General features: G+C 50.9%; 10 protein-coding genes and 2 long non-coding RNA genes across 34 annotated transcripts; 7 read left to right on the forward strand and 5 right to left on the reverse strand.

Annotated features, from left to right (window-relative positions):
• Positions 1-82,949: 82,949 nt before the first annotated feature.
• On the reverse strand, positions 82,950-108,019 carry LOC142818556 (uncharacterized). Its single transcript, XR_012896067.2, has 4 exons — positions 107,674-108,019; positions 101,100-101,211; positions 86,418-86,489; positions 82,950-85,378 (listed from the first exon to the last, which is right to left on the reverse strand). It is a non-coding gene; the product is annotated as an uncharacterized LOC142818556 (long non-coding RNA).
• A 6,827-nt stretch (positions 108,020-114,846) lies between these two features.
• Positions 114,847-393,169, reverse strand: FBXL16 (F-box and leucine rich repeat protein 16). 9 transcript variants are annotated; one of them, XR_016350696.1, is made up of 10 exons: positions 339,813-339,950; positions 322,894-322,984; positions 319,520-319,622; positions 146,676-146,770; positions 144,346-145,064; positions 138,007-138,515; positions 134,468-134,552; positions 133,221-133,284; positions 127,957-128,963; positions 114,847-117,245 (listed from the first exon to the last, which is right to left on the reverse strand). XR_016350696.1 is itself a non-coding variant. In XM_089782154.1 (10 exons), the coding sequence occupies exons 6-10, from the start codon at positions 145,048-145,050 to the stop codon at positions 128,815-128,817; spliced, it is 1,512 nt and encodes a 503-aa protein (XP_089638280.1). In that variant the 5' UTR covers positions 145,051-145,064; positions 146,676-146,770; positions 319,520-319,622; positions 322,894-322,984; positions 384,751-384,790; positions 392,963-393,169; the 3' UTR covers positions 119,589-128,814. The 9 variants fall into 9 exon arrangements, 8 of the variants coding, with proteins under 8 accessions (XP_089638280.1, XP_089638278.1, XP_089638277.1 ...); XM_089782154.1 differs by lacking the exons at positions 114,847-117,245; positions 339,813-339,950 and adding exons at positions 384,751-384,790; positions 392,963-393,169 and having other exon boundaries at positions 119,589-128,963; XM_089782152.1 differs by lacking the exons at positions 114,847-117,245; positions 339,813-339,950 and adding exons at positions 384,751-384,793; positions 392,963-393,169 and having other exon boundaries at positions 119,589-128,963.
• On the forward strand, positions 138,429-213,154 carry LOC142818557 (uncharacterized). Of its 2 annotated transcripts, none has more exons than XR_012896070.1 (3): positions 138,429-138,538; positions 139,704-139,782; positions 213,018-213,154. It is a non-coding gene; the product is annotated as an uncharacterized LOC142818557 (long non-coding RNA). The 2 variants fall into 2 exon arrangements; XR_012896068.1 differs by lacking the exon at positions 213,018-213,154 and adding an exon at positions 211,296-211,432.
• On the forward strand, positions 332,401-351,537 carry METRN (meteorin, glial cell differentiation regulator). The gene is made up of 4 exons (XM_006130052.5): positions 332,401-332,906; positions 339,630-340,057; positions 342,746-342,805; positions 346,967-351,537. Exons 1-4 carry the CDS (start codon positions 332,818-332,820, stop codon positions 347,281-347,283), a joined length of 894 nt encoding a protein of 297 aa, XP_006130114.2. The 5' UTR covers positions 332,401-332,817; the 3' UTR covers positions 347,284-351,537.
• ANTKMT (adenine nucleotide translocase lysine methyltransferase) lies at positions 393,146-399,681 on the forward strand. Its single transcript, XM_089782157.1, has 5 exons — positions 393,146-393,388; positions 394,471-394,575; positions 395,464-395,604; positions 397,850-397,900; positions 399,138-399,681. Exons 1-5 carry the CDS (start codon positions 393,224-393,226, stop codon positions 399,324-399,326), a joined length of 651 nt encoding a protein of 216 aa, XP_089638283.1. The 5' UTR covers positions 393,146-393,223; the 3' UTR covers positions 399,327-399,681.
• CCDC78 (coiled-coil domain containing 78) lies at positions 399,596-427,540 on the reverse strand. 7 transcript variants are annotated; one of them, XM_089782144.1, is made up of 18 exons: positions 427,227-427,538; positions 421,968-422,174; positions 421,549-421,671; positions 421,330-421,443; positions 420,791-420,922; positions 419,664-419,750; positions 419,211-419,390; positions 417,157-417,324; positions 417,008-417,058; positions 414,029-414,117; positions 413,152-413,230; positions 411,854-411,979; positions 410,433-410,644; positions 409,499-409,673; positions 408,368-408,429; positions 403,315-403,381; positions 401,281-401,381; positions 399,596-400,576 (listed from the first exon to the last, which is right to left on the reverse strand). In XM_089782144.1, the coding sequence occupies exons 2-18, from the start codon at positions 421,989-421,991 to the stop codon at positions 400,450-400,452; spliced, it is 1,917 nt and encodes a 638-aa protein (XP_089638270.1). In that variant the 5' UTR covers positions 421,992-422,174; positions 427,227-427,538; the 3' UTR covers positions 399,596-400,449. The 7 variants fall into 7 exon arrangements, with proteins under 7 accessions (XP_089638270.1, XP_075755050.2, XP_075755052.2 ...); XM_075898935.2 differs by having other exon boundaries at positions 399,596-401,083; positions 421,968-427,540; XM_075898937.2 differs by having other exon boundaries at positions 399,596-401,153; positions 421,968-427,540.
• A 2,692-nt stretch (positions 427,541-430,232) lies between these two features.
• LOC102444399 (WW domain-binding protein 2) lies at positions 430,233-450,317 on the forward strand. Of its 2 annotated transcripts, none has more exons than XM_089782159.1 (8): positions 430,233-430,359; positions 432,722-432,830; positions 434,691-434,811; positions 435,861-435,950; positions 437,707-437,793; positions 440,016-440,111; positions 447,438-447,522; positions 450,004-450,317. In XM_089782159.1, exons 1-7 carry the CDS (start codon positions 430,307-430,309, stop codon positions 447,503-447,505), a joined length of 624 nt encoding a protein of 207 aa, XP_089638285.1. In that variant the 5' UTR covers positions 430,233-430,306; the 3' UTR covers positions 447,506-447,522; positions 450,004-450,317. The 2 variants fall into 2 exon arrangements, with proteins under 2 accessions (XP_089638285.1, XP_089638284.1); XM_089782158.1 differs by lacking the exon at positions 430,233-430,359 and adding an exon at positions 432,047-432,185.
• A 14,239-nt stretch (positions 450,318-464,556) lies between these two features.
• IGFALS (insulin like growth factor binding protein acid labile subunit) lies at positions 464,557-473,071 on the forward strand. 2 transcript variants are annotated; one of them, XM_075898940.2, is made up of 2 exons: positions 464,557-465,260; positions 470,718-473,071. In XM_075898940.2, the coding sequence occupies exons 1-2, from the start codon at positions 465,218-465,220 to the stop codon at positions 472,523-472,525; spliced, it is 1,851 nt and encodes a 616-aa protein (XP_075755055.1). In that variant the 5' UTR covers positions 464,557-465,217; the 3' UTR covers positions 472,526-473,071. The 2 variants fall into 2 exon arrangements, with proteins under 2 accessions (XP_075755055.1, XP_075755054.1); XM_075898939.2 differs by having other exon boundaries at positions 464,558-465,260; positions 470,715-473,071.
• A 3,682-nt stretch (positions 473,072-476,753) lies between these two features.
• Positions 476,754-490,001, reverse strand: NUBP2 (NUBP iron-sulfur cluster assembly factor 2, cytosolic). Its single transcript, XM_006130044.5, has 7 exons — positions 489,887-490,001; positions 483,513-483,631; positions 482,082-482,280; positions 479,660-479,814; positions 479,243-479,353; positions 478,748-478,817; positions 476,754-478,025 (listed from the first exon to the last, which is right to left on the reverse strand). Exons 1-7 carry the CDS (start codon positions 489,906-489,908, stop codon positions 477,880-477,882), a joined length of 822 nt encoding a protein of 273 aa, XP_006130106.1. The 5' UTR covers positions 489,909-490,001; the 3' UTR covers positions 476,754-477,879.
• On the forward strand, positions 486,154-507,534 carry SPSB3 (splA/ryanodine receptor domain and SOCS box containing 3). 4 transcript variants are annotated; one of them, XM_075898950.2, is made up of 8 exons: positions 490,306-490,388; positions 495,873-495,927; positions 497,141-497,289; positions 500,010-500,187; positions 501,483-501,670; positions 503,482-503,584; positions 504,750-504,875; positions 506,507-507,534. In XM_075898950.2, exons 3-8 carry the CDS (start codon positions 497,161-497,163, stop codon positions 506,857-506,859), a joined length of 1,077 nt encoding a protein of 358 aa, XP_075755065.2. In that variant the 5' UTR covers positions 490,306-490,388; positions 495,873-495,927; positions 497,141-497,160; the 3' UTR covers positions 506,860-507,534. The 4 variants fall into 4 exon arrangements, with proteins under 4 accessions (XP_006130112.3, XP_006130108.3, XP_075755064.2 ...); XM_006130046.5 differs by lacking the exons at positions 490,306-490,388; positions 495,873-495,927 and adding an exon at positions 486,158-486,367; XM_075898949.2 differs by lacking the exon at positions 495,873-495,927 and having other exon boundaries at positions 490,230-490,388.
• Positions 507,535-511,908: 4,374 nt separating this feature from the next.
• Positions 511,909-523,935, reverse strand: EME2 (essential meiotic structure-specific endonuclease subunit 2). 3 transcript variants are annotated; one of them, XM_006130043.5, is made up of 9 exons: positions 523,797-523,909; positions 522,996-523,517; positions 520,548-520,684; positions 518,825-518,917; positions 517,028-517,152; positions 515,681-515,798; positions 513,896-514,011; positions 513,111-513,300; positions 511,909-512,221 (listed from the first exon to the last, which is right to left on the reverse strand). In XM_006130043.5, the coding sequence occupies exons 2-9, from the start codon at positions 523,501-523,503 to the stop codon at positions 512,054-512,056; spliced, it is 1,455 nt and encodes a 484-aa protein (XP_006130105.2). In that variant the 5' UTR covers positions 523,504-523,517; positions 523,797-523,909; the 3' UTR covers positions 511,909-512,053. The 3 variants fall into 3 exon arrangements, with proteins under 3 accessions (XP_006130105.2, XP_006130104.2, XP_075755087.1); XM_006130042.5 differs by having other exon boundaries at positions 522,996-523,935; XM_075898972.2 differs by lacking the exons at positions 515,681-515,798; positions 517,028-517,152 and having other exon boundaries at positions 522,996-523,935.
• A 159-nt stretch (positions 523,936-524,094) lies between these two features.
• MRPS34 (mitochondrial ribosomal protein S34) lies at positions 524,095-530,639 on the forward strand. Its single transcript, XM_006130057.4, has 3 exons — positions 524,095-524,568; positions 525,171-525,213; positions 528,973-530,639. The coding sequence occupies exons 1-3, from the start codon at positions 524,251-524,253 to the stop codon at positions 529,254-529,256; spliced, it is 645 nt and encodes a 214-aa protein (XP_006130119.4). The 5' UTR covers positions 524,095-524,250; the 3' UTR covers positions 529,257-530,639.
• Positions 530,640-531,871: the final 1,232 nt, after the last annotated feature.

Here is a 531,871-nt window from a genome sequence, read left to right on the forward strand (position 1 = left end):
CGGGCGGGGCCAAGCTGGGAGGGGAAGCGGGGCGGGCGGGGCCAAGCTGGGAGGAGAAGCTGGGCGGGCGGGGCCGGGTTCGGGAGGGGAAGCTGGGCGGGCGGGGCCTCGCTCGGGAGGAGAAACTGGGCGGGCGGGGCCAAGCTGGGAGGGGAAGCGGGGCGGGCGGGGCCGGGCTCGGGAGGAGAAACTGGGCGGGCGGGGCCGGACTCGGGAGGAGAAACTGGGCGGGCGGGGCCTGGCTGGGAGGGGAAGCGGGGCGGGCGGGGCCGGAATCGGGAGGGGAAGCGGGGCGGGCGGGGCCAAGCTGGGAAGGGAAGCGGGGCGGGCGGGGCCGGGCTCGGGAGGAGAAACTGGGCGGGTGGGGCCTGGCTGGGAGGGGAAGCGGGGCGGGCGGGGCCAGAATCGGGAGGGGAAGCGGGGCGGGCGGGGCCAAGCTGGGAAGGGAAGCGGGGCGGGAGGGGCCGGGCTCGGGAGGAGAAACTGGGCGGGCGGGGCCTGGCTGGGAGGGGAACATGGGCGGGCGGGGCCGGGATCGGGAGGGGAAGCTGGGCGGGCGGGGCCGTGCTGGGAGGAGAAACTGGGCGGGCGGGGCCAGGCTGGGAGGGGAACATGGGCGGGCGGGGCCGGGATCGGGAGGGGAAGCAGGGCGGGCGGGGCCAAGCTGGGAGGAGAAACTGGGCGGGCGGGGCCAAGCTGGGAGGGGAAGCTGGGCGGGCGGGGCCGAGCTCGCTAGCAGAAGCTGGGCGGGCGGGGCCGGGTTCGGGAGGGGAAGCTGGGCGGGCGGGGCCAAGCTGGGAGGAGAAACTGGGCGGGCGGGGCCAAGCTGGGAGGGGAAGCTGGGCGGGCGGGGCCTCGCTCGGGAGGAGAAACTGGGCGGGCGGGGCCGGACTCGGGAGGGAACCTGGGCGGGCGGGGCAAAGCTGGGAGGAGAAACTGGGCGGGCGGGGCCAAGCTCGGGATGGGAAGCTGGGCGGGCGGGGCCAAGCTCGGGAGGAGAAACTGGGCGGGCGGGGCCGGACTCGGGAGGGGAAGCGGGGCGGGCGGGGCCTGGCTTGGAGGGGAAGCTGGGCGGGCGGGGCCGGGCTCGCTAGGAGAAGCTTGGCGGGCGGGGCCGGGTTCGGGAGGAGAAACTGGGCGGGCGGGGCCAAGCTGGGAGGGGAACATGGGCGGGCGGGGCCGGGATCGGGAGGGGAAGCTGGGCGGGCGGGGCCAAGCTGGGAGGAGAAACTGGGCGGGCGGGGCCTGGCTGGGAGGGAAACATGGGCGGGCGGGGCCGGGATCGGGAGGGGAAGCTGGGCGGGCGGGGCCGTGCTGGGAGGAGAAACTGGGCGGGCGGGGCCAGGCTGGGAGGGGAACATGGGCGGGCGGGGCCGGATTCGGGAGGGGAAGCTGGGCGGGCGGGGCCTCGCTCGGGAGGAGAAACTGGGCGGGCGGGGCCTCGCTCGGGAGGAGAAACTGGGCGGGCGGGGCTAAGCTGGGAGGAGAAGCTGGGCGGGCGGGGCCGGGTTCGGGAGGGGAAGCTGGGCGGGCGGGGCCTGGCTGGGAGGGGAAGCGGGGCGGGCGGGGCCGGACTCGGGAGGAGAAACTGGGGGGGCGGGGCCTGGCTGGGAGGAGAAACTGGGCGGGCGGGGCCTCGCTCGGGATGGGAAGCTGGGCGGGCGGGGCCAAGCTCGGGAGGAGAAACTGGGCGGGCGGGGCCGGACTCGGGAGGGGAAGCGGGGCGGGCGGGGCCTGGCTTGGAGGGGAAGCTGGGCGGGCGGGGCCGAGCTCGCTAGCAGAAGCTGGGCGGGCGGGGCCGGGTTCGGGAGGGGAAGCTGGGCGGGCGGGGCCAAGCTGGGAGGAGAAACTGGGCGGGCGGGGCCTCGCTCGGGAGGGGAAGCTGGGCGGGCGGGGCCAAGCTGGGATGAGAAACTGGGCGGCCGGGGCCGGACTCGGGAGGAGAAACTGGGCGGGCGGGGCCGGACTCGGGAGGAGAAACTGGGCGGGCGGGGCCAGGCTGGGAGGGGAAGCTGGGTGGGCGGGGCCGTGCTGGGAGGAGAAACTGGGCGGGCGGGGCCAAGCTGGGAGGGGAAGCTGGGCGGGCGGGGCCGAGCTCGCTAGCAGAAGCTGGGCGGGCGGGGCCGGGTTCGGGAGGGGAAGCTGGGCGGGCGGGGCCTGGCTGGGAGGAGAAACTGGGCGGGCGGGGCCGTGCTGGGAGGAGAAACTGGGCGGGCGGGGCTAAGCTGGGAGGAGAAGCTGGGCGGGCGGGGCCGGGTTCGGGAGGGGAAGCTGGGCGGGCGGGGCCTGGCTGGGAGGGGAAGCGGGGCGGGCTGGGCCGGACTCGGGAGGAGAAACTGGGCGGGCGGGGCCTGGCTGGGAGGAGAAACTGGGCGGGCGGGGCCAAGCTGGGAGGGGAAGCTGGGCGGGCGGGGCCAAGCTGGGAGGAGAAACTGGGCGGGCGGGGCCTCGCTCGGGATGGGAAGCTGGGCGGGCGGGGCCAAGCTCGGGAGGAGAAACTGGGCGGGCGGGGCCGGACTCGGGAGGGGAAGCGGGGCGGGCGGGGCCTGGCTTGGAGGGGAAGCTGGGCGGGCGGGGCCGGGCTCGCTAGGAGAAGCTTGGCGGGCGGGGCCGGGTTCGGGAGGGGAAGCGGGGCGGGCGGGGCCAAGCTGGGAGGGGAACATGGGCGGGCGGGGCCGGGATCGGGAGGGGAAGCTGGGCGGGCGGGGCCAAGCTGGGAGGAGAAACTGGGCGGGCGGGGCCTGGCTGGGAGGGGAACATGGGCGGCCGGGGCCGGGATCCGGAGGGGAAGCTGGGCGGGCGGGGCCAAGCTGGGAGGAGAAACTGGGCGGGCGGGGCCTGGCTGGGAGGGGAACATGGGCGGGCGGGGCCGGGATCGGGAGGGGAAGCTGGGCGGGCGGGGCCGTGCTGGGAGGAGAAACTGGGCGGGCGGGGCCAGGCTGGGAGGGGAACATGGGCGGGCGGGGCCGGGATCGGGAGGGGAAGCAGGGCGGGCGGGGCCAAGCTGGGAGGAGAAACTGGGCGGGCGGGGCCAAGCTGGGAGGGGAAGCTGGGCGGGCGGGGCCGAGCTCGCTAGCAGAAGCTGGGCGGGCGGGGCCGGGTTCGGGAGGGGAAGCTGGGCGGGCGGGGCCAAGCTGGGAGGAGAAACTGGGCGGGCGGGGCCTCGCTCGGGATGGGAAGCTGGGCGGGCGGGGCCAAGCTCGGGAGGAGAAACTGGGCGGGCGGGGCCGGACTCGGGAGGGGAAGCTGGGCGGGCGGGGCCAAGCTGGGAGGAGAAACTGGGTGGCGGGGCCGGGGTCGGGAGGGGAAGCTTGGCGGGCGGGGCCTCGCTCGGGAGGAGAAACTCGGCGGGCGGGGCCAAGCTGGGAGGGGAAGCTGGGCGGGCGGGGCCTCGCTCGGGAGGAGAAACTGGGCGGGCGGGGCCGGACTCGGGAGGGGACCTGGGCGGGCGGGGCAAAGCTGGGAGGAGAAACTGGGCGGGCGGGGCCTCGCTCGCGATGGGAAGCTGGGCGGGCGGGGCCAAGCTGGGAGGGGAAGCGGGGCGGGCGGGGCCAAGCTGGGAGGAGAAGCTGGGCGGGCGGGGCCGGGTTCGGGAGGGGAAGCTGGGCGGGCGGGGCCTCGCTCGGGAGGAGAAACTGGGCGGGCGGGGCCAAGCTGGGAGGGGAAGCGGGGCGGGCGGGGCCGGGCTCGGGAGGAGAAATTGGGCGGGCGGGGCCGGACTCGGGAGGAGAAACTGGGCGGGCGGGGCCTGGCTGGGAGGGGAAGCGGGGCGGGCGGGGCCGGAATCGGGAGGGGAAGCGGGGCGGGCGGGGCCAAGCTGGGAAGGGAAGCGGGGCGGGCGGGGCCGGGCTCGGGAGGAGAAACTGGGCGGGCGGGGCCTGGCTGGGAGGGGAAGCGGGGCGGGCGGGGCCAGAATCGGGAGGGGAAGCGGGGCGGGAGGGGCCAAGCTGGGAAGGGAAGCGGGGCGGGAGGGGCCGGGCTCGGGAGGAGAAACTGGGCGGGCGGGGCCTGGCTGGGAGGGGAACATGGGCGGGCGGGGCCGGGATCGGGAGGGGAAGCTGGGCGGGCGGGGCCGTGCTGGGAGGAGAAACTGGGCGGGCGGGGCCAGGCTGGGAGGGGAACATGGGCGGGCGGGGCCGGGATCGGGAGGGGAAGCAGGGCGGGCGGGGCCAAGCTGGGAGGAGAAACTGGGCGGGCGGGGCCAAGCTGGGAGGGGAAGCTGGGCGGGCGGGGCCGAGCTCGCTAGCAGAAGCTGGGCGGGCGGGGCCGGGTTCGGGAGGGGAAGCTGGGCGGGCGGGGCCAAGCTGGGAGGAGAAACTGGGCGGGCGGGGCCAAGCTGGGAGGGGAAGCTGGGCGGGCGGGGCCTCGCTCGGGAGGAGAAACTGGGCGGGCGGGGCCGGACTCGGGAGGGAACCTGGGCGGGCGGGGCAAAGCTGGGAGGAGAAACTGGGCGGGCGGGGCCTCCTCGGGATGGGAAGCTGGGCGGGCGGGGCCTCGCTCGGGATGGGAAGCTGGGCGGGCGGGGCCAAGCTCGGGAGGAGAAACTGGGCGGGCGGGGCCGGACTCGGGAGGGGAAGCGGGGCGGGCGGGGCCGGGCTCGCTAGGAGAAGCTTGGCGGGCGGGGCCGGGTTCGGGAGGAGAAACTGGGCGGGCGGGGCCAAGCTGGGAGGGGAACATGGGCGGGCGGGGCCGGGATCGGGAGGGGAAGCTGGGCGGGCGGGGCCAAGCTGGGAGGAGAAACTGGGCGGGCGGGGCCTGGCTGGGAGGGGAACATGGGCGGGCGGGGCCGGGATCGGGAGGGGAAGCTGGGCGGGCGGGGCCAAGCTGGGAGGAGAAACTGGGCGGGCGGGCGGGGCCTGGCTGGGAGGGGAACATGGGCGGGCGGGGCCGGGATCGGGAGGGGAAGCTGGGCGGGCGGGGCCGTGCTGGGAGGGGAACATGGGCGGGCGGGGCCGGATTCGGGAGGGGAAGCTGGGCGGGCGGGGCCTCGCTCGGGAGGAGAAACTGGGCGGGCGGGGCCTCGCTCGGGAGGAGAAACTGGGCGGGCGGGGCTAAGCTGGGAGGAGAAGCTGGGCGGGCGGGGCCGGGTTCGGGAGGGGAAGCTGGGCGGGCGGGGCCTGGCTGGGAAGGGAAGCGGGGCGGGCGGGGCCGGACTCGGGAGGAGAAACTGGGCGGGCGGGGCCTGGCTGGGAGGAGAAACTGGGCGGGCGGGGCCAAGCTGGCTAGCAGAAGCTGGGCGGGCGGGGCCGGGTTCGGGAGGGGAAGCTGGGCGGGCGGGGCCAAGCTGGGAGGAGAAACTGGGCGGGCGGGGCCTCGCTCGGGATGGGAAGCTGGGCGGGCGGGGCCAAGCTCGGGAGGAGAAACTGGGCGGGCGGGGCCGGACTCGGGAGGGGAAGCGGGGCGGGCGGGGCCTGGCTTGGAGGGGAAGCTGGGCGGGCGGGGCCGGGCTCGCTAGGAGAAGCTTGGCGGGCGGGGCCGGGTTCGGGAGGAGAAACTGGGCGGGCGGGGCCAAGCTGGGAGGGGAACATGGGCGGGCGGGGCCGGGATCGGGAGGGGAAACTGGGCGGGCGGGGCCAAGCTGGGAGGAGAAACTGGGCGGGCGGGGCCTGGCTGGGAGGGGAACATGGGCGGGCGGGGCCGGGATCGGGAGGGGAAGCTGGGCGGTCGGGGCCAAGCTGGGAGGAGAAACTGGGCGGGCGGGGCCTGGCTGGGAGGGGAACATGGGCGGGCGGGGCCGGGATCGGGAGGGGAAGCTGGGCGGGCGGGGCCGTGCTGGGAGGAGAAACTGGGCGGGCGGGGCCAGGCTGGGAGGGGAACATGGGCGGGCGGGGCCGGGATCGGGAGGGGAAGCAGGGCGGGCGGGGCCAAGCTGGGAGGAGAAACTGGGCGGGCGGGGCCAAGCTGGGAGGGGAAGCTGGGCGGGCGGGGCCGAGCTCGCTAGCAGAAGCTGGGCGGGCGGGGCCGGGTTCGGGAGGGGAAGCTGGGCGGGCGGGGCCAAGCTGGGAGGAGAAACTGGGCGGGCGGGGCCTCGCTCGGGATGGGAAGCTGGGCGGGCGGGGCCAAGCTCGGGAGGAGAAACTGGGCGGGCGGGGCCGGACTCGGGAGGGGAAGCTGGGCGGGCGGGGCCAAGCTGGGAGGAGAAACTGGGTGGCGGGGCCGGGGTCGGGAGGGGAAGCTTGGCGGGCGGGGCCTCGCTCGGGAGGAGAAACTGGGCGGGCGGGGCCAAGCTGGGAGGGGAAGCTGGGCGGGCGGGGCCTCGCTCGGGAGGAGAAACTGGGCGGGCGGGGCCGGACTCGGGAGGGGACCTGGGCGGGCGGGGCAAAGCTGGGAGGAGAAACTGGGCGGGCGGGGCCTCGCTCGCGATGGGAAGCTGGGCGGGCGGGGCCAAGCTGGGAGGGGAAGCGGGGCGGGCGGGGCCAAGCTGGGAGGAGAAGCTGGGCGGGCGGGGCCGGGTTCGGGAGGGGAAGCTGGGCGGGCGGGGCCTCGCTCGGGAGGAGAAACTGGGCGGGCGGGGCCAAGCTGGGAGGGGAAGCGGGGCGGGCGGGGCCGGGCTCGGGAGGATAAACTGGGCGGGCGGGGCCGGACTCGGGAGGAGAAACTGGGCGGGCGGGGCCTGGCTGGGAGGGGAAGCGGGGCGGGCGGGGCCGGAATCGGGAGGGGAAGCGGGGCGGGCGGGGCCAAGCTGGGAAGGGAAGCGGGGCGGGCGGGGCCGGGCTCGGGAGGAGAAACTGGGCGGGTGGGGCCTGGCTGGGAGGGGAAGCGGGGCGGGCGGGGCCAGAATCGGGAGGGGAAGCGGGGCGGGCGGGGCCAAGCTGGGAAGGGAAGCGGGGCGGGAGGGGCCGGGCTCGGGAGGAGAAACTGGGCGGGCGGGGCCTGGCTGGGAGGGGAACATGGGCGGGCGGGGCCGGGATCGGGAGGGGAAGCTGGGCGGGCGGGGCCGTGCTGGGAGGAGAAACTGGGCGGGCGGGGCCAGGCTGGGAGGGGAACATGGGCGGGCGGGGCCGGGATCGGGAGGGGAAGCAGGGCGGGCGGGGCCAAGCTGGGAGGAGAAACTGGGCGGGCGGGGCCAAGCTGGGAGGGGAAGCTGGGCGGGCGGGGCCGAGCTCGCTAGCAGAAGCTGGGCGGGCGGGGCCGGGTTCGGGAGGGGAAGCTGGGCGGGCGGGGCCAAGCTGGGAGGAGAAACTGGGCGGGCGGGGCCAAGCTGGGAGGGGAAGCTGGGCGGGCGGGGCCTCGCTCGGGAGGAGAAACTGGGCGGGCGGGGCCGGACTCGGGAGGGAACCTGGGCGGGCGGGGCAAAGCTGGGAGGAGAAACTGGGCGGGCGGGGCCTCCTCGGGATGGGAAGCTGGGCGGGCGGGGCCAAGCTCGGGAGGAGAAACTGGGCGGGCGGGGCCGGACTCGGGAGGGGAAGCGGGGCGGGCGGGGCCTGGCTTGGAGGGGAAGCTGGGCGGGCGGGGCCGGGCTCGCTAGGAGAAGCTTGGCGGGCGGGGCCGGGTTCGGGAGGAGAAACTGGGAGGGCGGGGCCAAGCTGGGAGGGGAACATGGGCGGGCGGGGCCGGGATCGGGAGGGGAAGCTGGGCGGGCGGGGCCAAGCTGGGAGGAGAAACTGGGCGGGCGGGGCCTGGCTGGGAGGGGAACATGGGCGGGCGGGGCCGGGATCGGGAGGGGAAGCTGGGCGGGCGGGGCCGTGCTGGGAGGAGAAACTGGGCGGGCGGGGCCAGGCTGGGAGGGGAACATGGGCGGGCGGGGCCGGATTCGGGAGGGGAAGCTGGGCGGGCGGGGCCTCGCTCGGGAGGAGAAACTGGGGGGGCGGGGCCTCGCTCGGGAGGAGAAACTGGGCGGGCGGGGCTAAGCTGGGAGGAGAAGCTGGGCGGGCGGGGCCGGGTTCGGGAGGGGAAGCTGGGCGGGCGGGGCCTGGCTGGGAGGGGAAGCGGGGCGGGCGGGGCCGGACTCGGGAGGAGAAACTGGGGGGGCGGGGCCTGGCTGGGAGGAGAAACTGGGCGGGCGGGGCCTCGCTCGGGATGGGAAGCTGGGCGGGCGGGGCCAAGCTCGGGAGGAGAAACTGGGCGGGCGGGGCCGGACTCGGGAGGGGAAGCGGGGCGGGCGGGGCCTGGCTTGGAGGGGAAGCTGGGCGGGCGGGGCCGAGCTCGCTAGCAGAAGCTGGGCGGGCGGGGCCGGGTTCGGGAGGGGAAGCTGGGCGGGCGGGGCCAAGCTGGGAGGAGAAACTGGGCGGGCGGGGCCTCGCTCGGGAGGGGAAGCTGGGCGGGCGGGGCCAAGCTGGGATGAGAAACTGGGCGGCCGGGGCCGGACTCGGGAGGAGAAACTGGGCGGGCGGGGCCGGACTCGGGAGGAGAAACTGGGCGGGCGGGGCCAGGCTGGGAGGGGAAGCTGGGTGGGCGGGGCCGTGCTGGGAGGAGAAACTGGGCGGGCGGGGCCAAGCTGGGAGGGGAAGCTGGGCGGGCGGGGCCGAGCTCGCTAGCAGAAGCTGGGCGGGCGGGGCCGGGTTCGGGAGGGGAAGCTGGGCGGGCGGGGCCTGGCTGGGAGGAGAAACTGGGCGGGCGGGGCCGTGCTGGGAGGAGAAACTGGGCGGGCGGGGCTAAGCTGGGAGGAGAAGCTGGGCGGGCGGGGCCGGGTTCGGGAGGGGAAGCTGGGCGGGCGGGGCCTGGCTGGGAGGGGAAGCGGGGCGGGCGGGGCCGGACTCGGGAGGAGAAACTGGGCGGGCGGGGCCTGGCTGGGAGGAGAAACTGGGCGGGCGGGGCCAAGCTGGGAGGGGAAGCTGGGCGGGCGGGGCCAAGCTGGGAGGAGAAACTGGGCGGGCGGGGCCTCGCTCGGGATGGGAAGCTGGGCGGGCGGGGCCAAGCTCGGGAGGAGAAACTGGGCGGGCGGGGCCGGACTCGGGAGGGGAAGCGGGGCGGGCGGGGCCTGGCTTGGAGGGGAAGCTGGGCGGGCGGGGCCGGGCTCGCTAGGAGAAGCTTGGCGGGCGGGGCCGGGTTCGGGAGGGGAAGCGGGGCGGGCGGGGCCAAGCTGGGAGGGGAACATGGGCGGGCGGGGCCGGGATCGGGAGGGGAAGCTGGGCGGGCGGGGCCAAGCTGGGAGGAGAAACTGGGCGGGCGGGGCCTGGCTGGGAGGGGAACATGGGCGGCCGGGGCCGGGATCCGGAGGGGAAGCTGGGCGGGCGGGGCCAAGCTGGGAGGAGAAACTGGGCGGGCGGGGCCTGGCTGGGAGGGGAACATGGGCGGGCGGGGCCGGGATCGGGAGGGGAAGCTGGGCGGGCGGGGCCGTGCTGGGAGGAGAAACTGGGCGGGCGGGGCCAGGCTGGGAGGGGAACATGGGCGGGCGGGGCCGGGATCGGGAGGGGAAGCAGGGCTGGCGGGGCCAAGCTGGGAGGAGAAACTGGGCGGGCGGGGTCAAGCTGGGAGGGGAAGCTGGGCGGGCGGGGCCGAGCTCGCTAGCAGAAGCTGGGCGGGCGGGGCCGGGTTCGGGAGGGGAAGCTGGGCGGGCGGGGCCAAGCTGGGAGGAGAAACTGGGCGGGCGGGGCCTCGCTCGGGATGGGAAGCTGGGCGGGCGGGGCCAAGCTCGGGAGGAGAAACTGGGCGGGCGGGGCCGGACTCGGGAGGGGAAGCTGGGCGGGCGGGGCCAAGCTGGGAGGAGAAACTGGGTGGCGGGGCCGGGGTCGGGAGGGGAAGCTTGGCGGGCGGGGCCTCGCTCGGGAGGAGAAACTGGGCGGGCGGGGCCAAGCTGGGAGGGGAAGCTGGGCGGGCGGGGCCTCGCTCGGGAGGAGAAACTGGGCGGGCGGGGCCGGACTCGGGAGGGGACCTGGGCGGGCGGGGCAAAGCTGGGAGGAGAAACTGGGCGGGCGGGGCCTCGCTCGCGATGGGAAGCTGGGCGGGCGGGGCCAAGCTGGGAGGAGAAGCTGGGCGGGCGGGGCCGGGTTCGGGAGGGGAAGCTGGGCGGGCGGGGCCTCGCTCGGGAGGAGAAACTGGGCGGGCGGGGCCAAGCTGGGAGGGGAAGCGGGGCGGGCGGGGCCGGGCTCGGGAGGAGAAACTGGGCGGGCGGGGCCGGACTCGGGAGGAGAAACTGGACGGGCGGGGCCTGGCTGGGAGGGGAAGCGGAGCGGGCGGGTGTGACGGCGCGTTGGGGGTTCCCCGTCTCCTGCACCCCGAAATGGCACAAACAGACTGCACCAGCCAGTGGAATTGAGGGTGGTTTATTGCTCCTCCAGCACAGCGCAGCACAGATGTAATCTGGTTACAGGAACTGGGCTAGGATGCCTCAGGCCCCCTTGAGATGGGGGAGACTGGGCCCCTAAACTCCAGCCCCTTCTCCTAGGCTCTCCTCCATGCCCTCCGACAGCCAGCAACCAACTCACTCACTTCCAGCCCTGCCCCCCAGCCACGGCAGCATTCCACCTTCCTTTGTTCCTCTCCATGGGGGGTGTCTGGCCACTGGTTTGCATAGTGACTCATCCTGTTTTGCTGGGTCGTGGTACCCACGGCAGCCAGTGGGGGTTCCCCCAGAGCCAGCAGCATAGAAACCAGCCAGGTACCCCCACTACGTCACAAGCTCCTCTGCAGTCTGGGCTCCGACTCCAGACACCCACTTGCGGCAGTATTGCGCCAGGCGGGAGACCAGATCCACATAGGTCTCCCGTGGCCCTTTCTGTACCCCCCGGAACTTCTTCCTGTACATCTCGGGGGTCAGCCCGAACTTGTGCAGCAGGGCCTCCTTGACTCGGTTGTAATCCCCGGGCTGTAGGTCCTCCAGCTGACTGAGCACTCCGGCCGCCTCCTGGCTCAGTGCGGGGATGAGCTCCTGCAGCCAGTCAGCTGGGGGAACCCGTTGCAGTCCACAGGCCCTCTCAAAGGTACTGAGGAACCCGTCTATGTCACCCATGTCCTTCAATTGGGCCACCACGGGCCTCTCCAAGCGTCTGGCAGTCCTGGGACCCTGGGGCCCATCCGCACTTGGCGCAGCCGGTGCCCCGCCGGTTCTCCGCTCTGCCATGGCCAGCTCATGCTGCCGCTGCCTCTCTCGATCTTGGCGCTCCCTCTCTCGATCTTGGCGCTCCTTCTCTCGGTCCTCTACTTCCAATTCCCTGATCCGCAGCTGGATCTCCAGGCGCCGCAGCTCCGCTGGGCTGTCCCCTGCCCTAGATGGGCTACGGCTTGCAGGCCTCCCAGGAGACGCTGTCTCATCTCTCCGTTGGGTTCCAGCGCTCCTCCCCCTCTCTGAGCCTGACACACTCTCAGGGGGGGTCTGGCTGCTTCCCCTGGGGACAAGATCCTGGCCCCGTGGCTGGTCATTATCTTCCAGCTGGGCAATCAGCTGGGCCTTGGTTGCTTTCTGCACAGGCAAGCCCCTCTCTCTGCACAGCCCCACCAGCTCTGCCTTCAAGAGTCGGGCGTAGGCCATCTGCCCGCTGGGCCCCTCGGTGCAGACTCACCAGTCTAGTGCTGCAGCGCCCCACGATTCCCAGGAACCGCTTCGCTCTGTCTCCAGCACGCCTGGCTCCAGGGCTCTTGCTTCTACTGCGCCTTGTCGCTTGCCGCTGGAAGCTCCATCCACGGGGTGCAGTGCATCCCACTCCTGACACCAGTGTGACGGCGCGTTGGGGGTTCCCCGTCTCCTGCACCCCGAAATGGCACAAACAGACTGCACCAGCCAGTGGAATTGAGGGTGGTTTATTGCTCCTCCAGCACAGCGCAGCACAGATGTAATCTGGTTACAGGAACTGGGCTAGGATGCCTCAGGCCCCCTTGAGATGGGGGAGACTGGGCCCCTAAACTCCAGCCCCTTCCCCTAGGCTCTCCTCCATGCCCTCCGACAGCCAGCAACCAACTCCCTCACTTCCAGCCCTGCCCCCCAGCCAAGGCAGCATTCCATCTTCCTTTGTTCCTCTCCATGGGGGGTGTCTGGCCACTGGTTTGCATAGTGACTCATCCTGTTTTGCTGGGTCGTGGTACCCACGGCAGCCAGTGGGGGTTCCCCCAGAGCCAGCAGCATAGAAACCAGCCAGGTACCCCCACTACGTCACAGCGGGGCCGGGCTCGGGAGGAGAAACTGGGCGGGCGGGGCCTGGCTGGGAGGGGAAGCGGGGCGGGCGGGGCCGGAATCGGGAGGGGAAGCGGGGCGGGCGGGGCCAAGCTGGGAAGGGAAGCGGGGCGGGCGGGGCCGGGCTCGGGAGGAGAAACTGGGCGGGCGGGGCCTGGCTGGGAGGGGAAGCGGGGCGAGCGGGGCCGGAATCGGGAGGGGAAGCGGGGCGGGCGGGGCCAAGCTGGGAAGGGAAGTGGGGCGGGCGGGGCCGGGCTCGGGAGGAGAAACTGGGCGGGCGGGGCCTGGCTGGGAGGGGAACATGGGCGGGCGGGGCCGGGATCGGGAGGGGAAGCTGGGCGGGCGGGGCCGTGCTGGGAGGAGAAACTGGGCGGGCGGGGCCAGGCTGGGAGGGGAACATGGGCGGGCGGGGCCGGGATCGGGAGGGGAAGCAGGGCGGGCGGGGCCAAGCTGGGAGGAGAAACTGGGCGGGCGGGGCCAAGCTGGGAGGGGAAGCGGGGCGGGCGGGGCCGGGCTCGGGAGGAGAAACTGGGCGGGCGGGGCTTGGCTGGGAGGGGAAGCGGGGCGGGCGGGGCCGGAATCGGGAGGGGAAGCGGGGCGGGCGGGGCCAAGCTGGGAAGGGAAGCGGGGCGGGCGGGGCCGGGCTCGGGAGGAGAAACTGGGCGGGCGGGGCCAGGCTGGGAGGGGAACATGGGCGGGCGGGGCCGGGATCGGGAGGGGAAGCAGGGCGGGCGGGGCCAAGCTGGGAGGAGAAACTGGGCGGGCGGGGCCAAGCTGGGAGGGGAAGCTGGGCGGGCGGGGCCGAGCTCGCTAGCAGTAGCTGGGCGGGCGGGGCCGGGTTCGGGAGGGGAAGCTGGGCGGGCGGGGCCAAGCTGGGAGGAGAAACTGGGCGGGCGGGGCCTCGCTCGGGATGGGAAGCTGGGCGGGCGGGGCCAAGCTCGGGAGGAGAAACTGGGCGGGCGGGGCCTCGCTCGGGATGGGAAGCTGGGCGGGCGGGGCCACGCTGGGAGGAGAAGCTGGGCGGGCGGGGCCGGATTCGGGAGGGGAAGCTGGGCGGGCGGGGCCTCGCTCGGGGGGAGAAACTGGACGGGCGGGGCCGGACTCGGGAGGGGAAGCTGGGCGGGCGGGGCCAAGCTGGGAGGAGAAACTGGGTGGCGGGGCCGGGGTCGGGAGGGGAAGCTTGGCGGGCGGGGCCTCGCTCGGGAGGAGAAACTGGGCGGGCGGGGCCAAGCTGGGAGGTGAAGCTGGGCGGGCGGGGCCTCGCTCGGGAGGAGAAACTGGGCGGGCGGGGCCGGACTCGGGAGGGGACCTGGGCGGGCGGGGCAAAGCTGGGAGGAGAAACTGGGCGGGCGGGGCCTCGCTCGCGATGGGAAGCTGGGCGGGCGGGGCCAAGCTGGGAGGGGAAGCGGGGCGGGCGGGGCCAAGCTGGGAGGAGAAGCTGGGCGGGCGGGGCCGGGTTCGGGAGGGGAAGCTGGGCGGGCGGGGCCTCGCTCGGGAGGAGAAACTGGGCGGGCGGGGCCAAGCTGGGAGGGGAAGCGGGGCGGGCGGGGCCAAGCTGGGAAGGGAAGCGGGGCGGGCGGGGCCGGGCTCGGGAGGAGAAACTGGGCGGGCGGGGCCAGGCTGGGAGGGGAACATGGGCGGGCGGGGCCGGGATCGGGAGGGGAAGCAGGGCTGGCGGGGCCAAGCTGGGAGGAGAAACTGGGCGGGCGGGGCCAAGCTGGGAGGGGAAGCTGGGCGGGCGGGGCCGAGCTCGCTAGCAGAAGCTGGGCGGGCGGGGCCGGGTTCGGGAGGGGAAGCTGGGCGGGCGGGGCCAAGCTGGGAGGAGAAACTGGGCGGGCGGGGCCTCGCTCGGGATGGGAAGCTGGGCGGGCGGGGCCAAGCTCGGGAGGAGAAACTGGGCGGGCGGGGCCTCGCTCGGGATGGGAAGCTGGGCGGGCGGGGCCAAGCTGGGAGGAGAAGCTGGGCGGGCGGGGCCGGATTCGGGAGGGGAAGCTGGGCGGGCGGGGCCTCGCTCGGGGGGAGAAACTGGGCGGGCGGGGCCTCGCTCGGGAGGAGAAACTTGGCGGGCGGGGCCAAGCTGGGAGGGGAAGCGGGGCGGGCGGGGCCGGGCTCGGGAGGAGAAACTGGGCGGGCGGGGCCTGGCTGGGAGGGGAAGCGGAGCGGGCGGGGCCGGGCTCGGGAGGAGAAACTGGGCGGGCGGGGCCTCGCTCGGGATGGGAAGGTGGGCGGGCGGGGCCAATCTGGGAGGGGAAGCTGGGCGGGCGGGGCCGGGATCGGGAGGGGAAGCTGGGCGGGCGGGGCCAAGCTGGGAGGAGAAACTGGGCGGGCGGGGCCTGGCTGGGAGGGGAACATGGGCGGGCGGGGCCGGGATCGGGAGGGGAAGCTGGGCGGGCGGGGCCGTGCTGGGAGGGGAACATGGGCGGGCGGGGCCGGGATCGGGAGGGGAAGCGGGGCGGGCGGGGCCAAGCTGGGAAGGGAAGCGGGGCGGGCGGGGCCGGGCTCGGGAGGAGAAACTGGGCGGGCGGGGCCTGGCTGGGAGGGGAAGCGGGGCGGGCGGGGCCGGAATCGGGTGGGGAAGCGGGGCGGGCGGGGCCAAGCTGGGAAGGGAAGCGGGGCGGGCGGGGCCGGGCTCGGGAGGAGAAACTGGGCGGGCGGGGCCTGGCTGGGAGGGGAACATGGGCGGGCGGGGCCGGGATCGGGAGGGGAAGCTGGGCGGGCGGGGCCGTGCTGGGAGGAGAAACTGGGCGGGCGGGGCCGTGCTGGGAGGAGAAACTGGGCGGGCGGGGCCAGGCTGGGAGGGGAACATGGGCGGGCGGGGCCGGGATCGGGAGGGGAAGCAGGGCGGGCGGGGCCAAGCTGGGAGGAGAAACTGGGCGGGCGGGGCCAAGCTGGGAGGGGAAGCTGGGCGGGCGGGGCCGAGCTCGCTAGCAGAAGCTGGGCGGGCGGGGCCGGGTTCGGGAGGGGAAGCTGGGCGGGCGGGGCCAAGCTGGGAGGAGAAACTGGGCGGGCGGGGCCAAGCTGGGAGGGGAAGCTGGGCGGGCGGGGCCTCGCTCGGGAGGAGAAACTGGGCGGGCGGGGCCGGACTCGGGAGGGGACCTGGGCGGGCGGGGCAAAGCTGGGAGGAGAATCTGGGCGGGCGGGGCCTCGCTCGCGATGGGAAGCTGGGCGGGCGGGGCCAAGCTGGGAGGGGAAGCGGGGCGGGCGGGGCCAAGCTGGGAGGAGAAGCTGGGCGGGCGGGGCCGGGTTCGGGAGGGGAAGCTGGGCGGGCGGGGCCTCGCTCGGGAGGAGAAACTGGGCGGGCGGGGCCAAGCTGGGAGGGGAAGCGGGGCGGGCGGGGCCGGGCTCGGGAGGAGAAACTGGGCGGGCGGGGCCGGACTCGGGAGGAGAAACTGGGCGGGCGGGGCCTGGCTGGCAGGGGAAGCGGAGCGGGCGGGGCCGGGCTCGGGAGAAGAAACTGGGCGGGCGGGGCCTGGCTGGGAGGGGAAGCGGGGCGGGCGGGGCCGGAATCGGGAGGGGAAGCGGGGCGGGCGGGGCCAAGCTGGGAAGGGAAGCGGGGCGGGCGGGGCCGGGCTCGGGAGGAGAAACTGGGCGGGCGGGGCCTGGCTGGGAGGGGAAGCGGGGCGGGCGGGGCCGGAATCGGGAGGGGAAGCGGGGCGGGCGGGGCCAAGCTGGGAAGGGAAGCGGGGCGGGCGGGGCCGGGCTCGGGAGGAGAAACTGGGCGGGCGGGGCCTGGATGGGAGGGGAACATGGGCGGGCGGGGCCGGGATCGGGAGGGGAAGCTGGGCGGGCGGGGCCGTGCTGGGAGGAGAAACTGGGCGGGCGGGGCCAGGCTGGGAGGGGAACATGGGCGGGCGGGGCCGGGATCGGGAGGGGAAGCAGGGCGGGCGGGGCCAAGCTGGGAGGAGAAACTGGGCGGGCGGGGCCAAGCTGGGAGGGGAATCTGGGCGGGCGGGGCCGAGCTCGCTAGCAGAAGCTGGTCGGGCGGGGCCGGGTTCGGGAGGGGAAGCTGGGCGGGCGGGGCCAAGCTGGGAGGAGAAACTGGGCGGGCGGGGCCTCGCTCCGGATGGGAAGCTGGGCGGGCGGGGCCAAGCTCGGGAGGAGAAACTGGGCGGGCGGGGCCGGACTCGGGATGGGAAGCTGGGCGGGCGGGGCCAAGCTGGGAGGAGAAGCTGGGCGGGCGGGGCCGGATTCGGGAGGGGAAGCTGGGCGGGCGGGGCCTCGCTCGGGGGGAGAAACTGGGCGGGCGGGGCCTCGCTCGGGAGGAGAAACTTGGCGGGCGGGGCCAAGCTGGGAGGGGAAGCGGGGCGGGCGGGGCCGGGCTCGGGAGGAGAAACTGGGCGGGCGGGGCCTGGCTGGCAGGGGAAGCGGAGCGGGCGGGGCCGGGCTCGGGAGGAGAAACTGGGCGGGCGGGGCCTCGCTCGGGATGGGAAGCTGGGCGGGCGGGGCCAAGCTGGGAGGGGAAGCTGGGCGGGCGGGGCCGGGATCGGGAGGGGAAGCTGGGCGGGCGGGGCCAAGCTGGGAGGAGAAACTGGGCGGGCGGGGCCTGGCTGGGAGGGGAACATGGGCGGGCGGGGCCGGGATCGGGAGGGGAAGCTGGGCGGGCGGGGCCGTGCTGGGAGGAGAAACTGGGCGGGCGGGGCCAGGCTGGGAGGGGAACATGGGCGGGCGGGGCCGGGATCGGGAGGGGAAGCAGGGCGGGCGGGGCCTCGCTCGGGAGGAGAAACTGGGCGGGCGGGGCCAAGCTGGGAGGGGAAGCGGGGCGGGCGGGGCCGGGCTCGGGAGGAGAAACTGGGCGGGCGGGGCCGGACTCGGGAGGAGAAACTGGGCGGGCGGGGCCTGGCTGGGAGGGGAAGCGGAGCGGGCGGGGCCGGGCTCGGGAGGAGAAACTGGGCGGGCGGGGCCTGGCTGGGAGGGGAAGCGGGGTGGGCGGGGCCGGAATCGGGAGGGGAAGCGGGGCGGGCGGGGCCAAGCTGGGAAGGGAAGCGGGGCGGGCGGGGCCGGGCTCGGGAGGAGAAACTGGGCGGGCGGGGCCTGGCTGGGAGGGGAAGCGGGGCGGGCGGGGCCGGAATCGGGAGGGGAAGCGGGGCGGGCGGGGCCAAGCTGGGAAGGGAAGCGGGGCGGGCGGGGCCGGGCTCGGGAGGAGAAACTGGGCGGGCGGGGCCTGGCTGGGAGGGGAACATGGGCGGGCGGAGCCGGGATCGGGAGGGGAAGCTGGGCGGGCGGGGCCGTGCTGGGAGGAGAAACTGGGCGGGCGGGGCCGGACTCGGGAGGGGACCTGGGCGGGCGGGGCAAAGCTGGGAGGAGAAACTGGGCGGGCGGGGCCTCGCTCGCGATGGGAAGCTGGGCGGGCGGGGCCAAGCTGGGAGGGGAAGCGGGGCGGGCGGGGCCAAGCTGGGAGGAGAAGCTGGGCGGGCGGGGCCGGGTTCGGGAGGGGAAGCTGGGCGGGCGGGGCCTCGCTCGGGAGGAGAAACTGGGCGGGCGGGACCAAGCTGGGAGGGGAAGCGGGGCGGGCGGGGCCGGACTCGGGAGGGGACCTGGGCGGGCGGGGCAAAGCTGGGAGGAGAAACTGGGCGGGCGGGGCCTCGCTCGCGATGGGAAGCTGGGCGGGCGGGGCCAAGCTGGGAGGGGAAGCGGGGCGGGCGGGGCCAAGCTGGGAGGAGAAGCTGGGCGGGCGGGGCCGGGTTCGGGAGGGGAAGCTGGGCGGGCGGGGCCTCGCTCGGGAGGAGAAACTGGGCGGGCGGGGCCAAGCTGGGAGGGGAAGCGGGGCGGGCGGGGCCGGGCTCGGGAGGAGAAACTGGGCGGGCGGGGCCGGACTCGGGAGGAGAAACTGGGCGGGCGGGGCCTGGCTGGGAGGGGAAGCGGGGCGGGCGGGGCCGGAATCGGGAGGGGAAGCGGGGCGGGCGGGGCCAAGCTGGGAAGGGAAGCGGGGCGGGCGGGGCCGGGCTCGGGAGGAGAAACTGGGCGGGCGGGGCCTGGCTGGGAGGGGAAGCGGGGCGGGCGGGGCCGGAATCGGGAGGGGAAGCGGGGCGGGCGGGGCCAAGCTGGGAAGGGAAGCGGGGCGGGAGGGGCCGGGCTCGGGAGGAGAAACTGGGCGGGCGGGGCCTGGCTGGGAGGGGAACATGGGCGGGCGGGGCCGGGATCGGGAGGGGAAGCTGGGCGGGCGGGGCCGTGCTGGGAGGAGAAACTGGGCGGGCGGGGCCAGGCTGGGAGGGGAACATGGGCGGGCGGGGCCGGGATCGGGAGGGGAAGCAGGGCGGGCGGGGCCAAGCTGGGAGGAGAAACTGGGCGGGCGGGGCCAAGCTGGGAGGGGAAGCTGGGCGGGCGGGGCCGAGCTCGCTAGCAGAAGCTGGGCGGGCGGGGCCGGGTTCGGGAGGGGAAGCGGGGCGGGCGGGGCCGGACTCGGGAGGAGAAACTGGGCGGGCGGGCCCTGGCTGGGAGGAGAAACTGGGCGGGCGGGGCCTAGCTGGGAGGGGAAGCTGGGCGGGCGGGGCCAAGCTGGGAGGAGAAACTGGGCGGGCGGGGCCTCGCTCGGGATGGGAAGCTGGGCGGGCGGGGCCAAGCTCGGGAGGAGAAACTGGGCGGGCGGGGCCTGGCTTGGAGGGGAAGCTGGGCGGGCGGGGCCGGGTTCGGGAGGGGAAGCGGGGCGGGCGGGGCCAAGCTGGGAGGGGAACATGGGCGGGCGGGGCCGGGATCGGGAGGGGAAGCTGGGCGGGCGGGGCCAAGCTGGGAGGAGAAACTGGGCGGGCGGGGCCTGGCTGGGAGGGGAACATGGGCGGGCGGGGCCGGGATCGGGAGGGGAAGCTGGGCGGGCGGGGCCAAGCTGGGTGGAGAAACTGGGCGGGCGGGGCCTGGCTGGGAGGGGAACATGGGCGGGCGGGGCCGGATTCGGGAGGGGAAGCTGGGCGGGCGGGGCCTCGCTCGGGAGGAGAAACTGGGCGGGCGGGGCCTCGCTCGGGAGGAGAAACTGGGCGGGCGGGGCTAAGCTGGGAGGAGAAGCTGGGCGGGCGGGGCCGGGTTCGGGAGGGGAAGCTGGGCGGGCGGGGCGGGGCCTGGCTGGGAGGGGAAGCGGGGCGGGCGGGGCCGGACTCGGGAGGAGAAACTGGGCAGGCGGGGCCTGGCTGGGAGGAGAAACTGGGCGGGCGGGGCCAAGCTGGGAGGGGAAGCTGGGCGGGCGGGGCCGAGCTCGCTAGCAGAAGCTGGGCGGGCGGGGCCGGGTTCGGGAGGGGAAGCTGGGCGGGCGGGGCCAAGCTGGGAGGAGAAACTGGGCGGGCGGGGCCTCGCTCGGGATGGGAAGCTGGGCGGGCGGGGCCAAGCTCGGGAGGAGAAACTGGGCGGGCGGGGCCGGACTCGGGAGGGGAAGCGGGGCGGGCGGGGCCTGGCTTGGAGGGGAAGCTGGGCGGGCGGGGACGGGCTCGCTAGGAGAAGCTTGGCGGGCGGGGCCGGGTTCGGGAGGAGAAACTGGGCGGGCGGGGCCAAGCTGGGAGGGGAACATGGGCGGGCGGGGCCGGGATCGGGAGGGGAAGCTGGGCGGGCGGGGCCAAGCTGGGAGGAGAAACTGGGCGGGCGGGGCCTGGCTGGGAGGGGAACATGGGCGGGCGGGGCCGGGATCGGGAGGGGAAGCTGGGCGGGCGGGGCCGTGCTGGGAGGAGAAACTGGGCGGGCGGGGCCAGGCTGGGAGGGGAACATGGGCGGGCGGGGCCGGATTCGGGAGGGGAAGCTGGGCGGGCGGGGCCTCGCTCGGGAGGAGAAACTGGGCGGGCGGGGCCTCGCTCGGGAGGAGAAACTGGGCGGGCGGGGCTAAGCTGGGAGGAGAAGCTGGGCGGGCGGGGCCGGGTTCGGGAGGGGAAGCTGGGCGGGCGGGGCCAAGCTGGGAGGGGAAGCTGGGCGGGCGGGGCCTGGCTGGGAGGGGAAGCGGGGCGGGCGGGGCCGGACTCGGGAGGAGAAACTGGGCGGGCGGGGCCTGGCTGGGAGGAGAAACTGGGCGGGCGGGGCCAAGCTGGCTAGCAGAAGCTGGGCGGGCGGGGCCGGGTTCGGGAGGGGAAGCTGGGCGGGCGGGGCCAAGCTGGGAGGAGAAACTGGGCGGGCGGGGCCTCGCTCGGGATGGGAAGCTGGGCGGGCGGGGCCAAGCTCGGGAGGAGAAACTGGGCGGGCGGGGCCGGACTCGGGAGGGGAAGCGGGGCGGGCGGGGCCTGGCTTGGAGGGGAAGCTGGGCGGGCGGGGCCGGGCTCGCTAGGAGAAGCTTGGCGGGCGGGGCCGGGTTCGGGAGGAGAAACTGGGCGGGCGGGGCCAAGCTGGGAGGGGAACATGGGCGGGCGGGGCCGGGATCGGGAGGGGAAACTGGGCGGGCGGGGCCAAGCTGGGAGGAGAAACTGGGCGGGCGGGGCCTGGCTGGGAGGGGAACATGGGCGGGCGGGGCCGGGATCGGGAGGGGAAGCTGGGCGGGCGGGGCCAAGCTGGGAGGAGAAACTGGGCGGGCGGGGCCTGGCTGGGAGGGGAACATGGGCGGGCGGGGCCGGGATCGGGAGGGGAAGCTGGGCGGGCGGGGCCGTGCTGGGAGGAGAAACTGGGCGGGCGGGGCCAAGCTGGGAGGGGAAGCTGGGCGGGCGGGGCCGAGCTCGCTAGCAGAAGCTGGGCGGGCGGGGCCGGGTTCGGGAGGGGAAGCTGGGCGGGCGGGGCCAAGCTGGGAGGAGAAACTGGGCGGGCGGGGCCAAGCTGGGAGGGGAAGCTGGGCGGGCGGGGCCTCGCTCGGGAGGAGAAACTGGGCGGGCGGGGCCGGACTCGGGAGGGGACCTGGGCGGGCGGGGCAAAGCTGGGAGGAGAAACTGGGCGGGCGGGGCCTCGCTCGCGATGGGAAGCTGGGCGGGCGGGGCCAAGCTGGGAGGGGAAGCGGGGCGGGCGGGGCCAAGCTGGGAGGAGAAGCTGGGCGGGCGGGGCCGGGTTCGGGAGGGGAAGCTGGGCGGGCGGGGCCTCGCTCGGGAGGAGAAACTGGGCGGGCGGGGCCAAGCTGGGAGGGGAAGCGGGGCGGGCGGGGCCGGGCTCGGGAGGAGAAACTGGGCGGGCGGGGCCGGACTCGGGAGGAGAAACTGGGCGGGCGGGGCCTGGCTGGGAGGGGAAGCGGAGCGGGCGGGGCCGGGCTCGGGAGGAGAAACTGGGCGGGCGGGCCTGGCTGGGAGGGGAAGCGGGGCGGGCGGGGCCGGAATCGGGAGGGGAAGCGGGGCGGGCGGGGCCAAGCTGGGAAGGGAAGCGGGGCAGGCGGGGCCGGGCTCGGGAGGAGAAACTGGGCGGGCGGGGCCAGGCTGGGAGGGGAACATTGGCGGGCGGGGCCGGGATCGGGAGGGGAAGCAGGGCGGGCGGGGCCAAGCTGGGAGGAGAAACTGGGCGGGCGGGGCCAAGCTGGGAGGGGAAGCTGGGCGGGCGGGGCCGAGCTCGCTAGCAGAAGCTGGGCGGGCGGGGCCGGGTTCGGGAGGGGAAGCTGGGCGGGCGGGGCCAAGCTGGGAGGAGAAACTGGGCGGGCGGGGCCTCGCTCGGGATGGGAAGCTGGGCGGGCGGGGCCAAGCTCGGGAGGAGAAGCTGGGCGGGCGGGGCCGGATTCGGGAGGGGAAGCTGGGCGGGCGGGGCCTCGCTCGGGGGGAGAAACTGGGCGGGCGGGGCCTCGCTCGGGAGGAGAAACTGGGCGGGCGGGGCTAAGCTGGGAGGAGAAGCTGGGCGGGCGGGGCCGGGTTCGGGAGGGGAAGCTGGGCGGGCGGGGCCTGGCTGGGAGGGGAAGCGGGGCGGGCGGGGCCGGACTCGGGAGGAGAAACTGGGCGGGCGGGGCCTGGCTGGGAGGAGAAACTGGGCGGGCGGGGCCTAGCTGGGAGGGGAAGCTGGGCGGGCGGGGCCAAGCTGGGAGGAGAAACTGGGCGGGCGGGGCCTCGCTCGGGATGGGAAGCTGGGCGGGCGGGGCCAAGCTCGGGAGGAGAAACTGGGCGGGCGGGGCCGGACTCGGGAGGGGAAGCGGGGCGGGCGGGGCCTGGCTTGGAGGGGAAGCTGGGCGGGCGGGGCCGGGCTCGCTAGGAGAAGCTTGGCGGGCGGGGCCGGGTTCGGGAGGGGAAGCGGGGCGGGCGGGGCCAAGCTGGGAGGGGAACATGGGCGGGCGGGGCCGGGATCGGGAGGGGAAGCTGGGCGGGCGGGGCCAAGCTGGGAGGAGAAACTGGGCGGGCGGGGCCTGGCTGGGAGGGGAACATGGGCGGGCGGGGCCGGGATCGGGAGGGGAAGCTGGGCGGGCGGGGCCAAGCTGGGTGGAGAAACTGGGCGGGCGGGGCCTGGCTGGGAGGGGAACATGGGCGGGCGGGGCCGGATTCGGGAGGGGAAGCTGGGCGGGCGGGGCCTCGCTCGGGAGGAGAAACTGGGCGGGCGGGGCCTCGCTCGGGAGGAGAAACTGGACGGGCGGGGCTAAGCTGGGAGGAGAAGCTGGGCGGGCGGGGCCGGGTTCGGGAGGGGAAGCTGGGCGGGCGGGGCCTGGCTGGGAGGGGAAGCGGGGCGGGCGGGGCCGGACTCGGGAGGAGAAACTGGGCAGGCGGGGCCTGGCTGGGAGGAGAAACTGGGCGGGCGGGGCCAAGCTGGGAGGGGAAGCTGGGCGGGCGGGGCCGAGCTCGCTAGCAGAAGCTGGGCGGGCGGGGCCGGGTTCGGGAGGGGAAGCTGGGCGGGCGGGGCCAAGCTGGGAGGAGAAACTGGGCGGGCGGGGCCTCGCTCGGGATGGGAAGCTGGGCGGGCGGGGCCAAGCTCGGGAGGAGAAACTGGGCGGGCGGGGCCGGACTCGGGAGGGGAAGCGGGGCGGGCGGGGCCTGGCTTGGAGGGGAAGCTGGGCGGGCGGGGACGGGCTCGCTAGGAGAAGCTTGGCGGGCGGGGCCGGGTTCGGGAGGAGAAACTGGGCGGGCGGGGCCAAGCTGGGAGGGGAACATGGGCGGGCGTGGCCGGGATCGGGAGGGGAAGCTGGGCGGGCGGGGCCAAGCTGGGAGGAGAAACTGGGCGGGCGGGGCCTGGCTGGGAGGGGAACATGGGCGGGCGGGGCCGGGATCGGGAGGGGAAGCTGGGCGGGCGGGGCCAAGCTGGGAGGAGAAACTGGGCGGGCGGGGCCTGGCTGGGAGGGGAACATGGGCGGGCGGGGCCGGGATCGGGAGGGGAAGCTGGGCGGGCGGGGCCGTGCTGGGAGGAGAAACTGGGCGGGCGGGGCCAGGCTGGGAGGGGAACATGGGCGGGCGGGGCCGGATTCGGGAGGGGAAGCTGGGCGGGCGGGGCCTCGCTCGGGAGGAGAAACTGGGCGGGCGGGGCCTCGCTCGGGAGGAGAAACTGGGCGGGCGGGGCTAAGCTGGGAGGAGAAGCTGGGCGGGCGGGGCCGGGTTCGGGAGGGGAAGCTGGGCGGGCGGGGCCAAGCTGGGAGGGGAAGCTGGGCGGGCGGGGCCTGGCTGGGAGGGGAAGCGGGGCGGGCGGGGCCGGACTCGGGAGGAGAAACTGGGCGGGCGGGGCCTGGCTGGGAGGAGAAACTGGGCGGGCGGGGCCAAGCTGGCTAGCAGAAGCTGGGCGGGCGGGGCCGGGTTCGGGAGGGGAAGCTGGGCGGGCGGGGCCAAGCTGGGAGGAGAAACTGGGCGGGCGGGGCCTCGCTCGGGATGGGAAGCTGGGCGGGCGGGGCCAAGCTCGGGAGGAGAAACTGGGCGGGCGGGGCCGGACTCGGGAGGGGAAGCGGGGCGGGCGGGGCCTGGCTTGGAGGGGAAGCTGGGCGGGCGGGGCCGGGCTCGCTAGGAGAAGCTTGGCGGGCGGGGCCGGGTTCGGGAGGAGAAACTGGGCGGGCGGGGCCAAGCTGGGAGGGGAACATGGGCGGGCGGGGCCGGGATCGGGAGGGGAAACTGGGCGGGCGGGGCCAAGCTGGGAGGAGAAACTGGGCGGGCGGGGCCGGGATCGGGAGGGGAAGCTGGGCAGGCGGGGCCAAGCTGGGAGGAGAAACTGGGCGGGCGGGGCCTGGCTGGGAGGGGAACATGGGCGGGCGGGGCCGGGATCGGGAGGGGAAGCTGGGCGGGCGGGGCCGTGCTGGGAGGAGAAACTGGGCGGGCGGGGCCAAGCTGGGAGGGGAAGCTGGGCGGGCGGGGCCGAGCTCGCTAGCAGAAGCTGGGCGGGCGGGGCCGGGTTCGGGAGGGGAAGCTGGGCGGGCGGGGCCAAGCTGGGAGGAGAAACTGGGCGGGCGGGGCCAAGCTGGGAGGGGAAGCTGGGCGGGCGGGGCCTCGCTCGGGAGGAGAAACTGGGCGGGCGGGGCCGGACTCGGGAGGGGACCTGGGCGGGCGGGGCAAAGCTGGGAGGAGAAACTGGGCGGGCGGGGCCTCGCTCGCGATGGGAAGCTGGGCGGGCGGGGCCAAGCTGGGAGGAGAAGCTGGGCGGGCGGGGCCGGGTTCGGGAGGGGAAGCTGGGCGGGCGGGGCCTCGCTCGGGAGGAGAAACTGGGCGGGCGGGGCCAAGCTGGGAGGGGAAGCGGGGCGGGCGGGGCCGGGCTCGGGAGGAGAAACTGGGCGGGCGGGGCCGGACTCGGGAGGAGAAACTGGGCGGGCGGGGCCTGGCTGGGAGGGGAAGCGGAGCGGGCGGGGCCGGGCTCGGGAGGAGAAACTGGGCGGGCGGGGCCTGGCTGGGAGGGGAAGCGGGGCGGGCGGGGCCGGAATCGGGAGGGGAAGCGGGGCGGGCGGGGCCAAGCTGGGAAGGGAAGCGGGGCGGGCGGGGCCGGGCTCGGGAGGAGAAACTGGGCGGGCGGGGCCAGGCTGGGAGGGGAACATGGGCGGGCGGGGCCGGGATCGGGAGGGGAAGCAGGGCGGGCGGGGCCAAGCTGGGAGGAGAAACTGGGCGGGCGGGGCCAAGCTGGGAGGGGAAGCTGGGCGGGCGGGGCCGAGCTCGCTAGCAGAAGCTGGGCGGGCGGGGCCGGGTTCGGGAGGAGAAACTGGGCGGGCGGGGCCTCGCTCGGGATGGGAAGCTGGGCGGGCGGGGCCAAGCTCGGGAGGAGAAACTGGGCGGGCGGGGCCTCGCTCGGGATGGGAAGCTGGGCGGGCGGGGCCAAGCTGGGAGGAGAAGCTGGGCGGGCGGGGCCGGATTCGGGAGGGGAAGCTGGGCGGGCGGGGCCTCGCTCGGGGGGAGAAACTGGGCGGGCGGGGCCTCGCTCGGGAGGAGAAACTGGGCGGGCGGGGCTAAGCTGGGAGGAGAAGCTGGGCGGGCGGGGCCGGGTTCGGGAGGGGAAGCTGGGCGGGCGGGGCCTGGCTGGGAGGGGAAGCGGGGCGGGCGGGGCCGGACTCGGGAGGAGAAACTGGGCGGGCGGGGCCTGGCTGGGAGGAGAAACTGGGCGGGCGGGGCCAAGCTGGGAGGGGAAGCTGGGCGGGCGGGGCCGAGCTCGCTAGCAGAAGCTGGGCGGGCGGGGCCGGGTTCGGGAGGGGAAGCTGGGCGGGCGGGGCCAAGCTGGGAGGAGAAACTGGGCGGGCGGGGCCTCGATCGGGATGGGAAGCTGGGCGGGCGGGGCCAAGCTCGGGAGGAGAAACTGGGCGGGCGGGGCCGGACTCGGGAGGGGAAGCGGGGCGGGCGGGGCCTGGCTTGGAGGGGAAGCTGGGCGGGCGGGTCCGGGCTCGCTAGGAGAAGCTTGGCGGGCGGGGCCGGGTTCGGGAGGAGAAACTGGGCGGGCGGGGCCAAGCTGGGAGGGGAACATGGGCGGGCGGGGCCGGGATCGGGAGGGGAAGCTGGGCGGGCGGGGCCAAGCTGGGAGGAGAAACTGGGCGGGCGGGGCCTGGCTGGGAGGGGAACATGGGCGGGCGGGGCCGGGATCGGGAGGGGAAGCTGGGCGGGCGGGGCCAAGCTGGGAGGAGAAACTGGGCGGGAGGGGCCTGGCTGGGAGGGGAACATGGGCGGGCGGGGCCGGGATCGGGAGGGGAAGCTGGGCGGGCGGGGCCGTGCTGGGAGGAGAAACTGGGCGGGCGGGGCCAGGCTGGGAGGGGAACATGGGCGGGCGGGGCCGGGATCGGGAGGGGAAGCAGGGCTGGCGGGGCCAAGCTGGGAGGAGAAACTGGGCGGGCGGGGCCAAGCTGGGAGGGGAAGCTGGGCGGGCGGGGCCGAGCTCGCTAGCAGAAGCTGGGCGGGCGGGGCCGGGTTCGGGAGGGGAAGCTGGGCGGGCGGGGCCAAGCTGGGAGGAGAAACTGGGCGGGCGGGGCCTCGCTCGGGATGGGAAGCTGGGCGGGCGGGGCTAAGCTCGGGAGGAGAAATTGGGCGGGCGGGGCCGGACTCGGGAGGGGAAGCTGGGCGGGCGGGGCCAAGCTGGGAGGAGAAACTGGGTGGCGGGGCCGGGGTCGGGAGGGGAAGCTTGGCGGGCGGGGCCTCGCTCGGGAGGAGAAACTGGGCGGGCGGGGCCAAGCTGGGAGGGGAAGCTGGGCGGGCGGGGCCTCGCTCGGGAGGAGAAACTGGGCGGGCGGGGCCGGACTCGGGAGGGGACCTGGGCGGGCGGGGCAAAGCTGGGAGGAGAAACTGGGCGGGCGGGGCCTCGCTCGCGATGGGAAGCTGGGCGGGCGGGGCCAAGCTGGGAGGGGAAGCGGGGCGGGCGGGGCCAAGCTGGGAGGAGAAGCTGGGCGGGCGGGGCCGGGTTCGGGAGGGGAAGCTGGGCGGGCGGGGCCTCGCTCGGGAGGAGAAACTGGGCGGGCGGGGCCAAGCTGGGAGGGGAAGCGGGGCGGGCGGGGCCGGGCTCGGGAGGAGAAACTGGGCGGGCGGGGCCGGACTCGGGAGGAGAAACTGGGCGGGCGGGGCCTGGCTGGGAGGGGAAGCGGAGCGGGCGGGGCCGGGCTCGGGAGGAGAAACTGGGCGGGCGGGGCCTGGCTGGGAGGGGAAGCGGGGCGGGCGGGGCCGGAATCGGGAGGGGAAGCGGGGCGGGCGGGGCCAAGCTGGGAAGGGAAGCGGGGCGGGCGGGGCCGGGCTCGGGAGGAGAAACTGGGCGGGCGGGGCCTGGCTGGGAGGGGAAGCGGGGCGGGCGGGGCCGGAATCGGGTGGGGAAGCGGGGCGGGCGGGGCCAAGCTGGGAAGGGAAGCGGGGCGGGCGGGGCCGGGCTCGGGAGGAGAAACTGGGCGGGCGGGGCCTGGCTGGGAGGGGAACATGGGCGGGCGGGGCCGGGATCGGGAGGGGAAGCTGGGCGGGCGGGGCCGTGCTGGGAGGAGAAACTGGGCGGGCGGGGCCAGGCTGGGAGGGGAACATGGGCGGGCGGGGCCGGGATCGGGAGGGGAAGCAGGGCGGGCGGGGCCAAGCTGGGAGGAGAAACTGGGCGGGCGGGGCCAAGCTGGGAGGGGAAGCTGGGCGGGCGGGGCCGAGCTCGCTAGCAGAAGCTGGGCGGGCGGGGCCGGGTTCGGGAGGGGAAGCTGGGCGGGCGGGGCCAAGCTGGGAGGAGAAACTGGGCGGGCGGGGCCAAGCTGGGAGGGGAAGCTGGGCGGGCGGGGCCTCGCTCGGGAGGAGAAACTGGGCGGGCGGGGCCGGACTCGGGAGGGGACCTGGGCGGGCGGGGCAAAGCTGGGAGGAGAAACTGGGCGGGCGGGGCCTCGCTGGCGAGGGGAAGCTGGGCGGGCGGGGCCAAGCTGGGAGGGGAAGCGGGGCGGGCGGGGCCAAGCTGGGAGGAGAAGCTGGGCGGGCGGGGCCGGGTTCGGGAGGGGAAGCTGGGCGGGCGGGGCCTCGCTCGGGAGGAGAAACTGGGCGGGCGGGGCCAAGCTGGGAGGGGAAGCGGGGCGGGCGGGGCCGGGCTCGGGAGGGGAAGCTGGGCGGGCGGGGCCAAGCTGGGAGGAGAAACTGGGCGGGCGGGGCCTCGCTCGGGATGGGAAGCTGGGCGGGCGGGGCCAAGCTCGGGAGGAGAAACTGGGCGGGCGGGGCCGGACTCGGGAGGGGAAGCTGGGCGGGCGGGGCCAAGCTGGGAGGAGAAACTGGGTGGCGGGGCCGGGGTCGGGAGGGGAAGCTTGGCGGGCGGGGCCTCGCTCGGGAGGAGAAACTGGGCGGGCGGGGCCAAGCTGGGAGGGGAAGCTGGGCGGGCGGGGCCTCGCTCGGGAGGAGAAACTGGGCGGGCGGGGCCGGACTCGGGAGGGGACCTGGGCGGGCGGGGCAAAGCTGGGAGGAGAAACTGGGCGGGCGGGGCCTCGCTCGCGATGGGAAGCTGGGCGGGCGGGGCCAAGCTGGGAGGGGAAGCGGGGCGGGCGGGGCCAAGCTGGGAGGAGAAGCTGGGCGGGCGGGGCCGGGTTCGGGAGGGGAAGCTGGGCGGGCGGGGCCTCGCTCGGGAGGAGAAACTGGGCGGGCGGGGCCAAGCTGGGAGGGGAAGCGGGGCGGGCGGGGCCGGGCTCGGGAGGAGAAACTGGGCGGGCGGGGCCGGACTCGGGAGGAGAAACTGGGCGGGCGGGGCCTGGCTGGGAGGAGAAACTGGGCGGGCGGGGCCAGGCTGGGAGGGGAACATGGGCGGGCGGGGCCGGGATCGGGAGGGGAAGCAGGGCGGGCGGGGCCAAGCTGGGAGGAGAAACTGGGCGGGCGGGGCCAAGCTGGGAGGGGAAGCTGGGTGGGCGGGGCCGAGCTCGCTAGCAGAAGCTGGGCGGGCGGGGCCGGGTTCGGGAGGGGAAGCTGGGCGGGCGGGGCCAAGCTGGGAGGAGAAACTGGGCGGGCGGGGCCTCGCTCGGGATGGGAAGCTGGGAGGGCGGGGCCAAGCTCGGGAGGAGAAACTGGGCGGGCGGGGCCGGACTCGGGAGGGGAAGCTGGGCGGGGGGGGCCTGGCTTGGAGGGGAAGCTGGGCGGGCGGGGCCGGGCTCGCTAGGAGAAGCTTGGCGGGCGGGGCCGGGTTCGGGAGGAGAAACTGGGAGGGCGGGGCCTCGCTCGGGATGGGAAGCTGGGCGGGCGGGGCCAAGCTCGGGAGGAGAAACTGGGCGGGCGGGGCCGGACTCGGGAGGGGAAGCGGGGCGGGCGGGGCCTGGCTTGGAGGGGAAGCTGGGCGGGCGGGGCCGGGCTCGCTAGGAGAAGCTTGGCGGGCGGGGCCGGGTTCGGGAGGGGAAGCGGGGCGGGCGGGGCCAAGCTGGGAGGGGAACATGGGCGGGCGGGGCCGGGATCGGGAGGGGAAGCTGGGCGGGCGGGGCCAAGCTGGGAGGAGAAACTGGGCGGGCGGGGCCTGGCTGGGAGGGGAACATGGGCGGGCGGGGCCGGGATCGGGAGGGGAAGCTGGGCGGGCGGGGCCAAGCTGGGTGGAGAAACTGGGCGGGCGGGGCCTGGCTGGGAGGGGAACATGGGCGGGCGGGGCCGGATTCGGGAGGGGAAGCTGGGCGGGCGGGGCCTCGCTCGGGAGGAGAAACTGGGCGGGCGGGGCCTCGCTCGGGAGGAGAAACTGGGCGGGCGGGGCTAAGCTGGGAGGAGAAACTGGGCGGGCGGGGCCAAGCTGGGAGGGGAAGCTGGGCGGGCGGGGCCGAGCTCGCTAGCAGAAGCTGGGCGGGCGGGGCCGGGTTCGGGAGGGGAAGCTGGGCGGGCGGGGCCAAGCTGGGAGGAGAAACTGGGCGGGCGGGGCCTCGCTCGGGATGGGAAGCTGGGCGGGCGGGGCCAAGCTCGGGAGGAGAAACTGGGCGGGCGGGGCCTGGCTGGGAGGGGAACATGGGCGGGCGGGGCCGGGATCGGGAGGGGAAGCGGGGCGGGCGGGGCCTGGCTTGGAGGGGAAGCTGGGCGGGCGGGGCCGGGCTCGCTAGGAGAAGCTTGGCGGGCGGGGCCGGGTTCGGGAGGAGAAACTGGGCGGGCGGGGCCAAGCTGGGAGGGGAACATGGGCGGGCGGGGCCGGGATCGGGAGGGGAAGCTGGGCGGGCGGGGCCAAGCTGGGAGGAGAAACTGGGCTGGCGGGGCCTGGCTGGGAGGGGAACATGGGCGGGCGGGGCCGGGATCGGGAGGGGAAGCTGGGCGGGCGGGGCCAAGCTGGGAGGAGAAACTGGGCGGGCGGGGCCTGGCTGGGAGGGGAAGCTGGGCGGGCGGGGCCGAGCTCGCTAGCAGAAGCTGGGCGGGCGGGGCCGGGTTCGGGAGGGGAAGCTGGGCGGGCGGGGCCAAGCTGGGAGGTGAAACTGGGCGGGCGGGGCCAAGCTGGGAGGGGAAGCTGGGCGGGCGGGGCCTCGCTCGGGAGGAGAAACTGGGCGGGCGGGGCCGGACTCGGGAGGGGACCTGGGCGGGCGGGGCAAAGCTGGGAGGAGAAACTGGGCGGGCGGGGCCTCGCTCGCGATGGGAAGCTGGGCGGGCGGGGCCAAGCTGGGAGGGGAAGCGGGGCGGGCGGGGCCAAGCTGGGAGGAGAAGCTGGGCGGGCGGGGCCGGGTTCGGGAGGGGAAGCTGGGCGGGCGGGGCCTCGCTCGGGAGGAGAAACTGGGCGGGCGGGGCCAAGCTGGGAGGGGAAGCGGGGCGGGCGGGGCCGGGCTCGGGAGGAGAAACTGGGCGGGCGGGGCCGGACTCGGGAGGAGAAACTGGGCGGGCGGGGCCTGGCTGGGAGGGGAAGCGGAGCGGCCGGGGCCGGGCTCGGGAGGAGAAACTGGGCGGGCGGGGCCTGGCTGGGAGGGGAAGCGGGCGGGCGGGGCCGGAATCGGGAGGGGAAGCGGGGCGGGCGGGGCCAAGCTGGGAAGGGAAGCGGGGCGGGCGGGGCCGGGCTCGGGAGGAGAAACTGGGCGGGCGGGGCCTGGCTGGGAGGGGAAGCGGGGCGGGCGGGGCCGGAATCGGGTGGGGAAGCGGGGCGGGCGGGGCCAAGCTGGGAAGGGAAGCGGGGCGGGCGGGGCCGGGCTCGGGAGGAGAAACTGGGCGGGCGGGGCCTGGCTGGGAGGGGAACATGGGCGGGCGGGGCCGGGATCGGGAGGGGAAGCTGGGCGGGCGGGGCCGTGCTGGGAGGAGAAACTGGGCGGGCGGGGCCAGGCTGGGAGGGGAACATGGGCGGGCGGGGCCGGGATCGGGAGGGGAAGCAGGGCGGGCGGGGCCAAGCTGGGAGGAGAAACTGGGCGGGCGGGGCCAAGCTGGGAGGGGAAGCTGGGCGGGCGGGGCCGAGCTCGCTAGCAGAAGCTGGGCGGGCGGGGCCGGGTTCGGGAGGGGAAGCTGGGCGGGCGGGGCCAAGCTGGGAGGAGAAACTGGGCGGGCGGGGCCAAGCTGGGAGGGGAAGCTGGGCGGGCGGGGCCTCGCTCGGGAGGAGAAACTGGGCGGGCGGGGCCGGACTCGGGAGGGGACCTGGGCGGGCGGGGCAAAGCTGGGAGGAGAAACTGGGCGCGCGGGGCCTCGCTCGCGATGGGAAGCGGGGTGGGCGGGGCCAAGCTGGGAGGAGAAGCTGGGCGGGCGGGGCCGGGTTCGGGAGGGGAAGCTGGGCGGGCGGGGCCTCGCTCGGGAGGAGAAACTGGGCGGGCGGGGCCAAGCTGGGAGGGGAAGCGGGGCGGGCGGGGCCGGGCTCGGGAGGAGAAACTGGGCGGGCGGGGCCGGACTCGGGAGGAGAAACTGGGCGGGCGGGGCCAAGCTGGGAGGGGAAGCGGGGCGGGCGGGGCCGTGCTGGGAGGAGAAACTGGGCGGGCGGGGCCAGGCTGGGAGGGGAACATGGGCGGGCGGGGCCGGGATCGGGATGGGAAGCAGGGCGGGCGGGGCCAAGCTGGGAGGAGAAACTGGGCGGGCGGGGCCAAGCTGGGAGGGGAAGCTGGGCGGGCGGGGCCGAGCTCGCTAGCAGAAGCTGGGCGGGCGGGGCCGGGTTCGGGAGGGGAAGCTGGGCGGGCGGGGCCAAGCTGGGAGGAGAAACTGGGCGGGCGGGGCCTCGCTCGGGATGGGAAGCTGGGCGGGCGGGGCCAAGCTCGGGAGGAGAAACTGGGCGGGCGGGGCCTCGCTCGGGATGGGAAGCTGGGCGGGCGGGGCCAAGCTGGGAGGAGAAGCTGGGCGGGCGGGGCCGGATTCGGGAGGGGAAGCTGGGCGGGCGGGGCCTCGCTCGGGGGGGAGAAACTGGGCGGGCGGGGCCTCGCTCGGGAGGAGAAACTTGGCGGGCGGGGCCAAGCTGGGAGGGGAAGCGGGGCGGGCGGGGCCGGGCTCGGGAGGAGAAACTGGGCGGGCGGGGCCTGGCTGGGAGGGGAAGCGGAGCGGGCGGGGCCGGGCTCGGGAGGAGAAACTGGGCGGGCGGGGCCTCGCTCGGGATGGGAAGCTGGGCGGGCGGGGCCAAGCTGGGAGGGGAAGCTGGGCGGGCGGGGCCGGGATCGGGAGGGGAAGCTGGGCGGGCGGGGCCAAGCTGGGAGGAGAAACTGGGCGGGCGGGGCCTGGCTGGGAGGGGAACATGGGCGGGCGGGGCCGGGATCGGGAGGGGAAGCTGGGCGGGCGGGGCCGTGCTGGGAGGAGAAACTGGGCGGGCGGGGCCAGGCTGGGAGGGGAACATGGGCGGGCGGGGCCGGGATCGGGAGGGGAAGCAGGGCGGGCGGGGCCAAGCTGGGAGGAGAAACTGGGCGGGCGGGGCCAAGCTGGGAGGGGAAGCTGGGTGGGCGGGGCCGAGCTCGCTAGCAGAAGCTGGGCGGGCGGGGCCGGGTTCGGGAGGGGAAGCTGGGCGGGCGGGGCCAAGCTGGGAGGAGAAACTGGGCGGGCGGGGCCTCGCTCGGGATGGGAAGCTGGGCGGGCGGGGCCAAGCTCGGGAGGAGAAACTGGGCGGGCGGGGCCGGACTCGGGAGGGGAAGCGGGGCGGGCGGGGCCTGGCTTGGAGGGGAAGCTGGGCGGGCGGGGCCGGGCTCGCTAGGAGAAGCTTAGCGGGCGGGGCCGGGTTCGGGAGGAGAAACTGGGAGGGCGGGGCCTCGCTCGGGAGGGGAAGCTGGTCGGGCGGGGCCAAGCTGGGATGAGAAACTGGGCGGCCGGGGCCGGACTCGGGAGGAGAAACTGGGCGGGCGGGGCCAGGCTGGGAGGGGAAGCTGGGTGGGCGGGGCCGTGCTGGGAGGAGAAACTGGGCGGGCGGGGCCAAGCTGGGAGGGGAAGCTGGGCGGGCGGGGCCGAGCTCGCTAGCAGAAGCTGGGCGGGCGGGGCCGGGTTCGGGAGGGGAAGCTGGGCAGGCGGGGCCTGGCTGGGAGGAGAAACTGGGCGGGCGGGGCCGTGCTGGGAGGAGAAACTGGGCGGGCGGGGCTAAGCTGGGAGGAGAAGCTGGGCGGGCGGGGCCGGGTTCGGGAGGGGAAGCTGGGCGGGCGGGGCCTGGCTGGGAGGGGAAGCGGGGCGGGCGGGGCCGGACTCGGGAGGAGAAACTGGGCGGGCGGGGCCTGGCTGGGAGGGGAAGCTGGGCGGGCGGGGCCAAGCTGGGAGGAGAAACTGGGCGGGCGGGGCCTCGCTCGGGATGGGAAGCTGGGCGGGCGGGCCAAGCTCGGGAGGAGAAACTGGGCGGGCGGGGCCGGACTCGGGAGGGGAAGCGGGGCGGGCGGGGCCTGGCTTGGAGGGGAAGCTGGGCGGGCGGGGCCGGGCTCGCTAGGAGAAGCTTGGCGGGCGGGGCCGGGTTCGGGAGGGGAAGCGGGGCGGGCGGGGCCAAGCTGGGAGGGGAACATGGGCGGGCGGGGCCGGGATCGGGAGGGGAAGCTGGGCGGGCGGGGCCAAGCTGGGAGGAGAAACTGGGCGGGCGGGGCCTGGCTGGGAGGGGAACATGGGCGGCGGGGCCGGGATCGGGAGGAGAAACTGGGCGGGCGGGGCCTGGCTGGGAGGGGAACATGGGCGGGCGGGGCCGGATTCTGGAGGGGAAGCTGGGCGGGCGGGGCCTCGCTCGGGATGGGAAGCTGGGCGGGCGGGGCCAAGCTCGGGAGGAGAAACTGGGCGGGCGGGGCCGGACTCGGGAGGGGAAGCGGGGCGGGCGGGGCCTGGCTTGGATGGGAAGCTGGGCGGGCGGGGCCGGGCTCGCTAGGAGAAGCTTGGCGGGCGGGGCCGGGTTCGGGAGGAGAAACTGGGCGGGCGGGGCCAAGCTGGGAGGGGAACATGGGCGGGCGGGGCCGGGATCGGGAGGGGAAGCTGGGCGGGCGGGGCCAAGCTGGGAGGAGAAACTGGCCGGGCGGGTGTGACGTAGTGGGGGTACTTGCTGGGCTGTGGTGACCCCTGCTGTCTGGAGCAAGACCCAGCAGGGAAAATCTCGCTAGGCAGAGATAAGGCCAAACTTGTCGAACCAGTGGCCAGACACCCCCCATGGAGAGGAACAAAGGAAGGTGAATGCTGCCCTGGACTGGGGGGCAGGGCTGCAAGGGAATTTAGTTGTTACTGTGGGAGAGCATGGAGGAGACAGCCTAGGGAGAGGAGCTGGAGTTTAGGGGCCCAGTCTCCCCCCAACTCAAGGGGGCCTGAGGCATCCTAGCCCAGTTCTGTGACCAGACTACATCTGTGCTGTGCTGTATCCTGGAGAGGCAATAAACTTCCTCTATTCCACTGGCTGGTGCAGTCTGTTTGTGACATCTCGGGGTGCAGGAGACGGGGAACCCCCAACACGCCGTCACACTGGTGTCAGGAGTGGGATGCACTGCGCCCCGTGGATGGAGCTCCCAGCGGTGAGCGACAAGGCGCTGTAGAAGCAAGAGCCCTGGAGCCAGGCGTGCTGGAGACAGAGCGAAGCGGTTCCTGGGAATCGTGGGGCGCTGCAGCACTAGACTGGTGAGTCTGCACCGAGGGGCCCAGCGGGCAGATGGCCTACGCCCGACTCTTGAAGGCAGAGCTGGTGGGGCTGTGCAGAGAGAGGGGCTTGCCGGTGCGGAAAGCAACCAAGGCCCAGCTGATTACCCAGCTGGAAGAGAATGACCAGCCACGGGGCCAGGATCTTGTCCCCAGGGGAAGCAGCCAGACCCCCCCCTGAGAGTGTGTCAGGCTCAGAGAGGGGGAGGAGCGCTGGGACCCACCGGAGAGATGAGACAGCGTCTCCCGGGAGGCCTGCAAGCCGTAGCCCATCTAGGGCAGGGGCCAGCCCAGCGGAGCTGCGGCGGCTGGAGATCCAGCTGCGGATGAAGGAATTGGAAGTAGAGGACCGAGAGAGGGAGCGCCAGGACCGAGAGAGGCAGCGACAGCATGAGCTGGCCATGGCAGAGCGGAGAACCTGCGGGGCCCCGGCTGCGCCAAGAGTGGATGGGCCCCAGAGTCCCGGGGATGCCAGGCGCTTGGAGAGGCTCATGGTGGCCCAATTGAAGGACGTGGGCGACATAGACGGGTTCCTCAGCTCCTTTGAGAGGGCCTGTGGGCTGCAACAGGTCCCCCCAGCTGACTGGCTGCAGGAGCTCGTCCCCGCACTGAACCAGGAGGCGGCCGGAGTGCTCAGTCAGCTGGAGGACCTACAGCCAGGGGATTACAACCGAGTCAAGGAGGCCCTGCTGCACAAGTTCGGGCTGACCCCCGAGATGTACAGGAAGAAGTTCCGGGGGGTACAGAAAGGGCCACGGGAGACCTATGTGGACCTGGCCTCCCGCCTGGCGCAATACTGCCGCAAGTGGGTCTCGGGAGTCGGAGCCCAGACCGCAGAGAAGCTGCTCAAGCTGGTCATGATGGAGCAGTTCTATGAAGCGTGCCCACCCAAACTGAGGCTGTGGCTCAAGGACCGGAGACCAGAGAACCCCCAGGAGGCCGGGAGACTGGCGGATGAGTTCACGGAGAGCCGGTCCGGGGGTGAACGGGAGTCCCGGAGAGAAAGAGAATCGCGCAGAGACCGGTTCTCGGCGGAGCAACGGAGAGAGACACCTCCGAGGCGAGCCCCAGGGACCAGGACCAGTCGTCGATACCCCAGAAAACCAGCCAGGGCCCGGGCAGAGCCGACCCGAATGGGCCCACAGAACCTAACTTGCCATCGCTGTGGGCAACGAGGCCACAAGAGGGCTCAATGCACCAGGCGCAAGAACAGGTCCCATGACCTGGGACGTTCCAGGGTTAACTGGCTGGGGCGGGAGGAAGGGCAGGCTGCCCCAGTGGCAGGGGCTGGCCGGCAAACCTCAGCTCAGAGAGAGGGGAAGGATGCTCAGTGCACCTCCCCTGGGAGGTCTGACCCTCGGGAGACAGATTTATCCATGCACTGGGTGGGGGCGGGGCGGCCCCTACGGAGGGACTGCCTCGTACCCCTGGAGGTGGACGGCAGGAAGGTGACGGGTTTCTGGGACACGGGGGCGGAGGTGACGCTGGCCCGGCCCGACATAGTGGCCCCAGACCGTATGCTACCCGACACTCAGCTGACACTGAGGGGCATAGGCGGCACCCCCTTTGAGGTACCTGTAGCCAGGGTGCATCTGAAATGGGAGGCCAAGGAGGGCCCCAAGGAAGTGGGGGTGCACCCACACTTGCCCACCGACGTGCTAATGGGGAGTGACCTAGAGGAGTGGCCAGACGGACCCCACAGGACGCTGGTCACCACCCGTAGCCAGAGCAAGCGAGGGGCTTGCGGCCCGGAACTCGAGGAGGTTCCCCAACAGGGGGCCCAGGGCCCCGTCCCAGCAGACCTAGAGTTGGACCTAGGCAGTGGGGGGAACCACGGCCCTGTCCCAGCCCCAGCCGCTGAATTCCAGGCGGAGGTGCGAGCGGATCCCTCCTTGCAGGCCCTGAGGGACCGGGCTGACCTGGGTGCCGCTCAACCCCTAGGAGGAGATTGCCAGGAGAAGTTCCGGTGGGAGAGGGGATTTCTGTACCGGGAATGGCTTTCCCCCGGGACGGTAGGCAAGTGGGGGCTCCAGCGGCAGCTGGTGGTTCCCCAAAGGTATCGCCGCAAGCTGCTACACCTGGCCCATGACATCCCGTTCTCGGGACACCAGGGGATCCGGCGCACGCGGCTGAGGCTGCTCCAAAACTTCTACTGGCCGGGGATGTTTGCAGCTGTCCAGCGGTACTGCCGGTCCTGCGACTCCTGCCAACGAGTGGGGAAGGCCCAAGACAGGAGGAAAGCTGCATTGAGACCCCTGCCCATCATAGAGGAGCCTTTCCAGAAGGTGGCGATGGATATTGTGGGGCCCTTCAGCAGAGCGACCCGGACAGGGAAGAAATACATCCTGGTGGTGGTGGACTTTGCCACCCGCTACCCCGAGGCCGTGGCCCTGCCCTCCATCGAGGCAGACACGGTGGCAGACGCACTGCTGACCATTTTCAGCAGGGTGGGGTTTCCCCAGGAGGTTCTCACGGACCAGGGATCCAACTTCATGTCGGCCCTGCTCCGGTGCTTGTGGGAGAAGAGTGGGGTGCAACACACCTGGGCCTCGGCGTATCACCCCCAGACCAACGGGTTGGTGGAGAGGTTCAATGGGACTCTGAAGCAGATGCTACGGACCTTTATGCACAAACACCCGCAGGACTGGGACAAGTACCTACCCCACCTGCTGTTTGCGTACAGGGAAGTGCCCCAGGAGTCCACGGGGTTCTCGCCGTTCGAGCTGTTATATGGGAGGCGAGTGAGGGGCCCCCTGGACTTATTGAAAGACGAGTGGGAGGGGAAGGTCTCCCCGGAGGGTGAGCCGGTCGTGGAATACGTCCTGACATTCCGGGAAAGACTTGCCGAGCTCATGGGCCTGGCCAGAGAGAACCTGAGCAGGGCCCAGAGGAAGCAGAAGGTCTGGTACGACCGCAATGCACGGGCCCGCGCCTACGCTACCGGGGACCAGGTGATGGTCCTGATCCCCGTGCGGAAGAACAAGCTGCAAGCCGCCTGGGACGGCCCCTTCAAGGTGGTTAAGCAGCTGAACGAGGTGAACTACGTGGTGGAGCTGACGGGCCGGACGCGCGGCCAGCGGGTATATCATGTTAACATGATGAAGCCGTACTGGGACAGGGAGAACTTGGTGCTGGCCGTGTGTAAGCCCTGGGAGGAGCAGGGGGAGGACCCCCTGGTGGGCCTGTTCCCTGGGACCGGAGAGGACTCTTCGCTGGAGTCAATTTCCCTCTCGGACCAGCTCACCCCGGCCCAGCAGGCCGAGATCCGGGAGGTGCTGCGCTCCCACCAGCAGCTGTTCTCCAACAAGCCGGGTCTTACCAACCTGGCTGTCCACCGGGTGCAGACGGGCACTCACCCCCCGGTGCGCTGCTCCCCATTCAGAGTCACAGGGAAAACAGCCCAGGACCTGGAGAGAGAGGTCCAGGACATGTTGGCCCTGGGGGTGATCCAGCCGTCCTCCAGCCCCTGGGCCTCTCCCGTGGTGCTGGTTCCCAAGAAGGACGGGTCGATCCGGTTCTGCGTGGACTACCGGAAGCTCAACGCCATCACGGTGTCCGACGCCTACCCGATGCCAAGGCCCGACGAGCTCCTGGACAAGCTGGGGGGAGCTTGCTATCTCACCACCCTGGACCTCACCAAGGGCTACTGGCAGGTGCCGCTAGACCAGGAGGCCAGACTGAAATCGGCTTTCATCACGCCGCTGGGGCTCTATGAGTTCCTGGTCCTACCCTTTGGCCTCAAAGGGGCGCCGGCCACCTTCCAGCGCCTGGTGGACCAGCTGCTGAGGGGAATGGAGAACTGTGCCCTAGCGTACATCGATGACATCTGCGTCTTCAGCCAGTCCTGGGAGGACCACGTGGCCCAGGTCAGCCAGGTACTGGATCGGCTGAGGGAGGCTGGGCTGACCGTAAAGGCTGGGAAGTGCAAGGTTGGAATGGCCGAAGTGTCCTACCTGGGCCATAAGGTGGGGAGCGGCTGCTTGAAGCCAGAGCCGGCCAAAGTGGAGGCCATCCGGGACTGGCCTGTGCCCCAGACCAAGAAGCAGGTCCAGGCTTTCATTGGGATGGCGGGGTACTACCGGAGGTTTGTGCCCAACTTCAGCTCCATCGCTGCCCCGATCACAGAGCTGTGCAGGAAGGGGAGGCCCGACAGGGTGGTCTGGACGGAGCAGTGCCAGAGGGCTCTCTGTGCACTGAAGGGAGCCCTGGCCAAGGCCCCAGTGCTGGTAAACCCAGACTTCGACAAGCCCTTTATCGTGTTTACTGACGCCTCGGACACCGGGCTGGGGGCGGTGCTGATGCAGGCGGACGAGAAAGGGGAACGTCACCCCATCGTGTACCTGAGCAGGAAGCTGCTGCCCCGGGAGCGGAGCTACGCGACCGTAGAGAGGGAATGCCTGGCCATGGTGTGGGCCCTGCAAAAGCTGCAGCCGTACCTGTTTGGCCGGCGTTTCACGGTGTTCACCGACCACTGCCCCCTGACCTGGCTACACCAGATGAAAGGGACGAACGCCAAGCTGCTGCGGTGGAGCCTGCTCCTGCAGGACTACGACATGGAAGTGACCCACGTCAAGGGGAGCGCCAACATCATCGCCAACGCGCTGTCCCGTAGCGAGGGGCCCGAACTTCCCCAGGTCACGAGCAGAGTGACCCTGCTCAGCTTGCTCTCGGAGGGGGGAGAACTGTGACGTAGTGGGGGTACTTGCTGGGCTGTGGTGACCCCTGCTGTCTGGAGCAAGACCCAGCAGGGAAAATCTCGCTAGGCAGAGATAAGGCCAAACTTGTCGAACCAGTGGCCAGACACCCCCCATGGAGAGGAACAAAGGAAGGTGAATGCTGCCCTGGACTGGGGGGCAGGGCTGCAAGGGAATTTAGTTGTTACTGTGGGAGAGCATGGAGGAGACAGCCTAGGGAGAGGAGCTGGAGTTTAGGGGCCCAGTCTCCCCCCCAACTCAAGGGGGCCTGAGGCATCCTAGCCCAGTTCTGTGACCAGACTACATCTGTGCTGTGCTGTATCCTGGAGAGGCAATAAACTTCCTCTATTCCACTGGCTGGTGCAGTCTGTTTGTGACATCTCGGGGTGCAGGAGACGGGGAACCCCCAACACGCCGTCACAGCGGGGCCTGGCTGGGAGGGGAACATGGGCGGGCAGGGCCGGGATCGGGAGGGGAAGCTGGGCGGGCGGGGCCGTGCTGGGAGGAGAAACTGGGCGGGCGGGGCCAGGCTGGGAGGGGAACATGGGCGGGCGGGGCCGGGATCGGGAGGGGAAGCAGGGCGGGCGGGGCCAAGCTGGGAGGGGAAGCTGGGCGGGCGGGGCCGAGCTCGCTAGCAGAAGCTGGGCGGGCGGGGCCGGGTTCGGGAGGGGAAGCTGGGCGGGCGGGGCCAAGCTGGGAAGGGAAGCGGGGCGGGCGGGGCCGGGCTCGGGAGGAGAAACTGGGCGGGCGGGGCCTGGCTGGGAGGGGAAGCTGGGCGGGCGGGGTCTCGCTCGGGAGGAGAAACTGGGCGGGCGGGGCCGGGCTCGGGAGGAGAAACTGGGCGGGCGGGGCCTGGCTGGGAGGGGAAGCGGGCGGGCGGGGCCGGAATCGGGAGGGGAAGCGGGGCGGGCGGGGCCGGAATCGGGAGGGGAAGCGGGCGGGCGGGGCCAAGCTGGGAAGGGAAGCGGGGTGGGCGGGGCCGGGCTCGGGAGGAGAAACTGGGCGGGCGGGGCCGGGTTCGGGAGGAGAAACTGGGCGGGCGGGGCCAAGCTGGGAGGGGAACATGGCCGGGCGGGGCCGGGATCGGGAGGGGAAGCTGGGCGGGCGGGGCCAAGCTGGGAGGAGAAACTGGGCGGGCGGAGCCTGGCTGGGAGGGGAACATGGGCGGGCGGGGCCGGGATCGGGAGGGGAAGCTGGGCGGGCGGGGCCAAGCTGGGAGGAGAAACTGGGCGGGCGGGGGCCTGGCTGGGAGGGGAACATGGGCGGGCGGGGCCGGGATCGGGAGGGGAAGCTGGGCGGGCGGGGCCGTGCTGGGAGGAGAAACTGGGCGGGCGGGGCCAGGCTGGGAGGGGAACATGGGCGGGCGGGGCCGGGATCGGGAGGGGAAGCAGGGCGGGCGGGGCCAAGCTGGGAGGGGAAGCTGGGCGGGCGGGGCCGAGCTCGCTAGCAGAAGCTGGGCGGGCGGGGCCGGGTTCAGGAGGGGAAGCTGGGCGGGCGGGGCCAAGCTGGGAGGAGAAACTGGGCGGGCGGGGCCTCGCTCGGGATGGGAAGCTGGGCGGGCGGGGCCAAGCTCGGGAGGAGAAACTGGGCGGGCGGGGCCTCGCTCGGGATGGGAAGCTGGGCGGGCGGGGCCAAGCTCGGGAGGAGAAACTGGGCGGGCGGGGCCGGACTCGGGAGGGGAAGCTGGGCGGGCGGGGCCAAGCTGGGAGGAGAAACTGGGTGGCGGGGCCGGGGTCGGGAGGGGAAGCTGGGCGGGCGGGGCCTCGCTCGGGAGGAGAACTGGGCGGGCGGGGCCAAGCTGGGAGGGAAGCTGGGCGGGCGGGGCCTCGCTCGGGAGGAGAAACTGGGCGGGCGGGGCCTCGCTCGGGAGGGGAAGCTGGGCGGGCGGGGCCAAGCTGGGATGAGAAGCTGGGCGGGCGGGGTCGGACTCGGGAGGAGAAACTGGGCGGGCGGGGCCAAGCTGGGAGGAGAAGCTGGGCGGCGGGGCCGGGTTCGGGAGGGGAAGCTGGGCGGGCGGGGCCTGGCTGGGAGGGGAAGCGGGGCGGGCGGGGCCTCGCTCGGGAGGAGAAACTGGGCGGGCGGGGCCGGGCTCGGGAGGAGAAACTGGCCGGGCGGGGCCTGGCTGGGAGGGGAAGCGGGGCGGGCGGGGCCGGAATCGGGAGGGGAAGCGGGGCGGGCGGGGCCGGAATCGGGAGGGGAAGCGGGGCGGGCGGGGCCAAGCTGGGAAGGGAAGCGGGGCGGGCGGGGCCGGGCTCGGGAGGAGAAACTGGGCGGGCGGGCCTGGCTGGGAGGGGAAATGGGCGGGCGGGGCCGGGATCGGGAGGGGAAGCTGGGCGGGCGGGCCGTGCTGGGAGGAGAAACTGGGCGGGCGGGGCCAGGCTGGGAGGGGAACATGGGCGGGCGGGGCCGGGATCGGGAGGGGAAGCAGGGCGGGCGGGGCCAAGCTGGGAGGAGAAACTGGGCGGGCGGGGCCAAGCTGGGAGGAGAAACTGGGTGGTGGGGCCGGGGTCGGGAGGGGAAGCTGGGCGGGCGGGGCCTCGCTCGGGAGGAGAAACTGGGCGGGCGGGGCCAAGCTGGGAGGGGAAGCTGGGCGGGCGGGCCTCGCTCGGGAGGAGAAACTGGGCGGGCGGGGCCGGACTCGGGAGGGGAAGCTGGGCGGGCGGGGCAAAGCTGGGAGGAGAAACTGGGCGGGCGGGGCCTCGCTCGCGATGGGAAGCTGGGCGGGCGGGGCCAAGCTGGGAGGGGAAGCTGGGCGGGCGGGGCCTCGCTCGGAGGAGAAACTGGGCGGGCTGGGCCTCGCTCGGGAGGAGAAACTGGGCGGGCGGGGCCTCGCTCGGGAGGGGAAGCTGGGCGGGCGGGGCCAAGCTGGGATGAGAAACTGGGCGGCCGGGGCCGGACTCGGGAGGAGAAACTGGGCGGGCGGGGCCAAGCTGGGAGGAGAAGCTGGGCGGGCGGGGCCGGGTTCGGGAGGGGAAGCTGGGCGGGCGGGGCCTGGCTGGGAGGGGAAGCGGGGGCGGGGCGGGGCCTCGCTCGGGAGGAGAAACTGGGCGGGCGGGGCCGGGCTCGGGAGGAGAAACTGGGCGGGCGGGGCCTGGCTGGGAGGGGAAGCGGGGCGGGCGGGGCCGGAATCGGGAGGGGAAGCGGGGCGGGCGGGGGCGGAATCGGGAGGGGAAGCGGGGCGGGCGGGGCCAAGCTGGAAGGGGAAGCGGGGCGGGCGGGGCCGGGCTCGGGAGGAGAAACTGGGCGGGCGGGGCCTGGCTGGGAGGGGAACATGGGCGGGCGGGGCCGGGATCGGGAGGGGAAGCTGGGCGGGCGGGGCCGTGCTGGGAGGAGAAACTGGGCGGGCGGGGCCAGGCTGGGAGGGGAACATGGGCGGGCGGGGCCGGGATCGGGAGGGGAAGCAGGGCGGGCGGGGCCAAGCTGGGAGGAGAAACTGGGCGGGCGGGGCCAAGCTGGGAGGAGAAACTGGGTGGGGGGGGCCGGGGTCGGGAGGGGAAGCTTGGGGGGCGGGGCCTCGCTCGGGAGGAGAAACTGGGCGGGCGGGGCCAAGCTGGGAGGGGAAGCTGGGCGGGCGGGGCCTCGCTCGGGAGGAGAAACTGGGCGGGCGGGGCGGACTCGGGAGGGGAAGCTGGGCGGGCGGGGCAAAGCTGGGAGGAGAAACTGGGCGGGCGGGGCCTCGCTCGCGATGGGAAGCTGGGCGGGCGGGGCCAAGCTGGGAGGGGAAGCGGGCGGGTGGGGCCAAGCTGGGAGGAGAAGCTGGGCGGGCGGGGCCGGGTTCGGGAGGGGAAGCTGGGCGGGTGGGGCCTCGCTCGGGAGGAGAAACTGGGCGGGCGGGGCCGGACTCGGGAGGAGAAACTGGGCGGGCGGGGCCTGGCTGGGAGGGGAAGCGGAGCGGGCAGGGCCGGGCTCGGGAGGAGAACTGGGCGGGCGGGGCCTGGCTGGGAGGGGAAGCGGGGCGGGCGGGGCCGGAATCGGGAGGGGAAGCGGGGCGGGCGGGGCCAAGCTGGGAAGGGAAGCGGGGCGGGCGGGGCCGGGCTCGGGAGGAGAAACTGGGCGGGCGGGGGCTGGCTGGGAGGGGAAGCTGGGCGGGCGGGGTCTCGCTCGGGAGGAGAAACTGGGCGGGCGGGGCCGGCCTCGGGAGGGGAAGCTGGGCGGGCGGGGCCAAGCTCGGGAGGAGAAACTGGGCGGGCGGGGCCTCGCTCGGGATGGGAAGCTGGGCGGGCGGGCCAAGCTCGGGAGGAGAAACTGGGCGGGCGGGGCCGGACTCGGGAGGGGAAGCTGGGCGGTCGGGGCCAAGCTGGGAGGAGAAACTGGGTGGCGGGGCCGGGGTCGGGAGGGGAAGCTGGGCGGGCGGGCCTCGCTCGGGAGGAGAAACTGGGCGGGCGGGGCCAAGCTGGGGAGGGAAGCTGGGCGGGCGGGCCTCGCTCGGGAGGAGAACTGGGCGGGCGGGGCCTCGCTCGGGAGGAGAAACTGGGCGGGCGGGGCCTCGCTCGGGAGGGGAAGCTGGGCGGGCGGGGCCAAGCTGGGATGAGAAACTGGGCGGCCGGGGCCGGACTCGGGAGGAGAAACTGGGCGGGCGGGGCCAAGCTGGGAGGAGAAGCTGGGCGGGCGGGGCCGGGTTTGGGAGGGGAAGCTGGGCGGGCGGGGCCTGGCTGGGAGGGGAAGCGGGGCGGGCGGGGCCTCGCTCGGGAGGAGAAACTGGGAGGGCGGGCCTCGCTCGGGAGGGGAAGCTGGGCGGGCGGGGCCAAGCTGGGATGAGAAACTGGGCGGCCGGGGCCGGACTCGGGAGGAGAACCAGGGCGGGCGGGGCCGGGCTCGGGAGGAGAACTGGGCGGGCGGGGCCGGGCTCGCTAGGAGAAGCTTGGCGGGCGGGGCCGGAGTCGGGAGGGGAAGCTGGGCGGGCGGGGCCGAGTTCGGGAGGAGAAACTGGGCGGGCGGGGCCGGACTCGGGAGGGGAAGCTGGGCGGGCGGGGCCAAGCTGGGAGGAGAAACTGGGTGGCGGGGCCGGGCTGGGGAGGGGAAGCTTGGCGGGCGGGGCCTCGCTCGGGAGGAGAAACTGGCCGGGCGGGGCCGGACTCGGGAGGGAAGCTGGGCGGGCGGGGCAAAGCTGGGAGGAGAAACTGGGCGGGCGGGCCTCGCTCGCGATGGGAAGCTGGGCGGGCGGGGCCAAGCTGGGAGGGGAAGCGGGGCGGGCGGGGCCAAGCTGGGAGGAGAAGCTGGGCGGGCGGGGCCGGGTTCGGGAGGGGAAGCTGGGCGGGCGGGGCCTCGCTCGGGAGGAGAAACTGGGCGGGCGGGGCCGGACTCGGGAGGGGAAGCTGGGCGGGCGGGGCCAAGCTGGAGGGAGAAGCTGGGCGGGCGGGGCTGGATTCGGGAGGGGAAGCTGGGCGGGCGGGGCCTCGCTCGGGGGGAGAAACTGGGCGGGCGGGCCTCGCTCGGGAGGAGAAACTGGGCGGGCGGGGCCAAGCTGGGAGGGGAAGCGGGGCGGGCGGGGCCGGGCTCGGGAGGAGAAACTGGGCGGGCGGGGCCGGACTCGGGAGATGAAACTGGGCGGGCGGGGCCTGGCTGGGAGGGGAAGCGGAGCGGGCGGGGCCGGGCTCGGGAGGAGAAACTGGGCGGGCGGGGCCTGGCTGGGAGGGGAAGCGGGGCGGGCGGGGCCGGAATCGGGAGGGGAAGCGGGGCGGGCGGGGCCAAGCTGGGAAGGGAAGCGGGGCGGGCGGGGCCGGGCTCGGGAGGAGAAACTGGGCGGGCAGGGCCTGGCTGGGAGGGGAAGCTGGGCGGGCGGGGCCTCGCTCGGGAGGAGAAACTGGGCGGGCGGGGCCTGGCTGGGAGAGGAAGCGGGGCGGGCGGGGCCGGAATCGGGAGGGGAAGCGGGGCGGGCGGGGCCAAGCTGGGAAGGGAAGCTGGGCGGGCGGGGCCGGGCTCGGGAGGAGAAACTGGGCGGGCGGGGCCTGGCTGGGAGGGGAACATGGGCGGGCGGGGCCGGGATCGGGAGGGGAAGCTGGGCGGGCGGGGCCGTGCTGGGAGGAGAAACTGGGCGGGCGGGGCCAGGCTGGGAGGGGAACATGGGCGGGCGGGGCCGGGATCGGGAGGGGAAGCAGGGCGGGCGGGGCTGTGACGGCGCGTTGGGGGTTCCCCGTCTCCTGCACCCCGAAATGGCACAAACAGACTGCACCAGCCAGTGGAATTGAGGGTGGTTTATTGCTCCTCCAGCACAGCGCAGCACAGATGTAGTCTGGTCACAGGAACTGGGCTAGGATGCCTCAGGCCCCCTTGAGATGGGGGAGACTGGGCCCCTAAACTCCAGCCCCTTCCCCTAGGCTCTCCTCCATGCCCTCCGACAGCCAGCAACCAACTCACTGACTTCCAGCCCTGCCCCCCAGCCAAGGCAGCATTCCACCTTCCTTTGTTCCTCTCCATGGGGGGTGTCTGGCCACTGGTTTGCATAGTGACTCATCCTGTTTTGCTGGGTCGTGGTACCCACGACAGCCAGTGGGGGTTCCCCCAGAGCCAGCAGCATAGAAACCAGCCAGGTACCCCCACTACGTCACAGTTCTCCCCCCTCCGAGAGCGAACTGAGCAGGGTCACTCTGCTCGTGACCTAGGGAAGTTCGGGTCCTCTGCGTGGGAACCCGCCCTGGGGACATGGGTGCTCCCCTTGACTCGGGCCGGCCGTGGCGAGGCCCCACATGAATTGGCTTCCCTCTGTCCACTCGCCGCCCCGCTCCAGGGCGACTGGCACAGGCCTGTCCTCGGGGGTCACACCCACCCTTCCACTGGCCTTGATCTCTGGCCAGGGTCTCTCGGGCCGGGGCCATGAGCCCAGCGAGCCTTCTCTGGACAGCCAGGGCGGCTTCCACCCCCGATGCTCCATCCAGGGAGGACTTCCCCTCCCATAACTCTCTCAGCAAGCCCAGAGGGTCTATCTGGGGTAGAGACCCCCAAGCCGCTTTCCTCCTGTCTTGGGCCTTCCCGCCCCTCTGGCAGGAGTCACAGGACCGGCAGTACCGCTGCACGGCTGTAAAGATTCCCGGCCAATAGAAGTGCTGGAGCAGCCTCAGCCGGGTGCTCCGGATCCCCCGGTGGCCCCCAACGGGGGAATCGTGGGCCAAATACAGCAGCTTGAGGCGATACTTTCGGGGGACGACCAGCTGCCGCTCTACCCTCCATGCCCTCGCCTTCCTGGGGGGGAGCCACTCACGGAACAGGAGCCCACGCTCCCGCAGGAATCTCTCCTGGCCACCTCTCCCCCGGGGCTGAGCTGCATGGAGGCCAGCCTGGTCCCTCAGCCTCTGCAAGGAGGGGTCTGCCTGCACCTCAGCCTGGAATTCAGCTGCTGAGGCAGGGATCGGGGCCTGTCCCCCACCTCTGCCTAGGTCCGGAGTCCCAGCCTGGCTGGACCCCGTGTCCACTGGGATGGGACCCTGAGGATGCTGCCAGGAGTCCTTCCCTGGACCCACGTTGTCAGCCCCCCGCTGGCTCTGGCTCCAGGTAGTGACTAGAGCCCGCTGGGATTCATGGGGCCACTCCTCTAGGTCATTCCCCATCAGCACCTCGGTGGGCAAGTGCGGGTGCACCCCCACTTCCTTGAGGCCTTCCTTCGCCCCCCATTTCAGATGCACCCGGGCTACAGGCACCTTAAACGGGGACCCGTCTATGCCCTTCAGGGTCAGCTGCGCGTGGGGTAGTATCCGCTCCGGGGCCACTATGTCGGATCGGGCCAGAGTCACCTCCGCCCCCGTGTCCCAGAAGCCCGTCACCTTCCTACCATCCACCTCCAGGGGTATGAGGCACTCGCTCCGCAGGGGCCGTCCTGCCCCCACCCGGTACACGGAGAAATCCGCCTCCTGAGAATCAGACCTCCCAGGGGAGGTGCACTGAGCATCCTTCCCCTCTCTCTGAGCTGAGGTTTGCCTGCCAGCCCCTGCCTCTGGGGCAGCCTGCCCTTCCTCCCGCCCCAGCCAGTTAACCCTGGAAAGTCCCCGGTCCTGGGACCTGGTGCACTGAGCCCTCTTGTGGCCTTTTTGCCCACAGCGATGGCAAGTTAGGCTTTGGGCTGTCTCTGTCCCGGCCCTGGCTGGTTCTCTGGGGCACAGATGACCTGTTCCTTGGTCTCGCCCCGTAGTTGACTCCCTCCGTTGCTCAGCCGAGATCCGGTCTCTGCGCGGTTCCCTCTCTCTCCGGGACTCCCGTTCACACCCGGACCGGCTCTCCGTGAACTCATCCGCCAGTCTCCCGGCCTCCTGGGGGTTCTCTGGTCTCCGGTCCTTGAGCCACAGCCTCAGTTTGGGTGGGCACGCTTCATAGAACTGCTCCATCATGACCAGCTTGAGCAGCTCCTCTGCGGTCTGGGCTCCGACTCCAGACACCCACTTGCGGCAGTATTGCGCCAGGCGGGAGGCCAGGTCCACATAGGTCTCCCGTGGCCCTTTCTGTACCCCCCGGAACTTCTTCCTGTACATCTCGGGGGTCAGCCCGAACTTGTGCAGCAGGGCCTCCTTGACTCGGTTGTAATCCCCTGGCTGTAGGTCCTCCAGCTGACTGAGCACTCCGGCCGCCTCCTGGCTCAGTGCGGGGATGAGCTCCTGCAGCCAGTCAGCTGGGGGAACCCGTTGCAGTCCACAGGCCCTCTCAAAGGTACTGAGGAACCCGTCTATGTCACCCATGTCCTTCAATTGGGCCACCACGGGCCTCTCCAAGCGTCTGGCAGTCCTGGGACCCTGGGGCCCATCCGCACTTGGCGCAGCCGGTGCCCCGCCGGTTCTCCGCTCTGCCATGGCCAGCTCATGCTGCCGCTGCCTCTCTCGATCTTGGCGCTCCCTCTCTCGATCTTGGCGCTCCCTCTCTCGGTCCTGGCGGTCCTTCTCTCGGTCCTCTACTTCCAATTCCCTGATCCGCAGCTGGATCTCCAGGCGCCGCAGCTCCGCTGGGCTGTCCCCTGCCCTAGATGGGCTACGGCTTGCAGGCCTCCCGGGAGACGCTGTCTCATCTCTCCGTTGGGTTCCAGCGCTCCTCCCCCTCTCTGAGCCTGACACACTCTCAGGGGGGGTCTGGCTGCTTCCCCTGGGGACAAGATCCTGGCCCTGTGGCTGGTCATTATCTTCCAGCTGGGCAATCAGCTGGGCCTTGGTTGCTTTCTGCACAGGCAAGCCCCTCTCTCTGCACAGCCCCACCAGCTCTGCCTTCAAGAGTCGGGCGTAGGCCATCTGCCCGCTGGGCCCCTCGGTGCAGACTCACCAGTCTAGTGCTGCAGCGCCCCACGATTCCCAGGAACCGCTTCGCTCTGTCTCCAGCACGCCTGGCTCCAGGGCTCTTGCTTCTACTGCGCCTTGTCGCTTGCCGCTGGAAGCTCCATCCACGGGGTGCAGTGCATCCCACTTCTGACACCAGTGTGACGGCGCGTTGGGGGTTCCCCGTCTCCTGCACCCCGAAATGGCACAAACAGACTGCACCAGCCAGTGGAATTGAGGGTGGTTTATTGCTCCTCCAGCACAGCGCAGCACAGATGTAGTCTGGTCACAGGAACTGGGCTAGGATGCCTCAGGCCCCCTTGAGATGGGGGAGACTGGGCCCCTAAACTCCAGCCCCTTCCCCTAGGCTCTCCTCCATGCCCTCCGACAGCCAGCAACCAACTCACTAACTTCCAGCCCTGCCCCCCAGCCAAGGCAGCATTCCACCTTCCTTTGTTCCTCTCCATGGGGGGTGTCTGGCCACTGGTTTGCATAGTGACTCATCCTGTTTTGCTGGGTCGTGGTCCCCACGACAGCCAGTGGGGGTTCCCCCAGAGCCAGCAGCATAGAAACCAGCCAGGTACCCCCACTACGTCACAGGGGCCAAGCTGGGAGGAGAAACTGGGCGGGCGGGGCCAAGCTGGGAGGGGAAGCTGGGCGGGCGGGGCCGAGCTCGCTAGCAGAAGCTGGGCGGGCGGGGCCGGGTTCGGGAGGGGAAGCTGGGCGGGCGGGGCCAAGCTGGGAGGAGAAACTGGGCGGGTGGGGCCTCGCTCGGGATGGGAAGCTGGGCGGGCGGGGCCAAGCTCGGGAGGAGAAACTGGGCGGGCGGGGCCTCGCTCGGGATGGGAAGCTGGGCGGGCGGGGCCAAGCTCGGAGGAGAAACTGGGCGGGCGGGGCCGGACTCGGGAGGGGAAGCTGGGCGGTCGGGGCCAAGCTGGGAGGAGAAACTGGGTGGCGGGGCCGGGGTCGGGAGGGGAAGCTGGGCGGGCGGGGCCTCGCTCGGGAGGAGAAACTGGCGGGCGGGGCCGGACTCGGGAGGGGAAGCGGGGTGGGCGGGGCCAAGCTGGGAGGGGAAGCTGGGCGGGCGGGGCCGGGCTCGGGAGGAGGAACCGGGCGGGCGGGGCCTGGCTTGGAGGGGAAGCTGGGCGGGCGGGGCCGGGCTCGCTAGGAGAAGCTTGGCGGGCGGGGCCGGGTTCGGGAGGAGAAACTGGGCGGGCGGGGCCAAGCTGAGAGGGGAACATGGGCGGGCGGGGCCGGGATCGGGAGGGGAAGCTGGGCGGGCGGGGCCAAGCTGGGAGGAGAAACTGGGCGGGCGGGGCCTGGCTGGGAGGGGAACATGGGCGGGCGGGGCCGGGATCGGGAGGGGAAGCTGGGCGGGCGGGGCCGTGCTGGGAGGAGAAACTGGGCGGGCGGGGCCGGGATCGGGAGGGGAAGCAGGGCGGGCGGGGCCAAGCTGGGAGGAGAAACTGGGCGGGCGGGGCCAAGCTGGGAGGGGAAGCTGGGCGGGCGGGGCCGAGCTGGGAGGAGAAACTGGGCGGGCGGGCCTCGCTCGGGATGGGAAGCTGGGCGGGCGGGGCCAAGCTCGGGAGGAGAAACTGGGCGGCGGGGCCTCGCTCGGGATGGGAAGCGTGGCGGGCGGGGCCAAGCTCGGGAGGAGAAACTGGGCGGGCGGGGCCGGACTCGGGAGGGGAAGCTGGGCGGGCGGGCCAAGCTGGGAGGAGAAACTGGGTGGCGGGGCCGGGATCGGGAGGGGAAGCTTGGCGGGCGGGGCCTCGCTCGGGAGGAGAAACTGGGCGGGCGGGGCCGGACTCGGGAGGGGAAGCTGGGCGGGCGGGGCCTGGCTTGGAGGGGAAGCTGGGCGGGCGGGGCCGGGCTCGCTAGGAGAAGCTTGGCGGGCGGGGCCGGGTTCGGGAGGAGAAACTGGGAGGGCGGGGCCTCGCTCGGGAGGGGAAGCTGGGCGGGCGGGCCAAGCTGGGATGAGAAACTGGGCGGCCGGGGCCGGACTCGGGAGGAGAAACTGGGCGGGCGGGGCCGGACTCGGGAAGAGAAGCGGGGCGGGCGGGGCCGGACTCGGGAGGAGAAACTGGGCGGGCGGGGCCAGGCTGGGAGGGGTTGCTGGGTGGGCGGGGCCGTGCTGGGAGGAGAAACTGGGCGGGCGGGGCCAAGCGGGGAGGGGAAGCTGGGCGGGCAGGGCCGAGCTCGCTAGCAGAAGCTGGGCGGGCGGGGCCGGGTTCGGGAGGGGAAGCTGGGCGGGCGGGGCCTGGCTGGGAGGAGAAACTGGGCGGGCGGGGCCATGCTGGGAGGAGAAACTGGGCGGGCGGGGCTAAGCTGGGAGGAGAAGCTGGGCGGGCGGGGCCGGGCCCGGGAGGGGAAGCTGGGCGGGCGGTGCCTGGCTGGGAGGGGAAGCGGGGCGGGCGGGGCCGGACCCGGGAGGAGAAACGGGGCGGGCGGGGCCTGGCTGGGAGGAGAAACTGGGCGGGCGGGGCCTCGCTCGGGATGGGAAGCTGGGCGGGCGGGGCCAATCTGGGAGGGGAAGCTGGGCGGGCGGGGCCAAGCTGGGAGGAGAAACTGGGCGGGCGGGGCCTCGCTCGGGATGGGAAGCTGGGCGGGCGGGGCCAAGCTCGGGAGGAGAAACTGGGCGGGCGGGGCCGGACTCGGGAGGGGAAGCGGGGCGGGCGGGGCCTGGCTTGGAGGGGAAGCTGGGCGGGCGGGGCCGGGCTCGCTAGGAGAAGCTTGGCGGGCGGGGCAGGGTTCGGGAGGGGAAGCGGGGCGGGCGGGGCCAAGCTGGGAGGGGAACATGGGCGGGCGGGGCCGGGATCGGGAGGGGAAGCTGGGCGGGCGGGGCCAAGCTGGGAGGGGAAGCGGGGCGGGCGGGGCAGGGCTCGGGAGGAGAAACTCCGCGGGCGGGGCCTGGCGGGGAGGGGAAGCTGGGCGGCGGGGCCTCGCTCGGGAGGAGAAACTGGGCGGGCGGGGCCGGGCTCGGGAGGAGAAACTGGGCGGGCGGGGCCTGGCTGGGAGGGGAAGCGGGGCGGGCGGGGCCGGAATCGGGAGGGGAAGCGGGGCGGGCGGGGCCAAGCTGGGAAGGGAAGCGGGGCGGGCGGGGCCGGGCTCGGGAGGAGAAACTGGGCGGGCGGGGCCTGGCTGGGAGGGGAACATGGGCGGGCGGGGCCGGGATCGGGAGGGGAAGCTGGGCGGGCGGGGCCGTGCTGGGAGGAGAAACTGGGCGGGCGGGGCCAGGCTGGGAGGGGAACATGGGCGGGCGGGGCCGGGATCGGGAGGGGAAGCAGGGCGGGCGGGGCCAAGCTGGGAGGAGAAACTGGGCGGGCGGGGCCAAGCTGGGAGGGGAAGCTGGGCGGGCGGGGCCGAGCTCGCTAGCAGAAGCTGGGCGGGCGGGGCCGGGTTCGGGAGGGGAAGCTGGGCGGGCGGGGCCAAGCTGGGAGGAGAAACTGGGCGGGCGGGGCCTCGCTCGGGATGGGAAGCTGGGCGGGCGGGGCCAAGCTCGGGAGGAGAAACTGGGCGGGCGGGGCCTCGCTCGGGATGGGAAGCTGGGCGGGCGGGGCCAAGCTCGGGAGGAGAAACTGGGCGGGCGGGGCCGGACTCGGGAGGGGAAGCTGGGCGGGCGGGGCCAAGCTGGGAGGAGAAACTGGGTGGCGGGGCCGGGGTCGGGAGGGGAAGCTGGGCGGGCGGGGCCTCGCTCGGGAGGAGAAACTGGGCGGGCGGGGCCAAGCTGGGAGGGGAAGCTGGGCGGGCGGGGCCAAGCTGGGAGGGGAACATGGGCGGGCGGGGCCTCGCTCGGGAGGAGAAACTGGGCGGGCGGGGCCCATACGCACAATTTCTCCCGCTCCCCTCCTGCTGTTAGATTTTAATAAAACAAATGTAGTTTGTGTAATTTCTAACTTTTACAGTTGAGAGATTGCTGTCGTTTATCAAAACAAAATAAAGCACGCATACCGTGTATGGGTGTAGGCATGGATGGAGGAAGGGCAGCATTAGGAATGCAGGTTGACATGGGATGTGGGTGTAGGAAGGAAGAGAAGGGGGCTGGGACCCAATTGATGGGAGGATGGACTGGAAGGGTCTGGAGTGTGGCATGGCTTGGGATGGGGGGTTGTTGAGAAGGAAGAGGAGAGTGGTTGAGGAAGTCCTTACATGCTAAAGGAGGGCTGGGGGGAAGGTAGTGATGGCAGGCGCGATGGGAGTGGGGAAGGAGGAACTGTGCGTTAGGAAGGGCAGAAATGGGGGTTAAGGGTCCTATAAATGGGGAAAATATAGGAATAGGGATAGAGTGTGGGATGGGGAGTGTCCTAAGCAGGAAAAACAGGGGCTCCTGGAAACATGAATGGAGGTATGCTCTGGGGGTGCAGGTTCCTCTGAGTCTCTGAAGAGAAGAAGGGAAACTGAAGGACACCAGGAATAGGGGGTATGGGCTAGCAAAGAGCACTGGTAGGCATGCAGGTTGTGTGAGGGGGAAGTTGAAATGTCCTGCGGGAGTGGAACTTCCGCTCGGACTCACTGTCTAAGCAAACGTGACTTCCCTTCCTAGACCCGAGTGGGCCGTAAGCCGAGAGATTTCCAGACCAGACACTTATCTCCCAGTCAGCGATGGCTGCTCCGCTCCCAGCAGGACGGTTCTCGCCTCGCTTCGACCAAGCTCCCGAGCTCGCCGTTCTCTTTTCCGTTCCATCCCCAGACGGGAGGACACCGGGAGAGTTGACTTCTTATCGCTCGCTACCGAACACAGCAGAGGGGAAAAAACAAACAAACAACTTAGCTTTTCAGTCCGCAAGGACGCGGCATCACTTCTCCTCCCACCATCGGCCACCCCCTCCCGCTGCCACTCCAGGAACGCGGAGACCTTGAATATCTATCCACACTCTGTTGAACCGCCTACTGCCCCTTCACCAGTCCCCAAGCCACCAGGCTCCGTGCCCCAGCAGGAAGCTCTCTGCCTCAGAAGAAACGTACTGCCAGGACGCTTGAAGATTTCAAAGCACGCACCTCTTACTCACACAGAGCCATGGGAAGGCCGAACGCTGAGGACCCTTCACGTGTTCCGAGAATCACGTCCAGGCAGCTCAAGTCCATCTCGGACAATTTATTGTCCGCCCACGGCCCCTCACTGATTCCTCTGCAAGGGTGGCCAAAAAAGCCCAGCGTTAGCTCTCACTCACTAAAATCTGTGGCTGTGGGAATTCTATCCTTTAGCCCTTTCCCCCCCTCTCGCCTATGTATCGGTTCATCTACAAGAACACTGAGTCAGTCAGCCATGACGCACCACCGCTCTCCCTTGCGCGACATGCGAACCTGCAGAATTCCCGTTGGCTCCTGAGCCCTTAACCCGTGGAGATGCTCACCTGGAATGCCTGCAAGTGTGCTATACAAGGACACGGCAGAAGCAGAGCAAGGACAAAGACACAGACAGAAACAGACAGACAGAACGTATTGGCCAATACTAGAGAGCAACAAGAGAGAAACACATAAGAGGCAGTCAGAAACCTTACCACCTTGCGTCTTCCTCCTCCAGCCAAGCGTCTGCTGAGAAGGACACCGTGTTCCAGAGAAACCAGCACCACTGACAAACGGGAGCTCTGTTTCTCCCACTACCAAGTAAGCACCTCGGGAACCTCCGCTCGGACTCGCTGTCTAAGCAAACGTGACTTCCCTTCCTAGACCCGAGTGGGCCGTAAGCCGAGAGATTTCCAGACCTGACACTTATCTCCCGGTCAGCGATGGCTGCTCCCCTCCCCCAGCCAGACGGTTCTCGCCTCCCTTCGACCAAGCTCCCGAGCTCGCTGTTCTCTTTTCCGTTCCATCCTCAGACGGGAGGACACCGGGAGGGTTGACTTCTTATCGCTCGCTACCGAACACAGCAGAGGGGAAAAAACAAACAAACAAACTTAGCGTTTCAGTCCACAAAGACGCGGCATCGCTTCTCCTCCCACCATCGGCCACCCCCTCCCGCTGCCACTCCAGGAACGCGGAGAGAACGGAGGCCTTGAATATCTATCCACGCACTGTTGAACCGCCTACTGCCCCTTCACCAGTCCCCAAGCCACCAGGCTCCGTGCCCCAGCAGGAAGCTCTCTGCCTCAGAAGAAACATACTGCCAGGTTTGCAAGATTTCAAAGCACGCACCTCTTACTCAGACAGAGCCGTGGGAAGGCCGAACGCTGAGGACCCTTCACATGTTCCGAGAATCACGTCCAGGCAGCTCAAGTCCATCTCGGACGATATCTTCTCAGCCCACGGCCCCTCACTGATTCCTCTGCAAGGGTGGCCGAAAAAGCCCAGCGTTAGCTCTCACTCACTAAGGTCTGTGGCTGTGGGAATGCTATCCTTTAGCCCTTTCCCCCCCTCTCGCCTATGTATCGGGTCCTCTACAAGAACACTGAGTCAGTCAGCCATGACGCACCACCGCTCTCCCTTGCGCGACTGGCGTTCCTGCAGCATTCCCATTGGCTCCTGAGCCCTTAACCCTTGGAGATGCTCACCTGGAATGCCTGCAAGTGTGCTGTACAAGGACACGGCAGAAGCAGAGCAAGGACAAAGACACAGACAGAAACAGACAGACAGAACGTATTGGCCAATACTAGAGAGCAACAAGAGAGAAACACATAAGAGGCAGTCAGAAACCTTACCACCTTGCGTCTTCCTCCTCGAGCCAAGCGTCTGCTGAGAAGGACACCGTGTTCCAGAGAAACCAGCACCCCTGACAAACGGGAGCCCTGTTTCTCCCACTACCAAGGAAGCACCTCGGGAACCTCCGCTCGGACTCGCTGTCTAAGCAAACGTGACTTCCCTTCCTAGATCCGAGTGGGCCGTAAGCCGAGAGATTTCCAGACCCGACACTTATCTCCCGGTCAGCGATGGCTGCTCCGCTCCCAGCCGGACGGTTCTCGCCTCGCTTCGACCAAGCTCCCGAGCTCGCTGTTCTCGTTTCCGTTCCATCCCCAGACGGGAGGACACCGGGAGGGTTGACTTCTTATCGCTCGCTACCGAACACAGCAGAGGGGAAAAAACAACCAAACAATTTAGCTTTTCAGTCCGCAAGGACGCGGCATTGCTTCTCCTACCACCATCGGCCACCCCCTCCCGCTGCCACTCCAGGAACGCGGAGAGAACGGAGGACTTGAATATCTATCCACGCACTGTTGAACCGCCTACTGCCCCTTCACCAGTCCCCAAGCCACCAGGCTCCGTGCCCCAGCAGGAAGCTCTCGGCCTCAGAAGAAACCTACTGCCAGGACGCTTGAAGATTTCAAAGCACGCACCTCTTACTCACACAGAGCCATGGGAAGGCCGAACGCTGAGGACCCTTCACGTGTTCCGAGAATCACGTCCAGGCAGCTCAAGTCCATCTCGGAAGATTTATTCTCCGCCCACGGCCACGCACTGATTCCTCTGCAAGGGTGGCCAAAAAAGCCCAGCGTTAGCTCTCACTCACTAAAGTCTGTGGCTGTGGGAATGCTATCCTTTAGCCCTTTCCCCCCCTCTCGCCTATGTATCGGGTCCTCTACAAGAACACTGAGTCAGTCAGCCATGACGCACCACCGCTCTCCCTTGCGCGACTGGCGAACCTCCAGAATTCCCGTTGGCTCCTGAGCCTTTAACCCTTGGAGATGCTCACCTGGAATGCCTGCAAGTGTGCTGTACAAGGACACGGCAGAAGCAGAGCAAGGACAAAGACACAGACAGAAACAGACAGACAGAACGTATTGGCCAATACGAGAGAGCAACAAGAGAGAAGCACATGAGAGGCAGCCAGAAACCTTACCACCTTGCGTCTTCCTCCTCGAGCCAAGCGTCTGCTGAAAAGGACACCGTGTTCCAGAGAAACCAGCACCCCTGACAAACGGGAGCCCTGTTTCTCCCACTACCAAGGAAGCACCTCGGGAACCTCCGCTCGGACTCGCTGTCTAAGCAAACGTGACTTCCCTTCCTAGACCCGAGTGGGCCGTAAGCCGAGAGATTTCCAGACCTGACACTTATCTCCGTGACAGTGACGGCTGCTCCGCTCCCAGCCGCACGGTTCTCTCCTCGCTTCGACCAAGCTCCAGAGCTCGCTGTTCTCGTTTCTGTTCCGTCCCCAGACGGGAGGACACCGGGAGGGTTGACTTCCTATCGCTCGCTACCCAACCCAGCAAAGGGGGAAATCAAACCAAGCAACTTACTTTTCAGTCTCTCTGTACCAGGGAAACCAGTACACCTGACAACGTAAAAGGGAATACGTTGGCATCTCAGTCCGTAATGTCGCGTAACCTCTTCTCACATCTAAATTATGCTGCTGTCTTCCACCCTCCCACTCCGCCTCTCCCTGGCACTGCAGAAATACCAGTGGAGAAGAGCGCTTTGAGCCCACATCCAAATAGTCTCCTTACAGAGCAGACCCAGCAGAATTCTTCGTACCCAAAAGGAAGCTCATGGCCTGTGATGAAACCGACTGCTAGTTGTCCCCTACTTTTTTGAAGGCTCCCAAGACCACATCTGTGGAGATGTTCACCCAGCAGACCTGCCCATGTCCTGTGGATGGAGACAGCAGCACTGCGAAGAATAGAGTCTCAAAGGGGCTGATCAGTGGAGAAGTTCATTTCCTATTTTGGTCTCTACGTGGGCGCATCTAGACTAGCAAGATTTTGCGCAAAAGCGGCCGCTTGTGCAAAAACTTCCCAGCTGTCTACACTGGCCACTTGAATTTGCGCAAGAGCACTGACATTCTAATGGAAGAATTCAGTCCTTCTTGCGCAAACACTTTGACGCTCCCGCTCAGGGATAAGCCCTCTTGCGCAGGAATACTCGCACAACAAGGCCAGTGTAGACAGGCACCGTCATTTTTTCTGCAAGAAAGCCCCGATGGCTAAAATGGCTATCGGAGCTTTCTTGCGCAAAAGCGCGTCTATGCTGCGCACGGGTGCTCTTGCGTAAAAGCACTTTTTGTGCAAAAGCATCCCTGCCAATCTAGACGCTCTTTTGCGGAAATACTTTTAACAGAAGAACTTTTCCGTTAAAAGTATTTCACAAAATCATGCCAGTCTAGACGCAGCCCCTAAGTGTGACTGTCTTGAATACATGGTATTGGGGGCTGCACTGTGGAGGGGAGAGGTCTGAGGATCCCAGGGACACTGACAGTTTGGGGGATTTAGAGGCCCCAGAGTTGAAGAATAGCATGGAGGAGTGTTTGAGGGCCCTTGGTTGGCGGGCAAAGTCAACTCAGCAAGTTCATGGGGAACAATAATTGGAACTGGGGAGAGCTGGGGCTTAAGGGATCCCATGAATGGAGGGAGAACCGGTGCGGGGAGCAGATTAGGGAAGGATATGGCAGGCTGCCAGTGTTGGGAAGAAGGAGGACTGAGGGGGTAGGAGTGCAACTTGAGGGCGCGGACGAAGGAATAACAGAGGCTGACAGGTTCCAGGCCTGGCGAGACAGGGGTGTGTGGGTTGGGAAGGAAGGAAGAAGGGAGGCTGGAAGGTCGCAGACCTGGCGAGACAGGGGTGTGCGAGGAGGGTGTGTGGGTTGGGAAGGAAGCCAACAGGGAGGTGAGAGGTCCCACGTACGGGGGATGGGCAGGAATAGGGCGCAGGTCGGGGTGAGCTTGGGGGTGTTGCAGGGAGCAAAATGGGGGACCGATAGACCCCATGAATGGAGAAAGGGGCTAGAGGGGACATGTTGGTTTGGGCGTTGTGGAGAGGAAGGAAAGCGAGGGACCCGAAGGATAAAAATATGGTTGAAGCGAGCGAGGGCACTCATGGGGGATAAGATTGGCTTGGGGGTGTTGTAATGCACTGGGGAAGTGAGGGAAGGGAGGTGCCGGTTCGGCTGCAGCACAGATAATGGGGGGGCAGGTTAGGCTGCGGTAGGAGGAGTGGGGGTGCTGTTGGACTGGGGGTGGAGTGAAAGGGGGTGTGGGAAGCACTGGGGGCAGAGGAAGAGGGGCAGGTCGGGCTAGGGATGCAGGTTGGACTGGGAAGCGGGGGAATGGGGGTGTACGTTGGACTAGGGGTGCTGAATGGAGTGAAGAGTGAGAAGAATGGGGGTGCAGGTTGGGTTGAGGTGTAGAGTGCACAGGGAGTGTGAGGAGGGTGCAGGTTGAGCTAAGGATATTGAATAAACTGGGGGTAGGGTAACGGGGGTGCAGGCTGGGCAGGGGGGTATTGAATGGACTGGGGAAGAGGGGTGCAGGTTGCGCTGGGAGTGTTGAAAGGACTGGGGGAGGGGGTGCAGATTGGGTGGCGGGTGTAGAATGGACTGGAGGGCAGGGGAGGGGGGGTTCAGCATGCACTGGGGTGGGGGGTGTAGAATGGCCTGGGGGCCGGGGGAGGGGCTTGCAGGTTGAGAGGATGGTGTTGAAAGGACTGGGGGGGGGGGTAACAGGGGCAGGTTGGGTGGGGGGTGTAGAATGGCCTGGGGCAGTAACAGGTGCAGGTTGGGTGGGGGGTGTAGAATGGCCTGGGGGGGGTAACAGGTGCAGGTTGGGTGGGGGGGTAACAGGTGCAGGTTGGGTGGGGGGGTGTAGAATGGCCTGGGGGGGGTAACAGGTGCAGGTTGGGTGGGGGGTGTAGAATGGCCTGGGGGGGGTTACCAGGTGCAGGTTGGGTGGGGGTTGTAGAATGGCCTGGGGGGGGTAACAGGTGCAGGTTGGGTGGGGGGTGTAGAATGGCCTGGGGGGGTAACAGGTGCAGGTTGGGTGGGGGTGTAGAATGGCCTGGGGGGGGTAACAGGTGCAGGTTGGGTGGGGGGTGTAGAATGGCCTGGGGGGGGTAACAGGTGCAGGTTGGGTGGGGGGGTGTAGAATGGCCTGGGGGGGGTAACAGGTGCAGGTTGGGTGGGGGGTGTAGAATGGCCTGGGGGGGTTACCAGGTGCAGGTTGGGTGGGGGGTGTAGAATGGCCTGGGGGGGTAACAGGTGCAGGTTGGGGGGGTGTAGAATGGCCTGGGGGGGTAACAGGTGCAGGTTGGGTGGGGGGTGTAGAATGGCCTGGGGGGGGTAACAGGTGCAGGTTGGGTGGGGGGTGTAGAATGGCCTGGGGGGGTAACAGGTGCAGGTTGGGTGGGGGGTGTAGAATGGCCTGGGGGGGTAACAGGTGCAGGTTGGGTGGGGGGTGTAGAATGGCCTGGGGGGGGGTAACAGGTGCAGGTTGGGTGGGGGGTGTAGAATGGCCTGGGGGGGTAACAGGTGCAGGTTGGGTGGGGGGTGTAGAATGGCCTGGGGGGGGTAACAGGTGCAGGTTGGGTGGGGGGTGTAGAATGGCCTGGGGGGGGGTAACAGGTGCAGGTTGGGTGGGGGGTGTAGAATGGCCTGGGGGGGTAACAGGTGCAGGTTGGGTGGGGGGTGTAGAATGGCCTGGGGGGGGTAACAGGTGCAGGTTGGGGGGGGGGTGTAGAATGGCCTGGGGGGGGTAACAGGTGCAGGTTGGGTGGGGGGTGTAGAATGGCCTGGGGGGGTAACAGGTGCAGGTTGGGGGGGGGGGTGTAGAATGGCCTGGGGGGGTAACAGGTGCAGGTTGGGTGGGGGGTGTAGAATGGCGTGGGGGGGTAACAGGTGCAGGTTGGGTGGGGGGTGTAGAATGGCCTGGGGGGGTAACAGGTGCAGGTTGGGTGGGGGGTGTAGAATGGCCTGGGGGGGTAACAGGTGCAGGTTGGGTGGGGGGTGTAGAATGGCCTGGGGGGGTAACAGGTGCAGGTTGGGTGGGGGGTGTAGAATGGCCTGGGGGGGTAACAGGTGCAGGTTGGGTGGGGGGTGTAGAATGGCCTGGGGGGGTAACAGGGGCAGGTTGGGTGGGGGGTGTAGAATGGCCTGGGGGGGTAACAGGTGCAGGTTGGGTGGGGGGTGTAGAATGGCCTGGGGGGGTAACAGGTGCAGGTTGGGTGGGGGGTGTAGAATGGCCTGGGGGGGGTAACAGGTGCAGGTTGGGTGGGGGGTGTAGAATGGCCTGGGGGGGGTAACAGGTGCAGGTTGGGTGGGGGGTGTAGAATGGCCTGGGGGGGGGTAACAGGGGCAGGTTGGGTGGGGGGTGTAGAATGGCCTGGGGGGGTAACAGGTGCAGGTTGGGTGGGGGGTGTAGAATGGCCTGGGGGGGGTAACAGGTGCAGGTTGGGTGGGGGGTGTAGAATGGCCTGGGGGGGGTAACAGGTGCAGGTTGGGTGGGGGGTGTAGAATGGCCTGGGGGGGGTAACAGGTGCAGGTTGGGTGGGGGGTGTAGAATGGCCTGGGGGGGTAACAGTTGCAGGTTGGGTGGGGGGTGTAGAATGGCCTGGGGGGCTGGTTGCAGGTTGGGTGGGGGGTGTAGAATGGCCTGGGGGGGGGTAACAGGTGCAGGTTGGGGGGGTGTAGAATGGCCTGGGGGGGGTAACAGGTGCAGGTTGGGTGGGGGGTGTAGAATGGCCTGGGGGGGTAACAGGTGCAGGTTGGGTGGGGGGTGTAGAATGGCCTGGGGGGGGGTAACAGGTGCAGGTTGGGTGGGGGGTGTAGAATGGAGCAGTTGATGCAGGTCGGGTGGAAGGTGGGGGAGGGGGATGCAGCTCGGGGGGGGGGGCTGTGCAGAGCGGGGGGGGGGCTGGGACCGGGGCGGGGCAGACAGGGGCGGGGCCTGAGTAGCGCTGCGGGGGCGCCCTACGATACAGTTGGGGGCGGGGAGTGGCTGGAACACGCTGGGCGTGGCTATGACGGCCTGGGCGGGAGGGGCGTGGCTATGATTGGGGCGGGGCGGACTTAGACACGCCCCGGGAGGCCGCACTGTGGGAACTACAACTCCCAGGATGCATCGCTCACGCTGGGCGTGACACCGCGCGAGACCAACGCCTGGATCAGCGGCTGGATTGTGATGTCACTTCCGCTGCTCCCGCCCAATCGAACAGCCCGTGGGAGCTGCGGATTGGGGCACGGAACGTTTCCCACAAGCCACCGCGGCTACTTTCCCTGCTCCCCTCGGCCCCCCCCGCCTCAGAGACCCCCCCCCCCCAACTGCCCAGCCGGCTTGTCCTGTGGCGTCAGGACCCCCCAACCCCCCACTCTGCCCCCCAGCCCCCCCACTCTGCCCCCCACCCCCCCCTCTACCCCCCCACCAATCCCCCTGTAGTCTGCCCCCCAACCCCCACTCTGACCCCCAGCCCCCCACTCTGCCCCCCCACCAATCCCCCTGTAGTCTGCCCCCCAAACCCCCCACTCTGCCCCCCCCACCAATCCCCCCTGTAGTCTGCCCCCCAAACCCCCCACTCTGCCCCCCCACCAATCCCCTCTGTAGTCTGCCCCCCCAACCCCCCACCCCCCGCACTCTACTCCACCCCAACCCCCCGCAGTCTACTCCAGCACCACTAAACCCCCCCACTCTGCCCCCCACCAAACCCCCCTGTAGTCTGCCCCCCAACTCCCCACTCTGCCCCCCCACCAAACCCCCCTGTAGTCTGCCTCCCCCCTCCCTCTGCCCCCCACTTCCCACTCTGCCCCCCCTGCACTCTACTCCACCCCAACCCCCCCTGCTGTCTACTCCAGCACCACCAAACCCCCCCACTCTGCTCCCCCACCAAACTCTTCATTCAGTCTGCTCCTCCCCAACCCCCCCACTCTGCTCCCCCCACCAAACTCTTCATTCAGTCTGCTCCTCCCCAACCCCCCACTCTTCTCCTCCCTACCCCCAGCAGTCAGCTCCCCCCACCAAATACCCCCCCACACACACACCCAACTGCCCAGCGGGCTTGTGTGGGACAGGCAGATGCTGCTGCTGCCTTACAAAGTGCAGCGGGGCAGCGTGAGGCGGGTTGGGGGGGGGCTGCCTCGGCTGCGTCCGGTTTGAAAACACTGAGGCTGTGTCTGCACTGGCGCCATCTCGCGCCAAAGCGGCTGCTCTTGCGCGGAAATTTGCTGCCTGTCTACACTGGCCGTGTGTGCTTGCGCAAGGAAACTGACCTTCTCCTGTGTACAACCAGGGCTCCTGGCGCAAGAACTAGGATGCTCCTGCTCAGGAAGAAGCCTCTTGCGCAAGAGCCCTTCCGGCACAGGCCAGTGCGGACAGGTAACAGGAATTTCTTGCGCAAGAAAGGCCGATGGTTAAAACGGCCATCGGAGTTTATTGCGCAAGAGAGCGTCCACACTGGCACGGATGCTCTTGCGTAAAAGCACATGCCAGTGCAGACGCTCTCTCGGAATCCTAGAACCACAGAGCTGGAAGAGACCTCAGAAGGTCAAGTCCAGCCCCCTGCGCTAGGCAGGACCAATCCCAACTAAATCAACCCGGCCAGGGCTGTGTCAAGCCGACACTTAAACACCTCTAGGGATGGAGACTCCACTACTTCCCTAGGGAACCCATTCCAGTGTTTCCCCACCCGCCTAGGGAAATAGTTTTTCCTAATATCCAACCTGGACCTCTCCCACCGCAACTTGAGACCTTTGCTCCTTGTTCTGCCATCTGTCACCACTGAGAACAGCCTTTCTGCAGCCTCTTTGGAACCTCCCTTCAGGAGGTTGAAGGCTGCTCTCAAATCCCCCCCAATCGACTCCGAGCCCTGTTCCCGGGGGGCGCGATTGGAGCACGTACCTGGACACCTTCCGGTCACGGTTCCCAGTCGGTTGCTGTCAGGCCGTGGACCGAGCAAACGTCACTTCCGGTCCGTGGGACGGGGCGCGGGCGTCCACCGCGCCACACGTGCCGGCACGACGCTACATTGTGAGAGCTCACAGCGCCCACGTGACTGCTGTTTGTTGCCCCGCGAGGGATGTGAGACGCACAGCTCCTGCCTCGTGCCAGAACGCGCCAAGGAGTTACAATCCCCCCGCCCACATCAGTGCATCATGGGAGACCGAGTGGGGTTGCCAGGTGTGAACTGTCAAAACAAGAGACCCCCTGAGAGGGCGCGTGTCCATCTCAGTGTCTGCCAGCTCCCGCTGCAGTCACGGGTGGGGCCCTGAGCCCGAGTCCCTGTCCCGCCTGCCTCTTCCCTCTGGCCCTCTCAGACTGTCTGGGCCATTGCAGGCTCCGGCTGGGGAGGGGAGGGGTGTTGCTCTCCAGGAGTGGGACCCTAGGATCCGCCTGGCACTGCAGCCAGGACACCATCTGACTGGAATACGTCACGAACACGTGCCCCTGCAAAAGCCACACGCCGCGCCAAATGCTTCCATGCAGGAACGCGCTGCCATGGCCCCGTCTGACTGTCACGCCCCCTCTCTGCACACTCCTCAGGCACAGGCAGCAGCGTGGGCAGGCAGGCAGGCAGGCAGCTCTGCGAAGCCAGCACCAGCTCCTGTCTCCCCCTCTTGCCTCTAGAAGAGGCAGCAAGGGGTTTGACAGGTGGGTCCATGAAGCCACCACACACAGTGCTCATGCATATCAGCTCCCGCCTGCCTCCTTCCACCATACTGCTTCCTCTGTATCAGAGGCAGCAGCACAGAGGTGGGGGAACAGGCCGATCCAACGCTTGTGGGGAGCTGATCAACTGTACAACCGCGCCCTCTTGCGACAAGCTGACTTAAAAGCTGGCTTCCCACAGGTATCAGCTCACACCTCCTCCCTCCTTGCTGCCTCTGACAGACAGCGGGTAAGAGGGGAGAATGCGTGTAATCGACAGGATTGACCAATAACTTGAGGCTTATTGGTTAATCGTGTAGTCGTCTGTACGTTGACATTCCAAGAGAAAACCACTAAATCTGGTGTGGAGAGTTTAGCCCCTAACCAGCCAGCAGCGAGCAATACCTCTGAGCTGATAAGTGCGGGGAACAGAACAGCTAAAAAGTCAGTGATAACATCTAACTCTAAAATGGTGAGCAATACATTAAAACAGAAGCTCTTAAATATGAATAAACTGCAACACCCGTGCAAAAGAATATGAACAGAACACCAGGCATTTAGATTTATTTCCAAAGTAAAAGGCTTGTGTATTTCTAGGGTAAAACATACATAAAAACGTGATGTTCAACTCATTACGTTATTGCTGGAACATGGATTACAGCAGGGGTTCTCAACATTCGTGATACCACCACCCCCTAAAATGCTAAATGAATTTGTGTGGCCACCCACCCTCACTGCCCTGGGTCGCTTCCTCCCTCCCTTCTTACCAGACTCCTTGCCCTCCTGGGGTTCCTTCATGGCACGTGCAGTCCTTAACGCCCTCCCCCCTGCAGGCTCCTTTCCCCCATCTCTTTCTCCTCTGTGCCTCTTTTCTGCTCCGCATCCCACTCTCCAGCTGCCTTGCCTCCTCCTGTAGCTGAGCCACGCTCCTGGAGCCCCATGGCCCCGGCCACGCTGTGCGGCTTTCTGGCAGCTGCCTTCCGCCTCCCTGCCGCTCTTCACAGCCGGGGGGAGAGGGGTCGCAAGTGAAATACCTGGTGCCTGCAGGACTAAGTATTTGCTAGGTGATGCTTATAAATTAAGGCAATAATGCAATGAGCCTGTATCGAAGACTGTACTCGAGCCAAATAAAGACACAAGGCGTAAAAAGCCTTAAGCATATGTAACTAAAAATAACCCTAGATAATACCGTCTTAAACACTAAAATGCTGAAATGACTGAAGAGGTGGCAGGTAGCCACGGGTTGCTAGGTCATAGCATCTGGAAATAAAACAAAACAACAACAACAACTGGTCTGGTAGGACTTTATAGACTAACAAACAATGTAGCTAGGATCATGAGCTTTCGTGGACTCAGGATACCATCTACGTAAGAACGGCCGTACTGGATCAGACCAAAGGTCCATCTAGCCCAATAGCCTGTCTGCCGACAGTGGCCAGCACCAGGTGCCCCGGAGAGGGTGGACCAAAGACAATGATCAAGCCATTTGTCTCCTGCCATCCTTCTCCAGCCTCTGACAGACAGAGGCCAAGGACACCATTGTATCCCCTGGCTAATAGCCATTTATGGACCTAACCTCCATGAAATTATCTAGCTTCTCTTTAAACTCTGTTATAGTGCTAGCCTTCACAGCCTCCTCTGGCAAGGAGTTCCACAGGTTGACTACATGCTGCGTGAAGAAGAACTTTCATTTATTAGTTTTAAACCTGTTACCCGTTAATTTCATTTGGTGTCCTCTAGTTCTTCTATTATGGGAACTAATAAATAACTTTTCTTTATCTGCCCTCTCCACACCACTCATGACTTTATAGACCTCTATCATATCCCCCCTCGGTCTCCTCTTTTCTAAACTGAAAAGTCCCAATCGCTTTAACCTCTCTTCATATGGGACCCGTTCCAAACCCCTAATCATTTTAGTTGCCCTTTTCTGGACCCTTTCCAAGGCCAAAATATCTTTTTTGAGGTGAGGAGACCACATCTGTACACAGTATTCAAGATGTGGGCGTACCATAGTTTTATACAGGGGCAGTAAGAGATTCTGGGTCTTATTTTCTATCCCTTTCCTAATAATTCCTAGCATCCTATTTGCCTTTTTGGCCGCCGTTGCACACCGTGTGGAAGTTTTCAAAGAACTGTCCACGATAACTCCAAGATCTCTTTCCTGATTTGTCATAGCCAAAGTAGCCCCCGTCATTCTGTACGTATAGTTGGGGTTATTTTTCCCGATGTGCATTACTTTACACTTATCCACATTAAATTTCATTTGCCATTTTGTTGCCCAATCACTCCGTTTGGTGAGATCTTTTTGGAGTCTCTCACAGTCTGCTTCTGTCTTGACTATCCTGAACAGTTTGGTATCATCTGCAAACTTTACCACCTCACTCCTTACCCCTTTCTCCAGATCATTTACGAATAAGTTGAAAAGGATTGGTCCCAGGACTGACCCTTGGGGGACACCACTAGTTACCCCTCTCCATTCTGAAAATTTACCATTTCTTCCTACCCTTTGTTTCCTGCCTTTTAACCAGTTCTCAATCCAAGAAAGGACCTTCCCTCTTCTCCCATGGCCATGGAATTGACACAAGAGCCTTTGGTGAGGAACCTTGTGAGGAACCTCAGGAGGCGGGAAGGGCTCGAGACGCCTCCTGGGCATGCGTGGCTCAACAGGGGAAACTGCTATACAAAGCTCCGATCTGAGGCTCAGGGCGACCCTTCACCTACAGTGGAGCACCCACTGGGACACTACGCGAAGAACTACTACTGGATCCCCCTTGTCTGCATGTTTGTTAACCCCTTCAGAGAACACTAATAGATTAATAAGACATGATTTCCCTTTACAGAAACCATGTTGACTTTTGTCCAACAAACTAGGTTCGTCTACATGCCTCACAATTTTATTCTTTACTATTGTTTCAACTAACTTGCCTGCTACCGAAGTCAGACCCGATGGTCTAGCCAGCCTCAGAACCATACTTCCCTTGGGATCTGGCTGTGACGTTACCTTGATAAGGCATATTTACTCTGCTATTTCCAACCCAATAGCAACAGAAATGAAATCCAGGACCCCTACCAGCATATCCCCTTCAAACCCTCCCATCCAAATCCCCAGCCCGCGCTGACCGCAAGGCAAGCAGGGACGTTAGGCAGCCATGAAGTGAATAGTCCTGGAAGCGCACAAAATACTGTCGGTTCCACGACTATTCGATAGTCTCCTGAGGTGGGGCCGGCAGCCAGTGCGCTCCCAGCCCCACTCCCAGGAAGCCCCCCCCCCCCCCCCAGCAGGGACTGCTTCCTTTGACGCTGCCCCGGCATCTCACGCAGCTGCCTCCGTCCGCAGTGAGCCCTGGCGACCCCCAGCCCGCCTGCCACTGCTGCCTGCGATAGCTGGCACATGCGGGGAGCTGGCTGGAAAGCTTCGTGCAGGTACCGGCTCCGTCTGCCCCCCACACCCTCCGCGCCGCGCCTCTCTATCAGCAGTAAAGTGGGGGGAATGGGAGCCAGTGCCATGGAGAGCCACCTGTGCCCCCGCCCCTCCCTCCTGTGCTCACGCCCCTGCCCCTTCCTGAGGCTGGGCAGGAACTGGGGGTATGTCTACACTACCCCGCTAGTTCGAACTAGGAGGGTAATGTATGCATACCGCACTTGCTAATGAAGCCTGGGATTTGAATTTCCCGGGCTTCATTAGCATAAGCGGGGAGCCGCCATTTTTAAAACCCCGCTGGTTCGAACCCCGTGCAGCGCGGCTACACGGGGCTCGAACTAGGTAGGGTGCTCCTCGTGAAACATCCCTCCCCCAGCCCGCTCCCCCACCTTCCCTCGCGCCCCCTCCCCCCCCGGGCCAGACACCCCACCCCCAGCCCGCTCCCCCACCTTCCCTCGCGCCCCCTCCCCCCCCGGGCCAGACACCCCACCCCCAGCCCGCTCCCCCACCTTCCCTCGCGCCCCCTCCTCCCCCGGGCCAGACACCGGCTGGGGGCGGGGCAGCTTCGCACTCGGACCCAGGATTCGCTCGCGCCCCCGCGCGCTCCTCGGACCTTCCTGTCATGGCGGCGCCGGCCGCCCAGTCAGACCACGCCCCCCTGCGACAGCCCATTGGCCGAACCAGAGGCAGGATCCCCTTTGCTGACAGCCCATTGGGCGACACTATCCTCCGCCAAGGCTGTCTTCCGAAAGCCCATTGGCTGGCACACAGCCAGGAACCACCCCTAAGTCACAGACAATTCGAGGACAGAGCAGCCCATTAAGATCCACCCCGGACAGCCTATTGGTCGAGAGCAGTGGCAGGTCATTCCCCCTAGTCACACCGCATTCGCAGACAGAGCTGTCCGTTAAGATGCAGCCGGGTCAGCCTATTGGGTGCCTCTGATTCAGAACACGCCCCTTAGCCACAGCCCATTCGCGTACAGAACAGTCTGTTATAATCCACCCCGGACAACCTATTGGTCGCCAGCAGCCCCAGAACACGCCTTTAGTCACCGCCCATTGGCGCACGGAGCAGTCCGTTAAGAGTCACCTCGGACAGCCTCAGATTGGCCGCCACAGATTCCGAACACGCCCTTTACTCTCAGCCCATTCGCGGACAGAACAGTCTGTTACGATCAGTCCGGGACAGTCTCTCGGCCAGCCTTAGTGTAGGGATAACATAGTCAAGTATGAAACATGATTCCCCAAGTGGAAGTGACTCCCCAGAATTTGTTCCCCACAACTACAAGTCTAAGGAGGAGAAGTTTGTTAAGTAGAAGAAGCATAGAAGTGTTTAGATTTATTCTTGTGAAAGTGTTTAGATTTAGTGTTATCAAGCTTGAGAAGTGTTTAGATTTATAATAATAATTATTATTATTATTATTATGATTATTATTATTTGTTAGGATTGTTTAATTATAAATCTAAACATTTTTGCCCCTCTAGAATATAATTGGTTAGGAATGTAATATTAGGTCATGTAACTTCAAACTGTTAAAAATATACTACTATGTAGCCAGAAACAGCTCCCCTCGCTGTGTGCCAGGGCACGCTCAAACTTACTGTTACACAATTGACAACCGTTCTCTTCAAAGCATTGTGAAGCACTTAACCCTAATCGCAAAGTGAAGCATTGTAACTATAACAGTAACTAACTCAGCGCTCAGAGAGAGAATGTTTTAAGAAATGCCACCCAGAAACTTTTGTAACTTTTTGTAACTACAACTCTTGTATTATTATGCAAAATACTGTATGGGAAACATTACTTCGGGAATGTACGTAAGAGAGAGAGTGCTTGGACGATGAATTAACGGTTCTGAGAGGTGCCAGCCTGAGAATGCAGCAACAAAGGGCTGAAGAAGGCGTCAGGTGCCAGTGCAACCAAAAGGTGTCCTTTAAGATCATTCCCGGGTCAGCTTATTGGTCGCCTCAGATAAAGGACGTGCCCTTTAATCACAGCCCATTTGCTGACAGAGCAGTCCGTTAAGATTGACTGGTTGGAGCTGGGCAGGACCACCGGCCACGGCGCAGTTTAGGGGGCGGGGCCGCGGCTGGTCCTGCGGGTGACGGGCGGCAGTGGCCGGCCGGGCTGAAGCGCAGCCTGGGCCCCACTGGGGAGCGAGAGGCAGGTGCCAGGTCCAGGGGAGGGGATGAGGTGATTGCAGAGGAGGAAACTGAGGCACGGGGGGACAGCCAGGGAAAGCAGAGCTGGTGGGGCTGAGGCCGGTCCATGTCGGTTCGCAGAGCAGCCGATGGACTCCTGAATTCTCAGCGGCTACTCGATGACGCCGCAGTCCCGGGGCCGGTGTGACATCACAAACAGCTGCCGTCGCAATTGGCTCCCCGTAGCCGTTTCTGACACACACACGAGCCGCTCTGATTTGGCTTCTAACACTTTTAGCTGCTCGGTTCTGCAAGCGCGGAGAGGAAGCCGCGTCCGATAGATGGAGGTTCTCCGCGACACATTTGGCAGCCTGGACCCCCTGCCTCTGGTCCAAAGGGTCTCAACCAACCCCCAACCCCATGACCCTTGTTCTCAGTGATTCCGCCAGCTGCTTGGTGCCTTTAGTACCCGGCCCCGCTTGCAAAGTCCCCCCCCAGCAGCGCGACCGGAGAGCAAAGCGAAAGAACCCCCCCAGCATTGCAACCTGAGGGCGGCGCCAGAGACCCCCGAGCAGCAAGTCCCGAGGGCGGCACCAGAGACCCCCCCCAGCAGAGTGACCCGAAAACGGTGCCAGAGACCCCGCCCAGCAGCATCACCCGAAAGCGGCACCAGAGGCCCCCCCCCAGCAGCATGAGCTGAAAGTGGCGACAGAGACCCCACCTCCAAGGAGCGCGACCCGAGAGCGGCGCCAGAGACCCCCCCAGAAGCATTACCTGAGAGTGGAGACAGAAACCCCACCCCCAGCACCGCTACCGGAGAGCGGCGCCAGAGACCTTTAATCATTCTTGTCGCTCTTCTCTGGACCCTTTCCAATTTCTCCACATCTTTCTTGAAATGTGGCGCCCAGAACTGGACACAGTACTCCAGCTGAGGCCTAACTAGTGCAGAGTATAGCGGCAGAATGACTTCACGAGTTTTGCTTACAACACACCTGTTGATACAACCTAGAATCATATTTGCTTTTTTTGCAACAGCATCACACTGTTGACTCATATTCAACTTGTGGTCCACTATGACCCCTAGATCCCTTTCCACCATGCTCCTTCCTAGACAGTCGCTTCCCATCTTGTATGTATGGAACTGATTGTTCCTTCCTAAGTGGAGCACTTTGCATTTCTCTTTATTAAACCTCATCCTGTTTACCTCTGACCATTTCTCTAACTTGCTAAGGTCATTTTGAATTATGTCCCTATCCTCCAAAGAAGTCGCAACCCCACCCAGTTTGGTATCATCTGCAAGCACGACCTGAGAGTGGCCCCAAAGACCCCTCCCCCCCAGCAGCGAGACCCGAGAGCGGCGCTAGAGACACCCCCAAGCTGCACGACCCGAGAGCGGCGCCAGAATCCCTCCCTGCAGCGAGACCCGAGAGCGGCGTGACTGAAGAGACCTCTCACTCACTAAGGTCTGTGGCTGTGGGAATTCTAACCTTTAGCCCTCCCCCCCCCCCCGCCTATGTATAGGGCCCTCTACAAGAACACTGAGTCAGTCAGCCATGACGCACCACCGCTCTCCCTTGCGCGACTGGCGTACCTGCAGAATTCCCGTTGGCTCCTGAGCCCTTAACCCGTGGAGATGCTCACCTGGAATGCCTGCAAGTGTGCCGTACAAGGACACGGCAGAAGCAGGGCAAGGACAAAGACACAGACAGAGACAGACAGACAGAACTTGCTGGCCAACACAACAGAACGAGGAGAGAGAAACACGTGGGAGGAAGGCAAACAACTCACCACTGAGCATCATCATCCTCAATCCAAGTCTCTGCTAAGGTGGACACACTGTTCCCCAAAGAAATGAGCAGCACCTACAAATGGAAACCCCGTTTCTCTCATAACCAAAGTTGCTAGTCGGGAACCACAGCTAGGGCTGGCTTCCTAAGCAAACAGCACGTCACTACCTGCATCCAGGTGGGCCATAAGCTCAGATTTCTCTAAATTAAACACTTATCTCAGTGACAGCGGTGGTAGCTCTGCTCTCAACTGGACAGTTCTTGCCTCCCATTCATCATTCTCCCAACCTTACTGCTCTCATTCATGCTGTCTTTCCTTCGCGTGATGGGAAGAGACTCGAATGGCTGACTTCTTATGCCTTGATATTGAAGTCAGCACAAGGGGGAAAGAACAAACAAGTTAGCAGCTCAGTCAGCAATGGTGCATAACCTCTTCTTCTCGCATATAAGATATCACAGACTCCTACCACCAGCCATGCCCTTTCATGGCCACTGCAGGAATACAGCTAGAGTAGAAAGGTATCCAAATTAGTAACGCTAGAGTAGACTACATTGAGCCGGTATCCAAAACAGTGACTCTACAGAGTAGACTACTGTCCCTTTCCCAGCTTCATATGCCACAGGGCCCCATGCCATAAAAGAAGCTCATGGCCTGTGAAGAAATCTACTGCCAGGTGTGCCCTACTTTTTTGTGGTTCCTGAGACCACCTCTGTGGGGAATGCATGCCAAGCAAACTCCCCCCTGTTCTGTGGAGGGAGACAGCAGGACAGGAAAGGGGAGAGTCTTAGCTGGGCTGAACAATGGAGACATTCAATAAGCAATTTAGGTTCCCCACATCAATATGTCTATCTTGAATTTATGATACAGGCAGTCCCCGAGTTACGCGGATCCGACTTATGTCGAACGGGGATTTTCTCACGGGGAGCAAAGCGGCGGAGGACCCGGGGCCGGACCCGCGGCGCTCCCAGCTGATCTGGAAGCGCCGCGGTCCGGCCCGGGTCCTCCGCCGCTTTGCTCCGCGTCTCCCTGGCCTGCTGGGGGGGAGACGCAGCTAGTGCCCCCCCCCCCAGCAGACCAGGGAGATGTGGAGCAAAGCCCGGGGCCTGTGGTAGAGCAGGTGGGACGCTGCCGGTTGGTCCCGCAGCACCGCTCCTTGGCGCTACTGGACCAACCCGGCAGCACCCCAGCTGCTCAGCCCCAGGAGTCCTGATTCAGCCGCTGCTGATCAGTTTCAGCAGCGGCTGAATCAGGACGCCTGGGGCAGAGCAGCTGGGGTGCTGCTGGGTTGGTCCAGTAGCGCCGAGGTGCGGCCACGCTACTGGACCAACCCAGCAGCACCCCAGCTGCTCTGCCCCAGGCGTCCCCAAGTCAGCCGCTGCTGAAACTGACCAGCGCTGACTACAGGAAGCCCGAGGCAGAGTTGCTCTGCCCTGGGCTTCCTGGAATCAGCTGCTGATCAGTTTCAGCAGCAGCTGACTTGGGGACGCCTGGGGCTCTTAAGTTGAATCTGTATGTAAGTCAGAACTGGTGTCCAGATTCAGCGGCTGAATCTGGATGCCAGTTCCGACTTAAGTTGAATCTGTATGTAAGAACAAACCTACAGTCCTTATCTTGTACGTAGCCCGGGGACTGCCTGTATTGGCGGCTATACTGTTGCGTGGAAGGATCTAAGTACACAAGGGCACTGAGGGATTGGGGTGATTTAGAGGCCCCATGATGAAGGGCAGGGTGGAGGAGTGTTTGAGGACCCCACATTGGCAGGGAAGGTGAACTTGGCAAGGGGGAACAAGAATTGGGGAGTGTTGGGGGTTAAGGGATCCCATGAATGGAGGGATCCACTAGAGGCAGATTAGGGAAGGATATGGCAGGCTGGAGGATGTCCGGGAGGAAGAGGAGGACTGAGGGGGGAAGTTCAGGGTGCTAGGAACAGAATGAATAAGGGAGGCTGACAGGTCCCATGGCTGGTAGGATAGGAGCGTGGGAGGAGGGACTGTGGGTTGGGAAAGAAGCAAATTAGACCAAGGGGGTCCTACGAACAGGGGAAACGTAGGGACAGAGCTAGGGTGCAGGTTAAGGTGAGCTGGGGGATGTCGTAGGGAGGAAAAGGGCTGATGGACCCCACAAATGGGGGCATGGACTGGGGGTGCATGTGGGGCTGGGTGTTGTGGAGAGGAAGGGAAACTGAGGGGCCCCTGGGATAAGAGTATGGACTGGAGGGAAGGACACTGATGTGGGTGCAGGCGGGACTGGGGGTTATTAGAAATGGACTGGAGAAGAGGGGGGGATTGGGATGCAGGCTGGGCTGGGGTTGGCTAAGGAAGGGAGGGGTCGGATGGAGCCAGCCTGTGATGCAGTTTGTGGGCAGGGCTGGGCTGTCATGCTGGGTGGGGTGGGGGCTGCAACACACTAGTGACGTCGGACCCGAGGAACCAGCATTGTCAAAACTACAACTCCCGGCATGCACCGCTCATGCAGGGAGTGACTCACGCACAATGAGACCAAGCCCCTAGCGACCCAGGCTTGGCATCCAGACTGCTGATGTCACGTCCTCTTCTGCCACCCCCTTGTCATAGCCTGGAATGGCAAAAACCTCCCCCCGCAGACTGTTACTGGAGAAGCAAAATGCAGGACAATGTAGCACTTTAAAGACTAACAAGATGGTTTATTAGATGATGAGCTTTCGTGGGCCAGACCCACTTCCTCAGATCAAAAAATCAGAAAATACCAGACATTTTAGGTGTCCGGTATTTTCTGAATTCTTTTACCAGACAGGCGGCAAAAATACTGGATTGTCCGAACCTTAGCTGTACTTTGCCCAGACCTGGTCTATACATTTCTGCAGTTGGGTGTGGCCATGCCAGGGTGCTTGGCTGCTCCTTGAGAGTTTCTGTCCAGAGGCTCTTGGAGATAGTTTATTGCTCATCCGCCCTGGCAGTCACTTCTCCCCAGTTGGTCCCAATAGGCTTTCTCCACTGCATTTTCTATCAGGTTCTTACTGGTCATTATCTCCACCGTACCTCGGTGCAGCCATCTGTTCAAACAGCTTTTCAGTCCTAAAACAGTCTTGGCACCATCCCTCAGTTGTGCAATCCTTTTAAAAATGTATCCCCCTAACACACTGGTGTCTGAAACCAGACCACTTCACGGGAGGGTGTGGAAGTGACAGCCAATTCAGCTCCAGCCATGGCATCCAGGTGGGCTAGAGGGGATACAGCCATATTGTTCCCATCCTGCCTATCAGCTGCTTCTAGGGAGAGAGTTCCCTTTAAGCCTCTTAGTCAATGCAGATTTTGGCCTTCACCAGCCAGATGAAGGGCTATATGGGGGAGGGGATGTCATACAGAGTATCACCAACATCAAGAGGAGCCGACACACAAAAAAGCCCAGGCATGGGTAGAAGTGTGCAGGGATAGATTGGCATTGGGGCAGCTTTAAGACATATGGTACTTAGAACGGCTCTACTGGATCAGACTAATGATTGCTCCAGTCTTGTATCCTGTCTTGCAGCAGTGACTAGTGCTCGATACTTCAGAGGGAATTAACAATCCAGGCAGTCAATGATGCATCCCACAATCAAATCCCAGATTCTGGCAATCAAAGGGTTAGGGCCGTGGTCACCAACAGGTCAATCACGAGGCCTCGACCAGTCGATCATGAAGCACGCAGACCGCCCCCCCATTTTCCTCCCACCCCCGAGGAGCCCCACTACCTACCGCCAGCGAAAATGGAGGTAGTGCCAGCTCCCCGCAGGTGGACGGAAGTCCCGCAGCTTAGCGCCACTTCCGGGGGTTCCGGAAGTTCACTGGCTGCTCTGCCGGGCACACTGTGGGAGGGGGCGTCGGCCCCGGAGGAGGAGCACAGCCACTTCCCTGCACCAGCGCAGGAGGGGTGAGTTGGCCCCGGGGCAGGCACGCGCAGGGTTTCCCTGTGCTGGGAGGGTGTGTGTTTCGGCCCTGGGGCAGGTGGGTGCGGCGGTTTCCCTGCGCCGCAGGGGGGGCGGGAGTCAGGCCCGGAGGAGGCACGTGCCGTCTTCCCTCTGCGGGAGGGGGGGGGAAGCAGATGCAGGGGACTCTCTGCCTCCGCTGGCATTCTGCCCCGTCTCCACTGGCATCCTGCCCGTCCTCACTCCCCAGTTCCCTCTCCCTAGCAACAGAACTCTGTCCCCACTCCCCTGTCCCGAGCCACAGAACTCTGTCCCCACTCCCCTGTCCCGAGCCACAGAACTCTGTCCCCGCTCCCCTGTCCCCAGCTACAGAACTCTGTCCTCACTCCCCTGTCCCCAGCCACAGAACTCTGTCCTCACTCCCCTGTCCCCAGCTACAGAACTCTGTCCTCACTCCCATCCCCAGCTACAGAACTCTGTCCTCACTCCCATCCCCAGCTACAGAACTCTGTCCCCACTCCCCTGTCCCCAGCTACAGAACTCTGTCCCCACTCCCATCCCCAGCTACAGAACTCTGTCCTCACTCCCCTGTCCCCAGCCACAGAACTCTGTCCTCACTCCCCTGTCCCCAGCCACAGAACTCTGTCCTCACTCCCCTGTCCCCAGCCACAGAACTCTGTCCTCACTCCCCTGTCCCCAGCCACAGAACTCTGTCCCCACTCCCGTCCCCAGCTACAGAACTCTGTCCCCACTCCCCTGTCCCCAGCCACAGAACTCTGTCCCCACTCCCCTGTCCCGAGCCACAGAACTCTGTCCCCACTCCCCTGTCCCCAGCCACAGAACTCTGTCCCCACTCCCCTGTCCCCAGCTACAGAACTCTGTCCCCGCTCCCCTGTCCCCAGCCACAGAACTCTGTCCCCGCTCCCCTGTCCCCAGCCACAGAACTCTGTCCTCACTCCCCTGTCCCCAGCCACAGAACTCTGTCCTCACTCCCCTGTCCCCAGCTACAGAACTCTGTCCCCACTCCCCTGTCCCCAGCCACAGAACTCTGTCCTCACTCCCCTGTCCCCAGCTACAGAACTCTGTCCCCGCTCCCCTGTCCCCAGCCACAGAACTCTGTCCCCACTCCCGTCCCCAGCTACAGAACTCTGTCCCCACTCCCGTCCCCAGCTACAGAACTCTGTCCCCACTCCCCTGTCCCCAGCTACAGAACTCTGTCCCCACTCCCGTCCCCAGCTACAGAACTCTGTCCCCACTCCCCTGTCCCCAGCCACAGAACTCTGTCCCCACTCCCCTGTCCCCAGCCACAGAACTCTGTCCCCACTCCCCTGTCCCGAGCCACAGAACTCTGTCCCCACTCCCCTGTCCCCAGCCACAGAACTCTGTCCCCACTCCCCTGTCCCCAGCCACAGAACTCTGTCCCCACTCCCCTGTCCCGAGCCACAGAACTCTGTCCCCACTCCCGTCCCCAGCTACAGAACTCTGTCCCCGCTCCCCTGTCCCCAGCCACAGAACTCTGTCCCCACTCCCCTGTCCCCAGCCACAGAACTCTGTCCCCACTCCCCTGTCCCCAGCTACAGAACTCTGTCCTCACTCCCCTGTCCCCAGCCACAGAACTCTGTCCTCACTCCCCTGTCCCCAGCCACAGAACTCTGTCCCCACTCCCCTGTCCCCAGCCACAGAACTCTGTCCCCACTCCCGTCCCCAGCTACAGAACTCTGTCCCCGCTCCCCTGTCCCCAGCCACAGAACTCTGTCCCCACTCCCCTGTCCCCAGCCACAGAACTCTGTCCCCACTCCCCTGTCCCCAGCCACAGAACTCTGTCCCCACTCCCCTGTCCCCAGCCACAGAACTCTGTCCTCACTCCCCTGTCCCCAGCCACAGAACTCTGTCCTCACTCCCCTGTCCCGAGCCACAGAACTCTGTCCCCGCTCCCCTGTCCCCAGCTACAGAACTCTGTCCTCACTCCCCTGTCCCCAGCCACAGAACTCTGTCCCCGCTCCCCTGTCCCCAGCTACAGAACTCTGTCCCCACTCCCGTCCCCAGCTACAGAACTCTGTCCCCACTCCCCTGTCCCCAGCCACAGAACTCTGTCCCCACTCCCCTGTCCCCAGCCACAGAACTCTGTCCTCACTCCCCTGTCCCCAGCTACAGAACTCTGTCCCCGCTCCCCTGTCCCCAGCCACAGAACTCTGTCCCCACTCCCCTGTCCCGAGCCACAGAACTCTGTCCCCACTCCCCTGTCCCGAGCCACAGAACTCTGTCCCCGCTCCCCTGTCCCCAGCCACAGAACTCTGTCCCCGCTCCCCTGTCCCGAGCCACAGAACTCTGTCCCCGCTCCCCTGTCCCCAGCTACAGAACTCTGTCCCCGCTCCCCTGTCCCGAGCCACAGAACTCTGTCCCCGCTCCCCTGTCCCCAGCCACAGAACTCTGTCCCCGCTCCCCTGTCCCGAGCCACAGAACTCTGTCCCCGCTCCCCTGTCCCGAGCCACAGAACTCTGTCCCCGCTCCCCTGTCCCCAGCCACAGAACTCTGTCCCCACTCCCCTGTCCCCAGCCACAGAACTCTGTCCTCACTCCCCTGTCCCGAGCCACAGAACTCTGTCCCCACTCCCCTGTCCCGAGCCACAGAACTCTGTCCCCGCTCCCCTGTCCCCAGCCACAGAACTCTGTCCCCGCTCCCCTGTCCCGAGCCACAGAACTCTGTCCCCACTCCCCTGTCCCGAGCCACAGAACTCTGTCCTCACTCCCCTGTCCCGAGCCACAGAACTCTGTCCCCACTCCCCTGTCCCCAGCTACAGAACTCTGTCCCCACTCCCCTGTCCCCAGCTACAGAACTCTGTCCCCACTCCCCTGTCCCCAGCTACAGAACTCTGTCCCCACTCCCCTGTCCCCAGCCACAGAACTCTGTCCCCGCTCCCCTGTCCCCAGCTACAGAACTCTGTCCCCACTCCCCTGTCCCCAGCTACAGAACTCTGTCCCCACTCCCCTGTCCCCAGCTACAGAACTCTGTCCCCACTCCCCTGTCCCCAGCTACAGAACTCTGTCCCCACTCCCCTGTCCCCAGCTACAGAACTCTGTCCCCACTCCCCTGTCCCCAGCCACAGAACTCTGTCCCCACTCCCCTGTCCCCAGCTACAGAACTCTGTCCCCACTCCCCTGTCCCCAGCCACAGAACTCTGTCCCCACTCCCCTGTCCCCAGCTACAGAACTCTGTCCCCACTCCCCTGTCCCCAGCCACAGAACTCTGTCCCCACTCCCCTGTCCCCAGCTACAGAACTCTGTCCCCACTCCCCTGTCCCCAGCCACAGAACTCTGTCCTCACTCCCCTGTCCCCAGCTACAGAACTCTGTCCTCACTCCCCTGTCCCCAGCTACAGAACTCTGTCCCCACTCCCCTGTCCCCAGCTACAGAACTCTGTCCCCACTCCCCTGTCCCCAGCCACAGAACTCTGTCCCCGCTCCCCTGTCCCCAGCTACAGAACTCTGTCCCCGCTCCCCTGTCCCCAGCCACAGAACTCTGTCCCCGCTCCCCTGTCCCCAGCTACAGAACTCTGTCCCCGCTCCCCTGTCCCCAGCCACAGAACTCTGTCCCCGCTCCCCTGTCCCCAGCCACAGAACTCTGTCCCCACTCCCCTGTCCCCAGCTACAGAACTCTGTCCCCACTCCCCTGTCCCCAGCCACAGAACTCTGTCCCCGCTCCCCTGTCCCCAGCTACAGAACTCTGTCCCCGCTCCCCTGTCCCCAGCCACAGAACTCTGTCCCCGCTCCCCTGTCCCCAGCCACAGAACTCTGTCCCCGCTCCCCTGTCCCCAGCCACAGAACTCTGTCCCCGCTCCCCTGTCCCCAGCCACAGAACTCTGTCCCCGCTCCCCTGTCCCCAGCTACAGAACTCTGTCCCCGCTCCCCTGTCCCCAGCTACAGAACTCTGTCCCCGCTCCCCTGTCCCCAGCTACAGAACTCTGTCCCCACTCCCCTGTCCCCAGCTACAGAACTCTGTCCCCACTCCCATCCCCAGCCACAGAACTCTGTCCCCACTCCCCTGTCCCCAGCTACAGAACTCTGTCCCCACTCCCCTGTCCCCAGCCACAGAACTCTGTCCCCACTCCCCTGTCCCCAGCTACAGAACTCTGTCCTCACTCCCCTGTCCCCAGCCACAGAACTCTGTCCCCACTCCCCTGTCCCCAGCCACAGAACTCTGTCCCCACTCCCCTGTCCCCAGCTACAGAACTCTGTCCCCCCTCCCCTGTCCCCAGCCACAGAACTCTGTCCCCACTCCCCTGTCCCCAGCTACAGAACTCTGTCCCCGCTCCCCTGTCCCCAGCTACAGAACTCTGTCCCCACTCCCCTGTCCCCAGCTACAGAACTCTGTCCCCACTCCCATCCCCAGCCACAGAACTCTGTCCCCACTCCCCTGTCCCCAGCCACAGAACTCTGTCCTCACTCCCCTGTCCCCAGCCACAGAACTCTGTCCCCGCTCCCCTGTCCCCAACCACAGAACTCTGTCCCCGCTCCCCTGTCCCCAGCCACAGAACTCTGTCCCCACTCCCCTGTCCCCAGCCACAGAACTCTGTCCCCACTCCCCTGTCCCCAGCCACAGAACTCTGTCCCCACTCCCCTGTCCCCAGCCACAGAACTCTGTCCCCACTCCCCTGTCCCCAGCCACAGAACTCTGTCCTCACTCCCCTGTCCCCAGCCACAGAACTCTGTCCCCGCTCCCCTGTCCCCAGCCACAGAACTCTGTCCCCACTCCCCTGTCCCCAGCTACAGAACTCTGTCCCCACTCCCCTGTCCCCAGCCACAGAACTCTGTCCCCACTCCCCTGTCCCCAGCCACAGAACTCTGTCCCCGCTCCCCTGTCCCCAGCTACAGAACTCTGTCCCCACTCCCCTGTCCCCAGCTACAGAACTCTGTCCTCACTCCCCTGTCCCCAGCTACAGAACTCTGTCCCCGCTCCCCTGTCCCCAGCCACAGAACTCTGTCCCCACTCCCCTGTCCCCAGCCACAGAACTCTGTCCTCACTCCCCTGTCCCCAGCCACAGAACTCTGTCCCCACTCCCCTGTCCCCAGCCACAGAACTCTGTCCCCGCTCCCCTGTCCCCAGCTACAGAACTCTGTCCTCACTCCCCTGTCCCCAGCCACAGAACTCTGTCCCCACTCCCCTGTCCCCAGCTACAGAACTCTGTCCCCACTCCCCTGTCCCCAGCCACAGAACTCTGTCCCCACTCCCCTGTCCCCAGCTACAGAACTCTGTCCCCGCTCCCCTGTCCCCAGCTACAGAACTCTGTCCCCACTCCCCTGTCCCCAGCTACAGAACTCTGTCCCCGCTCCCCTGTCCCCAGCTACAGAACTCTGTCCTCGCTCCCCTGTCCCCAGCCACAGAACTCTGTCCCCACTCCCCTGTCCCCAGCCACAGAACTCTGTCCTCACTCCCCTGTCCCCAGCTACAGAACTCTGTCCCCACTCCCCTGTCCCCAGCTACAGAACTCTGTCCCCACTCCCCTGTCCCCAGCTACAGAACTCTGTCCTCGCTCCCCTGTCCCCAGCCACAGAACTCTGTCCCCACTCCCCTGTCCCCAGCCACAGAACTCTGTCCTCACTCCCCTGTCCCCAGCTACAGAACTCTGTCCCCACTCCCCTGTCCCCAGCCACAGAACTCTGTCCCCACTCCCCTGTCCCCAGCTACAGAACTCTGTCCTCACTCCCCTGTCCCCAGCTACAGAACTCTGTCCCCACTCCCCTGTCCCCAGCTACAGAACTCTGTCCCCGCTCCCCTGTCCCCAGCCACAGAACTCTGTCCCCACTCCCCTGTCCCCAGCCACAGAACTCTGTCCCCGCTCCCCTGTCCCCAGCTACAGAACTCTGTCCTCACTCCCCTGTCCCCAGCCACAGAACTCTGTCCCCACTCCCATCCCCAGCTACAGAACTCTGTCCTCACTCCCCTGTCCCCAGCTACAGAACTCTGTCCCCACTCCCCTGTCCCCAGCTACAGAACTCTGTCCCCCCTCCCCTGTCCCCAGCCACAGAACTCTGTCCCCACTCCCATCCCCAGCTACAGAACTCTGTCCCCATTCCCGTCCCCACTCCCTGAACTCTGCCCCCCCACTCCCCTACCCCCAGCTGCAGAACTCTGTCCCCACTGGCACCCTGTCCCCTGCCAAAGCACCCACTAGCACCCTTCCCAGTACTATGTCCCCTGTTTCCACCAACACAGTTGGGGCCACATTAGTGAATCTTGGAGGTGGGGTTGGAGGAGGTTTTCTTTGCATCTCACTTGTATGGCCCCAACTGATTTTTCTTGGGTCAGTGACTCCTGACTCAGAACAGGTTCCCGGCGCAGGGAAACCCTGCGCGTGCCTGCCCTGGGGCCAGCTCACCCCTCCTGCGCTGGTGCAGGGAAGTTGCTGTGCTCCTCCTCCAGGGCCGACACCCCCTCCCACAGCGCATATCCCAAACCAAATTCCTGAACCCTCACATCCACAAGCCTGTAGCCTGCTTGGTACCCCAACCCTCCATCTGACCCCAACACTGCCAGGCCTGGAGCCCCCTCCCCAAGCCAGCATCCCCTTCTCCACTGGCACCCTGCCCGTTCTTCTGTAGGAAGAGGTTTTTCCAACATTTGGCCTGTCTAGACTGGACCAAATGTCAGAAAAAACCCTTCTTTTGGAAGCTCCCTTATTCCTCATGGAAAGAGGAATATAGGGGTGACCAAAAGAGCATGTTTGCTCTTCCACTAAAAAAAGTGGAAGAACAAATGCATCCCTGGATGCAGAAGAGTTTTTCTGGGATATTTCCGGAATCCTGAAAAACTCCGGCTGTCTAGCCTACCAGCGTTGTAAGGGGGGTAGTGACATCACAAAGGCCTGTTGCAGGATCTCAGCCTACTGGGAGATAGTGATAGGTCGGTGGCGACCTCACAGAGAGACCCTAACCTGACATCAGCCAATCAGAAGAGAGGCGCAAGGCAGGGACAAGCTCAGAGATTCTAATGGCTTTGCAGCAGCAAGGCTGCGTCTCAAGGTCTCTTGTTGAGAGCGGAGAAAGAATTAGGATTAATTATGGAAGCATGAGGAGGAACCTCGTTGGACTTTTCTCCTTCCCTACCCATGGATTTGATGTTACCTGTTCAGAAGGTAAGAGCCGCAGAGAGGTTTGGAGCCTGTTCTGTCTGATCCACCAGGTACCAGCTGAGCTCTAGGCATAGAAATCAGTAAGTTAAGGTTGAGTGGGATCCCGTGGGTGAAATTGCTCTAGCGCTCATTAACCAGTTACCCCTTTACATGTCTATCTGGGTATGTCTACACTACCACCCTAGTTCGAACTAGGGTGGTAATGTAGTCAACCGGAGTTGCAAATGAAGCCCAGGATTTGAATTTCCCGGGCTTCATTTGCATCTTGCCAGGCGCCGCCATTTTTAAATGTCCACTAGTTCGGACTCCGTGCCGCGCGGCTACACGCAGCACGGACTAGGTAGTTCAGACTAGGCTTCCTATTCCGAACTACCGTTACTCCTCGTGAAACGGAAGCCTAGTCCAAACTACCTACTCCGTGCCGCACGTTGCCGCGTGGCATGGAGTCCGAACTAGCGGACATTTAAAAATGGCGGCACCCAACAAGATGCAAATGAAGCCCGGGAAATTCAAATCCCGGGCTTCATTTGCAACTCCGGTTGACTACATTACCCCCGCTAGTTCGAACTAGGGTGGTAGTGTAGACAGACCCTCTGAGAGTACTGTATTCTTATCAGTCAGTGTGTCCCGAGGGGCAGGGGCAGCCTAGAGGCAGAACACCATTCTTGCAGGAGATGGGTGGGGGGTTGATGACATCTCAAAGGCCTGTTGTAGAATCTCAGCCTATTGGGGAAAGGCGATGGGGAGGCGGTGACCTCGTAGAGAGATCCTGACATCAGAGAGACAGGACAGTGGTGCAAGTGGGGGCAACCTTACAGACCCCGCCTGTGGGAGGCTCTCCCAAAGAGGCAGGGCTGGAATTGCTCTGAGACTGATCTCCTCTGATGGTGATTTGGCCCTTCCTTTAGGACATCTGCTGAGACCTCTCAGCCTCCCATCAAGTCTCAATGCTGATTGGGAAAACTTCTCCTCCTTTTCATTAGCCCCCAGCTCGGCCAGTTTCCCAGCTGTTACCCAGTTTGGGGCCAACAAAGCCCTCGGGCAGGAGTGACGGCAAAGGTCTAGGACCCAGAAGCCGTGCCCGGGGTCATAGAATCATAGAATCATAGAATAATAGGACTGAAAGGGACCTCGAGAGGTCATCGAGTCCAGCCCCCCGCCCTCAAGGCAGGATCAAGCTCCCAGTCTGGAGTGCTGTACAAAGCCCAGGACCATCCACATATCCTGTGTGGTGCAACCTGCTGAGTGGAGACAAAGGCTCAGGGCTGCTCTCATACCCTGATCAGACACTTTACTGAATGTGGCCTGCTTTAGAGAGGAGGGCTAGAGTGGCCTGACCAGGGAAGCTCACTCAGTGATGTAAAAGGAAAACACTTCAGGATTGAGCATCTCTTCTTACAGCCAAGTTGCTCTCCACAAAATTACTGAGGTTCAGGAGGACGCCATAGCACCTGACTGTCAGCCGACGGTCAGGGCAGTGTGTATGTGCTATACACCCGAGACTTCAACTGCTGGGACTGGAGTCCCTTGCAGCAGGCATCCTGGAGGAGGTTGACGGGCGCCCAATAAGTTTACAGGGAGAGCTTATAACACCTTAGATTTCAGCTGCTAGAATTTGTGATTCCTTTGCAGCGGGCAGCCTTAGGGAAAGACTGAAAGGTGCCCCAGTGGATCTGTCACCTGGGAGTGACACAAATCCAAACGCCGAAGCTCTTCCTATATTGTGTGCCTTATGACCGGCTGAAGTTCTTTTAAATTGTGCCTGGTCCTGTTACAGCAACTGAAGGAGTCAGGTTAAAGCTTAAACAGTTACAGGTTTATTGAGGAAGCTTATAAATCATATGGTTACAATGGCTGTTGTTCTATTTCTTAACTGCTGGCAAATATATATATATGTATATATAGATAGATAGACAGATCTTAAAAAAAATGGTTCCAAAGAAAATAAAGATAGAAAATAGAAAATAATGGTACCAAATGACAGCTTAATCTTTAAAGAGCTCTATTCTATGCATGCACTAAAACAAAAGGACACATACGGGTACAGTTTTTACCCCCTTCTGCGTCGCTCGGTCCCAGCGTGTCAGGCCAGGATCGGTCCCTCAATTCCTCAGAAAGACGAAAATACGAGGTGGGTGTCCCCGTGGAACCTCGGGAGGTCAAAACACCTAACCTGACCAGCAGGTAGAGGGTAGATTGACACTCAAAAATGATCAGCTGTTTGTCGGCTCACCGCGGCAGCCATGTAAATTTAAATGAAGCCGCGATCATTTAAATCGTGGCTTCATTTGACTTTGCCAAAACAACAAATCTACATGGCTCCGTTGACGGAGCCATGTAGTTTAGACGTACCCACTGGTAAGGTTTATCTAGGAAATTGCTCATTACTCAAATGCAGTTCCCCTCTGGAAAGTACACCCAAAATAATATTGTCTGACGCTGTCGAGAAACCATTACGCAACTCATACATTTGCCCACTCTCTCGATGAGGAGGAACATATATACAACTTTTTCCTCCCTCTTCCCCCATTAGAAATTACACAAACTGGGTTTAATAATTAAAAAAAAGAAAGTTTATTAAAATCTACCTTTTACAGTTAAGTGATTATAAACAACAGCAAAAAACCGAAAGCATGCATGCTATATTTATGTGCTTATTAAACTGCCTTGTTCTATTTGCTTAGTATTCAGGTTTTCAGATCTTACAGAGACTGGATTCAAGAAGTAATTTCTCACCCTAAATGTTGTTAGTCAAATTACAGATTCTCTGTATCGCAGAGTTCCAGCTATTTCTCTTTCTAGAGGAGATTCCTCTTCTGGACACAACCAAAGGTGAAAGTCTGCAGCAGTAGATCCATGCGGGGCTGATCTAGTGAAGACCTGCTAAATCAACCACAGAACATAAACCCAGAAACTCCAGCACTCCCCTAGAACAAAGAGCTTGAGGTGGGTTGATGGGAGAATCTTTAAGTGAAGTACTGAGGGAGGATTGCAAATTTCCATTTGCTCTTATTTTGCATATCTCTATCTGGCTTCCAACCCTAGTGATGGACTCAGGGAGGCAGGTCATTCTTTGGTCTCTGCCACAGATCGGCCATTCATTCATCCACCCAATCCCATTGGGAACTGAAAAGGGAATGAGAGAACATTTGTAAGCGAGGCCACCACTGGTGGTTGAAACACAGACACAGATGCATCACCTGGCTGCTGCTCACTGGAGCTCCCTTCTTTATTCCTCTCCAGCTTATCCAGGGTCTAAATTGCTCATCATTGGTAAGAAACTACAGCCCTCCCTATCTCACCACATCCTCAGCCCACAACACCCATGCCCTCCCCAGAATGCTCTCATCCTCTGATGCAAGTGATGATTGTTCTCCAGATCCAAGCTCAATGTGATGGCCAGTGATTCAAAAACAGTGATGTGGAGGAAGGGACTACCAACTATGGAGCATCTTGAAGTAGTGGGTTGTGCCTACGAAAGCTCATCATGCCATCTACATCAGCTGTGGCCAACCCACAGCTTGTGAGCTGCATGCAGCTCTTCACCACGCCCCCCGTAGGGTTGCCAGATGGTTTAACCAAAAATACCGAACCCCCCCCCCCCAAAAAAAAAACACAACACACCAGGGAAAAAATGTTGTTGAGGAAAAAAAAAGGGGCAGACCAAAGTTGTTGATCCAAAAAAAAAAAAAAAACCAAACAAAACCAGCATGGCCCCTTTAAAAGGCTTTTTGGACCTAAGAGGCTGCCAGCGGCCATCTTGTCTCCTTGCTCAGAACAAGACAGCTCTCCTGGCAGAACCAGGGAAGCAGGGGGGCTGGGCCCGGTTGCTGAGTGTATGTAGGGTTGCCAGGCAATGAAAAAAAATAATCAGAAAATAACGGACATTTTAGGTGTCTGGTATTTTCTGATTTTTTTTTTTTTAAACCAGACAGGAGGTGAAAATACCAGATTATCTGGGTCAATACCGGACACCTGGCAAGCCTACCCACCAGGGTGCGGCTCTCGAAGCCATGCACAAGCTACCACTACAATGCGTTTTATTGCTGTCTGAAAACTTGCCTTAATCCCTGCCTCATAGCCCCATATAGAGGGCCCTTCTCAATTAAAAAAGTCAACCACAGTCACAGCTTCAGTCTCACACCCACTACCCTTCAGGACTTACCTCCCTTTGCACCTCCCCTGTCTCCCGAGACCGACCAGGTGGGTATACACATATAGAATGCCTGCAAGTGTCCTGGAGAAGGAGACAACAAAAGCAGAGACAAAGACAAAGATGCAGAGAGACAAGCAGTTGGAATGTCACTTATCTCAGTGACAGTGGTGACTGCTCTGCTCTCAGCTAGATGGCTCTTGCCTCCCATCCATCATTCTCCCGAGCTCGCTGCTCTCCCTCCCTTTCCATCACATGACGGGAGGAGACGAGGCCAGTTGACTTCTTATCCCTTGCTACTAAGCAAAGCACGTGGTGGGGAGGCGGGAAGTTAGCATCTCAGTCAGAAATGTCGTGCAACCTCCCTTTCTCACATGTAGCATGCCGCATCATCCCACCATCGGCCACTCCCTCTTGCTGCCACTGCATGAATAGAACTACAAAGGAGCTCCTTGAACCGACATCCAAACCAGTCACGCCGCAGAGCCGACTACTGCCCCATCTCCAGCCTGAATACAACAAAACTCCACGTTCAAGCAGCAAGCTCAAGACCTGTTAAGAACCTACTGCCACTGCAGAGGAGGACATCTAAGTGCTCCTTGCTTACACACAGCCATGCACAGGCTTAAAGCTGGGGATCCTTCATGTCTCCCGAGAACCACATTCAGCCTGCTCAAGTCCATCTCTGCCAGTTTCCTCACCGGCCGTGGCTGCTGAATGGATTCCTCTACAAGCGCAGCAGAAAAAGACCAGCATGAGCTGTAGCTACACTAAGCTCTAATGCTGGGGAAAGTCTTCCCTTTTATCCCTGCCCGTCTCTCCCGTCATTATGGGGCCCACTTAACGAACACTCCCGAATCCTCTACTTTGCGTCATTGCCGTACCATTTGGCTCCCGAGGCCTAACACCTGGGGATGCACACCTGAAATACCTGCAAGTGTCCTGGAGAAGAAGACGACAGAAACAGAGACAAAGACAAAGACAAAGACGCAGACAGAGAGAGACAGTTGGACGTGCTGGCCAACACGACACAATGAGGAGAGAGAAACACGTGGGAGGAAGGCAAACTCCTCCCCACCGGCGACATACCCCAGATCCAAGTCTCTACTGAGGAGCACGCTCTGTTCTAGAGCAACGAGCAGCACCTATAAGTGGGAACCCTGCTTCTCTGAGAAGCAAAGCCGCTAGTCGGGAACCTCAGTTAGGGCTGGCTTCTAGGCAAACTGGGCATCCCAACCTGCGCCTAGCTGGGCCATAAGCACAGAGCTCTCCAAACCAGACACGTGTCTCAGTGACAGGGGTGACTACTCTGTTCTCAGCTAGACGGCTCTCATCTCCCATCCATCATTCTCCCAAGCTCACTGCTCTCCCTCCCTTTCCATCATGTGACAGAAGGAGACAAGGATGGTTGACTTCTTATCCCTTGCTACTAAACAAAGCACACAAGGAAAAAAGAAATAAGGGAGCATCTCAGTCGGCAATCGTGCATAACCTTTTTTTTCTGCATAAGATACCACAGACTTCTGCCATTGGTTACACCCTTTCCCTGACACTGCAGGAATACAAGAAAGGAGGGTTTTAAGCTGGTATCCAAAATAGTCACTCTACAGAGCAAACTACTATCCCTTCCCCAGCCTCAATGCCACAGGGCCCCATGCTAAAAAAGGAAGGATATGGTCTGTGAGGAAATATACTGTCTGCTGTCCCCTACTTTTTTGTGGCTCCTGAGATCACACCTGTGGGGATGTATGCCATGCAGACTTCCCCTTGTCCTGTAAAGGGAGATAACAGGACAGAAAAGGGGAGAGTCTCAGCTGGGCTGATCAATGGAGAAGTTCAATAAGTGATTTAGGTTCCCCACATAAATGTCTACCTTGAATTTTTGGTATTTGGGGCTGCACTGTTGAGTGGAGGGATCTACGTTCCCAGGTGCACTGAGGGGTTGAGGCCCATAATGAAGGGGAGGGTGGAGGAGTGTGTGAGGGCCCAAGTTTGCAAGATTTCACCTTAGCTGCCAATTGAAAGGGGAACAAGGGGGATTAAGGGATCTCATAAATGGAAGGATCCACTGGGGGTAGTTTAGGGAAGGATATGGCAGGCTGGGGGATGTGAGGGAGGAGGAAGACTGAGGGGGGAAGGGGTGCAAGTTCAGGGTGCTAGGGAAAGAAAGAATAAGGGAGGCTGACAGGTTCCATGGCTGGTGGGATAGCAGCGTGGGAGTAGGGAAAGAAGCAAATGAGGCCAAGGGGTCCTATGGCCAAGGGAAGGGTAGGGATAGGGTGCAGGCTGAAGTGAACTGGTGGGTGATGCAGGGAGGAGAAGGTGGACTGATGGATCTCATGAATTTGGATATGGACTGGGGGTGCAGGTTGGGGGGAATGTTGTGGAAAGGAAGGGAAACTGAAGGGCCCTGGGATAAGAGCATGGACAGGGGGAATGGCACTGGCAGGCTGGGCTGGGCGGTATTGATAGGGCTGCCAGATGGACTCCCAAAAAATATCGGACACCCAGAGAAAAAAAAAAAAAGGGATGCGAGATAAGCGGCGATCACAACCTCACCCGTCAGGCTTCCGTCCTATGCCCAGCTGGAAAGATCGGAGAGGGTATTATATGATTTTTTTTTACCGGGCAGAGGGCTCAAATACTGGACTGTCCCGTAGGATACCGGACACCTGGCAACCCTAGGTATTGGAATAGAGTGAGGAAGTGGGGGGGATAGGGATGAACGCTGGGCTGGGAGTGGCTCAGGAGGAGAGGAAAGAACGATCTGCGGAGTCTCATGGTGCAGTTCGCGGGCAGGGTGGGGCGGGAGATGGCCTTTAATGTGCGGGTGGGGCGGGGGGCACTGGCTGTGACGTGCTAGTGATTCTCAGACTCAAGGAGGCAGCATTGTGAAAACTACAATTCCCAGGATGCATCGCTCATGCTGAGAGTGACTCAAGCACAACAAGACCCAGTTCCTAGCGTACGGTGGGGGGGGAGGCGAGCAGGAGGTTGGCATCCAGGTTGTGATGTCACTTCCTCTTCCGCCAACTTCCCCCTCCTCCCGTCACCCTGCAAACGAAACCTGCAAAAGCCTCTCCCCGCCCAACTTAAAATACTGGGTCCCGCGCTGACCACTGGGAGATGTCGCTGGCCCTCCAATGGCTGCTGGGCGATGGAGGCCGTAGCGCACTACATCTCCCATAAGCCACTGCAGCTCCATCCGCCCTCCCACCCCAAACTCCGCTCAGCCTGTAGCTGGGCAGCGGGCACCTGGCCAGGGTGGGGGTTGGGGGCAGGGCCAGGCCTGAGGGTTATGGGGCCGGCGGAGGGGACAGGGGGCGATGCGGGGAGCTGGGGTATCAGGAGGGTTATACCTTGGGAGGTTGTGGCTGGGCCCATGGGGGTTGAAGTGCGAGTGGCCTGGGACCCACTGGGGCCATGGGCAGGAGGGGGAGAGGGATGTCACAGAGCCTGGTGTGCGGTGAGGGGGATATGGGACTGATCTAGGTGACAGAGGGAGAGTGTGAGGGGCAGGGCTGGAGATGCAATGATTTCCAAGGAGGAAACAGACACATGTGTGAGCAAGGGAAAAGAACATTGATGGTGGGGGCTAAGGTGCCCCACAGCAACCTACTGCCCCCAATCGTGGCATGGGTCACCCACAGTGTTCCCTCTAACACCTACCACGGTGGGTGGGTTGAAATTTATGTGCACCACCAATACTGAGGTTCCACATGGATGTGCAGTGTGTCCCAATACACACTGGCTAGGTCTAGACTGGCAGGATTTTCCGCAAATGCTTTTAACAGAAGAGTTTTTCCGTTAAAAGCATTTGTGGAAAAGAGCGTCTAGATTGGCAGGACGCTTTTGCGGAAAAGCACTTTTTGTGGAAAAGCGTCTGTGCCAATCTAGACGTGGTTTTGCGCAAGAAAGCCCCGATCGCCATTTTCGCCATCGGGACTTTTTTGCACAAAATGGTTCTCAGCTGTCTACACTGGCCCTCTTGCGCAAAAGCATTTGCACAAGAGGGCTTTTTCCTGAATGGAAGAGTTATTATATTTGCGGAAGAACACTGACAATCTTACATTAGATCGTCAGTGTTCTTGCGCAAATTCAAAGCGGCCAGTCTAAACGCAGCCACTAGGTATAAATATATATTTTAAACAGTTTGTAGGTATGGAAGGCAATTTATTAAAACAAGGCATAATTAACAAGGAGCAATACTTAAGGTATTTATTTAATATGAAATTAAAAAAAAAGAAAATTAACACTACTCTTGGAGTAAATACATCATTATCCTTTCCAACAACTCAAGGTAGTAAGTATACCAAAATGGGTCATACTGAAAATAACTATATAAATAAACCAAAGACATGGCCATCAAGTAAAAGCATAAAAATATGCACAGCTTTAAGATGCTCAACAAATCTGAGTCAACTAGAAATAGTCATGCTCTCCTTGAAAAGATGTAATACAATATTTACTAAAGGCATTCACTCAGGGTTGTACACTTTCTGTGGGGAAGGCTTAGGATCCATGCTATACAAGTAAAACAGAAACCTATAAAAGCTGATAGGTTCAAACGAGAACTTGTCTCACCTTGTGTGTCACTAATTTAAGAGTAGAAACCCCAGAATACTTTTCTGGAATCCCAACTCCAATAGAAAGACCAAATAAATTAAACAGGATACATGGCAAACAATTTATCATGTATTAACTAAACAGGATTTAAAAAAAATAATTAAGATCAGAGTTTGCAGATATCTACAACACTCGAAAGAAAAGCATTCTCTTAGAATTTTTTATTCTCTTAACCCAGTAACAGCTATGTAAACTTTGTTTGAGATATGATCATGCAAATGTCATGAGGTAGGCCTTTTGCTCCAGTATTCAAAAGCAGCTGAAAAGCTTTTAACCGACCTGAAACTGTGGTACCATCCCACGCAGCCTGCTTCAGCTCAGGAGAGAGTCCTTTGCAGCTCAGCTAGAGTTGTGCTGAGATGCGATGCAGCCCAGATGGTAGCAAGTTAGGCACCCTAAACAAACTCCCCTCTGTCCCTACTTCACTGTACAGGTGCCAGAACCCCCCCTCCCCATCTAATCTTTTCCCCCCACCCAGCCCAGCTGGATGCTAGGGTAGAATCGAGCCTCTCAGTAGGGTTGCCAGATGTCTGGTTTTTGCCTGGATAGTTCGGTATTTTGGCCTTCTGTCTGGTAAATAAAAACCCAGAGAATACTGGACATGTAAAATGTCTAATATTTTCTGTTTTCCTCGGACGGATGGCCGGTGGCGTCTGTGAGCGCAGGGGGAGCAAGGAGCGCGGTAATTTAAAGGAGCAGCAACCTCTTTTTTTTGCTCAGCCAATTTTTCCCTGCCTGTTCGGGATTTTTTGTGAAGGTATCTGACAGCCCTGCCCCTCAGAGTTGCAGGCTTTCACAGCTACAGCCCAGCTGGGAGTCAGGACAGGAGAACACACCACAAAAACTCCCCACCCCCACCTCACCAACAACAGCACCCATACACACCCTCCTTCCTCAGCTACCTATGCCAACCATGTGTCCTGAATTTTCTGGGACAGTCTCAAATGTAAATACTCTGTCCCAGTGTCCCCATCAAGTAGCAAAATGTCCCAGAAAGCCCTGTCGGACATATAACTACTTGAAGGGGACACCAGCTCGCAGGGGAGAAGTGACCAACAAATGGCTCCATGCCATTGCTCCTCGCACAGCACAGCAGCCTCCTCCCCCCACAACTCACCCAGCAGAGCATGTAGGCAGCTCCATTGGAACTTTGACAGTGGCATGCGATTTCTGGCCACCACTCCATCCCTTCGCCCCCCCCCCCCCCCCCCCCCCCCCCCCCCCCCCACACACACTGCCTCCATGGTACTGCCACTGCCTCACACAGCCCCCAGCCTGGCTGCGTCACCTCCTCCTCCAGGCTGCTCATCCTTTGTTACAGCATCCTCCACTGCCAGGGGCAGGGGGAGAACGGGATGGGCGGGTCCAAGGCAAAACCTGGTGGAACTGCTCCCCGACCTCTGTGTTTTAGAGCTGTTGCCTCAGCCCTGGCAGGTGCCGTGCAGAGCTCCATGCAATGCCACTCTCTCCCCCTGCCATACCACTAGCAACAAGCCTGGTCTGGTAGGGAAGGTCAAGGTTTCTTCACCCCACCCCATGCCCTCCAAATGGGGAGCTGGTACTCCAGGCTTGTGCCTCCCACCAGGATCTCCGCTGCATGGTGGGGACTGAGATCCCTCCCCTTTCCCACCCCATTGGGGGAGCAGCAGTGCGTTGTCTGGAGGCTTTCCCTGCTGCAAGGGGGCATGAAACCACGTAAGCATCCCCCCCATGTCCAGACCCATACACTCCAATCCCACTCACTCCCCTCCCCCCGCCAAGACCCTGCACCCCTACTTGATCCAACATCCTTCCTTGCACCTGCACGCTCCCTCCTGGCCAGACATCTTGCCCCCAGCCTGCTTTTGCACCCTACCTCCCACCCAGACTCCACAACTTCTTCTCCTTGTGCACCCCATCTCCCACCCAGATCCTAAGAACATAAGAATGGCCATACTGGGTCAGACCAAAGGTCCATCTAGTCCAGTATCCTGTCTGCCAACAGTGGCCAATACCAAAAGCCACAGTGGGAGGGAGCACAACAGGTAATCCTTACGTGATCCCTCCCCCGTCACTCACCTCTAGAGAAACAGAGGCTAGGGATACCATTCTCACCCATCCTGGCTAATAGCCATTGATGGACCTAACCTCCATGAATCTAGCTCTTTTTTGAACCCTGTTGAAGTTCTAACCTTCACTGCATCCTCTGGCAGGGAGTTCCACAGGTTGACTGTGCGCTGAGTGAAGAAAAACTTCCTTTTGTTTGTTTTAAACCTACTGCCTATTAATTTCAACAATTTATTTATAAATGATCTAGACAAAGGGATAAACAGTGAGGTGGCAACATTTGCAGATGATACCAAACTGCTCAAGATAGTTAAGACCAAAGCAGACTGTGAAAAGCTTCATAAAAATCTAATCAAACCAAGTGATCAGGCAACAAAACGGCAAATGAAATTTAACGTTGATAAATGTAAAGTAATGCACATTGGAAAAAAAATAATCCCAACTATACATACCATATGATGTGGACTAATTTAGCTACAACTACTCAAGAGAGATCTTGGAGTTATTGTGGATAGTTCTCTGAAAACATCCACTCAGTGTACAGCGGCGGTCAAAAAAAGCAAATAGAATGTTAGGAATCATTAAAAAAGAGATAGAGAATGAGACAGAGAATGAGACACAGAATATCTTATTGCCTCTATATAAAACCATGGTATGCCCACATCTTGAATACTGCATATAAAACCATGGTATGCCCACATCTTGAATACTGCATAGTCGTGCCTCATCTCAAAAAAGATATATTGGCATTGGAAAAGATTCAGAAAAGGGCAACAAAAACCATTAGGGGTTTGTAATAGGTCTCATATGAAGAGAGATTAAAAGAGACTTGGACTTTTCAGCTTAGAAAAGAGGAGACTAAGGAGGGATATGATAGAGATCTATAAAGTCATGACTGGTGTGGAAAAAGTGAATAAGGAAAAGTTATTTACTTAGTCCCACAATATCAGAACTAGGAGTCACCAAATGAAATTAATAGGCAGCAGGTTTAAAACAAACAAAATAAAGTTTTTCTTCACACAGCTCAGTCAGCCCGTGGAACTCCTTGCCAGAGGATGCTGTGAAGACTAGGACTTTAGCAGGGTTCAAAAAAGAGCTAGATAGATTCATGGAGGTTAAGTCTATCAATGGCTATTAGCCAGGATGAGTAGGAACAGCTTCTGTTTGTCTGGAAATGGATGACAGGAGAGGGATCATGTGATGATTACCTTTTAGTTCCCTCCATCTGGGGCATCTGTTATTGGCCACTGTTGGAAGACAGGATATTGGGCTAGATGGTCCTTTGGTCTGACCCAGTATGACCATTCTTATGTAACACTGAGCAGGACCTAGGAACTCAGGTCAGAGCACATCATGCTGTGCTGAGCTCCGGACCCTCCATCTGTTCTTGGTGGTGCACCCTAGTAGAACTCCAAGGGCTATTCTCGGGCCCACAATCGTGTCGTCTGAAGGATACCAGAGTTGGTAGAAATGAAGACTAAAGTGGCATGGTCAGGGAAGCTCACCCAGTGATGTAGCATGAAGAGAGCTGAGAATGGAGCATGTTTGGTTTAGGGATGTAATATCACATTTAACTGGTTAACTGTTTAAACGTGATGTTTAACTGGTCAGGGCTGGCCTTACCATGAAGCGAACTGAGGTGGCCACCTCAGGTGCTAGACTGTGGGGGGGGGGATGGGGCAGGGGTGCCACTAGGACCCAGTGTAGAAAATTGTGTCTGCTGCTGGTGCATGTGTATTCTCTCTGCTCTAGATGCACAGAGATGGTGGAGTGCTGGAGGAAGGAGGGCACAAAAGACATAACAGGCAGGCAGAAGAAAAGGTGGCATGGGGGCATCATTTGAGCTCCCCGCCTAGGGGGCCAAAATGTTGTGGGTCAGCCCTGTAAGTGGTTAACCAATTAAAGGGTGAGCAGGCAGGGAGGGAGAAGGGATTGTTCCAGCCCAATCCAACTGGAGCAGCCCCTTGCCCACAGTGGGTTGGGAGCTGCTCCAGCCCCCACCAGTTAACCAGAACCAGTAAGCATCACCCATTAAGAGCGATACTTACCAGTAAATCTTTTACAACCCTACTCTGGTTACAGGGAAGATGCTCTCCAGATAGTTACCGTACTTCGGGAGGACACTGAAGAACCAGACAATTCCTTGAGGGGGCCCAAAAGACTCCGTCAAGTCTATCGTGCCTCCAATAGAGGCAAAGGCCTTTTCTCAGAGACCCATCCCATGCTGACAAGAGTCTTTGCAGCCCTCCCTCAAAACTTACTTTGAGCCAATTGCTATTTGCTCTTATTTCACAGATTGCTGTATGGTTTTCATCTCCCTGGATGGCCTCAGGGTGGCTGCTCCAGCCTGGGGTCTCTGCCACAGGTCACCTATTCTCTCATGTACCCAAAGTTTATAGGAACTGGAAAGAGAACACATAAAGATAGGTCACCACAGGTGCATGGCGCAGACAAACACATGTCACCTGGCTGCTGCTTTTGGAGCCCTCTTCTCCAGTCTATCCAGGGCCTAACATGCTCGTTACTTATAAGGAACTACAGCCCTTCAGATCTCCCCACACCCATGCTCACCCAGGATGCTCTCTGGTCCTCTGAAGGAAAGCATAGCTGAGAATTGGAGAACACCATGAACAGACTAGAAACTACAGAGTATCTCTATTTGTATACAGGTCACCCTCCTTCATATTCACAGGGCTGCCAAACCATATCACCTTCAGCTAACGGAGCAAAAAGCCTTTCTGAGCCCAAACACACGAGACAGGAAGAGAGATAAGTAACCACTTTCAAGCTCTCTCCACAGGCACTGTGGTGGAGAATGCTTTAGCAGAGACCTCTCAGGGAAGTAATCTCTGGCTCTGTGGACATGGGGAAGTCAGTGGATGAAATACACCTTGACTTTAACCAAGCTTTTGATACGGTTTCCCACAATATTCTTGCCAGCAAGTTAAGGGAGTATGGATTGGATAAATGGACTGTAAGATGGATAGAAAGCTGGCTAGATTGTTGGGCCCAATGGGTAGTGATCAACAGCTCAATGTCAGGATGGCGGTCGGTTTCTAGCGGAGTGCCCCAAGGATCGGTTCTAGGACTGGTTTTGTTCAATATCTTTATTAATGACCTGGACGAGGGGATAGATTGCACCCTCAGCAAGTTTGCGGATGACACTAAGCTAGGGGGGAGGTAGATATGCTGGAGGGCAGGGATAGGGTCCACAGTGACCTAGACAGATTAGAGGATTGGGCCAAAAGAAATCTGATGAGGTTTAACAAGGACAAGTGTAGAGTCCTGCCCGTGGGAGGGAAGAATCCCAAGCATTGTTACAGGCTGGGGACTGACTGGCTAAGTAGCAGTTCTGCAGAAAAGGACGTGGGGGTTACAGCAGATGAGAAGATGGATTTGAGTCAGTGTGCCCTTGTAGCCAAGAAGGCTAATGGCATATTAGGTCGCATTAGGAGGAGCATTGCCAGCAGATCTAGAGAAGTGATTATTCCCCTTTATTCGGCTCTGGTGAGGCCACATCTGGAGTATTGTGTCCAGTTCTGGGCCCCCCACTATAGAAAGGATGTGGACGCATTGGAGAGGGTCCAGCGGAGGGCAACAAAAATGATTAGAGGGCTGGAGCATATGACTTATGAGGAGAGGCTGAGGGATTTGGGTTTGTTTAGTCTGCAGAAGAGAAGAGTGAGGGGGGATTTGATAGCAGCCTTCAACTTCCTGAAAGGAGGTTCCAGAGAGGATGGAGAGAGGCTGTTCTCAGTAGTGACAGGTGGCAGAACAAGGAGCAATGGTCTCAAGTTACAGTGGGGGAGGTCTAGGGTGGATATTAGGAAAAACTATTTCACTAGGAGGGTGGTGAAGTACTGGAATGGGTTCCCTAGGGAGGTGGTGGAATCTCCATCCCTAGAAGTTGACAAAACCCTGGCTGGGTTGATTTAGTTGGGGTTGGTCCTGCCTTGGGCAGGGGGCTGGACTTGATGACCTTTTGAGGCCTCTTCCAGCTCTATGATTCTAGATTTACCTATGCACACACCAAGCCCAGCCAAACTGGGAACATGCCCCCCACTTCCCAGCCACGGGATTCAGTGATGTAGAAACCGGCTCAGGCATGTTTTCCAACTCACAATGTGGCTGGACTCTGACCCTAACCTTTTTCCTTGGTTGCAATGTTCCCTCTAATCTTTTCCATCCATGTGTGGAATACATAAATGCAGAATAGGGATGTAAAAGTGTCACCGTTTCAACATCAGCTTTTTGGTTTCCATTACAATTATATGTCATTTCCTGGCTGCCAACCCTGCTGTAGACAGAGTTTTATAATGTGTTATGTAATGCTCTTAATGGGTAGTATGAGAATAAATGTTAAACGTCTGTAATTCTGTTGGCCACCCTTCTCTGGTTAGCAGGGAAGAACAGTCTTTTAGGCCCTTAATAAAGATCCATCAGAGGGTACGTCTACACTACAGCGCTAGTTCGAACTAACTTAGTTCGAATTAGTTAATTCGAACTAAGGTAGTTCGAACTAATGCATCTAGAACTAAAAACTAGTTCAAACTAGCGTTTTGCTAGTTCGAACTAGCAAGTCCACATTGAGTGGACTCTGAACAGGGCTTAAGGATGGCTGGAAGCAGTGCCGGCAGGGCATAAAAGGAGGACTTAGAGCATGGAGATGCTGTCTCAGGCTAGCCGAGGGCTGCGCTTAAAGGGTCCCGACCCCCACCCCGGACACACAGTTCTAAGGGGTGCCCCGCTTGCAAAGAAGTTCTGGCTTGGAGTGCCCTGAGTGCCCACACTGGGCACATCACACCACTCGGCCATCAGCCCGGCTGCACTTGCCGCAGGCTGCCATCTGGGGAGAGGGAGTAATTGGGGGGCTGCAGGAGAGCTTCCACCCCCAGAAGCCTGCAGAGCCAGCCCAGTCCTCCCCATCGGGAGCTCGTACCCCATTCCTCCCTCACCTCCTTCCACTTACCCTTCCCTAGCCCCCCTTCTTATTGATGTACAAAATAAAGATAACGTTTCTTCCAACATTGACTCTGTCTTTATTGAACAAAACTGGGGGAGACTGGGAAAAGGAGGTGGGAGAGGGGAAGAGAAAGGCTGGAAGAGGGGAGGGCAACTAACATGATCAGGGGTTGGGAACAGGTCCCAGATGAAGAAAGGCTACAGAGACTGGGACTGTTCAGCTTAGAAAAGAGGAGACGGAGGGGGGACAGGATAGAGGTCTCTAAAAGCAGGGGTTGGGTGGAGAGGGTGCATTCAGAAAAGTTCTTCATGAGTTCCCATAAAGAAGGACTAGAGGACACCGAAGGAAAGGAATGGGTAGCAGGCTTCAAACTAGTAAGAGAAAGTTGTTCTTGACAAAGCAAATAGTTAACCTGTGGAACTCCTTGCTGCAGGAGGCCGTGAAGGCTACAACTAGAACAGAGTTGAAAGGGAAGTGAGATAAAGTGATGGAGGTTGGTTCCATGGAGTCCTATTAGCCAGAGGGTAGGAGTGGTGTCCCTGCCCAAAGTTTGTGGAAGGCTGGAGAGGGATGGCACGAGACAAATGGCTTGGTCATTGTCTTCGGTCCATCCCCTCCAGGGTCCCTAGGGTTGGCCGCTGTTGGCAGACAGGCTACTGGGCTAGATGGACCTTTGGTCTGACCCAGGACGGCCATTGTAAGCTCAGGGCTCAGGGTCGGGGGTCTCAGTGGACCCCCTTGATTTTCATGCACACCTGCTCCTGGGTGGCCAGGCTGGCAGCTCTCCTGCCCTAGACGGCCACTTTCCTGTGCCTAGTGCGGAGATCGTGGACGAGGTCCACGATGTCCGCACTAGCCCAGGAAGGTGCCCGCCTCTTGCGGTCCAGGGCAAGCTCCCGGGAGCCGCCAGCCTGGTCCCGGCAAGAGGGAGTGGGCTGGGGGGCATCGGGTGGGTGGCTCTGTGCCGTGCCAGGTGCAGGGTCTGCTAGCTGGGTGCTGGCAGGCTTGCACCTGGCACGGGCACCGTAGCCAGCCCGTGCCCCTTTAAGGGTCCGGGGCCGGGAGGGGGGCATAGAGTTTCCCTGGTGTTGGCCAGAGTGGCCACCAGGGAAACCTGGGGAGGGCTAGCCTCCCACTAGTTCGAACTAAAGGGCTACACAGCCCTTAGTTAGAACTAGCTAGTTCGAACTAGGCGTTAGTCCTCGTAAAATGAGGTTTACCTAGTTCGAACTAAGCGCTCCGCTAGTTCGATTCAAATTCGAACTAGCGGAGCGCTAGTGTAGCACCTATTAAAGTTAGTTCGAACTAACGTCCGTTAGTTCGAACTAACTTTGTAGTGTAGACATACCCAGACAGATTGCTTGTGTCTGTATCTGATGTCAAGACAGAAAGAGATCAGCAGGATCCTTGTGATTTCAGCATGAGCACACCTTTAGAATATAGGTTGTGTTGCAAAGAAAATATGATGAATGATTATAAATATATACTAATAGATCCCTTTTCCCATGTGTGAAATAACTGTAGTTTCTGGGGGAAGGGGAGTGAATGGGTTTGGAATGGCACTGTCTGAAGAGAACATGGCTCAGTAATTGAGACACCGCAGGTGGGACTGCGCTACGCTGGGTAACAATGTCTGATCACAGCAGCACCACACACATATATGCAAAAGCCACACACCACACCAAATGCTCACACACAGGAATGCACAAATACTCCCGTGCACACAATCTTGCAGACATGCACAAACACAAATTAACAGATGTGTGTGCACACTTGCACACAGAGACACAAGTAGACACATTTACAAATGTGTATATGTATGCATGTGCACACCCACATGTGCATGCACATGTCTGCACGAGCATGTATGTGAACACACACAGATTCACATGCACTCAGACACACACACACAGGCATGCACAAATGCACACATACAGGTATGCACATGTGTGAATGGGCACTTGCACACATGTGCACCCACATACATGCACACACAGTGACATGCACTCATACATATGAACTCACACGAAGTAACAGTAGCATAGAAGGACACAGAAACAATAGCAAACTCAAAAGCCAAATATTAGATCCATTAGAAGAGAACTATTACAATGAGGTACTAGTCCACTATTGGGGCTCCCATGTGCTGCTGCAAGACAGTATTTATTTCAATCCCAGGTTTGCAAACTCTCAGCATGCGTAACTTTATATATAGGGTTGCCAGATGGTTTAACAAAAAATACCAACCCCCTCCCTTTAAAAAAAAAAAAAGGAAAAGGAAAAAAGTTGTCCAGTATTTTCTGAATTTTTTTTTTTTTAACTGGACGGAAGGCACAAATACCAGGCTGTCCGGTTCAATACCGGACACATGGCAACCCTATTTATATACGTTAGCAGCCTACTAACCTTGTGGGTCTATGCACATATGGACAATTAAGTACAGTAGACTTCCAATAATCTGGCACATTTTGGACCTAGGTGGTGCCAGATTATCAGATTTGCCGGAGAATCAGGAGGGCCGGTACAGCTGCACGGCTTAACAGCTGGCCTGGACACAATCTCCCTCCCTCTCCCCTCCCCTCCCCTTTCCTCTTTGGGTCTCTTCCCTGCTGTAACCTGATCCTCCTCCCCCTTCCCTCCCCTTAGCTGAAGCAAAACTCTTCTCCATACTGTAACACGATCCCACTCCCTCTCCCCCAACCTTATGCTCCCTCTGGTTACAGCCAGCACATGTGCTGAGTGGCAGGCTTTTTAATCAGCTGGTCAGGAGCGCTTGGCATTTTGATGCCGCAGTATCGGGAGTGCCACACAGTTGGATGCTGGACTATCGGAATTGTACTGTATTGCCAACTAGAAGATTAACCAAAAAAAAACCAACAAAAAACGGGGGGGGGGGGGGAGGGGGGGGAGATGACCTTTTTAAAAATACAAACTAAGTCTTCAGTTTAAGGAACTTTTGTAGTTCATATTTTCAAGTTTCTCACTAACGCCGGAGGGTCTTTTCTCAGGAACCCATCCCATGCTCACAAGAGTCTTTGCAACCCTCCCTCAATACTTACCTTGAGCCAAATGCTATTTGTTCTTATTCCATAGATCTCAGTCTCGTGTCTCAGTGTGGCTGCTCCTTTTGGTTTCTGCCACAGGCTGGCCATCCTCTCCTCTACCTCAAGTCTATAGGAACCAAAAAGAGAAAGCGAACACTTATAAGATAGGCCATCACAGGTGTGCAGAATGGACAGACACACACATCACCTGGATGCTGCTCCCCGGAGTCCAGTGTTCCCTCTAAAATGTCCGATCAAGGAGTGGAGTGAGTTTTGCCTCGTGTGCAAAGATTGAGATCACGTGTGCTTGTTTGGATGCGTGCCACCATGGCACCCAAGTGAACAAATATCTTGCATATATTTTGAAAACATTCTGAAAGAAAGAATACTAAAACAAGCCATAATTAACAAGGGCCATGGCTTTGACTTCATATAAAAACATTTAAATAGAAAGATAATTAATACTGCAATATTTTCAGTAGCCAACTTCCTCTGTTTATAGCCCTCTCTCAGACCCTCCCACTGCTGGATCAGATGATCTCTCAGGATCCCTTATGGTAAAACTTGCCTCAAACCCTGTGCTGAGTTATTTATGAGAGACAAAAACAAAAGGAAAAACTATGTAGCACTTTAAAGACTAACAAGGTGGTTTAATAGGTGATGAGCTTTCATGGGCCAGACCCACTTCCCCAGATCATATTCTGGAAGAGAATTGGCATGGCCATATATACCACAGGAATACAATGAAAAAAGTGAACACATTATTAAACTGATAAATCAGATTTAGTACAGAAGGTGGGGTGAGGGAGAGGGAGGGAATAGCTATTGATGAGTCAATGAATCAGGGGTGATAAGTGGGGAAGCTATCTTTGTAATGGTTAAGGTAATTAGCATCTTTGTTAAGGCTCATTCATAAAGTGTCAAATTTAAGCATGAAAGAAAGTTCTGAAGTTTCCCTCTGTAATCTGGTGTTAAAGTCTCTTTGAAGTAAGATGCATGAAGTAAGGTCGTTAAGATTATGTCTAGGTTGATTGAAATGCAAAGCAGCTCGTTTTTCCTTGTGAAGATGTCTGATGTGTGGGCATTAATTCTTTGGCGAAGTGTCTGAGAAGTCTGTCCAATATACATAGACGGACACTGTTGCCACATGATGGCATAAATTATATTTCTGGATGAACAGGAATGTGTGTTCTTGATCATATAACTGATATGATTAGGTCCACTGATGGTATCACCAGAGTAAACATGTGGACAAAGTTGGCAATAGGTTTTGTTGCAAGGGAAAGTTCCAGGGTTGGTATTTGTGTGGTATGTCCTGTGGTTGTTGATAAGAATCCTCCTGAGGTTAGGTGGTTGTCTATAGGAGACTAAACAAAGATGCTCATTACCTTAACCATTACAAAGATAGCTTCCCCAATTATCACTGCCAATTCTCTTCCAGGATATGATCTGAGGAAGTGGGTCTAGCCCATGAAAGGTCATCACCTATTAAACCATCTTGTTAGTGTTTAAAGTGCTACATAGTTTTTTCCTTTTGTTTTTGCAAGATCAGACTAACATGGCTACCTCTCTATTATAAGAGACAAGTTATTTATGAGAGACAAGGTATTTAAACTTTCCTCCAGTAACATACACATCAAAATTTTGTCTCTTCAGGATTGTCTTGTTAACTATATGCTTGCAGACACCATTCACATAAGCTAATTTGAGCTTCCATGAACATCAGGAATCTTAGTTCATAAGAATTACCAAAACATTATATCTAATTTCCTTTTTACAGCTATTCCAGAGTGTTAGACTTTGCTTTATACGTATCTTGATATAGGATAGGAGGAACAAGATTAGCATACTTTCCTAGTTGAAAATCCAAGGGAAAGAAAGGGGAGAATTACCTTAATATAGTCTTTATTTGTATCTGAAAGCTACTTTAGTCTAGGCAGGTACTCAGTGATACCGAGGCTGACTTTTCTGTTGGGCTGACTTTTCTGTTGGTCGTATTATGGCATACTAAAACAAGTCTACCACATCAAACAAAAGAGCGGGCAATCACATTAAATGCAAAAAAATAAAAAAATAAAAAAAATAAAAATGGTCTCTGCAGAAAATTTGTTTGCAGACAAAAAAGAAAATGGGGTGGTTAAGGAAGAACAGAAAGCATCTGTGTAGGAATCAATTTACTAGAAACCTTTTGAACACAGAACAAAGGAACAAAAATCAGTAACACGTTATTACAGGGACAAGTACCTTAATTATTGTTGCCCTGGCATTTTATTTTGCAGAAGATTCTACCTATGGAACAGTTGCTGGAGTGAAACTACAGGGCCAAGAAGGAGGAAAGCTTGATTTTCTTTTAAAAAATAGAAATAAGAATATAACATAAGGCTAAAAGACACCCAATTTTTTTTTAAAAAGAGTCTGAACTAAAGGCTTTGTGTTTGAAGTTTTAATTTTCAGAAGCTTCAGGGGGTAGCCAAGTTAGTCTGTACAGGATTTTTAGTCATTCCTCAAACTGCAGTTGCTGTTTTTTTCAAAACAAACCCTAAAAAAACTCTACATTATAAAGACTCAGAAACCCAAAGTAACATGTTCTCCCGAGCCATGCTTAAAAATAGGGACGGGGAACCTTTTTTGGGTCGGTGGCCCCTTATCCACGGAAAAAAATCAGTCAGAGGCCACACACAAGCGAGAAGTGAAGCAAAACAAAAACAAAAAAATAACCACCAAAAACCCCCAAAGAATCCCACCACCCTCGCTGGCATGGTTCCCACATGAGAAGGAGACAGACACTCCCCATGTTGCCCTCACACACCAGAGCTTAAGTGGGGGGGGGGGGGGGGGCGCCCAGGCTGGTAGATTGTGTGCTCCAGTCTTGTGGGGAGCTGGAGCACTAGGATGGCCTCCCCAATGCCAGGGGGTGCGGGAGAGGGATCTTGGGTTGATCGGGCAGAAGCGGGACGAGCAGCCGTTGCTGTTGCTAGGTCCCTTGGTAAAGACAGCATGTGTGGGGGGGGCGGGGGGAGTACTGTCAGTGAGTGGAGCACCGGAACTCCTACTCACTGTGAGGATCGGAACAAATCCCCATACACACTGTGAGGACACGTGGCTCCTGTGTGTGACTTTAAGCTTAAGAATTCAATCTAATATCAAAATTCCCCATGGATCGTTGGTTAAAATAAGGAACTTTACAGAGAAAAGTGAGAACTTCAAACTCCAATATTTTTACTGAAACCAGCAAGGAAAATACTGAGGCAGCTCAAGTTAATTATGAAAAATTTCAGCTAACTAATAAGAAACACAGGTATTGTGAGGACCATTTGGCATTTGGATTCACAAGCAATGGAAATGAAGATGCTCCAGGTGCCCAGTGTGTAGTGTGCAACAAAATATTATCAAATAGTTGTTTAGTACCTGCTAAATTGCGAAGACATTTTGAAACAAATCATCCAGAATACAAAGATAAAGACATTAGTTTTTTTAAGCAAAAGCTTGAATCGCTTGAAAAAAGTAAACTCTTCATGTCAAAAACTGCCAAATCTGATAATGAAAATGCAACAGAGGCATCTTACAAAGTAAGCTATCGTATATCGCTCGCCGAAGAAGCACACACTATTGGGGAATCACTCATAAAACCATGTGCAAAAGATATTGTGATGTGTATGTTGGATCAGGAGTCTAGTAAAAAAAGTTGAGGCTGTGCCACTATTAAACAATACTGTCACACGTCGTATTCATGATCTTGCTGCTGACATCAAGAAGGAGCTTATTTTTCGGCTGCATTTATGTGATGCATATGCATTACAATTAGACGAGTCCACTGACGTTGCAGGTCTTGCAGTTCTGCTTGTATTTGTCTGTTATGATTTTAATAGTTCTATTGAAGAAGACTTACTTTTATGTGAATTTTTGCAAACCAGTACAACTGGTGAGAATATATTAAATTGTATCAATAACTTTATGAAAACACATCAAATAAGCTAGGAAAATTGTGTTGATGTGTGCAGTGATGGTGCCAAAGCAATGGTAGGAACAGTGGCTGGCGCTGCAACACGAATAAAAAATGTAGCACCAAACTGCACCAGCAGTCACTGCATTCTCCACAGACACGCTCTGGTAGTTAAGAATATTTCTCCCTCTCTTAAAAATGTGTTGGACGAAGCAGTACAGATTATTAATTATATAAAAACTCGACCATTACAATCAAGACTGTTCAAAATTATGTGTGAAGATATGGGTAGTCAGCACACAGCCCTGCTTCTACATACACAAGTCAGGTGGCTATCACGAGGAAAAGTGCTGGTTGGATTATTTGAATTGCGTCATGAGCTCTCCGTATATCTGATGGATCACAAATTCCAACTGTCTGATCGTTTAACAGACTTTTTGTGGTTTTCTAGAGTTGCGTATCTTGCAGACATCTTTACAAAACTAAATGAAGTAAATCTGTCGCTGCAAGGAAAGAATGTAAATATTTTTAATGCGAAAGACAAAATTTTGTCATTGTCACGGAAGCTACAGTTTTGGATCTCATCTGTAGGACGAAATGATTTGGATTGTTTACCAACTCTGAATGATTTCCTTGAAGAAAATGGATACAAACTTGATGAAGATATTCGCAGCGACATTGCAGATCATCTCCGCGATTTATACACGAACATCATTAAGTATTTTCCAAACATCAATGACAACAATAACTGGATTTGAAATTCATTAAGTTTAACAGAAAAGCCAGTCAGTTTTTCTACACAAGATTATGAAAACGTAATTGAAATCGCTTCAGATGGCCAATTAATACAAAAATTTAAAGAAGTTTCTCTGATTACATTTTGGAGTGACTTATGTCAAAGTCAAGAATATTCATCTTTATCAAGACGCACAATTCGTCAGCTGTTACCCTTTGCCAGTACATACTTGTGCGAAACTGGGTTCTCGAACTATGCAGCAATGAAAACGAAATACAGAAATCGACTGAATGCTGCGCCAGATATGCGAATCCAACTTTCTAGTATTAAACCAAATATAAAACGAATTTGCCAAGAAAAGAAGAAAAACCACTCTTCGCATTGAAAACTATGAATATAATTAATATTATTTGATAGTTTTATTTTTTGTACATATTTAATATGATTTTTGTTGAATATAAATGAAAGGTGTTATATTCAATATGTTGAATTTAAATGAATGGTGATCTCATGACCGTATTTAGCATCTTATTACTACCAATTGTGGTGGACTGGCAGTCTGTGTGTGTTTGGGTTTTTTTTGCTTGACAAACTTAATCCCTGGCTAGGGGGTTCCTTGAATTTTTTCTGAGTTTGAAAGGGTTCCGTGGTCAAAAAAAATTGGGAAACACTGGACTAGACCAAAGGTCCATCTAGCCCAGTATCCTGTCTGCTGACAGATGCCCCAAAGGGAAGGAACACAACAGGTAATCCTCACATGATCCCTCTCCTATCACCCATTTCCCAACAAAAACTACTAGCTTGAGCCCTCCAAAACTACTAGCTTGAGCCCTCCAAGGCTCTGGTGTGCAAGGAGAATGTCTTTATCCCCTCCCTCTCAGTTGGGGGGGATGTCAGTATGGGCTTTTTTTGTTTGTTTCTGTTTCACTTGTTTGCAGCCCCTCTGACTGATTTTTCTGTGGGTCAGTGGCTACAGCCCCACAAATCTCTTCACATTCATGCCCAACCAGAATGCTCTCTGGTCCTCTGAAGAAAGGCATAGCTGAACATTGGAGAACACTCTGGACAGATCAGAAACTACGGAATATTGCTAGTTGTACGCAGGTCATCATCCTTCATATTCACAGGGCTACCAAGCCTTATGTTTGCACACACCAAGCCCTGCCAAACTGGGAGTGTGCCCCCTTTTCAGCCACAGCATTCATCCATGGAGAAGTTGAATAGGCAGTGAGGAGTCCAAAAAGCACTGGCTCGGGGATGCGTTCCTTCTCACAATGGGGCTGGATTCTGACCCACACCTTTCTCCTTGGTCACAACATTCCTTCTAATCTTATTATCCATGTGCAGAATAAATTTTGTATGTGCATCAAGGCCTATGTGAATGCGTATCATTAGTAGAAACAATCTACTAAGGATATTAAAGACTAGTCAACTATCCGATAAGCATTTACTTATTAATGGTCGACTAGTCAATCCCTCGCCTTGCTGCTTCTAGGAGACATCCCAAGGTCCTGGGATCAGCTCTGCAGTGGGATGCCCCTTTAAAATGTGCCTCTGTGAGGATTCAAAGGGGCAGCCTTGGAGCCCGGGTCAGCTGGGGATTCCGAGTCCTGGGGAATTGCCTCGGGAGTCCAGGGCCAGCTTTGAAACTGCCGCCTCCATGCACTTCGGAGGGGCAGAGCCCACAGCCCTGAGCCTGGGTCGGGGGGGCTCGCAGGTCCGTGGCTTCGAAATGCACAAGAGCCCGCGTGCGGCCCGAGTCAGCGGGACCTTGGCTGCCCCCTGGCGGTCCCTGGAGCTCTGCATCCCCCTTCGAAAAGCGAGCGAGCCGGGGAACACTACATCTCCCGGCATGCATCACTGCGGGCGGGGCTGGCCAATGAGCCGCGTTCTAACACCTCACAGCCTACCTGCGGGCGCGACTCCCGCCCAGGGAGACCGAGCGGCGCCGCCCGCCCCCAGCGGCTCCGGCTCCTCAGCTCTTCGCGTCCCGGCCCTGGCGCCGGGCCCAGAGAGAAGCGGAAGGCTCAGCCTGCCAGGGAGCGGGGCTACCCCCGCCGCCGCGCTCCTCCGACCTTCCTGCCATGGCGGCACCGCCCGCCTGCTACGCACGGCACGTAGGCGGGAATAGGGCAACGCCCATGGGGCCGCAGTGGCCGCTGGGTAACGCCGTCCCGAAGACGCCGCCGCGCCTGTTGCCCTGGAGACCTTAGTGGCGGGTGGACGCAATCAGCCAGAGAAACACTACATCTCCCGGCATGCATTGCCTCGCGCATGCCCATCCGTGTGACGTTGTGGCCGGCGACCAGGAGCGAGCGGCGCTCCCATGAGCCGGGGGGGGGGGGGGGGGGGGGCAGGTGCCTCTGCCTGGGCCGGTCCCTGTTACGTGTCCGCGCCCTGGCCCTGCCCCTGCCCGTTTGTTCTGTTTTCCCAGCCCCGCCCCCGCCCCGCGGCACCAGACTAACGACGTGTCGGGCAGATGCTCTCGGGGGCAAAGACCCGCGTGGTCAGATGCAGCTTTGACCACAAAGGCCAATGCCCCATAAACCAGGCGGCCCCCTGACACTCGGTGCACTTCGCAGCGCGCGCAGCTGACCCCCCCCCCCCACTGCCACTGCCACTGCTTGGCCTTTATACCTTGTTGGGAAGTGAGGGTGCACAGCTGACTCCCCCTCCCCCCCCCCGCCACTGCCACTGCTTGGCCTTTATACCTTGTTGGGAAGTGAGGGTGCACAGCTGACTCCCCCTCCCCCCCCCCCTGCCACTGCTTGGCCTTTATACCTTGTTGGGAAGTGAGGGTGCACAGCTGACCCCCCCCCCCCCCCCACTGCCACTGCTTGGCCTTTATACCTTGTTGGGAAGTGAGGGTGCACAGCTGACTCCCCCCCCCCCCCCCCCCCTGCCACTGCTTGGCCTTTATACCTTGTTGGGAAGTGAGGGTGCACAGCTGACTCCCCCCCCCCCCCCCCCCTGCCACTGCTTGGCCTTTATACCTTGTTGGGAAGTGAGGGTGCACAGCTGACTCCCCCCCCCCCCCCTGCCACTGCTTGGCCTTTATACCTTGTTGGGAAGTGAGGGTGCACAGCTGACCCCCCCCCCCCCCCCCCACTGCCACTGCTTGGCCTTTATACCTTGTTGGGAAGTGAGGGCGCACAGCTGACCCCCCCCCCCCCCACTGCCACTGCTTGGCCTTTATACCTTGTTGGGAAGTGAGGGTGCACAGCTGACTCCCCCCCCCCCCCCTGCCACTGCTTGGCCTTTATACCTTGTTGGGAAGTGAGGGTGCACAGCTGACCCCCCCCCCCCCCCCCACTGCCACTGCTTGGCCTTTATACCTTGTTGGGAAGTGAGGGCGCACAGCTGACCCCCCTCCCCCCCCCACTGCCACTGCTTGGCCTTTATACCTTGTTGGGAAGTGAGGGCGCACAGCTGACCCCCCTCCCCCCCCCCCACTGCTTGGCCTTTATACCTTGTTGGGAAGTGAGGGCGCACAGCTGACCCCCCCTCCCCCCCCCACTGCCACTGCTTGGCCTTTATACCTTGTTGGGAAGTGAGGGTGCACAGCTGACTCCCCTCCCCCCCCCCTGCCACTGCTTGGCCTTTATACCTTGTTGGGAAGTGAGGGTGCACAGCTGACCCCCCCCCCCCCCCCCCCGCCACTGCTTGGCCTTTATACCTTGTTGGGAAGTGAGGGTGCACAGCTGACCCCCCCCCCCCCCCACTGCTTGGCCTTTATACCTTGTTGGGAAGTGAGGGTGCACAGCTGACCCCCCTCCCCCCCCACTGCCACTGCTTGGCCTTTATACCTTGTTGGGAAGTGAGGGTGCACAGCTGACCCCCCCCCCCCCCCCCCGCCACTGCTTGGCCTTTATACCTTGTTGGGAAGTGAGGGTGCACAGCTGACCCCCCCCCCCCCCGCCACTGCTTGGCCTTTATACCTTGTTGGGAAGTGAGGGTGCACAGCTGACCCCCCCTCCCCCCCCCACTGCCACTGCTTGGCCTTTATACCTTGTTGGGAAGTGAGGGCGCACAGCTGACCCCCCCCCCCCCCACTGCCACTGCTTGGCCTTTATACCTTGTTGGGAAGTGAGGGTGCACAGCTGACCCCCCCCCCCCCACTGCCACTGCTTGGCCTTTATACCTTGTTGGGAAGTGAGGGCGCACAGCTGACCCCCCCCCCCCCCCCCCCACTGCCACTGCTTGGCCTTTATACCTTGTTGGGAAGTGAGGGTGCACAGCTGACTCCCCCTCCCCCCCCACTGCCACTGCTTGGCCTTTATACCTTGTTGGGAAGTGAGGGTGCACAGCTGACTCCCCCTCCCCCTGCCACTGCTTGGCCTTTATACCTTGTTGGGAAGTGAGGGTGCACAGCTGACCCCCCCCCCCCCCACTGCCACTGCTTGGCCTTTATACCTTGTTGGGAAGTGAGGGTGCACAGCTGACCCCCCCACTGCCACTGCTTGGCCTTTATACCTTGTTGGGAAGTGAGGGTGCACAGCTGACTCCCCCCCCCCGCCACTGCTTGGCCTTTATACCTTGTTGGGAAGTGAGGGTGCACAGCTGACTCCCCCCCCCCCCCTGCCACTGCTTGGCCTTTATACCTTGTTGGGAAGTGAGGGTGCACAGCTGACTCCCCCCCCCCCCTGCCACTGCTTGGCCTTTATACCTTGTTGGGAAGTGAGGGTGCACAGCTGACCCCCCCCCCCCCCCCGCCGCCACTGCTTGGCCTTTATACCTTGTTGGGAAGTGAGGGTGCACAGCTGACTCCCCCCCCCCTGCCACTGCTTGGCCTTTATACCTTGTTGGGAAGTGAGGGTGCACAGCTGACTCCCCCCCCCCCTGCCACTGCTTGGCCTTTATACCTTGTTGGGAAGTGAGGGTGCACAGCTGACCCCCCCCCCCCCGCCACTGCCACTGCCACTGCTTGGCCTTTATACCTTGTTGGGAAGTGAGGGTGCACAGCTGACTCCCCCCCCCCTGCCACTGCTTGGCCTTTATACCTTGTTGGGAAGTGAGGGTGCACAGCTGACTCCCCCCCCCCTGCCACTGCTTGGCCTTTATACCTTGTTGGGAAGTGAGGGTGCACAGCTGACTCCCCCCCCCCCCTGCCACTGCTTGGCCTTTATACCTTGTTGGGAAGTGAGGGTGCACAGCTGACTCCCCCCCCCCCTGCCACTGCTTGGCCTTTATACCTTGTTGGGAAGTGAGGGTGCACAGCTGACCCCCCCCCCCCCCCCCGCCGCCACTGCTTGGCCTTTATACCTTGTTGGGAAGTGAGGGTGCACAGCTGACTCCCCCCCCCCCCCCCCACTGCCACTGCTTGGCCTTTATACCTTGTTGGGAAGTGAGGGTGCACAGCTGACTCCCCCCCCCCTGCCACTGCTTGGCCTTTATACCTTGTTGGGAAGTGAGGGTGCACAGCTGACCCCCCCCCCCCCCACTGCCACTGCTTGGCCTTTATACCTTGTTGGGAAGTGAGGGTGCACAGCTGACTCCCCCCCCCCCTGCCACTGCTTGGCCTTTATACCTTGTTGGGAAGTGAGGGTGCACAGCTGACTCCCCCCCCCCCCTGCCACTGCTTGGCCTTTATACCTTGTTGGGAAGTGAGGGTGCACAGCTGACTCCCCCCCCCCCCTGCCACTGCTTGGCCTTTATACCTTGTTGGGAAGTGAGGGTGCACAGCTGACTCCCCCCCCCCCTGCCACTGCTTGGCCTTTATACCTTGTTGGGAAGTGAGGGTGCACAGCTGACTCCCCCCCCCCCCCCTGCCACTGCTTGGCCTTTATACCTTGTTGGGAAGTGAGGGTGCACAGCTGACTCCCCCCCCCCCCTGCCACTGCTTGGCCTTTATACCTTGTTGGGAAGTGAGGGTGCACAGCTGACCCCCCCCCCCCCCCCGCCGCCACTGCTTGGCCTTTATACCTTGTTGGGAAGTGAGGGTGCACAGCTGACTCCCCCCCCCCCCCCCGCTTGGCCTTTATACCTTGTTGGGAAGTGAGGGTGCACAGCTGACTCCCCCCCCCCCCCCCCCCGCTTGGCCTTTATACCTTGTTGGGAAGTGAGGGTGCACAGCTGACTCCCCCCCCCCTGCCACTGCTTGGCCTTTATACCTTGTTGGGAAGTGAGGGTGCACAGCTGACCCCCCCCCCCCCCGCTTGGCCTTTATACCTTGTTGGGAAGTGAGGGTGCACAGCTGACTCCCCCCCCCCTGCCACTGCTTGGCCTTTATACCTTGTTGGGAAGTGAGGGTGCACAGCTGACTCCCCCCCCCCCCCCCCCGCTTGGCCTTTATACCTTGTTGGGAAGTGAGGGCGCACAGCTGACTCCCCCCCCCCCTGCCACTGCTTGGCCTTTATACCTTGTTGGGAAGTGAGGGTGCACAGCTGACCCCCCCCCCCCCCGCCGCCACTGCTTGGCCTTTATACCTTGTTGGGAAGTGAGGGTGCACAGCTGACTCCCCCCCCCCCCCCCCCACTGCCACTGCTTGGCCTTTATACCTTGTTGGGAAGTGAGGGTGCACAGCTGACTCCCCCCCCCCGCCACTGCTTGGCCTTTATACCTTGTTGGGAAGTGAGGGCGCACAGCTGACTCCCCCTCCCCCCCCACTGCCACTGCTTGGCCTTTATACCTTGTTGGGAAGTGAGGGTGCACAGCTGACTCCCCCCCCCCCCTGCCACTGCTTGGCCTTTATACCTTGTTGGGAAGTGAGGGTGCACAGCTGACTCCCCCCCCCCCCTGCCACTGCTTGGCCTTTATACCTTGTTGGGAAGTGAGGGTGCACAGCTGACTCCCCCCCCCCCCGCCACTGCTTGGCCTTTATACCTTGTTGGGAAGTGAGGGTGCACAGCTGACCCCCCCCCCCCCCCCCCCCCGCCACTGCTTGGCCTTTATACCTTGTTGGGAAGTGAGGGTGCACAGCTGACTCCCCCCCCCCCCCCGCTTGGCCTTTATACCTTGTTGGGAAGTGAGGGTGCACAGCTGACTCCCCCCCCCCCCCCCGCTTGGCCTTTATACCTTGTTGGGAAGTGAGGGTGCACAGCTGACTCCCCCCCCCCCCGCCACTGCTTGGCCTTTATACCTTGTTGGGAAGTGAGGGTGCACAGCTGACCCCCCCCCCCCCCACTGCCACTGCTTGGCCTTTATACCTTGTTGGGAAGTGAGGGTGCACAGCTGACCCCCCCCCCCCCCACTGCCACTGCTTGGCCTTTATACCTTGTTGGGAAGTGAGGGTGCACAGCTGACTCCCCCCCCCCCCCCCGCTTGGCCTTTATACCTTGTTGGGAAGTGAGGGTGCACAGCTGACTCCCCCCCCCCTGCCACTGCTTGGCCTTTATACCTTGTTGGGAAGTGAGGGTGCACAGCTGACCCCCCCCTCCCCCCTCACTGCCACTGCTTGGCCTTTATACCTTGTTGGGAAGTGAGGGTGCACAGCTGACTCCCCCCCCCCCCCGTTGCTCCTAGGGCCCCCCTGCCACTGCTTGGCCTTTATACCTTGTTGGGAAGTGAGGGTGCACAGCTGACCCCCCCCCCCACTGCCACTGCTTGGCCTTTATACCTTGTTGGGAAGTGAGGGTGCACAGCTGACTCCCCCCCCCCCGCCACTGCTTGGCCTTTATACCTTGTTGGGAAGTGAGGGTGCACAGCTGACCCCCCCCCCCCCCACTGCCACTGCTTGGCCTTTATACCTTGTTGGGAAGTGAGGGTGCACAGCTGACCCCCCCCCCCCCCACTGCCACTGCTTGGCCTTTATACCTTGTTGGGAAGTGAGGGTGCACAGCTGACTCCCCCCCCCCCCCCCGCTTGGCCTTTATACCTTGTTGGGAAGTGAGGGTGCACAGCTGACTCCCCCCCCCCTGCCACTGCTTGGCCTTTATACCTTGTTGGGAAGTGAGGGTGCACAGCTGACCCCCCCTCCCCCCCTCACTGCCACTGCTTGGCCTTTATACCTTGTTGGGAAGTGAGGGTGCACAGCTGACTCCCCCCCCCCCCGTTGCTCCTAGGGCCCCCCTGCCACTGCTTGGCCTTTATACCTTGTTGGGAAGTGAGGGTGCACAGCTGACCCCCCCCCCCACTGCCACTGCTTGGCCTTTATACCTTGTTGGGAAGTGAGGGTGCACAGCTGACTCCCCCTCCCCCCCCTGCCACTGCTTGGCCTTTATACCTTGTTGGGAAGTGAGGGTGCACAGCTCAATGTCTCCAGTCCGCCAGCACCTTTTCCTTCTCCAGGAGCTTGCTCTTTCCAGCCCCCAGAAACAAAGAAGGTAGTGGGGCTTCAGCCCCACTGGGCATGCCTGCAGGGGTTCAGTGTTTCAGCCCCAGCAGGTGGCAGCCTCCCATGGGGCTGAAGCTCCAGGCCTGAGCAGGTGCCCCTGATTCTCAAACTTCTAGGGCTACGTCTAGACTGGCAGGATTTTCCACAAATGCTTTTAACGGAAAAATTTTTCTGTTAAAAGCATTTGCGGAAAAGAGCATCTAGATTGGCAGGGATGCTTTTCCACAAAAGCACTTTTTGCGGAAAAGCGTCCATGCCAGTCTAGACATAGCTTTGCGCAAGAAAGCCCCGATCGCCATTTTCACGATCGGGGCTTTTTTGCGCAAAACAATAACGCATTGTCTACACTGGCCCTCTTGCGCAAAAGCATTTGCGCAAGAGGGCTTTTGCCCGAACGGGAGCGGCATAGCATTTTCGCAAGACCACTGACAATCTTACATGAGATCGTCAGTGTTCTTGCGGAAATTCAAGCGGCCAGTGTAGACAGCTGGCAAGTTTTTCTGCAAAAGCAGCTGCTTTTATGGAAAAACTTGCCAGTCTAGACGCAGCGTAGGAGTATCATATGTGGCTTGGAGGTGTTAGCCTGAGACTGCCAAACTTACTATTTCTTACTATGATAGTACAGCAACTAGCAGAATGGGGCCTGAATCACAACTGGGACACCCTCCTCCCCCAATATAAATAATATCTTGGTTTAATGCAGTAGATATTGCTGGATAATATCTTCTTGTGTTGCACATTTGACTATGAAAGAGAATGGAAAAAAAGTCTATTAAATAATTATGCCTGAGACAGGAACATTAACTAAGCCTTGTATTTTTTAAAATTTTTAATATATATTTTTATAAACAAGTCACGTGATAAAATAGCACAAGAAACACTTACCAAATATAAGATTATATCTTCAGAATATACAGGAGAATGAGGTCTTATGTACAGTAAGAAAATGGTTTTCAGATTTTTTTTTTCCTCTCCCCTTCTATTTTCATTCTATGGCGATTTGAAATATCATAACCCCTGTGATTCTTTAGCCCAACAGACACATAATTAGGGCACTAATGAAATTGAATCAACTATACCAGCGACAAAACCCTGAAAGGATTGGGATCAACTGGGTCAGCCAGTTTAGGAACACTGGGACAGTTCCTCAGCTGGTGTAAATCTGTATAGCGCCATGGCCAATTTACACCATCAGAAATCTTGGCCCATCAATTTTTCTTCACCTGAGTCTTTTAAATATAATGTCCCCCATCCCCCTTTTTCAGTCTTATTGTTCCAACCCTTGGTTCTTTCATGATGGGCTTCACACAGTCTCTGATATGACAGGTATTTTTCAAGGTTACCCAATTAAAACAACACAGATGCTTTGCCAGGGTATACCATATCTCTTAAGAAAGTGCAGGATTAAAAATAAAAAAAAAAACAACAGTAAAGGGTCAGACTGTTGGGAATAATCTTGGGATATAATTCCAGTTCCTCACTTGATATAAATCAGGAATCTAATGATGCTATGCCAGTTTACACCAGTTAGGGATCTGGCTCCATAACATGTGTATTATATAATACATATACGGTATATTTCTTTACATTATTTAAAAATTAAAGATACTTTCCATTGCCGAATGCTTCCTGGTTTTTGTTTCTCACACTGCTTGGACAATTCAATTGAACTGGTTTTCCTTTCTGTTTAAGGTCAGTTTTACTTCTTAGTTCTCCTGCCTTAGCATACTGCTCTTGTGCTGAATCTTTCAACACTACAGGAGATAATTTAAATCCCAAGCTGGCCTTCCAACCGCAATTGGTTTTTTGTGCTCCTATGAGTGCCTGGGCTCTGTTTGATGATAGCACTGATTCTAGTAACTCCAAAGAAAGCAAAGGGCAGTAAAGGGTGTATGTGATTACGCTGCCTCCCACTGCACTGAACACATTGTGCCACAGCAGCTGTACTTCCTAGAACTCTATGGCTACGTCTATACTGCAGGCTTCTTGCGCAAGAACTGTTTTGCACAAGAGTTCTTGCGCAAAAAGTCTTCCACAAGAGCATGTCCACACTGCTATGTGCTGCACAAGAGCGTCCATGGCAGTGCGGATGCTCTCTTGCGCAAGAAAGCTCTGACGATCATTTTAGCCATAGGGGTTTCTTGCACAAGAAATTCATGTTGCCTGTCTACACTGCCTTCTTGTGGAAGAGCTTTTGCGCAAGAGGGCTTATTCCTTGTGGGGAGAGGAATAACTCTTCCGGAAGAAGCCCTGTTTTCCGATGCTGTACTGTAAATTTACTTGTGCAAGAACATGCATGCAGTGTAGACACCCGGCAAGTTTTTGCGCAAGAATGGCTGTTCTTGCACAAAAAGCCTGCAGTGTAGGCGTAGCCTATCAGGCATGGTGTCTCATTAAGACCCAATGCTTCTGGCAGCTCCTGCAGGACAGGTACATCACCATATAGTTCCTAGCCAGAAGCTGACTTAAAGGCACAGCGGAGCCCACAGAGATTTATAGTTATCCTCTCCCCTCTTCAAAATAAAATGTAGCTTCTCAGTTGTGTCCTTTTAGGAGCAAGTCATTCTCATTGTGCTCAGTGCCTCATGTAACAGAACTCCTTCTGCATCAGCTACACTCTGACTACAAAGAAAGGCTTCTCACTCGAGGAATGTGCATCTCTGTGCCCTTCCAAGGTCTCCCTCCCTGCAGAATACTAACTTCTTTTGTGAAACTCACAGTTTGGGAGGCCCAGCCATTCGTAAAGTTCTCCTGATTGTAAAACCACTGTGGAAGCAGGACCCATACTGTTTGCTTACCTTCCATGCTGGACCACCACACAAGATCTTAGCCACCAGCAGGAGAATTAAGAAGTGCCACATTTTATCTCTGACACTTTATTTCCCAGATCAGCTGAAGGTCCCCAGGTTAAGTTTAAAGGGCAGTAAAATGGATCACTTTCTGGGAGGCAATGTGAAATCAGTTTGGAAAGTTGAAAAGCCTAGAATGAGGTAAATGGGTATAGTTGTTAAACATAATTATTATATTATGGGTTAGAGTTAGAAAAGACCTAGTAGGTGATCAAGCCCATACCCTACACAATAGCAGCTGGAGACTGGCTGACATTTGTATTGTAGACGATCCAAGATCTTATCCTGATTCTGTTCCACAACGTAAGAAAGATTCGGCCATATGCAGGTCCAAGAGCCAACCTCAAAAGCTCCCATTTCCCTTAGAAGAAAAAATACACCATTTATTTCTGAAGGCACTTGCTGCTCGCTGGCTTCTCCTGGACCCTCAAGCCTTCCTCACAATTCTCTCCCACTGTTTAGGGTTCAGTGAGCAGATGGAAAACTCTGGACAAGTTGATGCCTCAGATTTATGGGCAAAACTAGCCTTTGGGTGGGAAAGCCCCATTTTCCTAGTTTCATTTGAGACCTCTACGGATGAGAGTGTCTGCTACCTGGTCCTCATAGCAGAATCACTGCTGAAATGATACATAAAAGCCATAAAATGATACAATGTCAGATTGGCACCATGGAATCTATTCACAAACCTCTTGACCATGTTAGAACATGGTTTGGTCTTGCCTGCACAGACAGGACCTTAAGCACAGTCTCACTAGGTTACAAATCTGTGTAGACCAGGGGCCAAATTCAGATACTCAAATAAATCTTGAGAAATTAGCATGAAATTGCCCCACTGATCAATTTCTAAATCACTTTGCCAGATAGACAATCCCTTCATTTGGCTTTTCTTAGCCCTCAATATGGCTTCATGCTCAGCCATCCACAGTAAAACGCTGTGCTCCAGAGAATGGCATTAAAGCAGAGAGGAAGCATACAGGGTCCTGCAGAAAGCTGAGGGTTAATCATCCCAATACAGAGAAGCAATTGCTGGCCCCGTCTCCAAGAGGAACCAGGTCAAGCCACCAAAGTGCCAAATGCCCTCAATTGCAAATGCTCTGCTCAAACAGCTATAGGATTTTGAGGATCAGGGCCCAAGCTCTCACCAAAATATATTTCAGTAAGACCACATCACCAAATTGAGCACAGAGAGAGACCAGGGTAGAAAGATAATTAACGATCTTATCTGGAAAAAAAGCTGGAACAAATTATGCCAATACATTATAACAATTTACAAACCCAGAAAAGGACAGCCAACTCACAAACTGATGGCCTTCTGAGCCATGAAGTGGTTTACCTTCCACCACCTTCACAGACCTCATTGTGAAGTTAGCCAGGCATATTATGGAGTCCCCTTTTTTGAAGCACCAGCTTTTAATTGCTGTCAGATGCAAAATATTGGATGTGATGGTGCAATGAGCTGGGTTCCAATATATGGTTAACTGCAACTTCCTTAAAGAGGAAATGTCATCCAGAGGGTACCATATTGGACATACATTTAAGAGACCCAGGTTCTATTCTCTGCCACTGACCTGCTTTGTGTCCTAGAAAAAGTCACTTCACCATTCTGCACCTTAATTTCTCCTTTATCCATCCTTTCCATTTAGATGATACAGGGTGTCCCTGCTATAAGTTGCCCTGGTATACATCCGTTCCACACTAAAGTCATTGACGCTGGCAGTAATTGATGCATTATAATAAGTCCTCCCATTTCCCACTCTTAAATCATGCAAAAAACCCAATAACCCAATTTGTGCAAACAGAAGTCAGCCATGGGAAACAAATTCCCCACTTTAAGTTGTTTCGTTATTAGTCCAATTTTTTTGGAACGTGTCCGTGATGGATAGGAGGAGCACTGGCCAGCACCCGATGACTAAGGGGTTAAACTCAGGTAGCTAGCAAGGGTGTTGGCGGGGGGGGGGGGGGGGGGGGGAAGGCAGAAGAACCAATGAGAATACAGTGCTGAAACTTGAATTGTATAAGATCCCCTCTCTGCTTTCTTTGCATGGGAAAGTTAAGTCAGGAGTTGAGAGACACAGAATGATTTAAACCCTCCACTTCAGCATGCTTCGCCTGTGCTTCCTCTTCCACTTGCCTCACCTCTGCTTCCTTTTCTAACTATTTTCACTTCCGTTTCCACTTGCTTCATCTGTGGGCAGAACTCTTTTCCTTAGTTAGAGATCTGCCTGCCTTAAGGGTACTCTCCCACCCTTACAATTCCACTGCTCCTGCCCCCTCCTCAGTGTACAAATCTTCTCGGGTGGATGGATGTCTTGCCCTGATCTGAGGCTGTTTTCATTTCAGGGTGTCACTTAGGGAGAGTTGGTTGCTCTAGGGCTATTCTGCCCGACCACAAAAGCATGCACCGGGCTACTTCCCTGCCCTATTCTAGCCTAGCTATCCAGTTGCCCCGAAAGCTAGAAAAAAAACAACAACAACAACACTGTTCGGTTTGGACTTTCTGGCTATGCAGATTTAATCTGTGCTTTTCCACCCTCAGGCAGCAAAAGAGAAAAATCAGTAGGGGGCTGTGCACAAGTGAGAAACAAAAAAGAAAATCAACCCTCACTGATGTGGACCCCCAACTAAGAAGGAAAAAGACACTCCTCACATTCCCCTCACACACCAGAGCCTTGGGGGGCCCAGGCTAGTAAATATTTTGTGTGTTCCAGCCCTGTGAGGGGCTGGAGCACCATCGTGGGCTCCCCAATACTGGGGGGAGCTCCAAGCCTCAGGGGCTGGATCCAGGAAAACGGGGGGGCACATCCGGCCCCTGGACCTGAGGTTCCCCACCCGCTCTACAGGCTCTGCTTACAAAAAGTCCCCAAAGTCACAGATTTACCGCCAGTGAACGGGGCGACCAACTGAAATCTACTCGCCACGGGCAAGTAGATTCAGTGATCTGTCGAGTCCTGCTCATGCTCCTTCCTGGTTCAGTCCACTTCCATGCCCTGAATTCTTAGGAGACATGGTAGTCCTGTTTGGATTTAAATCATTCTGATCTCTTAACTTCCCCACACAAAGAAAGCAGACAAGGTATCTTATGCAATTCATATTTCAGCACAGTATTCCAATTGGTTTTTTTGGCCCCTGCAAACACCCTTGCTAGCTTCCTGAGCTTAACCCCTTAGTCACTCAGTACTAGCCAACACTCCTCCTATCTATCACAGTATCTTGGACTTATAGTGAGGATGGCCTGTAAACTCTTTGGGGCGGGACTGTCTGTTACAGTATATCTAGCATCTTGCATGTTGGGGCAATACAGGCAGTCCCTGACTTACGCGGATCCGACTTATGTCGGGTCTGCACTTACGAACGGGGCTTTTCTCGCCCCGGAGCTCGCGGGCGGCAGGACCGCCCAGAGCGCAGCGGTCCCGCCACGGCGTCCTCCGGGGCGAGAAAAGCTGCTCCGGGTCTCCCTGGTGTGCTGGGGGGGACTCCCCAGCACAGCAGGGAAACCCGAGCAAAGCCGCACAGGTGGCGGACCCCGCTGCCCATGCAGCTTTGCTCCTTTGCCCCGGAGCAAAGCCACACAGGCGGCGGGGTCCCCCGCCTCTGCGGCTTTGCTCCTGTCTCCCTGTGCAAAGGGAGCAAAGCCGCACGGGCAGCGGGGTCCCCCGCCTCTGCGGCTTTGCTCCTGTCTCCCTGTGCAAAGGGAGCAAAGCCGCACGGGCAGCGGGGTCCCCCCGCCTCTGCGGCTTTGCTCCTGTCTCCCTGTGCAAAGGGAGCAAAGCCGCACGGGCAGCGGGGTCCCCCGCCTCTGCGGCTTTGCTCGGGTTTCCCTGCTGTGCTGGGGGGAACTCAGGGAGACAGGAGCAAAGCCGCAGAGGCGGGGGTACCTCTGTGCCTCCGCGGATTTGCTCGGGTCTCCCTGGTCTGCTGGGGGGGAGGGGGCGCAGCTAGTGCGCCCCCCCCCCCCCAGCAGACCAGGCTTTTGTTGCGGGACGCCTGGGGTAGAGCAGCTGGGGTGCTGCTGGGTTGGTCCTGCAGGGACCTACCTGGCAGCCCAGCTGTTCTGTCCCAGGAGTCCAGATTCAGCCGCTGTTGAAACTGATCAGCGCTGATTCCAGGAGGCAGGGGGCAGAGCAACTCTGCCTGGGCTTCCTGTAGTCAGCGCTGGTCAGTTTCAGCAGCAGCTGAATCTGGAGCCAGTTCCGACTTACATACAGATTCAACTTAAGAACAAACCTACAGTCCCTATCTTGTACGTAACCCAGGGACTGCCTGTACCAGCAATAATCCCTGTGGCTGGGATTGGGTTGTCACCTTTGTTGTGTGCTTGCTCACTTTTGGTGAATAAGGCAGCTCATACAATTCTCTTCCAATGGGTGTTACAAGGGCTCAACATCTGACAGGATCAGCTCCGTAATAATACTTAATCTATCCCCCTCTTGCCTCTCCTTAGGTCAACAGATCTCAATTTACATATGCAAAATTCACTAACTGAGGCTGGGACAGTTTGAGCAAGAAGGGGGAAAAAACAATGGAATGGAAAGCGGGGGACTCTGGGCTGCTTCAATTTACCAACCAGTATCTGAACTCAGAAGGGAAGAGAATTAAATATATAAGATGGAGGAGCACACACACACGTCCCAGGACAAGCACGTCCATCTGAAGAAACCTGCACCTACACTGCAGTGACTCGAGTGGTGGGAAATAGCTCAAAGGGCAGGGGACCCCTTTAGACATCTCCATAGGTAAGTGCACTCTGAGAATGATCTCTGGATTCCTGCTTGATCAAATACATAGAAGCAATAACAGTTCAGTGTGGGAGCCTGTATACATCAACTTGTGTGAGCTGGTGGCTTGTTAATCGAGCAGCCATGAGATGCCAGGCTCGTTGACTAGCAGAAGCAGCTTAATAGGGAAAACATATGGGGGGGGGGGGGGAGGTGGAACAAGGAATCGTCCCAGTGACTGCAGGAGCAGCTCTAGAAATATTGGCACCTAAGCAAAAGAAGGCTTTAATTTCCTGTCCCTTCCTGCCAATCCAGCTCTACAGATCACCTTCTCCAGTGCAGTCTCTTTTTTTTAGATTTCTCCTCTGGACTAGGCCCCCTTTGTTTCCAAACATGCCTCATGACTCTGCACTTAGCAGCAGTGTTATTTCCAACGAGGCTCTGGGGCTCCAGGCCTCAGGAAAGGAGAGGGTACCCATCACTATACAACTGCGCAGCAGTTCTAGGAATTCATCAGCTAAAGAAGAGCATTTTGAGAGACCAACATCTTGGGGGTGATCCCTGAGGTTCCAGGCCTAGCCCAGCAGTACCTTAGAGCTACCGAGTGTATGCCCATAGACGCCTTCTGAGTGAGTATCCCAGAATGGGGACTAGCATAACTGTTAGTCCCTGCAGATTTCCTGGTAATGATCAGAGTTTTCCAATGTCCCCACTGGAAAGACTGAACTTGTCAAAAGGAACTCTGGCTGCCCACCCAGTGGTTTTGGCAAGTTGAGGGACCTGCCAATAGTGCAATTAGCAACCAAAGCTACTGCTTAAGCAAGGTAGCAGCTCCCCAATCATGCCCTCCCCCGTAACTGAGAAGGAGAAACCAATGGAGCAGGAAGTTGCAAAATGTCACCCTAAGGGAGATCATTGAAAGCTTACAAATCTTTATAGCAACAAAAGTTTATAATAAAGAAGTGGCTATTAAATCAGTTAATTCATGTCCACTACAAATGAAGAAAGCTGTGACAATCCATAGTCATTAGAAATTATTAAACCATTGAATTACTGAGCTGCAGTTTGAGCTGTTGTGGGTCATCTCCACTCCTTGGTAGAAAGACTGTGTGGAGAAGCTGGCCTCTTTCTCAGGACCAGACTTGAGTGACTCGTGTGTAACAGAGAATGTATTCAATAAGCTTAATGCTAATTTGTTTGAATGCATTTCCCCCAGGTTTATTCATCATGCCACAAACAACCCATTTTGACAAATGTGTTACATAGAAGCCCGGTGCTTGGTCAAGTAAACCACATGGTATTGTTTCTATTCCCTGACTGAGTATAATCTTATCAGGTTTCTAGTGCAAATGCTTGCAGAAAGTGACTTGAAGGTGCATTTTTGTAAATGTTAGAACGTGGGAGTTTAAGGAACAATTTCCACAAGCAACCTTGTTTCCAAAACATGATTCTGCATGTACATGGGGAGCGATCATGAGAAAGAGGCTTATACAACCAAAGCCAATTGGAATGGAAAAGTTTTGCAACATTTGCTAAGATCTATTCAGGACCTTGTTCAGCTTTGTGGTCAGCTCTTTGCCTCACATCCACACCAGGCAGATATTTTAGTTTTCTTACATTTTTAGGGCCACCTGCAGAACAGTGGAGGAATTACAATAGTGCATGTGGTGCAGTTGTGCCCCAAAAGGTTATGGGACTGCATCTAAAGAAGATGCTGGGGGAGAGTGTGGGAGACATGTGAGAGATGGAAGGGGAGTACACTGCCCCACTCCACATGCTCAACAGGGTAAAAGCATCAGCTGCTTTGCATAGGGCTGGGAAGGTGGGGAAACTAGAGGGGCTAGGTAGGAACTGGGTGGAGGTGTGGGCTGGATTGGAATTGTTGAAGGGGGAATGAGTCAGAATGGAGCCTGGGATGTATGGCTCAGAGATGGGAGGATGGAAGGGGTTTGGAACAGAGCTGGAGGGAACCAAGAGGGAAACTGGGTGGGGGCAGGGGCTTGAAACAAAGTGGAGTGGCGGGGAAACTAAAAGGGCCTGGAGAAGTCATTGGATCAGCACTGGGGGAACTGAGGGCTGGAATGAAGCAGTCTGGAAGAAGGTTGGGAAAAGCTATGGGAACTGCATCAGCCTGGAGAGTAATGAGGGGTACTATGGAGGGAGCTGGGAGTCTCTAGGGGGACATGAGGGACCTGGGGCTGGATTGGGGTTAAGGGAGAGCTAGTGCACAAGGGGGTGTACTGGGCCTGTGGAGGAGCTGGAGAAGGCAGATTTCAGACTTGGGAAGGGGGGCCCTTACCTTTTCTGACACCATGGACTTCTGGAACTTACTTATGCCATTAGCCAGGAGGTCCCTGCTGTATCTCATGCAGCACAGTCTGTGTTCAGCACATGAGAAAGCCAAGAGGTTTAGGATCCTGGATGCCCTGCCTGCTGCAGTGCATGTTGGGAGTGGCACTGGATGTCACAGAGTCCAAGGGCACCAATCCCAGCTGGTAAAAAAGATCCCATGACAAGCCCTGCCAACACTGGTTTCAGCTAATCAGCAGCTGTTATCTACTGCCCCATTCTAAAACCAGGGTGTCTATTAACTCCTAGCCTAAAAGGGCCTTGGGAGGAACAAGGTCTGATTTGCAAAGTGCCATGTCCACGTAATACAACAGGAAATGGGCAGATTGCTGCTGAGCAATGCAAGTCACTCCTTCCTTGCTTAGGCTGTGCATTGCCTCCTACAGTGAGCCTGGTCCTGACAGCCCTGTATCACAAAAATGAGCCACAGATGAGGATACCTGGGGATATGAAGCAGATATCTGTGGATCTGCAGGGCTATAGAGATTAGGATTGATGGCATTTCACTATAGGAACCTTCTAATTGCTATGCTCAGCACCCAGAGCTGTCCCATCCATGAGTTGGTTCAGGGCAAATGCCCCAGGCCTTGTGCTTTTGGGCCCCCACAGCAGCTGCCTCAACTGTCCTATGGACAGGACCCACGGGATGACCCGGGGGCCTGGCACGGGGCGGCAGCAGGGGTCACCTTCCCCTGCCTCACACTCACTGTGGAGGTAGAAGCTGGCCCCAGCAGCCCTGGTGCACTCCACTTTGCCACCCTCTCCTGACCTGCTGTACTTTGCTTCTCTGCAGCAGCAAGGCACAGTGCCTGGGCCCCAGGGCACTCCACTTCCTGCTGGCATAGAGAAGCCGAGCACAGCAACTCAGGAGAAGGTGGTGGGGCAGAGCAGAGCAGACTGCTGGGCCTCTCGGGCTCCTGCTGCTGTGGTGAGTGTAAGAGGTGGGACAACCCCTCTCCACCCGATGCTCCAGTAATCCCAAAGCTTGTGTTGCACATGGGAAGGAGTGAGACACAAGTGGAGCAGGAATGGGGATGGGGAAGGACAGGAGTGGGGCAAGGTGGGGGTGGAACCTGTGGCAGGGGTGTTGTCCCAGGCCCCCCTAAGGATAGCCCTGTCAGCAACTTTCCCTTAGGACCAGTCCCTGGCTGAGGTCAGGGATAAAGCAGGCAGTGTAGAAAGTACTGATGCTTCTGGGAGGACTTGTGAGATGAGACACAGAGTCTGGGAGATGGTTTTTGATGCCGGATGAGCTATAGTGATGTTAGGTCCTGGGCCTCTTCTCCTGCATTGCAGACTCCCTTTCCCACACCACAGGAGCTGGATGCACTCTGGCTGATCGCAATGGGACAGGAGACTGTCAAGGTACCCACAGACTGCAATCCAGCCTCAAGATATGAAGGAGTGACCCTCCTGATGCCTTCCCTACAGAATCCCAATCTCTTCATCCCAGGCTTCCTCTCCCAATCCTAGGAAGCAACCTGCTCCTCTCTCTAGCCCTGAAGCTCCACCCAGCTTGGTTCCTGGAGGAGAAGGGAGGGTAGGCAAACAGTGACTGAGCAGGGAGGGATGACATTTCCTCAAAGCAGTAAGCTCAGGGTCTAGACTGCGGGGTTTTCGGTATCCTGGAAAAATTCCGCCGCGTCCAGGGAACGTGTTTACTCTTCTGCTTTTTTTGCTGAAGAGCAAACGTGCTCTTTCAGGGAGCCCTGTATACCTTGTTCTATGTATACCTGGCCCGTTGGGGCCAAATGGCAGAAGAGCCTATTCCGGAAAGCAATCGGAAAAAGCTATGCAAATTGCGGAGCGCTATTTACACAGCTTTTTCAAAAAAAAAAGACTATAGTGTAGAGTAGACCTAGCCTCAGTCTCTTGGCAGTGCTTATGGGATGGGATGAGTGCGCGTATATGGAGTCGGGCATGGGCTTCCTTCAGCCTCCCTGAAAACAGAACATGGAGCAGAAATGCACTGGCATGGGAAGGAGCAGTGATGGGCTCTCTCCTCACTGCCCAAACAAGCCAAACATACAGAGATTACCCAGAAGTCTAAAGAGCCCAGCTGCTGAGAACTGGTTTGGGCTGTGGACAGTACAGCTCATGTCTCAGGCCCGCTGCCCCCACTAACTGCAGCACAAGGGATGCTTTCTAAGTAACCAGGGGCTGCTTAGATGCTAGGGCCATGGCCACCTCCTGATGGAGAAGGAAATAAGCAGACTCTGCTGCTATTGTCTGCCATAGTGAGATGTAAAGGGTTCCTTGGAGTCAAGGCCCAGCAGCAGGTCAAAGTAGGAGCTGCCTGGGAAAGCCTGCCTCTTAGAGTCGGTCTGGAGGAAAAAGTAGCAAGAAGGGAACAGTCAGGATCTAGGGTGACCCACTGCCCAGAATTGAACAAGACAGCCCTGAAATGCAGAGTTCAAGCCCTAGTACTGGGCTGAATGGCTCTGGGACATCATCTGTCCTGGATTCCCAGTAGTGCTGCTCCATCCTTGCCTGAAGCTGAGGCAGCACTAGCCAGGGGCTGGAAGAGCTGCTGAGACAGGCCTTAGGTTCACCCCATCAGAAGGCCCTGCTCCTGCTCCTCCTCCCCACTCTGCAGTGTCCAGGATGGTCAGTGGTAATAGCCACTGAGGGAGTCCAGGATGCTGTGAAGAGACCTAAACCCTTTAACTGCCCTGTTGCATGCCCCAGAGGGGTGGAGACCCAGCCCAGGGGCTGTTCTTGGGCACCCTGGTCCCTGACCCAGGGCAGTTGGAGGGTCCTGGGCTCCCCACAGCAGCCTCAGTTCTGCCCGGCTCTGGCTTCTGGCCTGCCTAGGAGGAAGAGGAGCGTGGGGACTCATGCATGGATTCCATTTTTACATTTTGAAAAGGTGGTCACCCTAATACAGTGGTCCCCACATTTTTTTGGTCACATCCTCCCCTTACCCAGTCCAAGCTCCCCATTGGGTGGGTGAGTGAGTGGGGCGGGATGGCAGAGGGAGAGCCATTTCACAGGGGCAGAGGGCAAAGTAGGGGAACCATGCTCCAGGGATAGGGGGTGAGTGGGGAGGGCTGGGAGTGGGGGAGCTGTGCCCAGGGAACAGGTGGTGAGTGGGGCAGGATGGGGGATGGGGAGCCAGGACTTTGGGTTGGACTGGGAGGGGGAGGGGGAGTTGTGTTCCACGGGGTGGCGGCTTAAGTGGGATAGGATGGGAAAGCTGCTTGTCCCTCTTGGCTGGAGCAGTTTCTGAGTGCTCCTCCTGACTCCAGCAGCACCTGCTTCTCTTCCTTTCCACAACCTTCCCATAACCTGGCAAATCTAAGCTGGGGCCAGAGGCTGCAGCTGGGGCTGGATGCTGAGCAGGGCGAGAGCTGAGCTTGGGACAAGAGTTAGGCTGAATGGCTATGTACCCCCCTGTGGGCATGCAACACAGTTTGGGGCCCACTACCCTAGTAGGATCGCAGGCCAGTCTGACTGATGTGCTGCAAGCCTGCCCTTGCCTCTATCCTAGAACTGAGCTGGCCTCAAGCTGGTCCTGGGGAAAGATGCTGCTACACATCAAGCACAGCAGGACACCACAGCTTTCTTTCCACTCTTCCAGGCTGCAGCTTGAGAAGGGAGATAGCTGAAGGAAGAGGGAGCTGCTCTAGTTTCCCAGCTCTCACATTAAACCTATACTCCAATAACCATATGTGGATTGGATACAAAGCCACACCAGCTTCACACTGGAAGAGAAATGGAGCTCGGCAGAGGGCTGCCCCATAGGCCCTCCCAGCCCTGCGCATTCCAGAACCTACCTTACCACAAGACTGAAGCAAGCTAGCATGCGAAGGCTGCAGGCTGTTCTGAGAAGAACATCTTATTAACAAAATGAAAATGGCAGAAGGTGACCGTCCGTCTCAGATCACTGGACCATGGGGAGATTGAGTTTTCAGAGGACTGGGTGGGGAGCTGGGTTTTGTTAGTATCAAGAAATTTGCTCACAGATCCATGCTTTCAATGAAGACAAGACAATCACGGTCAACATACCAGAAGGCACCTGGCCTGCCAAAAGCCTCGGAATGGGCCCCGTGCTTCTCTTTCACAGCATTGGTCGATTTATGTTTTTAAACGTCTCCAATATGGCAGACCCTGCAGTGTCCTGCTGAAGGAATTAAGAGACAGCAAACACATGGCATCAGGTATTCCATTCTTTCTTCTTCAAGTCTCTCTGTCCGTCAGGATTCTTTTAGCTTTCTGGTTCAGATGCTATGGAAACACTGGGTTTGATCATCCAGAACCCAGAATGGAGAGGGTCTCCAATTGGGTTTCTCCCCCAGACACAACACCAATCCCACCCAGAAGGCAGTCAGAAGGAACTTCTAACTGCTGTGACACAAGACCTTGGGCAAAAGCCACATCTGGGGGTCCAGCACAAAAAGGAACACCTTTTGGGCCATGAAACAGTGTCATTCTGTCTCAGCTCTCCATTCATGATCATTCATTTACTTTGTTTCATTTGCTCTGATTTTGTTGAGTTTTGTTTGGCCGTATCTTTTAAATTAATTGTTTTTTCAGGACAGACCATTACAAAAAAGCCGAGAGGTGATGAAGGCGTGGAAAATTTACAAATTTTGCAGAGATATTCTTGAATGAAGGTCACATCTTAAGGAACAGACAGATGCCCATTGTTATGGAGATAGCAAATATCTCTCTCTCTAGGTGTCTTCATCCAATGCATTGATGTGATTAATTAATTCTTGATTGCTGTATACACGGTGAGTGGTTTAAATCAACAGCATGGTAAGCATCTCTCCCCAAACATAACAAAAGAAACACAAAATGATAACTCCGGTTAGTTGATCAGTGCTGGATTGGGAGCGAAGGTTGGCCAATCCTTGAGACTGCTTATTCGATCACCATGCAGCCTGGCAGGTGCTGGGAGAAATACTTGAACAACTCCGGAGTGGCACCAGGACAATTGGTCAGCTCCAGCTCCTCTAGGTCTTGAAGTTGGACAAGACCTGAGAGCCCAGTGGTTGTCAGCAAAGGGCAGCCTGAAACCAGAAGGTGAAAATACCCAGTGAGCAAGGTACTATGGTGTACTACCATCTGAGGTAGACATGGAAGAACTTAGCCATCCCTCTATGTGGGGAAGGGGGTTGGCTAGCTATCAGTCTAACATATCTCTAAATACCGGCTGCAAAATAGAGAACAATGCCACCAGGCTCCATCACTTGTCCCTTACATGTTGGCCCTGTCACTTGCTACAGTCATCTCGGAGTATCTCTCTAAATAAATTTCCTGCTATCACAGGGACTTCAGGCACTGGTGAACCTCAGTCTCTCCTATTCTCTGACTTGGCACACTATAGTTTGGTCTCCTGAGGGCTCCAATGATTTGATATAATGCTGATTGCTGTAATTGGTGTGAGGATACTAGAGGGCATTGGTGGCCTATGAATGACTGGAGGGTGGGACAAGATGATCTGTTGGTTCTTTCTGGTCTTTAACTTAACTGCAAAAAAACCTCACAGCAGTGAGTCCCAGAGTTCGGGTCATTAGATTTGGGCTTGCAGGGCTTGTACTACACAGCTAAAAATAGCAGTGTGGATATTTGGACTAGGGATAGTGTCTGGACTTCAAGATCCTCCACCCCTGTCGGGTTTCAGACCCTCCAGACTGAGCTTGAACATATATTTAACTATTTTTAGCCCCACAGCGTTAAGCCCTGTGAGCCCAAGTTATCTGACCCAGATGTTGAGAAATGATATTGCAGGTCTTTTTTTTTAGTGTAGAAATACCCTAACACAGCAGAAATATCTGTGGGGGGAGACCACCTGGATCTCTGGAGATGGGGAGAGCTGCTGTAGCATACTCTTCTATCTACAGGGAGCAGGACCAATCCACAGCAGCACTGCATCCGTCCACTACAGGACACAAGGCCTGGATCTGATCTCCATTGTTCTAGCATCATTTTGAGAACATTAAAGGAATCATTCCTGATTTACTTCACTGTAAATAGCACAAATACCATTTGTCCTCAAGCCTCATTTAGAAAGCCAGTAAACATAAAGTGACTAACAGAAAACTATTGGTGCTATTTTTTGATCCAGTCATCAGGTTTGAGTGATGCTCAGAAGTGCTGCTGCTACCTTGCTTCGGTGGGAAACACGTTTTTCTTACAGAAACGAGCAGAGGAAATAGTAAGAACCATGGGCTATGTCTACACTGCGCATTGTTGCAAATGAGGTGTGGCGATGAAAATCGCTATGCCTCATTTGCATACCTAATGAGCCACCATTTTTACAGAAGGGGCTTTTGCACAAGAAGGAGCTGTCTACATTGCTCTTTCTTGCACAGAAACTCTTGTGCAGGAGCCGTTCTGCCGCTTATCTTCAGGAAGAACGGTGCCTGCGCAAGAGGGAGTTTTTGCACAAGAAGGAGCAGTGGAGACAGTGGAGACAGCTCCTTCTTGCGCAAAAGCCCCTTCCGCAAAAATGGCTCCTCATTAGGTATGCAAATGAGGTACAGCGATATTCATTGCTGCACCTCATTTGCATATCTTCTTGTGCAACAATGTGCAGTGTAGACATAGCCCATGGAATATGACTAGCTCTGCTACGAGCATAACAATAGTTCCATGATCATAACTTGCAAGTGCCCTCTTGATGGCAGCCAGTCCTCCTTTTAGACCCAAATCTACCATCATCTCACCCTAAACAGGTGAGCTGACCTCACACAATGGTTACAATGTAACTGATTTAGAAAAGCTGACTCATGAATGTGAGATGTAAACACATATTGTTGTGCCGAAGAAACTGACCTGAGGTCTTCCCTAGATTCTGAACACCATTATATCAATGTGAGTCTTTAACTTATGCTGTCCTCCATATCTGGGTCCTGGGCAGGTTTGAGTGGTATCTCTGGTAGCACAGCAGAGCAAATGAGGATAGAAATCCATTAAAAGGGCTCAAATGACATAACCCTTAAATAGATGGGAGGGCAGGTCACTGCATCGTGGTGTTGACTCCAAAAATGTCACGTTCACATGACACTCACTATGGGGGGAACAAGCTTACACAAGGCTGTACCAGTGGGTTACTGGGTGGGTGGACTAAGTGACTTCTTGGGGGCCTTTCCAATCCTATTGATTTATGGCCAATGAGAATCTTTAGAATCTATGGGATGGGTCTGCTCAGGCATGTGCATGTGCTCAACACTTCTGACATCCATCAGTGTAACATGTCAGTGAAGGAAAAGGCCAGTGATGGAGCATGGCAAACACTGTTAATTCACATTGGTGCCTCCATTCTAGTCAAACACTTCCAGGCAACTCAGAATTCTTTTGAAGAAACAGGACTCTGATTCAAGCTGCCTAGAAAGCTGGTGGCTCAGCCCTGTGTGACGCTGTCATGAACTGTAGCAAAGGGCAGTTGTGCAGATCATAGCATGGAATTTGTCCCCGAGAGTCTGATTTTCAGAAGTGTTGAGCACTTTTTCACCTATCATCAGAAGTGCATCAGTCTGCACTTCTGACAGCCAGGGTCCATGAGTTCAGAGAAAAGTTGGGAGTGCTGCTGTCCAGAATGGGAGATGGGGCTTACTTAGTCTGCAGAAGAGAAGAGTCAGAGGGATTTGATGACAGCCTTCAACTTCCTGAAGGGAGGTTCCAAAGAAAAAGAGGCTGTTCTCAGTAGAGACGGATGGCAGAAAAAGGAGTAATGGTCTCAAGTTACAGTGCGGGAGGCCTAGGAAAAACTATTTCACTAGGAGGGTGGTGAAGCACTGGAATGGGTTCCCTAGGGAGGTGGTGGAATCTCCATCCCTAGGGGTTTTTAAGTCCCGGCTTGACAAAGCCCTGGCTGGGATGATTTAGTTAGGGTTGGTCCTGCTTTGCGTAGGGGACTGGACTCAATGACATCCTGAGGTCTCTTCCAGCTCTAGGATTTTATGATTCTATGGGCTCTAGCTTGAGGCCTCCAGGGGACATTGGAGAAAGCAAGAGGGATGATGGTAATTGACACAGCCAGTAAGGTGACAGCATGGAATATCTGGGTGAAGGAAATCCTCTAGCTGTCTGGATTGGCTTCTTCCACTGCTTCCTTTTGTGAAAGTAGAAAGAATTATACTGTAAGAGAAAGATGAATTGTGCTGTAATAATTGAATAAGTTGAAGGAATACTGTTTGTCTTTTAAGAGGAAGAAGAAAAGTATGTTAATGTTGTTTGTAGGTATGCAGATCAGAGTGCTAGCCAGGTGGACCTGAGTTAACAGGAAAAGGAACATTAAGTGTTAAGCAGAAAGCAATTGAAATAACCAGGGAAATATGGACAGGAGATTGCTGTGTGCTTGATGTTGAAATGAAGATACTTGACTAAGTCTCACACTAATCATGTGAAGTTTTGCCCCTCCTTTTAACTTGGCTTTCTTTTGACTGTATTAATCAAGGGGTTTGAACTTTGTATGGGGCTCACATTTTCTGGGTTAATTTAGCAGAGCTTTGCTAATAAAACAGAGCGGTCTGACAAATCTGTGAGTCCTGTCTGACTTTGACACTTTCCTCAACAGAGAAAGCAGATGGTTGGGCCTTCTCCTAATCTGTCTCCTGCAATTACTTTTCACTGGCCAATTTTACCTTCCACTAAGGCTATGTCTACACTACAAGGTAACCGGCAGAGCATCCACACCTCAAGTCCTTTTTCTGCCATCCATCACTAGAAAACCAGTGGAGCGTCCATACCTCAAGTGCGTTTTTGCACAATAAAAAAATACAATAAATCGACAGGACAGAGGGCTTTCACCAGTAGAGTTATTCCTTTTCCCATGAGGAATAACTCATTTTTGCGCTACAGCTCTTGCGCAAAAGGCATGTGTGGACGCTCCGCAGAGGTTTCTTGAGGAAAACGAGCCTATCAGAAAAAGCACAGGTGCTCTGATGGCCATTCTGAGTGGCCATGCAGTGTGGACACCCTCTTGCGCAAAAGCACATTGCTTTTGTGATGTGCTTTCAAGGTATGGACATGCTTTTGCGCAAGAAGTTTTTGTGGAGGAACTCTTTTGCAAAAAGCTTCTTGTGCAAAAATCCTGCAGTGTAGACAAAGCCTAAGCATAATTCCAGGCTGGAATAGCATCCTGCCAGTCCACCATTGGGTCATCACTCAGCAACATTCTCCCATGACACTCTAGTGGTGATTCATGAAACTGAAATGGCCAGGACTATCTCTTGTGCCGTGGCCCTGTCCCCAGGCTGATACTTCTCCCTCTTCAGAAACCATTCTATCATCTCCAGAATAAACCAGTGTTTGGATCTCACCAGCAAGAGACAACAGGCGCAAGCTTCTCATGCCCAGGAGATGCTTCAGGCCAAAGTCTTGCACCTAAAATAACAGAAGAGTGAGGAAATTATCCTGGACTGTCAATACAGCACTAAAATGAACGAACTCTACTTTGCTTTTTACTAGCAGCTTTCATTGGAAGATCTCTAAACACTTTGCACAAACGAAATAATTCTGCCTCCTCTTTCCATTGGGTGAAGGGGAAAATGAGGCATACAGAGATTTTATGTCTTGACCAAAGTCAGAGCTGAGATACACCCCAGACCATGGTTCCCACTAATGTGCACGCCTGCATGGCTGTGCACAAGAAATTCTTCCCCCACCCACCTCATCTGGAGAGCAGGTGGCTGCTCCTGCAGGTGGGGCCAGCGGAGATGGCATGGTGAGGGAGCCACTGGAATGGGGAGCTGGAACCTACCACAGCCATTGGCAGGGGGGGCGAAGCCTGCTCCCATGGTTGATGCTACCATGTGACAATGGTGGGGGAGGCTGGGGCCTGTTCTGGCACCTGGGGCTGGGAATGGAATCTTCTGTATGGCAGGGAGGGGGAGGTCTGCTCCAGTGGCAGGGAATGGGACCTGACAAATGGTGGGGGGAGGGGGATCCCGCTCCAGCAGCTGGGAACAGGATATGCTTCATGGGGGGGGGGGGGGCGCGGTTCTGCTCCAGTGGCAAGGACCATCTGTGTGTTAATAAATTGGGTGCTGCAGTGGCACACATCCAAACCAGCGCACATGGCCGCAATATTGGTACACAAGCCAAAACTCACTCTGCTCATGGTTGGAAAATCTTAGCAGGAACACTGCCCCTGACACACAGATCCCCTGACACACAGTTCACTGCTCTAACCAATAGTCACCAGTACTTGCTAACATAGCAAGCATATAATTGCAATGAGCCATTTTGCTTTGGATCAAATGCTATGTATTCTACAAGTGTCACATGCATCCCCTGGAGAGGTTTTTTGGAAAGCTTTATCTACACTTGATGATGATAGTGCTCCTGGGCAAAATCATGTTACTTATCATTGACACAGCATGTTTCATCCATTGATCTCAAAGCACAGTAACTGAGGCAGCCATTGCAGAGAGAAAGCTGAGGAAGGGAAGATTTAATATAGGAACTTGTTCCAGTGGGCTAGTTGGTCCCTTCTGAGGAAATGCCTCAATGGAGATCTAGCCCTAGAAAGGAGCATGGCTTGCATTATCCTTCTCTGTTCACCAACCTGACAGCACCAGCGGAGATACAGGCTCCTAATAGATGACATGGTGGATAAGTAACTGAGTCCAGTGTCTGTAATCCGCACACACCTGTAGACAGAAGCACAGTGTCACATGAAAGATGCCAAAAGGGAAGGAAAGTGGAATCCTAACAACTCCGCCAAACAATTCATATGCCTTGAATTGGCTCTTCTCTGTTGCTAAGCAAGAGGGGAGGCGGCAGACAAATGGAATAGACACTCCCCAGTGGCTTTCAGATATGCAGGCATATGGTGGGGAACAGACGTCCTTATGTGTTCTAATGCCTAGCTCACAGCAAGGCCTTCAGCCTCAGACACCTTCAGTGTCTTGTACTTCTTCCTCTTCCTTCACCTCCCACACCCCTATCCTCTGCTTTAAAGCAGTGGAAGGCTTAATGAGTCTTTTGCCTCTCACTCACACCATCCACAACACAGGTCAGATTACTGAGAGTCACTATCATCTGAAGACTGTTTGGTGGCCTTAGGTAAAGTCAGAAAAGCTCACTATTGTTACTGGTACATGCCAGGTTACACCAGCTGAGGATCAGACCTGAAGAAACTCTGTGCCCCAATTCAGTTCAGAGCAGGCAACCAAGGCAGGTGCTTTTTGTTGCAGGATGACTGGTGCCTTTAAAGAAAGATGACGCCACGCATGTCTGTGTCACAATTAGCTGCTTCTCAGCCTGATTTGGCAGGAACTATGAACAATCAGGTGATAGCTTCAGGGACAGCTTGGCCTTATGAAAGGACTAAGAGACCTGAGTCTGGTAGCTGAAGCCCTAGGGAGCGCACTGGGGTCGCTTGAGCCAGGGACCAAGAATGATACTCCAAGGGAGCTGGCCTGGATTCCCAGTGCTCTCTCCCATAGCCAGAAAAACTCTCAAAAGTCACTCAGAGGGTAGGCTGAAGAGAGAACTTTTTGTCTGTTGGGATTTTTTTTTGGATGTCTGCTCTCTTGGGAGGGGTTAAGTTTGTCTGGGTCTTGACCAGAGAGTTAAGGTACATCCCCAGCATAGACCATTATGTGGAGAGATGAGGAGACTCCTGTTGAAGCAAGAAATGAAGGCACAAGTGCCAGTAGTGCCACACCCAGTAGCAGGGGGCATTTTGCAGTACCCATGGCCTGACAGAACACAGAGCAATAGTCTCAAGTTGCAGTAGGGGAGGCCTAGGTTGGATATTAGGAAAATCTATTTCACTAGAAGAGTGGAGAAGCGCTGCAATGGGTTACTTATGTAAGTGGTGAAATTTCCACCCCTAGAGATTTTTACAGCCAGGCATGATAAAGCACTGACTGGAATAATTTAATTGGCTTTGAGCAGGAGGTTGGACTATGTGATCTTCTCAGGTCTCTTCCAAGCCTAAGCTTCTATGATACTCCAGCATTCTTTACTTGAGCTTCCTTCCACTATATTTACTGGCCAACACACTCTTCTGAGCCCACTGTCACCTTCACCTCCCTTTGGAGATGAGCTTCTAGAAGCCTTCCATTCAATAGGAAATTCTTTGAGACTGACACGAGGTATTTTCTGTCTTCAGGACTGGCCCATTTCTTCACTTAAGGAAGAAGTTTCCAGGGAACGTCACCATGCAGCTCTATGCAAGAGGGTCCCCTGGCTAGTGGGAGGAGGAAATCACATCAGGTCAGGCCTTCAGCACAGGGCCATTCTTAAACCATCCTCTTTCACTCCCCAGCAGGGACCTCCTTCCTGCCTAGGAGACCTGCCACCTTTTCCCCTTTGTCACACAAGAAAGTAACAGAGGACGAGTGGCTCAGAACAGCAGAGATAGTGAGGGGTAGGAATGGTGAAGATGGTGCCTGCAGAAGATGCTGGCAGGATAGGTGGGATGGAAAAGGAGCATGCAGCAAGGTGCCTGCTGGAGACTTCTGACATGCCATAAGAGGGAGGTTGGAAGAGCAGGGAGGAAGGAGCTTGGTAGCCACGTTTAGCTGTGCTGGCATCCAGCACTGTAGCAATTTCAAAGCCAGGTTTTCAGCTGCTGTAAATTAACATGATTCCACTGAACAGTGCTCTAATAACTTACAGCAGCTGTGGATCTGGCCTGTGGGCTTCAAGGATCAATGGGGCTGACAATATTATTCAAGACACCGCTCTCAGCATGTTGCACAATCTGTTTAGCAGAAACAGATCAGTGGAGGCAGAGCAGATGCAAACCCTGCAAACAAATAACTCCAGCTAAATTTTTCCTAGGAAGTTCAGCAAATTTAGTTCATTTTCCCCCTCCACATCCCATTGCTTTTTCATCATGCTTTTTGCATTGGCATGAACTGATGCACAGGAACACTAGCAGGAAGGCCTGTGGAATATCTGTGGTCTGGTCTGAGAGCTAGGGAAAAAGTCTGTGCTCTTTTTGAGCTTCCTAATCCAGGTCTGCTGGCTCCAGAAGAGGGTCAGAGAAGTTAGGATTGCGCCTTTATGTTTGTGTGGGGCACAGTTCTGGTCCAAATTTCCCAAAAATTGTGGGAGGAAAGCAAGAGCTTGGATCTGGGAATTTGCTTCAGGTCCATCTCCAATCATGTATAAAGGCCTTAGGGCAAAAAGCAGGATGTATGTCCCTGAAATGATGGCAACAATATCACCCTGTCCTTTCCTTCTCTCTCTGTTCCCCCTCTCACCAACTTCTATTTACCCTTTCTTTCCATTTCATATATTGACTAGGAGGAAGGCTGTTCCATTTTGAGAAAAAAACATGTTTGGAACCTTAATGCCAGTTTCGGTTCCTAATTTTCCAAATGCTTTTAATATGCCACCTTTACCCTCAGGTGGGGACTGAGGGATATCATGACCCAAACGCAGCAGTGACATGGTGCACAATGTGACAAGGGAGCACACAAGCATTTTTGATCCACAGCTGTTGATTGGTAATTTCTCCCAACAATTTTTGCTGCTAAACAGTGTGGCTGCGTCTAGACTGGCATGATTTTGCCACCTGTCTACACTGGCCGCGAGTATTTGCGCAAGAACACTGACTTTGTAATGTACAAAATCAGTGGTTCTTGCGCACGAGGGCCAGTGTAGACAGCAACGTTAATTTCTTGCACAAGAGAGCATCTACACTGGCACGGATGCTTTTGCTCAAAAGCAAATCTTTTGCGCAAAGGCACATGCCAGTATAGACGCTCTTTTGCGCAAATACTTTTAATGGAAAACTTTTCCGTTAAAAGTATTTGTGCAAAATCATGCCAGTCTAGACGCAGCCTGTGTGTGGAGTAGCTTGCTGCTACTCCACTGCCAGTCTCTCCCAGCACCAAGTGCTCTAAAGAATGGAGCTGGAGCTGGAGCTGTCCTGTCCTCACTTCTCCCATCAGGGAGTACTATTGGTGAGATGACACAGCTATTATAATCCCAGCCCCTCCCAGCAGCAAGCCCTATAGGGAATGGACAGCAATGCTAGTTGTGCTCCCAGCTGCTCCTGTCTCAGCTCACCAGGCAGGGGTTATTTAAGCTTCTAGATGTCCCCTCTCTGGAGGGATCCCGCAAAGGATTCAGTTGCCCACCTACCTGTCAAGTACGAGCTCCTCCAGTTTATGCAGATCACAGGCAATATACTCCAGAGCCATGTCCGTGATCCGAGGGCACCATGACAAATCTAAGCTCCTCAACTTCCGCAGGTTCTCAGCCACCAGCTCCACCCCATCATCAGTTACCTTGGAACAGCCAGAGAGGCTCAACACGCTCAGGTTGGGCAAGCTGTGCACCATATTGACTACCCCATGGTTGGTGATCTCCCAGCAGGAGCTGAGGCGCAGAGTGTGGGTGGTGTAGCCCTGCTTGGCAGTGAAGTAGGCCAAGGCCGTGTCCGTCACATGGTAGGCCTGCAGGTTGAGCTCCGTCAGGTTGGGCAGCAGCTGGGAGATGGCAGCGATGGCATCATCAGCCACATTGATGCAGTCGCTGATGCTCAAGGAGGTGATACGAGCATTCAGGCTTGACCACAGGCCCGCTTCTGTGAAGTCATTGCAGCCGGAGAGCTCCAGGCGCACCACACCCTGCATCTGCTCCAGCATCACCTGCCAACAGAGCATGGCACCAGGTAATCTCTGCATCACACTTCACAGATTCATGGTGCTTAGGGCCAGAAAGACCACTGCATCATATGGAAAGCAACAGGCCCCTGAGCACACTCAGGAAGGGCAGGGGTGCATGTAACATCTCACTTCAGGAAGATCTGTTGGTGGCGGCTTATGGTACATATGAGCCCTGGCAACTGTGCCCGTGAAACTTATAACCACTTGAAGTACTCTAACCCAGTGGTGTGCAACCCGTAGGTCACGACCTCCAAGGGGGTCACAGTTGTCTTCCCAGGGGGTCACGGCACTTAGATCCGGCCAACCGGGGGCTGGGCGCGATACTTAGATCTGGCCGGCTGGTTGGCAGCTCCTGCGGCGCAGAGGTCGCAGATCAAAAAAGGTTGCACACCACTGCTCTAACCCATGTTGCCTTACACCAGACACACACTTGTGTCCTGTGTGAACTACAAATGAGGCACAACCACCCTCTCGTCTCCACTTAAACTGTAGGCCAATATAGCTATGGCACTCAAGGGTATGAAAAACTGACATCTCAGTGCGATAGCTATGCTGACATAAACCCTGGTGGAATGGAGGAATGTTTCTGTCAACCTAACTAGTATTGCTTAGGGAAATAGGGTTTCTACAGCAAAGAATCCCTTCCATTCCAACAACGTCCCCCTCCCGCCCCCTTGCCTCTCCACCCCTTCCACCTGAGGGTAGTGCCAAACACCCCCTTCCTCTAGAAACATCTTGTCCAGGTGTACAGCAAGGCTGTCAGCTCCCTTTATCTCATTGTAATTGAAGCTTGTTACAATGAGAGAGTATGTTGGTAAATGCACCATGCTCACAAATGTTGCTCAGTTACAGTGAGCTCTGTAGCCCTGTATCCCTGTCTACCTCACAGAGTTATGCTGGCATAACTATGCCACTCTTGTTCCCATAGTGACGACATGGTCACAAAGCTCACTCCGTCTGAGAAGTAGCTGTGAGCATATGAGCATTCCCAGCATTCTCTGCTGCTGTAACAAAAGCTAAGACAATCCCCAGATGAAAACTCTCTGTTATGGCAGAGAACACTGAGAGCCAGGACTGGTGGCTGAAAACAAACTTTATGGGGCCACAGAAAACTTGGCCACACCCATGAAAAGTGGGCATCTGATTAACTAAACTCATGCCGGACCACAGATGTTGCTGGACCAGAGAATGCTGGACTAGAGAGGTTCAACCTGCATTAGAAAGGCAGAGAGAATGGAGGAGATTTGGGGTAAGCCAGCTAACCAAGAGTAAGGCCTTTTATCTTTTTAGTTCTCTTGACTGAAGCAGGAGACAAGCTGGATAAGCTAAGAAGTAGCAAGCCTAGACCTGGCTGTACAGCATGGGGATGGAGGTGTATGCTGTCAGGTGTATGTTGCCTTCAAAACAACGCATAAAAGCTAAATGTTTGATGTACACAACTGAGCCTCCAACATAACATTTCTTCAGCTCCTAGGTCCCTGCCCACACTTCATCTAGATGCCACAATCCTCCTTATTCACACTTCCCATGTAGGCTCTAGCTCACCCCCATCCCTATCCACACTCTACATTCTGACCCACAAACTACCCATCCACCACATAGGCCAGAGCATCATCTCTCTCCAGCCTGCCTACAGACCTGACATGAGGCCTTGTCACACTTTGACCTTCCCATCTAGCCCAATGGCTACACTCTGCTTCATGTGGCCCACCATCTCTGCTCTGCAATCAGTCCCATGTGACTGATAGAGGAGCCTTTTTTGGCACCTCCAGGAAGTTGTCATATTAATGTCCAACTTCCACCTGTATCTTCCCCTTTAGGTTAGTCAATAAGTTACATGACATAGCCTGAAGGAGCCAGGATGCAGCCAAAGAATCTCCTCCTTCCTCTTCTTGTGTCCTACACATTGCTCTGACAGCCTCTACCCATCAGTAGTGGGTACCGGCTTATAAATCTGGGGAACTCTTTCAAGCATGGCACTCACATCCCAAGGTCTACCCAGTTATAATCCACCCTGACACCCTTCTGATGGGTGGTGGTGATTCCCTGCCCTGTAGCTGATAAAGGTTGGAAGAATGGGAATGGGCTTTACCAGCACATAGCTAGGATAGGCTCTGCTAGTATGGATACACACAAGAGGGTGGACTTTCTGCTCATGAAGCATTGATGAGGGCTGACTGGAAAGATAAGGGAAAAATGGGGCCAGGCTATACCTCTCGGCTGTGTCTACACTGGCCACATAACCCGTAATAGCTATGGAAATGAGAGAAGTCAGAATAGGGAAATGCGCAGGGGATTTAAATATCCCCCGCGGGATTTAAATAAACATGGCCGCCGCTTTTTTCCGGCTTGGGGAAAAGCCGGAAAAGAGCGTCCAGACTTGAAAGTAGGAATAAGAGATCCTCCGGAATAGGGCTTTATTCCGGAGGATCGCGCTAGTCTGGATGCTCTTTTCCGGCTTTTCCCCAAGCCGGAAAAAAGCGGCGGCCATGTTTATTTAAATCTCGCGGGGGATATTTAAATCCCCCGCGCATTTCCCTATTCCAAAGTTCTAAATTAGCATGGCTATTCCGAAGAAGGGGCCAGTGTAGACGTAGCCCTCGTGTGTGTAATAGCAGTATATAGGAAGAGGATAGTATCCCTTTAAATAGTTGTAAGCCTTCTTGTGGTGCTCACTGTGCTCTGTTTTAGAAACCAGCCAGAGCAGCAGGATGGACATAGCTAGGCTTGGTGTGCTTGTATATGGTTATTTGGAATCCAAGTGTAGCCCTGTGATTTTGTTATATTATCATTGTTCTGTAAAAAGCAAAAGACAAAACAGTGGCAGGCTAGGCACATCGAAAAACTGCTCCATTGGTGCAAGAATTGGGCTAAAACTCTGGGTTCTATTCCAAGTTCATACCCTGGCCTTTTTGATGATTCCTGGGCAAGTCACTTAATCTTTCTAGGTCTCAGTTCATAGAAGGTAATACTTGCCTTCTTTGCACAATGTTTCGGAATCTGTGGCTGAAAAGTCCTGCAGTTAAGTAGCAATATTATTATGGCCAAAGTATTTTAAAGGGCAATGGAATAAAGAGCCTTTACTCTGCCTATCAAAGGGTTGTGCCTGGGGATAAATTTGGCTTGGAATGCATCAAGGAAGTGGAGGAAAAGATGGGGAATCATAGGCTATGTCTACACTACAAGATTTTTTTGTGCGAAAACGGCCGGTTTTGCACAAAAAACGGCAGAGCGTCCACATCTCAAGTGTGTTTTTGCACACACACACACACACACACACACAAATACAGTAAATCGACAAGACAGAGGGCTTTTGTGGGTAGAGTTATTCCTCTCTCCATTCCTCTCTATAGCTCTTGCGTAAAAAGACAAGTGTGGATGCTCCGCAGGGGTTTCTTGTGCAAAAAGAGGCTATCCGAAAAAGCATAGTTGCTCTGATAGCCATTCTGTTAATGGCAATCAGAACTTTCTTGCGCAAGAGCGTCCATGCAGTGTGGATATTCTCTTGTGCAAAAGTACATCACTTTTGTGATGCACTTTTGAGGTGTGGACACGCTTTTGTGCAAGAAATTTTTGTGGAAGATCTCTTCCACAAAAAGCTTCTTGCACAAAAACCCTGCAGTGTAGACAAAGTCTAAGGCTACGTCTACATTGGCAAGATTTTGCGCAAATATTTTTAACGCAAGAGTTTTTGCATTAAAGTATTTGTGCAAGAGAGCGTCTACACTGGCATGTGCTTTTGCGCAAAAGCATCCGTGCCACTATAGACGCTCTCTTGCGCAAGAAAGCTCAGATGGTCATTTTAGCCATCTTTCTTGAGCAAGAAATTCATGTTGCCTGTCTACACTGGCCTCTTGCGCGCAAAAGGGCTTATTCCTGAGTGGGAGCATAGTTCTTGTGCAAGAAGCACTGATTTCACACATTACAACGTCAGTGTTCTTGCGCAAGAACTCCCCGCCAGTGTAGACAGGCAGCATGTTTTTGCGCAAAATCAGGTGCTTTTGCGCAAAATCATGCCAATGTAGCCACAGCCTAAGGGTATGTTTACACTTGCCCCCTACTTCGAAGTAGGGAGGCAAATGAAGTTTGCAAATACCGAAGTTGCAAATCAAACCCGGGATTTAAATATCCCGCGCTTGATTTGCATGTTCCCGGCCAGTCGCCATTTTAGAAATTCACTAGCCCGGAGTAACTGCCCGCGTCTACATGCTGCAGTGAAATGGGAGTCCTATTTAAAGCCCTAACTCGAATTAGCTGGTATTCCTCCTGCAATGAGGTTTACCAGCTAATTCGAATTAGGACATACCCACAGTGTTTAAGGCCAGAAGGGACCAGGGATCAGAGCTGTCATGACTGCGACTGTGTTCATTAGGTAACCGACATCACCCAGCACCTGCACACTAAATCCAACTGAACTGAGCCCAAAGGATTACAGCTCACAGGAGCCTTAAGTGAGCTGTGTCACAGGCACAGAAAAGGAGGGACTGACATGTACCAGTGCTCCAGGAAACTGGAATAACAGAAATGATTAAGGGAAATGCACCAGATAATCCTGGCAAGCGACTCTCCCATAGGTACTGCCAGAAATTCCCTGCTAACCACACACAGAGTAATCAGCTAAACCCTGAGCACATGCATAAGAACTAGCCAGCCAGAGCCCCACCACCCCGCCCAGTGTGGCCAGTCTTGATGCTGGAGGAAGATCAACTTTCTACTTCAGCATACACTGGAAGGAAAACAATTCCTTTCTTACTCCTGCAATTGCTTGCCTAAGACCCTGATGAACGAGCTTGTAGGAAGATAAGCAAAATGTTGGAAGTGAGCCCCAGGGCTGCTGAGTCCTGCCCCCAGGGAAGAAAGAAGGGAATCATCATGGGGACCTCGCTTGCCTCCCTAATGCAGAAATACATGAGACTATGCCCTGTCCTCAGTGAGCCACTCAGGCTGACTCAGTTGCTTGGGGGCCAGTGCTAATGTCACACCATGCAGGCTCTCTCAGCTTGATCCCAGCCCTCAGGTGCTCACTTTTTCTGCTACCAGCAGGCAGGCAAGTGAGGCTAGCATTCCAACTCCCAAAAGGAAGCAATCTGTTTAACTAGCTGATACAGATCTACTTAACTAGCTCCCAGCCTTCTGAAGAAAGAAGGAAAGAATCATGGTAATTTGTAGCCAATATATTTGGATACAAAGCATTCTCTCTGGACTGTGGCTACAGAATTAAATGAGTATATTTTCTCTTGCATTGCATTGCATTATGGCAAGTGAGAGACTGGGCAGCTTAGGCAGAGTCTCACACCAGCAAACAGAGAGGTGCTAAGTCAATTCACTTAAAATCTCTGCCCGTATGTACAATGGATATAACAATCCTTCTTTTTCTGTCTTTTGCCTGAGAGTCTGAGGTCTTTGGGACAGTGACATTATGTCTGTACAGCACCTACCAAAATGGGGTCCTGTTACTTCTATAATAACAACAGTCCAGCTGTAGCATGTCTGACCCAGAATAACCAGGCACAGCTTACTAGAGAGCAACTGGAATATTGGATGGAATGCAGAGCACAGAGGCAGGATTATGAACGGAATTCAGCAACGGCAAATGAAGTGAGTTTGATGGGGTTGTGCAAAAGTCTGTTCAGGAAGTGCTGGGAGCACTGTTCTTTGAGACATTTCAAATCAGACTGGAGAGCACTAGAAAACCGTCTATGAGGAAGAACTCTGACTTGCCCCAGGTAGCTAGACTGCAGTGGACAGGAGCCTTTCATCATTCAGCTGCACCTCTGATTCCCGGTAGCCAGACCAGGGACAGGAAACCTACCTCAAGCCCTGCATCCGTGATGGTCGATCTCTTAAGGCTCATAGACTTCACCCCTTTCTTGGACAGGGGGTAATTGTCAATGAACTCACAAATGTCCAGGTCTGAGACCCCCACCAGGCAGAAGCTGTCAAAGCCACGGATGGCAAAGCCTTGTAGGTTAACAAACTCCTTCTCACCACTAGCCAGAGTGTTGTAGAGCTCTTTGGTGTGCAGCACTGGTGTCAAGCCTACCCAGAACTTGGACTGATACAGGACCCGTCGCCACACCTTACATACTTGGGCCAGGACACATTTCTCACAGGCTGAAAAGTACCAGAACAAGCGATTGAGGATCTTCTCATCCACAGCCAGTTGCCTTTCCGTAAGGGATCCAGGGAGCGTCTCTGGGGAGGGGTGCTCATTTGTCGGGGAGGCCTCACTCAAGGTCAGTCCCACCATGGAGGTGCCAGAAGGGGATGGCACCCCAGCCAGAGTTGCCAAGGACAGTGGTGATGCCAGACTGGTTATGGGCAGGTCACTGTGATTGGATAAGGCTGGGCTGATGATGGCAGGCACAGAAGAAGGCTGGCAGAGCCGGTTTTTCACTGCTGGTGTCCCTTTGGTGATGCTGGCAGAGCCAAGTCCATTGGGCTGGGTAGGGATCTTCACCAGTCCATTCCGGGGTAAACATGGGGGCTTGATGTCACCGGTACTGTGGTTCGACATCTTCTACAGTCTCTCTGGAACACAATGCAGAGAGGTTAGGGGGCAATTCTCTCTCCTGGTGCCTGCCTGGAGACCTGCTAGAACAGGGAGATACCTGCAACGTACATGGAGACCCAGGCAAAGCTGAGATGCCAGGCCAACTGTCTAGAAGAGCTTTAAGAATCTCACTTTGTCCTGCCCCCTGCCTATGTGTGTTACATCACCAGATTCCCACTGACCATGGCCTTAACTGATCCATCTGGTCTGACATAACCAGGGGGCAGAGTCAGTCAGTGGACTGGCCCCTCAAGGACAGCTGGGCTATTAATGCTCCAGGACTGCAGCTACCTTGCTGAAGCTCTTAGTTTAAAACAAGGGCTGAATATGCAACTGATGCTCCAGGGAGGAGGATCTTGTAGGTAAAAGCTATAGCTGAGAGCCTAGAATATGGGGGGACAGTCCTGCCCTGATTCACACATTGCGCGACTTATCTTAGCTATCCTATGGCTCCCATCTCAGTGGGCTCGAAGCACTGATTTGAATTTCATTCACATTGCAGAGGGTGCAGATCAGGGCAGCACATGAGTCCATGTACCTGAGAGTGATCTAGATCAACAGCTTGCCTTCCACAGCTGAGAGAGAAATGTGATCTAGAGGTCTGAGCACATTCCTAGAACCACTGAGGCCCAATCCCAACACTTCACTGTGGTCTTGAGCAAGTCTGTTCTCTGCCTCAGTTTCCCCCTGTAAAACTGAAATAACTAGAACGTCCCACTTCACTGATGGAAATATACAACAGATAACTTATCCGACTGTTCCTCTTTCATAGTAATAACATGTATGTTTCATTTTCACAGCACTTATAAGACCCATGACCCACCCAGAGAGCAGTGTTCCCTCAAAGCTGGGTGGCAGCACAGCTTCACAAGTGATTAATCAGTCTCACCCAGTCAGTCAACTCCTTGCACAGAGCCCTGAACCTTTGACTGGGCAAAGCTGATTAATCACCTGTGAAGTTGTGCTGCCATGCAGCTTAGAGGGAACACTACCAGAGGGGTACAGGTGTGTTGTTATCTCCATTTCTCAGAAGGGGGAAACTAAGGCAGAAAGCTGAATGTCAGGTTTAGAACGCTGATTTTTTAGGACCTATGCACATCTGGGACTGATAAGTGGACAATTTACAGTCAATTGAATTCAAAGGTGCTCTGACAATTCACACCATTCCCTGATTTGCCTCCACAGTGCTAGAGTGCTAACGTTCCAGCTGCACTACATCAAATAACACTGAGTTTCTGTAGGTGGTCATTTGCCCACCACCTTCCACAAAGCTAAGTAGTTCCTAGACTGCTGAAAAGGAAATTCTGCAAATGAGCTAAGATCTGTATCTTTAGAGGGTAAAGGGGACGCTGACCTTACATAAACTTATGTAGCCAAGTTAGTCTGTACAGGATAAACTTAAAAAACAACAAATGGACTGGTAGCACTTTACAGACTAACAAAACATGTAGATGGTGTCATGAGCTTTCATGGGCACAGCCCACTTCTTCAGATGACTAGTGCCCACGAAAGCTCATGATACCGTCTAAATGTTTTGTTAGTCTATAAAGTGCTACCAGACCATATGTTGTTGTTAAAGTTTAACTTACATAAACTATCATTCATTGCAGGAGGCCCATCCATCAAGAAGGAATCTTTTCCTGCTGTCCCTTTCCAGCCACATCCGTCACTTGACCCATCAGCCCTGAAAAGCAAGCCATTACATTGTCACCAACAAAAGGAAATGGGCTTCCACCATGACTTGTATGGTGCAAGATCTCCTGGGAGGATACCTGATTCCTTGTTCTGTTTCCACAGATGGTGCGGGAATGTAGAACCATCCCACCCATAGGAAGGTTCAGGAAAGCTTCCCCAGGCCTCATGCTTTGGGGGGGGACCTGCAGTGGCTGCCTCAACTGTCCTATGGATGGGACCTGTGGGGTCACAACAGCCTGGAGGATTATGTGAGGGGCCTGGCATGGTGTAGCAACAGGGGTTGGGGTCCCTGCACTCATTAAAGTAACAGGAGCTGGTTGACACAGCAGCTTGCTCTGTCCCGCCCTTCCCCTCTCCCATCTCACTGTGCTCTGCTTCATGGCAGTGTGAGGAAGTGAAGAGCCCCTGCCCTGACACGCTCTGATCCCCCGAACAATGCAGGACTCAGGGGAGCAGGCTGGGCTGGGGCTGAGGCTCTCTGCTTCTTGCCTCTAAGGTGAAGTGGAGCATAGTGAGCTGGGAAATGGGTGGGAGAGTGGAGCAGGCTGGTATGTCATTCTGGTTTCCACTGCCATGCTAAGTGTGTGTGTGGGGGGGGTCCAACCCCTTCAGCCACCCCGCACCAGGTCCCCCCAGTAATTCCCCAGGTCACATAGCTTATGAATAGGTCAATGGAGGGATGATAGGAGTTACTATAGAGAGCTTTCTGGGTGTCTGGCTGGTGAGTCTTGCCCACATACTCAGGGTTTAGCTGATCGCCATATTTGGGGTCGGGAAGGAATTTTCGTCCAGGGTAGATTGGCAGAGGCCCTGGAGGTTTTTCCCTTCCTCTGTAGCATGGGGTACAGATCACAGCTGGAGGATTCTCTGCATCTTGGGGCCTTCAAAGTATTTGAAGGCTTCAATATCTGAGACATAGGTGAGAGGATTATTCTAGGAGGGGGTGGGTGAGATTCTGTGGCCTGCACTGTGTAGGGGTCAGACTAGATGATCAGAATGGTCCCTTCTGACCTTAAAGTCTATGAGCTTGGGGGAAGGGACTTCTGGGAAGGGGCACAATGGAGACACGAGAGGGCAGAGCAAGCTGGGGCGTGGGAGAGGGTGGCATGGGGGTGGGGTAGGGGCGGGAAAAGATGTGGTGGGGGCAGGGTCTGGAGAGAGCTGCCCAGACTCTGTGCCTGAGGCAGGGGAGTTGACCTGGTCTCATGCCCCTTTCGGGACAACCCAGGGAAAAAGGGACAATCTGTTTAGCAGACAAGCAATGTTTATCCCAGCATGTGCCACTAGAGGCTGCCATTCTATTTTGTTTATAAATAGACCAGTGCATTTCAAAAGGCAAGGATGAGACAATAACATCTACATCTCTGTGTGCGCGCATGCGTGTAGTAGAAGGGAAGAGAGCAAGAGGGTGTGGATGACAATGGAGCTCCGAAAGGCCTTTCTCTTTCACTGGCTCTCTGACTCAGTACTCATATGGTCCTCCTCACTGTGTTATCTGCAACTGGTGCACTGAAAATGCACCATTTCTTTTACTGGCAAAAGCAATGATAATTAAATGACTGCTTGCCATACTATCGTCAACTTACTTAGGTGAGTCCACAGGGCTCTGTGGCCAGGCACCACCACCATCACCAAGACACAACAAGGTGTAAGGCTGGGGACAGAGCGAGTACTCCCTTATCCACTTTCATGCAACCTCACTGATGAGCACCTCATACTGAATGAGGCTGTTGATATAATAGGAATCACAGAACCTTGGTGAACTGAGTTATACCAAGGTACAAAATATATCAGAAGGACAGAACAGGTTGTGCTGTGGGTGAGTGGCACGCTATGTGAAAGAAAGCATAGAATCAAATGAAGTAAAAACTCTTAAATGAACCAAACTGTACCATAGAATATCTATGAATAGTAATTCCATGCTCTAATAATAAGAATATAGATGTAGAGATATATTACTGACCTCCTGACAAGGATTGTGATAGTAACTGTGAAATGCCCCAGTGAGATTAGAGAGGCTATGAAAATAACAAACTCAGTAATAATGGGGGATTTCAACAACACCCATATTGACAGGGTACATGTCATCTCAGGGTGAGATGAAGAGATAAAGTTTCTTAACACTTAAATGACTGCTTCTTGGAGCAGCAAGTCTTAGAACCCACAAGAGGAGAGGCAATTCTTGATTTAGTCCTAAGTGGAGGCAGGATCTGGTCTAAGAGGTGAATATAGCTGGACCATTTAGTAATAATTACCATAATATAATTAGAATCATAGAATCCTAGGACTGGAAGGGACCTCGAGAGGTCATTGAGTCCAGTCCCCTGCCCCCATGGCAGGAACAAATACTGTCTAGACCATCCCTGACAGACATTTATCTAACCTACTCTTAAATATCTCCAGAGATGGGGATTCCACAACCTCCCTGGGCAATTTATTCCAGTGTTTGACTACCCTGACAGTTAGGAACTTTTTCCTAATGTCCAACCTAAACCTCCCTTGCTGCAGTTTAAGCCCATTGCTTCTTGTTCTATCCTCAGAGCCCAAGATGAACACGTTTTCTCCCTCCTCTTTATGACACCCTTTTAGATACCTGAAAACGGCTATCATGTCCCCCCTCAATCTTCTCTTTTCTAAACTAAACAAACCCAATTATTTTAGCCTTCCTTCATAGGTCATGTTCTCTAGACCTTTAATCATTCTTGTTGCTCTTCTCTGGACTCTCTCCAACTTCTCCACATCTTTCTTGAAATGCGGTGCCCAGAACTGGACACAGTACTCCAACTGAGGCCTAACCAGCGCAGAGTAGAATGGAAAAATGACTTCTCTGTCTTGCTCACTACACACCTGTTAATGTTAATTAGATTCAACATCCTTGTGGTGGGGAAAACACCAAAGCAGCCTAACACTGTAGCATTTAATTTCAGAAACGGGAACTACACAAAAAAGAAAAAGTTAGTAAAACAGAAATTAAAAGGCACAGTGCCAAAAGTGAAACCCCCGAAAGCTGCACGGAAACTTTTCAAAAACACTATAATAGAGGCTCAACTTAAATATATGCTCCAAATTAAAAAACAGTAAGAGAACCAAAAAAGTACCACTATGACTAAACAACAAAGTAAAGTAAATAGACAGAGGCATTGTTTACAAAGTGGAAGTTAAATCCTAGTGTGGAAAGTAGGAAGAATATAAATTCTGGCAAATAAAGTGCACAAATATAATTAGGAAGGCCAAAAAGAATGTGAAGAACAGCTAGCCAAAAAGTAATAGCAAATGTTTAAGTACATTAGAAGCAGAAAGCCTGCTAAACAGTCAGTGGGGCCACTGGACAATCGAGATGCTAAAGGAGCACTCAAGGATTATAAGGCCATTGCAGAAAAACTAAATGAATTCTTTGCATTGATCATTGTAGCTGAGCATGTGACAGAGATTCCCAAACCTGAACCATTCTTTTTAGGTGACAAATTTGAGGAACTGTATTAGGGTTGTTAAATAGCAGTTAATAGGCTAATTGAATAGTTGATGGAATTTCCATCAACTATTTGATTAATTTATAAGGGGGTTAGCTCCTGGGGGCCACACATACTGGGATTACTACATTTAAAAAGCAGATTAAATGTAGTAAGAGCCACTGTGCCTCTGCCTCCCCTGCCCCCCACCACGGAGATGGTGCTGAGGGGAGCCAGCTCCCCCCCACTACCGGTTCCTGCTCTCTCCCCCCACTGCCTCTGATACAGAGGCAGTAAGGGGTGGGGATAGCAAGTTGTCGAGTAGTGACTCAACTACCCAATAAACCTAGGTTATCAGGTAGGCGACTACTCTCAATTAATCATTTACATCCCTAAACTTCTTTGTTTCGGTCTTCACCGAGAAGTCTGGAGGTGTGCCTAACGTAGTGAATACAAGCAGAGAGAGGGTAAGTTTAGAAGATAGGATACACAAAGAACAAGTTAAAAATCACTTAGGAAAGTTAGATGTCAGCAAGTCACCAGGTCCTGATGAGATGCATCCCAGGATACCTCCTCTATCAGCTCCTTGAGTATCTGAGCCTTTAGCTATGATCTTTGAAAAATCATGGCAGACAGGGGAGATTCCAGAAGACTGGAAAAGGGCAAATATTGTGCCCATCTATAAAAAGGGGAATAAGAACAACCCAGGAAACTACAGACCGGTCAGTTTAACGTCTGTCCCAGGGAAGATAATGGAGCAGGTAATTAAGGAAATCATATGCAAACACTTGGAAGGTAATAAAGTGATAGGGAATAGCCAGCATGGGGTTGTGAAGAACAAGTCATGCCAAACTAATCTGATAGCTTTCTTTGATAGGATAACGAGCCTTGTAGATAAGGGAGAAGCGGTGGATGTCATATACCTAGACTTTAGTAAGGCATTTGATACGGTCTCGCATGATATTCTTATTGATAAACTAGGCAAATATAACTTAGATAGGGCCACGATAAGGTGGGTGCATAATTGGCTGGATAACCGTAGTCAGAGAGTTGTTGTTAACGGTTCTAAATCCTGCTGGAAAGGGATAACAAGTGGAGTTCCGCAAGGGTCTGTTTTGGGACCCGTACTGTTCAATATCTTCATCAATGATGTAGATATTGGGATAGAGAGTACGCTTATTAAGTTTGCAGATGATACCAAACTGGGTGGGGTTGCGACTTCTTTGGAGGATAGGGACATAATTCAAAATGACCTTAGCAAGTTAGAGAAATGGTCAGAGGTAAACAGGATGAGGTTTAATAAAGAGAAATGCAAAGTGCTCCACTTAGGAAGGAACAATCAGTTCCATACATACAAGATGGGAAGCGACTGTCTAGGAAGGAGCATGGCGGAAAGGGATCTAGGGGTCATAGTGGACCACAAGTTGAATATGAGTCAACAGTGTGATGCTGTTGCAAAAAAAGCAAATATGATTCTAGGTTGTATCAACAGGTGTGTTGTAAGCAAAACTCGTGAAGTCATTCTGCCGCTCTACTCTGCACTAGTTAGGCCTCAGCTGGAGTACTGTGTCCAGTTCTGGGCACCACATTTCAAGAAAGATGTGGAGAAATTGGAAAGGGTACAGAGAAGAGCGACAAGAATGATTAAAGGTTTAGAGAACATGACCTATGAAGCCAGGCTTCATGAACTGGGCTTGTTTAGTTTGGAAAAAAGAAGATTAAGGGGGGACATGATAGCGGTTTTCAAATATCTAAAAGGGTGTCACAAGGAGGAAGGAGAAAATTTGTTCCTCTTGGTTTCTGAGGACAGGACAAGGAGTAATGGGCTTAAAGTGCAGCAGGGGAGGTTTAGATTGGACATTAGGAAAAAATTCCTAACTGTCAGGGTGGTCAAATATTGGAATAAATTGCCAAGGGAGGTGGTGGAATCTCCCTCTCTGGAGATATTTAAGAACAGGTTAGATAGACATCTGTCAGGGATGGTGTAGACGGAGCTTGATCCTGCCTTGAAGGCGGGGGGCTGGACTCAATGACCTCTCGAGGTCCCTTCCAGTCCTATTATTCTATGATTCTATGATTCTACACTGTATTGCCCTGCCCACAGCACTGCCTGGCACCTTAGCCACACAATCCCCATTACAGTAATTTTTAAACAAAATGACTATTTATTCATTTGTAAAGCATATAGGATGATTGATATGCAGAATAACACTTTGCAAATCTTACAAGCAGCCAACTCTGGGCTTCACTGCCATTTTTAGCCACCCCCAACAAGCAGGCATGAGTCTCCAGGGTGCTAGGAGCCAATCCCCGGAATGGATTTCTTAAAATGTGTAAGTAGGGAAAAGTTTAGATAGTCCATCAAGTTTTATTGTTTACCTTGTTTGGGGGTTCGGAAATCATGTCTGAGCTGGTTAATTGTTTTTCTCTTTGTAACTAAGGATTACAACCCAGGGATTTCCCCTGAGTCTATTTCACGCCATGGCTTTTTAACACCCAGTCATTTACTATGCTTGCAATAGTAGTTTTGTTTTGTTTAACCAGTATTGGTTGATTGCAGTTTCTTTAAGCCTATGTGCCTAAATCGTCCAGGAGGAACAGAGACCATTGTTCTCTGCGGATTCCCTCTGTTCTCCTGTCAGGGGGTACACCCCTGACGGGAGCTGCTGACCCCCTTATACTGACCCTCGTCTCAGTCCGGGCCGATACCGCACCCCAAAGTCCCCCAAAGTCCAGGCCCCTCTATCAGGGGACATACGGTATCAATGTCTCAACACAAAGTCCAGGCCCCTCTATCAGGGGATATACGGTATCAATGTCTCAACACAAAGTCCAGGCCCCTCTATCAGGGGATATACGGTATCAAAGGCATAGTCCCTCTGAGGAGCCTCTCCTGGCCCCAGGCCTGGTTATCCAGGGGGGGGCCTGCGTAGTAGGGGGACCCGGGCCCTCCCTCTCCACCGGGTCCCAGCCCAGGGCCCTTTAGGCAGGGTCTGTGGCTCCTGCTGGCTCAGCGGGGAATCCGGCCGATACACGCCGAGCCAAACTTTGTATCCCCTGCCCTGGGCTGCTTCCTACCACGCCCCGGTTCCCCTGGGGCCCATTGGCCTCTGAGGCAGTACCTGCCGGGGTTGTGGGTACGCTCCGGTCTCCTGAGGTCGGGGTCCGCTTCCTTGGTGTCGGGGTCCAGCACTGGCAGCGGCTCTGGTCCCAGCGGCTGCAAAAACACTGGCCTGGCCTGGTCTCCTCCCTCACCCAGCTGTTTGTTTGCCTGCTGGGCTCCCTCTGCCTTTATACCTGGCCTCTGCTGGGAGCATGCCCAGCAGGGCCGGAAGGGCGGGGCCCTCTCCGCCAGCTGGGCCTGGGCTACTCCCGGCCCTGCAGTGCGGGGCCTGTTCGCCCCGTCACACGCCTTCCCCCTTAAGGGGTTGATTATGGTCTGATTTGATTTGGTTTCCTCTTCCCCTACCCGGGAAAAAAAATCTGCATTCAGGGGTGTCCTACCTGGATGGTGAGCCACTTCGAAGTCGTATGGCTGCAGCGATAAGTACCACCGCATTATCCGGGGGTTGCTGTCTTTCATGCTGTGCAGCCATCGTAACGGGGCGTAGTCCGTTATCAGTTGGAAGTGGCCACCCAATAGGTAGTACCGGAGGGCATCTACGGCCCATTTCACGGCCAGCGCTTCCTTTTCGATCGTGGAGTACTTCTGCTCCCTTGGGAAAAGTTTCCGGCTCATATATAGTACCGGGTGTTCTTCCCCCTCTATTTCTTGGGCTAGTACGGCCCCTAGTCCTCTCTCGGAGGCGTCTGTTTGAAGGATAAAGCTTTTCGAAAAGTCCGGGGGAAACAGCACGGGTGCTTCTGTCAACCTCCCTTTCAGTGTTCGGAAAGCTTGCTCGCACTCCTGTGACCACTGTACCTTTGTTGGCATGGAATTCCTTGTTAGATCTGATAGTGGCACCGCCAGAGCTGAAAAGTCTGGCACGAATCGGCGATAATAGCCCGCTAGTCCCAGGAATTGACGAATCTGTCGCTTTGTCGTTGGTCTTTTCCACTCCTGGAGGGCTTGTACCTTGTCAATCAAGGGTCTCAACGTCCCTCTTCCCATGGTGTACCCCAGGTAGGTCACCTCTCTCCGCCCCAAGTGGCACTTTCCTGGGTTTGCTGTGAGGTTTGCCTCCGCCAGGGTCTTTAGTACCGCTTCCAGGTGTTGTAGGTGCTCCTGCCACGTGTGGCTGTAGACCACTATATCGTCTATGTAGGCTGTGGCGGATAGCTGGTGGGGGTGCAACAGGTGGTCCACTAGGCGTTGGAAGGTGGCGGCTGCTCCGTGCAGGCCGAAGGGCATAGTAACTAATTGGTATAGCCCAAAGAGGGTTGGAAACGCTGTCTTCTCTTTGGAAGCCGGGGTCAACGGGATCTGCCAGTACCCCTTAGTTAAGTCCAGCGTGGAGAGGTACCGAGCTTTCCCCAGCCTCTCCAGTAACTCGTCCACGCGTGGCATGGGGTAAGCGTCAAACCGTGACACAGCATTGACCTTCCTAAAGTCAATACAAAAACGCAGGGATCCGTCTGGTTTCGGGACCAGCACTATGGGGCTGCGCCACTCGTTACGTGACTCCTCGATGACCCCCATCTCCAGCATCCCCTGGAGTTCCTTCTGCACAGGATCCCACATTTTCCTGGGTAGTGGTCATAACGGGTTCCGAACTTTATGGCCGGATATAGTGCTTATGTGATGACTCATCATGTTCGTGCGACCTGGCTGGCTGGATAGGACATGGGTGTACTTCTGGACTAACCCGAACAGTTCCTCTTTTTGGGCTGGGGTCAGTTCCTCTCCCATGGTTACTGGCTGGTCCGTGCCTAGCTCCGCAGCCACCGGTCCCAGGTCATCCTTCGGTGGGCAGGGATCAATCAAGAGTCCTTCCTGTGGTCTCCATTTTTTTAGCAGATTCACGTGATAAACCTGCAGGCCTTTCTTCCTCCCCGACAGTCTCACCTCATAATATACGGGCTCCACTTTGCGCACCACTTCGAAGGGGCCTTGCCATTTGGCGAGTAACTTCGACTCGTGGGATGGTAACAGCAGGAGCACCCTCTCCCCGGGCTCAAACGTCCGCAGTCTTGTCCCTCGGTTGTAGTACCGAGCTTGGGTCTCCTGCGCCTGCAAAAGATTGGTTTGTGCAAACTCTCCTAATCTCTGGAGTCGTTCCCTGAGCTGTAACACGTAGGGGACGGTGCCCAACACTCGGGATTCTTGCGCCTCCCAATCTTCCCTCAGGAGGTCGAGTATTCCCCGGGGTTGCCGCCCGTAAAGGAGCTCAAAGGGAGAGAAGCCCGTTGAGGCTTGCGGCACTTCTCGCACGGCGAAGAGTAAGGCCGGGAGAACTTTGTCCCAGCCCCGGGGGTCTTCCTCCACAAACTTACGAAGCATTGATTTCAATGTCTGATTAAATCGCTCCACCAAGCCATCAGTTTGTGGGTGATACACAGTTGTTCACAGGGCTTGGATATTTAACAGGCGGCATAGCTCTGCCATTAATTTCGATGTTACATTTGTGCCCTGGTCCGTCAATATCTCTTTTGGTATCCCTACTCTGGAAAACACCTTAAGAAGTTCTGCCGCTATAGTAGCGGCCGTCGTATTTCTCAGTGGCATGGCCTCGGGGTACCGGGTCGTATAATCCACTATTACCAAGATGTACTGGCACCCCGAGCTAGCTTTCTCGAGGGGCCCCACCAGGTCCAACCCAATGCGTTCAAAGGGGGTGCCTACTACCGGCAGGGACACCAGGGGGGCTTTAGGGACCCCCTTCAGGTTGGTGTGCTGACATTCGGGGCAGGATTCGCAGAACTCGCGCACCTCCCGATGGATCCCCGGCCAGAAAAACCTCTCCTCCCTCACCCAGCTGTTTGTTTGCCTGCTGGGCTCCCTCTGCCTTTATACCTGGCCTCTGCTGGGAGCATGCCCGGCAGGGCCCTCTCCGCCAGCTGGGCCTGGGCTACTCCCGGCCCTGCAGTGCGGGGCCTGTTCGCCCCATCACATCTCCCAACTCCAAGCAAAATGGAGGTGGGGGCAAGGGAGAGAGTTTTGCCTTAGGGAGGGTATTCCCAAGTTCTCTCCTTCCTGGAAAAGGGTTTATTTTATATCTTTTACTCACTTGGATGGCAGCGAGCAAATCAGTCGGTCTTTTTGGATCTCAGGGAGACCAGACAAGTTTGTCTCTGTTTTACAAAGTTTGTTTTACTAGCCGGCTCCTCATCTCTGCACTCAGAGTGTCAGGTTGGGGAACTGAACCGTGACATCCCCTAACAAGGTGCAGGTTGCAGTCCTGCCTCCCCAGCTGGTACCCACCAGCTAGTGCAGACAAGTCATCTGCCCTTCACCTTATTGTGCTGCCCCACTTGGGAATCCAGCTTTGAGAGCAGCCTCAATTCTGCCCTGGATCCCTGCTTTTGTTCTCCTGCAACACAGACATTCCTACAACGAAGGAGGAAGGGATCAGCATCCAGCCCCCATCCTGCTCTCATTGAACATAGGACTTGTCAGAACAGACTGAATCAACCATCTACTGTCTCTGATAGTGGCCAACACCAGCTGACCCAGAAAGATGTGAGAATGCCCTGGATGGACAGCTATGTATTAACATGGCCAGAGGGGAATTTCCTTCCTGACACCAGGCTGCTGGCATTCTGCTTGTGCCCTGAAACACATTGATGGTTCATAGCTCATATATACTTTCATTGTGGCTAATACAACTATGAACATTTTTATGTCAATGGTTCCAGTTCTCCATCGCCCCACATCTGGGGCAGGCATTTCTATTACTGTAAGACAGGTGTAAAATGCTACCAAATTAGAAGGATAGGGCCAGCTTCTCATCTACACTAAAGTCTTGTCTACACTGCAGTCTACTAAACTGCCAGTTGCTTTTCAACTAAAGAGTAAAGGGGGGAGAGGCAGAGATAGAAATAGTGTGTGCATTGGGGACAGTGTGTGACGACATGCTGACTTTTTATGTTCAGAAAGCAGTCTAAGCAACTAATCTTGGGAAAAAGGGACTCTCCCCTCATTACCCAAGTCTACACAGCACAGCAGTTTTACATGCCCCGCCCCGCCCCACCCCAACCCCAACCCCACAGCAGTAACCAACTCTGCCTGCCTATGGCTCTGTGATTCCCTCCACATTCTCCTGCAGCCTCCTCAGCAATTCTGTAAGCTCCTCAGGCTGAGGAATGTCAGCGGTTCCCAGAGCTTTAAAAGGGGAGAGGCCTGTAGCAGATTCCCTTCCTGATATCAGCCTGGGACTGGGGATTCCTCTGACCTACTATTCCGGACTCCCTTTCACACTGTGTTGCTGTAACAAACTGCAAATACACTCCTGGTCTGCACTTCCACCAGTATTCACACAGGCAGGGACACACCCAGCTGCAGTTACATGCAGGCTCTGATCATCCACTGCATGTGACCCAACCATGGAGATGCTACAGCCAAAATAACCTGGAGAGGAATATGCACCAACCACCTGAGCTAAGATTCCCACACACTTCACTCCAAACTCACTGGTTCAGATAAAGCAAAAGCAAGTTTATTAACTACATGTAACCTGCATCCAGGTGGATTAAGACTCTGGTTGCTGTGTAAGGGGGGCACAGAATCTGTTGAGTGCACCACCCAGTCTTTTTTCTCTGGATCAGTTTCAGTTATTGCAGACTGAGGATGTGGACAAGGTGCTTGGAGGAGTGCGACCAACCACGTGCTCACTTAACCCCTGCCCTTCATGGCTTATTAAATCTAGCTGGGAAGGGATAACTGGCTGGGTCCAGGGGATTATTAATGCGTCTTTTAGATCTGGTATGGTTCCTGCTGCCTTGAAAGAGGCAGTGATAAAACCATTACTCAAGAAGATCTCCCTGGATCCACATGACTTAAATAACTATCGCCCAATTGCTAATATTCCCTTCTTGGGCAAGGTACTCCATGAGCGGTGGTGCTGCAACTCCAAGCTTTCTTGGAAGAAACAGACTACTTAGATCCATTTCAGTCTGGCTTTAGGCCTGGTTTTGGAACTGAAACAGCCTTGGTCGCCCTGGTAGACGATTTACGCCGGGAGATACAGGGGAGTGCATCCCTGTTGATTCTCTTAGACCTCTCAGCGGCTTTTGATACCATTGACCATGATATCCTTCTGGGATGCCTGGTGGAGTTGGGTATTGGAGGCACTGTTTTGCAATGGTTCCGGTCTTACCTGTCAGGACACTTTCAGAAGGTGGAGCTAGGGGGCTGCTATTCGACCCCATAGCGATTGTGCTGTGGGGTCCCGCAAGGTTCCATCTTGTCCCTTATGCTGTTTAATATCTACATGAAGCCGCTGGGAGAGGTCATAAGGAGTTTTGGAGGACAGTGCCATCAATATGCAGATGACACCCAACTCTATTTCCCTGTGACATTAGAACCAGGTGGCAGTGACTGATCTAAATCGGTGTCTGGAGGCAGTGATGGTTTGGATGAAGTCAAATAAGCTGAAGCTGAACCCAGCTAAGACTGAGGTCCTGTGGATCAGGAGGCCACCTGTTCGTGAATGTGGCATGGCACCTGTTCTAGATGGGGTTACTCTCCCCCCTGAAAGAACAGGTACACAGCTTGGGAGTCCTCCTGGACCCTTTTTTAACATTTGAAAATCAGATTTCTTCGGTGGCCAGGAGTGCCTTTGGGCAACTTCGTTTGATCCGCCAGCTGCGACCCTTCCTGAACAAGCATGACTTGGTCACAGTGATCCATGCTCTTGTTACATCGTGACTGGATTACTGTAATGCACTTTGTGGGGCTGCCTCTAAAGAGCCTTTGGAAACTTCAACTGGTCCAGAATATGGCTGCTCGAGTTTTAACTAACACTAGCTTTACGGAGCACATTATGCCAGTGCTTCGGCAGCAGCATTAGCTTCCGGTATGTTTCCGGGCACAATTTAAGGTTTTAGTTATGACCTATAAAGCCTTAAATGAGTTGAGTCCAGGGTATCTGAAGGACCATATTCTCCCATATGAACCTGCCCATGGATTGAGGTCAGCTGGGGAGGCTTTGCTTCATGTTCCCCAACTTGTGGACATAAGATTAACATCTATGCGGAACAGGGCATTCTCAGATTTGCTCCCAGGCTGTGGAATTCTCTTTCTTGGGATATTCGCATGGCGCCAGCGCTAGCGTTGTTTTGGTGTCAGGCTAAAGCCACCCTTTTTACTCGTGCTTTCATTAATGTTTGAGTCTGTATGTGTGTTCCTCCTCTCTATATGTTTTTAGCTGGTTATGTCCCTCTGAGGTCTCATATTTTAAATTCTCATATTTTAAATTTTTTATATATATTTGTATTTTTGTTTGTTCTTGTAAGCCGCCTTGAATATTTTAAATAGAAAGGCAGGGTAAAAATATTTAAATACATAAATAATAAAATAAAGGTCCGCCCGCTTGTGAGCGCCCCTCTGTGGCCATGGGGTGCTGTGTAAGCTCTTTGCCTTGCTCTCCGGATCACTTCCCCTGGACACTGCCCTGTCTGGTCATCTTCAAGGTTCTGAGGCTAGTATCTGACTAGTCCTGTCCATGGTGTTATTGGTTCTTGTATTAAACTTGTGTCCAGTATTTGGTCACTGGACCTGGGCCTTACCCAGGTCTAAGTTCAGCTCGCACTCGGTGCTGTCTGTAGTGCTGCTGGTCTCCCAGTCAGTATATAAACCTGTCTGTGCTGAGCTCCTAGCCCAGCAGCTTCTTTTATATGGGTCTGCTGGGCCCGGATTGGCTGCTGCAGAGACAGCCACTTTATCCTGCCTGGAGAGCCTCTTTTCTGTGCCTCTTGCTGGGATGGGGTGTGGCATGGCCTCTGGCCTACTGTAGGGGGCATCAGGGCTTAGTCCACCCCCATCACACTACAAAAGATAGATTTTAAGTGATTATAAATGATAGCAAACAGATCAAAGCAGATTACCAAGTAAATAAATAAAAACACAATTTAAGATTAATATACTAGATGGTTGATTCAAATCCAATCTATTGCTCATCGTAAGGCTTTGTCTACACTGGCAATTGGCATTTTTTTTAAAAAAGGTCCTGAATGACACAAGCTTTGTGGCAGCAAGGGCTAGTGTAAACAGTGCTTTGTTGGCAGGTGTGCTCTCCTTCTGACAAAGCAAACTCAGCTCATGGAAGCTTTGTCGTGCTGACAAAACAAAAAGTGCCAACAAACATTTATATAGCCTGACTTTTAGAGACATGGCCATATTGCTAAAAGCTGTATAGCATAGACTAAACCAAACTGATAATACTAAAGTTTAAGACACATGCTACAGCTGCTTTGCAGCTTGGATTCCCCAGGCCTTTCATACACACAAGAGAAATACCTTTAGAGTCATAGGACTGGAAGAGACCTCAGGAGGTCATCCCGTCAAATACCCTGCTAAAAGCAGGACCTACCCCAACTAAATCATCCCAGCCAGGAATTTGTCAAGCTGGGACTTAAAAACCCCTAGGGATGGAGATTCCACCACCTCCCTAGATAACCTATTCCAGTGCTTCACTACCCTCCTAGCGAAATAGTTTTTCCTAATATCCTATCTAGAGCTCCTCCACTGCAACATGAGACCATTGCTCCTTGTTCTGTCATCTGTCACCACTGAGAACAGCCTCTTTCCAGCCATCTGTCACCACTGAGAACACCCCCTTCAGGTAGTTGAAGGCTGCTATCAAATCCCCCTTCACTCTTCTCTTCTGTAGACTAAATTTATCCAAGTCCCTCAGCCTCTGCTCAGAAGTCATGTGCTCCAGCCCCCTAATCATTTTGGTTGCCCTCCACTGGACTTTCTCCAATGTGTCCACATCCTTTCTGTAATGGAAGGCCCAAAATTGGACTCAGTACTCCAGATGTAGCCTTCCCAGTGCCACTTCCCCTGAGCTGCTGGCAACGCTCCCACTAATGAACCCCAGTATGCCATTAGCCTTCTTAGCTACAAGGGCGCTCTGCTGACTCATAGCCAGCTTAGGGATGTTAAATATCATTTAATTGAATAGTCAATTAATGTCATGAATTCTTATTGGTTACTCAACTATTCTATAGTTCCCAAGAGTAGGGCCAGCAACCAGTGTGCTCCAGTCCCACTCCTAAGGAGCCCTCTGCCACTCTGCACTGCTGCCTCAGTGTTAGAGGCAGCAGCATGGGCTGCCAGTCAGGAGCTGGTCCACAAAAAGCCAGCTCCCTGCATAGACCGGCTACCTATTGTCCCACGCTGTTGCTTCTGATACAGAGGAGCAGAGCAGGGTGGTAGCAGCCCGTCTGTGGGGGGTCTGAGCTCCTGGACCCAGCCCAAGCCAGAAACTGAGTTGGGCTGCCTGCCTACCTGGCTCCTAATACACTTAAATGCAGAGTCACAGTGGGGATAGGTCCCGAACCCAGCGCAAGCCAGGGCTGAGCCAAGCTGTCTGCCCACCTGGCTCCTAATACATTTTAAATGCAGAGTCACAGCAGGGATAGGTCCCAGACCCAGCACAAGCTGGGACTCAGCCAGCCTGCTGGCCAGCCTGCTAAAAAATTTACTGGTTTGGGGGGAGGGGAAGAAGATATGCATGTAGACTATAGCATTAACCGATAAGCTTCTGCTTATTGGTTAATCAAATATACTATTACATCCCTACAGCTTCTCATCCACTGTAATCTCCAGGTCCTTTTCTGCAGAACTGCTGCTTAGCCAGTCAGTCCCTGGCCTGTAGCAGTGCGTCGGATTCTTCTGTCCCAAGTGCAGGACTCTACACTTGTGCTTGTTGAACCTCATCAGATTTCTTTTGGTCCAATCCTCCAATTTGTCTTCATCACTGTGGACCCTATCCCTGCCCTCCAGCATATCTACCTGTCCCCCTAGATTACTGTCATCTGTGAACTTGCTGAGGGTGCAATCCATAAAGATGTTGAATAAAACCTATCCCATAACCGATGCTTGGGGCACTCTTCTTGATACCGAACACCAGCCAGAAATTGAGCTGTTGATCACTACCCTTTGAGTCCAATGATCTAGCAAGTTTTCTATCCATCTTACAGTCCATTTATCCAATCTATACTTCTTTAACTTGCTGGTAAGAATACTGTTGGAAACTGTATCAAAAGCTTTGCTAAAGTCAAGGTCTATCATGTCCACTGCCTTCCCCGTATCCACATAGCCAGTTTCCTCATCACAGAAGGCAATCAAGTTGCTCAGGCATGACTTGCCCTTAGTAAATCCATATTGACTATTCCTGATCACTTCCCCCTCTTCCAAGTGCTTCAAAATGGATTCCTTGAGGACCCTTCATGACTCTTCCAGCAACTGAGGTGAGGCTGACCAGACTGTAGTTCCCCAGCACCTCCTTCTTCCCTTTTTAAAAAACAGACTCTACATTTGCCTTTTTCCAATCTAGGACCTTCCCTCATTTCCAAAGATAATGGCCAATGGCTCTGCAATCACATCAACTAGCTCCCTTAGAACCCTCGAATGCACTAGATCCAGCTCCATGGATTTGTGTATGTTCAGCTTTTCTAAATGGTTCTTAACTTGTTCTTTTTCCACTGTGGGCTGCCCACCTCCTTCCCATATGTGCTGCCCAGTGCCTTTTCCCAATTCAGTCCCCAACTCACCTCGGGACTGGATAGCCTAATGGCCCAAATCAATGTGGAGTCATTTAAAGCAGGATTGGTAGGCCAATTAAGCCCAAATCAGTACATTAAAGCTAAATGGTTGGCCCTATAAGGCAGGGCTGGATGGTCCAATGGCCAGAGTCGGTAAATTGAAGTTAAGGCTGGCCTTTTACTGTAGTACTGGAAAGCCAACTGAGCAAAGTCACAGGGGGTGGAGGGGGTGCTGTGCCCCGGTAGAGGGGACCTGGGCCCACCCTACTCCACCAGGTCCCAGTCCAGGGCTGTGTGAGTGGCAAAACGGTCTACCACTCTCTCGGTGGGGAATCCAACCAAAACATGCTGAGTATTTCTAGGTGGAAGAGGCTGCTCCTTCACCCTTCCTGGGCCACTTCCTAGCAGATCCAACGGGTTGGTGTACCACATGGCAGCTGGGTCCTCTGGCTCCTCATGGTCCACATAACCTTGGGAATCTGCGAGGGTTGCATCCTAGCTGTTGTTGGAGCCTCCGCTGTCCTTGGCTCAGGCAGCTGGCTGCTGCTGCTCAGGAGCTACAAACAGAGGTCCTTCTCCTCCACCAGCCAGTCCAGACTGAGCCTCTCCCCAGGCTTTTATACCTGGGTTACAGCAGAGCATGCCTGGCAGGGCTGTGGGGGCAGGGGTCCTTCATCCAGGATAGCCTAGCTAAACCCTGCTTGTTCAGTGCAGGGCTGCTACACCCAGTCACACACACTCCCCCTTAAGAGGGATTCCAGGGGTGGTGTCATTGTACCGTCCTCCCTGGCCCTTGAAAAAAAAGTCTGTGTTGGCATGGGCCTTCCCTGAGCAGTGCGCCACCTGGAAAACATAAGGTTGGAGAGAGATGTACCATCGCATTACTTGGGCACTGGAGTCTTTCATGGAGTGGAGCCACTTCAGCAATGCATGGCTAGTAACCAATGTGAATTGGCTCTTTGGCTGGTAGTATCTGAGGATCTCCACAGCCCATTTCACCGCAAGAGCCTCCTTTTCTATCGTGGAGTATCGTGTCTCTCGTGGGAGCAGCTTTCGGGTGAGGTATAAAATGGAGTGCTCCTCCCCGTCCACCTCCTGGGATAAAATGGCTCCTAACCCCACCTCCAAAGCATCGGTCTGTAAAATAAACAGGCTGTTGAAATCTGGCTGGATAAGCACCGGTTCCCAGGTCAGCCGTTCCCGCAAGTTCTGGAAGGCGATTTCACAGTCCTTGGACCATTCAATGTGGTGAGACCGGGGGTCCTTTGTGAGGTCCATAAGCGGGGCAGATATAGTAGCAAAAATTGGTATAAAATGCTGGTAGTATCCCGCTAGCCCTAAGAATTGCTGCATTTGCTTCATTGTGGTGGGAGTGGGTTGTCTCACAGTGCTTGCACCTTGTCCACCAGAGGCTGGAGCTGTCCTCTCCTGATGGTGTAGCCCAGGTAGCTCACCTCTTGCTGGTCCCAGTGGCATTTGGACAGATTTGCCATAAGGCTCCCCCTCTGCCAAGGCTTGCAAAACTTGGGTCAAGTGCTGGAGGTGCTCAGCCCAACTATTGCTGTAAACCACAATGTAAACCATTGATGTAGGCAGCTGCACAGGCATTGTGTGGGCCTAGTACTTTATTCATAAGCCACTGGAATGTGGCTGCTGCCCCATTCAGGCCGAAAGGCATTGTGGTGAACTGGAATATCCCAAAGGATGCCGGAAACACCATCTTCTCCTTTGACACTGGCATCAAGGGGATCTGCCAGTAGCCTTTGGTTAGGTCCAGTGTGGCTATGAACCTGGCATGGCCTAATTGCTCCAGGAGTTCGTCTACCAGAGGCATCAGGTAGGCATCGAACCCGGAGATGGCATTTACCTTCCTAAAGTCCACGCAGAACCTGACCATCCCATCTGGTTTGGGCACCAGTACTACTGGGCTTCTCCATTTGCTCCAGGATTCCTCCACTATACCCAGGGCAAGCATCTGGTTTAGCTCCTCCTGGATGGTGTCCCACATCTTCCTGGGGAGAGACAATGGTTATCCCTCACCTGTCCTGGGGGAGTGGCAATGTAGTGGCTCATCAGGCTTGTCTTCCCCGGCTTGAGCAACAGGACATGAGCGAAGTCACTTACTAGCTTTGGAGTTGCTTAACCTCATGAATTCTTATTGGTTAGTTGACTATTCTACTAACCCAGGCAGCCAGTGTCTGGAAGAGAAGGGTCTGAGCTCCCGGACCTGGCACGAGCCGGAACTGAACCGGGATGCCTGCTCACCTGGCTCCTAATACACTTTAAATGCAGAGTCACAGTAGGGGTAGGTCCTGGACCCTGTGCAAGCCAGGACTGAGCCAAGCTGTTGGCCAGGCTGCTAAAAAATGTACTGGCAAGGGGTGGGGGAAAATGCGTGTAGTCTATAGCATTAACCTGTAAGGTTTTGCTTATCGGTTAATTCGTTAAACAACTATACTATTACATCCCTATTCAGGGTCAAGATCTTGGCTGAAGTTGGTACGTGGGGGTGTGGAGTTTCCTTCCACTGACAACCTCAAATCTGTCTCCGTGGGATACAGCATGACCATCAGGGCCTCTTGTTCTTTCTAGGCCTTGAGGAGATTCACATAGTAAACCTGCATCTCCCTCCTCCTGCTTGGCAGCCGCACTTCATAGTCAACGGGGTCTATCTATCTCATCACCTCCAACGGCCCTTGCCACTTTGCCACTAGCTTAGACTCAGAGGAAGGGATTAGTGGCAACACCTGGTCTCCCGGTTGGAAGGCCCGGGTTCTTGTACCATGGTTAAAAATGCATAGCTTGGACTTCCTGGGCCTTTAGTAAATTCTCCTGGGCTAGGCGGCTCAACTCCTGTAGTTGGTCTCTCAGCTGTAAAATGTATTGCACGGACCCTCGAGCGTAGGTCTCTTGCTCTCAGACAAGGTCTAAAATCTCTTGGGGCTGCCTCCCGTAAAGAAATTCAAAGGGCAAGAATTCTGTGGAAGCTTGGGAAACTTCCCTCACTGCAAACATCAGGGCCAGCAGCATATTATCCCAATGCCTGGCATCCTCCTTTATGAACTTTCGCAACATCGCTTTTAAAGTATGGCTGAAATGCTCCATCAGCCCATCTGTCGGCGGATGGTAAACCAAGGTCCTGAGGGTGCAAATGTTCAATAGATGGCATAGCTCAGCCATGAGTCTTGAAGTCACATTTGTCCCTTGGTCAGTGAGAATTTCCCAGGACAGCCTGACCCAGGAAAATATTTCTAACAGCTCCTCGGCAATGGTGTGGGCAGTGGCCATTCGCAAGGGCACCGCCTCAGGATACCATGTGGCATAGTCCACTACTACTAAAATATACTTGTGCATGGTCCTACTTCTCTCTAGTGAGCCCACCAGGTCCAGGCTGATCCACTTAAATGGGGTTCCTACTATCGGCAAGGGCACCAACGGGGCCCGAGGAATGCCTGAGGTGCTGGTCTTCTGGCACTCTGGGCATGATGCACAGTACTCCTGTACCTCATGGTGAATTCTGGGTCAGAAGAATCGTTGTGCCACTCTGAAGCATTTTCTCATGGCCCAGATGTTCTACCCAGGATACCATGTGGGCTAGATGTAATAATCCCCGGTGGAATCAGTGCGGGACTAGTAACTGGCACACATCTGCATGGTTCTGGGGATCTGGGGCCAGGCGGTAAAGAATATCTTGATGCACCTCAAAGAGTCCTTGAGGCAGATGTCAGGGCCAACCCCCTTCGGCAGGAAGTTTGGCTGCTTGCTCCCAGGCTCGACTGAGGGTCGGGTTGTTCTGCTGCTCTTCCAGAAAACTCCCATCTAGCTTCAACACGAGAGGCGGGGTTCCGCAGGGGTCCTGATAGGTGCCGGTCTAGGGGGCGTTGGGACCCACGAGGATCCTTCATCCAGCGGTTTGCCTAGCAAAGCTCTTCGGGTGAGCCTGGCCATTATTGCACCCGCCACTCAGGCACTTTCTTCCCATAGTAGGTCAACAAAGCTCAGCCAGTCTTGACCAAGGACCACTGGGTAGGGTAACTTTGTGGCCACCATGACTTGGCATCGTTCCTCCCATTGCCCGTCTTCCATCTTCATCCAGGTCATTGGGTAGAACCTCACATCACCATAGATGAACAGCAGCTGTACAGGGGTCCCCTGCTGGTTGGTCTCTGGCACCACCCCTGCTTGGATGAAGGTTTGACTGCAGCCGGAATCCACTAAGGCGGTGGTATGCATCCCATTCACTATCATGGGTACCATTATCTGGGCTGCATCACGCCATCGGGCTCTCTGCCTAGCTACCAGCACATGGCCATAGCTACAGTCCATGAATGGGCAGTCCCTCTGAAAATGTCTCTCCTGGCCGCAATCATAGCCTTGCCCATGCCCAGACTGAACCTCTCCCCAGGCTTTTATGCCTGGGCTACAGTCAGAGCATGCCTGGCAGGGCTACAGGGGCAGGGCTCTTTCAGCAGGATAGACTGGCTAAACCCTGCTTGTTCAGTGCAGGGCTAGTACACCCCGTCACAGTGCCTCAGATGTTTCCAGGAGTCCTCTTGTGTGTGGAGTGAAGAACCACAGATGATGTCACTCTCTGCCTTATATAGCTTTAGCATATGGCAGGAACCCTTAGTTCCAAAGTGTGGTTCCCAGATGAGTTTGGGAAAATACTGACACCCCAAAATGGTGTCCATTTTGACACCATTTTGCCTCTAATAGAGGCAGCGAGAGGGGGAGGAGAGCAACTAGTCAAGTGACTACTTGACTATCCAATTAGCTTATGCTTATCGGGTATTTGACTAGTCAACTAGTCGCTTACATCCCTAATTAGCATCATCTTGCTTCTTCATTGTTGTACCTGAAAGGCTGGTTATGGATGTTTTCTGGAGTAAGCCCATTTGGAATACAGATCCTTACTCAATATCAATAGCTTCAGATACATGCACACCAAGAGGATAATTAAATTCTGCAAATCATAACTTTTCCAATGACATCTCATGTGACTAATCTTGTACAAAGTATATGACCATATTATACTACTATTACTATGATGAATATGAGGTGCATTGTCACAGGCAGCAAACCTGCAGGACAAATGAGTTCAAAACTGTGAGCTAAACAGGCAGAATGGGCATCATGAGATACTAGGGAAGGTCAGTGATTTTGACATAATGAATGTCACTATCTACATTGGCTTTTTGTTGACAAAACTTTTGCACAAAAATCTCTATGCCGCTCATCAAGGTGGTTTTATTTTGTCACCAAAAGTAGTATTGTTGTGTTTTACTGACTTTTTCCAACAAAACAGTGCAGTGTAGACAAGGCCTTAGGCCCCTCAACACTGTTTTGGAGGGGCTGTTGAAGCAAAAACACGCTTCTTTCTGTTTAGGCGGCTAACAACTGATTGCTTTATTGATTAGTAAAGCAAAGTGAGCCAAACGTGGTCCCAGCAAAGTCGGGCCCAGTAAAGCTGCTTAATACAATTAATCCTAGTATTTTTATACCCTTAACCAAACAGTTTGACGTTAGGGCATTCAATTACAGAAATAATTAATTAAACTAGGAAAAACAAAGCCTTATCAACAAGATGGTGGACAGGTACGAGGGAGTACCTCTTCTCTTTGAACCAGCCCAATTAACACATTCCAATAGCACATCTGTCTTGGCCTGGCGCATGGGGGGATAGAAAATTTACTTTGGCCTACGTGCAAAGACAAAAAGCTGAAATGGTTTCTGTTATACAAGATGGCTTTTAGCTAAACATAAAATAACTTCTACAGCTTCTACAGGGCAAAGTGAGGCCAATTGCATTCATGCCCACATTAAGGTCACTGTCCTGAGTGGGGCAAAGGCCCTTGATTCATATGATTAAGACAATGGCAAAGCTCCTATTGTGTTCAATACAACCAGGATTTTGCCCCTAATGTTTTACACCTCCTTGTACAGGTTTAGATGGAACAGACCAACAGGAATTTTGCCACTGACTTCAGTGAGAGTAGGATCTGGCCCTACATGGATAAACAAGCTCAGAAATTCACCCCACCAGCTGCATTCCTGCCCTTTTAGTTCATTTAGCTATGGATGGATTTTGTAGCAAGCAAGGTTACTCGTATGGGTGAACCAAGAATCAGAGCAGATGGTAACACTACAGGACAAACATGCCTAGAATTTATGATCACAAACTTACTTATTTTAGACTCATCCATTCAATGAGCAGGACCATTCAGTGAGAGGTTCTCAACCTTTTTTTCTGTGTGACATCCCACCTCTCGTTATAATAATGAGCTTGGCCAGTGCAACCTGCTCCCCTTGTTGGGCATAGCCTCTTCCCACTCACAGGCACAGAACCTGCCTCCAACTCTTCATCCCCTGGGCTCAACACCTATTCCCTTCTGATTAGTGTGGCTGTATGTGTTAGGCAGCACGATTCAGGTGATGGAAGAGGTGTCTGTAATGAGGTGATGGAAGAGGTGGCCTGTGATGTTCAGTCATCATCAGTTTAGGGTTAGAGCCTCTTAAAGGTACAGTACTTCACATGGTTCTCCATGCAGTATTGATCAAGTTCAGCCCTCCCTGTGGCTCAGTCTGCCTGTGTGTTAAAGCAGCACAGCACTACACATAGACTATGTCTACACTGCCCCCTCTTGTGCAAAAACATATGCAAATGAGGCAAAGTGTGGAATATCGCCGTGCCTCATTTGCATAATAATGAGGCTCCATTTTTGTGCAAGAGGCTTTTGCGCAAAAAGGAGCCGTCTACACAGCTCCTTTTTGAGCAAAAAACCCCCTCTTGCGCAAGAGCTGTTCTTCTTGCTGTTCTTGTTTAGTTTGGAAAAAAGAAGATTAAGGGGGGACATGATAGCGGTTTTCAAATATCTAAAAGGGTGTCACAAGGAGGAAGGAGAAAATTTGTTCCTCTTGGTTTCTGAGGACAGGACAAGGAGTAATGGGCTTAAAGTGCAGCAGGGGAGGTTTAGATTGGACATTAGGAAAAAATTCCTAACTGTCAGGGTGGTCAAATATTGGAATAAATTGCCAAGGGAGGTGGTGGAATCTCCCTCTCTGGAGATATTTAAGAACAGGTTGGATAGACATCTGTCAGGGATGGTGTAGACGGAGCTTGGTCCTGCCTTGAGGGCAGAGGGCTGACTCAATGACCTCTTGAGGTCCCTTCCAGTCCTATTATTCTATGATTCTATGATTCTGCATTTTTTCCCGGAAGAACGGCTCTTGGCACAAGAGGGGGGGTTTTGCTCAAAAAGGAGCTACATGGACGGCTCCTTTTTGCGCAAAAGCCTTTTGCACAAAAACAGAGCCTCGTTAATTATGCAAATGAGTCACGGCGATATTCCACGCTTCGCTTCATTTGTATATGTTTTTGCAGAAAAGGCTATAGTGTAGACATAGCCATAGTATCATTCACTGTCATGTGCTAGAAAAGCAGGAAATGAGACATGCTAGAATGTGTCAGGCACTAGAGTTGTCTCCATTGACAGGAAGGCATGGCCCTTTCTCCATATCATGCTTGGGGATGCAAACAACAGAGACATGAACCTGCAGGGTCAAGTGCGCCAAGCAAATAGGCCGGAAGGTTCCCAGAAGATGGGATGAGCGTCTCACAGGGATTAAACCCTCCTCCCATTCTGATCTTGGCACCTCCTACACTGCTGATGGCCCCTCCAAACCCAAGCTCAGCCCTCACGGCTGATGTCACTCCAGTCCTGTGGGAAAAACGCTGAGCAGAAATTGTAGAGTAGGACTTGTCCCAGACTATGGCGCTCAGGAGTCAGCCCCAGCTGTCCCAATTTTGTGTTTGGTGCTGTCTCCTGCTGCAGAAACCACCTTTCATCAGGCACTGTTATATGGGCTCAGCTTGGCTCAAGATGGAGCCTGGGAAAATGCAACTGAGGACAACTCTTATCTGCTTCATTCTACACACATTAACTCTGGCCCTCAGGCTCCTGGCAAGATGCTGACATGGCCTACATTGAGCTAAGTCTGGTTGCCCTGGGTGTAGGGGATACACTGACAGAGGACACTGCCCATCACAAAAAGGGCATGTCCTGGGTCACACAGAAGTCATCTGCCTTTGTGAATAGAACAATAGTCCCTGATTGTTCAAAGCCTGCTGTTTTCCCCACCACCCCTGACAGAGGGCATGAACTTGATGGAAAAGACTCCATCTGATTCAGCACTCGTATTCTGCACAATTGCCCAGGGGACTGGCTCACTGGTCCAAGACCAGAAGGGCTGCTTGCCAAATGTCTGAGCAACATCCTAATGGCTCCTGTCATCCTTAGGGTTTTATTGCCTGGTACACAGGGCCTGAGTCTGATCTTACCTACGCTGGGGCAAATCAGGAGCCACTCCACTTATGGATCTTATCCATATAAATCTAGTGCAGGTGAGATTCCACTCAATCCCAATGTCTCTGTGAAACTTTAAAAAGGGCTCCAAAGGCGATCCTCTCAATTACAGAGCGGTATGTCTAACTTCAGTACCGGGCAAATTAGCCGAAACAATAGTAAAGAATAAAATTATCAGGCATGTTGGACAAAAGTTAAAATCTATTAGAGTTCTTTGAAGGGGTTAACAAACGTGGACAAGGGGGATCCAGTAGATATAGTGTACTTAGATTAAGAAAGCCTTTGACAAGGTCAGTCACCAAAGACTCTTGTGTAAATTACATGGCCATGGGATAAGAGGGAAGATCCTTTCATGGATTGAGAACTGGTTAAAAGACAGGAAACAAAGGGTAGGAATAAATGGTAAATTTTCAGAATAGAGAGGGGTAAGTAGTGGTGTCCCCCAAGGGTCAGTCCTGGGACCAATCCTGTTCAATTTATTCATAAATGATCTGGAGAAAGGGGTAAGCAGTGAGGTGGTAAAGTTTGCGGATGATACTAAACTGTTTAAGACAGAAGCAGACTGTGAAGAACTTCAAAAAGATCTCACCAAACTGAGTGACTGGGCAACAAATGGCAAATGAAATTTAATGTGGATAAGTGTAAAGTAATGCACGTTGGAAAAAATAATCCCAACTATACGTACAGCATGATGGGGGCTAATTTGGCTACGACAAATCAGGAAAGAGATCTTGGAGTTATTGTGGATAGTTCTCTGAAAACTTCCACACAGTGTGCAGCAGTGGTCAAAAAGGCAAATAGGATGTTAGGAATTATTAAGAAAGGGATAGAAAATAAGACCCAGAATATCTTACTGCCCCTGTATAAAACTATGGTACGCCCACATCTTGAATACTGTGTACAGATGTGGTCTCCTCACCTCAAAAAAGATATTTTGGCCTTAGAAAGGGTTCAGAAAAGGGCAACTAAAATGATTAGGGGTTTGGAACGGGTCCCATATGAAGAGAGGCTAAATCAACCGGGACTTTTCAGTTTAGAAAAGAGGAGACTAAGGGGGGATATGATAGAGGTCTATAAAATCATGAGTGGTGTGGAGAGGGCAGATAAAGAAAAGTGATTTATTAGTTCCCATAATAGAAGAACTAGAGGACACCAAATGAAGTTAATGGGTAGCAAGTTTAAAATGAATAAAAGAAAGTTCTTCTTCACACAGCGCATAGTCAACCTGTGGAACTGCTTGCCAGAGGAGGCTGTGAAGGCTAGGACTATAACAGAGTTTAAAGAGAAGCTAGATAATGTCATGGAGGTTAGGTCAATAAAAGGCTATTAGCCAGGGGATAAAATGGTGACCCTGGCCTGTTTGTCAGAGGCTAGACAAGGATGGCAGGAGACAAATCGTTTGATCATTGTCTTCGGTCCACCCACTCTGGGGCACCTGGTGCTGGCCACTGTTGGCAGACAGGATACTGGGCTAGATGGACCTTTGGTCTGACCCAGTACGGCCGTTCTTACATTCTTAACTATTATCCACAGGTTGTCAAAACAAAGGACAGTTTAAGGTTTCTTCTCTCCTCAGAGTCATGCGGCTCAGGCAGGATCTGCTACTTTTAGGCACTCCCTATCACTGTGTCTTACAGCCAGATCAAAGTCAGCAGGGAAGGAAAGGGATCATCTCCGTAGTACAGCCCTTTGCTCCAACAGCAAGACCAAAAAGGGACACAACTCAGGACTGAACCCACACCCAAAAGCCCACTCCAGTAACTTGGGAGCTTGCTCTCATGTAAGGCTTTGCCAGCTATACAGCTGATCCCAGATGATTTCCTTTTGGAGACCTCAGCTGATGGTCTTACGTCACTCTAATAGTCAACAGTATTCCCCTTCCCCTGTTCAGCATCTTTCAGGGTCATTTCAGGAGAGATGGTAGACAGGAGGATAGAAGACTATTAAGGCCAGGTAGTACCATGCTGATAATCTAGTCGGACCTCTTGCAAAGCACAGATCACAGTTTCTCTCTCAGTCATTTTTCCATCAAGCCTATAATGTTTGATTAATAGCAGAGATTTTAGAAAGATATCCAGTCTTGCGTTAAAGTCTTCAAGTGATAGAAAACTCATCACATCCCTAGGTGAGATGTTTCATTGGTTAATTCCCTTTATGACTAAAAACATTCACCTATCTCTAGTCTATCATCTAGCTCCATGGTCCCCAACACGGTGCCTGCAGGTACCATGGCGCCCGCGGGGGCATTTGTGTGCGCCCGCCAAGTGCTCGGGGCTGGCCTGGCCCCGGGCACGTGGCGCATGCGCGGTGCTGGAGCCGGCCCCGGGCACATGGCGCACGGTGAACGCCGGCCCCGGGAGCGCCGCGGATTGACCGCCAGCGCTCTGGGCGCGCAGCGCTTGCAGGGGGCACCGGTCCCAGGCACGCGACGCTTGGCGGGGGGAGCGCGGCGCTTGCGAGGGGGAGCGCCGGCCCCGGGCGCGCAAGTACCCGCCCCCTGGCGCCCAGCGGGCGAACGGCCACGCCCCCTGGCGCCCGGCTACCTCAAATGGTTGGGGACCACTGATCTAGCTTCAATATCTAACCACTGAATCTCATTATGCCTTTTTCTGATTGATGGAAGAACCAAGTTCTTCAAAAACTTCTCCCCTAAATAGTTATTTATATATGTGATGATAGAGAGATGAAAGATAGAGATTGGCTGTGCATGGAAGATAGATATAGAGCTAGATAAAGAATGGAGATAAAGAGATAGATGATAGAAAGATGAAATACATAGACCTATATATATGGGAATATACATATGTAACCCCCTTTTTCCTCCCTGGGTTACTCGGGAGCAGGTCACACTCATAGGTGTGCCAGGGCGCCTGATGGTCTTGACATAAAAGGAGATCCTGAGTCCCCAGTGGTGATGTTGTTTGGTTGGGGGAAACCTATCCACCCCCTGCTGCAGGCCTTTGCTCATAAAGAATGTTCAGTGGTGGTGCCTCCAACTGGCTGGCCTTGTACACACTTCCTGGAGCGCCTTGAGAGCCTCCAGGAATAAACTCATTCCAGCAATAATCTGGATCTAATTCCAGAACAACTACAAATCATATACATCTGATAGATTACATTAAAATAAACAATCTTTACTTAACTTAAATAAATAGGGTTTAACAGATTAACAAAGTGCACAACAATAATTGGAACTTATATATCTAGCATTTGCACTGCCAATATTGATCCCACCCCAGTGTGTGCACACCCCTGGACTCAGAGTCCCAGACTCTTGCTTGCATGGGTGTGCTTGAAGAACTACAACTGTAATGGAAATTCTCTGTAGGCAGGGGCTGTGTCTACACTGGGCCACTTATTCCGGAAAATCAGCCGCTTTTCCGGAATAAGCTGCGAGCTGTCTACACTGGCTCTTGAATTTCCGGAAAAGCAACGACGCTCTACTGTACAAAATCAGCCGCTATTCCGGAAAAACTATTCTGCTCCCGCTCGGGGATAAGTCCTTATTCCGGAACACTGTTCCGGAAAAGGGCCAGTGTAGACAGCCCAGTAGTCTTTTCCGGAAAAGCGCGTCTACATTGGCCACAGACGCTTTTACGGAAAAAGGGCTTTTCCGGAAAAGCAGCCTGCCAATGTAGACTCGCCTTTTCCGGAAAAACTGAAAACAGAATAGTATTCCGTTTTAAGCAGTTCCGGAAATTCATGCATGCCAGTGTAGACACAGCCCCTGTGTATGAGGGTCCAAGCTAGGCAGCAGCTCTGTCCCAGGCAGCACTTTCCCAAAAATGCCCAATTACTTACAGCCTCAGGCTGTGCCTATCAGAAGCAGCCTGCTAGATCCCAGTTCCAAAGGCATCTAGTCCCAGTCTGTAGCTGCACCCCAACAGCCCCTGGACTGGATCGAACTCCTCCACAGCAGCCTGGCTCCCCTTGGGTTCCAAAATCCAAGGGCAGAGTCCCAAACTGCTAGGCCTCTCTTCTCATGCACATGGAGAGAGTCAGATCTCACACAAGAGTTACTTCCTTCCTGTTTTTCCCAAGGGCTCATGGGAATTGTACTCTGTGAGGCTGGATTGCAGTACACAGGGCCTTTCCAGAAAATAAGCAGAGGGGACTTCACACACACACACACACACACACACACACACACACACACACACACACACACACACACACACACACACACACACACACACACACACACACACACACACACACACACACACACACACACACACACACACACACACACACACACACACACACAAATAAAAAGCAATAGAAAGCAGAACCTCATGCCAGGCATGAGGTCTGGGCCTGCCTTAGAATTGCCCAGAAGGCTAGAGCAGCCGTACATGAAGTGACAGCATGCACTGAAAACAAAACAGGCCAATAAATATTCCATGTTTAAGAGAATCATGCTCTCATCCCCCCTCTCCTCTGAAGTATATTATTTAAGTGAATTTCCTTCTATAAATAAGGCCATGAAAAATTGATAGTTTGTCTAGAGCCCTAAACTGCCTTAGGTTCCTCCCTTCTGCAGTGCAGCCAGCAGGCTCCATCTCACCTCTGCCATCTCCCAAGTGGCGGACAGCCTCCTGAGTACCCAGAGAGCTGTATCCCAGGAGACCCGCACAATCAGACATATTGAAATGAGTTGGGAGAATAGTGAGCTTCTGTTTGGTTTCTGGGCTGCTGCTGAGGGTCATGTGACAGCCCAGATGACTGGCTCCACAGAGCCAGCTGGCTGGGTGAAACACCACGCACCCAGCAGTGGCTTCTCCTTTCTGTCAGCAAACGCAACACTCATCTAAAGAGCCTTCGTTACCCAGCCACAAGTGGACCTCAGTGCACATGTCGAAAGGGCTGTTTAGAGTGGCATGGGGGGAGCTTTACAAGAGAAGAGGAGAGTGACAGCAGCCCACCTGTCTAAGCCCAGAGAGCAGCAGCAGAACAGGCCCTGTTTTCACAGCAACAGGAGCCAAGTCTAGGAGTAAACCTGCCCGTTTGCTGCCACACAGCTCTGCCAATGCCTGTCAGTTCTGACCTGATCCCCACAGATCCCTGTACTGTCCTTTCTTTTGAAGCCAATATGGAATAGCTAGTATTGAAGGAAGCAATCAGGATCCCTGGATTCCACAGTCACATGTGACAGCCCTAGCTAGCTCCCTTTTCACCTTCTAGGCACTCCTTCCTCCCAAACAACTATCCCACATGTCACTGACCTCCTTCTGCCTAAGCCACTCCCTCTCCCTCAGCTGCTCAGGGGCCTATGGGGACCATATTTATGCTGGGGGAAGCCAGGAAAGGAAAGCAACAGGGGGACATTTAGTTGACCTCCGCTAGTGCTGGTGTGCTAGCTGGCACGGTGGAGGAAAAGGCAAGATCGTGGGATAGCTGTATAGGCCTCAGACCGCTCACTGACATCAGAACCTCCTGGCTTGGTGACTGCAGCCTTCTGACCAGCTTTGATGGGAGCCCGCATGTGAGGAATGAGGTGAGCCCTGCCTCCTCCCCTGACTGAAAATCTGCAAAGGATCCAAGTAGCCGGAAGGCCCAGTGCACGGTTCTATCTGAAGCGGGACTTCAATAGCACAGGGAGTGCTGGAGCAGGAAGAAGGGGAGTGTGGGGATCAGCGGTACACAAGCCTCAGCTGGCCATTTGGACAGTTCAATTTCCATGAGGGGCACAACAAGGAGCTTCCCAAGATTAATGGAGTGCTCAGAAGGAGGCCAGCTGGATTTGGAGCAGAAGGGGTCATGGAGACATCATCTCCCCTTGTGGTTCACGACTACTGTAGATACTCAATAAATAAGGCTGGCCTGTTAATTTGTGATGTGCTAATGGCCCCTGAGCATACTTTCAGCAGCCTAATTCCTCTAGACCAGAGAATGAACTGAATCAAATATTTTACCTACTTGATTTGTGGTGATGTCCCAGTTCCTAATGGAGGGAGGAATCCAATGTAAATAGCTGCGTCCTATGGGGCTTACTCTGTTGTATCCTGGAGTGAGGCCAGCCCATGAAGCCTCTGCACCTCATTCACATGGAGATCAGCTGATTGGAGATAAAACTAACAAGGCCCAGCGTCCCTCTTCGAAAGGTCAGTGGGATGGGGGTATACCAGAGCCTCTGGGACTCTCTTGGCCCTGCCACACCCCACCCCAGAAAAGAGCAGTAGAGGAGTCTTCCAAGCTCCCTGAAGTAGCTGTGTGAGAAGCAGCCAAACAGGGACCAGCAAGCTAATGTAAGGAGAGCTGCTGGGCTAGAGCTGGAGGTAAGCAGATAGTGCTCTGGGCTGGCTACTGGGACAAGGCCCTGAGGTAAGTGTGAAGAATGTGCTAGATCTATGAGGAAGTGTCCCAGGGAATTATAGCAGCAATGAAGGTATTTAAAGAGACGTTGCAAATAGCTGCTATCTATAGAGTGCCCCTCTCCCCTGCATTAGCCACTGGGAGGGAGAGGCCTGGACTTACTATAGGGACCCAGCTGGAGAGTTGTGGCCAAAAAGACTCTAAAAGAGGGCAAAGACATTGCCTCCAGAAAAGGAGCTCTGGGGCCCTGCTCTATTCCAGAGGGGGGACAGGGAAAGACATTATAGAGGGGACTAAGAGAGGCCCCATTTGGATTTGTACCCTAGAACGTGTTGTTTTGTTTCATATACAGACTGTGTGTATCTTGACCAGAAGGCTGAATCACCAACGAGCTATCACAAACAGAAAGAGAGTGTGCAGGCACATGCATTTGGCCAGGGTGCTCGCAAGAGAGGAGTGCAACCCCAGTACAGTCAGACTAGCTCATTGCTATACGGGGCTTAGCACTCTAATGGGAGGGGGGCGCTGATCTGGGAATCAGGAGACCTAGGCTACGTCTAAACTACACCCCTCTGTCAGCAGAGGGATGTAAATGAAGCACTTTGAAAGGGCAAATGAAGCACAGATTTAACTATCCTGCACTTCATTTGCATAATCACCTCATGGCGCTGTTTCGAACAAGCTCCACTTCGAAACTGAAGCCATGGTTTAGATGTGTTTTTTTCAACAACGGGGCGCTTTTTCGAAAGATCATCAGGAGTACAGGGTCTTTCAAAAAAGCGCCCCGTTGTAAAAAAAAACAACGCTTCAAAATGGTGAAAGATCTAGAGAAAGTGGAGAAGGTCCAGAGAAGAGCAACAAGAATGATTAAAGGTCTAGAGAACATGAGCTATGAAGGAAGACTGAAAGAACTGGGCTTGTTTAGTTTGCAAAAGAAAAGATTGAGGGGGAACATGATGGTTTTCAGGTATCTAAAAGGGTGTCATAAGGACGAGGGAGAAAAATTCTTCTTCCTGGCCTCTGAGGATAGAACAAGAAGCAAGGGGCTTAAACTGCAGCAAGGGAGGTTTAGGTTGGACATTAGGAAAAAGTTCCTAACTGTCCAGGTGGTTAAACACTGGAATAAATTGCCCAGGGAGGTTGTGGAATCCCCATCTCTGGAGATAGTTAAGAGCAGGTTAGATAAATGTCTATCAGGGATGGTCTAGACAGTACTTGGTCCTGCCATGAGGGCAGGGGACTGGACTCGATGACTCTCAAGGTTCCTTCCAGTCCTACTATTCTATGATTCTATGCAGCCCACTCACCAGCCTTGGTTGCCCATTGCTGCCATAGATCTTACAGGGCTTCATGCATCATCTTGCTCCTGCCCAACAATACGGATTCAATCCATAGAAAAGCGGGTTCCAAGCAAACATCCCTTCCTCATCTAGAGCCCAGGATCTGCTCCTGGCCAGAACCTTGCCCAGGATCCTGAATGCCCAAGATACTTCCAATCTCTCATCAGGGTCAGAAGCAGTGCAAGGGCATAAGGGACCTCGCCCTCGCCTCCAGTCACTCACAGGAACCCTTTTTCCCAGCTGAGCCAGGTGCTCTTTTCTTCTGCTGCTTTCGTGAGAGGCATGGGCAGGTGACAGCCTTCTACCCATTTCCCCTTTCATGCTGCCTGGGAAAGGGCAGAGGGGCTAACTCCTCCTACATCCCAAGTTAAGCCTCTCCATGGGGAACAGGAGGCTGACCCATCCCCTCACTTGCCTGTGTTCTATAGTAGGAACTGGCAACAATCCTCTAGTGCCCTTGCCTTGCACATTGGCCTTTAGCACTCTGTGTGAGATGCCCCCGGGAGCTAATAAATAACTCCTCTGCTTCAGACAGTCATCTGTGCTTCAGGTTCCCTCATTCCTAGATGATCAACAGAAACCAGCTGCCTATGTATTTATGCCCCATCAAGTTGTTGCAGAATGTGTCCGTGTGCTGACTCTGCCCCTCACCACTCACGCAGGATACCCAGTGATGGTTTGGTAGCTCCTAGGTACAGCAACACCAGAAGCATAGATGAGCTCAAGCCATGTGCTGTGGAGATGGATCTGCTCACAACTTTCCTGAGTCTTGTTTGAAAGAAGAGCAACCATCAGTCCTGCGCTGACAATGTGCCCAATGGAGGGCCATATTGGCATCATGCAGAAGCCCTTAGGAGAGCATCTAAAGTGCAATTGATTGTAGCTGCCCTCATCTTCATTACAGCTATACGGGCTGAAGCACCTACAGGTCATAGCAAGTGTGATGGCTCCCACCTTGGCCAACACAAAGGCACTGAAGCAGGGCCAACCAGGAGCTAAAGGCATAAGTTGCTTTGGCTACAGCTGAAGAACCAGGCTCAGGGAGCTTACCAGACTGCCATTCTCTAGTAGGGGTATAAGATTTCAATTATTTGGCTAATCAAATAGTTAATGACATATGCATCAACGATTTGATTAGTTGATAAGGGCACTTCCACCTTTGAAGTGTACTGCTACACTTTAAAGGCAAAAGCGCTGCAGGGAACACAGGGCCAGCAGGGGAGTCCCCAGTTGTCCCAGGCTGCATGTGGCATTTCAAAGCAGCAACGCTGCTGCCCCCGACTCCACGCAGTGCTGCCGCTTTGAAGCGCCCTGTCCTCTTCCCCCTCCCCCTTTCTGCCTCTTTCTGATCGAGGCAGCAAGGGGGAGGAGCAACTAGTTGACTAGCCTGTTGACTATTTGATAAGCATTTGCTTATCGGATAGTTGACTAGTTGTTCACATCCCTATTCTCTATGGCAGGACTCAGAAAACACACTAACCAATGACTGCACATGCAAGCTTCCATCTTGATCCAAGTTGTCCAGATCACAATTAATTTCCACCAGGGGCCAGCCTTCAGTTTTCTGGTGCCCCAAAATAACAAGTCCTTGTGCATCCTCTGGGGACAAATAATGAAAATCCTGATGATAAATTCTTTGCCTTATCTGGGTGAAAGCTTTAGGTTGCCACTTCAAAATGAAGTTGCTAATTAAGCCCTACCTGTGTTGGTAGCAGATATTGCAAACACCAGCATAGAACTGGAGCTCCAGGGACCCATGTGCCCATGAAGCCTGAGCCACATCCCATTGAAGTATATGGACAGAGAACCAGTAATTCTGATGGACATTGCACAAAGCTCATAGTGATGAGTGGGGTAGAAATCATGCAGCGCTTAGATGCCATGGATCTACAGCTTACTCAAAAATAAAAGATCAAACCAGCCAACATCATCCTGGTACTCCTGAGTGCCCTCTGCCCTAGAGGCTGGCCCTTTAATCAGCCACACATCTCTCAACTGCTACGCTAAGCTTGACTTACTTTCTCCTCCCTGGGTGTGCTTGCTGTACGCACTCCCTGATTCTTCCCCAGAGAAACCATTCCTGCTCTGTCAGCCATTTAGCAGCTTGTCCTGGCCCCAGGCTGCCTGAGATTTTGTGTCAGGAGAAATCTTTGTGACTCCTGATTACTCAGCAGCAGTCATCAGATCCAGGGGCTGGAATGGCTCTTCTCACTCTGTGCAGCCTCCCTAAAGCCCTCACTGGAGAAAGGAGCTTCCCGTGCCATGAGGATTCATGTTTCATGCTTTTACAATGGCTACCATGCCTTCCCCTCTGTTAGCTGCTCTGTTCAAGTTTTTAAAGAACTGGTTCAGCATGGTCTCTGGCAGGATGGCAGGACCGATACACATCTGCTTAGGGTGTATGAGCCACACAGTGCATCTGAAATGCAAATGTTAATTAAAACCAGCAGCTCTGAGCTATGCAGCTGTAGGCTCCCAGCATTGTATTTATAATCCAGTATGCCTGAAGACCAAGGGCCAAAATCCTCAGGTGGTGTATACTGGCACAGCTCCACTAAAGTCACTGGTATCACTGACATTCACATCAGCGGAGTTTCTGTCACTGTGTTTATAGTATACTTCATTACCTTTGCTTTTGCATGGATCCTGTGCTCTGACATACAAGTACCAGCAAATAGAAGGTATGCTGGTTCCTTCTAATGATCTGAGAGGCTGACACCCAGAGATGGGACATGCTGGGAAATCCTCTGGTATTTCTTTCAAGCCCTATCCTGCATCAGTCACAGTTACAGGAACATTTTAATTGCATACTCACAGTAGGCACACATTTTGCATCTGCATCGTACACATGTATCTCCTAAAACCCGGGTCTTATGTCTTCCCAGACTAGTGAGACAATGTTGACTAACGTTAGATTAAGGGATTGGGGTTTTGTTCTACTAGTTAGTTCTATTTCTACTTCTGCTACTGATCTGACATTGGGCAACTTTTTAGAACTCTGTGCCTCAGTTGTCCCTCTCTGTAGACTGGGAAGAACACCTACCTCCAATGAGAGTTAATAAAAACAATGTATTTCCCCTGAAGATCTGAGCTAAGTGACAACTATGCAGGTTGAGATGGCAATAGGTTAGTAACTATAAGTACAGTCATTGTCACGAATCGGCCCGCCGCCTCCCCTTCACCCCTGGCTCCTAAAGGTGGGAGCCGGGCAGGCCCAGGTTTACAGCCCTTTGCGGGCGGAGTGGGGGGTCCGGGCCCACCCTCTCTCCGGACCCCGGCCCAGGGCCCTAACGCCAAGAGCTTGACTTGGCGGTAGCAGGGGGGTGTGTACCCCAAACACACCTGCTCTCGGGGTCCACGGCCCGCCCTGGGCCGCTTCCACTCCACCGGCGTTACAACCCGGCACCTCTCTGCTCCTCCCCGCCTATTGTCCCGTGCTCCGTACTCCCTCTCCTCCCGGGGTCTTCGTTCGTGTCCTTCCCCCCCTTGGTGTCCGGTCCCCCCCCTTTATACCGTCCTCCCTCTCTCCCTCGTTCCCAGGCTCTCCCCACTTCCGGATTTTCCTCCCGGCCCTGTCCGCGCGCGCCCGTGACGTCAGCGTCACTCTCGGGCGTACACTGATGACGCGCCTCTCCCTCGGCGCCTGGCATTTCTGGCGCCGCTCAAGCCGTGGCCGCGGACCCTTCTCCCTGGCCCGTGCCTTGCGCAGCTGGTGAGTGGCGGGGTTGCTTCACCCCGTCACAGTCATATATGGCTATGTTGCAGATGTTACTGTTCTGAGAAACCATGGCACTGGACACAGCACATATATCTCTTTGTAGTATTTGTTAATGAAGGTTTGTGGCTCAAGCCTGCAGGCCATACTCCCGACTGGCTTAAGTGGGCGTTTGGCCTTTGAAGGGAGTGCCTCAAGCACATCTCTACTGCCTGCTCCACAGGGCTAAACTCTGTTTTAATTCCTAATAGACATGCAGCTCACAAGGGAGTGCAACAACTTAGCTGACCTACAATAGCGCAGCACATGTTGAGAACATGAGCTCAGCCACCCAGAGCAAGTGCGGCTAGCTGCAGCAAGTTTCTGTTTGTCTCACACTGCTGATGCCTTAAATTGTCTTGCTGTTTCACAGACTCTTCACCTCCTGCTCTTATTAGAGCTGTCAGTGGGGCTTCATAGTAGGGATGTAATATCCCATTTAAGTAGTTAACCAGTTAAACATTAAATTTAACTCATTAACTGATTTAACAGGAGGTGGGCAAAGGCTGCTTTGGCCAGGCTGGAGCACCTCCCACCCAGGGTGGGCTCTGTAGAGCTGAAGCAACCCCCACCAGTTAACCATACCAGGTAAACCTAACCCATTAAGGGTAAGGCTTACAAGTTAACTATGAACATTCCTACTTCTTAGTGACAGGTTCTGAACCCCCAGGCTACATCTAGACTGGCATGATTTTCCGGAAATGCTTTTAACGGAAAAGTTTTCCGTTAAAAGCATTTGTGGAAAAGAGCGTCTAGATTGGCATGGACGCTTTTCTGCAAAAGCACTTTTTGCAGAAAAGTGTCCGTGCCAATCTAGACGCGCTTTTCCGCAAAAAAGTCCCGATCGCCATTTTCGCGATTGGGGCTTTTTTGTGGAAAACAAATCTGAGCTGTCTACACTGGCCCTTTTGCGCAAAAGCTTTGTGCAAAAGGACTTTTGCCTGAACGGGAGCAGCATAGTATTTCTGCAAGAAGCACTGATTTCAGACAGTAGGAAGTCAGTGCTTTTGCGGGAATTCAAGCGGCCAGTGTAGACAGCTGGCAAATTTTTCCGCAAAAGCGGCTGATTTTCTGGAAAAACTGGCCAGTCTAGACACAGTCCCACTGTCTATGCTGCTTTCCCTGAATTTAGGACATGGGATCAAGACCCAATTGCTATGATGGCAAAATCATAATTGGCTCCTAACTAAGGTAGGCTTGGCACAAGTGAAGAGGAGATGGGAACATCTACACTTGGATCTGTAGATTGCTAGCTGCCTTGAGTATGAACAAGCCTGGGACTCAAGGTTTTTACCCAGCTAGCATATTGGGCTGCATTAGTAGGGCATTGCTAGCAGATCGAGAGAAGTAATTATTCCCCTCTATTCAGCACTAGTGAGGCCACATCTGGAGTATTGTGTCCAGTTTTGGGCCCTCACTACAGAAAGGATGTGGACCAACTGGAGGGAGTCCAGTGGAGGGAAACAAATATTATTAGGAGGGAATGGGGGGAACTTGACTTATGTAGTCGGCAGAAGAGAAGAATGAGAGGGGATTTGATAGCAGCCTTGAATGAGGGTCCAAAGAGGAAGGAGCCAGGCTCAGTGATAGCTAGGGTTGCCAAGTGTCTGGTTTTCTAACGGACAGTCCAGTATTTGTGCCCTCTGTCCGGTAGAAAAATTCAGGCAATACTGGACATGTGCAATGTCTGCTATTTTCTGAATTTCCGGCTGGGCGCCGGACGGAAGCCTGGCGGGGGTGCGGGAGCGACTGGGAGGTGGGCCACGATTGGCGCTGGGAGCCCTGTGGTCGTGTGCAAAAGCCGGGCGGGGCGAGGTGGGGCAGGGGCAGTGGCTGAGACTCCCAGCCATTTCCCAGCTGGGAGCCTCTGGTTGTGTGCAGAAGCCGGGCAGGGGGAGCAGCTCCCAGACACTTCCCGTGCCCCCGCCCAGCTTCTACTAGCAACTAGAGGGAGTGCCTGCTGGGGGCATGGCCTGTTGGACTCCGGCCGCGGCCAGTGGCTGCACCTCCCCTGCACCTCCCCTGCCCCCCACCAGCTCTGCTTCCCGCCCCCCTTCCTCCGGCCCCCCTCCTCCCGTCCAGCCCCCCCCCGGTCCCCAATCCCCCCCCCCCCAGCTCTGCTTCCCGCCCCCCCCTCCTCCCAGCCAGCCCTGCGGCCCCGACCCCCACTGCCTATGATTCTCTGCACAGAGCGGTAGCCATTTTTATTTTAATGAAGCAGGGATTATTTAAATCCCCACTTCATTGACTATGTCAGGTAAACTAGTTTGCATGGCTCCGTTGACAGAGTCATGTAGTCTAGACAACACCCAGTGTGTCCCTGTGGGCCTGGTCACACATTACCCAAGCCCAGCACCATGAGCCTACATACCATGGCTAATGGAGCTGCAACCAAACAATAGTGCTGCATTTTGATGGTTTTTGCTAGGATTTTGGAATGCATACCCTTGGGTCTTCAGCACCTAGCCACTTGTGGGCACTCAAGTAATTGCACTTTTCAGTCCTTCCTAGGCCCCTCTGCGGATGTTTGAGCCATTTCCAGCACTGCACTGAGGAGATGAGCCTGCGTCTGTTGGACAAGCTACTTCTGCTTGCGGCTGAAAGGCTTATGAAGCACAGCAGACACTGGCTGGCATTCCGGGCAGCACTTTGACATACAGAAAACACTGAAACTCAGAGGGGAATATATTCATTCCTACCCATATAGACAGATACAAATGGCCACAATTGCTGCTTTTTATCCAGTTCAGGTGGAAGCAGCCCAGGAGAGTGCGTGAAATAGCTCACTCTGGTCTGAGTTAAACTTAAAAAACAACAAATGGTCTGGTAGCACTTTACAGACTAACAAAACATGTGGATGGTACCATGGGCTTTGGTGGGCACAGCCCACTTCTTCAGATGACCACAGTGCTGGATGTCCTTCACTCAAACATATGCATGCTCAATTCAGAACAGATATAGTTCTTAATCCTAGCCAAGATGCCCACGCCACACAATGTTTAAACAGTAGTTCCTTTTTCTGGGCTCCATAGTGCTTTAGACTAATAGTCCCTCTGAGCTGAGAATGATACAGCAATATGAAAGTGTGCTGAGCAAGGTGCCAGAAAATAAGGGCTCAGATAAATAGGTAAGCACTGTGAACTCACACTTAATAGTAACTACTTAGCCTGCATCTAGGAATTCAAAACAGCCCTACACAAACCAGTGCTGTTAGGTGCATTAATGAGGGAACATTCACAGCTTTTGGAAAGTCATTAAACACAGGTCAACTGGCAATCAAAATGGGGAGTCCAGAATATACACTCGTGATTCATGGTTCTGTCAGCTCTGGAACATGCCTGCAAAGCTGCCATTCCAAAACCCATGGAAAAAGCCAATGAAAAGGATTTAGTGACCCATGCATTAAGTTACAAAGAGCCCATGTTTGAAGCTCAGTCATCCAGCCCTTCATTTTACTAAGGCAGACCAAGTGTGATTCAACCAACTGCAGCTTAGGGGACAGGATTGGGATCCCTCACCTGCTGGGTGAGCTTCCCAGATCCTCAAAGCTCTTTAGATGCCACAATTTCCTGTGCATAGCAATACTTGCCCTGCTTTACAAAGTGCTGTGGCATCTCCCATGAACTCAGATCACACGCAGGTCAGAATCTAGGGCCACAATGGTCCCTTTTGGCTTTGGCATCTATGAACTGTATGTCTGCTAAATATAAGCTAAAGTACACTGGGTACAGCCCTGCATGCACGAGCCCTGCAGTCCAAGACACAGCCTCCTGGATTCTAAGTCATGCATACAGGGAATCTGGAATCACTACTGAAAGCTTCAAAGCGAGGCTGCTGAGTTTAGAAGCTTCTCCATGTTCACTTCTTACGAAGAATTCAGGGCCATTCCATATAAACCAACAAAGGATTAATGGAGCCAAAGTAGAAACAGCAACTTACATCAGCTAAGAATCAGGACCCTGATGTTTAGCGAACAGCTGCTCCAGAAATGGACTGGATTGAAGGTGGAGAGTTCTGATCTGGGTGGCGTATCTGCCTTACCCACAGAGAATAGAACTCTTAGTCACATTCAAAATGGCATATGCGTTGGGAAAGGACAAACGAAATCTGTTTAAACAGGGCCGGCCTTAGGCCGATTCGCCTGATTCCCTTGAATCGGACCCCGCGCCCTGAACCTGGAAGTGTGCCGGGAACGCTGCGGGAGGGGGTGTCAGCCCTCTAGGAAGAGTGCGGCGGCTGCCTGTGCCACAGGAGGTGTGAGTTTAGCACAGGGCTTCCCTGCGCCGCGGGAGGGTGTGTGTGTGTGTGTTGGCAGGGGAGGTAGCTGGGAATTTTGTGTGTGACAATACTTCCCTTCTACAAAATGGTGTTTACCTTTCCACTGACCGAGGCTCAACAGGTAGAAATCAAAGGTTTGATGTCTAGCTGGCAGCCAATATCAAGTGGAGTGTCCAGAGGTAAGTCCTGGGGCTGATTTTGTTCTGCATCTTCATTAATAATCTGGATGATGGGGTGGCTTTCATGGATGACTCTAAGCTGAGGGGAGAAATAGATATGTTGGACAGCAGAGATAGGGTCCAGAGTGACCTAGACAAATTGGGGGGTTGGGCCAAAAGAAATCTGATGAGGTTCAACAAAGACAAGTGCAGAGTCCTGCATTTAGGATGGAATAATCCCATGTACAGGCTGGCGACCAACTGGCTAAGCAGCAGTTCTACAGAAAAGGACCTGGAGGTTACAGTAGATGAGGAGCTGGATATGAGTCAACAGTGTGCCCTTGTAGCCAAGAAGGCTAATGGCATATTAGGTTACATTAGCAGGATCATTGCCAGCAGATAAGGGAAGTGATTATTCCCCTTTATTTTTTGGCATTAGTGAGGCCAGAGCTGGACTACTGCCTCCAGTTTTGGGGCTCCCACTACAGAAAGGATGTGGATGCATTGGAGAAAGTCCAATGGAGGGCAACAAAAATGATTAGGGGTCTGAAGCACATGATTTATAAGAACATAAGAATGGCCATACTGAGTCAGACCAAAGGTCCATCCAGCCCAGTACCCTGTCTACCAACAGTAGCCAATGCCAGGTGTCCCAGAGGGAGTTAATTGAACAGGTAATGATCAAGTGATCTCTCTCCTGCCATCAGTCTCCACCCTCTGACAAACAGAGGCTAGGGACACCATTCCTTACCCATCCTGGACTTAACCTCCATGAATTTATCTAGTTCTCTTTTAAACCCTGTTATAGTCCTAGCCTTCACAACCTCCTCAGGCAAGGAGTTCCACAGATAGACTATGCGCTGTGTGAAGAAGAACTTCCTTTTATTTGTTTTAAACCTGCTGCCCACTAGTTTCATTTGGTGGCCCCTAGTTCTTATATTATGGGAACAAGTAAATAACTTTTCCTTATTCACTTTCTCCACACCACTCATGCTTTTATATACCTCTATCATATCCCCCCTTAGTCTCCTCTTTTCCAAGCTGAAAAGTCCCAGTCTCTTTAATCTCTCCTCATATGGGACCCGTTCCAAACCCCTAATCATTTCAGTTGCCCTTCTCAGAACCTTTTCTAATGCCAGTATATCTTTTTTGAGATGAGGAGACCACATCTGTACACAGTATTCAAGATGTGGGCGTCCCATGGATTTATATAAGGGCAATAAGATATTCTCCGTCTTATTCTCTATCTCTTTTTTAATGATTCCTAACATCCTATTTTCTTTTTTGACTGCCGCTGCGTGGACATCTTCAGAGAACTATCCACAGTAACTCCAAGATCTCTTTCCTGATTAGGTGTAGCTAAATTAGCCCCCATCATTTTATAGGTATAGTTGGGTTTATTTTTTCCAATGTGCATTACTTTACATTTATCCACATTACATTTCATTTGCCATTTTGTTGCCCAGTCACTTAATTTGCTGAGATCTTTTTGAAGTTCTTCACAGTCTGCTTTGGTCTTAACTACCTTGAGCAGTTTAGTATCGTCTGCAGACTTTGCCACCTCACTATTTACCCCTTTTTCTCCAGATCATTTATGAATAAGTTGAATAGGATTGGTCCCAGGACTGACCCTTGGGGGACACCACTAGTTCCCCCTCTCCATTCTGAAAATTTACCATTTCTTCCTACCCTTTGCTTCCTGTCTTTTAGCCAGTTCTCAGTCCATGAAAGGATCTTCCCTCTTATCCCATGACAACTTAGTTTATGTAAGAGCCTTTGGTGAGGGACCTTGTCAAAGGCTTTCTGGAAATCTAAGTATACTATATCTACTGGATCCCTCTTGTCCACATGTTTGTTGACCCCTTCAAAGAACGCTAATAGATTAGTAAGACATGATTTCCCTTTACAGAAACCATGTTGACTTTTGCCCAACAAATTATGTTCTTCTGTGTGTCTGACAATTTTATTCTTTACTATTGTTTCAACTAATTTGCCTGGTACTGATGTTAGACTTACCAGTCTGTAAATTACCGGGATCGCCTCTAGAGCCCTTTTTAAATATTGGCATTACATTAGCTATCTTCCAGTCATTGGGTACAGAAGCTGATTTAAAGGCTAGGTTACAAACCATAGTTAATAGTTCCGCAATTTCACATTTGAGTTCTTTCAGAACTCTTGGGTGAATGTCATCTGGTCCCGGTGACTTGTTACTGTTAAGTTTATCAATTAATTGCAAAACCTCCTCTAATGACACTTCAATCCGGGACAGTTCCTCAGATTCTTCACCCACAAAGGATGGTGCAGATTTGGGAATCTCCCTAACATCCTCAGTCATTAAAACTGAAGCAAATAATTCATTTAGTTTCTCCGCAATGACTTTATTGTCTTTAAGTGCTCCTTTGGTATCTCGATCATCCAGGGGCCCCACTGGTTGTTTAGCAGGCTTCCTGCTTCTGATGTATGTAAAAAAACATTTTGTTATTACCTTTTGAGTTTTGGCTAGCTGTTCTTCAAACTCCTTTTTGGCTTTTCTTACTACATTTTTACACTTAATTTGGCAGTGTTTATGATCCTTTCTATTCACCTCACTAGGATTTGACTTCTACTTCTTAAAAGATGTCTTTATCTCTCACTGCTTCTTTTACATGGTTGTTAAGCCACGGTGGCTCTTCTTTAGTTCTTCTACTATGTTTTTTTAATTTGGGGTATACATTTAAGTTGATAGACACCTCTATTATAGTGTCTTTGAAAAGTGTTCATGCAGCTTGCAGGGATTTTACTTTAAAAGGTACAGTGACTAATTTCTGTTTAACTAACCTCCTCATTTTTGCATAGCTCCCCTTTTTGAAATTAAATGCCACAGTGTTGTGCTGCTGAGGTGTTCTTCTCAGCACAGGAATGTTAAATGTTGTTATATTATGGTCACTATTTCCAAGCGGTCCTGTTATAGTTACCTCTTGGACCAGATCCTGCGCACCACTCAGGACTAAATCGAGAATTGCCTATCCCCTTGTGGGTTCCTGTACCAGCTGCTCCAAGATGAAGTCATTTAAGGTATCAAGAAATTTTGTCTCTGCATCTTGTCCTGAGGTGACACGTACCCAGTCAATATGGGGATATTGATAGCCTCTCTAATCGCCCTTTGCATTTCTTAGTCACTAATACTGTCCTGGTCAGGTGGTCGATAGATCCCTACTGTTTTATTCTTATTAGAGCAGGGAATTACTATCCATAGCAATTCTATGCAACATGTTGATTCATTTAAGATTTTTACTTCATTGGATTCTAAATTCTCTTTCACATATAGTGCCACTCCCCAACCCGCATGACCTGTTCTGTCCTTCTGATATATTTTGTACCTGGAATGATTGTGTCCCATTGATTGTCCTCACTCCACCAGGTTTCTGTGATGCCTATTATATCAGTATCCTCCCTTAACACGAGGCACTCATGTTCACCCATCTTACTTTTTAGACTTCTAGCATTTGTGTACTTTAAAAACTTGTCACTGTTTCTTTGTCTGCCCTTTTCTGATGTGTCAGATGCTTTTTTATGTGAATGTTTTTGTCTGATCTGGCCCATACTTTATCCTCTTCCATCCTCTCCTCCTGACTAAAACCTAGAGAATCTCTATCAATAGACTCACCTCTAAGAGATGTCTCTGTCCGATCCACATGCTCCTCTGCACCAATTGGCTTTCCCCCATCTCTTAGTTTACAAACTGCTCCTAACCCTTCCTGCTGGCCCATTCCCCATGTACTTCAGCTCTGCCTGCTGCCCCTGGGTGATTAAAAACCTGCCAGGGGTCCCTGCCACCACCACCAGCAGTGCAACGGGGCTAGAGTGGCTTCCTGCCGCTAGCTAAATGCCTCTGCTGGCATGTCACACTCACCGGAGGGAAGAGTGTGCAGAGCTGTTCCGTCCATAGGTATAAACTGTGACACTGTTGACTCATTTTGTGAAACTGCCTATATGCCAACTCTCCTGATTTGATCACAGACCTCCTGATTATTGGGGCTTTTTTTTCTGGAAAGGCCCAGCCACATTATTGGAACGTCACTACCCGATGCCCCATGCAACACCATCAACTGTGATCATTATGACAGTATATTATGCTTGTTTGTTGGTGCATGTGGTGGGCCCCTCCCGCCTCCCCTCTTGAGTCCAAGGCCCCCTGACCTGAGTCCACAAGGCAGTTTATAGCTGGCCCTTTGAGCAAGGCCAAGGCCCTCCGGCCCGAGTCCACAAGGCAGTTTATAGCTGGCCCTTTGAGCAAGGCCAAGGCCCTCCGGCCCGAGTCCACAAGGCAGTTTATAGCTGGCCCTTTGAGCAAGGCCAAGGCCCCCCGGCCCGAGTCCACAAGGCAGTTTATAGCTGGCCCTTTGAGCAAGGCCAAGGCCCCCCGGCCCGAGTCCACAAGGCAGTTTATAGCTGGCCCTTTGAGCAAGGCCAAGGCCCTCCGGCCCGAGTCCACAAGGCAGTTTATAGCTGGCCCTTTGAGCAAGGCCAAGGCCCCCCGGCCCGAGTCCACAAGGCAGTTTATAGCTGGCCCTTTGAGCAAGGCCAAGGCCCCCCGGCCCGAGTCCACAAGGCAGTTTATAGCTGGCCCTTTGAGCAAGGCCAAGGCCCCCCGGCCCGAGTCCACAAGGCAGTTTATAGCTGGCCCTTTGAGCAAGGCCAAGGCCCCCCGGCCCGAGTCCACAAGGCAGTTTATAGCTGGCCCTTTGAGCAAGGCCAAGGCCCCCCGGCCCGAGTCCACAAGGCAGTTTATAGCTGGCCCTTTGAGCAAGGCCAAGGCCCCCCGACCCGAGTCCACAAGGCAGTTTATAGCTGGCCCTTTGAGCAAGGCCAAGGCCCCCCGACCCGAGTCCACAAGGCAGTTTATAGCTGGCCCTTTGAGCAAGGCCAAGGCCCCCCGGTCCGAGTCCACAAGGCAGTTTATAGCTGGCCCTTTGAGCAAGGCCAAGGCCCCCCGACCCGAGTCCACAAGGCAGTTTATAGCTGGCCCTTTGAGCAAGGCCAAGGCCCCCTGACCCGAGTCCACAAGGCAGTTTATAGCTGGCCCTTTGAGCAAGGCCAAGGCCCCCTGACCCGAGTCCACAAGGCAGTTTATAGCTGGCCCTTTGAGCAAGGCCAAGGCCCCCCAGCCCGAGTCCACAAGGCAGTTTATAGCTGGCCCTTTGAGCAAGGCCAAGGCCCCCTGACCCGAGTCCACAAGGCAGTTTATAGCTGGCCCTTTGAGCAAGGCCAAGGCCCCCCAGCCCGAGTCCACAAGGCAGTTTATAGCTGGCCCTTTGAGCAAGGCCAAGGCCCCCTGACCCGAGTCCACAAGGCAGTTTATAGCTGGCCCTTTGAGCAAGGCCAAGGCCCCCCGGCCCGAGTCCACAAGGCAGTTTATAGCTGGCCCTTTGAGCAAGGCCAAGGCCCTCCGGCCTGAGTCCACAAGGCAGTTTATAGCTGGCCCTTTGAGCAAGGCCAAGGCCCCCCGGCCCGAGTCCACAAGGCAGTTTATAGCTGGCCCTTTGAGCAAGGCCAAGGCCCTCCGGCCCGAGTCCACAAGGCAGTTTATAGCTGGCCCTTTGAGCAAGGCCAGGGCCCCACGGCCCGAGTCCACAAGGCAGTTTATAGCTGGCCCTTTGAGCAAGGCCAAGGCCCCCTGACCCGAGTCCACAAGGCAGTTTATAGCTGGCCCTTTGAGCAAGGCCAAGGCCCCCTGACCCGAGTCCACAAGGCAGTTTATAGCTGGCCCTTTGAGCAAGGCCAAGGCCCCCCGGCCCGAGTCCACAAGGCAGTTTATAGCTGGCCCTTTGAGCAAGGCCAAGGCCCTCCGGCCTGAGTCCACAAGGCAGTTTATAGCTGGCCCTTTGAGCAAGGCCAAGGCCCCCTGACCCGAGTCCACAAGGCAGTTTATAGCTGGCCCTTTGAGCAAGGCCAAGGCCCCCTGACCCGAGTCCACAAGGCAGTTTATAGCTGGCCCTTTGAGCAAGGCCAAGGCCCCCCGGCCCGAGTCCACAAGGCAGTTCAGGATTGTAGCGGGGACGCACCCCAGGTAGGGGGACCCGGGCCCACCCTACTCCACCGGGTCCCAGCCCAGGGCCCTGTGAGCGACCGGGTAGCGGGTTACTCCCTCGGCGGGGCAATCCGGCCAAAACGCGCCGAGGTTCTCGGGGCAGCTCCCGCTCCTGCCCTGGGCCACTTCCTACCTGGATCCCCAGGCTTCCTTCCCCTGTACTTGCCCAGCTTGCTGCGAGCTCCAGGCCGGCGTTCCCTCGGCAGGCAGTCCCTGGATTGCACCAACTCGCCTCAGCGTCCCTTCTGGCCTCTCCTGGAGACCCCGGCAACAGCTGAGTGGGAGCTCCCTTCACCGGTCCTTCTCCTCCGGCTGTCTCTCCAGACTGAGTCCTTCCCCAGGCTTTTATAGCACAGCTACAGCCTGGGCATGCTCGGTAGGGCTGTGGGGGAGGGAGCTCTGCAGCCAGGTAACCCTGGCTGGGCCCTGCAAGTTCAATGCGGGGCTGCCTCGCCCCGTCACAGTGCATGGTATTAAAAGAGAATCCCAGACTTTTTTCTTTTTTTTTTAAAAAGGAAGATTTTAGGTCTCGTAGTTTTTGGAGAAAAGCTAATCTTTTAGTATTATATATTTATTACTAGAAGACTTACATGACATTGCTCAGATCCTTTAGGAAGGGGCTGGAGGCGTGGGGGCGCAAGAGTAAGGGCTGGGGGGTGACGAGGAGTTCAGGGCAGGGGGTGAGGGCTGCAGGAGTTAGCGCTGAGGCTGGGGGCTCAGAGTAGGGGGTTGAAATGTGGGGGGGGGAGATCAAGGAAAGTGTGTGGGGGGGGGGCTCAGCGCAGGGGTGGCCAGCAGCTTCTCCCCAGGGATGGCCCACCCACTGGCTTTTCCCTACGAGTGGTGGGGGCCATGCTGCCAGCCAGCAGCTGCTCCCTGGAGCTGGGTGCTTGCTGCCCCCTGTGGTCATTCTGGGGTATAAATGTCCCCCATGCTTGCTGCCTCCTGTGGTCATTCCTAAGTATAACTGTCCCTGCTATCACACCCTTCCCTTTCCATTAGAGGAGAAACAAATCACATTCCACACACATCCCATTGTCTTGGCACAATCAAGCCATGGTCCCCTGGGCACCTCAGGGCCCCTGTGAGGCAGGGCCCACTGTGCAGGCTACACATGGCCTTGCTCACGGGGCCTCCCGTCCTCTGGCCCGAGGACTGTTATTCGCAGCTCACAGAGGAGGGCATGGCCTCAGGGACAGTGTCTGCATGTATGACTGACCACCTCTCCGTCTTTGTTCTGCACATCGGACCAGCCGGCACCGAGGGGCACTCTACACCATCAGAGGCAGCCGCCTGACCCTGGGGAAGCCGTAAGCACAGGAAGGTCCATCAGGACCTCAGGAGGGAGCACATGGCCATCAAACCTTGCCCCAGAAGGCTCAGGATGACGCCCAATGGCGGACTCGCATGTGGGACCAGCTTGTGCGGCAGTGACAACATTTGCATCACCATCCACGAAATGATAGCACACCCAGTTCCTGTCCTTGCTCCTGTCTCCCAGTCCCCTCTGCTATGACTTTGCCCCCTCCCACTGCCCCTTCGTCATGCCTGACACTGCTCCAGGCCCCCCTCTCCCAAGGTTGTCGAGGTCCCTGGACCCGAGGCAGCACTTCCAGTTGCACCATGTGCCACTCCCAGCCCTGAGCCCCCCTCCTCCCTCCAGGTACTCAGCCCCTCTCCTCCCTCCAGGTTCTTGGCCACCTCCACCCTCCCCAGTTACTTTTCTGGAAAAAAAATACAAAGGTTTTGTTTTTCAACCCAAAACTGGTGTGTTTATTGAGAGTACAGGGAAGAGGGAAGGCAGGGGTTCTGCTGGGAAACGCTTGTGTTTGTCTGGAGGTTAGAGTGCTGAGCTGTGTGTTCGTTTGTTTTGTTTGAAAGGCCATGTGCTCAGGTTGCCAGTTGGAAGATGTGAGCAGGGCAGGCCTTAGGCTGATTCGCCGATTCCCTCGAATCGGGCCCTGTGCCTAAAGGGATCCCGCGCACTGAACCCGGAAGTGTGGCAGGTGCTATGAGCAGCGAATTAATATTCAGAGCCAGGAGCCCTGCTCCAGCAATATCTGGAGCTGGGTCTCTCCCCCGGCACTGCCTGGAGCAGTCCCCAGACTCCACCTTCCAGCCCCCCCAAGTGTCCTCCCACCCCGGCCCCAGAGCGTCCCCCTCGGCCCCGTCCCGTCCCTGCTGTGCGCAGCTCTCAGTGCGGCTCCTTGTCGCCGGCTGCTGCTGCTGCGCGGCATTCCCAGGTGAGCGGGGAGACACCCGGCCGTGACATGATGTCACGGCCCAGGACTTTAAAACTGCTCGGTGCTGCATGGTGCCGCTCGGCCTAGCAGTCGGTTCGGAGTCCGGGGCCCAAGCACAGACTCTGGCCCCGCAAAGTGGAAGGCAAAAGGTAGGGGACGAGGAAAACTAGGGGGAAGGAGTGCGGAGAGGAAGGGGCTTGTGCGGAGGGGCTGGGAGAGGAAGGGTCTTCTGCAGGGGGAGGGGGGAAGAGAGGAAGGGGTTTGTGCGGGGGGAGGGGAGAAAGGGGAAGGCACCAAGGGACAGTGTGGAAGAGAGACAAATGCCAGGGGGCCAAGTGCAGACAATGAGGGAAAGGGCAGGAGGGGAGGTGTCAGTGAGAGGGGGGACAGGGTGATGCTGGGAGAGGAGAGGAGAGGAGAGGAGAGGAGAGGAGAGGAGAGGAGAGAGGAAGGGCATTGGGGGCTAGACGGGGAAGGGGGAGGTGCTGGGCATACAGTAACAAGACATCCTGCAATAAATAATGAAGTATATCTTTTGCAGACAGCACTTAGTATTCTGAAAACTGGGCCCACATCTTGATTTCATCAGGCCAACCTCGCCTTTTGTGTCTGTTTACTTAAAGCAATATATTATTGTCCATTTAAATAGCAAAGCCCTCATCAGATATTATGATATAAAATATCTGGATACACAGGGGATCTTCCGGAAAAGGGCTTATTTTCCGCAAGATCCCGTCTAGACTGGTGCTTTTCTCCGGCAAAACCCCGAGCTGGAAAAAAGCGGCAGCCATGTTCATGCAAATGCCGCGGGGGATATTTAAATCCCCCGCGGCATTTGCAATTCCGAAGTGTCTCATTAGCATCCCTTTTACGGAAAAGGGTGCCAGTGTAGACACAGCCAGGCAGATCAATTTGTGTATGTTTATTGATAGTAATTAGATTAGACAAGACAAATGTTTTGAACACACACTACATACATATGTAGACGCAGGTGGTTATACACGTGTGTGTGTGTTCATATCTAATCACATGTACATAAAACTCAAATAATGATGAATAAGCTAAAAGTTCAGCTATTAAGATACTCGGCTGCGTATTTCCCCAGCGCACACTAACCCATTAAACCAAAATGGAAATGATAGCATCTGAAGAAGTGGGCTGTGCCCATGAAAGCTCATGATACCATCCACATGTTGTTTTAGTCTGTAAAGTGCTACCAGACCATTTGTTGTTTTTTAAGTTTATCCTCTACAGACTAACTCAGCTACCCCCTGAAGCACCAGCTGTGGTTTGCCCACTGTTTGGATGATGGGATCATTTCAGAAACCCGCAAGCTAAGTGGCAAAGAAACGCATTTCCATCTCCACCATTCATTGAGTTGCCCCGGAGTACAGGGATGAGAAGCATTAGTGGCACCTGTTCTTTATTTCCCCACTTGGTATCAACTCCAAAGAACTCATCTTGATTTGCAGTCAATAGACAGAACCAACCACTATTCGAGGCAAGGAGAGACAATTGATTTCAACACAATTTCTTAGAGCTGTATAGGCCTGCTCTAAGAGTCAGAGAATGGATTTCAGCTGGGGTCCCCCATCTAGAGTTTTAGGGCAGAGTACATAAGAGATGGAACAGAATATTACCTGGCGGGTGGCGCTAGGACAGAAATGTTAGCTATGATTTTAGGTCTAAAATACTTGGTGATTTATTTGTACTATAGGAGCATTTGGGAGCCCCACCTGACATCAGGGCTTTCCAGTATTAAGCCTTGCACAGACACGTACTGAGAGGCAAATCCCCACTCCAAAAGGATTCCAGAAAAAGGGAAGCAAAAGGGAAAGCGAGTTGTCCAAGGTCACAAAGCAAAAGTCAGGAGCAGAAGTCAGGTTGCTGGACTCCCAGGCTGGTGCTCTAGCTACTAGACCAGCAGTTCTCAAACTGTTGGTTGGGACTCCTTAGACATGCTAGGACCCAGGACTGAGGCCACTGCCCAGGGTCAAAGTCAGAGGCCTTCAAACTGGGTGGCAGGGCTCAGCTTTGGCCCCCATGCCCAGAGCAGTGCGGCTCAAGCTTTGTCTCCCTGTTACTCCTCCCGGGGCACCAGATCTTGGGCAGGCTCAAGCTTCAGTCCCCAGTCCTACGATCATGAAGTAATTTTTGTTCTCAAAAGGGGATTGTGGGACAGTGAAGTTTAAGAATGCCTGAACTGGACCACACTGCTTCTCTAAAAGGTCATACACAAGGGCTACGTCTACACTGGCCCCAAATTCCGGAAAAGGGATGCAAAGCAGGTAAGTCAGAATAGGGAAATCCGCGGTGGATTTAAATATCCCCCGCGGATTTAAATAAACATGTCCGCCGCTTTTTTCCCGGCTTTGGGAAAAGCCGGAAAAAAGCATCTAGACTGGCGCGATCCTCCAGAATAAAGCCCTTTTCCGGAGGATCTCTTATTCCTACTTTCAGAGATCCTCCGGAAAAGGGCTTTATTCCGGAGGATCGTGCCAGTCTAGACGCTTTTTTCCGGCTTTTCCCCAAGCCGGGAAAAAAGCGGCGGACATGTTTATTTAAATCCGCGGGGGATATTTAAATCCCCCACGGATTTCCCTATTCTGACTTACCTGCTTTGCATCCCTTTTCCGGAATTTGGGGCCAGTGTAGACGTAGCCAAGGAGAACTGCATTCCAATGTCCCACCATCAACCTGCAACATGTTGGAAACACCCACCTGATCCAAGTTCAGTGCCCCCAGGAGGAACAATAGGATTTCACAATAATTTGATTTTTTTCAAGTATTGCAGGATTCTCAGCTGAGCCTAATGGAAGGCTGATACTTAGGGAAGAGAATAGTAATGGACTAGAACTTAGTCATAGAATAATTGTCTTCTGCTGTTACATAACTGCCAGAGCATTGGCATAAAAAAAGCCAGGCAAAGCTAAGAAGCCAGAACTTAGCTGCAGCTGATGAGCAATTGATTCAGGTGAAGAAAAAGAGTGCCCATAGCGGAACCTTTGCCCTCCCTCGATCCTAAGCAACTCTACACCAATCTAGTTCCCCTGGTAAACATTACACCTACATCGGCTATCAGAAGCAGCTAGGGATCTCTGGATGCAGTGGAACCCCAGCCCCCATGCCTCCTATTTCCCTTGGAAAATACATCCCTTTTTGACCAGCTGCCTTGCAAAGGGCATAGATGGTGCAAATTTCCAAAGAAAGGGAGCAGACTTCAGGGGCAGGAAGATCAGCAGCTCAGTGTGGTGCGACAGGGATGGGTAGGCAGGGGCTTCTCTGGTCACCGAGGATGGGGAATCACAGAAATCAAAGGGAGCAAATGATGACTGAGTGTGCCCAGAAAAGCGGATCTTATGCTGCAATGCTTTGTGCAGAAATTACACCAGATTACTTACTGCTAACTTGAAGTGGAAAAAAGTGTCCTCTTATGGAAGGTGGAATAAGGCAGGCCTTTCCAGGAATCTTCTGCGAAGGATGAAAGAGTTCCTCTATGAAGCAAAATGCAGGACAATGTAGCACTTTAAAGACTAACAAGATGGTTTATTAGATGATGAGCTTTCGTGGGCCAGACCCAGTCTGGCCCACGAAAGCTCATCATCTAATAAACCATCTTGTTAGTCTTTAAAGTGCTACATTGTCCTGCATTTTGCTTCAACTACCCCAGACTAACACGGCTACATTTCTATCACTATTCCTCTATGAAAGCTTTGTAGAGATGTGCAGGGAGGATTCCTGCTATTTCCAGACACGATTAACAAACTGTTCCAGGGAGCCCTCACTGTGTAGGCAGAGTGGCCACCACAGATAAAACCCAATTACCATAACCCACTTGTAACACAGATTACAAAATGTGAACTCATTAGAAGTGCCCTCCCTGACATCCGGGTCTTGCAGCAATATGTCCAGGGAGCAGGGGATTGGCTCCAAACTTAAAAACGGTCCTGGCTGTTGGTTAGAGTGTGTTTAGACTACACCTTTCTGCCGACACAGAGATGTAGATTAGGCACATCGAAATTGCTAATGAAGCGAGGATTGAAATCTCACGCTTCATTAGCATAAAAATGGCTGCTGCTTTTTTTGGCACGGAGCTTTGTTGGAAAGAAGCAGCAGCCTAGAAGCTGATCTTTCGAAAAATAAAGCCTTTTTCGAAAGATCAGACTCTAGACTGTCACTTTTCTCCAACAAAGCTCTGTGCCGAAAAAAAGAGGTGGCCATTTTTATGCTAATGAAGCACGGGATGTTTAAATGCCCGCTTCATTAGCAAATTCAATGTGCCTAATCTACATCTCTCTGTCAGCAGAGAGGTGTAGTCTAGACACACCCTTATATTGGATGCTCCACTTGCCTGCTGAGCATTCTCCTTCTCATCTACAGTGTCCTTCTCCCTGTTACCTGAGACTTCCCGAAGAGTCTCTTGGGAGGTATCCACTGACGGCCTTGGGACACTGGTTGGGGCCCTCCCTAGAATCCCATGCAGCTGCTCATAGAAGCAGCATGTTTATGACCAAGGTTCCCTCTAAGCTGCGTGGCAGCATGGCCCCTCCCTACACAAGGAGCTGCTGCTTTCTTTGAGGGAGAAGTGCCCCTCCCCCAGTTAGGCAGCTCTTGAGTCCTTTGCTGGGCAGGGCTGCTTAAGCAGCTGTGGAGCCTTGCTACTGCACAGCTTAGAGGGAACCTTATTTGTGACTCTGACCCAGACCAACCGTTTGCCTCCTTTGTCTTCTGGTTCACTTGCCTGAGTGTCTTTGTTTTCATGGGGCACTATTGGGTACCCCTGCTGTATCCTTTTTCCACAGACCCTGTGTAATTTTGGCATAGATATCAGCATTTCCTCTACTGCTTCAGAGATCTGCCTGCATCCAGAGTCCTCTTCCCACACAGCAATCAGATCCAGGATATCCTGCATTGCTGGAGCTTGTTTGAGACCCTGGAAATTCACGATCAGTTGTGCTGTTGAGGTGTGTTGTCTGCTCTGCTCACTATGCTGGCGAAACAAGAAAGAAAATTCAAATTTTCCCAGGGCTTTTCCTGTGTGTCTGGAAGAGCAGCAGAGTTGAAAGTGCTGGCCAGAGTGGTCACTTTGCAGCACTGTGGGACACCTCCTAGAGTTCAAGAATGTCAGCTTCATGAGCACTGCATCTGTACTATTCCAAAGTTGACCATGCAGACTTAGCATTACTCCTCTCATCAAGGAGGAGTACAGAAATTTACTTCAGCCGCCTTTAAACTTGGTGTATCAGGTATGGTGGTGTAGACTCATTGTTTGTAAAATTGACCTAACAAGCCTAATTTCAACCTAGCCTACTAGTGCAGACCAGGCATAAGTCTTTAAACCAGTTAGTTTTTGTGCCCTCACTACTTCCCTTGGAAGGCTGTTACAGAATTTCACTCCTTTGAGGCTTCAATACATTCACCTAACTACAAGCTTAAACTTGTTTTTGATGGCCTGTTTATAGCCATTTGCTCTTATCTCCACTAGGAATGTAAAAGTTTAACCAAGAACAGCCATACTGGGTAAGACTAAAGGTCCAGCTACCCCAGTATCTTGTCTTTTGACAGTGGCCAATGTCAGATACTCCAGGGCTGTGTCTAGACTGGCAAGTTTTTCCGGAAAATCATTGCTTTTCCGGAAAAACTTGCCAGCTGTCTACACTGGCCGCTTGAATTTCCGCAAAAGCACTGACGATCTACTGTAAAATCAGTGCTTTTCTGGAAAAACTATGCTGCTACCGTTCGGGCAAAAGTCTTTTTCCGAAAGACTTTTGCGCAAAAGGGCCAGTATAGACAGCATAGTAATGTTTTCCCCAAAAAAGCCCCATCGCGAAAATGGCGATTGGGACTTTTTTGCAGAAAAGCACGTCTAGATTGGCCACGAACGCTTTTCCACAAAAAGTGCTTTTCCGGAAAAGCATCCTGCCAACCTAGACGCACTTTTCCGAAAATGCTTTTAACGGAAAACTTTTCCGTTAAAAGCATTTCCGGAAAATCATGCCAGTGTAGACGTAGCCCAGGAGTGAACAGAACAGATGATCATCCAATGACCCCTCTACTATTATCCATTTCTAGCCCCTGAAAGAGACTACGGTCACCATTCCTACCCATCCTGGCTAATAAGTATTGATGGACTTAACCTCCAAGAATGTATATAGTTCTTTTCTGAAACCTATTAAAGTCCTAGCCTTCACAACATCCGCTGGCAAGGAGTTCCTCAGGCTGACTGTGTGCTGAATGAAGAAAAACTTCCTTTTGTTTGTTTTAAACCTGCTACCTATTCATTTCATTTGGTGACTCCTAGTTCTTATTTTATGGGAGCAAATAAATAACTTTTCCCCATTCACTTTTTCCGTATCTGTCATGATTTTATAGATTTCTATCATATCCCCCCCTTAGTCTCCTCTTTTCTAAGCTGAAAAGTCCCATTCTTTTTAATCTCTTTTCATGTTGCACCTGTTCCAAACACCTGAAAATTTTGTTGCTCTTTTCTGAAACTTTCCCAATGCCAAGATATCTTTTTTTTTTTTTTTGTGATAAGGCAACCACATCTGTACACAGTATTCAAGATGTGGGTATACCATGGATTTATATAGCAGCAATAAGATATTCCCTGTCTTATTCTCTGTCTGTTTTTTAATTATTCCTAACATTATGTTTGCTTTCTTGACTGCTGCTGTACATTGAGTAGGTGTTTTCAGAGAACTGCCCCATGACTCCAAGATCTCTCTTGGTGGGATGTCCCTCGAGTGGTTATAGCTAAATTAGCCCCATAATTTTGTATGTATAGCTGGAATTATTTTTTCCAGTATGCATTACTTTGCATTTGTCAACATTAAAATCTGTCTGCCATTTTGTTGTGCAATCACTTTGTTTTCCGTGATCCCTTTGAACTCTTCGGTCTGCTTTGGTCTTAACTACCTTGAGCAGTTTAGTACTATCTGCAAATTTTGCCACCTCACTGCTTACTCCTTTCTCCAGACCATTTATGAATATGTTGAATAGGACTGGTCCCAGTACAGGCACCACTAGTTATCTCTCTCCATTCTGGAAACTGACCATTTATTCCTACCCTTCGTTTCCTGTCTCTGAACCAGTTATCAATACATGAGACCTTCCCTCTTATCCCATGACAACGTACTTTACAGAAGAGTCTTTGGTGACCTTGTCAGAAGCTTTCTGGAAATCTAAGTACAATGTCCACATGCTAGTTGATTCCCCCCCTGCCCCAGGATTCTAGTAGATTAACTTAAAAAACAATGAATAGTCTAGCAGCACTTTAGAGACTAACACCTATTAACTATAACGCTAGTGCTGCTAGACCAGGGGCTCCCAAACTTTTTGACATGGGGACCAGTAAATCCATGCACGAGCTTTTGGAGGACTGGTAACATTCATTTGCATATTTGCATATTCATTAAGCAAGTGATAAATATTCAAATAAGTTGTTTCTGGTCCTCCTAAAGCACCCACTGTTAGCATTAGCAAAGCTTTTGATATAGTCACCCACAATATATTTGTCAGCAAGTTAAGGGAATATAGATTGGATAAATGGACTGTAAGATGGATAGAAAGCTGGCTAGACCAGGGTTTCCCAAACTTTTCACTTTAGTTGGAACCCATTTTTTTTTCAGTACTGTTTTTTGCAGCCCAAAAATATAAACGCATATCAAAAAAGAATGAAAAATAAATAAATTTTCAGTGTTTCATCCAGCTGCAGCCTCTGCCCAGCCTGGGCCATGGCTTGGGGGACCAGGCACCGCATGGGCACTCCAGCAGGCGGGAGAAGGAGCAGATTGGGGGTAGGGTATCTGGTTAGGAGGGAGGGTGCAAGGAAGGACAGGGTTGCCAGGTGTCCGGTTTTGTACTGGACAGTCTGGTATTTGAGGGTTTTGTCCGGGAAACAAACAGAGAAATTACCAGACATATAAAACATCTGGTATTTTCTAATCAGGTAAGTTTTATTATAATTAGGTGTATCAGTCCTTAGCTACGAACTGCCTGGCTGGTAGATGTGCTCATGCTCTGTGAGTGTGTCTACCAGCCAGGCAGTTTGCAACTCCTCGAAGGAGGGGATATGGGGGGGGGGGGGAAGGAATGGAATCCGTGGGGCCAGACTCACTCGTGTGCCTGGGTCAGTCCCGCTCTCCCCCCCCCCTTCTCCTCCCAATCTCCCCAGTCCAGCCCTGCTTCCGCCACCCACCCGCCTGCCCCGAAATCCACAGGACAGCTCCGCTGCCCCCAACCCTGCTTCCCGATGGCTGGTCCCCCCCCCCCCCACAAAACTCCTCCCAGCCCGCCCCACTCTGCTCCCTTCCCGGCAGCCACGCTGAGGCACGGTATTTTTTCCCCTGTGTCCTGGTACCAGGCCACGGCCCATAGTTTGGGAATTGCTCTGCTAGACTATTCGTTGGGTTTTTTCCAGTTTTTCTGGTTACACACTAACACAGCTACCCCTCTGAAGCTTCTAGTAGATTAGTAAGGCATGATTTCCTTAGCCGGTTAACTGGTAAAAATTAGACTTATTGAAATGCTTACAGGCTAACCATATCTTTCCCAAACCTCAGTGGATGACCAATGGACTGCACTGAGCTGGACAATGGGACCCTGACAGTGTCGAAGCAGCAGGCAGAGCCATGTGGTGGGCAGGTCCTGACTGAGCTTGATCAGTGGAGGCAGGACTTAGCCATGCCACACCAGAGCAGCCCCGGTGGGCAGGTGGGACTCCAGCCATGGCCATGCCAGAGCAGCCCTGGCCACAATCCATAGTGGGTAGGATGGCCTGGAGCAGCCTCCAACACACCTGCCCTACAGACTCAGAGGGACCACATCCCCACTGAGACCCCAGGCCTAGCTGCCATGCATCGGCCCCCACCAACAGTTAACCAGTTAAATAGTTTAACCAGAGAACCGTTTTGACTGATATTTACATCCCTAATGTTCACATTGGTACTTAACTTAAATAATTCCTCTTTTCTCCCTATACATACATCAGAGGGATAAATATCAGAGAGAGAATCTCCCTTCAACCTGCATTTGGTCAGGCTATTTTCCTCCACATCAGATTGGCTGAAATCCTGGGAGTTTTCCACCTTTCTCTGCAGTATGAGGCATGAGTCACTTGTAGGTTTTGTAGAATCATAGAACACTAGAACTGGAAGGGACCTCAAAAGGTCATCAAGTCCAGTCCCTTGCCCTCATGGCAGGACCAAGCACCATCTAGACCATCCCTAGAATCATAGAATCATAGGACTGGAAGGGACCTCGAGAGGTCATCGAGTCCAGCCCCCCGCCCTCAAGGCAGGACCAAGCTCCGTCTACACTATCCCTGATAGCTGTTTATCTAACCTGCTCTTAAATATCTCCAGAGATGGAATTCTATAACCTCCCTAGGCAATTTATTCCAGTGTTTAACCACCCGGATAGTAGGAAGTTTTTCCTAATGTCCAATCTAAACCTCCCTTGCTGCGGGGGATTACTTTAAATGGGGATTCTCCGTAGCTTGAAGTCTTTTTAACTCATGATTTGAAGACATCAGTAGATCAGCTGGCGCTTAAGAGGCTGTTATAGGAGCGAGTGAATGAGTGAAGGCCTCTGGCCTGAGCTGTGCAGGAAGCTAGAATAGAGGATCATAGTGGTCCCTTCTGGCCTTAAAGTCCATGATGAATCATCAGGGGATATTGGCTCAAATGCTATTCTGGTTTCTTTGATACAGTACTGTGACTGCATCAGGCCTTTCCTTGATGTTCGATAAGCAGATGTATTTTCTCAGGGCTATATTATTGCTGCTATTGTTTGTGTTACAATTAGAAGCTCTAGGTGCTGTACAAACACAGAACAAAAACACAATCCCTGACATTTTGCATCATTAACCCCCTGTGGATAACTAACTTAGGGTATGTCTACACTACCCTCCTAGTTCGAACTAGGAGGGTAATGTAGGCATACCGCACTTGCAAATGAAGCCCGGGATTTGAATTTCCCGGGCTTCATTTGCATAAGCGGGGAGCCGCCATTTTTAAATTCCCGCTGGTTCGAACCCCGTGCAGCGCGGCTACATGGGGCTCGAACTAGGTAGTTCGGACTAAGTTCCTATTCCGAACTACCGTTACTCCTCGTGAAATGAGGTGTACCGGTAGTTCGGAATAGGCACCCTAGTCCGAACTCCCTAGTTCGAGCCCCGTGTAGCCGCGCTGCACGGGGTTCGAACCAGCGGGGATTTAAAAATGGCGGCTCCCCGCTTATGCAAATGAAGCCCAGGAAATTCAAATCCCGGGCTTCATTTGCAAGTGCGGTATGCCTATATTACCCCGCTAGTTCGAACTAGCGGGGTAGTGTAGACATACCCTTAGTTATCTGAAAAGAGATAGAATCATAGAATCACAGGACTGGAAGGGTGATAGAAATGTAGCCGTGTTAGTCTGGGGTAGTTGAAGCAAAATGCAGGACAATGTAGCACTTTAAAGACTAACAAGATGGTTTATTAGATGATGAGCTTTCGTGGGCCAGACCCACTTCCTCAGATCAAATAGTGGAAGAAAGTAGTCACAACCATATATACCAAAGGATACAATTTAAAAAAATGAACAAATATGAAAAGGACAAATCACATTGCAGAACAGAAGGGGGATGCGGGGGGGTGGGAAGGGGGAGGAAGGAAGGTAAGTGTCTGTGAATTGCTGATATTAAAGGTAGGGAGAGTGGGATGTTTGTGAGTTAATGGTATTACAGGTGATAATGGGGGAAACTGTCTTGGTAATGGGTGAGAAAGTTCAAAGACTTGTTAAGTCCTTGTTGGTAAGTGTCGAATTTTAACATGAATGACAGTTCAGAGGATTCCCTTTCAAGTGCAGATGTAAAAGGTCTTTGTAGCAGAATGCAGGTGGCTAAGTCATTTAGAGAAAACAGTTTCTTGCCACTTTAACCAGATAGGACTGGAAGGGACCTCGAGAGGTCATCGAGTCCAGCCCCCCGCCCTCAAGGCAGGACCAAGCTCCATCTACACCATCCCTGACAGATGTCTATCTAACCTGTTCTTAAATATCTCCAGAGAGGGAGATTCCACCACCTCCCTTGGCAATTTATTCCAATATTTGACCACCCTGACAGTTAGGAATTTTTTCCTAATGTCCAATCTAAACCTCCCTTGCTGCACTTTAAGCCCATTACTCCTTGTTCTGTCCTCAGAAACCAAGAGGAACAAATTTTCGCCTTCCTCCTTGTGACACCCTTTTAGATATTTGAAAACCACTATCATGTCCCCCCTTAATTTTCTATTTTCCAAACTAAACAAGCCCAGTTCATGAAGCCTGGCTTCATAGGTCATGCTCTCTAGACCTTTAATCATTCTTGTCGCTCTTCTCTGTACCCTTTCCAATTTCTCCACATCTTTCTTGAAATGTGGCGCCCAGAACTGGACACAGTACTCCAGCTGAGGCCTAACTAGTGCAGAGTATAGCGGCAGAATGACTTCACGCGTTTTGCTTACAACACACCTGTTGATACAACCTAGAATCATATTTGCTTTTTTTGCAACAGCATCACACTGTTGACTCATATTCAACTTGTGGTCCACTATGACCCCTAGATCTCTTTCCGCCATGCTCCTTCCTAGGGAATCGCTTCCCATATTTTATGTATGGAACTGATTGTTCCTTCCTAAGTGGAGCACTTTGCATTTCTCTTTATTAAACTTCATCCTGTTTACCTCTGACCATTTCTCTAACTTGCTAAGGTCATTTTGAATTATGTCCCTATCCTCCAAAGAAGTTGCAACCCCACCCAGTTTGGTATCATCTGCAAACTTAATAAGCGTACTCTCTATCTCAATATCTACATCATTGATGAAGATATTGAACAGTACGGGTCCCAAAACAGACCCTTGCGGAACTCCACTTGTTATCCCTTTCCAGCAGGATTTAGCACCATTAACAACAACTCTCTGACTACGGTTATCCAGCCAATTATGCACCCACCTTATCGTGGCCCTATCTAAGTTATATTTGCCTAATTTATCAATAAGAATATCATGCGAGACCGTATCAAATGCCTTACTAAAGTCTAGGTATATGACATCCACCGCTTCTCCCTTATCCACAAGGCTCGTTATCCTATCAAAGAAAGCTATCAGATTAGTTTGGCATGACTTGTTCTTCACAAACCCATGCTGGCTATTCCCTATCACTTTATTACCTTCCAAGTGTTTTCATATGATTTCCTTAATTACCTGCTCCATTATCTTCCCTGGGACAGACATTAAACTGACCGGTCTGTAGTTTCCTGGGTTGTTCTTATTCCCCTTTTTATAGATGGGCACAATATTTGCCCTTTTCCAGTCTTCTGGAATCTCCCCTGTCTGCCATGATTTTTCAAAGATCATAGCTAAAGGCTCAGATACCTCCTCTATCAGCTCCTTGAGTATCCTGGGATGCATCTCATCAGGACCTGGTGACTTGCTGACATCTAACTTTCCTAAGTGATTTTTAACTTGTTCTTTGTGTATCCTATCTTCTAAACTTACCCTCTCTCTGCTTGTATTCACTACGTTAGGCACACCTCCAGACTTCTCGGTGAAGACCGAAACAAAGAAGTCATTGAGCATCTCCACCATTTCCAAGTTTCCTGTTACTGCTTCTCCCTCCTCACTGAGCATTGGGCCTACCCTGTCCTTGGCAGGAAAGGCACACGCTGGGTGACTGCAGCCCACACAGCAGCACTCTCCAGCTGCGCTTCTGGGAATATGTGAGGAGAGGTGAAGCAAGGGTAGGGCAGGGGCGGAGCAAGGGGGTGGGGAAGGAGAGAGAGCACCGACCCTGCCTCTTCCCCTGTCTAGGGTTGCCAGATATCTTCACAAAAAATCCTGAACAGTCAGGGGAAAATTGATTAAGGGGAAAAAAAAAAAAAAAAAGAGAGAGGCTGCTGGGCCTTTAAATTACCATGCTCCTTACTCCTCCCATCCTCACAGCCGCCGCCAGCCATCCGTCCAAAGAAAACACCGGACATTTTACATTTCTAGTATTCTCTGTTTGTTTGTTTTTTTACCAGACAGAAGGCCAAAATACCAAACTGTCCAGGCAAAAACCAGACACCTTACAACCCTACCCCTGTCACCAGTCACCACTGAGAAATGGCAATCATTCCTCTCCTTAAATACGAATGAAGACATCATTTAACAGGTCATGCTTTTTAGATATTTTATTAGCATTCCCACAATTCCCTACCTATAACAGCCTAATTAGTGGGAATATGTTTGTATGGGTTGTACTGGGCCTGCCTGAACTAATCTCGTCTTTCTGATATGTGGGCAACATGGATGTAAATCCAGTGTACAGGAGAGAAAGATCATTGAAATGTAGGGTTGGGAGATCATCTAGTTTAGCCCCTGTTCTGAGACAGTACCAGCTAAACTTGAGTATTTTTCCAGCCTGTTCTTAAACATCACTAATGACTGGGATTCCACAGCCTCACTCAGAAACGTAGACCAGAATTTAATTACCCTTAGAGTTTGAAAGATTTTCCTAATATCTAACCTAACTCTGTCTTGCCATGGATTAAGCTGATAACTTCTAGTCCTACCTCCAGTGGCCATAGAGAACACTTGATCACAAAGACCTCTTTATAACAGCCCTGAACATATTTGAAAATTGTTCTCCTGTCCCACCTCAGTCTCCTTTTCTTCTACACTAAACATGCCCATTTTTATTAATTTTTCCTCAGATTAGATTTTCTAAACTTTTGTGGCTCCCCACTGGACTTTCTCCAATTTGTTCACATCTTTCCTAAAGTATAATACCAAAAACTGGACACATTATTCCAACTAAAGCCTCACTAGAACTGAATAGAGCATAACAATTAAATTACCTTCTGTGAATTGCATAAGACACTCTTATTAATAGGCTGATATTCTGGGTTTTTTTCCACAACTGCATCATACTATTGACTCCTATTTGTGTTGATTTGTGATCCACTGTAGCTCTCAGATCCTTTTCGACAGTATGGCCACCTAGCCAGTTATTCCCCATTTTTGTATTTGTGCATTTGGTTTTTCTATCTTAAGTGTAGTCCGTGGTGTGATGGGTTGAATCCCCAGGATGGCATCTGAGGAGCTGAAATATCACTGAACCTGCCTTTTTGTGCCATCATGGGCACCTTTTAACCCTGTCTTATTGAGCCAGTCTCTTAAGCTTCCTACTACAACACACACATCCAGGGCCACATCCAACTGCAGAACCAAATGGACACTAAGATCAGCTCTGGGAAGACTCAGCTTAAGGGCCTTGCCTAAGCCCCAAGCATTCATCCCTTGGGGTGTGTCTAGACTACAAGGTTTTGTCAACAAAAGTGGACTTTTGTCGACAAAACTATACCTGCGTTTACAATGCCGCTGAGTTCTGTCGACAGAATGTCGACGGCTGTAAACCTCATTCTACATGGAATAACCCCTTTTGTCGACAGAGTTCTGTTGACAGAAGGCGTTATTGCATCTACACTGTCCTTTGCGTCTACACTCTCATGTCGATAAAGCGGCTTGCTTAGTCTACAGAACTGGATGTAGTCTAGACACTCTTTGTCGACAGAAGCTTTGTCGACAGTATCTGTCGACAAAACTTCTGTCAACAAAAGCCTGTATTCTAGGCGTACCCTTGGAGTATAAACCCAAAGTTATATGAAATTAGCCTCTCCTCCCTTAATGTGGAGGAAGGTATGCACAGCTTCTCTTCCTACGTTAGAAACTGCATAAACTTGGTTATATTATAAACAAGGAATAAGTTTAACTACCAAAAGGTGTATTTAAGTGGTCAAAGGTGTAGCAAACAGAACAAAGAATATTACTAGAAAATAATACAAAACATGCAAACTAAGCTAGATTCACTAAAGAAATTGTTTACACATAATTATTCCTCACCCTAGATCAGGAGTCTCAAACTCCTAGCCATGGGCCACTCCTGGCTGAAGCAGTTGTGCAATCTTGCTCGAGAGTCTCGGAAGGCCTGAGGTGCAGGGGCCTGTCCATTCCCGTCCCTCAAACTCCACCCCTTCCTATAATCATCCCGCCTTCTCCCACCTTCCTCCCCCCCCCCCATGGCACCCCATCCCATGAGAGACATGGCCTCAGAGATTGCCAGGAGGGTCTGGCAGGGGGCAGCAGCAGTGGTTCTCCTGTCTCCAAACTCTCCACAGTGGTGGAAGCCATGGGGAAGCAAAGCATACTCAGCAAGCATACTAGCTCTACTGCACTCTGCTCCCCAGTGGGGCAGGGGCTATGAGGGAAGCAGAGTATGGGGAAGTTGGACAGCTGTTGCCGCCCTATGCCAAACTTCCTCCCCCAGTAATTTCTGAGGCTGCAAACTTCAAGGGACAGGGTTCCATACAGGGGAGGGTAGGATGAAAGTGGAAAGGGATGAAGCTTGAGGGGCAGGAATAGACAGGCCCTATCATGGTCTGCTGAGACTCCAAGGCCTGACAGTACAACTGCTTCATGGGCTGGAAGTTTGAGACTCCCGCCCTAAATATTGTTTTAGGTAGAGTTCTTTACAGGCCAGAGGTGTCCTTCTAGCCTGTGTCCAGCAGTTCCTCTCCTCTCCCTCCCCCATTCAGTTATATTCCTTTTGTTTCCAGGTGTTTTCAAGGTATCTTTTTGGGATGGGTACGGTTGCCAGGTGTTCGGTTTTGAACTGAATAGTCCAGTATTTGAGCTTTCTGTTCGGGAAACAAATTGAGAAATATAAATGAGAAAATATAAATGTCCGGTATTTTCTAAATAAGATGTAATATAGATCGTGATGTATGTCAAGTGTGTCTGGTATTTTTGTTGAAACCATCTGGCAACTGTAGGGATGGGGAGGCTGAGATGAAGCAAGCTGAAGACCCACATTGTTTTCTTTCCCTGCTTTCTACAGAATTTCCATAAGGCAGGAACTCTTTGTTTGATTCGCCCATCCCTCAGTGAAAAAGTACAGCAGATCAAGAGTCACCTGACTATAGCATCTCAGCCTCTATAAGTCATTAGCACTATAAAACATCACCAGGAAGGCCAAGGCTCTTAATAGTCCACTGTCTTTGCTGATGGGCCAACAGCCCAGTCTGGTTTGTCCATTGTAGTACCTGAAGTGTCAGCAATGGAAGTCACCCAAAGGATCATATACGAAATAAAGCTCCACAGGTCAATATCTCTAACTTTAAACACAAACATGACTTAGGCATACAAATGGTATCATCATATTCAGTATATCATAATCTCTCCAATGGTGCCTTACATGAGTTATCTTGCATAAATCATCTCAGTAATGGAATATTCATATCATAAGCACATTTTCATAAATATGGAACATAATGTCACACTTGGCACTTGTCTGTGCTGAATTTCATCTTGTTGATATCAAGCCAATTCTCAAGGTCATTTTGAATTCTAATCCTATTTTCCTAAATGGAGCTATACCTATCTCATAGAACTAGAAGGGACCTTGAGAGGTCATGGAGTCCAGTCCCCTGCCCTCATGACAGGACCAAGTATCATCCCTGACAGATTTGCCCCAGATCCCTAAATGGCCACCTTGAGGATTGAACTCACAATGCTGGGTTCAGCAGGTCAATGCTCAAACCACTGAGCTATCCCTCCCCCCAACTGCTCCCAGCCTGAAAATTTTATAAGCATCCTCTCTACTCCATTATTTAAGTTATTTAAGAAAATACTGACTAGTAATACCAGGCACCTGACTGAGGTGTGTGGGGACTCCAGTAGATATATCCCTCCAGTTTGTGAGCAATCCATTGATCATTACACTTCAAATATGGTCTTTCAACTAGTTGTGCACTCACCTTATAGTAAGACTTGTTTTTAAAGTTACAGATCAACACAGCTACCTCTCTGAGACTTCTTTGGAAACGACAAGCAAATTACTTGTTAGTCTATCTGAGGTTTTTAAAGGGATACTGACAAGGTTGACTGGATCAAAGTATAACCTACTTCTCTGTGTCTTTGTGGATTCCATGCAATGATTTATAATTAATAGTTAGCACATATCCTCTATAGGCAGATGCTGTGTTTGTTTGCTCCCCAGGCACTAATGAACAAAGATGTGCAACACTCCTGTGAAGTGGGGGGGAGTGGGGATGTAGGATTATTCCCATACTACAGATGGGAAAACCAAGGCACAAATCAATTAAGTGACTGTGTCAAAACCAGGAATAGAATTAATGTCTCCTGTGACTTAACCACAAAATCATCCTTCTTCCTTGGCCTTTTTCAGTCAAAAATCAAATGCTTTTTTCCTACTATGCATATGCATGCACACACACAGAGAAAGAGCAGTTCCATGAGAAACTCAAGAGAAAACCTGCAATAAATCAATGTGTTTGTATTTGACAGAAGAAACAACATTCTAGGCCAGATCCTGAGCTGACCTAAAAAAGTGAAGCGCCACCGAAGTCCATGTGTGTGTGTGAAGTCAATGGAGCTATGCTGATTTACACCAGCTGAGATTCTGCCCCCGCATTTGGAAATTGATTCCAATTTCAAACTACCAGACTGGTTCCCCTCTGCCCAAGTGAAGGTAGAAAGGACAGAATGATACAAATATGTCTGAACTGTGTCCATCTTACAACTCCATTTCATATTTCAGAGCAAGCAGTTCCAATCTCTTGAGGATCTCCTGAAAAAAGTTACTGTTTTACATCTCTTCACTGGAACCATTCAGAAGTCCAGCAGTGCTACAGATGAAGTCAGATGAAGTCAGCAGACTGGGTCCCACTCTGGTACTCTAACAAGAGAGCAATGTTCACAAAATATATGGCAAAACACAGCTGCCATATTCCTGATGTTTCTAGATAGTCTGCAGTGAGTGGTTTTAGACAGGGAAGAGCATGACAGATTAACTGGATTGTGCCGAGAGTTGGATTGGTAATAAGCCCATGGGAGGAGACATGTGGGCTAGAGGCTAAGCCCTGGACTGGAATCCCAGAGATGTGGGTTCTAATCCTAGCTCAACTGGACACATTTCTCCTCTCTACTGTGTGTCTCTATTGCAGATATATCACTGGTGGATGGGATCCGAGTGCTATGGCAGTACAGAGAATGGTAACTGACAAGGTTCATTTGCTAATCCTTCCAGAATCCCTGTGGAGCTAAATACTATTGTCCCAGTTCTGCTGATAGGTGAATTGAGTCACTGAGGGCTCAGTTAAAGAATGGACAATGAAGATACACTAGCATCAACCAGCTCTCTGCTTCACAGGACTGGCCCATTTAGCCCTAACTTTACTATTACCATGCTGAATCAGCTTGACTACCCTGACCTACAGAGAGGGTCCCTCTCCTTCTCTGGCACAAAAGCTTACACAGATACATTGCTTCCCACCCTCAGTCAGAGGGCAGGGATTATAGTCAGAGGAGAGATGACCAAAGCGCTGAAAGAAAGCATAATCAATCTTGAGGTAGGAGGCCAAATTAATCCCTGACGTAACTCCTCCAATTTCAGTTAGTTGTCACAGTAAATTTCAGACCCATCAAATTACCAAGGGACCAGCTATCAGAGGAAAGCTGTGAGGGAAAATAATGAAAAATGAATGCTGATGAGATGCCCACCCACTCTAAAGCAACATCCCTCACCCTCCTTGACAAGAAGCAAAGATTTACACCAACAGTCCAAGAATGGGCACTTGGCTAGTCCTTCTTATGCCCCACAGCAGAGCTTGTGTGCTCAGCTGGGAAGTCAGCAGCAGGAGCTTCCCCACAGCAGCACCAAGGCCTCGTAATGGCTATTAGAATGCCAGCAGCATGAGCTATGACAAAGCAGCCTGCAATCAGTGTCTGCTACCTCTCACCAGCAGAGAATACCCAGCAGCAGCTCCTGAGATTCCTCATGACCCAGCAGTACACTGGCGGAGCCTGCATTGGTTCCAAAAGGCATACTGCCTCATCCTCTCCAATGCACGCCCTGGGCATCTTGATTGCCAAAACTCAACTGCATAGCCTTAGAACACCAGCAGTCCTACACAGACGGGAAAAACATCCCTGGGACTCAGATTCCAGTATCAGAATCCAGCAGATGCTACCCTCTCAGGGTGCAGCAGGACCCAAACCCCCCTGGATTTCCATTGGCAAAGCATACAGGAGAATGCCTCTGGAATGGCATGGAAAGATCAAGATGCCTCTGCTGGAATTGCCTGTTGATTTGAGAGGCCCTCTAACTCACTCCACTCCTCGCTGGTAGACACACTGTGCCTCTGAAGGTTGGAGATGTGTGGATTGGAAGGTGAGGGTCTAGTGACACTAACTTACCTGCACACACATTACACCACAGGGTATGGGGAGGGGATCATCCAGGATATTGCTGATAATGATTAGATTAATTAATTAAGTACTCAGGTTATTCAAAGCCTTTACAAGAATAATCTGATTGATCCTCATCCATGGCAGAAAGAAGCTAGCAACATGCTGGTTCCATGGGGGGGGAAAGATGCTAAAGCACAGAAGAAATGATCTAGGGATCTGAGTTCCTGACTCTCTCCAGGGTGGCCTGAGCCAAGTCACCTCCCTTCTCAGTGCCCCAGTGACATTCGCCACTATCATGGGAGCATGGGTTTGCTGCTGCTTGCTAAGCACTCTGAGAGCCTCTGAGGGCAGACACTAGACATAGGCAAGCAATTATTATGAAGTGACTTGCCTGATGCCCCACATCAAATCAGTGGCTGACCTGGAACTCACACTCAGGAATTCCTGGCACCTAGCACTATTTCCAGACCCCGGCTCTTTCCCCTGCTCCAAGCCTAGCCAGCTTGGGAAGAGAAGAGAAGAGATGCTCCAAGCTCATGGCAGTGAGGGGCTGGTATGACTTGAAACCAAACAGAAGTGGCTAGTCCCTTGCATGACTGGCGTGAGATAAAATACTAAAACTCCCTAGGCCCAATCCTCAACTACTATAAAGTGGTGTCACTCTCAAGAAATCAGTGGTCTGATTTATGCCCATGTAAGGTTGCCAGATGGTTTCACAAAAAATACCGACCCTCCCCCCAAAACAAAAGAAAACAAAATGCTGGGAAAAAATTCTGTTGATGTCTGGTATTTTCTGAATTTTTTTTTACTGGACGGAAGGCGTAAATACCAGGCTATCCGGTTCAATACCAGACACATGGCAATGATAGAGCTCGACTGGTTTAGGTGGATGTGAAAGCAAGGAAGGAGCAGGGCACTGTACTAGATCGGGTCAGAGCCTGGACTCTGTCCAGGGTCAGAGTGAGGCCAAGCTGCCTCAGTACCAACAGGCAGAACAGGTTAGTAGCCTGGCCTAGGCTCTGCTTCACAGCAGGGCAACCACCAGTCTCTGTACTTGGGCCTATGCTCAGGCCAAGCACGCACTCAATACACCCTGGCCCTAACTCAGGGCGGGGCAACAAATGCAAGCACTCAGGCCTCAGTTCAGACTAAGCAAGCAGTTAGTACACCCTGACCCTACATTGGGATGGGGGAAGCACTTCAAGTGCTCAGGTTGCTGGCTCAGGCTGAGCAAGAAGTCCATATGCCCAAGCCTGTTCAGTGTGGGGCAGCAAACAGTTCAGGCGCCACCCTTTTGACTCCACCCTTTCTAATCCCTGGGGATGGGGATGGATTGGCCTTGGCCCTGGCCACCAGGGTGTCTTGGGGAACTTTTCCCCTTCCGGGTCAGAGAGAGGCCAAGCTACCGCACTACAAGCACTCACATCCATCGTACAGAGGGCTAGGAGTGTGTGAGCTTAGTAAAGTGGATGCAAATCATGTGGGCAAAGCACTGTATGGAGTCCAACAACTTTCCTAGGAGAGACTTTTCCAAAGGGCATGTCACACTGCCGAGCTCATGGGAATTATCCTGTCCAGTTACCCTAGTCTGAGTGAAAACTAACACTCCATCCTGGCACTGCACTCACATGACTGTGTCACTTCGGGGAGGTGCTTGGCAGTTCTTCACGCTGGGAAGTCATGTCCATTCTGGGGGTCATAGAGGGGAATTGTGGGAAGGCACTGGAGGACTTGCGCTGCTTGAGTGGCACTGACCTGCAGCCATACTGCAAAGCAATTGTGTTAGCTGCTGATGAGCTTTAGTGATAGTTCCTGATGACAGACGGCCATCACCACACCTGACTGAAGGGTTTTAGCATATGGACAGGACTGGAGGTAGGGGCAACGCTTGATTTAGAACTCAAGTTGCAGTGAAAACAAGCCCAACAAATGTTCCTGCCTCTAGCCTCTGAGTCAAGCAGAGCAGCCTGCAGTTATATTGGGAGTACGAACACAGGGAAGAGGGGAGCAGAGGCACCAACCGAAGAGTAAGTATGTTGGTGTTCATGCTTGAGACAGACTCATCCAAACCCAGAAGCCAGATGTGGACCTGCTCTCCCAGCATACCCTTTTGGATTTTCCTTAGGGACTGTCCCGTGCTTTCGGAATGGAGCTGCTGGCACTGCCCACCACCCTACTGACAATGCTTTCCTGCCTCCTTCTCCAGTCCTGACTATTTCAATGGGCTTGCGTCTTTGCTGTCCAAGGCTGCGCTCCAATGGGGACAGCAGAGCTGGACATGACAGACCTGAAAACACCAGGATCCAAGGGCAGCTGGGGACAATGTAAGCATCATGCTAGAGATATAATAGTAGAATGGATTAACTGATAAGCAAAAGCTCATAGGTTACTGCTATCGACTACATGCATTTCCCTCCTCCTACCCTTGCCAGTACATTTTTAGCAGTTCTGGCCAGCAGCCCAGGTCAGTTCTCTCACTGGGTCCAGAACCCACTCCTGCTGTGGCTCTGTATTTAAAGTGTATTAGGAGCCAGGCAGCCCAGCTCAGTTCCAAGCTCATGCTGGGCCCAGGAGATCAGACCCACCTTGGTCAGGGGCTGCTGCTACCCCACACTGCTGCCTCTTTATCAGAGGCAGCAGCACTGGACAACAGGCAGGCAGTCCATAAGGGGGGCTGGTTTTTAAACTGGCTCCCCTCATGGACACCCTGCACTGCTGCCTCTGATACACTGGCTGCCAGCCCTGCCCCCCAGCGACTATAGAACAGTCGACTAACTGATAAGAATTCATGAGGTTACTTGAATAGACTATTCAATTAACCCATATTTAACATCCCTACTAAAGACCAGAATTCTCTCCTCCTGTCATTTTCCCTTTCATCTTCTTCCTGCCTTCCCATCCACACCTCAACTATACCTGCTCTAAATTAGCATCTGCCCGAAGCTCCCAAAAGGTGTGTTTCCCTTTACATCAGGAGCAGAAGAAAGGGTCCCTGATGTCACACTCCTGGATAAGGACCTTAAGCTAACAGATACAGCAGACATGGAGAATGAATGCAGGCAGCCCTGGATTTATGGAAGTAAGATAGTTACAGAAAAGGCTGCTGCTTTACCAGTAACCTCTGTTGTCTCCACTATACTTCTCCACACACAGTGGCCTCCTCTTCCTTATCCCCATTGCAGCCCCTGCCAAGGTGTTACTGAGAGTGGCGTTATCCTACATTTAACCTGCAGTTGTGCATCTAAGGCAATGTACTCCCCCTAAAGGGAGAGAATGGGGAGTAGGAAAAAGGCCAAGCCACTGGGACCTCAAATGGGTGGTAAATCCAACACCTTGAATGGGATGAATTTGTAGTAACCAGCTGTAGTCACATAAAGGGTCCAGAGATGAATTAGCAAGAAAGGTTGGCTCATGCTTTGAGCCACGGGAATGAAGGTCCACCTGGGGAACTCTTTGCCAGAGGATGTTGTGAAGGCCATAAGAACAGGGTTAAAACAGAATTCAATAAATTAATGGAGGATAGGTCCATCAATGATATTAGCTGGAATGGTATTCCCTGTCCAAAAGCTGGGAATGGGTGACGGGATGATACTTGATGGTTACATGGTCTCTTCAGTCCCTCTGGGGCACCTGGTACTGACCCCTGTCAGAAGGCAGGACACTGGGTAAGATGGACCTTTGATCTGACCTAGTGTGGCTTTTCCTCACTTTCCCTGTCAGTGTGAAAAGTTATGCCTTCTGCTACAGCTGCTGGCAGAGGAGGGAAAGAGTCCATCTTCCCATGCTGCCAATTTGAAAGCCTCTGACATGTTCCCCAGCCAGCCAGGAGACTGAACTCCTGAGGAATCTCTCTGTTCCCCTTCACAAAGTTTGTTCCAGTGCCCCTTCCCCATGATCAAAGCTTTCTGGTGCTCCAATGTGCCAGCTGCACAGCCACAGACTTTCCAAGATTTATATGGCCTGACATCCCTTTCCACCTCCAGGTATCACACAAACCAGCCAGCCTCCAGCCTGAAGCCAGCAGCAATGCCCCAGCTATCCTTCTGGAGCTAGGTTTCTGTTTGGCCATGGCACCACCTGCTTCTCCTCCCTAAGACCAGTGGGCCAAGTGAGTGGTGAGGTCGAGAACATCCAGCCAGGAGGTTGATTTGCTGCCACTCTGTCTGGTTCACTGGCAAGAGTGATTGCCACAACTCAGAGCCAGAGCATGGCTGAAGTGAACAGCACAGTGGACAGTGATCCTGAACAGAACTGGGCAGCAAGAGAGACCTCTCAGGTGGGAACACCTGCTCTGCCACTAGCATGCTCTGAGCCACTGGCCCAGCCAACTACTCCACCTCAAGGGTGTTAGCCCAAGTCCTCTTTGGAGGCTGAGAAAGCAGGGTATTGAGTACATTGCCAGCCACAAGAATTACAGCATCCATCTCCAGTCTATGGAGCAAATAAATAAATAAATAACCCAACCCAACCCACTGGCACTGGGAATTCATCTTCCACCATTTCTCTTCAATGCAGAGAAAAAGGAGGCCAACACCGAAGCATTTCTTCCAGCCAGCCACAGAAGCTGAACAGGGCAGAGCAAAGAGCATTGTATTGGATGGAAATGAATGGAGCCTAGTCTTTCTAGAAAGGTGATGCATGCCTGCCATTATATAACCCAAGCTCTACAATGCAATGCTTTTAATCAAAAAGGGCTATAATTATCTTCCCTGGTTCTCATTGTAACACGGAGCCACATCCCTCGGGGGGAGGAGCGGGGGGGGACAGGACTGTGTCCTAGAGACATCAATACAAGCTGACATAGGGGGCTTTGTGTGCCAAAGGATCTGCAGCAAGATACAGCCCTTACCTCCAGCGGCTGCTTCCAGCTCATGCCATGCCTCCCCGGGAGCTGCTCCTTTCATGTGCAGAGCAGAATCAGGAGACGAAACAGAACAAATCACCCACTCTGATGTACACCAGCCCCCAGCTGGGGACAGACACAGAATCAGGGAGCTAGATTCCCCCACACACGCACAGTGTCCTTAAATAAAGCCTTCCACCAATGATTCCATTAGTCTGATGTTTTGCAAAATAAGGGTGGGAGAGAATTTGTCCCACTTAAAAAAAAAAAAAAAAAAAAAAAAGAAAAAGCAAGCAAGACAGCAATCTCAGGAGACTGAAATATGCTTCCCTCCCCTCCTCCCCAGCAAACCCGGAGCTGGTATCCAGAGAGCACTGTCTGAAAGATGCAAGCTGTCTCACACGCACACGCTGGCATGCGTGCACGCACACACACACACACACACACAGTGTCGTAGACCAAACCCAGTTAAAGAGACACAGCCATTATCATCATTAATGCATGGCTGCAGGCGGGCTAGTCTCCCCACCTCCTGGCTAGGATCCTCAGAGATTACAACCATTCACTATGGGAAACAGCCAGAACTAGAATTTTTATTGGCTTTCCACCCCTTCCCTTATTACCCTCTTGAGGTCAATCAAATGGACTGGCATTTGCAAAAAGACAAAGACAGCTACACAGGCAAATACTAAGATGATGATTAGATAAAATATCTATCTAACTGAATATTTGCTCCCTAGTGCTCCTCTCCCCCATTTTGGGGCACTGGCATTCATGGGCTCTGTGGTTTCAACGTATGCCTTCTTTGGCTAATGAAACAGACAAGCTACAGTGCATAGAAAGGTTACGGCATGGGGCTGAGGTGCTCTGATTCACACCAAATGTACAAAACATCACCACTACCAATGAATCCTTCTGGGTAATCATAGGTATGTTGTACCCAGTTGAGCCTTTTGCCCTCAACAACCAACAGGCTGAGTAGCTTTCTAGGCTATCAGAATTTGGGTCTAACTACAGATAAGCTTTGAAGGCAGGTAGCTGGAGAAACCAGCTGAATTCCTACCTTGGGAGCTAGGAAGGGAAGGAAACACCTTCACTCCCACATGCTCCAGTGGTCATCTGTGCTCATAGATTAGGGCCCTGCATGGACCACTTTCCTGCTCTGTTCCCAAGACACAGCAAACTTCCCCAGACTCAGAGTGTTTGAAAGGCCAGACCTGGAGCTCTGACCCCACTGGCTGTCCCCTAACACACTGAACATGCCCACTCCCTCACCCCACCAACTTCTTTGGCCATGGGTGCCCCTCATCCAGTGTCCCTACTAAACTGGGGGGAAAAACAGTCAGCTAGCATGCGGGCAATCCCCCTCGTATACAACCCAGGAACCCCTGGTTAAAAGTTCCCCACCCCAGCAGCTGCTGACACCTGCCTCCCCTAGCTCTGGAGAGGCTGATGTAACAGGGGATGATCTGGCTGCCTTACTCCCTTCTTGATTATTTAAAAGGCAGGTCAGGTTTCTCAATCTGGCAAGCTGTAATGTGTTGTGTGGGGGAGGGGTGGAGAACAGACTGCAGCTCTTAAAATAGAAATGTCCCTTTCTGTCTGTTTCTCTCACACACATACACCCCAATTCTTACATACCCCTTGCCCTCACTGTCTATAGGGTCCCTCTGCCTCTCCATTCTCCCATCCATCCCCCTTTCTCCCTATTATCCTTTGTTGTCAGATGACCTGCTTTCCCTGTTACCATACTTTCCAGTACAAGGGCTCTGGGAGGCTCCCTGGAGACAGGCACAGCAAACTCCCAGGGCTCCACAGCTTCTGGTCCATCAGGAAGAGCTGCAGACAAAGCTCAACCCAGATGCAGCTGGAGTTATACCAGGGTCAGGATGCAGCGGGGCCCCTTGTGTTGATTGTTCATGCTCCATCCCTGCCTCAGGAATGAGTTGCACAAACACTACTACCTGGGCCAGATCCTCAGCTGATATCAATCAGCACAGCTCCTTTGAAGACAAAAGGGCCAGATCCTCAGCTAGTGTAAACTGATATTTCTCCATTGAGGCCAATGAGATTATATCAATGTTCACTAACTGGGACACTGGCCCAGACACTACGGCTATGTATACACTGCAGACTTTTTGCGCAAGAACACCTGTTCCTGCGCAGAAACTTGCGGAGCGTCTACAATGCACATGTGTTCTTGCGCAAATAAATTTACAGTAAGGCATCAGAAGAGAGGGCTTCTTGTGCAAAAGTTATTCCTCTCCCCATGAGGAATAAGCCTTTTTGCACAAGAGCTCTTGCGCAAGAAGGCAATGTGGATGGGCAACAGGGGTTTCTTGAGCAAGAAACCCCTATGGCTAAAATGGCCATCAGAGCTTTCTTGTGCAAGAGTGTCCACATTGCCATGGACACTCTTGCGCAAAAGCACATGGCAGTATGGAGGCACTCTTGAACAAGACCTTTTGTGCAAGAACTCTTGCGCAAAACAGTTCTTGCACAAAAAGCCTGCAGTGTAACCATAGCCTACAACTATACAGAGAAGAATATACAACACCACAACTGAAGCAAGCAGACAAATGCCCCTTAAGAGGAGATTTGGAGCTGCTGTTCAAATCAGGATCAAGCTAGCTGGGGTTCAAGTTTCAGGATAGCTGGGGTTGAGGTTGAAGCAAGGTACAGGATGAACTGCCACAAGCTGCAGATTTTAGCTATGGCAGAAATTATCTCTCGAGAGCAACCCACATCTTCTGCTAACTTGCTAAGTGACTTTGGCCAAGTCATTTCACATGCCCATGCCTCAATTTCACCTCCCAAACTCTGTCTTTTCTATTTAGGCTGCCAGTTGTTTGGGGGCAGGAACTCTCTTACTAGGTGTCTGTACTGTGCCTTGCACAATGGGGTCCTGATTTTGGTTGTGGCCTATGGGTGCTATGCTAATAATAATAAAAGCAACTGGGGGTCACCTGCAGAGATTTCTATGTTCTTGGCTGCAGTCTCATGGGAACAGTTGCTCCTGACAGACTTCTGCAATAGTGTGCACCCCTTAAACACAGAGGGTATGTCTACACTACCCCGCTAGTTCGAACTAGCGGGGGTAATGTAGTCATCCGCAATTGCAAATGAAGCCCGGGATTTGAATTTCCCGGGCTTCATTTGCATGAAGCTGGCCGGCGCCATTTTTAAATGCCGGCTAGTTCGAACCCCGTGCCGCGCGGCTACACGCGGCACGGAGTAGCTAGTTCGGATTAGGCTTCTAATCCAAACTAGCTGTACTCCTCGTGGAATGAGGGCAGTTCTGGTGGCCCAAAGACAGCATATCTTGCCAAAGAGTATAACTGATGTGAAGTCCTTCCTGAACTCTGCTCTTTGCCACCTATGCATCTACACCAACATTGATCTGGCTGCACGCGTGGCTCAGCTTAAGAGGTGCTATGCACCACAATCTGTCACTGCAGACCATAGCATCTTACAGAGGCAGGCCAAGAAGGAAAACAAAAACCTCTGCCTTTTGTAAGCTGACTGAACTGGCAAGAAGAATTGTTGAAATTTATTGAAGGATCAGCTTAGTGTTCCACCACAGTGACCCCAATGGCTAATTGACCTTAAGCAGTCTCAAAAGGCAGCTTGAGTCTATGCTCAGCAAGAGAAGTGGGTTTGCTTTTGTGATCAGATGACAAGATCTGGGTTGTAGTTTCCACTCAGGCACAAGATACAAGCTTGGATATGTTAACTGCTTAGTGCCTTAGGTTCCCTTGCTGTAAGAGCAAGGAAAGGATTATAATACTGCCCTACAAGGCAGGGGTGATGTTGATATTCAATCACTCATGCCTATGAGATGCATAGACACTGCAGTGAGGACTGCCAGGCTGTGTCTAGACTGCTTTCTCTTCCGAAAGAAGAAATGCAAATGAGGGACTGGAAATGCAAATGAAGCACTGATTATCATGTTTACACACTTCATTTGCATATTCTCTTCCTAGCCTTTTTCGGAAGAGGTTCCCTCCCCTCCTCCTCCCTCCCCCCAAAAAAAGCAGTCTAGATGCAGTTTAAAAAAAAAAAAAAAAAAAAAAACACACACCACCCTCCTTTTTTGAAAGAACGCTGTAAACCTCATTTTTTGAGGAAGAAGGGTTCTTTTGAAAAAGGATTTTTTCGAAAAAACATCTTCCAAAAAAAGGACTGGAAGAGGATATGCAAATGAAGTGCGCAAACATGCTAATCAGTGCTTCATTTGCATTTCTGTTTTCCTCATTTGCATTTCCTCTTTCGGAAGAGGAAAGCAATCTAGACGCAGCCCCACAGAAATGCCTGTAAATCAGTAATGACTGGTCACTGTGATGCAGAGATGTGTTTGTTATCTGGAGAACATATGTGCAGCACAGATCCCTTAGTACCTAAGGCCTTAAAGGTTTTCCCTTAAACAACTTGCTCTACCTGAAAAGGTTCCAGCCTGTCAGGACAGAGCCAGATGAAACAGACATGTGGCAGCTGGTCAGCTTTGCAAGCTGGGTCCTGATAGCCTATTCAATTGCCTATCTGAAATGCAAGCAATTCCACTGTAGCCGTATTTAGCATATGTGATGCAACCCCATTAAAAGGAAGAGTTATGAAATATTAATGAGCCACACGAGAGGGTCTAATGGAAATCCAGCATGATTGTAAAAAGATTAACTGTCGAGAACTGGAGTCGGGCTAAAAGGCCCCATAATATTGTAAGATGGCATGCTGCTCTGAGTGACCACGCAATTTACAGAAAATTAGCTCCCGCGTAAGCAAGAAAGCTGAGGACTATGAATGGAGCCCTGTGTGGATGCAAAATTTTGTATCTGCTTGTGTAAAAATGAGCTGCAGATATCTGTATCCACATTTGAAAATACAGATACTCGCAGATATAAAGCAGATATCTGTATCCACATTTGAAAATACAGATACTCACAGATATAAAGCAGATATCTGTATCCACATTTGAAAATACAGATACTCGCAGATATAAAGCAGATATCTGTATCCACATTTGAAAATACAGATACTCGCAGATATAAAGCAGATATCTGCGTATTTGGAGGACTCTTGCTATGAAACCACTTTTTTCTGTTTTATCAATACACATGATTAAGGAGAAGGGGAAATACCTGCTAGGGCTATGTCTGAACCTTGAGTCCCAAGGATTTCCAAATGCTTGCATCAATCTCAGTGATGCAGGTGTAAATCCAGAAGAGCCACTGATGTCAGGTACAAGCATGATACAAAACAAAGACACTGAGAACAGGAGCTGGCTCAGCAGAGTTGCATAAGTGAGCACTGAATTTGATTCTTACTCTCTAATTTTCTGGTGTGAGCAGTGTGTAAGCATGATGCTCAAGAGCATTGGTAAAATCAGATCTTTTTCACAGCATTTATAGCCGTGATCCCACAAATGGATCCATGAAGACAGAGTCCCAATAAAGTGAACAGGGCCCCACAGAACTGTAAATGTCCATGCATGTGGATCCAAGAACATTATAAAGGTCCCATAGCATCTGCAGGCAGAATTTGCCAAGCATTCCAACCTGTATCACCATTCTTATTCTTCAGTGCTTCACCAGATAGGTGACTGTAGTGATCATTCACCTTGGACCATTCCTGAACAACCACAAAGGCCTGATGGCCTGAGACACCAACATCAGAAAAGATGCAATGAATCCATGTAATAGAAGTCTGCCTCTGGACTGCCTCCACCCCTCACTTGATGAAATTTTATCCCAGATGTTACAAGTCACCTGGAGAATGGCATTCATCGTAAAGACTTGTGGCATCCTTGCGACATGTCCAAAAACCCTTAAGGCATTGCTTGCAGCCAATGACCCCAGTAGTCTGTAGACCCGAACAACCATACTACCTGCATTACAGATGAAGTTATTCCACTTCATGCCCAATAAACAACACTGACATTTTGTATGAAAAACCTCCAGCTTTGTCCAGACTGTGTGAGGTATTATTCGTGTTTCACAGCCATTCAAGGGGGATCCAATGGATACAGTGTTCTTAGATTTCCAGAAAGCCTTTGACAAGGTCCCTCACCAAAGACTAAGTAAAATAAACTGCCATGGGATAAGAAGAAACATCCTCTCATGGATTGGTAACTAGTTAAAAGACAGGAAACAAAAAATAGGAATAAATGGTCAGTTTTCAGAATTGAAAGTTGTAACTAATGGTGGTCCCAAAGGGTCTGCACTGGGACCACTCCTATTCAACATATTCATAAATAATCTGGAGAAAGGGTTAACAGTGAGGTGACAAAATTTGAAGATGATATAAAATTGCTCAAGATAGTTAAGCTCTGACTGCAAACAGCTTCACAAAGATGTCACAAAACTGAATTGGTAGGCAACAAAATGGCAGATGAAATTCAGTGGTGATACATGCAAAGTAATGCACATTGGAAAAAATAATCCCAAATATACATACAAAATGATGGGGATTAATTTAGTTATAACCACTCTCGAGAGAGAAATCTTGTCATATTTCTCTGAAAACATATACTCAATGTGCAGTGGCAGTTAAGCAAATAAAATATTGGGAATCAGTAAGAAAGGGATACATAATAAGATAAAAAATATACTTCTTCTATATAAATCCATGGTACGCCTGCATCTTGATATTGTGTGCAGATATGGTTGCCTCATCTCAAAAAAGATATATTAGAACTGGAAAAGATTCAGAAAAGGGCAGCAAAAATGATTAGGGATATGGAATGGCTGCGATATAAGGAGATATTAATAAGACTGGGACTTTTCAGGTTGGAAAAAGAGACCAACAAAGGAGGATATAATAGAAGTCTATAAAATCATGACTGGTGTGAAGACAGTAAATAAGGAAAAATATTTATTCTTTCCCTTAACACAAAACCCCCAAATGAAATTAATAGGCAGCAAGATTAATACAACAAAAGGAAGTATTTCTTCACACAATGCAAAGTCAACCTGTGGAACTCCCTGACAGAGGATGTTGTAAAGGCTAGGACTTTAAATTCTCAGAGGATAGATCCATCAATGGTTATTAGCCAGGGTGGGTAAGGATGGTGTCCCTAGCCTTTGTTTGTCAGGGCTGAGAATGGGTGACAGGGGAGGGATCACTTGATGATTACCTGTTCTTTTCATTCCCTCTGGGGCACCTGGCATTGGTCACTGTCAGAAAACAGAATACTAGGCTAGATGGAACTCTGATCTGACCCAGTATCACCATGTTCTTACACGGGAAGAATACAGTTTGAGTAAATCCTCAAGTGGTTATCATACTAAGATGATGTTGATTCTCTGTCTGCTGTAAACCACTCCTGGCAGATCTTGTGATGCCACTCCAATGGAGAACCAACATGTGAGAGATGGAGGAGCTGGTAAGTATAGAACCAGATAGCAAAAGCTGGAAACTCATTCACTGGTTTCATTGTTCAAAGAAATTTTAATTGCAGGTGGTCCTAGTTATAGATTTTGCAATTTTGTTTGACCACAAAACAGAGACCAGTCTTTGCTGACTCCTCTTCCATCTGATACTGGAATGCTTCACAAAAGATGTTGGGACTCTGTACTAAAAGAACAACTTCATCGGCATAGTTAAGGTCTTTGAGCATGAAATCACCAATGTTAACGCCCATGGACCTGACCAAATGCTGCATTATGAAATCCACTGCCTGAGCAGAAAAAAAAAAAAAAAAAAAAAAAAAAAAAGAGTACAGAGACTAGAACAGCAGATACTGCCTAACAGGCACTGACATCTAGTTCCCCAAATGAACATGGGCAGCAGTACCATTATACAGCTGTCTAATCAAGTCCGACCAAGTGGTAGGGACACCTATGCCCTTTAAGGTCTTCCATAATCTTAACATGATCTACTGAATCAAACACAGACTTAAGATCAATATGTACTATGTGCTTCCTGAACTCGCAACGTGTTTCTGACAACAAAGGGTCAAAACGGCATCTAATGTGAACCCGTTCCTTGTAAGTGCTGACTGTAGGAGATGATGCTTCCAATTTAGCAAAGGCTCCAAGTATGCCAACAAAACACCTTCCCTTCACATTCCATGTTCTGGAATAGAAAGGAGAGTGATCAGCCTGTAGCACTACACAGTTCCTTGCCTTTATAGAGTGATACCTTCCTCAGTTCTTCACATCAGACGAAAGATGGCCAGAAGTGAGTCTGCTACAGGATCAATAGCACATTTTAGTAGCTCTGAGAAGATGCCATCAGCACCGGTTGCATGTCCGTTTTTCAATTTCGAGATGGCACACTTCACTTCTTCCAGTGTTGGTGCATCATTACAAATGTCTGGATCTGGAACCACAGTGGCTGCCAAATCATCCTGCTCTGAACAAACATGAGCCAAGGATGGTTCAGGGCACTAGGATAATGTTCCACCCAGCATGAGAGAATGTCATCACCTTATTTACAAGAATGGCCTTCGCTATGTTCAGGATGCCATTTGTAATAGACTACCTCTTGACCATGAATGGCACACAATGCTGGCTTCTTGTTGTCCCTGGCTAAGCCAAATCTGACATCATTCAGCACTTGGTTATAATATGCCTTGAAAATAAATTGCGAGGAGCTAACGTGTTAGATTTTCACTTTACCTGATTATGAGTATACTCATCAACGCACTGGTGGTTGGTCCTATGTGGCTTCCAAGTGAATTATCTCTTCCAACAGCCATGGTCAGCATGTTAATTGTCTGTTCAGCAGACTGGTTGAGGGTAATAGTGAACAAGGACCTAGCAACCTCCACATCATCTAGCAGATTAGCTAGAACCGAGAATCTATTGCACACATCAATAAAAAAATCCTGGCAAATGGAATTCATCAACGTTAAACTTCTTTATCATTGCAGAGGGCTTCCCTGCTCATTGGAGCATCAGTGCCATACAGGTCTCTGTGTTCGCTGTGCATTCTGCACCATGATATACTCCACAGGAAACAAAGAAACACTTTGAGTGATACCATCATGAGAGATCTATGACATCTGGTGTATATGTCATAACCTGGACCATCACCCAAGAATGGAAATATTCTGGGAGGTACAGAATGTAAGTGAGTGGCAAGAATTATCATTGGGTGTGCCTGAACCATAATAACCAATGACCTGTTCAAATCCATTTGTAGGCATCAGCATTTAAGTATTATATTTAAGTCACCCAGCATCATGAGGTTATTATATGGAGAGACTATGCACACTAGATGTTCCAAATGATCATAGAAATGATCTTTAAGTCAACACTTTCCTCATAAACTACTATGATACAGGGGCAACTGTGCCAATTTTTAAAACGTGCAGAAAATAAATGAGGAGACATAGGTGTCCATGTTGTCAGGGAGAAGTTGGCTTTGCCTCACAGTAGTAGTGCTACCCTAAATAAATAGCTGAGGTTGCCAAAATACAAAAGTAAAGATTCTTCCACCTTCCATCTACCAGCCTTGCTTCTTTTAGTCCTGAGACTGATATAATAAGGCAGTCTGTTTTGCATGAGACAGAAACCTGATGGCCATGCCTGTGAAGAGTTGCAACATTCCAAGCTGTAATTTTGGTGGACCAGCAGAGAGCCCACAAACTACTGAATGCATTGTCACAATGTACTGCAGACTTTCCTGCTGACTTCAGAAGATGTGCATCCCCAAGGGGCTTTGGCACAAACCCATCATGTCTGCACATAGGAGAGACAGCACTTACAAGGCTTCTACAGCTGAAAGTAAAGCGGGGGCTTTAAACCAGGTACTGAGTGCTAGATTATTCATGGTCCAAAAACAAGAATGAATGATTATCCTGCAAAATACCTCGTCCCATTGGGATGAGACACAGGAGCAGTAACACGACTCTTTTTCTAGTCTGCCAGTGATGGCTTCACACTGTGAGTCCTTCTCAGCAACTTACTTCCCCTTGGATAGCTAGATGCAGCTGCTGCTCTGCATCTTTTCTGCCTGCATTAGCCATCATTTTCAGCGTTCACAATGGATCTGTCCACCTTGCAAAATGCCCAAGCTGGTATTTCAGTCAAACCTTTATTGCTAACAAGCAATTCCCTACTTCAGATGTCCACCATGAAGACATACCTCATCATTTGTCACCATTATCCAGTGATAAATAATGCACTTACAAAGTAAATGACAGCCCAAATACCTGAGGAGGTAGAGACAAGAGATCATAGTAAAGCCCCCTTTCAAGAAATAACCATTTTTGTCACTGTGTGCAGAAAGCCCAGTATAAATTATGCCAGCTGCAAAACTCCCACTGGCTTCCAAAGGACAAGACTGGCCCTTTAACTCTAAACAACATCATTGGTCTTTGAAAAAATTCTGTCAATAGTGCTGGAATCAACTCACACCAGTCTTTAAAAGGTGAAGATGTAGGAGGCACAAACTGAAATGAACACAAAGACCAGCAGACCTTAAGGAAGCCACTTGCTATACAGGCATGGCATTAGGTGGCTCTGAATTAGAGGTGCCATCTCTTATGAGTGCCTCATTCCCTTGTGACTAACCTTAGTTTAAATGCTATCCAGTTTCCTGGCCAATTTGCAATCAGAGTAATTTATATTCTGCTCCCTAAATTCTACCCAGAATTCTACTCCTTGCCTTCAACTGAGTACCGAGCTGCTGCTGTGCACTGCTGAACAGCTGCTGTGCTCCACAGTAGAAGGGGTGAGCAAAGTGATTCCTGGGGATAGGCCCCAGTCATGAGGAGTTCTCTGTGGATGGACCCAGGAGCCCATGCAGAATGCCCTGAAGTGTTGGAAGTCACAAATTAAAATGTTTCCAAGCTGCATGGTGCTTTTGTTCCTGTCTTTCTTAATCCTTCTGGATGTCTTCCATTCGCATGTATCAATGCTGTTGTTTACTTTTCAGAATAGAAGTCAGTCACGCCTGGAAACTTGCCTGAATTCCCCATTAGCCCAGAAAGCGCCCACTTCTGGGCAACAATGGAGGATGTATGACATTCCAACCACCACCACCACCAATTTGCAGGAGGAAAGAGAAAGAGAAATCATTCCCTGGGGACAGATTCTGTTCCTACACCCTCTAGTGCCGTGGTCACCAACAGATCGATGGCGATCGACTGGTTGATCGCCAAGCCTCGACCAGTCGATCGCGAGGCGTCCTGTCCGCCCTGCCCCCATTTCCCTCCCGCCCCCGAGAAGCCCCACTACCTACCTCAAGTGAAAATGGAGATAGTGTCAGCTTCCCGGGGATGGACAGAAGTCCCGCAGCTTAGCGCCACTTCCGGAAGTAGTGCTAGCTGCTCTGCCGGGTGTAGTGCGGGATTGGCTCCCTGCACCGCACAGGAGGGGCTGAGTCAGCCCCGGGGGAGGTACGTGCGCAGGGCTGTCAGCCCTGGGGCAGCTGTGCGCGCGGGGTTTCCCTGCGCTGGGGGGGTGGGGAGGTCGGCCCCCAGGGGAGGCATGCACATGTGCACATGGGGTTTTCCTGCACTGGTGGGGTCGGCCCCAGGGCAGGCGTGCGCGTGCGGGGCTTCCCTGCACCATGGGGGGGGGGTCAGCCCCAGGGCAGGCACGCGCTGGTTTCCCTCGGGGGGGGGGAGGGGGGAAATCCTGGAAGGAGGAAGATACAGGGGACTCTCTGCCTCAACTGGCACCCCACTCCCCTCCCCACTCCCCGAACGCTGTCCCCACTCCCCAAACTCTGTCCCCACTCCCCTATCCCCAGCTACAGAACTCTGTCCCCACTCCCTGAACTCTGTCCCCACTCCCCTATCCCCAGCTACAGAACTCTGTCCCCACTCCCCGAACTCTGTCCCCACTCCCCACTCCCCTATCCCCAGCTACAGAACTCTGTCCCCACTCCCCGAACTCTGTCCCCACTCCCCTATCCCCAGCTACAGAACTCTGTCCCCACTCCCCGAACTCTGTCCCCAATCCCGTATCCCCAGCTACAGAACTCTGTCCCCACTCCCCGAACTCTGTCCCCACTCCTCTATCCCCAGCTACAGAACTCTGTCCCCACTCCCTGAACTCTGTCCCCACTCCCCTATCCCCAGCTACAGAACTCTGTCCCCACTCCCCGAACTCTGTCCCCACTCTCCTATCCCCAGCTACAGAACTCTGTCCCCACTCCCCGAACTCTGTCCCCACTCCCCTATCCCCAGCTACAGAACTCTGTCCCCACTCCCCGAACTCTGTCCCCACTCTCCTATCCCCAGCTACAGAACTCTGTCCCCACTCCCCGAACTCTGTCCCCACTCTCCTATCCCCAGCTACAGAACTCTGTCCCCACTCCCCGAACTCTGTCCCCACTCTCCTGTCCCCATTCCCCGAATTCTGTTCCCACTCTCCTGTTCCCAGCTACAGAACTTTGTCCCTATTCCTGTCCCCACTGGCACTCTGTCCCCTGCTGCAGAGCCCTGTCGTCTGCCCTCCCAGCACCCTGTTCCCTCTTCCCTGCCCCCCGCCGCAGAACTCTGTCCCCACAAAATGTATAATTATAAATGCTTCATTTTAGATGTAAATAGCATGAATAAAAAACAGACCATTTATTTCATAACTATAAACATGTGATTTTAATTTTATATATCACATAATTTAAAAATAAACTGTTTATCAGAGTGTGTAAGTAAGGGCTGGGGATAGCAAGTGATGGACAGGAGGAGAATAGAGAGGGCGGGGCTTCAAGGAAGGGGCGAGGCAGTAGATCTTCGCCCGTTTGGAGATTTAAAAAGTGATCTTAGGTGTAAAAAGGTTGGAGACCACTGCTCTAGTGTAAATCGGGAGTAACTGCAACAAAGTGAATGGGCCAGATTCAGTACTGCCCTACATAAGAACGGTCATACTAGGTCAGACCCAAGATCCATCTAGCCCAGTGTCCTGTCATCTGACAGTGGCCAATGCCAGGTGCCCCAAAATAAATGAATAGAACACGTAGCCATCAAGTGATCCATCCCCTGTTGCCTATTCCCAGCTTCTGGCAAATTGAAGCTGAGGACACTATCCCTGTCTAGCTCTTTAGCCCTAGCTGCACTGGCACAGCAGACAATCCCACGGCAGGTGTAGGAGGCTGGTTAGGCACTAAGCCAACTTTAGACTAACCCTTGAGAGTTCCTGGTGCAGGGGCTCTGCTGGATGGAAGAGCATTAGGGATGGACTGGAAAAGGGGAGAGGCATAGATGGGGCAGTCCTGTGTCCTGGTGATTCTCTGCTCTTGCAAGCCTTCTCAGTTCTATGGGAGCAAGGAGTGCAAGTCAGTGCAGCCCTCCCTAAGCTCGAACGGTTCCCATATAAGGGAAGCAAAACTACTTCCTGTAAGTCTCTGGCCTGTGTTGAGATGTACTGTATCTACCCCTTCACAACTAGAACCAAGCCCATATTCCTGATGAGAGAAGGGAAGGAAGGGGCTGAAGGATGTTGAGATTCTTCCACAACATAAAGATCTTCATAACTTCTATTTCATTCTATTATGCTCCATTATCTCTTCCAACCTGGGCTGCCCAGGATTTAGCATCATCCCCATTTATTCTCCCCTCAGCTTCTGCTGTGGGGACAGATAATACACAACATTTATGATGCATCTGACTGATTCATGTCACTTGTTATCCCAAGGTATTAGCCTTTCTTCCTTTACTTTAGCTACTTAGCACCAGAAAATGACACTGCCGGTTTTATGCTCTGGTGTTAGGGGCCCTGTAATGCACTGAGCACTTCCAAGCTGCACCACTTTGCATGAAGTCAGTATGATGTAATGTCTGCTATGGACAAGGGGTTTCATCATCATCAGATGAGGATGATAGAAGAGTTTGCAAATTCACTAGTCTTTAAAAGGGAACCATATACTTGAATGAACTTCCAAATCCATCAGAGTTAAGGAGAACACCATCACACACATTCCAAAATCCTGCATTAAAATAACATTACAAGATTGCAAAGTCAAGCCATCCAAAGTCGAGAAATGCCAGAACTAAGGTGGCTTGTACTTATGCAATTTTAATTCATCCCACCTTGCTCATAGGGATGATGGTAGTCTTTAATTAAATGCTCACAAGCTCCTTTTTCCACAACAGCCTCCTATCAGATTTCAAGTCTACACAGCACAGAGGGATTAATACTTCTTTTAAAAAATTCTTGCAATGTTAACTTAGGTAAGTCAATCAATTTTTCTCTTATCTTGTTCTTGGAATCAACAATTTTTGCTGAAACTTTCCAAATAAATTCAACCTGAGGCCAACATCTGACATGGAAAATTTCAGCCTAAACAGTTAGTTTGGCAATGTGATAAGCAAATGAAAACAGGGTCTTACAACAGAACGTATCAGGCAACCTCATCTATAGCCATAGCTACCTTAACTGCCCATGTGTTTGCTAATCAGCAATGGCCTAGCTAGCCCCCCACTGATGACAATGGAAAGGGAGTTGGAACGGGTTCCAAGAGTGTTTTGAGATTTTGCTCTTCTGCAGCCCCCTTTTCCATTCAGACCACTAAGCAGTGCCCTACCACCCACAGGTCTGCAACACAAAACAAACAGGCTCCAAATAATGCCTTCACTGGTCACTTGAGAGAACTTAGAGGAGCAAGAGTAGTGACAAAGAACCAGCTGTTAGTGCTCCTTCCAGGATAGTGCACCAAGGCAATGCTGGGATTTCTGTACTCTGAAGCATCCCGACTCCACAGATCAGCAGCAGTACAGCAAAGGCCAGCCTTGCTCCCAAAGCCCTGATGGGCAGAAAAAAGGAGATGGCCTCCATGCCCCTCCAGAGTCTAGGTTGGTTCGTGCTCTGGTGAGAAATTACACCCCTGATTTCCTGCACCCAATTTCCTCATCTTGGTAGATGGAATCACATGACAAGGATTGCAGGACAATTTATGTCCCACTGCTGCAAGGACACAGTAAGCCCAGAGTCTGAGGTCACGGTGGAGATGCGCATGGTGTAAGTAAAAGCAGAATAAAGCCCTTTAAAGAAGCAAACAGATCATTGTACTTTGCTGTGCTTCTGAACTCACCATTACAAACCCCTCTGTGATAATGCTATTGCACTATTACCACTTTGCAGATGGGGAAACTGAGGCACAGCAAAGAAGTGATTTACCTGTCTCTCAGTCAGAATTAGAACCCTGATCTCCCAGCTCCTGCCAGTACTTTATTTTACTTTAACCATGAAGCCCCCTTTCCTCCCATAACCCAGCAACATTGTCTGTGAGTTGGGGACACAGCATGTAGAGTCCTGAAAATGTGTTAAGTGAAGCCAGCAAACTTGAGTCAGACTGGATTGATCACTTCAAGAAGGAACCCTGCTAAGTTCTGAGTGAGCATGGGTAACTGTTTATTGCTAAATGAAGTCTGTGCAGGACCAATGCATCTTTTCAATCTCCCTGCACAGCTGCAAATGAAACACAGCACTTCATTCAGGGCTTCAAGACAGTGGTGATATTGCATTAGCCTATGTAGAACTGAGTCTTTCACCAAACTCTAACTGGATCTTGTATTACTGATACTAGTGCTAGCTGTTTATCTAGGCACTACATCTGCTACAGCTGTAATCCAAGCCTGGGAGAGGGGAAAAAAAGGATCCAGCATGCCAGTGAACTGGTGGGACCCTTTATCTCAACAACCATGCTTGGATCTGGGAAGACACACAAATCTCCTTTATTGATTCATCTTTATAATTACTGGCATTCAGTTGGCTGTGATGCTCTCATCCTAACAGTCACAAGCATCCTTGGACATGTGAAAGTAAAAGCAGCTTCATTTCTCTTAGTGACTGCTTCATTTGGTCCATTTCTTTATACTTATTCAAAAGCAAAATGCCACTCTCCATGAAGCTCCCTCCCCCACACCCTTCTCAACCAAAAATGAATATCAACAGAATATGGAGCTGAGCTGTCAGCTGGAGCCCCATCACTATTTGACCAGCCCTTGCCAAAGATAGACTGCCCTGAAGATGACTCAGGCGCTCAGCTGTCACCAAGGCAACCAGTGTAGCCTAGCAATGTCTGTCTCCCAGTAACCATGGTCTCCTAGCAATAGAATATTTTTCACAGCTCGAGATGAAGAATTTAAAGTTATTTTTAGTCCTGCTGCAAATCAATAGGCAGCTCCATTCACCACTGGAGAAGATACTTGTTTGGGGGCTGTTTGTTTTGGTTTGTGTTTCGTAGGTTTTTTGTCCTTTTTTTTTTTTTTAAAAATCAGACCAGGCAAAAATAAATGTTTAGATGACAAGCTCTGCTGCTACCTCTCAGTCTGACTATGTGAATCTGCAGAGCTCAGCTGTCCCTCTCTAGGCTGATGCTTAGAATTCACATTAAGAAAGGAAAAGAAAAGAAAATTAATCAGGGTTAGTAGAAAAAGAGAATAACAAATTGGGGGGCAGTGTTGCTGCCCTGGAACCAGTGGCTGCATTGAGGCAGCCAAGTAAACAGAACCCAAACCCTCATGTTCCAAAAGCCCTTGAAGGAGGGATTGCCTTTAACTGTTGGCAATAAAGGGCTCATTACACACAGTTGAGCTGTTCTGACTGCATCCAGTAGAAAGCAGTAGTACATGACTAAGTCAATTCCCTATCATTCACTAAGGGTATGTCTAGACTACATGCCTCTGCCAACAGAGCCATGTAAATTAGACATACCGACTTAATCAATGAAGCGGGGATTTAGATATCCCCCGCTTCGTTAAAATAAAAATGGCCGTCGCGTTGTGCCGGCTCAGCTGATCGTCCGCACAGCGCGGCAGTCAAGACGCGGATCGGTCGACAGGGAACACCTTTGTCGACCGCTTGTCACGTTATGGGATCTTGAGGGGAGCAGCCAGATCACTGATGCACCCATAGGTTGGGGTGTTGGCCCCAAGAATGGTATAGAAGGGGGCCATGTGAGGTGCTGAATAGAAGCTTATTATCTGATAATCCTATGTAAGCTATTTATGTGGTTGTATAATGTCTGTGTGTGTAGTTAGGAATCTGTAGTCTGTGTGGATACTGAATATTTCTCTGCATGTGGTTGAGTAGTGGACATGCTAATTAGCAAGGCCCTGTGGGACACCGGCTCTCAATGGGCCAAGGACACACCTAAAGAAGGGGGCTGTTACCTGAGAGCAGCCAGCAGGGAACACAGAGATTGGCCGCTGACCAGGTGACCTGCTACATACTAGAAGAGGCCAGGAAGGGGGTATAAAGAGGCCATGTGGTCGATGCCATTTTGTTCTCAGCTCAGCACTTCATCCCAGAGGCAGCACTGCAAGTATCGAAGAGCCCGGAAGACCTGTGAACCCATCCTGATGCTAGGATGTGCAACAAGAACTTTTAAACCAGCAGCTGTAACATCTCTGCTAGAGCCTGCATCGAAGACTGGGAGATTCAGTGCATGTAACGTACTATTCTTTAACAACCTCACTCTCATGCTTTTCTTTCTTGTGATAATAAACCTTTAGATATAGATTCTAAAGGATTGGCCCAGTGTGATTTGTGGGTAAGGTCCAGAGGGTAAATTGACCACGGATCTGTGGCTGGTTTCTTGGAACTGGACAGAGCTTGTTTGGGGTAGGTGGGATTGGGTGCTAGGACACCCCCACCTGTGTATAGGCCCGGGGCCATCTGGGGCACGGATATTGCTGGGGTGTCGGAGGGGTTTTGCTCGTGAGGCTTCAGGCAGGCAGCTGAAGCGCTCTGTGTGACTGGTTTGTGGCCTGTTTGGAGAGGTCACCAGTCTGGGGGTCGTAAGGAGCCCCGGATTTGAGCAATTCGCCCTGAGCAAACGCCTTCAGCTGTGCCCAGTCCGTTACACTGCTCCTGTAAACCTTGTTACAGGAGCGGTCGACAAAGGCGTTCCCTGTTGACCGATCCGAGTCTTGACTGCCGCACTGTGCCGACGATCAGCTGAGCCGGCACAACGTGGCGGCCATTTTTATTTTAATGACGCGGAGGATATCTAAATCTCCGCTTCATTGATTAAGTCGGTATGTCTAATTTACATGGCTCTGTCGGCAGAGGCATGTAGTCTAGACATACCCTAAGTTCCATGAATGTGGTAATGTAACTGGTAAGAGAAGAGGGTACAGGGCAAGTGGCCTGGATTGTATGAACTTTGGGCTAGAAGAGAGCAGAGTTCATACACCAGCGGATGCCTGTCCTTCCAGGTGAAGGGGTCTGAGGATAGAGCACACATGACCTGGGTGGGGCCTCTGTCATAGCTGCCTTCCATAGGAGTATTGCAATGGAGGAAAGCCAGCTTTGAACACTCTCAGGTGGGAGCGGGAAGGCCGTGAGCTATGGAATTCACTCTAGTCCATTGTTGGGTAGGCTGGAGCAAAGTAAGACTCATCTCACTTTGCAAGCCTGCTCCACAAATGGTGGACAGAAGCCAGGCAATTTAGGTAGCTCATCCAAAGAACAGCATGAGTAACTAAGCGTCCTGCTGTGAATTCCCACTTTGACAGCATCAGCTCCTTGTTCCTAGGTCAAGGAGAGGAAGTAAAATCACTAACAAGCTGAAGTGCTGCTCTCCCATTCTAAGTAACCCTTTTCTGATAACAGGAGCTGCAGGTCAGCACTGAGATGACCAGCAGAGCTAAGATGGGGCTAGAGGCAGGACTAGACTAGCAGTGGGATGGAGAAGCAGGAGTGAAGTCCACTGACAGAGCTATGTGATGAAAGGAGAGTTCACCCAGGTCAGCAGAGCTAGCTCTTGACCTGCTAACGGGGCAACCACCTAGCAAGCTCAGCTGGACCCAATGAGCCGTCTCCAAATCACCGTTCTTCCTGCATGGATAGGAGAGTCTGTGGTCTGATACTTGAGCCTTGCAGTGGCCCAGCAGCCGCTTCACACATACCATGCTCACAGCAGTGCTTGCTTTGCTCCATCCTCCAAGCCCTTGTTCCAGCCCCATTACATCCTGGACTCTTTTCCACTCCAGTCTAGTCTTGCTATCCTGGCCTGCTCTGGTTCCAACCTTTGGCTTGACTCTTCACCGGATTCTGGTTTCACCCTCAACCTGGTGAGGATTTCTGGATCTATGCTCTCCTGTAACTAGAACAGCCATGAGAACCACTAGACAAGGCTCCTGCTCCACCTACTAGGCAGGCTGCCCACACCCTGACAGCCTATGACCCAGACCCAAGGATCTGGCCTCCTGTGCTATTCCCTATTGAAGGCAAAATCCCCCAATATCTATGATTCTGCACCCAGGGCCGGGGGGAGGATGGGGCCAAAGCAGGAAATTTAAGCAAAAATGCCAGAATGAACAAGGCCTTCAGGAGGAGATTCAACAAGGTATTTGACACAAACTTGCTGTGTGATATAGCCAACAAAAAAGAATAAAGTCCCTGAAGTCAGTGATATTATGCTGGATTTATACCATGGTAACAGAGCAGAATTTAATGCAATGGGGAGTGTGCTGCACAAGAGAGGATTTAACAATGTGCAGTATGATGGGAGATGAGACCTAAACAAGTTAGATAGAAGCTCAGATAGCTGGGCCATGCCTGAAGCACTGGTTAGTTAAGACAAGGGTGAAGAGGGTGCTGACAACACTGAGCACAAGCAAGAGAGAGGAGTCAAATTTTTAGACAGGATTCAAACAGATAGTGAATGATCCTAGCAAATGAGATCTGGACTCAGGGCAAAATATAAAGGTTTTGCCCCCATCCCTGAAAAGATACACGGAGGGAGATGTCCAGAGCCAGCTGACTGAAGGGATTGAATGTAGGGAGTGATAAAGGCAGACAGCCTGATTTCAATTTTTATCCGATAATACATTGCTATAAAATCTCGTGCAACACCACTGTTTTACACCAGTGTAAATCTGAAGTAAGAGCAGAATCAGGACTAGTGGCAGTTGCAAGGCTGTAGTTGTACATACAATGTGGAAATCATGGGCCCAACTTTCCTCTCACTGACACCAATGTAAGTTAGGAATCACTATAGGAACCATTGGAATACTCATGGGAGATCTGAACTGAGCCCTTGTCTCTCAATAAAGTTCATATGGGAAAGCTCTGCTGCTGTCTGAGCTAGGATTTTGGTGGGCACTGCAGTCAGAATGGGCTCATCTCTGCATCCCCATACACAGAGGGGTTGGCAGGACTTCTCAGTGTGAAAGATGCTCTGGGCTAGCACTTCAAAGAGAATGTATGTGCTTATAGATAGTACCAGCATCTGCATTCTGCAGAGGTCTTTTGCCTCTGTGCAACAACAGCAATTTGTTGTAAAGCCCATTAATATTAAAAGGAGATCTCAACAACCAAAAAATGGCCAGAAAGTGTAGATATAGTTAAAACATCAATAAGTATTTACAACACCTAAAACCAATGGAAATGTTTTCCTTTGATTTTTAATTCATGTTATTGTAATACAATACAATTTGTATTGCCGTAGGCCTGCCAAGAAGGAGCACTGCAGGGTGCTGTACTAACAGGTGATTATTAATGATAATAATTTCAATTAAGTAGTATTTACAGTCCAATCAGTGCAACACTAAGAACTAGAAATGAAATTGACTAGAAGTGAAAGTGAAACTGACAATTGATTAAGACTTAATCCTACACATACTGGAGTCAATGACAATGATCCCATAAGCTTCCGTGGCTCAAGAAAGGTAAATCAAGAAATTAATTCACAGCATGAAACGCCTGGTCCTCATCTGGTATAAACTGGTGCCACCCCACTGACTTCTATTATGACAATCTGGTCTAAACAGTGTAAAATATGTTTCCCTAAACATGAAGAGCAAAATGTACATTTCTCTCTGGCTGGCTGATTTATTACAGATTATGGAAATCATTCAACAAATCAGGAAAGAACAAATATACAGGGCCTAACTGTCCATCACAACAAGTGGTGTACTAGTTTACAGATGAATAAAATGCTATTATTCTGATTTGGTTTAAGTCTCTGCTAATCCTCCAAATGACATCCTGACAACATCCTTGTTGTTCCCTACACACAACTCTGAATCCTGACCTGCAGCATCCCATGTTATTCTAGTTTTGGGTTCCCCACACGCAGCTCTGACAACACCTCTCAAGGCTGACTTGCATCAACTCTTATTATTCCAGTGTTGGGCTTTTCCTTAAACAAATAGGCTGTCTCTAGACTGGCAAGTTTTTCCGCAAAATCATCTGCTTTTGCAGAAAAACTTGCCAGCTGTCTACACTGGCCGCTTGAATTTCCGCAAGAACACTGACGATCTCATGTCAGATCATCAGTGTTCTTGAGGAAATACTGTGCTGCTCCCGTTCGGGCAAAAGCCCTCTTGCACAAATCATTTGTGCAAGAGGGCCAGTGTAAACAGCACAGTACTGTTTTGCGCAAAAAAGCCCCGATCGCGAAAATAGCGATCGGGGCTTTTTTGCAGAAAAGCGCGTCTAGTTTGGCCACGGACGCTTTTCTGCAAAAAGTGCTTTTGCAGAAAAGCATCCTGCCAATCTAGACATGCTTTTCCGAAAATGCTTTTAACGGAAAACTTTTCCGTTAAAAGCATTTCTGGAAAATCATGCCAGTGTAGACGTAGCCATAGTGCACTCCCTTGCAACAAAAGCTGGGAATTAGTCACAAGCTAGTTAGGCTCATGTTTTTCCATGGAATTCCAGATTATTAGCTCAGGATATGTCTACACTCCCACCCTAGTTCGAACTAGGGTGGTAATGTAGTCAACCGGAGTTGCAAATGAAGCCCGGGATTTGAATTTCTCGGGCTTCATTTGCATGTTGCCGGGCGCCGCCATTTTTAAATGTCCGCTAGTTCGGACTCCATGCCCCGCGGCTACACGCGGCACGAACTAGGTAGTTCATGAACGAGGAGTAATGGTAGTTCGGAATAGGAAGCCCAGTCCGAACTACCTAGTCCATGCCGCGTGTAGCCGCGGGGCACGGAGTCCGAACTAGCGGACATTTAAAAATGGCGGCGCCCGGCAACATGCAAATGAAGCCCGGGAAATTCAAATCCCGGGCTTCATTTGCAACTCCGGTTGACTACATTACCACCCTAGTTTGAACTAGGGTGGTAGTGTAGACATACCCTCATACAGTAAATCAAATCATTTGGGCTTTTTTTTTTTTTTTTTTTGGAATGGTTGGGTTGTTAATCTTTAAATCCCTTGTCCTGCAGTTGTCACAGCTTTTTAAATCTACACAGACTGAAATACGTTATCATAATGTTCTGGTCAATGGCCTGGCATGAGTTGAAATATGGGTTCCCACTAAAGGGAAACAATTATGGGCCATTTGCTGAACAATGGACATTTTTAAGAATCACACAATATCTAGTTATGGAATAGGGTTGTTCACTGGAATGCCAGGACCTAGTTAAGAGTCTTCTAATGTGTACATGGGAGAATTCTTCTGATTTTTGAGAGACACAAATTTAAACAAATTAAAAGAAATGCAAGGGGAAAAAAATCTACAACCCTGTAATCAGAAGATAGAGTTGAAATTTGACCATCTGACCAGAGCCAGAAAATTCAATATTACGGATGCCGTTCTTTAAAATATAGACCCCTAGGTAGTTATAAATATGGTTAACTCTTGGGACATGCTCATACTATAGTGACATTAATAAGATGAACAGCATGCTGAGTTTGACTCTCCTCCCTTGTCCATTTCATATGGGTGTGTAACTCACTTGGGGTACTGCTACACTGGGTTTTAGATTTCGGAAGAGGTATGCAAATAGTGCTCATATTTGCATACCTTCTTCCGTTTTTTTCCCCCTGGAAGAGGCTTTTCTGCCATTTGGCCCTGTTTACATGGGGCCAAATGACAGAAAACCTTTACAAGGCTTTTGAAAAAGGTTTTTTTTTCTGACATTTGGCCCAGTGTAGATGGGGCCAAATGGTGGAAAAGCCTCTTCCAGGAAAAAAAACGGAAGAAGGTATGCAAATGCGAGTGCTATTGCATACCTCTTCTGAAAAATAAAACACAGTGTAGCAGTACCCTTGGTGTCAGAAAAGTTCCACCTAGTTCCTGCCTGGTTGAGTGTAGAGTCCTCTCTGAATTGTACTTGTCCTATTAGTGTCTTAGTTTCAATAGATCAGCATAACTCCACTGAAGAACAGTGGCTATGATGCAGGACTCCAGAAGTATGTCTACATTGTACCTGGGGTATATTTCCCAATGCAGAGAGACAAACTCATGCTAGCTCTGCTTAAGCTAGCACATCGAAAACAGCAGTGTGGATGTTGCAGTATGGGCAGTGGCTTTGGCTAGCCATCAAGAGAATCAGAAGGGTTGAAGTCTGTGGTAGCTGACCCCTCACTCAGAGGCATGCAGATGTACACAGACAGACCTTCCAGGACACAAAAAAAATCAACCAATAATGGTTAATTAGGAAAAAGAAAACAAACTTTTATAAAGTGGCTAGATGGAAAGAGCCACCAATTGATCTAGGTATTCAAGGGGACCCCGTGGGCTAACAGTTTTAGTTACAAAAGAGAAAAAAAACCACAACAACAGCTCAGACAGTTTCAAATTCCCAAATCAGGAAAACAACAAAATCCTGATGGACTATCTAAACTTTGCCCTACTTATACATTGTAGGAAGTCCATTCTTGGAGAGAGACGTGCCTCCCATGTCCCACAGTCTTAGAAGAAACCTCTGCTTTTTTGACAAAAGAGGGAAAAATAAGAACTCCTTTCCCAGTTTGAAATTCCTACCTGCATTGTTATTGGCTGACCACCTGATACCTGGCTAGGTACAGGAGGCATTAGTTAACCCCTTAGTCACCAAGTGCTGGTCAACTCTCCTGGTTATGACCGTGTGTCTACTCTACACCACCCCTTCTGGCCAGGTGCAGTTCTGCTGAGGCCCATGTCAGCTGCCCTTTAACTTACAAGCCAGATATTCAGAACATTCCCCCTTTTGGAGCCCAACTGACTACATCCCTCACAAAGTCTGATTTACAGAGTGCTCATTCTAGTTAACAGAGCCCAACCCCTCCTCCCTGAGATTCTCTCTTCCTGTTCTCTAGGCACTTATTGCCAAGAGTTAGGCCTTTTCCACAGGCCTCCTCTGCTGAGGTCTTCCCCCAGCTGAGCTGGGCCCTGCAGGAACTTTGCTGCTTTCTGCAGTGGCTGTAGCCATCTCCCTCTTTCTGAGGGCCGGGGGGTGGGGGGGAGGAAGGGATCCCCGATACAGCCAGATGAGCAGCAGGTAATCGGTCCAGATGCACCAGACCCTCCCACTTTCTCTAAATGGGGCCAGTCACCCTGTGACAGCCTAAGGGAATCTGAGCATAATGAAATCCAAGCTAGCTGGAGAGAATCTACCCCAGACCACCTTATATATAGCGAGATATACACACGCATACACGTCACGTCTGAGGGGCTGGTGTCCACTACTGCATAAGTTGATTAACTTACGTCGCTCTGGGGTGTGAAAAAGAAGCCCCCGACAGACATAAGTTGCATAGACTTAACAGCGCTGATGTGGACAGCGCTTAGCAGGAGACGCTCGCCCTCCGACTCCACCTCTGGGGGGGGATGTCTAAACTGCAGAGTTTTTAAAAACTCTGCCGCGTCCAGGGAATGCTTCCACTTCCATTGAAAGCGGGCACGTTCTCTCAGAAGCCCTGCTTTCTTCATTTTATGAGGAATACAGGATCTTCCAAAAGAGGAGATTTTTCCTACATTTGGCCCCAGGTAGACAGGCCAAATGCTGGAAAAGCCTCTCCCCCTCCCGCCCCCCAAAAAACGAAAAAAGAACACAGTGTAGACTGTGAGAGGCAGAGGCTAAGTAATTATGCTGATGAGAAAGTGCTCTCTCATTGACATAGCACATCTTAACCAGACACACTACAGAGGCTGATGTAGTTCTAGTGTCAACTTGCCCTGAGTGTGTTTCAGAGTCTCCTCCACAGAAACTAACAGTCCCCTGGATTCCATATCATCCAAACCACTCTGTTACTCTGGGCTCAGAAAAGACAGGCACTTGTTTTCAGGTATTTATTGTGACAGCAGGCCTGGGAGTTAGAGGAGTCAGAGGAGGGGGTTGTAAAGCAGAAGAAAATAGAAATGTCTCCATTCTCCAGGTATGATCCTTCACAGCAATCCTCCATCCACCTCTTGTCTCCAGCTTGCATTTCCTTCCGCATGCAGGATTTGCTCTAACTCTAATATATTCAGGGCACTGCGTGAGGTACGTGAAAGAGAAAGAAGATGGAAATGTCACATTTTCATGTGAAAGGCAGCATGTTACTGAGACCGTGTGTCCCTGCTGAAGCAAGTCACAATGACAGGAATAACAGCATTAAGCTGATGGGTTCGGAGAAGTGGAGCTTGGGGCCATGGATTGCTTTCAAAGGGGAAACAGTTACATCCCAATGCAGGTAACGCACAATGGCCCACTGCCGGTGTTCTGCCCAGCTCTGATTTCCTTGCAATCCAAGCCATGGTTTTCAGAAAGGGGCAAACTATTCTCAGCTCAGAGAAAATACCAACCTCAGGTGAAATTGGCAGTCTGGCTCAGAAATGCTAATGGAGAACACCAACGGAGCTTTCATCTCCAACAAGGAACTTACAGCAGAGATGAGACAGACCCCAGGGGCTGGGAATGGGAACCACTAGACCTAATGGGGGAGATGGAGGGATAGTGTGCTCAGAGGACAATGCCTAGAGCACAGCAGGCTCTAGGGACATGCTGCTGCAGAGGATGGATTCAAAATAGCACTTAGATCTGAAAATCTGGGGGAAACTAATTGAGACAGGAAATTGGTTCCTTGCATAGGACTAGCACTTGTCAAGCAGCATAGCTGCATTGCAGTCAGTGGAATGATTTAGACCAGCTAAGGATCTGTATATGCTTTCTGTCTCCAGGGCTTGTGCCTCACGGGTTATTCAGCTGTATTCAGTGTTCTGCTGCCAAACAGAATCAGAATGGGGACAGCAGGAACTGTGCACCTTGGGGTTGGTTGGGGTCAAGAGCTGGAACCAAGCTTTCATTCCCACAGGGCAAGGACTCTCTCTCTGATCATCTGTACTGTGCCACGTGCACCAATGCAGCAATGGAGAGACAGGACAGAGATCCTGATTTCAAATACCAACATATTGGACTGGACCTTGATTTGGGCCCCTGTATAAACAGACCATGTCCAGAAATCAATATGAGTTTGCCAGCATGAAACCTGAGGGCTAGATCACCGCAAGGCCCCTGAAAGGGTTTGTTACTGTGACCCTTCTTCCAGGCACAACTACAGTCCTTGCTAGTGTCCTCCACGGGTACAACCACCTTAGACTGGGGAGATCACACTGAAGCTTCCCATCGGATGGTGCTTCAATGAGACATCCTGCCTTCCTGGAGCCTAGGCAATACTGTGTAGCTCTACACTAAGCTCAAGATTTGGCCCTGAGTACAGCGCAATCCTACCCTCACGTTGTAAACACTTGTTAGTTCAGAGTGTTCACTGCAGTTGTACAGAACATGCAGCTGGTGCCTTGTACCCAGGATGGGCAACATGCACACTGTTCACTCCAGGAAGGAAGAATGAGAGTCCCATCCAAAGACTAAAGCCAATCAATTCTTGCAGCTGGCATTTTTGTAATAAAGGAAATGCATTTACTGGAACAATCAGACTGTGCGCCAGCCACATGATTAGCTAGGTGCTGGAGCTACCTGCCAACAATCCATGCACTCTCAGCACAGGGCTCTAGCACGGTCCAAGCCAAGGCTCTCATCTTCCATAACTGAGCAAAAGACTAGAACATGCTTCCTTCCTATGTGATGTGCTCAGTTTACTTTCCCATCACACCACAAGCACCCAGGACTTGCAGGAACCAGACTTGAAGTCCACGTAGTTCACAATCTTGATTTGGACATTGGCCAGCACTAGCTGATTCATAGGAGGCCACAAGAAACCCTCAGAGTGAGCAGGTGTGGTCTGATTTGTCCCTAAAGGAAGTTTCTTCCTGATCCCTAGATTGACTCATGCCCTGAGGCAGGCTGATTTACATTCCTTCCAACATACTGTTAATTTTAATGGAAATACTTTTGGGGGGAAATGGATGTATGCAGTGGTGATCATTGCCTTAGAATCACAGAAGATTAGGGTTGGAAGAGAGCTCAGGAGATCATGTAGTCCAGCACCCTGCTCAAAGCAGGACCAACCCCAACGAAATCATTCCAGCCAGGGCTTTGCCAAGACTGGCCTTAAAAACCTCTGAGAATGGAGATTTCACCACCTCCATGCTTAACCATTCCAATGCTTCACTATCCTCCCACTGAAATAGTTTTTTCCAGCCCTGTATTTGTGGACCCAATCCTGAGGTTCCTGTGCAGGCAAAACTTCATTGACATCTACTCAGGATTGTGCCTGAGTAGAAAAGATCTGTGAATGTGGATTGCTGGTAGTAATATGCAAGCAAATTCTGATCTCACTCCATTGACTTCCAGGACAGCTGTCAAGATTGATACTGGTGCCACTTACAGCATCTTTCATGGCTTCTGTTCCATGCCTAGCAGCAGGAGGTCTAGGCACTCTGAAGAACAGAGCATGGCCTTTTTGTTTCATCAAAAGGTCCCCTTTTAATTCATAATATACGTATTAATGCCTTCTTCCCTTCCTTCTCCAGGAAGCTTTTCATGTTGCCTGTGCCACTTTCTGTCAAATACAGGGGGAGACAGAGGGAATTGCAGATCAACTTCCATACTTCTCTGGGGGATCCTTTGCTAACAGAAAAGGGACCCCAAATCTCTTGGAATCTCCCAACAATCCCTTTTTTCCTCCCTGTAACAGGGTGCATACTTATCACCACAGCACCGCCTGCTGGTTGTCCAGGAAATTAGCTCAATCCAGCTCCCATTTGCCCTCTTCAGGTGGTGTCTCACCCATTTCCTGTTCTGCTGTCTGTGCCTTCTTCAGGATTTTGGACCCATGTCTCTCCTGGGTCATGGCATCCTCTTCAAGGCCTTCCAACTGTACCTCAGCTCCATTCGTCCTCCTTCTCAGAGAACTGGAAGTCTTCAGTCCTGCTTCACTGGCCAACTTCAGCCCAGTCTAGTCCCTCGCCTCGGAGGCAAACTGCAGTCTGAATTGGCCATGCTCCTTAGTGGCAAGTGAAGTGCAAGTAGTAGAGAGAGACCTGGCCTGCCCACTATTCCAGGTCCTGACCCAAGGACCTTCTAGATGGCAGCCAAATGCTGCCTCTCTGGCAACCTTCTCTATCAATTTCCCTGGACCACTTCCCCATAGCTCCAGCACCTCCCCGGCCCTTGGTATCAGTGATCCCAATCAGGTAGCAAGTCAGGCCTGAGCTCCTGCTTTCTCCCCGGCCCTGCTCATCATTGAACTATGCAGCCAGTCCTTCTCCCTTGCCCTCCTGACAGATGCTGAGCTCCTCTCTGCCATGCAGCCCTGACTGGCTGCTTCTAAGCCCTCACCTGATTGAATAGGAGAACCTTGATCATCACTGTGCCAACTGCTCCATCATACTCCAACTTGGCTCCAAATAGCATGCTCCTGGTATACCAATATAAGCATGTCCAACTGCCTTATTCATCACATTTGACTTCCTCTGATCCTGGCCCCATCTACACCTTTCTGCCTTTTTCCCATATCCTTTTCACTGTCATGTTGTCATTTATTCAAGCAGCAGAGCCCTCCCTTTGTAGTTGTGTCATCTCACAAGGCCTTTTAGGCCATCACAATCTGAGCACTCATGCAGCTTCTAACATTATAGGCATTTGATACCTTGCAGTGAAATGTCACTATGCTGCATCAATCACTATAAGAAAAAGGAACTACACCTGCTAGGGAGCTGTATTTATGCTAGACAAATACTGCCCAAAGGTACAACCCAACCTGAGCCAACTCTCAGGATCTGAAAATCCCCCAATGCCGGGCTACTCTGAGACATTGCATGGCACTCAGATTTTTGCACATGTTCACCATCCCTTTTGCAATGCTGGGGCTAGAGCTGGTTGAAATGCTTTGAATGGAAACTCACCTTCTCTCCAAATCAGAAACTTCCCTTACAAAATCTGTCCTTTCTAAGTTCACTGGTCTTGCACCAAAACTGAAAAATGGATTAATTTAATCTTGTTTTCTTTTCCATCTTGGATTTTCGTGTTCCCTTCCTCCTCCTCTCTTTTCAGTGGAAAAATAGAAAAAGTCGGAGAAAGGAGCTGAGGGAGAAAAATGATAATAAGCTTACTCTTGAGTTACACTGTGGGTAGAGAGGAGACTCAGGCCTTAAGAATCAGTACTTTGAGATGTTTTATGTAACAGCGCAGGCTGCTGAAGAGTGAAGTATGTAGGGATGTGTCAAATCCAAGGAGGAGCTCCTAAGGTTTGCTTGATACAGAAGGAAGACAATCAGAAGAGACTGTGGCATCATAAATCAATAACATTTTGTAGTGCTTGTTGAAATTTTGCTCATAAACTGATTTCATGATTAAAATAAAAATGCATGGGGCACGGCAGCTATTATATGACACATCTCTCTGAAGGAGATGATTATTACAAGTAATACTAACTTGAGAATACATTCTCTCCAATTTTAAAGGGTATAATTTCATTCAGAATGCTTTCTGACTAAAATACTTACTGGTGTGTGCTATGAATATGCATGTGTTAGTCCTGAGATGGAGTGAAACAATAACAGGGATTGATCTTCTCCATTCTTTGACTCAGGGCCCATGGAAGTGGTGGAAAACCTTTCTGCAGCCCATGTTTTGTCCAAGGGAAGAGAGCCTGAGGGAGCAAAACATCGTTCATCTCAAGCTGGAATTAAGACTATAAGACCCTAAGGATGGTAACTGATCATTGTGCCAGATTCACAAGGGTTGTGGTAAATTTGCTGTCATCCATCTCTCTAGAATGTATCTGTTCAAGGTCTACCACTGGGCATTGGGTTATAAGTAAAAACAAACTCTGTATCCAGAAGATGAAGCTAGATCAGGGCTACTCAACAAGTGGCCTGTGGGCCGCATGCAGACCATTTGTTTGTGGCCCGCTTGGGTTTACGCGGGACTCAGCACGTGGCCTGCAGGTGGGATCCTTTGAACATGGCCTCCACTGGGAACACACTCCACAATGGCAAGGAGTCTCTCAGGAGAAGTGAGCATTGAAAGACGCAAGCGGACAAGCTGGCTGGAACAGACGAGTACAGGGTGTCGGCGTTTCTAGCCCCCAGGGAGGAGGTGCTGGGAGCAACGTAGCATTTGGGAAGTGCTGTCTGCATAGCCGTGTGGGTAGAGCTTAAGAGGTGCTGACTGGCTCACACTGGCCACGTTTGGGTCCGACACTGCGGCTTAAGGCTTAATCTTTGTATTCATGCCCGTTAATGTTAAAGAAGCTATTTGCATATATATTTGCATGTATTTGCAACCACACTTAAGTTGCATGTGCTGTGAGTATCATTGTGGCCCTTGGTGCTTCCAAAGTTGAGTAGCCCTGAGCTAGATGATCACAATGGTCCCTTCTAGCTTAAGACTTTATGAATCCACCCACCCATTCTTAGATCTTGGCCCATTCTTTCCGCATCATCTCCTTGAGTTTGGTGCTTTAAACCAGGGTGAGGATCCTGATCAAAGGATCATAGAAGATGAGGGCTGGAACAGACCACAGAAGGTCATCTAGTCCAACCCCCTTCTCAAAGCAGAACCAACCAGAAGTAAGTCATTCCAGCCAGGGCTGTGCCAAGCCAGGCGTTCAAAACCTCTACAGATAGAGATTCCACCACCTTCCTAGGTAACCCATTCAAGAGTTTCACCACCCTCCTAGGGAAACAGTTTTTCTTATCATACAACCAAGATTTCTCCCATGCAGCTTCAGACCACTACTCCTTGTTCTGTCATCTGCCACCACTGAGAACTGCCTAGCTCCATCCTCTTTGGAATCCCTCTTGGGTAGTTGAAGACTTATCAAATCCCACCCACCTGCCCCCAATTCTTCTCTTCTGCCAACCAGTTCCCTCAGCCTTTCCTCATAAGGTATACATTCCACCCCCCTAATAATTTTTGTTGCCCTCCACTTGACTCTCACCAATTTGTCCACATCTTTTGTGTAGTGGGGAGGTCCAGAACTGTGCACAATACTCCAGACGTGGCTCTATAGCAGGGGGTCTTAACCTTTTTACCTTCACACCTCCCCTGAAAGTAAACTTCATGTTCACACACCCCTTTTGTGCACAGCCTAGCCCCACCCCCTCACCTGACAGGAAGCTAAAGGACGTGGCTAGGACTATAAAAACCCTCTGCCAGGGAGCTCAGTCAGGGCCCAGCCTCTGAGGGAGACAGAGGTCTGCCCAGAGCTCCTGGCTGATGAGGCTGAGACCTGGCCCGGGCCTCCCACAGCCACCTTCCCTCAGGCCAGCGAAAGCTTCCCTACCTGGGCCACCAAGGCCTGGCCAAGCCGGCCAGCAGGGCTACCCTCTGACCTAGAGGAACCTAAGGCTCTACTGGTGCCTGGTGATTCAGCGATCCGGCCTGAGCTGAAGGCCCAGCTTGAACCCCAAGGCCTGCCTGAACCCTGGGACCTGGCGAACCCGCTGGACGCAGCCATCTGAGCTAATTCCCAAGTCTGACAGCTGGTGGTGCTGTGGGGTGACTGAACCCCATTACAATGCCTAAATGAATAATATGAGCTTTTTACTTTGAACCTTTTCCTAACAAATTTACGTAATATTTGAAGATGAAAGTCGGCAATGCTCGCGTACTGTTATTGTAGTGTGTCGTCACATGGGCCTGATTGATTCACACTTGTATTGTAGTGTGCCGATCTCTAGAAGTTAATAAGAAATTAATGTTTATAATTTTAATTCATAATATTAATTATGAAGAAATCTAAACTTTAGAATTTTATCCAGTGAGAAGGCAACTGCGATAAATTTTCTGGGAGGCACCTGACACCTCCCCTGTATCCCCTTCATACCTCCCCTGGGGAGGCATACCTCTCTGGTTAAGAACCCCTGCTCTATAGTGTTGAACAGAGGAGAATAATTACTTCGCTCAATCTGCTGACAATGCTGCTACTAATGCAGCCCAATATGCCATTAGCCTTCTTGGCAACAAGGGCATATTGTTGACTCAAATCCAGCTTCTCATCTTCTGTAATCCCTAGGTCCTCTTCTGTAGAACTGCTGCTTAGCCAGTCAGTCCCCAATTTATAGCAGTGTGTGGGATTCTTCCATCCTAAGTGCAGGACTCTGCACTTGTCTTTGTTGAACCTCATCAGATTTCTTTTGGCCCAATTATCTGATTTGTTTAGGACACTCTGCACTCTATTCCTACCTTACAGTGTATTTACGTCTCCTCCCTTCCTCCAACCCCAGTTTAGTGTCATCCACACACTTGTTAAGGATGCAATATATCCCATTATCCAGATCATTAATGAAGATGCTGAACCAAAGTGGCCCCAGGCACAACCCCTCAGACACTCTGCTTGATATTGGCTGCAAACTAGACATACAGCCATTGATCACTATCTGTTGAGCAAATGATCTAGCCAACTTTCTTTTTACCTTATAGACCATTGATATAAGACATACTGCTTTAATTTACTTACTTGAATACTGAGGGAGACCATATCAAAAGCTTTGCTAAAGTCAGTGTATCACATCCATTGGTTTCCCTATACTCACAGAACCAGTTCTCATTTTAGAAGGCAATTAAGGTTGGTGAGGAATGACTTGCCCTTGGTTAATCCATGTTGGACACTGTTATAGGCAAATCTCACTGAAGAAAGAAAAGCTTCCCTGATTTTATTGGCAGAAATATGCAGCATGCTCATGTAGAGGTCTTCATGAACCTAAACGGCCTCTCTGCTGGATCATGGAGCCCACAGTGCAATGTTGATAGGTTCCCTACGTCCGTTCTCCAGCCATTCCACATGGCTGGTGGGCCTGGCACAGTGCAGGGCATTGTCTAGAGCGTGGAAAACCTATGGCTTGCAGCTTGCCTTGATCCAGCCCACAAGTCTCAGGGCTCCCCATATGGGCCAGATCAAGACAAGCTGCTGACCTGATTCGTTCTGTGGGCTCTGTCTGATAGTGGAGCACTGCAAGGAGCACTTCCCTACAATGTGCAGAGCCACCTCTGGCACCCTGGGAACTGTGCCCCAATCTCCTATCCCATCCTTCCCATTCCCTGAATACCCCTCCTTTCTAGACCCTACCACCCACCCCCACAGACCCCACCCCCTCAGCCCACTCCTGCACCTTACCTTCTACCCAGACCCCACCTTCACCACAGCTCATTCCTGCACACTACCACCTACACAGACTCCACACCCCCAGCCTGATCCTGCACCTACCTACCCCCAGATCCTACTCTCATTCCCACCCCTAGCCTGATCCTGCATCCTACTTCCCACCCAGATCTGCACTCACTCCTCAGCCTGCTCCCTGGCAGCCTCCTGCCACACACTGAACCTCTCGTTTTTGGCCCCACCCCAGAACCTAAAGAGCCCCCACAAAATATACTAGCCCCAGGACCCCAGAAGATAATCTGGCCTTGGGTATAAGCCCTGAGTTTTGTCACATCCTTCCCCCACCCCACACATACCATGGGACTGGAGCTTGAGGACAGTCAGGTGAATGTCTTTCTTCTTCTCACTTGGGAGCCAGGTCAGTGACGGGTTGTTATTTTTCCATTGCTTCTCACTTGTGGCCCTTGACTTTTTTTTTGTGGGTTAGTGCTATCACCTCATTATAATTCCTCAATAGCCCCAACTGAGATCAGGACCCTGATGTGCTAGGTGCTGTACAAACATATAGAACCCCGCACAGATACAAAAATTGTATTCCTGTGCAAATCAGTATCCACAAATATGAGCCACAGATGCAAGCACTCAGACATAAAGCAAATATCCATGAATTTGCAGGGTTCTAAATACAAAATATGCATATGCATCTTTATCCACAAAAATGAGCTGATGGTTTCTGCATCCACATCTGTGGATGTGGATACTTGCAGATATAAAGAGGTTATCATCAGATCTGCAGGGCTCTACAATCTAAACAAAGGGCAGGAGGGGAAACGGACACAGAGATGAAGTGACTTGCTCAGCATCACTAAACAGGTCAGTGGCTGTCATGATCATGAGGGTTAGCCAGCAGCCTGGGGACTAAAGGGTTAACTATGTCCTTTACTTAAACCAGGTAACTGTCAGCCAATAGAAATGTAGGTAGGAATTTCAAACTGGGACAAAGGAATTTTTGGGGCCTTTGTCCCTGGGCAGTTTCTCTCCAGCTACTGAGGGGGACAGACACTATATCTTCCTCCAAGAAAAGACTCTACGCTATCTATAAATAGGGTAAAGTTTAGATAAATCCATTAGGTTTTATTGATTTGTGGTTTGGGATTGGGAATCTGATGTCTGTGCATTTAAAAATGGGGTTTCCTCTACTTTGTAACTAAGTTTTGGCCCATGGTGGAATCCCCTCATGAGTATATTAATTGGTGTCTTTTCCAACTAGTCATTATCCTTGCAACAGGAATATTGTGGTGATAAAAGTTCTCTTTTTTTCTTTTTATTAACCTGTTATTGGTTAATTGGTTAATTTTTGTGTCTTGGTTTTACTTTTGGGGCTGAGATTTCCCAAGTGGTCGCTCCCTGGTTTCTTTATTACTACCTGGGTTGTGGCAGTGGATTTTTTATCCCCAAAAATCTAGGTTTAAGATTTGGGGGGGAAGCATTATACCAAACCTGGAAAGATAAGGTTTTGGGGTACTTTGTGAGCCCCCGCTTCTGCATTTATCATGCCAGAGTGGGGAAGAAGCCTTGACAGTGGCACAGTCAGGAACTGAACCCAGTATAGTGCCCTACACACAGGATCATGGCCAGTCAAAATCCATACTTGCTCTAGCATTAGAGTCTAAGGAACTGCAAAGTCTTTAAGAAGGCTGGATTCTTCCTTAATGTGAATATGATTCAAAGAGTCATGATGTTAATGTTTTTTAAAAGAAATATTGTCTTGTTCCAGATTATGAACAGCACTCAGCAGGACCCCATTTTACCACAGCTGGGGCTAGCAGAGTTCACACTGCAGTATCCCAGAGATAATTCCAATCTCTCTTGTGCTGGCTTGCAGGTTGGAGTGGAGGGCATTGGGTAAAAATCCTGCTGTATACAGATGGTTTGGGTGCAACTAGCATTGCTCATGTAGTTACTGAGTGCACACACATGGTCACACACAAAAAAGACAGAGACTGAAAAATAAAATGATTGCAATATGCCAAGATAAAAATAGAACAGGTTTCTCCAGAACCAACTCAGACCTTCAGCTATCAAAATCAGAACTATGTTCTGGGGCCTGAACTCCACCTTTAGTTAGGATAACCCCGCCTGAGAGTGGTGTTTACAGATACTCTGTAAATTATATAATGCATTACAGTGTGGATGGGTTCTTAATTCGTTACTAAATGTCACGAGATGTGTAGGCCCTGAAAAATCATCAAAACATGTTTCAAGTAGTTTATGGAGAGCCCCTATGCTTTCTTCCACTGTGAAAATATTTTGCCCAATTTACAGAACTCTATCAAGTTAGTCTCTTTTGCCTCCACTGCCTTCTGTCCTATCTTTACTCCTTACCGGCACTCTAGGATGGATCTTTACTACTGTGAGCACACCAATCCCCTTCTGTCTGCACTGGCTTACCATTAAACACAAAATCAGGTCTAAGGTCTTGGTCCTTAACCTCAAGATGCTCCATGGCCTGGCTATCTAAAAGATCACCAAAAGCTCCAGGGAGGAAGACCATGGCTAACAGCTCTGTTTTGCTGGCACAATGGATCAGGGTGAAACTCATGATGGAGAGAGCTGTTTCGGAGGCTAGTTGGGGAGAGCCAGGGGCTGCCCTTCTTTAGGACAGTAAGGAAGACGCCAGACTGACACTAGTCTCTGGAACAGAGATCCCCAGGAAGTTAAGACCGTCCCAAACTTCACCCCCTTCTGCTCCTAAGGCAAGACCTATCTCTTCGGCCTGCCTTCTCATCCCTAAATACAGGGCAGCATCTACACTGTCCATGCTTCTTCCCCTGAGGAGAGAATGAGCAGTGATACAATTTCAGATTTTGGTGGGGGGGGGGCATCCTGTGCATGCCATGTTGGGGGGGGGGGGAAGAGTGAGAGCATCAGCAGTGTTACTGAGCATGTTTAGTACAAGCCAAGGACCAAATGGGACGTGTGAAACCAACCCTATCCGCCCTCTACCCCATATACTTCATCTCTATCCAAGGGCTACTACAGCACTGGAAAACTCTACACTGTTTGCACACAGCTTAGCAGTAAGCTTGCAGGAGCACTGTATCTAATTCCTATATAAAAGAAAGAAAATTAAATACATTTTAGACCCACACAGCTCTAACACTAGCATATGCTGACATCTTGTGGTAAGTCACTTAAGAGCTACTGGTTAGCCTTAATTTTAATATATTATTTAGGGCTGTCAAGCGATTAAAAAAATTAATCGCACAATTAATATTTACTCGCAATTAATCTTGTGCGCTGCCCCTTTGAAACACTGCAGTGGCATTTTAAACTGGCAGAGCTGCGGAATCCCGGGATCAGCTAGAGTCCTCAGCTGACCCCAGGCTCAATGCAGCTGCCCATTTGAAACGCAGTAGTGACGTTTCAAAGGGGCAGCACCGTGGAATCCCGGGATCAGCTGGAGTCCCCAGCTGACCCTGGCTGCATGCCTCACTGCCCTTTGGAAACACCGCCCTGGCGTTTCCAAGTGACACCACCGTGGAAGCCTGGGGTCAGCTGAGAACTCCAGCTGATCCCTGGCTCCTAATGCACTGCCCCTTTGAGGTGCTGGGGAGGTGCTTCAAAGGGGAAGCGCTGCATGGAATGCAGGGGACTCCAGCTGATCCCCGATTCCTAATGTGCTGCCCCTCTGAAGTGCCGGAGCGGTGCTTCAAAGCGGCAGCACAGCATTAATGCCTGCAATTAACGTGTTAAAAATAACACATTAATCCAGCCCTGCGTTAATCGTAGGCATTAACGCACATCAATTGACAGCCCTAATATTCTTTCTTTGTCACTAACTCTGTGGGGGGGGGGGGGGGAAGAGAGACACACACACACACAGACACACACACACCCCGGTCAGGACTCCTGTGCTCTATCTTAACTCTGGAAGAGGAGTGGGGTCTAATGGGTTATAGCAGAAGGCAGATACATTTCAGCTCTATATAAGAATATCAGAATAGCCATACTGGGTAAGACCAATGGTCCTTCTAGCCCTGCATCCTGTTTTCTAACAATGGCAGGTGCTTCAGAAGGAATAAACAGAAGAGGCAATCATCATGATCCATCCCGTCGCCTCTTGTTTGTTTAATCTGCTGCCTATACATTTAAATTGGGTCAGCTTCTTGTGTTATGTTATTATTTATTCCTTTACTATTTCCTTATTCTATTTTTCCACACCATTCATGATTTTCTACACCTCTAACATATTCCCTCACACTTTAGTCATTTCTTTTCCAAGCTCAAGAGTCCCAGTCTTGTTAATTTCTCCTCATATGGAATCTGTTCCTTAACCCCCTAATCATTTCTGTTGCCCTTTCTGTACCTTTTCCAAATCCAATACATCTTTTTTCAGATAGGGTGACTAGATCAGCATACAATATTCAAGATGTGGTCATACAATGACTTTATATAGAGGCAATGGTGGTAGGTCTTATTTATTCCTTTCCTAATTATTCCCAATATTCTGTTAGCTTTTTAGTTTTTAGATTGTCACTGCACATTGAAGAGATGTTTTCAGGGAACTATCTACAAGAATTCTGAAAGCTCTTTCTTGAAAGGCAACAGCTATTTTAGACCCCAGCAGTTTTGTATGTATTGCTAGGATTATATTTTCCCCAAGTGCATTATTTTGCACTCACACTGAATTCCATCTGCCCTTGTGCTCCCCAATCACCCAGTTTTATGAGATCCCTTTGCAGTCAGCTTTGTATTAGTCTTTTAGTCACTTTTTACACCTTTCAAGAATATTTACAAAAAGTTTAACAGAAGTGGTTCAAATGCAGATCCCTGCAGCACAACGCTCATTCCTACTCTTTTCCCCCTGTAATAGTTCATGTCAGTAGGAGGCCACACTGACACACTATAAGCCGCCAGAGTTTGAGGCCTGACTGCACGCCGAACTGCAGTTCTAGAGGCCTCACCCTTGTTCAGGGCTGAGCAGTAAATAACGGTTAAACAGCTCCTGGTAAGCCGATTGGCAGTTTTCTGAACCCAGCCCTGGGTCAGGACGAGGCAACTAAGGGTATGTCTACACTACCCTCCTAGTTCGAACTAGTGGGGTAATGTAGGCATACCACACTTGCAAATGAAGCCCGGGATTTGAATTTCCCGGGCTTCATTTGCATAAGCGGGGAGCCGCCATTTTTAAATCCCGGCTAGTTCGAACCCTGTGCCGCGCGGCTACACGCAGCACGGAGTAGCTAGTTCGGATTAGGCTTCCTAATCCGAACTAGCTGTACTCCTCATTCCGAACTAGCTACTCCGTGCCGCGTGTAGCCGCACGGCACGGGGTTCGAACTAGCTGGGATTTAAAAATGGCGGCGCCCGGCTTATGCAAATGAAGCCTGGGAAATTCAAATCCCGGGCTTCATTTGCAAGTGCGGTATGCCTACATTACCCCACTAGTTCGAACTAGCGGGGTAGTGTAGACATACCCAAACATACTGGTAAACAGTAGTCTGACACGCTGCACAGCAGTTTGAGCCCAGGCCTTGTTCAGGGTGGAGCAATAAACAATTAAACAAGTAAGTCCAAAAGGTTCAAAGACACAGGCCTACCTGCAGGCTGAGGGGTTGGGTCTCCTTGCTGGCAGAGAGCTGACAAGCACAGGGGTTTTTCTCCCTATAGGGGGAACCTGCCACCCAAGGGAAGGGGTCCCAGGGGGGATGCAGGCCCACCTGCTCCACTGCGTCGGCAGTGATCCAAGCCGCAACACATTGCCCTGCTGATCTCCATTTCCTCAGCTGCCCCGGGGCTACTTCCCTATTCCCCTTGGGGGGCCTACCTGGCTTGGACACAGCTCCTTGGAGTCATCTGGGGACGGAGGTGCCAGCAGCATGTCCATTGGCTCAGGGCCCCGCTGAGGTAAGGGTCCAGTTAGTCCAGCCCACTCATCTGGTCCTGGCAAGAGTCCTGGGGGTCCAGAGAAATTTGTGGGCCCAGGCAGCGGCCAAGGTGGCCTGGGCCAGTTCTCAGGGCCCAGCAGCGGTCCGGGCAGCGCAACCTAGTCCTCCCTCTGAGGACAGCATGGCAAAGCCTTTCTCCTCTGAGGCTGGGGTAGAACCTCTGGCCTGCTCGACGGCCAAGCTCTGAGCTTGGCGCGCCTCTTTTTATACCTCCAGCCCTGCCTTCCTGTTTCTGGTAGGCGGGGCTGAGTCGTTCTGGCACTGCCTACCAAGGAGTCCTTGGGGGAATTTCCTCACCTGGGTCAGTGGGAGGCCATGTTGACTCACTGCACCCCCCCTATTTTTTAAGTGAAGTACCAGGCAATGTTATCATGATGATCCAACAATCCTTCAACTGCTTGAATGCCCAGCCTTTTGTTATTCTTCACCATCCTGTCTCCCTCTTTTTATAACAAACTCCCTGCCCCAAATGCAAATCTGCAAGTAGCTCAAACTCTGTTGCATTTAAGAACTGCCTCTGGAGTCAGAACATGGGCTTTAAGCAGACCTTATAATTGGCACCCTTGAGAATGAGAACTTGTCTACAATAGTAGTAAGGCATTGTAACTTCCCTCACTCAGGGGTGTGAAAAAACTACAGGATCTCCAGATCAGAAGAGCTTAGAATTGTGTGGACTCAGGGCTGGACATACCAAGGAACTTCAGTCCACATCCCTGCCAAACAGTACAAATAGTATCAGCAGGGTTCAAAACTCAGACCAACCCATTGAGAGCACAACACAAGCAAATCAAGATCAGGTTTAATGCTCAGATCCTTGCTCCTGGTCAGGGACAGCCTTAGGCCGATTCCCCCGATTCCCCCAAATGGGGCCACGTGCCTAAAGGGGCCCTGCGCCCTGAACCCGGAAGTGTGTCAGGCGCCATGGGCGGCAAGTTAATATTAAGAGCCGGGGGCCCTGCTCCAGCAATATTTGAAGCTGGGTCTCTCCCCCGGCTCTGCCTGGAGCAGTCCCCAGCCCCCACCTGCCAGCCCCCCTGCGCGTTCTCCCACCCCGGTCCCAGAGCATCCCCCTCGGACCCGGCCTGACCCTGCTGTGCACGGCTTTCAGTGCGGCTCCCTCTCGCCAGCTGCTGCTGCCGCCATGCGCGGTGTTTGCAGGTGAGTGGGGAAGGACGCCCGGGCATGACGTGACATCACAGCCCGGGACTTTAAAACTCCTCAGTGCCACATGGTGCCGCACGGCCTAGCTCCGGGTTCGGAGTTCGGGGCCAGAGCACAGACTCCGGCCCTGCAAAGTGGAAGGCAGAAGGTAGGGGAGGGGGGAAAACTAGTGGGAGTGAGTGAGAGGGGGAGGGGCTTGTGCAGGGGGGGACGGGGAAGAAAGAGGAAGGCACCAAGAGACAGGGTGGAGGAGAGACAAATGGCAGGGGGCCAAGTGCAGACAATGAGGGAAAGGGCAGGAGGGGAGGTGTCAGTGGGAGGGGGGACAGGGTGATGCTGGGATAGGAGAGGGGAAGGGCATTGGGGACTAGAGGGGGGAGGTGGAGATGTTGGGAGAAGGCTTGAAAGAAGGGGTGGGCATGAGAAAGGTGGGGCTGGAGCAAGTCATGTGTGAGGGCACAGAGGGGCAGGAGGGGAACAGAGGCAGAGAGTGGTGAGGGGGTGGGCATCAGGGAAAGAGGGCAAAGGGGCAGGGTCAATAAGGGAAGGGGGAGGCACCAGGAGGGTGCAAGGGTAAGGGAAGGTGCAGGTGCCAGGGGATTCTGGGGGTGAAGCAGAAGGGCAGACACCTGCAGAGGAGGGACCAGCACCAGAGGAGAGAGAGGCAGGGCAGATGTGTAGAGGGAGGTGTTAGGAGAGGGGATAAGGAGGGGTAGCTCACATGATCAGAGTGGGGCTACTGGAGGAGTGGGCACAGGGGGGAGAGAAGGGCTGGTGGAGGGGGGGTAGGTCACAGGAGGGCTGAGGGCAGTGAGAAGGGCAGGAGTCAGGACAGCAGAGGAGGGTGAGGAGTTGGGGGGCAGCAGGCACCAGGGGAGCTGATGGAGCAAGGGAAGGAGACATGGAAGCAGAGAGAAAAGGTAAAGGTTTATAAAATATTTATTAACTTGGGTGCCACATCCAAACAAGCCACATGAACTCAGTACAAGTGCACAACACAAAATCCATTTTGCTCATGGGAGGAAACTCTTAGGCTATGTCTACACTGGCAGCTTCTTGCACAAGAACATCTTGCGCAAGGGTGCTTGTGCAAGAAGACTTGTGCAAGAACACGTCCACACTGCCATGCGTGAGCTGTGCTTTGCGCAAGAGCATCCGTGGCAGTGTGGATGCTCTCTTGCGCAAGAAAGCTCCAATGCCCATTTTAGCCATAGGGGTTTCTTGTGCAAGAAATCCCTGCTGAACATCCACACTGCCCTCTTGCTCAAGAGAGTGTACACCTGGTAGAAAAGAGCGTAGCTCCTGTGCAAGACACCCTCTCGTACCATGCCGTACCGTAAATGTCCTTGCGAAAGAGCAGGCGGGCAGTGTGGCTGCTCTGTGGGTTCTTGTGCAAGAATGGCTGTATTTGCGCAAGAAGCCATGAGTGTAGATAGACATAGCCTGAGAGGGAACACTTCCCCCAGCCTCTCTGCCCCCAAGTTAATGTCACACACGTTGGGTTAATGCAATTGCAGGACAGTTGTATGAGGGGGGTTTGGTGGGGGCCAAACTAATCCTTGTTGGTAGGAGGATGGTGGGAAAAGTCCTTCGAGGAGTGACATGACACCTTTTACTTCTGGTCACGTGTCCATCTTGCCCTGAGCATGTTACCTCCAGAGGCCTGGTTAACGGGGGTCAGCGGGTGTGGCTAATGGGGCACCACCAAAAATTATACAAACCTGCCGCCCCCAGAGGAGTGCGCTGGCTGTTTAGCGCAGGGTTCTCCTGCGCCCCGTGTGTGTGTGTTCGCAGGGGATTTGTTTGTGCTTTTTTTTTTTTTGCTCAATCAAAACAATTCCTAGGGCCCTTTGTTGAAACTTGTGTGTGCTTTTTTTGGTGGTTGAGCCCCTCCCCAAATTGCTGCAGGGCCCCGTCAAAATTGTTTGAATTGGGCCCCACAATTCCTAAATCTGGCCCTGCTCCTGGCTGGCAAGTGTTCAGTGTCCTTTTACCAGCAGAGTCTGCAGCACCCCATGCTTCTCTGGAACAACCTCTCAGCAATGTCCACGCTATGCTGACTAGGTATATCCCCATACTGCAGAGCTTTGACGGAGGAGCCACTCCAGGAGGATTGGAATCTGTATTTCAGCTAGTAGGCAGAATTGTGGTTATTGTGATATCACCTAAATGCTCCAATGATAAGGCTCCCATTGTCCTAATGTATACACATATAGTAAGAAACAGTTCCTATCCTGAAAGTTTCCAATTTAAATCAACGAAGGAAGGATTACGTACCCCATTTTATAGATAGGAAACTGAAGCACATCCATGGACACACAGCAAGTATGTGGCAGAGATAGGACTATAACCCAGAACCCTAGACCCAGTGCCTTAGCTGCAAGACCATGCTTGTTTAATTTAAGCAACCGCTTTCTCTGGTGGAAGTCCATGGCATATACAAACGTAAGGCTAGTAAGTTGCCTTGCTCATAAATGCACTGTGAACACTTGTAGGAGTTGTTTTTAGCTCTCAGTTGTCAAAACAATAGGCCCGACAAGTTAATCTATGCTATACCTGGGGGCTGTTGAGATGTCAGGCAGGCAATCTGCTTATATTTAGCCCTGGTATCCTAGAGATCCACTCACCTTGCATTTAAAAATCCCTCTTTGTGCAGATGACAAAAGCTTCTCTTGTACAAAGGTGGCTCTAATAATACTAATGAAAATAATCACTATTTCAATAAGCTTTAAAATTAGGGTTGCCAGATGGTTTCAACAAAAATACTGGACATTACATCACAATCTACATTACATCTTATTTAGAAAATACCAGACATTTATATTTTCGCATTTGTATTTTCTCAATTTGTTTCCCGAACAGAAAGCTCAAATATTGGTCTGTCAAAACCAGACAACCCTATTTAAAACGCAGAGACCAGATCTAGGCCCAAATCAAAACCTCTAATCCCAGATCCCCCAACTGTGGAGGGAGGGTCAAGATCCTCAGGCAACTGCTATCCCTCAACCCAGTCCATGAAAGAACAGAATTCAGTTTGCAAAGCACTCCAAAGAGTTCTCAACTAGATCCAGAAATCCACAATGCCAAATCTACCCAGTCACGGCTCTACTGCTTTCAATGGGAAGACAGCAGAGTGAATATTGGAACAAATCTTTTCTTTTTAGAGACCAAGGGGAGACAATGGATCTGTAAAGCAGCCAAGCACTTTGAAACTCCCACTAGAAACTCACCTGCACTTTTAGGTCCCTAAATATTTTTGTAAATCTAAGCCAGGACCCTGCATGCACTTTTGAGAAATCACTACCCATGGTGCTAGAGTCACTGCTATTGGTACATGAGCTAGAGCAGTGGTTCCCAAACTTTTCAGCATCACGCCCCCCTTTCTGATTTTTGACAAACCCTCATGCCCCCTCCACCCCACCCCTGGAGAAAAACTTGAAGGGAAAAAGGGGGGGAGAGAACTGAGCAGAGCAGCAAAACTTGATGGGGGGGGGGGAGGGCTGCGTCACCTTGCACCCCCCCTGGAATTTCTTCACACACCCCCAGGAGGCCCCAGTTTGGGAACCCATGAGCTAGAGGAAAGCTAGCTAAGCATATCTACACTGCAATCACACCTCCCAATGGCAGGTATGAATCGTGTGGTCACCACAGGGCATAGGCTTGGAACAGTCAACACAGGGCTTATCCTCACAGGGCTTAATGCCATGAGGCCCTGGCATGTCCCATGGGCTGGGAGGGAAGGAGATGCAATAGGCGAGCTCCAACCCAAACAAGCTTATCTAACTATCTAAACCGGTACTTAACAGGTGAAGCAACTTGGAAAGGACAAAGGGATTCAACTAGGGGCTAACTACTCTAAAAGCTTGTAGATATTGCGAAGGTCACGTTTGCAAGCAAGCGAGAAACGGCGGTAAGAAGGAACTGAGGGGGCGGAGGGCCAGCAGGGGTATATATGCACCAATAGAGCGGCGCCACTCCAGGGTGTTCCCCTGCTGTCCCGACAGGTTCTGCTAAGGGAAAACTCTCCAACAATCCATGCACAGGGGGCACGCACACCTAAGTGGAATGGATTGAGCAAGCACACGAAGGACTACTGTGGTGCACAGACATACTGAGCTAGGCATACTGTAAATGTAGTTTTGATGGCTACATTAGCTAGGCAGACTGACAGAATAAAGTGATGGATTAAAGAAACTGACGTACAGAATGAGTGAAAAGATTAATATTACGGAATAACAGAGGGCAGCTTTTCCAGGGTGGTAATGGAGTTTTGCTAAAGCAGGAGATGGGGAGCCTCAAGCCCAAGAGCCAGATGCGGCCTCCAGCTTGCCTGGATCTGGCCCCTGAGGCTCAGGGTCCACCCCCCCCCCTGCACTGAAGAGCTGGTGCTGGCACTCCAGCTCCCTCCTGCCCCATGATGGAACTGGAGCACACAAAATATAGTAGGTAGCCCCCTCCCAGGCTGCGGTGTGCAAGGGGAAGTCTTTCTCCTTCTCAGTCAGGGCATCACATCAGTGAGGGGTATTTTTGTTTGTTTTTTGCTTCTCATCTGTATGTAGCCCCCCAACTGATTTTTCTGAGGGTGAACAGTTTGACCCCAAAAAAGTTTCCCCATCCCTGTGTTAATGAGTCCCAGGTCCCTTGGCACCATGCCCTAGTGAGGCGAGTGGATAAGAAACAAAGGTCAAGATCACACACATTAGATGATTAAAAGGCTCCCCCACCAGGGCTGCCCGGGGCGGGAGATGGGGGAGACAAGTGGGGCAATTTGCCCCAGAGGGGCCCCCACGAGAATGTCTGAAGTCTGATGTCTGAGACAGGGAGTGCCAGGAAGGGGCCCCTAAAATTGCTTTGCCCCAGACCCCCTGAATCCTCTGGGCAGCCCTGTCCCCCACAACCCTTATTACCCCATAATGTCTGTAGGTCCCTGCTGAGATGTGGGCTCCTTTGTGCTATGTCACATACTCATCCCTGCCCCAAACAGTTCACAGACAAAGGAGAGAGGCCTGTCCCTTTTCCAGATGAGAAACACATACAAGTTCAAACTGGAAAACTTGGTAGAGCAGGGGATTGAACTCAGCCTTGGGCCTTTCTGGTCACCAGCCCTGCCTCCTCACTGGTAAGCTGTGGGCAGGGTTCAGCAGAGAAGCGATGATGTACCTAAACCAGTGTTTCTTAAACTGTGTTCCATGGCAAACCGGTGTGCCGCAGAGAACAACAGAGTTCAAAATGACCACCCTTAAAGGGGCAGGTGACTCCCCCGCCCAATAACTTCCCCCCACCCTTTTTTTGAGGGGGTCCATAACTTTTCCCTGGCCTGTTCCCCCCCCCCTTTTTTCCCCTTTTCCTCAACAAAAAAATCCTTGGTGTTCCTCAAAAAAAATTGTTTGGTGTTCCTCGGTCTTAAAAAGTTTAAGAAACACTGGCTTAAACTGCAGATCTATGCTTGAGTGTGCCTTGTATTCCAATGCCAGGCCAGAGACAGAGGGAGAACATTCTTGAATGAATCCTTCTGTTCTTGCAACTCATCTTCCTCTACATCAGGCAGATACTAGTCACCATTTGTCAGCACAGGGCCAAATACAGCTCTGGCCTAAGAATGCTATTGAAATCAATGAGGTTACTCCTGCGGATACTGGCTCTGGATTTGATTTGCACAATAAAAAAAATAGACTCCTGGAAGCTCTTTAGGACAGGGCCTATCGCTTTACTCTGTGTTTGTATAGCACCTAGCTCAGTGGGGTCTTGATCCAGGATTCAACTTACTAACACAAGCCTGCATTCACAGCTTTTAGGCCTGTATTTGATGTCACAGTGAAGGCAATGTTGATCCAGCTCTTACTGCAATGCACCCAGGAGTAGGCACAACATTATTTACTCAATTGCAGCTGCATCAGAACACATTCAGTTGGTGAGATATAGGGGTCCAAAGAAATTCATTCTATTTGCTTAAAGCTCTGCTCGCCCACTCTACTGCCTGGAATAAAAGGCATGAGAACAGGCATGTGGGAGAGCTGGAGGAAAGAGCCTGCGGAAGGAATACTAAATTCCTGGGAAAGAAGAAGAAAGATGGCAACTCTTCTGGAGCCAATAAGTCACAGCTAATATTGCAATGACAGCCCTAGTTTCAAACTACTGAGCCACCCAAACACCCCCAAAGTTAGGGTTTTGTTTCAGTACATCAGAAAGACAGGACTAAGTTTGTCAGAAGAACACAGCTTGGCTGGTTGCTGGGCCCTTTGGAAAATGCAGACCCACTTCTGGTGCTGTGCACTCCAGTGCCCTTGCAGGAGCTTAGTGAAATGGGTGGACAACGGAGTGGAGGGGCTGGCTACTGAGTTTGACAATCTGGTTCCTAAAGGCAGCTGTAAACTTCCAGTGTGAAATTGCTCACAGTTCGGGGGCGTCTTGCTCCCTGCTTCTCACCACCCTGATCATCCTCACCCCATCCCACCAGAAGCCACTGACCAGTGCTATGTTCTGGGGGAGACTTTTGAGGCTGGGCTATGAACATAAGCTCCTACTGACACCAAGCTTCACATCACTGCCCTAGTTCTCTCTGTACTCAGACAGTGTCGTTTTTAGTCTGACAAAGGCCTCCTGAAAACACGCACTCCTGACAAGCCTTATGGAAATTACTTTAGCAAGATTCTCATACCCTCCTCCAATACAGCCAGCAGCCCACATGCCATGCATGCGTGTGTGTGTGTCCGACCTTGACTGTCAGATAGGCCAACAGTGTCCTAATTGACCTATAAAATGCCAATCACCTCATAAGTTACAAAGAGTCAAATTTTGTCAGGCTGATCAGTCTCCTACCCCTGAGCATTCCCTCTGAAATCAACAGGACTATTCAAGGTACAAGGTATCACTTGGTATGATCAGAGATGGCAGAATTGGGTCCCTCAGGTATAGAAAAACAGCTGCTGTTGCATTATTCTAACAGACTACACACAGAAGCTCAGTGGCAAAGTCTTGCACTGATTCCCTGGGACCTGCCAGCTGGCACCCCATGCCAGAGATGGATTAACCAGTGATGGGCCCCACACAAGTCCCCAGCCCCCTGGCCCGGAACATTCTGGGGATATTCAGCTCTAGGTCTGATCCCAGCTCTGAGCAGCAAGACTCTGCAATCTCTCCCATCTGGGAGTGGGCTTTGCTGTAAGGCAGGGGTGTCCAAACTTTTTTCAAAGAGGGCCAGATTTGATGAAGTGAACATGCATGAGGGCCGACCATTTTGCCTGACATTCTTTGAACCATTAAAATTAAATGCAAATTAACTATTTTATGCAAAGTTTATTGCAAACGGCATACTTTTCATTTCATCACATGGATGACAAATCTAAACAGGTGTTAAATCACTCTGCCTTTCATATCTGAAGGCCAGATGAAAAAAAAATCCAGGAAGCTGAAATATGTGTCAGGAACATTGTAAAGTACATTACATATTATTGGTAATAAAGGTTGTCTGTCAACTTTTAAGTTAAAAAAATATGAACAGGAACATAACACCAAGTATACATGTTGTGTCCAAATATATTTATAACTGATTTAGACCAACTGACATTAACTGAGATTTTACAATGTATTCATCTCAATACATATGGATTCGTTGGGGGCCATAAAAGATAGATATTGCCAAATTACCTGGGGGGCCGTATTAAACCGGAACACGGGCCGCAATTGGCCCGCGGACGGACTTTGGACATGCCTGCTGTAAGGACACTTCAAATGCTCCTTGGCTGATTCGCAAAACAAAACAGCATCTTCCAAAAATAGGTAAACCCCCCACCTTGCCTAGCCAGAATGCCTTCCTGGGTTGGAGATCAACTCCTGTCTCTGGTCACTAGAGGGCGAGCTGAGCCTACATCTCCCATAGATTGCTTGTGGCAATTTCCTGGGTGTCCCAAAGGCTAGAAACACGTGATTGGTCAAAAACGTTTGTGTATCATCTCTCCTTTGAAACAAAAAACAGGACTGTGTAGCACTTTAAAGACTAACAAGATGGTTTATTAGATGATGAGCTTTCGTGGGCCAGACCCACTTCCTCAGATCAAATAGTGGAAGAAAATTGTCACAACCATATATACCAAAGGATACAATTAAAAAAAATGAACACATATGAAAGGACATGTGTCCTTTTTTTAATTGGGGACAGGGTAGGGATGGTCCTGCCTGAGCCATAGGGTCATTTACCCACAACAGCTCCTGTTAGCTAGGACTGCCTCCTACCTGCCTCTCATGCTACTTCACATAATTATAGAATACTAGAACTGGAAGGGGCTTTGAGAGGTCATCACTCTAGTCACCTTCCCTCACAGCAGGACCAAGCACCATCTAGATCATCCCTGATAGGTATCTATCCAACCTGCTCAAATATCTCCAGAGATGGAGATTCCACAACCCCCCAGGCAACTTATTCCAGTGTTTAACCACCCTGACAGTTAGGAAGCTTTTCCTAATGTCCAACCTAAACCTAACTTGCTGCAATTTAAGCCCATTGCTTCTTGTTCTATCAGAGGCCAAGAAGAACAATTTTTCTTCCTGCTCCTTGTGACACCCTTTTAGAAACTTGAAAACTACAATCATGTCTCCTTCCCGGTCATTCCTTTTCTAAAGGAAACAAGCCCAATTCTTTCAGTCTTCCCTCATAGCTGATGTTTTCTAGACCTTTAATCATTCTTGTTGCTCTTCTCTGGACCCTCTCCATTTTCATCAAATCTTTCTTGAAATGTGGTGCCCAGAACTGGACACTATACTCCAACTGGGGCTTAAACAGTGTAGCGTAGAGCATAAGAATTACTTTTTATGTCTTGCTCACAACACTTCTGTTAATGCATCCTAGAATCATGTTTGCTTTTTTACAACAGTATCATGATATTGACTCATTTAGCTTCTGGTCCATTATAACCCCAAGGCTACATCTACGCTACAACTCCATTTCAGGGTACCAGAGTATCCCAAAATAGATATCCCACATCTTAACAGCACACCTATTATTTTGAAATACAATGGGCTCACTAGAGTGACATCCCTGTAACCCTCATTCCATGTTTTGGAATAGTGGGTTGTAACAGTTCCTGTCAGCAAGAGGCCATGCTGACTCACTATAAGCCGCCGGAGTTTGGGATCTCAGGTAGGGTTGCCAGGTGTCCAGTATTCACCCAGACAGTCCAGTATTTTGCCTCCTGTCAGGTAAAAAAAATTCAGAGAATACCAGACACCTAAAATGTATTTTCTGAATTTTTCCCTGGCCATGAGGCAAAAATGCCAGGCACTTGGCAACCCTACAAACACTTAGCACCCCTCCTCCCTCTGGCTCCCAACACCCCCAGCCCTCTGCTTACCTGGTTCCCCAAGGCTGCCGGCACAAAATGGCTGCCAGCCAAAAGAACTAGGGGAAGCAATGCTTCCCTGGGTCTTAGCGCTCAGCCTCCCCTGTTCCTATCCCTGTACTCACTCTTAAAGGGGACATGTTTTATTTTAATTTTTTTTTGGGGGGGGCCTAATAAGTCCTTGGAGTCCTTTTTTATTTTGCTCAACCACTTTGGTCTCCCCCCCCCTTTTTTCCCCCCTTCAACAGAATTTTTTCCCTTTTTTTGAGGGGGGAGGTGTCGGTATTTTTGTTTCGACCATCTGGCAACCTTAGCCTCAGGCCTGACTACCGACCGAATAGCAGTTAGAGAGGCCATGCCCTTGTTCAGAGCGGAGCAGCAAATAAGCAGGTAAGCAGTTTTTGGTAAGCCAAGCAGCAGTTTATGAGCCCAGGCCCTGGGTCAGGGTCAGGGTGGGGTAACAAACAAACAGTTATTTACAGGTTTTAAGGCTCAGGCCGGACTTTAGGCCGAGTTACAATTTGGGAGGCCAGGCCCAGCGGGAGGGTGGGTCAGCAATCTATAAACAAATGGTCCATACACTGTTAAACAGGGGGAACCTGCCACCCAAGGGAAAGGGTGGCAGGGGCATGCAGGCCCACCCGCTCCCCCATGTCCCAGCCCAGGGCGCTATTAGCAGCAGCGCAGCACTCACTGGGTCGGTGGGGATCTAAGCTGCAACATGCTGCCCAGCTGACCTCCATCTCCTCAGCCGCCCCGGGGTTGGCTGTCCCTGGGCCACTTTCCTGTTCCTCCTGGGGGGCCTACCTGGCTCAGGTGCTGCTCCTCAGGGTCAGGTGGGAAAGGAGGTGCTGGCAGTGTGTCCATAGGCTCTGGGTCCTGGTTTGGGAAGGGTTCAAACAGTCCAGCCCACTCGTCTGGGCCTGGCAAGGATCCTGAGGGTCCAGATAAATCCCCGGGCCCGGGCAGCAGCCTCTGAGGCCTCGTCCAGTTATCAAGGCCTGGCAGTGGCTGTGGCTGTGGAGACCTGGGCCAGCTCTCAGGACCTGGCAGTGGCCCGGGCAGCCCAACCCAGTCCTCCCTCTGCGGGCAGCATGGTAGGGCCTTTCTCTGCTGGGGCTGGAATAGTCTCTGGCCTGCTCAGCAGCCAAGCTCCAACAGAGCTTGGAGAGCCTCTTTTTATACCTCTGGCCCACCCTTCTGTTTCCTGTGGGCAGGGCTGGGTTGTCCTGGCACTGCTCACTAAGGGGCCTTTGGGAGAGTTTACTCATCCAAGTCAGCGGGAGGCCACACTGACTCACTACACAAGTTATTTCAAAATGTGGTACTGTGTATACAACACCAAATTACTAAATAAGCTATTTCAAAATAAGATCAAAATAAGATACGCAATTTGTGTAGCTCAAATTGAGTACCTTATTTTGACCTATGGTGCAGTATAGATGCACCCTTAGATATTTTCCTGCAGTACTCCTTCCTAGACAGTCACTTCCCATTCTGTGGCTGTGTCTAGACTGGCCAGTTTTTTCCGGAAAATCAGCCGCTTTTCCAGAAAAACTTGCCAGCTGCCTACACTGGCTGCTTGAATTTCCGCAAAAGCCCGGACGATCTCATGTAAGATTGTCAGTGTTCTTGCAGAAATACTATGCTGCTCCCATTCGGGCAAAAGTCCTTTTGCACAAAACTTTTGCGCAAAAGGGCCAGTGTAGACAGCTCAGATTTGTTTTCCGCAAAAAAGCCCCGATCGCCATTTTCGCGATCAGGGCTTTTTTGCGGAAAAGCGCGTCTAGATTGGCACGGACGCTTTTCCGCAAAAAGTGCTTTTGCAGAAAAGCATCCGTGCCAATCTAGACGCTCTGTTCCAAAAATGCTTTTAACGGAAAACTTTTCCGTTAAAAGCATTTCCGGAAAATCATGCCAGTCTAGACGTAGCCAGAATGTGTGAAACTGATTGTTCCTTTCTTAGTGGATTACTTTGGATTTGTCCCTATTAAACTTCATCCTATTTACCTCAGACCATTTCTCCAGTTTGTCTAGATCATTTTAAATTATGACCCTACTCTCCAAAACATTTGCAATCCCTCCCAACTTAATATCATCTGCAACCTTAATAAGCATACTCTCTATGCCAATATCTAAATCGTTGATGAAGATATTGAACAGAACCGGTCCCAAAACAGACCCCCGAGGAACCTCACTTGTAATAGCCTCCGGTAACTATTCTCTGAGAACAATTATCCAGCCAGTTATGCATCTGCCTTATAGTAGCCCCATCTAGGTTGTATTTCCCTAGTTTATTGTTAAGAAGGTCATGCAAAACTGTATCAAATGCTTTACTAAAGTCTAGGTATACCACGTCCACCGCCTCTCCTTTATCTACAAGACTCATTATCCTATCAAAGAAAGCTATCAGAATGGTTTCACGTGATTTGCTGGCATGTTACCTATCACCCTATTATCTTCCAGAAGTTTGCAGATTAATTCCTTAATTATTTGTTCAATTATCCTCCTTGGCACAGAAGTTATACTGACTGGTCTGTAGTTTCCTGGGTTGTTCTTATTCCTCTTTTTATAGATGGGCACTATATTTGCCCTTTTCCAATCTTCTGGAATCTCTCCCAACCCCAGTGCAGAGGAAGTTCAGCTGGAGGAAGTTAGGGAGGTAGACAGGAGCCAGTGAGGAGGACGGGGAAGATTAGTGAGGGAGGGAGGTGGGGGCTTGGGAGAAGAGGTGAGGAGTGGGGTGATTCCGACTGTCCTGCTATAGTGTCCAGTTTTCAGAAATAGTGACAATCCACTCTATGATGCTCCCTAATCCCAATATCCTTGAATCCCTTTCAGTAGATAATCTGATTCTCCTTGATATTACACTTGGATAACTCCACAGACCATGATCAAGGAGAGCCAGGTTCCATGGCTAATGATCAGTGGCCATTTCTTGGGTTGATGCTGGGACAGTAAATAGGCAGAGTACATCCCTGAAGGAATTGCTTACTATTTTAATGAATCTGTGCCTCTACTGAGCATAATCAGTATTGTTCAGCTGTGTCTCCTAGGCCTCAGGCTGCTAACATCTTATAGTGATTGTCCAGGAGGAGGATCTGAGTTCTGTCCCCATGGCTGCCTGGAAGCTGAATGGCCATGGGGTGCAGCTTAATGAGAAACATGAGGGCTATGTCTAGACTGCCCCCTCTTGTGCAAAAAAAATGCAAATGAGGCAAAGCGTGAAATACTGCCATGCCTCATTTGCATAATTAATGAGGCTCTATTTTTGCACAAGAGGCTTTTGCGCAAAAAGGAGCCATCTACACTGCAAACTTTGTAAATAGAAGGTGGTGGAAACTGACAGTAAAAGCACAGGTGACTGTACCAGAAGCATCTCTGGCTGATTTGTGGACTGGAAGGTATCCCAGACCAAGGGGCCTGAGTGGGGACTCTGCCACACATGGTACCAGGAGTGTGGTGCAGTGCCAGCAAACCTGGTTGGTGGTCCAGAAAGGAGAAGACCCTGCAGTGGCTGGTCAAACTGCAAGATCAACCGTGGTTGGGGAGATGAGGGAAAGTGAGGCACAGATGGAGCCACACAAAGGGGGGCCAGACCCTGATTCCCTGGTACTGGTCAGAGTAGTACCGGAGGAAGGGCCCCAACAAGGGTGCAGGTGGTGTGAGCACCTGTGGGCAATGCCTGAAGTATATGGGCCAGGCCCTTCCCCCTGTGACTTTTGTGGGGAGGGAACAAAAAAGCCTCCTGGAAAAGCCCCGAGGGAGGGTTTGGACACAAGTGGGGATTTTCCCCGAGGGGACCCCCTTGATAAGGACCTGACTGTCCCAGGGAGGGTGGATCCCAATGGCAAAGGACAACTCCCCAAGGAGGACTCCAAGAAAAAAGGGGAAAGCCACCCCCAGGGGCAGAGAGTGCTAAGAAGTGGCAGGCCCAAACCAGACACTTCGTAAGGGGGAGGAGTGTGACAGAACTCTGCCACTGTAGTCTGGCTGAAGAGGCTGATGGCTACAGCTGAGCAAGCCCAGGCCTGAAGGGCTATTAGAAACAGCTGTGGGCTTCACTGGGCGAGGGCTAGATAAGGCAGATGGAGGAAGCCAGAACTGGGCAAGGAAGAGTCAGAGTGTACTCCTAGGCAGATGGGGGAGCTGGCTGAGTGCACAGTAAACTTTGCCTCATTTGCATTTTTTTGTGCAAGAGGGGGCAGTCTAGACATAGCTGAAGTGGCCAGTGCCTCCTGGAGCTAGCTGCATTTTTTCCTACTTGAGGATGGCAGCATCGAGCTACCTGTGCAGTGTATAATTCCACACCCCCAACACACTCACATGCCTGCTACTCCACTGTGCTTGGGGGCTTATTCTGGCCATTATCACTGAAATATTAATTTGAGAGTTTGCCAATGCACCAAGTCAAAAGTTCAGCTGCAGTGTCCCCCAATTAATTTAACAAGAGGAAAAATGAGTGAAAGCTCTGAAGCTCAGCTCATTAGCTGCCAGAGCTTTGCCAAATTCCATTAATTCCACCCAATTGATAGTCATTTCCCTAACTGCAACCTCAGGCTCAGAGCAGATGGGTCCCTTCCCTCCTAACCACTCTTAGAGAAATGGTTATTAAAAACCCAACACACAACTCCAGTGTGAGGAGGTGGAAGTAGCAGGTGGAAAATAGACCCTCAATAGCTGCTGAGATCGCATTTCATTGATAGAGAGGGTGAAGAATATAACAGTAAGGCTGTGTCTACACTGGCACCCCTTTCCGGAAAAGGGATGCTAATGAGACACTTCGGAATTGCAAATTCCGTAGGGGATTTAAATATCCCCCACGGCATTTGCATGAACATGGCTGCTGCTTTTTTCCGGCTTGGGGTTTTGCCGGAGAAAAGCGCCAGTCTAGATGGGATCTTGCGGAAAATAAGCCCTTTTCTGGAAGATCGCTTATTCCTACTTTCAAGAGCTTATTTTCTGCAAGATCCCGTCTAGACTGGTGCTTTTCTCCGGCAAAACCCTGAGCTGGAAAAAAGCGGCAGCCATGTTCATGCAAATGCCGCGGGGGATATTTAAATCCCCTGTGGAATTTGCAATTCCGACTGGTCTCATTAGCATCCCTTTTCCGGAAAGGGGTGCCAATGTAGACACAGCCAAAGGCTATGTCTATTTCTTGCACAAAGAGAGCGGCCACGCTGCAAAAATGCATCAAAAAAGCAATACGCTCTTGCGTAAGAGAGCATCCAGACTGCATGGACACTCTCTTGAAAAGAAATTCTGATTGTGATTTACAGAATGACCACCAGAGTACCTGGGCTTTTTTCGATTGCCTCTTTTTATGCAAAAAACCCCGGTTCCCCATCAACACGCACCATTTTGCACAAGAGCTCTTGCACAAAAAGGAGTTATTCCTCATAGAAAGAGGAAAACCTACACTGGAAAAAACCCTCTGTTCTTTCATTTTACTTGCGCAAAAACTCTGTAGTGTAGACCTAGCCCCAGTCTGCCTTTGAAAGCAAGCTGATTTCTTTCTGCTATCAGATGGGAATAGGAACAAAATAATCGAAATGTCAGGCTGGAAGAGAACTTAAGAGGGCATCAAGTCCAGCCTCCTACACTTGGAGACACCAAGTAACCTGGACCATCCCTGAACAGGGTTCATCCAACTTGTTCTTTAGAATCTTCAGTGATGGAGATTCCACAATCTCACTTGGACCTGTAGGAAAGCCTGATGAAGGTGTGGGAAGGTTTATGTGGTAAGCCCCATCTAGGCAGGAGTTCGCACCTTCCCTATGTCTGACTGTGTACAAACTGGAACTCTCAGGACTGTACACCCACCATGCAAAACTGTTACAGGGTCATGCAATTTTCACCCAAGGTGATCCAGAAGATGATGCTGAGCAACTGCTTCTTGCCCTGAGAGTTCTCTCATGTGGGGTAAAACAGGATCTATTCTGAGACCACAAAGACATTTGAACAGGGTGCAAATGCCAAATAACTCTCTTTCCTCTGTCTGACTGAACAAAAGTCTGAACAAGATTGGAGTTTGCCTGAGAGCTTATCATAGAACCATAGAGCTGGAAAAGACCTCAGAAGGTCATCAAGTCCAGCCCCCCGCTCAAGGCAGGACCTATCCCAACTAAATCAACCCAGCCAGGGCTTTGTCAAGCCAAGACTTAAATACTGCTAGAGATGGAGACTCCACTACTTCCCTAGGTAACCCATTCCAGTGCTTCACCACTCTCCTAGACTTCGTCTACACTGGCATGATTTTCCGGAAATGCTTTTAACGGAAAAGTTTTCTGTTAAAAGCATTTTCGGAAAAGCGTGTCTAGATTGGCAGGACGCTTTTCCGGAAAAGCACTTTTTCCGGAAAAGCGTCCGTGGCCAATCTAGACGCGCTTTTCCGCAAAAAAGCCCCGATCATCATTTTCGCGATCAGGGCTTTTTTGCGGAAAACACTACTGTGCTGTCTACACTGGCCCTTTTCCGGAACAGTTTTCCGGAAAAAGACTTTTGCCCGAACGGGAGCAGCATAGTTTTTCTGGAAAAGCACTGATGATTTTCAGTAAATTTTCAGATTGGAGAGGGGTAACTAGTGGTGTCCCCCAATGGTCAGTCCTGGGACCAATCCTTTTCAACTTATTCATAAATGATCTGGAGAAAGGGGTAAGCAGTGAGGTAGTAAAGTTTGCAGATGATACAAAACTGTTTAGGATAGTCAAGACAGAAGCAGACTGTGAGGGACTCCAAAAAGATCTCATCAAACTGAGTGATTGGGCAACAAAATGGCAAATGAAATTTAATGTGGATAAGTGTAAAGTAATGCACATCGGGAGAAATAACCCCAACTATACGTACAGTATGATGGGGGCTAATTTGGCTACGACAAATTAGGAAAGAGATCTTGGAGTTATCGTGGACAGTTCTGTGCAGCGGCGGTCAAAAAGGCAAATAGGATGCTAGGAATTATTAGGAAAGGGATAGAAAATAGGACCCAGAATATCTTACTGCCCCTGTATAAAACTATGGTACGCCCACATCTTGAATACTGTGTACAGATGTGATCTCCTCACCTCAAAAAAGATATTTTGGCCTTGGAAAGGGTTCAGAAAAGGGCAACTAAAATGATTAGGGGTTTGGAACGGGTCCCATATGAGGAGAGGTTAAAGAGACTGGGACTTTTCAGTTTAGAAAAGAGGAGACTGAGGGGGGATATGATGGAGGTCTATAAAATCATGAGTGGTGTGGAGAGGGCCGATAAAGAAAAGTTATTTATTAGTTCCCTAAATAGAAGAACTAGACGACACCAAATGAAATTAATGGGGAGCAGGTTTAAAACTAATAAAAGAAATTTCTTCATCACACAGCATGTAGTCAACCTGTGGAACTCCTTGCCAGAGGAGGCTGTGAAGGCTAGGACTATAATAGAGTTTAAAGAGAAGCTAGATAATTTCATGGAGGTTAGGTCCATAAAAGGCTATTAGCCAGGGGATAAAATGGTGTCCTTGGCCTCTGTCTGTCAGAGGCTGGAGAGGGATGGCAGGAGACAAATCACTTGACCATTGTCTTTGGTCCACCCTCTCTGGGGCACCTGGTGCTGGCCACTGTCGGCAGACCGGATACTGGGCTAGATGGACCTTTGGTCTGACCCAGTACGGCCATTCTTATGTTAGAATCATAGAATCATTGAATAATAGGACTGGAAGGGACCTCGAGAGGTCATCGAGTCCAGCCCCCCGCCCTCAAGGCAGGACCAAGCTCCGTCTACACCATCCCTGACAGATGTTTATCTAACCTGTTCTTAAATATCTCCAGAGAGGGAGATTCCACCACCTCCCTTGGCAATTTATTCCAATATTTGACCACCCTGACAGTTAGGAATTTTTTCCTAATGTCCAATCTAAACCTCCCCTGCTGCACTTTAAGCCCATTACTCCTTGTCCTGTCCTCAGAAACCAAGAGCAACAAATTTTCTCCTTCCTCCTTGTGACACCCTTTTAGATATTTGAAAACCGCTATCATGTCCCCCCTTAATCTTCTTTTTTCCAAACTAAACAAGCCCAGTTCATGAAGCCTGGCTTCATAGGTCATGTTCTCTAGACCTTTAATCATTCTTGTCGCTCTTCTCTGTACCCTTTCCAATTTCTCCACGTCTTTCTTGAAATGTGGTGCCCAGAACTGGACACAGTACTCCAGCTGAGGCCTAACTAGTGCAGAGTAGAGCGGCAGAATGACTTCACGAGTTTTGCTTACAAAACACCCGTTGATACAACCTAGAATCATATTTGCTTTTTTTGCAACAGCATCACACTGTTGACTCATATTCAACTAGTGGTCCACTATGACCCCTAGATCCCTTTCCACCATGCTCCTTCCTAGACAGTCGCTTCCCATCTTGTATGTATGGAACTGATTGTTCCTTCCAAGTGGAGCACTTTGCATTTCTCTTTATTAAACCTCATCCTGTTTACCTCTGACCATTTCTCTAACTTGCTAAGGTCATTTTGAATTATGTTCCTATCCTCCAAAGAAGTTGCAACCCCACCCAGTTTGGTATCACCTGCAAACTTAATAAGCGTACTCTCTATCCCAATATCTACATCATTGATGAAGATATTGAACAGTACGGGTCGCAAAACAGACCCTTGCGGAACTCCACTTGTTATCCCTTTCCAGCAGGATTTAGAACCGTTAACAACAACTCTCTGACTACGGTTATCCAGCCAATTATGCACCCACCTTATCGTGGCCCTATTTAAGTTATATTTGCCTAGTTTAGTAATAAGAATATCATGCGAGACCGTATCAAATGCCTTACTAAAGTCTAGGTATATGACATCCACCGCTTCTCCCTTATCCACAAGGCTCGTTATCCTATCAAAGAAAGCTATCAGATTAGTTTGGCATGACTTGTTCTTCACAAACCCACGCTGGCTATTCCCTATCACTTTATTACCTTCCAAGTGTTTGCATATGATTTCCTTAATTACCTGCTCCATTATCTTCCCTGGGACAGACATTAAACTGACCGGTCTGTAGTTTCCTGGGTTGTTCTTATTCCCCTTTTTATAGATGGGCACAATATTTGCCCTTTTCCAGTCTTCTGGAATCTCCCCTGTCTGCCATGATTTTTCAAAGATCATAGCTAAAGGCTCAGATACCTCCTCTATCAGCTCCTTGGGCTCGTCTACACTGGCCCCTTTTCCGGAAGGGGCATGTTAATTTCACCTATCGTAGTAGGGAAATCCGCGGGGGATTTAAATATCCCCCGCGGCATTTAAATAAAAATGTCCGCCGCTTTTTTCCGGCTTTTAAAAAAGCCGGAAAAGAGCGTCTACACTGGCCCCGATCCTCCGGAAAAAGCACCCTTTTCCGGAGGCTCTTCTTCCTTATTCCTTTGAAGTAGGAATAAGAGCCTCCGGAAAAGGGTGCTTTTTCCGGAGGATCGGGCCAGTGTAGGCGCTCTTTTCCGGTTTTTTTAAAAGCCGGAAAAAAGCGGCGGACATTTTTATTTAAATGCCGCGGGGGATATTTAAATCCCCCGCGGATTTCCCTACTACGATAGGTGAAATTAACATGGCCCTTCCGGAAAAGGGGCCAGTGTAGACGTAGCCCTTGAGTATCCTGGGATGCATCTCATCAGGACCTGGTGACTTGCTGACATCTAACTTTCCTAAGTGATTTTTAACTTGTTCTTTGTGTATCCTATCTTCTAAACTTACCCTCTCTCTGCTTGTATTCACTACGTTAGGCACACCTCCAGACTTCTCGGTGAAGACCGAAACAAAGAAGTCATTGAGCATCTCCGCCATTTCCAAGTTTCCTATTACTGCTTCTCCCTCCTCACTAAGCAGTGGGCCTACCCTGTCCTTGGTCTTCCTCTTGCTTTTAATGTATTTATAAAAGGTCTTCTTGTTTCTCTTTATGCCTGTAGCTAGTTTGATCTCATTTTGTGCCTTTGCCTTTCTAATCTTGCCCCTGCATTCCCGTGTTGCTTGCCTATATTCATCCTTTGTTATTTGTCCTAGTTTCCATTTTTTATATGACTCCTTTTTTATTTTGAGATCATGCAAGATCTCCTTGTTAAGCCAAGCTGGTCTTTTGCCATATTTTCTATCTTTCCTACACAGCGGAATTGTTTGATTTTGGGCCCTTAACAACGTCCCTTTGAAATACTTCCAACTCTCCTCAGTTGTTTTTCCCTTCAGTCTTGCTTCCCATGGGACCTTACCTACAAGTTCTCTGAGCTTATCAAAATCTGCCTTCCTGAAATCCATTACCTCAATTGTGCTGGTCTCCCTTCTACCTTTCCTTAAGATCATGAACTCTATTATTTCCTGATCACTGTCCCCTATACTGTCTTCCACTTTCAAGTTCTCAACTAGTTCCTCCCTATTTGTTAAAACCAAATCCAGAACAGCTTCTCCTCTGGTAGCTTTTTCAACCTTCTGAAACAGAAAGTTGTCTCCAATGCAGTCCAGAAACTTATTGGATAGCCTGTGCCCCGCTGTGTTAGTTTCCCAACATATGTCTGGATAGTTGAAGTCCCCCATCACCACCAAATCTTGGGCTTTGGATAGTTTTGTTAATTGTTTAAAAAAGGCCTCATCTACCTCTTCCACCTGGCTAGGTGGCCTGTAGTAGACTCCTAGCATGATATCACCCTCATTTTTTACCCCTTTTAGCTTAACCCAGAGACTCTCTACACAGCTATCTCCTACGTTCATCTCCACTTCAGTCCAGTGTACATTTTTAATATACAAGGCAACCCCTCCTCCCTTTTTTCCCTGTCTGTCCTTCCTGAGCAAGCCGTACCCTTCCATACCAACATGTTCTTATGTTCTTATGATTTTATATTATTTCGTCAGTGCTTTTCCGGAAATTCAAGCAGCCAGTGTAGACAGCTGGCAAGTTTTTCCGGAAAAGCGGCTGATTTTCCGGAATAACTTGCCAGTGTAGACACAGCCCTAGTGAAATAGTTTTTCCTAATATCCAACCTGGACTTCTCCCACCCCAACTTGAAACCATTGCTCCTTGTGCTGCCATCTGTCACTACTGAGAACAGCCTCTCTCCATCCTCATTAGAACCTCCCTTCAGGAAGTTGAAGGCTGCTATCAAATCCCCTCATATGCTCCAGGCCCCTAATCATTTTGGTTGCCCTTTGCTGGACCCTCTCCAATGTGTCCACATCCTTTTTGTAGTGAGGGGTCCAGAACTGGACACAATACTCCAGATGTGGCCTCACCAGAGCCGAATAAAGGGAAATAATGACATCTCTGGATCTGCTGGCAATGCTCCTCTTAATGCAACCTAATATGCCATTTACCGTCTTGGCTACAAGGGCACACTGTCGACTCATATCCAGCTTCTCACCCCCTGTAACCCCCAGGTCCTTTTCTGCAGAACTGCTACTTAGCTGGTTGGTCCCCAGCCTGTAACAATGCTTGGGATTCTCCCGTCCCAAGTGCAGGACTCTGCACTTGTCCTAGTTGAACTTCACCAGATTTCTTTTGGCCCAATCCTCCAATTTGTCTGTCACTCTGGACCCTATCTCTGCCCTCAAGTGTATCTACCTCTCCCCCTAGCTTAGTGTCATCTGCAAACTTGCTGAGGGTGCAATCTATCCCCTCGTCCAGGTCATTAATAAAGATATTGAACAAAATTGGTCCTAGAACCAAACCTTGAGGCACTCCGCTAGAAACCGACCGCCATCCTGACATCGAGCCATTGATCACTACCCGCTGGGCCCGGCCTTCTAGCCATCTTTCTATCCATCTTACTGTCCATTAATCCAATCCACATTCCCTTAACTCGCTGGCAAGAATATTGTGGGAGACTGTATCAAAAGCCTTGCTAAAGTCAAGGTATATCACATCCACTGACTTACCCACGTCCACAGAGCCAGTTACCTTGTTGGATTAAGCTCCAGCCCAGCTGAGGCTGTGTTGGTGGATGAAGGAAGCAACAGGAAAAATGCACAAAGGCATATGGCCTACTTCTGGGAAAGGGTTTTCCCTGTTTTTGTTCTTACCCATAAGACTCGTTATCCTATCAAAGAAAGCTATCAGAATGGTTTGACGTGATTCGCTGGCATGTTACCTGTCATCCATCCGGAGGGCCTTGTTAGCTCTCTGCCTGCTGCTGGACACCAGGGAGCACCAGAGGCTGGCTGCTTCTCTTCCTGCTTTTCCAGGAATCCAGGCCAGATGCCTCCTCCTGCCACTTGCCCACCTGGGTTAGGATTGTCCAGGAAGCGTGTGTGTGTGTGGAGGGGGGAAGGGTAGAGAGTCATACAAAATGCTCACCACCACCCACCCCTGGTGCTGAACATACTGACTTGCCAAATTGGATCAAACCAGGGAGCCACATAGGCCAATATCCTGTTTTTCCATGCACTTGCTGCTTCAAAAACAGGTTCAAGAAACCCTGCAGTGGGCAGTGATGGAATAACCAGTCCATGGGAGCAGTTTTTTCCTATCTTCTGTCATGCAAGAGGGTTGGTTTCCCTTCTAAAAATGTGCATTTTACCTGGCATAGCTGTTTGTGCTCTTGTTATCAGTACAAGTGTCTCATCCTTTTTCATCACCCAATGAGCCTTTATATTATCATGTAGCAAGGAGTTCCACAGGTTTATAGGAATAGTACTTTGAGACTGGATCAAAATGTCTATATATACATCTCAAAACTCTTAAAACCAGTCTCCCAGCACTCTCCCTGGCATGGGGAAGTACCACCATTCTCATTTTATAGATGCGGAACTTGCTGTTATACGTGCTTGGGCTGTCCAAATGCCCTGCTGTCCAGAAATAAAGTCCCAGCCTCAGGAATGCCTAAAACAGGTCTGAGCAAGGTGGTTTCCTCACAGAAGAATGAGCTGGCCAGTGGGTGATGTCTTCATTCTGCTGCCCCGACCACCAGCTCACTATTCATCCCTTGTGGGAGATGTTGAGCAACACAGGGCAGAAGGTGACCATGGAGATGGGGACCAGCACGGCAAGCCTGTGAATGTCTTATGAGGATAAACCAAACATAGTGGCCCATGCTCTCAGCAGCTGAGATGCATAAAGGTGCTGCTTCCACCTCCCAAAAATGCCCTCAGTGCCCAATGAATGCATATCATTTCATTAAGCTTCCAGCAGAACCGGAAGCCAGCCAGGGGCCCCAACATTCCCTTTTATACCCCGTTCCTAATGACTCCTCTTCATCTCTGGTCTAACATAGAACTGTCATCCCATCAGTTCATGGCCACAATGGACTGGGCTCTGGGCCAGATGGACAGAGCATGTTTCCCAGACTTTCACTAACATAGAAACTTGGCTGGGTAGGGATGCGAAGGAGGGAGCAAGTGAGAGGAGGAGTCACCAGCTTGTTGTAACAGATGACCTCCTAGCAGCTGCAAGCAGGTTACTCTAGACCCATCCATAGCTCCAGCAGTCCATGGAGAAACCTTTCTAATGTGGGAGCTGCTGGCTGGGACCCAGACTTGTTATCCAGACTTAGGATTCACAAATGCATCTTCAAAAGCAGTTCAACGCAAAGCCTGGGTGAATGCAGCTGCCTCAGTCTAGAGCTCTAGGAGGCCAAGCAGCTTAACACAGGCACGCTGGGAACCTGTTGTATGAACCCTCCCACTCCCAATTAGGAAGCAAAAGTGCAAGCAACCTTGATGGCTGCTTCCTCAGCTAATACAGGAGGGATGACCCAGAGAACTCCAGACAAATACACTGCTGCAGCTTAAGGGAAAGCTCTGTAGTTGAGGCTGTAACAACTCCTATCCTCTGTGAAGGGGGACTTGTAATGTACACTTCCCAAAGGGTTACACAACTACAGCCAGAAAGCCCAAATAAAGGCTAAGGAGAAGCAGGGCTGAGACTTCTTCAAGTATGATGTGAAGGAAACCCCTTCCTAGGCAGGAGTGGCAGAGCCAGAGTGACTCATGTCCCAGTTTTCTGGTTAGGACTCAGAACAGACACCCAAGCAATGACACTGAAAGCTCAGTCATCTGTCTGTTTAGGTTTTAATAAACTTTCCCCATCAATGAGCAAATATCTGACCTGACACCTTTCAGCAGCCCCTGCTGCCCTCCCAGGCAGCTGAACAGAACACTTGGCCTCCTTGAAAGAGATAGAATCATAGAATCACAGAATACTAGGACTGGAAGGGACCTCGAGAGTCATCAAGTCCAGTCCCCTGCCCTCATGGCAGGACGCAGTACTGTCTAGACCATCCCTGATAGACAGTTATCTAACCTACTCTTAAATATCTCCACAGATGGAGATTCCACAACCTCCCTGGGCAATTTATTCCAGTGTTTGACTACCCTGACAGTTAGGAACTTTTTCCTAATGTCCAACCTAAACCTCCCTTGCTGCAGTTTAAGCCCATTGCTTCTTGTTCTATCCTCAGAGGCCAAGATGAACATGTTTTCTCCCTCCTCCTTATGACACCCTTTTAGATACCTGAAAATGGCTATCATGTCCTCCCTCAGTCTTCTCTTTTCTAAACTAAACAAACCCAATTCCTTCAGCCTTCCCTCATAGGTCATGTTCTCTAGACCTTTAATCATTGTCTGGACCCTCTCCAATTTCTTCACATCCTTCTTGTAATGTGGTGCCCAGAACTGAACACAGTACTCCAACTGAGGCCTAACCAATGCAGAGTAGAGCAGAAGAATGACTTCTCGTGTCTTGCTCAGAACACACCTGTTAATGCATCCCAGAATCATGTTTGCTTTCCTTGCAACACCATCATACTGCTGACTCTCATTCAACTTGTGGTCCACTATAATCCCTAGATCCCTTTCTGCCGTACTCCTTCCCAGACAGTCGCTTCCCATTGGCTGTGTCTAGACTGGCAAGTTTTTCCGCAAAATCATCTGCTTTTGCGGGAAAACTTGCCAGCTGTCTACACTGGTCGCTTGAATTTCCGCAAAAGCACTGACGATCTCATGTAAGATTGTCAGTGCTTTTGCGGAAATACTATGCTGCTCCCGTTCGGGCAAAAGTCTTTTTCTGAAAAACTTTTGTGCAAAAGGGCCAGTGTAGACAGCAGAGATTTGTTTTCCATAAAAAAGCCCCGATCGCGAAAATGGCGATCGGGGCTTTTTTGCGGAAAAGCGTGTCTAGATGGCCACAGACGCATTTCTGCAAGAAGTGCTTTTGCGGAAAAGCGTTCTGCCAATCTAGACGTGCTTTTCCGAAAATGCTTTTAACGGAAAACTTTTCCGTTAAAAGCATTTCCGGAAAATCATGCCAGTGTAGACGTAGCCAACCTGTATGTATGAAACTGATTATTCCTTCCTAAGTGGAGCACTTTGCATTTGTCTTTATTAAACTTCATCCTATTTACTTCAGACTATTTCTCCAATTTATCCAGGTCATTTTGAATTATGACCCTATCCTCCAGATTAGTCGCAACCCCTCCCAGCTTGGTATCATCTGCAAACTTAATAAGCGTACTTTCTATACCAATATCTAAATCGTTGATAAAGATATTGAACAGAGCCACTTCCAAAACAGACCCCTGCGGAACCCCACTTGTTATGCCTTTCCAGCAGGATTGTAAACCATTAATCACTACTCTCTGAGTACGGTTATCCAGCCAGTTATACACCCACCTTATAGTAGCCCCATCTAAGTTGTATTTACCTAGTTTATTTATAAGAATATCATGCGAGACCGTATCAAACGCCTTATTAAAGTCTAGGTATACCACATCCACCGCTTCTCCCTTATCCACAAGACTCGTTATCCTATTAAAGTATCAGAGGGGGAGCCGTGTTAGTCTGAATTTGCAAAAGCGGCGAGGAGTCCTGTGGCACCTTAGAGACTAACTGAAGTGTTGGAGCATAAGCTTTCGTGGGCAAAGACCCACTTCGTCAGATGCATGCCAGAGAGCAACTGGGATGGGAACCACTCTTCATCCTGCAGGTCCCTGGCATGTAGACTCCCACAGGGCACAGTACTCTCCCCTCCTCTCTACCAGCTATGAGGCAGCCTGGAAGAGCTGTGAGATGTCACAGACTCATAAGCACTAGAAAGTGGACTCTCCAGTGTCTCCAACATCTGATTCTCAGCACCTCTTTCTCCAGTCCATGCAGCTTCACATCACCATGCTGTACTTAGCAGATGGGTGGAGAGCAAGCTAATCCCAGGCGAGAGAGATGTTAAGGATGGGGGAAACTGCCAGTACTCTGATATCACTTTTGGCTGAGGTCATCAGACCACAGGTGAGCGAGTGGTGTGGAGTGTCAGGGTCACGCTGTACTTCTCACTGCCCCTGAGCACATGGAAAGCCTCAATAGTGAGGCATGGCTGCATTGGTCTTCAAATGGGTAGTCATACTATGGTTAACGACTGCAGCTCACAGCCCCTGGAGTTGGTCACCCCTGCCACAAGCAGGCAGCAGCCAGTGCGGCATGCATCCTCTTTCTCATACAGCAGACTGAGGAGAACATCATACTTGCCCTGGCTCCCTCTGCACACAAGAGTCCTGGCTGTACTCAACAGTGCCTGGAGTCTGGCTCCCTCAGAGCACATGCCTGTTCCTCAGTGACCCTCCATAATGACTGCACAGCCTTAGCAGCCAGGGGCAATGGAGTAATGCCCAAGCCTAATTGTGAAGCATTAAAACCAAAATCCTTCTAGTGAAAGACTTTCCTCAAAACAACCACTCGGACACTGTGGCTCAGTAGGTTTGTCTGCTCTCCTCACAGGTCAGTTACTGCTGCACTGTGCTTCACTAAAAAGATGAGAGACGCACAAGAAACACTGAGCAGGACTAGGACTCTGTGTGCACTAGCCCTGCTGTTCGTATAGCTTATGTTACTCCAGGGGGTAAATAAGCCACTCCCAAGAGCGGTGCTGGTGTGGACAGTGCTATGTCGGTGGGAGAGCATCTCTCTGTCGGCACAGAGTGGTTACAACAGGAGAGACCTTACAGCAGCACAGCTGTATCAGCATAGTTGTACTTCTATCAGCTTGCTAGTGTGGACACAGATAATCACATTAATAGTTTGATCAGCTTTATCTCCCTTGATGGATCACTTCTCCAGGACCCCTTCTACCTACCCCTTGAGCTCAGCCTCATGTTAGTGCCTTTGCACCTCTGCCCCCACAAATTCATGGGCATTAGACAAAGTATAACCCTGCCTGGGGGGGCGGGGTGTGTCAAATAACCCCATATCTCTGGATCTGTTATAGGAGCAGGGGAGAAGCTTGTCTACTAGGAGCATGTTTGAACCTCTATAGTAATGAAGCATATGCCTTTGTCTTTACCTAAATCCCAGGATTCCTCCTTTTATAGAGGGCCCAAGGCCTCTGAAAGGCACCCCTTATCCTTTTCTGTAACAGCCTTGATGCACATATCTTGTAAATCCCTGGTCAGGATGGCATCTTGCTCTATAATCCCATTTCCTTCATCTCCTATCTTGCCCCTGATCTTACCCAGACAGTTTGTTTCTCTTTCTTTGAGAGAGAGGAAGTAGGCTTTGATTTACAGTGCTAAGACAAGGCATGGGTTAATGCAGTCATGTCAGAGGGGAAGGTGATGACAGCTGTGATGGATGAGACATGAACCCACCTTTCAGCTGGAGCTGAAGGCAGGAAAGGGGAGGGAGAGAAAATTGCCATAGCAATCCTGCTCTCCCTTTTTCGTCTCAGACTGGTGCGGTGGTTCTCAGGTTATCTTGGGAAGGAGAGGTGGACATGCTTATGACAACATGGAAGGAGAGCATGTTGTTGGGATATGTAAAAATTAATAGGCCTGAAATGGCTCTACGTTAGTCCTTCGGGGGTCAGCCACAGCATTACCCTTCGAACATGCTTTTTCCTTTTGTTTTGTAGTTTGAGAAGATAGATTAAGGGTCCAGTCGAGACCAGTATTACCCTTAATATTACCCATAAACATGCTCTCTGTGGGTACGTCTAGACTACAGGCTTTTGTCGACCGAGGTTTTGTCAACCGATACTGTCGACAAAGCTTCGGTCAAAAAAGAGCGTCTAGACTACATCCAGTTCTGTTGACAAAGCAAGTCGCTTTGTCGACATGAGAGTGTAGACGCAAAGGACAGTGTAGTGCAATAATGCCTTCTGTCAACAGAACTCTGCCAACAAAAGGCGTTAGTCCTTGTACAATGAGGTTTACCGCCGTTGACAAAACTACCGAGTTCTGTCAACATTATGTCGACAGAAATCGGCGGTAGTGTAGACACAGGTATAATTTTGTCGACAAAAGTCAACTTTTGTCAACAAAATCGTGAAGTCTGGACATACCCTGTCTCTCTGTTCGGTAGCCTAGGAAACCAGATAAGTATGGAGTTGCTCTATTTTGTTATGTCTCTTGCTTATCCTCATTGGCTCTGCATAACATATCTTCAGGGTCAAATTCCTTGTACTCTCTGTAACCAGTTAGTTTGTAGCATACGAATGTGCTGATTTAATTAGAAATTCTGTAAACAGTAATTTGGGGCGGGCATAATTGTATTATTTTCTTATTAATATTCATTTTATGGGAGTTAACATTACTAACTAAGGCTTTAGGAAAAGTAGTGATAGACATGTGAATTAACATACTAAAATAGATGAAAGGGTGTAATCATCACCATGTTATGGCCACTCGGACATTGTGTTGAATGGCCGAGGTAAACGCGTGTAGGCAATAAAGCAGTTCCGTTTACCCCCATCCGCTCCTGGGTCACCTGTTTCTTTTCAAACACATGTGTCTTGGTGCATAAATACATACAAATGCCTGATGGTTGCATTTGCTGTAGTGCGTTTCTTTGTGTGTGCCCAAGCCACTATAAGGGTTCATGCATGTACAGAATGAAAGCTTGTTTTGGTGTGTGCACAGAACTCAGTGCATAGCATGGGAGTCTTTGTGTAACTCCACTGGTGTGTGTGCGTGCACATGTGTGTCAAATATGGTGTGTGCCTTTTTGTGCCAAAAGTCTGACCATTCCTGCCTCAGATAGGTCCCTCTGGAGTGTGGGGAAGAAACAGCACCTTAAAGGCCAGAGATGAGCTGTGATTTGTCTGTGAAATGTCTGATGGGGTGAGGAGGGGAGCCACAAACAGCTCTGGAAGCTGCAATCAAAAATAAATGGAGTATTGGTATCATGACAGAATTAGCCACAGGGGTATGCACTTGCCTTGCCTGGGGAATTAGTGAATGTTCTGAGGAACCAATGGTGTAAAGGGCCTGCAGAAGAACCCCTGGATATAAACATGTAGGAAGAAAGTGAAATAGGGATGTGGGCTGAACCAGCAGGATCATCTCATGCCTGGGCCCGTTTCCTCTATGATAAACACTTGAAGGGTAGCTTCAGGGGGTAGCCGAGTTAGTCTGTACAGGATAAACTTAAAAAACAACAAATGGTCTTGTAGCACAGCACTTTACCAAGCAAGGTGCCATTAGTCCTGTTTTACATGCAAGGAAACTGAGGCACAGAGAGAGGGGACTCAGAAAACAAGTGGCAGAGCTAGAACTAGAACAGTGTATCCAGGCACTCAGCTCATACCCTTAGCCACAAGACTATGCTACCTTACAGCTCACTGTACTCAGCAGTTAACATTTAGTCTTAATGCTGAGTCACTCAGGATCTCTTGTATGGAAGCACAATTTCACCAGCAGTGCGTTTGCCAGTGAGAGATTCAGTATTGCAGTCTAAGAGGCCTTGGGGGTTGGGGTGATCAAGGGAGGAGCATGCTAGGAGAAACTCTCTACCTACCAAATGGCTCGGCTCCAACAAAAAAGCGGCATCACCGTTGTTCTGATACCTTTGGAGTGAGAATGGAGCTGGTGTGTGAGCTGGAAGCTGACCAAGTGCAATTTCCATAAAGCAGGGAAGACAGATTCAGAGGCTGGGGAGAGAATGGAGAAAGGGGATGCGGACGATTGTTTTGCTCCCATCAGTCACAGCTCCCGCCAGAATTCTGATGAAGCACTGTGTTTGCAAAAGGGATCTAGGGCTCAGGGGGACTGGATTTAAAGGACCAGCCAGCCATAGCTTCTTATTGTCACTGGAATGAATGCACATGAGCCTCTGTATGCAAGGGAAGCAGGGGAATGCCACAAAAGGACGTGGTCTGCTTCATTGCGGAACATGCTAACCCCATCTGAATGGCCCAAACCCAGCTCCAGCCCAGCCCTGGTCTGGCTGGACATAGTCTTGGCCTTTGGGTGGGCTGATCCCAGTGATGAGGACACACCCATGCTGTATGTGCAAGGCACATGCTCACTTCACAAATTCTGACCTGGCTGAGACTACTCTCCTGAGTGCAGCTCTTCTGCACAGCTGGTAACAGAACGAACCATTGAGACAGCTACACTGGAGAAAGCCCCGACTTGTACAAATCTGGGCTCTGCGGGACACTCCTTGCCCTGACAGAGCAGACTGGAACCATGGTCTCCTGCCAGAGATGCTCCCCAGAGGCCCCCGCATGACCCACTGTGTAATAAATGGCAGTTCTTTGCCCCAAACTAGGGATGTAAAATCCCATTTAATCAGTGAACTGGTTAAACATTCCATTTAACTGATTAACCACTGAAACAGGGGTGGGCAGACGGGCCTGCACCAGGTCCCACGCTACTCTAATCCCTGCCGGCTAACCATAATCAGAAAGCATCACTGTAAGGGTGATGCTTATCAGTTAACCATTCACAGCCCTACCCTGAACAGCAGCTTGCAATGTTTTTGGGGTGCTTGGCATGCAAGAATTCATTTTCTGAGTCTCAGAGTTCACTGAACAATAAATCAGGTGCACAGTCCCCACCTGACAGAGAAGGAAACTGAGGCAAAGGAAATGATTGCGCAAAGACCAAACAGTAATACAGTGGCAGAGTCCAGAACTGAACCTAGGTGTTCTGCCACCATCCCTTCCAATAGCTTAGCTGCCCATATGGTGCTTTCAAGGAGGCCTCCAGCACTTGCATGTTACTCTATCATATATATATATATGGAGCTATACCTATCTCATAGAGCTGGAAGGGACCTTGAGAGGTCATGGAGTCCAGTCCCCTGCCTTCATGGCAGGACCAACTATCATCCCTGACAGATTTGCCCCAGATCCCTAAATGGCCCCCTCAGGGATTAAACTCACAATGCTGGGTTTAGTAGGCCAACGCTCAAACCACTGAGCTATCCCTCATGATCCTGAAAGTGTCATTATCCCAGCTTACGGTGCTCCATATCGTGGAATGGTAAGGTGGGATCCTGTATTCCCCACCCAGGCATGTGAAGATCCCACTGGCACAAGTTACTAAATAGGGGCCCAATCCACAGTCCACTGAAGTCAATGGGAAGACCCCCCCCCCCACTGCTTTGGATCAGGCTCCAATTGCTTGGCACAAACTTATTTCTCTGTGCTTTAAGACATTGCTTCCCAAGCATACCCAGGTCCTCTGCCCATGCACCAGCACTGCAGTATCCTTGCATCAACAGCACTTCACAGGCCTGACCAAGGCATCTGTCACTTGACAGGGAAGGACTAAACACTGCCATGTGGGCTGGCTCAAGGGACACCACCCCAGAAGAGAGTGAATCATGTCCCACTTCATCATTTCTTAATCCCCTGGGATGCTAACATGAAGGGGAAAGGAGTCCAGGAGAGCTGGCAGTATTTTAAAGTAGCCTTATTGAAGGCAGAGGAAGAAACCATCCTGATGCACAGTAAGAAAAGCAAACATGGTAGGTTGGGTTGCCAGATGGTTGAAACAAAAATACCAAACCCCCACCCCCCCAAAAAAAATCCACCAGGAAAAAAGGACTCCAAGACTTATTAAGCAAAAAAAAAAAAAAAAAAAAAAAATTAAAATAAAACACCATTAAAACAGCATGTCTCCTTTAAGAGTGAGTGCAGGGATAGGAACAGGAGAGCGGTTAAGCACTAAGACCCAGGAGAAGCATTGCTTACGGCGCTCCATATTACATTGCTTCCCCTAGTTCTTTTGGCTGGCAGCCATTTTGTGCCGGCAGCCTTGGGGAACCAGGTAAGCATGGGGGCTGGAGTCAGGGGGATGGGAATGCTGGGGGCTAAGGAGGGGCTCGGGAGGCCAGGCGCTGAGTGTTTGTAGGGTTGCCAGGTGCCCAGCATTTTCGCCTCCTGTCCAGGGAAAAATTCTGAAAATACCGGACATCTCAGGTGTGCAGGATTCTCTGAATTTTTTTACCAGACAGGAGGCAAAAATACCGGACTGTCCAGGTGAATACCGGACACCTGGCAACCCTAATGGTAGGTGACCAGATTGGCTTACTGGGGAAATTCTTGGTGAGCTTAAACACAAAAAGGAAGTTTACAAGAAGTGGAAACTTGGACAGATGACTAGGGAGGAGTATAAATATATTGCTCAAGAATGCAGGGGAGTAATCAGGAAGGTGAAAATGCAGTTGGAATTGCAGCTAGCAAGAGATGTGAAGGGTAACATAAAAGGTTTCTATAGGCATGTGTGACAGGGCAGCACCCGCACCCCGCACTAACCGGGCACCATCCCCGGCATGCTGGGGCGAAGCGGCGGCTCCGCGCCAGCTCCAGCCCTGCGCAGCTTGTTCTGCCGTGGGCGGGGCCGAGCGGAGGACCCGACCAGCTGTGCCTGGACGCGCCACCGCGGCCCCGACCGGGCAGGAACGCCGGGGAGCTGACACTGCCCCGTGGCACCGACTGGCGCAGGCGCCCGGACGGGGCAACTCCCCCTGGTGGAGGAGGCATCCCCGCCCTGCTGTGGAGGACGTCATTGCGGCGGGACATCCAAAAGGAGCGCCGCCGCCAGAACAGAGGGGGGGAAGACGCGCAGCCAGATGGAGGGCGAACGGACAGCGGCACCTCGGACCCCGTCTGCGCAGACCCTCTGGACCAAGCCGTCACGGTGACGTGGCGAGGGAGGTAGGAAGCGACCCAGGGCAGGGTGTTGGAACCCGGGGGGTTGGTGTGTTTAGGGGACTCCCTCCCTCACCAACCAGGACTGAGGGGGTCGGCGTATCCCCCCAGACCTTAGGACCCTGGGTCGGGGCTCAGAGTGAGGGTGGGCCCGAGCCCCCCTACCTTCCCGTACCGACGCGGATGCCACTAATACTTGACTGAGCATGGACCGACCCTGCCAGACTCGGGGCAGGTCCACTGCGTGGTCGGGGAGCACAAGGAGGAAGAGACCTCGGGTGAGGGAAACTGGACGGGACGGGTGGAGGACCCTGCGTGGCCCTGAGGGAGGGTCGCGTTGACCCCACGCCCCTCCACAGCATGTTAGCAATAAGAGGGTGATCAGAGAAGGTATGGGGCCCTTATTGAATGAGGGAGATAGCCTTGTGACAGACAAGGTCAGCTCCCAGACTACTGCACTAGGCAACGCTGTATGGGAAGGAGGTGGGTAGCCCACAGTGGAGAAAGAACAGGTTAGGAACTATTACAAAAGCTAGACATACACAAATCCATTGGTCCGGATTTAATGCATCCAAGGGGGTTGGCAAATGTCACTGCAGAGCCTTTGGTCATTATCTCTGAAAACTCGTGGAGATCGGGAGAGATCCCGGATGATTGGAAAAAGGCAGATGTAGTGCCCATCTCAAAATAAGGGAAGAAGGACAATCCAGGGAACTATAGATCAGTCAGCCTTATCTCAGACCCCAGAAAAATCATGTAGGGGATCCTCAAGGAATCCGTTTTGAAGCACTTGGAAGAGGGGAAAGTGATCAGGAATAGTCAACATGCATTCACCAAGGGCAAGTGATGCCTGAACAATCTGATTAGCTTCTATGATGAGATAACTGGCTCTGTGGATATGGGATAGTCAGTGGATGTGATAAACCTTGACTTTAGCAAAGCTTTTGACACGGTCTCCCACAATATTCTTGCCACCAAGTTAAGGAAGTATGGATTGGATAAATGGACAATAAGATGGATAGAAAAAAAGAAGTTACTCACCCTGTGAAGTAACGATTGTTCTTCGAGATGTGCCCCGTGGGTGCTCCACTCTAGGTGTCGGGTCCCGTCCCAGCGCCGCGGCTCGGAGACTTTTCATAGCCGTGTCCCGCCGGCTCGCGCATGCGTGGTTCAGCAGGGTAGCGTTCGCGCCTTTGATCAGCCGCGCGCGAGCCGGCAACCGTCAGTTCCTCTCACCCGCTCATCTGAAAGACAAATTAAGAGAGAAAAAACTCCGGAGCGGGGAGGACGGGCGGGTCGTGGAGCACCCACGGGGCACATCTCGAAGAACAATCGTTACTTCACAGGGTGAGTAACTTCTTTTTCTTCTTCGAGTGGCCCCGTGGGTGCTCCACTCTAGGTGACTCCGGAGCAGTATACGGAACAGAATCAGGGCGCTCCGGAATCAAGACTACCAGCACGGTGTAGAACTGCCGTAGCCACAGAAACATCTGAAGCAAACTGATCGACTATAGCGTAGTGCTTCATAAAAGTCACATTAGACGACCATGTTGCCGCTCTGCAAATGTCACGGAAGGACACTCCACTGAGGAAGGCTGTAGTAGTAGCAACTGCCCTAGTTGAATGAGCTTTTGGAAGAGAAGGGAGAGGCTTCCCCCGTAATGAATGGCACATGGATATACATGAAACTATTAGTTTCGAGATACGCTGAGAAGTTAGTGGTTGCCCTTTTGACTGACGTGCTAATGATAGTAGTAAACGGTCTGTTTTCCTAAAATCCCGTGTTCTGTCAATGTAAAACGCTAAGGATCTCCTCACATCCAGCGTATGCAGCTGTGCCGCTTGTGACGAGGAGTGGGGTTTCGGGAAGAAACATGGTAAAACCACCGGCTCGTTTATGTGGAAGTCAGAGGAAACCTTTGGAATAAACGCCGGATGGGCTCTCAGTGTCACCGATTCCTTCGAAAAAACTGTATAGGGCGGTGAGGCCATAAAAGCTGCTATCTCACTCACCCTGCGAGCCGACGTAATGGCTAGGAGGAATACTAGTTTGATAGTAAGTAGGTGCAATGACACTGTAGCTAGGGGCTCGAAAGGGGGACGAGTCAGAGTTTGAAGGACTAAATCCAAATTCCATAAGGGAGGAGGAGGCCTTCGCGGGGGGTGAAGGTTCGAGAGCCCCTTCAGAAATCTTTTTGTAGTAGGGTGCGCGAACAAGGAAAAATCGCCATCCCTGTGGTGGAAGGCATTAATTGCTGCCAAGTGCACTCGGAGAGATGCAAGAGCCAGGCCCTTGTCATGTAACTGCAGGAGGTATTCTAATATACAGGGTAGGGTTGCAAAACGAGAGTCCACACTGTTGTCTGTACACCATGCTTGGAACTTCGACCACTTAGCTGCGTAAGCGGTTCGTGTGGACTCCTTTCGACTGTGCATCAACACCTCCTTGACTCGCCGAGAACATGATTGTTCGAAGTCGGTGAACCAGCAAGCATCCATGCGGTGAGGTGTAGAACTTCGGGTCTCGGGTGCCTGAGGGCTCCGTTGTCCTGGGTCAACAGATTCGGAAGAGGAGGCAGAGCATATGGCGCTCTCACTGACATCTGGTGGAGCATTGAGAACCAGGGCTGACGAGCCCATGACGGTGCTAGGAGGATCACCCGGGCTTCGTCCATGTTGATCTTTTCCAGAACCCTGGGAATTAACACTACCGGGGGAAAGGCGTATAGTAGCGATGTGCCCCAGTGGAGGAGAAAGGCATCTCCCAGAGAGTGGCGTCCTATTCCGGCTCTCGAGCAATAAGCGGGACATTTCGAATTGAGTTCTGTCGCGAACAAATCTATTGTTGGGAATCCCCATCGATCGAAGATACGAGTCAGTATGTCCGTACGTACCTCCCATTCGTGGTCGTGAGGAAAACGTCTGCTGAGAGAGTCTGCTATTAAATTGTCGATGCCTGGAAGGTAGGATGCTGTGAGAACGGTGTTGTTGGCGATACACCAATTCCATAGACGAGTGCTCTCTGCGCAAAGAGAACGGGATCGGGCACCCCCTTGTTTGTTGATATAAAACATAGTCGCCATATTGTCCGTTAAAATCCTGGTCGTTGTATTCTGAATGTGGGCTTGGAAATATTTGCAAGCATGCCGTACCGCTCTTAATTCGAGCACATTGATATGCAGTAGCATCTCTTGTGTCGACCAACGTCCCTGAACCGTAAGGTTGCCCATGTGAGCTCCCCAACCTGTAAGGGAGGCATCTGTAGTAATTTGTGTTGAGGGTTGTGGTCGATGAAATGGCACGCCCGTGAGAAGATTGGTCGGGTTGATCCACCACTGGAGGGAATCCCGGACATACCGTGGCACCACTCCTGGCCTGTGGACAGAGTGCTTTGACGGAATGTAAACCGTGGCTAACCAATGCTGGAGGCAACGAAAACGTAACCTTGCGTTGCGCACTACAATGGTTGCGGCGGCCATGTGTCCCAACAGCTGCAGACAAACACGTGTGGGAATTGTTGGAGCATGCACCACGGTGTGTACCAGCTCTTTGATTGCCGTAAAACGTTCTAGTGGTAAGTATGCTCGCGCTACAGTTGAATCGAGTCGCACACCTATGAACATCAGGCTCTGGGAGGGAACTAACGATGACTTCTTTGAGTTTATGAGGAGGCCCAGAGCTGCAAATTCGTTGGATACTGTCCGGACCATGTGACATGTTTCCATATACGTTGCACCCCTGAGGAGACAATCGTCTAAGTAAGGAAATATTGTCACCCCCAGCCTGCGTAAATGGGCCGCGACCACCGCTAATGTCTTGGTGAAAACTCTCGGAGCACATGCTAGACCAAATGGCAGGACCCTGTACTGATAATGCTCGCTCCCCAACTGGAAACGAAGAAAACGTCTGTGCGCCACGTGAATCTCTACGTGGAAGTAGGCGTCCTGCAAATCGAGGACTGCAAACCAATCCTTTTTGTTCAACGACGGAATGATGGTTGATAAGGTTACCATCTTGAAACGGAGCCTTCGAAGGTACCGGTTCAGCTTTCGAAGGTCTAGAATGGGTCTCCAACCTCCCGACTTCTTTGGGATGAGAAAATATCGGGAGTAAAACCCCCTTCCCCAGAACTGTTTGGGGACGCCCTCTATTGCTCCGATGGCGAGCAAGCATTGAACTTCCTGCTTCAACAGTTTCTCGTGAGAGGGGTCCCTGAAAAGGGACGGGGGAGGGGGAGTGGTAGGGGGAATAGAGAGAAAAGGGATGGAGAGGCCGGACTGAACTACTTCTAGTACCCATCTGTCCGTGGTGATTGCGGACCACCGGTGATAGAAAGAACGTAGGCAATGGTGAAAAAGATGATGATTTTCCGTGTTGATTAAAGGTAGTTGGCTTGCGTCCTCGACAATGAAGTCAAATTTGCTGCTTAGTCGATGACTGATTAGCTGGACGATTCTGCTGTGGCCGCTTGCGTTGAGGGCGCTGTTTAGGGCGCTGATTATCGAAGGGGCGTGTCTGCTGTCTAGCAAAATTGAAATCATATCTCCGTTGATAAGGGAAATAACGTCTGCGTTTGAAGGAGGGAGTGTACATCCCAAGCATACGTAGAGTTGTACGGGAATCTTTCCCCGAATGGAGAACCTCATCAGTATTTGCCGCAAAGAGTTTTAGTTTGTCAAACGGCAGATCCTCGACCTTATTTTGCAACTCCTTTGGAGCCCCTGCCGATGAAAGCCAAGATGATCGCCTCATGGCTATACCTGTAGCAGCGGCCCGAGCTGCTGTATCAGCCACATCCATGGCAATCTGTAGTGCAGTACTACAAGATGCGTATCCTTCTTGAACTATTGCTTTCAGGAGTGGCTTTTTGCTGTCTGGCAGATGGTGTAACAGCTCTGTTAACTTCGAGTAATTATCGAAATTATGATTCGATAGATGGGCTGAGTAGTTTGCAATTCGTAACAACAGCGTGGCTGAGGAGTAGACTTTCCTGCCAAAAATATCTAATTTTTTATTCTCCCTGTCTGGAAGGGTATTTCTGTATTGTGGCGCCTTATTCCGACGTTGAGCCGCGTCTACTACCAACGAATTAGGTTGGGGATGATTGAATAAAAAGTCCAAGCCTTTCGCTGGAACAAAATACTTCTTGTCAGCCTTCTTACACGTAGGGGTAACCGATGTTGGAGTTTGCCATATCTCATCCGCCACTTCCATTATTGCATCATCGATTGGTAATGCGATCTTTGCACGTTGTTGTGGGCGAAGGTTTTTCAAGAGGCGGTGTTTCTTAACTGGAACATCCTCCAGCTGTATTTCCTGCGTGCCCGCCACCCGTTTGAAGAGATCCTGAAAGTGTTTCAGATCATCCAGCGGCGAGATGTCAATCGGGCATATCGCTTCATCCGGGGAAGACGAGGAACAGTGTGCTGGAGGAGTCCCCGGCTTAGGGTCCTCTGTTTCAGACAACTGTCCCTCTTCGGGTTCAGACTGGTCCAGCTGGATCGTTGGACTTTTAGCTGGAGAAGGCGAATGTAATGACTGTGACTGGTGAGGTAAGTATTTCGCTGTTGGTGATTGGCGGACGCAGGAAGATCCTCTGCGTGATGATGGAGTATAGTCACGTTGGGGACGATCATAATATGATCTATGATAGCGGTCATAATAGTGCTCGGAGCGCGACGGGGAGGAGTGCCGAGAGGAGCGTGCACTATCATGATGTATATAGTAGACGCGGTATGGAGAACGTCTAACAGACCCGTACCTCGAAAAATGGGAGGGTGAACGGGATCGTGAACGGGACCGATGTGTGTCTAAATACACTGCATCCCTGTAGTCATGGCGGCTGCGCCCAATTCGTGAAGGAGATACGTAAATACGATAGCGATCATGAATTCCTGATGAAACCGCTGGAGAAAGGGATCTGTCCCTATAATGAGTCTTGGATAGTGACTTTCTAGGTGTAGAAGCCCCATCCATCCCCAGATGCATGGGGGAGCCAGGCACCGAATGAAAGTGAAGCGGTGCTGGAGAAGTCAGCTGTTGTGGTACGTCCGGTGCCGTGGTTAACAACGGTGCCGGCCCTGAAGCATCAACCGGTTCTGGCTCAGGCGGTGCTGGAGGGGGCGGTGCCGACGCTGGGGCAGGCAGGATAGGCACCGATGGATCAGGTGCCGCTGAAGCCGGTGCGGAGAGGCTGGTCAGTTGCGGTCCCGGCGTGTTTGTCAGTTTCAGGGAGCGCGCTGCTGAAGCCGGTGCAGACCTGTCGGCCAGCTGCGCTGCCGCTCCCGATGTCGGCGCTGAAGCCGATCCCCCTCTGGGCAGCGGGGGTTCTCCCCTATCAGCCCCAGCAGGGTTACCAGCTCTCCGGGGGGTCTCCTTGGAAGCTCCTGCCGACGCTGTGGCTGCCGCAGGGAGAGAACGCGTCGGGGATAGCTTTGTTGACTTGGAGAGAGCCGACCCCGGAGAAGCCGCTCTCCTCTTATGCCCCGAGGCTTTTGTGGCTGCAGGAGGGATCGGATCAGGCTGCAGAGCCTTGTCAAACATTAACATCCTGACTTTCATCTCCCGCTCCCTCCGGGCTCTTGAAGTTAATTTTCTACAATGAGTGCACTTGTCAGGGACATGAGTTTCCCCCAGGCACCTGATACAAGTGTCATGGCCGTCAGCCGTTGGCATGGCTTCACGGCACTTTAAACATTTTTTGAACCCAGTTGAGCCAGGCATTGCCACCAAAAGTAAGGGATGCCTGTGTAATCCCCCGGTTAGTCAATTTCACCAGCACTGAGGCGGCTTTCCCCGAAGTCTTGAGAGAGAAGTTTCTTCTTCTTTTCCTTTTTTTTTTTTTTTTTTTTTTACAGAGAGAACAAGAAAAGGAACACGACTAACACTAACTTTAACTGACTCTAACTATTTACAGTGGATAACTATCTAAAGAAACCATCAGTGAAGAGAAATCAGGGAGCTCCGACCGCGACCTGAGGCGGTTGAGAGGAACTGACGGTTGCCGGCTCGCGCGCGGCTGATCAAAGGCGCGAACGCTACCCTGCTGAACCACGCATGCGCGAGCCGGCGGGACACGGCTACGAAAAGTCTCCGAGCCGCGGCGCCGGGACGGGACCCGACACCTAGAGTGGAGCACCCACGGGGCCACTCGAAGAAGAACTGGCTTGACTGTCGGGCCCAATGGGTAGTGATTAATGGCTCGACGTCAGGTTGGCAGTCGGTTTCTAGCAGAGTGCACCAAAGACAGGTTCCAGGGCTGGTTTTGTTCAACATCTTTATTAATGACCTGAATGAGGGGATGGATTGCACCCTCAGCAAGTTTGCAGATGACACTAAACTAGGGGGAAAGGTAGATACAATGGAGGGTAGGGTTAAGGTCCAGAGTGACATAAACAGATTAGAGGATTGGGCCAAAAGAAATCTGACGAGGTTCAACAAGGACAAGTGTGGAGTCCTGCACTAGGGATGGAAAAATCCCAAGCATTGTTACAGGCTGGGGACCGACTGGCTAAGCAGCAGTAATGCAGAAAAGGACCTGGGGATTACAGCGGATGAGAAGCTGAATATGAGTCAACAGTGTGCCCTTGTAACCAAGACGGTGAATGGCATATTAGGTTGCATTAGGAGGAGCACTGCCAGCAGATCTAGAGAATTGATTATTCCCCTTTATTCGGATCTGGTGAAGCCACATCTGGAGTAATGTGTCCAGTTCTGGGCCCCCCTCTATAGAAAGGATGTGGACCCATTGGAGAGGGTCCAGCGAAGGACAACCAAAATGATTTGAGGGCTGGAGCACATGACCTATGATGAGAGGCTGAGGGATTTGGGTTTGTTTAGTCTGCAGAAGAGAAAAGTGAGGGGGGATTTGATAGCAGCCTTCAACTTCCTGAAGGGAGGTTCCACAGAGGATGGAGAAAGGCTGTTCTCAGTAGTGTTCTCAGTGTTCTCATGTTACAGTGGGGGAGGTCTAAGTTGGATATTAGGAAAACTATTTCACTGGGAGGGTGGTGAAGCACTGGGATGGGTTACCTAGGGAGGTGGTGGAATCTCCATCCCTAGAGGTGTTTAAGTCTCGGCTTGACAAAGCCCTGGCTGGGTTGATTTAGTTGGGACTGGTCCTGCTTTGGGTAAGGGGGCTGGACTTGATGACCTCCTGAGGTCACTTCCAGAGCTATGATTCTATTATTCCAATACCCATTCAAAACACATCTGACTCCTTGCTCCCCTAGGGAAGCAGCTTGGCCTCATCCACTCAGTCCAAATATGGAGGTGGGGAGTTCCTAAGGCTAATCACAGTGTTGACTTGTGCTCTTGTAGTGTATTCTTGGGCAACTGACCCTCCCTACCTCAGGTCCCACTCTGTAAAATGGTGATTGCAATGGTTATTTTTCAGTCTCAAGGGGATGTTGTGAAGGTAACACAGGGCATGGACCATCCTCCTGTTCTGTGTGTGTACAGTGCCTGGCACAACATGGGCCAGAACTAGAGCTCACAGACGCTACTGCAAAACAACCCCAAACAGAAACAAAAACCCTCATTACTGAATTAAAGCACTGACTATTATTATATTACCAGCTAAACTCACATCCCTGCATGTGAAAGACCGAATATAAAATATAATCATAGGGTATGTAGTAGAGATGGGATAGTATAGTCCAGTGGTCACCAACCAGAAGATTGGGATCTACTGATAGATCTTGGAGCCTTTGACAGGTGACTCTGAGAGGTTTGGCTAGGAGGTTATCAAGGGCTGACACTTCATCTGCCTTCTCAGCACTACCGTGCTGCTCCTGTCCTCTGCCTAGGAGGTGTCCCTCATCCCTGGGAGCCTCTTGCTTGCTGTGCAGGGCATGGGAAGAAGAGGTAGGGGGGTGCTGATGTCAGGGTGCCCCTTCCTCCACCCTGTACCTCATCTCCACAGAGCGGGGGGGGGTGGGGGGCAGGGATAGAGAGAGTTAGCTGGCTGCTTTTGAGAGTAGTGCAGAGCCAGGTTAGGGGTGAGCCTGCCTTAGCCCCCTGTACCACCACTCAGAAGCCACCTGTGGTAAGTGGTGCCCAGTTGGAGTCTGCATTCCAAACCCCGGCCTCAGACATGAACCTCCTCTAGCACCCCAAACCCCTGCCCCCAGGCTGATAAAAGTGAGTGAGGATGGGGAAGGAAGGATGGAGTGAGCAGGGATGGGGTATTGGGGAAGGGGTGGGAAGGAAGCGGGGCAAGGATGTTTAGGTTTGAGGTAGATCCTGGATGGCACTTACATTCAAAAAGTGATCTCATGCTTAAAAAGGTTGGAGATAATGGTATAGTCAATTAACGAAAGAACCAATAAGCAAAAGCTTATCAGTAAATGCTATAGACTACCCACATTTCCCTTCCCCCACACACCCACAGTAAATTTTTTAGCAGGCTGGCCAGCAGCCCGGCTCAGTCCCAACTTGTGCCGCATCTGGGACCTACACCTGCTGTCGCTCTACATTTAAAGTGTATTAAGAGCCGGGTGAGTAGGCAGCCCAGCTCAGTCCTGGCTCACGCCCAGTCTGGAACCTACCTCCACTGTGGCTCTATATTTAAAGTGTATTAGAAGCCAGGCAAGCAGGCAGCCCAGCTCAGTTCCAGGAGCTCAGATCTCCCCGTCCCGGAGAGGGTCTGCTGCCACCCCACATTGCAGCCTCTGTATCCGAGGCAGCAGCACAGGATGACAGCCCACCGGTCTGCAAGGGGATCTCATTTTTAAACTGGTTCTCCTCGCAGACCAGTTCCTGCCTGGCACCCCACACTGCTGCCTCTGATATATAGGCAGCAGTGCAGACTGGCAGGAAGCTCCTCAGGAGTGGGGCTGAGGCTTGCCAGATGGTTTAACCAAAAATACCGAACACGCTCCCTCCACCCCCCCCAAAAAAAACACCGGGTAAAAAATTCTGTTGAGAAAAAAAAGGGGGGAGACCAAAGTTGTTGAGAAAAAAGAAAAGGACCCCGAGAGTTAAGCTAAAAAATAATAATAATAAAAACAGCATGGCCTCTTTAAGAAATCCTTTTGAGGCTTTTTGGCCCTAACAGGCTGCCAGCAGCCGTCCGCCATCTTGTCTTCCTGCTCTGGGCCAGACAGCTCCCCTGTAGAACCAGGTAAGAATCCGGGATTTTCACCTCCTGGCCAGGAAAACATCAGAAAACACTGGACATTTTAGGTGTCTGGTATTGTCTGAATTTTTTTTTACCAGACAGGAGGCAGAAATACTGGTGGGATGACTGGAGCGGCCATGGAAGGTACAGACTGGTCAGGGAGAACAGGCAGGGGAGAAGAGGAGGAGCAGTTGCACTGCGATTGCTCTGAACTCCAGCATAGAGAGGGAGAAAAGCCTGTTGAGAGTCTATGGGTCAGGGTTAAAGGAGCAAACAGCAGTGATGTTGTGGTTGGTGTTTGCTACAGGCACCGGATCAGGTGGATGAGGTAGATGAGGCTTTCTTCGGACAACTGAGCGAAGCTTCCAGATCGCAGGCCCTGGTTCTCATGGGGGACTTTAATCACCCTGACATCTGCTGGGAAACCAATACGGCAGTACACAGGCAATCCAGGACGTTTTTGGAGAATGTCGGGGATCACTTCTTGACACAGGTGCTCAAGGATCTGACCAAGGGCCGTGCGCAGCTTGACCTTCTGCTCACAAACAGGGAGGAACTAGTAGGGGAAGTGGAGGTGGGTGACAACCTGGGAAGCAGTGATCATGAGATGGTAGATTTCAGGATCCTGACCAAAGGAAGGAAAGAGAGTAGTAAAATACACACCTTGGACTTCAAAAGCAGATTTTGACTCCCTCAGAGACCCGAAGGGCAGAATCCCCTGGGATGCTAACATGAAGGGGAAAGGAGTCCAGGACAGCTGGCAGTATTTTAAAGAAGCCTTATTGAAGGCATAGAAAGAAACCATCCCGACGCGTAGCAAGAGAGGCAAACATGGTAGGAGACCGGATTGGCTTACAGGGGAAATCCTTGGTGAACTTAAGCACAAAAAGGAAGCTTACAGAAAGTGGAAACTTGGACAAATGACTAGGGAGGAGTTTAAATGTATAGCTTGAGAATGCCTGGGGGTTATCAGGAAGGCGAAAGCGCAAATGGAATTGCGACTGGCTAAGGATGTGAAGGATACAAGAAAGGTTTCTACAGGCATGTTAACAAGAAGAAGGTGATCAGAGAGGGTGTGCGGCCCCTAATGGATGAAGGAGGTAACCTGGTGACAGATGATGTGAGGAAAGCTGAACTACTCAATGCTTTCTTTGCCTCTGTATTCACAGACAAGGTGAACTCCCGAACTAATGCGCTAAGTGACGCAAGATGGGATGAAGATGGACAACCCTTGGTGGGTAAAGAACAGGTTAGGAACTATTTAGAAAAACTAAACATACACAAATCCATGGGTCCGGACTTAATGCATCCAAGGATAATGAGGGAGTTGGAAAATGTCATTGAGGAGTCTTTGGCCATTATCTTTGAAAAGCCATGGAGGTCGGGAGAAATCCTGGATAATTGGAAAAAGGCAAATGTAGTGCCCATCTTCAAAAAAGGGCAGAAGAACGATCCAGCAAACTATAGGCCGGTCAATCTTACCTCGGTTCCTGGAAAAATAATGGAAGGAATCCTTAAGGAATCCATTTTGAGGCACTTGGAAGAGAGGAAAGTGATTAGGAATAGTCAGCATGGATTCAAAAAGGGAAAGTCGTGCCTGACCAATCTGATTAGCTTCTATGATGAGGTAACTGGTTCGGTGGACGGGAAAGTCAGTGGATGTGATATACCTTGACTTTAGCAAGGCCTTTGATACGGTCTCCCACAATATTCTTGCCAGCAAGTTAAGGGAATGTGGATTGGATAAATGGACAGTAAGATGGATAGAAAGATGGCTAGAAGGCCGGGCCCAGCGGGTAGTGATCAACGGCTCGATGTCAGGATGGTGGTCGGTTTCTAGTGGAGTGCCCCAAGGTTCGGTTCTAGGACCAATTTTGTTCAATATCTTTATTAATGACCTGGACGAGGGGATAGATTGCACCCTCAGCAAGTTTGCAGATGACACTAAGCTAGGAGGAGAGGTAGATACGCTAGAGGGCAGAGACAGTGTCCAGAGTGACTTAGACAAATTGGAGGATTGGGCCACAAGAAATCTGATGAGGTTCAACAAGGACAAGTGTAGAGTCCTGCACTTGGGATGGAAGAATCCCAAGAATTGTTACAGGCTGGGGACCAACCAGCTAAGTAGTAGTTCTGCAGAAAAGGACGTGGGGGTTACAGTGGATGAGAAGCTGGATATGAGTCAACAGTGTGCCCTTGTAGCCAAGAAGGCTAATGGCATATTAGGTTGTAGTAAGAGGAGCATTGCCAGCAGATCCAGAGATGTGATTATTCCCCTTTATTCAGCTCTGGTGAGGCCACATCTGGAGTATTGTGTCCAGTTCTGCCCCCTCCCTCTCCCCACTACAAAAAGGATGTGGACCCATTGGACAGGGTTCAGCGGAGGGCAACCAAAATGATTAGAGGGCTGGAGCATTTGACTTAGGAGGAGAGGCTGAGGGACTTGGATCTGTTTAGTCTGCAGAAGCGAAGAGTGAGGGGGGATTTGATAGCAGCCTTCATCTTCCTGAAGGGTGGTTCCAAAGAGGATGGAGAGAGGCTGTTCTCAGTAGTGACAGAGGGGAGAACAAGGAGCAATGGTCTCAAGTTGTGGTGGGAGAGGTCCAGGTTGTATATTAGGAAAAACTATTTCTCTAGAAGGGTGGTGAAGCACTGGAATGGGTTACCTAGGGAGGTAGTGGAGTCTCCATCCCTAGAGGTGTTTAAGTCTCGGCTTGACAAAGCCCTGGCCGGGTTGATTTATTTGGAATTGGTCCTGCCTAGAGCGGTGGGGCTGGACTTGACCTTCTGAGGTCTCTTCCAGCTCTATGGTTCTATGATTCTATAATTCTAAAGTTTAGTCCAAAGTTACAAACATTTCACAGTTACAAGTAATTTCTATTCCCAAAGTGTTCATAATGCTGAGGACCTAATGCAGAGATGGGGAACTTCCAACCCCCAGCTTCCCTTGGTGCTTCCCCTCCCCTCCTCAGGAGGGAGCCAGTACTAAATGGCTGGATGACCAGCTTTGCCTGGCAAGGAAAGGAAGCAGCTCCCCGCCAGCTGGGGGAATGGCAGCACAGGGCACTGCAGACTTTTCCCCTGCTGCTCCCATTGGCCAGGAATCATGGCCAATGGGAGCAGCAGGGCAGTGCCTGCAAGCACAGAGCAGTAGGGAGCCACCTGTACCCTCCCCCTGAAGCTGTGCCAGGTAAGCACCCCAATCCCTTGCCTCCTTGTACACCCACTTCTATCCCCAGCCCTGCAACCCCACCCTCAACCCTGTCCCTAACACTGAACCCCTTATTTTGGGCCAACCCCAGAGCAATGAGGGCCCCCAAAATCTACTAGCCCTGGGCCCCCAGAAGAGTTAATCCAGCTCTGTGGGAGCCTTTAGTCTTACCCCCTCCCACCATGAAGCTGGAGTGCAAGGGAAACACTGGTCCTCCCTGTTCAAGGTTCCAGAGACACTGAACTACTGCTAAGCTTTGCAGCTCCTTTTGTAGGTCTCCCTGGCCTCTGATTGGCCTGTTTCTTCTGTCACCACTCTAGCCCCCTGGAGGACATCTCTATGGCCTTTTCTGGGCTCAGAGCTTGGTCCATCCCATTGTAGGCACCCCTAACTGATTTCTGTAGGTCAGTGGCCCCATCCACCCCTGCTCTATTGTGTAGTACTTATGTCCAGGGCTCAACAAACTATGTAATCTACGCGCCCATGGCGAGTAGATTACAACCGGAAGAGCTGGGTTCAGGAGATCTGCGCATGTGTGGATCGCTGGACAGTGCGGCTGGCGAGCAGAGCTCACCATGGCTCAGCGAGCCCTGCTTATGTCCATCACTGCCCTCCCGCAGATAAAAAAAGAACTGCTTAGCTGCATGTCACACATCTAGGAGCTGCACCAAGAAAGACATTTGCACTAGTACAGTATGTTATATTTGGGCTCACCAAACCCAGGAACAATTGTGCATATTCTTCAGTGCCATCTACCAGCACGTATCTACTAACCATCTGCAGACAAGTCTCTCTCTTTACCACAGTCTTAGTGAAATAGTTTTTCCTAATATCAAACCAAGAGCTCACCAACTGCAACTTAAGACCACTGCTCCTTGTTCTATCATCTGCCACCCCTGAGAATAGTCTTTCTCCATCTTCATTGGAACCCCTTCCCAGGTAGTTGAAGACAGCTATCAAATCCACCTTAACTCTTCTGCAGGCTAAATAAGCTCAGTTCCCTCAGCCTCTTCTGATAATCACGTACCCCAGGCTCCCTAATTATTTTTGTTGCTTTCCGCAGGCCCTTTAAAATCACTTCCAAGCAATGTGCTCCAGGCAGCACTGAAGGGCCAGCTGGATGAGGTTAGCCGCACCCCACCCCTTCTGCATGAGGCTCCACCCCCTTCCAGAGGCACAGAGACAGCCCCACACCCATCTTGCCTAGGGGCCTGGCAGGTCTGTCAGTGCCCTGGACCAGTGTTTTTCAGCCTTTTTTTTTATAAAGTACCCCTTTAAAAAAATTATAAGTACTCCCCACTACCTACAGTTTTCAGACACAACATTTTTTTCTACCAGTGCAACACATTTGTTTAAACAACTTAATTGTAGCCGGGTGGGCGATGAAATTTGTGGGTGTAAAAAGTACAAAAATAATAAAGCGCTGTAAAACTTAAAACAAAAATTCAGTTTTCTCCAAATTTCAGTTGTCTTGACATACCCCACAGACTTCTCTCGAGTACCCCTAAGAGTACGCGTACCACTGGTTGAGAAACACTGCCCTGGACAGTACTGACTAGCATGACAAGCTGTGGTCTAAGAGCACCAGCAGCTTAAGCAATAGCAGGGATTTTTAGGCATAAAGACTCTGGGGCTACATCTACACTGCGGGTGTTTTGTGGAAGAGAAAATGCAAATGGAGCGCTCATTTGCATATCTTGTGCTCTCATTTGCATATCTTCTTCCGATCCTTTTTGTGGAAGAGGTTTTTGCGATAAAAAGCCCTGTGTAGATGGGGCCATTTGTCGGAAAAAAACCCTTCTGTGCAAGAGCCCTTATTCCTCAAAAAATGAGGTTTATAGGCACTTACGCAAAAGGGTTTTTTTTCTGACAAATGGCCCCGTAGACGTACCCTGGGTGGCTACAGAGCACTCCTTCCAGTTTCGCACAGGGTCACTGCTGGCTGGCCCGGCAGGCTGGCCCACTCACTAGCACCCACACCCCAGAGGCTTTGCTGTATACTGCCTTCTCTAATGCTCCTGATTAACAGTCTTTGGGTATGTCATTCTCTCAAGAGTGCTGCTACCTTGCAGCCAAGCATGCTGTAAAGGCCTCAAGCCTGATGATGATGGAAGCAGGAGCTACACCTTCCTGGGATTTTAACTAATGAAGTCCTCCCCTCTGAAGTGGCTTGTCCACTGCAGGTGGCCCCAGATAAGCAGTGCCAGAAGGCTGTGATGGACACAAGACATTACGTGGGGAAGCAGCTTCCATGTACAGAATAGGGATGTAAAATTTTGATTTGGCTAATTTGCAACAACTATTTAATTAGTCGATAAGGGAGCTTCTTCTTTTGAAGTGTAACAACAGCCCCAGGGCTGTTGCTACACTTCAAAGGCGAAAGCGCTGCGGGGAGCACGGGGCCAGCAGGGGACTTTGCAGTCCCGTTGGCCCCGTGCTCACTGCTCTGTTTCAAAGCGGCAGCGCCATGTGGAACCCGGGGTCAGCAGGGGAGTCCCCAGCTGACCCCAGGCTTCATGCGGCCCTGCTGCTTTGAAGCACTCCCAACTTCCTCCACTCTCCCCCCCCCCCCGCTTGCAGCCTCTTTCTGATAGAGGCAGCAGGGCGGGGGGGCGGGGGGAAGCGACTAGTCAACTAGCCTGTCGACTATCTGATAATAATTTGCTTATCAGATAGTCAACTAGTCGTTCACATCCCTAGCACAGAATGTTTTCCAGACAAACATAGGCTGCTGTTTGACATTCCTCTGCACATTCCTTAATGAAACACCGCTACATATTGTATAAACTGCACATACACCCTTATACACACTGAAATGCAGCCATCTTTGAGGGAGAGGGTATCAATCCAGTGGTATCTAAAGACCATATAACCAGGGACACTGTAGCAAACCTCTGCTCTTCCAGAATGTCCAGAGATCTTTAATAACTACATTCAAATAGGGGCCTCAGTGCTCAATAGCCACACACAATAACTGTGTGCGAGTCCGTTTAGCTACCCTGAAAGGGCAGAGTGGGTCCTGTCAGGGGTTGAACTTGGAGATCCAAACTGGTCACACCTGATATGTAGCCTAACCAGCTATCCAAGCAGACCATAGCCTCATTCTGTGTCAGTGTCACATACAAGTTAGACCTATCAGAGGGGTAGTTATGTTACTCTGGATCTGCAAAAACAACGAGGAGTCCTGTGGCACCTTAGGGTGTGTCTAGACTACATGGCTCCGTCAACAGAGCCATGTAGATGAGGCAGGACAACAAAGGGAAATGAAGCGGCGATTTAAATAATCACCGCTTCATTTAAATCAAAATGGCCGCCGCACTGTGCCGATCAGCTGTTTGTCGGCACAGCGCAGCAGTCTAGACGGGGATCTGCTGACCCCAGAACCTTTTTTCAGCAGATCCTTTATGCCTTGTGAAACGAGGCTTGCAGGATCTGCCGACAAAGGGTTATGAAGTCGGCAGATCCCCATCTGGACTGCCACGCTGTGCTGACAAACAGGTGATTGGCATAGCGCGGCGGCAATTTTTATTTAAATGAAGCGGCGATTATTTAAATCGCCACTTCATTTCCCTTTGTCATCCTGCCTCATCTACATGGCTCCATCAATGGAGCCATGTAGTCCAGACACACCCACAGAGACTAGTGGATTTTTTGGGGGGCATAAGCTTTTGTAGGTAAAAACAACAAAGTAGGGTTTAGCCATGCAAGCTTATGCCCAAACAAATTGGTTAGTCTCAAAGGTGTCAGAGGATTCCTCATAGTTTGTACAAGTGAGATATGTCATAGTAGCCTCAATGACAGCTCTCTCTAGTGCCTCTCCAAGTCAGTGGCCAGTCACACTCAACAGTCTTACTCTGTTAATAAAGGCCCTGCTACGTGGTTACATTTTCCACATGTACTCCCTGTGCCAGCAGAGATGAAAATGAAGAGCCTTGTAATCCAAAGACAGCAATAGGTCCATCAAGAGACCAGAAAACAAGCAGCACCAGTCTCTCCTGGAGTGTGCACTGAAGGAAGCACACTGAAAGATAGGTTAGAAACAAGACAATTCCAATAGTCAGAGTCTAATTACTGCTAAAAATTTCTGGATAATGAACCACTAAAGGAGGTCCAGTTCTCATACATATAGGACACAATCCCTGCCAAGGGGGCGGGAGCTTAGCCAAAGAATTCCAGAAAGCCTAATGATCAAGGAATGCAGGCAGTAATCCCCCATATCCACTATGTGTTAATGATATTGTAACATTGTATAAACCGTCTGGCAAAAGCAATGTTTTCTTTGTTTTGCAGGTGGTAAACTAAGGCACAGAGAAACCTGCTAAGAAGTCTACAACATGGAGTCTATGGCAGAGCAGGGAATTTAAACTTCCAAGTCTCAAGTTAATTCCTAATCACTGGAACATCCTTGAAGTGGGTCTGGCCCACAAAAGCTCATCACCTAATAAACCGTCTTGTTAGTCTTTAAAGTGCTACATAGTCCTGTTTTTTGTTTCCTCTTCTAGAGCATCCCCGTTGGCAATGAAGTCATAAAGAAGGAATTTGGGAAAAACAAACGTTCTTAGTCTTGGGTACCTCATGTTATCTTCCTAAATCTCTAGTGAGGAGTTTAACTGTAGGCACCTAGGTTTGACCTTTTATTTCAAATATGATATATTAAGCCAAACTGCAACCTATTCCTCCAGGGGCTGGTTGAATCAAGTTATTTGTATGCTAGAGTCTCTGCAGGTGCCAGCCAAGCTCATACACGTTTCACTGTATGAAAATTATGTTGACTGCAGTCTGCAGGTCATTTCCAGTAACCACTCAGAACTCTGGAAGGGAGATCAAACCCACAACAAATCTCAGCCTTCACTGCAGCAGAGACTGGTTTGGTAGAGCACAAGAGAAAGTTGTGGAATACTTCCCCGATGTTCTGTGTATCCATTACTCTGCTCCTAGCATGTGAGTTATTGGTTAGGTCTAGAAAGGCAGGGCAGGGTTTCCTCTCATTTTCAGGAGGAAAGAGACTATAGAAAGAGTTTCTTCAAAGAAATCAATCAGCTGGAAAGCAAAGGAAGAAAAGCACTTAGCACTGTGTGTTGCTGATCTCAGATACATGTCACAACCGCACCCATGCCCAAAAGCAGAACAGCAGATGACTGGCTTGTATTGCTTGTATTTACTAAGTGGGGCTGTGATCCCAGCTGGGGCCTTAAGGTGCTATTCTCATGCAAAGAGCAATGACCTGTCCCACCAAGACCCCAAACCCCCCATTTACTGACCATAAGGCCAACAGCCAAAGCTTTGTAAATGAGCAGAAGAGGATTCAGTAGGACACAACTATGACATTGTTGGCATCACAGAGACTTGGTGGGATAATAATACACATGACTGGAATATTGGTATAGAAGAGTACAGCTTACTCAGGAAGGATAGGCAGGGATTAAAGGGAGGAGATGTTGCCTTATATATTAAAAATGTATACACTTGGACTGAGGAGACAGAGGTGTTGAGAGTCTCTGGGTTAGGTTAAAAGAGGTAAAAAAACAAGGGTGATGTAATGCTAGGGGTCTACTTCAGACCACCTACCCAGGTAAAAGAGGTGGATGAGGCTTTTTTTAAACAACTAACAAAATCATTAAAAACACAGGATTTGGGATGATGGGGCACTTCAACTATCCAGACATATGTTGGGAAACTAACACAGCGGGGCACAGACTATCCAACAAGTTCTTGGACTGCATTGAATACAACTTTTTCTTTCAGAAGGTTGAAAAAGCTACTGGGGGGAAGCTGTTCTACATTTGATTTTAACAAATAGGGAGGAAATGGCTGAGAATCTGAAAGTGAAAGGCAGCTTGGGTGAAAGTGATCATGAATTCATAGAGTTCATGATTCTAAGAAATAGTAGAAGGGAGAACAGCAAAATAGAGACAATGGATTTCAGGAAGGCAGATTTTAGTAAGCTCAGAGAGCTGGTAGGTAAGGTCCCATGAGAAGCAAGACTAAGGGGAAAAACAGAATTGGCAGTTTTTCAAAGGGACAGTATTAAGGGCCCCAAAACAAGCCATTCTGCTGCATAGGAAAGATAGAAGGTTTGGGTATGTCTACATTGCATTCCTCTTCAGAGAGAGGAATGAAAATACAGACAAGCAAAATTGCAAAAGAAGCGTGGATTTGAATTTCCCGTGCTTCATTTGCATAATTGCGGACCGCCGCTTTTCTGAAATAGCATCTTTGTAAGGGTTATTTCGAGAAAAAACCCTTCCTTCGAAATAACCCTTACTCCTCGCCCTTATCACGTTTGTTTTCTCAAAAGATGCTATTTTGGAAAAGTGGCAGTCCATGATTATGCAAATGAAGCGCGGGAAATTCAAATCCACGCTCCATTTGCAATTTTGCTTGTCTGTATTTGCATTCCTCTCTCTGAAGAGGAATACAATGTAGACATACCCTATGGCAAAAGTCCACTTTGGCTTAACCTGGACATCTTGCACGATCTAAAAATAAAAAAGGAGTCATAAATAGCGGAAACTAGGACAAATTACAAAGGATGAATATAGGCAAACAACACAGGAATGCAGGGGCAAGATTAGAAAGGAAAAGGCACAAAACGAGCTCAAACTAGCTATAGAGACACAGGGAAACAAGATGACTTTCTATAAATAAATTAGAAACAAGAGGAAGACCAAGGACAGGGTAGACACATTTCTCAGTGAGGAGGGAGAAATAATAATAGGAAACTTGGAAATGGTAGAGGTGCTTAAAGACTTCTTTGTTTCGGTCTTCACCAAGAAGTCTGATGAAGGAATGCCTAACATAGTGAATATTAGTGGGAATGGGATAGGTTTAGAACATAAATTTTAAAAAGAAGTTAAAAATCATTTAGAAAAGTTAGATGTCTGCAAGTCACCAGTACCTGATGAAATGCGTCCTAGAATACTCAAGGAACTGATAGAGGAGGTATCTGAACCTTTAACTATCATCTCTGAAGAAAGGAGAAATTCCAGAAGACTAGAAAAGGGCAAATATAGTGCCCATCTATAAAATGGGAAATAAGAACAACCCAGGAAACTACAGACCAGTCAATTTAACTTCTGTGCCAGGAAAGATAATGACACAGGTAATTAAGGAATTCATCTGCAAACACCTGGGAGATAATAAGGCGATAGGTAACAGCCAGCATGGACCTGTAAAGAACAAATAATGTCAAACCAATCCGATAGCTTTCTTTGATAGGATAACGAGTCATGAGAATAATGGAGAAGTGGTGGACGTGCTATACCTAGACTTTAGTAAGGCATTTGATATGTTCTCGCATGATCAATAAACTAGACAAATACAACTTAGATGGGGCTACTATAAGGTGAGTGCATAACTGGCTGCAGAAATGGTCTGAGGTAAATAGGATGAAGTTTAATAAGGACAAATGCAAAGTACTCCACTTAGGAAGGAACAATCAATTTCACACACAGAGAACGGGAAGCGACTATCTAGGAAGGAGTACTGCAGAAAGGGATCTAGGAGTCATAGAGGACCACAAGCTAAATATGAGTCAACAATGTGATGCTGTCGCAAAAAAAAGCAAACATGATTCTGGGATGCATTAACAGGAGTGTTATGAGCAAGGCACAAGAAGTCATTCTTCCACTCTACTCTGTGCTGATTAGGCCTCAGTTGGAGTATTGTGTCCAGTTCAGGTCACCACATTTCAAGAAAGAAGTGGAGAAATTGGAGAAGGTCCAGAGAAGAGCAAGATGGATTAAAGGTCTAGACAACATGACCTATGAAGGAAGACTGAAAGAGCTGGGCTTGCTTAGTTTGGAAAGGAGAAGACTGAGAGGGGACATGATAGTGGTTTTCAAGCATCTAAAAGGGTGTCACGAGGAGGAGGGAGAAAAATTGTTCTCCTTGGCCTCTGAGGATAGGACAAGAAGCAATGGGCTTAAACTGCAGGAAGGGAGGTTTAGGTTGGACATTAAGTTTGAAACTGGACACCTCATTAAGATGAACCGCAGAATTTCACACCTGTAGCTCCTGTTTGTGGCTGACAACAAACTTAGAAATTCCTCCATTCACATACAGGCTTTGCAGCAGGAGTAGAGCTAGGAAGTTGAAGGCTAGTGGGAATGTCTTAGAGGGCATGATGGCTAGATCCACTCACTGGCAGTGCCAAGATGATGTTAACATGATGGCAGCATGGTGGGTGGCCAGGGTTATGTGAGTTGGTGAGTCTACATCCAGGTCCCAACAGGCAGACAGCCATCACAATAGCTGGTAGGCTCCATAGAGGAGCAAAAGAATGAATGAAGAAGTTGCAAGGACTGAACTTCCCACCTTCTTTGTGAACAGGGTCAGCAAACAGGGAATTTTGAGAGGGAGTTCTCCAGGTGAAGGAGGAGCAAATACAGGACCCTTGAGGTAAGCGGCTGTCTGTAGTGTGTGTTTGGGGGTTACTTGCTGTGTGCTGAGCTTGTGTTTGTCTCTTTATTTGTCTGAAGGAGCATATGCTGTGGCCGGCAGTTGGAAGCTGTGAGCTTGTAAAGGTTTGAAATCTAGAAGCCTCTGTTAATTGGCTGAGCCTTAGTCAGGGGGCGGGGCTATCAGACAGGCCAGGGCTTTATAAAGCAGTGAGTCAGCGACCAAGAGCAGAAAACAGGGAGTTTTGAGAGGAAGTTTGGAAGGGGAGTGGGAAGGGATCATTCTTTATACACTTGCCATTCTTTATAGTTCAGTTTAAAGGTTTTAAATCAGGAAGTTTTGATATCCTATTAATAACCTAGGTAGCTACAGGAGAGAATGCAGGCAGAAGCCCAAAAGCAGAGTGGGGACTATTCTGTTTATTGCACTCAGTGTAGCATGTATGATTACCTGCCCCATGGACCGGTGGCATATGTGTGCATTCGGTGCAAGGAGCTCCTGGCCCTCAGAGACCACGTACGGGCTTTGGAGACCAGGGTGGCTGAACAGAAGGAGCTGAGGGAGGCAGAGAGATACATAGATGAGGCTTTCCAGGACACTGTAGAATTTCCCACCTCTGGTCAGACAGCCCCTGCGCCGTTAAGGAGGATGAAAGGCTCAGGAAAGGAGCAGAGGGAAACCTTCCCATAGTCGAGAGTCTCCTTCCAGATGTTGGGGTATCCTCTCGCATTGAGGTTACCTCTCCAGGTGAGGGAACTCCAGTCAGTAGGAAAAAGCAGGTGTTATTAATGGGAGATTTGATCATTAGAAATGTAGATAGCTGGGTTTGCGATGACTGGGAGAACTGTACGGTGCGAAGATTGCGGTTCTCAAGGCATTTAGATAGACTTATGTGTAGTGTGGGTAGGAGCCGGTGGTCGTGGTACACGTAGGTACCAATGACATAGGGAAGGGCAGAAGAGATGTCCTGGAGGCCAAATTTAGGCTACTAGGAAAGAGCAGCCTAAATCCAGGACCTCTATGGTGGCATTCTCAGAAATGCTTCCAGTTCCACACGCAGGGCCAGGTAGGCAGGCAGAGCTTCAGATGCTCAATGCGTGGATGAGACAATGGTGTAGGGAGGAGGGGTTTAGCTTTATAAGGAACTAGGGAAACTTTTGGGATGGGGGAGCCTATACAGGAAGGATGGGCTCCACCTAAACCAAAGTGGATCCAGACTGCTGGCACTTAACATTAAAAAGGTTGCAGAGCAGATTTTAAACTAAGAGATGGGGGAAAGCCAATTGGTGTGGAGAAGCATGTGGATCGGACAGAGACATCTCTTAGAGGTGAGTCTATTGATAGAGATTCTCTAGGTTTTAGTCAGGAGGAGAGGATGGAAGAGGATAAAGTATGGGCCAGATCAGACAAAAAGCATTCACATAAAAAAGCATCTGACACATCAGAAAAGGGCAGACAAAGAAACAGTGACAAGTTTTTAAAGTACACAAATGCTAGAAGTCTAAAAAGTAAGATGGGTGAACATGAGTGCCTCGTGTTAAAGGAGGATACTGATATAATAGGCATCACAGAAACCTGGTGGAGTGAGGACAATCAATGGGGGACAATCATTCCAGGTACAAAATATATCGGAAGGACAGAAGAGATCGAGCGGGTTGAGGAGTGGCACTATATGTGAAAGAGAATTTAGAATCCAATGAAGTAAAAATCTTAAATGAATCAACATGTTCCATAGAATCGCTATGGATAGCAATTCCCTGCTCTAAATAGAATATAACAACAGACAGGGCTCAACAAAGTATTGAATTTACTTGCCCGTGGCGAGTAGATTTCAGCTGGGCGCCCCGTTCATTTGTGGCGCGCGCATGCGCAATGCAGGTCTTACGCATGCGCAGTGCGGGGCTGGCGAGCGGCTTTTGCTGCCATTTGTCAAGTCCTGACAATAGGGATCTATTATCGATCACCTGACCAGGACAGTAATAGTGACTGTGAAATGCTAAGGGAGATTAGAGAGGCTATCAAAATAAAGAACTCAATAGTAGTGGGGGATTTCAACTATCCTCATATTGACTGGGTACATGTTACCTTGGGACAAGATGCAGACACAAAATTTCTTGATACCTTAAATGACTTCATCTTGGAGCAGCTGGTACAGGAACCCACAAGGGGATAGGCAATTCTCGATTTAGTCCTGAGTGGTGCGCAGGATCTGGTCCAAGAGGTAACTATAACAGGACCGCTTGGGAATAGTGACCATAATATAATAACATTTAACATTCCTGTTCTGGGAAGAACACCTCAGCAGACCAATACTGTGGCATTTAATTTAAAAAAGGGGAACTATGCAAAAATGAGGTTAGTTAAACAGAAATTAAAAGGTACAGTGACTAGAGTAAAATCCCTGCAAGCTGCATGGACAGTTTTCAAAGACACCACAATAGAGGCCCCAACTTAAATGTATACCCCAAATTAAAAAAACGTAATAGAAGAACTAAAAAAGAGCCACTGTGGCTTAACAACCATGTAAAAGAAGCAGTGAGAGATAAAAAGACATCTTGTAAAAAGTGGAAGTCAAATCCTAGCGAGGTAAATAGAAAGAAGCATAAACACTGCCAAATTAAGTGTAAAATGTAATAAGAAAAGCCAAAAAGGAGTTTGAAGAACAGCTAGCCAAAAACTCAAAAGGTAATAACAAAATATTTTTAAGTACATCAGAAGCAGGAATCCCTGGATGATCGAGATACCAAAGGAGCACTTGAAGACAATAAAGTAATTGCGGAGAAACTAAATGAATTCTTTGCTTCAGTCTTCACTGCTGAGGACATTAGGGAGATTCCCAAACCTGACCCATCCTTTGTAGGTGACAAATCTGAGGACTTGTCACAGATTGAAGTGTCATTAGAGGAGGTTTTGGAATTAATTGATAAACTTAACAGTAACAAGTCACCGGGACCAGATGACATTCACCCAAGAGTTCTGAAAGAACTCAAATGTGAAAGTGCGGAACTATTAACTGTGGTTTGTAATCTATCCTTTAAATCTGCTTCTGTACCCAATGACTGCAAGATAGCTAATGGAACGCCAATATTTAAAAGGGGTTCTAGAGGCGCTCCCGGCAAATACAGAACAGTAAGTCTAACGTCAGTACCGGGCAAATTAGTTGAAACAATAGTAAAGTATAAAATTGTCAGACATATATAAGAACATAATTTGTTGGGCAAAAGTCAACATGGTTTCTGTAAAGGGAAATCATGTCTTACTAATCTATTAAAGTTCTTTGAAGGGGTTAACAAACGTGGACAAGGGGGAATCCAGTAGATATAGTGTACTTAGATTTCCAGAAAGCCTTTGATAAGGTCCCTCACCAAAGGCTCTTACGTAAATTAAGTTGTCATGGATAAGAGGGAAGATCCTTTCATGGACTGAGAACTGGTTAAAAGACAGGAAACAAAGGGTAGGAATAAATGGTAAATTTTCAGAATGGAGAGGGGTAAGTAGTGGTGTTCCTCAAGGGTCAGTCCTAGGACCAATCCTATTCAACTTATTCATAAATGATCTGGAGAAAGGGGTAAATAGTGAGGTGGCAAAGTTTACAGATGATACTAAACTGCTCAAGGTAGTTAACACCAAAGCACACTGTGAAGAACTTCAAAAAGATCTCAGCAAACTAAGTGACTTGGCAACAAAATGGCAAATGAAATTTAATGTGGATAAATGTAAAGTAATGCACATTGGAAAAAATAACCCCGACTAGACATATAATATGATGGGGGCTAATTTAGTTACAACTAATCAGGAAAGAGATCTTGGAGTCATCATGGATAGTTCTCTAAAGACGTCACGCAGTGTGCAGCGGCAGTCAAAAAAGCAAACAGGATGTTAGTAATAATTAAAAAAGGGATAGAGAATAAGATGGAGAATATCTTATTGCCCTTATATAAATCCATGGGACGCCCACATCTTGAATACTGTGTACAGATGTGGTCTCCTCATCTCAAAAAAGATATACTGGCACTGGAAAATGTTTAGAGAAGGGCAACTAAAATGATTAGGGGTTTGGAATGGGTCCCATGTGAGGAGAGATTAAAGGGACTGGGATTTTTCATCTTGGAAAAGAGGAGATTAAGGGAGGATATGATAGAGGTCTATAAAATCATGAATGGTGTGGAAAAAGTGAATAAGGAAAAGTTATTTACTTGTTCCCGTAATATAAGAACTAGGGGCCACCAAATGAAACTAATGGGCAGCAGGTTTAAAACAAATAAAAGGAAGTTCTTCTTCACACTGCGCACAGTCAACCTGTGGAACTCCTTGCCTGAGGAGGTTGTGAAGGCTAGGACTATAACAGGGTTTAAAAGAGAACTAGATAAATTCATGGAGGTTAAGTCCATAAATGGCTATTAGCCAGTACGGGAAAGGAACGGTGTCCCCAGCCTCTGTCTGTCAGAGGGTGGAGATGGATGGCAGGAGAGAGATTGCTTGATCATTACCTGTTCGATTCACACCCTCAGGGACACCTGGCATTGGTCATGGTCGGCAGACAGGGTACTGGGCTCGATGGACCTTTGGTCTGACCCAGTACGGCCATTCTTATGTTCTCTCCCTCGGGCTCTCTCTGGCAGTGCAGCAGAGAGTTATTGCTGGTGTCACTCCTGTTCAGAGAGCAAATAGGGGTCTATAGTCACGAGGGCCTCTCTCATACACAGGACTAAATTCACCTTTTAGATCTGTCAAAAAGATGAATCAGGACAAACCCTGAGGCTGCTTCAGCTCTGAATTATTTCATGCTGCCAGCCTGTGAATACTCCTTACATTGGGAAGGGCCTGGTGGGTAACTGTCACCGCCATAGAGTGCATTTTGAGAGTTCCCTGGGGAACTCAGTCCCTACATTCCAGGGCAGGCTGCGAGCCGAGACTGTGTGGCTGCCAACTTGGAATTTCCCTGCTATGCAGTGTAACCAAACCTATTTACAAGGATCTAGTGCTGAAAACAACCTCACTATATATTTCCAGAGAGAAGCAGCCAGGCCTTCCATAATCAGAGCCTGTCTAGCTCACGCAGAACTGGAGCTAGGCCTGATGCAAACTCCACAGGACCCTAGGAAAATCTGTAATCAAGATCTGGGCTTCACAGCTCAGACCCCCCTAAACAAAGAAATGATCAGCTCAGCCGATACACTTACAACAACAATTCTCTTCTGATCCTGACTGCCAGAGCAGCCCAGCAAGGTTGCAATCCCTTAGGCTATGTTTACACTACAAGGTTTTTGGAAGTGAAGCTGACACAGACTTTGCACAGAATTCTAAACAACAGTGCTCTGCTTAAGTAACATAAGCAATACACAGATCTACACAAAATAATAAACACACCTGTACACCTGTCCCAGCACTCTGGAGAGTGCTCTGGGCTTTGGCAGAGCCTTCTGAGCAGGCCATGACCCGCCTGCAGCAAATGGCTTCTTTCAGAATCATTCTATTTCTCTTACTCCAACTTCTATTATCAGTATCCTTCCACTCTCCCATCCAGGCTTCCTCTATGTCTGCTTGTGGTCACTTGTGCTCTTTCAAATGGCTGCTGAGAGACCCTCTATTCTATAACCATCCACTCACTTTGTCAAGCATTGTTTTAGTTTCAAATCCCTCACCAGGTGACCTGTTGCTTTGTTACCACTACCTGGCCAACCATACTTCTGTTTGAATAGATCATCAAGAATTAACGACCCTCAAGTTTTAGGCCCAGGCCCTCATGCCTTGAAATTTCTGTTCAACATGGAGACACAAAGACAGCAAGTCATTCAAAATGGAGTTTGCAGCTTGACACAAAGCCATACAGATGGTTCATAATCACACTCATAATTCATACCTGGTATGTGGACAGATCCCCACATCATCACACAGGAATATGCTGCTTTACATCACTGCAGAGCCTCTCTTGATCCACTTGCACTGGAAATAATCAGTCTAACCTATATATAAAGGAGAAAGGGTATTTTAGCTAGATATATACATCACTGTTCTCTAAAAAGCTCTACCAGTTAAAATTTCAATGTATTTCATTTGTCCCTGTTTTTTTCTCCCCAGATGTTCCTATTTGTAGCTCTGTGATATTGGCAGGTGTATCTGTAGTCCAATTAGTCTAGTATCATGCCTCTGGCAGTGGCCAATACTGGGTCTTTTTGAAAAGACTAGAGAAAAAAAAACAGTGACCAAGTAACCAGATTAATCCCCGTCCTAACTCTATAGACTTCTACAGATTACACCAGTGGTGCATTTACCTGAATGCACCTATGCATGTGGACAACCATGCCTTTCATGATATCCTTTATTTATGCACTGAAATATGAGATTTCATTGCCCTGAACTTAGACTCAGATCCTCTTAGGCTCCTAACTTTAATTGAAATCAGTGGAAGTTAGGAGACTAAATAAGGGTATGTCTACACTACCCCCCTAGTTCGAACTAGGGGGGTAATGTATGCATACCGAACTTGCTAATGAAGCCCGGGATTTGAATTTCCCGGGCTTCATTAGCATAAAGCCGGCGTCGCCATTTTTAAAAGCCGGCTAGTGCGAACCCCGTGCCGCGCGGCTACACGCGGCATGGACTAGATAGTTCGGATTAGGCTTCCTAATCCGAACTATCTGTACACCTCGTTCAGACAGGCTACTGGGCTAGATGGACCTTTGGTCTGACCCCCTTGATTTTCATGCACACCTGCTCCTGGGTGGCCATGCTGCCAGCTCTCCTGCCCTAGCCGGCCACTTTCCTGTGCCTAGTGCGGAGATTGTGGACAAGGTCCACGATGTCCGCACTAGCCCAGGCGGGTGCCCGCCTCTTGCAGTCCCGGGCAAGCTCCCGGGAGCCGCCAGCCTGGTCCCGGGAAGAGGGGGAGGGCTGGGGGGCATCGGGTGGGTGGCTCAATCCGTGCCAGGTGCAGGGTCTGCTGGCTGGGTGCTGGCAGGCTTGCACCTGGCACGGGCACCGTAGCCAGCCCGTGCCCCTTTAAGGGGTCCGGGGCCGGGAGGGGGGCAGACGAGTTTCCCCAGAGTGGCCACCAGGGAAACCTGGGGAGGGCTAGCCTCCCACTAGTTCGAATTAAGGGTCTACACAGCCCTTAATTCGAACTAGTAAATTCGAACTAGGCTTAATCCTCGTGGAATGAGGATTACCTAGTTCGAACTAAGCGCTCCGTTAGTTCGAATTAAATTCGAACTAACGGAGCGCTAGTGTGGCGGCTATGAATGTTAGTTCGAACTAACATCCGTTAGTTCGAACTAACTTTGTAGTGTAGACATACCCTGAGTTAGTCTGTACAGGATAAACTTAAAAAACAACATGTAGTATGGTAGCACTTTAAAGACTAACAAAACATATAGATGGTATCATGAGCTTTCATGGGCACAGCCCACTTCCTCAGGTGACTAGAGTGTTGTACGTACAGAACACCAAAATAAATAGGGGAGAAGATTTGGGGGGGGGAACAAAAGGAGGCACTGGGTATATAAATATCAAAGGGAAAAGCAAGCTGGTAAAACCGGCAATCTATAAGCACCTAAAAACTGGATAATTAAAAGAAGCAGATAAGGACCATTAGTTAGCAATTAGAGAGGAAGAGTACTAACACCAGAATCTACACAGACAAAGAACCATTGGCACCTTCATTGCTTGGTTGGTTGATAATGTCCCAGTCATCTGGTATCTCGATTCAAACCATTGGCATGAGTATTAAACTTGTGAATGAATTGTAGTTCCAACCCTTCCCTGTGTATTTGGCTTGTGGAATTGGTCTGTAACAAAACCGCAACTTGAAGATCTCTTAATGAATGACGAGGCAAATTAAAGTGTTCACCAACAGGTTTCTGTATGTTCCCTTTACTGATATCTGATTTCTGTCCATTGATTCTTTCCCATAGGGACTGTCCAGTTTGTCCAATATTTATTACAGTGGAGCACTGCTGGCATTTGATAGCATAGATCACATTACTGGATGTGCAGTTAAATGAGCTTCTGATTTGGTGGCTATGTGGTTGGCTCCAGTGATGAATGAGCTTATATAGATATGTGGGCAGAGTTGGCAATGGGGCTGATTGCAGGGGTGGGTTCCTGGATACTTATGATGTAACTGTGTGGCATTGTTTCCAGAGGTTTTTTTTTCATGTTGGGGGGTTTTCTGTAAGCAAGAATAGGCCTTTCCCCCAAGGCCTCTGAGAGTGAGGGGTCATTGTCCAAGATAGGTTGTAGATTGTGGATAATGTGTGGGAGGGGTTTAAGTTGTAGACTGTAGGTAATTAGAAGTGGAATTCTGTTGTTTTCTTTTTGGGGTTTGTCTTGAAGTAATTTGTGTCTGGGTTCTTTTTTGGCTCTGTCAATCTGTTTTTGCACTTTGCCAGGTGGGTATTTCGGTTTTAGGAATGCTGTATATAGATCCTGAAGGTATTTATCTCTGTCCGTGGGATTGAAGCAAATCCAGGGCTCAGCTGGATACAATAGATTGAGAAATATGTCTGGGATGGAATTCTCCTGTGTGCCCACATTCACTTCCAGGTCTCTCTTGCCCAAAGGTAGGAGAGTGCTAGGTTAGAGCCAGGTAGTACTACAGCTGTTAGTTACTGGGCAGGTGAGTGTAAAACAGTGTAGAAATGTACCTTCTTTCGCAAAGGCTATAACCTGAGTTGTTAAGATGGGACACCTACATCCTGATTAGCTCCTACATCCTCTGGCTCTCACTCAGGAAAATTTCTACTGAAAAATCAATGAGAAATGTGGACTGGGTAAAATTGATGTAAAAATGCATGCTATGATTCATTTGGACAGTTCTAGATCAACAGACCTCTTAAAGAGCACTCAGCATGCCGAGAGAGGAATTATGCAGCGCTCTGTGTTCTATGCACCGAGTGTGAAAGTGCTCAGCCACAGAGCAAATCTAACATAATAGACAAAAGTAAACAGTCATAGATAGAAGGCTTTCCCACGCCATTAGTTGTCATATAACAGCACAGGATACAAATGGAAGAACTGCTTAACTTTCCTTAGTCCCTTCATAATTTGCATTAACTCACTCAAGTCCCCTCTAGCTGCAATGTGATCAAACAGGGTTTAAGTTAAATAAAAGCTTTTCTTGGGACTCAGTTTACCTATCATTATCAATACCCATGACTCTTCAAGCTTGAAGAGATTGCTCTGTGCATCTAGTTGGACATCCTGCATAACCCAGAACATAAAATAATGTAAACTCACCACTGTCTAGGAAGTAAGCAAGCAGCTGCTGAAGGTGCTTGCTACATGGCCGCATGGTGATACTTGCAGTGGCTCCTAAAGCAAGAGGATCCTAGAGAAGGAAAAGATGGAGGCAAAGACATCAAGCTCAAAAGCAGCAACAACCATATTGACAGCCAGACTAGAAAAGGTTTTTGGCACCCAAACACCCCCCTCACAAGCACCCAATTGGAGCAGGTCTGTGCCCCCAGGACAAACGCTCTGTTCACCTGCCCTTAGCATTTGCCATAGTCATGGTGATAATAGCCATTCCTGGTTTTGTGGTACCTCCCCATGGTCTAATGGCTTAGCCACACATACAGCACTGAAATGCTGCAGCTAAGCCACTATAACACTTTGATAAAGAAGCTCCTACACCGAAGGGAGAGCTTCTCCCATCAGTGTAGTTTAGCCACAGTCCCTCAAACAGGTGGATATGTCGATGGGAGATGCTCTCCTATCATCAGAGTGCTGTCTATACCAGAGGTTAAGGCAGTATAACTATGTGAGGACAGTATATCTATGTTAGGACAAGAAGCAATGGGCCAAAATTGTAACAAGGGAGATTTGGAATGGACATTAGGAAAAACTTCCTAACTGTCAGGGTGGTTAAACACTGGAATAAATTGCCTAGGGAGGTTGTGGAATCTCCACCTCTGGAGATATTTAAGAGCAGGCTGGATAGACATCTATCAGGGATGATCTAGAAGGTGCTCGGTCCTGCTGTGGGGGCAGGGGACTGGACTTGATGACCTCTCAAGGTCCCTTCCAGTCCTAGTATTGTAAGATATATGTAAGTTTGTAGTACAGATCTGACCACAGCGTTCTGAGCACTAGAGAACAGAGCCGAAGCCTTGCAAAATGCAACATTTCTAAAGCTGGTGGGCATGTGTCCCATCTGGCCAGAAGCTCTGCAGATTCTCCTCACAGCTTCCGCCTCCCTACTATGCCAAACACATATAACAATGCAGTCTGAGGCCTGTGCCTCGTCCACACCCCGTCTGTCTAAAATCCACCACATTTGGGGACTCTTGGAGAAGAATGCTGGAACAATGCACACATACTTCTTCCCCTGAATCTGAGGCATGGACACTGTCACCTATGGAAACACACCTGCTCTCTGCCAGGTGAATAACACGTTATATAGCTGTGTTACCCACACAACATTCTCTAGGGCAGTGGTCCCCAACCTTTCAAGGTTGTCGGGCGCCAGGGGGCGGGGCCATTCGCCCGCCAGGCGCCGGGGGCGGCCCCCCCCATAGCCACATGCCCGGGGGCGGCCCCCCCATAGCTGCATGCCCGGGGGCCGGCGCTCCCCCCGCCCAGCGCCGCGCACCCGGGGCCGGCGCTCCCCCCGCCCAGCGCCGCGCACCCGGGGCCGGCGCTCCCCCCGCCCAGCGCCGCGCACCCGGGGCCGGCGCTCCCCCCGCCCAGCGCCGCGCACCCGGGGCCGGCGCTCCCAGCGCCGCGCGCCCGGTGCCAGGCCAGCCCCGAGCTCCTGGCAGGCGCATGGAAATGCCCCTGCGGGCGCCATGGTGCCCGCGGGCACCGTGTTGGGGACCACGGCTCTAGGGACACACCCCTTTACCCAGTTCCTAGGGCTCAAGGTGGAACCCTCTTAATTTAAATACCCGTCCTTACCCAGTTCCTAAGACTCGGGGAGTAATTCCTGCAGGTTTGCAGGCTCTTTTGCCAGTGAAAGAGCCTTATGCAGTAATATCCTTTTTTGCTATTTATTAGCAGTTACCAAGCAAGCAGAATACACATGCTAAACACACAGTGCCATGCTCACCAATCCTGATTAAGGCAGGCAAACTTCTCCTGATGGCCAAGCATGGTCAGTCTCGTCTCAATTCTGGGTTGCTGCATGTCCTGGTCATACAGGAGATTCTTGGCAGCTCTGAGCTTAGGCTGTATTTTCTTCCATGTCTTTCCTATCTTCTGGAGGGCAGTTCTTCTTCCAGGTCTTTTCTTCTTCTTTCTGTTCCTTCTTTTCCTTTCCTACTGATCTCCTTCTTATGCCCCAGTTTATATAGTGAAACTTGCGTCCTGCTTAGCTATACCATAACCAATTATTTTATTAAAATTTTACTAACCAATCGTAACATACTGTAACAGAATTACCTAACCAATCATACCCACCAGCTTAATTGCTTTACACCTAGCAAAATTAATTATACAGCAGACAGAAACAATTAAAAGACAGAGATCCTACAAACAAACAATAGGAAAGTGAGGGCCAGAATCACAGAATGAGGATTCCACAACCACAACTAAGATAAGTAACTTTTGCCAGACAAAATGCTGGCAAACTAAGTTTTCTTTAACCATCTTGAGACCAGTTTCTTCATCTGGTGATTGTGGGTGCCATTAGGATAGGGTCTCCTGAACAGGGATAACACTATTTTAGTGTAATTTAGAGGGAATGTGGTGTGTGACTCCTTGCTTTACAGCTAATGGCTACTGCTATCTCAATCTGGCTGCAGATAAAAGCTTTAAGCTTTAGAACTTTATGGCTGAAGGAGGAGCCAAGTCCACATGCCCAGGCCCAGAACTAGGGTTGCATGAGATCAGAGGAAAACCAGAGAGCTTTTTGTGCAGGCTTTTGTGGGTGTGATGCTGTGACAAGCACTTGTGGTGGCTGCAGCTCCTGTGCATGTCTCCTTTCAAATAAATGTAGCTGACTGCTTGTGACAAAAGAAATGCCAGTAGGCAGTAAAGCTGCCTACTCCCTGAGAGCACAGCTGTGTCAGCTGCAGGCCAGAGGTTAAATAGCTAATGAAAGAGCCCTGGTTACAGGCTGCCGTCTGGGAATACTGGACACAATAGGAGCCTCAGCAACTAACAAAGAGGGTGGGGGAGGGGGATTACACTCTGACAATTGAGGCTTACAGGCCCCAGTGGACGTTTCTACCTAGCAGTACAGCTAGTGTTTACTTGCAGAGTCTGGGCAAAGGTCCTCACAGGGTGACATAGTATAGTCCAAAATAAAACATCTGTAGGAGAAACATCTAACCAGAGCAACAGCCAACTTGTCCATTCCCTCCTCACCCATGGAGTTCCTCTTCCTCCTGACTAAAGGAAGCAAACCTAGGGGAGAGTGGAGACGGGAGTGGCAAATTAGCCACTGGACCAATGAGGCCTGTGCCAGAGGCCCCATCCAACTGGGGGGCCCTAAATAATGAGAACCACTCTGTCCATCCAGTGCTCTTGCCAGGCAGTGGTCCCTGTACTCCGACCTCACTCCCTAAGGGTCTGTCTACACTAGCCCCCTAGTTCGAACTAGGGAGGCTAATGAGGGCAACCGAAATTGCAAATGAAGCGCGGGATTTAAATATCCCGTGCTTCATTAGCATGTTCCTGGGCGGTCGCCATTTTGGAAATTGACTAGCCCGGAATAACTGCCCACGTCTACACGCGGCAGAGAAGGGCGATTCTGAAAAAAAAAACCTTACTTCGAATTACCAGTTAAACCTCATGGAACCTCCTCCCTCCTGTAACCCTCCTTGTACGAGGAGTAGGGAAGTCACAGGAAAAGTGCTCTATTTCAAAGTAAGTGCTGTGTAGACATTCCCAAATTCAAAATTAGCTATTTTGAAACACGCTACACAATTGATGTCGCTCACTTTGCATAGCTTATTTTAAGTTAAGCCCTGCTGTGTAGACGCACCCTCATTCATAAGCTTCTGGCACTTAACCCCACTCTTCCACTGCCTTTGTACTGTGACCTTCAGCAAGATAGACTGGGTATGGCTGCACTGCAATGAGATATCCACAGCTGGCCCGTGCCAGCTGATTTGGCTGGAGCTCAGGCTGCTGGGCTGTTTAATTGCAATGCAAATGATAAAGCTTAGGCTGCAGACTGAGCTCTGGGATCCTCTCACCTCAGAATGTCCTAGAACTCAGGCTTCAAAGCAATTAAAAGCACCTTAACCCAGCTGCAGGTGTCAAACTGCAGTTTAGACATGCCCGATTCAGCTCTCTTGGTTAAGCTTCCCCATCAGTTAAATGAGGCTAATGCACACCTCTGTTATATGAGGTCTCATGTAAAAAGTAAAGTTTGAAGATGTAAGTATGTGCATGTTAAGTGTGATCTTTTCGTAGTTTTTAAAGTATTTAGTATTTGACATTGACTGTAGTATGCCATTGTGAAATGAAAACACTGTGATGAACTAGCTATTAGGTATGTGTACTGCTGCCATCTAGTGAATGGAATTAGAATTGACCAATGATATATCATAGGCCCTATACTGTCAAGAGCACAAGTGGTAGCAAGCACACCACAAACACCACGCTATAGACAACAACTTACCCTTTGACACAGTAGCACAGAGGAGCCATTCAAAAAAAATCATTTTGATATAGAAACTCTTCTCTGGTTTAGCTCATGCTATGGCCCAAGAGGGCTTGCAGGTTTGGGGCAGGAAGGCTGAGATCTATCCTTGTCATCACAGTGAAGGAAGGAGCAGTTGCTGCACTGACTATGAAAGGATAAGTTGTCTCAGTCTATTGCAAAATACACCTGCTTGAAGACAAACAACAGTGTTGAAAAAGACAATGCTTTCACCAGGCGCATGAACTAAACTTGTAGTACTCACTACGCATTGGCCAACATGCCCATTATCCCAAGGGGCACTGCCCCCATCAGTGGCATCCCTGTCTGAGGCTGCTAAATAACTCCTCTCTTAAACTCATAACCTTTCCCTTCAAACTTGGGAAAATTTGAATGGGCTCTGGCTGTTCTTAGCTGAGTGCCAGCCACCTAAGCTGTCAAGCCCTATTAATGGAAGGAGAGGAAGGGTGATCTAGTATAGTAGATAGGAGATTGGGAGGACTCAAGAGATTGAGGTTCAGCTTCTGGCTCAGGTGGGCTCTTCCATGTAAACTATAGCAAATCATAATTGGCTGGATAACCGTAGTCAGAGAGTGGTTATTAACGGTTCTAAATCCTGCTGGAAAGGGATAACAAGTGGAGTTCCTCAAGGGTCTGTTTTGGGACCCATACTGTTCAATATCTTCATCAATGATGTAGATATTGGGATAGAGAGTACGCTTATTAAGTTTGCAGATGATACCAAACTGGGTGGGGTTGCGACTTCTTTGGAGGATAGGGACATAATTCAGAATGACCTTAGCAAGTTAGAGAAATGGTTGGAGGTAAACAGGATGAGGTTTAATAGAGAGAAATGCAAAGTGCTCCACTTAGGAAGGAACAATCAGTTCCATACATACAAGATGGGAAGCGACTGTCTAGGAAGGAGCATGGCAGAAAGGGATCTAGGGGTCATAGTGGACCACAAGTTGAATATGAGTCAACAGTGTGATGCTGTTGCAAAAAAAGCAAATATGATTCTAGGTTGTATTAACAGGTGTGTTGTAAGCAAAACTCGTGAAGTCATTCTGCCGCTCTACTCTGCACTAGTTAGGCCTCAGCTGGAGTACTGTGTCCAGTTCTGGGCGCCACATTTCAAGAAAGATGTGGAGAAATTGGAAAGGGTACAGAGAAGAGCGACAAGAATGATTAAAGGTTTAGAGAACATGACCTATGAAGCCAGGCTTCATGAACTGGGCTTGTTTAGTTTGGAAAAAAGAAGATTAAGGGGGGACATGATAGCGGCTTTCAAATATCTAAAAGGGTGTCACAAGGAGGAAGGAGAAAATTTGTTCCTCTTGGTTTCTGAGGACAGGACAAGGAGTAATGGGCTTAAAGTGCAGCAGGGGAGGTTTAGATTGGACATTAGGAAAAAATTCCTAACTGTCAGGGTGGTCAAATATTGGAATAAATTGCCAAGGGAGGTGGTGGAATCTCCCTCTCTGGAGATATTTAAGAACAGGTTAGATAGACATCTGTCAGGGATGGTGTAGACGGAGCTTGATCCTGCCTTGAGGGCAGGGGGCTGGACTCGATGACCTCTCGAGGTCCCTTCCAGTCCTATGATTCTATGATTCTATGATTTAATGCACCCTATGCCTATTCTCAATGTTGTTGTGAGGATAAAACTCTTTAATGAATCTGAGATGCTCAGATTCTATAGGGATGTGGGCTGCAGGTATAGGATGTGGGCTGCTATAGGTATGTCTACACTGCAGTGTTTTTCTGAAAAAACAGCCATTTTTCCAGAAAAACTATACTTACATCCATACTGCTATTGTGTTCTTTCGACAGAAAGTCAAAAGAACTGAGGGTTTTTTCCGACAGCGGTAAACCTCTTTCTACAAGGAAGAAGCCTTTTTCCGAAAAAGCTTTTTCAGAAAAAGATGTGTGTGGATGCAGAAGAAGGAGTTCTTTTGAAAGAAGAGGCTTCCAGGAAACAACACAGGTGCTCTGGTGGACACTCCGTCCATACTAATCACAACTTAAATGTGAGATAGCGTCCAATCAATGTGGATGCTATCTTTCGAAAAAGCACATCACTTTTTCCTTTAGCTTTTGCTGTGTGGATGCTCTCTTTCAAAATAAGATTTTCCGTAAGATCTCTTCCAGAAAAGCTTCTTCCGAAATAAGCTTGCAATCTAGACATAGTCCTAATAAACATGCAGGCTTCTGGGCTGACCGTCACTGTGTCTGGGATGGTGACTCTGGCAGACAGAGCACACTCGGACACTAATTTAATAACAAGAGTATCCTTCTGTGTGCATCTCTCCTCTGGCTTCTTTCTACTTAGAAGCTTTCTCCCAGGACTTGTTCTACCTTAAACTTCTTCTGCTGCTGGTTTAGTATCTAACAAGAGCACAATACTGGACCATGTCACCACACACAGACTGGACTCATTTTCTATGGATTCCAACAGATTGACTTATTTCAGTATCACTTCATGGCCCGAGGACTCTGAAGCCAGATTGCAGCCTCCTGTTCACTACTCCCCCCTTCCCTCTCCCCTCCCCGCTTTCTTTCTCTCTTTTTTTCTTCTATCCACATTTATAATCCCTCATTTCCATTCTGCTCCACCCTCTCCCTAGAGACTTTGTTCTCTTGCCTGTATCTTTGCATTGCAATTGTGCCATGTTTATTTCAAACATTTTGGCGGGCTGTCACTCCAATGGAAACTCAATTAATTGCAGGGCTTGTAGACCTGGGACAATAGCATCTGAAAAAAATCATTATGAACAGATTTGAGGGAAAAGTTTTATGCTGTGCTGCTGAACAAGCTAATAACAGTAATAACTGTGGAATGAGGAACACATTCTCTGTATGTTTTCAAAGCTCTGAACAAATAATCTGTAATGTAATTCTATTGCATTGCTACAGACAAAAAGAAGGCTTGACTTAGAACTTCAGAACCTGGCCCACCTAGTATCCAAGTCAGACAAAATTCCTCTTACAAAGTCAGACGATCAGATTATACAAACCTTTCCTAAGATTGTACACAGCTTCATTGGCTTCAGGATATGAATAAGGATGAAGTAAAAACAGAGCAGGGACATCAAATTTGTCCCTTTATGCATAATTTTATATTACAGTACTTAACTTATATTGCAAATACCATCTACAATTCAAACAAACTGCATCCTGATTAGGTCTACCCAAGCTGGCATTTTCCATTTAGCTTACCTCAAAACCACAGATTTGACATTCACATTTTCGAAGATAAATAATAGTCCCAGGGCAGTCAGATTCTATGTGCAAAAGTCTCATTGTTCATGTTGTGTGTATGTATGAGAGAAAGGGGTTTGTTTACAAGTTGTGGTTAGCACTTAACATTTTCTCTGAGTTCACCAGTAAAAAATAAAATCTTTGCATGGATTGGAATAAATACTACTGTGTGTGTCCATTTTTAATGTTCCCTCTCTGAAATGTCCAGTGCACCTGTGTCTGTCTTACTTCCCTGTATAATGAAAATGCAAAAAGTCACATTTCAAATGAAGAGCTTAAAAAAAATTCACCAATTTTTAATTTGCTGAATTACATATATGTATGCATGAACACACATATATAGTATATCTTTGTGTATACAGGCAGTCCCCGACTTACGCGGATCTGACTTATGTCGGATCCGCACTTACGAACGGGGCTTTTCTCACCCCAGAGCTCACGGGCGGCAGGTCGCCACCCGTGTCCTCCGGGGCGAGAAAAGCTTCTCCCGGTCTCCCTGGTCTGCTGGGGGGGTCCAGCAAAGCCGCTGGACACCCCCCCCCCCAGCAGATCAGGGACACCCGAGCAAAGCCGCCGCCTGGGCAGGTTTGCTCCCGGGCAAACGAGCAAAGCCGCCCAGGCGGCGGCTTTGCTCTGGTGTCCCTGGTCTGCTGGGGGGGTCCAGCGGCTTTGCTGGACCCCCCCAGCAGACCAGGGGGACAGGAGCAAAGCCACGGGGCACGCCCACAGCGGGACAGCCCGGGCGCGCTTGGGCTGTCCCGCTGCGGGCGTGCTCCGTGGCTTTGCTCTCCGTCTCCCTGGTCTGCAGGGAGATGGGGAGCAAAGCCTTGGAGCACGCCCACAGCGGGACAGCCCAGGCGCACTTGGGCTGTCCCACTGCGGGCGTGCTCCAAGGCTTTGCTCCTGTCCCCCAGGTCTGCTAGTGCCCCCCCCAGCAGACCAGGCTTTTCTTGCCTACCCCTGGAGTAGAGCAGCTGGGGGCTGCCGGGTTGGTCCTGCAGCGCCGCTCCGGACCAACCCGGCAGCACCCCAGCTGCTCTGCCCCAGGTGTCCTGATTCAGCCGCTGCTGGTCAGTTTCAGCAGCGGCTGAATCAGGACGCCTGGGGCAGAGCAGCTGGGGTGCTGCTGGGTTGCTCCAGTAGAGGCGAGGAGCCGCGCTACTGGAGCAACCCAGCAGCACCCCAGCTGCTCTGCCCCAGGTGTCCCCAAGTCAGCCGCTGCTGAAACTGACCAGCGGCTAACTACAGGAAGCCCGAGGCAGAGTTGCTCTGCCCCAGGCTTCCTGGAATCAGCCGCTGATCAGTTTCAGCAGCAGCTGACTTGGGGACGCCTGGGTTTCTTAAGTTGAATCTGTATGTAAATCAGAACTGGCATCCAGATTCAGCCACGGTTTAAACTGATCAGTTTCAGCAGCGGCTGACGCCAGTTCCGACTTACATACAGATTCAACTTAAGAACAAACCTACAGTCCCTATCTTGTAGTAACCTGGGGATTGCCTGTATATGTGTATAAACAAGTTTACATGTGTGTGTACACGGCCAGACAGGAGACATACTTGAGAAATGTGTGAGAGAGAAAGAGACAGGAAAGATACAACTGATGAAACTCATGAAATGGATATACTGAATAACTGGACGATTAAAAGTGACACTATAGTTTGACTCCGTTCAAACGGGAGAATTCAAATAGGAAGCTAAGGTAAAAGCTACACAGGCATGTGCATGTAAACTAAGCATCCACCTTCCCTCAAATCACTGTGCACAACAGCGGCTGTCTGTGCGCTGAACCCTCCATCTGGACAACAATCACTTCAGATCATTTTAACTCTTTTTTCCTATTTCATTATGTTGTTCTCAAATTCCTCCTCTTAATGGGGGAAAAGGGAGCCCACGCCTCATCCTTCTCTCGGCTCCGATTGGCTGAAAGTTTCCGATCCCTGTTCCAATTGGAGAATCACAAATCATCTCCCTCCTGTTCCTCCCTCCGGCCCGCGCGCATTCACCCTTACTCCACCCTCCTTGAATCTGACCAGCAACCTGCGGACACCGTAGTTCGCTTCACTATGAGCCCTCTGGCTACTTTCATCCTCGCTGCGTTTTCCCTGGCTCTGAATCGCAGCATCCCTGCGGACTAGTAGGAAGCGGGAGGAAAACCCTGAGAACTTTTGCGGAGGCGGCCTGGGGAGATGGATGGCGGGGACGTAAAGGCATTAGCTCTCCAAGAACATTCCCGCACGGTGGTGGGGAAAGATTTTCTCTCTGGCATGTGATTCCTCCTTCTGCTTTCTTGGGAGAAGAGAGCTCGGGGAAGATGCCTCGGGTGCTGTGGGCTCTCTGCTTTGGAGTCCTGGAGACGGTCCTTTGCAGTTTCTCAGAAGATCACTGCAGCTGGAGGGGGAGGTACGGATGAGTAACCATTCGTACTGTGCTAAATGTGCTCTACGGTGGGAAACCGTCTGCTTTGTCCAGAAACTCCGATACTTTCTCTTAATAATGCAGCCTCCGACTCGCCAGTCCCATTGTCTTCAGTGGGTGTTTGGATGGCCGGGTGGTTATTAATGCCTGAAAGGCTCGTGCAGCAGAGTTTAAGTCTAAGAAAGGAGCTGATGGATGGGGTAACGTGTGTTCCGGATGAGCTGCTATGCTCTAACTATCAAGACAGGGGATCTGATTCTGTTCTCGCCTATCCTGGTTGCAGTCAGGTGTAAACTCACGTTAACGGTGAAAAGCAAGGAGAGGAGCTTTAACCCAGAAGCTGGCATTCTTCTTACTAACCTGTGCCCAAGGAAATATTGAATTTCTGTTTTATGTTTGAGAAAAGGAAAATTCCAGTCCTTGTGGCAGCCATCTTCAGTTGATTGAGTTTAACTTCCACATAGCCTCTGAGAAAAAGATATTGCTTTCCCCTAAAAAGAGGGTGGGTTGGTTCTCTCTCCCTCCCCCCACCCCTCCATTGCTATCAGAGAGGGAAAGTATCTCTCTCAAAGCTAGCTGAAAGTTCACAAGATTTTAAGTTAATCCATCCTGAGAGAACAATATCCAACCTCCTAAACCAAGGGTGGACAGTAATTTTTGATGGGGGGGGCACTTAATGAGCCACACTCTTCCATTATATTAATGGAGGTAGTGCTGGGTCTGGGATGCAGGTTGGTGCAGAAGGGAGCTTGGGGTAAGGGATTGGGGTTCAGGAGGGAGTTGGGTGAAGGACGCGGTTGTGATCTGGGGCAGGAGAGTGGGGTGCAGGAGGAGTGCAGGGTTGTTATCTTGGGCAGGGAATTGGGATGCAGTGTCTGGGAGGGGGTATGGGTTCAGGAGGGGACAGAGGGTTTGGCTTATGTGGGGTAGGGGGACAGAGGTTTGGGGGGAGGGAGGGGCTGGGGTTCCAGAAGCAGGCTCTAGCTGGGAGACTTACTTGGGTGACTTCTGGCCAGCAGCCCAGCAGGTTTCTCAGGCAGCCAGCCTGCCTGCCTGCCCCTGCACAGGCTGCAGGGTCCAAGTGTGTTGGTGAATGAGAGCCTGAGGGGAAGGGGCATTGGTGCTTTGTGAGCTGCCTGTTTTTCAAACAGGCGGCTCCTAGTGGCCAGAAATTGGCCAATGGGATTGTGCTGGAAGCAGAGCAGTGCATGAAGGACCACTCCTCCCTCCTCTGGGCTCACAGCTGAGAAATAGAAATGGCTGCGGCAGCTTTTTCTGAGCAGTATAGGGGGGAAAGGGGGGGCACAGTGTGGGGCAAGCAAGGCATTTACCTGAGGCTCCCTGCTGCATTTGCGGGCTGGATCCAGTGGCTTGGCAGGCCAGAACTGGCCCCCAGGCCATATTTTGCCCAGGCTTGTCCTAAACCATCTCTCTTTGAGGGGCAGCATCTTGTGTCCTCTAGCAGAGTTATGGGCTCTGCACCCACATAAACCCTCCCTCTGGTTAGTCCAGCTTCTCTGTGCTTTGAGATGATGCATTTTACTCAGTGTGTTGATTGTTTTATTGAATCCTAGGGCTGTAGGCCTATTATTTTTTTCTTTACAAGGTGGAGGGAAAGGAAAAAGGAATAAAGAAGTGAAAGTGCTGGAGTTGGTTAGTTTTTCTCATGTTTATGGAATGCCCCCTAGAACTAAACATTGATCTTCCTGCCTGCAGAGGACAGGGACAAGTGAGAGTTACAGACCTCTGCCACTTGAAGTTTCTTGATTCTCTGTCCTCTCCAACTTACCTAATTGTTTTGCACTTCATAATAATGGCAATAGTGACTAATGAAATTGGGTGCAGCAGCAACTGATTCTTTCCAAATACTCCATGCTTCCTACTTTCATGAGAAAATAAGTGAAAATTGGAAAATGAAAATGAAAGTCCCCAAATAAAAGCCTCCAAGCAGGCTGCTTTAATACATGAGGGGTGCGTCTAGACTGGCAAGATTTTGCGCAAAAACTTGCCAGCTGCTACACTGGCCGCTTGAATTTGCACAAGAACACTGACGATCTAATGTAAGAATTCAGTGCTTCTTGAACAAATACTTTGACGTTCCCGCTCAGGGATAAGCTCTCTTGCGCAAGAGGGCCAGTGTAGACAGGCACCTTAATTTTTTGCGCAAGAAAGCCCAATGGCTAAAATGGCCATCAGAGCTTTCTTGCGCAAAAGCGCGTCTAGATTGGGCACGGATGCTTTTGCGCAAAAGCATCCATGCCAATCTAGACGCTCTTTTGTGGAAATACTTTAACCGGAAAAACTTTTCCGTTAAAAGTATTTCCACAAAATCATGCCAGTCTAGATGCAGCCAAGCTGAATTGTTCTTTGACATGATTTTACTGAGAGGTTGCAGAATTCCTAGGCCAAACTGCTATTTAAAACCACATTGTTCAGAACTGAAAGCAAGACAAGATTTGTCAAGCAGAGTTACTGTAAGAGCTCTGGGCTTGGAGCCGCTTTTCATTATGTCTGTATAGGGCCTAGCAGAGTGGGGCCAGTATGAGACCTCTAAGCCATGCTGAAGTACCAATATGAAAGGAAAAACTTAAAAAACAACAAACAGTCTTGCAGCACCTTAAAGACTAACAAAACATGTAGATGGCATCATGAGCTATTGTGGGAACAACCCACTTCTTCAGATGAAGTGTGTTGTGCCCACAAAAGCTCATGATACCATCTACACGTTTTGTTAGTCTTTAAGGTACTGCATGACTTTTTATTGTTTTTTAAGTTTTTCCAGTTACAGACTAACTTGGCTATCCCTCTGAAGCAATATGAGAGGAGTCTGGTTTGCCATCAGTCTTGGATGGTTTAGACACAAATCTTAGTTGACCCTTGTGGTCCCTTCGAACTCTATGGTTCTATAATATGATGGGAGACAGCATAACAGCTATGAAAATGCCTTTATAGATAGGAGAGCCAAGCCTACAGATGGCAGCACCATGGGCATGTTAAAACACATTTCCCAGATAGTTCAGTGGCAGCTTCTGTTTCTCAAGGTTTTCTCCTACAGATGAGTTAACTACAAAGGAGTAAAAACAGGTCAAGTGACAGTCACTGGGTGAATCTGGATGAAAGACCCATACCCTTCCACCTCCTGCTGAGAATTTTGCTTGCTTACAAGTGGATAGTTCAAAGAATGGAGAAGTGCTCACATTGTCACACTCTTTCTGCTCTAAAAGTTTTGAAGCTACTTAGGAAGCTCGTAGGGTCCGAGCTTGGGCCCACTATGGACAGAGGCTGGTCCCCGGCAAAAGCTCCAGTCCACATTTGGCCCAGGCTTGCCACTGACTGAGGCTGTTCCAGGGGAGGCGAGACAGTCTCTGTCTGTGGGGAGCTTGAACCCTTATGGACAAGGACTGCTGCCACCCCACGCTGCTGTCTCCGTATCACAGGCAGCAGCATGGGGCAGAAGGCAGCCGATCTGCTCAGGGAGCTGGGTTTTTAAATTTACTCCCTTCGTGGACCGGCTCCCACCTGGGAGTGGGGTTGGAACACACTGGCTACTGGCCCCATCCCTTGGATCTATAGAATAATTGAGTAACCAATAAAAATTCATGCAGTTACTTGACTATTCTATTACCTGCTATCTAAGGGTATGTCTACACTACCACCCTAGTTCGAACTAGGGTGGTTAATGTAGTCAATCGAAGTTGCAAATGAAGCCCGGGATTTAAATATCCCGGGCTTCATTTGAATCTTGCCGGGCGCCGCCATTTTTAAATCCCCGGTAGTTCGGACTCCGTGCCCGCAGCTACACGCGGCACAGAGTAGGTAGTCGAATTAGGCTTTCTAATTCGAACTACCGTTACACCTCGTTCCATGAGGAGTAACAGTAGTTCGAATTAGCCTAATTCGAACTACCTACTCCGTGCCGCGTGTAGCCGCGGGCACGGAGTCCGAACTACCGGGGATTTAAAAATGGCGGCACCCGGCAAGATTCAAATGAAGCCCGGGATATTTAAATCCCGGGCTTCATTTGCAACTTCGATTGACTACATTAACCACCCGAGTTTGAACTAGGGTGGTAGTGTAGACATACCCTAACATCCCTACAGGTATGTCTACACTGCAATGTTAATTCGAAATAACAGCCATTATTTCGAATTAACTTTAATAGCGTCTATACATGTAAACTGCTATTTTAAAATTAATTTGAAATAGTGGAGCACTTAATTCGAATTTGGTAAACCTCATTCTACGAGTAACGCCAAATTCGAAATAGCTATTTCGAATTAAGTGCTGTGTAGACACTTAATTCGAAATAGGGGACCTCCAGCCCTTCCCAGGGAGCCCTGGTGGCCACTCTGAGCACAACCAGGAAAACTTACTCTCCTCTCCCCCAGCCCTGGAGCCATTAAAGGGATAGACTCTGGCCACAGTGCCTGTGCCAGTTCCAAGCCTGGCAGTACAGAGCCAGCATTGGCCACCGGAGCCCCTGACCCAGTGGCCCCAAAACTTGAGCCAGCAAGCCACGGGCAGCCAGCCCTCCACTGCTCCCCAGGAGCAGTCTGCCAGCTCCCAGGAGCCTAACAGGGCCTAGAGAAGGCAGGCACCTTCATGGTCCAGGGTGGATTCAGGTTTGGGGGGGATGCCCCCAACGTCCATGATATCCGCACTAGATGGAGGAATGCGGCTGTCTGTGGCAGGATAGCTGCCAGCCTGGCCACCAAAGGCCACAAGCAAACCAAGGAGAAGGTTTGCATGAAAATCCAGTTGGTCCAGCGAGACCCCCAACACTGGGCCCTGAGCTTCCACTCCTCCTTCTTCCCCCTTCCAGCTTCCTCCTTCCAGGTTTCCCCCTCCCCTCTCCCACCTCCTTTTCCTAGTCTCCGCAGAGGTTCATCTCCCTCCCCAGTTTTGTTCAATAAACCCAGTTTCTATTTTTGAACATAAGTGTCTTTTGTTTGACATCAGGAAGGGGGGCTAGGGCGGGGTAAGTGGAAGGACGTGAGGGAGGAATGGGGCACGAACCCCTGGTGGGGATGACCGGGGTGGCTCTGAGGGCTTCTCAGGGTGGACGCTCTCCTGCAGGGTCTCCTGGATCCTGAAAGCCCCCCGATGGACCCCCCCAGATGGCAGCCTGCAGCAAATACAGCTGGGCTGATGGCAACGACCCCACGAGATGCATCGGCATGGCTAGGGGCAGCTCTGGTTCCATGTGGCCGAGTGCTGTGGTGTCCCAAGTGCAGGTACTCAGGGCACTCCAAGACAGGACTGCTTTGCTGTCCCTCACCCAGGTAGACAAGCAAGCGGGGATCCCTGAGAACTGTCTGTCTGGGGTGGGGGTAGGGTCCCTTTAAGCACGGAGCTTAGTTAGCCTCAGGCAGCAGCCCCACACGCTAAGTCCTAACCTGATGCCCTGCCGGCACTGGTTCTGGCCAGCCTTAACTTTGGTTCAGGGTCCACTCAGAGTGGACACGCTATTTCGAAATAGCAAAAAGCTATTTCTAAATAGGTTTTGTGTGTAGATGTGTTAATTCGAATTAGCTTAATTTGAAATAGTTAACTTGAATTAACGCTATAGTGTAGACGTACCCTACTAGAGACAAGTAGAGAAGGCGCCCCCCAGTACTGAGTTTGCATCTCAACTTTATCAAAGTATCAGGGTGTTCAGAGACAATCTGGATTCAACACCCAAAGTAAAATGGGGGACAGCTCAGAAGTTTGAAGAAGGGGGCAGATTTGGGAATCCAGGGTCTGACTCAGGCCCATCTCCACCTGGAATAGCTGGGTGGCCAGTAATTGAGGCTGCTCCACAAGAAAGGAGCAAGCAGGCATGAAACCAGCCCAGAACTAGAGCAGGAAAACAAGAGGAGCAGTCAGGAGAGTGGTCAGCCTGACTCATTGTTACAAACTGTGCTTCCACATTCTAACCTTGGCATGGAGTGTCTCAGTCACTAAGACCCAGACTCTGCAAGGGAGTTAAGCACTTATCTCCCCGTCTAATCAATGGGATGTAGGCACCTAAATTAAACACCTTGGAGTATCAGGGTCTCGGTCCTTCTCACAGGAGGTATGTCTACACTACCACCCTAGTTCGAACTAGGGTGGTAATGTAGGCAACCGGAGTTGCAAATGAAGCCCGGGATTTGAATTTCCTGGGCTTCATTTGCATCTTGCCGGGCACCGCCATTTTTAAATGTCCGCTAGTGCCGACTCCGTACCCCGCGGCTACACGTGGCACGGACTAGGTAGTTCGGATTAGGCTTCCTATTCCGAACTACCGTTACTCCTCGTTCCACATGGAGTAATGGTAGTTCCACGAGGAGTAATGGTAGTTCGGAATAGGAAGCCTAGTCCGAACTACCTAGTCCGTGCCACGTGTAGCCGCGGGGCACGGAGTCCGCACTAGCGGACATTTAAAAATGGCGGCGCCCAGCAGTATGCAAATGAAGCCCGGGAAATTCAAATCCCGGGCTTCATTTGCAACTCCGGTTGCCTACATTACCACCCTAGTTTGAACTAGGGTGGGAGTGTAGACATATCCTGGGCTATTGGGCAAGTGGGCTCTGTGCTGGGTAGCTATGGCCACTGGAAGCTGGTTTAATCCTGCTGCCTGGTGGGGCCACTGGAAGCTGAAAGGGTCCTGGCGCATGCTGGGATGGAGATCCTTTTGACAAAGGGCTAGTATGATAGTAACATGTGTTCGTTCTCCTCCTGCAGTGGCTTGTCCCAGGAATCAGAAAGCGTGGAGCAGATCTCTCTACACTGTGCTGAAGGCTTACTTGAGTGGCTGTACCCAGCTGGAGCCTTACGCCTCAGCCTCTCCCCCCGCCTCCCCATGAGCACCGCAGCCAAAGGGAAGAGCCCCAGGCAGATCACCACTTGTATCAAGCCCTCCAGCACCTTCCAAGGAGCTCAGATCTATCTGGAGAGGGATGGGATCCTGGAACTTCTGCTGTCTGAGACAGATGCCTCCCTCCGTCCTAGGGTGCGCTGCTTCAGTTGGCTGCCCCAGGAAAAAGTGGCACTCTTTCTTCAGTCTACCTTGCACCAGGACATCAGCCGTCGGATTGCTGCCTTCCGCTATGAGCTGCGGGGAGACTGGAACTCACGCCTCTCACTGCCCTCCAGCAGCCTCAGCCTGGAAGGTAAATAGCCAGCGTGTCAGGGATCCACTCAATGCCAGGCGTGTTAACCAACTCCACTGCTTGCCTCCTGTCTTGTCACTTTGCCAGTCTCCTCCCTCATTGGGCAAGGAGGGTGAGATCCACCACAGCAGTGCCCTGGCATGAGCTGCTCCAGCAGGCTGAGTCCTTACTGCATTGTTCTAACAGAGCCAGTTAAAAATCTAGGCTTGTGTGCATTCTTGTAGAGAGAGGCTGGCTAGAGGACCTAGGAGCCTTAGGTTCTATTTCTGATTCTGCACTGACTGACCTTGGGCAAACTGTTTCACTTCTTTGTATTTTAGATTCCCACTGCTGACATACCTCACAGGATAATTAGTTAACAAGGGGCCAGTCCTCAAGCTCTTGCTCAGTTCGCACTCAGGCAGAATTCCTCTTGATTAATGAAGATGACAGGAGGTTTTGCTTGAGTCATAGCACTGAGACTGGGTCAATTATTGACAGTGTTAGCAGGGCTCTGAGCCATGTAACTGTTACACAGTAGGAGCTCTTTGGTCAGTAGGAGTCTTCTTGGGTTTCTTGTCTCTCCAGGCTACAAACAGGTATATTCTACAGGAGGTTCCAGCCCCTGACTGCTGAAGACCTTGCCCAGTGTGGACCTCCTGTCAGGGACAGGGATGGGACAGTAACCCAATCTGGCCTCTCTGCCTGAGCGTGTTTAAAGAGCAGAGCCAGGATCCAGAGGAGGGTCTCAAAGCAATTCCTATCAGCATGTTTAATCCATTCAGCTGCCTCACAGCTGAGCTAATGAAAGTCCCGAGGGATATCCCTGCCATCCAACCATCTCAGACATAAGGGGTTCTCCTGGTCACTGTGGTGACACGGGCTTTCCCCCCCCCCCCACCTCCACCCCCAGGAATGGCAAGGGCTGCTCTCAGCAGGGCCCTGGGAACCCTAAACACAGGATCAGCATGACTGGGTTTTCAGGCAAGGAGATTTGAAAGGAAGTATCCTAGCTCTGCAGCAATGGTTCCTCTCTCCCCCTCCTCCTTCCCAGCCATAGGATGAGTCTCCAAGGGCAGCAGAGCTGGCCCTGGGTCAAGGAAAGAGTACAAAGATCTGGAAGCTGTGGCCTGGGTGAATTAGCAGTATGTTTCCACAGAGCTAACAACAGGCTGAGCATACCCCACCCTGCCTGGGGAGCCAGTCTTTTCTAGTCAGGTTCATCACCCCATGTAAAGGTACCCTAACAGCAACACCAGCCACAAAGGCTGGGCTGGGAACCTCAAGCCTAGAGACAACCAGAGTCTGTCTGTAAGAGGACAGAAACCAACTGTTGAATCCTAAGCACCGTGAACACCTGAAAAGTTCTGTTTCAACTCTGGGTTCTCAGCCTGTATGAACCAGGGAGGAATATGCATAGAATAGGAGTCACAGCCCAGGGAAATTTGGGCCCAAACCAAATCCCTGACTCCATCTCTAGCCTAGATCACAGAAGAGGAACATGCCATTGCCTTCCGCTGCTGCCAGCGTAAGTCACTGCAATTATTAAAGAATACTGGGGGTGGGGGAGAGGAAACATTTCCCCTTGTTGAGAAATAATATTCATGGCCCTGCTCAGAATGCCTCATCAATGGAAGGGGCTGCCCCTCCCCACTCATGGCTTTCACCAGTTCAGTTTCAAAGTGACTGTTTGCTTTTTTGCCTGCTGCTGTACATTGAGTGGGTGTTTTCAGAGAACTATCCACAATGACTCCAAGATCTCTCTTGAGTAGTAACAACTAATTTAGCCCCCATCATTTTATATGTATAGTTGGGATTATGTGTTACAATGTGTATTTCTTGACTTTTATCAACACTGAATTTCATCTGCCATTTTATTGCCCAGTTATCCAGATTTGTGAGATCCTCTCAAAGCTCTTCACAGCTTGCTTGGGACTCAACTATCTTGAGTTGACTGGGACTGGAAGAGCTGTCACTTCTTGCTGCAACCCCAGGGTCACAGCAGTGTAGACAGAGCATCTCTAGGCTTGGAGCCACAGTGGGGCAGAAAGCAGTGAATAAGAGTCAGAGCTGCAGTGGGGAGCGGACAGAATTGGGTGGGACTGTGGGCAAAATGGGAGTAGAGCCCTTACATGCTGCCTCTGTATCATAGGCAGCAGTGCAGGGCAACAGGCAGCCAGTCCATGAAGGGAGCTGATTTTTAAACTTGCTCCCCTCACAGACCAGCTCCTGCCTGGCACCCCGTGATGCTGCCTCTGATACAGAAGCAGCAGTGCTGAGTTGCTGGGGACTCCTTGGGAGTAGGGTCAGACTGTGCTGGCTGCTGGCTCTGCCCCCGGGGACTATAGAATAGTTGACTGATAAGAATTCATGAGGTTAATCGACTATTCAGTTAACCAATAATTAACAACCCTAATGCACAATCCCACCTCCCTTGGCCAGGTGCTATTGCAGGGGGAAGGGACGCTGCATTCCACCAGGCCAACTACCAGGGGAAGGGAGCCTCTAGAAGGCACAGGGCAGCAGAGCAACTCTTGCAGGAATAAAGATAGAGCCTGAGGCACCCGGTGGTCTGAGGAGGCCAGATGGCCATGCTGTGTGGCACCAACAAACAAACAGGACTTAGCAAGCATCCCTGCTTAGAGCATATGTGAGCAGAAAGCCTGGCCCTCATTTCCAATGTAACTCTTCTCTGTTTTGATGCTGCAGGGGCATGCCGGCCATGTAATGACACCGAGATCTTGATGGCCATTTGCACTAGTGACTTTGGTGAGTACAGCTTCTGCCACTTCTGCAATCACATTCTCTTCCCCTAAGGGGTTTCTTCCAGGAATCTGGGGTGTTTGTCATCAGTGGATATCAAGAATTAAACACAGAACAAAGAAAAATCCAGTCTCTGATGTCCCCATGATAGGACACATGCTAGCCTGCACATGACATACACAATGCTATTTACCATGGGCCTCTATAGAAAGAATGAGAAGAGCTCTGTTATGTGTCATGGGCCCTATGGATATGTCTACACAGCAAAGTTATTTTGAAATAACAGCCCTTATTTCAAAATAACTTTCCTAGCGTCTACACAACCAAACCGCTACTTTGAAATAAATTCTAAATAGTGGAGCGCTCATTTAGAATTTGGTAAACCTCATCCTATGAGGAATAACACCAAATTCAAAATAGCTATTTCGAAATAAGTGTTGTGTAGACTCTTATTTCAAAATAGGGGGCCTCCAGCCTTCCCAGGGTGACCCTAGCCTCAACCAAGAACACTGCTCTCCCGCCGCCCGCCCTTCCCGGATCCCTTAAAGGGATAGACTCTGGCCACAGTGCCTGTGCCAGCTCCAAGCCTGCCAGTCCAGAGCCAGCAGTCATTGCCCCTGACCCAGTGGCCCCAAAACATAAGCCAGCAAGCTATTGGCAGCCAGCCCTCCACCGCTCCCCAGGAGCAGTCTGTCAGCTCCCAGGAGCCTGCCAGGGCCCAGAGAAGGTGGGCGTCTTCCTGGTCCAGAGTGGAGATCATGAACCATATTCAGGTTGGGGGGGGGGGGATTGCTCCCAACATCCATGATCTCTGCACCAGACGGAGGAATGCAGCTGTCTATGGCAGGATAGCTGCCAGCCTGGCCACCAAAGGCCACAAGCGAACCCAGAAGCAGGTTTGCATGAAAATCAAGTTGGTCCTGCGAGACCCCCAACCCTGAGCCCTGAGTTTCCCCTCCCCCTTCTTCCCCTTGCTTCCCCCTTCCAGGTTTCTCCCTCCCCTCTCTTCTCCCATCTCCCACCTCCTTTCCCCAGTCTCACCAGAGTTTAATTCCCTCCCCCCAAGTTTTGTTAAATAGAGTTTGTGTTCATGAAAATATGTGTATTTTATCTGACATCAGGAAGGGGGGTTAGGGAGGGGTAAGTGGAAGGACGTGAGGAAGGAATGAAGCACAAGCCCCCAGTGGGGCAGACTAGGGAGGCACTTAGTGCTCCTCAGGGTAGAAGTTCTCCCACAGGGCCTCCTGGATACTGACAGCCCCCCGATGGACCTCCCAGATGGCAGCCTGCAGAAAGTGCAGCCCGGGTCACAGCAATGTGTCCACAAGAAGCACCAGAGTGCCCATTGGCAGCTCTGGCTTCATGTTGCAGAGTGCTGCGGTATCCCGAGTGAGGGCAATCAGAGCATGCAGAGACAAAATGCTTTGCTGTCCCTCATCGAGGTAGACAAGCAAACAAGGAAACCTGAGAACTGGCTGTCCAGGGGGAGAGGTGTCCCTTTAAGCACAGACCTCAGATAGCCTCAGACAGCAGCCCTACACAGTAAGTCCTGACCTGGAGCCCTGCTGGAACTGGTTCTTGCCAGCCTTAAATGCGATTCAGAGTCCACTCAGTGTGGACGTGCTATTTTGAAATAGCAAAATGCTATTTCAAAATGCATTTTGTGTGCGGATGCTTTATTTCATTTCAAAATAACAGTGTAGTCTGGACATACCCAAAGAATCTCCTTAGCTGTCATAGGGTATGTCTAGACTACATGGCTCTGCCCATGTAAATTAGTTTACTAGACATACCCAAATGAAGCGACGATTTAAATAATTGCTGCTTCCTTTAAATTAAAATGGCTGCCGCGCTGTGCTGATCAGCTGTTTGGCGGCACAGTGCAGTAGTCTGGATGCTCCGCGGTCAACATCAAAGGCATTTGTCGACCTCTCCGGTATGCTTCGTGGGATGAAGTTTACCGGGGAGGTTGAGAAATGCCTTTGATGTCGACCGCGGAGCGTCCAGACTACAGTGCTGTGCCACCAAACAGCTGATCGGCACAGCGCGGCAGCCATTTTAATTTAAATTAAGCGGCAATTATTTAAATCGCCGCTCCATTTGGGTATGTCTAGTAAACTAATCTACATGGCTCTGTCGCCAGAGCCGTGTAGTCTAGACTTACCCTTTCTTACCTCAAGTGGTAAGGAACTATGCTAGTGGATTAAAAAGCCTTGAAATCTATTCCCAGTGTTGCCAAAGAGTTCTGAGAGATCTTTGGTAAGCACTAGTGCTGTCTAGATGGCAATAATTTCATTCCAGGGCAGCTCTCAAGGTTCTGAACTTTATTTTTCTTCCACATTAGAACAACATTACACATATTTTAGAGAAGCTGAATCATGCTGAAACATATGGATTTGGATGGAAAACATGAGCTTTCTGACCTGGGTCCTCTTCCCTCCTCAGCTGTGACCAGAGAGCCTTAGGCTAAAAAAAGCCTTACCTGTGAAACTAGGCTAAACTGATACATTTCTGCAAAACATTTCCTCTTCAATAAATCTGCATATTTCAGTACAAGTCATTTGCTTAAAAATGTTCCCACCTGCTCTGATAAGGAGTGGAATGAAAGCTGAAGTATTGTGTGGCCACAGATTTGTTATTTAATATACTCTGTGTTGAATCTTTCATAAAAACCTGTATTCCACATGGCTTCTCAGTGACATAATAGGCGCAGAAATAAAAACAGATGAAAAGGGAAAAATTCAATGGCATAGGCAAAGCAGAAAAGCCCCTTCACCCACAGCACAGGGGTCAGGAACTTGAAATGAGAAGAAGCGGCCATCTTTTCATCCTTCCCAGCCTTATAGAAGCACACACAGAGTTGGGCATAGTCCAGATACGACAGAGCATGTGCATGGGAGCTACTCACAGTACAAGCTTTCCAAATGCTGTGCAAAACAAGGGGCAGTTCATGTTGAATGACAGAGAGCCCACTGTGGCAGCTTTACAACCATAAACAAAACCAATCACTGGCGTATGTTCCTGCCTCTTCATTAGCCTACTTGGAGCTAGCAGAGCAGGCAAATGCAGGATAGCAGCAGGTGCAGGTAGCCTGTGTTAAGTGCTGCCGACAGAACTAAGCCAAGGAACTCTGTCCCAGGCTGTGATCGCAAAGCGGAGAACGGCTTCCTCCCTCACTGGACATTGGCACAGTGGACAGTTGCTAATTATTCCTGCATGCGCCGTTAGCTCCATTAGCTTCTTGATTTGCATCTGTAAACTGCAGAAGGTGGGCCAGGGGTCACTGGCTGCCCAGGCCAGAGTTGCCATGGCAATGAAGAAGTCAAATATAAGAGCAAGGGATTTGTCATGCTAGATCAGACCATAAATCCATCAAGTGGTCTGGCAGAGGCCAATACCCGCTGATTCAGGGAAGGCCAACCCCACTAGAATGTATCTAGCTAATTGTGCAGTATTATACATAATATGTGCAGAGAGAGGGAAATCCCTTCCTTATCCTCACAGGTGATCAGTTCATGTCCTGAAGCATGAGGCTTCATGACCTTTATCTCAATACATAACTGTGAATACTAGGAAATTCCTATGAATATCCAGATTGGGGAATGTGTGAAGAGGAATTTTCTCTTATGTTCTCACTAAACATACCAGCCATCCTTTCATGGAGTGATATCCTGACTGGAGCAGAGGGGGTGAGGGAGTTGATGATCCCCTTGGAACACAGCACTTGACCTCCATCTGCTGCATTATAGGGGCATAAGCACAGAAAAACCCACAAAGCCCTGGTCTATATTAAGACTTTTAGGGGGATTCATGGAAGAGGTTCTCTAGCTTGTGTTATGCAGGAGATCAGACTTGATGCTCACAGTGGTCCCTCCTTACCTTACAAATCTATAATGCAACTCCAGTGTAATCTGCAGTCCCTTAAGCTGTTTCAGCACTAAATCCCCATGCAGACCTACCTGTGGACTGAATAAATAAATCAGGCTTTGGGCCTGGGTCTCCAGTGACAAGAGGCTGGTCCACTGACTGGGTTACTTGTGCTACCTTGTCCATTTTTCCCAGATAGCCAAATATTCCCAGTTAACGGTGCAGAAGCCACAGCAGTGCAACAGTTCCCAGTTCTGAATTAGTGAGTAATTGTGCCTCTTCTACCATCTTTTCCCTCAGTCATTCGTGGCAACATCCGGACTGTCTCCAATGATGTCGAGAGGCAAGAATCCGTCATCAGCGTGAGTGCCACCCGGGTTCACCGGCAGAAATTCACTCTGTTCCAGCCTGTCAGTAAATCCAGCAAATCAATGGGCAGCATCCACACCCTGCTGCGGTGTGGTGTGAAACCAGGACCCGGCAGCTTCCTTTTCATGGGGTGGCTGCACTTTGGGGAGGCCTGGCTCAGCTGTGCTCCCCGTTACAAAGACTTTCAGCGCATCTACGAGATTGCACACCAGGCTCATGAGAACCCCTGTGAAGTCTTGCTGGACTGAGTGATGATAGCAGGGGCATTCAGCCTGACCCTTAGGCATGGAGATCACCAGCTAAACAATGGTGCCATCAAGAGCTCACATTCACCAGCCTGGGGATAGCAAGAATTCTCCCCATCCCATACCCACCTGCAGTGGTTCCCATTCCTACTTCACATGCTCTGTGCTGAAGCGAGTTGTAGGGTACCTTCTGTGCTACCAGGAACCTGGATCCTGGCAGGAGATCCCCAGATTGCTGATTAGGATCAGGCACATGTTGAGTAACATAAAGGAAATTAAACCCTTCCCATGTGGGGAACAGTAACACAAACAGCTGACTAATGGAGAGCAGGACTTGTAGTCAACCATCCCTTTAAGCAGCTTGAATAGACAAAAATGCCAGTGAAATGGCAGCTAAGTCATCCTTACTATCCCAAGATTCATTGCCAGGTAAGTCCCAGCACTGAGGGACTCTCTTGCAATGTTGTGACTGTTCAGACCAAGTATCGAAGTGGACTGAGTGTGGGGAGATGATGGATCAGTGGACCTGGAAATCAATGCATGACCATCTCTGCACCTCATTTTGCACTGAAACATACCAACACAATATGGAAAAGGCATTGGCAAAACTAGCCAAAGGCAGGGGAAAATCCTGCCCAAATAAAGAGGCATGCTAACTCCACCAGGTTTGACCCACCATAGGATCTGATTCAGCAAAGCTCTTGAGCTGTCAGTCCCGTTGACTTCAAAAAGACTAATGCCCAGAGCCTCAAAGGTATTTAGGAACCTATGTGCTTCACAGAAGTGGGGCCTTGTTGCCATGACATCTGTTCTGAAGTGGTCCTGCTCCCTCTCCTTCCCCTAGAGAAGCTTCACCCCTCCAGTGAGGGGAGGAAGACCCAGGAAGTGACAGCTATCATGTTTACATTCCATTTAGTATTTGTTTGGGTAGAAATGTGAAGATACTGCTTTGTACACAGTGTGGTGAGACAGTGGTGGACAACAGAGCTATGGGAGGAGAGTCAGAGTAGGGCTGGGAATATCTGCTTGGTGGGCTTCTGAACAGACATAAATTCATGGTTCACAACCCGGTTGCCAAAAAGATGCCCCATGGAGTCTTCACAGGTGTCTTGTGTCCTTGACATTTAGGGAGCGTTCACTGGAGGGGTCCAGCTTTACCCTGTGGTAGCAGAGCAGAACATGGGTGTCATACTGTACCTGCCTGGGGAGAAGGAAATTTACCAGCTACAGGTTTTGGATGTTGGGGAAGCAGTTTCTATTTGCCAGCAGGGAAAGACATTAGCAGCTCTTAGGTTTTGGTTAAATCATTATGTACATTTATACACAAGCTCCGTGCTACTCTTCAAGCTCCTGCCAGCAGAACCCTCACTCAAAGTCCCATGCATAGACTTTGGTGCCACCTCTCTTCACATTTACCTCTATCCCGCTAACCTAGCATGGTTCCTGCCTTCAGAAACACTCAAAATGCAGAACCACCAAACAGCTTCTCAGGAACTTTAAAGCAGAGGTGGGCCCATGTTAAGATTGGGGGATTTTAGAGACAGAGCTCTGCTACAGATCCAGATTTCTGGTTTGAATCAGTTTAATGGAAGTGGGCCTAAACTACGATATTTGGATCTGAATCCAGATTCCAAACTCTTCCCACCGTTGGGTGACTTTCAGTTTGGTGTTCCTATCTGGTTTCATCTCCGCACTAAAGAAGCTGACCTCATTTTAGCATCACTTTTGTGCTGTCTCTGATCTACAAACATCATATGTGGACCTTGACAGGGGAAGAACCTCTGTGAATGTCAGTGTGAAGTGATCCAGCAGGCAGTACAGTATGACTCCAGTATGTACAGCAGTGAAATCTTTGCAAAGGTATTTAGCCCACTTTTTTTTAAAATGACAGTTTGGGTCACTTGTAGTTTGAAGACAAGACTTGTCTATAACAGACACCATAAATTAATGGCAGCTTTGGGAGCCAGATGTGACTGAGGACCACAGGTTTGTCTTTCTACAGCTTATGTTAAATATACAGAATTGCCAACCAGAATTGTGTGTATTGTAGAAAATGGACTTGCAACATTGTGAGGAGTCCCTTTGGGGAATCTGTATAAGTATGGGCATTGGTCCCAATATGCACATGCATAACCTACCACTGGTGATGGAAATTGGGGAAGTAGCAGCTGCTAATGGAAGCATTCTGGCAGAAACAAAGGTCTTGGATAGAGATAGCAAGAAAGCAGAAGCCTGTCATCATAGAACAGGAAATAGGAGTAAGAATCGAGAGAAGACGGTCTTTTTTTCTAGGTGGTCATTGTGTCACAGACAATTGGAACTTGGACAACTGCAGAGACAAGCAAACTCTTTGTTTGATTATTGGGGAGTGTGGGAAGGAGATCCAAACTGTCAATTTTAAACTGAGACATCCACTTTGTTGGAGAACAGAAATTTTGAGTTAAAGGTGCAGGTTTGAGGGGAGTTTGGGACAAAAATCAGTCATACCAGGTAACTATCAGCAAACTCCTAATTCTGTGTGGAAATTGCTGGAAAAGCCCAGATGTTTTAGGCCTTGTCTACATCCAACCAAGTTTAAGAATGGCCATACTGGGTCAGACCAAAGGTCCATATAGCCCAGTATCCTGTCTGCCGACAGTGGCCAATAACAGATGCCCCAAAGGGAAGGAACACAACAGGTAAACCTCACGTGATCCCTCTTCTGTCACCCATTTACAGACAACAGAGTCTAGGGATACCATTCCTACCCATCCTGGCTAATAGTCATTGATGGATCTAACCTCCATGAATCTATCTAGCTCTTTTTTGAACCCTAGTCTTCATCATATCCTCTGGCAAGGAGTTCCACAGGTTGACTGTGTGCTGAGTGAAAAAATACTTTCTTTTGTTTATTTTAAACCTGCTGCCTATTAATTTCATTTGGTGACCCCCTAGTTCTTATATTGTGGGAATAAGTAAATAGCTTTTCCTAATTCACTTTTTCCAGACCAGTCATGATTTTATAGACCTCTATCATATCCCCCCTTAGCCTCCTCTCTTCTAAGCTGAAAAGTCCAAGTCTTTTTAATCTCTCTTCACATGGGACCTGTTCCAAATCCCTAATCATTTTTGTTGCCCTTTTTGGAACCTTTTCCAATGCCAAAATATCTTTTTTGAGATGAGACGACCACATCTGTACATAACTCACTAGTGATATAGCTGAGTAACTGTGGTTTGGATCTACACACACAACACTATTAACATTCAGCTACTAATCAAGGCAGCTAAGTCTACAGCTATACTACCGTGAGGATCAAGGCTTTGAGACTGACCCACCAGCAGCTGATTTAGCGGGTCTAGTGAAGATCCTCCAAATCAATCCAGATCACTCTCCAGTCAACCCTGCTCCTCTACCTCTGTCGAGAAGAGTAATGTAAGTAGATAGAGGAGTTTCTCCTGTTGACCCCCCTGCAGTGTAGACCCCACTGTAATTTGACCTAAGGTACATTGACTCAGTTGCGTACTTTAGGTTGATTTTCTGTGGTACTGCAGACATAGGCTCAGTTAGGATCTAGCCTTGAACATGGTTGGCTTCTTATAACCAGTTCATAAAATGTTTTAGCTGTACAGATGAATAGCCCACCATGCTTTGGTCTCCCTGCTGCAGCATGTTCTCTACTTTAGATCCTCTTGAGGTATCATGAGAGATGCCCAGATTTTCCCACAATGCACTGTTACAAACCTCAGGTAGATGTGAATGCATATACATCTGTCACATGGTTGCACTGTGAAAAAATCTGCAGCACAGAGAAATGTCTGTTGTAAAGGGTTACAGGAGGTAGGTTACACCACCATTGTTTCTTATGTAGCATGGATGGGACCTCAGGCTAATGAGTTCAAATGATTCTGGCTCACTTCTTATCCAAAAATGCCTATTTGGGGAAGAAGGAGAAATATTTTATAAGTGGGGACATCATATATGAACTAAAGTTATAACAATACCAAATTTGTTATTTTTTTAAACTAAACTTTGTGTAAAGTGTGGGGTTTTTAAAATGTGAAATCTTAATATAAAATGCATCTCCACAGCTGTAAAACACTGTTAGGCACATTTGATGTTGTCATTCTGTAGAGTGTAGTCAATAGCTGTGAGAATGTAATTGAGTTTATACATATCATCTCTATTTACAAGGTGAGAAAGGAAGCTCTAATTCTGCATAACTTGTAACAAAGAGATTTCTCATTGTTGTGTTTTGAAATAAACAACTGTATTTGTCATTTGTGGTTCTGAAGTGCCATATTTAGAAAAAATCAGTATTTCTAGCAATCCTTGTGTCCATGATTTTTTCTGGGGACACTGGGTGAGGGTCAAACTGTGTTCTTGTCTCAGTAGTTCTGAAACAAAACTCACTGGCTGCGTCTAGACTGGCATGATTTTGCGGAAATACTTTTAACGGACAAGTTTTTCTGTTAAAAGTATTTCCGCAAAAGAGTGTCTAGATTGGCACGGATGCTTTTGCACAAAAAGTGCTTTTGTGCAAAAGCATCCGTGCCCAATCTAGATGCGCTTTTGCGCAAGAAAGCTCCCATGGCCATTTTAGCCATTGGACTTTCTTGCGCAAAAAATTAAGGTGCCTGTCTACACTGGCCCTCTTGCGCAAGTATTCTTGCACAAGAGGCCTTATCCCTGAGCGGGAGCGTCAAAGTATTTGCGCAAGAAGCACTGATTTTGTACATTACAAAGTCAGTGCTCTTGCGCAAATTCAAGCGGCCAGCATAGACAGCTGGCAAGTTTTTGTGCAAAAGTGGCCGCTTTTGCACAAAATCTTGCCAGTCTAGACGCACCCACTGAGTTTGGGGACAGTTAACGAAAACTAACAACAGTAAGAGTTTAACAATTTGGAAAGAGGCTTCTACGGCACTCTCCAGATAGCCTTAGTCCATGGGTTTAACCTACCCTGATGTCAATGAACCTGTCTGCTCTGAACTAGAAAAGTAGTCAGGGGGTAGCTATAGTGCAGCATTCAGACTTCAAGTGATGGCTGCGTTGGTTTCAATGTATAGTGCAGGACCTTCACCTTGTTCTGAAATATGCTACACCCCTTGGGTCTTAGCATGCTCTTCGGACATTGCTATGGTCGATCTTCATTACAAACTAGAAGTCATACTTTATATTAAGGTTCTTTTAATAAAAGGATAGTAGTTGATTGTGTTAATAAACAGTTGATTGTTACAGAGTGCAACAGGTTGCTTATAACCTCTGGAACACCTTCTGCTGATGTATTTATAACCATCAATAGTACAATACTCTTCATGTCAGTAACATGATTATACTTCCTACTAATAATTTATTAAACCTATCTGCACAGAAGGTTATTGTGAGAGGCAACATTGTGGGAGCTGTGTTATAACGCAGGAATACCATAATCACCTGTGTAATAACATGGATTGCTTTGACCCTTGTAGATGGAACAAACCCATAGAGAGTTTGGTCACAGGACTGGAAATGGCAGTGAGGAATACTCATAAGGAGTAGTTACACTTGCAGAGAGCCAGAGCCCTAGAGTGGCAGCTAAGTAGCTACCCCTTATATCTGCTGTTTGTTGGAAGGAAAAGTTATATTATGGAAGGCTAGTGAAGTACATGGTCAGAGACTTCATCCCATGGCATAGGGCTTCCATTATTTTAATCAGCAGGCCCCTTTATTCCTGCTGCGAGAACATCTGCATTGAAATTTCTGCTTTTCTAACAGTTAGAGGCCTGGACCACGAACCCAACAAAAGTAAAATAAGGAAGCAGGACACAGGACCTTGGCTTCCTACATTTTTGATTCCACCCCGTCTCCTCCACACATGCACTTTTAATGGGTCCAGCTGCAGCCAGGCTGCAGAAAACATTCTATGGGTGCGTGCCTCCTGTGGAGATACAGTTTGTAATACAGACACTCCGGGTCAGCTGCTCCGCTCCGCTGCACAGCTCAGCAGAGCAATAGGAGAGTAGGGACTTCAAGCTATTATCTGCAAGGGTCTACCTGCTTCCTGATGTAAGTTGCTACAGGGCTGCTTTAGCTTAAGCTCCAGCTACAGAGAACATAAGAATGGCCATACTGGGTCAGACTAAAGGTCCATCTAGCCCAGTATTCTGCCGACAGTGGTCATTAACCAGATGCCCTAGAGGGGGTGGACCGAAGACAATGATCAAGCAATTTGTCTCCTGCCATCCTTCTCCAGTCATTGACAAACAGAGGCCAAGGCACCATTATTTACTCCCTGGCTAATAGCCTTTTATGGACCTAACCTTCATGTATTTATCTAGCTCTTTTTTAAACTCTTTTATAGTCCTAGCCTTCACAGCCTCCTCTGACAAGGAGTTCCACAGGTTGACTGTGCGCTGTGTGAAGAAGAATTTCCTTTTATTTGTTTTAAGCCTGCTACCCAGCAATTTTATTTGGTGTCCTCTAGTTCTTGTATTATGGGAACAAGTAAATAACTTTTCTTTATTCACCCTCTCCATACCACTCATGATTTTATAGACCTCTATCATATCCCCCCTCAGTCTCCTCTTTTCTAAACTGAAAAGTCCCAGTCGCTTTAGCCTCTCCTCATATGGGACCCATTCCAAACCCCTAATCATTTTAGTTGCTCTTTTCTGAACCATTTCTAATGACAAAATATCTTTTTTTCAGGTGAGAAGACCACATCTGTATGCACTATTCAAGATGTGGGCATACTATAGTTTTATATAGGGGCAATAAGATATTCTTTGTCTTATTTTCTATCCCTTTTAAAATAATTCCTAGCATCCTATTTGCTTTTTTGACTGCTGCCGCACACTGCATGGACATTTTCAGAGAACTACCCACGATGACTCCAAGATCTCTTTCCTGATTAGTTGTAGCTAAATTAGCCCCCATCATATTGTATGTCTAGTTGGGGTTATTTTTTCCAATGTGCATTACTTTACACTTATCCACATTAAATTTCATTTGCCATTTTGTTGCCCAATCACTCGGTTTGGTGAGATCTTTTTGAAATTCTTCATAGTCTGCTTTGGTCTTGACTATCTTGAACAGTTTAGTATCGTCCACAAACTTTGCCACCTCACTACTCACCCCTTTCTCAAGATCGTTTATGAATAAGTTGAATATAATTGGTCATAGGACTGACCCTTGGGGGACACCACTAGTTACCCCTCTCCATTCTGAAAATTTACCATTTATTCCTACCCTTTGTTTCCTGTCTTTTAACCAGTTCTCAATCCATGAAAGGATCTTCCCTCTTATCCCATGACAACTTAATTTACATAAGAGCCTTTGGTGAGGGACCTTGTCAAAGGCTTTCTGGAAATATAAGTACACTATATCTACTGGATCCCCCTTGTCCACATTTGTTAACCCCTTCAAAGAACTCTAATAGATTAGTAAGACAGGATTTCTCTTTACAGAAACCATGTTGACTTTTGCCCAACAAATTATGTTCTTCTAGATGTTTGACAATTTTATTCTTTACTATTGTTTCAACTAATTTGCCCGGTACTGACATTAGACTTATCGGACTGTAATTGCCAGGGTCACCTCTAGAGCCCTTTTTAAATATTGGCGTTATGTAATCTGTCTTCCAATCGTTGGGTACAGAAGCTGATTTAAAGGATAGGTTACAAACCACAGTTAATAGTTCTGCAATTTCACATTTGAGTTCTTTCAGAACCTTTGGGTGAATGCCATCCGGTCCCGGTGATTTGTTACTGTTAAGTTTTTCTATTTGTTCCAAAACCTCCCCTAATGACACTTCAATCCGGGTCAGTTCCTCAGATTCATCACCCACAAAGGACGGTGCAGGTTTGGGAATCTCCCTAACAGCGTCAGCCATGAAGACTGAAGCAAAGAAATCATTTAGGCTCTCTGCAAAGCTTTATCATCCTTGATTGGTCCCTTCATGTCTCGATCATCCAGGGGCCCCACTGGTTTTTTAGCAAGCTTACTGCTTCTAATGTACTTAAAAAACATTTTGCTATTACTTTTTAAGTGTTTGGCTAGCTGTTCCTCAAAATCTTTTTTGGCTTTTCTTATTACATTTTTAGAGTTAATTTGGCAATGTCTAAGTTCCTTTGTATATACCTCACTAGCATTGGACTTCCACTTTTTAAAAGATGCCTTTTTATCTCTCACTGCTTCTTTTACATGGTTGTTAATGGGAACCAGAAATATGAGCAGCCTAAAGCCACTATGACAACTCTACATTGTTCATGGAGTAGAGGTGAAAGAGAGCAGTTCCAGCAAGAGCTGGCTGAGGTGCGGCAACAGCCAGCAGAGAGCTATTTAAAGAGCTGGCAGGGACCCAGTTTACAATAGGACAGTACTTATAAATTACTTTTACTGCTGCCATGGAGCCCCCTTAAGCAGAGGTGATATTTCTCTGAGGAGGCGGCTTTGTCCCCTTTACACTAATAGAGGATTGAAGCAGGACTTCTGTGCACTGGTAAGTGAACAGAAAGCACCAAAATCATTTTGCACAAGGCCAAAACTACAATCCAAAGGGTGGCTTTGAATTGAGATGCAGGAGGTGAAAACGCCTATCTTTAAAAATTTGTGGCAATCAGGGGAAGTCCCAGATAATTGGAAAAAGGCAAATGTAGTCCTCATCTTTTAAAAAGAAAAGAAGGAGAATCTGCGGAGCTACAAACCAGCCAGCCTCACCTCAGTCCCTGGAAACAAATCATGGAGCAGATCCTCAAGGAATCTAGTTTGAAACATTTGGAGGAGAGGAAGGTCAGCAGGAAGAGTCAACATGGATTCACCAAGGGCAAGTCAGGCCTCACCAAACTAATTGCCTTCTCTGATAACTACCTCTGTGGATGGGGGAAGGAGTGGACATGATATACCTTGACTTTAGTAAAGTTTTTGATATGATCTCCCACAGTATTCTTATCAGCAAGTTTAAGTAGTATGGTTTGGATGAATAGACAATAAAGTGGCTAGAAAGCTGGCTAGATTTTCAGGCTCAACAGGTAGAGTGATCAATGGCTCGATGTCTACTTGGCAGCTGGTATTAAATGGAGTGCCCCAGAAGACGATTCTTGGGCTGGTTTTGTTCAATATTTTCATTAATTACCAGGATGAAGGGATGGATTGCATCCTCAGCAAGTTTGTGGACAACACTAAGCTCGGGAGAGGTAGATATGCTGGAAGGTAGAGAGAGAGTCCAGAGTAACCTAGAGAAGCTGGATGATTGATCCAAAAGAAATCTGATGTGGATCAACAAGGAAAAGCATAGACTTCTGCAATTCAGATACAGGCTAAGGACTGACTGATTAAGTGGCATTTCTGCAGAAAAGTACCTAGGGATTACAGCGAATGAGAAACTAGATATGAGTAAAGAGTGTGCTCTTGTTGCCAAGAAGGCTAATGGCATATTGTGCCGCATTTCTAAGAGCATTGCCAGCAGATCAAGTTAAGTGATTATTTCCCTCTATTTAGCACTGGAGAGGGCACATCTTGAATATCGTGTACTGGGCTGGCTCGAGCCCTTTTGGCACCCTGGACCCAGGCGCACAGCACATGTGTGGGCCTGCCCATGGGGCGTGGGCCCGCCCCCCCAGAGTACGCAGACCCGCCCCAGGGTGCACAGCGTATGCGCAGGCCGGTCACAGCCGCTGGCGCACAGCCTGGTGCCCACCCCCAGGGAGCACGGCACATGCACAGGCCAGCCACAGCTGCTGGCGTGCATCCCAGGGCCCACCCCCAGGGTGCATGCGCTGGCCGGCCACGGCTGCTGGCGCACAGTCCAGGGCCCGCCCCCAGGCGCACGGCACATGTGCTGCCCAGCCCGTCCCGGCCAGCGCTGCTGGCACACACGCACTGAGCCGTGCAGGGCCCCGTGGCCGTGGGAGGAAGGGTGCCGGAGCCACGCGTGCGGCACCTGTTGGCAGCTGTAAGGGACGCCGTGCGCCCCTGACAACTGCCATTAGGCGCCCCCCATCAGTTGGCGCCCCGGACAGCTGCCCAGCTTGCCCATGTCTCAGTCCGGCCCTGATCGTGTACAGTATTGGTTCCCCTCATTGCAGAAGTGATGTGGACAAATTGGAGAATGGAGGGCAACAAAAATTATTAGGAGTGTAGGTCACATGACTTATTCAGAGCGACTGAGGGAAGTGGACTCATTGGTCCGCAGAAGAGTCAAGGGGGATTTGACAGCATCATTCAGGTACATTGACTCAGAGAGAACTGATGGGCAGGATCCCCTGGGATGCTAACATGAAGGGAAAGGATGGATGGGATATAACTTGACTTTAGCAAAGCTTTTGATACAGTCTCCTACAATATTTTTCCAGCAAGCTAAGGAAATATGGATTGGATAAATGGACTATAAGGTGGACAGAAAGCTGGCTAGATTGTCGGGCCCAACAGGTAGTGATCAACGATTTCATGTTGGCGGTTGGTTTCAAGTGGAGTGCCCCAAAGATTGGTTCTAGGGCCAGTTTTGTTCGACATCTTTATTAATGACCTGGATGAGGGGATGGGTTGCACCCACAGCAAATTTGTGGCTGACACTAAGCCAAGGGGAGAGTTAATACGCTAGAGGGCAGGGATAGGGTCCAGTGTGACCTAGACATATAAGAGGATTGGGCCAAAAGAAATCTGCTGAGGTTCAACAAGAACAAGTGCAGAGTCTTGCACTTGAGAGGGAAGAATCCCAAGCATTGTTACAGGCTGGGGACCGACTGGCTAAGTAGAAGTAATGCAGAAAAGGACCTGAGGATTACAGAGGATGAGAAGCTGGATATGAGTCGACAGTGTGCCCTTGTAGCCAAGAAGGCTAATGGCATATTAGGGTGCATTAGAGAGAGCATTGCCAGCAGATCTAGAGAAGTGATTATTCCCCTTTATTCTGCACGGGTGAGGCCACATCTGGAGTACTGGATCCAGTTCTGGGTCTCCACTGCAGAAAGGATGTGGACGCACTGGAGAGGGTCCAATGCAGGGCAACCAAAATGATTAGGGGGATAGAGCACATGATCTACAAGGAGAGTGTGAGGGATTTGGGCTTTAGTCAACAGAGGAGAAGAGTGAGGGGGGATTTGATAGCAGCCTTCAACTTCCTGAAGGGAGGTTCCAAAGAGGATGGAGAAAAGCTGTTCTCAGTAGTGACGGATAGCAGAACAAGAAGCAATGATTTCAAATTTTGGTGGGGCAGGTCTAGTTTGAATATCAGGAAAGCCTATTTCACCAGGAGGGTGGTGAAGTACTAGAATGGGTTACGTATGGAGGTGGTGGAATCTCCATCCCTAGAGGTTTTTAAGTTTCGCCTTGACAAAGCCCTGGCTGGGATGATTTACTTGGGATTAGTCCTGCTTTGGGCAGGGGGCTAGACTCGATGACCTCCTAAGGTCTCTTCCAGACCTATGATTTTACATGAAGGGGGGTTCCAAAGAAGATCAAGCTAGGCTGTTCTCTGTGGCAGCAGATGACAGAACAAGGATCGATGGTCTCAAATTGCAATGGGGGAAGCCTAGGTTGGATACTTAGAAAAACTATTTCACTAGGAGGCTGGTGAAACATTGGAAAGGGTTACCTACGGTAGGGATGTTAAATTGCGAGTAACTGACTAATCAGATAGACTAATCAAAATGCATCGACTATTTGAGTATTTGATTAGTCGATAGGGCGCCTCTACCTCTGCCTCTGCCTCTGAAGTGTAGCAACAGTCATAGGGCTGTTGCTATACTTTGAAGGCGAAAGTGCCGTGTGGAGCCCAGGGTCACCTTGGGGCCCTGGGCTCCGTGTGGCACTGCTGCTGTGAAATGCCGCGGGGAGCCCAGCATCAAGCTCCATGTGGCATTTCAAAGCAGCAGCACTGCACGGAGCCCGGGGTCAGTGCATGCAGCCTGGGTACACCCGAGCTGGTCCCAGGCTCCATGCTGTGCTACCACTTTGAAGTACCTCTTTTCCTCCACTTGCCCCCCATTTGCTGCCTCATTCTGATAGAGGCAGCAAGGGGGGGGGAAGCGAACGGTAGACTAGCTTGTCGACTATCTGAAAAGCAGTTGCGTATTGGATAGTCGACTGGTTCTTCACATCCCTAACCTAGAGAGATGGTAGAAGTTTCATCCTTAAAGGTTTTTAAGACCCAGCTTGACAAAGTCCTGGCTGGAATGATTTAGTTGGGGTTGGTCCTCCTTTGAGCAGGGGGTTGAACTAGATGACCTTGTGAGCTCTTTTCCAACCCTAATCTTCTATGATTCTGTTACAGAAGAAGGAGGGAAAATTATTTTGGTTCAAAATTAAGGCTGTTGTATTATGGTAAAATATGTCTTGCTTTATGCATAAAAAGAATGTGTTTTTATGATGAAGGCTGGATCCTTCAAATCTTTATTTATTCAAGCCCTTCTCACTCCCTCTAGGCTTCAGTAGGACTCCTCACATGATTTAAAAAAATGTACAGGTAGGCCCTAAAACTGATATCATGATACTAGATTCAAACTGGAAAACAACAGACACATGAGGACAGAGGACTCTATTCCATAAACACATAAATATACTTAATTCTACCACCTGATCAATTGGGCTACTCACAGTAGTGACTTTAATCACATGTGAGTGTTTGCAGGATCAGGCTTAGAAAGAGGAAGCAAGGTTAAAAATAATTTAAAAAAACTGGAAAGAGTAGGAAAGAAAGGGAGGAGGCTAAAGTGTAAATGGAAAACCGGTAAACGAGAGGCACAAATAAAGGGAAATGAATTGTTCACATTGCCTTTTATTTAAACCTTATATAAATAATAGTTTATTTGAACCTTTACCTCTATCTAATGCATTTCTCTTCTTTAAATGATTGTACTTAGTGCTCGGAACATTCTGTGGGGTTTCTGCCCAGGAGAAGAATATAATGTTTGCCTTTAAATACGTTTATTCAGCCAAATCAGATCATTTTTCTTTGGAGGAAAAGAATGTTATTCTGCTTTTTTGCCAATGCAGATTTTTCGTTTTGTTTTTGGTGCCCTTTGCTCTTTCTCAGAGTCAGTCTCCCACCGCCACTTCCCCCAATCTCTCTCATTCCAAAAGTGTTTGGGATTAGGCCAAATCTGCAGTGTTACAGAAACAATTCCTTACAAATACTCCAGAGAAAAGGAGAGAAAACAGAGTGAGCCCCAGGAAGGCAGCAAACTTGGAACCAAATAAAAAATAATTAGATCAGCAGCAGAGAAATATAGTCTCCAAACAAATATAATCCTACATGAACTGAGAGACATTAGGGAGGTTCCTATAGCGAGTCTTACTGGCACTGGTGTAGCCATCAGCTACCCTGTAGTCAGAATTCCTACATCATTCTCTCTGTAAGATGGAGAGGAAGGTCTAGTGGTTAGAGTACTAGCTTCAGATTTGGGAGATCTTAGGTCAATTCCTGCCTCTACCACAGACTTCCCTTCATGATCTTGGGCAAATAAATTAGGTCTAGGGCATCAGAGATATTTAGAGGCCTAACTGTATTTCTCTGTGCCTCAATTTCCCCATCTGCAAAATGGAGACAATAGCGTTGCCCTGCCTCATGGGGGTGCTGTGAGGAGAAACAAAATAAAAATGGAGAGTTGCTCATATAATACAATATCTAGCCATACAAGTATATGAAATCTAAATAAATAGATGCAAGGCCTGAAATGGAAGAGCAGTGAGAGCCCTCATTCCCTACAGTCCCCATCCCCATCCTCCTGGCACAGTTAGATTTCCTGTACTATTTCTATTACTGGAACTGGAATTAGTATTACTCTCATGCTGCCAGAATGTATATAGCATTCTCTACAGCACCTCCTGCTGGCAGTGGGTATAGCTGAGAGATCAGAGCTGTTACATCATTCCCTAGTGACACCCAATAAAGCAGAATAGCAGTGAGCTACCCTGGGTTCAGCTTAGACTGAACAAGCTGGATTCATTATTATGCTTTGAGAACCTCCTGAACTGTGTCGCCTTGACACAGAATGTCCACACCTCTATTTAAAGGGAGGAAAAAAGCACATTGAAAAAATACAGCCCAGTTAATATTTCCTCCGCAGGATGAAAAACAATGCATCAGCCACTACCACAGCAATCTGTTAGAAAAACAAACAAACAAGAGAAAGAAAAACAAAGTGGAAAAGGGGCTACTTTTGTATAAACAAGATAAGGAAAAGGGGGGCTTTCTGAACAGGATGACTAGTCCCGTTCAGTTCAATCCACACGGTCTGGCTAACAGTCTTCTAGTTTGGTCTTGGAGAAAGGAGCAGTGTTTGAAAACCATTTTCCAATAGAGCTTTGTTATCTAGAACAGCCTCTAGCTGTGGCACAGTTCTCAAAGTCATACTTGATCAAAGTTTGTGGTTTTCTGGTGGTTCTGGCCCATCTGCACTCAAGATACACAGACCTGGCAGACTCTACTATTTAAACTAAAATATCTTTAAAAAAAATAAAGGAAGAAGAATCCAAGGAACTACAAACCAGTCATTTCAAACCCTGGAAAATCATGAAGCAGGTCCTCAAAGAATTAATTTTGAAACACTTGGGTTATGTCTACACTGCCCCCGTTTTGTGCAAAAAATATGCAAATGAGGCAGTGTGGAATATTGCCGTGTCTCATTTGCATAATTAATTAGGCTCCCTTTTTTGCGCAAAACCCTCCTCTTGCGCAAGAACCATTCTTCTGCATTTTTTTCCAGGAAGAACGGCTCTTGTGCGACAGGTTTTTTGCGCAAAAACGGAGCCTCATTAATTATGCAAATGAGACATGGCAATATTCCACATTTTGCCTCATTTGCATATGGTGTAAACATAGCCTTGGAGGAGAAGAACGTGATCAGGAATAGTTAACATATAGTCACCCAGGGCAAGTCTTGTGTGAGGAATCTGATTGCCCTCTATGATGGAGATAAATGGCTCAGTGGATATGGGGAAAGTGGTGGACATGATATATCTTGATTTTAGCAAAGTTTTTTTTATATATCTCACCCAATATTCATGTAAGCAAGTTAAAGAAGTATGGCTTAGATGAATGGACTATAAGGTGGATAGAAAGCTGTCTGGGTCATCAGGTTCAGTGGGTAGTGATCACTGGCTCGATATCTAGTTGGTAGCTTCTAAGGTCAGTCCTGGGGCAGGTTTTGTTCAACATCTTCATTAAAGATGTGGATGAGGGGATGGATTGCACCCTCAGCAAGTTCATGGGTGACACTAAACTTTCGGAGAGGAAGACACACTGGAGAATTAGACCCAAGAAATCTGATGTGGTTCACCAAAGACAAGTGCAGACTACTGCACTTTGGATAGAAGAATCCCATGCACTGCTACAGGCAGAGAACCGACTGGCTAAGCAGCAGTTCTGAAGAAAAGGACCTTGAGATTACAGTGGACAAGAAACAAGGTATGAATCAACAGTGTACTCTTGTTGCCATGAAGGCTAACAACGGAGGGTATGTCTACACTACCCCGCTAGTTCGAACTAGCAGGGTAATGTAGGCATACCGCAATTGCAAATGAAGCCCGGGATTTGAATTTCCCGGGCTTCATTTGCATAAGCGGGGCGCCGCCATTTTTAAATCCCCGCTCGTTCGAACCCCGTGCCGCGCGGCTACACGCGGCACGAACCAGGTAGTTCGAACTAGGCTTCCTAGTTCGAACTACCGTTACTCCTCATGAGTAACGGTAGTTCGAACTAGGAAGCCTAGTTCGAACTACCTGGTTCGTGCCGCGTGTAGCCGCGAGGCACGGGGTTCGAACGAGCGGGGATTTAAAAATGGCGGCGCCCCGCTTATGCAAATGAAGCCCGGGAAATTCAAATCCCGGGCTTCATTTGCAATTGCGGTATGCCTACATTACCCTCCTATTTTGAAATAGGAGGGTAGTGTAGACATACCCATATTGACTGCATTAGTAGGAACATTGCCAGCAGATCAAAGGAAGTAATCATTTCCCTCTACCTGGCATTGGTGAGGGCACATAGAATCATAGAGCTGGAAGAAACCTCACGAGGTCATCAAGTCCAGCCCAAGGCAGGACCAATCCCAACTAAATCAATCCAGCCAGGGCTTTGTCAAACCGAGATTTAAAAACCTCTAGGGATGGAGATTCCACTACCTCCGTAGGTAACCCATTCCAGTACTTCACCACCCTCCTAGTGAAATAGTTTTTCCTAATATCCAACCTAGACCTCCACCACTGTAACTTGAGACCATTATTCCTTGTTCTGCTATCTGTCACTACTGAGAACAGCCTCTCTCCATCCTCTTTAGAACCTCCCTTCAGGAAACTGAAGGCTGCTATCAAATCCCTCCTCACTCTTCTCTTCTGCAGACTAAACAAACCCCAAATCCTCAGCCTCTCCTCATAGATCATATACTTCAGTCCCCTAATTATTTTGGTTGCCCTCTGCTGGACCCTCTCCAATGCGTCCACATTCTTTCTATAGTGGGGGGCCCAGAACGGGACACAATACTCCAGACGTGACCTCACCAGAGATGAATAAAGGGGAATAATCACTTCTCTACATCTGCTGGCAATGCTCCTCCTAATGCACCCCAAAATGCCATTAGCCTTCTTGGCTACAAGGGCACACTGTTGACTCATATCCAGCTTCTCATCCGCTGTCCTTTTCTGCAGAACTGCTACTTAGCCATTCGGTCCCTAGCCTGTAACAATGCTTGGGATTCTTCCGTCCCAAGTGCAGGACTCTACACTTGTCCTTGTTGAACCTCGTCAGATTTCTTTTGGCCCAATCCTCTAATCTGTCTAGGTCACTCTGGACCCTATCCCTGCCCTCCAGCATATCTACCTCTCCCCCTAGCTTAGTGTCACCCGCAATCTTGCTGAGGGTGCAATCCATCCCCTCATCCAGGTCATGAATAAAGATTTGCCTTTTTCCAATCATCCGTGATCTCTCTTGATCTCCATGAGTTTTCAAAGATAATAGCCAAAGGCTCTGCAATGACATTTGCCAACTCCCTCAGAATCATTGGATGCATTAAATCTGGACCCATGAATTTGTGTATGTTTAGCTTTTCTAAATAGTTCCCTAACCTGTTCTTTCCCCACCAAGGGCTGTCCACCTCCTTCCCATACTGCATTGCCTAATGCATTAGTCTAGGAGCTGACCTTGTCTCTGAAGACAGAGAAAAGAAAGCATTGGATACTTCAGCTTTTCCCACATCATCTGTCACAAGATTACCTTCCTCATCCAATAAGGGCCCCACACCCTCTCTGATCACCCTCTTATTGCTAACATGCCTGTAGAAACCTTTCTTGTTACCCTTCACATCACTTGCTAGCTGCAATTCCAACTGGGCTTTCACCTTCCTGATAACCCCCTGCATTCCAGAGGAATATACTTATACTCCTCCCTAGTCATCTGTCCAAGTTTACACTTTTTGTAAGCTTCCCTTTTGTGTTTGGCTCACCGGAGAAATCCTTAATGAGCTTAATCTGGTCGCCTACCATATTTGCTTTTCTTACTCCGCATCGGGATGGTTTCTTCCTGTGCCTTCAATAAGGCTTCTTTAAAATACTGCCAGCTCTCCTAGACTCCTTTTCCCTTCATGTAAGCATCCCAGGGAATCCTGCCCATCAGTTCTCTGAAGGAGTCACAGTCTGCTTTTCCAAAGTCCAGAGTGTGTACTTTGCTACTCTCCTTACTTCCTTTTATCAGGACCCTGAAATCTACCATCTCATGATCACTGCTTCCCAGGTTGTTACCCACCTCTACTTCCCCTACTAGTTCCTCCCTGTTTGTGAGCAGCATGTCAAGCATGGCCCCATGTCAGTTCCTTCAGCACTTGTACCAAGAAGTTATCCCCAACATTCTCCAAAAACTTCCTGGATTGTCTGTGTACTGCTATATTGGTCTTCCAACAGATGTCAAGGTGAATAAAATCCCCCATGAGAACCAGGGCCTGTGATCTGGAAGCTTCTCTCAGTTGTCTGAAGAAAGCCTCATCTACCGCATCCACCTGATCTAGTGGTCTATAGCAGACACCAACCATAACATCACCCCTGTTGCTTCCACCTCTAAACTTAACCCATAGACTCTCAACAGGCTTTTCTCTCTATATATACGGGAGCTCTGAGCAATCATACTGCTCTCTTATGTACCTTGCAACTCCTCTTCCTTTTCTCCTCTGCCTGTTCTTCCTGAACAGTTTATATCCTTCCACGACAGTGCTCCAGTCATGCAAGTCATCCCACCAAGTCTCCATTATTCTAATAAAATCATAGTTCTTTGACTGGGCCAGGACTTCTAATTCTTCCTGTTTGTTTCCCAGACTCCTTGCATTTGTTTACAAACACCTTAGTTAACCAGTTGATTGCCCTACCTTCTTCATTTGAATCAGGGGTCCCCCTATGTTGCTCGTTCCTCCCTGTGTTTCTTCCCAGTATCCGACTTCCCCCACTTATCTCAGGGCTTTGGTCACCGTTCCCCAACTAACCTAGTTTAAAGCCCTCCTCACTAGGTTTGCAAGCCTGCCCGTGAAGATGCTTTTTTCTCTCTTGGTTAGGTGGATCCTATCTCTTCCTAACAATCCTTTGCCTGGAACAAAGTCCCATGGTCGAAGAAACCAAAGCCCTCTCTCCAACACCACCTGCGCAATCACGCATTTACTTCCTCAATTCGATGATCCCTACCTGGACCTTTTCCCTCAACAGGGAGGATGGACGAGAACACCACTTGCGCTTCAAATTTCTTGATCCCTCTTCCCAGCGCTACATAATCTGCAGTGACCCGCCCAAGGTCATTCTTGGCCGTATCATTAGTTCCCACATGGAGAAGCAGGAAGCAATCTGAAGGTTTGATCAGTTTTGGAAGAGTCTCGGTCACTTCCTGAATTTGAGTACCGAGTCCAATTTTGGGGCCCCCACTACAGAAATGACGTGGACAAACTGGAGATTGCCCAGTAGAGGGCAACAAAAATGATAAGGGGGCACATGACTTACAAGAAAAGTCTGAGGGAACTGGTCTTAGTAGTCCGCAGAAAAGAAGAAAGAGGGGGTGATTTGATAGTAGCCTTCACCTACCAGAAAGGGGGTTTCAAAGAGGATGGAATTAGGCTATTCTCAACAGTGGCAGATGATAGAACAATGAGCAATAGTCTCATGTTGCAGTGGGGGAGATCTAGTTTGGATATTAGGAAAAACTATTTCACTAGGAGAGTGGTGAATCACTGCAATTGGTTACCTAGAGAGGTGGTGGAATCTCCATCCTTATAGGTTTTTAAGGCCCAGATTGACAAGGCCCTAAGTGATTTGATTTAGTTGGAGTTGATCCTGCTTTGAGGAGGAAGTTGGACAAGATGACCTCCTGAAGTCCTTTCCAACTCTAATCTTCTGTGATCTTCCAGTAATGACTTGTCTAGTCAGCAGGATTCTGTGCCCAAAAGCTGAATATCCTCTATAACTTCTGGGTATGCTGGTCATACTCATTCAGCCCTGGACTCTTCCACCTTGCCTCTGGCCCAGAGTAACCAATCTCTCCTGGGTGGAGAGTATTCTTTCACCTCCAAACTCATTCAGTTGCATCAAACAACATAAAATAAAGGCAGCCTTCTGTGCAGCCAATGGAAACAACTTTCTCTTTGCATCCACATTCTGCCTAGGCAGCCAGGATTCCAGGAAGACAAGCAGAGAGGAGGGCAAAAAAAAAGCACACAAAATCAAATCTCACAACATACATGCCCATGAGGAGTCCAGGAACTAGAAGGTCACCTCTGACCTTCCCTGTTTAAATACCTTTAAAACAACTGAGTCATGGTCCAGGGGAAGCCAGAAAGGATCCAAGAGAAACCAGACAAAATATTATGCTGAAAGGCCTCCACTTATCACATTCTCTATGGACAGCCGGAGAATGTGTTCAAATGTCTAGCACTTTACGTTCCTGATTAACTTTTCTTTCTTTTTTTTTAAAGCACATTGGTAACTATAGCAACAATTGCTGACAAGACTGAAAACCCATTTCTGTCCTTTATTAGGAGTCATTCCTGTCAATTACCTCACTCTTCTCACCCATCCCTTCAGCCCAAGAAACAAACAGCTTGATGTTTGTCTTTTCCAATAGACCCAGCTTTGTGTCAGGGATCTTCATCTACTAAAACTTGGGAGGCTTTGTATGCTCTCACACACATGGCCTCTCCACCCATCTGGAATTAAGCCACAGCCTACTGACTCTAAGGAGAGAATGTTCTCTAGCAGTTAGAGACTGACCAGAAGTCAGAATGCAGAGTGTCATTTTCCAGCTAAGCCACAGGCGACCTGCATGACTTTGGGCAAATCGTAATCATGCCTCAGATTCCCTTCTTGTGAAATGGGATGATATCTCCCTACCACATGGGTGGAGGGGGTCATGGTGAGATTTAGCTAATAATTATAAAATACATTCAGGAACACTAGGTGAATGGTACAGTAACATGTATTATTGTATTTTTAAGGTGATGTGCTAAGTTGCTGGGTATTCATTTAGGCCAGTGGTCTCCAACCTTTTGGGGCTGCCGAGCATCTGGGGGCGGGGCTGTGCATGTGCTGCGTGCCCGGGGGTGGCATCGCGCATGCACTGTGCGCCTGAGGCAGGGGCCGTGCATGCACCAGGGGTGCAAGAATGTCTTGGGCCGGCCTTGGTCACTAGGCGGGTGCACATAAATGCCCCAGCAGGCGCCATGGTGCCCGCGGGCACCGCGTTGGGGACCACTGCTTTAGGCTCTTGAGCATAGTGAAGTCTATAATCCATCCCTTGCGAGGGGGAAAGCAATCAAACTACAGTGACTTGAGCACAGTACAAGTGACATGACATTATTAAGAGCCAGTCTGGTCTGAGAGCCAAGGCACCAGGCTAGAATTCAGAAACCTTCCTTCTATTCCCATCTCTGCAACTGGCAAGTCACTTCACCCACCCTTGTTCCTGTCCCATCTTGTCTACTGAAGTTCCCTCTATGTACAGCCCTTCGCACCAGGCAGGCCTGGGCTTAGTTTGAGCCTCCAGGTGCTAATATAAGTAACATCACTCCTGCTACTATTAGCATGTCTTAGCAGCAGAACAGCTTGACTGTATGTCCCACAGAGCAGCTATGTATGTCTACGCTGGCTGGTTCTTGCGCAAGAACATCTTGCACAAGGGTTCCTGTGCAAGAACTCTTGCGCAAGAACACAGGCACATGGCCATATGCTTTTGTGCAAGAGCATCCATGGCAGTATGGACGCTCTCTTGCGCAAGAAACCCCTGCTGCGCTTCCACACTGCCCTCTTGCACAACAGTTCTTGCACAGGAGAGCTTACACTTGTTAGAAAAGAGCGTAGCTCTTGCACAAGAAGCCCTCTCTTATCATGCTTTACTGTAAATCTTCTTGCGCAACAGCGGGTGGGCAGTGTGGACATTCTGCGGAAGAACGGCTTTTCTTACGCAAGAACCCGCCAGTGTAGACATAGCCACCTGTGCTTGTGGAGCAGGAGGGAGTAGGGGAGTTCTCAACTGCTGCTGTCCTGCTGCTTTGAGGAGCTATGACAGTCCTAACAGGCCACTGAATGTAATCACAGCTCTAAAATGGCTGAAGGGCCTCAGTGCAATGAGGCAGAGTGCTGACCCCACATCCCTTTCTATCCCAAGCACTGATGATTGTGGCACTGGACCCCACACCATGATGTGCCAAAGCTCTGTTCTGCTAACCATCCCAACATCCCATAATGCCACATGCGCTGAGGGACTTCCATATGCTAGATGACTATGAGCCGAGCGAGCTCAGTAGCCAGCACCCTAAAAAGCTCTTGGTGGATCAGTGAAACCCTCTTGCAGTGATTTTCCCAAAGCTGGGCCAAAAAAACAACAACCCTGCAGTGAAGAATGTGCCGCTTGTTGGCGAATTTTCTGCCGAAGCCTCAGGGGCTGCTTCTCACATATGATTAGTGTGTTTACCCTGAACATGGGCAAAGCCACACAATAGGGTCTCTGAGGAGACATTTCCCACCATTTCCTTCCACTGTAGCCCTCCCTACTGCCTTTTTCCTTCCTTCTTCCCCTTGTCAAGGAGATAAAAGGCTGAATTTGTGTATCACTTGGCTCCAAAGAAGAGATTCACAAAGATTAGGAGGGTTGAGCCCTTCCATTCTGCCTCCCTTCCCCGGCTATGAAAGAGCCAGGCCTAGCTGCTGAAGAAAAGCCTTTGGCAGAGCAGATGATTTCCTCTTGCTCCCTATTATGGAGGTACAGGGGCTGGGGGTGAGGGGAGGTGTACTGTGACACCGCTGCTGGTGTTGAGGCCCCTCCAGGGGCTGATCAGAAATAAAACAACAGCTGGGGGATTTCCTGAGGGCTGCCTCACACAGCCAGAGCCCAGGCAGCTCTGAGCAATGCAGGCAGCCCCATGGGCCCCTGCCTTTGAACTCATGCTCTGGCTGTGCAGAGTGTCTGGCCTGTGCAATCATAGACAGCGTGGAAGTGGCAAAAGCAAATAAGTGACTGCCAACAGGGGCAGGAGTCTGTAATGGCAGTGAGAGGGGCACAGAACAGCAGGGATTAAGATCTGTAAGGAGAATGGGAGCAGGATAGCAAGAGGGATGGGCAGAGGAGTGAAATTAGGACGTGCCTGGGGCAAGGAATACAACAGCGAGTGGGAGCTCAAAGCAGGACCAACCCCAATTAAATTATCCCAGCCCAGGCTCTCCTACTCAGTTCTTTTACTTGAGACTAAGATGGTGCTGGTGTCTGGTCTTTAACGTCAATCACGTAGATCCAAATGCTAGTGGCAGTGAAGTAAATGGCAAAAGTTCCATTGACTTCAGTAGAAACCAGAACAGATCTTGGGGCCCATGCAGCTACTGTCCAGCCTTGCTTGCTGTTTTTCTAAGTTTCTCACTCATTGCATCTGTTTGGGCCCAGCTTTCTTAGTGGCAGGGTAGCTGACAGCTGGTGAAGGCACAGCTTTCCCAGTGCATAGCAACAAATTCCTTAAATTCACTTCTACTTTACAGCCTCTGAGAAAGGTGGGCTGGGGAGGATGAAAGCAGCCATTATTCAATGAATGCAAATTAAAAAAAGCTTTTTTTAGCACAGAGCTTCCTCCAGGGTTCTCACTGGCCATCTTATACTTCCAAAAACTCACCTGCCTTCTTAAAGATCCCTCAGCCTATTACAGAAAAACCACTTCTCTCTCTGAATCCACTGAAATGGGTGAGCTTATTCAGCGGACTCCCAAGGTAGATTGGGCTGTCTATTTTCATCCTCATCTTCTGTCCACTCCTTTTCCAGTATTTTAGAGGTGAAAATATGTTAATGGGTCATTTCTCTCTCTGGCAAGCTATTGTATAAGCCTAAGGTAGCCTGGACCTGAATCAGATCCTGGTGGATTGTTTAACTAAATAACTAGGTAACAGGGGTGTCAGGCAATGGTAGGGGAGAGACCCTGCTCCAAACTTTGCTGAAGCTGGGTGTTGGGCCAGGAATATTCCTGCACCATGGGGCCATAACTCACTACCCTAGAGCTCCTAGGCACGCTCTTGCTGCCCATCCCCAAAGCTGCTGCTGGAGGAGGCAATGAGGGAGATTCTGGCATGGGCTTGTGCAGTGGGAGGGGAGAGCGGGTGCACACTGGAAGGCACAAAAGGGAGAAGCATGCCCTGAAAACAGGCTTGGACTCTGTGCCACCATCCCCATGCAGTACCTCCTTGCCTGCTTGGCCCCAACTGTTCCTGAGCCCCTGAAGATATTAACCAGACTTTGGGAGATTCTGACTGGATATTGTCAAGTGTCTTCCTCGACTGGACTTTCCAGTCAAAAACTGGACAACTGGCAGCTCTACCCCACTCCAGCCATTGATAGTTCTCTTGCTGTAACAGTCCTTAAATTATAAATCACTTAGTGCTGGGCAGTCAACAAGAACAAAGCCCTGACAATTTCTTTCCTAAGTCTCAGGCAGAACTCACACAGAACACATCTGTCTGCAGCACCTATCTGTTCTCTTTACGCAGCTAGTTACTAACTATTGTCCTTCCTGCAGAGCAACATTTATAAATTGACAAATGACCCAGCTATGTACAGAGAGCCAGGGTTATGTATATTTATTTACTTTGTTAAAAAGTTACTTTTCTTCTGTCTTTGAATTAAGGTTTCGATGATTGGGACCTTGAAACCCAGTTGTGAAATTGTCCAGAGTTAGGTAACCAATTGTTTGGGATCTCACTGGGTATGTCTGGACGGCACCCCTTTGCCAGCAGAGGGATGCAGATTAGGCAGGTCGAAATTGCTAATGAAGCGGGGATTTAAATATCCCATGCTTCATTAGCATAAAATGGCTGCCACTTTTTTCAGCACGGAGCTTTGTCGGAGAAAAGCGGCAGTCTAGAGGCTGATCTTTCACTGAAGAAAGCCTTTTCCGATAGATCCTGTACACACTGGAGAAATACAGTGGAGAAAGGAGCACAATAGCAGGCCACTGAGTGGCCCCATGTTGGCACCTCCTCCAACGCAGATGTACCACCCCCCAGCTCTTTCATGCAAAGTCTCCTCCATGTGTATAGCAGCCTGGCTGGAGGATGGGGCTGGAGGCAGTACAGGTATGCCAGAGGAGCTGCCAGCATGAGGCCACCCAGGAACCACAGCAGGGAAAGGAGTACAATACCAGTAGCTCATCTCGCATGGCTGTAGCACCCCCGTCCTGTCCTCCAGTGGGACTGCTTGTACAGACCTCAGAGAGATGTAGCTGCATAGTCAGGCTAGGGCTGTAGACCCATGCCAGAGGAGCCAGCATTCTATTCCTTTCTCCACTGCCACTGTGGTTCCCAGGTAAGTCCTGCCATTCAGGGCTCTCCCGGGAACCACAGTGCAGGGCCACCGGATGGCGGCTCCTCATGGCGGCTCCTCGGGTGTGGCGGTGCCACCCCCAGCCAGGTCCTACAGAAGGGCTGCTGTACAGACTGAAGAGACCACATGTGGAAAGTCTGGGAGCAGTACTGCTGTGCCCAAGGAACTGCCAACATTCTGCTCCTCCCGTGTCTTTCCGATACACTTTACCAACTATAAATGTCTTGCTGATAGGAGGTACTGAACCATAGGGCTACATCTAGACTGGCATGATTTTCTGCAAATGCTTTTAACTGAAAAGTTTTCCGTTAAAAGCATTGCGGAAAAGAGCGTCTAGATTGGCATGGACGCTTTTCCGCAAAAAGCACTTTTTGCGGAAAAGCGTCCATGCCAATCTAGACGTGCTTTTGCGCAAAAAAGCCCTGATTGCCATTTTCGCAATCGAGGCTTTTTTGCGCAAAACAAATCTGAGCTGTCTACACTGGCCCTTTGGCGCAAAAGGACTTTTGCCCGAATGGGAGCAGCATAGTATTTCCGCAAGAAGCCCTGATTTCTTACATGAGATCGTCAGTGTTCTTGCGGAAATTCAAGCAGCCAGTGTAGACAGCTGGCAAGTTTTTCCGCAAAAGCAAAGATGCTTTTGCGGAAAAACTTGCCAGTCTAGACACAGCCGAGCAGTCTTCGTGCACAGCTGCTTATCCCTGCAGCTAGTGTGTGCTGGCTTGGGAAGAGGTTTCACAGATTCTTGAAACCTCCACCTCTAGGAACTGCTGCAGCAGAGCCATAGAGAAGCTCACTAAGTATTAGTTCTAAGAAGTGAGGGAAGCTGATAGCAATTAAATAGAGAGATGATGTGTCAGCAACTGTCAGCTTGTGCTTTGTGCTCCTGCTCCCTAATTGGCTCACTGTTGTTCCATTTTTTTTAAATTGTGGGTGGGCAATTTGCCTCCTGAATGAAAAGAACAGCAGCTGCTAAACTGGATTCCACCCCCTGGCTTTCCTCCCCCACCACACACACAAACCGCCTCCCCTCTTCAACTCCCCACTGTCTTCCCAATATTGGAACTTTCCCACAGTCTTAGCTTCATTCTCAAGCCTGTTTTCATTAAGAGGGAATTCTAAGCTCTGTCCTGAGTGTGAAACTGCATGAACAACTGCAACAGGTGGTACGATTTTCAAATCCAGTGGGGACAGGGAGGAAGACACACATAATTCAAACTATCACAATCTTTCACACATTTAAGAATTAAAACAAGAACATCATCAAATCCAAGCCTTGGGGGAAAACACTGAGTCCAACTTGTACCCAATGGCCCTCAGCAGACATGGATCCCTGGTGTGGAAATGGGCTTGTCAAAAACCTGGATTTACAGTGCTCTGGCCTGTACAGACGCTGTTGTGCTTAGAGAAAAATCTTTTAAAATGCAGGAGGGGAGAACCCCTATGAGGAAGTACAGTAGACTTCCAATAATCTGGCACCTTTGGGACCTAGGTGGTACCAGATGATCAGATATGCCAGAGTATAGGGAGGTACTCTGGCGGGGGGCTGTGACGGGTCTGCCGGGACCCGCACTGTGTCCAGGGGGTGGGCGGGGAACAGCGCGGCGAGGGGCAAACCCTCCGCCGTTTTGCAGGAAGGCAGGGGAAGCCCCATGCCACCGCCAAGAGTTTCCAGGAGGGGAGCGGGTTCCCCATCTCCCAGACTGCAGTAGTTATTGCCAAGCAGGGGGGTGAGGCACAGCGCTGCGGGACCAATCCAGCAGCATCCCAGCTGCTCTGCTCTGCAGATTCCCCAAGTCCGCCACTCATCAGTTTCAGCAGCGGCAGCCATGAGGAAGTGGCACAGAGCAGAGCAGCTTGGGTGCTGCCAGGTTGGTCCCGCAGCACTGCCCCTCACCACCCTGCTCGGCGCCTGGCAGCACCCCAGCTGCTCTGCTCCGCGCCGCTTCCCCAAGTCCACCGCTGCTGCTGCTGAAACTGACGAATGGCGGACCTGGGGAAGCTGCAGAGTAGAGCAGCTGGGGTGCTGCCGGGTGCCGAGCAGGGGGCTGAGAGGCGGCACTGCGGGACCAACCCAGCAGCACCCCATCTGCTCTGCTCCACTGCTTCCCCAAGTCTGCCTCATCAGTTTCAGCAGCGGCGGACTTGGGGAAGTGGCATGGAACAGAGCAGCTGGGGTGCTGCCGGGTTGGTCCCACAGTGCCGCCTCTCACCCCCTTACTTGGCAATAACTAGTGCAGTCTGGGGGATGGGGAGCCCACTCCCCTCCCAGAAACTCTCGGCAGGGTATAATCCCCTTCCCCTTTTCTCCCCTTCCCTTTCCCAGCCACGAGTGCCCATGGGGCTCACAGCAGCTCCAATTGTCCGGCTGGCCAGAGTACTCCTGGGTTCCAGTCAGTGCTGGACTATCGGGAGTGCTGGACCACTGGATGCTGGACAACTGGAGTTTTACTGTAACATAGGGGTTAGTGTAATATGGCAAATCAACTGATGCCAGGAAATTCAAAACAGAGACTTTCATTCCCCCACCCCAAGCTGGTCTCTCCCTACTGTAGCAATGGCCAGAGAGCAGACACGGTTGGCTAACACTTTTTGGTTTCATGCCCTTTCCTTGGACTGGGTGACAACACAGGTTTCAAAAAACTGCAGAAGACTTTATGGTGAGTGGGATTAGCAGAGAATCTAGTAGTTGTACAGTATCAGAGGGGTAGCTGTGTTAGTCTGAATCTGCAAAAGCAGCAAGGATTCCACAGGACTACCGCAGGACTCCTCGCCGCTTTAGTAGTTGTACAATTATTCTGGCTCTCTTACAAATTCACGGCATGGCCTTGAGTGAATCAGTTTCCCTAACAATAATATTTGTCTGTCTCCTACAGGAATTGTGAAGTGCTTTGAGATACTTGGACAGAAGTAACAATAATCACCAGGACCCTTTAATGGGGTCTGAAATGAATCCAAGACACAAAACACAGGCCTGAAATAGAGCAGCAGTACTACCACCACGTAATGCTAATCTAGCATTTTAGCTTTCTAAGCACTTTACAAATGCAGTATCATTGTCCCCATTTTATAGCCGAGGCAACTAAAGGCCAGGGAAGTGAAAAGACTTGCTACAGATCACACAGCAACAGAGCCAGGAATGGAAGCCAGGTCTTCTGAGTCCCAAACAACTACACACTGCCCTGGGCCATGCTGTCTCACTGAAGGAAACACTCTGCCACTATGGATGAGCACCAGTTGGGGACCTAACAGATTTTGTGCATGTTATGCTATAGATGCACAATGTTGTCATTAGAGAAATAATAGAGATTTGGGTGGTTTTAATTTGTCAGGTCCTTGAAATAAGTGAATATCCCCAGGACAGCACTGTTTGTTAGAATTATACACTCTTAGAACTGGAAGGGATCATGAGAGGTCATTGAGTGCAGTTCCCTGCCCTCATGGTAGGACCAAGCACCATCTAAATCATCCCTGATAGATGTCTATCCAATCTGCTCTTAAATATCTCCAGAGATGAAGATTCCGTAAGCTCCCTGGGCAATTTATTCCAGGGTTTAACCACCCTGACAGGCAGGAAGTTTTTCCTAATGTCCAACCTAAACCTCCCTCATTGCAATTTAAACCCATTGCTTCTTGTCCTATCAGCAGAGGCCAAGGAGAACAATTTTTCTCCCTCCTCCTTATGACACTCTTTTACATGCTTAAACAGTTATCATGTCCCCTCTTGGTCTTCTCTTTTCTGGATCCCTTAATTACTTGATCCATTATCTTCACTGACACAGAAGTTAAACTGACTGGGTTGTCGTTTCCTGGGTTGTCCTTTCTTATAGATGGGCACTACATTTGCCCTTTTCCAGTCTCCTGGAATTTCTCCTGACTTCCATGAAGTGGAACAAGGAGTAACGGTAGTTCGGAATAGGAAGCCTAGTCTGAACTACCTGGTCCGTGCCGCGTGTAGCCGCGCGGCACGGAGTCCGCACTAGCGGACATTTAAAAATGGCAGCGCCCAGCGAGATGCAAATGAAGCCTGGGAAATTCAAATTGCAACTCTGGTTGCCTACATTACCACCCTAGTTCGAACTAGGGTGGTAGTGTAGACATACCCTTATGTATTAAGACTTTGACTTTGCCACAGACGGATGGGCTAATGGAGCGCTTTAATCAGACTCTTAAGAATATGCTCTGATGGTTTACCTAGGATGACCCTTGAGAGGAATAAGCTATTACCAGCCTTGTTGTTCGCAGCAAGGGAGGTACCGCAGTCATCCACAGGGTTCTCCCCTTTTGAACTCTTATATGGCCGACAGCCTAGGGGAATTTTAGACTTGGTCCAGGAGGCCTGGGAAGAACAAGAGGCCCGAGTACAGGGGTCGGTGTCTTATGTCCTGCAGCTAAGGGAAAAATTACAGTGCTTAGGAGACTTTGCTAAATCTAATTTACTGCAAGCCCAAGATAGGCAAGGGTATTATTATAACCGAGAGGCGAAGCTGAGGGAATTGAAACCCGGTGACTGGGTGCTCCTCCTGTTACCTACAAAAGAGGCCAAATTATTAACGAAGTGGAAGGGATCCTTTGAAATTATTAAAAGGGTCAGATCTGTAGATTACAAGTTATGGTTAGTAGGAAAAAAGCGGGGGACACAGATTTATCACGTCAATTTATTAAAGAAATGGAACCCCCAAGAAGCCTTGCTAATAACTTCCTGTCCACCTTCAACGGAATTGGGGCCTTGGGCAGGAGATATCCACAGACCGACAGAGGTGGTGATGGGTGAGGACCTAACCCCATCCCGACGAGAGGAAGTTCGAGCAATTCTCAAGATGTATGCCCCAGTGTTGTCAGCAACTCCATGGCGCACATTGCTGGGGAGTCATCACATTGCCATAACACCAGAGCATAAGGTACGTGAGCCAGTGCACCCGCTACTGCAGAAGATGTGGGATACCATTAAAGAGGAGGTACAGAACATGCTGCAATTGGGAGTGATTGAGGAGTCCCGTAGCGATTGGAGAAGCTCGATAGTTCTGGTTCCGAAGCCAAATGGAACTATCCAGTTTTGTATAGATTTTAAGAAAGTTAATGCAATCTCTTGCTTTGACGCTTATCCCATGTCACGGGTAGATGAGCTGTTAGAAAGATTGGGCTAGGCTAAATATATCTTGACCTTTGATTTGACAAGGGGGTACTGGCAGATCCCGTTCGGTCTGCATGGGGCGGCGGCGACGTTTCAGAGGCTGATGGACCAGGTACTTAGGGAGCACCACCAATATGCAGCAGCATATATCGATGATATTATTGTGCATGGTCAAACCTGGGCAGAACACCTGCAACATCTGCGAGCAGTGCTCCAAGCTTTAAAAAATGCTGGGTTGATGGCCAATTCTGAAAAATGACACATAGGTCAGTGAAAGGTCACATATTTGGATTATACAGTGGGAGGCAGGAAGTTAAGACCCCTAGTGAGCAAGGTGTAAGCCCTAATGGAGTACCGCCCCCACTACCAAAAAAAAAAAGGACACCAATTTTTAAGGTGAGTAGGCTATTACTGTAGGTTTATACCTGATTTTGCAACTGTAGCAGCACCTCTAACCGATCTGAAAAAGGGGTCGCAGGCCAAGAGGGTGGACTGGTCAGAACAATGTGAGTGAGCCTTTCAGAGGTTGAAGTTTTACCTGACGCGTGCTCCGGTGTTGGTACACCCCAACTTTTCTAGGAAATTCATTTTATAGACTGATGCATCAGCAGTTGGACTCGGGGCCATTTTGGGACAAGAGATTGAGGGGGAAGAACATCCAATAATATATCTGAGCCGTAAACTATTTCTTAGGGAACAAGGCGTACTTGACTGTGGAAAAGGAAGCACTGGCGGTGAAGTGGGCTGTCGAGTCCCTCAAGTACTACCTCTTGGAGAATTCCTTTAAGCTCATCACTGATCATGCCCCACTGACATGGTTGCAGTCGATGAAGGACACTAACCCTAGGGTGATGAGATGGCATTGTAGCCCTACAAGTTTGACATGTTGCATCGCCCAGGGAAAAACCACAACAATGCAGATTTCTTCTCAAGGTCAGTGGGGGAAGTGGGAGACGTACAAGCGGGAGACGGAAGAAACTTAAGGGGCGGGTGTGATGGGGTATCGGATCTCATCAAGGCCAAGCTCCCCGAACTCTGCACCAGCGAGTGGGGAATGGAGGTGCTCTAGGTCCACAGAGCAGCTCCCACACAGTGCTGCCAGGGCTGTTCCCTGGCCACTGCTAGCACATGGACAGGAGCACTCGGGGCTGGCTTGCTGGCCAGCGGGATGGCGCCTGCACAGGCATCCCAGAAGAATGGCGCCAGCTTTGAAAAGCCGGTGGCCCTGGCGGAAAGGGGGCTGAGTGGGCTGGAGGGAAGAGTGGTGGACTGGCAACCCCCTCGAGATGGGCGAGGGCTTCCTGGACCCCTGGTGTCCAGTGGTGGGAGAGCTGACGCCGCCAGAACTGACCACTCAGCAAGAGACGACAGGCTGCACGACCGCTGACCAACTGGCACCAGAGGGTAGGAAGTAACCCAGGACAGGCTGAAATGAACGTCAGGCCACTGGTAGGGCCTTGCTAAACCCGCAGGTTGGTGCGTTGCAGAATGTGTCCCCACCAATCAAGCAGTGAACCAGTTATCCCTGCTCTCAGGGTCCTGGGTTGGGGACTGGAGTGGGGGTGGGACCAGCCCTCCCTACCCTCTACAAGTGTGCCAGGTAAACCTTTAAGACAATTGACTTGGTCCAGTAGACCTAAGACTTAATTGCATGGGTGCAGGACTTTCAGGGAGCACACAGGGACACTGGTGACAGGAAAGGGAGGAGGGACGCCGAAAAGGTCATATATCCACTCACGATGATGAGGCCTACTGGTACCAGAGTGAGGGTTGACCGCGAGAGTAAACCCCGCACGAGGACACTTGGGAATGTTCTACAAGTATATTAGAAACAAAAGGAAGACATTCTAATATACTTGTAGAACGTTTTCTTGTTACTCACGGGCATATAAGTTCCTTTTTTATTCCCTCCCTTTTGTATTATTCCCAACTATAGAGTCCATCATTTGCTGACTACAAAGGGCCAATGGGCACATACAGATGGACTGGGACTAAGTGTGGATCCACAAATTACCCTCCCCACAAACCAGACATAGAATTGTATTTCCGTAGCCCAGCCCCTTCCCATTCCCCTTCCCATTCCTAAGTATTTGATCTTTCTCCTAATCAATTGGCTTAGCCCACCTCAGAAAAAAAAACAGGTGGCACAAGTCAGCTGTGAACTGCACTTGCAGGCACCTGCTACACTGCCTCTGACTCACTGCTCCATCTGGATGCCCTCTGACCACAGGTCCCAGACCTCAGAATTCTGCCTTAATCCATCCCAGCTCCAACTGCATGTAAGGCCAGATGACCCAGGGATCAGAGAATATCACGGGCATCTCATTAGAGAGGTAGACAAGTGGCCCAGCAATTCAAGTTAATTGGAGTATCTTGTGCTTTCTCTCATGGCTCTATAATCTGGTCTACTTTAGGGAGAGGACTAAATGAAATCATGCTGTCTGCTAGCATGCTCAAGTTGGTTGCACGCTCCTCCAACACACTGACTCCTGGCTCGCAGCACAGTTCTGTTTCCAAGCCACTAAAAGGCCACTACACATGAGCAGTGTGACCATCCAGATAGTCAACTAGAACTCCATAACTGTGAACTCCCCCAGGGCAGTGCCCTGCCAGCTCTGCATGCTTCCCCACAGTGGTGCTCATACACTCTCACCCCAACAAACTTCCTCAGATTGGTGCCCTGCTTCCACCATCTAAGACTCTGGCAAACTATGGCAAGCCTGATTACAATAGGGAGGAAGTATTTAAGCCCCTTAAAACCCAGCCAGGGGATGGTTTCCTGCAAACAGTTTATTTCCTCTTAAAAAAAAAGTATGACTTTAAAATAAAAGTAACTATAAAGAAGCTGAGGGATGTTAATACGTGGCAGCTGTAATTTCCATATCCCACCCTGCCACGCCACGCCACGCCCACCACACATTAGCCCAGCAGTTTCAGAGAGTAAGTGCCAGTAAGCTAAGAACTTCAACCAGCCCAGCAACATCTTAACCCTCCTCAGGACCTAACCATCTACATCAGCAAAGCACCACCAACTTCATTGGAACTGCACTGATTTACTCCTGTTGGGGATCAGGACCTCCCATTAGCTTTTGGGTAACAATATCCAAGAGCAAAAAACTTCCCGTTACTATGGCCTCTTCTATTCATTTATCAAATCACAGCAGGAGGGACAGAGTAAGGCAGGTGGGGTTCTGGGGCCATGGAGGCTTAGGGCAGTGGTTCCCAATTTTTTTTATATAGCAGACTGGCAAACCCATTCACAAACTTTTGGAGGACTGGTAACATTTTATTTTCATAGAAAAGCCCCAGCCCTCAGAGCCACCACAAACAGCCAGCTTCAGCTCCAACAGTCGCCACATGGCGGACAGCTTTCACAGCTGAAGCTGGCTGTTTGCAGCAGCTGTGGTAGCCAGGACTAGGGTACACCTCAGCTTCCTGAGCCCCTCCACTGCCAGCTCCAGGCCCTAGAGCCCCCTGTTCCTCCATAACCCCCCAGCGCCAGCCACTGACCTGAGTCCCCTGCACCCAACATTTCCAGTGCCAGCCTCCCGCTAGACCGCTATCCCAAATGCCTCAGTGCCAGCCTCATTTCCAGAGCCCCACTGCACCGAACCCTCCCAGAGGCCCCCCCCCACACTAGCCCCACCTCTCCAGAGCACCCAGTGCCTGCCCCTCCACTAAGCCCTGCACTGCCTTCCAGCCACCTTAGGTCGCAGCTGCTCTAAGGCTGCCGTGCGGGCTCCATGTGGCCCTCCCACCATGCAGTGAACCGCTCTTCCCCATCCAGGAAGTGGGAAAAGCTGAAGTACTCAATGCTTTCTTTGCCTCTGTATTCACGGACAAGGTGGGCTCCCAGACTAATACGCTAAGTGACGCAAGATGGGATGAAGATGGACAGCCCTTGGTGGGTAAAGAACAGGTTAGGAACTATTTAGAAAAGCTAAACGTACACATATCCATGGGTCCGACTTAATGCAGCCGAGGGTACTGAGGGAGTTGGCAAATGTCATTGAAGAGTCTTTGGCCATTATCTTTGAAAAGTCATGGAAATCGGGAGAAATCCCGGATGATTGGAAAAAGGCAAATGTAGTGCCCATCTTCAAAAAAGGGAAGAAGGACAATCCAGGGAACTATAGGCTGGACAGTCTTACCTCAGTTCCTGGAAAAATCATGGAAGGGATCCTTAAGGAATCCATTTTGAAGCACTTGGAAGAGAGGAAAGTGATTAGGAATAGTCAGCATGGATTCACAAAGGGAAAGTTGTGCCTGACCAATCTGATTAGCTTCTATGACGAGGTAACTGGCTCTGTGGACGTGGGAAAGTCAGTGGATGTGATATACCTTCACTTTAGAAAGGCCTTTGATACGGTCTCCCACAATATTCTTGCCAGCAAGTTAAGGGAATGTGGATTGGATAAATGGACAGTAAGATGGATAGAAAGATGGCTAGAAGGCCGGGCCCAGCGGGTAGTGATCAATGGCTCGATGTCAGGATGGTGGTCAGTTTCTAGCAGCGTGCCCCAAAGTTCGGTTCTAGGACTGGTTTTGTTCAATATCTTTATTAATGACCTGGATGAGGGTCCTGTTTATCAAATACACATGGCAGAGGGGCATTGCTGGTTCATGATGGCATATACCACCCTAGTAGATGTGCAGGTGAATAAGCCTTTAATGGTATGGCTAATGTGGTGAGGTCCTGTGATGGTCAGTAGGATAGATGTGTGAGCAGCGCTAGCTATGGGGTTTGTTGCAGGGATTGGTTCCTGGGTTAGTGTTTCTGTTGTGTGGTGCATAGCTGGTATGTGTTTCAGGTTAGGGCAGGAGTGGGCAACAATTTCTGATGGGGGCCACTTCAAGATTTTGGAAAATGGTTGAGGGCCGCAGTCTTCCATGATATTAATGGAGGAGGTGCAGAAGGGAGGTTGGCGTAAGGGACTGGGGGTGCAGGGAAGGTATGTGGGGAGTATGGGTAGAGGAGGCAGTTGTGACCGGGGGCACGGGATTGGGGCACAGAGGTTTGGGTTGTGATTTAAGGCAGGAGGGAGTTATGATCTAGGGCAGGGATTGGGGTGCAAGGATTTGGGTTGTGACCTGGGGCAGGGAACTGGGGTGGAGGGGATACAGGGGTTTAGGAAGCCACCTCATGCAGGAGGGGATTATGACCTAGGGTAGGTAATTGGGGTGCTGGGTTTGGGAGGAGGTGTGGATTTAGGAGGGAGGCAGAGAGTTTGGCTTATGTGGGGAAGGGGAGAAGAGGGTTGGGGAAGAGGGAGGGGCTGGAGTGCGAGAGGCAGGCTCTGCCAGGAAACTTTCCTGTGAGACTCTAGGCCAGCAGCCAAGCCTGTTTCTCAGGCAGGAGCCTGCCCTGTCCCCACACACGCTGCACGAGTGCTTTGCACGCTGCCTGTTCTTGAAACAGGCAGTTCCCATTGGCCAGAAACCAGCCAATGGGATTGTTCTGGGAGCGGGAGCAGCCGTGAAGCACCCCCCTCCCACCTGTTCACAGTTTGTGAAACACAAACAGCCTGGCAGCTGCTTTTCTGAGTGGTGTGGGGGGGTGGGGCAAGCAGGGGAGTCCGCCTGAGGGTCCCTGCTGCATCTGCAGGCTGGATCCCGTGGCGCGGCAGGCTGCACCCGGCCTGCGGAAGGTGTTTTGCCCAGGCCTGGGTTAGGAGACTGTCTCTGTAAGTGAGGACTGACCTGTCTGACAAGGTCTATGAGACCAAGAAATCATCATCTAGTAGAGGTGGTAAATCCTTAATGATGTGTTAGAGAGGTTTTAGCTGAGGACTGTAGGTAACAGCCACTGGTGTTCTGTTGTTTTCTTTGTTGGCTCTGTCCTGTAGTTGGTAACTTGGGAATGTAGTAGTTAGGATTTACTGGCGTGGTGTCCTGACAGGTCTCCTGCTCAGTTGATGATAATCCTTCGGCTGAGTGCATGTGTGTTCTATCATGTGTGTTGTGTTGACTTGCACAAGCAGTCAACACAGCACACTCCAAGAGAGTCCTCACAGACTACAAAATCAAATAAGGATCGAAGGCGCCTGGCCAGGTTTATTGTCAAACAAAGTACAGTAATAGTTGTCAGGAGACTCTACCAAACCACTACACATCTGTACCCCTTGACAATTGACTAGCTCAGTCAGTAGGAGCTCCCACTGCCCCCCTAGGCTGGACAAAGACAACCCCTTGAAGACACCACTTTATATACAGGTACTAACAAGTTACACCTCACTCCTGACATGTCAGGTTACCACCCTCTGACACTACTTAGATACCACCCATCACCTTGTGGTTTGATTAGAACATCTCTATCCATCATGCTGCCATTTCAGATCTTTTTCTGAACCTTAGTTGGTACCAACACTCCCCACAGATACCAAGGTCCTTTTAAACAAGCTAGTGTTACCATCCTTTTGGAATGTGCTTTCAACTTACCACCAGTACCAATTACTGTTTACACCTCGGCCTATTAACAATTAGTGTTTTGCACTCTCAGCCCTGTTCCTGCCAAGTTATGTGAGCAGGGGCTGCCTCTTGTTCTCAGCTTAGCTTTGTTTTCTATTAGCAAAGTTTTGACCATTGTTAGCCAGGCCTCAGGCCTGTGCTACGTAGACTTTTGTTTCAGGTCCTCATCTTACTACATGGGATATAAATAGTTTAAACCAAACTATTAGAGAGTAAAATTAGGCCTTCATGGTGATTGTTTATACCACATCTGCTTACTAGGGATGTTAAAATTAGAATAATCAACTAATCAAAAAGTCAATGGAATTTCCATCCACTATTGGATTAGTCAATAAGGGTGTTTCCGCTTTGAAATGTAGCAAGAGCCTGCCCAGCTGTTGCTACATTTTAAAGGTGGAAGTGACAGGCAGCCTACTGCCTTTGAAATGTACAAGAGCCCCAGCAACTGGTTGAGTATAGAGAAATATGCATAATGGAAACTAAAGTACACTGGCAAAACCTAGGGTTTACTTCAACCAGCTTACATGTTACAAATACAACTGTCTTGTCTACAGAAGTCAGCTACCATGGGTTAAAATGAACACTTTTTTTCTAGTGAAGACAAGACCTGAGGGGGCTCTGCCTCATATTTAATAAGTATGACTGAGCATACCCTCTTCGTGCCCCAGGCCAGGCCAGGGCAAGTGATTCACAAGGTAATGTGGTTTGCAACCTGCAGCACAAAGAAGGTACTCTGGGATTTGGGGGTCTGTTGAGTGCCAGTCTATAAGGATTATTTGGGAAGCACAACCACTCCATGCCAATGATTAACTCCCCTTCTTCCAGTTTCTCCCAACCAATGCTGTCCCTCCGATAGTGCCCCCGTGCAGCCCAGTACCTCCCAACATAACCATCCCAGTACCTCTGTTCCACATAGTCCCTTCCAATATAATCATCCCAGTAATCCATCCTATCCAGTACCCCTTAATATAACCATCCCAGTACCCTGCCCAACCTAGTACCGCTATTGTAGCCTTTTCCAGTAACCCCATCCCACCCAGCAACCCCGTCCAACCCAATTGCTGGAAATGCGCAACAGGCAATGGATCATTTGATGATTACCTGTTCCGTTTATTCCCTCTGGGGCACCTGACATTGGCCACTGCTGGAAGACAGGACACTGGGTTAGATGGACCTTTGGTATGATCCAGTATGGTTCTTCTTATGTTCAGTAACTCCCAACACAATCCTCCCAGAACCCCCATCTCATCTGGTACCTCCCAACACAACCATCCCAGGACCCCCATCCCACCCAGTACCTCCCCACACAACCATCCTAGCATCCCCGTCCCACCCGTTACCTCCATCCCACCAGGTACCTACCCAACACAACGCTCCCAGTACCCCCGTCCCATCTGGTACCTCCCAACACAACCCTCCCGGTACCCCCGTCCCATCTGGTACCTCCCAACACAACCCTCCCGGTACCCCCGTCCCATCTGGTCCCTCCCAACACAACCCTCCCGGTACCCCCGTCCCATCTGGTACCTCCCAACACCACCCTCCCGGTACCCCCGTCCCATCTGGTACCTCCCAACACCACCCTCCCGGTACCCCCGTCCCTCCCAACACCACCCTCCCGGTACCCCCGTCCCATCCGGTACCTCCCAACACAACCCTCCCAGTACCCCCGTCCCATCCGGTCCCTCCCAACACGACCCTCCCGGTACCCCCGTCCCATCCGGTCCCTCCCAACACGACCCTCCCGGTACCCCCGTCCCATCCGGTACCTCCCAACACAACCCTCCCGGTACCCCCGTCCCATCCGGTCCCTCCCAACACCACCCTCCCGGTACCCCCGTCCCATCCGGTCCCTCCCAACACAACCCTCCCGGTACCCCCGTCCCATCCGGTCCCTCCCAACGCCACCCTCCCGGTACCCCCGTCCCACCCGGTACCTCCCAACGCCACCCTCCCGGTACCCCCGTCCCACCCGGTACCTCCCAACGCCACCCTCCCGGTACCCCCGTCCCACCCGGTACCTCCCAACGCCACCCTCCCGGTACCCCCGTCCCACCCGGTACCTCCCAACGCCACCCTCCCGGTACCCCCGTCCCACCCGGTACCTCCCAACGCCACCCTCCCGGTACCCCCGTCCCACCCGGTACCTCCCAACGCCACCCTCCCGGTACCCCCGTCCCACCCGGTACCTCCCAACGCCACCCTCCCGGTACCCCCGTCCCACCCGGTACCTCCCAACGCCACCCTCCCGGTACCCCCGTCCCTCCCAACGCCACCCTCCCGGTACCCCCGTCCCACCGGGTACCTCCCAACGCCACCCTCCCGGTACCCCCGTCCCTCCCAACACCACCCTCCCGGTACCCCCGTCCCATCCGGTACCTCCCAACGCCACCCTCCCGGTACCCCCGTCCCACCCGGTACCTCCCAACGCCACCCTCCCGGTACCCCCGTCCCTCCCAACACCACCCTCCCGGTACCCCCGTCCCACCCGGTACCTCCCAACGCCACCCTCCCGGTACCCCCGTCCCACCCGGAACCTCCCAACGCCACCCTCCCGGTACCCCCGTCCCACCCGGTACCTCCCAACGCCACCCTCCCGGTACCCCCGTCCCACCCGGAACCTCCCAACGCCACCCTCCCGGTACCCCCGTCCCACCCGGTACCTCCCAACGCCACCCTCCCGGTACCCCCGTCCCACCCGGTACCTCCCAACGCCACCCTCCCGGTACCCCCGTCCCACCCGGAACCTCCCAACGCCACCCTCCCGGTACCCCCGTCCCACCCGGAACCTCCCAACGCCACACTCCCGGTACCCCCGTCCCACCCGGTACCTCCCAACGCCACCCTCCCGGTACCCCCGTCCCACCCGGTACCTCCCAACGCCACCCTCCCGGTACCCCCGTCCCACCCGGAACCTCCCAACGCCACCCTCCCGGTACCCCCGTCCCACCCGGTACCTTCCAACGCCACCCTCCCGGTACCCCCGTCCCACCCGGTACCTTCCAACGCCACCCTCCCGGTACCCCCGTCCCACCCGGTACCTTCCAACGCCACCCTCCCGGTACCCCCGTCCCACCCGGTACCTCCCAACGCCACCCTCCCGGTACCCCCGTCCCACCCGGAACCTCCCAACGCCACCCTCACGGTACCCCCGTCCCACCCGGAACCTCCCAACGCCACCCTCACGGTACCCCCGTCCCACCCGGAACCTCCCAACGCCACCCTCCCGGTACCCCCGTCCCACCCGGTACCTCCCAACGCCACCCTCCCGGTACCCCCGTCCCATCCGGTACCTCCCAACGCCACCCTCCCGGTACCCCCGTCCCACCCGGAACCTCCCACCGCCACCCTCCCGGTACCCCCGTCCCACCCGGTACCTCCCACCGCCACCCTCCCGGTACCCCCGTCCCACCCGGTACCTCCCAACGCCACCCTCCCGGTACCCCCGTCCCACCCGGTACCTCCCAACGCCACCCTCCCGGTACCCCCGTCCCATCCGGTACCTTCCAACGCCACCCTCCCGGTACCCCCGTCCCATCCGGTACCTCCCAACGCCACCCTCCCGGTACCCCCGTCCCACCCGGTACCTCCCAACGCCACCCTCCCGGTACCCCCGTCCCACCCGGTCCCTCCCAACGCCACCCTCCCGGTACCCCCGTCCCACCCGGTCCCTCCCAACGCCACCCTCCCGGTACCCCCGTCCCACCCGGTCCCTCCCAACGCCACCCTCCCGGTACCCCCGTCCCACCCGGTCCCTCCCAACGCCACCCTCCCGGTACCCCCGTCCCACCCGGTCCCTCCCAACGCCACCCTCCCGGTACCCCCGTCCCACCCGGTCCCTCCCAACGCCACCCTCCCGGTACCCCCGTCCCACCCGGTCCCTCCCAACGCCACCCTCCCGGTACCCCCGTCCCACCCGGTCCCTCCCAACGCCACCCTCCCGGTACCCCCGTCCCACCCGGTACCTCCCAACGCCACCCTCCCGGTACCCCCGTCCCACCCGGTACCTCCCAACGCCACCCTCCCGGTACCCCCGTCCCACCCGGTACCTCCCAGCGCCACCCTCCCGGTACCCCCGTCCCACCCGGTACCTCCCACCGCCACCCTCCCGGTACCCCCGTCCCACCCGGTACCTCCCAACGCCACCCTCCCGGTACCCCCGTCCCACCCGGTAACTTCCAACGCCACCCTCCCGGTACCCCCGTCCCACCCGGTCCCTCCCAACGCCACCCTCCCGGTACCCCCGTCCCACCCGGTCCCTCCCAACGCCACCCTCCCGGTACCCCCGTCCCACCCGGTACCTCCCAACGCCACCCTCCCGGTACCCCCGTCCCACCCGGTCCCTCCCAACGCCACCCTCCCGGTACCCCCGTCCCACCCGGAACCTCCCAACGCCACCCTCCCGGTACCCCCGTCCCACCCGGAACCTCCCAACGCCACCCTCCCGGTACCCCCGTCCCACCCGGTACCTCCCAACGCCACCCTCCCGGTACCCCCGTCCCACCCGGTACCTTCCAACGCCACCCTCCCGGTACCCCCGTCCCATCCGGTACCTTCCAACGCCACCCTCCCGGTACCCCCGTCCCACCCGGTACCTCCCAACGCCACCCTCCCGGTACCCCCGTCCCACCCGGTACCTCCCAACGCCACCCTCCCGGTACCCCCGTCCCACCCGGTACCTCCCAACGCCACCCTCCCGGTACCCCCGTCCCACCCGGTACCTCCCAACGCCACCCTCCCGGTACCCCCGTCCCACCCGGTACCTCCCAACGCCACCCTCCCGGTACCCCCGTCCCATCCGGTACCTCCCAACGCCACCCTCCCGGTACCCCCGTCCCATCCGGTACCTTCCAACGCCACCCTCCCGGTACCCCCGTCCCATCCGGTACCTCCCAACGCCACCCTCCCGGTACCCCCGTCCCATCCGGTACCTCCCAACGCCAACGCCACCCTCCCGGTACCCCCGTCCCACCCGGTACCTTCCAACGCCACCCTCCCGGTACCCCCGTCCCACCCGGTCCCTCCCAACGCCACCCTCCCGGTACCCCCGTCCCATCCGGTACCTCCCAACGCCACCCTCCCGGTACCCCCGTCCCACCCGGAACCTCCCAACGCCACCCTCCCGGTACCCCCGTCCCATCCGGTACCTTCCAACGCCACCCTCCCGGTACCCCCGTCCCATCCGGTACCTCCCAACGCCACCCTCCCGGTACCCCCGTCCCACCCGGTACCTCCCAACGCCACCCTCCCGGTACCCCCGTCCCACCCGGTACCTCCCAACGCCACCCTCCCGGTACCCCCGTCCCATCCGGTACCTCCCAACGCCACCCTCCCGGTACCCCCGTCCCACCCGGAACCTCCCAACGCCACCCTCCCGGTACCCCCGTCCCATCCGGTACCTTCCAACGCCACCCTCCCGGTACCCCCGTCCCATCCGGTACTTCCCAACGCCACCCTCCCGGTACCCCCCAACGCCACCCTCCCGGTACCCCCGTCCCATCCGGTCCCTCCCAACGCCACCCTCCCGGTACCCCCGTCCCATCCGGTCCCTCCCAACGCCACCCTCCCGGTACCCCCGTCCCATCCGGTCCCTCCCAACGCCACCCTCCCGGTACCCCCGTCCCACCCGGTCCCTCCCAACGCCACCCTCCCGGTACCCCCGTCCCACCCGGTACCTCCCAACGCCACCCTCCCGGTACCCCCGTCCCACCCGGTACCTCCCAACGCCACCCTCCCGGTACCCCCGTCCCACCCGGTACCTCCCAACGCCACCCTCCCGGTAACCCCGTCCCACCCGGTACCTCCCAACGCCACCCTCCCGGTACCCCCGTCCCACCCGGTACCTCCCAACGCCACCCTCCCGGTACCCCCGTCCCACCCGGTACCTCCCAACGCCACCCTCCCGGTACCCCCGTCCCACCCGGTCCCTCCCAACGCCACCCTCCCGGTACCCCCGTCCCACCCGGTACCTCCCAACGCCACCATCCCGGTACCCCCGTCCCACCCGGTCCCTCCCAACGCCACCCTCCCGGTACCCCCGTCCCACCCGGAACCTCCCAACGCCACCCTCCCGGTACCCCCGTCCCACCCGGTACCTCCCAACGCCACCCTCCCGGTACCCCCGTCCCACCCGGTACCTTCCAACGCCACCCTCCCGGTACCCCCGTCCCACCCGGTACCTTCCAACGCCACCCTCCCGGTACCCCCGTCCCACCCGGTACCTCCCAACGCCACCCTCCCGGTACCCCCGTCCCACCCGGTACCTCCCAACGCCACCCTCCCGGTACCCCCGTCCCATCCGGTACCTCCCAACGCCACCCTCCCGGTACCCCCGTCCCATCCGGTACCTCCCAACGCCAACGCCACCCTCCCGGTACCCCCGTCCCACCCGGTCCCTCCCAACGCCACCCTCCCGGTACCCCCGTCCCATCCGGTACCTTCCAACGCCACCCTCCCGGTACCCCCGTCCCACCCGGTACCTCCCAACGCCACCCTCCCGGTACCCCCGTCCCACCCGGTACCTCCCAACGCCACCCTCCCGGTACCCCCGTCCCACCCGGTACCTCCCAACGCCACCCTCCCGGTACCCCCGTCCCATCCGGTACCTCCCAACGCCACCCTCCCGGTACCCCCGTCCCATCCGGTACCTCCCAACGCCAACGCCACCCTCCCGGTACCCCCGTCCCACCCGGTCCCTCCCAACGCCACCCTCCCGGTACCCCCGTCCCATCCGGTACCTCCCAACGCCACCCTCCCGGTACCCCCGTCCCACCCGGAACCTCCCAACGCCACCCTCCCGGTACCCCCGTCCCATCCGGTACCTCCCAACGCCACCCTCCCGGTACCCCCGTCCCATCCGGTACCTCCCAACGCCACCCTCCCGGTACCCCCGTCCCATCCGGTACCTCCCAACGCCACCCTCCCGGTACCCCCGTCCCACCCGGTACCTCCCAACGCCACCCTCCCGGTACCCCCGTCCCACCCGGTACCTCCCAACGCCACCCTCCCGGTACCCCCGTCCCACCCGGAACCTCCCAACGCCACCCTCCCGGTACCCCCGTCCCACCCGGAACCTCCCAACGCCACCCTCCCGGTACCCCCGTCCCATCCGGTACCTCCCAACGCCACCCTCCCGGTACCCCCGTCCCACCCGGTCCCTCCCAACGCCACCCTCCCGGTACCCCCGTCCCACCCGGTCCCTCCCAACGCCACCCTCCCGGTACCCCCGTCCCACCCGGTCCCTCCCAACGCCACCCTCCCGGTACCCCCGTCCCACCCGGTCCCTCCCAACGCCACCCTCCCGGTACCCCCGTCCCACCCGGTACCTCCCAACGCCACCCTCCCGGTACCCCCGTCCCACCCGGTACCTCCCAACGCCACCCTCCCGGTACCCCCGTCCCACCCGGTACCTCCCAACGCCACCCTCCCGGTACCCCCGTCCCACCCGGTACCTCCCAACGCCACCCTCCCGGTACCCCCGTCCCACCCGGTACCTCCCAACGCCACCCTCCCGGTACCCCCGTCCCACCCGGTACCTCCCAACGCCACCCTCCCGGTACCCCCGTCCCATCCGGTACCTCCCAACGCCACCCTCCCGGTACCCCCGTCCCATCCGGTACCTCCCAACGCCACCCTCCCGGTACCCCCGTCCCATCCGGTACCTCCCAACGCCACCCTCCCGGTACCCCCGTCCCATCCGGTACCTCCCAACGCCACCCTCCCGGTACCCCCGTCCCACCCGGTACCTCCCAACGCCACCCTCCCGGTACCCCCGTCCCATCCGGTACCTTCCAACGCCACCCTCCCGGTACCCCCGTCCCACCCGGTACCTCCCAACGCCACCCTCCCGGTACCCCCGTCCCATCCGGTCCCTCCCAACGCCACCCTCCCGGTACCCCCGTCCCATCCGGTACCTCCCAACGCCACCCTCCCGGTACCCCCGTCCCATCCGGTCCCTCCCAACGCCACCCTCCCGGTACCCCCGTCCCTCCCCACACCACGCTCCCGGTACCCCCGTCCCATCCGGTACCTCCCAACACCACCCTCCCGGTACCCCCGTCCCATCCGGTCCCTCCCAACGCCACCCTCCCGGTACCCCCGTCCCTCCCCACACCACGCTCCCGGTACCCCCGTCCCATCCGGTACCTCCCAACACCACCCTCCCGGTACCCCCGTCCCATCCGGTACCTCCCAACGCCACCCTCCCGGTACCCCCGTCCCATCCGGTACCTCCCAACACAACCCTCCCGGTACCCCCGTCCCACCCGGTACCTCCCAACGCCACCCTCCCGGTACCCCCGTCCCATCCGGTACCTCCCAACGCCACCCTCCCGGTACCCCCGTCCCATCCGGTACCTCCCAACACAACCCTCCCGGTACCCCCGTCCCATCCGGTACCTCCCAACGCCACCCTCCCGGTACCCCCGTCCCACCCGGTACCTCCCAACGCCACCCTCCCGGTACCCCCGTCCCTCCCCACACCACGCTCCCGGTACCCCCGTCCCATCCGGTACCTCCCAACACCACCCTCCCGGTACCCCCGTCCCTCCCCACACCACGCTCCCGGTACCCCCGTCCCATCCGGTACCTCCCAACACCACCCTCCCGGTACCCCCGTCCCTCCCCACACCACCCTCCCGGTACCCCCGTCCCACCCGGAACCTCCCAACACAACCCTCCCGGTACTCCCGTCCCACCCGGTACCTCCCAACGCCACCCTCCCGGTACCCCCGTCCCACCCGGTACCTCCCAACGCCACCCTCCCGGTACCCCCGTCCCACCCGGTCCCTCCCAACGCCACCCTCCCGGTACCCCCGTCCCATCCGGTACCTCCCAACGCCACCCTCCCGGTACCCCCGTCCCACCCGGTACCTCCCAACGCCACCCTCCCGGTACCCCCGTCCCACCCGGTACCTCCCAACGCCACCCTCCCGGTACCCCCGTCCCATCCGGTACCTTCCAACGCCACCCTCCCGGTACCCCCGTCCCATCCGGTACCTTCCAACGCCACCCTCCCGGTACCCCCGTCCCATCCGGTACCTCCCAACGCCACCCTCCCGGTACCCCCGTCCCACCCGGTACCTCCCAACGCCACCCTCCCGGTACCCCCGTCCCACCCGGTACCTCCCAACGCCACCCTCCCGGTACCCCCGTCCCATCCGGTACCTCCCAACGCCACCCTCCCGGTACCCCCGTCCCACCCGGTACCTCCCAACGCCACCCTCCCGGTACCCCCGTCCCACCCGGTACCTCCCAACGCCACCCTCCCGGTACCCCCGTCCCTCCCCACACCACGCTCCCGGTACCCCCGTACCGGGCGGTACCGCCCATGGCTCTATTCTGACGCTGCCGGGGCGCTGGGGGCGGGGCTTGGTGCCGCGTTTGAGGGGTTGTAGCAGCGGTACCAGGGCCGCTCTCGGCTCGGTCGCCTCAGCAAAGCCCCGCCCCCTAACTCGCCGCGCGCCCGCGGTGCATTGTGGGACGCGTGCGGTCGGGCGGGCGGTTGGGTCACGGCCTTGGTGGAGTTCGGGAGGGGCCGCACGAGACAGGCCCCTCCCCCGCCCGCCCGCGCGCCATGGACGCGGAGCATCTGGACGAAGTGGCGGCCGAGCTGCAGGGCAGGCGCGAGGCCCTGGGTGGCTGGGGCCTGGCGCAGCTCGCCGCGAGCTCGGCTCTCGCTGTCTATGCCATGTGGGCGGCGCTCACGCCCGGCTTCCGCCGCCTGCCGCTCCGGCTGCAGGTAGCGCGTCCCGCCCCTGCCCTGGGCAGCGAGCGGCGTCTGCCGCGTGAGACGAGACCCCCGAGACCCGTTCTTCGCTCCCCTGCCCGAGGGAGCAGCGGGTCCCGTTGGCTGGCAGCAGGCTTGCCAGTGGCTCTTGTTGCAAGATGAAGCAAAATGCAGGACAATGTAGCACTGTAAAGACTAACAAGATGGTTTATTAGATGATCAGCTTTCGTGGGCCAGACCCATTGATCTGAGGAAGTGGGTCTGGCCCACGAAAGCTCATCATCTAATAAACCATCTTGTTAGTCTTTAAAGTGCTACATTGTCCTGCATTTTGCTTCAGCTACCCCAGACTAACACGGCTACATTTCTATCATTGTTGTAAGATGTTTCATTCTAAAGGCTCCCCATAGAATCCTAGGGCTGGAAGAGACTTCAGGAGATCGAGTCCAACTCTAACCACTTCACAAACTCCGTACTTGAAACCTGACATGATTATTGTTACAATGTTGTTTTATTTGAAAATGAAAAGATAGACACCAGCTGGGTTTTGGTGAGCTGTGCTTAGGATACAACCTTCTGTTTGAGTAAGTGGGTGCAGTTTCCTAGAAATCACTTCCACCAGTTATGGATCTGGCTCTTAATTTCCAGTTTCTCTTAGCATAGTAGTCAAGGAGCTTGAGACAGCAGGCAGTAAGATATTGAGCTTCTCCAGGTCTTAGTCTCCAGCTGGGAGACTCCTGACTATCAGAATAGGAGGAAACAGCATTAAATAGATCTCATGGGTAGGTGACCAAAGTGCAGCCTGTGGCTGATCTTGCAGTCAGTTCCATATGGGCAAACACTTCTGTTCATATGGAAAATTAGTGAAGCCAGTTGAACTCTGGGCCATAACAAGTGCTTGCCTGCACAGATCCATTTGCAGAATTGGAGGTGGTTTGCAATGGATGTGTAGCCTTCACAAGTGTGGAACTACCTGTCCAAACATCATGCATTGTAGGATGCTTTATTTAATCCCAATGCTCTTATCTTTCAGCTGTTCCAGTTGGTTCACTTATGTTTGACTGGGGCTTACAATTCTTATTTCTCTAAACCAGGTGCCGTATGTACCATCAAGTACCAAGCAAGTTGAGAATGTTATGTCGCTGCTGAAAGGACGTGCCGGAAAGATGGTGGATTTAGGATCAGGAGATGGCAGAATTGTAAGAGAGGAAAAAGTCCTTGTGTTTGATATTCACAGCTGCTGGTTGTATGCATTTTGAAGAATTATAACAGTATTAAAGGTAGATCTCCCTCTGCAAGAGCATGCACATCCTGATACCTGTTTCGTCAGTGTATATGCAGAGTAACTTAGTTGAGATTATGGTGGACATACACCAGAGTAACCCCTTAGACTGGAAGCTCTTTCAAGGCAATTGCCTTGATCCATTCCTTGCAAAGGCTTCCTGGGACCGGAGCAGCTGTGAGTTATTCCACAAGGAGCATTCTTTGTGTCCCTTTCCTAGACTTGGACTTCTTAATGAATCTGGGACTGGAGGTGAGAGTCCCCATAGGGGTTTTGCTCCTGCACATCTTAGAATGACTCCTCTGGAAGCAGCTATAGTACCAGTGGAAGGGAATCTCCCTACAGTATGAGAAAAATATTTCTGATAAGACTGGCACTTACAACCATGCTCAAAACCTGTCTTGTTCTTTCCTCATTCTGAATCTGAGCCTGCAAGGTGCTAACTGAGCACACTGAACTGAGTGGAGTTGAAAATGCTCTTCACTGTATCAAGCCCTTAGTTTCTATTCCACTGCCTTCCTGATTTATCCCAAAGGATATTACATGCTGAGCCTTGCTGGCTACCTTCTAGACTTGCATCTGGTCACTATTACTCACTCCTTACCTTCCTACCTCATTCCCTACAAGATGTGTTAGTGACTGCTGTGCAAGTAACCATACTTCTTGTGGGTAATGCTCTTATCCCATTCAGTGGTTGCTGCTGGGCATGAAGTAGCTGGAAGCTGTCTCACTTACAGCCACTGCTCCAAAGATTATTTCAGGAACAAAAATGGAGATTAATTTTGGTTTCAATTCCTCTCTCCAGGTATTAGAAGCATATAAACAAGGTTTCAGACCAGCTGTTGGCTATGAACTCAACCCCTGGCTTTTGACACTCTCCAACTACCGCGCCTGGAGAACTGGATGTTATGGGAAGGTATTCTACCAACGGCAAGATCTATGGAAGGTAACTTCTTGTGGTGGAGTTAGGACTCTGGATTTCTCAGCCTCTCAGCCTGAGTACATTATCTCAAAGATCTAAGGAGCTATCTCTGCCAAACAAAAATCAGGGCTTTAGTCAGGCTGCACAAAAGGTTCAACATTCTCCAAACTTCTCATTAGCACTGGTTTTTTGTTTTGGAGAGAGTGTGTGTGCTGGGGAAGCCTGAGAAACCATGTGCTTTCTCTTTAAGGCACTCACTCACCAGATAGCTGGGTGGTTCAGACTGTAGCAGCTGCCAGCAGCTCTCCTGCTCCTGAGCCCTGACCCTCCACCCCAGTTTTCAGAGATAAGAACATCAAAACCGCCATACTGGGTCAGACCAAAGGTCCATCCAGCCCAGTGTCCTGTCCGCCGACAATTGGCCAACACCAGATGCCCCAGAGGGAGGGATCGCAACAAGTAATCCTCTTGTGATCCCTCCCGTCACCCACCTCCAGAGAAACAGAGGCTAGGGCCACCATTCCTACCCATGGAGGCTAATAGCCATTGATGGACCTAACCTCCATGAATCTATCTAGCTCCTTTTTTAACCTTGTTAAAGTCCTAGTCTTCACCACATCCTCTGGCAAAGAGTTCCATGGGTTGACTGTGCACTGAGTGAAGAAAAACTGAGTGAAGATTATTTTTTCCAATGTGCATTACTTTACATTTATAAACATTAAATTTCATTTGCCATTTTGTTGCCCAATCACTTAGTTTGGGGAGATCTTTTTGAAGCTCTTCACAGTCTGCTTTGGTCTCAACTATCTTGAGCAGTTTAATATCATCTGCACATTTTGCCACCTCACTGTTTATCCCTTTCTCTAGAAGATCATTTATAAATAAGTTGAATAGGACGGGTCCCAGGACACACTCTTAGGGAATCCCACTAGTTACCTCTCTGCACTCGGAAAACTTACCATTTATTCCTGCCCTTGGTTTCCTGTCTTTTAACCAGTTATCAATCCACGAAAGGACTTTCTGTCTTATCCCATGATAACTTACTTTACTTAAGAGCTTTTGGTGAGGGACCTTGTCAAAGGCTTTCTGGAAATCTAATTATTTTATATCCACTGGATCCCCCTTGTCCACATGTTCGTTGACCCCCCTCAAAGAACTCTAGCAGATCAGTAAAGCAGGATTTCCCTTTACAGAAACCATGTTAACTTCCCCCAACAAATTATACTCATCCATGGTTCTGACAATTTTATTTTTTACTAGAGTTTCAACTAATTTGTTCAGTACTGACTGTATCAGAGGTAGCAGTGTGGGGTGCCAGGCAGGAGCTGGTCTGCAACGGGAGCCAGTTTAAAAACCAGCTCCCCTCGCGGACTGGCTACCTGTCACTCTGTACTGCTGCCTCTGTATTAGCAGCTGCTGTCTAGGTGAGGAGCTGAGCTCCTGGACCCAGCACAAGCCAGAACTGAGCCAGGCTGCCTGTCCACCTGGCTCCCAATACACTTTAAATGCAGAGCCGCAGCGAGAACTGAGCAGGGCTGCTGGCCAGCCTGCTAAAAAATTACTGGCAAGTGGGAGAGGGAAATGCATGTAGTCTATAACATTAACCTATAAGCTTTTGCTTATCGGTTAATCAACTACACTATTATATTCCTAATTGACTGTCTATACCTAGGCGCTAGGTGTGCACTGAGCCTTAGAAAGACACATTAGCAAGAGCCAAATCTCTCCCCGCATCTGAAACTAGGCTGAAGTAAACACTGGCTGGTATGGACTAGATCGGTGGTTCTAAAACCATGGGCCACTTGTGGCCTAATCAGCACACAGCTGTGGCCCACATGACATTGTAAGGGCCATGCAAGCAATGTATAGTGTGGATGCAGCCCATATAACACACAAAGAACTGCCTATGCTGCCCACGTGGTAAATAGGTTAAAAAGGCCTGGACTCAAACTAATAAGTCAGTCCCATCTCTACATTTTGGGACCCAAAGATTTTATTTAATCCATTAGCAAAGAGACACACCTGCATCTTGTCCAGCAATGTTTTTCGCAACACCTTCCCCGGTAACAGTGCATCTCTCTCCTCTCTAAGAGCTCACTTGCTCAGTACACTTGACCTCTTCCGGGTTTAGCATAACTTCCTGTATGTTGAGAAGTGAAATTGGACCCTTACACACAGACTCTGCTGAGATCCTCTTTCTCTGGCACACTTTGCACTGTCCCCTCAGCTTGTTATTTCTCTCTCCAAGACTGACTTTATCTTCTTAAAGGTGAACCTATGTGACTGCAACAATGTGTCTGTGTTCCTGGCTCCCAGTGTGGTAAGTCCAAACGCGCTCTAGTGACTGGTAAACAAGGCTAAGGGTGAAGGGCTGGTTGCTAATTTTCTACTTTGTTGGGCAAATCAGTGAAGAGGGAGGATACTCAAGATAAAGGGATCATTCTGAATGTTGGCAAAAAACTTGTAAGAAAATGGCACTAGATCTATGTATGTTCACGAAATGAACCAAACCCTGGTGCATCTGCCTTAACGAGGAAACTGTGAACATCCTCAAATAGCCCATCATTGTTAGTGTGAGGTTTCCTTGAACAAAGTGTAGTTTCTCTCTGTTCCTGACACAGCAGAATAGTTTGAATATTGGATCTACTGAGAAATTGCCATATGTACTGAGTGACTGCATCCCTAGCAGGATCTACAAGATGCTGAGCACTGGCATGCCCAGAGACTAGCGAAGTACAAGAATGCAGTCAGCACTGTTTAGCCGCAGGGGTGGACACAACACAGTCTGCATGTTGTGATTCAGAATTCCTAAACCTGTTTAGGTGCTGAGCACTTGCACCTTCTGCTTGTTTCAGTGGGGGTAGCATGTGCTGAATGCAAGTGCAAATCTGGCCTAGTTTGGAGAGAGAAAGGGTTAGCATGAGCACTGCTTATTGTGATAGACTGGCAATACTAAGTCTTCCTCGGTGTCTTGCAACAGGGCTTACTGAGCTCCATCTCAGGCAGTGCTGAGAGACACTGCTGGGAAGCTGATTTATTGTCCTGTGGGTACTGCTAAAGAATGGACCTTGCTGTGTCCTTGGCTTGGTATGGGTATTTGCTTCTGGTCTCCATGGAGCACCCCACACCCATTTTCTAGGCCATTAGAGTTTGCTGGTGAGATTAAATGAATTTTTGAACATAAAAGCAAACCTCAATGAAGGTGATGTTTTCTAGTACAGGGGCTCTGTCTATAAATGCGTTTGTACCATGCACACTACAATGGAGTTTTGATCGTGACTTTAAGAGCAGATTGGATAGGCATATATCAGAGATGATCTAGATGGTGTTTGGTCCTACCACAATAGCGGGAGACTGGACTTGATGACCTCTTGAGGTCCCTTCCAGGTTTAGTACTCTATGATAGGCCACTGGATGCTACTTCAGTAGTAATCAAAATGGTAACCAATAGCAAACCTGCAAAAAGTCTCTAGAATGCATAACACACACAGCATCTCTCTCCCCCCATGAGATCTATGACTGTTAGTAACAGATTTTCCCTTCCTCTTCCCCATTAGCTACCTCTCCTAGAGACAAAACTGCTTGCAGAACTGCCGGATGAGGCTCGTGTGGTGTCTGGACGCTTTCCCTTTCCTACCTGGATGCCAACCATCAGTGTTGGAGAGGGTATAAACCAAAGCTGGGCCTATGACATCAAGACTGTACGGCAAATAGAGCACAGCAAAGCTGAGGGAAACCCAGAATGAGTAAACCCAGGTGTAGCTGAGGTTTACAGGACAACAGTTTGGAAGCCGCTGTAGACGAGGGCCCCTCAGAACGATGTGAAGGGTAAATGTGCCTGCTCAGCTGAACAGACCAGCAAGCATTGGGAGGCAGCAGAGAAGGAGTCTGCAATGAGCAGGGAGGGGTGGTGATTTGTCAAACTTTACCCTAGGTGCGCTGGCATCTCTAGAATCAAAATTCTGGGGAGCCTTTGAGCTGGGAAGTTGGAACTGTCGAAAACAAGAGCCGAATCTTTTATTCTTGTTTTGAGAATTCATTTCTCCATTTATTTGCAAGTCATTTTCTAAAAATAAAGGGCTGCAGGACTTGGTTCATCCATCCTTGGGGTGAGGCTGGGAGGCTCTTTGCCCCTCGCTATAGACAACCATTTTGGGCTGTGTTCAGAGTTGCTTTAGGGGAAGGCCCAGTAATGCAGCTTCTCCAGCTCTAGCTCTTCTCCCTGTAAGTCCTCCTCCTATAGTCATCACCCAGCAGGTGTTCCTCGCTGAACAACTTCCCATGAATGCAGAAGAGTAAAGCTGTGTATAAGCGCAACCAAGTTCAGATCCTAACCTGAGCCCTATCTCTAGTCCCTTGTAGCTCAGGTGGCGTGAGTTAGCTCAGTACTTTGCAGGCAACAATCTAGCAGAAGGTGAAGTAACCCTGGTGCTGCAGGCGCGCATAGTAAGCTGAATCCACCAGTTTTGCAGTGGACTTAAGTTCAGAGGAGGGTTCTGCACCATTCTCCTGTATTAGCAGTGGTGCTCTGCAGCTACTTAGCATTTCTGCAACGAACAGGAGATCTTTATGGCCTGCTAGAAGAAGGGAAACCTGACAAAAGATTCAGGGGGAACAATGAACTGAGTTTTGATTGATTGTAGTAAATTTGATTTATCTCCACAGCATCAAATGTATACTGCTGATTTCCTTCTCAGCAAACCTAGTTCTCTAGTAAAAGGGCCCCAGTATGAAGAACACTTGCTGGAGTGGATTATCACTTGGCATGACAGAGCATGAAATAGTAGAGCCAGGCAGCCCCTTAGTTTTATATCCTTGTCTGTCTTATGATGAACTAATGGCTGCTGCTTCTCAGGGCCATGGCAAAAGCTACAGTTCATGGCTGATGGTTCTTTTGGGTTTCTGCATTAAGTAAGTATCAGAAGCCCCAGCACTGAATGCTCGGGGTGCCTCAATCCCTACAAGTTTCCTTAACCTCAGGATCTCTTGCTTGTACCTGCAAGAAACATGGGTTACAAAGAAAAGAAATGTCAACCTTCCATCAGAGGTAGTTGTAAGAATCCTGCTAGGGAGTGAGATCCTAAAGCAAAGGGGAAACTGAAGACAAGTTCCCACTATCCAGATAGGGAGAAAACTACAGCTAAGGGCAATGCTAGATTTTTCCTGATCCTTCATCTGAGTGGATGCCAAGGGATTCCATGAGCAACAAGCCTAAGAGTGACACTTGGCATGATTCTGGCCATTTTTCAAAGTGATTAGTTGCAGTTGTACAAGCTAAGTTTGCAGATAATAGCACCTCTTGATGGTTGTAGCACTAGCAGCTTTTTACTCTTGCTTTAGATGTGGTGAACTAGTAATTGACAGCTGACGTTAAATAATTTGCATAGGGAAAAGAAAGGCTTTGGAGTCTAGGCAGTATTCCCTACTCACCCCCTCCTTTGTCTCCTACACAGCCTTCGTCACCCCCTAGGGTGGGCTGCAGCCCTGAGGAAGGAAGTGTATCCTTGGAAAGAACAGATGCAAACTTTTTGTCATGCTGAGCTGCTCACACAGCTGGTTTCTCCTTAGCTAGGCTGCATGGTGGGAAGGCAGCAGTTAGGTGTCTACACTGTAGCAGTTACTACAGTATTCACTGGCCCTGCCAGTAAGCCTTATGCATGGGGGAAGGGATAGATGAAGGGATTCCCCACCCCCTCTCACCTTGCAAGATGCTTATCTACATATTCCTGCAGCTCCAGCAACTGCTCTTCAGCCATAATTGCCCGAATCAGCAGCTGGCTTCTTTCCCTTTCCAGATCCTCCTGGGGGCAGAAATAACAAGGTGAGAAGAAGAAGTGTAATAAGGGAGTGCTTTGGGGGAAAGCACTGGACTGGTGCTGACTGGCCTCTGAAATACAGGCAGTCCCCGGGTTACATACAAGATAGGGACTGTAGGTTTGTTCTTAAGTTGAATTTGTATGTAAGTCAGAACTGGTACATATTGTAGGGGAAACTCTAGCCAAACATTTCTCCAGAGCTCAGTTTTATTCTCCCACACCTCACTTCCCTCAGTCCTTTATTCTCAAGCTGAGGTGTCTGCTGAGAAAAGCCACTCCGTGTCTCCCTAGTCTGCTGGGGGGGGGGGCGCTAGCTTCGCATCTCCCTGGTCTGCTGGGGGGAAGCAGCTAGTGCGGGGTTGCCTCACCCTGTTTGTAAGTAGGGATCCGATGTAAGTCGGATCCATGTAACCCGGGGACTGCCTGTAGTCTTAAAATCAGAGGCTACTGATTTTCTCATGCACTCACCCTCCACCTCTGAGATTTCTGGGCTTTAAGCTATACATGCTGCCCGATAAACTGAAAATACAAATGAGCATTCCAAAGAGACAAACCACAGGTGTTCAGTGCCCTGAAAACAATGGCATCTTGCCAAGGCAGCCAGTTTTGAGACACTCAGGTGCACTGAGACAGTTTGGGAAGGAAGGAGGTGTTCAACATTAAAGACTTCGGTTAAACAACTAGCAGGAAAAAGTGCTAAAACCAATCCTAAGGTGCCCAGAGTTATCCCCAAATCCCCACAACCTATTCTCTCCACTATGGTGTTGTGGGGACTGGTAGTATGCTTTTAGGAAGTCCAGCAAAGAGATGTATATGACCATCATCCACTTTTCCTGAAAGTGTTTTCAAAGATCTCTTCCCTTTTTAATAAGAATCTCTGGCTCTTATCTAGTACTTTTCATCAGTAGCTCTCAAAGTGATTTACAAGGGAGTATTATCCCCATTTTATGGCTGGGGCAACAGAGGCACAGAGCAGTGCTATGACTTCCCCAAGGTCACCCAGAATGTCAGTGGCCACTCATCTCCTGAGGTTTTAGCTCAGTGCTCTAGCTGCTAGGCCATACTGCTGCCTCCCTCCTTTAGTCCTTGTCTAAATGATTTTTTTTAAAATCAGCTACACGATCATAGAGTATTAGCATGTGATCTCTCCTGAGTAGTATGGTCAGAATAACTCATGATAGGGAAGCATGATTTCCTTTGGTGTTTATAACAAATCTAGACTAGGAAACTGAAACCTTGCTAAAAATGCTTTCAGCAGTTATTACCCCACACCGCCTCACCAGTCAGCACTGAAAGTGATCACAGTGCTAGAGTACTATAGGCAATAGTGCTTCAGAAACTGGAGTGTCTACAACAGTCTTTGCTCCTGAATGTTTCCCTTCTTTATAATCATCAGCAATAGCAAGAAGGGAGCACTAGTGTGTTTCACTACCATGCCACCCAGCCCTACTCAGGGCAAATCTAGACATCATAGTGGTAAAACTGCCACTGGCCACAAGCAACTTGTTTGTGCTGGCACAAATGTCTCCTGTAAGCTGAGCACTTGTGCAGCAGCTCAGGAGAAATTCAAATGCCACCCAGCTGATTAGCAGAGCACCCATAGTCAGCAGCATGCATATCTACTGGTAATGCACATCCATACATGCATTGGTGCACATAACAAAATTTATTGTGCACATGAATGGAAAAGATTAAAGGGAACCTTGACAGGCACTACCAGTGGTGGTGGTCTCCCAGTGGAGCTGCACTCAGGCTGGTGCACAGATGGAAAATGATAGTAAAGAGTTCAAGCAGGCAGCCACATATTTGATTAAGAAAAGTATCTGTAATGGTAACTGGCAGTGACCATTAAAATTGCAGTAGTGCTTGGTCTGTGCCTCACCCTCTTTTCAGTCTGCCTCAGAACCAAACATTTTACCTGGGTAGTATGTGTGAACTCTCGAAGCTGCTTCCTGATCTCTGCCCAGCCTTCCTCATCCAGTTTGCTAGGGTAGAGCAGCGGATGTTAATTGCAATCATTTATACAAAGCCAGACCATTCTGAAACTATGGGACTCTGCATGACCACCAGACATGCTATTGCCTTTTCAGCCTGATTCCCTGTATGACTGCAGAGCCCATCTCTATTCCCTCACATACCAGGGCAATGAGAGTCACAGATCCTACAACCTGGCTTTGTATGGGAGAGGCTGGGCTTGCCCTTAGTTTACATCATCAAACAAACATGAAAAAAATTCAGTGCAGAAATAATCATTAACCTGACAGCAAGTCTGAATTTTCTGGGGGAAAAAAGGAGAGAGGCTCAATAAATACCACACACTAGCACTTTTCTTTTTGTGCTTCTGCACAAATTCACTCATTGTAATGTAAGGATGTTAAAATGCTATTATCTGGTTAATCCTGTAGTGGATACAATTGTATCCACTATATGATTAGTCAATAAGAGCTGTAGCAGAGCCAACTCCAGCAGGGAATGAGCAGTCCTGGCTTGTGCCGGCTCCGGAGCCACCTGCGCTACTCAGTCCCGGCTTGTGCTGAGTAAAGCAACCCTTGCTTGCAGTGGCCAGGGCTGGCCGCAGGCAGGGACTGCTCAGACAGCAATCCCCTGTCCATGGCCAGTAATGGCTGCCATGAACAGGGGCTGGTGCTGGAGCAATCTCTGTTCACAGTGGACAGGAGCTGCCACCTAAGGGCTGCATGGTAGCAACAGCCCTCCTCTGCCGTGGGAGAGGGGACAGGCAGCACCCTGGAGACAGTGCTGGGGGGAACCAGCTCCTGTCCATGCCCCTTGCGCCGCAGAGAGTGCGGGGCGAGCGGGGACTGCCTGAGTGCTCTCTGTGGCACATCTGCTTTTGAAATGTGCAAGAGCCCTGGAGGAGCAGTCCCCACTCATGCCGTTTCCCTGTTGTGCCTCTGCCTTCTCTGCCCCCTATGGAGATGGTGTGAGGGGAGGGCGGGAGGGAGGCAACTGCCTTAAAGCCTGCTTCCCTCCCCTCTTGCTGCCTCTCTCTGATAGAGGCAGCGGGGGGAGGGAAGAGCGCGATTTGTCGAGTCACTACTTGACTGCAGTCAACTAGTCGCTAACATCCCTATTCTATTGTGGAGTGTAAAAAAATGGTGATGGGTCAGGTAATTTTGAAGAAATAAGCAGCCAAGCCATGGGAAAGTTCTTCATATTCTGTCCTGGGCTGAATAAGCAACATATAGGTCACATCTGACAGCTGGGGATTTTGATTAAGTAGAAAGAATGGTATGAACTGAGGAATGCATTGTGTTCAGATGCTGTAGCCTATATACAAGTGAAAGGCTTAATTGGGACTGTAGAGGCTCTCTCTGGCATCTGTTAAAACTGGGAAAAACAGATGACTTTCTGAAAGCAGGGGATTGTAATTTTACATAAAATAGTTGGTTTAAAAATAACAGCAAATACTTATTAGAGAGCCTAATTCGAACTCCCTACTCCGTGCCACGTGTAGCCGCGGGCACGGAGTCTGCACTAACGGGGATTTAAAAATGGCAACGCCCGGCAAGATGCAAATGAAGCCCGGGATATTTAAATCCCGGGCTTCATTTGCAACTTCGAATGCCTACATTAGCCACCCTAGTTTGAACTAGGGTGGCAGTGTAGACATACCCTTAGAGACATAATTAAAATACTGCTGGGCATGGGAAATGGCAGAATCTGGCATGGAACTGGAACTCATTTCGAGAGACACTTCATACAGTAATTCCTCATTTAACACTATAGATATGTTTCAGAAAATGATCGTGTTAAGTGAAAACGTGTTATGCAGGGTCAATTTTCCCATTTAAAATAATGGAAAAGGTGCGGGTTGTGTTTCAAGCAGTAGTGTCTGTTGGGACCGGGACATAAGGTTGTGGGAGAAAGGGGATTGGGTTATAGCAGGGAGGGGAGGTGTTTGGCCCTGGGGTAGGAGAGGGGAGGGGGATTAGGTTGGGCATATGCTCCTCTGATGGGTCTGCTGGGACCCGCACTGCGTCCAGCCACCGGCCTGCAAGCGGGGGCGGAGGAGAGGGGACAAGGCGTCTGGCGAGGGGGAGTCAGTGGTGAACCCTCTGCTGCTTTGCAGGGAGGGGAGGGGAAGCCCCGCACGGCCGCCAGCCTGCAAGCGGAGGCAGAGGAGAGGGGACAAGGCATTGGGTGAGGGGGAGTCAGCGGGGAACGGCGCGGCAAGTGGCAAACCCTCCGCCGCTTTGCAGGGAAGTGGGGGAAATAGTGTTATTCCGTGGACGGTTGTGTAATTCAAAAAACGTTTCCTTAAAAAAAAAATCGTGCTATCGCAAAAACGTGTTAAGCGGGCACATGTTAAATGAGGAATTACTGTAATCATGTAGCCTAGAGTGTCACTGATTCAGAAGGGTTACATAATTGGGTCCCTTTAAAGCTGGATTTCTGTTTGAAATATGGTACACTAGAGTCTCCAGGTGTAAGGTTTTAAAATAGTTTAAATTATACATCCAATTCTCTCTCACACACATACACTGACATTTCCATGGGGACAGGTGGAATAATGATTTCCACCTACCATTTCCCACATGAAGTCTCTGCCAGAAGTGTTCTTGAAAGTGTCAGATTAATTGGACCAGTATTCTGTTTGATAAAGGTTCATATCCTACCCTCATCATCAAGGGATCTGAGAATTTTCTAGTAGTGCATAAGAAAGGTGACTAATATCTGTCACACGGCTGTTCTCCCATCTTTCCAAGTTGAGAATTGGGAATGCACTGTAGTCTCTGCTGTGGAAAGGTTTTACAAGAATGAGATTTTGAAGAGGTGGGATTTTTTTTCCCTTTCTGAAAATTATTCTTACTTGACTCTGGCCGCTAGTAACTCCAAAGTAGCTTCATCTAAGAATTCCTAGCTCCTGTTGTACTCAAATCTGCAGTGAGAATAGCGCATGAACACCTTGACCAAACTGGAGCATAAAAGCTGTTAGTCATTAGAGACTGAGAGCCTGATACTCCACTGCCCTGCACTGATTCCACCATGTACACCTGTTCAAAGGAAGTGCCCAGGGCGTGTGAAATGGTAACAAATCAGATGACTAGTGTTTTCTACCCACTTTGTCCTACTGTCATTGACTGCATGAGGAATAGAGGAACAGAGAAATTGACTGTGAATTTGTTGGTCTTATATATGATAGCTTTTGGGAAGGGTCTAGTCCAAGCTCCATTACATGTAATCTAAGCTTTTATTGAGAAATAATTATGTTTCCAGCCCTCTGTGTTGGGAAGGGAGTCCTCTAGGCTTACAAGTTTAGAAGGGTGAAGTTACCAACAACAACAAAAAAAAGACTATTCATAGTGAAAACATTGTAGTCCCACCCAAGAAAGTCTCCCTCTACGCTCATCTGCCAATCATCATAATTTCATAGCAAGTATCTTTAAACACATGGCCATAGCAGGTCATTACTTTGGACAAAGGCAATGGCAGGTCCTTCTCACTCCATGCAGTCCCCTGCTCTTGACTTCAGGATCTCCTCTTTAGTTCCGGAATCCTTACTACTACTGTTCTAGAGCCCTGCAAATCTGTGGCTATCCACTTTACATCCACAGGCCATTTTTATGGATTGGATGCACATATTGGATGAGAAGTTGAATATGAGTCAACAGTGTGCCCTTGTAGCCAAGAAGGCTAATGACATATTAGGGTGCATTAGGAGGAGCGTTGCCAGCAGATCCAGAGAAGTGATTATTCCCTTTTATTTGGCTCTGGTGAGGCCACATCAAGAATATTGTGTCCAGTTCTGGGCCCCCACTATAGAAAGGATGTGGACGCATTGGAGAGGGTCCAGAGGAGGGCAACCAAAATGATTAGGGGGCTGGAGCACATGACCTATGAGGAGAGGCTGAGGGATTTGGGTTTGTTTAGTCTGCAGAAGAGAAGAGTGAGGGGGGATTTGATAGCAACCTTCAACTTCCTGAAGGGAGGTTCCAAAGAGGATGGAGAGAGGCTGTTCTCAGTAGTGACAGGTGGCAGAACAAGGAGCAATGGTCTCAAGTTACAGTGGGAGAGGTCTAGGTTGGAAATTAGGAAAAACTATTTCACTAGGAGGGTGGTGAAGTACTGGAATGGGTTACCTAGGGAGGTAGTGGAATCTCCATCCCTAGAGGTTTTTAAATCTTGGTTTGACATAGCCCTGGCTGGGTTGATTTAGTTGGGATTGGTCCTGCCTTGGGCAGGGGGCTGGACTTGATGACCTCCTGAGGTCTCTTCCAGCTCTATGATTCTATATAAACATGGTGTATGTGCAGGGTTCTATCTATCACTGCTGCCTGGAAAGATGGATCCCTTAGAGATAAGTGGGAACAGTGTCATCTTTAGACCCTGAGGACATGAGACTGTGTGTTTCCTGCAGCTACCATGCCTCCTGCAGGAGGCACTTTTCTAACTTTTACAGTTTTGTACTAACATCTGTATTCTCTGTGATCTAGGTACCAAAAGTCTTGGTAGAATAACTGAGAAATGAGGAAAGAAAGATAACTCATCAAAACTATTTAATAAGTTGACAAGAAACCAAATCTAGGAGGTACCAGACACAGATGTGGCTCACCTGCACAAGCCCCTGTTCCACCCAAAACTTATAAGCATGCTCATGTACTGTGGGGGAAGCAGAAACAAGACTGCCTTGACTCTTTAAGGACATGTGTAGTTCTATTTAAATCAATAGAACTACAAGTATCATTAAAATTACACACGTTCTAAGTGCTTTGTTAGGTCAGGACATCAGTGGCAAACTCATTTCAAGACTATCTGACGTTTCCACTCATATATTTTTAAATATTAAATTATTTCAGCCAGCGTGGTATCTCCTATCCATATTTATTATCTTTTCCCCAAATATCTGAGGCACAACTCCTGAATCTTTAAGGTAATACAGAGGGATAAAGGAGGAAGCCACCTTTAATACAGAGATTACAATACCAGTTACATAAATGGAAGCTACTTACCGCTGAAATGGTCCTAGTGCAGAGCTTTCATGCAGTCTTTTCTGTAGGCAAAGGAAGAACATCTTTGTGTACATTAACCCAGTAGAGTTCCTGTTCCATTGCAGGGCCTGCCCTAAACACATCTCAGTGTTGTGAATGGCCACTGACACTAACAAGGAAATGGCCCACAAGATGATCTCAAGGCTTGCGGCTCTTACTCTCCATTGAGAAGTAAATGTGGCTCATCTGAACTAAGACCCTAGGAACATAATTGCTCTTGGGCAAAATTAAGGGGAAGAAATGGATAAAACTAGAACCTTTCTCAGTGTTGTCTGCCATTTGACTCCTTGTATATTTTATTTTGCCAAGACAAATAAAGCCTCCAAGAAGTGAAATCTTTGCTCTGCCCTCTCTTGCCTCCCTGGATTTTCTCCAAAAAGTGAGGCTGCAATTATAGTACACTGAAGGTAGTTGTGGACTAGCGGCTCTCACTGCTACAGATCTCTTGTCTTTCTAATCTAGAACAGGGGTGGGGCATCTTTTTAGGGTCAGGGGCTGCTGAATCAGTTGGGGGCCCCACACAAGCAAGAAGCAAAAAAAAAAAACCCATCCCCAAACCTTCACTGACGTGGCCCCTGCCTGAGAAGGAGAAAGACACTCTCCGCATTCCCCTCACACACCAGATCCTAGGGAGGCCCAGACTAGTAGCTTTTGTGTGCTTCAGCCCCCCAGGGGAGGGGCAGGGAGTTAAAGTGCCAGCCTGAGTGAGCCCTGAACTTCGAGGGCCAGATTCAGACAAGCTGGGGGCTGCATCTGGCCCCAAGGCCTTAGGTTCCCCCCACTGATCTAGAATTAAACTAATCTCTACAATCTCTGTGTTATGTGCAAACCTACACAATGCAGAGATTCAATAGGACAACACAGCTATGGAATGGGGTTCCCCCTTTTCACAGTTGTCACAAGGAGACAGAGAGCCTGGGCTATCCCTGGTGCTGCCTCCTCCTCCTCCTCCCTTCCTCCCCCCCGGAAGGGCAGCCTGGTTACAACAACCACTAGAGGAGCAAGACTGGAAAATGGGAGATCAAACTTCACCTCACCCTTCACCTGATAAGTCCACCCTCTGTACAACAACAGTGCAGTGAACGTGGTTACCTTCTCCTTCAGTTCATTCAGCTCTGTCTCTAGTTTTGCTTTGTCCTCTCGCAGTTGGTTTAGCTCCTGGATGGTGCTTGTCAGTAGCTCAGAATCTGTGATGGCGAAATGGAACTCAGGAGGGCCTGGGTCCATCTCGCTGATGCCCTGAGACTGGATCTGCTCACGCTGCATCCTTAAAACAAGCCAGCAAGGTCAGTCAAGCAAAGTAATGATTAGGCGGCATCAGCTCAGTAAATTACTATCCATTGGTTTCTGCAGATCTGATACTAACAAGAGGACAGCTGGCATACTGAGATGAGTAGGACCAGCCAGAAGCGCTCATATTGTTCTTTGACAGGTTTCTGCTAAAAGGCTAGCTAGTGCACATCAACTATTGTCTATAGTTTCAACTGCTAGGAAAGACAATGGTCCAAGGCTGTGTTTTAGCAAAGGGCTATATGAAATGAGGACACAGCATCAGGTATGGCGCATGCACTGGATGGAAAGATGATGTAGTACAAGTTAACCCCTTGTTAAGCAGAATTAAAGTAAGTGCTATGCATTTATACTGCACCTCTTGTGTGTAGAGCTTTGTAAAGTTTACCAAGTGTCTTATTTTACATAGTGAAGTACAGAGAAGGCCTGAGTTTTGAGAAGTGTCCCAATTTTGGGTGCACAAGAGACATTTTGCTCCTCATTCTGGGTGCCCAAGTGCAGAACATTGCTTCTGGTTTTCGAAAGTCAAAACCAGAACCCAAGTCTCCAAACTACAAAGTGTCTATTCCAATCACTAGTCTCTGGCTGCCTCCCCCCATTAATGGAAGATGGTGTAGGGTTGCACTGAAGGATTATATAGCCCAATTTGTTCTAAGCAGTCCTCCTTACCTGGGGGTTTTAGAGGGACGATGATCTTTCATGGCTACAGAAAAGACTCAAAAGCCTCCTAACTTACCTATAAGCAATGAGCAGGTTTTCATGCCTCCTGACTAGGTTCTGCATGCGCTTCTTGTAACCACGTGCAGCTCCAGCCAGCTGCTGCTCCCGAGATTTATAGGCAGCTCGGATGTCCTTCAGCATGCTGTCCACAAAGCACTTCATGTGGGCATGGTCAGCTGGTTCTTTGCTAGGCCCCTTAGCAGCATTTGATTTGCTGTCCATATATTCCTAGAGAGAAGGAAATGAGCTCAAAGCAGACTGCTAGACATGAAATGGCTGTTTACTAAAACACTCAACTGAAGTATTAGGATGGCTATTCCCTGCTCTGCATGGAGGTACACAGGAGAACTCATTATCAGAATGCTTAACATTTAGAACCCTTTCCCATTAGCAAGTGCAGTACAAAATAACTAGCTGCCAGCGAGTGAGAGAAATGAGGCATATAGAAATTAATGCCTTGAACATACTGTAAGTCAGTAGCAGAGGGAGTGCTACCTTTGAGTCACTCCATTAAGCCACACTATCTCTGATTGACTCCTTGTCTGTTCATGAGATTACGGGGCTCTTTTAGAAACTGAACTGTTCTTAGCAAACGTTTCCTTCAGTCGTTCTCTTGATCCACTGCCACACTGTGATCTCTTAGAGTTGTTGGCAAAGTCTCTGTACTGCTAGCTATGGTGGAAAGGCTAGCAGATTTCTTCTTAGAGACAGCCAGTTTTCCTCAATGACCTGTCCTGCAGAATGTACTCAGGGATCAGTGTAATTCATATACCATGAAGTCTGACATTTCCTCAGTGCTCACTCTGCAGGACTGAGAAGGGCATTCCCATAGTAACCGCATGTTACAAGGTTCTGTGATAGAGCAGGAAAGGTGATGGGGCCATAGATCTTGCAGGGTATCAGTTTTTCCTTGGGGATGAACTAAGGAAAGATTCTGTTGCCTCAGATGACAGCACACTGTGAAGTAAACAGTGGCACAGTCTGGCCCTCTGAAAGACTTCCAGGGCACTGGGTTTAGAAGCCAATTGAAAAGTAGCTTTAGTAAATTAAAAAAAAAAGTGTAATTAAAATAAGTTTACTGAAAGAAAAAGATATGACAGAGATGCAGTGATTATTCTGGGATATCCCCTGGGAAATCTGGAGTAGGGAATGACTTGGGTATTCTCACAGACTCATGGGCTGCAATTACATCACATGCAGGACACAAACTTTCATAAAGAGGAAGAAAAGATCCCATTCTTCAACTCTCCCTAACAGCCACCAGACAGAGCATGTGCCTCTTGCCTGCAGCTCAGAGAGGGGAAAAAGAGGGAAACAGGAGTGATTTGAGAGCAGTGGGCAGTGTCCAAACTCAAAGGTCTGTCCTGGCAAGCCAGAAGGAATAACTAAACCCAGAGCAAGGAAATGCAGATGCCCATATATGGCAGGGACCCTCACCGCCAGGTCCTTGATGTACTGAGTGAGACGATAGCGATATTCCTGGTTCAGCTCCTTCAGCTGAAGCTGCAGCTGGGAATTCTCAGCCTCCACCTCTTTGAGCTGGCTCTGAGAGGTAAACAGCACCTACAGCACAGAGAGCAGACAGTCACACTGGTCTCCTAATGGCCAGCTGACCTTTAATCAACAGTGCTCAACAGGAAGAGGAAGGTTCAAACTGAGTCCACTTTCTTGGAAAAGTCACTATTAAAAAGCAATGCCTATGGAAGCACAAGAGGCAGTTCATAAGGGCAGAGAGGGAGGGATGATTCTGATGTCATCCAAGAACAACCCAGGAAATGTTTACTGCACATATTTATGGGGGGCTGACAGACTTACTGGGCCCCTGGGCAAGGGAGGTGCTCCCAGAAGGCGTGGGACCTTGAGCAGAAAGAGTGGGGCTAAGGGCAGCTAGAGTTCTGCACCACCCAGAGTGACCCTGTCCTCTACTCCCAGCCCTTTACATTGCTGCTGGAGCCAGCAGGGCTCCAGCAGCAATGTAAAGGGTCAAGGGCTCCAGCCACCATTGCTACCATAGTAATGGCGGCAGCTGGAAGCCCCAGGCCCTTTTGAATTACCAAGCCCTAAGGCAGTTGCCCCCTTTGCTCCACCTTCACCACCCCCGTTGGCAGGTCTGCATATTTCTGTGCTACCCATACCCCCAAAGAATCTGGGCACCAACTGAATACTTCACTGGCACCTTCCCTCTAGAGATCTCAAAGCACTTCACAAGCATTATGGAATAAAGCGTCAGAATCTTGTGAGGGAGGAAATTCTTATTGCCTCTGTTTTATAGATAGAGAAACTGAGGCACCGTGCTATTCAGTAAGTAAGAATTGGACCAAGACGCAGTGTGTCATTTACATGGCCCCTTAATACTGAAAAACTGAATGTTCCAAGTAGCAAATGGGTTCATTTATACAAGGAACTGACAGTTTGTGGCTTCCCAATGACAGAAGCACAAAACTTGACACATCCAAGGAGGATGAGTTGGCCCTGCGCCATCATGCTGCATTTGCAGACACAAATGGCTTGAACTCAGTTGTTTCTTCTTGGCATAGTCTGACGCCGCTAGGGAAACAGCAGTCGAGATTGATCAAGTCCCTCTGCAGAGTGAGACATGCTGACAAGACTTCCAGGGCAGAGCCTCACCCACCTTGCTTTTGGCTCCAAGTTACTAGTGTATGGTGCTATGCAACCAAAGAAGTTAAATATCTAGGTGAGTCACAGAGTCAGAGCACAAGGCTTAGGGATCTTACCGCTGACTGCTCCGCCAGTTTGTGCTGAGTATTGCGAATTGCTCTCTTGGCCTCCTGCAGCTCCTTCCCCATTGCCACTCTGCATACACACAAGGGGGGACATGTTCACTTCACTCACCGGGCTGCTCTTCCATCAATGGCCCTCCATTGGCACAGAACACAGTCCAGGTTGTTTGGCATACTACAGTGCTTCTAAAGCAAGGGACCAATAGTATGGATTAGAGCCAGGAGCTGTGCACCAGTCCTACTCCACAACTCCATGCAACTCTGCCAATTTAGGTGCATAAAGCTGAGCAACCCAAACAAGCCTGATGCCTGATACCTGATACAGGAATCTCCTAAGCAAATGCTACCAACTGCAAACTAGGCAGAGTCCATCCAACTCCATCCATTTGAAACCAAAGGCAGATTTCATCCAAAGCCTGCTAATGTGAAAGGGAGAAAACACCCTCCAGTCACAGCCTTTCTCCTCTTGAGCTCCTCAGTCTCACCTACTGAAGGAAGAAAGAATGATCAGATGCTCAAGACCTGGGCTCAATTCCTACTCTACCACAGACTCTATGTGATCTTGCACATGTCAGTTCAGCTCCAATTGTCAAAGAGCTGAACTGACATGTGCAAGATCACATAGAGTCTGTGGTAGAGTAGGAAGTATCAGGTATTTAGGGACCTAAATCCCACCGACTTTCAATATAAGACAGGCACCGAAAATCCACAGGGCCCTATGAGACTGCCAGGTTTTATCTCTGCACCTCAGGTCTCTACCAGTAAAATAGAAATGCTATTGAATCCATTCATGTTGGTGAGGTTCAGATATTCCAGTGTGAGAGCCCTGCAAGCAATGGTACAAGAGGGTGGGACAGCCTCAGACACTCACACTCTCTCTTCCAGCTTCTGTTGCTGAGAGTCACATGTTCGCTTCATCTTTTCAATCTCAACTTTTATGTGATCTTGGTTTCCAAGCAACTAAAAGACAAGAATGAACGGGAAGATGAAACGAGCCCTGCAAAAAGAATGACTGAACTTCAGAAAAAGCTCACTGAGAATGAGAAAAAATTACTAGCTACCTAACAAACTGCTCTTGCTGGAAAGATGTGTGCTTAAAGGGGCACAGTGAAATGCAGGGGAAGGGAAGATTGAATAGGAAGCAGCTAATACACTACAACACCACTAATGTCATAAACATCTATCCTGGTTGCATAGGTATAATCAAACAAAGTGTGGACTTAGGTGAGATGTGGATAGGAGCAGTCGGGCCAATAGCCACCATGGGCCCCAAGGCAAAGTGTGGTGGTGGGGGTGGCACCACACCCCAGAAGGGGCAGGGCCTCAGTTGGAGGACTTGGGGCCAAGGGCAGTCACCCTTTAGTCGCCCCCAGCTTTCAGAGCCGTGCAAAGCACTTGGACAGTGTTCCAGCGCTCCAGCAGCAATTCAAGGGGGCCCAGGACTCGGGCCGGCAGCTCCGAACCCCTTTGAATAGCTGGGCCCTGGTGCAGTTGCCTCCTTTGGCCCCCCTCCATTCCATCAGCAGGCCTAGACAGGAAGGTGACATTATGAGAAATGTAAGAACATAAGAATGGCCAGACTGGGTCAGACCAAAAGTCCACCCAGCCCAGTGTCCTGTCTGCCAACAGCGGCCAATGCCAGGTGCCCCAGAGGGAGTGAACTGAACACTTAATGATCAAGCGATCTCTCTCCTGCCATCCATCTCCACCCTCTGACAGACAGAGGCTGGGGACACCGTTCCTTACCCATCCTGGCTAACAGCCATCAATGGACTTAACCTCCATTAATCTATCTAGTTGTCTTTTAAACCCTGTTGTAGTCCTAGCCTTCACAACCTCCTCAGGCAAGGAGTTCCACAGATAGACTATGCGCTGTGTGAAGAACAATTTCCTTTTATTTGTTTTAAACCTGCTGCCCATTAGTTTCATTTGGTGGCCCCTAGTTCTTATATTATGGGAACAAGTAAATAACTTTTCTTTATTCACTTTCTCCACACCACTCATGATTTTATAGACCTCTATCATATCCCCCCTTAGTCTCCTCTTTTCCAAGCTGAAAAGTCCCAGTATCTTTAATCTCTCCTCATATGGGACCCGTTCCAAACCCCTAATCATTTGAGTTGCCCTTCTCTGAACCTTTTCTAATGCCGGTATACATTTTTTTGAGATGAGGAGACCACATCTGTACACAGTATTCCAGATGTGGGCGTACCATGGATTTATATAAGGGCAATAAGATATTCTCCGTCTTATTCTCTATCCCTTTTTTTTTAATTATTACTAACATCCTGTTTGCTTTTTTGACTGCCACTGCACACTGAGTGGATGTCTTCAGAGAACTATCCACTATGACTCCAAGATCTCTTTCCTGATTAGTTGTAGCTAAATTAGCCCCCATCATATTGTATGTCTAGTCGGGGTTATTATTTCCAATGTGCATTACTTTACATTTATCCACATTAAATTTCATTTGCCATTTTGTTGCCAAGTCACTTAGTTTGCTGAGATCTTTTTGAAGTTCTTCACAGTCTGCTTTGGTCTTAACTACCTTGAGCAGCTTAGTATCATCTGTAAACTTTGCCACCTCACTGTTTATCCCTTTGTCTAGATCATTTATGAATAAGTTGAATAGGACTGGCCCTAGGACTGACACTTGGGGAACACCACTACTTACCCCTCTTCATTTTGAACATTTACCATTTATTCCTGTTTTTTAACCAATTCTCAGTCCATGAAAGGATCTTCTCTCTTATCCCATGACAACAGTTCCACACTTTCACATTTGAGTTCTTTCAGGACTCTTGGGTGAATGTCATCTGGTCTCGGTGACTTGTTACTGTTAAGTTTATCAATTACTTCCAAAACCTCCTCTAATGACACTTCAGTCTGTGACTAGTCCTCAGATTTGTCACCTACAAAGGACGGGTCAGGTTTGGGAATCTCCCCAATGTCCTCAGCCATGAAGACTGAAGCAAAGAATTCATTTAGTTTCTCCGCAATGACTTTATCGTCTTTAAGTGTCCTTTTGTATCTGGATCGTCCAGGGGCCCCACTGGTTGTTTAGCAGGCTTCCTGCTAAAAGGTAGATACTGAAGCACTAGTCATGATGCATGCAGCTGAGGCAAGAGGCTACCCCAGCCCTCCATTCTGGATTTGCTTTATCACCACCACTTCCAGTCTGTGTCCCTAGCAGAGCTCTCAAAATCCCCTCATTTAGACCCTTCTGCCCAGAAAGGAAGGCTAACACTCCCTTAGCTAGTCCCAGGAGTCACTGCTAAGTGACTTGGGACAGCAGCATCACACACTGCTGGCATAAGAAGCTCACTTGACTTCAGTGATTTCTGTGTCTTTTTTTCCCTAGTGCCAGGATATTGAGTGGATTGACTGTGCACAGCTCTTCTAGCTCTGGGGGCAAGAGATTGGGACAGAGGTTTGAGCCCAAGTCACCTGCACAACAGTGCAGAGGTGCTACCAGTGAGTCAATTCTTCTGTGGAATCAAGGTGAACATGGATTTAGTAAATAACACAGAGCCACTTCCTTTCAAATTTGTTTTTCTATTGGCCCAGTGGAAATGGCAGGGGAAAGCTACTAGCTCCTCTAATCATAGCTTCTCATGGCAGAAGTCACTTACAAAACAATGCAGAGCCAGTTTTCTAACAAAAACCGGAAGAGAAAATACATGCCATCTGGTAACTACACAGCTCTCAAGAACTCAAGGAATAGGTCATTCTCCAAATTCAGTCTGACAGACATTTTGCACTGGAGAAGAGTGAGCATGGAGGATGAACCCCATGCAGTAATTAATCACAAGAACACAGCTCAGAGACACATGCAGTGCTGCACACTCACATGTCTCTCCACTTTTCGACGTTCGTGTTCAGAGGCAACTATATCTTCTGGCTGATTTTAAAAAAACAGAACAGGGCAGTGGTCACATTCTGGTCTCTTGTGGGAAGCAGGGAGGTCAGACTAGTTAGGAAGGTCATATAGATCTCTACCTTCACTTTCCGGGCAGAGAGGTGGTGGACCACAGCCCGCACCCTTTCCAGCTCAGCTAAGCTTTCATTGGCCAGGACCTGGGAATAGTTATTCCGTAACTGAGGAAGAGAGTGCCTGGTGTGGACTACATTTAGCAGCTCTATGCTCAGCTCTTCATTCTTAGCAACCTGCAAAGTAAAACAAGAAGGTAACAGTTTAATTTCTTAAGATTTCCCCCTCCAGCTCTTAATGTGTATTATTCAGCATGCCCATACAGTTCTTTTTACATAAGAAGCATTTAAATTTTTCCCCCGGATAGCAGATTTTTTCTCTCACCTGTCTGAATATGGTGGTGAATTATTTAATTCTCATGAAAAGGCAGGACTGATACCATCGACTAGAACTAGCTAGAGAAAGCAGAGGTGCTGCTGTATTACTTTGTTGCTTACATAGCTCTGCCCACGTCTCTCAATTCACCCCAGCAGCATCCATGTCATTCCAGTCTGGAGTTCTCACACAGCTCTGCCAGTGTAGCTCATTTGGATCTTGCAGGTTGTCCTGCTAGTCCTCCCCTATTCCCTCAGTTCTGCCAATGCCCCTTGTTCCTGACCTGAAGTGCCCCTTACTATTCGGCTGTGTCTACACTGGGCCACTTATTCCGGAAAATCAGCCGCTTTTCCAGAATAAGCTGCGAGCTGTCTACACTGGCTCTTGAATTTCCGGAAAAGCAACGACGCTCTACTGTACAAAATCAGCCGCTATTCCGGAAAACCTATTCTGCTCCTGCTCGGGCATAAGTCCTTATTCCGGAACACTGTTCCGGAAAAGGGCCAGTGTAGACAGCCCAGTAGTCTTTTCCGGAAAAGCGCGTCTACATTGGCCACAGACGCTTTTCCAGAAAAAGAGCTTTTCCGGAAAAGCAGCCTGCCAATGTAAACACTCCTTTTCCGGAAAAAACTGAAAACGGAATAGTATTCCGTTTTAAGCAGTTCCGGAAAGTCATGCCAGTGTAGACACGGCCTTTGAGTTTAAGTCAAAGTTAGCTGCGTTCAGTCTATTTTACACCACCAAGCCCACTCCTGCACTCCTCCTCTTACCCATCCTCCAACAGCTCCCCACCTTCCCTCCTGCCCAGACCCTCACCCACATTCTGCTCTTGCACCCTCCCTCTCAACCAGATCCTGCGCCCTATTTCCTGCCCAGAACCAACACCCCCAGCTCACTCCTGCACCCTACAACCCATCCAGAAGAGTTAATCCATCAGCCCTAGCCTTCTCCACAGGAGCCTCCTTCCACACACTGAACCTCATCCCAGAGGCTAGGGTGGTCACACAAAATCTACTAGCCCCAGACCCCCAGAAGAGTTAATCCAGCCCTGTGTGTGGTCCCCCAACTGATTTTTCTGTGAGTCGGTGACCCCAGAACCAAAAAAGGTTCTCTGCTCTTGTGATACAAAATGATTCGTGTATGCAAATGGGTCAAGCATATTCAACAAATCATAACTTTTCAGATTATACCTCACATGACTTCTCTTATATAAAATACATCATAATTATACTTTAATTATCTCATAATAATACCGTTAAAAGAATATAGGGTGCAGTGTGACAGGACCTACCAATACTTACCTTCCTTTGTAAAGTGCTCTTAGATCATTAGAGGAATATACTATACATTATTACTATACCATTACAACTGTCATTTACATTTTAAAGGTGCAGTCTCAATTTGAAAATCACATTTCCGCCTGAAAATTGCATACTTCCATGGGTAAAAGAAATTACCCCAAAAATCCCTCTCCATTTGTTCAGTATGTTTATTCTGACAACGTTATGAGTAGTCAGTTTCACTTATTTGTTCATGGATCATTACACATCCTCGTTCATGCACTAGCAAATAACACTGGTCTGGGAGGAGCTCACACCCATGCTCTTTCTAAGAAGTTCTCCAGCAACAGCAAGGTAGAAACTGAAGAGGCAGCAGGTAGGCATGTGCACAGAGGAGAAGGGCAACATCAGTGAGAGCAAAACCTGCATGGTGAGGAAAACTCAGTAAGTTAGCAGGTCTCACTCACCTCTTGTTCATGTGCTTTACCCAGGGCCAGATAGTTGCTTTTCAGACTGATGTATTCATCAGCCAGTGCCTTGCGATTGGTTTCCATGGTGTGTAGGCATTCCTGCAGGGCATCACGCTCCCCGGTGACCTTATCATCGTGGAGCTCCAGCTCCAGAATACGGTTCTCCAGGGTCAGGACCTACAGTGCACAGTTAGGTTTTCACTTGGCAAAACAAGTTATCAGACTCAGTGCATAAATGACACAAGTTTGGGACTGCATTTCAGTGCTCATGCAAGTGAAGGGAGAATGACAGCTGTAGCAAGAGTCATGGACAAACTGTGGGTAATTAAGTGCACCCCAAACAGTCTAGTTTCTGGCCCTGGCATCAGTGTATCTGACAGGATGAGCATGAAGTAGAAGAGAGGGGCTAATGCATGTAGGATTGTAAGGCAGTATGATAGTGCCACATACCATATTTTTCAGTTCAAAGTTTTCTGTTTCATACTGCTCTTTCATTTTGTTTGTGTCAATCTGGAGATCAATGAGGTCCCTGGAAATCTGTGAGAGAGACAAATGAGATAGCACTGAATCTCAGATACAGAAATCCACAACAGGAAATTCCAGTCTCCGTAGAGCCAACAGGACACAAGTGGAGTTTCAGGGACACTGAGAGCTTAGATTTCTTCAGAGAGTTACTTCTGAAATCTGAGATTTTTTTTACCCTGTAGAGTCAATTCAAGAGATTCCTTGACTCCTCCTTTGCTGTGAAGGTGGCTTATGCCTTTTCCCAGTTTGCCAGGGCAATGCCAGATTAGCCAAAGATGTCAGCAAAAAGAGAAGCCTCATATTTATATTTCCAATCTATGGGCCAAACCCTGCAGTCTTTATTCAGTCTTCATTCAGATAAACATCCCACTGAAGACAAGAGGAGCTCTGCTTGAGCAGCAACTGAATCTGACCTAAGGGTTTGGCCAAGGGATATCAGGCTAGCCTCTAGGAATGATTTGGAGCCTTAGGGACTCCATTGAGGCCAACATTTGGTTCTCAGAGCTACTGATTATGCCCATAGGCCTAGACCAAAAATATAAGCACAAAAAAGATCTGCAAGAAAACATGCCTCTTGTGATCTGAGCATCAGCGTATTCTGCAGGCACTGACCATGGTTCCATAGGTAAGATTGAGAAGAGTTTGCACCTTAATATTAAAATACGCAGACCATGACACACACAAGCTAAGACCTGTTGAGATGCCCAAGACCAGATTCCCTTCATAGCCCCAAAGAGGATGAGTTATAAAGGGCAAGTAAAAACTACTGAACTTAAATGATACATATTTTGAGATGTCTCAGCCTTTTCCAGAAAGAAGAAGTGTGGAAAAGTGACTGTCTGGAAGCTGACATAGTGTACCAGTCCTAGCCTTCCCCAGCAGAAGTAACGCTAAGGAATACTGTACATATAGTAGCCCTGGCCATTGAGGAGTGTACATGTCTATACAGATCTTCAGAGACAATCTCTTTACATTTGCTAAGGATTCTACAGATCCATATATTTCTGGTTCAACAGCTCAAGTATCTTCAGTTCTCAAGGTGCATGAATTACCTTAAGTTTCTCTTCCTCACTGAAGACCAATCTGGATGACAAGTCTGTTTTGGAACCAGCCAGCTTCCCCATCTTCTCCTGCAGTTCTCCAAGCTTTGTGTACAGACTTTCATTTCTATCCTGCAGCTGCATCTGGACACACAAAACAACTCCAGTGACTCCATCTGCTGAGCAGAGACAAGATCTTCTCCCCTATGTATAGCACTGCACAGATAGGCAGGTTGGGGAAGGGAAGAATAAACAGCACATATGATGAGAAAAAGCAGCTTTCTGCATGCAATGACTAATAGTTTGGAAAGGTGGTTGTCATTTTCCATTTTCATCTTGCAATTAGGATCAAGTTTTCAAAATGCCTGTTTTAGGATTAGGAATGTAAAGAGTTAACTGGTTAACCCATAAGCATTGCATCACTGGCATGCTTACTGGGTTAACTGGCACCCAGCTCAGCATGAGCAGCCCCTCACCCACAGCAGGCTGGAGCACCCCTGCCTGCGACACTCCGGGGGGAAAAGAAACTGCTTCAGCCTAGCTAGGCCTACCATGCCATGGGTGGGGGGTTGCTCCAGTCCAGCCAGGTTCACTGTGCTGTACTGCAGGCGGGGTAACTGCTCCAGTGGTCTCCTGCCTGCAGCATGACCCGGTGGGTTGGTTAACTGGTTAAACATATAATTTAATCAGTTAACATTTTAAGCATGATTTTATTTCCCTACTTAGTATGCAGGAAAGGCGATGCATACAAAAATGCATTTCATACTTACGTTTTCATTGGTGAGGCGCTGGACCTGTTCTTGGAGGGTGCTTATGCTCTCACTCTCCATGGCTCTCCCAGGATACACGTGTTCATTTAGTTGGTGCTGAAAGGTCAGGATCTTTGCCTGATACTAAGTAAGAAAGGAAGAACCCGAGATGGGATCCTAGTGACAAAAATCTTATCTGCCAATAGTTCTTTCCTCTTTGGATAGCACAGACAGGGTTGCTATCAACTCAGGTTGCTAGAGGGTGTTTTTTTTATTTTTTTTAGGAGGTGGAGCAAATGAATACACCTGCTCCTGGAAACTGCCAAATGACACAGCCAATCTGCTATCCTGCTTGCTTTCATGGCATATATCAGAGGTTTCAAAGGAAAGATCAGTGGGTCCACCTCTTTGCTCTATTAGGCTCTCAGAAAACATCTTACCTGTGTCTTTCTTGTGCCTCTCATATTCTTGCTATATGATCATATTCTTTTACATGACTAAATGTTCTTTGTCAGATCATTGTAACTCTCACATAACTGCTCAGAATACTGCAAAGACAGCAATCTATACAGAAACAGAAACGTATGTTGTGCTGCTTCATCTCTGGAAGTGGTTTCACTCAGACAGATCCTAGAAGCATGCCATTCCTGAAAAGTAGAATCAGGGATAGATTCAGGGTAAAGAGGAACACTGCCCGCACCTTTCCAAAACCAGTGGATCACAAAGAAATTATTCTGTACTGAGACGTCTCTGACCTGGAGAAATACAGAAAACTAGAACTGACATCTTCTGATATGACACTTGCTGACTGCCAGGCATATGCAAAGGGACTCTCATTACATTGAAGGAGGGGGGGGGTCAAAATATTTATTCTGAGGGGGAATTAAGGGGTTTCACTCACCCCCTAATCCCTGGTTTATAAAGCACCTACTCCCTATAGCAGGAGTATTCCCATGTCTGGAACGGAAATAATTCTTTGGCGCTTGAAGTGCTATTTTATAACTAGCTACTAGGGTGGAAAAGAGTTTTGCTTCTCCTATGCTAAGGACAGAGCATCAGCTCCAATGTCTTGTCTAAGAACACTAACACTAAGTAATATCAAAAGATGCTGGGCTCAAGTTTGGGTTTATTTGTTAAATTCAGAAAATTCAAAATATACATGATCATATGGAAGTGTCCACCAAGCATCTCTGAAGCTTTGGGGATAGAGCAGAAGTGGCAGGAGAGGAACAGCATGGGGAAAGCAGCCAGTCTTCCAGGGACGGACTGGCAATCAAAATAGGCCTGGGAAATGGGTTGAGAATGGCCCACTTTTTCACATCAAAGAATTTTTTAAAAATATACTCTTTGACCCCCATTAGCCATACCCCTGGCCCGTTAACCATGCCCCGACCCCCATTAGCCAGGCCTCTGGAGGTAACACTCTCGGGGCAAGATGGACACATGACCAGAAGTAAAAGGTGTCATGTGACCCCTCTAAGGACTTTTCCCACCATCCTCCTACCCATAGGGATTAGTTTGGCCCCCACCAAACCCCCCTCATGCAACTATCCTGCAATTGCAACAACCCAATGTGTGTGACGTTGACTCGGGGGTGGAGAAGCTGGGGGAAGTGTTCTCTCTAAGAGTTTCCTCCCATGAGCAGAATGAATTTTGTGTTGTGCACCAGTTCTGAGTTTGTGGCTTGTTTGGATGTGCCATTGTGGCACCCAAGTTATTAATAAATATCTTATGAACCTCGACCTTTCCCCTCTGCTGCCAAGTATCCTCCCCTTGCTCCATCGGCTCCCCTGGTGCCTGCTGCCCCCCAACCCCTCACCCTCCTCTGCTGTCCTGACTCAGACTCCTGCCCCTCTCCACCAGCCCTTCTCCCTCCCGTGCTCACTCCTTCAGTAGCCCCACTCTGATCATGTGAGCTACCCTTCCTCATCCCCTCACCTAAAACCTTCCTCTACTGCAGAGGCGTAGTGAGGGTGTTATGCGCCCGGGGACAAAAGAAAAATTTGTGGCCCCCCCCTCTCCCCAGCTGCCATGTGGCACAGTCCCGAACCTGGTGCACAGCTGAGGGGAACTTGTATTGCATCTTCCCCTACCCCCTACAGTTTAGGGCTGGGCTCCCGCACGCACTAACCCTCCAGTGGAGATGGAGGAGGGTCAGGCTTGGAGCAGGGTTGGGGTTGGAGCTGGAGCAGAGAGGCAGGGAGGAGACTCCAGCTGCCGGTGGCAGGCAGAGTAGGAGCACGTGAACTGAAGGGATAATGGGGGGAGCAGAATGGGATTAAATTGGAGCCTCCCTAGCATGGTGCCCAGGAGCAACTGATCCCTCAGCTCCCACGCTATGCCACTGCCTCCCCGCAAATCTATCATCTTATGCATGTCCAAGATCTGTGAGAGCCATCCCGTGAATCTGCAGTTAGTGTCTGTGGTGCCGGCTTCTGGGTGGTGTCTCAATGCTGCCACATTCACCTCCAAAGAGGGGGCTTCCCAAAGCAGGCCCTTGCTGCTGACCCCCAAGGCATCCACAGGTCCAGTCTCCTTTCAATGGGCCCACTTCCCAGGGCTCATTGATCTTGGATCTGGTTTCCATTCCCTCTCTAACCTTTGCAACTGCCCAGAGGTGCTCATCTTCCGCCTTATCCATTCCCACCTCATTCACCTCACAGTGACAGTCTCTGCCTCACTTGTCCTAGGGTATGTCTACACTACCCCGCTAGTTCGAACTAGTGGGGTAATGTAGGCATACCGCACTTGCAAATGAAGCCTGGGATTTGAATTTCCCGGGCTTCATTTGCATAAACTGGGCGCCGCCATTTTTAAATCCCTGCTCGTTCGAACCCCGTGCCGCGCAGCTACACACGGCACGAACTAGGTAGTTCGGACTAGGCTTCCTAGTCCGAACTACCGTTACTCCCTTACCCTCTCCTCTCCCAGCATCACCCTGTCCCCCCTCCCACTGACACCTCCCCTTCTGCCCTTTTCCTCAGTCTCCACTTGGCCCCCTGGCATGTGTGTCTCCCCTACCCTGTCCCTTGGTGCCTTCCCTTTTCTTCTCTTGACCTGCCCCCTTCCCCTTCCTCTCCCTACCACCTACCTTCTGCCTTCCAGTTTGCAGGGCTGGAGTCTGTGACCGGGCCCCAGCTGCTTCCAGGGCTCCAGACCACGTGCCAAGCCTAGAGCTGGGCTGCATGGCACAACTCTGGACCTAGCGCTTTTAAAGTCCTGGGCTGTGATGTCATGCTATGACCGGGCGTCTCCCCTCTCACCTGTTGTGCGGCTTTTGAGCATGCCGCGCATGCTCGCTCTTGGCCCCACTGTGCCTTGTACATGGCCGGTGTGCGGCGGTGGGGAATTTAAAGTGTGGGGCTGCAGCGCCTCATCACAATCCCCCTCCTTCAGCAGCCGCCAGCCGGCCCTTTAGAGGACGGCCCACTGGGAAATTCCCAGTGTCCTGCCAGGCCAGTCCGCCCCTACAGTCTTCTCATCTCTTCTTTCCTCTGGTCTCCCACCATGCAAAACTGCCACGGGCATCATCACAAAATGCAAGCACCACATCATCAAACTCAAACTTCCACTGGTTGAATGTAGTTTGGCTGATGTGAATCCTGCAGTTGCACATGGGTTTGTATCTTGTGGGGACGCATTAAGTGAGCCCTATTTTTAACCAAACAAACAATGCACTACAAACCTGATTATCATATTGACACAGAGGCTACAGTTTAAGCACCCATTAATATTCAGTGTTCAGTCGCCCAGCCCTATTAAATGTTTAGATTCCTATCAGAAAAGATCCAGCTGAGTGAGGACAGAACCTTGAGATTTAGGATCTATAGGTCTAAAGCCAAGCCCTTCGATACAACCGCATCTGCTCTAATCCCACTGACAGAGACCAGAAGCTTCAGGATCTCTACCAAGCATTTATAAACCTCAACTACCCACCCAGAGAAATAAAAAAGCAAATTGAAAGAGCCAGACGAATACCTAGAAACCATCTACTTCAAGACAGACCCAAGAAAACCAACAATAGAACACCACTTGTCATCACCTACAACCCCCAACTTAAACCTGTCCAACACATTATCAATAAACTACAGCCTATATTGGAACAGGATACCATACTCAAAGAGGCGCTGGGAGACAGACCCATAGTCTCCTATAGACAACCACCTAACCTCAAGATGATTCTTACCAACCACCACAGGACATACCACACTAATACCAACCCTGGTACCTTCCCTTGCAACAAACCCCGTTGCCAGCTTTGTCCACATATTCATTCTGCGGATACCATTATTGGACCTAACCAAGTGAGTTATAAGATCAAGAACACATATTCCTGCGCATCCAGAAATATAATCTATGCTATCGTGTGCCGAAAGTGTCCGTCTGCTATGTACATTGGACAAACATCTCAGACACTTCACCAAAGGATTAATGCCCACAAAACAGATATCAGACAAGATCACAAAGAGAAAACAGTTTCTTGCCATTTTAACCAGAAAGGACACTCTCTCAATGACTTAACCGCCTGCATTCTGCTACAAAGACCTTTTACATCTGCACTTGAAAGGGAATCCTCTGAACTGTCATTCATGTTAAAATTCGACACTTTCCAAAAAGGACTCAACAAACATTTGAACTATCTCACCCATTACCAAGATAGTTTCCCCAGTTGTCACCTCTAATACCATTAACTCACAAACATCCCACTCTCCCTACCTCTAATATCATCAATTCACAGACACTTACCTTCCTTCCTCCCCCCCCCCGCATCCCCCTCCTGTTCTGCAATGTGATTTGTCCTTTTCATATTTGTTCATTTTTTTTAATTGTATCCTTTGGTATATATGGTTGTGACTACTTTCTTCCACTATTTGATCTGAGGAAGTGGGTCTGGCCCACGAAAGCTCATCATCTAATAAACCATCTTGTTAGTCTTTAAAGTGCTACATTGTCCTGCATTTTGCTTCAGGATCTATAGGGACCTCGACAAAGAAGTCATTTAAAACAGGGATAGAAACGTAGCCGTGTTAGTCTGGTGTAGCTGAAACAAAATAAAGGACTAGGTAGCACTTTAAAGACTAACAAGATGGTACTAACCATCTTGTTAGTCTTTAAAGTGCTACATAGTCCTGTATTTTATTTAAAACAGGGACGTTCTTAACTTGAGAGAGCTATACAGCACTGCAACTAAGTGCCAAGAATCCAAGACAGGCAGCAAATAATCCTAGTCTTGCTGTTCTCATGCAAGACTTCTTCCAATGACTGAGTCAACTTGGAATCACTGTGGGGAAAGTAAAATAAAACTGACATTGGACTCTATTCCCTGCCATTTCTGAAATGAACTGGAATGTCTCATCTAGTGCCAACTAAAAATTGTCAGATGCCAATATCAGCTCTCACCCCCATAGCTGAGACTGTAAACACTCATTTCACTTGTGAAAATTTAAGAAATTATTTTGTTCCTTTGTCTCTTTCTAGTAGCACATATCACCAGGCATTAGAGCATAGGAGTCCTTCACTTTGTTACTTCCAGCACGCATGTGTGAAAAGCAGGACCTCAGGATTTTCAGAGAAACCTTAGGGAATTAGAGATCTGAATCTTAAATCTTACTGAACTTTAATAGGAGTTGGGTACCTACCAGCTGGTTAGGAATTTTTTGTCTCAGCATATTTCTGCCTAAAAAGGGAAGGTTACTCACCTGTGCGGTAACTGGAGTTCTTCAAGATGACTGTCCCCATAGATGGTCCACCTTAGGTACTTCAGCACCGCTAAGCCTTTGATCGGAGATTTGTGACAGCAATGTCCATGGCCGGTCGCAAGCACAAAGAGCCAGTGTGTGTTCTGAAGAGGATATTGCACATACGCAGCTCTCCCCCCCCCCACCTCCCACCAGTTCCTTCTCTGACCTGGACATATTCTATTCTAAAACGAAGGGGAGGAAGGTGGATGTGATCCAGACATTTGCTGAGGCAGAATCAAGCCTTGGCCAAACAATACCTTTGGTCACACATGCTCAGCAGCCGAAGCTCCCACCACCTATTACAAATACTGCTTTGCAATCACCAAGGTGGAGCACCTACAGGAACAACCATCTCGAACACCAGTTACTGCACAGATGAGTAATCTTCCCTTCTTCTTCGAGGAGTGTCCTCATGGGTGCTCCACCTTGGTGACTGCAAAGCAGTATTTGTAATAGGTGGTGGGAGCTTCGGCTGCTGAGCATGTGTGACCAAAGGTATTGTTTGGCCAAGTCTTGATTCTGCCTCAGCAAATGTCTGGATCGCATAATGTGGCATGAAGGTATGTGTTGACACCCATGTGGCAGCCTTGCAGATGTGTTCTGTGGACACACCCTGTAGGAATGCCATTGTGGTTGCCATTGCCCTTGTCAAGTGAAACCGCACAGTGGGTGAGGGTTCTCTCTGTACCAGGGTATATGCTAGTTTAATGCAACTAGATAGTCTTTGTTTTGATATAGGCAATTCCTGCAATCTCTCTGTAGATGATATGAACAGCCTGGGAGTCTTTCGAAAGGGTTTTCTTCATTGTAGTTAGAAGGCAAGTGCTCTGCGGACATCCAGGATATGGAAAGCTGTTTCTTTGTTGTCCTTATGCTGCTTTGGGAAAGACCGAAAAGTATATGGGTTCATTGCAGTGGAACGAGGTGGGTACTTTTGGGAGGAATTTGGGGTGAGTCTGTAGAATTACCTTGTCCTTATGGATCTGCCATTAATGCTGCTATTTCACCAACTTGTCTGGCAGAGGTGATCGCTATAAGTAAGGCCACCTTCATTGATAAGTGTAGTAGCGGACAGGTGGTGAGAGGTTCAAAAGGTTTACCCATCAAGACTTTTAGCACTAGGTTCAGGTCCCATGCTGGGATAGGGTCCTTGCACGGAGGAAATATGTTGTGGAGAGAGTAGTGCCTAGGGACCAGCTAAAACATTGCACTCTTAGTCCAGTAAGGGACCATGGGAAGCACAGATCAGCACACCCTAAAGAGATGAAGTATTGGGGAATGGTTCTAGTCCCACAAATTGAATACCAAGGGGAACAGAGTGTGGCAAACCCAAACCCCAATAACCAGATGCCTCAAATTGGCATGCTATCATCTAGGGACACAGGAATAAAAATTGTGGGTAAAGTTTTAAGGAGATCTCACAACTATTAAGGGTGTATTGCCTGTTAGAGATAATTGTTATTGGCTCTAGTGCTGTAATGAATATTAGCATGTCTTGTATAAAGAAATAGACATAGGATGTTACATTTTAAATGTTCTTTTGTTAATCGTTAACATTTTTAATATAGTGTGGTTTTGGTATATGTTGTTAATGTGTACTGCTGTGAATATTGTGGCTGTGACAGGATTTTAGCAAGGGGGGAATGTAAGGAAACTGTTGGCCCCTTATTAAAACTCATTGTGGGGGGTGGTTGGTTGGCTAATGCCCAGTACCAAAAGGAAGGGAAAGGATGAATGCAAAGTTAGGACTCTGAGACTGACAGTCTCCAGGAACAATGGGAAGAGGCCAGTGCTCCAGGATAACCTTACTGACAGTTCAGGCTGCTTAAAGAGGAAGTCAGGAGGCGCGTGCGTGCGTGCGTGCATGTTCGTTCTGTCCTCCACATGAGTTCAATTTACCTGGGTACGGCAGAGTTGAGCTAAGGAGAGAGCAAGAGCCTGAACTGAGTTGGGGAGCAGAGCCATGCCAGCCAGAGATACAGCACAGTGAGCAGATCAATGCTGGGAGCAGGGATGCAGCCACAGAGCCAGACACACAACACAGAGATCAACTCCTGAGACAGAACCCAGAGAGCAGTCTGGCTGGGCACAGGGCTATAGCCAGAAGGGAAAGAGAAACAGCCTGGGAGTTGGAGGCAGAGCAGCAGAGAGTGTGGGGTTGGAGCAGCCTGGAATTGGGTATGGTGAGCAGCTGGGGAGAACAAGGAGGGAAACTGGGCAGAGAGCCCAGCGCAGGGAGATGCCATCAGCCAATAGGCCTCACAGGCCAGAATTTGGGGGGAGGATCATAACCCCGACTGGGGGCTGACACTGGGAAGAAGGGTCCTGCCACCCAGAGACTGAAGGTAAGTTGCCACCACCAGACCAAGTGTCTGCACCCACAGCATCCCTGAAGAACAAGGACCTACAAGGAATGGACTATGAACTGCCCTTGCATTCCTGGACTCTGTTTGTGATATCCCCTGCCACAGAGCAGGGTTATGGGTTTTACTTCAACCTTTCCCATTTTCCCTTATTCTTTTTAAAAATTGTTTGCTGTTTAATACATTGTATTTGTTCAGCCTTTGAACTGTAGGTTATGATCAGTGGGTTAGGGAAATGTCTAGTGCAGGGAGAGCACCCTGGAGTGGAGACACCCTAGCCCCTGTCCTAAGTGACTACAACAAGGTTAGAGATTGAGTTCCCCAGGAATTCTGGGCCCAGCCTTGTTTAGGTTATGAGTACTCTGGAAGGGTTGCCCTTCAGGTCAGGGAGATGTCTCAGTAAAAGTAGTAGAAGTGGGGACTCAGATCTTTCTTTAGCCCATTTCACCTGCGTAAAGTAGAAGCCAGGAAAGTTCCTCTCAAATAGCAAAACTATTCCCCCACTCAATATATTTCAAGACTCCTGTTGTATTAAATGCTTTTCTTGTGTTACCTCATCTGTTGACATCATAAAGAGCTGCTGGTCACTCATGCAGTCATGTCACTGCCTCTAACACTTGGAGGCAGAGTGTTTGCCCTGTAGTCAAGAGGCAGAGCAACTTTCGGATATAGGGAATGGAAGTGACCAGGTACCAATTCTCCAGGACAACCAATAACTCTGAGGAAAGGTAAAACCAGGAAATTTAGTTAACTGGAATGGGTATGAGCAGTTATAGCACCAACCCACAGGGGGCACAATTGTCAAATTCTGACACCTATAGTTAGCAGCTGAAAGTCCCACTTAGATACCTTAAGTGTCTGCTTTAGGCAACCATCTATGTCCATAAAAATTAATTCCGTCTCTGAAAAATATAGAGCATGACAGTTCAGATGAGTATTTTCTGTGAGGATCAGATGCTGCACAGAAATTTAATATTTTAATATAAAAGCTGTTTAATTGGTTGAGCTCTTTTTTCATTGTCATAATTATGTAGATAAAGGCAATTACCTAGTAAAACTTCCTCCAATGGCATCCCAGAGAGCTTTGCAAACAATAGAGAGAAAATAATCATCAGAAAATATATAGCTAGTATGTACTTCTATCATAAAACCCTAGCATTATACAAGCCCAATCTCCTGTGGAACGTCTACTGACCCCAATGGGAGTGCTGCACAAAGAGGGTCTTCTAGTTAGTGCTTACATGTCTAGTTCTCACAGGCCTCAGTTGGAGTATAATGTCCAGTTCTGGGCACCACATTTCAAGAAAGATGTGGAGAAATTGGAGGAGCTCCAGAAAAGAGCAACAAAAATGATTAAAGGTCTAGAGAACATGAGCTAGGAAGGCTGAAGGAACTGGGCTTGTTCAGTTTGGAAAAGAGAAGACTGAGAGGGGACACAATAGCGGTTTTCAAGTATCTAAAAGGCTGTCACAGGGAGGAGGGGGAAAATTGTTCTCCTTGGTCTCTGATAAGACAAGAAGCAACGGGCTTAAACTGCAGCAAGGGAGGTTTAGGTTGGACATTAGGAAAAACTTCCTGTCAGGGTGGTTAAACACTGCAATAAATTGCCTAGGGAGGTTGTGGAATCTCCATCACTGAAGATATTTAAAAGCAGGTTGGATAGACATCTATCAGGAATGATCTAGGCAATGGTTAGTCCTGTCGTGAGGGCAGGGGACTGGACCGGATGATCTCTCGAGATCCCTTCCAGTTTTAGTACTCTATGATTCTATGTTTATCATCAGTGCTGTGGGTCTAATCAGAAACAACATAACTAGCATGAATACTCTGGAATATCAGCATTTGTATTGGCACCATCCCATTACTTCTTTTACCATAGGGTCCATTCTCACTGTGGTGTCCAATATGCAAGCCACTAGCCACATGTGGCTATGTGGCCAGTTGAGTGTGGCTATGTTGCTATACCATTAGCCACTATAAAAACTACTGCTTCAGAACCGCTTGGACACCACGGCTCTAGCATATGTACAGAATAGACCACAGAGAACCAGTGCATCAAACCTTACTGCTTTTCCTTGGACATGATCCCATGAGATATTAAGTGAGCTTCAACAGCAGTGGGACTTGGGAGGCACTCAGCACCTTTTGGGAGTTACTCAGCACCTCACAGGATTAGGCCCTTTTCAGCAAATATTCATACAGATAATATGCAGAAGCAGGGACAGATTAAGAAAGAGGCTTCAGGGGTTGCACCACAGGGCCCCAGACTAAAGGGGGGCCTCAGGCTGCAGCCATTAAAGCCTCTGCATGCCGCATTCTGGGCCAGCTCTGCCTGACTGAGGAGGAGGTGGCTCCACATGCTGCTGCCTTTCCTTCTCCTGTCCCCTGGAGCCAAGACAGGCACTGCACCAGGAAGCTCTATTTTGGAGCTGCCCTCACCTCTCCCACTGGCCCCAATCACCAGTCAATAGGAGATGAAGAGGACAGTGCCTGCAAGCAAGGCTGAGCAGAGCCACTCATTCCTCTCCCCACCGTCCAATCGAAACTGCCCCAGGTAAGTTCCTCACACCCCAAGTTCCACCCTCCTGCTGCAGCCCTGAGCCCCTCGCAGGCTGTCTCTCCCAGAGCTTGCAACCCCAGCACCCTAAGTCCCTAACTCCCTCCCAGAGCCCAAATCCTGCACTCTCTCTTCCTGACCTCCTTCCCCTCCCCCCACCTCTTGTCCTAACCTCTCTCCCACATTCCAAATCCCTTGGCCGTCATCTGGAGTCCCCTGCACTCCAAACTCCTCATCCCCAGCACCACCCCAGAGCCCACGTCCCAAGCTGGAGCCCTCACCTCTTCCCACATTGCACCCACCCTTCTGCCTCAAACCACCACAACCCCCTTCTGTGCACTGATCCCGATTTTTGGCCCTGCCCCAAAGCCTAGGGGGCCCCACAAAATCTAGTAGCCCTGGGGCCTCAGAAGAGTTAATCCAGCCCTGTGCAAAAGAAAAGGCCCAAGTGTACCATTGCTGAGTTTAGCCTCTAATATCCCAGTCATGTGTGTTTCTTTGTGGGGTAATCTATCTGGGGGTTTTGTTTCCAGGGTTCTAGCTCATTTCAGTAATGTACAGCTAGTGCTGGACGAGATGCCAAACTTCCCCGAGGAGCTCCAAGGGGCAAAGAAAGGGATTCTGTATCTCACACAGTACAAAGTAAGGATCCAGACTCTTAAGTCAAATTTACATCATGCCCAATGTTGTAGCTGAACACCTGGAAAACTGTAAAAGCCCTAAGTTTCCCATGTGTGAATGGGAAATTAATCTGGGTTGTCACTATGCTATGTCACCACTTTAGCAAACTGAATGGCAGCTGAAGGGAGGAGCCTGCATTGTGTGGCTGTTTACATGGGTGGTGGGTATTATAGGCATGGAAGGCTCTGTCATCTAAAAATGCTTGACATGTCCCCACCCTTGCTACACCCTCAGCCACTCCTGCCTGGTGTTCCCTTTAATGTCAGAAAGGTGTACCCTCGGGGTAGTGCACCACCAGTCCACCTGGCACTGGGGCCAAACTGCCCACCCAATGCTCCAGCTGCAATGCCTGCTCACAAAGGCTACGTCTCATGAGGCATATGGGCTCCACAAAAAGATGGGGCCAAATGGCAGAAAAGCCTCTTCCGAAAAAAAGTGGAAAAAGCTACGCAAAATGCCGAGTGCATTTTGCATTGCTTTTTCCGCAAAAACGCCACAGTCTAGACCTAGCCCGTGCTAGGGTGCACTGGCCATGCAGCCCATTCAAGTGCTGCGGGTGCTCCATCTGTGCCACCCACCCAGCACTGGGGCTGAGGAAGCAGGAGAGTGAGTGGGTCATGGCTGCATGAAGGACAAAAGGTGGTGGGACCTCAGGTAGGTGGGTTGGGGGGCAGAGGTTAGCCTCCCCCAAAGGCATGTTCACCTACCGTATATGCATCGATAGACTGTTAATCTGCAGGGTCAGCAGCTCTGTAAATTACTGTTTTAATAAAGAACTAGTTTAGTTTAATAAAGGCATTTTTAATAAGAGAAAGTTGTGCTAGCATGTTGGTTAGGTATGTGATAGTTTAGACACAATTAAAGCAATATAAATGTCAATATACTGGTATTGCTTTTGCCAGATAGGGGAAATAGAAGTACTATACCAGGATTGTATATACTATAATTGCATCTATACAAGAAGGGTTTTTCTAGTTTCACTCTATTGATAAAACCAAGATAGCATAGATCAGGCCTAATATAAGAATTCTTTCATGTTCTTACTCAATATACAGTACATTGAAACAACTGGTAGGATTTTGCTTTCTCTGTACTGTATCTTTAAGTTTTCTGGAGGCAGCTGCCATTTTGTGTTCATTTCAGATGCAGCCTGTCACAGAGGAGACACATACCATCCCCCTCCTGGAGACTTTACTTCCTTCTTATTGGCTTCCTTTCATGTTAAAGTCATTCCTACTGAATGTACAGATGCTTTTGTCAGGGAAAACCACAACATACCGGGCGGGCCACCCTGAGACAGGTAACTCCTGAGGCAGGTATCACCATGGACATGCTGATGCAAAGAGATGGATTTTCTATTTCTTCCTGGCAATGGTGAGACTCCAGTGGTACTCAGTGGGCTTTGCCTTATTTTCTCAGAGAACAGATTCCACAGTAGTGGACCAGCAGCTGAGAAATTTCCATCTCACATTTTCATGATTCTTGCTCGTTTTGTGGACAATTCCACATTTGCCAGTGAGCAAAGCTATTCTAGTAAGCACTGTTGGCAGGGAGAGAAATGTTTCCCTGAGAAAACATGGCAAAGCCCACAGATTACCATGAAGATTAGAATGAAGCCCTAGCACTTGCAGAGTGATCCAATGTAACTAGTAAAGCTGTGTGGTTACAAGTTTGCAGTAGTCTCCCCTGCACCGTGCTTATCACCTCCAGCATTGGCACCTTCTTAGGTCTCTCCCTTCCCTCTCTGATCCCACTCCCCAAAAAGCTACAAAGCTCAAAGCAATGCTCTTCCTGAACCAGGTCTTGTCTCTGTTTTCCTAGATGATATTCCAGCACAAGGACAAGGGCTCCACCACTATCCGTTTTCCACTTCAGCTCCTGGGGGACTGTGTGATAGGGGAGGAGCTGAACTCCAGACAACAATATATCAAAGGGACTTCTAGTATGTGTCATACTTCCATAGCAAGAACCCTACTGCTGCCACATCTGTGTCTCATGTCACATTTACTTTGAGTGAGGAGAAGCAGACAGATATTAGCAGATATTGCCTGTGTAGCTGTAGAGAGGCCCATATTCAGGTGTACTGACCAGGAGAAGGCAACAGCCACTGCCATTTTGATGACCACTTTAAACAGGGCCTGGATTATTCATCACAAATATAAAACTAGGATTACAATGGGTTTCCAGAGGATCTGAGCCCAATCAGCTGAGAGCAACAGAAGACTTCCCCTAGAAATAGGTTGTGAGGAGGAGATTAAAACCTCACGATGTCCATACACCTTGGATTAACCAGCCACCATTTTAAGTTTGTATAGACTTAACTCATGCATACATAAATACATCCCTCAAAAAAAATCTTCAGAGGGCATTTATCTGCAGATTAATTTATCAGGCTCTCTAGGTGTTAAGGGTTTTCTCAATATTATCAGTTCCTCAGAATTATTTAGGTGCCCAATTCTGATGGGTTGCTGTGCAAGTTAGGTGCCTACATAGCACTGAGGATGTAGGTCCAACTAACTACCTACAATGGGCAATTGGACTTAGGAGTCCAGTGTTCTAGCCCCAACTCTCCCACCTACTCACTGTCACCTGGGACAAGTTTCTTTTGTTGCCTCAGCTCCTCCTAGAGTGGGTAATACCACCTACTCCACAGGCAGGTTGAGAGATCGTGATTGTAAATTGCTTTGAGAACCTGCAAAGATCATTGTGTATAGCACTAAAAGAATAGACAGTATGAGAGACCACTCCCTTTCTCATGAGGTTCATTTGTAGGCAGTGCAAAGATTGCCTCACGGGTATAATTTCTGAGTTATCATCATGTCAGCAGAACCATGGAGCTGTGGGAGGGAAGAGCATGGGAGTAGGGAAAAATTACAGGGTTCAAGGAGATGAAATAAGGACAACAGAGTAAATTGGAGAAAGAAGAAATGTCTATAGTGAAGGAACCATCAGCTGATTTGACTCATGTTTTCTCTAATCTCATCCACTTAGCTTCCAGTCAAGGTGTTCTCACCTTTAAATTCATCTTCTTGTATGGAGCCACTGATTGCCTGAATATGATCCAAACCCTGTCTTCAGAAGGTGAGGCTTTTGATGGCTCTGAGTAGTGCCAAAAGTCAGGTGGTTGTTTCATACACACGTAGGAAGGCAAGGTCCCAGCTCCAAAATTTACAATGTACATGGTATATTCAGCTACCTTTCTTTTCATTAATGCTACCTTACTGCAGGAGCAGTCCTACTGAAGCTAATAAAATTATGTGCAGAGCATGTTGTTTCTAAATCAGAATAAGGTCACCAGAACTCTGCCTTATAAGAGCTGTACAGACAAAGGGATGCAATACAAAAGCCAAAAGATTGATCAGTGTGGACTTGCACAGGCCTCATGTCTCTTATGTTTGTGCAGGGCATAAGGAGTTGTGTTAATGGTTATATTATGATTACAACATTTCAGACCAGATGTAAGACAGCTACAGAGTCTGACTCTCAAACTGCTAAGTGTGTTTAGACACCTCACTCCCACCTTTGAAGATCAGGGCCTGAGTGGCTCCTGTATACTGATGACTTTATTCTCCCAGCACCATTAAAGTAGGGTTCCTCATTTGGAACCAGAAGTATGCACTAGGTAGCAGCAGAGACCGCCCCCACGCGCGCACACACACACACACACACACACACACGCACGCAGTACAGGCAGTCCCCGGGTTACATGGATCCGACTTACATCAGATCCCTACTTACAAACGGGGTGAGGCAACCCCGCACTAGCTGCTTCCCCCCAGCAGACCAGGGAGACGCGAAGCTAGCGCCCCGCCCCCAGCAGACCAGGGAGACGCAGAACGGCTTTTTTCAGCAGACACCTCAGCTTGAGAATAAAGGACTGAGGGAAGTGAGTTGTGGGAGAATAAAACTGAGCTCTGGAGAAATGTTTGGCTAGAGTTTCCCCTACAATATGTACCAGTTCCGACTTACATACAAATTCAACTTAAGAACAAACCTACAGTCCCTATCTTGTACATAACCCGGGGACTGCCTGTATTGTGAAAAACAAATTACTAAAAAATAAGGGCAGGGGGGGAGAATACAGCATTTTATTTTCTGTGTACTAAAGTTTCAAAGCTGTATTAAGTCAATGTTCAGATGTAAATTTTGAAAGAACAATACTAACATTTTGTTAGCGTTACAAACAACCTCCCCTCCTCCTGAGGTGTTTATAACTGAGACTCTACGGTACCTCACCCATCTTGAAGCCTGGAACCAACATGGCTACATTGATTTCAAGGGAATTTAGGGGCCTTTGTGAATCTTGGCTTTGGTATTTAGGAGTCAGTAATTTACACGACAGTAATTACAGTACTACATAATGATTTATCTGCAGTTTTTAAACAGGCTCCCTTTGCAGACCAGCTCCACCTGCCACCCTACGCTGCTGCCTCTAATACATAGGGAGCCCCATATCACTCTGTGCTGCTGCCTAGAAAGATGCTGGAGACAAAGACATTGGTTCAGTCTGCATGCAGACTCAGGGAGGCACTACTGAACTGATTTCTGTTCAAAAGGTTGTCTTCAAAATTATATTTAGAAGTCTTTTAAGTGAAAGTTTAAATTCTGCAGAATTGGTTAGAGCCACCAGAAGAGTTGTACAGCACCATGGCTCAATCTAACGTTTGCTCTTAGCAGCTGGGAAGATTCAGTGTGTTGGTACATGCTTTGTAAATCCTTCCAACTGATAAATTTGTTCTTCCAAAGCAGTGAAAGACCTACAAGAGAAAGGCACTAGACACATGAAAAGGATTTATTTTTACTAATGTGATTTTCTTTCTGCTTGTTAAATACACAGATATATTAAGAGAGGCTGCTAATCTCCAGGATTATCCAACAGCCTCAATCTACACCTATGCTCATCCATCAGCACCTCGAGCTTCCCGTAAGCACTGAAACATTTTCACCCTGGTTATATGAAATGTCCACCAAACTTCCATCTGGAGCCTGAGAGGAGAGAACCAAGGGCCCATCCAATGCCCATAGAAGTCAAACAAAATCTTTCCATTGACTTCAAAGGCTTTGGATCAGGCCTTCTACATCCAGGTTCCTTTACTCCTGGGTGACTCTGCACAGTGCTCCATTAACAGTATGCCTGCTGCTGTGAAGGACTCAGCCTCTCCCATGCTTTGTCTACACTACAGAGTTTTTTTTCTGAAAAATGGCCATTTTTCTGAAAAAACTTCGCTTTTGTCCACACTGCAATCGCGTTTTTTTTGGGGGGGGGGGGGGGGAATCGAAAGAACAGAGGGGTTTTTCCGACATTGGTAAACCTCTTTCTATGAGGAAGAAGCCTTTTTCCAAAAGAACTCTTTCGGAAAAAGGCGCTTGTGGACAGGGAAGAGGGAGTTCTTTCGAAAGAAGAGGAAAGAGGAAAAAACACAGGTGCCCTGGTGGCCACTCCGTCCATAGTAATCACAGCTTAAATGCTAGATAGCATCCATTCAATGTGAACGCTATCTTTCGAAAAAGCAGATCGCTTTTTTGATGCGCTTTGGCTGTGTGGACGCTCTCTTTCGGAAGAAGTTTTTTCCGAAGGTCTCTTCTGGAAAAGCTTTTTCCGAAAGAAGCCTGCAGTCTAGATGTAGCCCCAGATAAGAAAAATTTCAGAGAGGTAGCCATGTTAATTTGTCTCAGCAAAAACAACAGAGAGTCCTGTGGCACCTTGAAGACTAACAAATGTAATAGGTATCAGAGGGTTAGCCACACCATCATGGGCTCATTCACCTGCACATCTACCAATGTAATATACGCCATCATATGCCAGCAATGCCCCTCTGCCATGTACATCGGCCAAACTGGACAGTCCCTACGTAAAAGAATAAATGGACAAATCCTATCAGGAATGGTAATATACAAAAACCTGTAGGAGAACAATCTCCCTGGACTCTCAGTAGCAGATTTTAAAATAGCCATCCTGCATGAAAAAAACTAAAAAAAACAGACTTCAAAGAGAAACTGCAGAGCTACAAGTCATCTGCAAATTTGACACTTATTTTAGGATTAAACAAAGACTGTGAATAGCTAGCCAACTACAAAAGCAGTTTCTCAACTATTGGTATTCACACTTCCATATCAGTTGCTAGAGGTGAGACTCATTCTCCCTGACTGAATTGACCTGTGTATTGATACCTGCCTCTTGAATTTCCACTACATGCATCTGACAAAGTGGATCTTTGCCCACAAAAGCTTATGCTCCAATATATCTGTTAGTCTATAAGGTGCCACAGGACTTCTCATTGTTCTTGCAAATGTAATAGGGCACAAGCTTCCATGGACTACAGTTCACTTCATCAGATGTATGAAGTGAAAGAATCAGATGGCAGGGATATAACACACACACACCTCTGCCATCTCTATATGTATGTACATATATATCCCTGACAGCTGATTCTTTCACTTCATGCATCTGATGAAGTGAGCTGTAGCCCATGGATGCTTATGCCCTATTCAATTTGTTAGTCTTTAAGGTGTCACAGGACTCCTTGTTGTTTCAGATAAAGAGCTCAGTTACTGTCTTCATTCATGCCTGGGATGAAAGTACGCTTATTAAGTTTGCAGATGATACCACCCAGCCCAATGGCTCCACCCTTTCCTGAAATGAATCCTGAGCTATTGTAAGGTTAACATCTTTCCTTGGATGCAGCTCCCATTGTTCTCAGAACTCTGCCCAAAATTGGACTGTGTCATGCATGTTCTTTTTTATTCTATCACTGTACTAAGGAACATGACTAAATCTGTCACATGTCTGTTATAATCAGCGACTCATAATTAGGGCCCAGATCAGCAAAATGCTGAGCACTCAGTTACCACTGGAGTCTGTGGGAGTTGAAGGCACTCAGACGTACTTCAGCACTGCTAAGGATTAGGACCTCAGAGCACTAATAAAGTGGATACCTGGAGCCCCAGCCCTAGTTAAAGAACTTCTATTCCATAGTCATATGGTGAAACACCTTGGGGTAGCCCAGTTTTTCCTTCACAGCCTTTCCCCTGGGATTGGCTAGATCTTCATGAGGAATTGTTCAGTAGCCTGGAAATCAGTATGGAATAGAAAACAAAGAATGTGGGAGAGAACGTTTCATTCCGATTTCTGTTCTCCTGGGGCAGGTTCGCTTAGCACACTTCCGCATTGGCCACCCCCCTATCCTGGCCCACCAGAGTTACCCCCACCATACTCCGAAGTGGAGTCAACAAGCCCAAGAGGTAAGTCAGCATTGAGGTTCCCTCTAAGCTGCGCAGCCAGGTGGTTATGCAGCTGCCTAACAAGTCCTGTGCAGGGGCACAGAGTTGCTGCACAGAGCACTGCCTTGCCCCACTGGGCCCAACATGGAGCTGCCCCTGCAAAGCAGTTGTGGCAGCTCCATGCTGGGGCAGAGGTAGAGGGGCCTCTGCTCCCTTCCCCTGAGAATAGCAGTCCGTGTTGGGGCTGGGAAAAAGGTGTCTCTCCCCTGGCCATCATGCCCAACATGGAGCTGCCCCAGAACTGCTGCTGCCAAGGGACAGTCACCCTTTCCCTGGCTTCCACTCAGCCTAGGCAGATCCACCCAGCCGAGATACAGGAGCCCCTCCTTGACTGTGCCTACTGGAGCTGCAGTGGCTATGGAGAGGGACCTCTCACCTGGCCCCACGAGGCTGTGGTAAGAGGGGGCTGTGTAGTCCTCTCCCCCCAGGGCAGCCCCCAAACCTCTCATCTCCTGCTCCACCCCAGAGCCCTCACCTTATACCCAACCCTTTGCCCCAGCCCTGAGCCCCCTCCCAAACCAGCACCACACCTGCCACACTTTCTCCATGTGCAGAATGACTTTTGTTATGAGATACATCACCTCCACATGGGTACACAAACATCATTCAACGTGTGGTCATAAAACATTGGTGGGAACACAAGTCAGCATAAGGGTACACTGGGTGCGGCTCAGCTGTCAAGTCACCACACTGAGCATCTTACTCTCCTGGTTCCATTTCCCTGGGCTAAGGTGCTCAGCTCCTCCCAGCATGATTCGTGACCATAGGACTGGCTCAGACATCTCAGCAGCCTTCTTCATATATCTGCTCCACAAGCTGCAAGAGCGAAGATTCAGGGGGAGTCCTGTTCTCAGTGGTGGCAGATGATAAAACAAGGAGCAATGGTTTCATGATAAAAGTGGGGGAAATCTAGATTGGATATTAGAACAAAATGTTTGACTAGGTGGTTGGTGAAACACTGGAATGGGTTAAATAGAGAGGTAGTCGAATTTTCATTCTTAGAGGTTTTTAAGATCTGGTTTGAGTTGGTTCTGCTTTGAGCTGAGGGTAGGACTAGAGGACCTCCTGAGATCTCTTCCAAACAATCTTCTATGGTTCTATGACATAACCCTTTTGATTGTGCCACACTCCATGTTTCCCCTTTCCAGGGAAGGGTATCACAATTTCAGTCCAGCTACTTCCACAGTAGCAAATGGGGGGCAGGGAGATCCGGGCCCACCAACTACTTCAGGTCCCATCCCACGGATCCTCTCGAAGATCCCATATGTTGCATCCTTTCGAGTCCTCTGTAGATCTCCCTAGCCACTTCCCTGCAGCTACAGCACCCTTTTCCCACTTGCCTCAGGGCCTCAGTCTGGAGATCCCTGCAACCCATCAAAAGCTGCCTTGAGCTCCTTGAGTCTCTGCCTGTTATACTGCTATGTCTCAGATACTTGCTGCCCTCCACCTATACGGCAGCGAGTGTTTCTTCTTCCCCAAGCTCTAGGGTACACCTGACACTGCTTGGCTCCACGGCTCTTCTTATGTGGCCCTGCCCATCCCTGATTGGCGGCTGCTATAAGCCCTTCCATGACTGGTTGCTTCCTGGGCAGCCTCCCTAGGGCTCAATTAACCCCTGAGAGTCCAGTGTTGGGCAGGAACCCCATCACAGGGATGACTGGCATACTATGTTATACCTGATGACAAGTATGTTTAAGTCAACGAGACTACTCAGATGCTTACAGTTAAGCACATGCATAGGTTTTTTGCAGGTTTAACCTCACTTTCCCCATCTATCAAGAAGCAAGAGTCAGGAAGAACAGGCAGGGGAGAAAAGGAAGAGGAGTTGCACTGTATGTAAGAGAGCACTATGAGTGCTCAGAACTCCAGTATATAGAGGGAGAAAAGCCTGTTGAGAGTCTATGGGTCCAGTTTAGGGGTGTAAGTAACAGCAGTGATGTTGTGGTTGGTGTCTGCTACAGGCTGCTGAATCAAAAGCATGAGGTAGATGAGGCTTTCTTCGAACAACTGAGAGAAGTTTCCAGATCGCAAGCCCTGGGGGACTTTAATCACCCTGACATCTGTTGGGAGACCAATACAGCAGGACACAGACAATCCAGGACGTTTTTGGAGAATGATGGGGATAACTTCTTGTACAAGTGCTGCAGGATCCGACTAGGGGCTGTGTGCAGCTTGACCTGCTGCTCACAAACAGGGAGGAACTAACAGGGGAAGTAGAGGTGGGTAGCAGTGGGAAGCAGTGATCATGAGATGGTAGATTTCAGGATCCTGACCAAAGGAAGAAAACAGAGTAGTAAAATACACACCTTGGACTTCAAAAAAGCAGATTTTGACTCCCTCAGAGACCTGATGGGCAGAATCCCCTGGGATGCTAACATGAAGGGGAAAGGAGCCCAGGAGAGCTGGCAATATTTTAAAGAAGCCTTATTGAAGGCACAGAAAGAAACCATTCCAATGCATAGCAAGAGAAGCAAATATGGTAGGAGTCCAGATTGGCTTACCGGGGAAATCCTTGGTGAACTTAAGCACAAAAAGGGAGCTTACAAAAAGAGGAAACTTGGACAGATGACATGGGAGGGGTATAAATGTATGGCTCGAGAATGCCGGGGGGTTATCAGGAAGGCGAAAGCACAACTGGAATTGCAACTCACAAGGGATGTGAAGAATAACAAGAGAGGTTTCTACAGGCATGTTAGCAAGAAAAAGGTGATCAGAGAGGGTGTGCGACCCCTACTGGACAGATGACAGATGATGTGGGGAAAGCTGAAATACTTAATGCTTTATTTGCCTCTGTCTTCGTGGACAAGGTCAGCTCCCAGACTAACGCACGAAGTGACGCAATAAGAGACGAAGGTGGACAGCCCTTGGTGGGGAAAGAACAGGTTAGGAACTATTTAGAAAAACTAAACATACACAAATCCATGGGTCCGGACTTAATACATCCAAGGGTACTGAGGGAGTTGGCAAATGTCATTGAGGAGCCTTTGGCCATTATCTTTGAAAAGTCATGGAGATCAGGAGAGATCCCGGATGACTGGAAAAAGGCAAATGTAGTGCCCATCTTTAAGAAAGGGAAGGAGGACGATCCAGGGAACTTATAGGCCAGTCAGTTTTACCTCAGTCCCTGGAAAAATCATGGAGGGATCCTCAAGGAATCCATTTTGAAGCACTTGGAAGAGGGGAAGGTGATCGAGAATAGTCAGCATGGATTCATGAAGGGCAAGTTGTGCCTGACCAATCTGATTAGCTTCTATGATGAGGTAACTGGCTCTGTAGATATGGGGAAGTCAGTGGATGTGATATACCTTGACTTTAGCAAGACTTTTGATACAGTCTCCCACAATATTCTTGCCAGCAATTTAAGGGAATGTGGATTGGATAAATGGATGGTAAGATGGATAGAAAGCTGACTGGAAGGTCAGGCCCAGCAGGTAGTGATGAATGGCTCAATGTCAGGATGGCGGTTGGTTTCTAGCGGAGTGCCCCAAGGTTCAGTTCTGGGACTGGTTTTGTTCAACATCTTTATTAATGACCTGGATGAGGGGATGGATTGCACCCTCAGCAAGTTTGTGGATGACACTAAGCTAGGGGGAGAGATAGATATGCTGGAGGGCAGGGATAGAGTCCAGAGCGACTTAGACAAATTGGAGGATTGGGCCACAAGAAATCTGATGAGGTTCAACAAGGACAAGTGTAGAGTCCTGCACTTGAGACGGAAGAATCCCAAGCATTGTTACAGGCTGGGAACCAACTGGCTAAGTAGCAGTTCTGTAGAAAAGGACGTGGGGATTACAGTGGATGAAAAGGCATTTCATACAGTCTCACATAATATTCTTATCAATAAACTAGGCAAATACAACTTAGATGGGGCTACTGTAAGGTGGGTGCATAACTGGATGGATAACTGTACTCAGAGAGTAGTTACAAATGGTTCACAATCCTGCTGGAAAGGTATAACAAGTGGGGTTTCGCAGGGGTCTGTTTTGGCACCGGCTCTGTTCAATATCTTCATCAACAATTTAGATATTGGCATAGAAAGTACGCTTATTAAGTTTGCAGATGATACCAAGCTGGGAGGGGTTGCAACTGCTTTGGAGGATATGGTCATAATTCAAAATGATGTGGACAAATTGGAGAAATGGTCTGAGGTAAACAGGATGAAGTTTAATAAAGACAAATGCAAAGTGCTCCACTTAGGAAGGAACAATCAGTTTCACATATACAGAATGGGAAACGACTGTCTAGGAAGGAGTACGGCAGAAAGGGATCTAGGGGTTATAGTGGACCATAAGCTGAATATGAGTCAGCAGTGTGATGCTGTTGCAAAAAAAGCAAACATGTTTCTGGGATGCATTAACAGGTGTGTTGCGAGCAAGACACGAAAAGTCATTCTTCCGTTCTACTCTGCGCTGGTTAGGCCTCAGTTGGAGAACTGTGTCCAGTTCTGGGCACCGCATTTCAAGAAAGATGTGGAGAAATTGGAGAGGGTCCAGAGAAGAGCAACAAGAATGATTAAAGGTCTAGAGAACATGACCTATGAAGGAAGGCTGAAAGAATTGGGTTTGTTTAGTTTAGAAAAAAGAAGACTGAGGGAGGACATGATAGAAGTTTTCAGATATCTAAAAGGGTGTCATAAGGAGGAGGGAGAAAACATGGTCATCTTGGCCTCTGAGGATAGAACAAGAAGCAATGGGCTTAAACTGCAGCAAGGGAGGTTTAGGTTGGACATTAGGAAAAAGTTCCTAACTGTCAGGGTAGTCAAACACTGGAATAAATTGCCCAGGGAGGTTGTGGAATCCCCATCTTTGGAGATATTTAAGAGTAGGTTAGATAACTGTCTATCAGGGATGGTCTAGACAGCATTTGGTCCTGCCATGAAGGCAGGGGACTGGACTCGATGACCTCTCGAGGTCCCTTCCAGTCCTAGTATTCTATGATTCAACAGCTAAGTAGTAGTTCTGCAGAAAAGGACCTTGGGGTTACAGTGGATGAGAAGCTAGATATGAGTCAACAGTGTGCCCTTGTAGCCAAGAAGGCTAACGGCATATTAGGTTGCATTAAGAGGAGCATTGCCAGTCGATCCAGAGATGTGATTATTCCTCTTTACTCAGCTCTGATGAGGCCACATCTGGAGTATTGTGTCCAGTTCTGGGTCCCCAATTACAGGAAGGATGTGGATACATTGGAGAGGGTCCAGCAGAAGGCAACCAAAATGATTAGGGGGCTGGAGCATATGACCTACAAGGAGAGGCTGAGGGAGTTGGGTCTATTTAGTCTGCAGAAGAGAAGAGTGAGGGGGGAGTTAATAGCAGTCTTCAACTTCCTGAAGGGAGGTTCCAAAGAGGTTGGAGAAAGGCTGTTCTCAGTAGTGACGGATGGCAGAAAAAGGAACAATGGTCTCAAGTTTCAGTGGGAGAGGTCCAGGTTGGATATTAGGAAATACTATTTCACTAGGAGGTTGGTGAAACACTGGAATGGGTTACCTAGGGAAGTAGTGGAGTCTCCATCCCTAGGGGTGTTTAAGTCTCAGCTTGACAAAGCCCTGGCTGGGTTGATTTAATTGGGATTGGTCCTGCCTTGGGCAGGGGGCTGGACTTGATGGCCTTCTAAGGTCTCTTCCAGCTCTATGGTTCTATGATTCTAAGAGTCATTGATTTAAATCATTATAAAAGACCTAATCTATTTTAGACAAAGATAACTTAGCTCTTATCTAGCACTTTCATCAGTAGCTCTCAGTGATTTCCAAAGGAGGCCACTATCATGATCAAAATAGATATAACAAAAAATCTACAGTATATACATGTTGCTGAAATGCATTGAAAACATGCTAACATATTACTATATTTTTACATTTTAGATCACTCTACCTAATGACATCTCCAGTTCCCCTGATAACTTATTTTATAGCCACAGAAAATATTTGCAAGATTTTCTATACTTGTTTAGCTCAGATGTTAAAATATATTGAAACCACTACCCCACTCACTTTTCCTCACTGATATTTAAATAATCCTAACACTTTACCTATTTGCTGCCAAACCATAAACACAGCAATGGGACAAATATGTCAATAATATCACCGAAGTTGAGCCATTTTGGGTGACCATTCATGTGATATGACTGTGCATGAATGATTTAGAGCAGGGTAGAGGTCAAAATGTTGTCAAGGAGAACAGTTTGTGATGTTCTGGTTAGCTAATTCACATTGTTGAATTGTATCCTAATTTTGTGCTATTATTTACTAGTCTTTCATTGACTATCAATTCATTATTTATTTGTATTATCATAGTGCCCATAATGTCTAGTTGGATTCATGGCCCCAATAAACTGGGTGCCATATGGACAGAGAAGAGATTTTTGAGAGCCTAGTTTGAGATGTCTTTAGGCCCGAACAAAAGCCCAGTAACAGAAAACAATCTCAGGTATTTTTACTAGGGTTAGCAGGAAGGGACACTCTCAATGAAATGCTGCCATATACTCCAGAAAGTCTATTTCCTATAGGCAGCATAGTAGAATGGATGCATGCCATTGCCTATATCTGTGCTCAGTGTAATTGTAGCCAGGTGAGTCCCAGGCTACTGCCTCTATCTGGGGACCATTCACTTGGCTCAGCGCAGGAGATATGTATATGGCAGGCACCCAGTGCTTGAAAAACTGAACTCTCTTTGCTGTGGGGATGGAGCCATCCAGTTTGGATCCAGACTAGAGCTGCTTCAGGGATTCAGTATGTTGTTTGGACACAGGATTCTGGTTCAGCCCCAAAGAAAGACTGGAACAGACAACTGTCTTCTTACAAACCCCACATGTGCGGCTGTTTAGCTCGTACAAGACAGTTTTTAGGAGCTGAAGGATGATATGAGGAGAGGCTGAGGGAGTTGGGTCTATTTAGTCTGCAGAAGAAAAGAGTAAGGGGGGATTTGATAGCAGCCTTCGACTTCCTGAAGGGAGGTTCCATAGAAGAAGGATGGAGAAAGGCTGCTCACAGTAGTGATGGATGGCAGAACAAGGAACAATGGTCTCAAGTCGCGGTGGGAGAGGTCCAGGTTGGATATTAGGAAAAACTATTTCACTAGGAGGGTGGTGAAGCACTGGGATGGGTTACCTAGGGAAGTAGTGGAGTCTCCATCCCTAGAGGTGTTTAAGTCCCAGCTTGACAAAGCCCTGGCTGGGTTGTTTTAATTGGGATTAGTTTTGCCTTGGGCAGGGGGCTGGACTTGATGGCCTTCTAAGGTCTCTTCCAGCTCTATGATTCTATGATAACTGTCTCCACTTTTCCTCTTTTCTCAGAGAGGCAGGAGGGCTGCTGCCGCTGCAGGGCTCTGAGAACCCAAGAACAGACAGACAGGCAGAATTGAGGAGCCAGCCCAGAAATGTATGGACATAAAACTGGTGCATTCCTTGCTTTCTTCTTTTCCCTCTAGTCCCCCAGCATGATGGCTCTTTGAGGGCAATGAAGCAACATTCCACTGCCAAAGCCTGATTCAGTCTTAAGCTGCTCAGTTATCTTGCGTCTCATCTTGCTTCCTGCAGAATCTGAGTAGTAAAAGCTCAGATTCCCTCTCTCTCCCACCCACCCACCCACTTTGTGATTGTTGTGGCTAGCTGAGTTTTCTTTATAGCTTAGGCTTGAAAAAACAATCTCAATAGGAGGGTAGCCCCACATCCTTCACATACACATTTCAAAGTGGCCTGTGGTTATCTAATCGATGGGGAACTATCTTCTATTCCTATAAAAACATCTGTGGTCCATATCATTGAAAATCATGGTAACAGAATCAGCTTCTAGCATCACGTGACATTTTGTAAGTGGCAAGAGAACACGCATTTTGAGGAAAGCACTTTTATTTAGCAAGTATAACAGTGACTAGAAATTTGAAGATGGGTTACATTCCCAGGTTTAACAACTCATCGTGTAAATGGGCACATTACTTCCCCTCTATCCGCCTACCATAGGCTACGTCTACATTGGCGGCGAGGAGTCCTGTGGCACCTTATAGACTAACTGAAGTGTAGGAGCATAAGCTTTTGTGGGCAAAGTGTCATTGATGCATGTCAGATGCATGTCATTGAATGCAGACACAGCCATAGTGTTTTATTATTTTAGCCTGCTCCCCATCTGTGTAATAGTTGATTACCTTCCATGTAAAAACCAGTAACAATAGCAAAGGCTGTAGTGGAGTTTCCAGGAGTTTCTTCCTTTTTGAAATGAAAACTGCTTTGGGTGGGGTTTTGGGAACATGCTTAAGTTACTTCTATTGGAGTTTTTAAGTTAATTACTTTCAGGGAGGGTTTTGGATAGATGGCTGCCTTATCACGCTTAGGAGGACAGAGGAACCTTCCAACGAGGAGGTTTTGCAGCATTTCCTAAAGCTTGTCAAACTCTGCATTCAGCTCTGGAAGTCCGTTCCATAACCAAGTCCTCTTTACCAAGATTGATTCATCCTCAGTTTTGTGAGCTGCAATGTCCCAGAGGACCATGACTTGTATTGTTTGACAAAAAAGGGAGTCTTTAATGTAGCTACAGCTTGAACTATTAATTGGTTGGAATATTAGGACTAAATCCTTAAACTGGCTTCAAAAACTGTCTGGTACCCAGTAGAAGGAAGGACTTGAGCCTGAGTTCATGGCTACCTAATCTCAATCTCATCTCATCTGACTAAGTGGGTATTGCCTACGAAAGCTCATGTTACGACCTATATTAGTCTCTAAGGTGTCACAGGACTACTCATTTTTATAGAGAAGTAATGCATTTGTGCCTTGGTTTCCCCATCCATAAAACAAACTAATGGTAGCGTTTGCACTTTGAAAGCTTCGGAAGAAAATTATGATGTAAGTGCAAAGTATTACAACTACAATAAAACTCCATTAGTCCGGCATCCAATGCTTCGGCACTCCTGATGGTCCAGCATCATCAGGAACCCAGAAGTGCTCGGGGCAGCCGGACAATAGAAGTTGCTCTGCGCCCGGCTTCCCCAATTCAGCCGCTGCTGAAACTGACCAGCAGCTGAATCGGGCAAGCCAGGGGCAAAGCAGCTGGGGTGCTGCCAGGTTGGTCCCGTAGCACTGCCCCTCAGCTTCCCGAGTTAGCCGCTGCTGAAACTGATCAGCGGCTGACTCTGAGAAGCCCAGGGCAGAGCAGCTCTGCCCCTGGCTTCCGGGAATCAGCCGCTGGTCAGTTTCAGCAGTGGCTGAATAGGGGCCCCTGGGGCAGAGCAGCTGGGGTGCTGCTGGGTTGGTCCCGTAGCGCTGCCCCTCGGCGCTGCAGGATCAACCCGGCAGCACCCCAGCTGCTCTGTCCGAGGCGTCCCCAAGAGCAGCTGGGGTACTGCCGGGTTGGTCTCGCAGTGCCGAGGGGCAGCGCTACTGGACCAACCCGGCAGCACCCCAGCTGCTCTGCCGCAGACATCCCTGATTCAGCCGCTGCTGAATCAGGGATGCCTGGGACAGAGCCAGACTATCGGAAGGGGGGGCTATGAGGGGTCTGGGGTGGCATCCCTCCACCCCACCCCAGACCCCTCATAGCCCCCCCCTTCTGATAGTCCGGCATATTTGATAATCTGGCACCCCCTGGGTCCTAAAGGTGCCGGATTATCGGAAGTCTACTGTATTTGCCTTCTGGGGTTTGTGTGATAACATGGGCTTCCCGCAGTGGCTATGTTTATGTGGAACAGAAGCCCAAACTGGCGAATTCTGATTTTCCTATTTAAACCATGAACCCAAATGTATAGGCAGCATGGTACAGCTCAGGAAACCTACAGCCAATAGCTGGCATTTCAGTAATGTCACTGGTGTGATATTAGCAGATATAGGACTGGTCACTATGTTTTAACAGGGACTTTATTTTTCTTTTCAGGTTGCATGGAGCTGGGGACATGCACCTCTGGGGACTATTAAATTAGAAGTGAGATTGCTGGGTTTGGATGGCTTTTCAGTCAGAAATCGCTATTCAAACAGGCAGGATGAAGGAACATAGGTATCAAGCAATTCCTTAGTGCTCACCATTTTAGAGCACACAGTGTGTATAAGAGGTGATCATAGACTACGGTGTTACAGTACTGGACTGGAAGACAGATCTGATTCTAATCCCAGCTGTGCCTTGGATAAGTCACTGTCTCTGTGTGCCTCAGTGTTCCCATCAATAAAATGGAGATAATGGAAGCAACTGCAGAGGAGGACTGCAAGAATCAATCGTATGTAAATTCCATTGAGATTCTAAAAGAAAACACCAGGGGTTCTCAAATTTCATTGCACCATGAGCCCCTTCTGACAACGAAAATTACATGAGCCCAGGAGACGAAACCAAAGCCTGAGCTTGCCCAATCCTCACTGTCCTGGGCGGGGGTGGGGCCAAAGCTGAAGCCCAAGGGCTTCAGCCCCAGGCAAAAGGCCTATAACCTCAGCCTTGCAACCCAGGGCTGAAGCCCTCAAACTTTAGCTTCAACTCTGGGCTCTGAGGCTTGGGCTTCAGCCCCAGACTCCAGTAAGTCTAACACCAGCCCTGCTGATCCCATTAAAACAGAGTCAGGACCCACTTCGAAGTCCCAACCCATGATTTGAGAATTGCTGCACTTGAGAAATGCCAGGCACCATTACTTCAATTTTTAGTTGCTTATAAATGAACATGCTTTGAGGGGAACTGATGGTGGCATACTGTTATAGGTGCTTTGGAACTCTGATGCCCACAACATGCCATCAACAGAACCTCTTCTCCCTTATGAGATACTTACAATACACTGAACCCTCTGACAACCAATCACTCCAGGGACCAGCAAAAATAAATTTGCATTGCAGAGTAAGGGCCAGATTTTCCAGTCTGCAAAGGACACTTCACTATTCACTTGTAAGTGACACAAGGCAGCCAAAGATGGCCAATGGAGGATTACCCCCGTGAAGGTTAACCCTCCGCTGGTGTATAATAAGGAGGCTGCCCTGCTGCCTCCCGTATCAGCTGTTGCCCCCAGAGTCCCAGCACATAGGAACTTAGGGTATATGGAATAGACAGTTTGTGGTCAGGAGGCTCCACTACACCCAGTTTTTTCTACCAGTATAAATGAGGGCTGTCCCATGGTCAGAGAGATAGGTGTTTAAATAAAGATTGAACAAAATGATGTGATAAGCCTTAGGCATATCATGAAAAGGTCCCTACAGACAGGCAGTAGTCTGTTGGTTGTTTTCATTATGATTTTTCCTTAGATACTGGTTTCAGACATCAGATTGAAAGCCCTGGAGAAGGAAGCCCTCTATGCACCACATAAGCACAGAAGAGTCAGAGACCATGAAGTCTTTCCCATTATTCCACATTGTATGCTTGACCTGGAGAGATCACCTCGAGGGGCAGAAGGGGCATTGCTAACTCACACATGGAGATTACAGAACGGCCCTCAATTATTCTGTGTTAGTTCAGTATCCACAGTGTGTCTACCGCTAATGGCAGCTGTATAGGGGACATGGACACTGGCACCAGAAAGGAGAGGCCTCTGAGTGCCCATCAGCCAGGAGCGACTCTTAAACACTAATCATTCTTGGCCAACTAGCAAGTGCCGGGTGATGATCTTCACTGCTGTCAGAGAACCCTCTGCCTCAGGAACAATGTGCTTGTTTGAAATCTGAGATAGAATATATGGGAAGCTGACTGCTGATTGGCTGCTATGGGGAGGGAATGGATTTATAATTGTTTAGAGAGGGTTGAAAACTTCTGTAATATTTTGCTGCTTTTCCTAATACCATTACAGCCCTCTCCATAGCAACCAGCTAAGACACCACAGACTTTGTTCCCGGCCTGAGAGGTTAGGTATGAGAACTAGAATTGTTCAGGCAGAGCACAGCAGTGTGGAAAGTTAAGATAATGAAAATATTAACAGTGCTGGCCATGCTTGCAAAAGGATAAAATATACAAGAAAATTAAATGATGAACAGGGGGGAAAAATCATTTCAGTGATATTTAGTTGGCAGAATAATTTAGAAGATTAAATGTAAAGATCAATAGACACAAAACGTATCAAACTTCATAGCCATGAGGCTGGCCACTACAGCAGGGAGAGAACTCAGATTCTCCTGCTCCATGATTAGCTTTTGTTTGAGCCAAAGGAGACACTATATTACATGACATCATTGCAGGATCTACAATGCAAAGTGGACATTTCTGATTCCAGACTACGGTGCGCTAGTCAGCTCATTATAGGATTTGTCTATTTTTTAATCAAGATCAATAAATTGATATTAATAAAAAAACCTAGCTCTTACCTAATGTTTTCATAAGTAGCTATTTGCTTTACAATGGATTTCATTATCCCTGTTTTGCAGATGTGGAAACTGAGGTGATATGACTTTTGCCAAGGTCGCCTATCAAGCCATGTGCAGAGCTGGGAGTAGAATCCAGATATTAAGTCCCAGACTCTTAGCTCTATTTTGCTGCCTCTCTCAGTTAAACACTGATTTTGTCTGAGGGCAGACAGGCTAATGCTTTATATTCCAAAGTAGGAGCTGGCCCTGGTTTCTCAACGGGAGAGCTGCAAATAAAGCTGGGATTAAGAACTGGTGCCAGGGTATTGTCACAACAGTAACTTACATTTATCATGGAAAACCAAACACAAAACCAATTTCAGGTTTCTACAATCTCTGATCCTCGCTCATGCACCTATCTAGCTTGCCTTTCCAATGCTGTAATTACTGTGAATGTGGGGGGTCTGAAAAAATGTCATACTGTAGAAAAATTGGCATTAGATATTCTTGTTTAAAACAATCATGGCAAACCTCAAATGACATTCCTCCCCCTCAGCAACCCCCAAACCGCTACAGAAGTATCAAGCAGTGCACAGATGACACCAACCATTTAAAAATGATAGCACACCCCCCTTTTCTCCCTGTTCATATGGAAGTCCTGGTGCCACCTGAACTGTTGTGGCAGAACAAATCCTCTAGAACATTGTGATGCCACTTCAAGGCTAGGGCTAGAATTTGTGATGGAAATATGGAGTCATTTGGTCCATGACTTCCTCAGATACATGTCCACTTTGCAGAAAGGAGGAGCTAAGTTTAATATTCAAATTCCTCTAACATGGATATTATACAGCAGGCACTGAGGCAGACTGGGGAAAGTGGGGGTGAACAGCAGTTGGGCTGAATGGGTCATGTCTCACCTCTGTGGACTTTCTGTGTAGCAAATGGTTATGCAGATCCCCTCCCACTCTTCAAAGAAGGAAGTGTGGGGTTTCCCTCTACTCCCTGTTGCTGTCTCCAGTGCTCCTTGCTGCTCATTAGTTACCCCCTTCCCCCTTCTCCCCATGGCAATTTATTGCTCAAAAACTTTATAAAGGTTGACGGGCAGTACCACATACCCTTCCAGGATGTCAAGAGCACTTCTGAAAAGCAGGGACAGGCAATAGTTTTTGATTTGGGGGGGGGGGGGGCGGGCGGTGTGTCACTAAGAATTTGGAAAGTGGTCGAGAGCCACACCCTTCCATGATATTAATGGAGGAAGTGCAGGGTCTAGGATGGAGGTTGGGTGCAGAAGGGAGCTTGGGGTAAGGGACAGAGTTTGGGGGAAGGAGACAGTTGTGATCTGGGGCGCTGGACTGGAGTCCAGGAGGTTGGATTGTGAGCTAGGGCAGAAAATTGGTGTCCAAGGGTTTGGGTATGTGGAGGGGGGGAGGGAAGAGAGAGTTGAGGGAGGGGCTGAGGTGCTAGAGAAAAGTCTCCTGGCCAGAGCCTATCAGCCAGCAGCCCGTTCCTAAATCAGCTTCCCTGCCTGCCTTGCCCCCACACAGGCTGCAGCCATGTGCTCTGTGAAGAACTATGAGCCCCTTGTGCTTGGTGGCTACCTGTTATTGAAACAGGCAGCTCCCAATGGCCAGTTTCTGGCCAGAAGCTGGTTAATGGGATTGTGCTGGGGGTGGGAGCAGCTCTTAAAGCTTTCTCCCCTCCTGGCTCAGTTAAAGTGAAACCACCCCACAGCCATGTTTGAGTGGTGAGCGGGTGAGGCAAAGCAAGTGGGGAGTCTGCTTGGGGCTCCCCGCAGTGTCCAAGGCCAGATCTGGTGGCTTAGCGGGCCGGATCCAGCCGGTGGGCCGTATTTTGCCCAGGCCTGGACTAAAGGGTTAAGGCACATGCTAGCCCCATCAGCAACTTATTCTTCCCTCTTTGAGAAATGCCCTGCCCTTCTTCATAGCTCTCTATCCTTCCAGATGACATGGCATGATGGGGCTCACAGTACATGGGGACAGCAAGAGAAATGGTCAGTTTGTGTCCTCACTACACTCCACCACTGCACCAACTCTTCACAAGCCACCCAGCTCCCTTGTCCAAAGGACACCTTCTGGGATAGCATCTGCACTTCTATGTATCCTGCCATTTGGTAGCAGATAACTCCAGAACCACATAGCAAGAACAGACTACCATGTTCTTTTATTGTCCAGCCCACAATGTAGCACAGAAATGAGGGATCCCTGATCCTTCCGGACACAGAGGCACCCCTCATCATGAGCTGCTGCACCAGGCAATCTAGCTATCCTGAATGCAGAGAAGGGCAGTTGAAGCATAAACAGACAAATGAGAGAATACAATTCTAGAGGACAGAAAAAGGCACATTGACTTAGTAATGGCTTGAATCTGCTTATTATAGGGCAGCCCTGCCTGAAATATACTTACTATACATTTCCCATGGCTCTTGTCAACTCCTGTGGACAGAATTAAGGTTTTGTGGCAGGGCTGGTGTTTCTTTAACTCCTGGTTTTCAGAAGCTTAAGCATAGGTGCATGCAGTGCTCAGGAAGGGCATGAAACACTACTATTCAAACTGTAGCTTTTCAGTGTGTGTTTAACACAAAGACCTATTAAAAACTGACACTAAGATAAACTTACTATAATTAATTTTCACTAATACCTCAAATCAATACATAAAATGGCTGAATACTCCAGCTCTGTTGAACCCTTCATGTCTGGCCTTGGGCTTGGAAAGCTCTCTAAAAGTTAACAAGTCAGTCAACTCTGCAACTGCTATAGAAATAGACCTTTTCTAGTGTTTACTTTCTTTCTGAGTTGGTTTAATATTTTCACACAAAGAGCCTTTTGTGCAAAGGTGTAAACTCTCTGGACATTGTGGGGTTTTTTTTAAATTAAATTATAGCTTGTGTGTTTTTGGCAGGGAAGTCCCTGCTGATTCAGCTCTTTCTAAGCTTCCACAATGATTACATCTTGTGTCAATATGTACTTAGCGCCTATTAGTGTGCGTGTGTCTCATTTCTCCCTTTTGATCGATAATTTCCCAGAATAGACTATTAAAATGGGGGGGAGGGGGGAGTCTAAATTAAAGAAAGAAAAAAATAAACTAAAAAAACCTTATCTAGTCTTATCACAGAAGCCAGTGAATGTACTGAAAGAAGGAATATCAGAATGAGACTATATGACTCTGGTGCCTGTGTATGTTCATGTTTTTTCCCCTAAATAGAATATTATATAAAAGTTCTGCCAGAATTAAACCACCTGAAATGCTCACTGCTATATTAGGAGAGGGACACACCACCTCTAACAGAGCTGATGCAGAGAGTTGGAAATACTTCATCTCACATACCTGAATAATTAATCTGTGGAACTCATTGCAGCAGGACATACCTGAAGCAATAGTTTAGGACATTTCAAGGTTGCAGGATATTACAAATGTTATTAAAAATCTTAATATTTACAGAATTATTGCTGAGCTATTTATAGTTCAAACTAGAAGAATGGATTAGATAATTCTATGACTAAGAACAGTAGCTCTAGTTATAGAAGGAGAAAAGTTGTGGTAGTTATTGAATCTTGTGGGTCAGGGGAGTCAAAGAAATCTGGACCTTCCCGCTGTGGAATATGGCATTATACAATGGGAGGCATTATAAATGTTGTGGTCTTATCATAGAATACTAGGACTGGAAGGGACCTCAAGAGGTCAGAGTCCAGTCCCCTGCCCTCATGGCAGGACCAAATACTGTCTAGACCATCCCTGATAGACAGTTATCCCCAGAGATGGGGATTCTACAACCTCCCTGGGCAATTTATTCCAGTGTTTGACTACCCTGACAGTTAGGAACTTTTTCCTAATGTCCAACCTAAACCTCCCTTGCTGCAGTTTAAGCCCATTGCTTCTCGTTCTATCCTCAGAGGCCAAGATGAACAAGTTTTCTCCCTCCTCCTTATGACACCCTTTAAGATACCTGAAAACAGCTCTCACGTCCCCCCCCCCCCCCAATCTTCTCTTTTCTAAACTAAACAAACCCAATTCTTTCAGAGTTCCTTCATAGGTCTTATGCCTTCCTCTTAGGCCCACTAAGGACTTGCTACTGTCAAAACAAGGAAGCATAACTTTCCTGGTTCAGTATGAAAAGCCAGTTTTTATAGAATAAAGAGAAGGATTCAGAATATTTTATACTTTTGGCACCCATGAAAATCCATAGATGGCCCAGACCCAGAATAGCAGGCCCTTTACGGGCAGCCATTTGTAGGTCTTTATTACCCTAGTACAGGAACTCAGGGTCTCAGTTTCCTTAGAGCTCTAGCTTCAGGTTTGTAATGCTGACACTGAAGAAGGAATTTACAGTACTCTGGAGATCTCATCACTTCTCAGAGATCAGAGAATATATCTAGCAGTGGTGAGTATCCTGAAGTAACCTCTACTCCATTCACATTATGGCTGGACTTTACTAAGTTTTAGTCACCTTTAGTCTTTAAAAGCACTTTGTCTTGAAAACAGGAGCAATGCAGCCAACGGCCCCTTTTCCTATGGTTTCACTCCCCAGTTATATTAAGAGGCAGAAACGGTACTGGTGAAACAAAAGATAGGCCCACAAGGAAAAGAATGTACATCTGACTAAAGAAGCAATCTCTCTTTCCAAGGATCTGGTCCTAGGAAGTTTTAACAGCTACACCACCACTAAGGGCAGCTATCACTGGAAAAAGACATACATGACCAGGGACCTACTAGTTATCTGAGGATGAACCTCTGCCCCTAGACCCAAGCAAATAAATGGGATGCTGTTCCTTTGGACTCAGCACTCAGAGACTGGCAGCAGCATATGCTCAGTGAAGGGCTCATACCTCTGGGGCCCATAAATGGGGCAGCTTTAAGACGTACCTTAAAATAGATCTGTTTGGTCAAGCAATTTTCATTGGTCTCTGGACCATTCTAGGGGAAGGTCAAGAACATTTTTCTAAGACTTTTAGTTCTGTTTAATGGCTCACCAGCCCCTTTTCTATCTGCAGCCTCTTTACCTGGAAACTGCCTCCCCCCCCCCCAAGCAAATATGAGTCTACACAAAGAAAGAAAAATCACAATCACTCTGTCAAGGGAGTTCAGTAGGAAGGAGGACAAAGCAACATGGTCAAGAGCCTAATCATAGGTCTGCTTCTGTTATACTCCAGAGCAGAGCCAATCATAGGCATGGAGGAAAGGCCACAGTCTGTAAAGGAGTCAGTTAAAGTAGATGTGGAATGCTTTAACAGATTTCTTATATGAAATGCTAGTAAATAAACATAACTACGACATAGTTGGCATCACAGAAATTTGGTGAGAACACGTCTGACTGCAATATTGGTATAGAAGGGTACAGCTTGCCCAGGAAACATAAGCAGGGAAAAAAGAGAGGAGGTGTTGCCTTGTATACTAAAAACATGCACACTTGGACTGAGGTGGAGATGGACATAGATTTATTGAGAGTCTCTGGGTAAGGGTAAAAAAAACCAAAGGTGATGTCATGCTAGGGGGTCTATTACAGACCATCTAACAAGGAAGAGGTGGATGAGGCTTTAAAAAAAAAAAATCATCCAAAGCAGAAAACTTGGCACCGATGGGGGACTTCAACTACCCAGACATATTTTGGGAAAGTGACACAGCAGGACAGAGATCATCTAACAAGTTATTGGAATGTATTGGAGACTTTTTATTTTAGAAGGTAGGGAAAGCTATGGATGGGGCGGCTGTTCTAGTTTTGATTTTAACAGAGAGGAACTGTTTGAGAATTTGAAAGTGGAAGGCAGCTTAAGTGAATGTGATCACTGAAAAGACAGAGTTCATGATTCTGAGGAATGGCAGGAAGGAGAACTGCAAAATAAAGAATGAATTTTAAGAAGGCCAATTTCAAATTTCAACTTAAGGAGTTGGTAGGTAACATCTCATGGGAAGCAAATCTAAGAGGAAAAAAGATTGCAGATATTTGGTACTTTTTCCACACATTATTAAGGGCTCAAGAGCAAACTATTTCACTGCATAAGAAAGATAGGAAGCATGGCAAGAGACCATGCTGGCTTAACCAGGAGATCTTGAAAGATCTAAAAAGTTTCCACTTTTTATAGAACTGTTTTGATAAGTTACAAAGGATGAATACAAACAACAAAAGTATGTAGGGCAAAAGTTAGAAACACTAAGGCAGAAAGATAGATTGATCTAAGTAGAGACAAAGGGTAACAAGAAAACATTCTATAAATATATTAGAAGCTAGAGGAAAACCAAACACAGGATAGGACCATTACCTTCTTAGGGCATGTCTAAACTACACCCCTCTTTCGAAAGAGGGATGTAAATTAGACAGATTGAAATTGCAAATGAAGCCAGGATTTGAATTTCCCATGTTTCATTTGCATAATAGCAGCCACAAGTTTTCGAAAACAGGTATTTCAAAAGTGAAACCACTGTTTAGATGTGGTTCTTAAAAAAAAAAAAACTCAAAAGATCCTGTACTCCTTAAAAAAATGAGGTTTACAGGATCTTTCGAAAAAAGGTTTTTTTCTAAATAACCACGTCTTGATGGTGGTTTCACTTTCAAAATACCCATTTTCGAAAACGTGTGGCTGCCATTATGCAAATGAAGCACAGGAAATTCAAATCCCAGGTTCATTTGCAATTTTGATCTAATTTACATCCCTCTTTCGAAAGAGGGATGTAGTCTAGACATAGCCTTAATGATCAAGGAAAAATAATAAACACAAAAAGGGGGAAATGGCAGAGGTACTTAATGACTTTTGTTTTGGTTTTCACCAAGAAGGCTGGTGGGGATTGAATTCCTAACATGATGAATGCTGGTGAAAATGAGGTAGGTTCAGAAGCTAAAATAGGAAAAGAACAAGTTAAAGATTATTTAGCCAAATTAGAGGTCTTCAAATCACTGGGGCCTGATGAAACGCATATACTGTCCCACTATAAAAAGGAAAATAAGGACAACTACAGACTAATCAAATTAACTTCTGTACCAGGAAAGATAGTGGAGCAAATAATTAAGGAATTCATTTGCAAACATCTAGAAGATAAGCTGATAAGTAACAACATGGATTTATCAAGAACAAATCATGTGAAACCAATCTGATAGGCTAACAAGCTTTGCGGATAAGGGTGAAGTGGTAGATGTGGTATACAGGGAAACCACACCATTCATGGTGGTTGCATTCCTGGCACCACTGAGAAAGGCATAATCTGCGAATACTGGGGGTGGTGAGCCTTAATGTCGTGGTGAGTGCAGAGGGGGCCCTGACTATTGCTGCCCTCCAGCAACAATCCCTCCACCCCGAGGCAGTGTCCCTCCCCAGGCCACAGGGTGAGGTGCAATGTGGGGGACAGGAGAGACCCACAAATACGCGAAATCATGAATAGTGATTCTGCAAATCAAGGGAGACTCCTTTACCTAAGACTTTAGTAAAGCATTTCATACCAGTGTTGCATGACCTTCTCATTAATAAAACTAGGGAAATACAACCTAGATGGAGCTACTATAAAGTGTCTGCATAACTGGCTGGATAACCATTCCCAGAGACTAACAAAAACATGTAGATGGTATCATTAGCTTTTGTGGGCACAACTCACTAGTTCATCTGAAGACATGAGTTGTGCCCATGAAAGCTCATAATACCATCTACATGTTTTATTAGTCCCTAAGGTGCTGCAAGGGTAATTGTTGTTTTTAAGCATTCCCAGAGAATAGTCAATGGTTCATAATCATGCCGGAATGGCATAATGAGCGGGGTTCCACAGGGCTCAGCTATTGCACAAAATCTGTTCAATATATTCATCAACAATTTAGATAAGGGCATAGAGAGTACGCTGACAAAGTTTGCAGATAACACCAAGCTGCAAGGGGTTGCAAGTGCCTAGAAAGATGGGATTATAATTCAGAATTTTGGACAAACTGGAGAAGTGGTCTGAGGTAAATACGATGAAATTGAACAAGGTCAAACGCAAAGTACTCCATTTAGGCAATGTCTAGACTACAGGCTTCTTTCAGAAGAAGTTTTTTTCGGAAGAGATCTTACCAAAAAAAAAAAATTCTTCCGAAAGAGCGTATCCACATTGCAAAAGTTCATCAAAAAAGTGATCTGCTTTTTTGAAAGAGGGCATCCAGACTGAATGGATGCTCTTGCACATATAAGCTGTGATTGCTATGGACAGAATGGCCACCAGGGCACCTGTGCTTTTTCCTCTTTTCCGAAAGAAGTCCCTCTTCGCCGTCCACACACACCTTTTTGCGAAAATGCTCTTTCACAAAAAGGCTTCTTCCTTGTAGAATGAGGATTACCAGTGCCAGAAAAAACCCTCTGTTCTTTTGATTTTCTTGCAGAACACCACAAGTGCAGTGTGGACATTCCTCAAGTCGGCTGTTTTTCCCGACAAAAATCTGTAGTGTAAACATACCTTTAGGAAGGAACAATCAGTTACACACATACAAAATGGGAAGTAGTACTGCACAAAGATCTACGGGTCATAGTGGATCACAAGCTAAATGAGTCAACAGTGTGACACTTGCAAAAAAAAGCGCAAACATTCTGTGATGTATTAACAAGGGTGTTGTAAGCAAGATACAAGAAGTAATTCTTCCACTCTGCACTGATTAGGCCTCAACTGGAGTAGTGTGTTCAGTTTTGGATGCTGCATTTCAGGCATGGTGTGGAGAAATTGGAGAAGGTCCAGACAAGAGCAACAAAAATTATTAAAGGTCTAGAAAACATGACCTATGAGGGAAGATTGAAAAAACTGGGTCTGGAAAAGAGAAGATTGAGGGGAGATATAACAGCTTTAAAGTACAAAAAGGTTGTTATAAGGAGAGGGAGAAAAATCGTTTTCCTTAACCTCTGAGGATAGGACAAGAATCAGTGGGCTTAAATAACAGCAAGGGAGGTTGAAGTTGGACATTAGGAAAAAGCTTCCTAGCTGTCAGAATGGTTAAATACTGGAATACACTGCCTAGGGAGGTTGTGGAACCTCCATCACTGGAGAGATTTAAGAGCAAGTTAGACACCTGTCAGGGATGGGCTAGATGGTGCTTGGTTCTGCCAAGAGTGCAGTGAACTGGACTTGATGACATCTCAAGGTTCCTTCCAGTTCTATTATTCTAGGACTACATATCCTCCTATTAGTCCCCTTAACCACTATACTCACTTTCCCCAGGCCCGTCAGGGTGTAAATTACAGCAGTTAAGAATCAAATCCACTTGCCGACAGAATTTACACCTCCCTGCACAGCTCTGAGTTTACTCCTATGTGTACCAACAGGTTCCATCCATCAGCAGCATGTAAGCTGCCTCACCAGGCAGAGAAACAAGAGTTATTCGAAGGAACAACAGACCAACCTCAGCCTTGCTATAAAATGAAGTCAGTGGAGCTACTTCCACTGACACAACGGCAGAATTTGGTCTTCTGAATCTGGCACCAGGGAAGGCACCTTTGACACATGCTCTGGCCAATTAGCCTCGTCCATTCTAGACAACTGTGACCTTTTCTTCTTAGAAACTGGTAAAAGTTTCTTCATGATCTGAGTTGGACAGTGTTAGTGGGGCAATGACCTGGAACACAGTGCAATTTCATGACCCCTAGAGTGTGATTTTGAACATCTGCCAAATGACTGTCAGGAAGCCAGTCTTCCACTCGTAAGTCAGCTGTCTGTCAACCCAGTATCTCCAGTCCAAGCCCATCGCCCCTTAAGAGGTGCCAAACATCTTCCATAGCAACCAGGATACAAAGAACTCCTAAAGACGCTGACAAATCAACCACAATTCCCCCATCCCATTTTAAAGTTGTATTAATGGTTTCTAGTACTTTTTATACTCCTTTGATAAGGAAGACCTGAAAATGTTTCTCTCCCCCTAGCCCCTAAAAACTGGTATTACAAGAAATTGATACAAGTTCAGGTATTGTCTACCCTAGAAGACTTTATGGTGAAGAGAACTAGCAAAATAACAGCACAAGAAAGTGATGAAAAGGATTTGCCAGCAGACTAAAATGCTTTAACTCCAATCCCTAACATACATGTGAGAGGAAGGATGTCTTTATATTAAAGATTCACCACACAAACCTTCCAGGCCCTATAAAAGTGCATAAGCGCTTTTTAAAAGAGCTAACCAAACTAAAACAGCCTTCAAATGAAGCTCTGTGTCTCTATAAAATATTGTTTCATTTTCATTTCCTTCTTTAGATCTGACAAATTAAGATGTAAATTCCAAGGAGTAAACCCAAAGATACCAAAATTATTAACACAATAAATCCTGAAATGCATTTATGCTTTGCATCTTTGTAGATACCTGTTAATTACCATCTAAGCAGTACAACCACTACGGATCCCAACCGACTAATCAGATAAAATAAAGAACTTCATACTTTCACCATTCTCCTCAATCTTCTTTTAAAACAAATGTCTTGATTTCAGTGAAAACTGTACAAAACATAAGGCCAGATTCTGAAATCCTTACTCACAGTATTATCTTACTTCAGGGATACCCAATAGGCAGACCGTGGGCCAAATCCAGACCACCAGACGCTTTTGAATGGACCCTGAAATCCTTTTATTTACTGTATGTTACTTTTAAAGTTATTTTCTCTGTAGTAAGGACTTTTACTACATCTTGGCCAAAAAATGTGGATCTTGACAAAAAAAATAATTGACTATCCCAGCCTCTCAATGAGAAGTTCCATTGATTTCAGTGGGACTACTTGCAGAGTAAGTATTGCTCCATATCTGAAGTTACATCACCTCTAGAAGGCAGCCAGTTCTATTAAGCAACCAATTTTGACAGTCCTATGAGCAATCATCAAAGACAGGCTTTATTCTATACTATTTGCATTCAATCACTGGGTAACTATGGAGACAAATCTCAGAGGGATAGCCATACTAGTCTGTATCTACAAAAAACGAGGAGTCCTATGGCACCTTAGATACTAACATTTATTTGTGCATAAGCTTGTGCGTGTAAAAACCGCTTGGTTAGATGCATGGATACAAATCTGTTAGTTTTTAAGATACTACAGGACTCCTTGTTTGGGGGGTAATATTATGTTTGTCATGACTACTGCACAAATTACTTAAGTCTCCACCACTGAAGTAAACATATATAAAGTCAGGATGTAGTCCCTTTAGTATGAGATTCAAATCCTCAGGAGCATAATGTGAAAAATCTGCCCCATCCTTTGACTTTACTCATTCTCCTAATATTTTAAAACCTCAACTGTCTCACTGTCACCACTCTTTTCTAGAGGACTGTCCTATCTCCTGTAACCTTGCCTTGGACATTTTTTTGTAGGAGCTGAATCCGATAGCCTATACTCAGACAACACTCCTGATTCTGTCCTAAAGCATATACAGTAAAACTCCAAGAGTCTGGCATCCAATAGTCCGGCACTCCTGATAGTCCAGCATCAAAATGGCAAGAGCCTAGTGAGTGAGCTTCGGGAAAAAAAAAAAGTCACAAGGTAACAGCAGCAACAGCTGAACTGAGCAAAAAAGGTAAAAAAGGCTTTAAAAAACTAAAACATTACAGTATACTATATACAGTATGTACAATAAAAAGGGTTAAGAACACTATATATAATGTATACAGTGTATATATATATATATAAACCTGCTTATAGTACCTCCTGATAGTCCGGCATATTTGATAATCCGGCACCACCTAAGTCCCATAGGTTCCGCATTATCGGAAGTCTACTGTATTTCTGGCTGTATTGTACAGCCAACACAGCAGGCTGTACTCCAGACAGTCTACCAGGGCTCTTTATGGAAATAGTATCACTCATTTGCTGTCTCTTTTGAAGTAAGGTACTTGTTTTGCTACTCTCAATTTAGTTATCCACACTAATCACCCCAGACCCTTGTCTGACTATGGGCTAAACATTCATTCTATTTAGCATGTTGTTCCATTGTCCCTTTGTGTTTCTTCTCTGCCATCTGCGGACCCAGTAACTAAGACAATCCAAATCCTTTAGAACCCAAGTGCTTTGTTCCCCACTGGGTGCTCTCTACCTCTAATGCTGGTAGAAATCCAAATCTGAAAAACCACGGGAATTTGGAACCAGAGGTGGGCCAAAAGTGGAACTTCAAATCTAATCCTTTTAAGATTAGAGGGGAGTCTTGGATTTCAGTCTCCAAATCTGAACCTGTCCATATGGTTCTGGTTCCAACTCAGAACCCCTGGTTTGCTAGCATGGGTTCAGATGCAGCCACCATTCCACAAGAACATCTCATGAGACACATATTCAAGATTGCAGAAATTTCACAGGATCATCCAGGATTGCAAGGTTTCCACCATCTGGCCCCATCAAACTCAAACTTGAGAACCGATTGTACTTGCATCTGAACCATCATCAAAGCTTATTCCAGATCAGAATACTGTTTCCTCAGCTCATTGCCATTCAGGAGTCATGTTCTCTTCAGAAGTGTTTATATACTTCTCAAAAAACCCTATTTGTCATTTCCCAGAGGAGATATAAACTTCACATGGGCATCTATATTAACTACAATAGGAAGCTAAAACAGAAGTGGCAAAGGAAGAGGAGCCATTAGTTTACCTTCACCAGTATTTTCAGTACATTTGTTCTCAGTTAAAGATGTCAGGAGAATTGACTCCCAGAGCAACAGACTCAGAGAATATACACACACAGCTCAAGACCTTCAATCAACATCCCTTGCCTTAGTAATAAAATCCTCCCTGCATTCCTGCCTGGTAGTACAACGGTTAAAACCAATCGAGCACAGAGTGCTGGACAGGCATCAAGGTGGTTGCTGTATTGCTACATTATCAGTGGGGGGGGGGGAAATACAGAGAACAGAATCGGCTGCTTCACAGAATGTTTCCTTCCCATGCTTCTGCTGCAATGAACACAAGAAAAGGTAAGTGGAAGAAACTTCCCACATTCCTCCAATAGTGTCTTACCAGAGCAGGATAGCATGGATCCGCACCAGAGTATCAAATAAATCACACAAGTAAGGGTAGGTAAATAGCGAGGGTGAGCAGATCAACGAGTTCTTGGAAACTTTAATTATTTTGCTCATCAAACTTATTTTTCTACCTCTGCTGTTATAGGATAGTGATCAGGCTTTATTATGCCCTGTATGTTACTCTAAGGAGCAGTAGTGATTGCATGCACAGTGCATGTGTCTCTGCTAGAGTAGTAACTTTGCAGCTGGAGAAAAAGATTGGTTCTTTTGCAGAAAGTTTCTAAATAATGGATTATGGTGAGACCTCCATATTCTCTACTTTTTAAAAGATCAGATTAATTCTGGGAGGTTTGGGGCCAGGCTACATCTACTGCTGACATTTTAGAATAAAAAATACTGCTGAAACATGCAGTAAAAATCTAATTGCTGGTCCAACAGGATCCTGAATATACAGGAATGGTGGGTTACTATTCTTGGAGATGTGAGCATACACAAAAAAAGACTACTACATTGACAGGCATATAAACAGAGGCAACAGATCAGCATTACTTCAGTACGTATAATTATGGGCTTTTTAAAATGTAAGTTAAGTACATAAATGTGTATTATTAACCTAGCATGCAGATACTAATGCAGATACTATAGGCTAGATAGAAGAGATCTGTACATGCCACAGTGACAGGGATCGATAGAAACGAATAAGCTTGGAGTTCATTTTTTGGGAGGTATTATTGGCAGAGCAGACTACATGACTGCAATGTGAGTACTTTGGGGAGCTGATCTTGCCTCTTCCCCATCACACCTCAATAAACAGAAATGTTTGGATCAGCACTCATGGGCACAAGTATGTGTGTCATACCTGGGAAGGTGGGAATCAAGTGCAATGGTTACCATTACAACTAGGGATATAATAGTGTAGTCGATTAACCGATAAGCAAAAGCTTATCGGTTCGTGCTACAGACTATATACATTTCCTCCTGATCCCCTACCGGTACATTTTTTAGCTGGCTGGCCACCAGCAGCCCAGCTCAGCACTGGGTCAGATCTATCCCTGCTGCAGCTCGGCATTTAAAGTGTATTAGGAGCCAGGTAGGCAGGCAGCCTGACTCAGTTCCAGCTCGTGCCAAGTCTGGGAGCTCAGCCCCAACCCTGAACAGCAGTGCAGGGTGGCAGGCAGCCAGTCCGTGAGGGGAGCTGGTTTTTAAAACTAGCTCCCCTCACAGACCAGTTCCTCCCTGGCACCTCCCTCTAAATCAGAGGCAGCAGCATAGAGCGGCAGGGGGTTCCTTGGGAGTGGGGCCAGCACACACTGGCTGCCTGCCCCATCCCCGGGGACTATAGAATAGTCAAGTGACTGATAAGAATTCATGCGGTTAAATCGATTATTCAATTAAGCGATATTTAACATCCCTAATTAGAACACTGTTCACAGGGTATTTGCAAGCAATTTGCCACTTCACACTAGTTCGTGTAACTGCAACACTCATTTTTAATATGAAATACTGCAGTAATATTCATTTCTCAAGCAGATTTTAATGGCATCTTCTCTAAACCTGCACAACAAAACTGAACAAAAATGAGAAGGCAATATTCTCACTCAGATAGCTTGCCATTCCTGACTGATCCTTCCCTCAAACTGGAGATGAGGAAGTATAATGTTACAAGATATGCCTGCTGCAATAGGGGCAGGACGTCATGCTGAAAAAGCAATAGATGGATTTGACAGGCACAGGATCACTACCTTATCACAAGTTTTAGTATTAAAGTACAGAACTAGAACCAGGCACTGGTGCACATCACAAAACAGATTGCTTTATTTCCCTAACCAAAATGCTACTTCATTGCAAGAGTGCAACAGGTCATCTGAAATCAACTTCTCCTCTTTTTGTTTTCCCATTACTTCAAAACAGTGGAATTATCTAACCCTAATGTTCTAGATTTTCCCCTCCCTTGTAAATGGGGTTGGGTGAACTCAAGTGGCCTAATTTCAAACCCACTTGAACATCCTGCCTGTGACAATTTGAACTGAACATAAACAAACAGTGCCTGCCACTAAGGAGAGGTCGGGGGGGGGGGGGGGGGCGGGGGCGGGAGAGAGGTGCAATTAGAAATGTTCTTCTGTAAAGAGGACTTCTATCTTCTACAAAAGACACCCACAGGGAAGGCTTAGCCTTTATAGGGGGGTTTCTAAATAATATAGAGCCCGGGGCTTTCTCTAATGCTTTACTGAATAACTATGAGAGGTGGAAACATTTAAATACAGGGGATAAAAAGGTTAAGTTTTCTGTCATTTCATAGCTCACTAAAATTGCTCCCGCCAGGATTTTCACCCATCTCGGCCTAGTTACCATCCCCATCCTCAAAACAAGTTTTAAAATTAAATTAAGCTCTTCTGAAAACAAGTTTTCTAAAAGAAATGAGAGCCATAATACCCAGGACGGTGATGTTCTACAGCACAGTATGGTATGAGCACATCTAAAAATGTACTGAACCATTTCTCTTTGTTATTCACTGCTTCCTGCATTAGCCTATATTTTCCCCACTCTTCATTACACTGAAGTGCACAAGCAACAGGACCAGGAAGTGCAAGGTAAGACAGAAGCTTTAGGAACAGTTTCAACAAAGAACTGTACAACAGTGAAAGTGGAGAAGAGTCGATCAAGTTTGGACCTTGCTCAAAATGGATGCAACTGTGTTGACCTTAGTGGCTGTATTGCCACTGAGTGCCAAATTCAGATTTGATGTGTCTTGTATAAGCTTTGCTGTCTTTCCAGGATACACCCGTGACCTTCCATGTTGATGAGCCACCACTTTTTTTTCTCCTGTAAGCACAATGGCTGAGGCTAAGGGAGCAGTTCTTTCTCTTTGCTGCATTATGTGGCCTTCAACACAAAAAGGTGTCTGAGAATTCTCATGCATTTTCTCATCAGACACTGTCAGTGTTCTGGGCTTGGACCTACAGCATGCTGTTTTACTCATAAAAGTTCTCCCAGTACCAGCCTAACTTCCTGACTGACAACTGACAGCCTGGCTGTGTCTAGACTGGCAAGTTTTTCCGCAAAATTATTTGATTTTGCGGGAAAAACTTGCCAGCTGTCTACACTGGCCGTTTGAATTTCCGCAAGAACACTGACGATCTCATGTAAGATTGTCAGTGTTTGTGCGGAAATAGTATGCTGCTCCCGTTTGGGCAAAAGCCCTCTTGCACAAATCATTTGCGCAAGAGGGCCAGTGTAAACAGCACAGTACTGTTTTCTGCAAAAAAGCCCCGATCGCGAAAATGGCAATCGGGGCTTTTTTGCGGAAAACCGCGTCTAGATTGGCCACAGACACTTTTCTGCAAGAAGTGCTTTTGCGGAAAAGTATCCTGCCAATCTAGACGTGCTTTTCCGAAAATGCTTTTAACGGAAAACTTTTCCGTTAAAAGCATTTTCAGAAAATCATGCCAGTGTAGACGTATCCTGTGTTTAAGAGTCCAGCTCCGTGTAAGGGGGCACAGCCCCCACTGACCTTAGAGAAGGGTTTGTGATCACCTGCACCAGCCCTGAACGTGGTCCATATTGAACTGTGCTGACAAAGCTGCTTGGGGGCCCAGAGATGGTACAGCAAGGACAACAGCAAGGACTGAGATGCTTTGGTAGACATGCTGAAACGGGATCCCTGCAGGCAATGCTTTCCACTCCACAGTGGAGAGATGACCCACTAACTGCAGTGGTCTAACCAAAGGAAGTGTACTGACCAAGTCCAGAAGCTACGTCCTGTCTTCTTAAGCAAGATTCTCAAACTACGGGTTGGGACCCTAAAGTGGGTTACAAACCTGTTTTAATGGGGTCACCAGGGATGGTGTTAGAATTGCTGGAATCCAGAGCTGAAGCCTGAGCCTCACGTCCCTGGGCAGAAGCCAAACCCCATAGACTTCAGTTGTTGGTGATGGGTCCTGTTACAGGCCCCCCGGTAGGAACTAAACCCTACAGCTTCAGCTTTGATCCTCTTACCTGTGGTGGTGAGGTTCATGCTTTGGTCCCTGGGCAGCTGGGCTCATGTTTCGGTCCCCCTCCCACTCAAGTTGTGTAATAACTTTTATCATCAGAAGGGGGTCATGCTGCAGTGAAGTTTGAGAACCCCCTTTCTTAGAGGATATGGGCCTGTATGAGAAAGGAGCTAGGAAAACCTTAAAGAAAGTCATTATCACTGGCCTTTTGTTTTTAAGATGGGGAAAAATGGCAGACTCCAGTTTTAAAGCTCTGTGGAGTAGGGAGATGAACCCAACCTCTGGTCACAGCCTGATTCTCTCAGTCAGCAACTTGCCCATGTCGGGGGGGGGGGGGGGGGGAGCAATTACCAGACATACCAAAAGGGAATCCTTCCTAGACATTGCAATCCCAGTCTTGTCAAGGTGAAGAGCCTATTAAGCCAAATGATAACAGATTGTAAATAGATACAGACAGAAGGATGTGAACAACCTGACTAGTTAGCCCAAATACACAACGTGCTCCTAAAGATGTACTTCTGTACGTACATGCTAAGAATGTCACTCCCACATTTCAAAATGATGCCCCCCATTCACTGTTTCCGTGTCCCTTGTGCAGTCATTTATACCAGTACAAAGTGGGTAAAGATCATTTGTGCCAGTGTAGGAGCACACATGCTCATAGCAATGGTAAATCTGGCCCTATAACACCACACAGAGAAAACCCAAGTCACTCCACAAACCCTGGACCTAAAACTGATCCAAGTGAAATCAATTGCAAAACAGTCACCAAGTTCAGCAGAATCCGTTCCTACAGCTATCAGCAGGCATTGAAGAAAGGCAATACACCAACAATGGCAATCTAGGCTAGTGAGTGGGCCATGTGAGTAGCTCTCCATCTCACTGGGTCGCAAGATTGTTGTAACTAAGAATGGTCTCATCGATAGGGTCTCATCTATAGGCTATTTTTGCTAAAGGTTTTTCAGTACCTAGAATTTGTGGGATGTGCCAATTGAATCACAGCAGTGCTTTGCCTGTATGCAGAGGGTGGGCATGACTCTCTCAGTTAATGTTGTGCGCAATCAGCACACTCCTCCCTTCACTTGCCCTTGCTTTGTGTGTGTCTCATTTTAGTAATACTGGTAGAAAAAACGGCATTGACAGATACCAGGAGAAAATGGCAATCGCACTATGGGCAACAGTAAACAAAATGTCTTGTGAGCCACACAGAACCCCAATGGCTGCAGGTTGCACACCACTGCAATACATTTTTTCTTCCATGTTATGATTGCTCAGTCCCCAGTATTGTGCCTTACATGGTACTAGCATTAGGGGTCCATTGAGTGTACCTAGCCATGTTATATTTGCATCATTTCCTCTTGCCATGTGCTGTAAGCTAATGATTTCCATTTGTTTTGTCTTAATTTCCCCCCAGCAGACACCCTCTTATTACTCTTGGTCTTGGTACCAACGGCAGGGTGCCAATCTCCCAGCAAAGATGCACCCAAAGAGCAGTCTGACACAGAGCTCCTAAAATGTCCGAGCTCATGTGCTTGCAGCTATGACGACTACAGTGAGGAACTCAACATCTTCTGCAGCTCCCGGAACCTGACCTGCTTCCCAGAAGACATTCCCAGCAATGTTAAGTCATTATGGCTGGATGGAAACAACTTATTTTCTGTGCCAGCTGCAGCCTTCAGTAATCTTTCCAACCTGGACTTCCTTAATCTGCAGAGCAGCCAGCTGGCAAGCATTGAGCAGCATGCCTTTCATGGGTTAAAAGGCCTCTACCACCTGCACCTGGAACGGAACAGGCTAAAACATTTGGCACCCAACACTTTCCTTCACACACAGAACCTTGCCACCTTAAGCCTCAACAACAATCTCTTCAGCAAAATTGAGGAAGACCTGTTTGCTGGGCTCTCCAACCTCTGGTACCTGAACCTCGGGTGGAATTCCTTAGTGGTGTTGCCTGATAAAGTGTTCCATCACTTGCCTAACCTGAGGGAGCTAGTCTTGGCTGGGAACAAGCTGCCCTACCTGCAACACCAAATATTCTGCAGTCTCAGTGAGCTGAAGGAGCTGGATTTGAGTAGGAACTTGTTGAAAGGCATCAAGCTCAATATCTTTGTCAAGTTGCAGAAGCTACAGAAGCTGTACCTCAACCACAACCTGATCAATGCCATTGCCCCACGTGCTTTTATGGGGATGAAGTCCCTCAGGTGGTTGGACCTCTCCCACAATCGTCTCATCTCACTCTTTGAAGAAACATTCCTGGGTCTCTTGAGCCTGCATGTATTGCGTTTATCCAGTAACTCAATCACCAGCCTGCGCCCAAGGACTTTCAAAGACCTCCAGTTCCTGGAGGAGCTGCAGCTGGGACACAACAGGATCAGGAGCCTCACAGAAAGGACTTTCGATGGGCTAGGCCAGCTGGAGGTCCTTACACTGAACAACAACCAAATTCAAGAGATCAGGGTTGGGGCATTCCTTGGGCTCTTTAATGTCGCAGTGATGAACTTGTCTGGTAACTGCCTCAAGGCACTTCCTGACTATGTCTTTAAGGGTCTAACCAAGCTGCACAGCCTTCACCTGGAAAACAGCTGTCTGAGCAGAATCAGGCCACAAACTTTCTCTAGCCTTTCCTGCCTCCGGAGGCTCTCCTTGCAACACAACACCATATCTGTGATTGAAGACCAGAGTCTGAATGAACTGCATGATCTTTTGGAGCTGGACCTTAAGCATAACAGGCTGACCCATCTTTCCTCCGACATGTTTGTAGGCCTCAATAACCTTGAATACCTACTCCTTTCCTCCAACCAGCTGCTGGAGATCTCTCACAACACTTTCAACTCACTTCAGCGTCTCTTCTGGCTTGACCTCTCCAACAACCATTTGGAGACACTGGACAAAAACATAATTACCCCTTTGACAAGCTTGCGGTATCTTAGCATCAGAAACAATTCCCTGGAAACCTTCTCAGTTGATTCTCTGAGCCCTTTACCTGTGCTGGAGCAGTTGTGGCTGGAAGGAAACAAGTGGCACTGCAACTGCTCACTGAAGGAACTAAGACACTTTTCCTTGCAGCATCCTACAGTGGTTCCACGCTTTGTCCAGTCCCTTACAGAGGGAGAGGATTCCAACATACCTGTGTATGTGTACAACAACCTTACCTGTCTGAGCCCACCAGACGTGGCCGGCCTTGACCTGAGGGAAATCAGTGAAGACCACTTTGCTGACTGCTAACTGATATATTTCCTCTTTATAGAGGACTTTCTGCTTTCTATAGTTGGCACCATTAGACATATACTCACACAAGTTCCAGTAGCATCCAGTGAACCATTTTCCTATAGGCAAATAAGCTTGAAAGGTATAGCTATCTACCAGCTCAACCACCTTGCCTGATCTTTGTATCAAGCTCACCAGTGCAGCAGTTCTAGAGCATGTGCCACCGTTCACTATTTCATAGGGAAGCCAGTACAATTGCACAGAACTCTTAGCTTTCTCTCTCCATGCTGCACCATTACTATATTTGTATAGCTGCAGTTTTCAACAGAACCAGCATACCAGCATTGGCTGAGCAGCTGGGGTAAACAGGTTCTTTGGACTTTGCAATTACCCTTGGGCTATTTGAACTTAGCGTTGTGATTCAGAGCCAGCATTCCTTTGCCCAGCACTGACAAGTGAAGGAAAGAATGGGGGCATGTGAAGGCCTGGGCAGATGGGAGCCTTTTCTGGGAACTGTTTTTTCCAATTAAAAAATTAAAATTGATTTTAATGAACCCAAACAAACTATGGTAGTACAATAAGAGTGACTCAAAGCTAACCTGGAAGGGTATTGACTGCTGAGGTCCTGCATTTAGCTCTGAAACTCATTGGGAGCAACGGATGGGCCACCTGTCACCAACAATGAGTATCTCATGTCAGCTTTTTAGCAACCATTTATAGTTGGTAGAGATGCTGTTGTCAACAGGTCATGGAGACAAACCCTCCTTAATGGAAAGAATATCACTGCAACCTCAGGGCCTCAAGCTGAGCAAACAGAGAGCAAATGAAGAAGCCAAGATGCTCTTAATCTGAGGAAGGAAAATCTGGGCCACAGTGATCATTAATGGGAATGCTAACAAAGTTATTTATCATTGCCCTGCAATAAGCCCCATTGTGACTAGGCAATGCATGCAGGGGCTTCATCCCATATGAACTGCAGTAGCTTGCCGCAGCAGTTGTCACTCTTTTCCATTCTGTGAGACCCTGCATTGCAATACAAAAATGTTTCAGGAACCCATAAAGCATTCTAACTGTACAGCACCAAATACAAAAGGGTCCCGATACATTGGCCTCTGAGGATAGGACAAGACGCAATGGGCTTAAACTGCAGCAAGGGAGGTTTAGGTTGGACATTAGGAAAAAGTTCCTAACTGTCCAGGTGGTTAAACACTGGAATAAGTTGCCTAGGGAGCTTATGGAATCTCCATCTCTGGAGATATTTAAGACCAGGTTAGATAGAGGTCATCGAGTCCAGTTCCCTGCCCTCATGGCAGGACCAGTGCTATCTAAACCATCCCTGATAGACATCTCGAGGTCCCTTCCACTTCTAATGTTCTACGATAAGGAAGGCCCCACATGCTACCATAATGGAAATAATAAAGGGAGGGTGACTAAGCCCCTGAATTCTTGTAAAGAACCCATGGTACACAGAAGTAGTCAAGGGCAGAGCCTCATCTGTAATATCTGGTCACTGAAGCCAGGAAGAGTCTTGAAAAGCAGACACCTGACCTGTTATTTTAGGAAAGCAGAGTGCACATGACATGCTTTTAACTCCTTGAAATGGCAAATTTACGCAGGGTTAAGAAAAAACATGCACCTCAACTCCCTGATAAAACACAGCAGGCAAATAAACCTTTGGAGCTGCTATAGCTTATATGCTGAGGATTTTTTTAATTTTGTGCCTCACCTTGTTACAAATCTTATAAAAAAGCTAGTTGTGCTTGTGAGCAGTAGACACTGTTTAATTTTAAGTCACTCTTAAAATTTCCTGCACATCTTAAAAACTTCCACAAGGCAAAGCTAGAGCTTTTTACAAAGAAATTTCTTGCAGACTATTCTTCAAATTTGAAAAAATGATCTATCAAAGTGCAAATTACTTGGGTGCACAACCATATTGATTTGTGGGACTTGTATTCTTACATTACTTTGGCATTTCTGAGAATCCTACTGAGTTCAATTGCAGTAAAAAAAAGATGACCAGTCTAACCCTGCTTCTGATTCCATGAGAGTTTAGCTACTGACTTCCACCAAAAGCAAGATCAGCTCAAGGAGTCACACACAGATGCAGATTGCCAGGCAGATACCTGATCACCTCGGTTGCACTCACAGGGCAATAGAAAGGTGAAAACATATAAAGTTATCTCAACCAGAATTAGGGATACTTGTCTCATTACTGTTCATACACATTTAAGTATGTAAATCCTTGCATTTAATTAGGAAAGGAAGGTGTGAGTTGCAAGACTAGTCTTTTTTATAACTGCAATGTGATCTAATAGGGTGCATCTACACTCTACCGTTGCTCAAAATAAGATACACAATTTGAGCAATGAAAATTGTGTATCTTATTTTGAAATAGCTTATTTCGTACTTTGGTGCTGTCTATAAAACGCCAAATTTCAAGATAACCTGGCATTCCAAAACATTCCTTACTCCTCATGGAATGAACTTTACAGGGACATCAGAATAGCAAGCCTGTTATATTTCAAAATAACGGGCTTGCTGTGAATAGCTATTTTAGGATACTCTGGTATCCCGAAATAGTGCTGCAGTGTCGATGTAGCCCAAGAGTGCAGGTATCGGCAATGCTATTTCTTCTAGCTGCCCACACAACTCCACCTGGAAATGGCTGGCTCACCCCCACAAGCTAGAACCCTGCCCCTTTCACATAGTTGCTTTCCCAGCCTTTTGTGCTCTTTGTTTATTTCAGGGAGTTCTCATTATGTGCTTGGTTGTTTGAGCAGCAGGTGCAGGGTATGCCCCTGGGACAAAGGGTAAGGGCTACAACATACTGAATAGGCAGAGTGATCAAGGTGGTGCTTGACAATATCAGTGAGAGAAGGTAGTGCCCCACGCTGATATGTGCAGGTGACTGGGTGGAGGAGATATAAACTCCCAAATGCCATTCAGACTGGCCAGTGGAAAACAGCTTAATTTCTTGGTACATGGCATAGCCAAAGTGAGTCCTAGGAAGGGACTGAAACATGGGAAAGTTTGAGAAGAAATTTCCTAGTATGCAAAAGGCTTACAGCAATTATCGCATTGTTTAGTGTCTCATGCTAAACCAGCCTTGTCTACCTTAGCAGAACAAATGGGATGAGGGGAAGCAAAGTGACACTGGGTTAGAAACTCAGGACTATGAAGGAGATGAGAAACTTATACTTGGAGTAGGAGACAACAGAAATATTCACAAGGGGAACATCATGCACAGAACAGATAGGAAGAAGATTTTATCTGCAGTGTTTTGTTTGGATGGGAGGGAACAAGGTGTGTGCCAGGAAAGCCAGAGAGATTTTGGTAGTTGAGGCAAAAGTTGCCAAGGCCTGGCTAGAATTTGTAGTGACATGGTCAGAAAGAAAAGGCTGGACCTTAGCATATTACAGAGGAAGGAGGAGGATTCATACCCAGCCTGGCTGTGTGAAGCAGAGTTAAAGGGAGGAGGCAGAGAGAACCAGAGATTACAGGCTTGAGTTGCACAGCCTGGTGGTAGCACAGCCTGGGGGGTAGTAAAGAGAAGTTGGAAGAAGGTAAAGTTCTGTATAATCTAGCAATGAAACAGTCAGGCGATATATATGCAGATTCAGGGCCTGTTTCCACAAACATTTAATTCACCACAACTGTGAATCTACTCCACACTAATCTACCACATTTTTACAATCTGTGCAAACCCTAGCGGTGTGCATTAAGTATGTGTTAATGGACTTTGGTTTATTCCTGTTTCAAAGAGACCAAATCAAGCACATTATGAATGGTTACCATGCAGCACAAGTATCCATGCAGCGAGTCACTCCATGGCATGTGGAGATTCACATGAGAGCCCAGCCTGAGACAATTTTTTAAATCCTGTTCTCAGCATGCAATATGTACTCCCACCTGCTCCTGCAGTTTCCTGTAGTTTTATTCCACTGCCACAGTAACTCCCGCACACTTAGACCAATGGCTGTTTTGATCAGGTGGCCCAGATGGACCTGATGCTAAAACAGAAGTGATGAAGAACTGAATTTAAAGCAGACCATCTTCTCTAACCACAAAGGCCAATGTAGAACTTCCTTAATTAAAAAAAAATAATCCAATGGCCAGCAGAGGGGAACCATTATTTTGCTACCAAAATAGGGACAGATTCTGAAGGCTACAGGAAGGAAACTAGGATTTGGTGGGAGGGGAAGGGAGACAATCCCCTCCAATCACACAAAAGGCAATGAGACATTCAGATGGTAAGAAAACATTATTTAATGTCCAGAGCTGTTACAAAGATTCCTGAGCCCTGACACCTCTCAGGTCACGTCTATACTTACGCAGAGATTGACGCTCCAGAGATTGATCTTCCAGCATTCGATTTAGCAGATCTAGTAAAGACCCACTAAGTCGAGTACTATCCATGTTGGGGTACTCCTCAAATTGCGAGGAGTAAGGAAAGTTAATGGGAGATCACGTCAAGCTCCTGCTGTGGAGATGGCGACAAAGTTCAAATTAAGGCATGTTGACTCCAGCTAAACAATTAACATAGCTGGAGTTGTTTGTCTTAATTCAAATTTCTACATGAGTATAAACGTGGCTTCGGGGAGGCAAAATATGGTGTGTTCCTTAGGTAGGCATGATAAGACAGATTTAGTAATCAGACTTCAGAGTTGCTGCATGGATTTGACGCTTTTCATAGGCATATTCTGTACCATCTACTTAAAGCTTCAGAGTACGACGATATAAGGAGGACCCAGGATCAGAGGGTCTGGCATGAAGCCTATTCAAGGTCACTGTGAACTGCAAGTACTGCTAGGAAAGTAAATGAAGGAAGGTAGCAGCATCAGGAGTTTTTTTTTGGGGGGTGAGGGGGGGGGAGGAGGAGGAGATTGCTGGTGCTATTCGTTTCAATAAGGGAAGGGTTTTCTGTCCTGAATCATCATCAGCCACAGAGGCCAACAGCTACCTACAATTTACATTGCCAAGAATACTGCAGTGATTGATACACTGCAAAAACAAGTAGGAACATCATGGTGGATGGGGTGGCCATCTTCACAATACACAAATTTAGCAAGAGTTCACGGACAGATGAAAATTTCTGTGTGGCTAGTAAAAGCTGCACCACCTATGCCCCCCCCCCCCCATTTCCTAGTCCAGGATGATCATCATGCCCATCTGCTCAAAAGGCAAAGAGTGTTGCAAATGTACACTCCCCCTTTGAGCAATAGTAAACTCTCACAAGGTTTCCTCAGTGCTTTAATAGTGAGACTGTCACTTCCCTTTCCCAGGACCTCCTCTCCCCACCCTGAAAATAGCCTGGTCCATGGCTCACAGCGCAGCAAAGAGGTGGCCAGAAAGAGTCCTGCCTTAGAAACAGCTCAGGAGCTCTGAGAGGATGTCCTGTCCAAGATCTGCTGGGCGATGTGAGCAAGGGCAGGGAAAGCAGAGCTCTTAGGAAACTCCCGGATGAAATCTCTGCCCTCCTCCAAGCACTGGGCGAGCTGGGGATCAAGAGGAACACAGCCTGTGTGGGAGGGCAAAGGGAGAGAGTGACCATGAGACCACCAGAATGAGTTAACAAATGAAAGTATGCACATGCAAGTCAAAAGCCCAGAAACGCAAGAGTAAGCCACCCACACAAGCAAAAGGAGAGACAGAAAAAGACCAGACAAATGGAATTAAGCATTAACCCCTTTTACTGCTCCCCTACAACAGTATGTACTAGAGATGCAGCACCATCGCTCCTTTCTATTCAGAAACGTCTGCTATCAGTGCTTTCTAGCACTACTATCAGCAGAGTTTTACCCTGGCATTGCTATCAAGACTCTTGCTGGGTCCTTGATGAGGGGGAGGACTAAATAAATAATAAATTCTTCATTTCTATCACAGGAGTGCCACTGGACTCCCAGTGGTGCTGTCTCTATTTGCCATGACCTGATGGCAGGCAATAGAGATTACTCCAAATCTCTTACTACATCCAAAGCCAGACTGGATTGCCAAGTATCTCTGTCTCTGTTCTCTCCTGGCCAGGCACACGACTACATCCATTTGGCAGCTCCATTCTCTTCTCCTAAACCAGATTATCTTCATACCTCAAGGAGAGATGTCCCTCTTACCTTACAGTTTGGTTTCTAGATCCCCTTTCATGCTCCTTGTGGCACTGTTTTCTCACCACTCACCAACCACTTCACCCTCTGACCTACTACCCCTGTCTAGGAAGGGCTCTGCATTCAAAAAGGCACTCACCTAGGAATGGGACTCTGGCATGCCTGGCCAGCTCTTCACCACCCCCTTTGGAAAAGATATTTGTGCACTCCTGGAAAAGCAAAAAAAAAAAGACAACAGCATTTAGCCATCAGGAACTTTCCAAAGCAGCAGTTCTGTAGGCCAATGGGCATTGCAAATGGGCAACATGACTGTTTATCGGGGTACGTTAAAACTAAGACAACACAGACAATGCTACAGTTACCTGAGCAAGCAAACTTTATTTACCTGTGGCAGCTGCTGGGTCCTCCCACCTCATGCACTTCTTACCCCTCAAAGAGCTGCCTCTCCTGAACCTACCCCAACAGCTAGCCAATGAAGAAGGGCATGACTCACAAAGCTGTATAGTCAGTTGCAGACTATAGTCAAGAAAAATCGCTTCACACCCCAGGTCTTAAGCACAAGAATGTAGCATATTGGCTAGCGCCCCATTGATGCAGGGGGTGCACAGCCATGGGTCAATTTTAAAGGGCTCACCAAGCAGTGTGGGCAGACGAAACCACTCATGTTTTCTACAATCCCGATCACTCGTAAGCCTGTCTTCTTGCAGAACGTCAACTCTCGCCTGACATCCCCTATAGACACTGCCTGTGGGCACAGAATCCTGCAAGATCAGTAATAATGGACCAGCAAAGTTGAGAGGTGCATGTCTGCTTTGTCATCCATTCATCCTCTGCTGTCAACCCAGGATACACACAGCAGTTGCACGGATGAAGTAAGCAGAAGTGCAGAATTAATAACGATAGAGAGAGATGGACACTTATACAGAGACATGTAAACACAACCCTTAAGGGGTCAATAAAACATTAATTTGGTGTGACCTCAGGACAGACCCCAAAGAAATACCCACCCCAGAAAAAGCCAGAGGCATCTGCTCCAGTAATCATTACATACCTGTGGTGTTGTGACCAAGACTGCCCCAAGGGGCATGTACTGGCGAAGGGATTCCACTGTAGAAATGTGCTCATCTGAGGTCCCCGGAGGTGTATCCACAATGAGGAAATCGAGTTCTCCCCAGGTTACATCAGAGATAAATTGCTTTATCAAAGCTGCCAGAACAAAAATGGGGGAAAATCTTGAATCACAAGTGTGGTCCATAGACTCAACAGTGGGGCAGTAGCAATTGTTCGATATCAGATCACCACACTGTGGGAACAGATAGGTGCAAAAGAATAGAAGAGAAGCACTCTATGAACAGAAGCAGCAACAGTATCATCTTCCCTAAAGGGTCTCTATCTTTCCCTACAAGAAATGCAGCTAGGTGGCAAAAGAGTAGTTTAGTTTCCAAGGCCACTGAGATTCTGTTGTGTGTGCTAACAATAGCAATCATTATAGATACCTGTCCAGAGAGCACTGGACAGATATACTAGCTTGTTCCCCAGGATGCTTTACATTACACACATCTACATATGGCAGCTTGTCAACCTAATTATGTCAGTTAATACACTACAGCCATGTTCCTCCAGATAAAAGTGCCTTATTACACTGAGGCTACATCTACACAGCTTCCCTCTTCCACAAAAGCCTATGCAAATGAAGCACAGATTAGCATATTGCTGCACTTAATTCGCATAATTAGGAGCCGTTTTTGTGCAAGAAGGCACCATCTATACAGCATCTTTTTGCTCAAAAAACCCTTCTTGTGCAAGAGCCGTTCTTCATGAAAAAATGAGGAAGAACAGCTCTTGCGCAAAGAGGGGAGGTTTGCACAAAACGGCTCTAATTAATTATGCAAATGAAGTGCAGCAATATTCAAATCTGTGCTTCATTTGCATAGGCTTTTGCGGAAGAGGGAAGCTGTGTAGACTTAGCCTGACAACTTCACAAGAGGTGTAAGGTTTATATCAGTATAGTTAGGGTAATGCATAGACACTGAATCCTTTACATGGGCTGTCCTGTCCATTTCATGGCAGAAGCCATGCTCCTCAATAGGAAATGAGATGAAAAGCTCAGGGCAGCTTCAGACTAGGGATGTTAAATTGCCGTTAATCGACTAGTCGAGTAGCCGATGGAATTTCCATCAACTAGTCGATAGGCACTGCCGCATTCCTCCTTTGAAATGTACAAGCTCACTAAACTCCGTACAGCCCGAGACCAGCGGGAAGTGCCAGCTGACCCAGAGTTTGGGGAAATGCCGCTTGGAACCCACGGTTAGCTGGGGAGTCCCCAGCTGACCCTAGGCTCCATGCTGCTTCGGTGTTTTGAAGGAGCAGCGCCGCACAGCTGAGCTATGGATTAGCTGAGCGGCAGTTGCCCCTTTGAAACGTCACCTTGGAGTTTCAAAGCAGCAGCGCTGCACAGCTGATCCCCGGCTCAGCTATGCGGCTTTGACACTTTGAAGTACCCCTTCCTCCGCCCACTTTGCTGCCTCCATCTCATAGAGGCGGCGGGGGGGAAGAGAAGAGAAAAAAAAAAAAAAAAAAAAAAGGATAAGCAAATGCTTATCGGATAGTTGACTAGTCCTTAATTTCCCTACTTCAGACCCCAATCCCAGATAGGAGCTGGGGCAAGAACCCATGTGTGTGCCTATGAAACTGGGTTGAGAAGCCCCAGGCAACTCCCCTTACTCCCAGCAGAGCTGAAAGACTGGGCTAGAAGATCAGTGGAAATACTCCTGATGGGGACATGCACCAAGGAGAGTAGTGTAGACATGCGCCACCTAATAATATGGGTCAATGTAGGTTTGTAGTAAAGATATACCCCAGATAAACTGAACAGCTATCACATGATGGAGACTTGCAGTCATTGATGGTCAGCCCTAGATCAAAACCAACAACCTTGAGATCAATGGCTTCATCTGCTACCTATACCTAGACCAGTGGTGCGCAACCCAGAATTTTATTTCCGGCTCGGCATACACAGTTTTGGGGGTCACGAATGAAAAAACATTGAGCACCACTGACCTAGACTGTCACCCTGACATCCAGCCCTACTTCGCCTACTCAAACATTGCAGTTCATTGTTCTTGCTAACCACGACTAATCATAGAGGGTTAATGAGCAATAAGCAAGGCAAGACCAGCCTTAAGTAAAGAACCATGTGTTTCAATGAGCTTCATCTCTACAAAAGGTGCCCTTGCATAGGAGAATGGTTGGGGGGGGTGAAGGGGGCTCATACCAAGGATGGAGAGCGACCCAGCCCTGCTCCACCCTCAGCCTAGGTCCAGCCCCAGCTCCCAACCCACCCAGTTCTGTCCCCAGCTCTGCCTTCAGCATAAACTCCTTTTCTGAAGATGGAAGCCTTGGCTGTGCAGTAATGGAAAAGTTGGGGCACCACTGCTGTATGGTCATTATCAAAAAGTAAAAGCATTCTGTACCATTTTTCTTGGGTCCTCTCCACACCACAGCATCATCTGGCTTCTCCAGCAAGAACCCAATCGACATGAGGGAAATGCTTTTGTCCTGGTCTACAAAGACAGGCACCCAGCCACTGTCACACTGATGCACACCCTTGCCCTGGACTTTGAGCATTCGAGGGATGCTGGGGCCACATAGGTCAACATCGAGGATCCCCACCTGCCAATGAATATGGAGAACCTTTCAGCTATACACTAAGACGGCACAGAGGGCCGGCACAGAGGCAAAACATAACTCTCCACTGATTTCTTCAGGCCAGACAACCTTATAAGAAGACTGGCTTAGAAGTCTATAAATCAAATTTGAAATACATAGGAAGCATGGATGAACTCATCAAATCCTGGATGAGTTCAAACAGTTCTTCCCCTTTCCAAGGAAGATCAGTGTATCCTCACTGAACTTCCTCGACAGACAGCTTTCAAATGAGATCTTAAAAACCATGGTCCATCTGCTCTGCAGGACTTTAGAATCTTTGGGGTATTTTCTTTTCCCTGTGGCTGAGGACACAATTCCTCATTGCTGGTGCTACTGTATTATGTGGCAGTTCTTTCTCCTCCTCTCCCCCCTATGTGGTGTGTGCGCGCGTTTTAAGTTCTCTTACAGCCTTCACCACTCACATCCTGCTTACGTGTACAGAACTGCCCCTCTTGTTTCAGGTCATTCACCCATCTGCCCTTCCATAGGCAAAGCTCAACGTTCCCTCAGACGATCTCTAAAGGTATCTATTTCCTACTCACACCCTATAACTCGGGCCCACGCAATACGGCCCTGCAGTAGGACAGGCAAGATATCAGGAGGCCTTGGAGAACAAGGGCAGCAAAGGTCAAAGACTCAACTCTCCTGGTCTCCATCCTCACAGCAAGTGAGTGTACCTCAGCAGCTTTTAACGCATAGCATAGCCAAGCCCAGGGCAGACATTACTTAGGAAAGATATACAACATGGTCAGCAATTCCACTGAGACCCAGATGTCAAGGAACCTGAGTTTTACTCCCTGCTCTACCATTGTGTCACTGTGTGACTTTAAACAAAATAGGTCCCTAATCTGTGCCTCAAATTTTCTTCTTAGTGTAATGTGGACAATTATAATGAACAAGTTTTACACAGGGCTTCCATAATACTTTGCCCATATATAGCATCTTTGTCAAAGGACTTCAAAACTTGACTTTACAGCTTTTTGGTCAAATAAATGCAGAAAAAAATCAATTTTATAGTAAAGTTAACTTCTGCTCAATGTCAGCAGCACATGCTTGAAGGATCTTAATGACTAGATAGCAAAAAGGCTACAAGAATCTTAAGACCTACATTATGAGCATAAAACCCCAGACTAGAATCTTAGGGGCACACAGGGAAGGAAATATACTCCTATGACTGCTATATGAAGCTTGCTCACCTTTTTCCCAGCATGCTGTAAAGCTAAAGCCAACTCAGTAGAGATGGTGCTTTTTCCCACACCTCCTTTTCCTGAGAGCACCAGAAGGATGTGCTGAACCCCAGCCAGGTTACTTCTCTCTGCAAAAGACAATGGAACAATACTGAGACATCCCAGCGCCTCCACACAGCCTCATGCTGCGCTGAGGATGTATGCATAGCAATGCCATACGAAGCTAGCAGAGTGACTCCTCACATTTCACAACTAGGACATCCTTCCAATTAAAGGCACTATCACCAAGTAATAAAGAAGAGACACATGTTGGCTAATGGGTTGCAACCTGAATCAAAATGTTATGATGGATATTAAATAGATAATTATCCACTAGGAACAAAGCTGTGACTCAACAGCTCATCATGCATCCAATGTGCAGTAAGGACTTTGGTAACAATTCAGCAAAACACTTGAACTGACCTCAGTGGGACCTATGCACATGCTTTAATGGTTTTATCACTACAAGTTGAATTAGGGATTTTAAGTGATTAGTCAACTATCCAATAAGCATATGCTTATTGGGTAGTTGAGTAGTGACTCCAATAATTGTGTTTCCACCCTCCTCCCCCCCACCTTGCTGCTTCTATCAGAAAGGGAGTGGGGGGGAGGGGAAGCAGGAGCCAGTGCTGGAGGAGAGCCAGCCTAAAAGCCAGTTCCCTCCAGCACCATTGGGGGGTGAGGGGGAGGGAGGAGGCAAAGGCATAGCAAGGAATTGAACAAGCCAGGAATCAGCTGTTCCAGCTTGCTCATGGTCCCCCCCTTAGGGTTGTAAGTGACTAATCAACTATCCAATTATCGGATAACTGACACACTAGTCGACTAGTTGCTTCCCCCCTATGCTGCCTCACACAGAGGCAGTAAGTGGAGGGGGGGGGGGGCGTAGAGAAGTGGAGGTGCAGGGGGGAGCTGCTTAGAAACCGGTTTCCTCCAGTTCCATGGGCAGGGGCACAACAGCAGCATTTCAAAGGCGGAACAGCGTGCTATTACTTATCAACTAATCAAATAGTCTATGGAAATTCAACCAACTATTCGATAAGTTAATTGAAATTTAAAATCCCTAGCTCTGCCTCCACTGTGCATCTGCTTTTTAACTGTAGTAAGAGCCATGCTAAGTGAACATATGGCTAACTAAAATCATGCCAGACCACGGATGTTGCCAATCCAGAGAGTGCCAGTTAGAGAGGTTTAACCTGTACTGATCTGGGCCGGATTGCTGTTTGGGACTTGGAGGGTCCCAATGCTCTGAACCTTCCCTCTCCTCAGTAGCCCAATACCCTAGGAGCTTCCATCTTTCTGTGCTGTTCTGTTTCCTGTTTTTCTGGACATGTCAGTGTCTTATCTTAAATTTTCTTCAGTTTGCTCGCTGCACTGTCAGTGTTTGCTCTGGTATAAGCAGCCTGTTTATGACTAGTACACAGTGTGCTTTCGGTCCTGAGGGAAGGGCTGTAGACACATTCTTTTGAGATTCTTTAAATGGAGTATATCTACAAGGCCTCAAGGGCTGCTGGCAGAGAGAGATGGGGCTGGAAGAAAATCTGAAACTGCTGATTTAAAGATCCTGTTAGAGACAAAAACTACACAGCTCTGAAAGCAAGAAAAGGGAAATAAATTCATTCAACCCTCCCCACCCGTAAACCTGTATTAAAACACTCATTTCACTACCTTAATGACACCTGTGGTGAAATTAATACATTTGAATCATCCCTAGACTGAATTTCTGTATTGAATCACAGCACAGATAAATCCCACACTGCCACTTCTTACCAATGTAATTCAGCCTTGATTCAACGGGACCAGATTTAGGCAGGAGGGAAGAGGAGGATGGATATTGTTACAAATTTCTGGAGCTTGGGGCAAATGACACTGCTTCATGGCAAGTTAGGAACCTTGATTAGAGTTTAACTCACATGCTATATTTGGTGGAGGGCTGGAACTTGTATCTCTAAGACCAAAGATCACTGACCACTTTTAATGACAAATATCTCAAGGGCCACCAGAAATAAAGCTTCTACACCACAGGTTTTCAATAAAACCCTCTTTCCAAAGGCAGATGATATTCATCTTTTGGATTGTGTGTGTTCCTGCAAAGATCTTTACTACTAAAAAAAATCAAATCTGGTTTGTTACGTGGGAAGAATCAAGGGAACAATCAGAATAATCTGATTTTACAGCAAGAGCGTCACCTAATTTTGCATTTAGTTATGTTTGTTATTAAATGTTACTATAGGCATTTCATAAAAAAGTGCAGCTCTGCTGCGATTTGCAAGTTTGGCACAGCTCCCTGAAGATTTTTTCTAAGGCCCTAATGATATCTATATAGTCTCAGTAAATATTTTTATTATCTGTACTTCTGCACTAGTGGGTGTAGGTATCCAATGGAGAACTCCTACATCTGACGTAGGGGTAACAGGAATATTGAATTCCAAAGGCTCCTCACATTTCTGAGTGGTCAGTCATGCATCCTGAAAACCCGACTCAAATGTAAACACAATCATTAGTAAATCCAGGAAGAAACAGAATAGCTAAGAATAGTTTGTGTGAATCATCAAGGAATTTCCTGAAGGCTCATATCAAAGTAGGGTGTACCTCAGACTGGTTCTGTTCCCTGAATATGAACCATCATAAGCAGTATTTGTGGTCTCCTGTTTAGAATGTGGTCTCCTGCTTCAGAGCAGTTTTCCAGTATTTTAGAGATATACAATAGCAATCAAGGACAAGGAAGACTATTTTATTGAAGAACAAGCTGACTGAGAAAAACAGACTTCATCTTGAAATGGAGCTTGCTTTGACCATGGGAGAAGTAATCCGAAACTCAATCAAAGGTAACTTGTACCAAAGATCTCTGCTGTCTCTTTTGTAATGAAAGGAAGAAATTGCAAACATTTTGATGGGTGTTTAATATCTAACATCCTTCTATGTAGGTTTTTTTTTCCCATTCATATAAAAACTTATTTAGCTATATACAGATGAATTCCCTGATAGTCATATAGGTGGGGAGCATATTAGGTTGTGTTTGCAAGGGTAGCATTGCCATTATTCTCTCAAAGGGGACATGGATGAGAGAAAACAGTGAGTACTAAAGGTAAGATTCACAAAGGGATGTAGCTGCTATTTAAGATACTGAAAGCGAACATGTGGCAGGACTCCAAGCACCTCAAGTCTTCTGTTCAGCTGCCATCTATCCTCAGAAGCCAACATCACTCCTGATGGGTGAACACAATCACCGCAGGGTGGCATGCAAGAATTCCCAATAAACCAATAGTCAGGGCTCTCACTTGGCAAGGACTTGTCTATTTTGCCATGTGATTGTGTGCTCTGGGATGGGTGTCCCTCAGCCATTCTTATTGTACCTGGACTACTTTGTATGAATAATTATTCCTTGGGCCAGAAAGACTGATGCTACATCCTACTGGTTAGGTCACTAACTCAGTGTGTGTGAACCCCAAATTCCAGGGAACATTTAATGATTTATATAAAGTGAAATAGCTCCCACCAGAGCCTGAGACACCTACCCCCAAACACTCAATAGCAGAGGTCAACATACTCCCTAAGGAAACATGAGCAAATCAAGAAGAACAGGGATTTGAAAATGGTTCCCTCCCACTTCGAAGCTAGTGCTTTGATCACCGGGCTATTGGTTACAATGGAGATGCAAGTGTGGATGCGGAGAGCGGCAGCTAATTTTTGTGGATACAGATTTGGATGCAGATACACAATTTGTATCTGCACCAGCTCTAACCATCAGTCTCCATCTCTCATGCATGCACATGTGAGCAAAACAGAGACAAAAGGCTGACTTGGCTTAGGAAGTGAAATGCTGCAGCAACACAGCCATAACGTCACATTGTAGGTGCTACCTCCATTGATGAGATTCTCCCCCCCCTCCCCCCGAGTATGCATTCCAACACATGTAACCTATTCTCCCCCCGCCCCCATCAACCTCATTATACAAGGGCTTGAGCTAGTTTAACTATGTCACTCAGAAATGAGGATTTTTAACTCGCCTAAGTGAAATAGCTGGGTTCATCCAATTTTCTAGTGTAGACCAACCCTTAGGCTGAGTCTAGACTAGCAAGATTTTGCACAAAAGTGGCAGCTTTTCCGCAAAAACTTGCCAGCTGTCTACACTGGCCGCTTGAATTTGCGCAAGAGCGCTGACTTTGTAATGTACAAAATCAGTGCTTCTTACGCAAATACTTTCACGCTCCCACTCAGGAAAAAGCCAGTGTAGACAGGGAAGAACTGTTTGCGCAAAAAAGCCCCGATGGCGAAAATGGCGATCAGGGCTTTCTTGCTCAAAATCGCATCTAGACTGGCCACGGATGCTTTTGCGCAAAAGCATCCGTGCCAATCTAGACGCGCTTTTGCAGAAATACTTTTAACAGAAAAACTTTTCCGTTAAAAGTATTTCCACAAAATCATGCCAGTTTAGACGCAGCCTTCGTATCTAAGTCCAGGAGCAGAATGATACCTGTGAATCCCAAGCAGAGTTCTGTGCCTCCCTCTGGACTACAGTAGGTTCCTATCATCCTTGGGTTTACATCCCATCCCTTCCCTTGGCATTATTTTATTGGCTCATTTATTCATCTTTAAGCTCAGCACACTACACCACATTTTGTCAGTCCTAGACTTAGGTACCTAACTCTCTCCATGCCTTGGCACCTAAGTCTGGGCTGAGAATTCCACTGGGAAAAAGGTGCCATTATGCTCTTTTAAACAGTGATTAGGAAGATTTAAGTGTTCCCCAATAGGTTTTTGTAGGTTTCCTTTACATATATCTGATTTGTGTCCATTGATTCTTTCCTGCAGAGACTGTCCAGTTTGTCCAATATATATAGCAGTGGGGCATTGCTGACATTTGATGACATAGATCAAATTACTGGATGTGCAGTCAAATGACCTTTTGATTTGGTAGCTTATGTTATTGGCTCTGGTGATGAATTCTCTAGTATAGATATGTGGGCAGAGTTGGCATCACGTCTGGTTGCAGGGCTGGGTTCCTAGATGCTTATGATGTGGCTGTGTGGCATGGTTACCGGAAATAATTTGTTTCGGGTTGGGGGGTTGTCTCAAGACCTCTGAGAACGAGGGATCATTTTCCAAGATGGGTTGTAGATTGTGTAAAATGTGCTGGAGGGGTCTGAGTTGTGGACTAGAGGTAATAATAAGTGGAGCTCTGTTATTTTCTCTTTTGGGTCTGTCTTGAAGTAGTTCATGTCTGGAAAGATACTATCAATTGACTTTGATTCTTATCTGTTTTGTATCCCAATCTTCAGATACTTACTGATTCCCTCTGGCTCCCTGGCTCCCACTTCCCTCCTTTTTAAAAAAAAATTATTGGTGTCACATTAGCTATCTTCCAGTAATTAGGTATAGAAGCTAGTTTAAAGGACAGGTTACAAGCCACAGTTGTTAGTTCCACAACTTCACATTTGAGTTCTTTCAGGACTCTTGGGTGAATGCTAACTAGTCCCAGTGACTTGTTACTGTTAAGTTTATCAATTTGTTCCAAAATCTCCTCTAATGACACCTCAATCTAGGACAATTCCTCAGATTTGTCACCTAAAAAGAATGGCTTGGGTTTAAGAATCTCCCTAACATCCTCAGCAATGAAGACCAAAGCAAAGAATTAATTTAGTTTCCTCAAGCTCTTTTGTGGATTTAGCCCCAGCTCCTGGTCATATGGGAAATGAAAATATAGCAAGAGTAGGGCTGAGTTAGGTTACAAATTCTTGGCAGTTTCATCAATTTCTGCAAAGTCCATATGGTATGGTTGAGAAAAAAGGTCTTTCATACAAGAACCGGTGCTGGGGTCTTTTAGGTACAGTACTGTCTACACTACAAAGAAGCCCAAATCCCCAGTTAGACTACTATATATTCGTGCTTAACTGTATTTCGGGGGCTCTGTTTTAACTGCTGAGGACTAACCCTGTCACAGCTGATTCGGACCTTGTAGCTAAAAAGCAGACTAGTGCCATCAGCGACACCGCGGCCTTGCTCCGTATCTGTTCGCTGTGTAACACGAGATGCGATTCGCTATTCTCGCCTTTGCTTTTCGCCTCCCCGCGCGCTGCCCCAGTGGGGCGAGGCCAGCTGGCCCGAGCGCCCTCAGGCAGCCTCAGCCGCCGAACGGGGCCTGGCCCACAGCAAAGGGGACCGTGTTCGCGGTCACGAGCCACCCCGGACCCGGCGGGGCCCCGTCAGCGCCTGGGCCTCGGCGCGGGGCTTCCCCGGCCCGGTGGGGCTCGTGGCGCTGAGCCATAGCAGCGAGTCGGCCCCAGCGCTGACGGGAGGGGAATCAGGGTCCTCCCTGACCGACCGCCCGCCCGCCATTCACTCACCCGCCGCCTCACCAGCCGCCATGCTGCCTCAAGCATGGGCTCCCACTGCGCCTGCGCGACCTGTGTGTGAGCGTAGCATCAAAGGGGGCCACAACCAATAGCAAGGCGAGCTCTGTCATATGCCCCCCCCTCACCTGACCTTGCTGACTGATGTTCCTCTCAGCCAATGACCTGTGTTTCGTACATGTTTACGCGAGCCCTCTGTAAGTCCATCGGTTTCTGCCTTAGAAACTTTCTTCCAATGGTGCATCCCTCTGAGAACTGACAGCCGCTGTGACCAATGGTATTAGAGATTATCCGCCCCTGTGATCTGTGAGGGACAGGAGGACGGCCCAATTGAGAATACCGGCTGAGGCTAGACTCCGTTTCCCGAGGGAGCCGCGGCCAATAGGCGCGGAAGGGGCGGGCGATCCGTGGATTGTTTGTATCCTGGGAGGGGAAAAGTAGGTCAGAAGCTGAGCGAGGGTGGCCGAGCTGTGGTCGGGAGAGTCGCCGCGAGCAGGTAAAGCAGGGGGCGGGGCTGCGGCCTGTCGGGGGGGGGGGGGGGGGACGAGGCTTGGGCCGTTCCGAGGGCGGGCAAGGAGGCTGCGGCCTGTGCCCCTCGCCGGGGGGAGGGACGAGCCTGGGCCTGGCTGAGGCTGGGGAAATGGGGAATCTGCGGGGGCGGGATCTAGCTGTGTCGGGGCTGCTGCGTGCGGCGGGAGGGGCCGATCTGACTGGGCCTTCAGACCTGCCCCCCTTCGGGTCCGTTATCCCCGGCTTCTCCGAGCGCCTGCTGGGTTTGTGGTAGGGGGTCAGCTGCTTCTCTGGCCGGGCTGCCCTGAGCGCGGCGAGTGAGGCGAGTGCAGCTGGTCTGCTTCTAGCCGTGCCCGGCACACAGGAGCCAGTCTGCACTGTGGCCGGTGCGAGCTCTGAGACTGACGTGCTGCCTTGTACACCGCGGAGCCGAGTCTGGTGTCCGAGCCGCAGGATAGCGTTGCCATCGATAGTGCTAGTCTGTACCCAAGAGTGCAAGGCAAACTCATTCTTAAAACATGCAGGCTTCAGTTGCACTCCTCCTGTGCTCCAGTGATTCTGCAACTAGAGTCTTGGGCTGGCCAAACGGCTGATTCTGCCACCTACAGCCCTGTGGCTACCTTGCCTGAATTCTGAGGGAACAGTATCCTTGTACCTAGGTGGAAGGGGTCATTGTTGTTGAGCTGCATTCTCTTCCTTAGTGGCCATGCATATTTGGGCCGCTTTCTCAAAGTTGCTTTGCAGCTTTTGCCTTCACTACAAGTTGTGTGACTTCGTTATGGCTCTTGTAGTTGTGTTTCTTTATCACATGCTGACCTTGCAGCTGTTTTGCCTATTCTCTTGACTACACAGCTCTATTACTCTAATTCCAGCTTGCCTGGCTCAGGGCCCCTCTCTCCTGCATTGGGGAGTCTGTGCTGGTGCTCCCCCCCCTTCCGTGCTGCTCCATCACAGTGCTGGAGCATACACAATCTACTAGGCTGGGCCCCCCTAGGCTCCGGTGTGCAAGGGGAATGTGGGGAGTGTGTTTCTCCTTCTCAGTTAAGCGCCACATCAGTGAGGGTTTTCTTTGTGCGCCCTTCGACTGATTTTTCTGTGGGTCAGTGGCCTGACTGAAAAACTGTTCTCCATCCCTGATCTAATTCCTTCCTGACAAGGTAGTTCTGTCACTTACCTACTGAGTAAATTGCTCTGAGAAACCATCATATTACATTGATGCTGGCACTCTTTATTTATCTGCCAATCAAGTGCCACATAGACCTGAAACTGGTACTGCTGGGCTTTGGAATGTTGGAACCAATCTAGGCTTCCTTGGCCCTTTTACTGCCCCAAATATCTGTGATGATGCATCATCTGGCTTGTGGCAGTACCACTGTCTTGGGGTAATGTGTGACTGCATCTTTAAACCTTTCTTTCCCCCCCATATAGATGATTGAGTATAGCCACTATTGAGTTTATATTAACCTTTATCTCTCTTGTGTGTGTTCCTGTTCTTTTCTGTTTCCTCAGACTCCTTAAATTATTCCTATTTCTCTCTTTATGTAGCTTTTTATGTAGTGGCTGGAAATACATTGTATTACCCAGTATCTTTACAAATACTGTTCTAGTCTCTTTTACTAGAAGTAGTTAGGCCGGATTAGGGTCCTTCCCTAAGGAGTATCATGTCACACTAGTAATGTTGTCTATCTCCCTGTGGTGTAGTGCCTCTTTGATTCTCCCTCACTCATGGATTAAATCCAAGTCTCTGGGTTATTGGCTGTCTAGCCTTACTAGTATCTCTCTTCAAGGAGCTGATCGAGGAGGTATCTGAGCCTCTAGCTATCATCTTTGGAAAATCATGGGAGACAGGAGAGATTCCAGAAGACTGGAAAAGGGCAAATATAGTGCCCATTTATGAAAAGGGAAATAAGAACAACCCAGGAAACTACAGACCAGTTAGTTTAATTTATATCCCAGGGAAGATAATGGAGCAAGTAATTAAGGAAATCATCTGCAAACACTTGGAAGGTGGCAAGGTGATAGAGAACAGCCAGAATGGATTTGTAAAGAACAAATCATGTCAAACCAATCTGATAGCTTTCTTTGATAGGATAATGAGTCTTGTGGATAAGAGAGAAGCAGTGGATGTGGTATACCTAGACTTTAGTAAGGCGTTTGATACAGTCTTGCATGATATTCTTATCAATAAACTAGGCAAATACAACTTAGATGGGGCTACTATAAGATGGGTGCATAACTGGCTGGATAACTGTACTCAGAGAGTAGTTATTAATGGTTCACAATCCTGCTGGAAAGGTATAACAAGTGGGGTTCCGCAGGGGTCTGTTTTGGGACTGGCTCTGTTCAATATCGTCATCAACAATTTAGATATTGGCATTGAAAGTACACTTATTAAGTTTGCAGATGATACCAAGCTGAGGGAGGGGGGTTGCAACTGCTCTGGAGAATAGGGTCATAATTCAAAATGATGTGGACAAATTGGAGAAATGGTCAGAGGTAAACAGGATGAAGTATAATAAAGACAAATGCAAAGTGCTCCACTTAGGAAGGAATAATCAGTTTCACACATACAAAATTGGAAGTGACTGCCTAGGAAGGAGTACGGCAGAAAGGGATCTAGGGGTTATAGTGGACCACAATCTGAATATGAGTCAGCAGTGTGATGCTGTTGCAAAAAAAGCAAACATGATTCTAGGATGCATTAACAGGTGTGTTGTGAGCAAGACATAAGGAGTCATTCTTCCGTTCTACTCTGCGCTGGTTAGGCCTCAGTTGGAGTATTGTGTCCAGTTCTGGGCACCACATTTCAAGAAAGATGTGGAGAAATTGGAGAGGGTCCAGAGAAGAGCAACAAGAATGATTAAAGGTCTAGAGATCATGACCTATGAAGGAAGTCTGACAGAATTGGGTTTGTTTAGTTTGCAAAAGAGAAGATTGAGGGGGGACATGATAGCAGTTTTCAGGTATCTAAAAGGGTGTCATAAGGAGGAGGGAGAAAACTTGTTCATCTTGGCCTCTGAGGATAGAACAAGAAGCAATGGGCTTAAACTGCAGCAAGGGAGGTTTAGGTTGGACATTAGGAAAAAGTTCCTAACTGTCAGGGTAGTCAAACACTGGAATAAATTGCCCAGGGAGGTTGTGGAATCTCCATCTCTGGAGATATTTAAGAGGTTAGATTCCCATTCGCTTCCCATTCTGTATGTGTGAAACAAAGGAGGCGGGGCAAGGGTATTTGGGTTTGAAGTAGATCCTGGATTGCACTTAAATTCAAAAAGTGAACTTGTGCTTAAAAATGGTCTGTAAAATGTGAACAGGTTGAAAAGGGGTCCATATGCTCGAAAAGGTTGAAGACTACTGCTTTAGAGTGAAGGAGCAATCTGTGTGCTGTCATCTGGGCCCTCTCAGGCAAATGGGGCAACTGCTGTCCTTACAGGGGTTGGTGGTATCAAAGGCTGATGAAGAATCTGAAACAGTGGTTCCCAACCTTTTCGAGCATATGGACCCCTTTTCAATCTGTTCACATTTTACAGACCCACTCCCCAAGGGGAGTGGCAGGATGCAGTGGCCAGCATGTTCCTTGGCCTGTGCTGCCTCCTTAGCTCCCACCCCCTCCATTCCCTGCCCATCCATGGAGGATATGGCGAGGGGGCTCTTGTGGCCCAAGGCAGCTCCTGCCCTGGCACTCCACCCTTGGCCAGGCATGGAGCTCTGGGGGAGGGAAAAAATGGAAAAGACAAGTAAGGATCAAGCCCATCGTGGGAGAGGGCTGGAGTGCAAATGGCAGTGCAGCTGGCGGCAGGAGGTAGGATGGTGCCTCTTGGGGTATCAAGATCCAATCTTGAGGACAGGAGGCACTGTGTGTGTGCCCAGTCACAAACGGTGAGCCCTGGGCACAGATCGCCCAGCAAAAAGTCCCAGTCCCAATGGGTCCTAGGGAAGGATAGGAAATCAAATGAATCTGATGTATGTTGTATACCATTTAGGTAAATACCACTTATTTTTCGTTATTCCTTGTCTCTTACTCTAAACTGATGAGTCTGTGGCAGTACAAGATGCAGGTATCCCCCTGTCCACAGTTGTGTTAAAGACTGAGAGGGATCTTTCTGTTAGATTTGGGATGGGAGAGGATGGTAAGTGACAAGTAGCAGGCGTAGGGCAATGCCTTTTTATTTCATTAGCAAAAGACAGCTAGGAACTTCATAAGCCAGGGAGACCATTCTCCCTGGTCTCTTGTGTGTTTTTACCTTATACTAAAGGTTCCCGGGGCAGGGGAGGGGAACCAGCATTTCTCGAAGGGGGGCCCTAACAAAAAAAGGAAGTTGCACCAGGGTTCCAGGGTTATTTTAGAGGGGGTATGGTATATCCACCCTTATTTTTGCACTGACTTTAGAACTGGGCAGCCAAACACCAGTGGCTGCTATTTGAAGGCCCAGCTCTGCAGGAAGCAGTGCAGACATAAAGGTGACAATACCATACCATGCTATCCTTACTCCTGCACTGCTGCTCTGGTGACCGTTCTGCCTTGAGACCTGGGCTCCTGGCCAGTAGCTGCTAATCTCCAGCTGTCTAGCTTAAAGACAGCACCACCAACAGAAATAAATGTATCAGTACTGCAATCCCCCTACAATAACCTTGTTACCCTCATGTGCCATGTGTGAGATTTGAATAGCTGAAATAATGAAACTTACCATTTTAAATATCCTATGACTGTGAAATTTACCAGTATGGCCCATAAATTTGGTAGGGGCCTACATATGAACCGAAAGGATGGTTGAAAGACATGTGGAACTCCATAGAAAGAGCCAAGGAGGAGTTTTGTGTGTGTGTGACATGCTAAAGCAGGGGTGGGGAACCTATGGCCCAGGAGCTGGATGTGGCCCCCAGCTTGCCTGGATCCAGTCCCCAAGGCTCAGGGCTCCCCCCCAGCATTGGGGGTGCTTCAGCCCCCCTCCTCCCAGCCATCCTCCCACGGGGCTGAAGCACACAAAATATATTGGCCCAGGCTCCCCTAGGCTCTGGTGTGCCAGGGGAATGTGTGGAGTGTCCTTCTTCTCCTTCTCAGGTGGGGGGCCATGTCAGTGAGGGTTAAGATTTTGGTGGAGGTTTTTTTCTCACTTGGGTACAGCCCCTGACTGATTTTTTTTTTCTGTGGGTCAGCAGCCTCAGCCCAAAAAAAGATTCCCCACCCCTGTATTAAAGGAACATTCTAGGAGAAAAAGGAAAGGGTTGAACAGCAAAAATTGGCTCTTTTGTTTCTTTTTGTGAGTTTTTGTTATAATAGTTAGAAACTTGTTCTGGTATTTCTTGGGGAAATAGAACCTCCCGAAATGTGGACTTTGAGGGCTTGTTTTCACTACTCGGTGGATCGAGGCTGCAGCAGTCGATCCACCAGCAGTCAATTTATCGCATCTGCTGAGATGCGATAAATCAATCTCCAAGTGCTCTTCAGTCAACTCTGATACTCCACCAGGATAAGAAGAGTAGCCAGAGTCGACAGGAGATCTTACCATGCAGAAGATTCCACAGTAAGTACATTGACTTCAGCTACGCTGTTTGCATAGTTTACATTGACCGAGTTCTGGGGAGGTTAGGGTGGACAGTCATAGCCAGCTGTATCTTAGGGCGTAAGAAACACACAAGAAGCTATTTGCTTCTCTCTGCTGTTCTTGAGGCAAGTTGGGACAAGTTGATGAAAAGATTATTGTCCCAGCACAGCAAGACTTTTGTCTATCTTCTCCTGCCACACCCAATCCTCCCCAACTGGAGAAATGAAATGAATGGAGATGCTTATCTCCTAGAACTGGAAGGGACCTTGAAAGGTCATCGAGTCCAGTCCCCAGCCTTCACAGCAGGACCAAGTACCATCCCTAACAGATTTTTCTGTCTCAGATCCCTAAATGGGCCCCCTCAAGGATTGAGCTCACAACCCTGGGTTTAGCAGGCCAATGCTCAAACCACTGAGCTATCCCTCTGTCCACTACAGAGAGCAAAGTTTCTTCTGAAGTTGCTCCAATCTTCTTACTGCCAGAACCAAACCCGTTATGGTCAGTCAGTCAATGATGAGCAGACAAATGCACACACATCACCTTGTGTAGTGACATAGAGCCAAGAGGAAATGCTATGGGCAGCTATAAATGGGACAGTGTAGCATTAGAACTTGGTTATGCACAGTGAAGTCACTGAACCCACAGGAGCCTGCGTATGCCAATTATTGTTGATCTTCATCATTCTTCAGGGCAATTGTGGGATAGTTATGTGGCTTGTGCACTAGCAGTTCTCCCTTCAATGGCGGTGTGCAGAGTGTCACTGTCTGTCCTTTGTGCTCCTTGAGTGTTTCTGGTTACAAGGTTCAACATGCTGGATTCAAAATGAAGTAGGTCCTGGTATTTCTTTCAGTTAATTTGGGCTGGGGTTCTGCACAGGTGATGAGCTTAGTCCTGTAGGTTTATGCTTCTGTTTCTCAGCAGCAGTCCTTGCTGGCCAAACAAGTGTAACATTGCCCATGCTGTGAAAGATGTGTGTCTTACTATTCTAGTCAGAGAGTAGTCCATGAGTTCCATGAGGCCATGGTGAAGGCCCAGGTTTGATCTGACTAACTAGTCACAAGGTAGTCAGGGGAAGGGGTATAGCACGATGACAGCTCAAGGAATTGAGGAAGTCTTTTGCTGGAAGGAGGTGGTACCCAATTGACTCTGCTGCTCTGGGTTATCTTTATTTTCTTCCCTTCCTATTTTGCAGATTATTTGGCTCAAAACACCATGGCACGACGCCCACGCAACAGCAGAGCCTGGCACTTTGTCCTGAGTGGGATACGCCGGGATGCAGATGCACGGGCAGTGGCTTTGGCCTCTGGAGCCCGTGGATGGGGCTATGACTCTGATGGGCAGGTAGGTTAGAATATTAAGACTTACAAAGTTAAAATGTGCTTTAAAAGAAATTATTTTTAAACATCCATTAAGGAAACCTCCCCCCCACCCCAGCATGCAGGTGTCTAATGGCTTGAGGGCTAGGTGTACTGTGTGGCAATACCAGGCCCACAAAAAGGGAGGAGGAACAAAGGGGGCAGGTGCCCTGGGGCCCTCTGATTTCAAAAGGACTCTGGGTTCCCTGTTGCTGCAGCTGCGGCAGTGGCAGCAGCAGGAACAGTGGCAGCCAGATCCCCAGGCCCTTTAAATCACTGCCAGAGTACAAGTGGGATGCTTTGGGTGGATCTTAGGGCTGCTATGGAGGGAGGGGAAATCTGCCCTTTTTTCCTGAGGCTCCACCCTTTACAGGAACACTGCACCTGTACTCCCACCTTGTCCAGGGGCCCAGTAAGTCTGTTGTTCCCTCTGACAATAGCATGCACAATAGGCCACATTCGGACAAGAGGCCAGTAGCCTAATCTTATAGACATCTAAACTAATGCAAATTAATTTTTTCTCCAAGATGTATGTATGTTGGACTCTCACCCAATTACCAGATTGTAATTTACAGGTCCCCTTGTCACACCATTGCTGAACTTGGCTCACTGGGTATAAATTGATATAAAAGTAGGAAATGAAGTACAATCATGTAAGACTGTATAAATTAAAATAGCGATTGACTTCCTCCAGCTTGCTTTCACCCATCTCCTAGGTATACAGGCTAAACTCTCTTGCAAGTTACAAATTGGTATGAAAGTAAACCTGGCTCAGACACCTAATTGGTCCAGAATTCTGAGGGACCATGTATAATCCCTTTTACCATTAGTCCTGTCAGAGTGGCTTAATGTTTCTACAGTGGTAATGTTCTCTCTAAATTCTGCAAGCTCAATTCTGTGGATGGGAAAGAGGAGAAGATAAACAGCAGAAATTTATCTGTTTTGATGTTCAGGCCAATATCTTGGAAATCTACAAAGGAGAGGAAAGCTCTGGGATGGACTATGCACAGATGACCCAGAGTCGCACACAATCCAAGAATATCCAAATGTCCTTGTAGCTGTTCACTTTGGTGTTCAGTCTGGGCAATGGAGCAGGAATGCATGGGAAACAACAGGCTAAATATCTAATGCCAGTGTAAATCTAGAGTCCCTTACTAAAGTCATTTGAGATTAGAGTGTGGCCCTGCACCTTCTATTACATACAAATACTGTGCAAAATAAATCCATTTAGGACAGTAGTTCTCAGTGTGGGTGCTGTATTTGGCCCAGTGAGCACATAGCTGCATCCCATCTGTGTGCTAAAGGCTGCTAGTGCAGCAAGGTCTAGGTTTCTGGCAAGGAGGCAGGATTGTGAGCAGCTGGTTGGCCCCACATGACTAGGTCCCGAGTTAGGGTCGTGTCACTACATGATAGGGTCCAGGGTTCCTGCTGCCTGGCTCCCCACCCACTCCTCTGTTCTGGGCCTCACTGTGTGGAGGGGTCTCTGAGTGGGAGGTGCTGGGGAGAGGGGTTTGTAAGGGAGGATGGGGGTTGCTGTGGCTCTTAACCTTTGGCCTAGGTAACACATTATGATAAGTTGAGAACCACTGATTTATGTTTAGCTGTTTGATCTACTGGCATATAGGGATAATAATGTTAGGTGCTATTGAAACTAAATGTCTTCTGTTCTCATACACCACTCTAAGCAAAAACCTTTTAATGAAAAGGTCTTAAGTATAAAGCCCTCCAATCATCTGGCCCCTAGGACACAGACCTGTATGGAGTGCCACCCTCTCTTCCACATGAGGAACAGCAGAAGTTACTGCTTGATCCACTATTCCCTCGCTCCTGATATGCAGTCTACTTCCCCCCCTCCCTGCTTGCTGTATTACTAGTTAGTATCATCCCAGCCCTTTCTTCTATGTCAATACCTTAGGCTATGTCTGTGCTACAGGGTTTTTGCGCAAAAACCAGTGGAGCGTCCACACCTCAAGCGTGTCTTTGCGCAAGAAAATCTCCAGTCAATCGACAGAACAGAGGGCTTTTTGCGGTGAAGGTATACCTCCTTCTACAAGGCATAACGCCTTTTTGCACAAGAGTTCTTGTGCAAAAAGGTGTGTGTGGATGCTCAACAGAGGTTTCTTGCGCAAAAAGAGCCTATTACAAAAAGCTTATGGGTGCTCTAATGGCCATTCTGTGATTGGCCATCAGAACTTTCTTGTGCAAGAGAGTCCATGCAGTATGGACGCTCTTTTGTGCAAAAGCACATTGCTTTTGCGATGTGCTTTTGAGGAGTGGACACGCTTTTCTGCAAGAAGTTTTTGCAGAAGAACTCTTTTGCAAAAGGCTTCTTGCGCAAAAACCCTGCAGTGTTTCCCAACTTAGCTTCCCAACTCTTTCTCTACCCTGTGTCTGTCCTTTTTCTCCACTCCTATAGTTTCCTCCTTTGCACCTCAAACATCCCTAAATAGCATCAGTGGTTTAAAATCGAGATCTTGAATGCGGTGTGCTTGTAGTCATCCTCCACTTCGCTTGAACTTTGCATCCTTCTCCATCAACTCATCTGTGTAGCCTACACAGTGTAGGCTCTTTTGGGCATGTGTCTCCTGGGACCTTTAAGTATTACTGAAATAATTACAAAGCCATGGCTTTATAAAGCACTGCTGAAGCTGAGATGCCTCTCAAACTTTAGCTTTCTGATGGTATCCCTCTGCTTTTCCTTGGCAGCACAGTGACTCTGACTCTGAACCAGAGTTTCCTTCCCTCTCACCATCCATTCCCAGTGCCATCCCTGTGACAGGAGAGTCCTACTGCAACTGTGAGAACCAGAATGAGACTCCCTACTGCTCCAGCCTGCATACTATCCATCGGGTGAAGGACTGCCAGTGCGGAGAAGAAGATGAGTGTAAGGAAGCAGCTTGTAAAGTGCTCTTGCTATTCCCCTGGGGTTTGAACTGTGTTGTTTTCTCTTTGCTTGTAACTTTTGGGATCCCATCCAGATAGAGGTAATGGTGCCCTGCTCATCTGTACAAAATGGTGAGGACCATTACTGCATTCTTAGAGTGGAAAATACAATGTGTTAATTTTGCATGGGTGCTGTTCATTCTGATGACATGCTCCATAGGGAAAATGGGAAGGTAATCAGTATATTATATCTTGTGTGATTCACTGGCTAAACTCTGAATATGCTAGTGCACCAGATCTTGCCTGTGGGGACCTGGTTTAAAATCCAGATTAGGCCATAAGAGAAACTGAACTTCAAGGTTGCATCCCAGGGTGCGTCCACTCTGCTCTACTGTGAACTTCTGGGATGTAAATAGCAGTGCACACCAATGTGCTACACTTCATGTAACTCCCCCATGTGTATGCTGCAGGTACAAAGTAAATGATTCATAATTCACACTAATATAATCCAGTGTGCACTGCTGTTCACACACCCATAGGCTGAACTGTGGGACAGGGTATGTATGCTAACTTTGATCCTCATTACAATTCAGTACAATTAGAAAACTGGTAAGGTAGTAAGGAGTATAGCAGATGAGGCTTGCTGTGCATTAAGAGCTAGCTAAAATCTGGGTCTGTCCAGATGATGGGGGTTCATATATCAAGAATGAGAAGCCTGCACACTGCTTGGACTCTGGCTGTAATTTCATGAGCCTAAAGGAAATAAAGATGGGATTCTCAAAGATTCAAGGAAGCTCTAGAAGCGTCTTAAATTCTCATTCTCCCAGATTAGACCTCATCAGGTCATTTCCTGCCCATCTTTCAGAGTGACAATGCTGTGACTTTTGTGGTTTGTAATACAGAGTAATGCTGCCCTCAGTGTTTTATTTGTGGCCTGGCCTCTGGTCCAACTTCACATGATAACTGACAGCAGTAATGTACAGGATAGTCATATGTAATTGCAGTTACCTAAGACTAAGATGCTTACACATTTGAGCTTTGGTGTCACACCAAAACAAGAGCCACTGTTTGATGTTGGCAGACATGGTTAAGAAGGATGAACCACATTAACATGACATCCCTAGAATACAGCAAGAAGGTCTGGGGCATTAACAAGCTGAGTATTCAACAAACCCACCTTGCTGTTTAGCCTGCTAGACTATAAAAATGGTAAAGGCTGTTAAACTGTTACATTTCTGGATTTGTGCAGTCTCATATAGCCCTACCTCCTAAAAATGTTGTCTTCTTTCTCAACAGACTTTGAGTGGGTGTGGGATGACATGAATAAATCAACTGCAACACTCCTGACCTGTGACAACCGCAAAGTGAACTTCCACATGGAGTATAGCTGTGGCACTGCTGCTATCCGTGGGAACAAGGAGCTGGCAGAGGGCCAGCACTTCTGGGAGATCAAGATGACCTCTCCAGTCTATGGCACTGACATGGTATGTTGAACTGACTTATTTAGGAACAAACAGGTACACAGAGATACGTTTTTTCAACAGAACTGTACTTGATAGCACACCACCTCAATATCTCTGTGTACTTCATGAAAACTGGACTCCTCCCCAATTATCAGGCAGGGAAACTAACAGTTTAATGCTTGAAGGGGATCATTAATTAGCTCTGCTCTGGCCTGCGTAACATAGGCCATTCAGTTTCACTGTGATACTCCTATATTGAGCCTAAAAACTTAACTTTTCTGGTTCACTCTAATTGAAGTGACTCACTTGAGATCTCAGAGCCAGTTGTGATGTATAGGGGCCATATTCTGCCTCTCTATCTTCCCTTTTGTTACGTTGTTATTTGTAGGTCATCAGCTAAATTCCCTTTAAGCAGCCGCGCAGCTTCCTATTAAAGCCTCAAGCAGGGGCTCAAGGCTGCAGCAGGGAGAGATGCTTCTCCCCAAGCCCTGAAGCTGCCACAGCTGCGGGAGAGGCATCTCTCCCTGCCAGCCCCAGCAAGGAACTGCTGCAGCTGGGGCAACTCTGTGCTGGGCTGGCAGAGAAGTGGCCAGCAGCAAGTGTGGCTTCTAAGGGGGAAGAGCCAGTCAAAGGGCTCCCCATGCTGAGCACCAGCTCTGCGCTCTTGTTTACTGGTTCCTGGCCAATAGGAGCTGGGGGCAGCACTGAGTTAGTGCTGACTGGGTGAGAGCAGTGCACCTGGCAACCTTGTGCTGCCTTCCCAGTAGATGGACCTGCTGGCTTCTCCAGGGCGTAGTGCTGTGTCCTAGGATAGGCAGGCACCAGACTGCTTGTCTTAGTGCCACTGACCAAGAGCTTCCAATGTAAACCCAAGCCCCAACCCCCACCTTGAGCCCTCCTAAAGCCAGAGCTGCTTCTTGCACCCCAAAATCTCATTCCCGGCCCCACCCAAAGCTCACTCTCCCAGCCTAGAGCCTGTATTGCCTCCTATACCCCAGCCCAAAGCCCCTCCCCAAACCTGGAGCCCTTCCTACACCACAACCCCCCTGCCTCAACCTGCAGTCCCCTCCTGTATTCTGAATCCCTTGGCCTTAACCCCTCAGTCTGGAGCCCTCTCCTGCATCCTAAGCCACTTATCCTCAGCCCCCTGCAAGAGCCCACACCCTCCCCCCTCAGCCAACTGCCTGCCCTACCCTGGAACCCCCCCACAACCTCCATATAGAGCCCTCATCCCAACCCCTTGGCTCCACCCAAACTACACACTGTGTGCATAATGACTTTTGTTATGTGCACCAACATGGAGGTGATATATCACATAGCAAAAGTCATTCTGCACATTGACACAAAAAATGTGAGGGAACACTGGTTCACCAGCGGTGATCTAAGCATGACAAAATAGAGAGATGGGCCCAGCTGCACAGTGCATGAAATGACAGAAATGTAGAGAAACTCCCGATTCCTACCCAGTCAGAGATGCACGGTTTTCTGACTAATCCTAGCATATGATGAATGCTGGAACAGCATTGGACAGTTTAGATAAAAAAGCTACTATTTAGCTAACAATCACCATTTTTCTTCCCCTGTTGGAGTTCTGACTCTTTTGTTGTGACCATCCCCTGCTTTGCCTGCTTCTATCAGAGAAATAGTAAATTTCTAGAATGCAGGACTAAAGCTGTAACTTGCCCAGAACTTTTTATGGACGCTGTTGGGACATGCTAATAAAAGTAGCCGAGGGAGAGACCAAAATGGCTGATGCGCTTAAAGCCCTGAGTGGTTCCATGGCAGAAACTAGGACCTTATGTTCTCCTTTGGCATGGGCTACCTCCATCCAGATGGTGGGAATTGGGACTTCAGATGTGAATCTCGACAAGTACCGCCACACATTCTGTAGCCTGCTGGGCAAGGATGAAGACAGCTGGGGACTCTCCTACACAGGTAATGTAGGGGTGTGGGGGGGGGGGGAGCTCCCTCTAGTGTTTATGGGAAAGGTTCGTGGCTATGAGGAAACCTAATCCTAGCAATTGTGGAAGTGCTTTCATGGATGGGATTTATACTGAAATGATCACCTGGACTGTGAATTTGCTCTGATATTCCTAATGGACTTCAGCTGAAACTGCTGCCCACAGCCAGCCTTCTGTTGGAGTGGTGGAGAAGATCCATGCCTATTGCCAGTGTTGCTGTATTTCCCATCAGGATTGCATCTGTCATTTAAAACATCTTTTATATAGTGAAGTAACTCACTTAACAGGGTACATAGTCTAACCTAGAGGCTGAACTTTGTCCATGTCCCACCTCCTCTACAGATAACAGTATAAACCACGGGTGGGTAATAATTTTGGCAGGGAGGCCACTTCACAAATGCTGGTTGTGGTTGTGAGCTGTCTCTGCCCCTGGAAGGGGTGGGGCCTTAGGCAAAAAGGGGTGGTTCCTTTTGGGCCCACATGTCCCCCCACCCTCTGCTAGGGACTTTGCCTTCACACCCCAGTTGGGACTGGGGGCCGGGAAGCATGCAAAGTCATTTGCTGTTCAAAATGGTTGGCACATTGTGCTCCTGGTTGGGGAGTGGGGGGTGAGGTGCCAGCTGCTTTGAGCGAATTACTTTGTGAGACCTGGGAGCAGGGGAGTGGCCAGGTGGCCACAGGCTAGATCAATCCACTTGGCAGGCTGGATTCCCATGCCTGGTATAAACTCTCCCCCCCATTAGAAGTGCTTCCACCTAATAAAGGAAGTTCAGTCTCTGTTGTTCTGTATTTGCTCAACTGCTGAGACAGCCAGTGAGGCTTCCTCCCCCCAGCTTTAGCTCATTGCATATAGGCTGTCCTGCTGCAGAGGGACCACAACTTTGTCTTTTAATACATTTGGCCTATACTTGACCCTGGGTATAGAGACAGGAGTATAGTCCACTCTTGGCTGTCTCCTGAGCTGCCAGGGACCCTTCACATGGTTTCGGATGGGGGCAGCAAATGGGAGTCATGGGGGAAAATCTAAAGGTTTTTGTTTTTGTTTCTGAATGGTTGATTACTTCAGTCTATGCAACAAATGGAAAATAAGATGGATTTAAGGAGTGTAGGATTGCTTCTTAATCTGCTGTCTGTTTAAGGACTACTTCACCATAAGGGAGATAAAATGAACTTCTCCTCAAGGTTTGGCCAAGGCTCCATCATTGGGGTTCATTTGGACACATGGCATGGAACTCTCACTTTCTTCAAAAACAGGAAATGCATAGGTAAGAGTTGGAACAAGGTGGCCTTCATCCAGCCAACCTCACCCTTCAGAGGAGCAAAGTGATGGGCCAAAACTTCCAGGGAGGGAAGGGTGTATGAATTAGTGAACCTAGAGCCTTTGCACGGAACTTGAGCTAGTTGCTACCTTTTGGAAGTCTGTGCCATCAGATTGTTACTGGGCTTCCTTGATTGGCAAGCTATAGAGAAGATTAAATGCATGAAGCAGGTGTTACTAGAACACCCATTCATTCTTTCAACAGGCCTGACTTCAAAAATCTCCTGCGCTCCATATCTTTATCCATAAATTTGTAGACCCCACATTTGGTGGGGGAGAGGCAACATTGGAGGACTTTTTCCTTCATCCTCCCACTTTCCTGGTTCTTCTCCTGCAGACTGAGCAACAGAAGTCTGAAGTGCAGACAATGCAATGTTCATTGGCGTTAATTTCCAGCAAACATGATCCCAAAGCACTTCACACCAGTTAGGCTGCTCTGTATGCCAAGAGTCCATTCCCTGTGTTCCGCCCCCAACTCTGAGACTGCAGTGTGTTTACCCTCTGTCCCCTTCTCCGTTCTTTGTCTGTGTCCCTGTTCCTCGTTCCCTGTAGTCCCCACCTCCCCCACTTCTTTAACAAACATGATTTCGGTTTCCTTTCCTTACTTTGTTTGACCTCAGCTTATATAGTAAAACTTGAGTTTTGCTTAGCCAAGGGCACCAACAGCCTTCATGGACCCTTGGGCAAGGTGTCGGGGGTAGCTCTGCTCTTGTAACCAGCCTTCTAAATTGCCCAGTGCACGGCGCCCCCCACCCAACATCCCTCAAAGCTGCCCAGAGCATGCAACGCACTGCTGCAAGTGGCTGCTTATGGGGCCTGGAGCTCCAGACATTGTCGCTGCCGCAGTAGCAGGGAAGGTGGCCAAAACCTTCAAGTCCCAGGGCAGTTGTCCCCTTTGTTCCCCTGTTTGTAGGCCTGTACTTAGCTATACTGTAACCAATCATTTTACTGAAACTTTACTAACCAAGCCTAAAATAATGTAATCTAATTCTCTGACCAATTATATCCTACCACCTTGCCAGATCTACATCCATTAAAATTAAGTCCACAGCAAACAGTTAGTGAACCAGAGACCATACAGATTAGCAATAGAAAACTAGAGACCTTAAAGACAAAACAATAAACAAGGGTTTCACAATCACAATTAAGTGCGTTCTTTCCAGACACAAATACTAAATTTTCTTTTAAAATCGAGGATCTTTCCTTTATCTGGAGCTGTAAGATTGGATTACCTTAACAACAGTCTAATTTTACTGTATTTCAATGTGACTGGTTTGGAATGTGAAGATGTGACCATACACTTCCCAGTTTATGGCTTCCCTGTGCTGCTTAGCCAAAGAATAAGGCCTTAGACTGTTACACTGAGAGAAGGTCCATGCACAGGCAGACTTGTGACTTTGATTATTTTATACCTCTGTAACTAGCTAGATGATGATAAAACATCTACATTCTTATTACAGGTAGGCCTGTATATTTATAGTCTAACAGTTCTGATCACAGGGTATCCTCCGAACTGTCTCTGCAATATAGGCAATTATCTAATTGTGCCTTGGCTTCTTTGATTGTATTTCCTCTCAGGAGTTGCAGCTACCAAACTGCAGAACAAGAAATTCTACCCCATGGTGTGCTCCACTGCAGCCAAAAGCAGCATGAAAGTGATCCGCTCATGCACCAGCTACACATCCCTCCAGTATCTCTGCTGCTATCGCCTCCGCCAGCTGTTGCCCAACTATGTAGATACACTGGAAGTGCTGCCTCTGCCCCCCGGACTCAAGCAAGTTCTACACAACAAACTAGGCTGGGTGCTGAGTATGAACTGTAGCACGTTGAAGCCTTCCACCTCCTCTTCCTCCTTGTCTGGAAGCGACTCTGATAGTTCCTGTGGATCAGATGCAGAGGCGTGCCAAAGGAAGAGGTGCAGGAGGACATAAGTTATTTTCAAACAAACTGCCTGGGGGTGTTTCATTTACTATCTGAGGATGATCCAGGCCTGGCACCTCTTAGTGGGGACATCAACTTCTAATCAAGTTTGCAGAGACTTCTACCCTCTTGGAATCTTTAAGCTACAAGCATCAGCCACTTGCCTTGGAAACCTATCCCAACTGTGGAGTGAGTTTGAAATGGGCATCCCAGATAACCTGCAGCAAAATATCCTAGATTCATCTCCTATTCTTCTTTACCAGCTCATTTCTCAGGAGCACATAGACTTTTCCAGCAGAGATGCACGTTCTCAAGCTGGCTTCCAAGTGTGGGTCTCTTCTAGCAGGCTTTATGATCCAATCAATGACTTGACTTCTATTAAAAGACAAAATCAGTTACCACTCCACCCTCTCCTGTCAGGTGTTGGTTTGACACTTGCAATGAAGGCATTGAGTCACTGGGACGTGATCTAAAACAGCAGTATTAAGAGAGAGGCTCTTAGAATTGCATCTACATGTTTTACTGTTGGCACTGTTATGAACAAGCGGTTACTTGCTAAAGCTGATCTGTAAGTGATCTCATTTGAATCCCATGACTTTAAATTGCTTTGCATGTTGGGTACTGCTGCTTTGCCTGTATAGAAGACTATTAAATGGTAATAAACATACTGTTTACTTTGGCTCATACCTTCAGTGGCAATTAAAGTGTGCCTCTCAAGAATATTACAAGTATCATACGGAGTCTTGGAAGGGCTTTATTAGCGACCAGGCTGAGACCTCATGTTGAGGGGCAGATTATTCCCCAATAGCCTCATGGAGTTCTTGCATCATCTTCTGGCACTGGGCCCCCTCAGTCAGGATACTGGACTAGATGGTCTGATACACTATAGCAGGTATGTAGCTAAATAGTTGCACTTTATGCAATGTGAGAGAGGAGGCATCTGACTTGTTTCCTCCTCTGTTAATCAGATTAATAGCTGAGTTTTTGATTTTGCTAAAAATGGATGAATAATGCAGGGCTCCTATTAAGTCTGATAGCAGGATCCACATAACTGTCACTGCTATGAAACTCAGCACAGCTTTATCAGCAGTTATTTTGCATAATGATTGTGCAAGACTTGCACGCTGACTGTAGCAGGCCAGAAAGTTTCTTCCTCTGCTTGGAATCAGAAAAAAAATGCTCCTTAAAGGGCTGGATCCTTTAGCAGAAAATAATCCACCAGTGGCCTGAAACTACTTTCACTGACCTTTAATAATGGAAAAACCCATTTCCCAGCTTACAAGCGACCCTGATTATAAGGCTTTAAGTGTCACTGAGAAAATGTCTCTTGTAGCTGGCACCTTCTGGATAACTAGAAAGTCAGGATACAAAGTGGTGGGAGCACATACAATAATTACTCATTTAACATGTGCCCACTTAACACATTTTCGCAATAACACGATTTTCTTTTAGGGAATGTTTTTCGAATAACACGACCGTCCCTGAAAAACACGAAAATAACCAAGTGGCGGACTACTTTGCGTGGCGGTATAAGTTGGTGAAAACAGTGGTAATATGCATTAGTGGATGAATACACATGGTCACAGCACTCCTCTGCTCACTCATGTTTTTGTCTGTGTTTTAACAAGCCCTGGCGACTTGTGTTGCTTGATATCTAATGTTGACATTGACAACCCAGCACCAATAAAAAAATGACTTTGCCACCACCACCTGAAACACAACCCCCACCTTTTCCATTATTTTTAATTGGAAAATTGACCCCAGATAGCACATTTTTGCTTAGCATGAACATTTTCAGAAACACACCTATAGTGTTCAGTGAGGAATTACTGTATTGAACATGTTACAGGACATGCCTGGTGCTTTACCATGTGCATCTGTAACAGTAGTAGGTCTACAGTTGTAAGGACTGATTAGAAAAAACATACACACTCCTCCTCCCTTTTTTCCTAATTGTGAGAGCTATGGAGCCTGCTGTTGTACAATCTGACCTCTCAGCAGTATTGAACAGTACAGGCAGTCCCCGAGTTACGCGGATCCGACTTATGTCGGATCCACAGTTACGAACGGGGCCCTTCCTCTCCCTGGTCTCCAGCAGACCAGGGAGAGGAAGCAAAGCGGCGGAACACGTGGGCAGCGGACAGGGCTGTCCGCTACCCACGTGCTCCGCGGCTTGGCTCTGCTTTGCTCTGCTTTGCCCCCCCCCCCCCCCATCACCCTGGTCTGCAGACAGGAGGGGCGGAGGGGGGGGGGCAAAGCAGAGCCAAGCCGCGGAGCGTGGGGTCAGCTGACAGCCCAGATGCGTCTGCAGACCAGGGGGACGGGGGACCAACCCAGCAGCACCCCAGCTGCTCTGCCCCAGGCGTCCCCAAGTCAGCTGCTGCTGAAACTGACCAGTGGCTGACTACAGGAAGCCCCTGCCCCGGGCTTCCTGGAATCAGCTGCTGATCAGTTTCAGCAGCAGCTGACTTGGGGATGCCTGGGGTTCTTAAGTTGAATCTGGATGCCAGTTCCGACTTACATACAGATTCAACTTAAGAACAAACCTACAGTCCCTATCTTGTACGTAACCCGGGGACTGCCTGTATCAGGAAACTAACTCCCCCCACTTCCAGTCTTGCGTCAGATGAGGCTGAGTTAGCATATGACTTCTGGTTAAGGTGCATCCTCTTCAGGGGCAAGATTAAAGCTCTGCAAGTAGCTGGAGGCTATTTGAGAAGATTCTTGTCTGAACTGGAGCTATCACTGCCGTGAAGGAGTTTACATGCACCGCATGAAGGCTGAGACCTTCAGCTTTTTCAATATTAATGGTGCTGAACTAAGTCTGGAAAGCACTACAGCGTGTCCTGTAAGCTGCCTTTTACGTTCTCAGAACAGGTGGGGGAAGAAACTCAAGTGCCTATGTATCCAGTTAGAAATATTCACTGGCAGAGAAGCTGATACATGGTGATACCACTTTAAAACTTTCTGCTCTAATTATGCACCTTCCCTGGGATAAGCCCAGTGCCATCCAATGTGATGAAACAGAACTGAACTTGCTTCTCCAGTCGCAGGACCTGTCATGAGAAGCTTAACCAACATCTAACAGCTTCTTCACCTATATTAGGACACATTGTTGTGGTTAAACAAGGAATTTCTTTACTTACATTAATTTATAAAGAAATCAGCTAGTCAGGTCATTGTGTTAATGTAGAACCATGGAACTTCCATTGAAAACAAGGATTTCTATGAATCTGCTGTCCCTTCCCAGTTTCCTTCCTAGAGTCGAGGGGAGCTGCGAGTACCAAGCACATATCAAAATTCAAACAGGAGGGGGTCAAAGTTTGGGGGCTGAATGAAAGGAAATTGTTTAAGCTATTGGGGGGTATGTTTGCACTGCAGAGGTTTTTTTTGGAAAAACATCTTTTTCCAAAAACGCCAGTTACGTCCATACTGTAATTGTGTTCATTCGAAAGAATGGGGCTTTTTCTGACACTGGTGATCCTCTTTCTACGAGGAAGCAGCCTTTTTTCTGAAAAACTAAGGCATGTTTGGACAGGAAAAATGGAGTTCTTTTGAAAGAGGAAAACGCACGGGTGCGCTGCTGGCCCCTCCACCCATAGTGATCACAGCTTAAATGCGAGAGAGCACCCATCATTCAAAAAAGCAGATTGCTTTTTCAATGCACTTTTGGGCTGCGTCTAGACTGGCATGATTTTGCAGAAATACTTTTAACTGAAAAGTTTTTCCGTTAAGTATTTCCACAAAAAGAACGTCTAGATTGGCACGGATGCTTTTGCGCAAGAAAGCTCCGATGGCCATTTTAGCCATTGGGCTTTCTTGCGCAAAAAATTAAGGTGCCTGTCAACACTGGCCGTCTTGCACAAGTATCCTCTGTGGCAAGAGGGCTTATCCCTGAGCAGGAGCGTCAAAGTATTTGTGCAAGAAGCACTGATTTTGTACATTAAAGTCAGCGTTCTTGCACAAATTCAAGCAGCCAGTGTAGACAGCTGGCAAGTTCTCGCACAGAAGCAACTGCTTCTGTGCAAAATTTTGCCAGTCTAGACGCACCCTTGCTCTGTAGATGCTCTCTTTCGGAAGAAGCTTTCTCAGAAGATCTCTTCCAAAAGAAGCCTGCAGTCTAGATGTAGTGTGAGCTTAACAGCTGTGGGGTTGAGGGCAAGAGAACAGTACATGCTCCCTTTTTGCTCAAGAGTTTTTCTCTAGCTAATCTGGCTATCCAAGTGCAGAGGCTGCCATAATGATTTTAGTCTGGCCCAGTGGCATAGCTACAGGTGGGCCTGCATGGGCCATGGCCCACCCACCCATACAGGCTGGGGCTGACACCATGCCACCTGGTGCTCCGACTGGTGAGCAGGAATGGGATGTGGGGGTTGACCTTGCACACTCCAGCCAGGGAGCAGGACGGGGATGCTGGGGCTAACCCTTGTTCACCAGTGCTCCAGATGGGGAATAGGGCCAGGGCCTGGGCTTACCACCCTCACCATTGCCTGTCCTCCCAAACTGGTCCTTCTGGCTACACTTCCCCTCTAGGCGAGCAGGCAGTCAAGACCATTAGTAAAGTCCTGCTAATGTGTGGATCTCCAGTTATCTGTGGCCACAGTTGGGGGTGTAGAGATCCATGGCTTATTTTTGCAGATACAAAATTTGTATGTAGAACCCTACAAATCTGCAGATAGCTGCCGCTCATTTTTGCAGATATGGATGTGGATTCAAATTTTGTATTCGCATAGGGCTCTAACCGTTGGTTAGTTCCCCCCCCCCCTTTTTTTTTTAAATCAATTCTACCACACTCAGGAGACAACAGGCAGGATGATGGTGATTTAGTCAGGCTTCTCTCTCCCACTAGAAGCTGGGGGGAGCACAGAGGTTCTGAATCAAGTATATATCAGCCTTCCTGAAGTCTTGCTGCAAAAAGAAACTGAACCCATTCAGCCCACGGAGAGATCAGTGTACTCCCCACTGCACTGTTGTGCTCAGAGACTGTCAGCTTCATACTGTGCTCTGCCCATGGATGCACAAAGAGGGGCATTTAAATAGGAAAACTGGAGCCACGGAGCTGAAGAAAGCATCTATAATGAAACAGGTCTTGAAGTACCATTTTCCATTCTGCAGCAGAATCCACTGTCTCAAGAGGCTGTACTCAGAGCAGCAGTGCTAAGCCAATGCTAGCTCAGCCACAGCTAGGTTTAACATCTGGACAGATCATCCCAAGTCCAAAACAAGGTCTGGATTGGTAGATGTTATGAAGAGATAGACTCTGCGGGATAAATCTGTTCCAATGCGCCGTTCTCTCCTGTTATCTTCTGCTTTTACCCGAATGTCACTCAGCAGGAGGAATCTATCCTTCTCTGTGCTGCACTCTTCATAGGCCTTAGAAGAAACAGGAGAACAAATTGGTGTAGGCAACACATACACATAAAATTCTATGGCATATGACAGAGCCACTGTGGAAGAAGGGGCAGGGCTCGGTTCAGAGGATAAAGTCATCAGGAAGAATTTTTGCTCAAGATCACCCCCAATTCCCCAAACAACTGATGTGTATTCCATTCTCTATGTTTCCAAAGCAGCGTTTGCCTGAGACAATGCTAACCAGGGTGAGGTGAGCAGGGAAGAGGAAGCATGTATTTGGCAAAAGGACTAGAGATGCTTTTAATTGTAAGTTCTGCCTCACTTGATCCTTGCTATCTCCTCCCTCTCCTTTGCTTGGATTGTTAGAGCCAACTGATTGCCAAGGAGGCTGGTGTAGAAATCAGACATTTAAAAATGATCGCAAAGAAAAGCATTGGATGTAGCACTGGAAGATCCACTGACCAAGCCAGGCCAGAGGTGAGACTAGACATAAGGCAGAGGGGAGTCTTGGGCTAGCTGGGCCACTGGGCACACTGTCAGCAATTACTGAAATGGCTCCTTAGTGTGATCATTAAACCCCAGTGATGTGGGAACAATTTTTACAGTGAAAGAGCTGACAGCCACTGAACCAAAGGGTAAGCCTTGGATATAACGGAAACCACTTCAAGCCAGGGCCTGCTCCCTTGGTTCCAGCACTTGCATTAAACCCTCCTGTTTGCAGATACGGGCATTTTGGAATCCCGTGTTATACAAGCTGTGTCCACTGATGGTCCCACCTCCATCAGACAGGGATTTTCCACTGGAAGGGAGTAGACCTTGTCCTGCTCTAGAAAAGTTCTCTACCCATGCCTTCACTTCATTAGCTCTGCAGCAGGGTTTTAACCCATTGCTAAGTGGCTCAAGGGCTTACCTGAAGCAGTAGGCTTGGGGAAGGATATGCTGCTGCTATGGCTCCTGCCACAACAGGGCTGACTCTGTTAAACTGCTTGATTTGTCTCTTCCACAGCTGTTTCAGTCCCGTGCCATCCTTCTCTACTCGTATACTGCTGGGCCAGCCCCCATCAGTGCAGAAGGAGAATAGTTGAGTCTTCAGCTGTTTCCTGCAGGAAGACAAATGCAGGGATACGAAAAAGTGATGCATGTCTGGGAGATCACATCTTGCCTGCAGCCTCTGTAATTGGGTTTCTGGCTGGTCCACCTCTTCCTCCAGGACCAGTATTTTATCTCCATTGGCTCACATTACTCTTCCTCCTGTTGCTAAGAGGGCAAGTCCTACTGTCATCTAACATTCCTCAACTGGATCTTATTTCTCAGCCTACTCCTCTTATCCCACCTCCACAAACAATGCTATTCCTAGATGGCAGAGCACAGTGTACCATGTGTGTGAATGGCAATGGGGAAGGGAAAGAGCCGAATCATCATACAGGGCCAGTCATGAAATGAACATTCCTACATCCAGTCTACTCTGAACATCTGATAGGAGACAACCTGGGTCCTCCCCCTCTACATGGAGCCTCTTGAAATACCATGGCACTGAGTTCAGCCTCAGGCTTTCTCTATGAGGAGCAACATCAACCATGCTCCCACCATATGTCAGAGCTTCAACCAGAACAAAGAGTGAGGCTGATGTTCTGGGTTTGGGGTTCAGCTGAGGATTAGGAGTGGAGAGCTGCTGCCTGGGTGACACAAACTCACTTATATGGACGTTTTGCTATTGCCTTGGTCAGCGCAGAAACATGTTGGCTCAACTCATGCCACGTGTCCAGGAACAAGACCTCAGTGTTACCCCAGAGCTGCAGCACCACCAGGCCCTGGAGGAGGAGGAGAACTAAAATTAGAGAAACATGCAAGACCCAAAGCAAAGTGATCCCAAGCTGAGAGCAGGCTTGGGAATGCCAGCCACAAGCAAGGACACCTCCCGAAAGGCCCTCGCCCTGCTCAGACTTCCAGCTGGCAGAAGCAGCCTCTTAAAGGTCCCACTCTGCCCCTGAGAAAGGGAGGAGCAAGGAAGGAAAACATACATCTGGACACTAAGAGGCCCTCCTCAAGCTTATACTGGGATCGGCTAAATGCATTATCTCTGATCACACAGCACAGCAGCAAAGCCTGCTCATCCCCTATTAGTTCCCACTAAGCCTGAGAGTCATAACCCCAAGAAGCAGGTCAGCAGTTTAGAGCCCACCTTCCCTTCAGCTGCCTTGTCTATTTAGACTGTATGTGCTCTGGGGCAGGAATTGACTCTTGCTCTGAAGATGTGTAGGATGCAATGGGACTCCGATCCCCGCTGGGGCCTGGAGATGGTAATGACGAGTCCCAGGGCCCAGTCACAAAATATCTGCCTAGGCACTGTATTATTTTAGCTGGCACCGCAAGAACATGGCACAGGTACAAAGAACACACTGAGGGCCATTGCAGAGTCGACAGTTGCCAACTACCCCAGGCATCTCCTATTGAAAATACTGATGAAAGGGTCTGGCTTGACCTCTCTCGAAAGCAGAGGCCTCAACTGGTAGGTTCAAGAGGGGCAGATGCAGGAGCAGTGCAGGATTCACCCATGATGCTCTTTGTCAAACTCCTTCACAGCCCCATCCCAGAGGGTGAGAGGAAAGTGGAGTCTCTATGTACCTCAGCCCTTGGTCTCTGATGAAACTGACAGCAAAGAAGGGCACTAGGATGTTTGCTTTCATAACACAAAAGCTTGGACATTAAGCCTGGGTCTGAGCTTGACAATTCCTTTTACACAGGCCACTGCATACTAGGGCTGTGTCTACACTGACACGATCTTGCACAAAAGCGGACTCTCTTGCTCAAGAACGTGCTGCCTGTCTACACTGGCTGCGTGTTCTTGCGCAAGTAAACTGACGTTCTAATGTATAAAATCAGGGCTTCTTGCACCAGAACTCTGATGCTCCCGCTCAGGAAGAAGCCCTCTTGCGCAAGAGCTCTTTCAGAAGAGGCCAGTGTAGAGAGGCAACATGAATTTCTTGCGCAAGAAAGCCCTATGGTTAAAATGGCCATCAGAGGTTTCTTGCGCAAGAGAGTCTACACTGGCATGGATGCTCTTGCGCAAAAGCACATCTCTTGTGCAAAAGCACATGCAAGTGTAGATGCTCTCTTGTGGAAGAGTTTTTGCAGAAGAACTCTTCAGCAAAAGAGTTTTTGCATGAGAACGCGCCAGTGTAGACATAGCCTAGTTGGGGTGTTTGAGCAAGGGGTGTGGACTCTGCCAACCTGGACCAGAACTAAGCCAGTATCCACAGAATGAGAAGCTCCAAATCCTCACTACCAATCTCCTGAGTATCCCTGTTCCTCCCCAATCCCTTTGCCAGTAACACCTATGAGTTTTCCAAGGGGGAGGAGAATGTCTGGTTCAGGAGAGCTGTCACCTCTCCTAGCAGGCATGTCCCTGAGTGCTCTCACACAGCTACAGCTCCCATGTCCTCAAGCAACATTAGAGTTCAAAGCCTGTAGTTTGTTCACCTCCTCTAGCTCTTGCTGCGTCATAGACAACTCTGGGCTGAGCTGGAATCTGAGGTCCTTGTGTCTGCTCTGCTCTCCAGGTGTCAGTGCCGACTGCTTGTCCTGATGACTGTCATACCTAAGTAGAAGCAACACTCATCTCACACATTCTCCCCTGGCCCTCCCTTGGCATAGTCATGTCTTAATTATGTACTGACTAGATAGACTCCTGGCAGAACCAGAAGTCCTGTTTTACCCTCCCGCATCTGCCAGCTCCTCCTGCCATAAGCCAGAGAAAGGGAGGGGTGAAGGAAGCATTTTAGTTTTGAGTCATGCCCTCCAACCACATACTGAAGACAAGAAAGACCTCCATTTGATTCTGTTCCTCCATTAGACTATCCATCCAACACTGTGCAGTGCTAAACCTCCACCTCTCCTTTTGGTCTCACATAGGGATGGGCTGAGTAGCCACCATTTGGGATATAGGACCATTCTGAGTACCAGCACGTGGACCAGAATGGCCAGTCGGAGGGAGCGAGGGGGACAAGCAGCAGGCAGGGAAAATGTAGCCTGGTTCATGGGAGTTGTCCTAGGTGCCCTCACGTGAAAAGATGCCAAGGAATGCTGTTGCTTGGGAGCCCTCCTCAGAGGGTTATCTGGAATGGTGTAGGCAGAGACCTCAGCCACTGTAGTGGCCTTCACAATGTGTAAAGATTTGCTCTCCCTCCATTATACGCAAGGCTACAGCTGACCTAAAACAGCCTTCACGGTGTGTCTGCATGAGTATGGAACAGAGAGTCACATGAGTATCTATGTGACTAGGATGTCCTCCCAGGAAAGCCACTGACCAGCAACTTCACAAGGTGCCGAGAAAGGCTGGATCCAGTGAAGGCATGCACCCCAATTTAAGCAGGAGCTCAGGGGAGCTTGCTAAAGCTCAGGATTAGTGAGTAGGGAGGACACCACAGCCTGTGCTGGTGTCCAGTGCAACTCCAGCCAGATTCGCCAGGCAACTCTGCCATTCCATCACGACCCTCGGCTTTGAGGAGCGGCAAATCACTGGGCTTAAAAATGCCCCATTTTCTGCAGTACAGTTGCAAAATGGCCCTCTTGCCCCTTGCAATGCAATACACTGTTGCTTGAGGCCAGGTGTACATCTGAGAACATGCATTTCTTTGCACAAGCATGTTTCTCACACATACAATGCCTGCTATGTGATACAGTGAGCTGCTGGCACGGCATGGTTTTTTGCAGCTACAATTTAGGCACTAAGATTTGAAGTTTATCCCTATATGTCTCTCTTCTGAAGATAGCCTCTTCCACACTCACTTATGTGAGCTTTCCAGCCACCTACTACGCAGATCATACCATGTGTAGGCGCAAAGTCCAATGACAGCCAGGCTGTAGGATTTTAGGGAGGGGCCCTCCAAACAGTCCAAAGGCAACAACTGGCTCAGATCAGGCCTGTTCCCTGATGGGGCTTCTCTTAAACTCTGAAACAAAACAAGCAAATCACAAATCTCTTTCTTCCTTCTCAACACCAAGTGAATGATGGTGTAGTGGGAGAACTGCGAGGTCAGCCTAGTCACTGGGAACAGATGGTAGCTTGGGCAGGGATCAGCTCTGATCTTAGTTTGGCTGCTGGAATGCAAGGCCACTGTGTCCTTTCTGCAAGCTGTACCCAACACTTGTTATAATCCCAAATTCCTCCCTCCTGTTCACCTTTTTGTTTATGCTTCCATCACTGATCTCCTCTTGAGCAATGTCTGTTCCAGCGTTCAGTTTTCTATAGCACCTGCCTGAATGTGATTGTTAACGCCCCAGGGTAGGGGCCTTATTTTCTTGGGACTATAGAAATAAAAGGCCACATGGGGCTTTTCACTAGGTGACTGGGCAACAAAATGGCAGATTAATTTTAACATTGATAAATGCAAAGTAATGTACATTGGAAAAAAATAATCCCAGCTATACATACAAAATGATGGGGACTAATTTAGCTATAACTACTTGAGAGAGAAATCTTGGAGTCATTGTGGATAATTCTCTGAAAACATCCATTCGATGTGCAGCAGCAGTCAAAAAAAGCAAAGAGAATGCTAAGAATCATTAAAAAGAGTTAGCGAATAAGACAGAGAATATCTTACTGTCTCAGTGTAAATCCATGATACACACACATCGTGAATACTGCATGCAGATGTGGTCGCCTCATCGCAAAAAAGATAATCTCGGCATTGGAAAAAGTTCAGAAAAGGGCAACTAAAATTATTAGGATTTTGGAATGGCTGCCATATGAGGACAGATTAATAAAACTGGGACTTTTCATCTGAGAAAAGAGAAACTAACTGGGATTATGATAGAAATCTATAAAATCATGATCAGTGTGGAGAAAGTAAATAAGGAAAACTTATTTACTTGTTCCCATAACAGAAGAACTAGGGGTCACCAAATAAAATTAATAGGCAGCAGATTTATAACAAACAAAAGGAAGTATTTATTCACAAAACACACAGTCAACCTGTGGAACTCCTTGCCAGAGGATGCTGTGAAGGCCAGGACTTTAACAGAGTTCAGAAAAGAGGTAGATAAATTCACAGATAGGTCCATCAATGCTTATTAGCCAGGATGGGTAGGAATGGTGTCTGTAACCTGTTTGTCATAAGCTGGGAATGAGTGACTGGGAAGAGATCACCTGATGATCACCTGTTATATTCATTCCCGCTGAGACATCTGGCATTGGCCACTGTTGGAAGACAGGATACTGGGTTAGATGGACCTTTTGTCTGACCCAGTGTGGCTGTTCTTACATGTTCTTATCAATAACTAGTTGCACATCTCTTTTGTTTCCAAAGATTATGCTTCTCAAATTGTGTGCTTTGAAAGTTTCCTTTGTGCAAATATTTGAAGCATGGCTCTGAGTATGCAAACACTAACACATACAAAGTGATGGATTTGGCTAAAGCAACAGTCTGTCAGAACTTCCACTGCTCTGCTCAATAAGATGCACTATGCTCAGACAGGCTTTGTATATTCTACTCCACAGCTCTCTATTCACATTTGTGCATTCTGTAATATAACTCTAGAATAACTCCCTTCCACTTGTGTTACTGTTAAAAGGCAGCTTTCCCCAGACTTCTCTTTAGACCCAGATTTGAAAATGTACTCTACCTGAGTTACAGACAAAAGACGTTTGAGAAAGTCCCTTGGATCTACCAGCAGCACCACCTCATTTTCCTCTTCGGACTTCACCAGGGTATCATCCTAGGGGAACAGAAACAACTTCTGATAGGATCTAGGCAATCACTTTTCATTTCTTGAAACCAAGCATGCCCAAAATGAAATTAAGTTGCCAGGTCTCAGCCCAGTTATACCATCTGGAATGGAATGACGTAATGGCTGAAGTTAGACCTGTAAAAGGCAGATAACATAAATACAGAGCACTGAGGGTGCAGAGAACAGAGCAGGACAACTACAAAATTCATCAACCTAGATAGAGATGTTCAAACTGGACTTGGCTGTACTGCAGCCTGTGTTATCACCTAATTTAGCTCATTGGAGATATTCAGAAAGGGGAAGACCCCATCAAGGGGAGAAAGTAAGCAAAAGATTCACACTACATCTGCACTGCACACCATATCAGTGAGTTACAGCAGTGCTTCTCAACCAGTGGTATGAGTACCCTTAAGGGTACGCAAGAGAAGTCGGGGGGGGGGGCGGGGGACGTTAACACAACTGAAATTTGGAGAAAACTTAATTTTTGTTTTAAGTTTTACAGCGCTTTATTATTTTTGTACTTTTTACACCCAAAAATGTCATCGCCTGCCCAGCTACAATTAAGTTATTTAAACAAATGTGTTGCAATGGTAGGAAAAAATGTGTGTGTCTGAGTGTGTGTGTGTGTGTGTATTTTTTTAAAGGGGCTACTCATAATTATTTTTTTTGAAAAAGGGGTATAAAAATTTTTGTATAAAAAAAAGTTTGAGAAACACTAAGTTACAGCACCAGCCAGCTCTTATACCCCAAAACATTTAAAACTCTGGTCATCTGAAGAAGTGGGCAGTGCCCACAAAAGCTCATGATCCCATCTACATGCTTTGTTAGTCTATAAAGTGCTACCAGACCATTTTTTAAAATGTATCCTGTACACTGTACAGACTACCTTGGCTACCCCCTGAAGCTTCTGAACATTTAAAGGGTTACTCAGACAACCAGTCATCAAAGTACAGGATTGCTCTCAACTCAGCAACCTGAAATCCTTGTAATGGACATGGGAATAAACAATGGTGCTGCACTGACCATTGCAGTTTATCTGCAACATTCCTCATTTGGCATCAAACAGAAGGTAACTTCACTCCTTAGGATTTCCAACAGCCTGCATTCAGAAACAGCCACAGGATTTTCTAAAGAGCTCACGGGCTTCCTTTAGTAGCAAGGGAGCCTACTGTTTTCCCCAGTGGTGCAGTTCAAATCATCATTGGCCATCAAGGACGCCTCGCAGACACAGAATTCTTTTTAGAAATCTTTTTCAACTAGTTATCTGAAACCTCTCCATGATCAATGGCTCCCCTGACCTCCATCCTTTTGGCTGCAGACATTCACAGTCCTTCCTGGATGTGTATGTGTTTGAGAAAATGACAACCAGTTGCATGAAAGTCACTCACTCAGAAATAAACTATAGGTCAATGAGACTCAAGTCCATTCCCTGAGCTACCAGTGACCTGAGACTGATGACCCCATAGCCCCGCCCAGAAAGACAAGTGGAAATGCCCGCACTAATAATTAATGCAATTCAAAGCTCCTTTCCCACAGCATAGCTGTTATCAGTTTAAAAGTATAAAGCAGATGAGGAAGCCCTCCAGAGAGTGAGGACAGATTGGATTCAGATACTTACAACACTGGAGAAACCGTTAGGAGTGTTTCGCCTCCAGGTTATGCTGCAGGGCACTTCCTGAGGCTCAATGTAGTAGTTACATTCCAAGGAATCAAAAGCCTTCATCAAAGCATCTGACCCAGGATCTTCTAATAGACCTGAGGGGAAAGAGAGCCCCTGAGGAGGTCAGAGAAGGGGGTCTCTACCCACATGCTGTCCTTGCCTGTGGACACCACTCCAGCAGCTCCCATTGATCAATAATGGAGAGCTGTAGCCAGTGGAGGCTGTGGGGCTGGTGCCTGTGGACGGGAGGACAGCACATGGAGCCACTGCTTCTGGGGGTGGTTGTGGGGCCAGAGCAGGGGTGGGCCTGCCTTGGCTCCACTGCCAAGGCAGTGACCTCAGAGAAGGAAAGGGAGTGGTAATAAACAGTAACTAAAAGCCACACAGAGGAAATGATTGTTGTAAAATCCTGACTGAATATGAAGAAAGTAAATAAGGGAGTATTGTTTGCTCCTTTTCATAATACAAGAACTAGGGGTCACCAAATGAAATTAATAGAGCAGAGTTTGGAACAAACAAAAGGAAGCATTTCTTCACACAATCCACAGTCAACCTGTGGAACTATTTGCCAGATAATGTAGTGAAGGTCTGTCACAGGATTTAAAAAAAATGCGATATATTCACTGAGGATAGGTCCATCAATAATTATTAGCTAGGATGGTGTCCTTGGCCACTGCTGACCAGAAGCTGGAAATGGGCAACAGAGGTTGGATCACGTAATGGTTACCGGTTCTGTTCATTACCTCTGGGGAACCTGGCCCTGGCCACTGTCAGAAGACAGGGTACTGGGCTAGATAGACCGAGGATGGCTGTTCTTATGATTATTTCAAGCTTGAATACTGAATAGAGCAGTATGCTGCATATCACCGCATTATCTCATAGAGAAATTTGCAGCACACAGTTTATTACAACCAGCACATGCAGGGGCACTTACAATTAATTTTGCCTTACTCTTCCTGTTAAAAGACCCTATTTACAGTTGTTTGTAACTTTGCCAATCTTAAAGCATACGGAGATGAAATTTTCCACCTCTGGAGTCTGTCTCAAACTGACTTTATAATGGGAAGTTTCAGCAAAAATAGTTTAGACACTTCCAAGAACAAAACTAGGAAAAATGCATTGTTTACCCATGTTAGAAATGTTCCTATAACCATTTTAATTGGGATGCTTGTATGTCTTCATCCTTCATCACAGGGACTTGAAATTTTGTAAGAGAGTTACTCTACGTGTCAGGGATGGACATGCCTTTTGTTATCCTGTGAAAATTCACCTAATCTGCCCAAGTCATAAACCTCCAAAAAAGTCACAATTAGCACATGTTCAGGAGAGACTTGCCTGTGTTTAGCACCTAAGAATGTCCAAAGATTCCATCTGCCTTGAGCATGCTTCATCTCCTCACTGCTCCTACATGCCAATGACCTACGCACATGCCATCATTGTGGAACAACTAAGCATGCTGCCTTTTGTCTGTTGCTGACCTGCAACTGTTGTGGGACACTGTGCCATAGGAACTAAGCTTTGTTTCCCCTGCTGGCAGCCAGCAAAAAGGAGGGAGAGGAACCCACTTGACTCTAATGCAGAGGGGAGAGAAAAAAGAGAGGGGACAGAGGCAGGAGCAGAGTAGGAGGGGAAGATAGGCATATAGGGGATATTGGCCGAAACTGGGAGGAAAACAGGCAGGAACTAGAAAGAATAGCATCAGGAGGTGAAAGGGGCTTGAGTTGGGGAGGGTTAACAGAAAAGTTGGAGAAGACCCAGACAGAAGAGTTACCAATAAAATATAACCACTAGAGAATGCTCTCTTACAAAGCCTGCAACTGAACCTATTATTCCTGAATCTCAGCATTCCTCTATTGTCCGGAAAATAGCTGTAAAACCCACCAGCAAAGTGGATCTCCATCCCCCTCTACTGGCAAGTCCAACTGAAGATACAGCCTTCTCCTGGAATCAGTTACTCTGTTAGCTTAACTAGTAGTGCACTGTTCTTTTAAACAGGGAGGAAGGAGAGAAATACATTGTGGGAGGCTGACGTACACAGAACCATTCATGACAATATTTTTGTCCCATCAGGCATTGGGCACCTAATTCAAATGGGCTGCAGAACCGGTGGAATAGCTACCCACAGTGTATTGCTAGTATGGCTGAAGGTAGCTTTGGTAGTGGGGTTGCATTCTGTTGACTTCATTTGCCTACTGAGGACATGCACCTTCGACTTTGTAAAATCAAATGCTAAAAGTTGACTTCAATACATTTGGCCTAATTTTGTAATGTAGACGTGCCATGAGAGAGCAGTGCCTCCCAGTTTAAATTAATCTCCACCTTCATAGTAGAAAGTGGTATTAGCACAGTGAGATCCTTAGAATAAACACTAGAAAAAAAATTAAAGCTAGTTCAGAGATTGTCTACCTGGGTCTATGCAGACAGTCATGTACTTCAGACATTGGTCTGGTCGAAGCAGCTTCAAAGTATCAAAAGCTTCCCTTCGCCTTTGTTTTTCTAGTACCTCCTGTGCTTTTCTCCTTTCTTTTTCTGTCTTTCTGATTTCCCTTTTGAGTTTCCTTGATTCTGCTCTTGCCTGACAGGCCTTTATATCTGCTGGAATTCTCTTCATTATATTTTGGCTTGGAGAGGATGTAGCTACTTGTTGAGGAGAAGCTGGCTCACTAGCACTCAGACAGCTTTTCAGGTCTTCTTGTACAGCATGATCACAAATGCCATGATCCAGTGTGTCAGCAGTTGGGTTCATCAGGGTAACAGTTTCTGTTTGATGTGATTCAATATCACTGTCTGCATCAGAATCTGAAATTTCCCAGGCAGCAGCTCTTTTGAAAAACCTGTTGATTTTGCCATTGGATTGATTCTTCGACTTTTCCTCCATGGTTTTATTTTTCTCTTCTGCGTTTCTAATTACCATTGTTGCTTAAAAGGCTGCTTAGAAAATGCAGAGTCACTTGATATTCCATGCCAATTTCTAATATATAAAGCACTAGTACACATTTATTTTTAAAATATTTACCCTTTGTTCAGGTTCGTTTTATTTATTTTAATTGCAAATAAAGTAAGAATCATTAAAAATAGAATTTCCTTTCATGGTTAGTAAAATCTAGCTTAGGACAAACAAGCAGCTCAGCGATAGGATGTAGCTTTCACGTTGAGTCCAGCACTCTCTGAACTCCACACCAGCCGGACCGGCTCTGACAAACTCACCAACTACCAAGCAAGCAACTGGCCTGGCGAGCCATCGGATCCCAGTGTTTCCGCAGAGCAGGCCCCTACACCCGGAGGTGTCGCGGGGAGGCGAAGGCTGCGCGCTCCTGCCGCTGAGCGAGCCGGGCCAGCGCGCGAGGGCGGCAGCCGCGGGGCGCAGAGAGTCCGGGCCGGATCCAGGCGGGGACGCGCCCCAAGCCCCGCCCCGAGCCCGCGAGGGAGGCCCCGCCCCGCGCCGCGCGGCAGGTTCCAGGGCCCGGCGGGCCGGATCCAGGCGGGGCCGCGCCCCGCCCCGCCCCGAGCCCGCGAGGGAGGCACCGCGCGGCAGGTTCCAGGGCCCGGCGGGCCGGATCCAGGCGGGGACGCGCCCCGAGCCCGCGAGGGAGGCACCGCGCGGCAGGTTCCAGGGCCCGGCGGGTCGGATCCAGGCGGGGACGCGCCGCCAGCCCGCGCCATGGCCCGCAAGAAGCTGCACCGCCCGATCGCCGCCCTGGCCAGGAAGATCCGCGAGTACCGCGCGCTGAAGGGCCGGCCCCGCGACTCGCAGCGCTTCGCCCTGGATTACGAGACCATGGCCCGGCCCTTCACCGGCAAGCGCCTGCCCGTGCTGGCCTGGGAGGACGCGAGGCGCGAGAGCCGCCTCTTCGCGCTGCTCTGCCAGCGGCCGCTCTTCGGCCTGGGCCGCGTGGTCACCCGCAAGGCCTGGCTCTGGCAGTACGAGGAGCCCTGCTACTGGCTCATCACCAGGGTCCGGGTGGACTACACCGCCGAGGTGAGCGCCGGCCCGGGGCGTGCGGCCCTGCCCGGGAGCTGGCTCCCCGGTCACCGTCGCGCCCGATTCAACCGCCTCCGCAGCGTTCACAGTCTCGCTGCCTGGCCCCGGAGCCAGACTCCCGACCCTCTTCTCGTGTGCGCCCCGGGAAGCACCAGAGCACGGATTGCCTCAGAGGAGGCACCGTGTAATGAAAATCAGAGAGACTAGGATAGTGCTTGAGCACTGCAGACACCGCAGGAACGTCCCGAGACACACTCATTAGTAGTGTGTGTGCTGTAGATTATGCACGTACGTAAGGATCTGGGCCTTAGTGGGGGACCTGTATTTGTATTGAGTCATTATAGAACTGAGAGCAGACAGTATATAGTACTCAGACAAATTATACTGCATTATTTATCACAACGTTAATTGCACAGGTGGTATAATGGCATTTGTTCAGTATTCTAGAAGAACACTAGTAGCCACAATTAGCAGTTATTGACATCAACTCACTTTTTGTGGCTCATGAGTAGTAAGACTATAAAAGGAGTTTCTCCTTGTGAATAGCATTGGTTCTTTAAGTGAACTGAGCACATTTTTGTTTTGTTTTTTCTTTGCAGAACTTGGATCATGGGAAAGCCTGGGGATACCTAACATTCAGAGGTAAATAGAGCTTGATGCATGCCTCACAAGCAGGATTAGAGACAAAAGTTAGCGTATAGGGCTAGGGGCCAACATAACGGCCAAACTGGGTCAGACACAAGGTCCATTTAGCCCAGTATCCTATCTGCCAACAGTGGCCAATACCAGATACCCCAGAGGGAGGGAACAGAACAGGTAATTATCACATGATACCTTTTCTACCCTTCCTAGCTAGCTTTCATGGAGGTTAGGTCCATCAATGGCTATCTAGCTTTTTTTTTAACCGTTTTTTAAAGCAGTTTGGTATCATCTGCACGTTTTGCCACCTCACTGTTTATCCCTTTCTCTAGATCATTTATAACTAAGTTGAATAGGATGGGTCCCAGGACTACCTCTCTCCACTCTGAAAACTTATCATTTATTCCTGCCCTTTGTTTCTTGTCTTTTAAACCAGTTATCAGTCCATAGAAGGACCTTCCCTCTTACTCTATAGCAACTTTTACTTTACTTAAGAGACTTTGGTGAAAGACTTTGTCAAAGGCTTTCTGGAAATCAGTCTACTATATCCACTGGATCCCCCTTCTCCACATATTTGTTGACCCCCTCAAAGAACTCTAGTAGATTAGTAAGGCACAATTTCCCTTTACAGAAACCATCTTGACTTTTTCCCAACAAATTATGTTCATCTATGTGTCTGGCAATTTCATTCTTTATTATAGTTTCAACTAATTTGCCCAGTACTGATGTTAGATTTACCAGTCTGTAATTGCCAGGATCAGTGCTAGAGCCCTTTTTAAATATTGGCATCACATTAACTATTTTCTAGTCATTAGGTACAGAAGCCAATTTAAAGGATAGCCTACAAACCATAGTTAATAGTTCTGCAATTTCACATTTGAATTCTTTCAGAATTCTTGGGTGAATGCCATTTAGTCCCAGTTACTGTTAAGTTTATCAATTTGTTCGAAAACCTCTCTGACACCTCAGTCTGGGATAATTCCTCAGATTTGTCACCTAAAAAGAATGGCTCAGGTTTGGGGATCTTCCTAATAACCTCAGCCATGAAGACTGAAGCAAAGAATTAATTTAGCTTCTCTGAAATGACTTTATAATCTTTGAGTATTCCTTTAGCATCTCGATCATCCAAGGGTCCCACTGGTTCTTCTATGCCCACGAAAGCTCATGATACCATCTACATCTTTTGTTAGTCTTTAAGGTGCTGCTAGGTTATTTGTTGTTTTTTAAGTATTTCCTGCTATGTTAGACTCTTTGCCTCATCTGATCTGACCTATACTTCCATCCTGTATTCCTGACTAGAACATAGAGAATCTTTATTAATAGACCCTCCCCCTATTAATAGACCCTCCCCCTGTCTGATTCATGTGCTCCTCCACCCCTTAGTTTAAAAACTGCTCTACAACCTTTTTAACATTAAGTGCCAGCAGTCTGGTTCCATTTTGGTTTAGGTGGAGTCCATCCTTCCTGTGGAGGCTCCCCCTATCCCAAAAGTTTCCCCAGTTCCTAATAAATCTAAACCCTTCCTCTCTACACCATCATCTCATCCACGCATTGAGCATCTGAAGCTCTGCCTGCCTACCTGGTTCTGCGTGTGGAACTGGAAGCATTTCAGAGAACGCTACCATACAGCTCCTGGATTTCAATCTCTTTCCTAGCAGCCTAAATTTGGCCTCTAGAACCTCTCTCCTACCCTTCTCTGTCATTGGTACCTACATGTATCATGACCACCAGCTCCTCCCAAGCTCTACATATAAGTCTATCTAGATGTCTCGAGAGATCCGCAACCTTCGCAAGTCACCATACGGTTCTCCCGGTCATCACAAACCCAGCTCTCTCTGTTTCTAATAGGGCTGTCAATTGACATTCATTAATGCCTGCGATTAATGTGATGAAGTGCCGCTGCAGCGCTTCAAAGGGGCAGCGCAACATGGAGCATGGGATCAAGTGAGGACTCCCAGCTGACCCCGGGCTCCACTGCCCCTTTGAAACACACGGGTTCCGGGGAGTTCCCAGCTGACCCAGGGCTCCATGGATGCCCCTTTGAAATGCTGCTTTTGAAGTACTCCCCCCCCCTCCTTTTGCTGCCTTTAGAGGCAGCAAAGGGAAGTGGTGGGGGGTCGACTAGTCTTTAACTTCCCTACCGGGGATCAGCTGGAGGGCCCAGCTAATCCCCGGCTCCATGTGGCGCTGCTGGTGCTTCAAAGGGGCAGCACAATGTGGAGCTGGGGATCAGCTGGACACTGCAGCTGATCCTGAGCTCCTAATGTGCTGCCCCTTTGAGGCGCTGGGGTGGTGTTTCCAAGGGGCAGTGCAACATGGAGCCCAAGATCAGCTGGGGACTCCAGCTGACCCCGGCCTCTGCCTTGTGCTGCCCCTTGGAAACTCTGCCCCGGCGCTTCAAAGATGCAGCACATTAGGAGCCCGGGCTCAGCGGGGGATTCTAGCTTATCCCGGGTTCCATGCAGCGCTACCCTGTTGAAAGGCCGCGGCTGCGTTTCAAAGGGGAGGCGCACATTTAATCGTGATTACATTTTTTTAATTGCTTGATAAGCCCTAGTTTCTAATGACTGAATCCCCCATTACTAGCACCTGCCTTTTCCTAATGACTGAAGTTCCCTCCCCTGGAGAGGTATCCTCAGTGCAAGAGGATACCATAACATCATCTGGAAGGAAGATTCCAACTATGGGATTATTTCCCTCTGCACCAGTTGACTGTTCTCCTTCCCTGAGCCTTTCAACCTCCTTAACAGCACAGGGGCTGTCTGACTAGAGATGGAAAGCCTCATCTGCGTACCTCTGTGCCTTCCTTAGCTCCTCCAATTCATCCACCCTGGCCTCCAAAGCACGTGGTCTTTGAGGGCCAGGAGCTCCTTTCACCGAATGCACACATGCCCCACCCGTCCATAGGGCAGGTAATGATAATTACACTGGGTGCAATAAACAGGATTGCCCCACTCTGCTGCTGGGCTTCTTCCTGCATTCTCTCCTACAGATAATTGGATTATTCAGGAGGAAAAAGTTGGCTTTCTTGTCACTCGGCAATCCGCCTCCACTGGTAGCTCCCCTTTTTCACTCACCCAACCTAATAAAATGAAAGCAAGAAAAGAAAACTTCCTAACAGTTTGATTTAGTCCACTGTAGAATTATTTCACAAGGAAAATAGTAAAAGTCCAATTCGTTTTAAATTACAAAAGTAACTTGAAGGAATCCCTAGAGACTCTGTCATAGTGGACAATCTGTGTTGGCAAGGAAATGGAGTCCGACAAATCGGTTCTCTTCCATCTGAAGTGTTTTATAAATATTAATGAATTAAACTCCCCAACATCCCTGTAAAGTATAGAGTTGTGGAAACTGAATAAGAGAGGCGAAATGACTTGGTCAAGCTAACAAGTGATCAAGAGCAGTGTCAGGACTATAATCCAGATGTTCTGTCAGTTGCCTGTGTTATCTGCTATACAACTTGTAGTGGGAGTGCGTACTGTAGTACAGGGGTCCCCAATGTGGTGCCCACTGGGGCATTTATGTGTGCCTGCCTAGCGCCACCCCCAGGTGCCCGGCGCATGCACGGCCCCACACCGGGCGCCTGCTTCACGCGCGGCACCCACCACCCAAAAAGGTTGGGGACCACTGCTGTAGTAGATACAACTCCCATAAAATATCCAGTACTATGCCGAGCTGAGGCATTGGAGATAATGCAGTGGCATAGTCCTCATTATGGAGTTTGTTCATAGTATTGTTTACTTGTTCATCATCTTTCCTTAGGCAAGACATATAATGAAGTGAAAGAGATTGACAAGGTGATGTATCATGACTGGCGGATGGTGCCCAAACATGAAGAGGAGTGCTTCAAGAAATTTACTCCAGTGTCAGTGGAAATCATTCAGTATGTGCCATATCCCCCCCTTCTCCGTGCCATGATCCTTGCACAAAGGCAGAAGGAAGGAAAACTTGACACACAGGAACCACTGATTGATCTGGAGAAAATCATCATCTTCACAAACGACTACTTTAAAAATCAGAAAAAAGCTAAGGGGACACCAGTATGAAGGTCTAGAGCTGTACATGTTGGAGCATCTGAAAGGCTTTTTAATATTCTGTGTTGATTGCGCATACAATTCTCCTTAATGAAGAATAGGACCATAAGCCACATGCCCACTTCTGGTTCAATGTATTAAAGTATAATATGTTGATGTCTCAATACGTTTCACATCCAAATGTGCAACTTTCTTGTATATATTCAGAAGATGTAGTGATACTCAAGATTTTTGTGGTCTTTCATTCGCAGAGGGCCCTCCCTTTTTTGTTCCTTGCCTTTTCTGGTGCGGCGTATGTGTCCAGGTGTGCAGGCAGACCGCAAATGAGACTCTTTTGAGAGGATGCTCTCAAAGTTTGGGCCTACAATAATAGAATGACGACTCTAAAAATGGCACCTTCAAGCTTCTCTTATCCTGCTACTACAGTTCCAAAGACATGAGTTGGATTCTAGTCTGTTTTGTGAACCATTAGCAGACATATTAATTAAATTTCAATTTTAGAACCCTTTGCCTTGATACATCCCTAACCACTATGTGACTATCCAATAAACACATGCTTATCTGATAGTTGGCTAGTGACTCAACTGGTCACTCCCTTCTCTTCTTCCCCCCCACCTCTCTTTCAGAGAGAGGCACCAAGGGGGTGGAATAGGAGCCGATGCTGGGCAAACTGGCTTAAAAGCTGGTTCCCCAGCATCATCTCCATCCCCCCTGCTGAACTTGTGCTTTTTAAATGTATTAAGAGCTAGATGGCTCTTAATACATTTAAAAGGCAGAGCCACAGCAGGGTTAGCTCCCGGGGTTGCGAACTAACCCCACTGTAGCTCTACCCCTCCCCCCCATCAACTAATTGACTAGTTGATGAAAATTCTATTGATTAGCTGATTAAATGCCATTTAACATCCCTAATAGAGGCATCTCCTCAACTATAGCCCTAACTAAACCCATAAATACCACTCAAATGAACTAGGATTGTGAAGGTCATGAGCAAGATAGAAGGAATCCATCTTGACTTTCAAATTCCACATTGTATGCCAAATTGACAGTGGGGAAGAAGAACCCATCTTTTTTCTTATAAACAGTAAAAGGTCGGACTCCCTTTTGCAGTCAGTGTCAAGCTGCCATTTGCTTCAATGCCCCTGTGCTATTTTAGGATTAGTTGATGCAAACAAACCTGTTATTAGAACCTGTAATGTTTGAGCATGCTAGGTCATCAGACCTCAGCCACAAAACTTACCAGAAGTAAATCAAGAAAAGAAAAAAAAAGTGGACCTGTTTAAACAATAAATACATTAATTTTTTACAAGTGATCTTATTTGGTATTTTTTCTGTGATCTTATTTGGTATTGGTAATACAATAAAGAAATATCAAAAATATTTTTCATTGCAAAAAGGCGTAGTTGTATTTTGAGATTTATTTACCCCTTTGCAGCCTCATAATGAACTATACTGTCCTGGCCAGGCACCCATTCCAGCAGAGCACATTGGCTGCTTCTAGACTGGCAAGTTTTTCCACAAAAGCAACTGCCTTTGCGAAAAAACTTATCAACTGTCTACACTGGCCCCTTGAATTTCTGCAAGAACACTGACGATCTCATATAAGATTGTCAGTGTTCTTGCGGAAATGCTATGCTGCTCCCGTTTGGGCAAAAGCCCTCTTGCGCAAATGCTCCCCTCCTGGAAACTCTTGGCGGCGGCGCGGGGCTTCCCCTGCCTTCCTGCAAAATGGCGGAGCGTTCGCCCCTCGCTGTGCCATTCCCTGCCCACCCCCTGGACGCACTGCGGGTCCTGGCAGACCCATCACAGCCCCCCGCTGGAGTACCTCCCAATACTCCAGCATATCCGATAATACGGCACCACCTAGGTCCCAAAGGTGCCAGATTATCAGAAGTCTACTGTAGTTCTCTGAAAACATCCACTCAGGGTGCAGCGGCAGTCAGAAAAGCACATAGATTGTTAGGAATCATTAAAAAAGGGATAGAGAATATCTTATTGCCTCTCTATAAAACCGTGGTACACTTACATCTTGAATACTGCATACAGATGTGATTGCCTCATCTCTAAAAAGATCTATTGGCATTGGAAAAGGTTCCGAAATGAGCAACAAAAACTATTAGGGATTTGGAATGGGTCCCATATAAAGAGAGATTAAAAAGACTTGAATTTTTCATCTAAAAAAGAGGAGACTAAGGGAGGATATGCTAGAGGTCTATAAAAGTCATGATGGGTACAGAAAAAGTGAGTAACAAAGTTATTTACTGGTACTTGTTTCCATAATATAAGAATTGGGGGTCACCAAATTAATAGGTAGCAGGTTTAAGACAAACAAAATGAAGGGTTTTTTTCACACAGCGCACAGTCAACCTGTGGAACTCCTTGTCAGAGGATGCTGTGAAGACTAGGACTTCAACATGGTTCAAAAAAGAGCGAGATAGATTCATGGAGGTCAGGTCCATCAATGGCCATTAGCTAGGATGGGTAGGAGCGGTGTCCCTAGCCTCTGTCTGGAGATGGGTGAAGGGGAGGGATCACATGATGATTCCCTGTTCTGTTGGGAGACAGGCGCTGGGTGGATGGACCTTTGCTCTGACCCAGTGTAGCTGTTCTTAAGGATCCCAAGCAGCGCC

The sequence above is a fragment of the Pelodiscus sinensis genome, chromosome 15, assembly GCF_052426305.1.
Source record: "Pelodiscus sinensis isolate ZL-2025 chromosome 15, ASM5242630v1, whole genome shotgun sequence".
Taxonomy (NCBI): Eukaryota; Metazoa; Chordata; order Testudines; family Trionychidae; genus Pelodiscus; species Pelodiscus sinensis.

Coding starts and splice junctions, on each gene's coding strand:
- FBXL16 (XM_089782154.1), bottom strand. CDS start 145,050: ATGTCGAACCACAGTACCGGTGACATCAAGCCCCCATGTTTACCCCGG. Junction 134,553..138,006: donor GAGGAGCTCGTACTTGACAG/GTAGGTGGGCAA, acceptor TTCTGTCTACAG/GTGTGTGCGGATTACAGACA. Junction 133,285..134,467: donor ATCTCCGCTGGTGCTGTCAG/GTTGGTGAACAG, acceptor CTGTTATTTTAG/GTGCAAGACTTTGGCCTGAA.
- METRN (XM_006130052.5), top strand. CDS start 332,818: ATGCCTCGGGTGCTGTGGGCTCTCTGCTTTGGAGTCCTGGAGACGGTC. Junction 340,058..342,745: donor CAGCAGCCTCAGCCTGGAAG/GTAAATAGCCAG, acceptor TTGATGCTGCAG/GGGCATGCCGGCCATGTAAT. Junction 342,806..346,966: donor CATTTGCACTAGTGACTTTG/GTGAGTACAGCT, acceptor CTTTTCCCTCAG/TCATTCGTGGCAACATCCGG.
- ANTKMT (XM_089782157.1), top strand. CDS start 393,224: ATGGACGCGGAGCATCTGGACGAAGTGGCGGCCGAGCTGCAGGGCAGG. Junction 394,576..395,463: donor GATCAGGAGATGGCAGAATT/GTAAGAGAGGAA, acceptor TCCTCTCTCCAG/GTATTAGAAGCATATAAACA. Junction 395,605..397,849: donor AACGGCAAGATCTATGGAAG/GTAACTTCTTGT, acceptor ATCTTCTTAAAG/GTGAACCTATGTGACTGCAA.
- CCDC78 (XM_089782144.1), bottom strand. CDS start 421,991: ATGAGAGGCACAAGAAAGACACAG. Junction 419,751..420,790: donor GTGAGGAAGAGAAACTTAAG/GTAATTCATGCA, acceptor TCTCTCTCACAG/ATTTCCAGGGACCTCATTGA. Junction 414,118..417,007: donor GTCGAAAAGTGGAGAGACAT/GTGAGTGTGCAG, acceptor CTTGTCTTTTAG/TTGCTTGGAAACCAAGATCA.
- LOC102444399 (XM_089782158.1), top strand. CDS start 432,106: ATGAAGAGGACAGTGCCTGCAAGCAAGGCTGAGCAGAGCCACTCATTC. Junction 435,951..437,706: donor CCAAACCCTGTCTTCAGAAG/GTGAGGCTTTTG, acceptor TTAAATACACAG/ATATATTAAGAGAGGCTGCT. Junction 440,112..447,437: donor GGAGTCAACAAGCCCAAGAG/GTAAGTCAGCAT, acceptor CTCTTTTCTCAG/AGAGGCAGGAGGGCTGCTGC.
- IGFALS (XM_075898939.2), top strand. CDS start 465,218: ATGTTTCCTTCCCATGCTTCTGCTGCAATGAACACAAGAAAAG. Junction 465,261..470,714: donor TGCAATGAACACAAGAAAAG/GTAAGTGGAAGA, acceptor ATTTCCCCCCAG/CAGACACCCTCTTATTACTC.
- SPSB3 (XM_006130046.5), top strand. CDS start 486,319: ATGGAGCTTGCTTTGACCATGGGAGAAGTAATCCGAAACTCAATCAAA. Junction 486,368..497,140: donor AATCCGAAACTCAATCAAAG/GTAACTTGTACC, acceptor CCTATTTTGCAG/ATTATTTGGCTCAAAACACC. Junction 504,876..506,506: donor CAAAAACAGGAAATGCATAG/GTAAGAGTTGGA, acceptor ATTTCCTCTCAG/GAGTTGCAGCTACCAAACTG.
- NUBP2 (XM_006130044.5), bottom strand. CDS start 489,908: ATGGCGGCTGGTGAGGCGGCGG. Junction 482,281..483,512: donor TACAGCATGCTGGGAAAAAG/GTGAGCAAGCTT, acceptor ATTCATTGGCAG/GTGGGGATCCTCGATGTTGA. Junction 479,815..482,081: donor GAGAGGACCCAAGAAAAATG/GTACAGAATGCT, acceptor TTGTTCTGGCAG/CTTTGATAAAGCAATTTATC.
- EME2 (XM_006130042.5), bottom strand. CDS start 523,503: ATGGTAATTAGAAACGCAGAAGAGAAAAATAAAACCATGGAGGAAAAG. Junction 518,918..520,547: donor CTAACGGTTTCTCCAGTGTT/GTAAGTATCTGA, acceptor CTGTTCCCCTAG/GATGATACCCTGGTGAAGTC. Junction 512,222..513,110: donor CCCCAAGCCTACTGCTTCAG/GTAAGCCCTTGA, acceptor GTTTCTTCTAAG/GCCTATGAAGAGTGCAGCAC.
- MRPS34 (XM_006130057.4), top strand. CDS start 524,251: ATGGCCCGCAAGAAGCTGCACCGCCCGATCGCCGCCCTGGCCAGGAAG. Junction 524,569..525,170: donor GGGTGGACTACACCGCCGAG/GTGAGCGCCGGC, acceptor TTTTCTTTGCAG/AACTTGGATCATGGGAAAGC. Junction 525,214..528,972: donor GGGATACCTAACATTCAGAG/GTAAATAGAGCT, acceptor ATCTTTCCTTAG/GCAAGACATATAATGAAGTG.